Source organism: Pituophis catenifer, unplaced genomic scaffold (genome assembly GCF_029215685.1).
Source record: "Pituophis catenifer annectens isolate HBS135680 unplaced genomic scaffold, rPitCat1.0.hap2 SCAF_19, whole genome shotgun sequence".
NCBI classification, from domain to species: domain Eukaryota; kingdom Metazoa; phylum Chordata; class Lepidosauria; order Squamata; family Colubridae; genus Pituophis; species Pituophis catenifer.
The window spans coordinates 1,223,690-1,800,405 of record NW_027256899.1 but is presented as its reverse complement, the minus strand read 5'-3'; the positions used below and the strand labels follow the sequence as shown (position 1 = coordinate 1,800,405).

At 44.7% G+C, this 576,716-nt stretch overlaps 2 protein-coding genes across 2 annotated transcripts; one reads left to right on the top strand and one right to left on the bottom strand.

The window, feature by feature from the left end:
* Positions 1–422,871: 422,871 nt before the first annotated feature.
* On the top strand, positions 422,872–438,744 carry LOC139326233 (vomeronasal type-2 receptor 26-like; the record flags this gene model as incomplete). Its single annotated transcript, XM_070956390.1, has 4 exons — positions 422,872–423,162; positions 435,452–435,664; positions 437,460–437,586; positions 437,891–438,744. Coding segments are annotated over exons 1-4 (1,485 nt in total), but the record flags the coding sequence as incomplete, so codon positions are not given.
* Positions 438,745–451,325: 12,581 nt separating this feature from the next.
* Positions 451,326–454,584, bottom strand: LOC139326232 (vomeronasal type-2 receptor 26-like; the record flags this gene model as incomplete). The annotated part of the gene is made up of 3 exons (XM_070956389.1): positions 454,417–454,584; positions 452,495–452,609; positions 451,326–452,179 (listed from the first exon to the last, which is right to left on the bottom strand). Coding segments are annotated over exons 1-3 (1,137 nt in total), but the record flags the coding sequence as incomplete, so codon positions are not given.
* Between the last annotated feature and the right edge of the window lie 122,132 nt (positions 454,585–576,716).

The window sequence follows — 576,716 nt, the reverse complement described above, 5'->3', positions numbered from 1 at the left end:
GCCAGGAAGGAGGAGGGGATCTGGGGCAGCTCCCCACCCTCCACCCCCCATTCCTGGTGTTGGAAGGGAAAATCCATCTGGTTCAGTTCCAATCCAGAGAAAGACGCTGGAAATAAAATGGAGGCTCCTTGGGAAGAAGGTCCATTGATTGATGAAGCAGAACCACCAGGGCTCTGGACCAGCTGAACAACTAGCTGGACGAATGCCAGGATTTTATGCAGGTCCTGAAATGCTGCTGGGGGGGAGGGGGGAGGGATTGGGCAATGCCTGAAATGCCCTTAGGAAATTGTGCCATGTAGTGAGCTCTGTGTCTTCTGCTAAGTGGTGGTGGGTTAATTCTAAAGACCGAGTCTGCTTTCTGTCTTTAAAAGCCTCTTTCTCCATTTCTCCTTTGGGGAAATATAATATTCTGCCTTTTTCATATTTCCCAGAATATTTCATTCTTCTAGGAGTGGGGAGGCTTCCCACACTGGGAAGAAACGAACCTGGTTTATGGGTCCCAGGGTTGAATGTTGGGGGGACGCAGCCCCCAGGGTTTCTCTAGCTTCCCTTGGGCTCCGTGTCTTTCCAGGAGAGGCTCCTGTGGGGGAGAAGCCATGCAGGGCTGGGTCTCCCAAGGGGGATCTGGGGTTGCCCGGGAGAGAGAGAGAGAAAAAAAATTGTGTCTGGCTTATTGAGCAATGTGTGAGTTAGCCAATTCTTGGGGCAGGGCTTTAACTCCTTATAGAAGGGAGGAATGTAGAGCTGCATTTTTCAAACTTGGCATTCTAAGATGAATGGACTTTAATTCCCAGAATTTTCTGGCCAGCATGATGAAATCCCTGCATTGTTGGATGGGGAATTCTGGGGGTTGAAGTCCATTCATCTTAAAGTTTTAAAAACATGGATTCAGGCCAACAACTCTCCACATGTTGCCTCCATTTTGGAAAACAACAAGGACGCCTGAAGAGACCACCAGTGATTGGCCGGCTTTCATAATGCAGAAACCGTGATTTGTTATGGCCATCAGAAGTGCCACAATTAATTGGACTGACTTATAACTCTAAGACCCTGATCCTGGTTTGGAAGCCATCCTGGTTGGTTCTTAGAACTCTCTAAGCCAACCTTGAGCAAAGCCTGGGATGCCCTGGGATGCAAATTCAGCCCCTTCCTGGCCCTTCAGACTCAGGCAGAGTCACAAAACCTTCCCAGATATTCCAAGTGAGGCTCTCAGGCCCAAAACCTCCCTGGAGCAGGAATGGCTGGCAGGAGCTTCCAGGAGAGCCTCCTTGGCTCTTTCTCTCCGGCTGTAACCACTGAGCCCACCGGCTCCTCCTTGGGGGACAGAACAGCCTCCTCTGAACCTCCATCTTTGGCATCTGCTAACGGCATAGCTGTGTCTGAGGATGATGGGTGTTGAAGTCCATGGATTTGGAAGGGGCGGATGGGAATTCACTCTTTTCAGGCAGGACAGAGATCCATAAAGAGGACATGGAAAAAGGCTCTTGAAAGCAGCAGCCTCCATTCTTCCTCCCAACGCCTGGCAGGGGAGAGAGAGAGAGAGAAGGGAACCCAGGGAGGGTCACAGCCACATTCTCCCTTTTTCAGTTTTATGGGATTCATGCCCAGCCTTTCTGCTCTGGGGAGCAGCCCCAGTATCCTGAGCCATGGCCTCACTGGGAATTCTGGAAACCAGCATCCAAAGCCATCTCTGGGGCTCCAAGTGGGAGGAGGAGAATCAAAGTGACCGGTGGATCCTCTGAAGAGACACGGAGAGATCTCTGGAAGTCTCCATGAAGGTTTCCAGTTTCAAGGTTCCCATTGATTTTCAGGGTGATAATCAGGGCTTATTTTTTTCTTTAAAGGCCGGAGGTCCCTGGAATAAAGAATGGAGTGAGGAGGGTTCAGTCTGGGAGAAGAAGGAATGGATGGAGAGAAAGTCCGTCTTTTTCCTTCCCAAACAGCCAGAAAAAAGGACGAGGCCTTTAACTCTCCTGACTCTGTTCTCCTCCTACGTGTCTATTTGGGTGTGTTTGTCCTGAAGCCTCACACAGAGTCATTTTTCTTTCCCTTCTTCATTTACGCTGCTTTGGTTTAATCAGGGTTGGAAGATCAAGCAGGAGGATTATTCCGGCTTCTCGTTTTAAGTGGAAAGTGCAGAAAAGATGAACAGCAGTCCTGTAATTCTTCCATTAGCCACCTGCTCTGGTCTCCCCCTCCCCCCCTCCGCCCCTTTGGGGAACCTTCTCGACTCCGAAAATCTCCCCTCAGCTTTTTCCTCCCCTCAAAATGGAGGGAGAATCGCCTCAGGAAAAAAGAGGCCACAAAATGGAGGAGGATGCGGGGTCTTTGCCCACTTTAGCTGTCCTGCTCGCTGCCTGTGGGGCCAAGTGGGGCTTAAAGGCCGGACTGTAGGCTGGCCCCTACAGGCAGCGTGAGGGACAGCTAAAGTGTGGAAAGAGGATGGAGGACCCCTAGTGCTGGACAGGGGATTCTGGGAGTTGAAGTCCAGAGGCCTTTGCTGAGGTTGAGCCACGTGCCCTGGGAGGCCCTGCACTGGACACTCGGACAGATGACCTCCACTGAAGGGCCCCCAAGGGGGGGAGGCCCAAATCCCCCGTCCCCTTTTCCCTGATTTCACGGGGGCAGGAGGGGGATATGAGACACTGGGGGGCAACCAGGGAATGAAGGATTTTTCCCTCTTTTTTAACACACACACACACACAAACACACACACATATATATATATTATATATATATATATATATATGTTTTCTCAGGTTTTCGCGGGTGTTTGTATGTAGGTCTTTGGTTATTCGGGTCTTCTCCCACGTAAAATTGGAAGTGTCTTGGCGACGTTTCGACGAAGTCTCATTCGTCATCTTCAGGCTGGTGTTCTCGGCTTCGTGCTTCCAGGAGCAATATATGTATATGTATATATATATGCATATTCTTTCTAGCCAGGTTTTACCTATGTAAACTTAGTTGTTCTTCAGCCCTAGGTTCTGTGAAATCTCATTCACAAATTCTTGGGCCCTTTTTCTGCTGACAAACTGCAACTCTATGTTGCTTCCTGGGAGACCCAGATAGCTATTTCTACCTCTTAAGGCGTCATCAGTGGGCCACACCCACTTCCCAATTATCCTCCCTGTAAAAGGGCTGAAGAACAACTAAGTTTACATAGGTAAAACCTGGCTAGAAAGAATATGCACATAAAAGCCTATGAAAAAAGAAAAAAGATACATTATGCCTTTTACAGGGAGGATAATTGGGAAGTGGGTGTGGCCCACTGAAGACGCCTTAAGAGGTAGAAATAGCTATCTGGGTCTCCCAGGAAGCAACACAGAGTTGCAGTTTGTCAGCAGAAAAAGGGCCCAAGAACTTGTGAATGAGATTTCACAGAACCTAGGGCTGAAGAACAACTAAGTTTACATAGGTAAAACCTGGCTAGAAAGAATATGCACATAAAATCCTATGAAAAAAGAAAAAAGATACATTATGCCTTTTACAGGGAGGATAATTGGGAAGTGGGTGTGGCCCACTGATGACGCCTTAAGAGGTAGAAATAGCTATCTGGGTCTCCCAGGAAGCAACACAGAGTTGCAGTTTGTCAGCAGAAAAAGGGCCCAAGAACTTGTGAATGAGATTTCACAGAACCTAGGGCTGAAGAACAACTAAGTTTACATAGGTAAAACCTGGCTAGAAAGAATATGCACATAAAAGCCTATGAAAAAAGAAAAAAGATACATTATGCCTTTTACAGGGAGGATAATTGGGAAGTGGGTGTGGCCCACTGATGACGCCTTAAGAGGTAGAAATAGCTATCTGGGTCTCCCAGGAAGCAACACAGAGTTGCAGTTTGTCAGCAGAAAAAGGGCCCAAGAACTTGTGAATGAGATTTCACAGAACCTAGGGCTGAAGAACAACTAAGTTTACATAGGTAAAACCTGGCTAGAAAGAATATGCACATAAAATCCTATGAAAAAAGAAAAAAGATACATTATGCCTTTTACAGGGAGGATAATTGGGAAGTGGGTGTGGCCCACTGATGACGCCTTAAGAGGTAGAAATAGCTATCTGGGTCTCCCAGGAAGCAACACAGAGTTGCAGTTTGTCAGCAGAAAAAGGGCCCAAGAACTTGTGAATGAGATTTCACAGAACCTAGGGCTGAAGAACAACTAAGTTTACATAGGTAAAACCTGGCTAGAAAGAATATGCACATAAAAGCCTATGAAAAAAGAAAAAAGATACATTATGCCTTTTACAGGGAGGATAATTGGGAAGTGGGTGTGGCCCACTGATGACGCCTTAAGAGGTAGAAATAGCTATCTGGGTCTCCCAGGAAGCAACACAGAGTTGCAGTTTGTCAGCAGAAAAAGGGCCCAAGAACTTGTGAATGAGATTTCAGAGAACCTAGGGCTGAAGAACAACTAAGTTTACATAGGTAAAACCTGGCTAGAAAGAATATGCACATAAAATCCTATGAAAAAAGAAAAAAGATACATATATATATATATGTATGTATGTATATTTTCCTCCTCCATCAGCAGAGGATCTAAAGCCTCCACCTTCTTCCTTCTGGTTCCGTTGCTGGGCAGAGGCCGAGGCAGAGCCGGGGGAGCCGAGGGGAGAGGAAGGGCCAGGCCTCCCTTCCCCCCTCAGAGCCTCCATCCTGGCTTCTCTCCTCAGGGGGGACCTGCTGGCCGATCGGCCCAGGAAGCTCTTTGGGGGCCCCGAAGCCTCTGGATCCAGGGGGGGAGGAAGGTGGGAGCCTGGATGGGGACCATGGGAGAGAAGCCGGAGAGGCTCTTCCTCCTGCGAGGCTCCTCTTCAGCCCAGACTCTCCTCCGCCCAGTGTGGGGAAAGGTCCCCCCGGCCTCCCTGAGAGGAAAGCGGCCCCAGCCGCCCCTGCCCCCCTCCCCTGGGCCTCTCCTGGGCCCCCGTCTCTCTCTGGCTCCCTCCCCTCTGGGCCCCTCCAGGCTCCAGGGAGACCCGGCAGAGACCCTCCGGGAAGAGAGGAGCCCCTTCCCAGGCCTCTGCCTAGTCTTCCACCCAGAGCCCCCCAGGACCTCCTAGCCAGGCCCTGAGAGGAGAACCTGGGATGGGGACCCTCTCTTCCTTCAGATCAGCCCCCTCCCCAGTTCTCCCTCCTGGGCAAAGGGGGACGTCTCCGTCTTCCTCATCCAGAGAAGAGACACAATCCATGAACAATGGATCCCAATGAACCAGGGACTCAGGTGCCCCAAGAGCAGCTTCAAAGCACTCGGAGGCTTTTTAGGGAAGGGGGCTTCACCCCACAGCCTCAGAGATGGGAACGTCAGAGGGGTCCCACTTTTTAAAATCAGCTCCAATTTATGAAGTTCTGATATAAAAGAAAAGCCCAAACAGGCCCCACTCTTCACCTTAGGCAGAATCCAAGGGAACTGATTGCTTCCTCGGCCTTAGAAGAAAGGCAGCACAAGAGTTAAGGGTCACCAACCTAGAGTGGAACCAAACTCCATACTTCTGGGTGACCTTCTCCAGCAGACTCTGGAGACAAGAGACCCGGTTGAAGGACAGCAGAGGTGAATTCCCTTATTATTGGACTATCTTCCTCCAGCATCACTTTCCTGACATGTCCTGACAGGAAGGACCACAACCACGACAGGAATTGACCCCAGGAGTGTAGTTGTGGCTTTTCACAAACAAGCTTTTCTCCATCCTCTCCTCTGCACATGGAGCCCAGAAGAAGCTCAGGATCCCAAGAGGAGAAGTTGCTTCTCCCTGTAATTAATAATAATTATCTGGGCCTTGGAAATCTCCATACCTGTGATAGAGAGAGCAGATTGAAGCCATGTGCAAAGGATCTTGCATCAGAAAAGGATAAATTTGTTAGATCAAAGTCTGTGGGAACAAGTTTTGGGACAGGCAGGATCTGTGCTCTTGATTGTACCTTTCTCTCCTTTCCAGGTGAAGCTGAGTGTTTCTCTGTTTATATCAGGAAAGTCGCTGGCATTTCCATCTTCTGAGATTGCTTTGAATTCTCCCAACTGTTCCTGCTGTGGGTGTTAGAAACAGGAAGAGGATTAATAAAGCTCCATGAATTATGGACCTCCTGCTTCTGCTTCTGATGCTGCTTTTGTCCCATCCAGTCTCTGGGAAGCTAAGAATGAAATGCCCTCTGAGTTTGGAGCACCAGGATGGAGAACAACCATGGAGCTTTTACAGGCCAGGAGACTATCTCATTGGTATAGTCTCAACTGACACACTAATATCACCTATAATTTTGCCTTTCCACAGTGCTCCTTCTATACCTTCTCATGCGTAAGTCATTCAGGGTGATGGAGTTGCATCCCCTCCATTTGCAGTCCTAATACTCTCATTCTTTTTTGTCTTATTTCACTTACTTTTATATTATAGGATTTGTCTAATTTCCTGAATGATTTTGATTTCTATAACTTGCCTCCTTTTTTATTTTGTAGAATAGACTCAAATCCAAAGATGGGGTTAAAAAACCTGAAGGCAATGCAGATTATTTTCCGTTCTCCCCGTTCACTCCTGAATTCATCACTTGAATTCATTTTGTGTAAAGGAGGGACTGAAACAGTTATAGTTGCCTCTTCCCAGCCCATTCCCAGATTTCTATAACCGATTATTGGTTTTGGATCAATATTGGCTTAAGACTCAGTAGGTTTGTGGAGGCAAAAAAGAATAAATTCTTTTAAAAAGTTTGTTGTTACTGTTGATAATAACTTGGACATTTTTCTACAGTATGCTTTCTTACCATTTTATATTCACCCTACCATTAATTTTCAACATTCAAGTGGTCAACAAGAACTCCCAGCTCCTGCACAACCTCACACTGGGCTACAACATCCATGACAACCGTTTGAACACTTTATGCACTTCAGATGCCTTGCTGGACATGCTCTCCACTGGAGAAGCCAATGTCCCCAACTACGGCTGTGGAAGGAAGGAGAACCTTCTGGCTCTTCTTGATGCAGCTGACAGGGAGATCTCCATCCAGGCGTCAACATTAGCAGCACGTTACAAAGTCCCACAGGTTTGTGTGTGTTTTTTCTCTCTCTGGTAAAGTGAGTGGTGGGTGAGCAATAGATGCAATCATGTCTTATCCATGAAATTCAAGAGTTGTTTTTCTCCATATTAGCAAACATGTCAGTTATGTTTTTTTCTCTTACGTTCTTGTACAAATTTCTCATACAAGGCCTGAAAAGCAATAAGGTCATTGAAGAGGATTTTCTCCCAGCTATCCAGCTATTCAAAAAATATCCTATTTGTGGATAAACTATTGGCATATTGATTTTCACATAGATATACAGTCAGGTCCAGAAATATTGGGACATCGACACAATTCTAACATCTTTGGCTCTATACACCACCACAATAGAGTTGGAATGAAACAAACACAATGTGCGTTAACTGCAGACTGTCAGCTTTAATTTGAGGGTATGTACATCCAACTCATGTGAACGGTGTAGGACTTACAGCAGTTTGCATATATGCCTCCCACTTGTTAAGGGACCAAAAGTAATGGGACAGAATAATAATCATAAATCAAACTTTCCCTTCTTAATACTTGGTTGCAAATCCTTTGCAGTCAATCACAGCCTGAAGTCTGGAACACATAGACATCACCAGACGCTGGGTTTCATCCCTGGTGATGCTCTGCCAGGCCTCTACTGCAACTGTCTTCAGTTCCTGCTTGTTCTTGGGGCATTTTCCCTTCAGTTTTGTCTTCAGCAAGTGAAATGCATGCTCAATGGGATTCAGGTCAGGTGATTGACTTGGCCATTGCATAACATTCCACTTCTGTCCCTTCAAAAACTCTTTGGTTGCTTTTGCAGTATGCTTTGGGTCATTGTCCATCTGCACTGTGAAGTGCCGTCCAATGAGTTCTGCAGCATTTGGCTGAATGTGAGCAGATAATATTGCCCAGAATTCATCCTGCTGCTTTTGTTAGCAGTCACATCATCAATAAATACAAGAGAACCAGTTCCATTGGCAGCCATACATGCCCACGCCATGACACTACCACCACCATGCTTCACTGATGAGGTGGTATGCTTAGGATCATGAGCAATTCCTTTCCTTCTCCATACTCTTCTCTTCCCATCATTCTGGTACAAGTTGATCTTGGTCTCATCTGTCCATAGGATCTTGTTCCAGAACTGTGAAGGCTTTGTTAGATGTTGTTTGGCAAACTCTAATCTGGCCTTCCTGTTTTTGAGGCTCACCAATGGTTTACATCTTGTGGTGAACCCTCTGTATTCACTCTGGTGAAGTCTTCTCTTGATTGTTGACTTTGACACACATACACCTACCTCCTGGAGAGTATTCTTGATCTGGCCAACTGTTGTGAAGGGTGTTTTCTTCACCAGGAAAAGAATTCTTCGGTCATCCACCACACTTGTTTTCCGTGGTCTCCTGGGTCTTTTGGTGTTGCTGAGCTCACCGGTGCATTCCTTCTTTTTGAGAATGTTTCAAACAGTTGTTTTGGCCATGCCTAATGTTCTTGCTATCTCTCTGATGGGTTTGTTTTGTTTCTTCAGCCTAATGATGGCTTGCTTCACTGATAGTGACAGCTCTTTGGATCTCATCTTGAGAGTTGACAGCAACAGATTCCAAATGCAAATAGCACACTTGAAATGAACTCTGGGCCTTTTATCTGCACATTGTAATTGGGGTAATGAGGGAATATCACACACCTGGGCATGGAACAGCCAAGAAGCCAATTGTCCCATTACTTTTGGTCCCTTAACAAGTGGGAGGCACATATACAAACTGCTGTAAGTCCTACACCGTTCACCCGAGTTGGATGTACATACCCTCAAATTAAAGCTGACAGTCTGCAGTTAACGCACATTGTGTTTGTTTCATTCCAACTCCATTGTGGTGGTGTATAGAGCCAAAGATGTTAGAATTGTGTCGATGTCCCAATATTTCTGGACCTGACTGTATAACACCTGCCATATGCAGTTGTATTCAAGCTGGCAATAGTAGCATCTATATGTATATTTAAAAATGGAATAAAAAGGAATTTAGCAATTACAAGCCAGTTAGACTAATAGATATTGTGGCTGAAATATATTGCTTGTTCCTCTTAAGTAAATTTGAGATTGGGTGGAACAAAAGTGAATTCCTTGCAGAAGAACAAAAAGGTTTAAGTAGAGTAAAGAGTTTCATAAAGTTGTATAGTAATAAATCAATTAATAATCTAATATTGTCAACACATTAGTTTTGAAGTATCTAATTATACGATAAGCGCATCTTACCTGCCTTGCAGCTCTGTCGTGTGTCTCACTCTTGTCTGCAGGCAAACACGTTGTAGGGTAAAACCAAACTTCTCATGAGTTCGAGAAGTTTGATTGAACTCGCAAGAGTTTTTTTTTACCCTACAAAATGTTTGCCTGCAGACAAGAGCGAGACGCGTGACAGAGCTGCAAGGCAGGTAAGATACGCATCTTGTGTCTCCCCAGTTCCTGGTGAGGGGGGGAGAAGAGACAGAAAGAGGAGCAAGCCCCGTCTCACCCCACATGTCTTGCTTCTCCCCCGCCCCACATGCCACCCCCCTCAATAAAGAGCCGGGTGCTGTGGAAAAGGGAGCCGGGTGGGTGCAGACTTTGGGCATCTGGGGTTGCCAGGAGTCACCCGGCAGAGAGGCGGGAGCGGGGCAGGAGTTTGCAGGCGAGGGATGGATGGATGGATAGGAGGTGGGCGAGTGCCAAGAACACTGGGGAGATTCCCACCTTTGGTTGCTCCAGCGAACAGCTGATGAGCGTTGCCACAGCAGCACAACACAGCAGCAGCCATGAGGTGGCCACGCTCGCCGCCTCTTGCAACCCCAAAATAATACCCTCCCCCCATTAATAATAATAATAATAATAATAATAATAATAATAATAATAATAATAATAATAATAATAATAATAATAATAATAATTTTATTTCTATACCGCCCTTCTCCCGAAGGACTCAGGGCGGTGTACAGCCAATTTAAAAACACAAGACACAACAATAATTAAAAATTAAAATAATTAAATAGATTTGGCCGATTTAAAACCCCCAAAATTAAAATACCCCAATTTAAAATTATTATATTGACAGCCCTGCCTGGCGGAACAACAGGGTCTTCAGTGCGCAGCGGAACACCCGGAGGTCGGAGATCTTACGTATTTCCGGGGGCAGTTCATTCCACAGGGTTGGGGCTCCCACAGAGAAGGCCCTCCCCCTGGGTGTCGCCAGCCGACATAACTTGGCTGATGGCACCCTGAGGAGACCCTCTCTGTGGGAACGGACTGGTCGGTGGGAGGCTATTGGTGGCAGAAGACGGTCTCAAAGGTACCCGGGTCCTGTGCCATGGAGCGCTTTAAAGGTGGTAACCAACACCTTGAATCGCACCCGGAAGACCACTGGGAGCCAGTGCAGCTCGCGCAGGAGGGGTGTCACGCGGGCACAACGAGGTGCGCCCATAACCACCCGCGCGGCCGCATTCTGGACCAGCTGGAGCCTCCGAGTGCTCTTCAAGGGGAGCCTTGAAGTCCTTATTTCAGAGTTCAAAAAAAATATAAGACAGGGTCTTATTTTCGGGGAAACATGGTAGGTGGGCAGAAGCTGAGGCAATGATGGGAGCTCACCCCACCATGCAGTGGTAGAACTCGAACTGCCGGAACAGATTCAGTGTCTTTAAGCCACTGAGGCTCCTACTTGCTAAATACATGTTTGTTTAAACTGATAGTAAAGGACAATTATCCTGTGGGTTAGATTGCGTAGACCAGGGGTCGGCAACCCACGGCTCCAGAGCCACAAGCGGCTCTTTAGGCCCTCTGCCACGGCTCCCTGTCCCATCACTGGTTGGCCCCATCCCTCATTTCTTCTTTGGACTCCATCCCGAAGCAGCTGGAAGCGAAGGCTGCCTAATAGCAAATGTGGCTGGAAGGCAGGTACAGAGCAGCTTCGCTCCTGTACTCTCCTCCCCTCCTCTTCCTCTTGTGGCCCCCTGGCTGGCTGTGGCTGAGCTGGGAGCGTGTGCAGGCACAGGGAGACCCTCCTCTCAAGCAAGTGCCAAAGCTCAGGAAAGGTGGGCGCGGGGCGGGCAGTGGCTCGCTATGAGAGGAGGAGGGGGAGGAGGGTCCCTGGAGAGTGCAGGAGCGAAGCTGCCCTGGACCTGCCTTCGCACCACATTTGCACCTAAGGCAGCCTTCGCTTCCTGACGCTTCAGGATGGAGTCCAAAAAATGAAATAAGAGGGGCGGGGCCAACCAGTGATGGGAGAGGAATGGAAACGCCTCACTTTGAAATGGCAACACAAATCCCCAAGGTAATTTCTATCTATGTTGGACAAGAGAGAGAGTAACACATTGCTTTGGCAATTCCCATGACTTCCTAATATGCAACTATGACACATCCACAAGAACTTTTCAATGGCCTCAACAGAGTTCAAGTTCCTCCCTCAGGAAAGACGCTCCCTCCTCGCACGGCCGAAGAGCTGCCAGGGGTGGGCGATGACATGGCCAGGCGATGACTGGAGCATTAGTGCAGGAGAGAAGCCATGTCCTGTTAAGACCCTCCTTAAGCGAGCGGCCGCCCACCCCCCATGCGCCTTTGCTGCGCTTTGCTCCCGGCCAGGGAGTCATGAGAGGAGAGGGGGAGGAGGAGGACGGTCACCTGAAAGGAGGGGGAGACACAGAGAGAGAAAGAGAGATACAGAGAGAGAGAGAGAGAATGGTTGTGTGGCTGGATGGGACTGGGGGACTGGGTGGGAGTGACTGGGTGGGAGTGAGTGACTGAGTTGGCCATGCCCACCCAGGTTTTGTGGCTCCCGGTGTGGTTTTTTTTTCTGTAGGAAACAGGTCCAAGTGGCTCTTGGAGTGTTTAAGGTTGCCGACCCCTGGCGTAGACTCTGGAGAAAAGGTGGCTCCTACTGAGAGAATAATTCTGATTATTGATCAATCAAAGTCAAAAGTTTTGGTCTTTGGAAAACAAATGTGGCCAATGCAGCAAGTAACACTTTTCTTTACTCAGTGTCACTTTTCTCTGAGACGGAATCTTGGATCTGCCGTCATCAAAGGAGCTCACCTAAAGCAATGGCAGGATTGAATTTAAAGTTTAAATGATGGACCTGAAAAAGAAAATCATAGCTATTCAGCTTTCTCCCCAATTATTAGACGAGTATATAATGCCAAAGTTACCCCCAGGCCCTTCAATTGAACTGAAGTTTGGGGCTTAATACCCACCTCTACTGGAACAAGCCCAATCACAGCACCTGAGGAGTATTTTGGGGGTGGATAAAAGGACTTCAGGTGCTGATTCAGAGCTGAGTTGGGAATTTCCACAATTTCGTCTTTCTCTAAAATCAGAGGAAATACAGTCATGTGAAAAGGAAAGTCCACCCGCTGAGTTCTTACGATTTTATGTATCAGGACATCTGATAAAAAACTACTTGCTCTTTAGCACTTCTTAAAAGGAGGTAAATACAACCTCAGATGAACAACAAAATAGGACATATTACACCATGTGATCATTTCTTTCACAAAAAGAAAGCCAAAACGGAGAAGCCATGTTTGAAAAACTAAATGCACCTTATGATACAATAGCTTGTAGAATCACCTTTAGCAACAACAACTTGAAGTAATCCTTTTCTGTATGACTTTATCAATCTCTCACAATGTTGAGGGAGGAATTTTGGCCCCCTCTTCTTTACAACAGTTCATTGAGGTTTGTGGGGGTTTGTTTCTGCACAGCTTTCTGGAGGCCCCACCACCTCATTTCAATTGGGTTGGGGTCTGGCATTGACTGGGCCATTGCAACGCCTGGATCCTTTCCTTTTTCAGCCACTTGCTGGTCTGCTTGGGGTCATCAGCCTTTTGCATGACCCAAAGTCCACCAAGCTTCAGCTGTCAGTCAGATGGTCTCACATTGGACTCTGGGAAGTTTTGGTAGACAGAGGAGTCCATGGCCGAGTCAATGATCGCAGGGTGCCCAGGTCCTGTGGCTGCAAAAGAAGCCCAAATCCTCTCCCCTCCATCTCCGTGCTTGGCGGTTGGTGTGTCATGGTGCTGATAGGCTGTGTGTGGTTTTCACCAAACGTGGCTCTGTGCGTTATGGCCAAACTTCTCCACTCTGGTCTCGTCTGTCCAAAGGAGAATGTTCCAGAAATCTTGTGATCTCTTCAGGTGTAACTTGGGAAACCTCAGCCGTGCTGCCATGTTCTTTTTAGAGAGAAGTTTCCTCCTGGCAACCCTTCCAAACAAACCAAACTTCTTCAGTCTTTTTCTGATTCTGCTGTCATGAAATGGAACATTTACCAGGCTCACTGAGGGCTTTAGAGTCTCAGGTGGAACTCTTGGATTTTCTGCAATGTCTCTGAGCATTGCACGGTCTGACCTTGGGTGAATTTGCTGGGATGGTCCCTCCTGGGAAGATTGGCAGCTGCCTTGAATGTTTTCCCCTTCTGAACAATCTTCTTTGCTATAGAATGATGGACGTTAAATTGTTTGGAAATGACCTTGTAACCCTTCCCAGATTGATAGGCAGCAACAATGGCTTCTCTCAGATCATTGCTGGGTTCTTTGCCCTTTGGCATTGTGTTAACACAGACCTCAATGCTGGAGACCAGCAAACTCCTGAAACTTTGGCTTTTATAGAGGCCGTCACACTTGTGATGATCGATTAATCCAGGTCCCTTGATCAGCAGCACCAGGCTGCCTCTCAGCCTCTTCACACCTATGGAAGCAGTCAGGGTGTCCTTAGCCTTTCACACCTGGCTCCTCCATTTCGGCTCTCTTTCTGTAAAATAAAGGAGGACAGGGTGTTATATCTCCTGTGTTGTTGTTGTTCACCTGAGGTTGCATTGACCTCCTTTTAAGAACTGCTGAAGACCAGATGCTTTTTACTGTGTCCAGATACATGAAACCACAGAACTCACAGAGGGTCTCCTTCCTTTTCCACATGGCTGAATTTCTTAGTGTACAATTAAACCTCTGGAACCTGACAGAGTCCCCAAGTTCTCTGGGTTAGAAGATGCAGAATTTCAAATAAAGCTCTCTAGGATTATGCATCTGACAAATTATATTAGGAGCTGTGGTCTCCCTATCTCTTGTGAAACTAGAGAACAAGCCCAGAAATAATCAAAGTGGTAGATAAATAAATAAACAAATATTGCTTCACCAAGAATCTGGAATATTGAATGTCAACTGCATAAGAAAGAGAGAGATGAGAGTCTTAGGCTGCACATTAGACAAACAACCAATTGGGAAACTTGTGTTAAAGCAACACATTTGCTGTCCAGTCAGAATTAAAGATATAATACGGCCCTTTATTGGAACAAAACTCTCACTTGACACCTGCACATCTGGATCTGATTGTCCCAAAGGTGCTTTTTTCAAGAGGCAACTGGACTTTCTGGTTTTTCTTTGAAGACCTTTTGCTTCTCATCCAGAGCTGAAGAACCTGGACGACTGAGAATCTCCATAGACATGTGGGTCTGATGGCAATAAGTTGTGATACAGAAATATGTTTTTTTATTCTTATTCTTTTTTATTTAATTTGTTTCTTGTGCTCCATTTTTATATACAGTGTTGTTAACACTCTGTGCTTAATATTCTGTTTCTTGATATGGCATAATTGCTAATCAACAATAATCTATTTAATTTGTTCATCAATACCAAGTTGAATTTATTAAAAAAATAAAGTTTTGGACTTTATCTGACCCCCAGTATAACACAAATTTCTTCATTGCTTTTTCAGATCAGTCATACAATTGCTTCAGAGGCTCTGAGTGATAAAAGGAAATTCCCCCTTTTCCACCAGATGTTCCCCAAAGAAGGATTCCAGTACCCAGGAATTGTCCACCTGCTCCTCCATTTCAGATGGACCCTGATTGGCCTCTTTGCTTCAGACACAGAAAATGGAGAGAATTTCATGAGGACTTTTCCTCCTGTGCTTGTCAGGAGTGGAATTTGTGTGGTTATATCACAACTGTTCTCAACAACTGGATATACAGCATACCTCAGGGATTCCCTCTCTAAGTGGAGACAAGTCAACATCTTTGTTCACTTCATAGAACTTGATTCCATTTGGGACAGAATTCTTCCTTTCCACGAAACATTTATGCGTCTGCCAGGACCCATTGAAGGGAAAGTCTGGATCTATACAGCTTTGGGAACATTAAAATTGGAAAAGGACAGACTTTACAAATACATCCATAGTATTTGGAACTTTGATTATCTTGAAAAAGAAAGTCCAATGGATGATGCCTTTGAATACAATTTCTTTGTGGAAGAAAAGTTTCAAGATCTTTATTTTTTCTGTTCTCTTTCAAAGAACGTTTTTTCTGTCAAAGGCCGCAGAAGATGCACCCAGAAAGCCCCTCTGGAGACCCAGTGGAAATGGGACAGAAGATTGATCCGAAATCATTACCTTGTCTACAGTCTCATTCAGACTCTGGCCCAGGCCTTGAACGCTGCCTATTCCTCCAGATGGAGGAGGGGAAGGAAGGAGGGCGAAGGGAGGTTGGGGGCTCCAAGGCTGCAGCCGTGGCAGGTATGGGGGTCCTGATATTGTCAGATATGAAGAATTGCTTCTAAAATAATGTTTCATTACAGCTTTTGCTTCTGCGTAATAAATAAAGAAAATAAGGAACTAGAAAGTCAAGGAACTTTTTGAAAAACTAGTGAAAACAGTCTTGTTCTTACAGTGAACAAAGTGGTTCAGAAAAGTCTAGAAAGAAAAGGGGGGACGGCTTTCTGAGCAAGAGCTTAACTGGCACATTTCAAAATATAACCGATTTATTTATTTATTTATTTATTTAATCAAATTTCTATACTGCCCTACTCCCGAAGGACTCAGGGCGGTGAACAGCCAAGATAAAATACAGATAATACAAATATTAAAAATCCCTTAAAATTATTAAATATTTTGGCCGAAAAACAGAATAAAACACCCAATTTATAAAATCACGAATTAAAAAATTTAAAAAATAGTTTAAAAGAGGGGAGTTAGGCCAGGCCAGCTTGCTGAAATAGAAAAGTTTTGAGAGCATGGCGAAACGTGCGCAGGTCCGGGATCTTCCGTATCTCTGGGGGGAGCTCGTTCCAGATGGTAGGTGCCCCCACAGAGAAGGCTCTCCCCCTGGGGGCCGCCAGTCGACACTGTTTGGCCGACGGCACCCTGAGGAGCCCCTCTCTATGGAAGCGTACTGGTCGGTGAGAGGCTATTGGTAGCAGAAGGCGGTCTTGTAGATACCACGGTCCGATGCCATGGAGCGCTCTAAAGGTGGTAACCAAAACCTTGAAGCGCATCCGGAAGACCACCGGGAGCCAGTGCAGCTCGCGCAGGAGGGGGGTCACATGGGAGCGCCACGTCGCTCCCATAACCACCCGCGCGGCCGCATTCTGGACCAGCTGGAGCCTCCGGGTGCTCCTCAAGGGGAGCCCCATGTAGAGAGCATTGCAGTAGTCCAAGCGGGAAGTAACGAGAGCATGAGTGACCGTATTTAACGAGTCCCGATCCAGAAAGGGACGCAACTGGCGAATCAGGCGGACCTGATAAAAAGTCCCCCTGGCCACGGCCGTATGTGCTCTTCTAAAGACAGCCGTGAGTCCAGGAGGACACCCAAGTTGCGAACCCTCTCCGTGGGGGCCAATGACTCGCCCCCAATAGTCAGTGATGGCACCAACTGACTGTATCGGGATGTCGGAAACCACAGCCACTCAGTCTTGGATGGGTTGAGCCTGAGTCTGTTTCTCCCCATCCAGATCCACACGGCCTCCAGGCACCAGGACATCACTTCAAGGGCATCATTGGGGTGGTCCAGGGTGGAGATGTACAGCTGAGTATCATCAGCGTACTGATGGTACTTCACCCCGAAACCACGGATGATCTCACCCAGCGGCTTCACATAAATGTTGAACAGAAGGGGCGAGAGGACCGACCCTTGTGGCACCCCACATACAAGGGGCCTCGGGGTCGACCTCTGCCCCCCTGTCAACACAGACTGCGACCGGTCAGAGAGAAAGGAGGAGAACGACCGTAGGACGGTGCCCCCCACCCCTAACTCCTCTAGCCGGTGCAGCATGATACCATGGTTGATGGTATCAAAAGCTGCTGAGAGGTCTAATAGGACCAGGACAGAGGAACAACCCCTGTCCCGAGCCCTCCAGAGATCATCAACCAACGCGACCAATGCCGTTTCCGTGCTGTACCCAGGCCTGAAGCCCGACTGGAACGGATCCAGATACGACGATTCATCCAGGTACTGGGGGAGCTGTCGCACTACCACACTCTCAACAACCTTCGCAATGAAGCGAAGGTTGGAGACAGGACGATAATTTGGCAACACTGCTGGGTCCAGGGAAGGCTTCTTGAGGAGAGGCCTCACCACCGCCTCTTTCAAGGTGGCAGGGAAGACACCCTCACTCAAGGAAGCATTTATAATCCCCTGGAGCCAGCCTCGTGTAACCTCCCGAGAGGCCAGCACCAACCAGGAGGGACACGGGTCCAGTAAACATGTGGCTGAGCTCAGTCTGCCCAGTATCCTGTCCACGTCTTCGGGCGTCACAGAATCAAACTCTTCCCAGATAATACTCACAAGACCTGCCTCTGTCCTCCCTGCTGAATCTACCCAGTCAGAGTCCAGGTCTTCCCGAATCTGAGCAATTTTGTCATACAGATACTGTACAAAATCCTCGGCTCTACCCTCCAAGGGGTCCTCCCTCGCTTCCTGGTGGAGCAGGGAGCAGGTCATCCTAAACAGGGCGGCCGGGCAATTATCTGATGACGCAATAAGAGTGGCAAAATAGTTATAGTTCGCCACTTTTATCGCCACCAGGTAGGTCTTAATATGAGACCTTACCAGTGTTCGGTCAGATTCAGAATGGCTGGCCCTCCAACCACTCTCCAGGCGTCTTTTCTGGCGCTTCATCTTCCTCAGCTCCTCGGTGAACCAAGGAGCCAGGCGAGATCGACGCCGGGTCAGAGGCCGCAAAGGCACGACCCGATCCAAAGCTCCAGCGGCCGCCCTATCCCAGGCGGCCACCAGCTCCTCAGTCGAACCGTGTGCCAGAGCCTCAGGAAATGGCCCAAGCTCCGTCTGGAACCTATCAGGATCCATCAGGCGCCTGGGGCGGTACCACCTCAATGGTTCCGCCTCCCTGTGGCGGGGTGCGGCGGTTCGAAGGTCAAAGCGAAGGAGGGAGTGATCTGACCATGACAAGGGCTCGATCACTATATCCCCTATCTCAAGATCACTCAACCACTGACCAGAGACAAAAACCAGGTCTAGCGTGTTTCCCCCCGTGTGAGTAGGGCCATGAACTAACTGGGTCAGGTCCATGGCCGTCATGGAAGCCATGAACTCCCGAGCCACCTCAGACGCCTCACCGACGGATGGCAGGTTAAAATCCCCCATGACCATAAGCCTGGGGGTGTCAACCGCCACCGCGGCTATAACGTTGAGCAGCTTGGACAGGATTGCCGTCACGTGGCAGGGAGCCAGGTACATAACCAGCACACCCATCTGCACCCCATGACCCCACTTCACAAGGAGGGACTCACAACCAGCCGTCTGAGGAACAGTGACCTCCCTCGGACCAAGACCTTCTCTAATGACAACCGCCACCCCCCCCGCCCCTCCCCTGTGTCCTCGGTTGATGGAATGCGTGGAAACCGGGTGGGCACATCTCAACGAGGGGGATCCCCCACTCCTGGCCCAACCAGGTCTCCGTAATACCCGCCAGGTCCGCTCCCCCCTCCTGAACAAGATCACAAATGAGGGGGGCTTTATTTACCACGGACCGGGCGTTGCATAGCATCAGCCGAAGGCCCAGGGCCTGAGGGTCTGTGCAACCTGGGGAACGAGGGGAGCATTGGAGGCCAGAGCGCGCCACCACTTGGAGCCAGCGGGCGTGTGCTCCCACAACCTGATGTGGCCCCCTGCTCCCGCCATATCTGCCCCTCCCACCCACAGTACTGATGTAATGTCCATCCACAACACAAGCTCTAACCCCCTCCTTGACCCCGGTTCCCGCATCTCTAGTGCCGTGCTCTTCAGCCGGCTCTGGCCTCCTCCCCGACAGGTTCTCCCCCAAACCCACCGAACCCACCCCCCTCCCAGAAACCTTTAAAACCTTATCTAAAAATTTCCCCAAAAACCCCCACAACCCCCTCCTCGCCGCATGCCACCTCTCAGGATTCCAAAATCCGTCATCAAGGTAGGCCCTCGATAGTGAGGAGGGCCAAACCTGCGAGAGGGGGGAGTCTCGCAGCGCAAGCAGGTCAGCAGCCGTAAACATTGCACAAAACAGAGATGGAGAGTCAACTGGTCAGGGCTTCACCAGATCGTCCAATAATACTGGGTCAAAGTAGATCTTCATATCAGGAGCTGGTTCACTGCCCTCTCACGACAGTGAAAGGAGCCAGTGACATCCCCCCACGTCTGGAGGATAATTATCCCAGTCACCCTCTCACAGTGACTGGGGCAGATGACATCGACAATAAAGTCACAATAGTCCATCCTTTCGTCTGGCGGATGACAAACAGCCCCCTCAGCACCTGCACACCATTTTGCCCAGTTCTCCTCCAGTTTGGGGTCGCACAAGAAGCCAGCAATTTGTAAAGTTATTAAAGACAATGATGATAATCCCACAGGCACAAGTTCTTCCCTGGGGCAAGAGTAGGGATAGCAGACAAAAAACCCAGTCCAAGTCCAAGGGTGGGTGGCCATCAAAGGCCAACACCCACCCATACCTGGGGGAAGAAGGGGGGGGAGGAGAAGCCACCCGAGGCGACCAATAGAGCCCTGGTCAGCCTCCCGCCTCTCCCATCCCAAACTCCCCAAATCCCCAGTCTCAGCTCTGATGACAAACAAACCCCGGATAACAGGGGTCAAGGCTCAAAAAAAGAGCAGATGGTAATCCTGAGGGCAAGGCTGTCCGTATTCCCCCATCCACCTGCTGCAAGCTCTTTCCTCAGCCGGATGATCTGTGGCTGCCATTGCCTTCCGCTGCCGCCGCCGCCACCACCGCCGTCGCCGGCTCGCAACCGGCACCCTGGGCTCCCCATGGCGCCTCCAGGACCCCCGAAAAACATCCGGAGAGCGTCCCAGAGATCCCTGAGGGGCGAGGGGATGAAGGGCACCTCCAAGCCGCCACCGCCGCATAGCAACGCAGACCGCTGCCGAACGCTCTGGCTTCCACTCCTCCCGGCGCTGACAAGCCAGAAACAGCTGTTTTTAGCAGGCCGCCGCCCCATCTCCCACGGCGGCTTCAAACAGCGCGTCCCGCCCTGCCCTGATATTCCGGAGGGCGAAAAAGCCCTCAGCAGGCAGGGCGGGCATTCCCCTCATTGGGACTGGAGCCGGAGATAGTTAAAGCGGCTCCCGAAAACCCCTGACACCAGCGACCTCTCCATCTCCTCAACGGAGCTCAGCCGACCGCCGCCATCTTGGGACACGCCGGAAGTGGCATCTATGCAAAAGAACAATGGAAAGTTACTGATGCAGAATCACACCAGGCCATGGAGACAGGGGGTTGCTGGGGAAAATAAGGTCAGGAGTTGAAAAGGAGCTCCGGATAGGTCGAGAGCTTGCTAGTCCTTCAGCCAATGGGAAAGCAGGACAGTGTTGAGTGATGGGAGGAAGGGCATAAAACCTCTTGCATGCTTTGATCCGGGTCCATCTGGTGGATTTGAATATAATAGAATTTGTATTGGCCAAGTGTGATTGGACACACAAGGAATTTGTCTCTGGTGCATAGACTCTCAGTGTACATAAAAGGAAAAGATACATTCATCAAGAATCATAAGGTCGAACACTTAATGACTATAATTATAACCCTATGGCTATCATTAAGTGTTGTGATATGGTAGAACCTAGAATTTTGAAGGTCTCTACTGTTGATTCTGTGTTGTCTAGTATTGTGAGAGGTGGAAGTATGGGAGGGTTTCTCCTAAAGTCTACCTCCATTTCTACGGTTTTGAGTGTGTTCAGTTCCAGATTGTTCCTGTTGCACCATGAGGCTAGTTGTTCAACCTCCCGTCTGTATGCGGATTCATCATTGTCTCGAATGAGGCCGATCACTGTTGTGTCTCCTGCGAACTTCAGTAGTTTAACAGATGGATCCTTAGAGATGCAGTCATTGGTATACAGAGAGAAGTGGGGAGAACACACAGCCTTGGGGGGTTGGGGGGCTGTGCTAATTGCAGATGCTTTGAAAAACCTTTGCTCCTTTTGGGTACCAGATTGCCTTCCTTGCTTTATTGCTGCTTTCCTATTTCTAACAATATGGATCCATCAATCTTAGATCCTTCAGAGAAGGAGCCCAAAGGAGAAGGAAGGGAACTTTCTCAACCACATTGGGCTTCAGAAGATCAACGGTTGGGCCAATCTGATTGCTGGAGACATCATCTTCTAAGCACCAGGCCCCACGACAGATAAATTTTGGTTTTAAACGCAGTTAATTTTGTATTTGATTTTTTATTTGATTTATATGCCGCCCTTCTCCGGAGACTCAGGACGGTTTACAATGCGTTAAGCAATAGCCTCCATACTTTTCTATATTTATACAAAGTCAGCTTATTGCCCCCACAACTGGATCCTCATTTTCCCTACCTTAGAAAGGATGGAAGGCTGAGTCAACCTTGAGCCTGGTGAGATTCGAACTTACAGTAATTGCAGACAGCTGGTGTTAATCACAATGCTTTTAGTCTGCTGAGCCACCAGGCCTCTGAATTTTAAAAGGATGTATGCATTTTTAAATACACTCATGTCTTTATGGGTTTGTGATTAGCATAGTTGAATTTTACCTTTATAACTTTGAAGGACACTTTGAGACCATCTAGCCCAACCCCTCCTCTCTGCAGGAGTCCCAGTCAAAGCTTCTCTGACTGACGGCTGCTCAGTCTTTGCCTCCTCAGTGAAGGGGAGGCTGAACTTCTCTGCTTTGAGGGCTCAGCTCTGAAATGGCTCCTCTTTTCAGGGTCTTTTTCCTCTCCTTCAGCCAGAATCTCCTCCCTTCTGACGGAGCTCATTGTCCCATTTCCCCCACCTCCCTCTGGAGCAACATGGAGGAGATCTGAAATGACTTTGAAATGGTCACTAAATGAACCATTTTTCATAATCAACCTGATGTTTTCCAGGCGTTTATAAATAATTTTTTTCCTATGATTCATTTCATTTATCATCTTCTCTAGAATATCCCCTATAATTTACCAATTGCATCAATTATATTTTCTTAATATATATTTTGCCAATATAGGGTTGAGCAATTTGCTGAACATTTGTTTTATTTATGAAGGGAGTAACGCCTATTTTTCTAAATGTATATTTTGATGTTAGGCAGCTGTAGAAAAAAGATTCAAATGTGTAAACGCTAAATGGGATTTTTTTAAAAAAAGCTTTCAGATGTTAAACTTCCTGGATGTTCCCCTTCTAGTTCCATCCTTTCCTGCAGAAGAATGAGTATTGCAATATTTCCATTATAAAACTCTACTTGGATCAAAATGGAGATGTAGCAGCAGATCTGGCAATCCTGAGCCATTTGATTCTCCCCAAGGAGGATCCCATCGAACTTCAAATGGGGACTTTGGAAAGACAGAGACTTACTATCAACCAGAATGCTCTTTCACAGCTAAAGTTCCTCAACCAGGTGGGAGAAATTTTGGTGTGATTCCTGTTTTTCCCAAAGATTTATGACCCATTTCATGTGGACTAAGCCCAGTTTCCAGAGTCCGTGACCTTCACTGGGAATTGAACATGGGCAGTAGAAACCTTATAGTTTCCTTTCTATAGACCACTTGGGAGCCTTCAGTACTTTAGACCAAGCTGTTCTTCAGCTGCTGTAATACTGAAGACTCTTTGTAGCTGGTTCAGCCATGTCCAACCTGGGATGAGAAACCCTCAAGTGCTGGAGGTTGTGTTGTTAAGAGCCTCAGATTCGCTTGTTCCTTGTCCTGAAAGAGCAAAGCTGAAGGGGATTCTGTTGAAGAGACCCTGAATTGAGGTTTGGACTGAATGAGATGAAATTGGATCATGGCTGGATGGGGCTCCTGGGGGTCCCATTGGAGAGAAGCTTCCTCTTGTCCTGCTTAGGGAAAGGCCATTGGGAAATGGTTCCCTGAAAGGGCAGGTCCATGGTCTGTGATGTTTTTAAGTAGTCCAGACCTGATCAAAGGTAGCCATATCTGTCTTTGGGGGGAGCAATTGATCTTCTGACCCTAGGAAGGAGGTCCAAGGCTTCCAGTTCACATAAAATGACAGTGACCAGTGAGACAATCCCTTGACCCAGAAACCTGAAATACTGAAATACAACTTTGATTCAAGGAAAAGGTCTTCCTGATATCAGAAGTAAGGAGACATATTTTGACAGGAAATGCTACTTAGATTTGGCCTTTGATAATTAAGAGGGCTCTTCATCTGAAAATGAATGGCCTTATTTATCTTGAGTATTAGCCACCTTCAGTCCCTCTGCTTGAAAAGGAGTCTCCAAATTCAACTACTATTAAATGTGGGTCAGTCTTTCCATGCCAGTTGGAGTCTCCTAATTGAAGTTCTTCAACACAAAGGACTTTTTCTTGGATAACTGGATGGGCCTCAGAAATATCCCCTCCTGACCCAGGACTCACACTCATGTCCCCTCTGTTGCAGCCAAAGGTTTGCGACTTAATCTTTTTCAGGGAACCTTCTCATCATCTCCCCTCAATCTCACTACAGTTCTAGAAACTATGCAGAAACCTTCAGTCTTAATAAAGGAGAATATTGGTAGCTCAGGGTTGACATGAGGGCTCCTTGATATTCTCTGAGCTTGCTTGTTTTCTTCCAGGCTTTTCATTACCCAACTGGGTAACATCATCAGCTATAATTTATGAGGAATTTTTGCTTTGTCTCTTAACGGGGAGACTGTTTTGAACTAGTGTCAAAGGGGAGCAGCTTTGCAAGGCTTTCTGTAGTGCAGATCCTATGGGTCAGAAGTTCCCTTTTTAATAACATCTTATTCTACTTAAATAAATCTCATAAAATAACAATTTATTAAATCTTTGACAACAAATGTATTCACAAATTTAATATGAGTAGATAATCATAACCATGGATAGATGAAGAGTGCAGGCATGCATTTTAATATAACAATGAGGAGAAACCGATTTTTTCCCCCTTAATCCTTCAATCTTTTCTCAATTCCATCCCTCCGGAGTTTATTAAGGAGAAAAGTTCTTTATTGCAATGTTAAATGCCAGAATCAAAAGGGAGGAACTAAAGAAAGAACCTGCCAGGGTCACATCTCGTACACCTGTACGAGATGTGACTCGTATCAAAGTATCAAAGACTTCATATTTACCTCCATGAAGCCCAGATTCTACTTGTCTAATGTTCATTTCTCCCCCCATTTTCAATGGATGGTGAATTCTAACATATTTCCATTGGCATTTCTTTTCTTCTGCTCAGTCTCTGCCTCAGTCCAAATGTGTGGAAAGTTGTCATCTGGATTTGTCAAGAGGGCTCGAGAAGGAGAGCCAGTTTGCTGCTATGACTGTGTTCCTTGTCCGGAGGGGACCTTCTCCACTCAGGAAGGTGGGTGACACCAGAGGAAAGGAAGGCCTGGTGGAAATGGATTTATCTAGAGCATTTTGATGAAAGTGTAAATTAAAACATGCATTGAAACTCAACTTTTTTTTTTTGTTTATTCAAAATGCACTAGAAATCCTCCAATTTCATATACCTTGGGTATATAAGTATTAGAAAATTATATTATCATTTTTATAAACAACATATCTTGGAAAATGTTCCAGGAATCAGGCGTTCTTCAAAAAATGTATTTCTTGAAATGCAAAAAAATTCCAGAATATTAAAGATACTGATTTTTGACTTTCTCAGATACAGAAAAATGCACCAAGTGTGCAGATGATAAGTATCCAAATGTGGACAGAGTTCAATGTATCCCCAAAGTCATAACCTTCCTGTCTTATGAGGAACTTCTGGGTATCATCCTGGTCTCTTTTGCCCTACTCTTCTTCCTAACCACAGGCCTTGTTTTAATCATCTTCATTAAATACGGAGAAACTCCCCTTGTCAAAGCCAACAACCGGGACCTCTCCTACATCCTCCTGATCTCCCTCCTGCTTTGCTTCTTGTCTCCTTTTCTCTTCATTGGTCAACCAAGGAAAGCCACCTGCCTTCTCCGACAAACGGTCTTCAGCCTCATCTTCTCAGTTGCCGTTTCTTCTCTCTTGGCCAAAACCATCACGGTGGTGCTGGCTTTCCTGGCCACAAAACCAGGAAATCAAGTCAAGAGATGGTTGGGGAAGAGCTTGGCCAACTCCATCATCTTCTCTTCTTCTGGAGTCCAAATTATCATCTGCTGCATCTGGCTGGGAGTTTCTGCCCCCTTCCCTGACTCTGACCTCCACTCCCAGCCTGGAGAGATCATCCTGCAATGCAACGAAGGGGCCGTTGTCATGTTCTACGTCACCCTCAGCTACATGGGCTTCCTGGCTGCCATCTGCTTCACGGTGGCTTTCCTGGCCAGGAACCTGCCTGGGGCCTTCAACGAAGCCAAGCTGATCACCTTCAGCATGCTGGTCTTCTGCAGTGTCTGGGTGACTTTTGTGCCCACCTACCTGAGCACCAAAGGGAAATCCATGGTGGCTGTGCAGGTCTTCTCCATCCTGGCCTCCAGTGCTGGTCTGCTGGGCTGCATCTTCATCCCCAAGTGCTACATTATCCTTCTGAGGCCAGACCTCAACACAAAGGAGCATCTTACGGGCAGAATAAATGTAAAAACATGAGATATAACACCATTGTGATATTGGAAGAATTATTAGATTTTCTTTTATTTGAAAGAAATTATTAATTCTTTCTACTTAGATAGTATGCAGGAATCCAAGAAGAATATATGTCTATGTTTCTTTAATCCCCTTCCCTTTCAGCTCAATAAAGAGAACTCTGGGAAGGTCATTCAGAGGAATTTGATGTTCAGGAACAGCCAATGAACCTGATGCCTTATAAAAATAATTTGAGCAGGTTTTCCTACTGAGGGAGCTGAAAAGTGTTTCTGTGTGAGAGAAAAGCCTGAGGAGGAAAAATGGCAAGATGGAAGCTGTGGGAAAGAAGCTCCAGTCATGTGACAATCTCTGAGAGAAGCCATGAAATACCCAAATGATGTGAAGGTTTCACCTGCTCTCCGCTGGGGAGGCAGATCTGCGCAACTCTTAAATGGCTCCTTTTTGATGTCCTGATGAGACCTACTCTAGAGAAAGAGTGGATCACAACAGCCGTCTGGGATTTCACTGGGGCTCACTTTGTCTGGCTCCCTATTTTTTCTTTCCTTATTCAAGAAATAAAAGAGAAATATCTAGCAGTGTTCAGGTCCTTTAATGGTCCACTCTACAATTTCTACCTAAAGCCTTTTCTCTGCTCCTCTTCCAAGCTTGTCTTGTCTGTGAAGGGCTGGAGAAGATGCCCAGAGAAAGGGGACCTGGAGACTCTCCCCAGGGGGAGGTCGAAGGGATCCTGTCTAAAGGCATCACAGACTGTGGCATGAGGGTTCAATGCTGCATCTTCATCCAGATCCAGGAAGGGGGTGAGCAAGGATGGGAAGAGCTGGGTTTCTAGGAAGCTGCTCTGCTCTCCAACCACAGAGTTTGCTGATTAATTAGAGACCAATTTTTATCTTTCAGAATGGCTCCTAATTGCGAATCGAATCCCTTTGCAAATTCCATTTTCAGGGGATAAGAAAAGCTCTGATAGGTCAGAAGGTCAGTCCAAGATTCACGATGAGCACAGAGAGGCCTCTGGTTCTCCCACAAGCAGAAGGCAGAGACTTTGCCCAACACACAACGGGTGTTTCCTCACAACTGAACTTTCCTCCATCACACCAGACAGTGCTGGACACTCGGCCATCTCCCCATCTAGGACTCCCCAGTTCTGGGATCAGAATATCTGGGGTATCAGAACTGGGGAGTCCCAGATGGAGGGAAGTCTCAGTGCCCAAGACTGTCTGGGGTGATGGAGGAAGGTTCAGTTGTGGGGAAACACCCATTGAGTGTTGGGCAAAGCATATTATGACTTAATATGAGAACATTAATATGAGAAAATATTTCCAAGTTTTCACTCCCCCAATCAAAAAGTACTAAGGCGGGACTGGAACGCAGGAGCCTCCTGGTGATTGGCCCAAAGTCCTCCAGGGAGTTTCCATGCCTAAGGGAGGATTAGAACTCAGAGCCAGCTGGCTTTCATGCCTAAAATAGGAGCGGGACTCAAAGTCCCCCCATGATTGGCTCCAAGTCCCCCATTTGGCTTTTGTTGGAAGGTGGGATTAAAGCTCCGGTGATTGGCACAAAGTCCCTCAGCGGCCTTTGTCTCCCCCTATGGTCTCCAGGCACAACTGACGGCTTCCCACAGACGAAGCTGCTTTCTGCTGCCGCCCCCCTGGCTCCCCTCCGCCTGGCGTCCCTCGCCTGCCCTGCTCCCTCGCCCCCCCCCCCCGCTCGGCCAGCGCCCCCTCCGACAGCCCCACTCCCGCCTCCCTGGCCTCCCTCCCCCGGGGCTGAGCTAGCGAAGCTGGCTGAAGTCCGGAGGGCGCTGGACCCGGAGCGTCGGGGGGCTGAATCATTGGGCTAATGGGGAGGAAAGCGCCCCCTGTGGGAAGGAGGCAGAGAGGAGCTGGCAGAGTTTGGGGACCGCCGGGCAGAGGGAAGGGAAAGGGGGGCGGGGCTTTTGAGAAGGGCGGGGGAAAGAGGGAGGAGAATCTGGCTTTTCCGCAGCGCTCGCCCTGGACGCCCATCCAGGTGAGACCCTCAACATCCCTGCTTAGCACCGGAGACGCTCCAGGCGCGCTGCTGGCCGAGCCGTTGAAGCCGCTCGGGGAGAATCTCCGCGGTTCTTTGGCTTCTTTCACGCGCTCCTCTCGCAGCTCCTCCGCCGCCTTTCTCGGCCGCTTTGCTCGCTCCTCACCCACTGCTCCCCCTTTCCCTCTCCTTCCCTCCCTGGCTTTAAGCCCCCCCTCCTCCTCAACCACTCCCCTTCCCCCACCCACAACACGCACCCACAAAAACACCCCCCACCCCCGACCTCCCATCCACAGCCAACCAACCAACCAGCCACTCTCCCGCCAAGATCACCCCCCAAAGACTCTGCCCTTCGCAAAGCAATGCCAGCCCCCTCCCCACGCACACCTCGCCCCCTCCCCAAACGCTCCTTTTCTGTAGTTGCACCTCCCGGCTCCCCCCTCGCCTCGCCCAAACAAGGCTCCACCTCCATCCCCCCCAAAAGGCCCATTTCGGCCCACTTTGATCTCGGAGGGATCCACTTTTATGTCTCCCCCCCCTCAAGGGAGACCAACTCTCACCTTCTCCAGATGCTCTTTTCTATAGTTGGGGGAGCGAAGAAGCGTGGAGTTTTCTTCCTCCTCCCCCTGGGACTTTCAACTAAGCAGAAGATCCGGCTTGGGGGTCTCCGGGAGCCCCTCGGCCCCCACCCAGCTGCCCTTGACAAAGGCAGAGGCAGGAGGGTTTTTATTTCTGGTCTTGGAGAAGGTGAGGCCCCTCTCTTGCCCCTCCACTGGCTTCTTAGGAAGCCCCTGCCAGGTAGAAGGACCGCCATCCTCGGGTGCTGCTTGGGACAAATTGGGGGGGGAGACTAACAGAGGGCAATGAAATCCGGGGCCTCCTTTCAGATCATTGGGAGGAAGAACGGAGAGAGCTCAACTCTGCAACTGCATTAAAAGCTCCGCAGTGATGCCGGCGCTCTTGGAACCTCACCTGGACGCAGGTAAAAAAGGGGGGCTGGGACCTTGATCCGCTTCCCTCCTGCCCTCCTCCCCCCTTCCTGGCGCCGCAGCTGCTCTGGACCTTCCCCAACCACCGGCCTCCGTTTGGCCCCAGCCGGATGCAGCGCAGCCTCGAAGGGAAAGGAGTAGGCGAATAGGAGCTGGAGCCTTGCTTTGGATTACAATCCTCAGAATCCACGATGTTGCTTGCATTGGCTGGGGTTGATGGGATTTGTAGTACAAAATACAAGGGGGTGCAATCTGCTTTACCTGCACTGCGCAAATCCTACCCCCTTCCCTGCATTGCTTGAGTGGAGAAATACTTCAGAGCCACCCCTAGGACTACAAAACCAATTCCTGAAGAGGAAAGAGAAGCCCGTAGGATTGTAGAGGAAACATCCTGATTGGTAGAAGCTGTTGATCCCTCGATCCCCAGGAGAGGCATTGCAGTCGGAGATGAAAGGAAGACAGCCAGAAATCCACAAATGATGTAGATCCTAGACGGAAGGCTGGACTCGGAATCTCTGGGTGGCTTTCAAGGACCCAGTCTTATCCGTCCTCGGATGCTCAGAGGAAGTTTAAAGGGCTTCACTGACCGGGATTTGAGTAACGGTCGACTCTTCCTCCTCTGCCTGGGATGGGGGCTCTCCTTCTCTGGCAGAATGGAGCCTGGAGCGCAGGAGGCAGGAGCTCTTTCCCAGAGAGCCCAGAGACGGGGGAGCTGGGAGAGTCTGGAGGGGAGGAAGAGACTCTGCTTAGCAACTCACAGTGTCTCTTTACAGTTAGGGCAGAGAATTGCTTTAGTCTGGGGAGAGGTTTGTTGGTAAGTGAATAAGAATAAAGGAACTACTCGGGAGTAACTTCCAGGGCTGGGATTCAGCTGGTTCTGAGAACCGGCTGAATTGCCTCGGCCTGGCCCCTCCTCCTGGCCTCCCTTGCCTGGGCCTGCCCCGCCCCTCCTGAGGGTCCCCCCCCCCAAGAAAATGACCTGTCTTGGGATCCCATGGACCCCTTTGGCTCAGGCTGTTGAATATTAATGAGGGAGAAATCGTGATGTACGACTTCCCCCTCATTGGTCCAGGCTCCAAAGCGGGAGAATGGGCCGACATGAGTGGCTGAAGTGCTGGACAGCTCTGGGGGTTTTAAAGGAGCTGCCGGCGTGTCTGCTGTAGTATAATTTTTATACTGCAGGAATAAACCATTTTACTGCCCCATGCCGCATCCTGCCTCCTCTCTCTGACCCCACATCCAACACTGGTGATGAAGGTGGGTTTTCTAGAGAAGAACAAAGAACAATCACTGCGTGGCGAGGACGGCCATTTCCCCCCCTCCAACCGGATTGCCTTCTCTCCCAACACTGGCCGGCAGAATGACTCCCTACGCTCCCCCCGAACCTTTCAACCCGAACCAACACGACTGCCTCGCATATATGGGACAATGCAGGATGTTCCTGGAAGCTAATGGCCTGCGAGGAACTGGGGACGAAGGAAAGAGAGCCTTGTTCCTCAGCTATTGTGGCAACCGCCTGTACAAAACAGCTGAAAGCCTATCTGCCCCAAAGAACATCAAACCATGGAATGGAAGGAATGACAAGAAATGCTGGAGGAACAGCCCCCACAGCATCGCCATTCGCCCACCGACTCGAGTTTTACTGTAGAGAGCAACAACCAGGTGAGACCATTAATGACTAAGTTACCAAGTTGAGGGATATAGCAGCTATCTAACAGCTGCGGGAAAGAGGTGCTGACGGGATCTCTCAGCGAGAGAGCCTTCTGAGATGCCCCCACCCCCACCTGGCTTGGTGAACAAGGGTTCTCATGAAGATGATCGTATAACTCTTGGAGGATGGGTCCTACAGCTTCCATTTTACCTCTTTTCCTACTTTCTCTTTCTACACATCTATATTTTCAGCCACTGACAGTAGGAATATTTGCTCAAATTATAAACACTGGTTCTTGGAAACTGCAAAATATTAAAAAATTACTATGAATGACTTTCAGAGATTTCTCTTTAGCTAGATTTATTGGGATGAATAATGCAATAATTCCAGTCATTCAACCATTTCCCATTTCAAAACATACTATTTAAGTGGGAATAATTACTGCCTTCTTTCAAATAAAAGGAACTTTTACCGTTCTTTAAATATTCTAATAGATTACGTCTCATGTTTTCATATTGATTCTGGATGTAAGATGCTCCTTTGTGTTGAGGTCTGGCCTCAGAAGGATAATGTAGCACTTGGGGATGAAGATGCAGCCCAGCAGACCAGCACTGGAGGCCAGGATGGAGAAGACCTGCACAGCCACCATGTATTTCCCTTTGGTGCTCAGGTAGGTGGGCACAAAAGTCACCCAGACACTGCAGAAGACCAGCATGCTGAAGGTGATCAGCTTGGCTTCGTTGAAGGCCCCAGGCAGGTTCCTGGCCAGGAAAGCCACCGTGAAGCAGATGGCAGCCAGGAAGCCCATGTAGCTGAGGGTGACGTAGAACATGACAACGGCCCCTTCGTTGCATTGCAGGATGATCTCCCCAGGCTGCGAGTGGAGGTCAGAGTCAGGGAAGGGGGGAGAAACTCCCAGCCAGATGGAGCAGATGATAATTTGGACTGCAGAACAAGAGAAGATGATGGAGTTGGCCAAGCTCTTCCCCAACCATCTCTTCACTCGGTTTCCTGGTTTTGTGGCCAGGAAAGCCAGCACCACCGTGATGGTTTTGGCCAAGAGAGAAGAAACAGCAACTGAGAAGATGATGCTGAAAACCGTTTGTCGGAGAAGGCAAGTGGTTTTTCTTGGTTGACCAATGAACAGAGAAGGAGACAAGAAGCAAAGCAGGAGAGAGACCAGGAGGATGTAGGAGAGGTCCCGGTTGTTGGCTTTGACAAGGGGAGTTTCTAGATACTTAATGAAGATGATTAAAACAAGGCCTGTAGTTAGGAAGAAGAGTAGGGCAAAAGATACCAGGATGATGCCCAGAAGTTCTTCATAAGACAGGAAGGTTACAACTTTGGGGATACATTGGACTCTGGCCTCATTTGGGTATTTATCATCTGGACACTTGGTGCATTTTTGTGTATCTGAGAAAAGGAAAAAGCAATATTTCCTCAATATTCTGTCCTTTACATTTCAAGAAGTCTTTTTTTTTTTTGGACTGATTCCAGCAATATTTTCCAAGATGTGTTCTTTAACCATTCCACAGAAAATAATGATAATATAATTTTCTAATACATTTACTGTATAGCTAACTATATGAAATTGGAGGATTAGTGCATTTTGCATAAACACAAAAAAGAGTTGAACTTCAAGGCATGTTTTAATTTGCACTTTCATCAAAGTGCTGTGGATAAATCCATTTCCACCAGGCCTTCCTTTCCTCTGGTGTGACCCACCTTCCTGAGTGGAGAAGGTCCTCTCCGGACAAGGAACGCAGTCATAGCAGCAAACTGGCTCTCCTTCTCGCACCCTCTTGACAAATCCAGGATGACAACTTTCCACACATTTGGATTGAGGCAGAGACTAAGCAGAAAAAAAAGGAATGCCAAAGAAAATGTGAGGACTCTCCATCCATGGAAAATGGGGAGAGAAATGGACATTAGACAAGTAGCCTCTATGCTTCACTGAGGTAAATATGAAATCTCTGACTCCTTCCAAACAGGTGTAGGAGAGGTGACCCTGGCAGGTTCTTCCTTTAGTTCCTCCCTTTTGCTTCTGGCACAACACGTTGGAATAATAAAGGACTTTTCTACTTAATAAAGTCTGGAAGGGAGGGGACATGAGTGTGAGTCCTGGGTCAGGAGGAGATATTTCTGAGGCCCATCCAGTTATCCAAGAAAAAGTCCTTTGTGTTGAAGAACTCCAATTAGGAGACTCCAACTGGCATGGAAAGACTGACCCACATTTAATAGTAGTTGAATTTGGAGACTCCTTTTCAAGCAGAGGGACTGAAGGTGGCTAACACTCAAGATAAACAAGGCCATTCATTTTCAGACGAAGAGCCCTCTTAATTATCAAAGGCCAAATCTAAGTAGCATTTCCTGTCACAATCTGTCTCCTTACTTCTGATATCAGGAAGACCTTTTCTTTGAACTAAAGTTGTGTTTCAGGTTTCTGGTCAAGGGATTCTCTCACTGGTCACTGTCATTTTACATGAACTGAAAGCCTTGGACCTCCTTCCTAGGGGCAGAAGGCCAATTGCTCCCCCCCAGTTGGGTGAAAGACAGATATGGCTAACTTTGACCAGGTCTGGACTACTTAAAAACATCACAGACCATGGACCTGCCCTTTCAGGGAACCATTTCCCAATGGCCTTTCCCTAAGCAGGACAAGAGGAAGCTTCTCTCCCAATGGAACCCCCAGGAGCTCCATCCAGCCATGATCCAATTTCATCTCATTCAGTCCAAACCTCAATTCAGGGTCTCTTCAACAGAATCCCCTTCAGCTTTGCTCTTTCAGGACAAGGAACAAGCAGACCTGAGGCTCTTAACAACACAACCTCCAGCACTTGAGGGTTTCTCATCCCAGGTTGGACATGGCTGAACCAGCTACAAAGACTCTTCAGTATTACAGCAGCTGAAGAACAGCTTGGTCTAAAGTACTGAAGGCTCCCAAGTGATCTATAGAAAGGAAACTATAAGGTTTCTACTCCCCATGTTCAATTCCCAGTGAAGGTCATGGACCCTGGAAACTAGGCTTAGTCCACATGAAATGGGTCCCAAATCTTTGGAAAAAAGAGGAAAGACCCCAAAATTTCTCCCACCTTGTTGAGCAACTTTAGCTGTGAAAGAGCTCTTCGGTGAATAATAAGTCTCTGTCTTTCCAAAATCCCCATTCGAACTTCGATGGGATCCCCCTTGGGGAGAATCAACCAGCTCACAATTGCCAGATCTGCTGCTACATCTCCATTTTGATCTAAGTAGAGTTCTCTCTCAGAAATATTGCAATACTCATTCTTCTGCAGGAAAGGATGGAACTAGAAGGGGAACATCCAGGAAGTTTAAAATCTGAAAGCTTTTTTAAAAAATCCCATTTAGCCTTTACACATTTGAATCTTTTTTCTACAGCTGTCTAACATCAAAATATTCTTATTTAGAAAAATAGGTGTTACTACCTTCATAAATAAAACAAAAGTTCAGCAAATTGCTCAACCCTATATTGGCAAAATATATATTAAGAAAATATAATTGATGCAATTGGTGGGGGGACATTCTAGAGCAGATGATAAATAAAATGAGTCATAGGAAAAAAAAGATTATTCATAAACGCCTGGAAAACATCAGGTTGATTATGAAAAATGGTTCATTTAGTGACCATTTCAAAGTTACAACAGCACTGAAAAAAGTGCCATGGTAGTTTTTCCCAGGATCCTGGCAGCATCCCCAGGTGATCAGGATCTGAATTCTTGGAATTCACTTATGATGGTTGCAGAGTTTTAGGGTCGCCTGATCTCCTTTCGCGACTTCTGACAAGCAAAATCAACAGGGAAGCCAGATTCACTTAACGACCATGTTACTGATTTAACAACTTCAGTGATTCATTTAACAAGAAAAGGCAAGAAAGCTCATAAAATAGGGCAAAACTTACTTAATGACCGTCTTGCTTAGCAACAGAAATATTGAGCTCAGTTGTGGTCGTAAATCCCATCCTGCCTCTTCCAATAACTGGAAGAAGTTGCCCAGAAACTCCAGATCTCCTCCATGTTGTTCCAGAGGGAGGAGGGGAAATGGGGAAATGAGCTCAGTCAGAAGGGAGGAGATTCTGGCTGAAGGAGAGGAAAAAGACCCTGAAAAGAGGAGCCATTTCAGAGCTGAGCCCTCAAAGCAGAGAAGTTCAGCCTCCCCTTCACTGAGGAGGCAAAGACTGAGCAGCCGTCAGTCAGAGAAGCTGGGACTGGGACTTCTGCATAGAGGAGGGGTTGGGCTTGATGGTCTCAGGATGTCCTTCAAAGTTATAAAGGTAAAATTCAACTATGCTAATCACAAACCCATAAAGACAATAATTTATTTAAAAATGCATGCATCCTTTTAAAATTAACTGTTAAACTGTTAAAATTAACTTTAAAATTAACCAAAATCTATCTGTCGTGGGGCCTGGTGCTTAGAAGATGATGTCTCCAGCAATCAGATTGGCCCAACTGTTGACCTTCTGAAGCCCAATGTGGTTGAGAAGGTTCCCCTCCTTCTCCTTTGGGTTCCTTCTCTGAAGGATCTAAGATTGATGGATCCATATTGTTAGAAATAGGAAACCAGCAATAAAGCAAGGAAGGCAATCTGGTACCCTAAAGGAGCAAAAGTTTATCAAAGCATCTGCAATTAGCCCAGCCCCCCAAGTCCCCCAAGGCTGTGTGTTCTCCCCACTTCTCTCCGTATACCAATGACTGCATCTCTAAGGATCCATCTGTTAAACTACTGAAGGTCGCAGGTGACACAACAGTGATCGGCCTCATTCGAGACAATGATGAATCCGCATACAGACAGGAGGTTGAACAACTAGCCTCGTGGTGCGACCGGAACAATCTGGAACTGAAGACACTCAAAACCGTAGAAATGGTGGTGGACTTTAGGAGAAACCCTCCCATACTTCCACCTCTCACAATACTAGACAACACAGAATCCACAGTAGAGACCTTCAAATTTCTAGGTTCTACCATATCGCAAGATCTAAAAGCTCAACAAAGAATGTTCTTTCTGCATCAACTCAGAAAGCTCAAACTGCCCAAGGATCTGCTGATCCAGTTCTACAGAGGAGTGATTGAGTCTGTCATCTACACCTCCATAACTGTCTGCTTTGGCTCTGCAACCCAACAAGACAGACACCGACTTCAGAGGATCATTAGAACTACAGCTTCAATTACAAAACAGTGTGTCAGTTGGTTATAAGTCTTTTGTGCATCTTAACCAAATTCATAGCTTAAAATTTACAGTTTACCTAAATTCTCATATCATTAACCTAATGTGTGTGTGTGTGTGTGTTTCCTCTAGCCAGGTTTTTCCTACGTTACCAAGGTTTTTCTGCAGCCCCAGCTCAGTAGAATCACATCCACTCAATTCTGGGTAATAAATACTTGCAGCCTGAACGAACACACTCTGAGGCGACATCCAACAGCAACCTTTTATCTTTATTAACGAACTGTAACAAGCATAGCAACAACAACTCCCGCACTTGCCAGCTCCTTTTATACTGAGCTGTCAACGTCTTAACCAATCAGAACAGTTGGAGCAACCAGCCCTTCCACTAGGGGACGCACCTTCACTTTCTTAATATGTAACACTCCTTCCCCCTATAATTGCGCATGTGTTGCCGTCAATCACAAACATAGTCCCTTAAATACTCCGGTCGACGCCGGACCTGCCCTGAACGTCTAGGCTCCACCCCTTCAGCTAAGGCGGGAGGTGGGTTCGAGTACTCAGCACAACTTGGCTCCTCCCCTTGGGGTCTGGAATTTAAGGCTTCCCCTTCCTCCTGCCTAATCCGGTCATTGACAGGTAATCCGATCTTTCCTGGCCTGGGGTGGGTGTGTCAGCTGGAGTCAGGTCATCAGGGTCCTCGGCTGTTGGAGCGGAAGAGCCTACCCCTCGTTCCTCACTGCTAGATTGACCTGACACAATTCGCCTCGACCTCAATTGGTCCTTATGGCGTTTCCAAATCCTCCCCTGATCCACCTCTATGCGGTAGGAACAGGGTCCCAATATGCTTATGATCTTACCCGGCAGCCATAACGGCTGTCCACCATAGTTTCTGGCGTAAACCAGGTCCCCCAATTGGAATGGTCGGTACCTACTGTGAGAATCTAACGGTTTGCTCGGGCAATAAAGAGGGTGCAACTGGTCTAACTGTGTGCGCAGTTTGCGGCCCATTAAAAGCTCAGCCAGACTTTTATTTGCCAGTTGGCATGGCGTGGTATGTTGTGCCAATAAGTATTCCTCCACCCTTTCTAACCAACTCCCCGGTCCTATTTTTGTTAAAGCCTCTTTTGCTGAACGCACGGCGCGTTCAGCAAAACCATTGCCGGGTGGAAAGGAGATATTAGACAGTGTCGGATCCCCTGGCTCGCCAGGAACTCCTGAAACGCTGTGGACGTAAATTGGGCCCCATTGTCTGACACGAACACTTCGGGCAGCCCATGGGTGACAAACAATTGGCGTAGAGATCTAATTATGGCATCCGAAGTGGTGGAACGCATGTGTACAACCTCTACCCACTTTGAAAATGTGTCCGCAACCACCAAGAATGACTGACCCTGCATAGGTCCAGCCAGATCTATATGCAACCAAGACCAGGGGGCCCTCGGTTCCTCCCACACCCGTGGCTGGTCCTTGACTGGCATTGCCATTTGGCTTTGGCACTGCAAGCATGTAGAGACCCATTCTGTGATGTCCCTATCTAGGTGTGGCCACCACATGTAACACCTGCCTAAAGCCTTCATGCGCACCACCCCCGGGTGGCCCAGGTGTAACTTTTTCAATAATGAGTGCCTGAGGGGGGGAGGAATCACCACACGATGTCCCCACAACAAACAGCCATTCTGGGTGGACAACTCAAATTGTCTCAAAGCATAGGGCTGCAAGTCCATGGAGAAGGGACCAGGCGGCCAACCCCGGGCCATCCAATCGAGGACTGTGGATAGGGTTCGGTCTTTCGCCGATAGACTGGCGACCTCTGCGGCGGTGACAGGCAGCATGGAGTCTTCTATCAGGAACACCGAAGAGGCAGGTACCGGGTCTGCGAGGAGAGCAGGAAGGGGACAGCGGCTCAGTGCGTCGGTGTGCGCGATGTCTTTGCCCGGCCGATGAATCAACTTGTATGAGTAGGCGGCCAAGAACACGGAATAACGAGTCATTTGAGGTGACAATATCTGCGGGGCTAAGCGGTCGCCGGCCAGGATGCCCAGAAGGGGCTTATGGTCAGTGTATAAATCAAACAAGCGACCGTACAGATAATGGTGGAACCGTTTGACACCGGCCACTAATGCGAGGGCTTCTTTATCGATTTGAGAGTAGTTCCATTCCACCGGGGCCAAGGTTTTGGAAAAATATGCTATAGGCAATTCCCGGCCATCGGGGAATTTATGGCTTAGAACTGCGCCCACCCCATACGGGGACACATCACAGGCGAGAGTCAGCGGAAGATGATGACAGAATTGTGTGAGGACTGCGTTAAGGCGAGCAGGCGTTTAACGGAGTGGAAAGCAGTTCGTTCCCTGGCACCCCACTTCCAGGCCGTCCCACAGTCCAATAAACGGTGCAACGGTTCCGCTACCGAGGCTTTATGTGGGAGGAAGACCACGTAAAAATTCAAAAGTCCAAGAAAGGCCTGAAGGTCGGCTTTGCAATGTGGAGGCGGGGCATCCATGATGGCAGATGTCTTGGCAGCTGTTGGGTGAATGCCGGTGCTATCCACCAGAAACCCTAAGAACTCCACCTGGGGTACTGCAATGTGACATTTAGCTTTGTTCACTTTGAGACCGGCGTTGCTAAATTGGCGAAGGACCTGGCGAAGTCTGTCCATCAACTCTGGTGTGCTGGTTGCGGAAACCAGAACATCATCAAAGTAGGGTACAACCCTGGGGATTCTATGTAGCAGTCGTTCCATCATGCTCTGGAAAATCCCCGGGGCGACACTGACCCCAAATTGTAGGCGGCGACAACGGAACGCCCCCCGGTGCGTCACAATGGTTTGCGCCTCTGCCGTTTTCCTGACTCAATGCGCCACTAATCCTACTTCTGGGTAACTTGATTGATGATTGGGTGTACTGAGTGCCTATCAAAGTTTCTGCAGCCTTGGTATCGCCCCTTGTGTCGTTAACCCTTCAGTCTTTTTCACTCAGTGAAAGGGAGTACATCTCAGTGCCTATTCTCCACAGAGAACTTTTCCTTTTTTGTAATTTGTTTGGCTTTAAAATTCAATTTTCTGTACTTTCTGGATTTTTTCTATTTTGGACGCTATTTGGAGGCTTCAGGAGTCACGGTATTCGGCATTTGTGGCTAAATTGCCGATCCACCATTTTATCTCTTCATCTTGTGAGTCTGAGGCACGAGCGGCGGTTTCGGCAGGAATTAAACTGCCGATCCAGACCGCCTTCCCTAATCGCCGCAAGACAGCTGAGAGGCGCTTTTTGAAGCAGCCCCGCTGTAGGACGTCTGCGGATACCGTGCGAAGTGTCGGAGAGCCGGCCTGGTGGTTTGTGAGTACGGCCGGTAGCATACCGTTCATGGCGGCGTTTGCCTGCAACCTTATAAGTTCCTGGGGGTGCGGTTGGTGATAGCGCTGATTTTGTGAGGCAACAGATCAGCTTCCACACATGTATTTTTGGGCATTATTGGCTTTGGTTCTCAGGGTCCCTGCGGAATACTTGCATACCCTGCTGCTTTCCCAATGGCGTGGTAACGGTTGTGCTTCCCGCCATTTTATTTTTCAAATGATTGCCCGCTATTAATGCTTTGCTTGTCTGTTTGTGATTGTGGGAAACCGGGGGTTTGCTCCCACCAATTGTTTTATTGCATTAAGAATTTTGGAAGTCTAATTTTGCCTTTTCTCTCTTTTTATGAGGTTTGGCATAGCGGTTTTTCTTTCCAGAATTGCCCTGCAGTCGCCATTTTGCTGAGGTCTCCACAGACAGCTTCCTGACAAAGTGCTGCGTGGCCTGCTAGCAAGATTTTGCAGCCACCTTCTTTTTCGCCCTTCTGACTATCTGGCGATTCATTGGCAGAAGGGAAGTGATTAATTCTAGTTCCTTATTATTAATCCATCTGTATATATATATATATATATTTCCAAAAAAAAAACAACCCAATAATAATAATAATCAAATCAAATCAATCCTTCTGATAATTGATTTCTTAATTTGTTGACCATTCACTTTAAAGTCATTTGATATATATTTTTACAAAAAAAATAAATAAATCTCAAATTAATTGCTGATTTTTTGGGCACATTTCTAAGTCTTCTTTGTGTATCAAGTCCTTTTATACTCTTTATTGAAAGTTATGGGTGATTCCCCTATGTCATCAGATGTTGAAAGGGAAGCTTCCCTTCGCAGGGCTCCTTCTCCCAAGCCTCCTGGTACAAGAAAGGCCAAAACCAGGGGTGTAGTTAAAGCTGTCACAAAGCCTGTTCCAGCCGAAGCTGTTGTAGACAAGCAAGCTGCCAGGTTGCATAATGCTCTTGAAAAGCAGTTCAACAAGGCTCAGGCTGCTTTACAATCTGGAGAATCTGCTACATCTCATGATGAGGACACTCTAGCTCAGCCATCTGGGCATCCTATGTCTGATTCTTCTGAGGCCAACTTGCCTGCTTGGCCACAGGGTGACATTCTTCTCGTACCTCAAGGACACGATCTGCTCTGTACACAGGGTGATCTTGTTATCCATCCATCTCCGGTGCAGTTGCCATCTGGGGCTCCAGATCCTGTCGCCGGTCCTTCCACGTCACAGCCTAATCTGATGACTACTTCTGTTCCGGGTCAAGTATTTGATTTTCAAGCTATGCTTTCCCAAGCATTTACAAATTTTTTATAGACTACTTTTCAACATTCTTCAATGCAGCCTTCAGCTGTGGCTTCAACCGGGCCAGTGCATTCTGCCTCTGCGCCTCAACCTTCTACATCCAAGTCCGCGTCTAATGCCCATGGTTTAGAAAGTTTGGATTATGAGGAGGATTATTTTGATGACTTTGAGATGTCTGAGGATGATGAGCCTTCGTCCGACAGACCTCCTTTTCCGGGGCTCTTCAAACCGGCCCTTTTTTCTTCTTTGTTGCGTAAGGCCAAGGCGGCCACTAATATGGGCAAAGTCATTGACCCTCCTTCTGCCTCACAGGACCAACCGTCTGTGTCTGATTCATTGTTCAAAATGCCTCAACCTGAGCATGAGTATATCCCTTTTCCGGATTTGTTTGGCCAGGTAATCCAACGTCCTTGGGAACGTCCCCGATCCTTGGCTGGTCCGTCGGGCCATGACAAGCGTATGTATTGTGCCGCTCCAGACCTGGACTCCTTGCTGCAATTACCGTCCATAGAGGAACCGGTGGCTAGTCTCGTATCCTCTTCGGTCCTAGCTGGTGATGTCGGGGATGGACTGCGAATGGAGGACAAGCGTGCTGAACTATCTGCAGAAAAACGCATCAAGAGGCGGCATGGGCAATTCGAGCGGCCACTGCAGCCTCATTTTTTAATAGGGCATCTCTTATTTGGCTTCGCCAATTACGGGACAGGGTGCTTCCACAGGAGACCAGGATTCAACAAGATATCACCAAATTACTGGCTGCGGCTGAATTTGCAGCTGACGCTTCCTTGGATGCAGCGAAGTTCGCTTCAAGGGCCCTTACGTCATCTGTTGTTTCTCATCGTCTATTGTGGCTCAGGCATTGGCGTGCTGACAATAATTCCAAGTGGAAACTTACTACTGCTCCATTCAAGGGCTCCTCCCTATTTGGGTCAGCTTTGGACTCCATCCTTGTAGAGGGCCGCGACAAAAGGAAGGTGCTGCCCGCGTCCTTCAGAAGACTGGATCGAAGAGCTTCTCCTTATGGCCGGCAGTCCTTTCGGGCCGATTCCAACTCCAGCGGATCCTATTACAACCGATCCTACAATCAGGGATACGTCTCCTCGGCAAGTAGATCTTCCTTTCGTGACCGAGGAAGACGCCAGACCACTTTCCGTAGACCATTCCGTGGTTCTGGGTCAAAAGCCTTCTGTCAAGGAAAATGACTTCCTGCCTCTCGTGCCGGTGGGGGGCCATCTTCAGGCATTTTTCCATCAATGGGAGTCCACTTCCACAGATGCCTGGATTCTTCACACTGTCACACATGGCCTCAAGTTGAAGTTCCTCTCCTCCCCACCGGATCACTTCCTTCCATGTCCAACATCAGACAATCCCCTGAAACGTCAACTCATGCTACTCGAGATTCAACACTTGTTAGAAATACAGGCCATAGAACCAGTCCCCATTGACCAACTTGGGACCGGCTACTATTCAATTTTGTTCCTAGTTCCCAAAAGTTCGGGGGGCTGGAGAGGTATACTGAACCTCAAGGACCTGAATCCCTTCATTTTATATCGACGTTTCAAAATGCATTCGCTTCAAACAATTCTTGCATGCATAAGATGGGAAGACCTGATGCAATCTGTAGACATCAAGGAGGCGTATCTTCACATACCTATTCACCCGGACCACAGGCGATACCTCCGTTTCGCCTTCGAAGGACGCCATTTTCAGTACAGGGCCAAGCCGTTTGGACTTTCGTCAGCGCCCCGAACATTCACGAAAATACTAGCGGCTCTCTTGGCATCTGTCCGGGAGCGTTCCATCCGCATGGTCTGTTATCTGGACGATGTGTTGATCCTGTCATCCTCCAAGATCCAAGCAGACAAGGACAGGCAGGTGGTCCTTCAGACTCTTCGGTGCCATGGATTTGTACTCAATCTTCCAAAGAGCCAGTTAATTCCAAGGTCTCGTATTCTCCATCTGGGATCTGTTATAGATTCCCTTCAAGGAATGGTCTTCCTGTCTCCGGACTGGCAAGCGAATATCAGGGACCTGGTGTGACAGGTGATTCTTCAACCAAAGGTGACTGTTTTGCTCCTATCCCAGTTGTTGGGAAAGTTCATCTCATGCATTCAAATAGTGCCGTGGGCTTGTTGCCATTTTCGCCTCCTTCAATGGTTCCTCCTGTCATTCCAAAGGACGGGACAGGCAGACTCTCTACTCAAAGTCACAGTTCCGGACACCGTCAAGACATCACTACAGTGGTGGGAATCCACAGCTCTGCAATGCGGGACTGTTTTTCTGGAACCTCCTTGTGTCACTGTAATGACAGATGCCAGTGTTCATGGTTGGGGGGCCCACCTGGACTCACACATTGCACAGGGCACCTGGGCTCCGTCCGAACTACGACACAGTATCAACTTCTTGGAACTCCGGGCGGTTCGACTTGCACTTCTGTCTTTCCAGCTTCATGTCTACAACAAACACATCTTAATTCTGACAGACAATGTCACCATGAAGGCGCATGTCAACAGACAGGGGGGCACGCGATCCAAGATCCTGATGGTGGAGACAGAACGGCTGATGGCTTGGGCAGAGGCCAATGTTTTTTCAATAAAGGCAGAACACATTTCCGGCACCAGCAACCTGCAGGCCGATTACCTCAGCAGGGAACATCTGGATCCCTCAGAGTGGCAACTACATCCTCGCCTCTTTCACGACCTCACTCTCAGGTTCGGCAATCCAATTGTGGACCTCTTTGCGACTCCTCGGAACGCTCAGCTCCCCAGATATTCCACCAGATTCCTGTCTCCCACCGCAGAAGGCCATGACACTCTCCGCTGCCCATGGCCAAAAGGTCTAATGTATGCCTTTCCCCCGATTCCAGTCCTGCCACGGCTCATCCGGAAGATTCTATCAGAAAAGGCTGAGATTCTGCTGGTAGCGCCTTACTGGCTGAGGAGGCCGTGGTTCGCCAATCTGAAGGGCCTGTCAGTCAGACCGCCTTGGCGAATCCCCAGGGACCAGTTGATACTTCTACAAGGCATGATTCAGCATCCAGACCCAGACGTGTTAAAGTTGACCGTCTGGCACTTGAAAGCATCATCCTAAGGAAGGACAATATACCATCAAATATCATTTCAACTATTCAGGCAGCCAGGCGTCCTTCAACTATTCAAATTTATAACGCATCTTGGTCCTCCTTTGCCAGATGGTGTTCTACCAAGCTTGTAGACCCTACTTCACCAACAATTTCGGAAATTTTACAGTTTCTTCAATCGGGTCTGGACAAAGGTTTGGCCCCTTCTACTCTTCGACGGCAAGTGGCGGCCTTGGCCACTGTTTTACCTGGTGAAGGTCGTCAATCTCTCTCTCAAAATTCCAAGATTAAGGCCTTTTTAAGAGGAGCTGCCAATTTATCACCTCCGGTGATCCACCGTTTCCCGACTTGGAATTTGACATTAGTTTTGCAGGCCCTCACATCCGATCCATTCGAGCCCTTGGCCTCAGCCTCATTACGTTATTTGACCCTAAAAATGGCTTTTCTTCTGGCAATAACCTCTGCTAGGAGGGTTTCAGAGATTGCTGCTCTGTCAATTCGTCCCGATCTCTGTGTGTTTTTCCCAGATAGGGTCGTTCTTAGACTGGATCCAGCCTTCATACCCAAAGTGAACTCCAAATTTCATAGAAGTCAGGAAATTACGCTCCCTAATTTCTGCCCTGACCCCCGCCATCCTTTAGAGAGACAGTGGCATACTTTAGACGTCCGTAGGGCCTTACGGCATTATATTAAGCGCACTGCTTCTTTTAGAAGAACAGAGGCCTTGCTGGTGTCTTTTTTACCAGCTTCCATGGGACAGAAAGTCTCTTCTCATACTGTAGGTCGGTGGCTAAAAGCCTGTATTTCAACTGCTTACCATTTGCAGGGCAGGGCTGTGCCTGGTGGCATTGTCCCCCATTCCACTCGAAGTGCCGCTACCTCGGCGGCTTGGGCCTCACAAGCGTCTGTGGATGACATTTGTAAGGCGGCGACGTGGTCGTCTTTGTCTTCCTTTGTTCGCCATTATCGTTTAGACTCCTTTGCTTCTGCTGATGCTGCCTTTGGCAGACGAGTTTTACAATCTGTAATATCCACCCAGGGACAGCCAGTGGCTCGACCCCTCCCAGACAATGAGTAAACTTGGGTATGTCCCAGAAGTAGGATTGGCGGCGCATCGAGTCAGGAAAATGGACGTTGTCCTACCTGAACGTCCCTTTTATGCTCGATGCACCGCCAATCCGGCCCACCCGTTTGTCGACCATGGCTGCTGTGGGTGGTGTGTGTTTTTCTTTTGTTTCCTTTTCTGCAGCGTTGCTTCTCTGATCCTGCTTTTGGATTATTCTGACCATGGGTCAGTGTCGTCCTCGTTATCTGCTTTGTGAAAAAGACTGAAGGGTTAACGTCACAAGGGGCGGTACCAAGGCTGCAGAAACTTTGATAGGCACTCAGTACACCCAATCATCAATCAAGTTACCCAGAAGTAGGATTGGCGGCGCATCGAGCATAAAAGGGACGTTCAGGTAGGACAACGTCCATTTCATCGTCCACCCTTAACTGCTGGTATGCCTGGGCCAGGTCTACCTTGGCGAACACAGATCCCTGGCCCAGGGAATGTAGCAGTGTGGCTTTTCGCCCCAAACTGGTGGGCTACTCACGGAGTCCAAATCTTGAGTAATCAGGAGACTGACACCAGATCGCTCTCGGGGCGAGTCAGCCAGGAGTTGCTCCTAGCGTCCTCTTTTATTGTACTTGTTTGCGTAAGCAGAAGATGGGTTACATATCGGAAGATAGGTTACATATGTGCATAAAAACATAAAGTACATTTCCTGCTAAGCTCTAACCACACATTTCTATAGACGCGACCACATGTGAATACTTCGCCTAGCTTACTTATGCTACATCCTGTTAGCTTGCTATGCCAGCTGCAGTTTGCTCATGCTAGTTTGCACGCCCTGGATTCTCAGTTCACCTGTGCTGACACAGGCTATAAGAATACGGACTGAATCTGTCCCAACATCTCCTCTGTTTTTATTTTTAAGGCATGGATGACTCTTCCTCTTCTTCGTCCGAAGGAAAGGCCATACAGATGTGTTTTTCCGTGCTTACAGAGGCAGCAAGAGAGACAGCGTCGCCCTCGTCCGGGGGTTCGGCACTGTCACACCCCAGTAGGGATGTTCTTTGCTCCTTGTGTTCCAGTAGCAACGCATTGTTTTTTGAGATAGTGCTATCCACTATACTCTGTATCAGGGACCTGAATCCTGAGTATGGTCGAATCCAGTTGATGGACCCTAAGTATTGCTGGAGCTGAATGAGTGTGACGGGATTTGGGAGAAAGATCTTTGGCGACGCAGGGGCAGCATGCGAAGCCAGCATCTTGTGTCCCAAGTACATGAATGGCGGGGTGCTCTGTACCTTTTCTGGGGCTATATACAACCCTCCAGTGGCCAGGATGCGTTGAAGGCATGGGAGAGATGCCAATACCGTCCCTTTAGGGGCGGGGGCGGCCACCAATATGTCATCCATATAGTGATAAATAAAGAAAGTAGGATATTTTTTACGGTAGGGGAGCAACACCTGTGAAACATAGTGTTGACACATAGTAGGGCTATTTAGCATACCTTGGGGCAGCACTTTCCATTGATAACGACAAGAGGGTTGGGAGTTATTAAGCTCAGGTACTGTAAAGGCAAAAAGCTCCCTATCGTCTGGATGTAGGGGTATAGAAAAGAAGCAGTCTTTTAGATCAATGATCATCAGATCAAAATCAGAGGGGATCAAGTTTGGGTTTGGGGTGCCACATTGTAGTGCCCCCATAGGTTTTAAAATAGTGTTGATGACCCGTAGGTCATGAAGAAGGCGGGGCTTACCGCTCCATTTTTTAATGATAAAGACTGGGGTGTTATATGGGCTGGTCGATGAGAGACTTTAAAAGAGTTAGTTTTTCTTTTGTCAAAGGCCACTGATCCACCCAAACGGGGGTGTTTGAGGTCAGGGACAGTTTTAGTATGAATTCCTTAGCCATTTGCTTATTCCAATATTAATTTAGCCTGTAACTGGGACATAAGGTCCCTTCCCCACAGGTTTATATGCAAAGGTAATATAATTGGCTTTATATAAGCGATAATTGTTGATGAAGGAGATGTGATTTCAATCCATTCAGAGCTGGCTCTAGCGACTTGCGCCCCTCCCACTCCTCGTACAGAAGGGGCAGATTGAGTAGGCCACTCTTTTGGCCATTCCTCTTGTTTTATAACAGATACATCAGCCCCTGTGTCTAAAAGGCCAGAAAACTGTCGGTTATTAAGGAAAAATGAAGCAGTAGGACGAGCGCGAGCCAAAGGCAGATCCAAAGCACAAATGTCCTGTGGAAAGGCGTCCGTTAGTAAGATCAAGGTAGCAACTACCTCTCCCTCTTTAATGGAAGTAGGACTATTTACAGTGATAGTTAAAGAGAGATCGTGCAGAGTTTCAGAGGAGCGAAGAAAAGGAGAGGCCATAATTCCTTGCTCTGCGAGGTCTGCATTAGGGAAAAGTAGGACAGGAAGGTTTGGAGGCAGGTGCAGCTGGAGGCGCGGGCCTATGGGCATTATATATACATGGGAGGGGAGAACATAAGTAGTTGTTTCTAAAGCCACCATTTCGAAAGAATGTGAATATATTTTTTTTGGTGTTTTCGTCCTCCGTTACTTCAGCCTTTTTTGCAGGGCTAGCTGAATGCCCCACTACTCGTTTCCCAATTTGGAGGAGCAACAATCTTTTGCCCAATGAAATCCCTTTTTGCACTTTGGACAAACCGTTTTTGGTTGGTTTGTTTGTCCCCTTGCTTGGTGGCCTCCCCCCCCCCCCCGGGGCACGGCACTCTGCCTTGAAATGGCCAGGTTTGCCACAGTTAAAACAACTTCCTGTTTTGGGTCTTGTCCCTTGTTGTTGGAGGGCTGCTGCTAATGCCTCCATTTGATATGTGGTGGTGCCTGCTTTTCTGCAGGCTTCTAAAAATTCTGGCAGATTTGCCTCAGGGTTTATTACAACATTTTTCAGGATAGATCTGCAATCAGCGTTGGCATTTTCTACTGCCAACTTCTTTGTTAATTCTGTTCTAGCTGCTTCATTATCTATTTGTCTAACAATAGCTTGAGTAAGTCTATTGATGAAATCTGAATAAGGCTCCTGAGGCCCTTGTTTAACACTTGCAAAAGAGCTGATCACATTTTTTGTATCTTCTAGTTTAGAGAATGCTGTTAGAATAATGTCATTTAAAAACGGGTACATGGCGACCGGGGAGGGAATTTGGAGAGCCACCGTCGCTACTGGTCCCTCTCCCAAAAGATGGTCGGCGGTGACGCCGGCGGGTAAGGGGCCCCGGGCCACGGCAGCTCTCACCCCTCTGCGCCAGTGAGATTCAAATGCCAAATACTGAGCATTTGTTAACAACATGTTGCCCAGATTTTTCCAATTTTCTGGGATAATTTGAAAACTTTGTGCAAATGATTTTAAGAGTGCCTGTACGTAATGACTCAATATTCCGTACAGGGTAATTGCCTCTTTCATATTTTTGACAGTTTTATAATCTATCATTTGATGTCCTCTTATTTTTTGGCCTGCATTTTGCGGGTCATCGATCATGACAATAGGATATGCCTGAAGACCAGAAAGGCCCTCAAGGTCTTCTATTTCCAATTGTCCTGTCTGTCTTGCTTGTTGAAGACCCGCTGAAAGGGCGGATTGAACAGGTACCTCAACTGCCGCCACTGTTTGGTGTGGCAAGGCAGTGGGAGAGACCAACGCTGGGGGTAGAGGATTATTCTCCTTTTCCCTAGGTTGGTCATCTGATTCTTTCATACATTTTTCGTATGCGGGAGGGTCTATCATGTGGGCTGTTTTGGGGCCATAAAATAAGGTGACCATAGCCATAAGGGCTTTCCAGGTTCCTAGTATGTGGGCGGGCGCTCTAGGGGACTCATGTAGCCAATTGCCCATTCGGCGCCACGTATTAAATTCTAATCGTCCTTCCTCTGCATACGCGGGGCATTTCTCACCAAGGAAATGGAGAAAAAGTCGGATATCCTTTTTCTTTAGTGGATATGCAGTAGTTCCATTTGCCTTTTGTATCACATTTGCTTTCCTGACTAAAATATCTAATTCTTCCAGATGCGCTGCCTGGGTTTTAGATAATTTCTGTCCCATACTCACCTAATTGTGCACGAGGGGTCTATTCCAGACGAGGGGTCTATTCCAGACGAGGGGTCTATTCCAGACGAGTGAGTAGTAGGCCGTCAGGCGACGTGTCCTGAATGAACCGAATCACGTCGGGGTCACCAGTTGTGGCTTTTCGCCCCAAACTGGTGGGCTACTCACGGAGTCCAAATCTTGAGTAATCAGGAGACTGACACCAGATCGCTCTCGGGGCGAGTCAGCCAGGAGTTGCTCCTAGCGTCCTCTTTTATTGTACTTGTTTGCGTAAGCAGAAGATGGGTTACATATCGGAAGATAGGTTATATATGTGCATAAAAACATAAAGTACATTTCCTGCTAAGCTCTAACCACACATTTCTATAGACGCGACCACATGTGAATACTTCGCCTAGCTTACTTATGCTACATCCTGTTAGCTTGCTATGCCAGCTGCAGTTTGCTCATGCTAGCTTGCACGCCCTGGATTCTCAGTTCACCTGTGCTGACACAGGCTATAAGAATCCGGACTGAATCTGTCCCAACATAGCAGGTGCTGCACTACTGGAACTGGGTAGGCGTGGCCGAGGAGCACCTTATTTAACGTCGCCCGGTAGTCAGCACAAATTCAGATCCAGCCATCTGCTTTTATAGGTGTAACAATCGGCGTCTCCCAATGGGCAAATTCTACCAGCTCGAGCACCCCTTGCGATATTAGTTTATCCAGTTCTGCATCTACCCTCGATTTCAGTGCAAAAGGCACACGGCGTGGTTTGAGCCACCGCGGGGGAACCTGTGGGTCCAGGCTAAATGATACAGGGGTGCCCTTATAACAACCCAGTTTGCCATCGAAGACTGATGGAAACTCGTGGATTAGAGTGTCTAGGTCAGTTGACCGGATGGCATTCACCCCATGAATGGTGAGCCCCAATGCCTCGAACCAATTCAATCCAAGCAAGCTCGGTAACGGGGATTCTACCACCACCAACGGAAGGCGGCCAGTGAACCCCTTAAATTTAACTCTGAAATGTCCAGAACCGATTATTGGAATAGTCTACCCTGGTAGTCTCGTAAGTACAGGTGACAAGGTGCGAGGCGGCTTTTAGCTATACGAGGAACGAGCCGCTTCAAAGTACTACATGAGACGATGGACGTCGCCAAGCCCGTGTCCACCTCCATCAGGCAGGGCCGTCCTTCAATTGAGACTGTTAAGCATATTTTCTGACGGACAGGCAGCTTAGCACCAGGATATACCATATTCACTCCCCCCATCTCTCGGCCCCACGAAAAATGGCCTCCTTGGGCACCCGCTCTTCTCAATGGTGCCCGGCAATCACCTCTGAGGGGGGGCGGGGGGCGGCGCTGCTGGTTGTGGCGATCTGCAAACCCTGGCGATATGGCCCCTGCGACCACAACGGCGACAAATTGCCTCATTAAAACGGCAAACGGAGCGTGGGTGTTTTCCCCCACAGCTCTTGCAGTCCCCTTGCGTCAACTTTGCTTGCCTGCTCGGCTGCTGTGTTTCTTTAATCCGGTCGACGTCCCGCTCTAGATTCTCTTCTCCGTCATCGCTCCACTCATCAGCGTTATAATGAATAGCCTCACATTTTTGTTTATTTGACTGTTGGCCCCGGGGAAGGTCGGCGAGGGAGAGAGTGGCTAGCTCAGCGGCACATGCTTCATCAAGGGCCTCTTGGAATGTCAGCTCGGGTTTAGCAATCAGGCCCCGTTTAAGATTCTTGTCCCTCACGCCGCTGACCAGTCTATCTAATAAATAGTCATCTAAGTCCACAAATTGGCAATGTCTCGCTGCTTTCCTTAGGGCCGCCACATACTGACTAATTGACTCCCCCTCAGCCTGATCCCGATGATAAAAATACTGCCTTCTCGCAATCCGCGACGGTGCCGGGACATAATGTTTTTTTAATTTAAGCATGAAGTCCTCCCAGGTACCAGCGTGAATGGACTGAGGGGCCATTAAAGTCATTAAAGTGAACATTTCAGGCCCACAGAAGCTTAAAAAATACGCACGCTTCCGTTCACTAGACAAGTCCCGATAATCATTGGCTATCAGGAAGCATTCAAACCGGGCTACATATGCCTCCCATGACTCCGTCTTAGGGTTGAACGGGGCAAAATTCTGTGAAGCAGCCATTCTCTCCTCAGATCTCTGCGTTAACGTCATGAGAGGACTTTCTCTGTTAATGCAGACTCTCAGACTGCCCGGACACACTTCTTTTTACTCACGGAGGGCCGCCAATACACATCCCATCGTCGTCGCCACTAATAAATACTTGCAGCCTGAACGAACACACTCTGAGGAGACATCCAACAGCAACCTTTTATCTTTATTAACGAACTGTAACAAGCATAGCAACAACAACTCCCGCGCTTGCCAGCTCCTTTTATACTGAGCTGTCAACGTCTTAACCAATCAGAACAGTTGGAGCAACCAGCCCTTCCACTAGGGGACGCACCTTCACTTTCTTAATATGTAACACTGGGCTTTTTTCTTTTCTGGCAGCCAGTATTCCTGCTTGTTGCGGGGCCATTTTGGGTCTAGCACAGCTGCTTTTACATTGTGGGTGAGCCAGTTGTGTTGTGTTGTGTTTTGTAGGTTAAAAAAGGGCAAAGAAGTGACATTGACTTGGCCACGCCCACCCAGTCACTTTACCACCAAGCCCTGCCCACTAATTAAGCCACGCCCACAGAACCGATAGCAAAAAAAATTAGATTTCACCCCTGACTGAGAGCGTATGCACCAAGACAAATTCCTTGTGTGTCCAATCACACTTGGCCAACAAAAATTCTATTCTATTCAAATCTACCAGGTGGACCCGGATGAAAGCATGCAAGAGGTTTTATGCTCTTCCTCCCGTCACTCGACACTGTCCTGTTTCCCCATTGGCTGGGGACTAGCAAGCTCTCGACCTATCCAGAGCTCCTGTTCAACTCCTGGCCTTATTTTCCCCAGCAACCCCCTGTCTCCATGGCCTGGTGTGATTCTGCATCACTAACTTTCCATTGTTCTTTTGCATAAATTGTTTATTTTTGAAATGTTACTGTTAAGCTATTGGTCAGAAAGCCCCCCCTCCTTTTCTTTCTAGACTTTTCTGAACCACTTTGTTCACTGTTAAGAACAATACCATTTTAACTAGTTTTTCAAAAAGTTCCTTGACTTTCTAGTTCTTTATTTTCTTTATTTATTATGCAGAAGCTGTAATGAAACATTATTTTAGAAGCAATTCTTCATATCCCACAATATCGGAACCCCCATACCTGCCACGGCTGCAGCCTTGGAGCCCCCAACCTCCCTTCGCCCTCCTTCCTTCCCCTCCTCCATCTGGAGGAATAGGCAGCATTCAAGGCCTGGACCAGAGTCTGAATGAGACTGTACACAAGGGGATAATTTGTGATCTTTCTTCTGTTCCATTTCCATTGGGTCTCCATTGGGGCTTTCTGGGTGCATCTTCTGCGGCTTTTGACAGAAAAGATGTTCTTTGAAAGAGAACAGCGGAAATAAAGATCTTGAAACTTTTCTTCCACAAAGAAATGGGGTTCAAAGGCAGAATCCATTGGCCTTTCTTTTGCCAGATAACCAAAGTTCCAAATACTATGGATGTATTTGTAAAGTCTGTGCTTTGTCAAAATTAATCTTCCCAAAGCTGTACAGATCCAGACTTTCCCTTCAATGGATCCTGGCAAATGCATAAGTGTTAAATGGAAAGGAAGGATTCTGTCCTTAATGGGAACATTTTCTATGAAGTGAACAAAGACGTTGACTTGTCTCCACTTAGAGAGAGAATCCCTGAGGGAAGCTGTATATCCAGTTGTTGACAATCGTTGTGATATAACAACACAAATTCCACTCCTGACAAGCATAGGAATAAAAATCCTCATGAAATTCTCTCCCTTCTCTGTGTCTGAAGCAAAGAGGCCAATCAGGGTCCATCTGAAATGGAGGAGCACTTGGACAATTCTTGGGTACTGGAATCCTTCTTTGGGGAGCATCTGGTGGAAAAAGGGGAATTTCCTTTTATCACTCAGAGCCTCTGAAACAAGGTTATTACTGATCTGAAAAAGCAATGAAGAAAGTTGTGTTATATTGGGGGTCAGATAAAGTCCAAAACTTTATTTTTTAATAAATTCAACTTGGTATTGATGAACAAATTAAATAGATTATTGTTGATTAGCAATTATGCCATATCAAGAAACAGAATATTAAGCACAGAGTGTTAACGACACTGTATATAAAAATGGAGCACAAGAAACAAATTAAATAAAAAAGAATAAGAATAAAAAAACATATTTCTGTATCACAACTTATTGCAATCAGACCCACATGTCTATGGAGATTTTCAGTTGTCAGGTTCTTCAGCTCTGGATGAGAAGCAAAAGGTCTTCAAAGAAAAACCAGAAAGTCCAGTTGCCTCTTGAAAAAAGCACCTTTGGGACTATCAGATCCAGATGTGCAGGTGTCAAGTGAGTGTTTAGTTCCAATAAAGGGCCGTATTATATCTTTAATTCTGACTGAACAGCAAAAGTGTTGCTTTAACACAAGTTTCCCAATAGGTTGTTTGTCTAATGTGCAGTCCAAGACTCTCATCTCTCTCTTTCTTATGCAGTTGACATTCAATATTCCAGATTCTTGGTGAAGCAATATTTGTTTATTTATTTATCTACCACCTTGATTATTTCTGGGGCTGTTCTCTAGTTACACAAGAGAGAGGGAGACCACAGCTCCTAATATAATTTGTCAGATGCATAATCCAAGAGGGCTTTATTTGAAATTCTGCATCTTCTAACCCAGAGAACTTGGGGACTCTGTCAGGTTCCCGAGATTTAATTGTACACTAAGAAATTCATTATTGAATGTATTACTGAAATAAATGAACTGTCGAGCCCGCCCTCACGCTCGACACGACTCACCGCCGATCCCTCACCCTGCAGCTTCGGCGGTAGACGGCCAGCGGGTGCAAATGGTGGCACACGGGGGTGGGGCTCGGGGCGCTGGATTAGGCGGCCGGGTGAGGTGGCGGGGTGCGTCGGATGTAGGACTTCTCGTGGCAGCAGTTTCCCGCATGCAACGTCGTCCCAGCTGGAGGATTCCGCCGATGATTTGCTGGTTTGGGGGGGCGGATGGGCATGGCGCGGGCTATGCTCCACAGCAGCTGGGCGGAGAGGCATAAAAATGCTACGAGCTACACGCCCGTAGCGCCGTTTTTAAATCACTTACGACTGCAGTATCCTTCGTTGCTACGAAAGTAAACCATCATCCCAAAGCAAAACGTTGTCTACTGGTGATTTGTTGCATTTCTTCCGTTTCGTGGTCCAAGGATCCTGAGATGAACTTTTGCATGATATTCTAATTTTTCGAGTTTCACCTGTATATAGGTGCTACTATTGCCAGCTTGAATACAACTGCATATGGCAGGCGTTATATCTATGTGAAAATCAACATGCCAATAGTTTATCCACAAATATTTTTTGTGTTACAATATTACAGATATTTTTTGAATAGCTGAATAGTTGGGAGAAAATCCTCTTCAATGACCTTATTGCTTTTCAGGCCTTGTATGAGAAATTTGAACAAGAACGTAAGAAAAAAAAACCACAACTGACATGTTTGCTAATATGGAGAAAAGCAACTCTTGAATTCCATGGAGAAAACATGATTGCATCTATTGCTCACCCACCACTCACTTTACCAGAGAGAGAAAAAACACACACAAACCTGTGGGACTTTATAAGGTGCTGCTAATGTTGACATCTGGATGGAAATTTCCCTGTCAGCTGCCTCAAGAAGAGCCAGGAGGTTCTCCTTCCTTCCACAGCCGTAGTTGGGGACATTGGCTTCTCCAGTGGAGAGCATGTCCAGCAAGGCATCTGAAGTGTGTAAAGTATTCAAATAGTTGTCATGGATGTTGTAGCCCAGTGTGAGGTTGTGCAGGAGCTGGGAGTTCTTGTTGACCCCTTGAATGTTGAAAATGAATAGTAGGGTGTATATAAAACTAGAAGAAAACGTACTATAGAAAAATGTTCAAGTTATTATCAACAGTAACAACAAACTTTTTAAAAGAATTTATTCCTTTTTGCCTCCACAAACCTACTGAGTCTTAAGCCAATATTGATCCAAAACCAATAATCGGTTATAGAAACATGGGAATGGGCTGGGCAGAGGCAACTACAACTGTTTCAGTCCCTCCTTTAAACAAAATGAATTCAACTGATGAATTCAGGAGTGAATGGGGAGACGAAAATAATCTGCATTGCCTTCAGGTTTTTTAACCCCATCTTTGGATTTGAGTCTCTTCTACAAAATAAAAAAGGAGGCAAATTATAGAAATCAAAATCATTCAGGAAATTAGACAAGTCCTATAATATAAAAGTAAGTGAAATAAGACAAAAAAGAAGGAAGGTGTTAGGACTGCAAATGGAGGGGATGCAACTCCATCACCGTGAATGACTTACGCATGAGAAGGTATAGAAGGAGCACTGTGGAAAGGCAACATTATAGGTGATACTTGTGTTTCAGTTAAAACTATACCAACGAGATGGTCTCCTGGTCTGTAAAAGCTCAATGGTGTATTTTCATCCTGGTGGTCCAAACTCAGCAGGCATTTTCTTCCAAGCTTCCCAGAAACTGACTGGGACACCAGCAGCATCAGAAGCAGAAGCAGGAGGTCCATAATTCGTGGAGCTTTATTAATCTTCTTCCTGTTTCTAACACCCACAGCAGGAACAGTTGGAACAATTCAAAACACTCTCAGAAGATTGAAATGCCAGCGACTTTCCTGACACAAACAGAGAAACGCTCAGCTTCACCTGGAAAGGAGAGAAACGTACAATCAAGAGCACAGATCCTGCCTGTCCCAAAACTTGTTCCCACAGAGCTTGACTGAACAAATTTATGCTTTTCTGATACAAGATTCTTTGCTTATGGCTTCAATCTGATGTCTCTATCACAGGTATCGAGATCTCCAAGGCCCAGATAATCATTATTAATTACAAGGAGAAGCCACTTCTCCTCTTGGGATCCTGAACTTCTTCTGGGCTCCATATGCAGAGGAGAGGATGGAGAAAAGCTTGTTTGTGAAAAGCCACAACTACACTCCTGAGGTCAATTCCTGTAGTGGTTGTGGTCCTTCCAGTCAGGATGTGTCAGGAAAGTGATGCTGGAGAAAGATAGTCCAATAACAAGGGAATTGACCTCTGCTGTCCTTCAACTGGGTCCCTTGTCTCCAGGGACTTGCAGGAGAAGGTCACCCAGAAGTATGGAGTTTGGTGCCACTCTAGATTGGTGACCCTTAACTCTTGTGCTGCCTTTCTTCTTAATGCCAAGGAAGCAATCAGTCCCCTTGGATTCTGCCTAAGGTGAAGAGTGGGGCCTGTTTGGGATTTTCTTTTATATCAGAACTTCATAAATTGGAGCTGACATTCCCATCTCTGAGGCTGTGGGGTGAAGCCCCCTTCCCTAAAAAGCCTCCAAGTGCTTTGAAGCTGCTCTTGGGGCACCTGAGTCCCTGGTTCATTGGGATCCATTGTTGATGGATTGTGTCTCTTCTCTGGATGAGGAAGATGGAGACGTCCCCCTTTGCCCAGAAGGGAGAACTGGGGAGGGGGCTGATCTGAAGGGAGAGGAAGGTCCCCATCCCAGGTTCTCCTCTCAGGGCCTGGCTAGGAGGTCCTGGAGGGCTCTGGGTGGAAGGCCAGGCAGAGGCCTGGGAAGGGGCTCCTCGCCTCCCAGAGGGTCTCTGCCGTGTCTCCCTGGAGCCTGGAGGGGCCCAGAGGGGAGGGGGCCAGAGACGGGGCCCCAGGAGAGGCCCAGGGGAGGGGGGCAGGGGCGGCTGGGGCCGCTTTCCTCTCAGGGAGGCCGGGGGGACCTTTCCCCACACTGGACGGAGGAGAGTCTGGGCTGAAGAGGAGCCTCGCAGGAGGAAGAGCCTCTCCGGCTTCTCTCCCATGGTCTCCATCCAGGCTCCCACCTTCCCCCCCCCCGGATCCAGAGGCTTCGGGGGCCCCAAAGAGCTTCCTGGGCCGATCGGCCAGCAGGTCCCCCCTGAGGAGAGAAGCCAGGATGGAGGCTCTGAGGGGGGAAGGGAGGCCTGGCGAGGCTTTTTATTCTCTGCTGATGGAGGAGAAAAATAAATATTATATATACATATATTAAAAAAGAGGGGAAAATCCTTCATTCCCTGGTTGCCCCCCAGTGTCCCATATCCCCCTCCTGCCCCTGTGAAATCAGGGAAAAGGGGATGGGGGGGTTGGGCCTCCCCCGCTTGGGGGCCCTTCAGTGGAGGTCATCTGTCCGAGTGTCCAGTGCAGGGCCTCCCAGGGCAGGTGGCTCAACCTCAGCAAAGGCCTCTGGACTTCAACTCCCGGAATCCCCTGTCCAGCACTCGGGGTCCTCTTTCCACGCTTTAGCTGTCCCTCACGCTGCCTATAGGGGGCAGCCTACAGTCCGGCCTTTCAGCCCCAGCTGGCCCCCACAGGCAGCGAGCAGGACAGCTAAAGCGGGCAAAGACCCCGCAGCCTCCTCCATTTTGTGGCCTCTTTTTTCCTGAGGCGATTCTCCCTCCCTCCATTTTGAGGGGAGAAAAAGGCTGTGGGGAGATTTTTGGAGTCGGGAAGGTTCCCCAAAGGGGGGGAGGGGGGAGGGGGAGACCAGGGCAGGTGGCTAATGGAAGAATTACAGGACTGCTGTTCATCTTTTCTGCGCTTTCCACTTAAAATGAGAAGCCGGAATAATCCTCCTGCTTGGTCTTCCATGTTAATGCTGGATGGATCTAACCCAATAACTCACAGGAGACAATGGTATCTCTTCATTGATTCTTTATTCTAGGTCTGGAGTCCTCCTAGGCCCAATTCAGGGTAAAGGTCACTGACCCCTGTCTTGCCTTTGCAGGCACACATCTGGAACTGCTGGGAGCCCACGTGTAGGACCCTTTTATACACCAGGGGAGGAGTCTGAGGTAAGGGGGTATGATGGGACACGGGGAGGTGCCAGCCCCTGCCTGGGAGAATTAGACTTTTACCCTGACATTCCTCTTCCTTTCTCCTTCTCCTCCTCTCTTCCTCCCTCCCTTACCCTCCCTCCTACTCTAATTTCCCTTCCCTTCCTTCCTCCCTTCTCTTCCTTCCCTCTCTCTCCTTCCTTCATCCTCTCTATTGCTGTATCCTTTTATGCATATGGACTACTCAGAGGGCTGAAAAAGTTATTTTTGACTGGTCTGGTCCTCGCACTTTTGACCAGTCCTCGAACTTATGACTGTCCTCACATTTTACATTTTTGCCCTATCTTGTCATCATGGTGAAGAGAAGCAGTTGTGAAATGAGTGACATGGTTGTTAAGAATGCTGCACGGGCATAAATGTGAGGATGGTCATAAGTGTGAGGACCAGTCAAAAGTGCGAGGACCTGTCAGAAATGACTTTTTTCAGCCCTCTGGTTAGTCCTTTTGTGCATATGGACTACTCAGAGGGCTGAAAAAGTTATTTTTGACTGGTCCTCACACTTTTGACCAGTCCTCGAACTTACGACTGTCCTCACATTTTACATTTTTGCCCTATCTTGTCACCATGTTGAAGAGAAGCAGTTGTGAAATGAGTGACATGGTTGTTAAGAATGCTGCACAGGCATAAATGTGAGGATGGTCATAAGTGTGAGGACCAGTCAAAAGTGCAAGGACCTGTCAGAAATGACTTTTTTCTATACACATAGCCATGCCCACCCAGTCACATGACCTCCAAGCCACACCCACAAAATGGTGGGTGTCCCACTTTACCAATGTTAAAATGTGGTCACCTTAGTTTAAAACAAACTAGTTTAATAAAAGCAAAGAAAACAAAATCTACAAAGAACATCAGCAGCCATCTCCCTCTCAGCAATGTCCATTCAGCTCTTTTTGCAGTTGCTCCATGTGGTTGGAGCCCAGGATCTTCCTTCCTGAGAAGGAGGCTAAGTGACTGCAGCTCTTGTGTGTGACCCGGGAGAGTAGTAAGAAAGCAATGTGCATTGTGTGTCACGAGTGTTTCCAGGATTGCTGTGGCTACTTGCCTACTCACAAACAGTATGGTTTCAATCAAGCCATCTCCTGTTTGTAATTACCTGCAAGCCTTCCCCGCCCTAGTTAATTGCAGGTTAACTCCCCATATAAGCAAGGATCTTTTCGCTTGCTACTTGGGCCTAGACTCTGGTTTAGGCCTAAATGCACAGCTCCTGCAGGAAGCTCAGTGCAAATGCCGTAGATGGGAGAAGAATGCAGATAAGGACTCCAGACGCCGTTGCAGAGAAACTCCCACGGATGCTTGCCTTTTGCTGTTTTGTAGCACGCAAGCTATCATCGGGACTGTTGTTGCTGGACCTTCTTCCTCCCACAAGCTTCAAGCAATGTTTGCTGTTTGAACTGTTTTTACTTCAGGTGACTTTTAGCTGTGAAGTTTGTGCTGCCCCCCTTCTATTACCTCGATGATGTATCGATGCCGAAGCTGCTTATCTTCATGTTAGCTTTATTCTCTTGTGAACTGTTTCAGTATTGTGGAGAGGAATCTAGGGAGATAGCCTTACTTCACATAACCAAGATAAGACTTTTTTACTAATGTGCTTTTTTAAAGACATAGTGCTTTTTAAATGTTTTAAAGTAAATTATATTTTTACACAAGATGCCTCTGTCAGATTTATTTCAGTCTCAGTGTGTTTGCTCATGAGCTGGTTCACAGTCCGGGGTATCCCTCAACCCCATTCCCTAACATTGTGCAATGTGCGTGTGCTCTCAGCAGCCAGAGCAGCTCCTTATATACCGAGTGAGTGTCAGTTACAAAGCCTGGGAAACTCAGAGTCAACAGCTGCGCTCTGATTGGCTCATTCAAACATTCAAACCAGAAACCAATCAAAGCCAATCAATAGGCACAGTAAACCATGAGAGAAGTTTTCTCTCACAATTTCAATTTGTTTTTCGACTTGAATTTTACATCTTATATGTTATGTTAAAGGAGGAAGTACTCTGAAGTGATTTATCTTGGTCTCATTTTTTCTTTTACATTTCCAAAACCTGGCCTTTTAATAGGGGTGTGTAGACTTTCTTTGCTAAATACTGAAGTAAAAACTTAAGTAATCCAACTCTTATAAACAACTCTTATCAACACATTAAACCTTAATATTTAAGTCACTAATAAAATCCCTTAAGACTACCCTGGAGGTGCATCTAAAGTCCCTCAAACTGTACCCATTGGCCATTTTTACGGAGCCTTTCTAAAAGACCCAATAAATGGTGAAAGGATTGTTGGTAGAAATAGCAACACTGAATTTATACACCGACACAAACATAAAGGTATTTTTAATATTTTTCAATGGAAGAAAATGTTTGATGAGTCAAGTAAAAAACTGAAGGGTCTAATTTCTCTCTGGTTTTCCTATTTACAGCAACAGAAAGCAGAAGTCGTTCTCCCTGAATGAGGAGCTCCTGCGTAAAAACGCCCAGCTTTCAGAGAAGAACGCAGAACTCTGCAGGGAGATGGAGGAGAAACTGCGGAGGTGAGAAACCCTGACTTTCTCTTCCAGGATTTCCTATTCAATTCTCCTTAGCTCCCTACCCTGGACACACATTACACAACGTTCTGCGTTGAATTACGTTGCCTGGATGGGTGGGAGACATCATGAATCTCTTGACAGGGACTTTTCCTGGCCAAATCCTCTGAATTTAGGAGGTCCCTGCTTTGATCTCCTCCTCTGCTGCTCACTGACCTCAGTTCTCGGCTCCCCCTCGGCTCTCACCAGTTCAGTCTTCTCTAAGGTGACCAGATTTTTAACATTGGTAAAGAGGGACACCATTGTGGGTGTGGCTTATTTTGTGGGCGTGGCTTGGAGGTCATGTGACCGGGTGGCCATGGCTTTGTGTATAGGGACTACTCAGAGGGCTGAAAAAAGTCATTTCTGACAGGTCCTCGCTCTTTTGACTGGTCCTCACACTTATGACCATCCTCACATTTATGCCCGTGCAGCTTTCTTAACAACCATGTCACTCATTTCACAACTGCTTCTCTTCACCATGGTGATAAGATAGGGCAAAAAACGTAAAATGTGAGGACAGTCGTAAGTTTGAGGACTGGTCAAAAATGCGAGGACCAGTCAAAAATAACTTTTTCAGCCTTCTGAGTAGTCCATATGCACAAAAGGACTACCCAGAGGGCTGAAAAAAGTGATTTCTGACAGGTCCTCGCATTTTGACTGATCCTCACACTTATGACCATCCTCACATTTATGCCCGTGCAGCATTCTTAACAACCATGTCACTCATTTCACAACTGCTTCTCTTCACCATGGTGATAAGATAGGGCAAAAAACGTAAAATGTGAGGGCAGTCGTAAGTTTGAGGACTGGTTAAAAGTGTGAGGACCAGTCAAAAATAACTTTTTCAGCCCTCTGAGTAGTCCATATGCATAAAAGGATACAGCAATAGAGAGGATGAAGGAAGGGAAGGGAAATTAGAGTAGGAGTGAGGGTAAGAGAGGGAGGAAGAGAGGAGGAGAAGGAGAAAGGAAGAGGAAGTAGGGAGGAGAAGAAGAGGGGGGAAGAGAAAGTAAGAAGGAAAGAAAAGAGAGAGGTGGTAGGTTTGAGGAGAAAGATTGCTGTACAATAAAAAAGATGAAAGGGAAGAAAGCCAACCGCAAACAAATATAAAGATATTAAGATAAAGAATGAATTGTTAAACTTTAAAGAATAAAAGAGAACAAATATGAATAAATAACAATAATTAGAAACACACATACAAACATACAATGTATTTTCTTTGGACAGAATATTTGGCTGGTTCACAAATTTAAACAGTGTTTAGTCATTTCAATTAAATTTACAATTTCTATATTTCCTTTTTGCCATATTTATTCCTCATCTATTTTTTTTTAAAAAACAATATTACCCTTCATCCTCATCTCTAACCTTAATCAAATTCAGTTTTTCCCTTCTATTCTATATTATACCCCTTCCCATTGTCATCTATTTTTAGATCCATTCTCACATTGGTTAATTATGTAATTATGTAATACAGTTGTTTAATACAAATTCAACATTTTAATATAATTAAATTAGTTATATAACTATCTTTTTTGTATATTAATCAATACGAACATGAATATTCCAATTATTTCCATGCAATCCAATTTCTTACAAATCAATTAATTACATTTACCAATAATAATAAACCAAATAATTTCCCCCATATATTCCTCCAAACCACAACTTAACCATTTCTGCTTTCAACACAATATACAATTAATAGTATCTCAATTATTACAATTCCCTAGTTAAATAGAGCTTTTTTTCTTTTGTGTTTTAAAATCTTGAACTCTCCTCCTAAATTTCCCATTGTTTGCAGTTTTGCACCTACCTTTTTTGGTGAGGGAAAAGAAAAAGAAATCTCTCTCTGCCTCATTTTGTCACGTTGCACCAAAGACCCTGCTTTCGCTTTCGCTTTCGCTTCTTCAGCATAGCTAGGGGAAAAAAAATCTGCTCCAGGAACTCTTTACACTGATCAGCTGTAGGGCGGTCCTTTGAAGCCCCGCGGCAAGAGTTTAAACAGTTTTTTTCCCTCTAGCCATCAGCTGGGACTCAGGAGGCAGCCGGGACTCAGGAGGCAGAATGAAAAATCGGGACTTTTTTAAAACACCGCGGGACGCGGGACAAATTGCTAAAAATCGGGACTGTCCCGCCAAAAGCGGGACGTCTGGTCACCTTAGTCTTCTCCCTCTTCTGTCCCCATTAGAAAGTTTGGAAATTGTTTTGAATTGGTTGGTGCCTTTTCTGGTATGAAAGCCAAAAAAGGGGGAAAAAAGGTTTTAAGATCTGAAGATTCCTTTGTGGTACTTATAGATTATGTAATGATAAATACTGAAACTAAAAATTCATTCATTTGCACTTAAATAATGTTGTGAAGACTGAAGAAGCGAATCAAATCCCTTCAGAATATGGTGGAGTTGTAGACAGGATCTACCGATTTGTCAGTTTTCCTGAGCATTTCTGAAGTGCCTAATAAATCATTGAAATCCTTCCTGCTTTGGTTCCTGTGAGAAGAACTTGGCTCTGAAGCTGTGGTAACAGAAATGGCAAAACTCAAGTAATTAAAAAGTAAGGCTGGGTAAAACAAAGGAAGTGCCAGGCATTTTAGTTAGTTTTAATTTTAAAAGGGTTTGATGATTCGGGTGAAGACCTGAGGGGGCTCATTTCCCTCTTGTCTTCCTATTTTACAGAATCCAGATGTTGGAACTCCAAAACCTCCATCTCCTCTGTAGGGTTCTGAAGGAAGCTGGGAAGAGCCAGGAGCTCCTCAGGGAGAACCAAGAGTTGCGGGAACAACTGGAGAGGTAAGAAATACCGTGTTTCCCCGAAAATACGACCTTCCCCGCAAGCAGTTGTTGTTGTGGCTAAGCTAGTAAGTAAGAATCTTTGGCTGCTTCTCCACATTGACCTCTCCACGTCTCCTTCTTCCAGAGAGAAACAACGGAGGGAGCGTTTCCTGGGAGAGAGAGAACGGCGGGAATCCCAGTAAGACCCGGGAGGAGATCTCGCAGGATCAAAAGAGATCTGAGGCAGCCTCCAAGGAGCTCTAAGACCTTCAAGTAGCTCCTCCTCCTATTCCTCCTCCTCCCCTCTCCCTCTTTCTTCACCTCCTCTCCCTCCTCCCCTGCCCTCTCCCTCCCTTCCTCCCCCTCCTCCCCCTCCTCCTTCCCTCCCCTTCTCCCCTCCCCCTCCCCTCCTTCTTCCCCTCCTCCCTCTCCTCCTTCCCTCCACCTCTTCCTCCCCTTCTCCCCTCCACCTCCCCTCCCCTCCTTCTTCCCCTCCTCCCTCTCCTCCTTCCCTCCACCTCTTCCTCCCCTTCTCCCCTCCCTCTCTTCCTTCCCTACTTCTTCCCCTCCTCCCTCTTCCTCCCTCTTCTCTTGCCTCACTTCCTCCTCCTCCCCCTCTTCCTCTCCTTCTGTCTTTCTTCCCCCTCCCCCTCTCCTTTCTCCACTCAGTCTTCTTCCCCTCCCCCTCTCCTTCTACTCCCAATCCTCCACTTCCCCTACCTCTATCCTTTTTCTTTTTCTTTTTTTTATTGAAAAAGTTTTACAAGTACAAATTTTCCCATTTCCCCCCCTTTCCCTCCCTAACCCTCCCTAGCCCTCCCCTCCTCCCATGACTTCCCCACAGTGAAATCCAAATCCACATCATATTATATCATACTTTACCGCCCTTCTAATCTCCCCCCTGTGTACTATACATTTCTACATAACATTGAACTATTCTACCCCCTATATACTATACATTTCTACACAACATTCAACTAAAAGCTATCTGATACTTCCTAGTTTAATATTTATTCTGCACATAATCTATCCATTTCTTCCACTCCCATGCATAAGTCTCTTGAGTCTGGTCTTTTAAGTTTGCTGATATCTTCACCATTTCTGCAAAACTGGCCACCTTCAAAGTCCATTCTTCAATAGTAGGCAAAACATCCCTTTTCCAATATTGACAAATCAGTAACCTAGCTGCTGTCACCATGTACAATATCAATTTTGTTTCACCCATTGAAAAACCCTTAACTATACCCAATAAAAACAATTCAGGAGAAAATTGGAGTTTTTTCTTCAGAACATTTTGCATAATCCACCAAATTTTTATCCAAAAAGCCTTCACTTTCTTGCAAGTCCACCATATATGATAATATGTAGCATCTAAACAATCACATCTCCAACATTTTGGTTGAACATTAGGATACATGCATGACAATTTCTTAGGATCTAAATGCCACCTATAAAACATTTTATAAAAATTTTCCCTCAAGTTCTGTGACTGCGTAAATTTAACATTCTGAACCCATATTTTTTCCCACGTTTCCATCATAACTGGTTCTGCAAAATTTTGCGCCCATTTTATCATACAATCTTTAACCAGTTCATTTTCTGAGTCTCTTTCTAACAAAACATTATAAACCCTCTTGATATGCATTGGGCCTTTCTCTTTTATCTGTCTGACAAATTCTTCTTCATGCAACATTAAACCAGTTTTTTGATCTTCTCTCCATCTCAGTTGAAGTTGCTTATACTGTAACCAAGTTAAATTAATCCCTTCTTCCAACAGTGTGTTCAATGTCTTTAGTTGCCATCTGCCCCCATCATTAAAAAGTACTTCTTTGTATAACCCCCCCCCCAAGTGACTTTATATTTATATTCCGTATGATATGACCAAGATCCAACCACAATGGTATTTTATAATCCCATTTGAACCGGTGCTTCTTCCTTACTCTCATCAAGGAGTTTCTAAGCATATGGCTGTTGAATACTTTATCCACTTTATTTTCATAAAATAAATATGCATGCCAACCAAATTCAAGATCATAACTCTCTATATTCAATATTCCAGTCTTTGTCCTTCCAAACCAGTCACTTGCTTGTGTCAACGCTGCTGCTTCATAGTACAGCCGCAGGTTTGGAAGTTTAAGACCACCCCTTTCACGAACATCTTGCATAATTTTCAATTTCACTCTTGGCTTTTTCTCATTCCAAACAAACTTATTCACTCCTTTTTGCCATTCCATCAACTGTTTATCACTTTTAAGCACCGGAATCATTTGAAACAAAAATAAAAATCTAGGTAGAACATTCATTTTAACTGCTGCTATTCTTCCAAGTAGAGACAGTTGCAGTTTTTTCCAGGTTTCCATGTCCTTTTGTACCTTTCGCCACAACACCTCATAATTGTTTTGGAACAGTTTTATATTTGAATCTGCAACTTGAACTCCTAGATATCTCACCTTTGGTACTATTTCAAAGCCTGCCTTCCTTTCAAGTTCCTTCTTTTGATCTTCTGTCATATTTTTAACTATCATCTTGGTTTTTTTCTGATTCAGTCTGAATCCTGATACCATACCATATTCTTCTATAATGTCTTTCATCTGAATTATTGATTCCATCGGCCGTGTTAGGGTAACAACCAGATCATCTGCAAATGCCCTTGTTCTGTAATCCTCTTGCCTTATAACTATTCCATTCAAAGTGCTCGAGTCCCGTATTGTGTTCAACAAGACTTCTAGAGTTAGAATAAACAACAACGGGGATAACGGACAACCTTGTCTTGTGCCTTTTTCTATACTGAAGTTTGTGGTTAAGCTTCCATTAATGATAATTTGTGCCGTTTGCTCTTGATAAATTGCTGAAACCGCCCACACAAACTGCTCCCCAAAGTCCATCTTTCTTAAAGTCTTTAATAGAAAGTTCCAGTTCACTAGATCAAAGGCCTTTTCTGCATCCAAAAACACCAGCACTGCAGAGGTCTGTTTATTCTTCTCAAGATATTCCAATAAATCTATAATTTGCCTCACATTGTCCTTCATGTATCTGCCTTCTATAAATCCTGCTTGATCATGATGAATCACCTCTTGAATAACTGGCATTAATCTGTTGGCTAATACTTTTGCAAAAATTTTATAATCCGTATTCAGGAGAGATATTGGTCTAAAATTTTCCAGTTTTGTAGAACCTGCTTCTTCTTTCGGTATCAAAGAAACAAAAGCTGCTTTCCATGAAGGGGGTATTTTACCCCCTTGTTGTATGCTACAAAATAAATCTTTAAGATGTTCAATCATTTCTCCTTGTAAAGTTTTATAATACACTGCAGTTAAACCATCCGTTCCATGAGCTTTAACTGTTTTCAGTTGTTTAATAGCAGCAATAATCTCCTCAGCTGTTATTGGTAAACTCATTCTTTCCTTTTGATCACCAGAAATTTTCATAACTCTCCTTTCTTCTAGATATTTATTTATAAGTTCATTCTGTATATCATCTTTGGCATATAATTTGGTATAATAATCTAAGAAGGCTTCTTTAATTAGTCTTTGTTGAAAAACTTCCTTCCCTCCATACTCAATACTGCCAATAGTCCGAGTACTCTGTTGTTTCCTCAGTGTGTAAGCTAACCACCTGCCCGGCTTATTAGCGTTGCAAAATGTATTATGTTTCGCAAATTGTAAATTAGTTGCTGCTTGTTCCGCTGTAAGCATTTGAAATTGGTCTTTCAAAAGTTTTATAATTCCTTGTAATTTTTCATCTGTTGGATTTTTTATAAGCATCTGTTCTTTTTTCTTTATCTCTCCTTCCAATTCTAATCTTTTTCTTTGTTTATTTGATTTATGTTTAGAATTCATATGGATCAGTACCCCCCGCATATACGCCTTACTCGCATCCCAAACAATTTCAATAGGGGTACCCTTATTCAAGTTCATTTCAAAAAATTCCTTCATTTGTTTTTTAAGTTCATTTACATTCTTTTCATATCTAAACATATCTACCTCTATCCTTTTTCATCTCCCCTCCCCTTTCTCTCCCTTTTCACCCCTACCACCTCCTCCTCTTCTGTCCCTCCTCCCTTCCCTCTTTTCTCTCCTGCCCCTTTTCTTCCTTCTCCTCCTCCTCCCCTCTTCTTCCTCCTTCCCCCTCCCCTGTCCCTCCTGCCCATCCCCATCCCCCCTTCTCTCCATTTCCTATCCCCTATCCCTCTTTCCTTTCCTCCCTCTCCCCTCCCCCTCCCCCTCCCTCATCCTCTCCTTCCCCTCCCTTTCCTCTCTCTCTTCCCTTCCCCTCCCCTTCTCCTCCCCCCTCCTCCTCCCCCTCCCTTCCTCCTCCCCTGCACCATCTCCTCCCCCTCCTCCCCCTTCCTTTCCTCCCCTTCCCTCCATTCCTCCTCCCCCTCCCTGTCCCTCTCCTTCCCCTCTGTCCTTCTCCTCCTCCCGGTTCCTTCTCCTCCTTTTCCTCCGTCTCCCCTCCTCCTCAGCAAAGGGGACCCATTCTCTGTCTCCACCACATCCTGGCAACAGTGAAAAGCCTCTGAGAACCAGGCAAAAACTCCACCCTATTTTTTCCATGACTTTTGGAGGTTCTGTACAGGATCATGGACCCAACTTCCAGAGGGTCTGTAGGCCCTAGGAGACCCTCCCTCATTCTTCTGCTGCTGGATAACTTGTAAGAAGGTTCAAAGAAGAAAGAACTGAAGGACTGAAGAGGAAATGCTTTTGTAAAGTCGATTTGATCCTTTGAAATTTATTTTGTAATGTAAATAGAGATCTGGATTTGGAATACCCTTCAAGATCTTTTTTTAATTCCTTCAATTCTGCTATTGGTTCCTGCTTTTTAATGTGCCTCAGTGTTGATTTTAATTCTAAGAGATTTGTGGTTTTTTTAGTTGTTAATTATTGGGGTGCAAACTGTCAGTATTTTAATTTTTCTTGTTCTCTTTAATGCTTTTGGCCTGTGACCATAATAAATGTTGAGTTGAATTGAATTGAATTGAATTGAATTGAATTGAATTGAATTGAATTGAATTGAATTGAATTGAATTGAATTGAATGGTTCTTTAGACCTGATTCCTTCAGGATCCTTCATTAGTCCTGGAAAGTCTTGAATGACCAGACTGTCCAACAGTGGTTCCTGTCTGCACTCTCGTCTGACCTCTTGACAAGTCTGTAGCAGAAGAAAGACCCCAAAGCAATGGGATTGTTGTCATGGAAGGACAGGCCTGTTTTGACCCTTCCCCCTCCCCACTCTGGACCCCCCTCCCCAGCCAGGACATCTACACCAGTGAAAAGCAGCTCTTGGATTCCATGGAGAAGATACGGTTGGATCTATCACTCCCCACTCCGTCTGCCAAAGAAAGAAACACACACAGGGACCTGTGGGGCTTTGTAGGGTCCCACTAATGTGGACATCTGGATGGAGATGTCCATCCTGTCAGCTGCATCCAGAGGAGCCAAAGGGAGTGGTCCTTCCTCCCACAACCGTCACTGGGAACAGGGGCTCCTCCAGTAGAGAGCACGTCCAGCAAGGCCTCTGAAGGGCCAGGTGGATTCTGATAGTTGTCAGGGAGGTTGTGGCCAAGTGTGAGATTGTGCAGGAGCTGGGGATCCTTACTGACCATTTGTACAGCAAATATACACCATAGTATATTAAAGTCACTGATAGAGAAATTCTTTTACACAAAATGCTCATGTTATTCTTATATCATCATAAATAGAAGCAAGAAAATCCTTTTTCTTCAATTTAATCCTCTTTGTCTCCACCAGCTGACTGAGTCTCAAGCCAACCCAGATCCAAAACCAGAGGCAAATGGTAGTTACTCATCACCTTGACATTGAATGAGTGTTGAGAAGGTGGGATGGAGATAGTTCTCCACCAGAGTTCAGAGTCACAAACACACTATTATTTGGAGAAGGACTAATTTCTATCTGGCTGCTAAAGGGAATTCAAAATAATTCAATCCTTAAAATAGAACTATCATAAAAGGAAGAAGATTTTTTTTAATGTGAGAAAAATTTACCAATTCTAAAAAAAACCTCATTTGTTTCTATAAGGATCAGGAATTGTGTATTAATGAGTGGTTATGAAAAATATGGGACTGGGCTGGGCAGGGGCCACTACAACCATTTCAATCACTACTTTAAACAAAAGTTAGCATTCAAGTGATGAACTCAAGTTTGGATGGAGAGAGGAAAATAATCTGGAGTTGTTACGGTTTTTATTCCTTCCCATCTTTGGATTCCAGCGACTTCCACAAAATAAGACAAAAAGAGAGAAGCTTTGGAAATCCAGACCATTCAGGAAATTAGACAGGTCCATCAATACAGGAGTAAGTGAAATAAAGAGAAAAGAAGGAAAGCGTTAGGAATGCAAAGAGAGGAAAGGAAACTCCAGCACAGGGAATGATTTAGGAATGAAACTGACAAGGAGGAGCCTGGTTGGAAGTCCTTGTTCTATGCGATCTTCTTGTTCACCTGAGGATTCTCCCCATGAGATGGTCTCCTGGCCTGGAAGAGCTTCCCCTTCAGCCTCTCCCATCTCGGATGGCCCAGGAGAAGCTCCGGGTATTTGGGAGGCCGTTGCCTGGAGGGGATGAGATCTCCCTGGACCAAAGTCTCTCCCTCCGACAGTCGAGGCTCTTTTACATATAAACCACCAAAGACCAAATTGACCCAGACTCCATACTCACAAACTAGAAACTTGAATTTGATTTGGGTTTTTTTGTCTCTCCCTTCAATGGCTGGGGTGAGATTTTTATTTCACAAATAGGAAAGCTTACACATTTTTAAAATTAAAATAAACAGAAATTCTAAATTGTAAATCCTTTCAACCTGTGCAGAAAGTAATGTTAACACTATAACTATTTTAGCTATTTTCCATAAGCTGTTTGATGACATTATTTTCTGTAACATCCAATTTCACTTCATCTTCCAATCTCTCTGCTCTGCGTCTCCAATAGATTTGCTTAAGGCTGACTTTTATCATTCTTTCCTTTATTTGCTGTATATCTCATGGATCTCACTCTACAGAGCTAAAGAACTTTTTCTACAGAGTTTGATAATTTCTCTTTTTTGGTGTTCGCTTTTTATTTTTCTTCTGTCAAAGTCTAAGTTTTCCTTTTTTTAAAAAAAATATTTTTAAATATTCCTTCATTTTCTCTGACCCTTCCCTCCTTCTGATTTTGGACTGCATCAGAACAGAAGAAATCAGATTTCGCATTCAAATCCTCCAGTTCTTTTTTTTAAAAAAAAAACATTTTATTAGATTATAGAATAAAATATAAAAATTAAAAAACAAACAAAGAGGAAGAAATGGGAGGAGGAGAAAGAGAAGGGGGGGGAGGGAGAAAAGAAAAAAAGCGCTGACTTCAGACTTCCTCTGTTGCAGTAAAATAACACCATAAAATCGAATCTCAACTTTTTTTTTGAAAAAAGTTTTTTATTTTTAAACAAAACTTAAAACATAAAACAATTATCATCCATTACAATTACAGAAAGTGTATTGATCGGTTACAAATCTTTTGTGCTTAATCCTCTATCCAACATTTTCTTATTTAACAGTTTATTACACTATTATTCTCATTTACCAATTATTTGACAAAAGCTTATCCTCCATAAGGGAAATGAACCCCTCTTTATACGTTTTATTATTTTATCCATTTCATGTTTCATATTTCATTTCCATGCTTTCTTGTCTAACCATTGATAAAATAAATCCCATATCAAATAATATTGTTTGTCTTCCTGTTCCCTAATTTCAAATGTCAATTTACTCATTTCAGCACCTCCAAAATTTTCTTAATAACATCGTCATCCATGGGTATCTTCGCTCCTTTCCAGTTTTTAGCAAATACAATTCTAGCTGCCGTTAAAACATTCACAATTAAATATCTCAATTCTCTGTTGTATGTTTCTGGTAAGATCCCTAATAAAAATATCTCTGGTTTAAAGTCAATGTATTTCTTTATCATTTTTTCCAGCCAGGTGTGGATTTTAGTCCAATATCTTTTGGCTTCTGCACATGTCTACCACATATGTGGTAGACATGTTACCCGGAATGAACCCGGAATCTGTTGACACTTCTAACATTTCTCCGATTTATTCTTGTACATTCTGGCTATTCTTGCTGGGGGTAAATGCCACCTGTAAAACATCTTACACAAGTTCTCCTTATATGCTGTTGTCATTGTCATTTTATAATTCTGCGACCACAGTTTTTCCCATTTCTCTAAATCAATCCCATGACCAACATTTTTCCCCAATGCAATCATTGTTTCCTTAACTTGTTCTTCTGCCAATTTTACTTCTAATAAGTAACCGTACAGTTTTTTAATTACATAGTCATCAGAACCTGTTAAAATTTTATCTAAATTCGTCAAATTGCTATAAAAACCCTCAATGTTAGAATCTTCATCATATCTAGACTGTATTTGCATATATGAAAACCAATCCATTTCAATCTCTTGTTCTTCTAATTTTTGCTTTGATTTAAGTTCACCCTTTTCATTTAATAATTCACCATATCTGACAATTTGTTCCTTTCTAAATGTTATTGAGTGTGAAACTGCTTCAATAGGAGATAACCAGACTGGAATTGTTAAATAATGACATTTTTTGATCTTCTCCCAATTTAATAACAAAGATTCTCGTATCATATGCCTTCTAAAATAACCCTGTATTTTTGTTCTTTTATACCATATAAAAGCGTGCCAGCCCAACAACAAATCATGTCCTTCTAAACTCAACAATCTAATATTCAGTCTTTAATCCACATCAAATCACAAGCTTGATAATATAATTCCCAATCCGGCAAACCAAAACCTCCTCTTAGTCTAACGTCTTGCAACAGTTTTAATTTTATCCTTGCCTTTTTACCCTGCCATATATATTTTAACACAATTTTATTTAAATCTTCAAAATATTCTTTTCCCAACTTAATTGGAATTGTCTGAAATAAATATAAGAGTCTGGGCAATATATTCATTTTAATAGTTGATATTCTCCCTATCAATGATAATTGCAAATTCTCCCATTTTGCCAGATCTGTCGCTATCTGTTGTTTAAGCTTATCATAGTTATTCTCCTTAAGAGTACCACATCTTGCTGTCAAATGTATCCCGAAATACTTGACCTTGTTCGTGACCTGCATCCTTGATACTTCCACCAACTCTTCTTTCTGTTTTTTTAGCATATTTTTTGTCAAAATCTTCGTTTTATCTTTATTTATTTTCAAGCCTGCCACCTTCCCAAAATCTCCTATTTTATCTATCAGTTTGTTTATAGATTGAAGTGGAATTCGAATCTCAACTTTTTACTTTTTCATAATAATATAAATGATTTTGTAAAAGAAAGCAGATATTGCATTCAAATCCTCCAGTTCTCAGGGAGGACAAAAGTCCCGCCTCTCTTTCTCTCTACTGGCTGCTTCTATTCCTGGCCCACCCCCTTCGTCATGACAACCCTGTAGCCAATCAAAGAGGGGGAAGAGACGGTTGCCTGGGAGCTTCCCTGCCCTCAGCCTGATGGAGAAGAGGCTGAAGAAGCCAAGCCAAAGGGGGGGGGGTCAGATAAAGAGCAAAATTCAGAACTTTGAGGGGGTTGAGAAGGAGGCAAAAGCTCCCAGAATTGCAGAGGGGGGGGGCTTAAGCCCCTTCCCCAGAAAAGGCTGCAATGAAGAGGGTCTCCTTAGCTGGGGGCTCTGGAAGGTCTGGAGGGGCTACAGGGGACCCCCATCTTCCTCAGAGTCATGGAAGGTCCCCTCCAGGGTGAGGCTGGCCCTCTTTTCCTCCCGGGCAACCCCGGATCCGCCTTGGAAGACCCAGCCCTGCATGGCTTCTCCCCCACAGGAGCCTCTCCTGGAAAGACACGGAGCCCAAGTGAGGCTGGAGAAACCCCGGGGGCTGCGTCCCCCCAACATTCAACCCTGGGATCCATAAACCAGGTTAGTCTCTTCCCAGGAATGCCCCAGATCCCCTCCTCCTTCCTGGCCAACCTGGGCTTTCTCCGTGGGTCTGGGCTTTGCTTTCGCCCTTGAGTGCCCCATGCATGGAAAGAGGTGGCTGAGCAACATGGGATATGGTCTCCCACCTTCCCAGGACTCAGAAGATGGAAGTTGGATTTTGCAGATCAGCTTTCCATCTGCAATATGAGGGTCCTGAGCTCCCCTTCCCTCCTTTCTTCCCTCCCTCCCATCCCCACATGGGGAGAGAGGCAGCCTTGATTTCTTCATCTCTTTTCACTTGGCTTTCTCTAACTTCTCTCTCTCTCTCTCTCTCTCTCTCTCTCTCTCTCTCTCTCTCTCTCTCTCTCTCTCTTGCTCTCTGTGATTTTTTTTTAATTCTGCAAAGTTCGAAAAACTAGTTTTTCACTAAGGTTGATTTTATTCTTAGAGACTGGCTGCACTATTGCATCAGCCCTTTTGTGCGGTGCCCTTGAGCATTAGCTTTCGAAATAAAGTAAATTTTGGCTCCAACTCAGCTGGCAGCTATTTCAGATCTGTGGCAGGCTCTGGCATTAACTGGCCCCCAGAGTTTTGTCTTTCATCACTATGCAAATATCAGATTTATTTGTTATTTCAGCCACAGGTGACATGTATTTCCTGCATGGAGCTCCCAAAACTCTCAATTCTAGATGATGGATTTAATTCCATCTCTGCTCCTGTTATTATGAATCACATGGGCATTATTTTCCTTTCATTTCCCTCCAGAGAATTTCCCAACAATCTCCAAGTCCAAGAACTACTTGAATTATCCAGGGATCCCTCCTGAGAGGGAGAACTGTGATAAAAGTTTCAGCTCTGCTGTTTGGCCAAATCCTCCAGGGGAGACTTTGGGCAGAGAAATATGGAGTTTTGGGACAGGCAGAGTCTGTGCTCTTGAATGTATCTCTCCCTCCTTTCCAGATGAAGCTGAGTGTTTCTCTGTGTTGAGAAAAAGCAACTGAATCTTCCACCTTGTGAGACTCGTTTGATTCTTCTAATTCTTCTTTAGAAACAGGAAAGGGATTGATTGATTCATCCCATGAATGATGGACCTCCTGCTTCTGCTTCTGATGCTGCTTTTGTCCCATCCAATCTCTGGGAAGCTGAGAATGAAATGCCCGCTGAGTTTGGAGAAGCAGGATGGGAAACCATGGAGCTACTACAGACCAGGAGACCATCTAATCAGTATAGTCACCAGTGGAACGGAAAGATTGCATACAAAGTTGCTTTTCAACATGGCTCCTTCTCTTCAGTTTATTTTCTATGATTGGTAAGTCATTCAGGGTGATGGAGTTGCACTCCCTCCATTCTAACACTCTCCTTTTTTTCAGTTTTTTATTTTTCATTTCTTCCTATATTGGGGAATATGTCTAATTTCCTGAATGATTTTGATTTCCATGGCTTCTCTCTTTGGTCTGATTTTGTGAAAGAGACTCAAAAATGGGTCTGAAAAAAAGCTGAAAGGGTTGCAGATTATTTTCCTCCTTCAGTTCAATCTTTAATTTATCACTTGAATAATGAGTTTTATTTATTTAAAGTAGTGGTAGAATCAGTTGTAGTTGCCGTACCTCAGCCCATTTCCATATTTGTGTAACTGATCTTTGCTTTTGGATCAATGTTGGTTTAAGGCTCAGTAGGCTTATGGAGGATTATATATATAATATATAACAAAAGTATTTGTTGTAGCTGTTGATTATAATAACTTTCTTTCAATAGGACTTCTTACAATTTATTGCTTAGTATTCATTTTCAACATTCAACTGGCCAACAAGAATTCCCATCTCTTGCACAATCTCACACTTGGCTACAACATCCATAACAACTATATTAGCACTTTCCACACTTCAGATGCCTTGCTGGACATGCTCTCCACTGGAGAAGCCAATGTCCCCAACTACAGCTGTGGAAGGAAGGAGAACCTCCTGGCTTTTCTTGATGGAGCCGAGAGGGACATCTCCATCCAAATGTCAACATTAGGAGGCACCTACAAAGTCCCACAGGTTTGTGTGTGTGTTTCTCCTTCTGGTAAAGTGAGGGGCGGATGGTGGTGGGTGAGCAATAGATGGAATTATGTCTTCTCCATGGAATCAAAGAGTTGCTTTTCTCCATATTAGCAAAAATGTCAATATTTTACCCCATTATCTTCATGTTGAGATTAATCATAAAAGGCCTGAAATGCAAGCAATACATTTCCTGGATAAGATATTCTAAAAACTATTTAACTATTTAACTGATCAAAAAATATCCCTGGTTGTTGGTGTCTCTATTGGCATCTTCTTTTTCACACATAAATGATTCCTGCCGTATCCAGTCAGATTGAAGTTGGCAATAGTAGCATTTTATCTATCTAAAATGTGGAATAAAAAGGACTCTAGCAATTATAGGCCAAATAGACTAGCAGATATTGTGGCTAAAATTTATGCCATGATCCTCTTAGTTAAACTTGAGAAAAAATCATTCCTTGCAGAGGTTTTAGGTAGAGTTAAATGCTATATAGATTTTGTAAGAAATAATGAATGAGTTAATAATCTAATATTAGCAAGAAGTTTGTCTTGAAATATCTAATTTATATCAGTGAGGTAAAACAAGTTTTGCTGGCTTTCTGGATGTTAGTGCAGCATTTGACTCAATAAACAGAAAATTATGATGGAGAAAATGGATGGCCCTCAAAATGGAGCTCAGCCTGTTGGCCCTGATCCCTGATGTTTGAGAGGGAGGTTTGGGCTGAATGGAGGCATGAGAAGAAGGATCTATGCTTACCAAGGTGGAAGGGAAAGATGCATATTTGAACCCCTGTTCTTCAGTATAGCTATGAATGGCTTACTAGGACTAATGCAAGGCCAAAAAACAGCTCATAAATAAAAGTTAGTTCATTTTTTAACAAAAATGACTAAATTAGGGGACCAGTGAAATGCAGTGCATGTAGTATACAGTACTTGGATTTCAGAAAGGCTTTGACAAAGTAAACCACAACCTATTTCTCAGGAAACTAAAAATATGTGGGATAGACAGCATCAGCCCCAGATGGAGTCAGCCTGTGGTCCTCAATGGAACTACGTCTGCATGGAGGGAAACAAGCAGTGGGGGACCCCAAGGTTCCATTTTAGGCCCAGTTCTCTTCAACATCTTCATGAATGATTTGGATGAGGGAAGAAATGGGGAAATCATCAAATTTGAAGACAACACTAAAGTGCAGAAATAACCAACACTTCAGAAGATACTGTAGGCTGAAGATCCAGATGGATCTAGGTAAACTTGAACCCTGGGCCTATCTAACAAAATGAAATTTAATGTAAAGAAAAGTAAGGTTTTATACTTAGGCTAGAAAAACCAAATGTCCACGTACAGATGAGGTGAAACCTGGCTCAATACAGTAACCGTGAGAGTCCGAGTGGACAATCATTTAAATATGAGCCAGCAATCTGTGGCAGCAGCCAAAAAACCCATTACAATTCTAGATTGCATTAACAGAGGGATAAAATCAAGATCACATGAATCATTGGTACTGCTTTATAATGCATTGGCTTTTTTGGCTGCCACTGCACACTCTTGACTCATATTTAATTGGTTGTCCACCAAGACTCCAGGATCCCTCTCACAGTTACTGCTATTATGCCTGGTTTACTGCTTGAACAGGGGGTTGGACTAGAAGACCTCCAAGGTCCCTTCCAACCCTTTTATTTTGTTATAAATTCTGTTATAGGTACACATGTTTGGCCTGCTAAATTCCTATTGGAATACACTGATTTATACAGATAATGTGATATTATCATACTTACACATTGGATTGTATAGACTTGGATTGTTTTGTCTTAATAATTATCTGATAATTTATAAAGCAAGTTCAAAAGTTATGGTCTTTGTGAAATGACATCATAGCCATAGATGGTCAGCCAATAGGGCAAGTAACACCTTTCCTTACCTGGGGTTGTTTTCTCTGAGCCTGAATCTTGGCTCCCTCATCATCCAAGGAGCTCAGTTAGAGAAAGGGCAGGAGTGAAAGTGGTGCTTAAATGAAAACCTCTTAGCTCTCCAGCTTCCTCAGCCCCAGTTATTAAAGTATCTGAGGCCCAGTTTTCCCCCATGTTCTTACATCAATCTGATGTTTGGGGCTCCAGAGAGAAACCACCAGCAGAACCAACCCAATCTCAGCCTCTGAGGAGGATCTTGGGGTGAGTAAAAGGACTCCAGCTGCTGCCCTCAGAGCTGATTTGGGAATTTACACAATTTCTGATTTGTCTAAATTCAGAAAATATGGGCATTGGCATAAAATTTAATCTGTGGAAACTGACAGACTCTAAAAATTGTGGCTGTTGGAAGAGACAAAAGGTCAATTAAAGACCAAACTTGGATTATGCAACTGAGAAATCTTATTAGGCTTTGAGGTCTGCCTGTTTCTTGTATAACTGGATAAAGAAGTAAAAAATTTCCTCCAGAAAGAATCTGGGATAGAAAAGCAAAAAAAGATGCAGCAATCCTCGAAAATTATAATAGGCTCTTTGTTGGAATAGAATACTCCAGTTGGCATTTGCATGTGTTAAATCTAGTTGTGATCAATTGTAGAAGTGATACAGTAATATGATTTACATTTTTATTTTTTTTAAATTTGCTTATTATTCTCCATTATTATGATACAATCTTGCTAAAATTCTGTTTTTAATATTTTAAACAATGTCTGATTAACAAACTATTCAAATACATTCATGAGAACCAAGTTGGATTTATTAAAATCTAATATTTTGGACTTGATCTGATCCCAAATGTAACACAGCATTCTTCATTGCTTTTTCAGATCAAAGTTGAAATTGCTTCAGAGGCTCTGAGTGATAAAAGTCATTTCCCATTTTTCCACCAAATGCTCCCCAAAGAAGGGTTTCAGTATCCAGCAATTGTCCACCTGTTCCTCCATTTCAGATGGACCCTTATTGGCCTCTTTGCTTCAGACACAGAAAATGGAGAGAATTTCATGAGGATTTTTCCTCCTATGCTTGTCAGGAAGGGAATTTGTACTGTTATATCACAACGATTGTCAACAACTGGATATACAGCATCCCTCAGGGATTCCCTCTCTAAGTGGAGAAAAGTCAACATCTTTGTTCACTTCATAGAATTTGATTCCATTTGGGAGAGAATTCTTCCTTTCCATTTAACATTTATGCGTCTGCCAGAACCCATTGAAGGGAAAGTCTGGATCCTCACAAATTTTTCAGGGTATACAATGAACAAGCAGAGACTTCTCAAATACATCCATAGTATTTGGAACTTTGGTTATCTGACAAAAGAAAGGCCAAAAGATTCTGCCTTTGAACCCAATTTCTTTGTGGAAGAAAAGTTTCAAGATCTTTATTTTCTCTGTTCTCTTTCAAAGAACGTCTTTTCTGTTAAAGGTCACAGAAGATGCACCCAGAAAGCCCCACTGGAGACCCAGGAGAAAAGGAACAGAGGAAGGTTCACAAATTACTACATTCATTACAGTCTCATGAAAACTCTGGCCCAGGCCTTGAATGCCGCTTATTCCTCCAGATCGAGGAGGAGAAGGAAGGAGGGAGAAAAGATCTTGGGGTCTCCAAGGCTGCAGCCGTGGCAGGTATGGGGGGTCCTGATATGGATCCATTAATCTTAGATCCTTTGAAGGAGGAATCCAGAGGAGAAAGAGGGGAACCAACTCAACAGATCTGGTAAATTCAATTACTCAGAGAATAATGATTCCAAAGAGTAGATACCATGGCATTTTAATATTAAACTCTGCTCATTTGAAAATGCTGTATTCCTTCTTAGATGAATTCCTGTATTTGTGGGTTTGTGATGAGCATGATGGAATTTCTTCCTTGTTCCGTCCCCACTGCAGGTGGGTCTGTGTGCAGCTCGACAGGCAGCTAAACCCCCCTCTTCTCCTCCAGTGAAAGGGAGCCTGGGGTGGATCTGGGTGTTTCATTGGGAGAAAAGGGCACAGAGAAACTGAGGAAGTACAAAGAGTGAAAATCAAATATAAATAGGAGACAGGCAGCATTAACTAACAGCCAACAAAGAAGCAGCTGGAACCTCTCCAGCGATGCTCCATGTGAGGGACGGAGGCCTCCAGATGACCATGTGTCTCGGTCAAACCGGCTGCTTCCGTCTCCTCCAAAGGCTGAGAGAAAAGGGAGTCTGGCTTCAGACCATACAGTTAGGCTTATCTGCCCCCCGGCCATTAGATGGGGCTACAGCAACAACAGCACAATAGTTATATGTTGTGGCATGACAGCCTTCATAAATTTGGAGGAGACCCTGAGACCTTCTAGCCCAACCCCTCCTCTCTGCAGGAATCCCAGTTAAAGCTTCTCTGACTGATGGCTGCTCAGCCTTTGCATTCAGACAATCCATGAAGAGGAGACTGAACTTCTCTGCTTTACTGGCTCAGCTCTAAAACAGCTCATCCTTTAATCTTATTTTTTTCTCTCCTTCAGCTAAAATCTCCTCTCTTGTAACTGAATTCATTTTTCCATGTCTGACACTCTGGAATAATAGTGAGCAGATCTTACGCTTGTGTGTAACGTGTGTCAGTGATTGGAAGAGGGCTGCATCCTCCCTTCTCCAACCGAGAGATTGTGTCAGTTGGAAAAGGGGCTCCCAGACTCCTCCTGATCTTCAGCTCTTCTCCTTGTTCTCTTTCCTCAAGGCTAAGAGCAGCTCCTTTGATCTCTTCCTTGGCTTCATTGTCCTTCCCTGAAGTCCATGTAGATTTTTTCCGAATTCTCCTCCAAGCGTGATGCCTGCAAGGGGACCTGGTCCTTGAGTTGGGGCCTCCCCAAACCACAACATTCACTTCCTGAGATTTCTATGGCTGCATTTGCCTTCTTTGCATGAACATCTCCCTGCTGAGTCATAGTCTGTTTCCAGTTAACTACGATTTTTAGATCATTTTCACGAACATAAATATCAAGTTTGGTATCCCTCATCCTTCTTCCAGTCCCTCATTCATGTCCTTATATGGGACTCTGTTGTTAGTCAAGTCCTAGTTGCTAAAAATCAGATATTTTTCTACTGCTTTTTAGATATGCAGCCTTCTGTGTATGCTGATGATAAATATTGTTTCTGGAAACTTGATATTCCTCTCATTAAATTTTATTTTATTCAAAAAGGTAAAATACAAACTTCAAAAAATGAAACTATTACAAAGTCAAAACAAAATTAGATGAAACATTTTTTAAAAAATATTGTGCATTAAAAACAGATAAAACCAAATACGCATATATTATTTCCCAGTTGAATACTGACAGATGTACATTTCTCTCCCTTGCAAAATAGGCCCACAATTATAAACTTCGACCGATATATTTGGAACCACTTGATTTGTCATCTGTCTGCTGTATATGAAAAATGTAGTTAACAGGCAATCAAAAAACAAAAAAATTTCAAAACTTCAAAACTGTCTGTTATCTGCTATTATATTTAACTCTCAGACAATTTGCAGGGGGTTATTATGTACCACAAACCACCACAATCATTATCTCTGATCCATCCTGAATCTGTTCATGATTCAATATCTTTGTTTGATTCTTAATAATAATTCATTTCCTTAAAATTTTAATTAGGATCTTTCCCAGCAACTGCTTTCCATTCCCCAAAGTCACAGGACCTCCTGTAAATTGAAACAACTCTTAAGACTTGTTTTCCAGTTAAATATGACAAGTCCATTCCCTCAATCTTCTTGAAAGAATCCATTTCTTCAGTCATCCGTTCTGTCCACTTTGAGTCTTCAGGGTCCATGGCCTCTCCAGCCATCTCCAAGCAGCCTCCCTTCAAACCAGACTCCTCCTTCAGGGATGCCAGCAGCAAATTCAGTTCCAGTCCATCCATCCAATCCATTCGATTCAACAATTGTTGCTTGCTTCTGATTATCGTCTTTAAGTTGATTTAAAACCATTGTTATTTTATCAAACTTTTTAAATGAAGCTTCAAATAAGGTTTTTAAGTAGAAAAACCTTATATTCTTTAAATTAAATGACATCAAATTAGCTTACTCTAGGATCTACATCTTAGATCAAATCTTGTGTGAAGGGGATTTATCAACTTGACTGTATTAATGATAACATAGAAAAATTGATGTCCAATAGCAAAGAGTTATCCCTAACCTTCAATCCCTGGCCCATTAATTAAAGTATATAAAGGTTCCCCCTATGCTCTTGTATGGAGCAGAAGTTTGGGATTTCTACTCAACCACAGTACTAGAACAAAGACAGTCCCAGCACCTGAGCTGTATTGTGGGTGTAGATCTAAGGACATCTGCTGCAGCAGTTAGAGCTGAATTGGGAATGTATACAATTCATCCACTATCCAAGATCAAAGCATATAACCACTGGCACAAAGTCAATGAAATGGAGACTGATAGACTCCCCAAGTTATGCTTACTAGAGCAGATAAACTCACAATCACAAACCTCTTGGATCACTAAACTGATTAATTTTGGAAGTAGCTGTGGCCTTCCTGTCTCTTGCGTAACAGGAGAACGATTCAAAAAAACAGCTGCCCAAAGAATTAAGGATGTAGAAGCTCAAAATGACATGGCTATTCTTAGTAAGGTGGGTAAGTTGAAATGGCTGAGCAAATACAAACCTACTTTTCAACTAGACAACTATTTAAAGTTCCAACTGCCAAAACATCTTAGGGAGAGATTTACATGAGTGAGATTCAAACAGCTGGACACAATGGTCAGATATGGGAGATTCCACTCTAGATCTTATAATGGAGGTCTCTGGATTTGCAGAGTGGCAGAGGCAGAAGACCTGGCTCACATCCTGTTTGATTGCTGCCCGCAGAAGAGGGTGAGAGGCAGGTACCTTGGTCCATATACCAAAGGAAGGACCCATTGGGAATCCCATATCAAAACGACTCACCTTATCTGCAGCCAGAATTTGAAAACAACATTTAATACTGCTCAGTACTTGAACAAAATGGCTCAGTTGAGATCGGCATATGTGGGACTGATTGGGGTAGACTGAAGGGGTGATATTGAAATATAATTTTATCATATTTTATTTATCCATATATTATTGTATTCTATTCCAATCTCATTTTGAATTTTATTCTATTCAAATTCCGTTTTAAATTGTTTTTATCGGATTTTAGTAATAATTTGTGTTTGGAACTCTGCACTTTGATTTGGCCCATGGACTAATCAATCAAGTAAACAAACATAACCTTCAGGTGTCGTTGGAAAAATTTAAAAAGATTAAAAATTATTTGAGTATCATTTTGAAGACAGTTTTTATCCACTTAGTTATCATACCATCCGCCCCTCAGTTTTCTAATCACATCACACAATTGTTTGTGAGTCCGTTACTGAAATCCAGTGATATCACCAGAGTTCCCATAATCTATTTAGGAAGTGCAATGATGGGTGAGAATGACTTTTGGGATGAGGAGAAGAGAGGCTGCCTAGGGAAGGATCAGAGAAGAGGGGAGAATCCAGGTGTGAAATTCACTTACCTTCCCTACCGGTTCGCAAAAGTGTGCGCACTACCACAGAGACCTCATCAGAGCCTCCCCCAGACTCCAGGACTGGCCCATGTCCCTCCCCAACCTCCTCACTGTCCGAATCTGCTGCCAGCTCCACTGGCCACTGGTGGGCCACAACAGCTACACGGATTCTTCCTTCGGCTTCTGTCAATCCTGTCTCCAGGCGCAGAAGTGCATTTGAGACACAACGTGGCACCTGGAGAATTGATCTGGTGAATTTGGATTGAACTACTTCTAATGATGTAAAACATGAAGCTGACGGTCCGAGCAACGTCCCATAAAGGAGCTGTGCTAGTGACTTGGGCACAAAAAGCTTAAGAGCAGCAGGGACATAGTAGCCTCCCTTTGTGCGGAAACAATGAAGAATGGTGCTGGCTGATCTTTGGCCCAGGGCAGCTGCATGTTTCTTGAACCCTTGGCCTGAATGGCCACCCCCAGGGATTTGAAGGTGGTACCTGCTCTATTTTGTGGCCATTTAGATAATATGAATCAAGTTTTGGCCTTTTTGATCTTTGCTTTTTCATCATTTATGCCCAGTTTATTGTAATTGCAGTGCTGGAGAAGGGCTCACAAGGCTCTTTTAAGGCCTTCTGGTGTCCTGGAGAAGATCACAGGGGCATCTGCATAGAGCAGGAGGGCGATGCTTCGGTCACCTATTTTTTTGGGGGGGATGGTGATTTGGTTTGTTTAGCCATTTTACCATGCCAGTTATGTAAAAGTTGAAAAGCAGGGGGGCCAAAATGCCCCCGTTTAACCCCCTTTTGAGTTTTAACTGACTTCGAGAGGGATCCCTGCATATCACACCTCACCTTGAGGGATGTTTTAGTATGTAGGGCAGGTAATAGATGAAGAAGCCTGTGGTCAATTGAGGCAGCTTCCAGCTTCTCCCATAGCTTAGTCCTGGGAACCGTATCAAAGGCTGCCTTGAGATCTATAAAGCAGGCGTAGAATGATGCAGGTCTATTTGATATGTATTTTTCCATCAGTTGATGAAGAACTAAGCACTGATCGGTAGTGCCTCTCCCCTCTCTAAACCCGGCTCCCTCTTCAGCGACCAAATTCTCAAGAGCCAGCCACTCTCCATCTGGAGGTGTTTTCCATCAGGATGACCAGGGAGAAGATTAGCCTGACAACTTTCTTCTTGATCAACCCATGCTTTCTGGGAATCAACCTCTTGTTTTCAAAGTGTTTATGAATCACCTTTTTCCCCCTCTGTTCATTTTATTTTCATCTGCTCTAGAATGTTCGCTATAATTGTCCAATTGTGTCCACTACATTTTTTCTATATTTTGTCAGTATATGATTGACACATTTTTCTCAAAGTTTTTCATTCACTTATAAAAATAATGATAATATTTGTATCCTAATTAAGCATATTTGCAGATCAGACAATTGTAGAAGAAAGATTCAATGTATGATAAGAAGCAAAGTTTTCTACTTTTCAAATTCCTGGATGTTCCCATTCTAGTTTCATCCCTTTCTGGAGAAGAATGAATTTTGGAATATTTCTGATAGAAAACTGTACTTGAACCAAAATGGAGAGATAACAGCAGATCTGGGCATTCACAGCTTCTTGGTTCTTCTCAAGGAGGATGTCAGGAGAGAGATGATGGCGTATTTTGAAAGGCAGAGACTTTCTATCAAACAAGATGCTCTTTCATGGCTAAAGTTACTCAATAAGGTGGGAGAAATTTTTGTGTCTTTTCTCTGTTTTCCAAAGCCTGAGGTCCCATTTCCGGTGGGCAAAGCCTGGAGTCTCCAGGGTGGTTGGCCTCCCATGCCAGGTGGTGTCATCTCATGGAAGCTCTTCAAGAGACGGGACCTAAGTGGAGTGGCTTTGCCATGTTTTATGGAAACCTTTCAAGATCTTACTGGTCTGAGCTTTCTTTTTTCATCATAGTTTTATTCTACATTAAAAAATCTAATGGAATAAAAGTTTCCTCAATCTTTTACCGTAAACTTTGTTCTCAGTTTTAATGAGAATATCTCATCATACTTTAAAAAAAATCAATTCCATATCTCTAGACTTTATTAAATAGAAAATTACTTTAATGTAATTTTAAATTTTGAAAGCAAAAGGGAGGAACTAAATGACGAATCTGCCAGTTGTATTACCTCTTTCATCTGTTTAGAAGGAGTCAGAGGTTTCATATTTACCTCAGTGAAGACCAGAGACTACTTGTCTCCATCCATTTCTTCCTCCATTTTCCATGGACGGAGAGTCCTAATCTCTTTCCTTTTGCATTCCTTTTTTTTTTGCTCAGTCCCTGCCTGAGTCCAAATGTGTGGAAAGTTGTCATCCTGGATTTGTCAAGAGGGCTCGAGAAGGAGAGCCAGTTTGCTGCTATGACTGCGTTCCTTGTCCGGAGGGGACCTTCTCCACTCAGGAAGGTGGGTCACACTGAGGAAAATGGGAGGCTTTGTGGAATTGGATCCAAATTAAAAGACAGATTGAAGCTCACCTGTTTTTTCATTTTTAACCTGCACAATTTCTTATCTAAATGGAAGTAAATCAAAAAGACTTGGAAGGAGGGGCTGGGAAAGAGATGGGAGGAGGGGGTGGCAGACTGGGCAAGCTTTACTAACAGCAGAGGAAATATCTCTTCTGCTTTTTAGTTTGGATATGTGCTGCTAAGTTTTCTTTTCTAGGAACTTCTGAGTCATGGATGAAATGCAATTTTTTTCCGTACCGGTTCTGTGGGCGTGGCTTGGTGGGCATGGCAGGGGAAGGATATTGCAAAATCTTCATTCCCAACCCACTCTGGGACCAGCCAAAGGTGGTATTTGCCAGTTTTTCGAACTACTCAAAACCTCCGCTACCGGTTCTCCAGGACCTGCTGGATTTCACCCCTGATCTTAGTTCTTTGAAACTTGATGAATTGTTTTAGGTCCACCTTCTGAAAGACCTTTCAATCCACCGTATATTGGATCCTCCCCTTGAGGATCACGGAGAAGGTGTCACTGGGCCATAATCTGGTGCTGTGGATAGTTATGGGGGGAACTCATTACACAATTATTCTGCCAGTCATGTAGATCAATCAATCAATCAATCAGAATACAATAGAGCTGGAAGGGACCTTGGAGGTCTTCTAGTCCAGCCCCCTGTTCAAGCAGGAGAACCTATACCATTTAAGACAAGTGACTATCCAGTCTCTTCTTAAAAACCTTCAGTGTTGAAGAACTGAAAACTCTGGAGGCCACCTCTTTCCACTGGTGAATTGTTCTCACTGTTAGGAAGTTTCTCCTTAATTCCATATTGCTACCAGATGTTACAAGATACTGTATGTATCCTCCAAGTCCAGGATTTTAAGTGCCATGGGGCAGGACTCAGGATGTTTGCCTAAAAAGATTATATGATTCATTATTAACGTCTAATAATGTATGTTCCTATGGAGATTCTACACATTACACTGGAAATAATTAACACCCTAGAATTTCGCTCAACTTCATATACCTAGCTACATTTTTAAAGAAAAAAAATATCCTTCTTATGCTCTTTTTAATGAAATAGTAAAGAAATTCTTCTTGGAAAATGTCTGTGGTATCAGCTGTTATCCAAAGAAGGTTTTGCTTGCAAGAGAAAAGGACAGAATATTGAGGAAATATTGCTTTTTCCTTTTCTCAGATACAAAAAAATGCGCCAAGTGTCCAGATCATAAATACCCAAATGAGGACAGAGTCCAATGTATCCCCAAAGTTATAATCTTCCTGTCTTATGAAGAACATCTGGGCATCATCCTGGTCTCTTTTGCCCTACTTTTCTTCCTAACAACAGGCCTTGTTTTAATCATCTTCATGAAATACCGAGAAACTCCCCTTGTCAAAGCCAACAACCGGGACCTCTCCTACATCCTCCTGGTCTCCCTTCTGCTTTGCTTCTTGTCTTCTTCTCTCTTCATTGGTCAACCAAGGAAAGCCACCTGCCTTCTCCGACAAACAGCCTTCAGCATCATTTTCTCAGTTGCCGTTTCTTCTCTCTTGGCCAAAACCATCATGGTGGTTCTGGCTTTCCTGGCCACAAAACCAGGAAACCGAGTGAAGAGATGGTTGGGAAAGAGCTTGGCCAACTCCATCATCCTTTCTTCTTCTGCTCTCCAAATTATCATCTCCTCCACCTGGCTGGGAGTTTCTCCCCCCTTCCCTGACTCTGACCTCCACTCCCAGCCTGGAGAGATCATCCTGCAATGCAACGAAGGAGCCGTTGTCATGTTCTACGTCACCCTCAGCTACATGGGCTTCCTGGCTGCCATCTGCTTCACGGTGGCTTTCCTGGCCAGGAACCTGCCTGGGGCCTTCAACGAAGCCAAGCTGATCACCTTCAGCATGCTGGTCTTCTGCAGTGTCTGGGTGACTTTTGTGCCCACCTACCTGAGCACCAAAGGGAAATCCATGGTGGCTGTGCAGGTCTTCTCCATCCTGGCCTCCAGTGCTGGTCTGCTGGGCTGCATCTTCATCCCCAAGTGCTACATTATCCTTCTGAGGCCGGACCTCAACACAAAGGAGCAGCTCACAGCCAGAATCAATGTGAAAACATGAGACGTAATCTATTAGAATATTTAAAGAATGGTAAAAGTTCCTTTTATTTGAAAGAAGGCAGTAATTATCCCCACTTAAATATTTTGTTTTGAAATGGGAAATGGTTGAATGACTGGAATTATTGCATTATTCATCCCAATAAATCTAGCTAAAGAGAAATCTGTGAAAGTCATTCATAGGAATTTTTTAATATTTTGCAACTCCCAAGAACCAGAATTTATAATTTGAGCAAATATTCCTACTGTCAGTGGCTGAAACTATAGATGTGTAGAAAAAGAAAGTAGGAAAAGAGGTAAGATGGAAGCTGTAGGACCCATCCTCCAAGAGTTTTAGGATCATCTTCATGAGAACCCTTGTTCACCAAGCCAGGGTGTGGGGTTGGGGCGTCCCTGAAGTCTCTCTCACTGAGAGACCCCATCAGCACCTCTTTCCCGCAGCTGCCCCTCCCCTGGGAAAGAGGGCTTTCTAAGGCATCCTGCATCCTCCCCCCTCCGTCCCTTTAGTGGGTGATAAGGACCCCTCCGACAGCCGGATCTAATCCCCTCCTCCCCAGCCTGCAGGGCTGCAACCTCAGCAAAGGGCACTGCGAAGCGAAGCCTCCGAGGTTTCCCTGAGCCCAGTGGTGAGGGATCCGCTGCCCCAGAGAATAACTTCTCCGTCGGCCTCCTCCTCCTCGCCTGCCCAGCTGTCCGCCTCTTGCAGGGAGGCCTCGGGTGAAACTGCTGCTAAGAAGCCCCGCTTCAGCTCCAGCGCCCCGGAGGCCTCCCCCCACAGTCCCCCGGGCAGCCCTCTTCGGCGGGGCTCCTGCAGCCTCTGAGCTCCGATGGGGCCAAGAGGGGAGAGGCGCAGAGCCGCCCGCTTAGCCCTCCTTCCCCGCAGCTGGGCTGGGAGGAAGGCGATGCAGACGATCGCCGCTCCGCTGCTTCCTTGTCCGCTGCGCTTCCCAGAGGGGCTCTCAGCCAGCCCCGAGGGGGGGGCTCCTGGGGGGCCAAGGAGGGAGGGGGCGGGGAGGGGACTCCAGCCGAGAGGAAAAGGGCCCAGAAAGCAAAAGCGATGAAAGAAAGAGAAGGAGGAAGGAGACAAAAAGGAGGAGGAGGGGAGGAGTAGCCCCCCCTTCTTAACTGGCTTCCAAAGATCTGCCGAGCAAGGCTGCGGGGGGGGGGGGCAATTGGGGTCTTTGCAAGGTGTGGGGTTCCCTCTGGAGCACAACCGGAGCCAAAGTGGCCCAGAAAAGCCGTGACGTCAGCCGAGCAGCTCCGCCTGGTCTTCCACTGAGGGGATGGGGCCCTTCTTGCTTTTCTTGCCCCCGGGCTGCGCTCCCTTGGCTGCCCTCCACAGCTCCCTCCGGAGCGAGAGTCAGTCTTCCATGTCCCCTGTGGCTCTCCTGGGCCCCCATCTTCACCCGCGGAGAGTCCAGGCCGTCTCTGCCACTCAAGGCGTTTCCATCCGATTCTTCTGCGCTGCGCTTGAAGGCGGTTGGGTCTGACTCGGCGATCGCTCCTGGGCGCTTCCCTACCTGGGCGGAGCCAGACCTCCCGGGAAACCATGGTGCCCTGCCTGGAGCTTGGGGGGGCTGCTCACTTTCCCTGCATGGAGGCTGCCTGAGGTGTCCCAGTGGTCCAAGCAGCAGCCTAGGAACAGAGAGAATCCGGGTTCGAATCCCACCAGCTGGGGGGCTCTGGGCCAATCTCTGATCCCAGAGGTTAACCGTCTGCCTTTGCCCCCCTGCGATCAAGACACAACCCTCCCCACTAATGGACTAGCAAGAGTAATGGGTGAATCCTGCCGTCTTCCCTTCTCTGGATCTGGATCTTCCCAATCCCGGACTGAAGGTTTCCCTCTTGGAGGGGAAGAAGAAGGGCGGGAGGCGCCACCCAGGTGGGCTTCCTTTGCCATAATGCAGGTGAGGAGCCACACCAGCAACACACACACACCCACCCACACACACACACACTTCGACCTTCACGCCCTTGCCCCGTGGTGCCCACCCCCTACCCCCCAGCTGCTCTTGGGAGAAGAACTGCAGTAGGCAGCCTCCACCTGCGTCGCCCCTTCGACCGCCCTCCCACGGAGGAGATGCCACGCTCTGCCGCCAATCAACTACACACAAACACCATTTTCTCAACTTCCATATTTGACCTCTAGGAAAACGTGCAATGCTGCTCAGTCCGGTGCTTCTGCGGTGCCTGGAGGCTGCGAAGGGCTGGATGGGGAGGAGGAACCCACCCAACCCTAACAAAGACACCTAACAAAGGCCCACCTGCATCTGGAGAGGCGGCGTCTTCTACCTCTTCCCCCGGGGAGACGAAACCTCCCCTTCCCCAGATGTTGCTGTCCACAGTTGGTCTGAAGCCTGGGTGACTCGGTCATCCCTTCCATCTTGGCAAAGGGCAGCCCTGCCTCGGCTGCCCCTGCCTCGCTATCTGCAAAAGAGGGAGCTGCACCCAAGGGGGGATGGGAAGGGGCAGCTCGAGGGTCCCAGAAGGAAACCTTCAAGCAGAGCTTGGGCCCAGGAGAAGCAGGAGGGAGGCCGAGGGACAGCCATGCTGAGAAGGTGGACAAGAGGTAGGAAGAGTCCCTGTGACAGGGGAGCTGAAAGGCCACCACGAAGGGCTGCTCGGCACCTTCCCAGCTTCTTTCTCGCCCTTCAGCTTGGCTGGCGGAGGCCCCGAACAGCGTGTTGGAGATCTCCAGGGCTGCGGGGTCTGCGGAGGGAGCCTCGGTGGGGCTGAAGGCTTTTGGCCAATGGGGAGGAAGAGCGCCCCCTGTGGGAAGGGCGAGGCAGCGATCTGGCTAGACTAGCGGTGGGTGGGTGGTGGAGCTGTCCTAATTGGGGGAGTTTGGGAACTGGGGGGCAGAGCGAAGGGGAAGGAGGAGCTGGGATTTTGAGGAGGGGACCTGCTTTTCTTGGGGGGAAACAGGCTTCCCTGCTGGCTGGCTGGCTTTTCCTCAGCGATGGCTGTGGTCGCCCATCCAGAGGAGACCCTGAGCATCCCTGCTTAGCACCAGAGACCATCCAGGCAGCTGCGCCTCCCTGCTCCCCTCTCGCCTTGCCCCATTGCCCGAGTGTTGGAGGCTGGACTCTAGAATCTCCTTAGCGTGGAGAAGAAATCACAATCTGTCTCTTAGAAGTTTAGAGCTCTTTCTGAGCTCACCTGCTTGTCTTTCGCTTCCACTTGAAGTTGGGCTGGGAGGGGGAGAAGAGAGAACCCTGAGAGCCTGGACAGAAGCATCAACTCCTCTCCATTGTCTCCCAGGCATTTGGGAGGGGGCCTCAACCAGGGTCCCCATGCAGCCAGGCTGGGCTGCCCCAATTGAGGTGCCCTGGAAACAGGCAGGAGGTCCTGAGTCCAGACTGGGATGGAAGCCCCGAAGTTGCCTTTGACCTGGGAGCCTCTGGATGGAGCTTGGCGCTGGGTCCTCTGGAAATTGGCCGCCCTCTTCGCGTCTCTCGGTTGTCGTCCTTAAGCAGATCCTGGCAGTTTAGGGGAGATTGGGGGTCATCTTGCATAGGATGGAGCCTCAATCTCCCCAATCTCTTGCTTTTTTAGGCTGGTTGTTTACGTTTTTGTTTAATTCACTTGAATTAATACTCCTTATTCAGAATGGAATACAACAGAACAGAACAGAAAAGAATAATGGAAAATGGAATGGAACGGAACGGAACGGAATGGAATGGAATGGAATAGAATAGAATAAAATAGAACAGAACAGAACAGAACAGAACAGAATAGAATAGAATAGAATAGAATAGAATAGAATAGAATAGAATAGAATAGACAGAGTTGAAAGGGACCTTGGAGGTCCTCAAGACCAACCCCCTGTTCAAGCCGGAGATGCCAAAGGATTCCAGAGAAAGGCTTGTCCAATCTCTTCTTGAAAACCTCCCTCAATGGAGCAGCCACAACTTCCGGGATGCAAACTCTTCCCCTGATTCTTAGTTCTCACTCCCAGGAAATCTCTCCTGACTTCTAGGTTTCATTTAGCTTCCATGGGCTTCTCTCCGTTTCTTCCTGTCCTGCCTTCAGGGGCTCTGGAGGATGAATGGAGCCCCTCTTCTCCGTGAGAGCCACCCACGTATTGGGCGATGCTGTCCCATCCCCTGCAGCCCTTCCCTTCCTTGGACCGGACATTCCCCGTCCCTTCATCCGTCATCCCCTGGTTCAGCCTCTGGACCCCCCACCCTCTTTCTTGCTCTGCTCTGCCCACGGAGGCCGAGGGGTTTTTGGGTTGAGGGAGGGAAGAGGCACAGACCTCCCTTCCCTGCCCCCCCCCCCGGATCCTGCAGCCGGCCTGGGAGGAAGCCCGTCCAACACCCCCCCCTTCTCTCGCCCACTGTGCTCTTTCTGCCCCGCAGCTGCTGGCTGAGAAGCGAATGGAGGGAGGGGCGAGGGGAGCTGTGCCCAAGGCCAGACCCCCCCTTTCCCTCTTTTCCCCTCTGCCTTTGTCAACGGGGGCTGGGCTGAGGCCTGGGGCTCCCGAACCTCCCCCCACCACCACCACAGACTGAGCTTTATTGGGAAGTTGGATGTGGGGGGAGGGGTGACTGGGACAACTGGGCTCTTCTTCTTACCACAACTGTAGACAGCAACATCTGGAGGCTTCCTCTGCCTTGGGGGAGGAGAGAAAAGAAGGCAGCTGCCCAGATTTTTTTGGGGGGGGGGAAATCTGCCTTTTGTTTGAGTTGAGGCGCACCCGGTTCCTCCCCGCCAGAGGAGATCTGGCAGATCTGGGGATTTGCAGAGGCCCCTTCACGGGGGCCCTTCAGTCCCAGGAGACCCTCCCTTCCTCCGCCAAACGTCTCAGACTGGCCGTCCAGCTGGGTCCCTTCTTCTCCAACTGGGGCAGGGACCTCCGTCTGGCCGGGGATGATTGACGGCTCCTGGGTAGTTTGGGTTGGTTGTTGAGGTAGCCTGGCTGGGTGGGGTTTGCTCTGCTGTGTAAGAGCTGCGGAAGGGAACATCACAAATACCCTGCGGACACCTGGTGGCAGGTGAGGAGGGAGGAAAAGACGGGAGGGAGGGGGGGAAGAGGGGGAAGGAGGGAGGGAAATCAACCAATGCCCAGAAGCCCAGACAGCTGCAGGCGGCCCCTTCTGAAGAGCCTCCGGATGACTTGGATCGCTGAAATTTTGAGCAGGTCAGGCTGATTCTTCTTCAGCTGTTTGTGGATACAAAATCATCCAAAGACAAGAAAAGATGTCGGGGTTTCTTCCCCTCCCCCCTCCCCTCCTTTCAATCCCTCTTCCCCTTCCCGTCAGTTCCCACAGACTTCATGCGAATCCCTCGTTCTCCAGGAAGGCCCGGATGAGCCCCTTGGACAGGAGATGAAAGAGAAATCCCACCTTCCCTCTATTGATTTATTTAATGGAGAGAGATGGACACTCAACCTAGTCTCAGACACGGAGGGATGGATGGACGGTAAGGCGCCTCCCTGCCCCCCCTCTCGCCTTGCCCAACCATACAGCCGCGGCGCCCGCCCCTTGCCTGCCCCCCTCCCTTGGCACCCGGGCGAAGTCGGAACAGGGCACAGCAGCCCCCCAGCCCCTCCGCTGCCTTTGAAGCCTTTGCGCCGCGCTCCCCGACCCCCTCCCCGCTCTCTGGAGAGGAGCCTTCGCCCCTCCAGCCTCCCACCCGCGGAGGTCGCATCACGCTGCGCCGCCAATCAACCGACCCCCCCCCATTTTCTCCCCCCCCCAGGCTTCCCTTGAATGGCCTCATCCCTCCCCCCACCTCCTCCGCTCAGCGCCTCCGTCTCTGAGTAACGGGGGAGGTTCTGCACCTGGAGGGCCCCGCCTCTCCTCTCTCCTCGCCTGGCCCAGATGTTGCCGCCTGGAGTTTGGGGGGCGGAGACGGGCTGAGCTTCCCCATCGCCCCCGCAGCTTCCCCACCAACAGAGGATGCGGGCCTTGGGGGGGTCTGGAGGGGCCTCAGCGCAGCCCTTGGCGGAGGCAGGAAGGGGCTTCTCAGTCCTGGGGGGGGGAAGGGCCCCTCGGCTGCCCCTCCAGGGCTTCTGGGCAGCAGCTGCCAGGCAGGAGGGGCGCCGCAGGAGGAGGGCCGGGTCGGAGGAAGAGCGGGGAAGCTAAAGGGGGGGGGGAGGGAGAAGGAAAGCCCCCTTAACTGGGTGCAGATCAAAAGGGGGCATTTACACCCAAACACACCCACACACAGAGTCGCTTCCCCCCCCCCCTTCCTTCCAAGAGCCTCCAACTTTGCAGCTGCTGCTCGGGGACTGGAGCCGGGCGCTGTTTCTCCCCCGCCCGACGGCTGCACACTTAGCAGGAGAGCAACCTAGCCCGGATTCCGGTGGTGGCCGATCCGTTCCCCCCATGACCGTCTTCCCCGTCGCCCCCTCCGCAGTGCTCGCCCTCCCGCCCGGCTCCCTGGCGAGGCTCCCGCGCAAGGCCCGAGGCGGCTTCTGCAGGGACGAGGCGGCGGGAGAGGAGGCGGCTCAGGCGGACGAGGGTGCCGCTGCAGGACAGGGGCTTGAGTGACAGCTGTCTGTTCGGGGGAGGGGGGAGGGGAGAAGGGAGGCGCAGGGGCAGGAGGAGCCTTTGGTGCTTGGGGGGGGGGGGAGAAGGGGGGCCAGCAGTGCCCGGGGAGGGTGCAGAGAACCAAAGCCAGCCGAGGGACTTTGCTCCCCTCACTAAACTTTTCAAACCAGCTTTAAAATAAAAGCCAAATGGGCGCCTTTGAGACAATCATCGGGAGATTGTGAGTTCTAGCTCTGCCTTAGGCATGAAAGCCAGTTGGGGGAGTTTGGACCAAGGTCCAGGAGGCTCTGAGTTCTAATCTTCCCACAGGCATGAAATCTTCCTGAGTGACTTTGGGCCAATCCCCAGGAGACTCTTGAGTTCCAGTCCCGTCTTAGTGCTTTTTGATTGGGGGTATGAAACTTGGAAATATTTTCTCAGATTAATGTGTCCAATATTGTGTGGGGTGATGGAGGAAAGTGAAATTGTGGGAAAAGACCAGTTCCATGTTGAGCAAAGCCATAAGTCTCTCTGCCTTCTGCTTGTGGGAGAACCAGAGATATTTGTGTGGTTACTGTGAATCTGTCAGAGTTTCTTACGAAAATCAAATCCAGAAGCACACAAAAACTGATTCAGCTGGATTCATTAACTTCTTTATATACACAATAATAATACATGAAGTAAGTTTACAATACCAGCAGCAGTTTCACAGTTTCATTTCAGCTCAGAACAGCAGACAAGTTCACACACTGGTTTCCGTTTCTTTTCTCTGCACAGACTCAGAAGCTGCAGACTAAGACATGCCCTGTCTCAGCTCTCAATTGGCTGACTTAGTTGCTATGCCTATTCATTGGCTGACTTTGTTATCGTGTCTTCTCAGTCATGAACATTCTGACAGAATCTTAGACTGATCTTCTTCTGATGCCATCAGAGCTTTTCTTATCTCCTTAAAATAAAATTTGCAAAGGGATTCTACTCACAATTGGGAGCCATTCTGAAACATAAAAATTGATTACCAATTGATCAGCAATCTCTATGGGTCGAGAGCAGAACAGCTTCCATGGGTGCCTCTTCCTAGAAAGCTAGAAGTCCTCACCCTTATTCACCCCCTTCTTGGACCTGGATGAATATTATGCAGCATTGAAGGTTTGTGACCTGGTTAATGATGCAGCTGCCTTTAGACAGGATCCCCTCAACCTCCTCCCGGGGAGAGTCTCCAGGTCCCCTTTCTCTGGACATCTGGCCCAGCCCTTCACAGACAAGACAAGCTTGGAAGAGGAGCAGAGAAAATGCTTTAGGTAGAAATTGTAGAGTGGAAAATTAAAGGTCTGAAAACTGCTATTTTATTTCTGTGGTTGAGGAAAGAAAAAAATATACAGTGGAAATTTCTTTACGCATTTTCTTTTTTTTTACTTTTTTATTATTATTTTGGTGTGAAGTACATACCAAAATAAAAACAATCCCAATCTGAAATCCCAGACAGCTGTTCTGCTGAATTCTTTCTGCAAAGGAGGCTTTTATGAGGAAATCAAGAAAGAATTATATAAGAGTGATGAAGATTTCCCTCTTCAGCTGATGGGATTTCACATCATTCTGGCATTCTCACAGAGATGATCAGGCAACCAAGCTGGTGCTTGGTTCCCACAGCTTCCTCTTGACCTCTTCTCCTGCTCACTCTCTCTCACACACACACACTAATCTGCTGTCAGTAGGAAGAAGTGCCTCAATTATTTCTATAAAATGTCACATTCAGTAGCTGTTGCTGAACAGCAAATTCCTCTAAATGACTTCTACAGAGTTCTCTTTAGCAAGATTTATTGAGCTGAAAGGAAAGGGAGCTATAAGAATTCCAGTCATTCAACAATTTCCAATTATGAAACATATAGATATGATTTTCTTTAAATCCTGCATACTATCTAAATGTAAATAATATCTCCTTTCAAATAAAATAAACTTTAATAATTCTTCCAATATCACAATGGTGTTAGATCTCATGTTTTTACATTTGTTCTGCCCGTAAGATGCTCCTTTGTGTTGAGGTCCGGCCTCAGAAGGATAATGTAGCACTTGGGGATGAAGATGCAGCCCAGCAGACCAGCACTGGAGGCCAGGATGGAGAAGACCTGCACAGCCACCATGGATTTCCCTTTGGTGCTCAGGTAGGTGGGCACAAAAGTTACCCAGACACTGCAGAAGACCAGCATGCTGAAGGTGATCAGCTTGGCTTCGTTGAAGGCCCCAGGCAGATTCCTGGCCAGGAAAGCCACCGTGAAGCAGATGGCAGCCAGGAAGCCCATGTAGCTGAGGGTGACGTAGAACATGACAACGGCCCCTTCGTTGCATTGCAGGATGATCTCTCCAGGCTGGGAGTGGAGGTCAGAGTCAGGGAAGGGGGCAGAAACTCCCAGCCAGATTGAGCAGATGATAATTTGAACTCCAGAACAAGAGAAGATGATGGAGTTGGCCAAGCTCTTCCCCAACCATCTCTTCACTCGATTTCCTGGTTTTGTGGCCAGAAAAGCCAGCACCACCGTGATGGTTTTGGCCAAGAGTGAAGAAATGGCAACTGAGAAGATGATGCTGAAAACTGTCTGTCGGAGAAGGCAGGTGGCTTTCCTTGGTTGACCAATGAAGAGAGAAGGAGACAAGAAGCAAAGCAGGAGGGAGACCAGGAGGATGTAGGAGAGGTCCCGGTTGTTGGCTTTGACAAGGGGAGTTTCTCGATATTTAATGAAGATGATTAAAATAAGGCCTGTGATTAAGAACAAGAATAAGGCAAACGAGACCAGGATGATGCCCAGATGTTCCTCATAAAACAGGAAGGTTATGACTTTGGGGATACATTGGACTCTGTCCACATTTGGATATTTATCATCTGGACACTTGGTGCATTTTTCCGTATCTGAGAAACCAAAAAGCAACTTTTTTTTAATATTCTGTCCTTTTATCTTACAGAAAACACCTTCTTTGGATAACAGCTGATACCACAGGCATTTACCAAGAAGCATTTCTTAACAATTTCATTAAACAGTCACTCCTTTGAAATGGTAAACGGTCTCCTGCTTGAGCATGGGGTAGGACTAAAAGATCTGCAAGGTTCCTTCCAGCTGTATTCTGATTGATTGATTGATCTACATGACTGGCAGAATAATTGTGTAATGAGTTCCCCCCATAACTATCCACAGCACCAGATTATGGCCCAGTGACACCTTCTCCGTGATCCTCAAGGGGAGGATCCAATATACAGTGGATTGAAAGGTCTTTCAGAAGGTGGACCTAAAACAATTCATCAAATTTCAAAGAACTCAGATGTTCCTAGAAAGATAAATTTAGCAGCATATATCCAAATTAAAATATTTCCTCTGCTGTTAATATAATTTGCCCAGTCTGCCACCCCCTCCGGCCATCTCTTCCACAAAGCCTCCCATTTTCCTCAGTGTGGCCCACCTTCCTGAGTGGAGAAGGTCCCCTCCGGACAAGGAACGCAGTCGTAGCAGCAAACTGGCTCTCCTTCTCGAGCCCTCTTGACAAATCCAGGATGGCAACTTTCCACACATTTGGACTCAGGCAGGGACTGAGCAGAAAAAATAGGAATGCCAAAGAAAATATGTTAGGACTTTTCATCCATGGAAAATGGAGGGAGAAATGGATGGAGACAAGTAGCCTCTGGTCTTCACTGAGGTAAATAGGAAACCTCTGACTATTTCTAAACAGATGCAGGAGGTAAAACAACTGGCAGATTCTTCATTTAGTTCCTCCCTTTTGCTTTTGGAATTTAATATTACAATAAAGTAACATTACTTTTATTTTTACTTTATTTATTTATTTATTTTACTTTTCTATTTAATAAAAATCTATTTCATAAAGTCTTTTTTTTTTTATTGAAAAAGTTTTCAAATACAAATTTTTCCCCTTTTTTTCCTTCCCCCCTCCTCCCTAACCCCCCCTCGCCACCCATCCCCCCCGTGACTTCTTCACACCAAAAACCTAATTCATAACAGATTACATAATATTTTACCATCGCCTTACTCTCTCCTCTATATACTGACCCTTACTTACTAAAAATATTATTAATATTGTTACTTTCCCCTTTTACCATACATTTCAAAAAAAAAAAAAAAGCAGTCTGCTATAACATTGTATGATAACTTCTAGTTTAGCATAATATTATTATAACCCCCAATTTAGCAATAATCTACCCTTTTTGTCCTCCCCAAAACTTATATCTATGTATTGTTACAACATTTCAAAACAACCTTCCACTTTAAGACTGTATAATAAATCCTACTTTAACATTTATTCTTTGTGTATATTAATATAACATTTCAAAGCAGCCTTCCACATAAGTCCTAATTTAACATTTATTCAACTCTGTCCATTTCCTCCACTACCCTAAATATATCACTTAAACATCCCTTTTCTTAAGCTAATCCATCAGTAGACTAACATATTTCCACCCACTTTCCTACAAAATTACCATACACAACAATTCAATTCTTAATATCTGCCCACTCTACTAATATATATATATATATACATATATTCCGTTATTTAAAAAAAAAAGACAATAACTTTAAATTTATAATCCATATAATATCTTCTTTGATGTCTTTCCACTAGATTGTTGAGTCCCCCATCCATAATTGGGTAACATAGCATCCTGGTGCAACAGTTTGTTCAAAGTCTTCAGTCTTCATCTGCCCCCATCAGTAATGAATATCCTCATATATATATAAAAATAAAAACAACCACCCGAGTGACATTATAATTGTATTCCATATAGTTGTAATTGTGGCTTTCATCAGGATTATTAATTCCCATCCTCGTAATGGGTAACAACCAGATCTTCTGCATGCCCCAACGTAACTCTCTTGCCTTGTAGCTCAGAATAATTATAATATATTTATCAGTACAAGAAAAGAAATCCAAAATAGATAATTCAAATCCAACAGATTAAGGCTCTTTTCACATCCCAAAATTACGGCATTGCAGAGGTCTGTCACTGTCCTCAGGATGATATTAACCAATACTTCGCCTCCACTATCTTTTCACATATTCATTCATTTTTTTTAAAATCACTGGCTTCACCGTTGCTTAGTTTAGAAATTTCTGTTTTTATGAGACCTATTTCTTTTTTTCTTTTCTTTTTGTGGGTTTGATTTCCATCCTGTTTTCCTTTCTACAAGTTGTATATCAACTGATCGGTTTTCATTCTGCTTTATAAACTGATCTTGTTGGATCATCACGTTGAAATCAGATGCCGCTTCTCTCATATTTGTAGATAATCCAGCTGGAGTATCAAGAGAATCCAAAGACAGTTTGTCTACCACAACCTCTGTAATTCGATGTTTTCCCTTTATTTCCAACTCCTTCTGCTTATCCTGTATTGTGCCTATAGATGTTAAGTTCATTTTCAAAATTTTTTGATAAAATTCTTCCGCTTTTTCAACAGTATCTAATTGGTATCTTTCTCCTTGATATCTCAATATTATGCCAACTGGGGCATTCCACCTAAATGGAATATTTCTGTATTTTAACTCAGTCACCAGAAAACCAAATTTCTTCCTTTCCATTAACATCTTGGGGGGAAGCTCTTTGTAGATCCATATCTTCCTTCCATACAATTGCAAAGTAGAATTGAAGGAATTTTGCACAATTTTATTCCTAATTTCCTTGTCTGTAAAATAAATCACCACATCTCTAGGCAATTGCCTTTGCTTTGCAATCCAGGAGTTTATTCTGTACACTCTATCAATCCTACAAAACACTTCCTCAGGTTGAACCTTTAAAATCCCAGCCAGAATTTCAGAAGATATTTTCCTTAAATCATCTCTGTTATTTTCCTGTAAACCTCTGAGTCTGATCGCATATTCTGTAAAATTATAATGCATCATTAAGACCTCTCTTTCAATCCGTTGTTGTAAATTTTCTACATTACAAGACTTTTGTTCAACCTCCATTTTAGATTTTTCTTCTGAGCTATTGTCTTGAGTATTTGTCAAATCATTTTCAATTTTTTGTATTTTATTATCCAAATTGTCCTATTTCATAAAGTCTTGAGGGATGGAATTGAAAAAAGATGAAAAAGATTTATGTATGATGATATATTTATATTAAAATTGAGAATAAAGTTTACTGTAAAAATTTTAGGAAACTTTTATTCCATTCGATTTTTTAACCACCCTGGAGACGATAGGTTTAGCCCACTTGAAATGGGACCTCAGGTTTTGGAAAAAAGAGAAAGGATACCAAAATTTTCTCCTACCTTATTGAGCAACTTTAGCCGTGAAAGAGCACCTTCTCTGATAGTAAATCTCTGTCTTTTAAAATACGCCAGAGGCTCCCTCCTGACATCCCCCTTGGGGAGAGCCAAGAAGCCCCAAATGCCCATATCTGCCGTTATCTCTCCATTTTGGTCCAAGTACAGTTTTCTTCGAGAAATATTGAGAAATTCATTCTTCTTCAGAAAGGGATGAAACTAGAATGGGAACGTCCAGGAATTTGAAAAACAGAAAACTTTGTTTCTTATCCCACACTGAATCTTTCTTTTACAATTGTCTAATCTCCAATTAGGGTTAAATAGGATACAAATACTGCCATCATCTTCATGTGAATGAAAAAGTTTGAGAAAAATTTGTCAATGATACACTGGCAAAATAGAGAGAAAATATAATTGACACAATTGGTCAATTATAGGGAACATTCTAGAGCAGTTGCTAGTTAGTTCCAGTACTCAAAGTCATTCCATTAGATATCCTCCAGGTTTTCAAGGTTGATCCTCTAGTAACCATAAAGTAGATAAGTATAGAACAGTAGATAATACAGAAGACCTCCAGGTGTTGTTCTTCTCTTATCAAAATTTTCCAAGGTTGTTTTATTATTCTAGGAGTATGATATAGTATATATATCCATTCACCAGTAGATGGCTTACTGGTGTCTTCAGCTTAAAAATCAACGTTAAAAATCCACTTTAAAACTATTCTGCCAGTTATACATTTCAGGTTGATTCAAACAGAATATTCAATAAACAGTCAGATGTTCAGCATTTTAAAAGGCCTGATCAAAGCCATGCCAGTAAGATTAAGACATTGAGTCTTTTCACATTTTATAGCTTTTGCTTATTTCCTGTTAGGGTGCAATTTCTCTCTGCCTCTCCTTAATCGCAGCTTAAAAACATTCCAGAGAGCCTCTTTTCCCAGATTGATTTTCTTTTCGAGTCAAATCCTAAGCAAAAAGTAAAATTCACCTTATCCAGCTCTAACTGTCCACTCTCACTGCTCCAGCAAAATCTTAGTTTCTTCAGCTGCCCCTGATTCACGGTGGCCATGATGGCTGCCTCGTCTTCATCAGAGAGGGAAGAAACTCTGGGTCTAGCAGTAGAGCTGCCGCTCTCTGTGACCTGCAGTGTGCCCCTTGGTGCCCCTACAGGGCGACATTAGCCCTTTGGGGGACTCTCCAACGAAGAGGATTCAGCGTGGGGGTGCTAAGATCCACTTCCCTGTGTCGATCTCGTATCAACTTCACTGGCAGAAGCCATGTTGAATGCTATTTCTCTCAGCCACAGTGCTTTCCGGATGGGACTTACAGGAAAGTGGCGGCTCACAGCTGCTAAATTGCACAAAACGTTCTCTCTCCTAGCAAGAGCAGCAGTGGAGAGAAGCAGCTGCCGACCCAGAAAGCACTTGGAACATCTCCGCAAGCGACCAAGGCTCAGCAAGAGACGGCTGCAAGATCTCTGCTGCAGCACTTTCCGGCTGGGACTTCTTACATGTAAGAAGAACCGTCCAGGTCCGGTGCTTTGGCCTGAAGGGCCGTAGATTGAGACCATAGGGGGGCAGCGGAATGTGAGTGGAGGCTTCGGGGCAAAGCCGGAACCAGGAAATGGCATGTCCCTGGGTCCCAACCTGAGGGGAAGGGTGAGTAGGCCGCATGCTTACCTTTGGTGACCAAGCGGATGAGGCCTGGAGGCGAGGCCTGGAGATTAGCTGGGCTGCATGGTGAAGGGAAGATAATATACAGGGTGGGGTGGGGCGGGGTGAGCGGGCCAGCCAGTGGTGGAATTTGCCGATTCTCCCAACTGCACAAAATCTAAAAAACCAGTTCGCCCAAACTGGTCCAGACCAGCTGAATCCCATCCCTGCCTTGCAATTGAAAGAGAACTTGCACAAAATCTACGTGTGAACTTCAGGGAAGGAGAAATAAGCCAAGGAAGAGATCAAAGGAGCTGCTCTTAGCCTTGAGGAAAGAGAACAAGGAGAAGAGCTGAAGATCAGGAGGAGTCTGGGAGCCCCTTTTCCAACTGACACAATCTCTCGGTTGGAGAAGGGAGGATGCAGCCCTCTTCCAATCACTGACACAGGTTACACACGAGTGTAAGATCTGCTCACTATTATTCCAGAGTGTCAGACACGGAAAAATGAATTCAGTTAGAAGAGAGGAGATTTTAGCTGAATGAAAGAAAAAAAAATATGATAAAAGGATGAGCTGTTTTAGAGCTGAGCCAGTAAAGCAGAGAAGTTCAGTCTCCTCTTCATGGATTGTCTGAATGCAAAGACTGAGCAACCATCAGTCAGAGAAGCTTTAACTGGGATTCCTGCAGAGAGGAGGGGTTGGGCTAGATGGTCTCAGGGTCTCCTCCAAATTTATACATGTTGTCATACCACAACATGTATCTATTGTGCAGTTGTTGCACAGACCCACCTGCAGTGAGAACGGAACAAAGGGGAATTTCCACCATCCTAATCACAAACCCACAAATACAGGAATTCATTTAAAAAAGAATGCAGCATTTTCAAATGAGCAGAGTTTAATATCAAAATGCCATGGTATCTACTCTTTGGAACCATTATTCCCTGAGTAATTAAGTTTGCCAGATCTGTTGAGATGGTTTCCCTCCTTCTCCTCTGGATTCCTTCTCAAAAGGATCTCAGATTAATAGATCCATATTGGGACCCCCATACCTGCCATGGCTGCAGCCTTGGAGACCCCAAAGTCTTTTCTCTCTCCTTCCTTCTCCTCCTGGATCTGGAGGAATAAGCGGCATGCAAGGCCTGGGCCAGAGTCTGAATGAGACTGTAATATTGATACTGATTTGGGATCCTTTTCCTGTTTCTTTTCTCCTGGGTCTCCAGTGGGGCTTTCTGGGTGCATCTTCTGAGGCCTTTGACAGAAAAGACGTTCTTTGAAAGAGAACAGAGAAAATAAAGATCTTGAAACTTTTCTTCCACAAAGTAATAGGGTTCAAAGGCATCATCTCTTGGCCTGTCGTTTGCCAGATAAGCAAAGTTCCAAATACTATGGATGTATTTGAGAAGTCTGCGCTTGTTTAGTGTGTACCCTAAAAAATGTGTGAGGATCCAGACTTTTGCTTCAACGGTTCCTGGCAGACGCATAAGTGTTTCATGGAAAGGAAGGATTCTCTCCCAAATGGACCCATATTCCATGAAGTGAACAAAGACGTTGACTTGTCTCCACTCAGAGAGGGCCTTCCTGAAGGCTGCTGCATGTTCAGTTGTTAAGAATCGTTGTGATATAACAACACAAATTCCATTCCTGACAAGCAAAGGAGTAAAAGTCCTCATGAAATTCTCTCCCTCCTCTGTGTCTGAAGCAAAGAGGCCAATCAGGGTCCATCTGAAGTGGAGGAGCAGCTGGACAATTGCTGGGTACTGGATCCCTTCTTTGGGCTCCATCCGGTAGAAAAAGGGGAATTTACTTTTGTCACTCAGAGCCTCTGAAGCAGTTTCAACTTTGATCTGAAAAAGCAATGAAAAAGCTGTGTTACATTTGGGGTCAAATCAAATCCAAAATATTAGATTTTAATAAATCCAACCTAGTTCTCAGAATGTATTAGAATAGTTTGTTAATCAGACATTATTTAAAATATTAAAGACAGAATATTACCAAGATTGTATAATAAAAGTGGAAAATAATAAGCAAATTAAAAAACCTCCCTCTCAAACAAGGGCTTGGATCAGGGGCAATAGGCTGACCTCCATTTTGAGGGCCATCAATTTTCTCCATCATATTTTTCTGTTTATTGAGTCAAATGCTGCACTTTTACCTCACTGATATAGATTAGACATTTCAAGACAAATTTGTTGCCAATATTAGATTATTAAATTATGCATTATTTCTTATAAAATCTATATAGTTTTCACTCTACCTTAAAACCTTCTGGTTCTTCTGCAAGGAATGAATTTTTCTCAAGTTTAACTAAGAGGATCATGGCATAAATTTTAGCCACAATATCTGCTATATCTGTTAGTCTATTTGGCCTATAATGGCTATAGTCCTTTTCATTCCACTTTTTAGATGGATAAAATGCTACTATTGCCAACTTCAATCCAACTTGATAGGGCAGGCAACATTTATGTGTGAAAATGAAGATGCCAACAGAGGCCTCAACAACCAGGGATATTTTTGATCAGTTAAATAGTTGGTAGAATGTCTTCTCCAGGGAATGTATTTCTTGCATTTCAGGCCTTTTATGTTTAATCTCAACATGAACATAACGGGGTAAAATATTGACATTTTTGCTAATATGGAGAGAAGCAGCTTTTGGATTCCATGGAGAAGACATGATTGCATCTATTGCTCACCCACCACAACCCACCCCTCACTTTACCAGAGAGAGAAAAACACACACAAACCTGTGGGACTTTGTAGGTGCCTCCTAATGTTGACATATGGATGGAGATGTCCCTTTTAGCTGCATCAAGAAGAGCCAGAAGGTTCTCCTTCCTTCCACAGCCGTAGTTGGGGACATTGGCTTCTCCAATGGAGAGCATGTCCAGCAAGGCATCTAAAGTGCAGAAAGTGCTCCGATAGTTGTCATGGATGTTGTAGCCAAGTGTGAGATTCTGCAGGAAGTGGGAATTCTTGTTGGCCATTTGAATGGCCAAAATGAATAGTAAGCCATTTCTAAAACTATTAAAATTCCTATTGTAAAAGAAAATATTATAATCAACAGCAACAGCAAATACTGTTTTTAATATATAATCCTTCAGAAGCCTACTTAGCCTTAAGCCAACATTGATCCAAAACCAATGATCAATTACACAAATAGGAGCCTTGGTGGCACAGCGGACTAAAGTGCTGTTAAGTAGCACTTAGCTGCAAGTTCAAATCTCACCAGGCTCAAGGTTGACTCAGCCTTCCATCCTTCTGAGGTAGGTAAAATGAGGACCCGGTTTGTGGGGGCAATAAGCTGACTTTGTATAAAAAAGAACACCGGTTGGGGGGGCTGGAAGCCCTACTAAGCAGATATATACAAAAGTATGAAAGTTATTCCTTAACACATTGTAAGGTGCCCTGAGTCTCCGGAGAAGGGCGGCATATAAATCAAACCAAGAAAAAGAAAGAAAGAAAGAAAGAAAGAAAGAAAGAAAGAAAGAAAGAAAGAAAGAAAGAAAGAAAGAAAGAAATTGGCTGACTACAGTTGGTTTAACAACTACTTTGAATACAATTCATTATTCAAATGATAAATTAAGGATTGAACTGAGAGAGGAAAATAATCTGCAGTCTGTTCAGTTTCAGACCCATTTTTGGATTTGAGTCTCTTTCACAAAATCAGAGAAAGAGAGAGAGAGAGAGAGAGAGAGAGGGAGGGAGGGAGGGAGGGAGAGAGAGAGAGAGAGAGAGAGAAGCCATGGAAATCAAAATCATTCAGGAAATTAGACATATTCCCCAATATAGGAATAAATGAAAAAAAAAGCAGAAAAGAAGGAGAGGGTTAGAATGGAGGGAGTGCAACTCCATCACCCTGAATTGACTTACATATCACGGAAAACAAACTGAACAGAAGGAGTAACATTGAAAAGCAACTTTATACGCAATCTTTCATCTCCACTGAAGACTATACCAATGAGATGGTCTCCTGGGCTATAATAGCTCCATGGATTTTTTCCATCCTGGTTCTTCAAACTCAGCGGGCATTTCATTCTCAGCTTCCCAGAGACTGAATGGGACAAAAGCAGCATCAGAAGCAGAAGCAGGAGGTCCATCATTCATGGCGTGAATCAATCAATCTCCTTCCTGTTTCTAAAGAAGATTTAGAAGAATTCAAAACACTCTCACAAGTTGGAATATGATCCAGTTGCTTTCCTGATTCAAACACAGAGAAACACTCAGCTTCATCTGGAAAGGAGAGAGATGTACATTCAAGAGCACAGACTCTGCCTGTCCCCAAACTCCATATTTCTCTGCCCAAAGTCTCCCCTGGAGGATTCAGCCAAACAGCAGAGCTGAAACTTTTATCATAATTCTCCCTATCAGGAGGGATCCCTGGATAATTCAATTAATTCTTGGATTCAAAGATTGCTGGGAAATTCTCTGGAGGGAAATGAAAGGGAAAAAATCCCCATGTGATTCTTAATAACAGGGGCAGAGATTGAATTAAACTCATCATCTAGAATTGAGAGGTTTGGGATCTCTATGCTTGAAACTGACCTCAGAGGGAATACATGGCACTTGTGGCTGAAAATAAAAAGAAATGTGACATTTGTTGGCATTGTGGTTTAAGAGAAAAATCCCAGGGGCCAGTTAATGCCAGAGAATGTCACAGATCTGAAATAGCTCCCTGTTGAGTCAAAGCCAAAATTTACTTTATTTTGAAAGTTAATGTTCAAGAGCATCACACAAAAGGGCTGATGCAATAGTGCAGCCAGTTTCTAAGAACAAAATCAACTTTAGTGAAAAACTAGTTACCAGAACTTTGTAGAATTAAAAAAAAATCACACCCACCATACAAACACAGAAAGAGAGACATTAGAAAAAAACCAAGTGAAAAGAGATGGAGAAATCAAGGCTGCCTCTCACCCCATGTGGGGAGGGGAGGGAGGAAAGGAGAGCTCAGGATGTTGCAGATGGAAAGCTGATCTACAAAATCCAACTTCCATCTTCAGAGACCTGGGAATGCAGAAGCCCATGTCCCATGTTCCCTTGCCACCCTTTCCCATGCAGAGGCCAAGGGGCTCTTGCAGGGATGCCAGACAGGCCTCTGCCCAGCTGAGTGGGGAGCCCCTCTTGGGAGAAGGAAGCTGGGGAGCCTCATGTTGGGGAAGGGAAGCAGATCTGCAAAATCTCCCTCCAGGTTCCATCTACTGAATCCTGGGAAGGGGGGGGAGACCATATCCCATGTTGCTCAGCCACCTCTTTACATGCATGGGGCACCCAGGGGAAAGCAAAGCCCAGACCCACGGAGAAGGCCTAGGATGGCCAGGGAGGATGAAGGGATCTGGGGCATTCCTGGGAAGAGACTAACATGGTTTATGGGTCCCAGGGTTGAATGTTGGGGGAACGCAGCCCCCGGGGTTTCTCCAGCCTTGCTTGGGCTCCGTGTCTTTTCAGGGGAGGCTCCTGTGAGGGAGAAGCCATGCAGGGCTGGGTCTTCCAAGGGGGATCCGGGGTTGCCCGGGAGGAAAAGGCAGCCTGTCTCACCCTGGAGGGGAACCTCCGTGACTCTGACGAAGACGGGGTCCCCTGTGGCCCCTCCAGAGCACCCAGCTGAGGAGACCCTCTTCATTGAGCCTTTTCTGGGGAAGGGGCTTAAGCTCCCCTCCCTCTACAATTCTAGGAGCTTTTGCCTCTTTGTCATCTCCCCCAAAGCTTTGAATTTTGCTCTTTATTTAACCTCCCCCCCCCTTTGGCTTGGCTTCTTTAGCCTCTTCTCCATCAGGCTGAGGGCAGGGAAGCTCCCAGGCAACCGTCTCTTCCCCCCGTTTGATTGGCTACAAGGTTGTCATGACGAAGGGGGAAGGAATAGAAGTAGCCAGTAGTGAGAAAGAGAGGCAGGACTTTTGCCTTCCCTGAGAACTGGAGGATTTGGATGCGAAATCTGCTTTCTTTTAGGAAATCCTGCTCAGATAAAGCCCAGAATCAGAAGGAGAGAAGAGACGGAGAAAATGAGGGAACGTTTAAAAGATATATTAAAGAATGAAAGAAAAATTAAAACTTTGGAGAACAAGAATAGAAAACAGAAACTAAACAAAGATTTTAAGAAAGATCAAAGTCTGTAGGAAATGTTACGGTCTGATGAGCAGCCACCCAGCAACGGAGGCTTCCTGATCGGCTGAGCTGATAGCTCGGCCGGCGGGAGGTGTGAATGTTTTAAAGTGTTTTATTGGCCGTGCGAGCCCAGCTGCAATATAAATAGCGGCTGCGCACGACTGATGTCAGGTTACATATTTTAACCCTTGTGTTGTTGCTGGAATAAACCGTGTTGCTTATCTTGGTCTCTTATCCGCCGTCCTCAATTCAGAACACTGGCGACGAGGATGGGATGACTCCCACTGAGTACGGCCACGAGAGAAGAATTGTTCTGTTGTTGGCATTTCGGAAGGTAACTACGTGAGGCAAACATTTTTTTTCTCTTCTCTCTCGTTTCTTGTGGGCCTGCAACTCTTTCTAATGAGTAATCTGGCTATCTTTACGCCTTTTGTGCCCAGCGCAGAAACTTGGGACGCTTATATTGAGCATTTCGAGTGTTTTTTGCAGGCAAATGACTATACTGACTTTTCCAATGACCGGAAACGAGCCCATTTTCTCAACGCGTGTGGGCCGCAGATTTTTGCAATGGCGCAGGCGTTTGTAGCGCCCCAACAGCTGTCCACCGTTTCTTGGCCTACTTTGCTGGCTAAATTGAAGGGCCATTATGCACCCGCACCTTCCCGCATTTTTCGCCGTTTCATGTTTCGACAACGGGTGAAAAAGGAAGGGGAGTCCATTAATGACTATCTCGCCGCCCTTCGGACTGAGGCGATAAATTGTGAGTTTGAAAACCTTGATGACTTGCACAATTGTTACTTCAGGGGCCAATCGGGGTTCTGGGGGGAGGAAGTTCCAAAGGGCCGCAGAGGATGTTGGGGTCTACTGGAGGGAATGGGGAACTCTGCAGGGGCCACAGAGTCCCCCCAAGGAATGGGGCCCCAACCCCTGGTCTTCTTTCTGTCAGGGCATTTATTAATCCCATGTTTGGCTCTGGGACTAATGACCCTGGTTTAATTAGAGGAGATGAATCGTGGCTCCTCCTTGTTTGCAATATTCCGAAAAGGAAACGCGAAGGAAAGTTTCTAATAAAACTCATTTATTTGTTATAAAGAAAATAAAACACCCCACTAACTAAGAAAAGTTAATTGCTACATTTTGGAAAGTAATTCTTGCCGGCTATCTCAGCCGGACCTTGGCAAGAGAACAAAGGAAAGAAGTGTGAAGGAATGGAATGTGGGTGGATGTGGAAACACGCAGCTTACTGATAAGAAGTTGGCAAGCTACGGAGAGTCTGACAGTCCAGAAATGATGAGTTCAGCTGGCAAATAAAATAACGCAGTGACATTCCCCTTCTTTGCCAGTTGAGCGAATATCTGTACATCATCAAATAAGGCACATCTTCTTACGCAGATACTCATGTTGAGCTGCTGGAAGTGGTTTGTTGAGCATATCAGCAATTTGATCATGTGTAGAAACATATTGCATTTTGACAAAACCTTTTTTCACTAAATGTTTTATGTTTTGATAACAGATGTCAATGTGTCTGGACCTAGAACCTGTAAAATGAGATTCAGAAATATAAACCACCAATTCATTGTCTTCCATCACGGTGATCGGTCGGATCGGGTGTGTCCAGATATCTGTGATTAAAGCATCAAACCAAGTTAGGGAATTACATGCATCTGAAACACAAGCATATTCAGCTTCAGTAGATGAACAAGAAACAAAATTCTGTTTACGTACTTGCCAATAAACAGGACATCCATTTAAGAACATCATACAACCTGAAGTACTTTTACGTGATTTCTTATCACTTGCCCAATCAGAATCTGCATAACAACTTAATTCTGCATAATCAGTATGTCTTGGTTCTAACAATAATTTCAAATGTTTGGTGTATTTTAGGTATCTCAATAATTTCTTAATACATGTCCAATGAAACTGTTTTGCCTTACCTACGTGTCGAGATAAAAGATTAACACTAAGTGCAATGTCGGGTCTGGTCCAACTACTAATGTATAACAGTGACCCAATGACTGAACGATAAAGTGTTTGATCCTCGAACTCAGGACTTTCTTCTTGTGTCAAGTTGTGAAAATCTGTTTGCATGGGTGTCTTTGTTGTGTTAGCATCTTTCATGTTGCAATGATGCAAAACTTGTTCAATTTTATCTTCTTGTGAAAGACTAAACCCCTTCTGTGTTTTTTCAATCTGAACACCTAAATAAGTGCTAATGTGACCTAATGATTTCAATGTGAAGTATCTCTGCAAAGCTTTGGTAAAAATTTCACTCATTTGCTTATTTGGACCAATATAAACAATATCATCAACATAAACAAGAACTATCTCATATGCATTGTTAGATCTTTTTGTGAACACGCACCCATCAGTTTCGGACTTAATAAAGCCCATTGAATTTAGTTTGTCAGTAAGACACAAATACCACATTAAACCAGATTGTTTCAGACCATAGAGACTTTTGTTTAGGAACCAGGTATCCCCTTCTTGCTGTCGGAATCCTGGAGGACTTCTCACGTAGATCTCTTCGTCTAGGTCTGCATGTAGATAAGCCGTGTCAACATCAAATTGGAAAACTTCTAAACCAAGGATAGTTGCAGTTGCTAAAGCAATTTTTACACTCTCAGTTCTGACTGTCGGTGAGTAAGTATTTGTGTAGTCCTCAGGATAACGTTGAGCGAAACCCTGAGCTACAAGTCTGGCCTTGTACAATGACTCATCATTTGGTTTCTTTTTGATTCTGTAGACCCATCGAGTGCCAATGACCTTTTTGTTTGCTGGAGGTTTTGCAGGTGTAAATACTTTAAGTTTCTTTAGACTGTTCATTTCAACCTGCATTGCTTCATACCATTTGTCTTGCTCTGAATCAGGGAGCTGCTTGATTTGCGTGAAATTATCAGGTGGAAGTGTGACATTGCAAATCAAAGGCAAGGGTGCTTTTGTCAGTTGCCAAGAATATCGTTGTGGAGGGATCCCTTTTGTGGCCCTCTTGGAACGTCTCGGAACAACTGTCCAGTCTTCTTCTGCTTCGTCCTCGTCCTCACTTTCGTCGCTAGCGTCAGCATCCGCGGCTTGCGAAGATGGAACATCGGGTTGAGAAGAATCAGTGGAATCTTGATCATCAATCTGTGTAGCATCAGCAGTATCATCTCTAGGAAAATAAAGTCCAGGATCATTGGAATGAATCCTGGACCAGTCAATATCTTCCTCAAAATTAGCAGATTGGGAAATCACAATTGCATGTTTAGAGTCAATAAATCTGCTCCATTTTGAGTTATCATCAATACCCATAAATCTCAGTCTTTTTGCTGCTGGACCTACTTTTCTTCTTTGAGCTAAGGGAATGTTCACCATAGCATATGAACCAAAAATATGGATGTTTTTAAGATCAGGCTTGTAGCCATACAACATGAAGAAAGGAGTCTGATTTGTTACACTGCTCCAAGTACGGTTGACAATGTAATTTGCGTACTTGATAGCTTCACCCCAGTATATCTTACCAAGGTTGGCGTCTTCTAGGAGACAACGCATCATGGTTTGCAGTACTCCTTGTCTTCGTTCTACGACTCCATTATGAGCCGGTGTGTAAGGGGCCGAAGTCTGATGAATAATTCCATTCTTACGCATCCAGTCCTGGAAACGCTGAGACATGAATTCGGCACCACGATCACTCTGGATTCTGGCGATGCGAACTTGGTGTTGGGTAGAAACAAGGGTTGCAAAGTCTTTAAAGATCTGAAAGGTCTTTGATTTTTCTTTCATAGGATATACATATCCATATCTAGAGTAATTATCAACAATTGTTAGAAAATATTTTCTACCACCAAATGATGGCGGGAATGGACCAACTATGTCAGTGTGAACCAAATAAAAAATGCATGTTGACAGGCATGTAGCGTGTTTGGGAATGGCTGCTGCTTTGGATTTGACCTTCTTGCATACAGCACAATCCAAAAACACCTTACACCCCTTTAGATCCAAACCTTTTGCGAACTCTGGCATCTTCCTAAGAACACGGAAACTGGCATGCCCCAATCTTCTATGCCATTTGTGGATACACCTGGAATGCAAAGGTTTACCTGTTAATGAATTCTCAACATTAACATTTTTATGCGGAACCTCAGGCTTGCTCTGAGCAACCTGTTTACCAATTCTATTTTTGTTGGCTTTAGGACCCTTAGGAATAGCAACAGGATCTCTCTCTGGAGCATCTCTCTCTGGGCCTGTGCTCTCCCTTTTTGGAGTTTGTATACTTGCCTGTGTTTGTGTTTTATGCTTTGGCTTTAAGTAATAAACACCACCAATTAATATGGTTCCAGCAACAATATCTCCATCTTTAACTATGTAACTTGCATTTTCAAGGTGGTGAACTTGGAACTTTAACATTCTAGACAAGTGACACTGACTAAGCAAATTACTGGTTGCTGTTGGTATGTAATAAACATCAGGAATGAATGCATCGAGCTCTTCAACATAAACAGTTCCTTTTCCTTTGACCTGACAAGGATGATTGGAAAAAGAATAAAGTTCACGTAGTTCTGGTTCTGGCTCGTGCATTTCTGTGAAAAGTTCCTTTCTGTAGGTAACATGCAATGCTGCACCACTGTCCAAAGTCCACAGGAGTCGTCTGTCGTACTCTGGTTGAGGGTGTGGATCATTGGTTAAAGCCAATGTGGCGAGTGGAGTTTGTGGATCACGCCGGGGACCACGACGACCTTGTCTTCCGCCTCTGCCTCTGCCTCTGGAATCTGTTCCTCTGGGCTGGTACGTGACAGGAGCGGGAACTCGTTGGGGACAATCCCGGGTGGCATGTCCCACACGATTGCAGGTGTAGCATCTTGGCATCCTTGGAGCGTAGGTCCTTCCTCGGAAGGGGCGCCTAGCTGGAGCTCTTGATGCGGGTGGTCCTCTCAAATGTGGCGTGGCCAACATGAATGCCTCTTCTTCAATTAAAAGTCTACAAACATTGTCCACTGTGCGTTGAGCAATTGGGACTTGGTTAATTTTTGTAACAGCATCTTTCCATTCATAATTCAAAGAGTTAATAATGATGCTGATCATTTGAATATCTTCAATGTTATGGCCTCTTTCTCTCAATTCTGTTCTCAGACCTTTCAGTTTGGTCAAATGTCCTCCAATTTGTTCACCAGGTTTCAATCTCGAACCGTAGAGTTCAGACATGAGTAAACATGAAGATTCAATTGAGATAGGCCTGTAGCAATTTTCCAATTGAGCCCAAATTTGTTGGGCTGTTGTATTTGGTGGAAAAATGACCTGCAGTTCAGTATCCATGGACATCAATAATGTTGTACGAGCTCTTATCTCTAGATCTCGTATTGCAAAGTCCCATGGTTGTGCAGGAGGGTTAAAAACCATAAAATGAGTGCCTTCTCTAAGAAGCAATAGTGTAATCTCACTGACCCAGGCTTTGTAATTGTGTCCTGACATTTTTAGTTTTGACTCACCAGTTAGTGGAGAGACAGAAAATGCCTGGTAAGGAGCCTGCATTTGGTACGCTGGCTGTGCTGGCAGAAATGCCTGTGGTATTTGCTGTGCCTGTTGTGGACCTAAAAATGGTCTTGGTTGTGCCATTGGAGGTGGACCAGGAGGTGGCCCTCTTTGCACTTGTGGCTGGGGCACATATGCAGGCATTTGTGGCTGCTGTGGCTGATGCACTGGAATCTGCTGTATTCTAGTTGCCATTTGTGCTTGATCTGCAATATTGGCATGACCTGCTGGAGATGCAGTCATTTGCCTTTGCTTCATTAAGTTTAATTGTGTTCCATCTAAAAGGACACCAACACTGCCAGGGGGTGTTTGAGTTCGGGCCTGTGGAAACACTTGTGGCATTTCAGCTTCCTGTAGTAAATTACTTTCGCCAGCAGATGGTGCTGCACCTTTAGCTTCGGGCAGCTTTGCATACGTGGCATTGTATGCTTTAGAGTAGGAGTGGTTATGTAAGACATGTGTAACTTGATCAGGGAGACTTTCATGTGACGTATGCAGTGCTCTTTGCCTTAATTGGCCTGACACAGAATCCACCAGGGGGAGTGTCTTTGGCTCTGAGGAAGAAGACAAGATGGCGCTTTTTGAAAAATTTAAGTTATCTCCCTTATCTTGCTCAAGCATGGATATAGCCATTTTTGCCTGGGATAGCTCCTGTTCATAGAATTTTATACGGTCACGAAAGGCTTTCATAGCCAGCTCATCCAGGGTGAGCTTAGAGCTTCGAGGAGAATAATGAATTGTTTCTCTCTCTGCGTGGGAGGAATTTTGCTCGGTAGTTTGCTTTAGCCTTGCACCGAGCATTACAAATTCAGAAGGTTCTGGGAAGACAGGTTGAGAGCTGGCATAATTAGAAGGGGGAGTTACTGACCTCAGTCTTAGTGCTTCTCCTTCAAAAACAGCTTCTGTCTTATCTCCCTCCATTTCTGTTCCCACGGCGTCTTGTTCCAGGCGTGTGGCTGAAGTAAGGGGCTGGAAATCTGAAAATCTCCTTTCTGCCACCTCTTCGTTGGAAAGATCAATCAAATCATTTACGAAGAGTGGTCTTGGTTTCACTTTGCCTTTTTTCTTCTGTTTCGGCATCTTAGCAAAATAATTAGCGTACCTCAGTAGCTAAAAACTAATTGCCTATGCGCTCTTATCAGAAATAACAAAACAAGGAAAAACCATAAATCAACCGTCCGGGTGCTACCAGATGTCAGGGCATTTATTAATCCCATGTTTGGCTCTGGGACTAATGACCCTGGTTTAATTAGAGGAGATGAATCCTCCTTGTTTGCAATATTCCGAAAAAGAAACGCGAAGGAAAGTTTCTAATAAAACTCATTTATTTGTTATAAAGAAAATAAAACACCTCACTAACTAAGAAAAGTTAATTGCTACATTTTGGAAAGTAATTCTTGCCGGCTATCTCAGCCGGACCTTGGCAAGAGAACAAAGGAAAGAAGTGTGAAGGAATGGAATGTGGGAGAATGTGGAAACACGTAGCTTACTGATAAGAAGTTGGCAAGCTACGGAAAGTCTGACAGTCCAGAAATGATGAGTTCAGCTGGCAAATAAAATAACGCAGTGACACTTTCCACCTTCCTTCCTTCCTTCTCCCCATCAGTTGGGCACTTTGGGGGAAAGAGATTTTTTTTTTTTTTTTAAATTTGATTTATATGCCGCCCTTCTCTGGAGACTCAGGGCGGCTTACAATGCGTTAAGCAATTTCTGCCTTTGGAATCCGATTTTTTCACACATCATGTACCGGACAGCCTCTCTCCTTCCCAGCTGCCCCGTCTGCCTCCCATGTCCCACTTCCCAAGAGAAATCTCCCAGGAAATGAAGGGAAGCCAGTCAGTGTTATGAAAGGAGTGGGCCAGAGGATCCAGGACAGAAAGCAGCAGGAGGGGAGATGATGGACTGAGGGGGAGCTGAGTGATCCACTTGATCCCATTAACCTTGGACAGAGAGTGATTCAAAGGTGCCTGCAAGAAACTCCTGCAGTCTTCACAGTTGAAGGATAGGAAGCCAGTTAAGCATCCCTTCCCTTCGTTTTCTCTTCCATCCCTCCTCTCCCTCCTCTCCCTCCCTCCTCCTCCTTCTCTCTCCCTCCCCCTCCCTTTCTCTTCCCTTCCCCCTCCTTAAGACAGTTAGCAGATTAAAGACCTTCTGAGTGCTGAGCTCTCCTGGGAACCTTGGAGGTCCTTCCCTCCATTTTCCACCCCCATTTCCCCCCCTTCTTTTGCGCCAGAGACTTTGCCTGAGGCCTCTCAGAATCCCCCTTTTAGCTTCTCTTCAAAGGTCCCCAGTTGCTGAGGGGTCTCTGAGGGGGCACCCCCAGCATCTCCCCACCGCTGGATCAATGATTAGGACATATCACAAAATGCCAGGAAACCTTTCCTGGGCTGACTTTCTCTGGTGCTGCTTCAAGGGGGCTCCCTCTGGGGGTCTGCCCAGCCCTTCAAGGGAAGGAAGGCCTCGCATTGGGAGCCCCCTCCTTGTTGGAGGGGCTGAGGAGGGTCCCCATAAGGAAACAGATCTGAAGGGTCACAAGTCATCTACACACTTATTTATTTATTTATTGTTTATTTATTGGTTCAATTTATATGCCACCCTTCTCCGGAGACTCAGGGAGACTTACAATGCGTTAAGCAATAGCCTTCATACTTTTGTATATACCTGCTTAGTAGGGCTTTCAGCCCCCCCAAGCGGTGTTCTTCTTTATACAAAGTCAGCTTATTGCCCCCACAATCCGGGTCCTCATTTTATCTACCTCGAAAGGATGGAAGGCTGAGTCAACCTTGAGCCTGGTGAGATTCGAACTTGCAGTAATTGCAGGGAGCTGGTGCTAATTAACAGCACTTTAGTCTGCTGCACTACCAAGTTACATACACCTAACTTTTAAAATGAAGTTTAACATCAGCAGAGATCCCAGTCCATCCTTCCTTGCCCAGAATGTCTTCTCCTCCACCTTTGGCCCTTTGCCTTTTCTATGGAGAGAGGGAAGAGGACAGAGGGCAGCAGAAAGCCTCGAGAAAGCCCTGAGATGCCCTCACCCACCACAGATTTTCTAAAAAAGCTTCCGTAGGCCATAGAAACCTTCATGGAAATCCCCTTTCATGAAGACTGGCACTCTGCTTTGTAGCACCCAAACTCTTGACTGCATCTTTGCTTTCGGTATTTAGTTTTTACATCCAAATCGGCTGGCAGAGACCTTGATGGATGCATGTCAATCTCTGGTCCCCAATCCCCTTCTTAAAGGCAGATCAATGGTAGGAAGGAGGTAGAAGACTAAGGAGACCTCAGCTCTACATGGACGTCTCTTCTGATCAAAGTTTCAGGAAAAAGGCTGGGACTAGCAATAGGCTTTATTGGTTGAATTTTAATTGACCCATCACAGTTTTCACTATTGTGACTGTCGCTCTAGCTCCTTTAGGACAGGAATATGATTTATTTGCTTACCATAATTTGCCCCGGCTGTTCAACAATTATCCCAAAGGATCATTAATCTTCATCTCTCCTATATAATTCTTTGTTGATTTCCTCATAAAAACCTCAGTTGCAGAAAGAATTCAGCAGAACAGCTGTCTGGGATTTCAGTTTAGGATTGTTTCTTTTTTGGTGTATACTTCACACCAAAATAAATAAATAAACAAAGTAAAGTAAAAAATGAAAAGTGTAAAGAATTTTCCACTGTGTTTTTTTCTTTCCTCAACCAGAGAATTAAAATAGCAGTTTACAGGCCCTTTAATTTTCCTCTCTACGATTTCTGCCTAAAGCATTTTCTCTGCTCCTCTTCCATGTCTGGTTTATCTGTGAAGGGCTGGAGAAGATGCCCAGAGAAAGGGGACCTGGAGACTCTCCCCAGGAGGAGGTTGAGGGGATCCCGTCTAAAGGCAGCCGCATCACTGACCAGGTCACAAACCTTCAATGCTGCATAATATTCATCCAGGTCCAAGAAGGGGGTGAATACAGGGGGGGGGGCACTTTCAGGTTTCTAGGAAGAGGCACCCATGGAAGCTGTTCTGCTCTCCAACCACACAGTTTGTTGATCAATCGGGAATCAATGTTTATGTCTTATAATGGCTCCTAATTGCAAACAGGATCCCTTTGCAAATTCCATTCTAAGGAGATAAGAAAAGCTCTGATGGATCCAACCAAGATCAGTCTAAGATTCACAGTGACCACACAAATTCCTCTGGTTCTCCCACAAGCAGAAGGCAGAAAGACTTGTGGCTTTGCCCAACATGGAACTTGTCTTTTCCCACAATTTCACTTTCCTCCATCAAACCACACAATATTGGACCATCTCACACTCTAGGAATCCCCAATTCTGATATCCCACATCAATCTCAGAACATTTTTCCAAGTTTCACTCCCCCAATCAAAAAGTACTAAGGCAGGACTGGAACAGAGGTGGGTTTCAGCAGGTTTTGACCAGTTCTGGAGAACCGATAGCGGAAATTTTGAGAAGTTTGGGGAACTGGTAAATTGCACCTCTGACTGGCACCACCCCCAACTATTCTCTCCCTCCAGAATCCCAGCTGATCGGGAGGAAATGGGGATTTTGCAGTAACCTTCCTCTGCCACGCCCACCAAGCCAAACAACCTCTAGTTCTTGCATCTTGTAGCATTTTTATGTTAATTTTTGCTCTCTTTCCTTGCCACACATATTTCCACGTTATTTTCTTCAGCTCTTCAAAGTATTTTGTCTCCAGTTTTATTGGTATAGTTTGAAATAAAAATAATATTTTTGGTAATACATTCATTTTTATTAATGCTATTCTATGTCAGTGTCTCACCGCTGGCATAGAGAGGAGAGAGATAAACCCTGAACTTTTGCCTGCTAAATCCCTTTGAAGCTGGGTCGTCGTGGAAATGAGGGGAGGGGGGACATTCCTGTGAAATGACGAGACAAGAAGTCAGAGAGTAACTTGGAAGATAGCCAATGAGAAGCAGATAATTGGGGATCGGAAAGGGAGGGATTGGGGGGCAAAAGGTCAGTCTTGTCCGCATCGAGTCATGATCCGGTTGCTGTGCTCAATTAAAGAGAAGATTTCCTTAAAGATTGGCAGTTTGGAAATTCATTTATTTTGAGATAGCATCGAAGTCTGACATTCTACCCATTAGTGATATTTGCAAGATTCTCCATTTCTCCAGTCTGTTTCGATTTGTTTTTTCAGTTTATAATGATTGTCTTCCTTGAGCATTGCACATCTTGATGTCAGATGGATGCCCAAATAATTCACTTTCTTCACAATTTGGATGTTCAGTTTCTCCGTCATCTCCTTCTTTTGATTTTCTCTCATATTTTTAACTAATATTTTTGTCTTATCTTTGTTGATTTTCAGTCCTGCTACTTTCCCATATTCTTCTATTTGCTCTAATAGGTTTGGCACTGTCTCTATTGGAGCTTCCATGATAAACACCAAATCATCTGCAAATGCTTGTAGTTTATATTCTTCTTTTTTGATTCTCATTCCTTTTATTTCCTTTTCCTGTCTCACTTTTCTATTTAAAACCTCTAATGTCAATATAAATAATAACAGAGATAAAGGGGATCCTTGTCTTGTTCCTTTTCTGATTTCTATTTTCTTTGTCATTTCACCTTTGCTGCTTGGTCTCTCTATATAGTTTGGATCATATTTTTGAATCTGTCTCCAAAATCCATCATTTTCAACTGTTTTATCATAAATTGCCATAATTCACGTTATCAAACGCCTTTTGTGCATCTGAAAACAGCAGCACTATTTGCTTCTCTGAGGGTAATTCATAATATTCTAATTCTGGGGAGCCAGGAGGGGATCGAGGGGAGAAGCTCTGGCCTTGGGACTCAGGAGCTCAGCCGGCCTGAGGGGGAGACAGGGAGGCCCTGAGGAAACTCCGGGGCTTAAACCAAGGTGGACTTTATTCAAGGAGCCAAAAAAAGAGATTAAGTTCCACACACAGAACAGAGTCTGAAAAGGGATGAAAAAAGCCACGAAGAGAATTCTAGCTACATCCAGTTTCCTCCTTTCCCTCTTTCTACCAGAGGTTCCCGCCACAAAATGGAGGAGGCTTTGCTTTAGCTGTCCCTCTCACTGCCTGTAGGGGGCAGCCTATACTCTGGTCTTTAAGTGTTCTATCCCCGTCCCCACACACACACACAAACAGCCAGCCGGGGATTAAAGAATTACTTGGCACATACAAAGTTCGTTATCAGGAACTTGGCAGCAATACGATAACGGTCTGCCAAGTGCTTTACTTCAAAAAGAGGGAGTTTTCCTCCACCAGATAAACACCAACAAATACACACAGTTTTCAAAACAGTCCAGCTCAAACAGAAACCTTCAGCAGATTCAGGTGTTGTACAAAGTGACTAGCCAGAAGTTAGCTTTGTCCGTCACAGAGTCTAAATGGCCACCACACTCTCTTATATAGCCTGTGGGGTGTGGTCCAGTGACTCAGCTTAATCCCTGGCACGCCTCCTCATCTGCTGCAAACGTTTATCTCGCCTTCATTGGCGTGGATCCTTAGAAATAGAATAGAACTAGAATAGAATAGAATAGAGTAGAAACAGGAATGAAATGGAATGGAATGGAATGGAATGGAATGGAATGGAATGGAATAGAATAGAATAGAATAGAATAGAATAGAATAGAATAGAATAGAATAGAATAGAATAGAATAGAATAGAATAAGAAATATTCTAGAAAGAAAAATTTTCTTTTTTTATTCCACAGACTTTGCCTGAGACCTCCCAGGATCTCTATCTGGGCTTGCAACCCCTTCCTCCTGTGAGGCCCAGAGCTGCCCAAGAGGCACCCCTGGCCTCTCTCCACAGCTGGGCCAAAGGTTGTGACATCGTAGCCCGTGTCATAGAAGGTCTCCTGGGCTGCTCTGGGTCACCCAAGGGGTTGAGTGCTGAAGGAAAGAGCATTTCCTCTGTGACAATGGCAGGCAATTTCCTACAACGGATGAGAATGAAGAGGAAGTTCTCAAATAGAGGTAGGATGAAATTAAAGAGAGGCTTATTATAACCCTCAACTTTAGCAGTTAGAATAGTAATTACCCAACCCTGTAATGAAAAGGAAGGGAAAGTCTACAAATAGAGGTAGAATACAATTAAAAAACAACACTCTCTCCTTAACTTGAGCAGGAAGGGTGAAGAGTTTAGATGCCAGAAGTATCAGCTGGCTCCTAATATTGGGGAATAAAGAACCCAGTTCAAACTGTGGCTGAAAAAATGAATGTCTTTAATCGCGGCCAATAAGTTTGTGTTTTTAAAGAAGTCTATTTTTTTCCCCAGTGGTACCAGAAGAGACACTGGATTTGGGCTTATGGAGGCACACGGAGGTATGTAATATATAGTTCCAACCCATCTATAGGACTAGTGTAGGATGGAGCAGCAGGCTGATTTGGAAAAGCTTAAGCAGGGTTGGGAGACCACCAGGAAATGCCAGGGGTAGGTTGAGAAGAAGGCAGTGTCCAGCCTATCTTGCTATGAAGAAAAGGTGGGGCTTTAATGACTTTGAGCCAATCAGTAAGTGACTCTGAGTTCTAGTCCCGCCTTAGGCATCAAAGGCAGCTGGGAGCTTTGAGCCAATCACCTGGAGGCCCCAATTTCAATTCCCAGGGCCCAGCTAGGACTTCAGGGCCAGACTCTATGCTGCCCCCTACAGGCAGTGAGTCTTAGCTGAACCTTGGGAAGAGAGAGGGGCTGTGATGGGGGGAGGGGCTCTCTGTGTCCAGGAGTTTCTCTCCTTTGCTCTCGGATGGGGCTGCTCTACCCCAGAAAGACCCGGAGGGTGGGGGGAACTTGGGGTCCTGGTGGACTCAGGGCTCATGCTGGAAGACGAGGCGGCAGTGGTGACCAGCAGGGCCTTTGCCCAAAATCCGCCCTTCCTTAACATTTTTTAAAAATTAAATATACAATTTAAAAACATTAGACTTATCTGGTACATACTTTTCTAACACTTTTTCTTTCGTGTATATTACAATATAATATCATGCATATTCCATATATATATTTGTACATTCAATCACACTTCAGTTACATACATATTCCCTTCGTATCTATTCAAGTCCAATTTATTCCTATCTAATATTTCTTAATTTAATTTTATTTATTTTTCTCCCCTTTTCTTCACTCTGTTTCTAATTCTCTATCCCTACATTCCTCCTTTTCTCTAGCCATTTATAAAATGTATTCCAGGTTACATAGAATTCCAATTCATCTTTATCTTTGAGCTCCATTGTTAACCTGTCCATTTCTCCACAAGTCAATATTTTGTTAATTATTTCTACCTCCTGTGGGTTCTCTCTGCATTTCCAATTTTGTGCAAATATCAGCCTCGCTGCCATTAATATGTGTACCATAAGATATATTCTTTTTTGTAATTATCCCTTACTATACCCAGAAGGAAGACTTCTGGCGTCATATCTATCGTCTTGTTTAAATCTCTTCTAGCCACTGTTCTTTTTGGCACCAAAAGTCCTTGGCTTTCGGGCACCCCCACCACATATGATAATCAAAAGACCAGCAGGGCCTTTGCCCAAAATCCTCCCTGCCTTAACATTGACAATGGTTAAGGCATCAGGCTAGGAAGCAGGAGATCCTGAGTTCAAGTCCTGCCTTAGCCCTGAAAGCCTGTTTGCTGACCTCGGGACAGACACTCTGTTTCAGACAAGCCCACCTCACAGGGTGATTGTTGTGGGGAAAAGAGGAGGAAGAAGAAGAGTTGGACTTGTTCACCTCCTTTAGTTATTTGAAAAAATAATAAAACAATGAAAATAAAATCTAACAAAAATAAAAACTGGCTTTCCTGCTTCTGTTTGCATGGAATCTCTCCTAGCCTTGTGCAGATACAGGAATTTCTCTTCTCACAAGGAGGAAGAGGTATTTTTTTTAATCATCCCTTCCAATTTCACTCACTCCCTTTTTTGTAGCCTTTGGGGGCACCAGTGGGGGCATCGGACCCCCTCCCAGCCCTGGGACACAGCAGGTTTCTCTGTTTCTTTGGGAAAGATTCCTCCCCCACTCAGAGTCTGCTTGAGCCCCATCATCCACTTCCCTCCCTGCCTGGGATCATATGAATTCCTCCATTCAGACAATAGGAAAAAGGGAGTTTGCACAGAACCTCTGGGTCAGTCTCCATTCTTCCACATGGAAAGGTCACTCTAATCCCCCCCCAAGCCAAATTCCCCCTCGGTTTCTGGACACCTCCGGCCATCACTCGGCTGAGCTCACAGCACGGCCAGGGTGGCTGAGAATTGGGATGGAAGAGATCACAAACCTTTCCAGCCACAAGAGACACTTGGACACAGACTGTGGCCTCCCACACACTCCTAAACGGTGCCTTTATGTGGCAGTGGGAAGAGTTATGGGCTCAATCTCCCAACACTCATCCTGTAGGGCTGCCCCATCTGTTGTCCCCGGTGGCAGATGGAAGATTGTGAATCCCACTCCTGACACCAGTTTCTGTGGAATCAAACACAAGAGCCAAAAAACCCAATAATCCAGGCTCACTGCAGTTATTATTTATTCAGTGTCCACTGGAGGAATTTCCCTCCAGAAAATAGTGAGAGGAAATCTTACAGACAGAAGGATGCACTCATATTTATACATTCCAGGAAAGGAGGAGAAAAGGACAATCATACATATGCATATTTCATTTAATAAATGATGTAAGCATGAATAGTCAGAATTAGCGAGACTCAAGTTACCTCCACAGCCTTGTATTGTTGCTACCCTCAAGAAAGAGTTATTGTGTAAACAAAAAGAAATGTCTCAGTTGCGTTGGGTGAAATGTATTGAGAAATGAGGGCATCAACGTTGCTCCATACATTCCTTCTATATTTCTGTCTTGCTAACATGCTTTTATATTTATTCTGGCTGTGAGCTGCTCCTTTGTGTTGAGCTCTGGCCTCAGAAGGATAATGTAGCATTTGGGGATGAAGATGCAGCCCAGTAGACCAGCACTGGAGGCCAGGATGGAGAAGACCTGCACAGCCACCATGGATTTCCCTTTGGTGCTCAGGTAGGTGGGCACAAAAGTCACCTAGACACTGCAGAAGACCAGCATGCTGAAGGTGATCAGCTTGGCTTCGTTGAAGGCCCCAGGCAGGTTCCTGGCCAGGAAAGCCACCGTGAAGCAGATGGCAGCCAGGAAGCCCATGTAGCTGAGGGTGACGTAGAACATGACAACGGCCCCTTCGTTGCATTGCAAGATGATCTCTCCAGGCTGGGAGTGGAGGTCAGAGTCAGGGAAGGGGGCAGAAACTCCCAGCCAGGTGGAGGAGATAATAATTTGGAGAGCAGAAGAAGAAAGGATGATGGAGTTGGCCAAGCTCTTCCCCAACCATCTCTTCACTCGGTTTCCTGGTTTTGTGGCCAGGAAGGCCAGCACCACCGTGATGGTTTTGGCCAAGAGAGAAGAAACGGCAACTGAGAAGATGAGGCTGAAAACCGTTTGTCGGAGAAGGCAGGTGGCTTTCCTTGGTTGACCAATGAAGAGAAGAAGAGACAAGAAGCAAAGCAGGAGGGAGACCAGGAGGATGTAGGAGAGGTCCCGGTTGTTGGCTTTGACAAGGGGAGTTTCTCGGTATTTAATGAAGATGATTAAAACAAGGCCTGTGGTTAGGAACAAGAGTAGGGCAAAAGAGACCAGGATGATGCCCAGAAGTTCTTCATAAAACAGGAAGGTTATAACTTTGGGGATACAGTGAGTTCTTTCCTCATTTGGGTATTTATCATCTGGACACTTGGTGCATTTTTTTGTATCTGAGAAAACCAAAAAATAATATTTCTTTAATATTCTATCCTTCTATCTTTCAACAAAGAATCTTACAAGAAATGCCTTCTTTGGATAACAGCTGATACCAGCGGCATTTTCCAAGAAGTATTTATTAAAGATTTCATTAAAAGAGTATAATAAGGATTTTTTTTTTAAAAAATGTAGCCAGATATATTAAATTGAGCGAAATTCTACAGTGTTAATTATTTCCAGTGTAATGTATAGAATCTTCATAGGAACCTACACTATTAGAGGTTAATAATGAATCATATAATCGTTTTAGGCAAACATCCTGAGTCCTGCCACATGGCAGTTAATATCCTGGACTTCACTCCAGATGTTGGAGGATACTGTAGGTATCCTCCAACATCTGGAAGCAACCTGGAATTAAGGAGAAACTTCCTATCAGGGAGAACAATTAACCAGTGGAACAGCTGGCCTCCAGAAGTTGTGGGTGCTTCAACATTGGAGGTTTTTAAGAAGAGACTGGACAGTCACTTGTCTGAAATGGTATAGGGTCTCATACTTGAGCAGGGGGTGGACTAGAAGACCTCCAAGGTCCCTTCCAGCTCTCTTCTGATTGATTGATTGATTGATTGATTGATTGATTGATCTACATGACTGGCAGAATATTTGTGTAATGAGTTCCCCCCATAACTATCCACAGCACCATATTATGGACCTGTGACACCTTCTCAGTGATCCTCAAGGGGAGGATCCAATATATAGTGGATTGAAAGTTCTTTAAGAAGGTGGATCTGAAACAATTCATCAAATTTCAAAGAACTCAGATGTTCCTAGAAAGGTAAACTTAGCAGCACATATCCAAACTAAAAAGCAAGAGAGATGTTTCCTCTGCTGTTAGTAAAGCTTGCCCAGTCTGCCACCCTCTCCTCCCATCTCTTCCCAGCTCCTCCTTCCAAGTCTTTTTGATTTACTTCCATTTAGATAAGAAATTGTGCAGGTTAAAAATAAAAAACCCAGGGAGGACTTCCGGTCTGGTGCCACAGTCAGGAAAATAGCGAGCTCTAACGAGCCTGCGAAAATCCCGACTGACAAACCACTGTCCGATCGGTCTGTGGACCGACCCCGTCTTGCAAGGATGGGGGGTGAAGAGGAGCACCTTGGTGGGCCAAGAGGAACAGGCAAGTTCCTCGGAGGCCAGTGGGAAGCCTCGAAATCAGAAGTGGGGGTAGGCAGCCATGGCGGCTGCCACAAAGCTGCGGCAGACCGGGACAAAGATCGTGCAGGAGGAAAGAAGAAAGAGCAAGTTTCTTGAAGCCGGGTGAGTGACACCAACCCAGGCAAAAAAACAACACAATTATAAGGATTTTAACAAATAAGACCCCAAATTTTAAATAGCGGCTACAGAGCTGTGGGGCTTGAAGATTAAGGGGAAAAAATAAAAATGGAAATAAAGACCCGTGACAGACTTTGCTTTAGTAAATTGGATTTGGAAGAACTGGCTTTTAATAACCTAGAAAATTGGATTTTTTTTTTTTACTTGGAATGGATTGGAGAAATGTCTCTTTGGGAGTTTTCACCTTTAATGAAGCTAATGAAAGACAGACGGATGGTTACATAATTGCCATGGAGTCTGCGGTGACTAAGCAGGAGAGTGGATTAAAGAGATTTCCCTTTCATCTGGAAAAGAAACATTTTAAATGGCTTTTTACTTTGGATTACTTTGAAATTAACATTGGATTTATGGATTCTGGAGATTCCTATTCTGTCCTATTCTTTCCTATTCCTATTCTGATTGTATGAAGAAAGAAGGAATATTTTGGACTTTTTACAATGGAAATTAACAAGCCTAGCCAAAAAAAAAAGGTGTGGCGTAGGAATAAAAGACAGGAAGCTGATGCATCACACATAGAACAGACATTATAAAAGCATTAAAGTGACATACAGAATTTTAAATTTCAACAGATGGACTTTGACGTGGAATATTTATGGGCAGATAGGAAAAGGAAGAAACAAAGCAGATAAAATTAAATGTAACTAAACTGAAATGCAATGTTTAAAGGCCTAAAGGTATAAATGATTTTGGATAAAAACAGGAGGGTTCTTGGAGCAATAAAGATAGAAAATAAGTGATAGTAATTAAAATAGAGGATTGATATATAGGTGGTCAAATAATAAAGAAGAGTATATACTAATGTGAGACAACTTTAAAAAATTTATTTTTTGATGCAATATGTTCTAATTCCAATTTGTCAACAAATGTTAGATTGGTGAATATGTTTGATTAAGGTTTTATTGAATGAAACTATAAGATACACAGACTTTAGCAATACATTGTGATTTAATATATATGCTGGAAATGATGGACATCATGAAATATATTGAGAACTAATTTGAAAAAGTATGCTGAGAAATTGATAAGAAAGAAATAATTATATTGCAAGGGGAAATTAAAATAAGAGATGATGGGCACCAACTAGATAAGAGTTTGAGACTTGGAGGAAATATGTTGGAAATTAGTTAAAATGCTGGAAATCAGCCAAACAATTGCAGGGGAGTTGGAGGAGATTATGCTGGTAATTAGCCTAAATAAAGTATGTTTTTGTGACAAATCTGTGTAACATGAAATGTGTAATAAATGATAAGCGGGATAAAATTAAAGATAAATTGATAAGTTTAAGAGATCAAGATTTGATGAAAAGGGTCAAGAGACTACGAAATATAGATAGAATCTTGTCTTACAAATTGTAAGAAAAATGGAGTTGTATTGAGTTTGAAATTAAGATTTGAGGTGATAAAATTGTAAGGTAAATAATTAGAATAAGAGATTAGAATATTGTTAAAAATTATTTTGACATTGATGGTAAAAGATATAATGAAGACAATGTGGAGAAGAACTAGATATAATCAGGATTGATATATAGCTATAAAAATGAGCTAAATTTAATTTGAAATCAAAATTGTATTGATCTAATAGATTTATTTAGATGAAGATGCTAGAATTTATGTTAAAATTTGTTCTTTTTATGTTTTGAATCTTTACCTTTAAAAGATGTAATGTGAAATTGTGAATGGAGCTTGTTAAAGGAATGTAAGCGTGGTAACCATCTATTACCGGATCGAGACTGTTCTTGAAAGTTATATTTTATGTTTATGTTTGGAAAAAATAAAAAAAAAATATTTACAAAAATAAATAAATAAATAAATAAATAAATAAATAAATAAATAAATAAATAAAAAACCCAGGTGAGCTTCAATCTGTCTTTTAACTTGAAGTTTCATGAAAAGGTTCTGGAGGGATCCAGTTCCACAAAGCCTCCCATTTTCCTCAGTGTGACCCACCTTCCTGAGTGGAGAAGGTCCCCTCCGGACAAGGAAGGCAGTCGTAGCAGCAAACTGGCTCTCTTTCTCGAGCCCTATTGACAAATCCAGGATGGCAACTTTCCACACATTTGGACTGAGGCAGGGACTGAGCAGAAGAAAAGAAATGCCAAAGAAAATACATTAGAACTCTCTGTCCATGGAAAATGGAGGTATAAATGGAGGGAGACAAGTAGCCTCTGGTCTTCATTGGGGTAAATAGGAAACCTCTGACTACTTCTAAACAGATGCAGGAGGTATAATAACTGAGAGATTCTTCATTTAGTTCCTCCCTTTTGCTTTCAGAATTTAACATTACAATAAGGTAATTTTCCATTTAATAAAGTCTAGAGAGATGGAATTGATTTTTTTTTAAAGTATGATGATATATTCTTATTAAAACAGAAAACAAAGTTTACTGTAAAACTTTTAGGAAGCTTTTATTCCACTAGATTTTTTAATGTAGAGTAAAACTGTGATGAAGAAAGAAACCTCTGACCAGTAAGATCTTGAAAGGTTTCCATAAAACATGGTCCCGTCTCTTGAAGAGCTTCCATGAGATGACACCACCTGGCATGGGAGGCCAACCACCCTGGAGACTCCAGGCTTTGCCCCAGTGGTGAAATGTAAAATTTGTTCTTACCGGATATGTGGGCGTGGCTTGGTGGGCGTGGCTTGGTGGGGTCATGTGACTGGGTGGGCTTGGCCAACTTTTTTTATTTTACTTTTTTAAAGCATTTTTTTTACTACCAGTTTGGGCGAATAGGTAGTAAAAAAAATGCTTTAAAAAGTAAAAAACAAAAGGTTCCGATGATCACAGCTATGCTGCATGATTGTTGGAACCATTTTTTACCTTTTAAAAGGATTTTTTACTACCGGTTTACCCAAACTCCTGCCAGGTATTGGGGCTTTGACGCAAACCGGTAGCATTTCACCCCTTGAAATGGACCTCAGGCTTTGGAAAACAGAGAAAAGACACCAAAATTTCTCCCACCTTATTGAGCAACTTTATCTGTGAAAGAGCATCTTGGATGATAGAAAGTCTCTGCCTTTCAAAATACACCAGAATCTCTCTCCTGACATCCTCCTTGGGGAGAACCAAGAAGATTTTGATGACCAAATCTGCCGTTATTTCTCCATTTTGGTCCAAGTACAGTTTTCTATCACAAATATTCCAAAATTCATTCTTCTCCAGAAAGGGATGAAACTAGAATGGGAACATCCAGGAATTTGAAAAGTTGAAAACTTTGTTTCTTGTCTAATCTCCAAATATGGTTAAATAGAATACAAATATGGCCATTATCTTCATAAGTGAATGAAAAGGTTTCAGAAAGATTTGTCCATCATATACTGACATAATAGAGAGAAAATATCATTGACACAATTGGTCAATTATAGGGAACCTTCTAGAGCGGATGACAAATAAAATGAACAGAGGGAAAAAAGGATGATTCATAAACTTTGAAAACAAGAGGTTGATTCCCAGAAAGCATGGGTTGATCAAGAAGAAAGTTGTCAGGCTAATCTTCTCCCTGGTCATCCTGATGGAAAACACCTCCAGATGGAGAGTGGCTGGCTCTGGAGAATTTGATCGCTGAAGAGGGAGCCGGGTTTAGAGACGGGAGAGGCACTACCGATCAGTGCTTAGTTCTTCATCAACTGATGGAAAAATACATATCAAATAGACCTGCATCATTCTACGTTTGCTTTATAGATCTCAAGGCAGCCTTTGATACGGTTCCCAGGACTAAGCTATGGGAGAAGCTGGAAGCTGCCTCAATTGACCACAGGCTTCTTCATCTGTTACCTGCCCTACATACTAAAACATCCCTCAAGGTGAGGTGTGATATGCAGGGGTCCCTCTCGAAGTCAGTTAAAACTCAAAAGGGGGTTAAACGGGGGCATTTTGGCCCCCCTGCTTTTCAACTTTTACATAACCGGCATGGTAAAATGGCTAAACAAACCAAATCACCATCCCCCCCCCCAAAAAAAATAGGTGACCGAAGCATCGCCCTCCTGCTCTATGCAGATGCCCCTGTGATCCTCTCCAGGACACCAGTAGGCCTTAAAAGAGCCTTGTGAGCCCTTCTCCAGCACTGTAATTACAATCAACTGGGCATAAATGATGAAAAAGCAAAGATCAAAAAGGCCAAAACTTGATTCATGGTATCTAAATGGCCACAAAATAGAGCAGGGAAGCCCCTTCAAATCCCTGGGGGTGGCCATTCAGGCCAAGGGTTCAAGAAACATGCAGCTGCCCTGGGCCAAAGATCAGCCAGCACCATTCTTCATTGTTTCCGCACAAAGGGAGGCTACTATGTCCCTGCTGCTCTTAAGCTTTTTGTGCCCAAGTCGCTAGCACAGCTCCTTTATGGGACGTTGCTCGGACCGTCAGCTTCATGTTTTACATCATTAGAAGTACTTCAATCCAAATTCACCAGATCAATTCTCCAGATGCCACGTTGTGTCTCAAATGCACTTCTGCGCCTGGAGACAGGATTGACAGAAGCCGAAGGAAGAATCCGTGTAGCTGTTGTGGCCCACCAGTGGCCAGTGGAGCTGGCAGCAGATTCGGACAGTGAGGAGGTTGGGGAGGGACATGGGCCAGTCCTGGAGTCTGGGGGAGGCTCTGATGAGGGCTCTGTGGTAGTGCGCACACATTTGCGAACCGGTAGGGAAGGTAAGTGAATTTCACCCCTGGATTCTCCCCTCTTCTCTGATCCTTCCCTAGGCAGCCTCTCTTCTCCTCATCCCAAAAGTCATTCTCACACATCACTGCGCTTCCTATATGGGAAGACTGGTGATATCACTGGATTTCAGTAACAGACTCACAAACAATTGTGTGATGTGATTAGAAAACTGAGGGGTGGATGGTATGATAACTAAGTGGATAAAAACTGTCTTCAAAGTGATACTCAAATAATTTTTAATCTTTTTAAATTTTTCCTACAACACCTGAAGGTTATGTTTGTTTACTTGATTGATTAGTCCATGGGCCAAATCAAAGTGCAGAATTCAAACACAAATTATTACTAAAATCCGATAAAAACAATGTAAAATGAGATTGGAATAGAATACAATAATATATGGATAAATAAAATATGATAAAATTATATTTCAATATCACCCCTTCAATCATCACCAATCAGCCCCACATATGCCGATCTCAACTGAGCCATTTTGTTCAAGTACTGAGTTGTATTAAATGTTTTTTTTCAAATTCTAGCTGCAGATAAGGTGAGTCATTTTAATATGGGATTCCCAATGGGTCCTTCCTTTGGTATATGCGCACAATCACTCATGCGCTCGTCACCTCCCGGATCGACTACTGCAATGCTCTCTACATGGGGCTGCCCTTGAAGACCACCCGGAGGCTTCAGCTGGTGCAGAATGCAGCCGCGCGGGTAGTGATGGGAGTGTCCCAACACTCTCATGTTACACCCCTCCTGCGCGACCTGCATTGGCTCTCGGTTGCCCTCTGGATGAGATTCAAGGTGCTGGTAATTACCTGTAAAGCCCTACATGGCTTAGGCCCGGGGTACCTGGCAGACCATCTGTGGCCAACGACAGCTCCCCATCGCCCGGTGCGCTCTCACAGGGAGGGCCTTCTTGGGGTCCCGTCGGCCAGACAGTGTCGGCTGGTGACTCCCAGAGAGCGGGCCTTCTCTGTGGGCGCGCCTACTCCGGATGGCCCCTGGCCTTTGCTCTTTCTGCCGTGATTCAAAACATGGCTATTTGGCCTGGCCGGATTGGACTGAAGGGCTTTTTAAAGGGGATTGTATTGGTTTTTATATTTGAATACTGAATTTTTATGTGTTTTTTATCGTTGTGAGCCGCCCTGAGTCCTTTGGGAGAGAGGACGGCATACAAATTTAATAAAATAAATAAATAAATAAATAAATAAATAAATAAATAAATAAATAAATAAATAAGTAAGTAAGTAAGTAAGTAAGTAAGTAAGTAAGTAAGTACCAAGGTACCTGCCTCTCCCCCTCTTATGCAGGCAGCAATCAAATAGGATGTGAGCCAGGTCTTCTGCCTCTGCCACTCTGCAAATGCAGAGACGTCCATTATAAGGTCTAGAGTGGAATCTCCCATATCTGACCATTGTGTCCAGCTGTTTGAATCTCACTCGCGTAAATCTCTCCCTAAGATGTTTTGGCAGTTGTAACTTTAAATAGTTGTCTAGTTGAAAAGTAGGTTTGTATTTGCTCAGCCATTTCAACTTACCCACCTTACTAAGAATAGCCATGTCATTTTGTGCTTCTACATCCTTAATTCTTTGGGCAGCTGTTTTTTTGAATTGTTCTCCTGTTACGCAAGAGACAGGAAGGCCACAGCTACTTCCACAATTAATCAGTTTAGTGATCCAAGAGGTTTGTGATTGTGAGTTTATCTGCTCTAGTAAGCATAACTTGGGGAGTCTATCAGTCTCCATTTCATTGACTTTGTGCCAGTGGTTATATGCTTTGATCTTGGATAGTGGATGAATTGTATACATTCCTAATTCAGCTCTAACTGCTGCAGCAGATGTCCTTAGATCTACACCCACAATACAGCTCAGGTGCTGGGACTGTGTTTGTTCTAGTACTGTGGTTGAGTATAAATTATGGTGACCAGACGTCCCGCTTTTGGCGGGACAGTCCAGATTTTTAGCAATTTGTCCCGCGTCCCACGGCGTTTTAAAAAAGTCCCAATTTTTGGAAAGAATGCAGGACAAGCTAGGGAACGGCAGGAGAATGGGAAGGGAATATACGGTTTTCACTCACCCTCACCCTCTGCCTCTGTTGGATAGCTGGTCCTCGTTCGCTTACCCTGCCCACTCCCAATCTATTGCTGAGTCCCAACTGATGGCTAGAGGGAAAAAAACTGTTTAAATTCTTGTGCGGGGCTTCAAAGGGCCGCCCTACAGCTGATCAGTGTTAAAAGAAAACAAATGAATAGACCGGTGCTGCAAAAATAGAAAAACAGCCCCTTTCAGCTTCAGCATAGGTTAATTACCATAAGTTGATTTGATCAGCCTCCCCACACACTGATTTGCTCTCAGCTGTTTTGCGGAGGGCTCTGTTGCTAGCTAGCAGCTAGCTGCAAAGAGGTAAATTGCTGGAGCAGATTCTTTTCCCTCTAGCTATGCTGAAAAAGCGAAACTGAAAGTAAAGCAGGGTCTTTGCTGCAACGTGACAAAATGAGGCAGAGAGAGATTTCTTTTTCTTTTTCCTCACCAAAAAAGGTAGGTGCAAAACTGCAAACAATGGGAAATTTAGGGCAAAAGAGGAGGTTCAAGATTTTAAAACACAAAAGAAAAAAAGCTCTATTTAACTAGGGAATTGTAATAATTGAGATACTATTAATTGTATATTGTGTTGAAAGCAGAAATGGTTAAGTTGTGGTTTGGAGGAATATATGGGGGAAATTATTAGGTTTATTATCATTAGTAAATATAATTAATTGATTTGTAAGAAATTGGATTGCATGGAAATAATTGGAATATTCATGTTCATATTGATTAATATACAAAAAAGATAGTTATATAACTAATTGATTTATATTAAAATGTTGAATTTGTATTAAACAACTGTATTACATAATTACATAATTAACCAATGTGAGGATGGATATAAAAATAGATGCCAATGGGAAAGGGTATAATATAGAATAGAAGGGAAAAATTGAATTTGATTAAGATTAGAGATGAGGATGAAGGGTAATATTGGTTTTTTAAAAAAAATAGATGAGGAATAAATATGGCAAAAAGGAAATATAGAAATTGTAAATTTAATTGAAATGACTAAACACTGTTTAAATTTGTGAACCGGCCAAATACTCTGTTCAAAGAAAATACGTTGTATGTTTGTATGTGTGTTTCTAATTATTGCTATTTATTCATATTTGTTCTCTTTTATTCTTTAAAGTTTAACAATTCATTCTTTATCTTAATATCTTTATATTTGTTTGGGGTTGGCTTTCTTCCCTTTCATCTTTTTTATTGTACATCAATCTTTCTCCTCAAACCTACCACCTCTCTCTTTTCTTTCCTTCTTCCTTTCTCTCCCCCCCTCTTCTTCTCCTCCCTACTTCCTCTTCCTTTCTCCTTCTCCTCCTCTCTTCCTCCCTCTTTTACCCTCACTCCTACTCTAATTTCCCAAAAAGTTATTTTTGACTGGTCCTCGCACTTTTGACCAGTCCTTGAATTTACGACTGTCCTCACATTTTATGTTTTTTGCCCTATCTTATCACCATGGTGAAGAGAAGCAGTTGTGAAATGAGTGACATGGTTGTTAAGAATGCTGCACGGGCAAGCTAAATGTTGGAGATGTGAATGTGATGATGCAACCTATTATCATATATGGTGGACCTGTAAGAAAATCAAGGCATTTTGGATAAAAATTTGGTGGGTGATGCAGAACATTCTGAAAAAAAGGCTGAAATTTACTCCTCAGTTGTTTTTACTGGGTATAATGATGGATTGTACAGTATTAGAGATTAAACTGAACTTAATTTGGACTTAATAGCAGCAGCTAGGTTGTTGGTAGCGCAATACTGGAAGAAGGACTTTTTGCTTACTATTGAAGAGCGGATACTGAAAGTAACGAACTTAGCTGAAATGGTGAAAATCTCAGCGTACTTGAAGGACTATACACAAGAAAGATATGTATCGGAATGGAGAAGATGGATTGATTATATTCAAAATAAGTATCAGACAAGAAAATATCAAATAGCTTATGAATGAACGTTAAGTATTAGAAGTATTATGTTATCTATAGTGGAGTTAAGGTTTCAGGGGGGGATTTAGTAGTTTGAGGATAGATAGGTTAATTTGGCTTATGATTGTTAATTGAAATACCCTGTATTTTGCTCTGGGAAGTTGGGGGGGGGGAGGGGAGGGAAAGGGTGGGGGGAATATGGGGGGAAAAAATTCTTTTTTTTGTAAAACTTTTCAATAAAAAAAAAGAATGCTGCACGGGCATAAATGTGAGGATGGTCATAAGTGTGAGGACCAGTCAAAAGTGCGAGGACCTGTCAGAAATGCCTTTTTTCAGCCCTCTGAGTAGTCCCTATAGTATACACATAGCCATGGCCACCTGGTCACATGACCAGCTAGCCACGCCCACCCAGTCACATGACCTCCAGGCCACACCCACAGAACCGGTAGTAAAAAATTTTAGAACATTCCCCCCCCCCCGGGTCAATGGTGTCCCTCTTTACCAATGTTAAAATCTGGTCACCTTAGTATAAATCCCAAACTTCTGCTCCATACAAGAGCATAAGGGTAACCTTTACATTAGGGGTGAAATGCTCCCGATTTGGACTGGATCACCCGATCCGGTAGTGATGGAGGCAAGTGGTTTGGAGAACCGGTAGCAAAAATCCCTGCCCCCCCCCCCATGCCTAACTGAGCCGCACAATCATCAGAGGATTTTTTTTTTTACTTTTAAAAGCATTTTTTCTACGACCTCTTCGGCCAAAAAATGCTTTTAAAAGTAAAAAAGCAAAGCCTCTGATGATTGTGTGGCTCAGCTGGGATCTTCAAAGGCTTTTAAAAGAAAAAAACCTTTTTTTCTTTTAAATGCCTCTGACGATCCAAGATGAGTTGCCTGATCGGCAGAGTTTTTTTTTAAAAGCCTCTGCCGATCAAGCAACTCAGCTGGGATCGTCAGAGCCTTTTGAAAGCATTTTTTTTACGCCAAAGAGGTTGTAGAAAAAATAAAAGTAAAACAAAACAAATCGGCCACGCCCACCCAGTCACATTACCCGCTCCCCTCCAAGCCACACCCACAGACAGAACCTGTAGTAACAAATTTTAGATTTCACCACTGCTTTATATACTTCAATTAATGAGCCAGGGATTGAAGATTAGGGATAACTTTTTGCTATTGGACATCAATTTTTCTATGTTATTATTAATACAGTCAAGTTGATAAATCCCCTTCACGCAAGATTTGATCTAAGATGTAGATCCGAGAGTAAGCTAATTTGATGTGATTTAATGTGAGAGATAAGTCCTCTCAGGATTAGCTGTGACCATTGATTGGTTATCAGCTTGTAAGCTTGAACTGACCAATCATGCCACAGTAACTGATTTTGAGTTTTCCCGGGCTTTTCCAACGGACATTCTTGAAGTAGATAAGGGAGGGCTTTCCTAGCCCGCAACACACACGGAGAGACTGAGACACGCTCACGCAGACAGAGAGAGAGAAAAAGCTGAAGTCACTTCAAAGGAGCAAAAGAGCTGAGTCACTGCCTTGTTTCCGAGGAAGCAGACAAAGGACCGAGAACTCCCTATGCTGATAGAAGACTCCATGAAGAGCTGATGGACTTCGCTTCATTTAAAAAGTTTGATAAAATAACAATGGTGATAATCAGGAGAGGAGGAGAGGCCATGGACCCTGAAGACTCAAAGTGGACAGAACTAAAGGAAATAAATAAAGGTCATTCTTTTATCAATTGTAAAGTGTGAAACTATCTGCCTGCTGTTTTCTGACTATGTAAAGTGACCACAAATGGTAATCAGTGGAGACAATGCATTATGACTTGCTAAGAGCTCCCCAGGAAACAGGAACTGAAGCCTTGAGCAAAAAGCTATCAGGAGACAGGATCATCGGGGATGGAGGGAAATTGTCAAGAAGACCCTTTAAAGTGTAAAACAACTTAAAGGATGACTTAAGAGAATACGATTTGGGAGTTGGGAGGGCTCCTTAGGCGTGGCATGCATTGTTAAGGCAGAACGTAAAATGAAATTGGATATAAAAGTGAAATAATACGGGGTCAGCCTAGAGGTCTCTGAAGGGCCCCTTTAACTAGTAAATATAAAAGACAAATGCTGGGTTCAAAAAGTTAAACCGCAGAATGAACACACTTCCTACAGTTGGAGAGTTCAAGAAGTCAAACGGGAGAGGTACTATGTCAAAATGCAGAACTAACCCACATGGAGCTTCCTGCCTAAAGCAAGAGGGGAGGGGGGGGGGCTAGCTAAAGAGGCAGATCTAAGACACTTCCTGTTTTTGTTCTATAAAGATACGCGTCTAAAACAAGATCCTTGTTCAGATGTTAGAATTTATATTAAGCTATCCGAACCTTTTGGCCAAAATAAAATAAAGCTTCTTCTGATCTCGAAATTCAATTCATTCATTATTTTTCTACAACATTGTGAAGGTGTATAAAATGTATAGCTTGAACACTGCTTATTGTGCTCTTTGAACTCAATCCATTTGGGAAGAGTCTAAGAGTCTAAAAGCGCTTGCAACCGCTTTTCTTCTTTTTATTTTCATGTTTTTCTCCAATAAATCTTTGATTTTGTTAACCAGACCTGTCTTGGAGTCGTGGGTATAAAATTTGGGAATTTTAAATCTCACAGAACAGATGGCTGAAGAAATGGATTCTTTCAAGAAGATTGAGGGAGATTGAGGGAATGGACTTGTCATATTTAACTGGGAAACAAATCTTAAGAGTTGTTGTGTTTCAATTTACAGGAGGTCCTGTGACTGTGGGGAATGGAAAGCAGTTGCTGGGAAAGATCCTAATTAAAGTTTTAAGGAAATGAATTATTATTAAGCATCAAACAAAGATATTGAATCATGAACAGATTCAGGATGGATCAGAGATAATGATTGTGATGGTCTGTGGTAGATAATAAGCCCCTGCAAATTGCCTGAGAGTTAAATATAATAGCAGATAACAAGACAGTTTTGAAGTTTTGAAATTTAATTTTTTTTTATTGCCTGTTAACTACATTTTTTATATACAGCAGACAGATGACAAGTCAAGTGGTTGCAGATATATCGGTAGAAGTTTATAATTGTGGGCCTATTTTGCAAGGGGGAGAAATGTACATCTGTCAGTATTCAACTGGGGAACAATATATGCGTATGTGGTTTCATCTGTTTTTAGTGTACAATTTTTTTAAAAAATGTTTCATTTATTTATTTATTTTAATTTAATTTATATGCCGCCCTTCTCCGGAGACTCAGGGCGCCTTACAATGCGTTAAGCAATAGCCTTCATACTTTTGTATATACCTGCTTATTAGGGCTTTCACCCCCCCCCCCAAGCGGTGTTCTTTTTTATACAAAGTGAGCTTATTGGCCCCACAATCCGGGTCCTCATTTTACCTACCTTGAAAGGATGGAAGGCTGAGTCAACCTTGAGCCTGGTGAGATTCGAACTTGCAGTAATTGCAGGCAGCTGGTGTCACTTTAACACCACTTTAAGCTGCTGCGCCACCAAGGCTCTTACTGACTTTGTAATAGTTTCATTTTTTTAAGTTTGTATTTTACCTTTTTGAATAAAAAAAAATTTAATGGGAGGAATATCAAGTTTCAGGAAACAATATTTATCATCAGCACAAACAGAAGGGTGCATATGTAAAAAGCAGTAGAAAAATCTCTGATTTTTAGCAACTAGGACTTGACTAACAGTCTCATATAAGAACATGAATGATGGACTTGAAGAAAGATGAGGGACACCAAACTTCAAATGTATGTTTGTGAAAATGATCTCAAAATTATAGTTACCGTATTTTTTGGAATATAAGATGCACCAGAGTATGAAATGCACCTACCTTTTTTGGTGAGGAAAAGAAGACAAAGAAATCTCCCTCTGCCTCTGAGCAATTTTGCCTCGTTGCAGCAAACAGCAAACAGTCTGCTTTACTTTCATTTTTGTTTTCAGCATAGCTTGATTAGCACAAGGGGAAAAAAGCTGCTCCAGCAATTTACCTCTTTGCAGCAAGCAGCAGAGCCCTGTTGCTGAGAGCAACTGAGAGCAAAACAGCTGAGAGTCAGGAGGCCAATCCAATCAACTTGTGCTAAATAGGCTGTGCTGAAGCTGAAAGGAGCTGTTTTTTCTTGCTATTTGCTTGCAAGGAGGCAGAGGTCAAATGGTGGGGGGCAGTGGGTGGGCAGGGCTATATTCCGTGTATAAGACGCACTTAAATTTTCACCCCCTTTTGGGGGGGGAAGGTGCATCTTATACACTGAAAAATATGGTAACTGGAAACAGAGTCAGCAGGGAGATGTTCATGGAAAGAAGGCAAATGCAGCAATAAGAATCTCAGGAAGTGAACATTCTGGTTTGGGGAGATCCCAACTCAAGGACCAGATCCCCTTGTAGGCACGAGAATTTGCTATTTTAGAGCTGAGCCAGTAAAGCAGAGAAGTTCAGTCTCCTCTTCATGGATTGTCTGAATGCAAAGGCTGAGCAGCCATCAGTCAGAGAAGCTTTAACTGGGATTCCTGCAGAGAGGAGGGGTTGGGCTAGAAGGTCTCAGGGTCTCCTCCAAATTTATGAAGGCTGTCATGCCACAACATATAACTATTGTGCTGTTGTTGCTGTAGCCCCATCTAATGGCCGGGGGGCAGATAAGCCTAACTGTATGGTCTGAAGCCAGACTCCCTTTTCTCTCCTCCTTTGGAGGAGATGGAAGCAGCCGGTTTGACCGAGACACATGGTCATCCGGAGGCCTCCGTCCCTCACACGGAGCATCCCTGGAGAGGTTCCAGCTGCTTCTTTGTTGGCTGTTAGTTAATGCTGCCTGTCTCCTATTTATATTTGATTCTCACTCTTTGCACTTCCTCAGTTTCTCCTTTTCTCCCAATGAAACACCCAGATCCACCCCAGGCTCCCTTTCACTGGAGGAGAAGAGGGGGGTTTAGCTGCCTGTTGAGCTGCACACAGACCCACCTGCAGTGGGGACGGAACAAAGGGGAAATTCCACCATGCTCATCACAAACCCACAAATACAGGAATTTTATTTAAAAAAGAATACAGCATTTTCAAATGAGCAGAGTTTAATATTAAAATGCCATGGTATCTACTCTTTGGAACCATTAATCCCTGAGTAATTGAATTGGCCAGATCTGTTGAGTTGGTTCCCCTCTTTCTCCTCTGGATTCCTCCTCTAAAGGATCTCAGATTAATGGATCCATATCGGGACCCCATACCTGCCACGGCTGCAGCCTTGGAGACCCCAAAGTCTTTTCTCCCTCCTTCCTTCTCCTCCTTGATCTGGAGGAATAAGCGGCATTCAAGGCCTGGGCCAGAGTCTTCATAAAACAGTAATCATGGTAGTGATTTGCGATCCTTTTTCTGTTCCATTTCCATTGGGTCTCCAGTGGGGCTTTCTGGGTGCATCTTCTGCGGCCTTTGACAGAAAAGACGTTCTTTGAAAGAGAACAGCGGAAATAATGACCTTGAAACTTTTCTTCCACAAAGAAATAGGGTTCAAAGGCAGAATCAATTGGCCTTTTTTTTACCTGATAACTAAAGTTCAAAATACTATGGATTTATTTGAGAAGTCTGCGCGTTCTATGCTTGTTTATTTTATACCCTATAAAATTTGTGAGGATCCAGACTTTCCCTTCAATGGGTCCTGGCAGATGCATAAATGTTAAATGGAAAGGAAGAATTTTCTCCCAAATGGAATCAAATTCTATGAAGTGAACAAAGACGTTGACTTGTCTCCACTTAGAGAGGGAATCCCTGAGGGCTGTTGTGTATCCAGTTGTTGAGAACAGTTGTGATATAACCACACAAATTCCACTCCTGACAAGCATAGGAGGAAAAATCCTCATGAAATTCTCTCCCTTCTCTGTGTCTGAAGCAAAGAGGCCAATCAGGGTCCATCTGAAATGGAGGAGCAGCTGGACAATTGCTGGGTAGTGGAATCCTTCTTTGGGATTCATCCGGTAGAAAAAGGGGAATTGACTTTTATCACCCAGAGCCTCTGAAGCAATTGTATAACTGATCTGAAAAAGCAATGAAGAATGCTGCATTATATTTGGGATCAGATCAAGTCCAAAATATTAGATTTTAATAAATCCAACCTGGTTCTCATGAATGTATTAGAATAGTTTGTTAATTAGACATTGTTTAAAATATTAAAGACAGACTATTAGCAAGGTTGTATGATAAAAGTGGAAAATAATAAACAAATTAAAAAACAATAAAAATGTAAATCATATTACTGTATCATCCCTACAATTTATCACAATTAGATTAACATATGAAAATGCCAACTGGAGTATTCTATTTCAACTAAGAGCCTATTATAATTTTCGAGGATTGCTGCTTCTTTTTTTGCTTCTCTATCCCAGATTCTTTCTGGACAAAATTTTTTAACTTCTTTCTCCAGTTATACAAGAAACAGGCAGACCTCAAAGATTTGTCAGTTGCATAATCCAAGTTTGGTCTTTAATTGAACTTTTCTCTGTTCCAACAGCCACAATTTTCAGAGTCTGTCAGTTTCCATAGATTAAATTTTATGCCAATGCCCATATTTTCTGAATTTAGACAAAGCAGAAATTGTGTAAATTCCCAAATCAGCTCTGAGGGCAGCAGCTGGAGTCCTTTTACCCACCCCAAGATACTCTTCAGAGGCTGAGATTGGGTTGGTTCTGCTGGTGGTTTCTCTCTGGAGCCCCAAACATCAGATTGATGTAAGAACATGGGGGAAAACTGGGCCTCCGATACTTTAATCATTGGGGCTGAGGAAGCTGGAGAGCTGTGAGGTTTTCATTTAAGCACCACTTTCACTCCTGCCCTTTCTCTAACTGAGCTCCTTGGATGATGAGGGAGCCAAGATTCAGGCTCAGAGAAAACAACCCCAGGTAAGGAAAGGTGTTACTTGCTTTACTGGATTACCCTCAAATAGGCATCTATGGCAGGGGTGAAATGCTCCCGGTTCAGACCGGCTCGGGCGAGTAGGGAGCGATGATGGCCGGTGGTTTGGAGAACCGGTAGAAATGGTACCTTTTGGGTGCTTGCCTTCCCTGACAGCCAGCCGTGGGAGAAAGGTGAGCAGTAGGAGTCGGGGAATGGTGCAAACCCCGACTCCGGGGAATGGGGCGAGTGGGTGGAGCCGCGAGAGAAAGGTAAGGACACGCTGGCAGAATAGAAATTTAAAAAGTTTTCCTACCAGGTTCTGCCCCGCCCACTCTGTCACAGGACACCCCCTCCACCAAGCCACGCCCACAGAACTGGTAGGGAAAAAATTTAGATTTCAGTCTTGATCTATGGCTATGATGTTGTTTTCCAAAGACCATCACTTTTGAACTTGATTTATAAATTATCAGATAATTATTATGACAAAAGAATCCAAGTCTTCTTCACAGGATATACAGTCTAATATTTAAATGTGATAATATCATATTTGTGGGAGGAGAAACCTCTCAGCATATTGCTGCAACTAATTGATTGATTAGTTTGAATAGTTTGGATGGACCAATCAGAGCACAGCTTCCTGGCTCTGAGTTTCCTGCACTTTCCAATGGTCAGTTGATGAGCATATAAGCAGCAGCAGCAGCAGCTCACTTACAAGCGAGAAAGCAGAAGAAGGAGGACAGAAGAAGAGAACCCACAACTATGGGAACTCTGAACAGCTGAGAACCTCCAGAGCTGAAGTCACTACAATGAGCTGAGTCTCTGCCTTGCTCCTGAGAACACTGACAAACAACCCAGAGAGCCTCCCACGTTTGGGAAGAAGATTAGAGCTAATTGGACTTTGCTGAGAGGAGAATCTTTTTAGGCTGTTGATGCCTTCTTGTAGGTTATGTTTTTATGTGCTTTTATTATTAAACCAGTTACTTTTTTAAGACTCCTCTCTCAACTTGCATGCTTTAGTGTGTTTGTGTGCATATCGGGCCACGGTCCATTTGAACCCAGAACCTCCTTCACAACATTATCAGTGTAAATCAGTGTGTTCCAATAGGAATTTAGCATGCTAAAAATGAGTATGTATAACAGAACTTAAAACAGAATAAATGGGTTGGCAGGGACCTTGGAGGTCTTCTAGTCCAACCCCCTCAAGCAGGAGACCCTATACACATATAGACTGGGTGAAACCAGGCATAATAGCAGTAACTGTGAGAGGATCCTGGAGTCTTAGTGGACAACCAGTTAAATATGAGTCAAGAGTGTGCAGCAACAGCCAAAAAAGCCAATGCAATCCTAAATCGCATTAACAGAGGGATACAATCAAGATCAAGAGAGGTACTAATACCACCCTATAAAGCCTTAGTAAAACCACACCTAGAATCCTGCATCCAGTTTTGGTCACCACACTATAAAGAAGAAGTTGAGACTGTAGAAAAAGTGCAGAGAAGAGCAACCAGGATGATTAGGGGACTGGAGGCTAAAACATACAATGAACAGTTGCAGGAATTGGGCATGGCTGGTCTAGTGAAGAGAAGGACCAGGGGAGACATGATAGCAGTCTTCCAATATTTGAGGGGCTGCCACAGAGAGGAGGGGGTCAAGCTGTTTTCCAAAGCACCCAAAGGCCGGACAAAGGCCGGAGAAGGAAGAATGGATGGAAACTCAACATGGAGAGATTCAACCTGGAAATAAAGAGATAAAGTTGCCTTCAGAAGTTGTGGGAGCTTCATCACTGGAAGCTTTCAAGAAGAGGCTGGACCGTCATCTGTCAGAAATGGTGAGGGGTCTGATTGGACTAGATGACCTACAAGGTCCCTTCCAACTCTGTTAATCTGTATCTATCTATACTATTCCAGACAAGTGACTGTCCAGTCTCTTCTTAAAAGCCTCCAGTGATGGACCACCCACAATTTCTGAAGGGTAGACGTTCCATTCCTCACCATTAGGAAATTTCTCCTTAGTTCTAGGTTGTTTCTCTCCTTGATTAGTTTCCCTCCATTGTTTCTTGTCTTGCTTTCTAAAACTTTGGAAAATAGGTGGACCTCCTCTTCTCTGTGGCAGCCCCCCCCAAATATTGGTACATTGCTATGAGGTCACCCCTCGTCCTTTTCACTACACTAGATATAACCAATTCCTGCAACTGTTCCTCATATGTTTTAGTCTCCAGGCCCTTAATCATCTTTTCTGCACTCTTTCCAGAGTCTCTACATCATTTTATAATATGGTGGCCAAAACTGGATGCACTATTTCAAGTGTTGTCTTACCAAGACATTATAAAGCAATACCAATACTTCATATGATCTTGATTTTATCCGTCTGTTAATGCAGCCTAGGACTGAATTAGCTTTTTTGGCTGCTGCCACACATTGATGGCTCATATTTAGGTGATTGTCCACTGGGACTCCAAGATCCCTTTCACAGTTACTGCTGTTGAGCCAGGTTTCACCTCATCTGGACATTTTTTTCTAGCCTAAGTGTAAAACATTACTTTTCTCTACAATGAATTTCATTTAGTTAAATAGGCCCAGGATTCAAGTGTATCTAGATCTATCTGGATCTTTACCCTACTTTGATGTTAGCTATTCCTGCCACTTTAGTGTAATGTGCAAATTTGTTGATTTCCCCATTTCTCCCCTCATCCAAATCATTCATGGAGATGTTGAAGAGAACTAGGCCTAAAATGGAACCTTGGGGTCCCTCACTGCTTGTTTCCCTCCATGCAGACGTAGTTCCATTGAGGACCACAGGCTGAGCCCATCTGGGGGTGATGCTGTCTATCCCACATATTTTCAGCTTCCCGAGAAATAGGTTATGGTTTACTTTGTCAAATCCTTTCTGAAATCCAAGTACTGTATATTACATACACTGCATTTCATTGGTCCACTTATTTAGTCATTTTTGTCAAAAAATAAAATAAGATTTATTAATGATCTGTTTTTTTTACCCTTCATTACTCCTAATAAGTCATTCATATTTACACTGAATAAGAAGGGTTTAAATATGCACTCCTTCCCTTCCTCCTTGGTAAGCATGGATCCTTCTTCTCTTGGCTCCATTGAGCCCAAACCTCCCTCTCAAACAAGGGCTTGGATCAGGGCCAACAGGCTGAGCTCCATTTTGAGGGCAAAACATTTTCTCCATCATATTTTTCTCTTTATTGAGTCAAATGTTGCACTAACATCTAGAAAGCAGCAAACCTTGTTTTACCTCACTGATATAGATTACATATTTCTGGACAAATTTGTTGCCAATATTAGATTTTTAACTTGTGCATTATTCCTTATAAAATCTATATAGCTTTTCACTCTAGCTAAAACCTTCTGGTTCTTCTGCAAAGAATGAATTTTTTTCAAGTTTAACTAAGAGGATCATGGCATAAATTTTAGCCACAATATCTGCTTGTCTATTTGGCCTATAATTGCTAGAGTAATTTTTATTGCACTTTTTAGATGGATAAAATGCTACTATTGCCAGCTTCAATCCGACTGGATATGGCAGACATTATTTATCTGTGAAAATGAAGATGCTAATAGAGGCCTCAACAACCAGGGATATTTTTTGATCAGTTAAATAGTTAGTAGAAAGTTTTCTCCAGGAAATATATTGCTTGCATTTCAGGCCTTTTATGATTAATCTCAACATGAACATAATGGGGTAAAATACTGACATTTTTGCTAATATGGAGAAAAGCAGTTCTTGAATTCCATTGAGAAGACATGATTGCATCTATTGCTCACCCACCACCACCCACCCCTCACTTTACCAGAGGGAGAAAAACACACACAAACCTGTGGGACTTTGTAGGTGCCTCCTAAAGTTGACATCTGGATAGAGATGACCCTGTCAGCTCCATCAAGAAGAGCCAGAAGGTCGTCCTTCCTTCCACAGCTGTAGTTGGGGACATTGGCTTCTCCAGTGGAGAGCATGTCCAGCAAGGCATCTGAAGTGTGGAAAGTGCTCAAATAGTTGTTATGGATCTTGTAGCCAAGTGTGAGATTGTTCAGGAGATGGGAATTCTTGTTGACCATTTGAATGTTGAAAATGAACCGTAAGCCATATGAAAACCAATAAAGATTCCTATTGTTAAAACATGTTATTATAATCAAAAGCAACAATAAATACTGATTTTAATATATAATCCTCCACAAGCCTACAGAGCCTTAAACCAACATTGATCCAAAAGCAATGATCAGTTACACAAATATGGAAATGGGCTGAGGTACGGCAACTACAACTGATTCCATCACTACTTTAAATTCATTATTCAAGTGATAAATTAAGGATTGAACTGAGAGAGAAAAATAATCTGCAGCCCTTTCAGCTTTTTTTCAGACCCCTTTTTGAGTCTCTTTCACAAAATCAGACCAAAGAGAGAAGCCATGGAAATCAAAATCATTCAGGAAATTAGACATATTCCCCAATATAGGAATAAATGGGGAAAAAACAGAAAAGGAGGAGAGAGTTAGAATGGAGGGAGTGCAACTCCATCACCCTGAATGACTTACGAATCATAGAAAAGAAACTGAAGAGAAGGAGCCACATTGAAAAGCAACTTTCTATGTAATCTTTCCTCTCCAGTGAGGACTATACCAATGAGATGGTCTCCTGGGCTGTGATAGCTCTTTGGTTGTTTTCCATCCTGGTTCTCCAAACTCAGCGGGCATTTCATTCTCAGCTTCCCAGAGACTGGATGGGACAAAAGCAGCATCAGAAGTAGAAGCAGGAGGTCCATAATTCATGGCGTGAATCAATGAATCCCTTTCCTGTTTCTAAAGAAGAATTAGAAGAATTCAAAGGACTCTCACAAGGTGGAATCTCCAGTTGCTTTTTCTCAATACAGAGAAACACTCGGCTTCATCTGGAAAGGAGAGAGATGTAGATTCAAGAGCACAGACTCTGCCTGTCCCAAACCTCCATATTTCTCTCCCCAAAGTCTCCCCTGGAGGATTTGGCCCAACAGCAGAGCTGAAACTTTTACCATAATTCTCCCTCTCAGGAGGGATCCCTGGATAATTCAGCTAGTCCTTGCAGTCAGAGATTGTTGGGAAATTCTCTGGAGGGAAATGAAAGGGAAATAATCCCCATGTGATTCATAATAACAGGGGCAGAGATGGAATTAAATCGGTCATCTAGAATTGAGAGGTTTGGGAGCTCCATGCTTGAAAGTGGCCCCGGAGGGAATACACGGCACCTGTGGCTGAAGAAACAAATAAATGTGATATTTGTTTGCATAGTGATGAAAGACAAAACTCCGGGGGCCAGTTAATGCCAGAGTATGTCACAGATCTGAAATAGCTGCCAGCTGAGTTGGAACCAAAATTTACTTTATTTTGAAAGCTAATGCTCAAGGGCATCGCACAAAAGGGCTGATGCAATAGTGCAGCCAGTCTCTAAGAACAATATCAACTTTAGTGAAAAACTAGTTTTTTGAACTTTGCAGAATTAAAAAAAAATGAGAGAGAGAGAGGGAGGGAGGGAGAGAGAGAGAGAGAGGAAGAGAGAGAGTGTGTGTTTGTTACATACGAACGTAATTCAAAAAAGCTATAGCCGCTGCGGATTGGCCGAAAGCTGCGGCAGGAAATTAGAAGAACTGTCAGTGGTTAGAAGGTGAACAATAGGAAGGTTTAAAAGGCGAGTTGCAGTGACCGCGTGTTGAGTCTGGTTTGGATATGTATTGAATAAACACGTGATCCAGATGTTCCGAGTCCGAGTCGTGCATCCATGGGCGAATCTAACACTGGCGACGGAGGTCGGATCGCACTGAGAAACTCGGACATCCGAACACACAGGGAAGCAAGACCATCAACATCACCCGATACGATGGCTACGAACCCCTCGCAAGCACCAGCGGTGTTCGACCCCAAGGCTGAAGAATGGCACACATACATGTGCCGTTTTCGAATGTATTTGGAGGCGAACAACTACCAGGGTCTCCCCGACAATCGGAAGCGAACGCTCTTCCTAACATACTGCGGACCGAAAGTCTTCAAGATGGCCCAGACCCTCGTGGCACCGGCAGACATAGAATCCATAGCGTGGACAACCTTGCAGAGCACACTCAGCGACCACTACGCACCCGCCATGACACCCATGGTCAGTTCTATTGCAGGTGCCAGAGGGAGGGAGAAACGATTAATGAATTCGTGGCAAACCTGAGGGAGATCGCGGCGAAGTGCGAGTTCATCAATCCCAAGGAGATGATGAAGGACCGCATAATACTGGGGATGAGCAATCTAAATCTGCAGAAAAAGCTGCTGGTGAAGAGGGGTGCAATGTTCAAAGATGCACTGGAGGCAGCCCGAGCTGCGGAATCATCAGAAAGCTCCGCCGCAGACATTCGCAGAAGCAGCGGAGTCCACTTCACACAATGAGAGGGAGGAGATACATCGGAAGAGACCGAGAGCGAAGACGATGGGGAGAGGGGGAATTCCGTACACCGCATTCATCAAGACCGAAGGGTAAGTCCCAGGGAGTGGGAGCGAGAGAGCCCTCGATGCGCGGGATGTATGGGTTCCCACAACCGGGCGGATTGCAGATTTAAAGAGACCATATGCAGGTGTTGCCAGAGAAAGGGGCACATCGCAGAGGCCTGCAGGGCCACGCAACCCATGCCCGCCCTCCTCAGACAACGAGGAGAAGCCCACAGACAAGGAAAACCCAGGGACCGCCGCAGGAACGACCGATTTCCGGACCGGTGAAACATCAACCAGACGACCATTGGCCACTCAGACGCATGCGAAGGGAGAAAGTTCCACACCTCAGTCAACATCGAGGGAGAAGACTGCACCATGCACCGGGTCGTTCTTCACCATCATGTTGTGGGCAACGCTTCAGCGCCTCAACCCAAGATACCCCATGAAAAGGCTGCAACCACAACCCATCAGGCTGAACGACTTCCAGGGGAACGCAATTAAAGTCATGGGCAGAGCCGAGGTCAGAGTCCAGTTCAAGAAATTCAATGGCCGCCTCAAGCTCACAGTAGTGGAGAAGGACAGACCAACCTTATTAGGGGTGGAATGGTTCCAACCCCTCGAATTGGACATTGTGGGTCTCCACCAGATCATCAGCAGAGAGCACATGGACATATTCCAGGAGTTCCCTGAGGTGTTCGGCAGCAGCCTAGGTAACTATAAGGGGAAGCCCATATCATTCAACTTGGACCCCAGGGTGGTTCCCATTAGGCTTAAGTATCGCCGAGTCCCATTCGCGCTAAGGCCCAAAGTCGATGAACAATTAGATAAGCTAATTGCCCAGGGAATCCTTGAGCCAGTAGATCATGCCACGTGGGAGACCCCCATCGTCACCCCAATGAAACCGGATGGGTCTATTAGGATATGTGCCAACTATAAATGCACATTAAATAGGGCCCTGCAGCAAAGCGCATATCCGGTTCCAGTGGTGCAACACCTCCTGCACTCACTGGGAAACAGCAGAGTCTTTGCCAAATTAGACCTGGCCCAGGCATATCAGCAGTTGCCTGTGGACGCGGCCACGGCAGAAGCCCAGACCATCGTCACCCACAGAGGCGCGTTCAAGTGCAACCGATTGCAATTTGGGGTGAGCGTAGCCCTGGGCCTTTTCCAAAGCATCATGGAACGCCTATTACAGGGCATCCCGGGAGTTGTTCCATACTTTGACGATGTACTGATATCAGGGGAGAATATGGAGCAACTCATGGAAAGAGTAAGGGAAACCTTACGAAGATTCCAGGAGAAAGGGCTTAAGCTAAAAAGGGGGAAATGATAAATCGGGGTGACCCAGGTCGAGTTCTTGGGATATCGCATAGATGCCAAGGGCATCCACCCCACAGACAGCAAGGTCAAGGCAATCAGGGAGGCCCCCCAGCCTAAGAATAAAGCGGAATTGCAAGCGTTATTAGGATTACTGAACTTCTATGGTATTTTCTTGAAGCAAAAGGCAACCATCGCGGAACCATTGCATAGGCTGCTGGGGAAGACGATGACCTGGACATGGGGGTGACGAGAGGATGAAGTGTTCTGGGCAGTAAAACAACTCTTATCATCAGACAGCGTCCTCGTTCAATACATGGAAACCTTACCGGTGCTGCTAATGTGCGATGCATCACCGTATGGTGTAGGAGCAGTTCTCAGCCATCAACTTCCCAATGGACAAGAAGCCCCTATAGCTTTCTATTCAAAAACATTATCCACAGCGGAAAGGAACTATAGTCAATTAGATAAGGAAGCGCTCGCCGTGGTAGCAGGAGTGAAGCGCTTCCACAAATACCTCTACGGCCGGAGGTTTGAAATTATAACGGACCACAAACCGCTGTTGGGACTATTGGCGGGAGACAAGCAAACCCCCAACTTCATAGCACCCAGAATGACTCGATGGGCGATATTCTTGACCGGATATGACTACAAGCTGACCCATCGTCCCGGACTCAGCATCGGCAATGCAGATGGCCTCAGCAGATGTCCCACGCCAGATCCAGTAGAAGACCCCGCGCCTGAAACCACAGTACTCCTGATCGACATAGACCCCGACAGCCTTACAACATCGCACACAGTGGCCGAGCAGACCAAAAAGGACACGGTACTAACTAAAGTAATGGCTTGGGTGTTAAGGGGATAGCCACAGGGACTGTTGGAAGAGGAATTTCGGGCGTTCGAAAATAAGAAAATGGAACTTTCGGAGTTAAAGGGGTGTTTACTGTGGGGAGAAAGGGTCATTATTCCGGAGAAATTAAGGCGGAGAGTCATGGAGACATTACATGAGGGTCATCCGGGGATTGTCCGGATGAAGGTGTTAACAAGGAGCTATATTTGGTGGCCGCAAATCGACAAGGACATAGCAGAGTGGGTGTCCATGTGCGTACCCTGCCAGGAAAACAGACCAGCGCCCCCTCGGACGACACCCATGGAGTGGGAAGCCCCAAGAGGACCATGGTTGCGAATCCACATAGACTTTGCGGAACCAATGGGGGGTCAGATGTTCTTGATTGTAATTGATGCATATTCGAAGTGGTTAGTGGTTATCGAAGTGCCATCGATAACCACAGGGGGCACTATCAGGTCTTTGAGGAGGTTATTCACGACACATGGTCTGCCGGATGTCCTGGTATCGGACAACGGCCCACAGTTAACGGCACGGGAAATGGAGATGTTCTTAGTGGGGCAGGGGATACGACACGTACTGGTGGCACCATATTGTCCGGTGGGGAATGGAATGGCGGAACGCATGGTGAGAGTAACCAAGGAGACACTCACCAGGATGGGGCCAGGGAACTGGCAAGAGAAAATAGATCAATTCCTCCTGGTGCAAAACATAACTCCCAGTTCAGTGACACTTAGAAGCCCCGCCGAGCTGTTGATGGGCAGGAAACTGTGGTCGCGGCTCGACCGCTTACACCCAGAATATCTAATCGAGGCACCCCGCTGGCCACCCAAAACAGAGAGAGAGTTTAAGGTGGGGGACCTAGTTTTTGCACATAACTATACAGGTCATCCCACTTGGGTTAAGGCACGAGTCACCGCCGTCATGGGACCCAAATCCTACAGGGTAGAATTAGCGGATGGGACAATATGGAGAAGGCACATTGACCAGCTGAGGGCACGAAAGAAAGAGTCACAGTTAAGGAGCCAGGAGGGGAGGGGAGCCGACGAGACCACAAACTCTCCGGACCAGGAAATAAGAATCCAGCCCCGAGACACACTCACAGCAGAACTGAACGAAATGAGCAGAAACACGAACCAAGAGCTACCCATACACGGCAACTGGGGGGGAATAGAGAGAGAAGGAGAACGAGTACCTGAATCAGGGGGAGGCTGATGGAGAGCCCAAGGGGGCAAGAGCAAAGTAGAAACACCATCAGGGCATCAGCAAGGAGTTCGGGAGATCCCGTCCCAATCGGGGGGAGGAACGTCAGGGCCGACCACACAGGCTGAAATTCCAGGTACGAATGAACTGCGCAGGTCCGCAAGGACCCCCAAACGCCCCGCGTACTTAGAGGACTACGTAATGTACACAAGCAAGCCGAGCATGGAAATCTCAGCTAGGAGGGGAGGGGTGTTACATATGAACGTAATTCAAAAAAGCTATAGCTGCCGCAGATTGGCCAAAAGCCACGGTGGGAAATTAGAAGAACTGTCAGTGGTTAGAAGGCGAACAATAGAAAGGTTTAAAAGGTGAGTTGCAGCGACCGCGTGTTGAGTCTGGTTTGGATATGTATTGAATAAACACGTGATCCAAATGTTCCGAGTCTGAGTCGTGCATCCACGGGCAAATCTAACAGAGAGAGAGGGAGGGAGAGAGAGAGAGAGAGAGGAAGAGAGAGAAAGAGAGAGAGGGACGTTAGAAAAAAACCAAGTGAAAAGAGATGGAGAAATTCTCCATCCCATGTGGGGAGGGGAGGAAGGGAAGAAAGGAGGGAAGGGGAGCTCAGGACCTTCGTGTTGCAGATGGAAAGCTGATCTTCAAAATCAAACTTCCATCTTCTGAGTCCTGGCTAAGTGGAGAGACCATTTCCCATGTTGCTCAGCCACCTCTTTCCATGCATGGGGCACTCAAGGGGGAAAGCAAAGCCCAGACCCACGGAGAAAGCCCAGGATGGCCAGGAAGGAGACGGGGATCTGGGGCATTCCTGAGAAGAGACCAACCTGGTTTATGGGTCCCAGGGTTGAATGTTGGGGGGACGCAGCCCCCGGGGTTTCTCCAGCTTCCCTTGGGCTCCATGTCTTTCCAGGAGAGGCTCCTGTGGGGGAGAAGCCATGCAGGGCTGGGTCTTCCAAGGGGGATCCAGGGTTGCCCTGGGGGAAAAGGAGGTCGGCCTCACCCTGGAGGGGACCCTCTGAGGAAGATGGGGGTCCCCTGTGGCCCCTCCAGAGCCCCCAGCTGAGGAGACCCTCTTCATTGCAGCCTTTTCTGGGGAAGGGGCTTAAGCCCCCCTCCCTCTGCAATTCTGGGAGCTTTTGCCTCTTTCTCATCCCCCCCAAAGCTTTGAATTTTGCTCTTTATCTGACGACACCCCCCCTTTGGCTTGGCTTCTTCAGCCTCTTTTCCATCAGGCTGGGGGCAGGGAAGCTCCCAGGCAACCGTCTCTTCCCCCTCTTTGATTGGCTACAGGGTTGTAATGATAAAGGGGGAGGGAATAGAAGCAGCCAGTAGAGCAAAAGAGAGGCGGGACTTTTGCCTTCCCTGAGAACTGGAGGATTTGGATGCGAAATCTGCTATCTTTTGCGAAATCCTGCTCAGATGAAGCCCAGAATCAGAAGGAGAGAAAAGATGGAGAAAATGAAGGAACATTTAAAAGATATATTTAAAAAATGAAAGAAAAATTAAAACTTTAAGAGAGCAAAAATAGAAAACAGAAACTAAAAAAAGATTTTCCTACAGACTTTGATGTCTGTAGGAAAAAGAATTTAGCTTTATAGAAAGTGACTCTTGAGAAACATATTGTGATTAAAACCAAAGAATTATAAATGTTGGCCTCAAGCAACTATTTTGGAAGTGTGAGGTGTATTTGCAGCTTGTTCCTGGTTTGTTGCTGAGGCTGCTAATCAACCCAGAGATATAAAACAACAGTTTAAAAGGAGGAAGCCTAACCAGGGATTAGCCAAACAAACTATGATTCATCGCAAAATTGTCTCTGGCTTACTCAGCAACGTGTGAATTAGCCAAGTTTTAATTCCTGACAGAAGGGAAGAATGTCAACCAGCATTTTTCAAAGTTGGAACTTGAAGATGATCAGAGTTGAATTCCCAGAACCTCCTGGCCAGCATGGTCGCCAGTGAATCCTGGAGATGAAGTCCATTCATCTTAAAGTTTGAAAAAGACTGATGCAGACCAACAACTCTCCACATGTTACGTCTATTTTGGAAAACAACAAACAGGCCTGAAGGGACCATCATCCCTTGGCTGGATTCATAATGCAGAAACCATGAATTGTTTTGGCCATTAGAAGTGAAACATGGCACAGGTAATTGGACTGACTAATAACTCTTAAGACCCTGATCCTGGTTTGGAAGCCATCCTGGTTGGTTCTTAGAACTCTCTAAGCCAACACTGAGCAAAGCCTGTAATGCCCTGTGAATTCAGCCCCTTCCTGGCCCTTCAGACTCAGACAGAGTCACAAAACCTTCCCAGATACTCCAAGTGAGGTTCTCAGGCCCAAAACCTCCATGGAGCAGGAATGGCTGACAGGAGCTTCCAGGAGAGCCTCCTTGGCTCTTTCTCTCCGGCTGTAACCACTGAGCCCACCGGCTCCTCCTTGGGGGACAGAAGAGCCTCCTCCGAACCTCCGTCTTTGGCATCTGCTAACGGCATAGCCATGGCTGAGGATGATGGGCGTTGAAGTCCATGCATTTGGAAGGGGCGGATGGGAATTCACTCCATTCAGGCAGGACAGAGATCCATAAAGAGGACTTGGAAAAAGGCTCTTGAAAGCAGCAGCCTCCATTCTTCCTCCCAACGCCTGGCAGGGGAGAGAGAGAGAAGGGAACCCAGGGAGGGTCACAGCCACATTCTCCCTTCTTCAGTTTTATGGGATTCACGTCCAGCCTTTCTGCTCTGGGGAGCAACCCAGTATCCTGAGCCATGGCCTCACTGGGAATACTGGAAACCAGCATCCAAAGCCATCTCTGGGGCTCCAAGTGGGAGGAGGAGAATCAAAGTGACCGGTGGATCCTCTGAAGAGACACGGTGAGATCTCTGGAAGTCTCCATGAAGGTTTCCAGTTTCAAGGTTCCCATTGATTTTCAGGGTGATAATCAGGGCTTATTTTTTTCTTTAAAGGCCGGAAGTCCCTGGAATAAAGGATGGATTGAGGGGGGTTCAGTCTGGGATAAGAAGGAATGGATGGATAGAAAGTCCGTCTCTTTCCTCCCCAAACAGCCGGAAAAAAGGACGAGGCCTTTAACTCCCCTGACTCTGTTCTCCTCCTACTTGTCTATTTGGGTGTGTTTGTCCTGAAGCCTCACACAGAGTCATTTTTCTTTCCCTTCTTCATTGACGCTGCTTTGGTTTAATCAGGGTTGGAAGATCAAGCAGAAAGATTAGTCCGGCTTCTCGTTTTAAGTGGAAAGTGCAGAAAAGATGAACAGCAGTCCTGTAATTCTTCCATTAGCCACCTACCCTGGTCTCCCCCTCCCCCCTCCCCCCCCTTTGGGGAACTTCCCGACTCCAAAAATCTCCCCACAGCCTTTTTCTCCCCTCAAAATGGAGGGAGGGAGAATCGTCTCAGGAAAAAAGAGGCCACAAAATGGAGGAGGCTGCGGGGTCTTTGCCCGCTTTAGCTGTCCTGCTCGCTGCCTGTGGGGGCTAGGTGGGGCTGAAAGCCGGACTCTAGGCTGCCCCCTACAGGCAGCGTGAGGGACAGCTAAAGCGTGGAAAGAGGACCCCGAGTGCTGGACAGGGGATTCTGGGAGTTGAAGTCCAGAGGCCTTTGCTGAGGTTGAGCCACCTGCCCTGGGAGGCCCTGCACTGGACACTCGGACAGATGACCTCTACTGAAGGGCCCCCAAGGGAGGGAGGCCCAACCCCCCCGTCCCCTTTTCCCTGATTTCACAGGGGCAGGAGGGGGATATGGGACACTGGGGGGCAACCAGGGAATGAAGGATTTCCCCTCTTTTTTAATATATGTATATATAATATTTATTTTTCTCCTCCATCAGCAGAGAATAAAAAGCCTCGCCAGGCCTCCCTTCCCCCCTCAGAGCCTCCATCCTGGCTTCTCTCCTCAGGGGGGACCTGCTGGCCGATCGGCCCAGGAAGCTCTTTGGGGGCCCCGAAGCCTCTGGATCCGGGGGGGAGGAAGGTGGGAGCCTGGATGGAGACCATGGGAGAGAAGCCGGAGAGGCTCTTCCTCCTGCGAGGCTCCTCTTCAGCCCAGACTCTCCTCTGCCCAGTGTGGGGAAAGGTTCCCCCGGCCTCCCTGAGAGGAAAGCGGCCCCAGCCGCCCCTGCCCCCCTCCCCTGGGCCTCTCCTGGGGCCCCGTCTCTGGCCCCCTCCCCTCTGGGCCCCTCCAGGCTCCAGGGAGACACGGCAGAGACCCTCCGGGAGGAGAGGAGCCCCTTCCCAGGCCTCCGCCTGGCCTTCCACCCAGAAAGGCCCTGAGAGGAGAACCTGGGATGGGGACCCTCCTCTCCTTTCAGATCAGCCCCCTCCCCAATTCTCCCTTCTGGGCAAAGGGGGATGTCTCCGTCTTCCTCATCCAGAGAAGAAACACAATCCGTGAACAATGGATCCCAATGAACCAGGGACTCAGGGGCCCCAAGAGCAGCTTCAAAGCACTCGGAGGCATTTTAGGGAAGGGGGCTTCACCCCACAGCCTCAGAGATGGGAAAGTCAGAGGGGTCCCACTTTTTAAAATCAGCTCCAATTTATGAAGTTTTGATAAAAAAGAAAATCCCAAAGAGGCCCCACTCTTCACCTGAGGCAGAATCCAAGGGGACTGATTGCTTCCTTGGCATTAAGAAGAGAGGCAGCACAAGAGTTAAGGGTCACCAATCTAGAGTGGCACCAAACTCCATACTTCTGGGTGACCTTCTCCTGCAAGTCCCTGGAGACAAGAGACCCGGTTGAAGGACAGCAGAGGTCAATTCCCTTGTTATTGGACTATCTTCCTCCAGCATCACTTTCCTGACACATCCTGACAGGAAGGACCACAACCACGACAGGAATTGACCCCAGGAGTGTAGTTGTGGCTTTTCACAAACAACTTTTTCTCCAGCCTCTCCTCTGCACATGGAGCCCAGAAGAAGCTCAGGATCCCAAGAGGAGAAGTTGCTTCTCCCTGTAATTAATAATGATTATCTGGGCCTTGGAGATCTCCATACCTGTGATAGAGAGAGCAGATTGAAGCCATATGAAAAGGATCTTGTATCAGAAAAGGATAAATTTGTCAAGCTCTGTGGGAACAAGTTTTGGGACAGGCAGGATCTGTGCTCTTGATTGTACGTTTCTCTCCTTTCCAGGTGAAGCTGAGTGTTTCTCTGTTTATGTCAGGAAAGTCGCTGGCATTTCCATCTTCTGAGAGTGCTTTGAATTCTCCCAACTGTTCCTGCTGTGGGTGTTAGAAACAGGAAGAGGATTAATAAAGCTCCATGAATTATGGACCTCCTGCTTCTGCTTCTGATGCTGTTTGTATCCCATCCAGTCTCTGGGAAGCTAAGAAGGAAATGCCCTCTGAGTTTGGAGCACCAGGATGGAAAACAACCATGGAGCTATTACAGGCCAGGAGACCATCTCATTGGTATAGTCACAACTGAAACACATGTATCACCTATAATGTTGCCTTTCCACAGGGCTCCTTCTTTACCTTCTCATGCGTAAGTCATTCACGGTGATGGAGCTGCATCCCCTCCATTTGCAGTCCTAACACTCTCCTTCTTTTTTGTCTTAGTTCACTTACTTTTATATTATAGGACTTGTCTAATTTCCTGAATGATTTTGATTTCTATAATTTGCCTCCTTTTTTAATTTGTAGAAAAGACTCAAATCCAAAGATGGGGTTAAAAAACCTGAAGGCAATCCAGATTATTTTCCTCTCCCTGTTCACTCCTGAATTCATCACTTGAATTCATTTTGTTTAAAGGAGGGATTGAAACAGTTGTAGTTGCCTCTGCCCAGCCCATTCCCAGATTTCTATAACCGATTATTGGTTTTGATCAATATCGGCTTAAGAGTAGGCTTGTGGAGGCAAAAAGAAATAAATTCTTTTAAAAAGTTGGTTCTTACTGTTGATAATAACTTGAACATTTTTCTACAGTGTGGCTTCTTACCGTTTTATATATACCCTACCGTTCATTTTCAACATTCAAGGGGTCAACAAGAACTCCCAGCTCCTGCACAATCTCACACTGGGCTACAACCTCCGCGACAACTATTTGAACACTTTATGCACTTCAGATGCCTTGCTGGACATGCTCTCCACTGGAGAAGCCAATGTCCCCAACTACGGCTGTGGAAGGAAGGAGAACCTCCTGGCTCTTCTTGATGCAGCTGGCAGGGACATCTCCATCCAGGCGTCAACATTAGCAGCACCTTACAAAGTCCCACAGGTTTGTGTGTCTTTTTTCTCTCTCTGGTAAAGTGAGTGGAGGGGGAGCAATAGATGCAATCATGTCTTCTCCATGGAAGTCAAGAGTTGCTTTTCTCCATATTAGCAAACAGGTCAGTTATGTTTTTTTCTCTTACGTTCTTGTTCAAATTTCTCATACAAGGCCTGAAAAGCAATAAGGTCATTGAAGAGGATTTTTTCCCGGCTATTCAGCTATTCAAAATATATCCTATTTGTGGATAAACTATTGGCATGTTGATTTTCACATAGATATAACACCTGCCATATGCAGTTGTATTCAAGCTGGCAATAGTAGCATCTCTCTCTATATATTTAAAAATGGAATAAAAAGGAATCTAGCAATTACAAGCCAGTTAGACTAATAGATATTGTGGCTGAAATATATTGCTTGTTCCTCTTGAGTAAATTTGAGATTGGGTGGAACAAAAGTAAATTCCTTGCAGAAGAACAAAAAGGTTTAAGTAGAGTAAAGAGTTTCATAAAGTTGTATAATAATCAATCAATTAATAATCTAATATTGTCAACACATTAGTTTTGAAGTATCTAATTACACAATATGTCAGTCGGGTAAACCACAGTTTTCAAGCTTTTATAGATGTTAGTGCAACATTTGACACAAAGAGCATATCAATATTATGGAGGAAATTGATTGCCCGCAAAATGTAACTAGCCTGTTGGCCCTGATCCAAGCCCTTGTTTGAGAGGGAGGTTGGGGCTCAATGGAGCCATGAGAAAAAGGATCGATACTTACCAAGGGGTAACACAGAAGAATGAATATTTGAACCCTTGTTTTTCAGTCTGGATAATAATGACTTACCAGGACTAAGGACGGATTCTCATGTATATGGCTAAAGTGCTAAAATATTTACTTATTTAGCATATGGCAAAGGTATAATTAGCTAGGAGTCTACAATGTTAGTACATAGTATTTGTTTTGCTGCCAAAGAGTGCGAGTCCATTCAGTTTGTGCCCATGAGCTTCTCCAGGGTTCACCACAGGGGGTGAATCAGCTCCACACCAGAAAGCCGAGAGGTGTCCTGTGGCATCATCTGGGCCTTCTCTCGCCACCGATGGTGCCTCACAGTTGGGTGTCACATCCAAGCAAGTCCAGCATTGTTAGGGGCCTGACATCTGTACCAAACATGCCACATTTCCCACCAAAGCGGTACCTATTTACCTACTAGTGTTGTCACATGCTTTTCAACTGCTACCGTGTTTCCGTGAAAATAGGAAATGTCCTGAAAATAAGGCCAAGCCTGATTATTGGGGTGGGCGTAAATATACACCCTCCCCCCAAAATAAGCCCTAGTGACGGGGAGGGCATGGCCAGCACAGGAGACAGCCCTTCCCTTCCACCGGTCACCTCAGGGCTTCTCGGTGAGTTCGAGAAGTTTGATTGAACTTGCAAGTTTTTTTTTTACCCTACAAAATGTTTGCCTGCAGACAAGAGAGAGACACGCGACAGAGCTGCAAGGCAGGTAAGATGCGCATCTCGTGTCTCCCCAGACCCTGGTGAGGGGGGGAGAAGAGACAGAAAGAGGAGCAAGCCACGTCTCACTCCACGTGTCTTGCTTCTCCCCCGCCCCACATGCCACCCCCCTCGATAAAGAGCCAGGTGCTGTGGAAAAGGGAGTCGGGTGGGCGCAGACTTTGGGCATCTGGGGCTGCCGGGAGTCGCCCTGAAGAGAGGTAGGAGCATGGCGGGAGTTTGCAGGTGAGGGATGGATGGATGGATGGGAGGTGGGCGAGTGCCAAGAACACCGGGGAGATTCCCACCTTTGGTTGCCCCAGCGAACAGCTGATGAGCGTTGCCACAGCACCCCAACACAGCAGCAGCCATGAGGTGGCCACGCTCGCCGCCTCCTGCACCCCCAAAATAATAACCCCCCCCCCCATTAAGTCCTTATTTCGGGGTTCAAAAAAATATAAGACAGGGTCTTATTTTTGGGGAAACACAGTAGGTGGGCAGAAGCTGAGGCAATGATGGGAGCTCACCCCTCCATGCAGTGGTAGAACTCAAACTGCCGGAACAGATCCAGTGTCTTTAAGCCACTGAGGCTCCTACTTGCTAAATACACATTGGTTTAAACTGATAGTACAGGACAATTATCCTGCGGGTTAGCGAAGCGGCAGAAAGCAAAGGCAGCCTTATGTGCAAATGTGGCGTGAAGGCAGGTACAGAGCAGCTTTGCTCCTGCACTCTCCTCCCCTCCTTCTCCTCTTGTGATCCCCTGGCCAGCTGTGGCTGAGCTGGGAGCGTGCGCAGGCACAGGGAGACCCTCCTCTCCTCAAGCAAGTGCCAAAGCTCAGGAAAGGTGGGCACGGGGCGGGCAGTGGCTCAATTAAGGAGGGTCTCCCCATGCATGCGCATGCTCCCAGCTCTGCCACAGCTGGCCAGGGGGTTACGAGAGGAGGAGGAGGAGGAGGGTCGCCGGAGAGTGCAGGAGCGAAGCTGCCCTGGACCTGCCTTCGTCCCACATTTGCACCTAAGGCAGCCTTCGCTTCCTGCCACTTCGGGATGGAGTCCAAAAAATGAAATAAGAGGGGCGGGGCCAACCAGGGATGGGAGAGGAATGGAAACGCCTCACTTTGAAATGGCAGCACAAATCCCCAAGGTAATTCCTATCTATGTCGGACAAGAGAGAGAGTAACACATTGCTTTGGCAATTCCCATGACTTCCTAATATGCAACTATGACACATTCACCTGAACTTTTCAATGGCCTCAACAGAGTTCAAGTTCCTCCCTCAGGAAAGACTCTCCCTCCGCGCACGGCCAAAGAGCTGCCAGGGGTGGGCGATGACATGGCCAGGCGATGACTGGAGCATTAGTGCAGGAGAGAAGCCATGTCCTGTTAAGACCCTCCTTAAGTGAGCGGCCGCCCACCCCACACACCCCTTTGCTGTCCTTTGCTCCCGGCCAGGGAGTCATGAGAGGAGAGGGGAAGGAGGAGGACGGTCGCCCGAAGGGAGGGGACACACACACACACACACACACACACACACACACACACACACACACACAGAGTGATACATAGAGAGCAGGTGAGAGGGGAAGAAAGAGAGAGGGAGAGACACAGGGATACAGAAAGAGAGGGGAGAGGGGGAGAGAGACATAGAGAATGGTTGCGTGGCTGGATGGGACTGGGGGACTGGGTGGGAGTGACTGGGTGGGAGTGAGTGACATCGAGTTGGCCATGCCCACCCAGGTTTTTTGGCTCCCGGTGTGGTTTTTTTCTGTAGGAAACAGGTCCAAGTGGCTCTTGGAGTGTTTAAGGTTGCCGACCCCTGGCGTGGACTCTGGAGAAAAGGTGGCTCCTACTGAGATAATCATTCTGATTATCGATAAATCAAAGTCAAAAGTTTTGGTCTTTGGAAAACAAACGTGGCCAATGCAGCAGGTAACACCTTTCTTTACTCAGTGTTACTTTTCTCTGAGACGGAATCTTGGATCTGCCGTCATCAAAGGAGCTCACCTAAAGCAATGGCAGGATTGAATTTAAAGTTTAAATGATGAACCTGGAAAAGGAAATCATAGCTATCCAGCTTTCTCCCCAATTATTAGACGAGTATATAATGCCAAAGTTACCCCAAGCCCTTCTATTGAACTGAAGTTTGGGGCTTAATATCTACCTCTACTGAACAAACCCAATCACAGCGCCTGAGGAGTGTTTTGGGGGTGGATAAAAGGACTTCAGGTGCTGACTCAGAGCTGAGTTGGGAATTTACACAATTTCCCCTTTCTCTAAAATCAGAGGAAATACAGTCATGTATTCAAAAGGAAAGTCCACCCGCTGAGTTCTTACGATTTTATGTATCAGGACATCTGATAAAAAACTACTTGCTCTTTAGCAGTTCTTAAAAGTAGGTAAATACAATCTCAGATGAACAACAAAATAGGACATATTACACCATGTGATCATTTCTTTCACAAAAAGAAAGCCAAAACGGAGAAGCCATGTTTGAAAAACTAAATACACCTTATGATACAATAGCTTGTAGAATCACCTTTAGCAACAACAACTTGAAGTAATCATTTTCTGTGTGACTTTATCAGCCTCTCACAATGTTGAGGGAGGAATTTTGGCCCCCTCTTCTTTACAACAGTTCATTGAGGTTTGTGGGGGTTTGTTTCTGCACAGCTCTCTGGAGGCCCCACCACCTTATTTCAATTGGGTTGGGGTCTGGCATTGACTGGGCCATGCAACGCCTGGATCCTTTCCTTTTTCAGCCACTTGCTGGTCGGCTTGGGGTCATCAGCCTTTTGCGTGACCCAAATTCCACCAAGCTTCAGCTGTCAGACAGATGGTCTCACACTGGACTCTGGGATGTTTTGGTAAACAGAGGAGTCCATGGCCGAGTCAATGATCGCAGGGTGCCCAGGTCCTGTGGCTGCAAAAGAAGCCCAAATCCTCTCCCCTCCATCTCCGTGCTTGGTGGTTTGTGTGTCATGGTGCTGATAGGCTGTGTGTGGTTTCCACCAAACGTGGCTCTGTGCGTTATGGCCAAACTTCTCCACTCTGGTCTTGTCTGTCCAAAGGAGAATGTTCCAGAAGTCTTGTGGTTTGTTCAGATGCAACTTGGGAAACCTCAGCCGTGCTGCCATGTTCTTTTTAGAGAGAAGTTTCCTCTTGGCAACCCTTCCAAACAAACCAAACTTCTTCAGTCTTTCTCTGATTCTGCTGTCATGAAATGGAACATTTACCAGGCTCACTGAGGCCTGTAGAGTCTCAGGTGGAACTCTTGGTCTTTTTTTGCCATGTCTCTGAGCATTGCACGGTCTGACCTTGGGTGAACTTGCTGGGATGGTCCCTCCTGGGAAGATTGGCAGCTGCCTTGAATGTTTTCCCCTTCTGAATAATCTTCTTTGCTATAGAATGATGGACGTTAAATTGTTTGGAAATGGCCTTGTGACCCTTCCCAGATTGATAGGCAGCAACAATGGCTTCTCTCAGATCATTGCTGGGTTCTTTGCCCTTTGGCATTGTGTTAACACAGACCTCAATGCTGGAGACCAGCAAACTCCTGAAACTTTGGCTTTTATAGAGGCCGTCACACTTGTGATGATCGATTAATCCAGGTCCCTTGATCAGCAGCACCAGGCTGCCTCTCAGCCTCTTCACACCTATGGAAACAGTCAGGGTGTCCTTAGCCTTTCACACCTGGCTCCTCCATTTCGGCTCTTTCTGTAAAATAAAGGAGGACAGGGTGTTATATCTCCTGTGTTGCTGTTCACCTGAGGTTGCATTGACCTCCTTTTAAGAACTGCTGAAGACCAGATGCTTTTTACTGTGTCCTGATACATGAAACCACAGAACTCACAGAGGGTCTCCTTCCTTTTCCACAGGGCTGAATTTCTTAGTGTACAATTAAACCTCTGGAACCTGACAGAGTCCCCAAGTTCTCTGGGTTAGAAGATGCAGAATTTCAAATAAAGCTCTCTAGGATTATGCATCTGACAAATTATATTAGGAGCTGTGGTCTCCCTATCTCTTGTGAAACTAGAGAACAAGCCCAGAAATAATCAAAGTGGTAGATAAATAAATAAACAAATATTGCTTCACCAAGAATCTGGAATATTGAATGTCAACTGCATAAGAAAGAGAGAGATGAGAGTCTTAGGCTGCACATTAGACAAACAAGCTATTGTGAAACTTGTGTTAAAGCAACACATTTGCTGTCCAGTCAGAATTAAAGATATAATACGGCCCTTTATTGGAACAAAACTCTCACTTGACACCTGCACATCTGGATCTGATTGTCCCAAAGGTGCTTTTTTCAAGAGGCAACTGGACTTTCTGGTTTTTCTTTGAAGACCTTTTGCTTCTCATCCAGAGCTGAAGAACCTGGACAACTGAGAATCTCCATAGACATGTGGGTCTGATGGCAATAAGTTGTGATACAGAAATATGTTTTTTATTCTTATTCTTTTTTATTTAATTTGTTTCTTGGGCTCCATTTTTATATACAGTGTTGTTAACACTGTGCTTAATATTCTGTTTATTGATATGGCATAATTGCTAATCAACAATAATCTATTTAATTTGCTCATCAATACCAAGTTGAATTTATTAAAAAATAAAGTTTTGGACTTTATCTGACCCCCAATATAACACAAATTTCTTCATTGCTTTTTCAGATCCGTCATACAATTGTTTCAGAGGCTCTGAGTGATAAAAGGAAATTTCCCTTTTTCCACCAGATGCTCCCCAAAGAAGGATTCCAGTACCCAGCAATTGTCCAGCTGCTCCTCCATTTCAGATGGACCCTGATTGGCCTCTTTGCTTCAGACACAGAAAATGGAGAGAATTTCATGAGGATTTTTCTTCCTATGCTTGTCAGGAGTGGAATTTGTGTGGTTATATCACAACTGTTCTCAACAACTGGATACACAACAGCCCTCAGGGATTCCCTCTCTAAGTGGAGACAAGTCGACGTCTTTGTTCACTTCATAGAAAATGTTTCCATTTGGGAGAGAATCCTTCCTTTCCATTTAACACTTATGCGTCTGCCAGGACCCATTGAAGGGAAAGTCTGGATCTGTACAGTTGTGGGAAGATTAAGATTGGAAAAGCACAGACTTTTCAAATACGTCCATAGCATTTGGACCTTTTCTTTTGTGGTAAAAGAAAGGCCAAGAGATTCTGCCTTTGAACCCCTTTTCTTTTTGGAAAGAAAGTTTCAAGATCTTTATTTCCACTGTTCTCTTTCAAATAACGTCTTTTCTGTCAAAGTCCGCAGAAGATGCACCCAGAAAGCCCCACTGGAGACCCAGGAGAAAAAGAACAGAAAAAGGATCGCAAATCGTTACCTTTTCTATAGTCTCATTCAGACTCTGGCCCAGGCCTTGAACGCTGCCTATTCCTCCAGATGGAGGAGGGGAAGGAAGGAGGGCGAAGGGAGGTTGGGGGCTCCAAGGCTGCAGCCATGGCAGGTATGGGGGTCCCGATATTGTGGGATGTGAAGAATTGCTTCTAAAATAATGTTTCATTACAGCTTCCACTTCTGCATAATAAATAAAGAAAATAAGGAACTAGAAAGTTAAGGAACTTTTTGAAAAACTAGTTAAAATGGTATTGTTCTTACAGTGAACAAAGTGGTTCAGAAAAGTCTAGAAAAAAAAGGGGGGAGGGCGTAAAACCTCTTGCATGCTTTGATCCGGGTCCACCTGGTGGATTTGAATTGAAAAGAATTTTTTATTGGCCAAGTGTGATTGGACACACAAGGAATTTGTCTTGATGCATAGGCTCTCAGTGTACATAAAAGGAAAAGATACGTTCATCAAGAATCATAAGGTCGAACACTGAATTACTATAATTATAACCCTTTGACTATAATTAAATGTTGTGATATGGTAGAACCTAGAATTTTGAAGGTCTCTACTGTGGATTCTGTGTTGTCTAGTATTGTGAGAGGTGGAAGTATGGGAGGGTTTCTCCTAAAGTCTACCACCATTTCTACGGTTTTGAGTGTGTTCAGTTCCAGATTGTTCCAGTCGCACCACGAGGCTAGTTGTTCAACCTCCCGTCTGTATGCGGATTCATCATTGTCTCGAATGAGGCCGATCACTGTTGTGTCACCTGCGGACTTCAGTAGTTTAACAGATGGATCCTTAGAGATGCAGTCATTGGTATATGGAGAGAAGAGAAGTGGGGAGAACACACAGCCTTGGGGGACTTTGGGGGCTGGGCTAATTGCAGATGCTTTGATAAACTTTTGCTCCTTTAGGGTACCAGATTGCCTTCCTTGCTTTATTGCTGCTTTCCTATTTCTAACAATATGGATCCATCAATCTTAGATCCTTCAGAGAAGGAGCCCAAAGGAGAAGGAGGGGAACCTTCTCAACCACATTGGGCTTCAGAAGATCAACGGTTGAGCCAATCTGGCTGGAGACATCATCTTCTTTTGGTTCTAAAAACAGTTAATTTTAAAAGGATGCATGCATTTTTAAATACACTCATGTCTTTATGGGTTTGTGATTAGCATAGTTGAATTTTACCTTAATAACTTTGAAGGACACCCTGAGACCATCTAGCCCAACCCCTCCTCTCTGCAGGAGTCCCAGTCAAAGCTTCTCTGACTGACGGCTGCTCAGTCTTTGCCTCCTCAGTGAAGGGGAGGCTGAACTTCTCTGCTTTGAGGGCTCAGCTCTGAAATGGCTCCTCTTTTCAGGGTCTTTTTCCTCTCCTTCAGCCAGAATCTCCTCCCTTCTGACTGAGCTCATTTCCCCATTTCCCCCTCCTCCCTCTGGAGCAACATGGAGGAGATCTGGAGTTTCTGGGCAACTTCTTCCAGTTATTGGAAGAGGCAGAATGGGATTTACGACCACAGTTGAGCTCAGCATTTCTGTTGCTAAGCAAGACGGTCGTTAAGTAAGTTTTGCCCTATTTTATGAGCTTTCTTGCCATTTCTTGTTAAGTGAATCATCGCAGTTGTTAAGTGAATCTGGCTTCCCTATTGATTTTGCTTGTCAGAAGTCGCAAAAGGAGATCAGGCGACCCTAAAACGCTGCAACCATCATAAGTGGATGCCAAGAATTCAGATGTTGATCACCTGGAGACCCTGGGGATGCTGCCAGGATCCTGGGAAAATGATCAGTGCCATTGTAACTTTGAAATGGTCACTAAATGAACCATTTTTTATAATCAACCTGATGTTTTCCAGGCGTTTATGAATAGTCTTTTTTTGCTATGATTCATTTTATTTATCATCTGCTCTAGAATGTCCCCCCACCAATTGCATCAATTATATTTTGTTAATATATATTTTGCCAATATAGGGTTGAGCAATTTGCTGAACTTTTGTTTTATTTATGAAGGTAGTAACACCTATTTTTCTAAATGTATATTTTGATGTTAGACAGCTGTAGAAAAAAAATTCAAATGTATAAAGGATAAATGGAATTTTTTTAAAAAGCTTTCAGATGTTAAACTTCCTGGATGTTCCCCTTCTAGTTCCATCCTTTCCTGCAGAAGAATGAGTATTGCAATATTTCTGAGAGGGAACTCTACTTGGATCAAAATGGAGATGTAGCAGCAGATCTGGCTATTATGAGCTGTTTGATTCTCCCCAAGAGGGATCCCATCAAACTTCGAATGGGGACTTTGAAAAGACAGAGACCTAATATCCACCAAGGAGCTCTTTCACAGCTAAAGTTGCTCAACAAGGTGGGAGAAATTTTGGGGTCTTTCCTCTTTTTTCTAAAGATTTGGGACCCGTTTCATTTGGACTAAGCCCAGTTTCCAGGGTCCATGACCTTCACTGCGAATTGAACATGGGGCGTAGAAACCTTATAGTTTCCTTTCTATAGACCACTTGGGAGCCTTCAGTACTTTAGACCAAGCTGTTCTTCAGCTGCTGTAATACTGAAGACTCTTTGTAGCTGGTTCAGCCATGTCCAACCTGGGATGAGAAACCCTCAAGTGCTGGAGGTTGTGTTGTTAAGAGCTTCAGGTTTGCTTGTTCCTTGTCCTGAAAGAGCAAAGCTGAAGGGGATTCTGTTGAAGAGACCCTGAATTGAGGTTTGGACTGAATGAGATGAAATTGGATCATGGCTGGATGGAGCTTCTGGGGATCGAATTGGGAGAGAAGCTTCCTCTTGTCCTGCTTAGGGAAAGGCCATTGGGAAATGGTTCCCTGAAAGGGCAGCTCCATGGTCTGTGATGTGTTTACTGTAAGTAGTCCAGATCTGGTCAAAGGTAGCCATATCTGTCTTTGCGGGGAGCAATTGGCCTTTGGCCCCTAGGAGGGAGGTCCAAGGCTTTCAGTTCACATAAAATGAGAGTGACCAGTGAGAGAATCCCTTGTCCCAGAAACCTGAAACACAACTTTAGTTCAAAGAAAAGATCTTCCTGATATCAGAAGTAAGAAGACAGATTGTGACAGAAAATGCTACTTAGATTTGGCCTTTGATAATTAAGAGGCTCTTCATCTGAAAATGAATGGCCTTGTGGATATTGAGTGTTAGCTATTTTCAGTCCCTCTGCTTGAAAAGGAGTCTCCAAATTCAACTACTATTAAATATGGGTCAGTCTTTCCATGCCAGTTGGAGTCTCCTAATTGGAGTTCTTCAACACAAAGGACTTTTTTTTGGATAACTGGATGAGCCTCAGAAATATCCCCTTCTGACCCAGGACTCACACTCATGTCCCCTCTGTTGCAGCCAAAGATTTGCAACTTAACCTTTTTCAGGGACACCTTCTCATGATCTCCCCTCAATCTCACTACAGTTCTAGAAACTATGCAGAAACCTTCAGTCTTAATAAAGGAGAATATTGGTAGCTCAGGGTTGACATGAGGGCTCCTTGGTGCTCTCTGAGCTTGCTTATTTTCTTCCAGGCGTTTCATTACCCAACTAGGTAACATCATCCGCTATAATTTATGAGGAATTTTTGCTTTGTCTCTTAACGGGGAGACTGTTTTGAACTAGTGTCAAAGGGGAGCAGCTTTGCAAGGCTTTCTGTAGTCCAGAAGAAACCTTTCCAGACCCTACTGGTCAGAAGTTTCCTTTTTAATAACGTTTTACTCTACTTAAATAAATCTTTATTAAATAAAATAATTTAATAAATCTTTGACAATGACTGTATTTAAAAATTTAATATGATCATCATCAACATGGATAGATAGATGAAGAGTGGAGGAATGCCTTTTAATACAGTCATGAGGGGGAACCTTTAAGTTTCTCACAATGCTTAAATCTTTTCTCAATACCATCCTTCCAGACTTTATTAAGTAGAAAAGTCCTTTATTATTCCAACGTGTTGTGCCAGAAGCAAAAGGGAGGAACTAAAAGAAGAACCTTCCAAGGTCACATCTCCTACACCTGTTTGGAAGGAGTCAGAGATTTCATATTTACCTCAGTGAAGCCCAGAATCTACTTGTCTAATGTCCATTTCTCTCCCCATTTTCCATGGATGGAGAGTCCTCACATTTTCTTTGGCATTCCTTGTTTTTCTGCTTAGTCCCTGCCTCAGTCCAAATGTGTGGAAAGTTGTCATCCTGGATTTGTCAAGAGGGCTCGAGAAGGAGAGCCAGTTTGCTGCTATGATTGCATTCCTTGTCCGGAGGGGACCTTCTCCACTCAGGAAGGTGGGTCACACCAGAGGAAAGGAAGGCCTGGTGGAAATGGATTTATCCGCAGCATTTTGATGAAAGTGCAAATTAAAACATGCCTTGAAGTTCAACTCTTTTTTGTGTTTATTCAAAATGCATTAGAAATCCTCCAATTTCATATAGTTAGCTATACAGTAAATGTATTAGAAAATTATATTATCATTATTTTCTGTGGAATAAAGAACACATCTTGGAAAATATTGCTGGAATCAGTCCAAACAAAAAAAGACTTCTTGAAATGTAAAGGACAGAATATTGAGGAAATATTGCTTTTTCCTTTTCTCAGATACAGAAAAATGCACCAAGTGCCCAGATGATAAATATCCAAGTGAGGCCAGAGTCCAATGTATCCCCAAAGTTGTAACCTTCCTCTCTTATGAAGAACTTCTGGGCATCATCCTGGTCTCTTTTGCCCTACTCTTCTTCCTAACCACAGGTCTTGTTTTAATCATCTTCATTAAGTATCTAGAAACTCCCCTTGTCAAAGCCAACAACCGGGACCTCTCCTACATCCTCCTGGTCTCCCTCCTGCTTTGCTTCTTGTCTCCTTCTCTCTTCATTGGTCAACCAAGGAAAGCCACCTGCCTTCTCCGACAAACGGTTTTCAGCATCATCTTCTCTGTTGCCGTTTCTTCTCTCTTGGCCAAAACCATCATGGTGGTGCTGGCTTTCCTGGCCACAAAACCAGGAAACCGAGTGAAGAGATGGTTGGGGAAGAGCTTGGCCAACTCCATCATCTTCTCTTGTTCTGCAGTCCAAATTATCATCTGCTCCATCTGGCTAGGAGTTTCTGCCCCCTTCCCTGACTCTGACCTCCACTCCCAGCCTGGAGAGATCATCCTGCAATGCAACGAAGGGGCCGTTGTCATGTTCTACGTCACCCTCAGCTACATGGGCTTCCTGGCTGCCATCTGCTTCACGGTGGCTTTCCTGGCCAGGAACCTGCCTGGGGCCTTCAACGAAGCCAAGCTGATCACCTTCAGCATGCTGGTCTTCTGCAGTGTCTGGGTGACTTTTGTGCCCACCTACCTGAGCACCAAAGGGAAATCCATGGTGGCTGTGCAGGTCTTCTCCATCCTGGCCTCCAGTGCTGGTCTGCTAGGCTGCATCTTCATCCCCAAGTGCTACATTATCCTTCTGAGGCCAGACCTGAACACAAAGGAGCATCTTACATCCAGAATCAATGTGAAAACATGAGACGTAATCTATTAGAATATTTAAAGAATGGTAAAAGTTCCTTTTATTTGAAAGAAGGCAGTAATTATCCCCACTTAAATAGTATGTTTTGAAATGGGAAATGGTTGAATGACTGGAATTATTGCATTATTCATCCCAATAAATCTAGCTAAAGAGAAATCTGTGAAAGTCATTCATAGTAATTTTTTAATATTTTGCAGCTTCCAAGAACCAGAGTTTATAATTTGAGCAAATATTCCTACTGTCAGTGGCTGAAAATATAGATGTGTAGAAAGAGAAAGTAGGAAAAGAGGTAAGATGGAAGCTGTAGGACCCATCCTCCAAGAGTTATACGATCATCTTCATGAGAACCCTTGTTCACCAAGCCAGGTGGGGGTGGGGGCATCTCAGAAGGCTCTCTCGCTGAGAGATCCCGTCAGCACCTCTTTCCCGCAGCTGTTAGATAGCTGCTATATCCCTCAACTTGGTAACTTAGTCATTAATGGTCTCACCTGGTTGTTGCTCTCTACAGTAAAACTCGAGTCGGTGGGCGAATGGCGATGCTGTGGGGGCATAATGTTCCTCCAGCATTTCTTGTCATTCCTTCCATTCCATGGTTTGATGTTCTTTGGGGCAGATAGGCTTTCAGCTGTTTTGTACAGGCGGTTGCCACAATAGCTGGGGAACAAGGCTCTCTTTCCTTCGTCCCCAGTTCCTCGCAGGCCATTAGCTTCCAGGAACATCCTGCATTGTCCCATATATGCGAGGCAGTCGTGTTGGTTCGGGTTGAAAGGTTCGGGGGGAGCGTAGGGAGTCATTCTGCCGGCCAGTGTTGGGAGAGAAGGCAATCCGGTTGGAGGGGGGGAAATGGCCGTCCTTGCCTTGTCCCTTGTTCTCCTCTAGAAAACCCACCTTCATCACCAGTGTTGGATGTGGGGTCAGAGGGAGGAGGCATTGGGGCAGTAAAATGGTTTATTCCTGCAGTTTAAAAAAAGCTACAGCAGACGCGCCGGCAGCTCCTTTTAAATCCCAAGAGCTGCCCAGCCACTCATGTCGGCCCTTTCTCCCGCCTTGGAGCCTGGACGTCACGACTTCTCCCTCAGCCTGAGCCAAAGGGGTCCATGGGATCTCAAGACAGGTCATTTTCTGGGGGGGGGGTAACCCTCAGGAGGGGCGGGGCAGGCCCAGGCAAGGGAGGCCAGGAGGAGGGGCCAGGCCGAGGCAATTCAGCCGGTTCTCAGAACCAGCTGAATCCCAACCCTGGAAGTTACTCCTGAGTAGTTCCTTTATTCTTATTCACTTACCAACAAATCTCTCCCCAGACTAAAGGAATTCTCTGCCATAACTGTAAAGAGACTCTGTGAGTTGCTAAGCAGAGTCTCTTCCTGCCCTCCAGACTCTCCCAGCTCCCCCGTCTCTGGGCTCTCTGGGAAAGAGCTCCTGCCTCCTGCGCTCCAGGCTCCATTCCGCCAGAGAAGGAGAGCCCCCCATCCCAGGCAGAGGAGGAAGAGTCGACCGTTACTCAATCCCGGTCAGTGAAGCCCTTTAAACTTCCTCTGAGCATCCGAGGATGGATAAGACCATCCGGGTCCTTGAAAGCTACCCAAGGATTCTGAGTCCCGCCTTCCATCTAGGATCTACATCGTTTGTGGATTTCTGGTTCTTCCTTTCCTCTCCGACTGCAATGCCTCTCCTGGGGGTCGAGGGATCAACAGCTTCTGCCAATCAGGATGTTTCCTCTACAATCCTACGGGCTCCTCTTTCCTCTTCAGGAATTGGTTTTGTAGTCCTAGGGGTGGCTCTGAAGAATTTCTCCACTCAAGCAATGCAGGGAAGGGGGTAGGATTTGCGCAGTGCAGGTAAAGCAGATCGTGCCCCCTTGTATTTTGTACTACAAATCCCATCAACTCCAGCCAATGTGAGAAACATCATGGATTCTCAGGATTGTAATCCAAAGCAAGGCTCCAGCTCCTATTCGCCTACTCCTTTCCCTTCGAGGCTGCGCTGCATCCGGCTGGGGCCAAACGGAGGCCGGCTCCGCGCTAGGCTGCCGGCAGTTGGGGAAGGTCCGGAGCAGCTGCGGCGCCAGGAAGGGGGGAGGAGGGCAGGAGGGAAGCGGATCTTCTCTTGGCCCCGGAGAGGGTCCCAGCTCCCCTTTTTTACCTGTGTCCAGGTGAGATTCCAAGAGTGCTGGCATCACTGCGGAGCTTTTAATGCAAGTGCAGAGTTGAGCTCTCTCCATTCTTCCCCCCCCATGACCTGAAAGGAGGCCCCGGATTTCATTGCCCTCTGTTAGTCTCCCCCCCCCCAGTCTTTGTCCCAAGCAGCACCCGAGGATGGTGGTCCTTCTACCTGGCAGGGGCTTCCTAAGAAGCCAGTGGAGGGGCAGGAGAGGGGCCTCACCTTCTCCAAGACCAGAAATAAAAACCCTCCTGCCTCCACCTTTGTCAAGGGCAGCTGGGTGGGGGCCGAGGGGCTCCCAGAGACCCCCCAAGCCGGACCGTCTGTTTAGTTGAAAGTCCCAGGGGGAGGAGGGAGAAAGCTCCGCGCTTCTTCGCTCCCCCAACTATAGAGAAGAGCATCTGGAGAAGGTGAGAGTTGGCCTCCCTTGAGTGGGGGGGAGAGACATAAAAGCGGACCCCTCTGAGATCAAGGTGAGTCGAAACAGGCTTTTTGGGGGCTGGAGGTGGAGCCTTGTTTGGGCGAGGCGAGGGGGGAGCCGGGAGGTGCAACGACAGAAAAGGAGCATTTGGGGAGGGGTGCATGGAGAGAGGGCGAGGTGTTGGTTTGCGAAGGGCAGAGTCTTTTGGGGGGTGATCTTGGTGGGAGAGTGGCTGGTTGGTTGGTTGGCTGTGGATGGGAGGTCGGGGGTGGGGGGTGTTTTTGTGGGTGCGTGTTGTGGGTGGGGGAAGGGGGGCATTTGAGGAGGAGGAGGGAGGGGCTTAAAGCCAGGGAGGGAAGGAGAGGGAAAGGGGGAGCAGTGGGTGAGGAGCGAGCAAAGCGCCCGAGAAAGGCGGCGGAGGAGCTGTAAGAGCCTTGGTAGAAAAGAGCCTTGGTAGTACAGGGGCTTAAGGCACCCTGTTATTAAGCTGGTTATTAAGACCAGCTGCCTGCAATTACTGCAGGGTTCGAATCTCGCCAAGGCTCAAGGTTGACTCAGCCTTCCATCCTTTCTAAGGTAGGTAAAATGAGGACCCGGATAGTGGGGGCAATAAGCTGACTTTGTATAAATATACAAAAGGATGAAGGCTATTGCTGAGCACATTGTAAGCCACCCTGAGTCTTCGGAGAAGGGCGGCATATAAATCAAATTTAAAAAAATTTAAAAAAAAAAGGAGGAGCGAGTGAAAGAGGCCAAAGAACCGCGGAGATTCTCCCCGAGCGGCTTCAACGGCTCGGCCGGCAGCACGCCTGGAGAGTCTCCGGTGCTAAGCTGAGGGTCTCACCTGGATGGGCGACCAGGGCAAGCGCTGCGGAAAAGCCAGGTTCTCCTCCCTCTTTTCCCCGCCCTTCTCAAAAGCCCCGCCCCCCCCTTTCCCTTCCCTCTGCCCAACGGTCCCCAAACTCTGCCAGCTCCCAGGTCTGTTCGCCTCCTTCCCACAGGGGGCACTTTCCTCCCCATTAGCCCAATGATTCAGTCCCCCAACGCCCACTCGGCAGCCGCGGAGACACTCCAGGTCCAGCGCCCTCCGGACTTCAGCCAAGCAGCCGGGCGGAGCTGAAGAGCCAGAAGGGCCCCTGGGGGAAGGTGCAGGGGGCCCTTCGTGAGGGCCATTCAGACAGCTCCGCCGCCCTAGGAAGCGCCTCCTTCCTTCAGTCCAACTTCTCCAACTGGCCCCTCTGGGTCCCTTTCTCTGCAACTGGGACCTCCAGCTTCCCGGGGCTGAGTGAGGCTCCCGGGGATTTGGGGCTCGTTGTTCAGGCAAGGCTGGCTGGGTGGGCTTTGCTCCACTGTGTAAGGTCTGCGTAATAAGAGGGTGTCACAAATAGCTCCAGAGACATTGGGGCAGCTGATCAGGGAGAGAACCTCCGTGGAAGGAAAAGACGAGAGAAAGAGGGAGAGAGAGAAAGAAAGAGAGAGAGAAAGAGAAAGAGGGAGAGAGAGAAAGAGGGATGGGAGATCAAGGAATGGCCGGAGTCCAAGACTTGGGATCTCTTCTGAAGAGGGAAACGTTCTCACAGATGGGATCTCTGAGCAGGTCAGGCTGACATTCAGTTATTTGTGGTTACAAAAGAATTGCAACCGAAGGGCAGGTGAAGGGATTATTGGCATTCCTTTTTCCCCATTTCCCCTTTCCCTTCTTTTTCCCAGCCCCTCCGGCTCCCTCCTTCCCTTCCTGCCTCCGTTTCCCTTTGGCCGCTTCCCTTCCCCTCCAGACGCCGCAGAGGTCGTGCCAAGGCCCCGTTTGTTGGGCTCAGCCTGGAGGCGGTGAGGATCGCACAAAAACGGCGCCTCCTTCTCCTGCCCCTCCCGGCTTCCCTCTCTCCTCCCCCCACCCCCATATACGCAGCCCTCGCGCCCACCCCACTCCCTTGCGTGGGGGGGAGGGGGAAGCAGGAAGAAGCCGCACCAGCCACGTATCAGCCCCCCCCGGAGGTCCTTGCCCCACACTGCCGACCCCCCTCCCCACTCCTTGCAGGGGAGCCTCCTCTCCCAGCCGCCCCTCCAGCCCCCCCCCCGCGTTTCCTCCCCTCCCCCCCGCCCCTCACCCAGAGAAAGAGGCTTCCTTTTAGGGACCCCATCAAAGCACAAACGCCTCGGAACAGGGAGGGGGTCACTCAATAACGGTGGGGGCAGGGGGGGAGGCGGCTGAATCCCGCGGGGGAAAGGGCTTCAGGGTGGCGGCACTGCTGTGGGAAGCTTTTGTCTCACTGGAGATAAAATCGGAAAGGGAGGGGAGGTGGCGGAGGACCTGGAGGTGCCCAGTCTCCCTGGCTTGGGGAGAAGGACGGAGCTTAATGGGCCTCAGCGCAACAGCCGCTCTGAAAGGCAAAGAAAGAAAGAGAGAGGGAAGGGAAGGGAAGGGAAGGGAAGGGAAGGGAAGGAAGGAAGGAAGGAAGGAAGGAAGGAAGGAAGGAAGAAAGAAAGAAAGAAAGAAAGAAAGAAAGAAAGAAAGAAAGAAAGAAAGAAAGAAAGAAAGAAAGAAAGAAGGCTTTTCTGTCCTGGGGGGGGGAATGGGGGGAGTTCGGCTGACTCTCCAAAGGCTTCTCAGCAGGAGCTGCCAGGGGGAAGGACCGCCGTCCTAGGAGCGCTGGGTCGGACCAAGACCGGGGAAGGGATTAATATGGGGGAAGGAGGGGAGGCAGTGCGCCCTTTCAGGTGGGAGGGGGAGAATTGAGAGACCTCAAATCTGCAGCAGATGAAAAGCTCCAGGTGATGCTGGTCCTCTCGGAAGCTCACCTGGACGCAGGTAAAAAAAAAGGGGACATTGACATCTTTAACCACCCCCCTCAGAAAACCTTGGCTTCCCTCCCGAGGCCCTCCCCCCTTCCAAGGGCTTCCCACTCTGCGCCTGAAATGTAGTGGGTTCCAATGAGCCAGGCAACTCCAAGTGACTTCAACTCTCTTTTATTCCATGTTAAAAGCAAGTAGAAAAAGACTAGAACAAGCTTACTTAACCAGGAACAGACCAAGAATATATGTTGTTAAGGCTGCTGCTACAGGCTGGCCACTGGGTGGAGTAATTGACCAACAAAGCTGATTGGACCTAAAACCCCGGCCACCTATTGGTAGAATCAGAGAACCACCGGCTGGGGCCGTTGCAACCCAGAAGCACAGCCAAGCCGATCCCAAGACACAACACTCCTCCCCTCTAAGTGCGAATTGCCCCGCAGACATAGTCTTTGAGGTGTATGGGCAACCGCCGTTCTCGGCACGACCTGCATGGCAAGATCTTTTCTGGGGAGGCGGCCCCCTCCCCGGTGGTAGCTGGAGTTTTGGCCACTAGGGGTTCCACGATCACATCCGCCGGCCCCATCTCCGGCTGAGATCGACTAGACTCCAAATTAGCGGGGATCTCCAACCCTGCCGGTTCTCGCTCCAGCCCTTCCGGGTGGGTGGGTCAAGCTCCCGCTGTGGCTCTGGGAGGTACGGATACTCCAACACTTCCGTCTCCTCCTCTGGAGGGATTACCCTCCGCCTCAACTGATCAATATGACGTCCCCAGATGGCCCCCCGCTCTGTGGAAACCTCATATGAGGTGGGCCCCTTGATCCGTACCACGTGGCCAGGCATCCAAACCGGGCCAATGCCATGGTTCTGGACATATACTGGGTCCCCGGGGAAGAACCCCCTAGGTGCTCCCCTTTTCTCCGTATTGGGCCTTAGGAGGGGTGCCCTGTCGGGATGGAGCCTATCTAATAAGGTGGTGAGCCTACACCCCATAAGCAGCTCGGCAGGGCTATAACTCATCGCTGTGTAGGGGGTGGTATGCTGTGCAATTAAAAATTGGGCTAAACGATGTTGTAAGTCCCCATCCCCCAATCGCTTGAGCCCCTCCTTGGCCGTACGCACCATACGTTCGACCTGACCATTCGTGGCAGGATGGAACGGCGCCGACCGTATGTGTTGGATGCCGTAATTCCGAGTAAATTCTAAGAACTCCCTTGACGTGAAAGCTGTACCATTGTCTGACACATGCGTATCAGGCAGCCCAAAAGTGGCAAACAGCTTTCTCAAAGCTCTAACCGTAATGGCCGTGGATGTGGTGGAAACGGGGACAACTTCTAACCATTTCGAGTGGGAATCCACCACTATGAGGAACGTTTGTCCCCGTACTGGCCCAGCAAAATCTACATGGAGACGGGACCATGGTTTCCAGGTGTCCTCCCATGTCTGCCCTGGGGCCCGGGGAGGAGCTGGCCGTGATTCCTGACAGGGCCCACAACCCCGAACCCACGTCTCAATTTCTTTATCGATCTTAGGCCACCACACATAACTTCGGGCAAGGGCTTTCATACGCACCACCCCGGGATGTGCTTCATGCAGCGCTTCCATGACCCATTTGCGTAGCGGGGGTGGAACCACCACCCTGCATCCCCACAACAAACACCCCTTGTGCACTGATAGCTCCCCTTGCTTCTCAACATATGCCGTAAACTCTGGGCCCGGCTTGGCCTCCGGCCACCCCCTCCCCACCCAGTCCAGGACCCGGGAGATGACTCGGTCCCTAGATGAATATTTTGCAATGTCCTTGGCATGGAGGGGCGCGTCTGGGAGGTCCTCCAGGAGCATTATGGCATGAGCCGAGGCGGGGTCAGGCCCACTCTACGGTAATGGAAGGCGACTCAGCGCATCCGCATGCCCCATGGCTTTGCCCTTCCAATATACCAGAGAGTACTGATAACCAGCCAGAAATATTGACCACCTAAGAACTCAGGGTGAGAGTACCTGTGGCATCTGGCGATCAGGTGCAAAAAGTCCCAACAGTGGCTTGTGATCAGTCAATATGGTAAAGGGCCTGCCGTAAAGGAAATCATGGAACTTTTTTACCCCCTTTACAATAGCAAGGCCCTCCTTATCTATTTGGGCATAGTTCCATTCAGCTGCCGAGAGGGTCTGTGAAAAATAAGCCATCGGAACCTCCTTCCCGTTCAGCAACACATGGCCCAAAATGGCCCCTACCCCATAAGGAGACGCATCACACGCTAAAACCACAGGGAGCGACTCATCAAAATGGGCCAGCACGTCATTAGAAATCAATAAGTTCTTAGCCGCCCAGAACACTGCTTCCTGCCGCGGGCCCCAAGTCCACTTGGCCTGTTTGTCCAGGAGTCTATGAAGGGGTTCCGCGACCGCCACCTTGTGAGGTAGAAAAGCATGATAAAAGTTTAAAAGGCCGAGGAATGCTTGCAATTCTGCCTTACTCATGGGGGCAGGTGCGTCACAGATGGCCCGTACCTTCTCCAGTGCTGGGTGGATGCCACTGGCGTCTACAGTAAACCCCAGAAAGTCCACTCGCTCTACCCCCAAAAGGCATTTCTCCCGTTTAACTTTAAGCCCTGCCGTCTGAAACCTTTGCAACACAGCTCATAGTCGAACGACGAATTCTGACGACGTCGGGGCGGAGATTAGCACGTCGTCAAAAAAGGGCGTTACTCCCGGCAAACCTTTCAAAAATGAGTCCATTAAGTTCTGAAAGATCCCGGGTGCGAAGCTAACCCCGAATTGTAGTCTTTTCACCCTAAAAGCACCTCTGTGTGTAACGATTGTCTGTGCGTCGGCCATCGTCTCATCAACCTGCAGCTGTTGATATGCCTGGGCCAAGTCAAGCTTGCCAAAGACTTTAGCCCCTGCTAACGTGGCCAGGATGTGTTGTACGACCGGAACTGGATAGGTGTGGTCGGGCAATGCCTTGTTGAGGGTGCATTTATAATCCCCACAGATCCAGCCTCACTGGGGTCACGATTGGGGTTTCCCACGACCCGTGAGGAACCGCTTCCAAGACCCCTTGGGCGACTAACCGATCCAGCTCAGCGTCGATCTTAGGCTTCAAAGCGAAGGGGACCCGGCGTGCCTTAAGTTTGATGGGCCTAATGGCCGGGTCCAACTGAAGGGAGATTGGAGGGCCATTATATAACCCCAACGAGCCATCGAATACGGTCGAAAACTCCGCGCAGACCTTTACCAAGTCCGGGTCTGCGGTTCTAATCATGTTCACCCCGGTTACCTCGATGCCTAGAGGGCCCATCCAATTCCTGCCTAATAAGCTTGTATACGGCCCTTCCATTATAAACAATTCAAGGTTCTGTCGGACCCCCTTGAATCCAACCTCGAATGTTCCAACCCCCTTCAACGCTATGGGGTTTTTCTGAAAGTCTCTTAGCTTGAATGGGGGGGCTTCAAGTGAGGACAACTTTCCGGGGCAGATACTCCGGAGTGTTTTAGCCGAAATAATGGACATGGGGGATCCCGTGTCCAGGAACATGGGACACAATGTGCCCTCAATGTTAACTACTACTCTGATGGAACTCGGGGCTTCTGAGCTAAGGCTGTATACTTGCAAGAGATCATACTGAGGCCGGGCCGCATCCACCTCAATGTTAGCCGTCTGTCTCCCTCGTGGGCTCCTGCTCTCCTCTCGACCCCCCTTGGCTCGACATGCGTGGGCGATGTGTCCCAACTTCCCACATCGCCAACACTTAGTGTCCCGGAACCAGCTAAGATCTTTCTTTGAAAGATCTTAACCGGCTTAAGATCTTTCTTTGAACAAAATTTCCTCAACAACTTCTTGTCCGTCTGGCCACATATAAACTGGTTAAATAAAGCCTCATTCAAGTCATTAAATTCACACTAGCGAGCCAGTTTACGCAACTCTGCTAAAAACGTTGTGGCTGGCTCGGCAACCAAACGCCTACGATTAAAAAACTCTACCCGCCAAGACACCAACGTTGGTTTGGGTGCTAAATGGGCCGTAATAACACCCACCAGGTCAGAGTAAGAGAGCTGATCCACTTTCCTTGGGTGCACAGCCCACACAAGTCATTTCCGCAGCAATTCAGGAACCAGTCTCGTCGTGCAACCTCATCGGTAATGCCATAGCACCGGAAAAAGGACTCAAGCCACGCTTGGCATATTTCCCACGTGTCCTGGTGGCGTATGTCAAACTCCAGCAATGCCGCCGCACCAGCCAACCCCAACTGGGGGGACGGGATGGCAAGGGCACCTGCATGCAAGGTGGCAGACGTACCGGTGTTGCTGGAAGTGCTCGTAGTGCCCCTCGAGGAGCTCATGGCATTCAGCCTGGAGCAACCGCCGGCTCTAAGTTGCTGGATGCGTAGGGCGGTGCAGCGTGGTCTCGTGCCGAGCTACAATGCCGTGCAACGCTGAAGAAGCCACTTCCTTCAGCATCCCACCTTCGTCGCCAGTGAAATGTAGTGGGTTCCAATGAGCCAGGCAACTCCAAGTGACTTCAACTCTCTTTTATTCCATGTTAAAAGCAAGTAGAAAAAGACTAGAACAAGCTTACTTAACCAGGAACAGACCAAGAATATATGTTGTTAAGGCTGCTGCTACAGGCTGGCCACTGGGTGGAGTAATTGACCAACAAAGCCAGCCACCTATTGGTAGAATCAGAGAACCACCGGCTGGGGCCGTTGCAACCCAGAAGCACAGCCAAGCTGATCCCAAGACACAACAGCGCCGTTGCTGCCGCTGCCCTTCGCCTCGCCTTCCTCCGGGGTGAAGCCAGCTGCCGTTTCTCCCCACGCAGCAGCCCGACGGCTGCAACCTCGCAGGGAGAGGAATCCATCCCAGGAGCCCGGAGGTGGCCGATCCGCTCCCCCCAAGGTTGGTTCCCCGCCGCCTCGCTGGATGCCCTCTGCCCCCCCCCGCAGACCCTCAGAGGTCCCGCTCAGACCTACAGAGGCATCCCGCCTGCCCACCCGGGGTGCCCCTCCCGCTCTCGGATCTCGCGGCTCCTCTGCCACTCTCCCCGACGGAGCCCCGAGGTGGCCCGGGGGGAAGGAGCTCAGGAAGCCCCCCCCCTCCAGCCCTGCGGCAAAGCTCCTCCACTCCTGGCTCGTCGCTCAGCCCCGGGGAGGAAGGCCAGGGAGGCGGGAGCGGGGCTGTCGGAGGTGGCACTGGGCGAGCGGGGGGCGAGGGAGCGGGGTAGGCGAGGGGCACCAGGCGGGAGGGGAGCCAGGGGGCGGCAGCAGAAAGCAGCTTCGTCTGTGGGAAGCCATCAGTTGTGCCTGGAGGCCATAGGGGGAGTCAAAGGCCGCTGAGGAACTTTGTGCCAATCACTGGAGTTTTAATCCCACCTTCCAACAAAAGCCAAATGGGGGACTTGGAGTCAATCATGGGGGGACTTTGAGTCCCGCTCCTGTTTTAGGCATGAAAGCCAGCTGGCTCTGAATTCTAGTCCTCCCTTAGGCATGGAAACTCCTTGGGCGACTTTGGGCCAATCACCAGGAGGCTCCTGAGTTCCAGTCCCACCTTAGTACTTTTTGATTGGGGGAGTGAAACTTGGAAATATTTTCTCATATGAATATTCTCATATTAATGTTCTTATATTAATGACTTATTGCTTTGCCCAACACTCAATGGGTGTTTCCCCATCACCTCAGACAGTGTTGGGCACTGAGACATCCCTCCATCTGGGACTCCCCAATTCTGATACCCCAGATATTCTGATCCCAGAACTGGGGAGTCCTAGATGGGGAGATGGCCGAATGTCCAGCACTGTCTGGTGTGATGGAGGAAAGTTCAGTTGTGGGGAAACACCCGTTGCCTGTTGGGCAAACTCTCTGCCTTCTGCCTGTGGGAGAACCAGAGGCCTCTCTGTGCTCATCGTGAATCTTGGACTGACCTTCTGACCCATCAGAGCTTTTCTTATCCCCTGAAAATGGAATTTGCAAAGGATTCAATTGGCAATTAGGAGCCATTCTAAAAGATAAACTTTGATTCCCAATTGATCAGCAATCTGTGTGGTTGGAGAGCAGAACAGCTTCCTAGAAACCCAGCTCTTCCCATCCTTGCTCACCCCCTTCCGGGACCTGGATGAAGATGCAGCATTGAACCCTCATGCCACAGTCTGTGATGCCTTTAGATAGGATCCCCTCAACCTCCCCCTGGGGAGAGTCTCCAGGTCCCCTTTCTCTCCACCCCTTTCCAGGTCCCCATCTTCTTCAGCCCTTCACAGACAAGAGAAGCTTGGAAGAGGAGCAAAGAAAAGGCTTTAGGTACAAGTGATAGAGTGGACCATTAAAGGACCTGAACACTGTTAGATATTTCTCTTTTATTTCTTGAATAAGGAAAGAAAAAATAGGGAGCCAGACAAAGTGAGCCCCAGTGAAATCCCAGACGGCTCTTGTGATCCACTCTTTCTCTAGAGTAGGTCTCATCAGGACATCAAGAAGGAGCCATTTAAGAGTTGCGCAGATCTGCCTCCCCAGCAGAGAGCAGGTGAAACCTTCACATCATTTGGGTATTTCATGGCTTCTCTCAGAGATTGTCACACATGACTGGAGCTTCTTTCCCACAGCTTCCATCTTGCCATTTTTCCTCCTCAGGCTTTTCTCTCACACAGAAACACTTTTCGGATCTGTCAAACCTGCCCAAATTATTTTTATAAGGCATCAGGTTCATTGGCTGTTCCTGAATATCAAATTCCTCTGAATGTCCTTCCCAGAGTTCTCTTTATTGAGCTGAAAGGAAAGGGGATTAAAGAAACATAGACATATATTCTTGGATTCCTGCATACTATCTAAGTAGGAAGAATTAATATTTTCTTTCAAATAAAAGAAACTTTAATAAGTCTTCCAATATCACAATGGTGTTCTAACTCATGCTTTTATATTTATTCTGGCTGTGAGCTGCTCCTTTGTGTTGAGGTCTGGCCTCAGAAGGATAATGTAGCACTTGGGGATGAAGATGCAGACCAGCAGACCAGCACTGGAGGCCAGGATGGAGAAGACCTGCACAGCCACCATGGATTTCCCTTTGGTGCTCAGGTAGGTGGGCACAAAAGTCACCCAGACACTGCAGAAGACCAGCATGCTGAAGGTGATCAGCTTGGCTTCGTTGAAGGCCCCAGGCAGGTTCCTAGCCAGGAAAGCCACTGTGAAGCAGATGGCAGCCAGGAAGCCCATGTAGCTGAGGGTGACGTAGAACATGACAACGGCCCCTTCGTTGCATTGCAGGATGATCTCTCCAGGCTGGGAGTGGAGGTCAGAGTCAGGGAAGGGGGCAGAAACTCCCATCCAGATGGAGCAGATGATAATTTGGACAGCAGAACAACAAAGGATGATGGAGTTGGCCAAGCTCTTCCCCAACCATCTCTTCACTCGGTTTCCTGGTTTTGTGGCCAGGAAAGCCAGCACCACCGTGATGGTTTTGGCCAAGAGAGAAGAAACGGCAACTGAGAAGATGAGGCTGAAAACTGTTTGTCGGAGAAGGCAGGTGGCTTTCCTTGGTTGACCAATGAAGAGAGAAGGAGACAAGAAGCAAAGCAGGAGGGAGACCAGGAGAATGAAGGAGAGGTCCCGGTTGTTGGCTTTGACAAGGGGAGTTTCTCTGTGAAGGTGACTAAAACAAGGCCTGTCGTTAGGAAGAAGAGAAGGGCAAAAGAGACCAGGATGATGCCCAGAAGTTCTTCATAAGACAGGAAGGTTATGACTTTGGGGATACATTGGACTCTGTCCTCATTTGGATATTTATCATCTGGACACTTGGTGCATTTTTCCATATCTGAGAAAGTCAAAAAGCAATATCTTTAATATTCTGATTTTTTGGGGTTTTTTTTTTTTTTTTTTGCATTTCAAGAAATACCATTTTTGAAAAACGTCTGATTCCGGGAACACTTTCCAAGATGTGTTGTTTAATCACTCCACGGGAAAAAAATGATAATATAATTTTCTAATACTTATATACCCAAGATATATTTAAATGGAGGATTTCTGGTGCATTTTGAATAAAGAAAAATGTGTTGAGTTTCAATGGATACTTTAATTTGCACTTTCATCAAAATGCTCTGGATAAATCCATTTCCACCAAGCCTTCCTTTCCTCTGGTGTCACCCACCTTCCTGAGTGGAGAAGGTCCCCTCCGGACAAGGGACGCAGTCATAGCAGCAAACTGGCTCTCCTTCTCGAGCCCGCTTGACAAATCCAGGATGACAACTTTCCACACATTTGGACTGAGGCAGAGACTGAGCAGAAGAAAAGGAATGCCAAAGGAAATGTGTTAGGACTCTCCATCCATAGAAAATGGAGGGAGAAATGGACATTAGACAACTAGATTCTGGGCTTCAGTTAGGTGAATATGAAATCTCTGACTCCTTCCAAACAGGTCTAGGAGATGTAACTCTCGGCCGTCTACTCCACGTTCATGCTGGAATTTGCTGAATCACCAAACGAAGTCAGTCTGTAGGTGTCATTACAAACGGGTGTCAGAACAAACTGAGGATGAACCACGCAAAGTTGGCGCTGAGAGCTACTGCCTCTCAGCGCCGTTTAAACAGTCCGTGCCGGCCGCGCCCACGTCCCACCTGCCAATAGCGCGTCTCAGCTGGTTCTGGTTTTGGCGGGTTGCAGCACTTCCTGGTTCCTGCCGCATCACTCTACCGCTTTCTCCATCGCGTTTCCCCAGCCGTCTTATCTCATTTCATCTACATGCATTCTGACTCGATAACCACCACCACAATCGGTATTCCGCCACCACCTCTAATGCACTCAGTGCTTAACGACAGCGTAGACTTGAGGGACGTGTTGTCATGCCTGTCCCCCTTCGGTATGCGTGTCAAGCTGTGGCTGGGCACGACAGTAACCCTGGCAGGTTCTTTCTTTAGTTCCTTCCTTTTGCTTCTGACATTTAACATTGCAATAAAGGACTTTTCTCCTTAATAAAGTCTGGAGGGATGGAATTGAGAAAAGATTTAAGCATTAAGGGGGAAAAAATCGGTTTCTCCTCATCGCTATATTAAAATGCATCCCTGCACTCTTCATCTATCCATGGTTATGATGATCTACTCATATTAAATTTGTGAATACATTTGTTGTCAAAGATTTAATAAGTTGTTATTTTATTAGATTTATTTAAGTAGAATAAGATGTTATTAAAAAGGGACTTTCTGACCCATAGGATCTGCACTACAAAAAGCCTTGCAAAGCTGCTCCCCTTTGACACTAGTTCAAAACAGTCTCCCTGTTAAGAGACAAAGCAAAAATTCCTCATAAATTATAGCTGATGATGTTACCTAGTTGGGTAATGAAATGCCTGGAAGAAAACAAGCAAGCTCAGAGAGCACCAAGGAGCCCTCATGTCAACCCTGAGCTACAAATATTCTCCTTTATTAAGACTGAAGGTTTCTGCACAGTTCCTAGAACTGTAGTGAGATTGAGGGGAGATCATGAGAAGGTGTCCCTGAAAAAGGTTAAGTCGCAAATCTTTGGCTGCAACAGAGGGGACATGAGTGTGAGTCCTGGGTCAGGAGGAGATATTTCTGAGGCCCATCCAGTTATCCAGGAAAAAGTCCTTTGTGTTGGAAGAACTGGAATTAGGAGACTCCAACTGGCATGGAAAAACAGACCCACATTTAATATTAGTTAAATTTGGAGACTCCTTTTTGCCCAGAGGGACTGAAGGTGGCTAACACTCAAGATAAACAAGGGCATTCAAGGGATTTTCAAATGAAGAAAAGAGCTTAAGAGCCAAAGGCCAAATCTAAGTAGAATTTCCTGTCACAGTCTGTCTCCTTACTTCTGATATCGGGAAGACCTTTTCTTGAACTAAAGTTGTGTTTCAGGTTTCTGGGACAAGGGATTCTCTTACTGGTCACTGTCATTTTACGTGAACTGAAAGCCTTGGACCTCCTTCCTAGGGGCCAAAGGCCAATTGCTCCCCGCAAAGACAGATATGGCTACCTTTGACCAGGTCTGGACTACTTAAAAACATCACAGACCATGGACCTGCCCTTTCAGGGAACCATTTCCCAATGGCCTTTCCCTAAGCAGGACAAGAGGAGGCTTCTCTCCCAATGGGACCCCCAGGAGCTCCATCCAGCCATGATCCAATTTCATCCCATTCAGTCCAAACCTCAATTCAGGGTCTCTTCAACAGAATCCCCTTCTTCTTTGCTCTTTCAGGACAAGGAACAAGCAAACCTGAAGCTCTTAACAACACAACCTCCAGCACTTGAGGGTTTCTCATCCCAGGTTGGACATGGCTGAACCAGCTACAAAGAGTCTTCAGTATTACAGCAGCTGAAGAACAGCTTGGTCTAAAGTACTGAAGGCTCCCAAGTGGTCTATAGAAAGGAAACTATAAGGTTTCTACTCCCCATGTTCAATTCCCAGTGAAGGTCATGGACCCTGGAAACTAGGCTTAGTCCACATGAAATGGGTCCCAAATCTTTGGAAAAAAGAGGAAAGACACTAAATTTTCTCCCACCTTGTTGAGGAACTTTAGCTCTGAAAGAGCATCTTGGTAGATAGTAAGTCTCTGTCTTTCCAAAGTCCCCATTCGAAGTTCGATGGGATCCTCCATGGGAAGAATGAAATGGCTCAGGATTGCCAGATCTGCTGTTACATCTCCATTTTGATCCAAGTAGAGTTCCCTACTAGATATATTGCAAAACTCATTCTTCTTCAGGAAAGGATGGAACTAGAAGGGGAACATCCAGTAATTTTAAAATCTGAAATCTTTTTTTAAAACATCCCATTTAGCTTTTATACATTTGAATCTTTTTTCTACAGTTGTCTAACATCAAAATACTTATTTAGAAAAATAGGTGTTACTGCTATCTTCATAAATAAAAAACAAAGGTTCAGCAAAATTGTTCAACCATATATTGGCAAAATATATATTAACAAAATATAATTGATGCAATTGGTAAGTTATAGAAAACATTCTAGAGTAGGTGACAAAGAAAATGAATCATAAAAAAAAGGAGATTATTCATAAATGCCTAGAAAACATCAGGTTGATTATAAGAAACAGTTCATTTAATGACCCAACAAAGTTACAACGGCACTGAAAAAGGTGACTTAGGATGGTTTTTCCCAGGATCATGGCAGCATCTCCAGGGTCCCCAGGTAATCAGAATCTGAATTCTTGGCATCCACTCATGATCGTTATAGTGGTTTAGGGTCCCCTGATCTCCCTTTGCAACTTCTGACAAGCAAAATTCTACTATGCTAATCAGAAATTCATAAAGACAATAACATATTTAAAAATGCACAGATCCTTTTAAAATTAGCAGTGTTTAAAGCCAAAATTTATTTGTCATGGTGCCTGCTGTTTAGAAGATTATACCTCAAGCAAAGATTGGCCCAACTGTTGACCTTCTGAAGCCCAATGTGGTTGAGAAGGTTCCCCTCCTTCTCCCCTGGGTTCCTTCTGCAAAGGATCTAAGATTGATGGATCCATATTGATAAAAATAGAAAAGCAGCAATAAAGCAAGGAAGGCAATCTGGTACCCAAAAGGAGCAAAAGTTTATCAAAGCATCTGCAAATCCTCCAGGTGGACCCAGATCAAAGCAAGCAAGAGGTTTAATGCCCCTCCTCCCATCACTCAACACTGTCCTGCTTCCCCATTGGCTGGGGACTAGCAAGCTCTCGACCTATCTGGCACACCTGTTCAACAATATGGCCTTATTTTCCCCAGCAACCTTCATATTCCACAATATCGGAACCCCATACCTGCCATGGCTGCAGCCTTAGCGCTCCCAACCTCCCTTCGCCCTCCTTCCTTCCCAACCTCCCTTCGCCCTCCTTCCTTCCCCTCCTCCATCTGGAGGAATATGCAGAGTTCAAGGCCTGGGCCAGAGTCTGCATGATACTGTACAAAAGGTGATAATTTGGGATCCATCTTCTGTTCTCTTTCTCCTGGGTCTCCAGTGGGGCTTTCTGGGTGCATCTTCTGCGGGATTTGACAGAAAAGACGTTCTTTGAAAGAGAACAGCGGAAATAAAGATCTTGAAACTTTCTTTCCACAAAGAAATCGGGTTCAAAGACATCAACCATTGGCCTTTCTTTTGTAAGATAACCAAAGTTCCAAATACTATGGACGTATTTGAGACGTCTGTCCCCTTCCAATGCATATTTTCCCAAACCTGTATTGATCCAGACTTTCCTTTCAATGGGTCCTGGGAGATGCATAAATGTTTCATGGAAAGAACGGAGACTGTCCAAAAGGGAATCATTTTCTATGAAATGAACAAAGACGTTGACTTGTCTCCACTTAGAGAGGGAATCCCTGAGGGCTGTTGTGTATCCAGTTGTTGACAATCGTAGTGATATAACCACACAAATTCCACTCCTGACAAGCAAAGGAGTGAAAGTCCTCATGAAATTCTCTCCATTTTCTGTGTCTGAAGCAAAGAGGCCAATCAGAGTCCATCTGAAATGGAGGAGCAGATGGACAATTGCTAGGTAGTGGAATCCTTCTTTGGGGAGAAACTGGTGGAAAAAGGGGAATTGGCTTTTATCACTCAGAGCCTCTGAAACAGTGGTAATACTGATCTGAAAAAGTATGGAAGGCAGATGTGTTACACTGAGGGTCAGATAAAGTCCAAAACTTTATTTTTTAATAAATTCAACTATTACAAATTATTAAATAAATTATTGTTGATTAGCAATTATGCCATATTAATAAACAAAATATTAAGCACAGAGTGTTTACAACAGTGTATATAAAAATGGAATACAAGAAACAAATTAAATAAAAAAGAATAAATAAAAAACAAATTATATTTCTGTATCACTCCTACAATTTATTGCAAACTGACCCACATGTATATGGAGATTCTCAGTCCTCCAGGTCACGGTTGTCTCAGAGGTGCTTTGGACTTTCTGGTTTTTCTTTGAAGATGTTTCTCTTCTCATCCAGGAAGCTTCTTTAGCTCTGGATGAAAAGCAAAACGTCTTCAAAGAAAAACCACAAAGTCCACTTGTCTCTTGGAAAAAGCACCTTTGGGACAATCAGATCCACATATGCAGATGTCAAATGAATGTTTTGTTCCAGTAAAAGGCCATAATATATGTAAATGTTTAATTCTGATTGCACAGCAAATGTGTTGCTTTAACACAAGTTTCCCAATAGGTTGTTTGTCTAATGTGCAGTCCAAGACTCTCATCTCTCTCTTTCTTATGTAGTTGACATTCAATATTCCAGATGCTTGGTGAAGCAATATTTGTTTATTTATTTATTTCCCACCTTGATTATTTTTGGGCCTTTTCTCTAGTTATACAAGAAATTGGTAGATGATCTCTGGAGGACCTCTCCTTGCGTGGTTTCGGGTTGGGCAGGCCGTTCTGCCATCTTCTTGGTGAATGCTCTGGTATTCACCCTGTCTGTCGTGGTCCTTTGCATGTTGTGGAGTATTAGGATTGGGCTATCAAACCATCCTCTGCTACCATATTGTTAAATGTGTTCAAGGATCATGCCCAATAACTCCATAAGCAGGTATTCATTAAATCAGATATTTTTTATTAATTAAACATCTTATCATTGCAGGTACAAGTCTGGAACTGAAGCAGGACCGCATGGCTGACCCTTAAGTACCCCCTGGGCGTGGCTAAGGTAAGGAGGGGTTATTGGGTTAGGGTGGACCTTGGGGGCTGGCTTTCCCAGCCTCCATGCCTCTAGCCCTGGGTCAGAGGCAAGGCATTTATTCCTGACAAAAACTAAATACCGAAAGCAAAGATGCAGTCAAGAGTTTGGGTGCTGCAAAGCAGAGCGCCAGTCTTCATGAAAGGGGATTTCCATGAAGGCTTCTATGGCCTACAGAAGCTTTTTTTAGAAAAAAGGGCATCTCAGGGCTTTCTCGAGGCTTCCTGCTGCCCTCCGTCCTCTTCCCTCTCTCCATAGAAAAGGCAAAGGGCCAAAGGTGGAGGAGAAGACATTCTGTGCAAGGAAGGATGGACTGGGATCTCTCCTGATCTTAAATTTCATTTTAAATGTTAGGTGTAGGTAGATGACTTGTGACCCTTCAGACCTGTTTCCTTACGGGGATCCACCTCAGCTCCTCCAACAAGGAGGGGGCTCCCAATGCGAGGCCTTCCTTCCCTTGAAGGGCTGGGCAGACCCCCAGAGGGAGCCCCCTTGAAGCAGCACCAGACAAAGTCAGCCCAGGAAAGGTTTCCTGGCATTTTGTGATATGTCCTATTCATTGATCCAGCGGTGGGGAGATGCTGGGGGTGCCCCCTCAGAGACCCCTCAGCAACTGGGGACCTTTGAAGAGAAGCTAAAGGGAGATTCTGAGAGGCCTCAGGCAAAGTCTCTGGCGTAAAAGAAGGGGGGAAATGGGGGTGGAAAATGGAGGGAAGGACCTCCAAGGTTCCCAAGAAGCTCAGCACACAGAAGGTCTTTAACCTGCTAACTGTCTTAAGGAGGGGGAAGGGAAGAGAAAGGGAGGGGGAGGGAGAGAGAAGGAGGAGGAGGGAGGGAGAGGAGGGAGAGGAGGGATGGAAGAGAAAACGAAGGGAAGGGATGCTTAACTGGCTTCCTATCCTTCAACTGTGAAGACTGCAGGAGTTTCTTGCAGGCACTAGAGATGACCTTTGATTCTTTCTCTGTCCAATGGGATCAAGTGGATCAATCAGCTCCCCCTCAGTCCATCATCTCCCCTCCTGCTGCTTTCTGTCCTGGATCCTCTGGCCCACTCCTTTCATAAAACTGACTGGCTTCCCTTCATTTCCTGGGAGATTTCTCTTGGGAGGTGGGACATGGGTGGCAGGCGGAGCAGCTGGGAAGGAGAGTGGCTGTCCGGTACATGATGTGTGAAAAGATCGGATTCCAAAGGCAGAAAACCTCTTTCCCCCCAAAGTCTCCAACTGATGGGGAGAAGGAAGGAAGGAAGGTGGAAAGAAGGCCAGGGGTTGGGGCTTCATTCCTTGGGGGGGGGGCTCTGTTGTTGTAGACAAAATAACGGACTGGGCAAGCTCTTCAATGCAGGAAAGAGTTTATTGCGCAAGGTTCAAACAGTCCAAAGACAAGAAAAGGGTCTGAACGCCGATGGCTTCTTCTGGCCATGTATTTATACAGTTTAAAGGCAAAATTATTACAGAGAGTGATGCATTTCACACGTAGAAGCTGCCCTTTCATCTATCTCTAGGAAAGACATATCAGCCCTGTTCCCACAGGCTCAGGTTTTCAGCTCCGGAGCTCAAGACATAACAAAAGGAGATAAGAGGCTAGAAGACGCCTCAAGGGCAATAAGGAAGCAGCACCCCTTATCCAGGGATATGCATGACATTTGGGATGCAATAAACAGTAAACAACAGGATGTATCTGTTTAGGGTCAGTTTGCCCTTGTACAATTCTATACCTACGTCAAATACCGTTTGTCATCTCAGCACCTTGGCACGGAAGAGGCACTTCTGTCTTGACCAAAGATTTGGATTTCTAATATTTGAGTTCTATCCCAATATCGAATCTTAGCCTGGCTCACTGTGGCTCCTGCAGAGCTCCCCATTCCCTCCAATAGACCCCAACACCCTCTGTGGCCCTTTGGAGCTTCCTCCCCCCAGAACCCCGATTGGCCCCTGAAGTAACAATTGTGCAAGTCTCCGGGCAGAGTCTCCCCCCTCCCACTTTCTCCGCTTCTCTCTCTCTGCAGCCTCTGGAGACGGAGCCCCGATGTGGCCCAGGAGGAAGAGGCACAGGAAGCCCATCCCCTCCATCCCCACAGCCGAGCTGGGAGGAACCCATTGAATCACTCGTGAGTCTGGTGAGGCTCCTGGCCAGCGTGGAGGAGGCTTCTGCGGGGACGAGGCGACGGGAGGGGAGGGTTTTAGGCAGACTGCCTGCGGAGGGTGGCCCTGCCTGACCTGGGTGAGATGGAGTGGGGCAGGACGCTTGAGTGACAGCTGTCTGTTCGAGTGAGGGGGGAGGGGAGAAGGGAGGCGCAGCTGCAGGAGGAGCCTTTGGTGCTGGGGGGGGCAAGGACTGCCTGGGGAGGGTGCGGGAACCAAAGCCAGCCAAGGGACTTTGCTCCACTCACTAAACTTTTAAAACCAGCTTTAAAATAAAATCCAAATGGGCAATTTTGAGACAATCATTAGGAGATTGTGAGTTCTAGTTCTGCCTTAGGCATGAAAGCCAGCTGGGTGAGTTTGAGCCAAGATATAAGAGGCTCTGAGTTCTAATCCTCCCTTAGGCATGAAAACTTTCTGAGGGACTTTCAGCCAATCACCAGGAGACCTTTGAGTTCCAGTCCCGCCTTAGTCCTTTTTGATTGGGTGTGTGAATCTTGGAAATATTTTCTCAGATACTAGAATTGGGGATTCCTAGAGTGTGAGATGGCCGAGTGCCCAATATTGTGTGGTTTGATGGAGGAAAGTGAAATTGTGGGAAAAGACCACTTCCATGTTGGGAAAAGCCATAAGTCTCTCTGCCTTCTGCTTGTGGGAGAACCAGAGGGATTTGTGTGGTCACTGTGAATCTTAGACTGATCTTGGTCTGATCCATCAGAGCTTTTCTTATTATCTTTAAAATGAAATTCACAAAAGGATTCCATTCACAATTAAGAGCCATTCTGAGGCCTAAACAGATTCCCAATTGAAGAGCAATCTGTGTGGTTGGAGAGCAGAACAGCTTCCATGGGTGCCTCTTCCTAGAAACCAGGAAGTCCCCCCTCTATTCACCCCCTTCTTGGACCTGGATGAATATTATGCAGCATTGAAGGTTTGTGACCTGGTCAGTGATGCAGCTGCCTTTAGACAGGATCCCCTCAACCTCCTCCTGGGGAGAGTCTCAAGGTCCCCTTTCTCTGGGCATCTTCTCCAGCCCTTCACAGACAAGACAAGCAGAGAAAATGCTTTAGGTAGAAATTGTAGAGAGGAAAATTAAAGGCTCTGAAAACCGCTATTTTATTTCTCTGGTTGATGAAGGAAAAAAAAATACAGTGGAAATTTCTTTATACATTTTATTTTTTATTTACTTCATTTTTTTTATTATTATTTTGGTGTGAAGCACATACCAAAATAAAAACAATCCCAAACTGCAATCCCAGACAGCTCTTCTGCTGATCACTTTCTGCAAAGGAGTTTTATCAGGAAATCAAGAAAGAACTATATAAGAGGGATGAAGATTTGCCTCCCCAGCTGAGAGCCAGTCAAACATGGCATTTCACATCATTCCAGCATTTTCACGGAGGTGATCAGGCAACTAGGCTGGTGCTTGGTTCCCACAGCTTCTTCCTGGCCTGTTTCCCTCCTCACTCTCTCACACACACACTTTTAGCTGCTGTCAGTAGGAAGAAGTGCCCAAATTATTTTTTATAAAGTGTCACATTCAATAGCTGTTGCTGAACAGCAAATTCCTCTGAATGACTTTCACAGAGTTCTCTTTAGTAAAAGTTATTGAGCTGAAAAGAAAGGGAGCTACAAGAATTCCAATCATTCAACAGTTTCCCATTTTGAAACAGATATTTTTTTCTTTTCCTGCATACGATCTAAATGGAAAGAATTAATATCTCCTTTTAAATAAAAGAAACTTTAATAATTCTTCCAATATCACAATGGTGTTATATCTCATGTTTTTACATTTGTTCTGCCTGTGAGCTGCTCCTTTGTGTTGAGGTCTGGCCTCAGAAGGATAATGTAGCACTTGGGGATGAAGATGCAGCCCAGCAGACCAGCACTGGAGGCCAGGATGGAGAAGACCTGCACAGCCACCATGGATTTCCCTTTGGTGCTCAGGTAGGTGGGCACAAAAGTCACCCAGACACTGCAGAAGACCAGCATGCTGAAGGTGATCAGCTTGGCTTCGTTGAAGGCCCCAGGCAGGTTCCTGGCCAGGAAAGCCACCGTGAAGCAGATGGCAGCCAGGAAGCCCATGTAGCTGAGGGTGACGTAGAACATGACAACGGCCCCTTCGTTGCATTGCAGGATGATCTCTCCAGGCTGGGAGTGGAGGTCAGAGTCAGGGAAGGGGGCAGAAACTCCCAGCCAGATTGAGCAGATGATAATTTGAACTCCAGAACAAGAGAAGATGATGGAGTTGGCCAAGCTCTTTCCCAACCATCTCTTCACTTGGTTTCCTGGTTTTGTGGACAGGAAGGCCAGCACCACTGTGATAGTTTTGGCCAAGAGAGAAGAAACGGCAACTGAGAAGATGATGCTGAAAACCATTTGTCGGAGAAGGCAGGTGGCTTTCCTTGGTTGACCAATGAAGAGAAGGGGAGACAAGAAGCAAAGCAGGAGGGAGACCAGGAGGATGTAGGAGAGGTCCCGATTGTTGGCTTTGACAATGGGAGTTTCTCGGTATTTAATGAAGATGATTAAAACAAGGCCTGTGGTTAGGAAGAAGAGAAGGGCAAAAGAGACCAGGATGATGCCCAGAAGTTCTTCATAAGACAGGAAGGTTATAACTTTGGAGATACATTGGACTCTGGCCTCATTTGGATATTTATCATCTGGGCACTTGGTGCATTTTTTTGTATCTGAGAAAGCCAAAAAGCAACTTTCCTTAATATTTTGTCCTTTTATCTTACAAGAAATGCCTTCTTTGGATAACAACTGATAGCAATGGCATTTTCCAAGAAGTATTTATTAAAGATTTCTTTAAAAAGAGTATAAGAAGGATTTTTTTAAAAAATGTAGCCAGATATATTAAATTGAGCGAAATTCTACCGTGTTAATTATTTCCTGTGTAATGTGTAGAAACTTCATAGGAACCTATACTATTAGAGGTTAATAATGAATCATATAATCTTTTTAGGAAAACATCCTGAGTCCTGCCACATGGCAGTTAATGTTCTTGACTTGGAGGATACCTACAGTATCTTGTAATATCTGGAAGCAACCTGGAATTAAGGAGAATCTTCCTATCAGTGAGAGCAATTAACCAGTGGAACAGATGGCCTCCAGAAGTTGTGGGTGCTTCAACATTGGAGGTTTTTAAGAAGAGACTGGACAGTCACTTGTCCGAAATGTTATAGGGCAGTGATGGCTAACCTTTTCCGGACCGTGTGCCCAAAGTGTGTGCGTGCGCGAATGTGTGTGCGTGTGCCTGAACCCCCAAAATGCAATGCGCACATGGCCCCTGTGTGTGCACGCCATGCATGGCGTGTGCCCCAGCGCATAGCGTGTGTCCCCCATCCCTGCGCACGCCCCACTCCCCGTGCATGCGCAGCAGAGACCGGAAGACCAGCTGGCTAGCGGGAGGCTAGCTGAATTAGGGTGACATAGGTTCTCCATCGTGGGTTTAGGGTATATGGGATGGACTAAGAGACCTCTAAGGTCCCTTCCAGCTCTATTCTATTGTATTCTGATTGATTGATTGATCGATGTACGTGACTGGCAGACTATATGTGTAATGAGTTCCCACCACAACTATCCACAGCATCAGATTATGGACCAATGACATCTTCTCAGTGATCCTCAAGGGGAGGATTCAATATACAGTGGATTGAAAAGTCTTTCAGAAGGTGGACCTGAAACAATTCATCAAGTTTCAAAGAACTCAGATGTTCCTAGAAAGGTGAACTTAGCAGCACATATCCAAACTAAAAAGCAGAAGAGATATTTCCTCTGCTGTTAGTAAAGCTTGCCCAGTCTGCCACCCCCTCCTCCCATCTCTTTCCCAGCCCCTCCTTCAAAGTCTTCTTGATTTACTTCCGTTTAGATAAGAAATTGTGCAGATTAAAAATAAAAAACCCAGGTGAGCTTCAATCTGTCTTTTAACTTGCACTTTCATGAAAATCCTCTGGATGGATCCAGTTCCACAAAGCCTCCCATTTTCCTCAGTGTGACCCACCTTCCTGAGTGGAGAAGGTCCCCTCCGGACAAGGAATGCAGTCGTAGCAGCAAACTGGCTCTCCTTCTCGAGCCCTCTTGACAAATCCAGGATGACAACTTTCCACACATTTGGACTGAGGCAGAGACTGAGAAGAAGAAAAGGAATGCCAAAGAAAAGGTGTTAGGACTCTCCGTCCATGGGAAATGGAGGGAGAAATGGATGGAGACAAGTAGCCTCTGTTCTTCATTGGGGTAAATATGAAACCTCTGACTACTTCTAAAGAGATGCAGGAGGTAAAACAACTGGCAGATTCTTCATTTAGTTCAATGGAATTGAAAAAAGTTTACTGTAAAATATTTAGGAAACTTTTATTCCATTAGATTTTTTAATATGAAGTTAAATTGTGATGAAGAAAGAAACCTCTAACCAGTAAGATCTTGAAAGGTTTCCATAAAACATGGCAAAGCCACTCCACTTACCGTATTTTTCAGAGTTTAAGACGCAGCTTTGTTTTTGGGAAGGAAAATAGGGGGGAAATCTGCCTACTAGGTATTCTTCTGGCTAGCGTCCTCAGTCTGGTCAGCTCAGCACATTAGCTTGCTGGTTTTTTATTCCCTGCTTGGGGATGAAAAACAGCTTCTAAGGCACAGTTGAAAGGAAGCAGCAATGAGAAAAGCAGGCAAAGCACGGGGGGAGAGCGCTTCACTCGGCTGGCGCCTCGTTAGGGCTGAAAAAAAATCTTCAAAAAAGCTACATTTGGAGTATAAGACGCACCCAAATTTTCAGCCTCTTTTAGAGTGGGTGGAGGTGCATCTTATACGGTAGGTCCTGTCTGTTGAAGAACTTCCATTAGATGACACCAACTGGCATGGAAGGCCAACCACCCTGGAGACTCTAGGCTTTGCCCACTTGAAATGAGACCTCAGGCTTTGGAAAACAGAAAAGACAGCAAAATTTCTTTCACCTTATTGAGCAACTTTAGCCGTGAAAGAGCATCTTGTTTGATAGAAAGTCTCTGTCTTTCAAAATACGCCAGAATCTCTCTCCTGACATCCTCCTTGGGGTGAATCAAGAAGATTTTAATGCTCAGATCTGCTTTTATTTCTCCATTTTGGTCCAAGTACAGTTTTCTTCGAGAAATATTGAAAAATTCATTCCTCTCCAGAAAGGGATGAAACTAGAACGGGAACATCCAGGAATTTGAAAAACAGAGAACTTTGTTTCTTATCCCACATTGAATCTTTCTTCTACAATTGTCTGATCTCCAAATATGCTTAATTAGGATACAAATACTGTCATTATCTTCATAAGTGAATGAGAAAGTTTGAGAAAAAATTGTCCATCATATACTGACAAAATATAGAGAAAATATAATCGACGCAATTGGTCAATTATAGGGAACATTCTAGAGCAGATGACAAATAAAATGAACAGAGAAAAAAAGATGATTCATAAACTCTTTGAAAACAAGAGGTTGATTCCCAGAAAGCATGGGTTGATCAAGAAGAAAGTTGTCAGGCTAATCTTCACCCTGGTCATCCTGATGGAAAACACCTCCAGATGTCTTAATTCTACTTTATTGTAATGCGACATTAACAAAATGTTGCAGATCAGAAAGAACAAATCTCCCACCAACTCTTTTCTCAGCCTGAAAAGTTAGCCAGGATCCTTTCTGAGTTTCTTTCTCTCCCATTATGCAGCTGCAGGATTCTCCCCTCTTCTCTGATCCTTCCCTAGGCAGCCTCTCTTCCCCTCATCCCAAAAGTCATTCTCACACATCATCACACTTCCTAAATAGATTATGGGAACTCTGGTGATATCACTGGATTTCAGTAAAGGACTCACAAACAATTTTGTGGTATGATTAGAAACCTGAGGGGTGGGTGGTATGATAGCTAAGTGGATAAAAACTCTCTTCAAAATGATACACAAATAATTTTTAACCCTTTTAAATCTTTCCTAGGAAACCTGAAGGTGATGGATAACAATTTGCCACTGCTCATCAATTTTACTACAAGCCTCATTTGAAACATCATTTAAAAAGTTTGATAAAATAACAATGGTTTTAAATCAACTTAAAAATGATAATCAGAAGCAAGCAACAATTGTTGAATCGGATGGATTGGATGGTTGGATGGACTGGAACTGAATTTGCTGCTGGCATCCCTGACGGAGGAGTCTGGTTTGAAGGGAGGCTGCTTGGAGATGGCTGGAGAGGCCATGGACCCTGAAGACTGAAAGTGGGCAGAACGGATGACTGATGAAATGGATTCTTTCAAGAAGATTGAGGAATTTTAAGGAAATGTATTATTATTAAGAATCAAACAAAGATGTTTAACCCTGGACAGATTCTGGATGAATCAGAGATAATGATTGTGGTGGTCTGTGGTAAATAAGAAGCTCCTATAAATTTTCTGTGAATTAAATAGAATAGCAGATTACAGACCATTTTGAAGTTTTTAATTTTCCTTTATTGTAGGATTGCCTGTTAATTATATTTTTTATATACAGCAGATAAATAACAGGGCAAGTAGTTGCAAATAGATGTGTAGTTTATAATTGTGGGCCTATTTTGTAAGGGGGAGAAACTATTATTGCTTTATTGTATTCAACTGGGGGGACAATATGCAAGTTTTTGTCTGTTTTTAATGCACATTTTAAAAAAAAAATTGTCTAATTTTGTTTTATTTTTGTAACAGTTTTATTTTCCAAAACTTGTATTTTACCTTTTTGAATAAAATAAAATTTAATAAGAGGAATATCAAGTTTCCAGAACCAATATTTATGATTAGGACACAGAGAAGGGTACATGAGTAAAAAGCAACAGAAAAAATCTGATTTTAGCAACTAGGACTTGACTAACAATAGAGTCTCCTATAAGAACACAAATGATGGACTGGAAGAAGGATGAGGGATATCAAACTTCATATGTATGTTTGTGGAAATGATCTCAAAATCGTAGTTAACTGGAAACTGAATCTGAGTCAGCAGGGAGATGTTCATGGAAAGAAGGCAAATGCAGCCATAAGAATCTCAGGAAGTGAAAGTTCTGGTTTGGGGAGACCCCAACTCAAGGACCACGTCCCCTTGCAGGCATCACAAGTGGAGGAGAATTTGCACAAAATCTACGTGAACTTCAGGGAAGGAGAAATAAGCCAAGGAAGAGATCAAAGGCTCTGCTCTTAGCCTTGAGGAAAGAGAACAAGGAGAAGAGGTGAAGATCAGGAGGAGTCTGGGAGCCCCTTTTCCAACTGACACAATCTCTCGGTTGGAGAAGGGAGGATGCAGCCCTCTTCCAATCACTGACACAGGTTACACACGAGTGTAAGATCTGCTCACTATTATTCCAGAGTGTCAGACACGGAAAAATGAATTCAGTTACAAGAGAGGAGAATTTAGCTGAAGGAGAGAAAAAAATATGATAAAAGGATGAGCTGTTTTAGAGCTGAGCCAGTAAAGCAGAGAAGTTCAGTCTCCTCTTCATGGATTGTCTGAATGCAAAGACGGAGCAGCCATCAGTCAGAGAAGCTTTAACTGGGATTAATGCAGAGAGGAGGGGTTGGGCTAGATGGTCTCAGGGTCTCCTCCAAATTTATAAAGGTTGTCATGCCACAACATGTATCTATTGTGCTGTTGTTGCTCTAGCCCCACCTAGTGGCCGGGGGCAGATAAGCCTAACTGTATGGTCTGAAGCCAGACTCCCTTTTCTCTCAGCCTTTGGAGGAGACGGAAGCAGCCGGTTTGACCGAGACACATGGTCATCCGGAGGCCTCCGTCCCTCACACGGAGCATCCCTGGAGAGGTTCCAGCTGCTTCTTTGTTGGCTGTTGGTTAATGCTGCCTATCTCACTGGAGGAGAAGAGGGGGGTTTAGCTGCCTGTTGAGCTGCACACAGACCCGCCTGCAGTGGGGACGGAACAAAGGGGAAATTCCACCATCCTAATCACAAATCCACAAATACAGGAATTCATTTCAAAAAAGAATACAGCATTTTCAAATTAGCAGAGTTTAATATAAAAATGCCATGGTATCTACTCTTTGGAACCATTATTCCCTGAACAATTAAATTGGCCAGATCTGTTGAGTTTGTTCCCCTCCTTCTCCTCTGGATTCCTCCTCCAAAGGATCTAAGATTAATGGATCCATATCAGAACCCCATACCTTCCACGGCTGCAGCCTTGGAGACCCCAAACTCTTTTCTCCCTCCTTCCTTCTCCTCCTCCTCAATCTGGAGGAATAAGCGGCATTCAAGGCCTGGGCCAGAGTCTGAATGATACTGTAATATTGATAGTTGTTTGCGATCCGTCTTCTTTTCTCTTTCTCCTGCGTCTCCAGTGGGGCTTTCTGGGTGCATCTTCTGCGGCCTTTGAGAGAAAAGACGTTCTTTGAAAGAGAACAGAGAAAATAAGGATCTTGAAACTTTTTTTCCACAAAGAAATGGGGTTCAAAGGCTTCATCCATTGGCCTTTCTTTTGGCAGATAACCAAAGTTCAAAATACTACGGATGTATTTGAAAAGTCTATGATTCTTCATTGTATACCCTACAAAACTTGTGAGGATCCAGACTTTCCCTTCAATGGGTCCTGGCAGATGCATAAATGTTAAATGGAAAGGAAGAATTCTCTCCCAAATGGAAACACGTTCTCTGAAGTGAACAAAGACGTTGACTTGTCTCCACTTAGAGAGGGAATCCCTGAGGGATGCTGTATATCCAGTTGTTGAGAACAGTTGTGATATAACCACACAAATTCCATTCCTGACAAGCACAGGAGGAAAAATCCTCATGAAATTCTCTCCCTTCCCTGTATCTGAAGCAAAGAGGCCAATGAAGGTCCATCTGAAATGGAGGAGCAGCTGGACAATTGCTGGGTACTGGATCCCTTCTTTGGGGAGAATTTGGTGGAAAAAAGGGAATTTCCTTTTATCACTCAGAGCCTCTGAAACAATTGTATGACTGACCTGAAAAAGCAATGAAGAATGCTGTTATATTTGGGGTCAGATCAAGTCCAAAATATTAGATTTTAATAAATCCAACCTGGTTCTCATGAATGTGTTAGAACAGTTTGTTAATCAGACATTGTTTAAAATATTAAAGGCAGAATTTTTTAACTTCTTTCTCCAGTTATACAAGAAACAGGCAGACCTCAGTTCCTAATAAGATTTGTCAGTTGAGTAATCCAAGATTGGTCTTCAAATGAAGTTTTGTCTGTTCCAACAGCCACAATTTTCTGAGTCTGTCAGTTTCCATAGATTAAATTTTATGCCAATGCCCATATTTTCTGAATTTAGACAAAGCAGAAATTGTGGAAATTCCCAAATCAGCTCTGAGGGCAGCAGCTGGAGTCCTTTTACCCACCCCAAGATCCTCCTCAGAGGCTGAGATTGGGTTGGTTCTGCTGGTGGTTTCTCTCTGGAGCCCCAAACATCAGATTGATGTAAGAACATGGGGGAAAACTGGGCCTCAGATACTTTAATAATTGGGGCTGAGGAAGCTGGAGAGCTATGAGGTTTTCATTTAAGCACCACTTTCACTCCTGCCCTTTCTCTAACTGAGCTCCTTGGATGATGAGGGAGCCAAGATTCAGGCTCAGAGAAAACAACCCCAGGTAAGGAAAGGTGATACTTGCTCTAATGGCTGACCATCTATGGCTATTATGTCATTTCCCAAAGACCATAACTTTTGAACTTGCTTTATAAATTATCAGATAATTATTCAGACAAAACAATCCAAGTCTATACAATCCAATGTCTAAGAATGAGAATATCACATTATCAGTGTCAATCGGTGTATTCCAATAGGAATTTAGCAGGCTAAACATGTGTACTTATAACAGAACCTATAACAAAGTAAAAGGGTTGGAAGGGACCTTGGAGATCCTCTATTCCAACCCCCTGTTCAAGCAGGAAACCAGGCATAATAGCAGTAACTGTGAGAGGGATCCTGGAGTCTTAGTGGACAACCAATTAAATATGAGTCAAGAGTGTGCAGCGGCAGCCAAAAAAGCCAATGCAATCCTAAATTGCATTAACAGAGGGATACAATCAAGATCAAGAGAGGTACAAATACCACCCTATAAAGCCTTAGTAAGACCTAGAATCCTGCATCCAGTCTTGGTCACCACACTATAAAAAAGATGTTGAGACTCTAGAAAAAGTGCAGAGAAGAGCAACCAGGATGATGAGGGGATTGGAGGGGATTGGAGGCTAAAAAGAGCCTTGGTAGTACAGGGGTTTAAGGCACCCTGTTATTAAGCTGGTTATTAAGACCAGCTGCCTGCAATTACTGCAGGGTTCGAATCTCGCCAAGGCTCAAGGTTGACTCAGCCTTCCATCCTTTCTAAGGTAGGTAAATTGAGGACCCAGTTGTGGGGGCAATAAGCTGACTTTGTATAAATATACAAAAGGATGAAGGCTATTGCTGAGCACATTGTAAGCTGCCCTGAGTCTTCGGAGAAGGGCGGCATATAAATCAAATTAAAAAAATAAAAAAAAAAACATACGATGAACGGTTGCAGGAACTGAGCATGGCTGGTCTAGTGAAGAGAAGAAACAGGGGAGATATGATAGCACTCTTCCAATATTTGAGGGGCTGCCACAGAGTGGAGGGGGTCAAGCTGTTTTCCAAGGCACTTGAAGGCCAGACAAGAAATAATGGATGGAAACTGAATAAGGAGAGATTCAACCTGGAAATAAGGAGAAATTTTCTGACAGTGAGAGCAATCAACCCAGGGAACAGAAGTTGCCTTCAGAAGTTGTGGGAGCTTCATCATTGGAAGCTTTCAAGAAGAGACTGGACTGTCATCTGTCAGAAATGGTGTAGGGTCTGCTTGGACTAGATGACCTACAAGGTCCCTTCCAACTCTGTTAATCTGTATCTATCTATACTATTCCAGACAAGTGGCTGTCCAATCTCTTCTTCAAAGCCTCCAGTGATGGACCACCCACAATTTCTGAAGGGGAGACGGTCCATTCCTCACCATTAGGAAATTTCTCCTTAGTTCTAGGTTGTTTCTCTCCTTGATTAGTTTCCCTCCGTTGTTTCTTGTCTTGCCTTCTAGTACTTTGGAAAATAGGTGAGCTCCTCTTCTCTGTGGCAGCCCCTCAAATATTGATACATTGCTATGATGTCACCCTTAGTCCTTTTCACTAGACTAGATATACCCAATTCCTGCAACTGTTCCTCATAAGTTTTAGTCTCCAGGCCTTTAATCATCTTTTCTGCACTCTTTCCAAAGTCTCTACATCTTTTTTATAATATGGTGACCAAAAGTGGATGCACTATTCCAAGTATGGTCTTGCAAAGACATTATAAAGCGGTACCAATACTTCATATGATCTTGATTTTATCCCTCTGTTAATGCAACCTAGGACTGAATTAGCTTTTTTGGCTGCTGCCACACATTGCTGATTGTCCACTGGGACTCCAAGATCCCTTTCACAGTTACTGCTATTGAGCCAGGTTTCACCTCATCTGTAAGTGAACATTTGGTTTTTCTAAGTATAAAACATTACTTTTCTCTACAATGAATTTCATTTAGTTAAATAGGCCCAGGATTCAAGTGTATCTAGATCCATCTGGATCTTGAGCATATTTTGATGTTGGCTATTCCTGCCACTTTAGTGTCCATTTTGAGGGCAAAACATTTTCTCCATCATATTTCTCTGTTTATTGAGTCAAATGCTGCACTAACATCTAGAAAGCAGCAAACCTTGTTTTACCTTAATGATATAGATTAGACATTTCAAGACAAATTTGTTGCCAATATTAGATTGTTAACTTGTGCGTTATTCCTTATAAAATCTATATAGCTTTTAACTCTACCTTCTGGTTCTTCTGCAAGGAATGATTTTTTCTCAAGTTTAACTAAGAGGATCATGGCATAAATTTTAGCCACAATATCTGCTAGTCTATTTGGCCTATAATTGCTAGAGTAATTTTTATTCCACTTTTTAGATAGGTAAAATGCTACTATTGCCAACTTCAATCCGACTGGATAGGGCAGGCATTATTTATCTGTGAAAATGAAGATGCCAATAGAGGCCCCAACAATCAGGGATATTTTTTGATCAGTTAAATAGTTGTTAGAATATCTTCTCCACGGAATGTATTGCTTGCATTTCAGGCCTTTTATGATGAATCTCAACATGAACATAATGGGGTAAAATATTGACATTTTTGCTAATATGGAGAAAAGCAGCTCTTGAATTCCATGGAGAAGACATGATTGCATCTATTGCTCACCCACCACCACCCACCCCTCACTTTACCAGATGGAGAAAAACACACACAAACCTGTGGGATTTTGTAGGTGCCTCCTAATGTTGACGCCTGGATGGAGATGTCCCTGTCAGCTCCATCAAGAAGAGCCAGGAGGTTCTCCTTCCTTCCACAGCCGTAGTTGGGGACATTGGCTTCTCCAGTGGAGAGCATGTCCAGCAAGGCATCTGAAGTTTGGAAAGTGCTAAAATAGTTGTCGTGGATGTTGTAGCCCAGTGTGAGATTGTGCAGGCGTTCAGAATTCTTGTTGAACGTTTGAATGTTGAAAATGAATCGTAAGCCATGTGAAAAACCATAAACATTCCTATTGGAAAAACATGTTATTATAATCAAAAGCAACAATAAATAATGTTTTAATATATAATCCTCTACAAGCCTACAGAGCCTTAAGCCAACATTGATCCAAAAGCAATGATCAGTTACACAAATATGGAAATTGGCTGAGTTACAGCAACTACAACTGATTCCACCACTACTATAAATTCATTATTCAAATGATAAATTAAGGATTGAAGTGAGAGAGGAAAATAATCTGCACCCCTTTCAGCTTTTTTTCAGACCCATTTTTGGATTTGAGTCTCTTTCACAAAATCAGACAAAAGAGAGAAGCCATGGAAATCAAAATCATTCAGGAAATTCCCCAATATGTCTGGATAGCTCAACAGACAGAGCTCTGTAATTTAACACCAGCTGTCTGCAATTAAAGTAAGATCGAATCTCGCCAGGCTCAAGGTTGACTCAGCCTTCCATCCTTTCTAAGGTGGGTAAATTGAGGACCCAGTTTGTGGGGGCAATAAGCTGACTTTGTATAAATATACAAAAGTATGAAGGCTATTGCTTAGCGCATTGTAAGCCACCCTGAATCTCCAGAGAAGGGCGGCATATAAATCAAATAAAAAAAAAAAAGGAATGAATGAAAAATAAAAAACAGAAAAGAAGAAGAGTGTTAGAATGGAGGGACTGCAACTCCATCACCCTGAATGACTTACGGATCATGGAAAACAAACTGAAGAGAAGGAGCCACGTTAAAAAGCAACATTGTATGCAATATTTCATTTCCAGTGGTGATTATACTAATGAGATGGTCTCCTGGGCTGTAATAGGTCTTTGGTTGTTTTCCATCCTCCTGTTTGAAATTCAGCGGGCATTTCATTCTCAGCTTCCCAGAGACTGGATGGGACAAAAGCAGCATCAGAAGCAGAAGCAGGAGGTCCATCATTCATGGGGTGAATCAATCAATCTGTTTCCTGTTTCTAAAGAAGAATTAGAAGAATTTAAAGGACTCTCACAAGGTGGAACATCCAGATGCTTTTCTGATTGAAACACAGAGAAACACTCAGCTTCACCTGGAAAGGAGAGAGACGTACATTCAAGAGCACAGACCCTGCCTGTCCCTAAACTCCATATTTCTCTGCCCAAAGTCTCCCCTGGAGGATTCGGCCAAAGAGCAGAGCTGAAACTTTTACCATAGTTCTCCCTCTCAGGAGGGATCCCTGGATAATTCAACTAGTTCTTGCAGTCAGAGATTGTTGGGAAATTCTTGGGAGGGAAATGAAAGGGAAATAATCCCCATGTGATTCATAATAACAGGAGCAGAGATGGAATTAAATCGGTCATCTAGAATTGAGAGGTTTGGGAGCTCCATGCTTGAAAGTGGCCCCGGAGGGAATACACGGCACCTGTGGCTGAAGAAACAAATAAATCTGATATTTTTGCCTAGTGATGAAAGACAAAACTCCGGGGGTAGTTTATGCCAGAGCATGTCACAGATCTGAAATAGCTGCCAGCTGAGTTGGAACCAAAATTTACTTTATTTTGAAAACTAATGCTCAAGAGCATTGCACAAAAGGGCTGATGCAATAGTGTGGCCAGACTCCTAGAACAAAATCAACCTTAGTGAAAAACTAGTTTCTAGAACTTTGCAGAGTAAAAAAAAAAATCAGAGAGAGAGACAGAGAGAGAGAGAGAGAGAGAGAGAGAGAGAGAGAGAGAGAGAGAGACAGAGAGACAGACATTAGAAAAAAACAAGTGAAAAGAGACAGAGAAATCAAGGCTGCCTCTCACCCCATGTGGGGAGGGGAGGGAGGGAGGGAGGGAAGGGGAGGTCAGAACCCTCGTGTTGCAGATGGAAAGCTGATCTTCAAAATCCAACTTCCATCTTCAGATACCTGTGTAAGGTCCCAAAATACACTTGAGTCACCAGAATGCCAAAGAGAGAGAGACTCAAGACGAGGCTTGCAAAAAAAAGCAGATTTTATTTATGGCCAAAAACAAAATACTGGGTGGAACTATATCCAGAACATACAGATAATATGCATGCGAGGAGATAGCCACACCTTGGGGAAGGTATGGCGTCCTTTTATACCCTCAGAGACGTCAGCTTAGTACCCAATTCTGGCCTCCTAATTTAGGTTTGTGTATTCCTTGTTGCCCTGCAAGGGGGAATAGAAGCTTCCCAATTAGTCATCCTTGAGCATTTCTTTGTTTACTCAATTTCATGTTTTTCGCGCCAGAAATTTTGAATCGAGTTTTCTGATTGGCTCTGCTTCGCTCATCCTGGAGGTCTGTTGAAACCAAGATGGCTGCCATTCAAAATTTTGCGCGGGGTCACCGTTTTTCTTCTTCATAGTATTTTTTTCTGCAGTCATATCACTCACTATTTTTGGGTCTTTTGGTTTTTCAGTAGTGATGTGCTTCTCTCTCGCTGCTCCGCTGTTTTTCAGCATATCTTGGAGGTTCGCGATGAGGCTTTCATCATTTTTCTGGCTCTTTAATAGTTTTAATATCTCTGACCTGAGTTCGTTGTTTTCTATTTTGATTTCCTCCCGATCATCATTTTCATCTATTATTTCTTCGTCTTCAGTGGTGTATTCTTCGGATTCTCTCGAAATCGCGTTTGTGGATTCGTCGATTATTTCTTGATCCGTTTCCATTTCTTTGCTGTATGCCCTGGTGTTGGGCCTATCTCTCTTAGACATTTTTTTTTTAATTTTTTATTGAGTCAATTAACCATCCTCTGCTACCAGCTTGTTGCAATATTTTCAGGATCAGACTCAATAAATCTAGTAAGAGTTAAGAGTTCAAATATATCTCTCTTTATTTACACAAGGCATTCTATATTCACTGAATATTCACAGATAGAAGCGAGGAAATGGGTGCATACAGCTCCTTATATATACAATGGGTGGAGCTAGGTGTGGGAGTGGTGAATTATGAATACATTAAGAAGTGAAGAATAAATTAACCCCTGATACCCCGTTCATATACTATTTACACATTAGAGAATAAGGCATTTACATGTGACAATTTATATAAAGGTTAAAAAGAGTAGGGCCCAGCAGGCAGCCCTGCCTCACTCCTCTAGTTGTCGATATGCTGTTTGTTGAGGCCCCATTTGCTGCATATCTGACTCTAATTGCCGTATTAGTATAGAGAATCCTGATCAACAAAATAAGTCTGGGGTCCATCCCCATAACTTGTAGTTTCCTCCACAAGTGGTTCCTATCTATAGAATCAAAAGCAGCAGTAAGGTCAATAAAGGCGGTATACAGCTTTTTCCCCTGGGTCTTGTATTTATTAATTAAGTGGGAAAGGACAAAATAATTGTCTATGGTAGACCTACCTGATCTAAAACCTGCCTGCTCATTTGCCAGAATTTCCTTATCCAAGCACCAGTCCTCTATTTTATTTAGGAGATGTTTCGTATACATTTTTGAAATTATATTAAGAAGACTGATGGGTCGGTAGTTGGATGGGGCAGCTCTGTCACCTTTCTTAAAAATTGGAAAAACTATAGCTAACCTCCACCCTTCAGGGATTATCCCTACTTTATCGATATAAGTAAACAGTGCTACCAGCACCGGTACCCAAAAATCAATGTTCAACAAAATAAGTCTGGGGTCCATCCCCATAACTTGTAGTTTCCTCCACAAGTGGCAGTTATCCAACATGATTGCCATTCCAGACGTAGATTTTCTGGCAAAACTGGCATCAGCATATGCCTTTAATATCATATTGGCATTTGGTTCTAAATACATAGCAAAATGCAATGTTCTTTTAAGATACCTAAGAACACGTTTAGCAGCCTGCCAATGCCTATCAGTAGGCTCTGAACTATATTGTGCTAGTTGGTTAACACTAAAAGCTATATCAGGCCGTGTCCAGTTGCTCAAATACGACAAACTACCTATTAATGATTGATACAGTTCTTTACTGAACTGTGGACTCTGCAAACTATCCTGTTGGAATTCCTGTGCCATAGGAGTCTTGGCAGGTTTACATAGTTCCATCCCATATTTTTTCAACAATTTGCAGATCTTATTAGACTGTGAAATTTTAAATCCTCTAGATGTTTTCAGGATATCCAGCCCTAGATAATGCCGTATATGTCCTAGATTTCTAAGTTTAAATTTTGTTTGCAACTGACCGATAATCTCTCTGGCCTCAGCGTCAGTTCTGGTAATTATGGCAATGTCGTCTGTAAAGAGTAACAAGAATGAAACACATCCATCCTGTTCTTTTTTAAACAGACATTTATCTGCTACGCCCTCATAGAACCCAATGTTATGCAATTCCTGCACTATACATTGGTTCCACTCGTAACCTGATTGCCTTAAACCATATAGGCTTTTTTGTAGCCTCCAACACTCAGTTCTATCCTGTGTATCATAACCAGGAGGTTTCTTCATATATATTGTATGCCTCAACGGAGCGTTCAAGTAAGCTGTCTCGACATCTATATGAGTAATAGAGCATTTATTTCTAGCTGCCCAAACAAGCATCGTTCTCAAAGTGCTCGCTCGTAGACTTGGAGCAAAAACCTCATCATAGTCTCTATCTGTCTGTGAGAACCCTTGTGCAACAAGCCGAGCTTTATGGGTTACTACCCCATCTACACTTTTCTTTACCTTATAGACCCACCTACAGCCTATAAGTTTCTCATTTGGTGGTATTCTTACAACTTCATAGTCACCAAGCCTCTTCAAAGAATCAATTTCTCTATCCATTGCCTCTTGCCAGGCTTTTTGCTCCTTTTCTGGATATAATTTTATATCATGATAACTGGATGGTTCGATATCTACTTGGCAAACCACTGTGGCTTTATAGCGATCTGGTGGATGCCGGTCCCTGGAAGATCGTCTAGGCATAACAGGATTAACATCAGGTATATTGGGTTCATCCTCCCCTAACCCTAATTCCTGTTCCTGTTCTTCCACCTTAATAGATGGTTTATCATCCATCTCAAATGAACTATCATCAGGAATATGGTCTACCCTAACATCTACATCTGTAAAACCATAGTCTGCTTTTTCTAACCTGTCCCAGCCTTCATGTTCTAGGAATTTAGCATTAGCGCTACACAAAACTTTTGTTGTTCCTTTTTCCCAGAACCTATAGGACCTATGGTTAGCCTCATAGCCAACAAAAATCATTTTCTTTGCTCTCTGTTGGTCCTTCCTTCTCTGACTAACTGGTATATGCACCCAGGCTGGTGCACCAAAAGTATGTATATAACTTAAATCAGGCTTCCTCCCGTGCCATAAAGTAAAAGGAATTTTTCCTGTAGAGGAGTGCACCACATTATTTAAAATATGATTGGCACATAGTATTGCTTCTCCCCACAATTTATCAGGTAAACAAGCATCAGCCAGCATAGTCCTAGTCATAGCTTGTAGGGTCTGGCCTCTTCGTTCAATATATGCATTATGTTCCAGCCGAAAAGGGGCAGAACGTTTATGCTGTATCCCAGCATCCTTCAAAAACTTAGCCAACTGATGGTTAGTAAACTCAGTTCCATTGTCAGTAACAATGCATTTCACCTTAAACCTCTGCTTCCTTTCAACAAAACGAAGCCAATTTGTGATACATTGGAACGTATCACTTTTGGACTTCATAAGGTAGCAAAAACCATATCTAGTAAAGTGATCAACTATACTTAAAATATAGCATGCTCCCCCTAAACTGGGTTTCTTTGGCCCTATTAAGTCTAAAAAGACTACCTCCAAAGGTTTAGTTGTTTTAAACCCATTGCAGCTGTTTGCAGGTGTAACTTTACTTTTATGCTGGTTACAAGTATTACAGTTCAGGTATTTGCTGCAAGCCCTTAATTTGATGCCTTTAGACTGCTTAACAGTCAAATTCAACAACCTGAAATTCAGATGACCAAGCCTTCTATGTAATAAATGTACGCATTCATCATGAGGCTTTACATTTCTAAATTTAGCTTTTGACTGAACTAACAGTAATGACTTATCCCTAATGACAAATAAGTCGTCTTCTAATTCTGCAGTAACTACAGTGCCTTCACATTCCAGCAAACATTTGTTGTTTTTAAAAGTTATTGTAAACCCAGAATGTAGTAATGACTTTACAGATAAAAGGTTATATTTCAAACTAGGGATATAAAGCATGGGTAAAGGGTGCTTACTAATAGAACATTAAACAAGTCCCTCCCCAGCTACAGTCACATTCCAGCCATTAGCTAATTTGACCTTTTTAGTACTTTTCTTCATATTTAGAAACAGTTTTCTGTTTTTTGTTATGGATTGAGAGGCACCACTATCAATCACCCACCAATCATCTTTTATATTATTAGATGAACTGGTTGCTAAATTACACCCTTTCCTGGGTTTAGCAGAGTTTCTAGCAGACACTTTCTTATTATTACAATATTTTGCAATGTGCCCCTTAGCCCCACAAGCATAACAGCGTTTAACAATATTGACATTCTCATATACAGCTTCCACTTTTGGTTGCTGTTGCATCCTTAACTGGTCTCGTTCTTGCCTACGTTTGGCCTCATCCAGTAACCTACCAGTTATACTGGCCAATGTTAGTTCATCTCTAGACAATACTTCTAATGATGAAACAAAAGAGTCATAACTGTCATCCAACGATGAAAGAATAATATAAACTTGCTGCAGTTCAGTAAACACAAGGTCTTTCTCATGTAGCTCCTGGAAAAGCCCTGTCATGGAGTCCAGGTGAGCCATCATGTCTCCTCCTTTCTGAAGATGTAAGCGAAATAATTTCCGTGTCAGGTAGATATGGACACCCACAGAGTCACGAACGTAGAGCTTCTTTAGCTTTGACCAACACCTCGCAGCAGACTCTTCGCCCCGGAAATGGACAAGTTGCTGGTCTCCCAGTGTCAGGCCAATGATGCATAAAGCACGCTCGTTGTCCCTGTGAAACTTCGCTATCTTTTTGGCATCTTCTTCGTCAGCAGCATTCAATGCAGTTATGTCCGGTGGATTATTAACCATGTCCCACAGTCCTTCTTTTCGCAAAAGTAGACAGCATTTTGTGGACCAGGTAACATAGTTTGTTCCATCCAACCGGGTTATAGTAGAATAACTTGTACCTTGCTCAAAAGCCATCATCTTGACTACTACACCCACTGCCTGCACTTCTCACTTCCACAAAAACAAATTAAAGAGCCCTGGAACGTTCTGGGCCCATAACCAATGTTAGGGTGTGTGTAAAAAGTATTTGTTGCTTGTGCAACGAGCAGAGCAGAAACACACAGGGAAGGAGATAAACGTCCAGCTCTTGTGAGAAAAATACTTTATAGATAACAAGCAGTCTCGGTGTGAGTAAAACAGTCCAAGGTCATAAACAGTAATATCAGTCCAGTAAGTATCTTCCCTTACCAAAGCAAACAGACTTTAGTAACTCTTGGTATACAGTACCATACGCAGTAAGCAACAGGATACAATCAGGTATCAATCCGGAAGAAGCAGGAAGAACCAGGAAGAAGGAACGCTTCTCTGTGCTGCTTATTTATGCACTGTAGCCTAATTACAGGGTTCAGCTAACCCTGATTACGTGGCTCAGTTGTTTCTTAAAGAAACAGATATTGCCTGACCAACAAGTTAGGAGTAAGCTGCAAGCTGAACCTAACAATCTCTGACCTGAGTTCGTTGTTTTCTATTTTGATTTCCTCCCGATCATCATTTTCATCTATTATTTCTTCGTCTTCAGTGGTGTATTCTTCGGATTCTCTCGAAATCGCGTTTGTGGATTCGTCGATTATTTCTTGATCCGTTTCCATTTCTTTGCTGTATGCCCTGGTGTTGGGCCTATCTCTCTTAGACATTTTTTTTTTAATTTTTTATTGAGTCAATTAACCATCCTCTGCTACCAGCTTGTTGCAATATTTTCAGGATCAGACTCAATAAATCTAGTAAGAGTTAAGAGTTCAAATATATCTCTCTTTATTTACACAAGGCATTCTATATTCACTGAATATTCACAGATAGAAGCGAGGAAATGGGTGCATACAGCTCCTTATATATACAATGGGTGGAGCTAGGTGTGGGAGTGGTGAATTATGAATACATTAAGAAGTGAAGAATAAATTAACCCCTGATACCCCGTTCATATACTATTTACACATTAGAGAATAAGGCATTTACATGTGACAATTTATATAAAGGTTAAAAAGAGTAGGGCCCAGCAGGCAGCCCTGCCTCACTCCTCTAGTTGTCGGTATGCTGTTTGTTGAGGCCCCATTTGCTGCATATCTGACTCTAATTGCCGTATTAGTATAGAGAACCCTGATCAACAAAATAAGTCTGGGGTCCATCCCCATAACTTGTAGTTTCCTCCACAAGTGGTTCCTATCTATAGAATCAAAAGCAGCAGTAAGGTCAATAAAGGCGGTATACAGCTTTTTCCCCTGGGTCTTGTATTTATTAATTAAGTGGGAAAGGACAAAACAATTGTCTATGGTAGACCTACCTGATCTAAAACCTGCCTGCTCATTTGCCAGAATTTCCTTATCCAAGCACCAGTCCTCTATTTTATTTAGGAGATGTTTCGTATACATTTTTGAAATTATATTAAGAAGACTGATGGGTCGGTAGTTGGATGGGGCAGCTCTGTCACCTTTCTTAAAAATTGGAAAAACTATAGCTAACCTCCACCCTTCAGGGATTATCCCTACTTTATCGATATAAGTAAACAGTGCTACCAGCACCGGTACCCAAAAGTCAATGTTGGACCTAAAGAGTTCAGGAGGCAACAAGTCCTCTCCAGGGGCCTTCCCAGCCTTTAAGGATTGAATTATATGCTTAACTTCGGTAGGGTAACTGGTGTCCATTCCGGACATTTCCTTAATTCTTGCTGGAGGATATCCAATTGCAAGACATTTGTTGTATTGTTACCATCAAATAAAGCAAGATAGTGCTTCTCCCATTTTACTGCTGATATATCAGTGTCCATCAATGGGGAACGTTGTTTTAATATACCGGCTATCTTATGCCAAAAGATCGTAGGGAATTGGGATTTTGCTGCCATTTCTACCTCTTTCCACATCCTGGTGTTATAGCTACTTTTCTTGTTTTTCAGTAGGGATTTGTATGCTCTCCTGAGTTGAACCATATTTGAATAATCACCATCCTGTCTGGATCGGTTAACTTTCTTAACTGCGGCTCTTAGATTTGACCTCAAGTTATGGCAATCATCATCAAACCACTTTCTAGAGATCCCATCTACTTTTCTATCGTTCTGGATCATTAAGTTCCTAAGAGTAGAAGTTAGCTCTGTATAAGCTGGCATTGGGGTGTTGTCTCCGGGCTTAGATTGGGAGATTTCCCTTGCTAGGTGTCTGGCTTTGTCTGAGCCCAAATAAGTGGTGACAGATTTGACATCAAGTCTGTGCCAATATAGCCTTTTATAGTTATAAACCCGGGCGTTTGCTAAGGTGTCAATTTCCTCTCTTGAATGAGGCCTAACTTCTGAAGAGAGTGAAACCAGAGCCGTGATGGGAAAGTGGTCACTTTCCTCTCTAAATATAGCTCTTACTTCTGAAAAATGGTGTATTAAACTAGAGAAGTGCAGATATAATCGATAGAGGTTGAGGTTTTGTTGGACGAGAAAGTATAGGGATATATATAGCCATCACTCGAGCCACTAAGTACTTGCATATCATTCATAAACAGCAGGGAAATTAACCTCTGGGCATATTTATTGGTCCTCTTGTCCATTGAGGACCAAGTGAACTCATTATATAAGTAACCAGTTGGTACCAGGCCTCGGTGAGACAGGTGAGGGCAGTTGCACTGTTGGGGGAGGGTGAACTTCTGCCGCTACGTTCATGGTCTTTGTTTCTTTGAAAAGACTTTTGCCTTCCCTTCTATCCCGCTGGACGGACTTGACGACTTTAGGCCTTGTCTGCACATGCTTTCCCCGTTCTTCCGACTTGGATAGCCTTCTCGTTGAACTACACGCTTGTGCTAGCGAAGATCTTAATAAATCAAATTCAATTAACATCGACCTTTGCTCCTTTGGAGACAAGGAGACAAATTCGCTGATTATAGCATCCTCTGGTTTGTCGGTGCTTGCCTTCATATGTGGGATCTCCCTGATCTGACCTGCCTCCATAGTTTCTCCGGATTCTGGAGGAAAGACCCTGGAGGTAGCAGAGTGGTTCCTGGGTACCATTTTTGATGTTTGGTTAAGTCCTTGTAGAAGCGGTTTAATAGGCCCAGTCGAGAAGACTCTTGTAGGAATGACTTCAAATCTGAGCAGGGATCCTTTTCTTTTCATTACAGCGTTCGGTATAGTATTGCTGTCAAAATGCAGTATTAGTCGGACACAATTGCTATGCTGGGGAAGTTTTTCATATCTGAGTAGATCTATTAATAAAGGATGAGATTTCAATAGCTGTGCAAGTGAGAGGGTTATCCTTTCCTTTGAAGTCCATCGTCCTCTATTGCATGGGATTTTCCTTATCCTTAAAGCAATTTGTTTCTTTAACAACCTTCTTCCTTGATGAGGGTTAGCATCAGTACTTGCAATGCTTTGTTGTTTGGGTTGAGGTCTTACACCCTCCCACTCTCTCCGCGCGTCAGGACGGTGTGCAATCTCACCCTCCTTAGCTGCAGAGTGAGGGCCATTTAGGAATTGGAAGATCCTCTCGATGTCTCTTTTGATCGATGTCAGTAAGTCATATATTGAATCTACTGTGTGCGCAGTTAACATACTCTGAGTACAGACCATCTCTCTGAGGTCTGAATATGTCGGAACTTCTTTTAAGCAGCTAGAAGTAGGAGAGGGGATAGAGCTTGAAAAATCACCCATTCTAGCAGGCAAGTTTGAATCTGAAATCCGGGAAGAAAACTCCCCTTCTGTATCTCCCTCTCCCAGTGATACAGTCGACAGAGACAAAGTTCGAAGTTCAGATTGGGGTTCTGGATTACACCTCTCCATAAAGTCATCCAATTTAAGCTGTTTAAGAGGCTTGGAGTAATTAAGTTCTGTCATAGATTTTGGGGAGAGAGAGCAAGCTCTCTGCCTCTTACTTTTCTTTCCCATTCTGGTAGATAGTTGATCCAGTATCTCCCAGCGAAATTAAATATCGCAACAATTTATCCTCCCTCAGCAATCTTAGTTAAGGTAGGCCTTAATGATGGTCTCAGCCGAGGCACCACAGAGGTAAAAACCAATCTCCTTTCCAAACAACGGCTTGTCTTTTACTCCCACTTCTTTGCTATCATCTATTTTCAGAATTGTTTAAATTGTTTAAATTATTTCACAAGTGAAATATGTGGGAGAAAGAGACTAAAAAGCTGATAGAGTTTAATTAAAAGCAGGCCTACCGGGAGTGTCTGAAGCCAGCCAGTTCCTTACTGTACTCGTTCCAAAAACAAACAGCTCAAAATCTCCTCCGAGGTTAGGGGCCTCCACTGAGGTTTGTCAACAAGTCCGGTAATCCGAATTTCAGGCCTTGCAAGGAAAAGTCACAGGAGTAGCCTAAGCCAGGAATGCAGGTTGTAGTGTTGTTAAAATATGTCTAAAACAAACAGTAGCCACACTATATGTGCTTTGTAAAAGTCCAGTATAAATTAAAAATAGATTAAAAATGAATTAAAAATATAAAAATACTTTAAAAACGTTAAAAAAGAAAAACCTAATTTGGTTTTGGGAGAGCTCCTTACAGCCGTTGCTCACCTCCCACTCATTACACAAATAGTCTGCCAGTCATGTAGGTCAATCAATCAATCAATAATCAGAACAGAGCTGGAAAGGAGCTTGGAGGTCATTTAGTCCTACTCCCTGCTCAAGCAGGAGACCTTATGCCATTTCAAAGGAGTGACTGTTTAATGAAATTGTTAAGAAATACTTCTTGAAAAATGCCTGGGGTATCAGTTGTTATCCAAAGAAGGTATTTTCTGTAAGATAAAAGGACAGAATATTAAAGAAATATTGCTTTTTTTGCTTTCTCAGATACCGAAAAATGCACCAAGTGTCCAGGTGATAAATACCCAAATAAGGACCGAGTTCAGTGTATCCCCAAAGTCATAACCTTCCTGTCTTATGAAGAACATCTGGGCATCATCCTGGTCTCTTTTGCTCTACTCTTCTTCCTAACCACAGGCCTTGTTTTAATCATCTTTATTAGATATCGGGAAACTCCCATTGTCAAAGCCAACAACCGGGACCTCTCCTACATCCTCCTGGTCTCCCTCCTGCTTTGCTTCTTGTCTCCTTCTCTCTTTATTGGTCAACCAAGGAAAGCCACCTGACTTCTCCGACAAACGGTCTTCAGCATCATCTTCTCAGTGGCCATTTCTTCTCTCTTGGCCAAAACCATCATGGTGGTACTGGCCTTCCTGGCCACAAAACCAGGAAACCGAGTGAAGAGATGGTTGGGGAAGAGCTTGGCCAACTCCATCATCCTTTCTTCTTCTGCTGTCCAAATTATCATCTGCTCCATCTGGCTGGGAGTTTCTGCCCCCTTCCCTGACTCTGACCTCCACTCCCAGCCTGGAGAGATCATCCTGCAATGCAACGAAGGGGCCGTTGTCATGTTCTACGTCACCCTCAGCTACATGGGCTTCCTGGCTGCCATCTGCTTCACGGTGGCTTTCCTGGCCAGGAATCTGCCTGGGGCCTTCAACGAAGCCAAGCTGATCACCTTCAGCATGCTGGTCTTCTGCAGTGTCTGGGTGACTTTTGTGCCCACCTACCTGAGCACCAAAGGGAAATCCATGGTGGCTGTGCAGGTCTTCTCCATCCTGTCCTCCAGTGCTGGTCTGCTGGGCTGCATCTTCATCCCCAAGTGCTACATTATCCTTCTGAGGCCAGACCTCAACACAAAGAAGCAGCTCACAGCCAGAATAAATATAAAAGCATGAGATATAACACCATTATGATAGTGGAATAATTATTAAAGTTTCTTTTATTTGAAAGGAAATATGAATTCTTTCCATTTTGATAGTATGCAGGAAAAGAAAATCATTTCTATATGTTTCAAATGAATGACTGGAATTCTTCTAGCTCTCTTCCCTTTCAGCTCAATAAAGAGAACTCTGTAAGAGTCATTCAGAGAAATTTTCTGTTCAGCAACAACTATTGAATGTGACACCTTATAAAAAATAATTTGGGCACTTGTTCCTACAGCTAAAAGTGTGTGTGTGAGAGACTGAGGAGGAAAAGAGGCCAGGAGGAAGCTGTGGGAACAGCCTGGTTGCCTGATCCTCTCTGTGAGAATGCCGGAATGATGTGAAATGCCATGTTTGACTGGCTCTCAGCTGGGGAGGGAAATCTTCATCCCTCTTATATAATTCTTTGTTGATTTCCTGATAAAACCTCCTTTGCAGAAAGTGTTCAGCAGAAGAGCTTCTGGGATTTCAGTTTGGGATTGGTTTGGGGTTTTTTTTTTTTTGTATGTGCTTCACACCAAAATAATAAATAAATATTAAAGTATATTAAGAAATTGCCACTGTATTTTTTTTTTCTTTCATCAGCCGTAGAATTAAAATAGTAGATTTCAGGTCCTTTAATTTTCCACTGTATAATTTCTACCTAAAGCAATTTCTCTGCTCCTTTTCCAAGCTTGTCTTGTCTGTGAAGGGATGGAGAAGATGCCCAGAGAAAGGGGACCTGGAGACTCTCCCCAGGAGGAGGTTGAGGGGATCCTGTCTAAAGGCAGCCGCATCACTGACCAGGTCACAAATCTTCAATGCTGCATAATTTCATCCAGGTCCAAGAAGGGGGTGAATAGAGGGGAGGGGGGACTTCCTGGTTTCTAGGGAGAGGCACCCATGGAAGCTGTTCTGCTCTCCAACCACACAGATTGATGATGAATTGGGAATCAATGTTTAGCTTTCAGAATGGCTCCTAATTGTGAATTATTTGCAAATTCTATTTTAAGGAGATAAGACCAAGGTCAGTCTAAGATTCACAGTGACCACACAAATCCCTCTGGTTCTCCCACAAGCAGAAGGCAGAGAGACTTATGGCTTTGCCCAACATGGAAGTGGTGTTTTCCCCACAATTTCACTTTCCTCCATCAAACCACACAATATTGGACACTCGGCCATCTCACACTCTTGTAATCCCCAATTCTGGTCTCCCACATTAACCTGAGAAAATATTTCCAACTTTCACACCCGCAATCAAAAAGCACTAAGGCAGGACTGGAACTCAAGAGTCCAGGATTGGCCCAAAGTCCCCCAGGAAATTTTCATGCCTGTGGGAAGATTAGAACTCAGGGCCTCCTGAACCTTGGCCCAAACTCCCCCAACTGGCTTTCATGCCTGAGGCAGAGCTAGAACTCACAATCTCCCGATGATTGTCTCAAAGTCTCCCATTTGGCTTTTATTCTAAAGCTGGTTTGAAAACTGTACTGAGTGGGCTTCCGGTCTGGCTTCCGTCGCTGCCAGACGGTCCTTTGAGACCGCCAGCCCCGTCGCCCGTAAAGAGCCGCCTTTACACCTGAAAGGCGGCTCGAAAAACTCCATTTCCATAAGGAAACGTGAGACAGAGCCGGCGAGGGCATCCATCAGGGCTCCCTCTGAGGGTCTGCCCAGCGTTTGAGGGGAAGCAGCACAGCAGGAGCCCCCCCCCCCCCAACCTCATTGAAGGAGCTGAGGAAGATCCTGGGAAGGAAGCAGATCTGAAAAGGGGATCCAGCAGGTCTCTGGTCACCTACTAGACATTTAAAATTAAATTCAACAACCACAGAGATCCCAGTTCATCTTTCCTTGCCCACAATGACTTCTCCTCCACCTTTGGCCCTTTGCCTTTTTCAGCAGGAAGCCTCACTTCTGGAGAAAGCCCTGAGATGCCCTCACCCAGCCTGTGTTTTCTAAAAATGCTCCGGTAGCCCCAGAAGCCTTCCTGGAAAGAAGCTTTGGCAGAGACTGGCACTCTGCTTTTAAGCACCCCAAGTCTGGGTTACGTTTTGACTTTCCCTCTTTGCAACCACATCAGGTGGCAGAGACCTTGGGGGACGCCTGTCAAACTCTGGTTGCCCATCCCCATCTGAAAGGCAGAGGAATTGGAGGATGGAAGCAGGTAACACTAAGGAGACCTCAGCTGTTCCTTGACCTCTCTTCTGACCAAACTTTGGGGGAAAAGCTGGGAATAGCTACACATTTTATTCTTTGGATTTTAATTGACCGACTGCATTTTCCATTATTGTCACTATTCCTCGATTCCTTTAAATTATAATTTGCCCTCCCTGTTCAACAATTGTCCTAAAGGATCATTGAGATTATAAGAACTGGAAGACAAACACATGTACAATATTATGTCCTGTTCTGGAATATACGGTAGGTTCTCTCGAAACCTATATTCTGATTTTCCAAATAAATTATTAATGCATTTACTTTGTCTTCTGGCTGACAACTGTCTCTATTTGGTGAAGGCCTGCAATTTCCTAATTGCTAAGCAGGGATGCTGAAGGTCTCGCCTGGATGGGCGCGCAGGGCAGGTGCTGCGGAGGAGCCAAAGAGCCGGGAAGGCCTCCCCTCCCTCTTCCTTCCCCTGAAGAAGCAGCAGGAGAGGCTCCCCCGCCCACAAGCGCTGCTCCTCCTTTGCCTTCGCTCTGCCCGACGGTCCCCAAAGCCCCCCCGGCTCTTCTGGCCCTTCCCCTCCCCTCCCCTCCGCCCCCCCAGGCTCCTCCGCAGCCCCGGAGAGTCCCAGGAGCCTCTGCCTTCCTCCGAGTGGCTCTCCCGCGGGCTCCCTCTCTCTGCCACTGGGGCTGGGATCTCCGGCTTCCCGGGGCTGAGTGAGGCTCCCGGGGATTTGGGGATGGCTGGGTTTGGCTCCGCTGTGGAAGGGCTGCGTAATACGAGACGCCACGAATAGCTCCAGAGACTTTGGGGCAGCTGATGGGGAGGAAAACTCCATGGAAGGAAAGGAGGGGGGAGACTGTGGGGGGGGGAGAGAAAGGAATAAATGCCCAGAAGCTTCTCCTTGGTTTGAGCTCTGAAGGTTTCAGTCGGTCAGGCGGAGACTTCGCCAGTTCAACCAGTTCAACCAGTTCAACCCAGCCAGCCAGTCCAACTCAACCACCAAGGCAGAATCCCTGGGAGCGCCCATCATCCCTGGCCAGAGCGGGAGGGACGGCCAGACTGAGAAGGCGGACAGGAGGCAGGAAGAGCCCCTGGGATGGGGGCACTGAAGGGCTGCTCGGTGCCTTCCCAGCTTCCTTCGCGCCCTTCAGCTTGGCTGGCAGAGGCCCTGATGGCGGGGCTCCCCTCTCGCCTTGCCCCATTGCCCGAGTGTGGGAGGCTGGATTCTAGAATCTTCTTAGCGTGGAGAAGAAATCACAATCTGTCTCTTAGAAGTTTAGAGCTCTTTCTGAGCTCACCTGCTTGTCTTTCCCTTCTACTTGAAGTTGGGCTGGGAGGGGGAGAAGAGAGAACCCTGAGAGCCTGGACAGAAGCATCAGCTCCTCTCCATTCTCTCTGAGGCATTTGGGAGGGGGCCTCAACCAGGGTCCCCATGCAGCCAGGCTGGGCTGCCCCAATTGAGGTGCCCTGGAAACAGGCAGGAGGTCCTGAGTCCAGACTGGGATGGAAGCCCCGAAGTTGCCGTTGACCTGGGAGCCTCTGGATGGAGCTTGGCGCTGGGTCCCCTGGAAATTGGCCGCCCTCTTCGGGTCTCTCGGTTGTCCTCAGTAAGAAACTTTTGGGGGAGGCTGGGTATCATCCTCCTTCGGGTGTATGTTTCTTAGGCTTCGCATTTGCATTTTGGTTTAATTTGCTTGAATTAATAATAAAGCTTAAAATCTCTTTATTCACTGGAGAATATGATAGGGGAAGAGGAGGAGGAAGAAAGGAGAATGGAAAGGAAAGGAAAGGAAAGGAATGAGATGGGATGGGATGGGATGAAGAGAACAGAACAGAACAGAACAGAACAGAACAGAACAGAATAGGAGTTGATAGGGACCTTGGAGGTCCTCAAGACCAACCCCCTGTTCAAGCCGGAGATGCCAAAGGATTCCAGAGAAAGGCTTGTCCAATCTCTTCTTGAAAACCTCCCTCAATGGAGCAGCCACAACTTCCGGGATGCAAACTCTTCCCCTGATTCTTAGTTCTCACTCCCAGGAAATCTCTCCTGGCTTCTAGGTTGCATTTCTCTTCGCTGGGCTTCCACCCGTTGCTTCTCTTCCTGCCTTCAGGGGCTCCGGAGGATGAATGGAGCCCCTCTTCTCCGTGAGAGCCACCCAAGTATTGGGCGATGCTGTCCCATCCCCTGCAGCCCTTCCCTTCCTTAGACCGGACATTCCCCGTCCCTTCATCCGTCATCCACTGCTTCAGCCTCCAGACCCCCCACCCTCTTTCTCGCTCTGCTCTGCCCACGGAGGCCGAGGGGTTTTTGGGTTGAGGGAGGGAAGAGGCACAGACCTCCCTTCCCTGCCCCCCCCCCCGGATCCTGCAGCCGGCCTGGGAGGAAGCCCGTCCAACACCCCCCCTTCTCTCGCCCACTGTGCTCTTTCTGCCCCGCAGCTGCTGGCTGAGAAGCGAATGGAGGGAGGGGCGAGGGGAGCTGTGCCCAAGGCCAGACCCCCCCCCTTTCCCCCCTTCCCCCTCTGCTTTTGTCAATGGCAGCTGGGCTGAGGCCTGGGGGCTCCTGAACCTTCCCACCCCAGCCCAATCTCGGGGTCGGGTTTATTGGGAAGTTGCAGGTGGGGGGAGGGGTGATTGGGACAACTGGGCCCTTCTTCAGTCCCACAACTGTAGACAGCAACATCTGGAGAAGGAGGGGCTTCCTCTGCCTTGGGGGAGGAGAGAAAAGATGCAGCTGCCCAGATTCAGGGGGTCAAACGTGCCTTCTGCTCAAGTTGATGCGGACCCGGGTCCTCCCCGCCAGACCTTCCGGCTCTGGGGATCTGCAGAGGCCCCTTCAGTCCCAGGAGACCCTCCCTTCCTCGGTCAAACTTCTCAGACTGGCCGTCCTGCTGGATCCCTTCCTCTCCAACTGCGGCAGGGAGGTCGATCAGGCCGGGGATGATTGACAGCTCCTGGGTATTTTGGGCTGGTTTTGAGGTAGCCTGGCTGGGTGGGGTTTGCTCTGCTGCATAAGGGAAGGTCACAAATATGCTGCGGACACCTGGTGGCAGGTGAGGAGGGAGGAAAAGTCCATGGACCGAAAAGACAGGAGGGAGAGGGAGAGGGTGGGGGAGGGAGGGAGGGGGAGAGGGTGGGGGGAGGGAGGGAGGGAGGGAGGGAGGGAGAGAAATCTACAAATGCCCAGAAGCCCAGACAGCTGCACGGGGTCCCTTCTGAAGAGGGCGGCCTTGGGATTGCTTTGATCTCGGAAGTTTTGAGCAGGTCAGGCTGATTCTTCTTAAGACTTACAAAACCACCCAAAGACAAGGAAAGATGACGGGGGTTTCTTCCCTTCCCTTCGCCTTCCCCTCCCCCTCCTCTTACAACCCCTCTTTCCCTCCCCATTTCCGCCAACTCAGGCAGACTTCATGCAAATCCCTCCTTCTCCAGGGGGGCCTTGATGAGGCCGTTGACAGGAGATTAGAGAGAAATGCCACCTTCTCTTTATTAATTTAATGGAGAGAGATGGACACTCAACCTAGTCTCAGGCACGGATGGATGGATGGAGGATGGATGGAGGATGGATGGATGGATGGATGGAGGATGGACGGATGGATGGAGGATGGATGGAGGATGGACGGATGGAGGATGGGTGGATGGATGGAGGATGGATGGATGGAGGATGGATGGATGGATGGATGGATGGAGAATGGATGGATGATTGGATGGATGGATGGATGGATGGACAGATGGATAGTAAGGCTCCTCCCCACCCTCCTCTCTCCTTGCCCAAACTTACAGCCCGCCCCTTCCCTGTCCCACTCCCTTTGCATCCAGGGAACGTGGGAACAAGGCACACCAGCCACACAACACACCAGCCACACACCTCCCCTGACTTTGAAGTCCTTGCCCAGCGCTGCCAAAATCCCGCGCAGCTTTTCGGAAAGGAACCTGAGCGCTCAGCCTTCGCCTGAGGTCGCCCCTTCAAACTCCCGCCCGCGGAGGGTTATGGTTTGGGTCAGGGCAGCCAATCCATTGCCCCCCCCCATTTCCCCCCCTTCAGGTCTAGAAAACCAGCCTTCCTTTTAAGCGCCTCCTCAAGAAAAACCAGAAAGTCCAGTTGCCTCTTGAAAAAAGCACCTTTGGGACAATCAGATCCAGATGTGCAGGTGTCAAGTGAGAGTTTCGTTCCAATAAAGGGCCCTATTATGTCTTTAATTCTGATTGAACAGCAAATGTGTTGCTTTAACACAAGTTTCCCAATTGGTTGTTTGTCTAATGTGCAGCCTAAGACTCTCATCTCTCTCTTTCTTATGCAGTTGACATTCAATATTCCAGATTTTTGGTGAAGCAATATTTGTTTGTTTGTTTATCTACCACTTTGATTATTTCTGGGCTTGTTCTCTAGTTACACAAGAGATAGGGAGACCACAGCTCCTAATATAATTTGTCAGATGCATCATCCTAGAGAGCTTTATTTGAAATTCTGCATCTTCTAACCCAGAGAACTTGGGGACTCTGTCAGGTTCCAGAGGTTTAATTGTACACTAAGAAATTCAGCCATGTGGAAAAGGAAGGAGACCCTCTGTGAGTTCTCTGGTTTCATGTATCAGGACACAGTAAAAAGCATCTGGTCTTCAGCAGTTCTTAAAAGGAGGTCAATGCAACCTCAGGTGAACAGCAACACAGGAGATATAACACCCTGTCCTCCTTTATTTTACAGAAAGAGAGCCGAAATGGAGGAGCCAGGTGTGAAAGGCTAAGGACACCCTGACTGCTTCCATAGGTGTGAAGAGGCTGAGAGGCAGCCTGGTGCTGCTGATCAAGGGACCTGGATTAATCGATCATCACAAGTGTGACGGCCTCTATAAAAGCCAAAGTTTCAGGAGTTTGCTGGTCTCCAGCATTGAGGTCTGGGTTAACACAATGCCAAAGGGCAAAGAACCCAGCAATGATCTGAGAGAAGCCATTGTTGCTGCCTATCAATCTGGGAAGGGTTACAAGGTCATTTCCAAACAATTTAACGTCCATCATTCTATAGCAAAGAAGATTGTTCAGAAGGGGAAAACATTCAAGGCAGCTGCCAATCTTCCCAGGAGGGACCATCCCAGCAAGTTCACCCAAGGTCAGACCGTGCAATGCTCAGAGACATGGCAAAAAAAGACCAAGAGTTCCACCTGAGACTCTACAGGCCTCAGTGAGCCTGTTAAATGTTCCAGTTCCTGACAGCAGAATCAGAAAAAGACTGAAGAAGTTTGGTTTGTTTGGAAGGGTTGCCAGGAGGAAACTTCTCTCTGAAAAGAACATGGCAGCATGGCTGAGGTTTCCCAAGTTGCACCTGAAGAGACCACAAGACTTCTGGAACATTCTCCTTTGGACAGACGAGACTTTAAAGGATAATGGTGTGAATGCATGGTTGCTCGGGTTCTCAGGGAAACTAGTAAAGAAAACATCTTCACCCTTGTGTTTGAACTATCATGTTTCAAGAGTCTTTACTTTCTTTAGTTGGAAGGAGAGGGAATCCTTACACCTGCTCTCTATGTATCACTCTGTATGTGTGTCTCTCTATGTCTTTCTATGTGTGTGTGTGTGTCTCCATCCCCTCCCTTCAGGCGACCGTCCTCCTCTCCTCTCATAACTCCCTGGCTGGGATCAAAGCGCAGCAAAGGCACATGCGGGGGTGGGGTGGGTGGCCGCTCGCTTAAGGAGGGTCTTAACAGGACACGGCTTCTCTCCTGCACTAATGCTCCAGTCATCGCCTGGCCATGTCATCGCCCACCCCTGGCAGCTCTTTGGCCGTGCGCGGAGGGAGCGTCTTTCCTGAGGGAGGAACTTGAACTCTGTTGAGGCCATTGAAAAGTTCAGGTGGAGGTGTCATAGTTGCGTATTAGGAACTAGTTAGTTGCATATGTGTCATAGTTGCATATTAGGAACTAGTTAGTTGCATATGTGTCATAGTTGCATATTAGGAACTAGTTAGTTGCATATGTGTCATAGTTGCATATTAGGAACTAGTTAGTTGCATATGTGTCATAGTTGCGTATTAGGAACTAGTTAGTTGCATATGTGTCATAGTTGCGTATTAGGAACTAGTTAGTTGCATATGTGTCATAGTTGCGTATTAGGAAGTCATGGGAATTGCCAAAGCAATCTGTTCCTCTCTCTCCTATCCGGCATAGACAGGAATTACCTTGGGGATTTGTGCTGCCATTTCAAAGTGAGGCGTTTCCATTCCTCTCCCATCACTGGTTGGCCCCGCCCCTCTTATTTCATTTTTTGGACTCCATCCCAAAGCAGCAGGAAGCGAAGGCTGCCTTAGGTGCAAATGTGGGACGAAGGCAGGTCCAGGGCAGCTTCGCTCCTCCACTCTCCTCCCTTCCTTCTCCTCTTGTGACCCCCCTGGCCAGCTGTGGCTGAGCTGGGAGCATGCACACGCATGGGGAGACCCTCCTTAAGCGAGCCGCTGCCCGCCCCGTGCCCACCTTTCCTGAGCTTTGGCACTCACTTGAGAGGAGGGTCTCCCTGTACCTGCACACGCTCCCAGCTCAGCCACAGCCAGCCAGGGGGCCACAAGAGGAGAAGGAGGGGAGGAGAGTGCAGGAGCGAACCTGCCACATTTGCGCATAAGGCAGCCTTCGCTTCTTTCCGCTTCGGGCTGGAGTCCAAAAAAGAAATGAGGGATGGGGCCAACCAGTGATGGGACAGGGAGCTGGGGCAGAGGGCCCAAAGAGCCGCTTGTGGCTCCGGAGCCGCGGGTTGCTGACCCCTGGTCTACGCAATCTAACCCACAGGATAATTGTCCTGTACTATCAGTTTAAACCAACGTGTATTTAGCAAGTAGGAGCCTCAGTCGCTTAAAGACACTGGATCTGTTCCTGCAGTTTGAGTTCTACCACTGCATGGCGGGGTGAGCTCCCATCACTTGTCTCAGCTTCTGCCCACCTACTTAGTACGGTCGGGATGAAATAAGGGTTAAAAAATTGTGGATAGCTGCTGCTACAGTACCTTTTGGAAGGCCGGCGCGAGGCACATGGGGCACATCGCTTGGCCTCCTGCTGCAGAAGTGGTCCCAATCCATGGCAAAAACAGCCGTGCTTGCTGGAGCTGCCGGCCGGAGCGGCACCCATGAGGCAGCTGTTCCATGAACAGAACTGCCTGCTGTAACTGTCACTATTAGGTAAGGAGGGTGTGAGGCGTAAAGGGTGCATCGCTTGGCCTCCGGCTTCTTTTCCAGCTGCAATTGGCTGCAAAAGGGGCCGCGCTTGCTGGAGGCAGCGGCCTGAGCAGCACCCGAGAATCAGCTGTGAATGGCAGCCTGAGCTGCTCAGCTGATCCGATTAAGGGGCCGAGAAGCCCTGAGGTGACCGGGGAAGGGAAGGGCTGTCTCCTGTGCTGGCCATGCCCTCCCCGTCACTAGGGCTTATTTTGGGGGGAGGGCGTATATTTACGCCCACCCCAAAAATCAGGCTTAGCTTTATTTTCAGGACATGTCCTATTTTCACGGAAACACGGTAGCAGTTGAAAAGCATGTGACAACACTAGTAGGTAAATAGGTACCGCTTTGGTGGGAAATGTGGCATGTTTGGTACAGATGTCAGGCCCCTAACAATGCTGGACTTGCTTGGATGTGACACCCAACTGTGAGGCACCATCGGTGGCGAGAGAAGGCCCAGATGATGCCACAGGACACCTCTCGGCTTTCTGGTGTGGAGCTGGTTCACCCCCTGTGGTGAACCCTGGAGAAGCTCATGGGCACAAACTGAATGGACTCGCACTCTTTGGCAGCCAAACAAATACTATGTACTAACATTGTAGACTCCTGGCTAATTATACCTTTGCCATATGCTAAATAAGTAAATATTTTAGCACTTTAGCCATATACATGAGAATCCGTCCTTAGTCCTGGTAAGTCATTAATATCCAGACTGAAAAACAAGGGTTCAAATATTCATTCTTCTGCGTTACCCCTTGGTAAGTATCGATCCTTTTTCTCGTGGCTCCATTGAGCCCCAACCTCCCTCTCAAACAAGGGCTTGGATCAGGGCCAACAGGCTAGTTACATTTTGCGGGCAATCAATTTCCTCCATCATATTGATCTGCTCTTTGTGTCAAATGCTGCACTAACATCTATAAAAGCTAGAAAACTGTGGTTTACCCGACTGACATATTGTGTAATTAGATACTTCAAAACTAATGTGTTGACAATATTAGATTATTAATTGATTGATTATTATACAACTTTATGAAACTCTTTACTCTACTTAAACCTTTTTGTTCTTCTGCAAGGAATTTACTTTTGTTCCACCCAATCTCAAATTTACTCAAGAGGAACAAGCAATATATTTCAGCCACAATATCTATTAGTCTAACTGGCTTGTAATTGCTAGATTCCTTTTTATTCCATTTTTAAATATATAGAGAGAGATGCTACTATTGCCAGCTTGAATACAACTGCATATGGCAGGTGTTATATCTATGTGAAAATCAACATGCCAATAGTTTATCCACAAATAGGATATATTTTGAATAGCTGAATAGCCGGGAAAAAATCCTCTTCAATGACCTTATTGCTTTTCAGGCCTTGTATGAGAAATTTGAACAAGAACGTAAGAGAAAAAAACATAACTGACCTGTTTGCTAATATGGAGAAAAGCAACTCTTGACTTCCATGGAGAAGACATGATTGCATCTATTGCTCCCCCTCCACTCACTTTACCAGAGAGAGAAAAAAGACACACAAACCTGTGGGACTTTGTAAGGTGCTGCTAATGTTGACGCCTGGATGGAGATGTCCCTGCCAGCTGCATCAAGAAGAGCCAGGAGGTTCTCCTTCCTTCCACAGCCGTAGTTGGGGACATTGGCTTCTCCAGTGGAGAGCATGTCCAGCAAGGCATCTGAAGTGCGTAAAGTGTTCAAATAGTTGTTGCGGAGGTTGTAGCCCAGTGTGAGATTGTGCAGGAGCTGGGAGTTCTTGTTGACCCCTTGAATGTTGAAAATGAACGGTAGGGTATATATAAAACGGTAAGAAGCCACACTGTAGAAAAATGTTCAAGTTATTATCAACAGTAAGAACCAACTTTTTAAAAGAATTTATTTCTTTTTGCCTCCACAAGCCTACTCTTAAGCCGATATTGATCAAAACCAATAATCGGTTATAGAAATCTGGGAATGGGCTGGGCAGAGGCAACTACAACTGTTTCAATCCCTCCTTTAAACAAAATGAATTCAAGTGATGAATTCAGGAGTGAACAGAGAGAGGAAAATAATCTGGATTGCCTTCAGGTTTTTTAACCCCATCTTTGGATTTGAGTCTTTTCTACAAATTAAAAAAGGAGGCAAATTATAGAAATCAAAATCATTCAGGAAATTAGACAAGTCCTATAATATAAAAGTAAGTGAACTAAGACAAAAAAGAAGGAGAGTGTTAGGACTGCAAATGGAGGGGATGCAGCTCCATCACCGTGAATGACTTACGCATGAGAAGGTAAAGAAGGAGCCCTGTGGAAAGGCAACATTATAGGTGATACATGTGTTTCAGTTGTGACTATACCAATGAGATGGTCTCCTGGCCTGTAATAGCTCCATGGTTGTTTTCCATCCTGGTGCTCCAAACTCAGAGGGCATTTCCTTCTTAGCTTCCCAGAGACTGGATGGGATACAAACAGCATCAGAAGCAGAAGCAGGAGGTCCATAATTCATGGAGCTTTATTAATCCTCTTCCTGTTTCTAACACCCACAGCAGGAACAGTTGGGAGAATTCAAAGCACTCTCAGAAGATGGAAATGCCAGCGACTTTCCTGACATAAACAGAGAAACACTCAGCTTCACCTGGAAAGGAGAGAAACGTACAATCAAGAGCAGAGATCCTGCCTGTCCCAAAACTTGTTCCCACAGAGCTTGACAAATTTATCCTTTTCTGATACAAGATCCTTTGCATATGGCTTCAATCTGCTCTCTCTATCACAGGTATGGAGATCTCCAAGGCCCAGATAATCATTATTAATTACAGGGAGAAGCAACTTCTCCTCTTGGGATCCTGAGCTTCTTCTGGGCTCCATGTGCAGAGGAGAGGCTGGAGAAAAAGTTGTTTGTGAAAAGCCACAACTACACTCCTGGGGTCAATTCCTGTCGTGGTTGTGGTCCTTCCTATCAGGACGTGTCAGGAAAGTGATGCTGGAGAAAGGTAGTTCAATAACAAGGGAATTGACCTCTGCTGTCCTTCAACCGGGTCTCTTGTCTCCAGGGACTTGCAGGAGAAGGTCACCCAGAAGTATGGAGTTTGGTGCCACTCTAGATTGGTGACCCTTAACTCTTGTGCTGCCTCTCTTCTTAATGCCAAGGAAGCAATCAGTCCCCTTGGATTCTGCCTCAGGTGAAGAGTGGGGCCTCTTTGGGATTTTCTTTCATATCAGAACTTCATAAATTGGAGCTGATTTTAAAAAGTGGGACCCCTCTGACGTTCCCATCTCTGAGGCTGTGGGGTGAAGCCCCCTTCCCTAAAAAGCCTCCGAGTGCTTTGAAGCTGCTCTTGGGGCCCCTGAGTCCCTGGTTCATTGGGATCCATTGTTCACGGATTGTGTCTCTTCTCTGGATGAGGAAGGTGGAGACGTCCCCCTTTGCCCAGGAGGGAGAACTGGGGAGGGGGCTGATCTGAAGGGAGAGGAGGGTCCCCATCCCAGGTTCTCCTCTCAGGGCCTGGCTAGGAGGTCCTGGGGGGCTCTGGGTGGAAGGCCAGGCGGAGGCCTGGGAAGGGGCTCCTCTCCTCCCGGAGGGTCTCTGCCGGGTCTCCCTGGAGCCTGGAGGGGCCCAGAGGGGAGGGGGCCAGAGAGAGACGGGGGCCCAGGAGAGGTCCAGGGGAGGGGGGCAGGGGCGGCTGGGGCCGCTTTCCTCTCAGGGAGGCCGGGGGGACCTTTCCCCACACTGGGCGGAGGAGAGTCTGGGCTGAAGAGGAGCCTCGCAGGAGGAAGAGCCTCTCCGGCTTCTCTCCCATGGTCTCCATCCAGGCTCCCACCTTCCCCCCCCCCCGGATCCAGAGGCTTCGGGGGCCCCAAAGAGCTTCCTGGGCCGATCGGCCAGCAGGTCCCCCCTGAGGAGAGGAGCCAGGATGGAGGCTCTGAGGGGAGAAGGGAGGCCTGGCCCTTCCTCTCCCCTCGGCTCCCCCGGCTCTGCCTCGGCCTCTGCCCAGCAACGGAACCAGAAGGAAGAAGGTGGAGGCTTTAGATCCTCTGCTGATGGAGGAGAAAAATAAATATATATATGTATATATGTTAAAAAAGAGGGAAAAATCCTTCATTCCCTGGTTGCCCCCCAGTGTCCCATATCCCCCTCCTGCCCCCGTGAAGTCAGGGAAAAGGGGACGGGGGGGTTGGGCCTCCCCCGCTTGGGGGCCCTTCAGTGGAGGTCATCTGTCCGAGTGTCCAGTGCAGGGCCTCCCAGGGCAGGTGGCTCAACCTTAGCAAAGGCCTCTGGACTTCAACTCCCAGAATCCCCTGCCCAGCACTCGGGGTCCTCTTTCCATGCTTTAGCTGTCCCTCACGCTGCCTGTAGGGGGCAGCCTACAGTCCAGCCTTTCAGCCCCAGCTGGCCCCCACAGGCAGCGAGCGGGACAGCTAAAGCGGGCAAAGACCCCGCAGCGTCCTCCATTTTGTGGCCTCTTTTTTCCTGAGGCGATTCTCCCTCCCTCCATTTTGAGGGGAGAAAAAAGGTGAGGGGAGATTTTCTCTCCTCTCCAGCCAGGAGTCGGGGGGAGAGAGGTTGGGGATCCACTTCTGGATCCGGGGCTCTGGGCACCATCTGCAGGGCTTGGAGGGAGCCGTGGCTGAGCCCATTTTCCCCCCAAGTTTCCTCCCTTGAAGGCTCTGCTTCCAAGTGGGGCCTGCGAAACCTCGGCCAGGCCTGTCCTTGGAGGCTGCCTGGAGCCCTGGCTGTCTTTGGGAGGCCGAGGCCTTAGAGAGGCTCCAGAGGCCTTTCACGAGGAGAGTCTCTGCTCCCCATGGAAGCCCTCAGAGCCCTCAGAGGAGAGAAAGTTTAGGCCTGGATGGCCTTGAACTAGGCCGCCTCCCTCCCTCCCTCCCTCAGTTTAGTTAGTGCAGAAGATCCTCTCCTCCCATAAGGCCCTGCCTGTTCCTGCCCCCTTTGCCTCCAAGCGCCATCTTATCCCCAGGGGTCTCCCCCCCTTCCAACCACAGGCCGTCCCTCCCCTCCCCTCCCCTCTCGACTTCAGCCCTAAGAATATGAAACGTCTGGAAGTCTCTCCCCTTCGACCCTCCACTGCCTGCCCTGGACCCCCCCCACCCTCTTCTCCAGAGGTCCCTAAGGTCCCCCAGCCCCCTCCCCTTCACCTCCGCCTGTCCCCAATTTTCTTTTATGTACCCTGAGAGCTTCTGCACCAAAGACAAATTCCTTCTGTCTCCAATCACACTTGGCCAATGAAGAATTCTTTTCCTTTTCCTATTCCTATTCCTATTCCTATTCCTATTCCTATTCCTATTCCTATTCCTATTCCTATTCCTATTCCTATTCCTATGGGCTTCTTTCTCGGGTTTTGAACGGAGGCAGGCCTGACACTTTGATTCCCCTCCTCCCACTTGGACCCCAGAGATGGCTTTGGGATGCTGGTTTCCAGTATTCCCAGTGAGGCCATGGCTCAGGATACTGGGGCTGCTCCCCAGAGCAGAAAGGCTGGGCGTGAATCCCATAAAACTGAAGAAGGGAGAATGTGGCTGTGACCCTCCCTGGGTTCCCTTCTCTCTCTCTCTCTCTCTCTCTCCTGCCAGGCGTTGGGAGGAAGAATGGAGGCTGCTGCTTTCATGAGGCTTTTTCCAAGTCCTTTGCTCAATGTTGGCTTAGAGAGTTCTAAGAACCAACCAGGATGGCTTCCAAACCAGGATCAGGGTCTTTGAGTTATAAGTCAGTCCAATTAATTGTGGCACTTCTGATGGCCATAACAAATCATGGTTTCTGCATTATGCAATCACTGGTGTGCTTGTTGTTTTCCAAAATGGAGGTAACATGTGGAGAGTTGTTGGCCTGAATCCGTGTTTTTCAAACTTTAAGATGAATGGACTTCAACCCCCAGAATTCCCCACCCAAAAATGATGGACTTCATCATGCTGGCCAGGAGATTCTGGGAATTAAAGTCCATTCATCTTAAAATTCCAAGTTTGAAAAATGCTGGTCTACATTCCTCCCTGCTATAAGGAGTTAAAGCCCTGCACCAAGAATTGGTTAACTCACACGTTGCTCAATAAACCAGACACAATTTTTTCTCTCTGTCTCCTGAGCAACCCCGAATCCCCCTTGGGAGACCCAGCCCTGCATGGCTTCTCCCCCACAGGAGCCTCTCCTGGAAAGACACGGAGCCCAAGGGACGCTGGGGAAACCCCAGGGGCTGCGTTCCCCCCCCCAACATTCAACCCTGGGACCCATAAACCAGGTTAGTCTCTTCCCAGGAATGCCCCAGATCCTCTCCTCCTCACTGGCCATCCTGGGCTTTCTCCGTGGGTCTGGGCTTTGCTTTCCCCTGAGTGCCCAATGCATGGAAAGAGGTGGCTGAGCAACATGGGATATGGTCTCCCCCATTTCCAGGACTCAGAAGATGGAACCTGGAGGGGGATTTTGCAGATCTGCTTCCCTTCCCCGAGGCTCCCCAGCTCCCTTCTTCCAAGAGGGGCTCCCCACTCAGCTGGGCAGAGTCCTGTCTGGCATCCTTGCAAGAGCCCCCTTGCCTGGCCTGTGCATGGGAAAGGGTGGCAGGGGAACATGGGATATGTTCCTCCCTCCCTTCCTTCCTTCCAGCGAGAGGCAGCCTTGATTTCTCCATCTCTTATAACTTCTCTCTCTCTCTCTCTCTCTCTCTCTCTCTCTCTCTCTCTCTCTCTGTGTGTGTGTGTGTGTTTGTATGTGGATGTAATTTTTTTAATTCTATTTTTTCACGAAAGCTGATTTTGTTCTTAGAAACTGGCCACACTATTGCATCGGCCCTTTTATGCGGTGCCCTTGAGCATTAGCTTTCAAAATAAAGTAGATTTTGGTTCCAACTCAGCTGGCAGCTATTTCAGATCTGTGACATACTCTGGCATTAACTGGCCTCTGAGATTTTCTCTTTAAAAATTTCTTTCTCTTTGCAAACAAATATCAGGTTTATTTTTTCTTCAGCCACAGGTGCCATATATTCACTCTGGGGCCAGTTTGAAGCATGGAGACTCCAAACCTCTCAATTCTAGATGACCGATTTAATTCAATCTCTGCCCCTGTTATTATGAATCACATGGAAATTATTTCCCTTTCATTTCCCTCCAGAGAATTTCCCAACAATCTTTGACTGCAAGAACTAGCTGAATTATCCAGGGATCCCTCTTGACAAGTACAATTATGATAAAAGTTTCAGCTCTGCTCTTTGGCCAGGGGAGACTTTGGGCAGAGAAATATGGAGTTTTGGGACAGGCAGAGTCTGTGCTCTTGAATGTACGTCTCTCTCCTTTCCAGGTGAAGCTGAGTGTTTCTCTGTGTTGAGAAAAAGCATCTGGATATTCCACCTTGTGAGAGTCCTTTAAATTCTTCTAATTCTTCTTTAGAAACAGGAAAGGGATTCATTGATTCAGCCATGAATGATGGACCTCCTGCTTCTGCCTCTGATGCTGCTTTTGTCCCATCCAGTCTCTGGGAAGCTGAGAATGAAATGCCCGCTGAGTTTGGAGAACCAGGATGGAAAACAACCACAGAGCTTTTACAGCCCAGGAGACCATCTCATTGGTTTAGTCGTCACTGGAAATGAAATATTGCATATAAAGTTGCTTTTCAATGTGGCTCCTTCTCTTCAGTTTGTTTTCCATGATCCGTAAGTCATTCAGGGTGATGGAGTTGCACTCCCTCCATTCTAACACTCTCCTTCTTTTCTGTTTTTTATTTTTCATTCATTACTATATTGGGGAATATGTCTAATTTCCTGAATGATTTTGATTTCCATGGCTTCTCTCATTTCTCTGATTTTGTGAAAGAGACTCAAATCCAAAAATGGGTCTGAAAAAAAGCTGAAAGGGCTGCCGATTATTTTCCTCTCTCTGTTCAATCCTTAATTTATCACTTGGATAATGAGTTTTATTTAAAGTAGTGGTGGAATCAGTTGGAGTTGCTGTACCTCAGCCCATTCCCACATTTGTGTAACTGATCACTACTTTTGGATCAATGTTGGCTTAAGGCTCAGTAGGCTTGTGGAGGATTATATATTAAAAACAGTATTTATTGTTGCTTTTGATTATAATAACATTTTTTTACCATAGGAATTATTATGATTTTTCATATGGTTTACGATTCATTTTCAACATTCAAACGTTCAACAAGAATTCCCAGCTCCTGCACAACCTCACACTTGGCTACAACATCCACGACAACTATTTGAGCACTTTCCACACTTCAGATGCCTTCCTGGACATTCTCTCCACTGGAGAAGCCAATGTCCCCAACTACGGCTGTGGAAGGAAGGAGAACCTCCTGGCTCTTCTTGATGGAGCTGAAAGGGCCATCTCCATCCAGATGTCAACATTAGGAGGCACCTACAAAGTCCCACAGGTTTGTGTGTGTTTTTCTCCCTCTGGTAAAGTGAGGGGTGGGTGGTGGTGGGTGAGCAATAGATGCAATCATATCTTCTCCATGGAATTCAAGAGCTGCTTTTCTCCATATTAGCAAAAATGTAAATATTTTACCCCATTATGTTCATGTTGAGATTAATCATAAAAGACCTGAAATGCAAACAATACATTCCCTGGAGAACATATTCTTACTTCAAAATTTAAATCAGTTTTGATTTAACTGATCAAAAAATATCCCTGGTTGTTGGGGCCTCTATTGGCATCTTCATTTTCACATATAAATAATGCCTGCCCTATCAAGTCAGATTGAAGTTGCCAATAGTAGCATTTTATCCATCTAAAATGTAGAATAAAAATTACTCTAGCAATTATAGGCCAAATAAACTAACAGATATTGTGACTAAAATTTATGCCATGATCCTCTTAGTTACACTTGAGAAAAATGCATTCCTTGCAGAAGAAACAGAAGGTTTTAGGTAGAATTAAATACTATATAGATTTTATAAGGAATATTGCACAAGTTAACAGTCTAATATTGGCAATAAATTTGTCTTGAAATATCTAATCTATATCAGCGATATTTGACTCAATTTGACTCTATTTGACTCAATAAACAGAGAAATATGATGGAGAAAATGGATGGCCCTCAAAATGGAGCTCAGACTGTTGGCCCTGATCCAAGCCCTTGTTTGAGAGGGAGGTTTGGGCTCAATGGAGCCATGAGAAGAAGGATCTATGCTTACCAAGGGGGAAGGGAAAGATGCATATTTGAACCCTTGTTATTCAGTCTAGATATGAATGACTTACTAGGAGTAATGAAGGATAAAAAAACCAGATCATAAATAAATGTTATTTTATTCGTTGACAAAAATGACTAAATTAGGGGACCAGCGAAATGCAGTGCATGTAATATACAGTACTTGGATTTCAGAAAGGCTTTGACAGAGTAAACCACAACCTATCTCTTGGTAACCTGAAAATATGTGGGATAGACAGCATCACCCCCAGATGGAGTCAACCTGTGGTCCTCAATGGAACTACGTCTGCATGGAGGGAAACAAGCAGTGGGGGACCCCAAGGTTCCATTTTAGGCCCAGTTCTCTTCAACATCTTCATGAATGATTTGGATGAGGGGAGAAATGGGGAAATCATCAAATTTGAAGACAACACTAAAGTGGCAGGAATAGCCAACACCCCAGAAGATAGGCTGAAGATCCAGATGGATCTAGATAGACTTGAACCCTGGGCCTATTTAATTAAGTGAATTTCATTGTAGAGAAAAGTAATGTTTTACACTTAGGCTAGAAAAACCAAATATACATTACAGATGAGGTGAAACCTGGCTCCATAGCAGTAACTGTGAAAGGGATCTTGGAGTCCTAGTGGACAATCACTTAAATATGAACCAGCAATATGTGGCTATAGAAAATCAGAGGCCAAGCATTTGCTCTGATTAAAGATGTTTCTCCTGCTCTCGCAGAGAGCTTTATTTTTTTATACAGTTTTACACAGACAGATAAAAGGCAGGACAGCAACAGCGTTCTAATTGGAAAATCCTCCTTCCTGTTCCCCCACTTAGAAGGAAGGTCAGATAACAAAGACCAGAGCCAGAGCCTTGAGATCATCCAGGAAGAAGATACATGACACCAGAAACGGAAGCAGTTTTGCTGCATTCTGTCCGAATTAATTCTTCCATCCCTACATCTCACTCTTTTTTATCTTGTTTGTGAAGCCATCCTCTCACGAGGGGCCAGAAAAAGGGTTTATTATCAGGAGAGGAATATCCTTGAAATTATACATATGTTACAAAAGCAAGAAATACACTGAACAAAACAGCATCCTCCAATTAAAATAGCACAAATGATAGGCCAAATTATACAAAATTTTAAGTTGATGCTGAATGTTTCTTGACTCATCTAAAATGTTAAAGCAACAAAGTTACATTTTCAAGAACTGAAACAAATCAATTGCGTTAGGGGGTGAATAATACACAGCTTCCCCCCAACGAGCTATATTCTTATAGTCAAAGTTCCCTTCGAACAAATACTCACTCAAATTACTAAAGTTTTGAATTACTACATACTGGGATTAAACATGTAGAAAGCAAATTTTCCATATCATAAACTTCAGACAAACAAAAGGCATCCATTTTGGGTTTTTTATTTTTTATTTATTTTTAAACAAAACATAAAACATCCATCATCAATCATCAGTGTGTCAGTTGGTAACAAGTCTTTTGTGCATCTTCACCATATTCATAGCTTATTTATTATCTAATTTCTCATATTATCAATCTAATATTTATCTGTATTATTATCCTCATTAATCATTTATTTAACAATGGCTATTTCTTCCCACGTTTCGTAGAAATATTTTCAAATTTAAGTTAATTTATATTATAATAGTCATTTCCTCCTCCTAGATCAGTCCAATAATCATACATCATTATATTGTATATTATATATTTCTACAATTCTTATATTATAAAGGTCTCAATCATATTTCATTTCCATGTTTTTTTATCTAGCCATTGATAAAACAGATCCCATATCTTGTAATATTGTTTATCTTCTTGTTCTCTAATTTCAAATGTCAATTTGCTCATTTCAGCACTTTCCATGATTTTCTTAATAACTTCCTCTTGCGTTGGTATTTTCTCATTTTTCCAATTTTTAGCAAACACAATTCTAGCTCCTGTTAATACATTCACAATCAAATATTTCAATTCTCTATTGTATATTTCAGGTACAATCCCCAATAAAAAGATCTCTGGTTTAAAGTCTATGGGTTTTTTTTGTCATTTTTTCCAACCATGTGTGGATTTTAGTCCAGTATTTTTTAGCTTCAGCACAAGTCCACCACATATGGTAATATGAGCCTGGTATCTGATGACATTTCCAACATTTTTCAGATTTGCCCTTGAACATCCTGGCTATCCTCGTCGGGGGTAGATGCCACCTGTAAAACATCTTATACAAATTTCCTTTTATGCTGTTGACATTGTCATTTGATAATTTTGCAACCACAGTTTTTGCCATTTCTCTAAGTCAATTCCATGTCCAAAATTTTCCCCCATGCTATCATTGTTTCTTTGACTTGTTCTTCCTCCAATTTAACCTCTAATAAATATTCATACAATTTTTTAATTGCATTGTAATCTGCACCTGTTAAAATTTTATCCAAATTAGTCAAATTATTATAAAAGCCTTCTGTCTTAGAATCTTTATCATATCTAGAACGTATTTGCATATAAGAAAACCAGTTCATCTTTATAACTTGTTCTTCTAATTCTTGCATAAATTTAAGTTCACCCTTTTCATTCAGTAATTCACTATATCTAACAATTTGTTTCTTTCTAAATGTTATTGAATATGAGAATGCTTCAATAGTTGATAACCAGACTGGAATTTTTAAATAATGTTGTTTTTTTAATCTTCTCCCAGTTTAATAACAGAGCCTCTCGTATATAGTGTCTTCTAAAGTACCCCTGTGTTTTTGTTCCCTTATACCATAAAAAAGCATGCCATCCCAACAACAAGTCATGTCCTTCTAAAGTCAATAATTTAATATTTCTTAACATTATCCATTCTTTAATCCACGTCAGATTTGTCGCTTGATAATAGAGTTCCCAATTGGGCAAACCAAAACCTCCTCTTATTCTAGCGTCTTGCAACAATTTTAATTTTATCCTCACCTTTTTACCCTGCCAAATGTATTTTAACACTATTTTGTTCAAATCTTCAAAATAATCTTTTCCCAACCTAATTGGAATTGTCTGGAACAAGTATAGAATTCTAGGCAGTATATTCATCTTAATGGTTGATATTCTCCCTATCAATGATAATTGTAAATTTTCCCATTTTGCCAAATCTGTCACTAACTGTTATTTGCGTTTATCGTAATTGTTCTCTTTGAGTGCACTGCATCTTGTTGTCAAATGTATCCCCAAATACTTAAACTTATTTGTAACCTGCCTCTTCGATAATTCCGCCAATTCTTTTTGTTTTATTAACATATTTTTTGTCAAAATCTTTGTTTTGTCTTTATTTATTTTCAAACTTGCTACTTTTCCAAATTCTCCAATTTTATCTATCAATATAATTATTGATTCTAATGGATCTTCAAGAATAAAAACCAGGTCATCTACAAATGCTTGCAATTTGTATTCTTCCTGTTGAATTTTCATTCCTTTTATATCTTTTCCTTCTCTAATATTCCTGTTTAGCACTTCTAATGTTAGCACAAACAACAGAGATGACAGTGGACAATCTTGTCTCATTCCTTTTTTTATTTTAATAGACTCTGTCAATTCTCCATTTATCATTACTCTTGCTGTTTGTTTATGGTACATGGCTTCTATAGCTTGAATAAATTTTCTACCAAAGCCCATCTGTTCCAGTTGTAATGACATAAATCACCAATTCACATTATCAAAGGCTTTCTGTGCATCTAAAAATATCAAAGCCAAATTTGCTTTTCAGGATGTGCCTCATAATATTCCAAATATTCAGAATTATCCTCATATTGTCTCTAATCTGTCTTTTTGGCAGGAATCCATTTTGATCAGAGTGTATAAAATTATTTAAATATCTTTTCAGTCTTTCTGCCAATATTGAAGAGAAGATATTATAGGCTGAATTTAGCAGGGATATAGGCCTATAATTCTTGATTTGTTATGGGTCAGTATCCTCCTTTGGAACAAGTGTAATATATGCTTCTGACCATGACTTGGGAATTTTCATCTTTGACATAACTTCATTCATGACTTCTAGCAATGGGAGATTCAATGATTCCTGTAATGTCTTATAATAGTCCGCTGGCAGTCCATTCTTTTGTTTTTTAAGTGCTTCAGTTAATTCCATCATTGTTATATTTCTTTCTAGCATCATTTCAGTATCCTTGGAAATCTGGGGTAGATTCGCCTTCTGTAAATATCTTTTAACATTTTCCTCATCTATATCCTCTTGTTCATACAGTTTTCTATAATAATCTTGTATAATTTTTTTCTTCTCTTTATTCCCAAATCTAATTTGTCCTTGGTCATCCACTAGCTGTATTATTTTTCTTGATTCTCTCTCTTTTTTCAGTTTATATGCTAGCCATCTACCTGGTTCGTTAGCATCTTCAAAATAATTCTGTTTAGGACTTCTAATTTTTTGTGCTAAATCTTCTTTTTCTATCAATTCCATTTTATATTTAATTGTATCCATTTTTATTTTAATATCCTTTTTTTGTGGAGATTTCTGTAATTCTTTTTCCAGTTTCTTGTAATTATCCTAGAATGTTTTATAAGCTTGTCTTTTCTTAATATTCCTTTTCCTTGTATAGTCTATTATCAAACCTCTAGCATAAGCTTTCATTGTATCCCAAAGATTTTGCATTGATATATCCTCTTTTCTATTCTCTTTAAAAAAGAAAGTCAATTCTTTCTCCATTTTTTGTACAAAGTATTTTTCTTTTAGTACTGTGTTATTTAGAGTCCATCTAGACCTTCTCCTTTGTCCTTTCCATTTCACTGTCATTGGATTGTGATCTGCTCAGGTATTTGCTTCTGTATCAATTTCTTCTATGTTGAAGTCAATTCCATTGTCGTCCAAATCATATATATTCTAGACCATGATGAATGTCTATTGCAATAAAAAGTATATTGTCTACTTTTTGTGTTTCTTTCTCTCCATGCATCTTTTAAATTGATTTCCTCTGTCATTTTGAAAAAAGATTTCGGAAGAGTCTTTCTACTTTGCTTTATTGCCTTCTGTGTATTATAATCTAATTTCTCATCTACTATACCACTGAAGTCTCCCATCATGCAAATATTATCATAGTCCAATTCAATTATTTTCATATGTAATTTTCTATAAAAATCTTTATCATTATCATTTGGAGCATGTATTGCTATTAAAAGTATTTTCATATTATTATCTATTATTTCCACCATAAAAATAATCATCTGTATATATTTGCTCTGCTGAAATTGTATCTCTAATATATAAATCAACTCCTCTTTTCTTACATTGTGGCAATGAAGTAAATAATTTGCCTAATTTTGGCAGTACCAACAATTTAAAAGGCTTTATAGGGTGGTATTAGTACCTCTCTTGATCTTGATTGTATTCCTCTGTTAATGCAATATAGGATTGCATTGGCTTTTTTGGCTGCCGCTGCACACTCTTGACTCATATTTAACTGGTTGTCCACTAAGACTCCAGGATCCTCTCACAGTTACTGCTATTATGCCTGGTTTCACCCAGTCTATATGTGTATAGGGTCTCCTGCTTGAGGGGGTTGGACTAGAAGACCTCCAAGGTCCCTTCCAACCCTTTTATTTTGTTATAAATTCTGTTATAGGTACACATATTTAGCCTGCTAAATTCCTATTGGAACACACTGATTTACACTGATAATGTGATATTCTCATACTTACACATTGGATTGTATGCCCTGTGAAGAAGACTTGGATTTTTTTGTCATAATAATTATCTGATAATTAAAAAATCAAGTTCAAAAGTGATGGTCTTTGGAAAACAACATCATAGCCATAAATGCCTATTTGAGGGTAATCCAATAGAGCAAGTAACACCTTTCCTTACCTGGGGTTGTTTTCTCTGAGCCTGAATCTTGGCTCCCTCATCATCCAAGGAGCTCAGTTAGAGAAAGGGCAGGAGTGAAAGTGGTGCTTAAATGAAAACCTCACAGCTCTCCAGCTTCCTCAGCCCCAGTTATTAAAGTATCTGAGGCCCAGTTTTCCCCCATGTTCTTCCATCAATCTGATGTTTGGAGCTCCAGAGAGAAACCACCAGCAGAACCAACCCAATCTCAGCCTCTGAGGAGGATCTTGGGGTGGGTAAAAGGACTCCGGCTGCTGCCCTCAGAGCTGATTTGGGAATTTACACCATTTCTGCTTTGTCTAAATTCAGAAAATATGGGCATTGGCATAAAATTTAATCTATGTAAACTGACAGACTCTGAAAATTGTGGCTGTTGGAACAGACAAAACTTCAATGAAAGACCAAACTTGGATTATGCAACTGACAAATCTTATTAGGCTTTGAGGTCTGCCTGTTTCTTGTATAACTGGAGAAAGAAGTTAAAAAATTTCCTCCAGAAAGAATCTGGGATATAGAAGCAAAAAAAGATGCAGCAATCCTCGAAAATTATAATAGGTCCTTTATTGGAATAGAATACTCCAGTTGGCATTTGCACATGTTAATCTAATTGTGATAAATTGTAGGGGTGATACAGTAATATGATTGACATTTTTATTGTTATTTAATTTGCTTATTATTCTCCATTATTATGATACAATCTTGCTAATATTCTGTCTTTAATATTTTAAACAATGTCTGATTAACAAACTATTCTAATACATTCATGAGAACCAGGTTGGATTTATTAAAATCTAATATTTTGGACTTGATCTGATCCCAAATGTAACAGCATTCTTCATTGCTTTTTTAGATGAATCTTGAAATTGCTTCAGAGGCTCTGAGTGATAAAAGTCAATTCCCCTTTTTCCACCAGATGAATCCCAAAGAAGGATTCCAGTACCCAGCAATTGTCCACCTACTCCTCCATTTCAGATGGACCCTGATTGGCCTCTTTGCTTCAGACACAGAGAAGGGAGAGAATTTCATGAGGATTTTTCCTCCTGTGCTTGTCAGGAATGGAATTTGTGTGGTTATATCACATCTGTTCTCAACAACTGGATACACAAGAGCATCCCTCAGGGATTCCCTCTCTAAGTGGAGACAAGTCAACATCTTTGTTCACTTCATAGAATATGTGTCCATTTGGGACAGAATTCTTCCTTTCCATTTAACATTTATGCGTCTTCCAGGACCCATTGAAGGGAAAGTCTGGATCCTCACAACTTTTCTATGGTATTCAATGAAGAAACGTAGACTTCTCAAATACATCCATAGTATTTGGAACTTTGCTTATCTGCCAAAAGAAAGGCCAATGGATGATGCCTTTGAACCCCATTTCTTTGTGGAATATCAGTTTCAAGATCATTATTTTCTCTGTTCTCTTTCAAAGAACGTCTTTTCTGTCAAAAGCCGCAGAAGATGCACCCAGAAAGCCCCACTGGAGTCCCAATGGAAAAGGAACAGGATCCAGGCCCCAAATGAGTATCAATATTATAGTGTGATGAAGACTCTAGCCCAGGCCTTGAATGCCGCTTATTCCTCCAGATCGAGGAGGAGAAGGAAGGAGGGAGAAAAGAGTTTGTGGTCTCCAAGGCTGCAGCCGTGGCAGGTATGGGGTCCCAATATGGATCCATTGATCTTAGATCCTTTGGAGGAGGAATCCAGAGGAGAAAGAGGGGAACCAACTCAAGAGATCTGGCCAATTCAATTACTCAGGGATTAATGGTTCCAAAGAGTAGATACCATGGCATTTTGATGTTAAACTCTGCTCATTTGAAAATGCTGTATTCTTTTTTAAATGAATTCCTGTATTTGTGGGTTTGTGATGAGCATGGTGGAATTTCTCCCTTGTTCCGTCCCCACTGCAGGTGGGTCTGTGTGCAGCTCAACAGGCAGCTAAACCCCCCTCTTCTCCTCCAGTGAAAGGGAGCCTGGGGTGGATCTGGGTGTTTCATTGGGAGAGAAGGGCACGGAGAAACTGAGGAAATGTAGAGAGTGAGAATCAAATAGAAATAGGAGATAGGCAGCATTAACTAAGAGCCAACAAAGAAGCAGCTGGAACCTCTCCAGGGATGCTCCGTGTGAGGGACGGAGGCCTCCGGATGACCATGTGTCTCGGTCAAACCGGCTGCTTCCGTCTCCTCCAAAGGCTGAGAGAAAAGGGAGTCTGGCTTCAGACCATACAGTTAGGCTTATTTACCCCCGGCCATTAGATGGGGCTACAGCAACAACAGCACAATAGTTATATGTTGTGGCATGACAGCCTTCATAAATTTGGAGGAGACCCTGAGACCATCTAGCCCAACCCCTCCTTTCTGCAGGAATCCCAGTTAAAACTTCTCTGACTGATGGCTGCTCCGTCTTTGCATTCAGATAATCCATCAAGAGGAGGATTGAGCCATCACTGGCTCAGCTCTAAAACAGCTCATTCTTTTATCATATTTTTTTCTCTCCTTCAGCTAAAATCTCCTCTCTTGTAACTGAATTCATTTTTCTGTGTCTGATACTCTGGAATAATAGTGAGCAGATCTTACACTTGTGTGTAACGTGTGTCAGTGATTGGAAGAGGGCTGCATCCTCCCTTCTCTAACCGAGAGATTGTCTCAGTTGGAAAAGGGGCTCCTCCTGATCTTCAGCTCTTCTCCTTGTTCTCTTTCCTCAAGGCTAAGAGCAGCTCCTTTGATCTCTTCCTTGGCTTATTTCTCCTTCCCTGAAGTTCACACGTAGATCTTTTGCAAATTCTCCTCCAAGTGTGGTGCCTGCAAGGGGACCTGGTCCTTCAGTTGGGGTCTCCCCAAACCAAAACATTCACTTCCTGAGATTCTTATGGCTGCAATTGCCTTCTTTCCATGAACATCTCCCTGCTGACTCAGATTCTGTTTCCAGTTAACTATGATTTTGAGATCATTTTCACAAACATGCATATCAAGTTTGGTATCCCTCATCTTTCTTCCAGTCCATCATTCGTGTTCTTATATGAGACTCTGTTGTTAGTCAAGTCCTAGTTGTTAAAACTCAGATTTTTTCTATTGCTTTTTACTCATGTACCCTTCTCTGTGTCCTAATCATAAATATTGTTTCTGGAAACTTGATATTCCTCTTATTAAATTTTATTTTATTTGTTAAATTGGTGCAAATGCAGCAGGCGAGAGTCGCTAGTGATTCAGCACCCTTTTTATTTCCAGCAAATGTGACTGCGCTCTGCCGGCTGAGCTTCCGGAGGTTGTCTTTTAAGAAGCTCCAGACAGACCAGCCAGCTAATGACAGCAGGTTAAATCTCCCACGGTCAGGACAACCAATCAGCGGAGAGCATGAAACTTTATGTAGATTCTATCCAATCCGTGGCAAGCATGAAACCTTATGTAGATTCTAGCCAATCCGTTCATAACACCCCTCCCCTCCTAGAATGAACAGTGTCCAATCCCCTGCCTATGTATGTGACATAGTCCTCTAGGTAGGCGGGTTGCCAGCTTCCTACTGGACCTGCACAGTTCACTTGTCCCCGGGATCTTGGCTGCAGAGGTTGAGTCTGGTGTTCCTCCGGCTGCCTGAGAAGGAGTTTCTGAGCTGTGGATCAGCTCATAGTTGTATGCCATGAGGAAAATGGCCCATCTGGTCATCCTCGGGGACATGTATGGTGGGGTCTGTTAGTTACCGGCGAGGAGTCCTAATAGGAGCTTATGGTCAGGTACAAGCTCGAAATGTCTACCGTATACATACTCATGGAAACGCTTGATCCCTGCCACCACGGCCAAGGCCTCCTCGTCAATTTGGCTGTAATTGTGCTTGGCCAGTGACAGGGTCTTGGAGTAGTATGCTATTGGTGCTTCCATTCTGTCTGGTAGGCGGTGGCTGAGGACCGTCCCAACTCTGAAAGGGGAGGCATCACAGGTGATCCGAACCAGCAACGTGTGGTTATATTGGATCAGGACGCTGTCGGATGAGAGGAGGTCTTTACTGCTGCAAAAGCTTGGTCTTCCTTCTGTCCCCAGGTCCACGGTGTCATCTTCCCCAGGAGGTTGTGAAGCGGTTCAGCAATGGTGGCCTTCTGTTGTAAAAATGTGCTGTCAAAGTTTAACAGTCCCAAGAAGGCTTGCAGTTGTGCCTTATTTCTTGGGGTGGGGGCATTCTTAATAGTTTTCATCTTGCTGTCAGTTGGGTGGATGCCCGACCCATCTATTAGGTAGTCCAGGAACTCTACCTGCCTTACACCAATTTTGCATTTATTAGGGTTCACTTTGAGTCCTTTTTCCTGGAACCTCCCCAAGGTCTCGCGCATGTGTTCCATCAACTGGCCTATTGACTCTCCCAATATAAAAATGTCATTGAAGTATGGCACCACCCCTGGGATCCCGTGCAGTAGCCACTCCATTAGGCACTGGAAAAGTCCTGGGGCTACACTGACCCCAAACTGCAACCTGGTACATTTAAATGCCCCTCTGTGAGTCACTATGGTTTGTGCTTCGATGGTGGCTTCATCTACTGGCAGTTGCTGATAGGACTGGGCATGGTCCAGCTTGGCAAATATCTTCCTGCTTCCTAGGGAATGCAACAGATGTTGCACCATGGGCACTGGGTATGCACTCTGCTGGAGGGCCTTGTTCAGTGTACACTTGTAATCCGTGCAGATGCGGATGGACCCATCTGGCTTCATGGGGGTGACTATGGGGGTCTCCCACACCGCGTGGTCAGTTAGCATGAGGATTCCCTGGGCAATGAGCTTGTCTAATTGTTCCTCAACCTTGGGCCGCAAAGCAAATGGTACCCTACGGGGTTTGAGCCTGATGGGGGTCACCTGGGGGGTCTAGGTTAAATGAAATGGGTTTCCCCATATATTTACCTAGGCCCTCGTTGAAGACGTCTGCGAACTCTGCCAACAGCTGGTCCAGTTTGTGGGTGGTTACGCTGTGCAGTCCGGTGATGTCCAGGCCCAGGAGATTGAACCATTCTACTCCCAGCAGTGATGGCGGGTGGCTGCCAACGACCGTGAGCGGCAGCTGGACATGGAACTCGTGGAATGTTACTTCGACCACCATTCTGACTAGTACCTCTATCCGGTTCCCTTGATAGTCATTCAGGCGGACATTTGGCGGCTTCAGGAACTTTCTGCGTGCAGCTGGGTTCAACTTCTTGATTGTTTGCCAGGATACGATTGTAAAATATGACCCTGTGTCCAGCTCCATTTTGCCTAGTTCCCCTTCAATGGTCACGATTGCATGGTATTTCTCCTGCTCATATGCATCTGTGTGTCCCACGGTTGTGTGATGGATTTCTCTGGGAGCTTGGCATTGGTCCTCTCTTCGTCTGCTCCGTTGATGGCTGGCTCTAGGGTTCCCTGGTCTTCCTGATGGGGCTATAAGCTTTGGCTGAAAATGAATGGGTTGGGGCACTTTGCAGGCTTCAGCAATGTGGCCCTTTTTCTGGGATCGGCAACATGTTGCATCCTGGAAACGGCAAGCCACCCTTGTGTGGAAACCCATGCAGCCCGGGCAACGTGGCTGCCTGCTCTCCACGTCCCTGGGGTTCTGCCATTTTTCTGGGTATACATGGTGGATGGTGTCGTCTGCATCGTCCCAGTTGTCATTGTACTCAGGGACTTCGGTTGACCAGTCAGGCTCCTGGTATGTGTGGTGCACCCCGCTGGTCTTCCTCACGTTTGCCGCCAAGTTGTCTGATGATTCCACAGCCCTGGCCTCCTCAACAATGTCCTTGAATGAGACCCCTCTCCTTATCAACAGTTTCTTTTGCAACGAGAGGTCTCTCATCCCCAGGATGATCCCGTCCTTCATCATTTCTTCGGGATTTATGAACTCGCACCTGGTAGCGATCTCCCAGAGTCTGGCCACAAAATCATTGACGGTTTCTCCCTCTTGTTGGCACCGGTGGTAAAACTCATTTCTGCTGACCATGGGGGCAGCGGATGGTGTGTAGTGGTCTTCTAGGGCACGTTGCACGGTGGCCCAGGCGACGGTCTCCACATCTGCTGGGGTGATCAGCGTCTGTGCCATGTTGTAGATCTTGGTGCTGCAGTAGGTCAGGAATAACGGTCGCTTCCTGTTGTCAGGCCTGTCCTGGTAATCGTTGGCCTCCAGGAACATTCTGAAATGGCCCATGTATGTGTGCCAGTCTTCTGTCTGTGGGTCGAAGATCACTGGAGCCAGCGATGCTTCCGATGTCATTTGTGCAGGTGGTCGGGGGTCCTTGTTGCAAGATAGCTGTGTGGTTCACGAGGAGGTTCTCAGGTCCCTTTTTGTCCTTCATCACAAGTGTTAAATTGGTGCAAATGCAGCAGGCGAGAGTCGCTAGTGATTCAGCACCCTTTTTATTTCCAGCAAATGTGACTGCGCTCTGCCAGCTGGGCTGCTGGAGCTCGTCTTTGAAGGAGCTCCAGGCAGACTAGCCAACCAATAACAGCAGGTTAAATCTCCCACGGGAGATTTGTTCTTTCAGATCTGCAACATTTTGTTAATTTCGCATTAAAATTAAATAAAATTAGCACATCTGGAGGTGTTTTCCGTCAGGATTACCAGGAAGAAGATTAGCCTGACAACTATCTTCTTGATCAACCCATGCTTTCTGGGGATCAACCTCTTTGATGATTCAAAGAATCATCTTTTTTTTTGCTCTGTTCATTTTATTTGTCATCTGCTCTAGAAGATTCCCTATAATTGACCAATTGTGTCAATTATATTTTTCTCTATATTTTGTCAGTATATGATGGACAATTTTTTCTCCAACTTTTTCATTCACTTTTGAAGATGATGGCAGTATTTGTATCCTAATTAAGCATATTTGGAGATGAGACAATTGTGGAAGAAAGATTCAATGTGGGATAAGAAACAAAGTTTTCTGTTTTTCAAATTCCTGGATGTTCCCATTCTAGTTTCATCCCTTTCTGGAGAAGAATGAATTTTGGAATATTTCTGAGAGGAAACTGTACTTGGACCAAAATGGAGAGATAACAGCAGATCTGGCCATTCATGGCTTCCTGGTTCTCCCCACGGGGGATGTCAGGAGTGAGATTCTGGCGTATTTTGAAAGACAGAGACTTTCTGTCGACCAAGATGCTCTTTCACGCCTAAAGTTGCTCAATAAGGTGGGAGAAATGTTGGTGTCTTTTCTCTGTTTTCCAAAGCCTGAGGTCCCATTTCCAGTGGGCAAAGCCTAGAGTCTCCAGGGTGGTTGGCCTCCCATGCCAGGTGGTGTCATCTAATGGAAGTTTTTCAACAGACGGGACCTAAGTGGAGTGGCTTTGCCATGTTTTATGGAAACCTTTCATGATCTTACTGGTCAGAGGGATCTTTCTTCATTATAGTTTTACTCTACATTAAAAAAATATAATGGAGACTTCTGGTTTGTCTGCCTCCGATGAAAGACGGTCCCTTTTTAGGACCGCCAGCCCCGCTGCCTGTAGAGCCGCTTTGATCCCAAGAAGCGGCTTGAAAACTCCCAAATCTGAAGGATTGGAGGAGGAGAGTGAGCAAGGAGCTGGTTGAGCCCCTGTGAGCCCCCAGAAAATCGCTACTGGGGAGGAAACAGGTGCGGCTCCCTTTCAACTTGCTGAGACTCCAGACGGCGTGGGACGACTCTGCTTTCCGCAGAGCAAGTCGGCTGCAGCAACCATCCAAATTAAATGAAACCAACTTCAATAATTAGCGGAAATAACAACTTGAACCTTCAAATCTAAAAATTGCAAGTATTATTGTTTTTGTGACTTTCTGACTTAAGTAAAAGTACGAGCGAGTGAAAGCGGCTTGAAAAAATGGCGCCCGGCTTCAGCGTTAACAAGCTGAGAGTGAGAGTGGATTTGTAAAGTTATTTTAACTAGCTACAAAGTCGCGCTGCTTGTAACAAGGAGGAACAGGAGAAGAGGAAAAATTCTTTTTAAAATAAGCCTGAGCTTGCTTCAGTCTAATTCTATCCCCAATTTGATTAAACCTGGGGGACTTTTTTAGAGGACTTTGTGGGGGTGGAAAAGGAAAAAGGATCTCCTTTTTCAGAAAAGCTAATCTACGTGGCAGAATGGCTTCTAAGAAACAGGAAGGAAAGGCTGCAGGGGGGGGATCCCCCACATATAAACCTAAGCAGCAGCTTCCTCCTGCTCAGCAGAGTCAGAAAAAAGATTTTGATGTTGAAAGTTTAAAAGATTTTATTACTCAGGCTCTGGATGATAAATTTCAAAAATCTCAACAGGAAATTAAGCAGGAAATTAATGAAATTAAAAAGGTGGTGCAAGAGAATTATGGCAAGGTGACTAATAAATTATCGAATGTGGTGTCTGGCCTGTCAGAAATTATTATTAAAGTGGATTCCAAACTGGAAGAATTTAAATCAGAAGTCAATGTTAAAATAAAGGATACTGACTATAAAATTTCTGATGTTGATAATAAAATGCAGAGAGTTGAAAACGAAATCACGATGATGCAATTCCGGTCCATGGAATTTGCCATTAGGATTAGAGGTATTAAGGAGAATGATCGACAAGACCTGAGACAGATTTGTGCTGATGCTTTGGCTGTGTTATTAAAAATTAACTCTGAAGAGATTTTTTACAAAATAGACAAAATTTACAGAGTGAATTTGTGGGTGGCCAGACAAAGACAATTGCCTAGAGATGTGGTGATATATTTTACAGATAGAAGAATGAGAAATGATATTTTGCAAAAATCCTTCCTCTCTTCCGTGCAAGTGGAGGGAGCTCAAATTGGAATTTATAAAGAACTACCACCTAAAATGTTAAAAGATAGAAAAGATTTTGGTTTTTTAGTGAATGAATTGAAAAAACAACAGATACCATTTCGGTGGGATGCCCCAACTGGCATAATTCTGAAGTACAATGGAGAAAGATATCGATTGAATACTGTTGAGAAGGCGGAACACTTCTATTCTACTGTTTTTAAAGAGAGATCACCATCTCCACGTACATCTACTGTGTTGGAGATAAAGGAGAATGACAAGGAGAAGCAACCTCAGCAAGAGATGGAAGAGCAGCTTAAGCAGGTGGAGCCAGTGGAAGTGCAGGGTGCTACAGGAGGTTTTCTGGAGGAGCCCGTTAGAACCTTCCCCAATTTTGTCCACAAGAGATGTGGCTTTGGACCTAGCTTGGATGGCTGAAGCCAAAGACCAGCGTATAACTCATGCAATTTCTAAGCAACTGAAAGAAAAGCAACAACAGGAAAGACAATACAAAAAGGAAGCTAAGAGTAGTATACAAGAAAGTGAAGCCCTGGGGGGAGCAAAGCCGAAGCTCTTGGAAGATATTTGGCAATTCTGCTCGTCGCTTCAAAAAGGTGTAGATGACAATTAAGTTTTTATCTTGGAATGTGAATGGACTGAATTCACCACAGAAAAGGAAGAAGTTATTTACATACTTGAGACAATTTAATAATGATATAATTTGCTTACAAGAAACTCATGTCAGAACACAAGATCAAAAATACTTGATAAACTCAAAATTAGGAACACATTTTATAGCTTCAACTTCGGAAAAAAAGAATGGTGTGGTCATTTATATAAATAAAAGACTGTCAGCTAAAATTATAGAAGCAGAAGAAGGTGGCAGGTTTATAGCAATTGAACTGCATACGGCAAATGGCCAAAATCTTGTGATTGGAATTTATGCTCCTAACCAACAACAGGATCATTTTTATAAAACTTTACACACTAAAATACTGCAATGGGATTATAGATCTATTTTAATTATGGGAGATTGGAATGGTGTAATTGATTCCAAATTAGATAAAAAGAGTTTGGCGAAGTCAAGGATTAGATTACCACAGACTTTTTTCGACATGAAAGAAGATTTGGAATTAAAAGATATTTGGAGAATACATAATCCAAAAGAATTGGAGTATACCTTCTTCTCTGATAGACATAGATCTTTTTCCAGGATTGATTTTATTGTGTTATCAGATGATTTACTTGTTAAAACAAAAAGAACAAAGATTTTCCCAAGAACTTTAACAGACCATAGCCCAGTATGGATAGAAATTGAGATGGGAAAGACTGAGAGAAGATCATGGAGATTAAATGAAAACTTGTTTAGATATGAAAAAAATATAATAGAACTTAAAAAGCAGATGAAAGGATTTTTTGAAATAAACTTGAATAAGGGCACCCCAATTGAAATTGTGTAGGATGCGAGTAAAGCGTATATGAGAGGGGTACTCATTTATATGAATTCTAAACATAAACTGAATCGACAAAAGAAAAGATCTGAATTGGAAGTAGAAATAAAGAATAAAGAACAGTTACTTATTAAAAATCCAACAGATGAAAGAATACATGGTGCTATAAAACTTTTGAAAGATCAATTTCAAATGCTTATGGTGGAACAAGCTGCAACAAATTTACAATATGCGAAGCACAATACATTTTGTAATGCCAATAAACCGGGCAGATGGTTGGCCTATACATTAAGGAAGAAGCAGAGTATGCGGACTATTGATAGTATCGATATTGGAGGGAAAGAAATTTTTCAACGAAAATTAATTAAAGAAGTCTTTGTAGACTATTATACCAAATTATATGCTAAAGATGATATGCAGAATGGACTTATAGAAAAATATTTAGAACATAAAAGAGTTACAAAAATTACCAACCAACAAAAGGAAAGAATAAATCATCCTATAACAGTTGAGGAGATAATTGCAGCAATTAAGTAATTGAAAACAGCTAAAGCTCCTGGAACGGATGGCTTGACTGCAGTGTATTATAAAACTTTGCAAGCAGAAATGGTGGAACAACTCAGAGACTTATTTTGTAATATACAACAAGGGGGTAAAATACCCCCATCATGGAAAACAGCTTACATTTCTTTGATACCAAAAGAGCATGTAGGTCCTAAAAAAATGGAGAACTATAGACCAATATCTCTTCTGAATAATGACTATAAAATTTATGCAAAAGTACTAGCCAACAGGTTGATGCCAGTAATTCAAGAGGTGATTCACGATGATCAAGCGGGATTTATAGAGGGCAGATATATGAAAGACAATGTAAGGCAAGTTATAGATATATTGGAATATCTTGAGAAGAATAAACAGATCCCTGCAGTGCTGTTTTTTTTTGGATGTGGAGAAAGCCTTTGATAGAGTGGATTGGAACTTTCTACTAAAGACTTTAAGAAAGATGGACTTTGGGGATCAATTTATATAGGCGGTTTCAGCAATTTACCAAGAGCAAAAGGCACAGATTATTATTAATGGAAGTTTGACAACAGACTTTAATATTGAAAAAGGAACAAGACAAGGTTGTCCGTTATCCCCATTGTTATTTATTTTAACATTAGAAGTCTTGTTGAATATAATACGGGACTCGAATATCTTGAAAGGTATAGTGATAAGGCAAGAGGACTACAGAATAAGGGCATTTGCAGATGATCTGGTTGTTACCCTAACACAGCCAATGGAATCAATAATCCAGATGAAAGACATTATAAAAGACTATGGAACGGTATCAGGATTTAGACTGAACCAGAAAAAAACTAAGATGATAGTTAAAAATATGACACAAGATCGAAAACACGAACTTGAAAGGAGGGCAGGTTTTGAGATTGTCCCAAAGGTTAAATATCTAGGAGTTCAGGTTGCAGAATCAAATATGAAACTGTTTCAAAATAATTATGAGGCGTTGTGGCGAGATGTACAGAAAGATATGGAGACTTGGAAAAAACTGCAGCTGTCTTTACTTGGAAGAATAGCAGCAGTTAAAATGAACATTTTGCCAAGATTTCTTTTTTTGTTTCAAATGATTCCGGTGCTTAAAAGTGATAAACAACTGAAAGAATGGCAAAGTGGAGTGAATAAGTTTGTCTGGAACGAGAGAAAACCGAAAGTGAAATTGAAAATTATGCAAGATGTTCCAAAAAGGGGAGGTCTTAAACTTCCAAACCGACAGTTATATTATGAAGCAGCAGCTCTGACTCAAGCAAGCGATTGGTTTGGAAGGAAAAAGACTGGAATATTGAATATAGAAAGTTTTGATCTTGAATTTGGATGGCATGCTTACTTATTTTATGAAAACAAAGTGGATAAAGTATTTAAAAGCCATATACTTAGAGAATCTTTGATGAGAGTTTGGAAGACGCACCGACTCAAATGGAATTACAAAATACCGCTATGGCTGGATCTTGGTCATATTATGTGGAATACAAATATAATGTCACTCGGGGGGGGGGTTTATACAAACAGGTTCTTTTCACAGATGCGGGCAGATGGCAACTGAAGACATTAGAGACACTGTTGGACGAAAGGATTAATTTAACTTGGTTACAGTATAATCAACTTCAATTGAGATGGAAAGAGGACCAAAAAATTGGTATTATGTTGCATGAGGAAGAATTGGTTAGACATATAAAAGAGAAAGGTCCAATGCATATTAAAAGGCTTTACAATGTTTTGTTAGAAAGGGATTCAGAAACTGAATTGGTTAAAGATTGTATGATTAAGTGGGCACAAAATTTTGCAGAACCAGTGATGTTGGAAACATGGGAAAAAATTTGGGTCCAGAATGTTAAATTCACACAGTCGCAGAATTTGAGGGAAAATTTTTATAAAATGTTTTATAGATGGCATTTAGATCCTAAGAAATTATCGTGTATGTACCCTAATGTTCAGCCAAAATGTTGGAGATGTGACTGTTTAGATGCTACATATTATCATGTTTGGTGGACTTGTAAGAAAGTTAAGGCTTTTTGAATAAAAATTTGGTGGGTCATGCAGAATGTTTTGAAGAAAAAAATTTAATTTTCTCCACAATTGTTTTTATTGGGTATAGTTAAGGGTTTTACATTGGATGAAACAAAGTTGATATTGTATATGATAACAGCAGCGAGATTATTGATAGGTAAATATTGGAAAAATGAAATTTTGCCCACTATCGAGGAATGGACTTTGAAGATGGCCAGCTTTGCAGAGATGGCGAAGATTTCAGCATATCTAAAAGACCGCTCACAAGAGACTTATGAATGGGAATGGAAAAAGTGGATAGATTATGTGCAGAACAAATATCAAATTAGGAAGTATCAAATAGCTTTTCAATGACAGTATTATATTAAGATAGAAATATTTGAATTTTGTGAAGATGAAAAATTATATGGGGGATGGAGGGGTTCAAGTTTTATATAAAGGGGATTTTGATGGGAGTATATTCTATGGAAGTCCGGGGGGGGGAGGGGAGGGTTAGGGGGGGTTTGGGAGGGTTAGGTTGAGGAGCTTGGGGTGGGGCCGGGGGGGGGGAATGGGGTGAAAATGTAATTGTAAAACTTTTGCAATAAAAAAAAATCTAATGGAATTAGATTCAATCTTTTACAGTAAACTTTGTTCTCAGTTTTAAGATGAATATATCTTCATATCATCCCTCAAGACTTTATTAAATAGGAAAGTACTTTATTGTAATGTTAAATTCTGAAAGCAAAAGGGAGGAACTAAAGGAAGAATCTGTCAGTTGTTTTACCTCCTGCATTTGTTTAGAAGTAGTCAGAGGTTTCATATTGACCTCAGTGAAGACCAGAGGCTACTTGTCTCCATCCATTTCTACCTCCATTTTCCATGGAAGGAGAGTCCTAATCTCTTTTCTTTGGCATTCCTTTTCTTCTGCTCAGTCCCTGCCTCAGTCCAAATGTGTGGAAAGTTGCCATCCTGGATTTGTCAAGAGGGCTCGAGAAGGAGAGCCATTTTGCTGCTATGACTGCGTTCCTTGTCCGGAGGGGACCTTCTCCACTCAGGAAGGTGGGTCACACTGAGGAAAATGGAAGGCTTTGTGGAACTGGATCCATCCAGAGGATTTTGAGGAAAGTGCAAGCTAAAAGACAGATTGAAGCTCACCTGGGTTTTTTATTTTTAACCTGCACAATTTCTTAGGTAAATGGAAGTAAATCAAAAAGACTTGGAAGGAGGGGGGCTGGGAAGGGATGGGAGGAGGGGGTGACAGACTGGACAAGCTTTACTAACAGCAGAGGAAACATCTCTTCTGCTTTTTAGTTTGGATATGTGCTGCTAATTTTACCTTTCTAGGAACATCTGAGATCTTTGAAACTTGTGAAAGACCTTGCAATTCATTGTTTATTGGCCTCCCTTGAGGACCATAATCTGGTGCTGTGGATAGTTATGGGGGGAACTCATTACACAAATATTCTGCCAGTCATGTAGATCAATCAATCAATCAATCAATCGGAATAGAATAGAGCTGGAAGGGACCTTGGAGGTCTTCTAGTCCTACCCCCTGCTCAAGCAGGAGAACCTAGACCATTTAAGACAAGTGACTGTCCAGTCTCTTCTTAAAAACCTTCAGTGTTGAAGCACCCAAAAGTCTGGAGGCCAGCTCTTTCCACTGCTGAATTGCTCTCACTGTTAGGAAGTTTCTCCTTAATTCCATATGGCTTCCAGATGTTACATGATACTGTAGGTATCATCCAAGTCTAGGATAATAACTGCCATGTGGCAGGACTCAAGATGTTTGTCTAAAAAGATTATATGATTCATTATTAACCTCTAATAATATAGGTTCCTATGAAGATTCTACACATTACACAGGAAATAATTAACATCCTAGAACCTCCCTCAACTTCATATACCCAGCTACATTTTTAAAGAAAAAAAATATCCTTCTTATGCTCTTTTTAATGAAATAGTTAAGAAATACTTCTTGGAAAATGCCTGTGGTATCAGCTGTTATCCAGAGAAGGTTTTTTCTTGCAAGAGAAAAGGACAGATATTAAGGATATATTCCTTTTTTGCTTTCTCAGATACAGAAAAATGCACCAAGTGTCCAGATGATAAATACCCAAATGAGGACAGAGTCCAATGCACCCCCAAAGTTATAACCTTCCTGTCTTATGAAGAACTTCTGGGAATCATCCTGATCTCTTTTGCCCTATTCTTCTTCCTAACCACAGATCTTGTTTTAATCATCTTCACTAAATACAGAGAAACTCCCCTTGTCAAAGCCAACAACCGGGACCTCTCCTACATCCTCCTGGTCTCCCTCCTGCTTTGCTTCTTGTCTCCTTTTCTCTTCATTGGTCAACCAAGGAAAGCCACCTGCCTTCTCCGACAAACGGTTTTCAGCATCATCTTCTCAGTTGCCGTTTCTTCTCTCTTGGCCAAAACCATCACGGTGGTGCTGGCCTTCCTGGCCACAAAACCAGGAAACCGAGTGAAGAGATGGTTGGGGAAGAGCTTGGCCAACTCCATCATCCTTTCTTCTTCTGCTGTCCAAATTATCATCTGCTCCATCTGGCTGGGAGTTTCTCCCCCCTTCCCTGACTCTGACCTCCACTCCCAGCCTGGAGAGATCATCCTGCAATGCAACGAAGGGGCCGTTGTCATGTTCTACGTCACCCTCAGCTACATGGGCTTCCTGGCTGCCATCTGCTTCACGGTGGCTTTCCTGGCCAGGAACCTTCCTGGGGCCTTCAACGAAGCCAAGCTGATCACCTTCAGCATGCTGGTCTTCTGCAGTGTCTGGGTGACTTTTGTGCCCACCTATCTGAGCACCAAAGGGAAATCCATGGTGGCTGTGCAGGTCTTCTCCATCCTGGCCTCCAGTGCTGGTCTGCTGGGCTGCATCTTCATCCCCAAGTGCTACATTATCCTTCTGAGGCCAGAGCTCAACACAAAGGAGCAGCTCACAGCCAGAACAACATGAGATGTAATCTATTAGAATATTTAAAGAATGGTAAAAGTTCCTTTTATTTGAAAGAAGGCAGTAATTATCCCCACTTAAATAGTATGTTTTGAAATGGGAAATGGTTGAATGCCTGGAATTATTGCATTATTCATCCCAATAAATCTAGCTAAAGAGAAATCTGTGAAAGTCATTCATAGTAATTTTTAAATATTTTGCAGCTCCCAAGTTTATAATTTGAGCAAATATTCCTAATGTCAGTGACTGAAAATATAGATGTGTAGAAAAAGAAAGTAGGAAAAGAGGTAAGATGGAAGCTGTAGGACCCATCCTCCAAGAGTTATACCATCATCTTCATGATAACCCTTGTTTACCAAGCCAGGGGTTGGGGGTGGGCGTCCCTGAAGGCTCTCTCCCTGAGTGACCCCATCAGCACCTCTTTCCCGCAGCTGCCCCTCCCCTGGAAAGGAGGGCTTCTAAGGGATCCTGCATCCTCCCCCCTCGGTCCCTTTAGTGGGTGATAAGGACCCCTCCGACAGCCGGATCTAATCCCCTCCTCCCCAGCCTGTGGAGTTGCAACCTCAGCGTAGGTCACTGTGAAGCAAAACCTGTGAGGTTTCCCAGAGCCCGGTGGTGAGGGATCTGCTGGCCCGGAGAATAACTTCTCTGTTGCCCTCCTCCTCCTCGCCTGCCCAGCTGTCCACCTCTTGCGGGGAGGCATCGGGTGAAGCTGCAACTCAGAAGCCACACTTTGGCTCCAGAGGCCTCCCCGCCCTGTTCCCGCAGCCTCTGAACTCCAACGGGGCCGGGAGGGGAGAGGCGCAGAGCCACCTGATTAGCCTTCCGTCCCCGCAGCTGGGCTGGGAGGAAGGCGATGCAGGCGGCCGCCGCTCCACTGCTTCCTCGCCTGCTGCACTTCCCTGAGGGGCTCTCGGCCACCCACGAGGGGGGGCTCTTGAGGGGCCAAGGCGGGGAGGGGGCTCTGGCCGAGAGGATGAGGGCACAGAAAGCAAAAGCGATGAAAGAAAGAGAAGTAGGAAGGAGAGAAAAAGGAGGGGGAGGGGAGGAGCAGCCTTGCCTTCTTAACTGGCTTCCAGAGGTCCGCCGAGCAAGGCTGTGTGGGGGGGGCAATTGGGGTCTTTGCAAGGTGTGGGGTTCCCTCTTGGGCACAACTGGAGCCAAAGTGGCCCAGAAAAGCTGTGACATCAGCCAAGCAGCTCCGCCTGCTCTTTCCAAAAGGGGATGAGGCCAGGGGTGAAATCTAAAAATTTTTGCTACCGGTTCTGTCTTCTGCTGCTGCCCCTTCCTCTCCCCCGGACCCAAAATGCTTCTTCGGCAGCGCCGCCTCCCTGCTCCCCGCTCGCCTGGCCCAAACTCCCCTCCTCCTTCCCCTGGCCTGCTTGCTCCCTTGCACCCAGCCCCCCCTCCCCCAACCTTCAAGCCCTTGTCCCGCACTGCCCAAGCCCAAACCCTCTGCGGAGAGGACCTGGAGCATGCAGCCCGCCCCTGCGGTCAGCCCTCTAACCTCTCACCTGCAGAGGACACGCCGTCCACCGCCGCCAATCCATTGACCCCCCCCCCCAATTTTCTCAACAATCCCTGCCTTTAAAAAAAAATCTTTTACAATGTGATTAAACAATGAAGACCTCCATAAACAGGGCATAGAAGTATAAATAAGGGGCAAGGGGTTGAGTAAGAGAAGTATTCGAATCCCCTTTTCTTTTCTTTTCTTTTTTCCTTTCTCTTCTCTTCTCTTCTCTTCTCTTCTCTTCTCTTCTCTTCTCTTCTCTTCTCTTCTCTTCTCTTTTCTTTTCTTCTCTGGATCCTCCTCATATTCCAGACAAAGAATAATGGATGGAAACTGAACAAGGAGAGATTCAACCTGACTTAAACATACAATGAACGGTTGCAGGAACTGGGCACGGCTGGTCTAGTGAAGAGAAGAGCCAGGGGAGACATGATAGCAGTGCTCCAATATTTGAGGGGCTGACACAGAGAGGAAGAAGGGGGTCAAGCTATTTTCCTTTTTTTTTTAATTTTAAAAAACAAACTTTATTAAGATTAAAAAATAAAAACTATACAAAGTATTCACAACCGTAAAATTACATAGAACAATACATATCACAACATACAAACTAAATATGTATAAATCTTTATATACATGTATCTAGACAGTGACTTGTTACTTCTGTTATCTTAATGACGGTGCCTATTTCTTACTTTCAATTTCTTACTGAATTTTACCTTTACCCTTTTTTTCTTTTGGTCTATCCAGTCATACCATCTATTCCATACCTTAAAAATTTTTGAATCTTCCTTTTAGTTTCAGTGTTAATTTAACCGTTTCTGCACATGTGTAAATTTTTTGAATGACTTGCTGTTCTGTTGGCACTTGATCTGTTTTCCAGAATTGTGCTAATGCCAATCTGGCTGCCGTAATTATATGTAATATTAGATATTTTGTTTCTTTTCTAATATTGTCTTTAATCATACCTAATAAAAAATTTCTGGTTCTAATTCTATTTCTTCTGCTGTTATTTCTGATATCCAAATTTTTATTTTCTTCCAGTATTTCTTGATTTTTGGGCAAAGCCACCAGACATGAAAGAATGTACCCTGGGCTTGTTTACATTTCCAGCACGTTGGATTTAAGTTTGGGTACATCTTTGCCAACCTCGATGGAGCCAAATACCACCTGTACCACATTTTATATTGATTTTCGTTATACGCTACTGATTTCGTCATGCTATAGTTGGTTTCCCATACCCTTTCCCATTCTTCTAGCTGTATATTACGTCCGATGTTTCTTGCCCATGCTATCATTTGTCCTTTGACCAATTCTTCTGCTAGATCGAATTCTAATAAATATTTGTATATTTTTGAAATTAATTTCTCTTCCTTGGTTTCCAATAATTTATCTAATCGATTCGGTTTTGGTTCTATTCCTCCTTCCTCTTGATCTTTTCTATATCTTGTTTTTATTTGTATATTGGGCCACCAATCTATTGATATTCCTTGTTTTTCAAGTTCTTCCTGTGTTTTCAATAATCCCTGTGAATCCAATATATCCCTATATCTTATTGTCTTTTGCTTTGTTAATGTGTTGGGGTGCATTATCGCCTCTATTGTCGATAACCATCCAGGGACTTTCATATAATGTTTATTCTTAATTTCTTACCATGTGCCAATTAATGAATTTCTAATAATGTGGTTATTAAAATGTTTATATGTTTTACTCCTTGTGCTCCATAAATAGGCATGCCACCCCTTCATTAAGTCGTGTCCTTCAAATTTTAATATTCTTTGATTTTCCAGGCTTACCCATTCTCTGACCCATGTAAGACTTGTTGCTTTATAGTATTTTTCCCATGCCGGCAATCCAAATCCACCTCTAATTCTATTTTCCTGTAAAATACTTAATTTGATCCTTGGTTTTTTTCCCTCCCGCACGAATTTTGTTGTTATTTTGTCCAGGTTTTTGAAAAATTTCTTATCCAATTTTATTGGGATTGTTTGGAATAAATAAAGGAGTCTCGGGAGTATATTTGATTTTATCACTGCAATCCTCCCTAGTAAAGATAATTTTAATTTCCCCCATTTTTCTAGGTCTTCTTTTATTTGTTGGACTAACATTCCATAGTTATTATCCTTTATAGTTGCACTTCTTGCTGTCAGGTTTATCTCTAGGTACTTCACCTTTTTTACTGCTTGTAGTCCTGATTCGTTCTCTAATTTCTCTACTTGTTTCACTGTTATATTTTTCGTTATCATCTTCGTCTTCTGTTTATTAATTTTTAAGCCCGCTACTTTTCCAAATTCCTCTATCACTTTTATTAATTTTGATGTTGTTGTTAGTGGTTCTTCTATGAAGAATACAAGGTCGTCCGCAAATGCTTGGACCTTGTACTCTTCTCCTTTTACTTTTAGTCCTTTTATTTCTTTATTTGACCTAATTCTTATAAGTAAGTTTTCCAGTGTCAGGATAAAAAAGTAGAGGTGAAAGCGGGCATCCTTGCCGTACTCCTTTATTTATTTCAAAAAATTTAGTAGTGTCTTCATTTACTAATATGCTTGCCTTTTGTTTGGTGTATATAGCAGCTATCATTTTTTCAAATCTCTCCCCAAATTTCATATTTTTTATTTGATGAATCATAAATTTCCAATTAACCTGATTGAATGCTTTTGGTGCATCCAGAAATATCAGAGCCACCTGTCTTTCTGGATGCATCTCATAGTATTCTAGTACATTGATCACCGTTCTTATATTCTTTTTTATTTGTCTTGTAGGTAGGAAATCATTCTGATCTGGATGTATTCTATGATTCAATATTTTTTTCATTCTGTTTGCTATTATGTTCATGAAAATTTTGTAGTCCGTATTTACTAAGGAGATCGGTCTGTAATTCTTTATTTGTGTTGTATCTACTTCTTCCTTTGGTATCAGTGAAATATATGCTTCCCTCCATGAGTCTGGTAGCTTTGCCTCTATCAATGCTTCATTATATGTTTCTAATAATATCCAATTCAGTGTTTCTCCTAAACCTTTGTAGAATTCGGTTGGTAAGCCATCAGTCCCTGGAGATTTATTGTTTTTTTGGTTCTTCACTGCTTCCCCTATAGTGATGTCTCTATTTAGTATCTCTCTTTCTTCCTCTGTTAATATTGACATTCCTTCCCCACTTAGATATTGTTCTATCTCTTCGTCTGTCATTTTATCTTTTTCATAAAGTTCTTGATAGAATTGGGTTGCTATCTCTTTCTTTTTGTCTAAGTTCTGTTGCATTTTGCCTTTTTTATCCTGTAGTTGTTGGATTATTCTCTTTTCGTTTTCTTTCCTCAATCTATAGGCCAACCACCTCCCTGGCTTATTTGCATGCTGTTTTGTATTTTCCCTGTTCTAATATGTTCAGATTATGTTTGGCTGTTATCCATTTGGCTCTAATTTGCTCGTCCCCCGGGTTGTCTTGTAGTTTCCCTTCCCATTTTTTAATCTCATCTTGTACCTTATTATATTCATTTTCCCTTTCTTTTTTACGTTTTGTGTTGTAAGCTATAGTTAATCCTCTTACATAAGCCTTAGTTGTATCCCTTAAGTTCTGGAGGGAGGTATGGTATTTTGTGTTATTTTTAAAAAATAATTCTAATTCCTTTTCCATGTATTCAATATATTCTTTTTCTTTCAATATCTGTGTGTTCATCATCCATCTACTCTTTTTTTTCTGCTGTCTCTTCCATATCATCACTACTGGATTATGGTCGGCCCAATTATTTGGCATTATTTCTATTTTTTTCTATTTCTTGTATCGGTGTTTTAGTTACCCATGCCATATCTAATCTGGACCAGGATTTATGGGGGTTAGAATAATATGTAAATTTTTTTACTTCCGGGTTATAAAATCTCCAGCTATCAACTAAATTTGGTTCTTCTACCAGATCTATGAAGGTTCTGGGCAATACATTTTTCTTCCTTTTATTTTTCTGATCACTTTTATAATCCTTTCTTACATCCATAATTGCGTTAAAATCGCCAATCATACACACATTCTCCATTTTTTGTTATATTATTTTTCCATGTACTTTTTTTATAGAATTCTGTCTGTCTGCTATTTGGTGCATATATAACCACTAATAAAATAGTTTTATAATTAAATTTTATCTCTAACATTAATATTCTTCCTTCTAAGTCTACATACTTTAAATTACTTTGTATTCCCTCTTTGACATATACCACAATTCCTCTTTTTTTTTCTTCTGCTAGTGCTGCAAATGTTTTACCTAATTTCTTGTATTGTATGTATTTTTCATCTTGTTTTTTTATGTGTACCTCTTGGAGGCACAAAGAAAAAAAAAACCAAAATATGAAAAGGACACTGAGAGAGATAGAATCGCTATACAATTCCGAATAGGCACAAAATTCCTAAGGTGGCTGACCAACCGGACCCAGTGAGTGGTCCTTCATGGAGCTACATCTACATGGGGGGAAGCATTCGGTGGGGTTCCTCAAGGTTCTGCCTTGGGCCCAGGACTCTTCCACCTCTTCCTCAATGTTGCAATATTTTCAGGATCAGACTCAATAAAGATAATAAGAATTAGAGATTTAAATATATTTCTCTTTAATAATAATAGGCATTCTATATTCGCTGAATATTCAAGATAGAAGCAAAGAAAATGGTGAGGGTGGCTCCTTATATATACAAGGGGTGGAGCCAGGAATGGGAGTGGTAAATTATGAATACATTAAAATCCAAAGAATAAGTTAACCCCTGATGTCCCATATATACATTATTTACACAATAGAGAATAAGGCATTTACATCTGACAAATCCCCCTCTAAATGCCGGTTCGCTATACAACACCAATTACATTCAGATTCAGGACAATATAATACATACAATTTAGAAGTTAAATATTTGTGCTGTTTAGAAGGTAAAGGCTTCGTTAATATGTCAGCTAATTGTTCAGAAGTATCACAATGTATTGCTTTGATGAACCCATCTTGAGATAATTGTCTCACATGCTTAAATTTTATATCAATATGCCTGGACCTTTGTCCAATGGCATCGGATCTGGATATTTCAATGGCTGCTTTATTATCTTCATGCACAACAAAAGGTAATGCAGGTTTTTTCCAAACATCTGAGATCAAGTCATTGAACCATACAAGGTTATTTGCAGCTTTGGATAAACAAACATATTCCGCTTCTGTGGTTGAAGTGGCTACCAGTTCTTGTTTACCAGTGTACCAGTAAACTGGACAATCATTCAATAGAAAAATATAACCAGAAGTACTCTTTCTGCATGATGTATCACCAGCCCAATCTGCATCCGCATAACAGGTAATTTTTGGTTCTTTGTCATTATTAGGTTCTAATACTAAACAAAAATCTAATGTACTTTTCAAATATCTTAGAATCCTTTTGACAGCTTCCCAATGATACATGGTTGGTTTGCTAACATATCTTGACAATAAATTGAGAGGTAATGCAATATCTGGTCTGGTCCAATTAGATATATAAAGGAGTGAGCCTATAACTGATCTGTAAAATGTATTATCTTTAAATTCAGGGGAAGACTCATCAGTGTTTCTAAGGAAATCAGTTTGCATAGGAGTGTCACAGGTTTTGGCATTGTTTAAATTACATTTGTTTAGAAGTTCAATGATCTTATCTTTCTGAGTAAGTTTGAATCCCCTTCTAGTTTTGTTAATTTGTACACCAAGGTATTTATTCACTTTACCTAGAGATTTCAACGAGAAATGTTCGTTTAACTTATTTACAAAGATTTCTCTGCTCTCTTTGTGTTTTCCTATATATAAAATATCATCCACATAAATTAATACAAATTCAATGTGATCATCACTCTTTTTTACAAAGAAACAGTTATCAGCAGTGGTAGCGTTGAAATCCATGGTCTTTAGTACTTTTACCAAGCAATCGTACCATCTCTTGCCAGATTGCTTTAATCCGTATAGACTCTTGTTTAATAACCAAATTTCATTCTTATTAGTGTATTGACTATGTGGTGCTCTTACATATATTTCCTTATCTAGTTTTGCGTGTAAATACGCAGTCTGTATGTCATATTGAAATACGTCCAGATTGAGTGCAGATGCTACTACTAGAGCTGTTTTAACACTCTCTGTCCTCACCGTGGGGGAGTATGTGTCAGTATAGTCTTCTGGATATTTTTGTGCATAACCTTGTGCAACTAGTCTAGCCTTGTATAAAGTATTGCCTCCTTCTAGGTTCTTAATTTTATAAATCCACCTGGTACCTATAATTGTTTTATCCTTAGGTGCGATCGCAGGAGTGAATACATTTAATCCTTGCAAACTCTCCATCTCTTTTTTCATAGCTAGTTCCCATTTTTCTCTTTCTTCACGAGGGAGTTTTAATACTTCCTCATATGTATTAGGTGTTATTTGTTCTCCATTCATATGCATTATGTAATCTTTGTATTTACTTGGTATTTGATTTCTATTGTTTCTAATAGCTCTTTCAGGTTTGCTATGGTTGTCGTGCAAATATCTAGCTTCCTTTTTTGTTAATGTGTCTGTCTTTATTTTATGCTGACTATTTGTCCAAGTTTTGGTTTTGTTCTTATTTTTGTTAATGTTTTGATTTTCTATTGTCCCTTCCTCGCAAGATATCGCATCTTTGCATTTATTTGGAAATATTTCATTAAGGTGCAGTTTAGACCAATTGGCCTGCTCATGGAACACAGCTGTTCTGGAGACTATAAATTTGTTATTATTATCAATGAATCTGTACCCTTTGGTTCCAGTTTCATATCCCATAAATCTTAATCTTCTGGATACGTTTTCTCCCTTTCTCCTCAACTGCTTAGGTATGTGCACATCTGCAGTGACTCCAAATATGTGCATGTGTGCTAATTTAGGTTTTCTATTGTACATCACCTCATATGGTGTCTTATTCACAATACTGGACCAGGTTCTATTTTGAGTGTAATTTGAATAATGTAGGGCTTCTGACCAGAATTGTTTGCCTAAACCAGCATCCTCTAATGTGCATCTAATCATGGTTTGTAGTGTGGAATTCTTTCTCTCTACAATCCCGTTTTGAAACGCAGAAAATGGATTGGACGTGAAATGTAGCATTCCCCTATCCTTTAACCATTGGGAGAATTCTTTAGACATGAATTCACATCCCCTATCTGTCATAATTTGTTTTATTTTGATATTATGTTGTGTTTCTATGCGTTTGTAGAATTCCTTAAATTTCTGAAAGGTTTCATCCTTGTGCTTTAATGTGTAAACAAAACCATAGCGACTATAATCATCCACTATTGTTAGAAAGTAACGTTTTCTATAGGTAATTGATGGAGTTAATGGACCAACTAAATCCATATGTACTAAGTCAAAAATATTGTTAGTTGATCTGTTAGATTTTTTTGGTCTGGGACTGGTTTTTAGTTTGGTGGATTTACATACAGAGCATTCCAAATAATTATCACAATTTTTTATTTTGACACCTTCTGCGTGTTCAGTCATTTTTTGAACTACAGGAAAGCTTGCATGTCCTAACTTCCTATGTAAGATGTGAGCACACTCATCATGAATTGGTTTACCTATTTTTGGTTTCTTCTCATTGTGTGTATTTTTGTGATCATGAGGTATTTTACATTCATCATTGTCACTGTTACTAACATTTTCATCATCTGCTTCAATACAATCTTCCATATTTGAATCAATGTTATGTAAGCATCTTTCTTTTGTTATCAGATAGGGTAGACCTCCTTTTATCATCACAGTGCCTATATTTGTTTTGTCCTTCTCTAAAGTTGCTTTCCCCTTTGAGAAAACTATATTGATGTCAGAATCTCTGCTTAGTTTTATAGCACTTAGTATGTTATGAGGTATTTCTGGGATTAATAATACCCCCTCTATTTTACCTAAACCAGGCAAGGTCACATTTCCTCTGCCTAATACTTGAACCTTTTCTTGATTAGCTACCTTTATCACAAACTTATCTTCTGTAAATGAAGATAATATACTTTTGTTGTTAGTGGTGTGATTGGTTGCACCAGAATCAATAAGCCAATTATTGTTCTCATTTTGTTGTGTTTTGGTGCTTTCTTGTTTGTTTAGTCCATTTAGTGACCCAGATTTTCTCTCTTTTGAATTTTCTCTACCCCCTCTACTTTCTCTGTAATTTGGTGGGCTTCTATATTTGTGTCTATCTGTGGAAGACTGTCTATAATTGTATTTGCTCCTATATTCTGGCCTATGTCTCTCCCTTGAGACTTTGGGACAGTCTCTTCTACTGTGTTCCCTGGACCCACAATTGTGGCATCTAAAGGCTTCATTATATTTTTCTTGGAAAGCTACTTTCCTAAAAGACTTGTGTTCTGTTTGATTACTGGAACGATTTTTTCTTGAATTGTCTTCTGCTATCAATTTGTTAGATAGACTTTCTATGGTTAAATATCCTAAATTAATAGTATCTAAGTGTGACATAAAGCTATCCCATGATGAATCAAGTGAATTGATAATAACACTTTTCATTGTTTGATCTGAAATCACTTCCCCCCTCAATTGCAGCTCAGCTCTTATTTTGTTTAGAGATATCAAATGCTCACTTATAGAAACCCCTGGTTTCACTCTAGAAGAAAAGAAATCCTTAGACATTCTTGTAGTTGTAGCTACGCTATCGCTGTGAAATAGATTAAACATGCATTGAATTATTTCTGACACAGTTAGGTTTGATTTGATGCTATGATACATTGCAGGAGACACGCTAGATATTATTATGAAAAATGCTCTATGATGTAAACAATCTATTTTTAAAGTCCAAGGTCTTCTTGGAGGACTAGTTATAAAGAATAGTAAATTTTCTTTCATAAAGACAACCTGAAGTTGTTGATACCACTCTTGTAAATTAATGCCATCAATTCTAAGTTTTGGGAAGTCACTGGGTAAGTTCCCCACATTATTTTGTCCATTACTTACAACCTGAGGCAGTCCGTGGTCTCGCAAGTGCAGGAAATTACAGAACGGCATGGGGATGCTCGCAACGAGTCTGCGCGGTTCTCTGGCCAGTTCAAGTCTTTCGGGGCCGTCTACGTAGCTTTGCACATGCGCGTTGCTCATTTCTTCCTTGGCGTCGTCGTGGAAGGTTCTCTCCATTTCAGCTCTCTCGTTCCGCTCCTCTTCAGATGATTCGGTCTCTGGTTCGGTTTTAGGGGTTCTGGTGGTGGCGACAGCTCTTCTCTTTCTTTCGTGTGCGTTGGCACTTGATCCGGTCTGCGGTGTAGGACGGAATCGGCATGGCTCTCTGGGCTCAGGTGTCGTCGCCTTCGAAGTCAGGATGTGAGCGTGCAGGTCTCGAGTTGTCGGTTTGATCTCTTGCTTCTTCGTTGGTGCCTTGGAAATTTTCAATCTTGGCCCAAAAGCAGCAAAAAGCGTTTTCATTGCTGACTTTACTTGAGACTTTGTTAAATCGTCTTCACTTTCTGATTCTGGTTCTTCTGAAGAGTTTGAGTCTTCTTTTTCACTTTCGTCGTCTGATAGCGTTTTTCGCGCCAGAAATTTTGAACTGAGCGTTTTGATTGGCTCTGCTTCACTCTCTTTTGAAGTTCGTTGAAACCAAGATGGCTGCCATTCAAAATTTCGCGCGGGATCACATCTTTTCTTTTTCACAACGACTTTCTCAGTATTCATTTCACTCACAGTTTTTTGATCTTTGGGTTTTTCTTTAACGACGTTTTTCTCTCTCGCTGCTCCGTTGTTCTTCAGCATTTCTTGGAGGTTCGCGATGAGGCTTTCATCGTTCTTCTGGCTTTTTAGTATCTTCAATATCTCTGACCTGAGTTCGTTATTTTCTATTTCGATTTCTTCCTGGTCATTATTTTCATTTATCAGTTCTTCTTCTTCAGTGGTGTATTCTTCGGATTCTCTCGAAATCGCGTTAGTGGATTCGTTGATCATCTCTTGTTCAGTTTCTATTTCCTTGCTGTAGGCCCTGGTGTTGGGCCTATCTTTCTTAGACATTTTTAATTATTTATTGAGTCAATTAACCATCCTCTGCTACCAGCTTGTTGCAATATTTTCAGGATCAGACTCAATAAAGATAATAAGAATTAGAGATTTAAATATATTTCTCTTTAATAATAATAGGCATTCTATATTCGCTGAATATTCAAGATAGAAGCAAAGAAAATGGTGAGGGTGGCTCCTTATATATACAAGGGGTGGAGCCAGGAATGGGAGTGGTAAATTATGAATACATTAAAATCCAAAGAATAAGTTAACCCCTGATGTCCCATATATACATTATTTACACAATAGAGAATAAGGCATTTACATCTGACACTCAATGATCTACGTGAGGGGGCAGAAAGGGAAGTCATCAGGTTTGCAGATGGCACCGAGCTTGTGGGAATTATTAGAACATCAGCTCAATTATCCAGAAGGATCTTGACAGACTTGAACATTGGACCCCACCTAGCAAGATGCATTCACTGGTGAGAAAAGCCAGGATCTGCAGGATCCTTAGCAGGAAACCCCAATGCCTAGCTACAGAACGGGCGGCACCTGGCTCAGCAGTGGTACCTGTGGAAGGATCTCGTGGCAAAGCACTTAAGGATCTGCCAGAACTCTGCTCCAGCTGACAAAGGAGGCCAAGGCAGCCTTAGGCAGCAATAAAAAGAGGGGGAGACTCAAGATGGAGAGAAGTTCTGGTATCGCTTTATGTCTCACTGGTCAGACCACCCTCGGAATACTTTGTCCAATTCTGGTCACCCCAAAAATGAAAAAGTTGTGGAGATTCTGGACAGTGTGAAGAGAAGAGGAACAAAAATGATTTAAGATCTAGAGTCTAAATCACTTGATGAACGGTTGAGGGAGTTTGCGATGTCTAACTGAGACAAGGTTGGAAAGATTGGGCAGCCATGATAGAATCTTCCGGCACTTTCAGGGGCTCTGTCAGAGAAGAGGGGAGGGGCTTCATCTCCAGAGCACTGGAGGGAAGGACAAGAGGAAATGGGGGGGGGGTTTGTTAAAGAGAGACCCAATCTAGAAGTCAGGAGAAATGGGGGACTTTTGCCCATTGACAATGGTTAAGGCATCAGGCTAGGAAGCAAGAGATCCTGAGTTCAAGTCCTGCCTTAGGCCTGAAAGCCTGTTTGCTGACCTCGGGAGAGACACTCTCTTTCAGACAAGCCCACCTCACAGGGCGATTGTTGTGGGGAAAAGAGGAGGAAGAAGAAGAGTTGGGCATGTTCACCTCCTTTAGTTATTTGAAAAAATAATAAAACAATGAAAATAAAATCTAACAAAAATAAAAACTGGCTTTCCTGCTTCTGTTTGCATGGATTCTGTCACAGCCTTGTGCAGATACAGGAATTTCTCTTCTCACAAGGAGGAAAAGTTTTTTTTTTTTTTAAATCATCCCTTCCAATTTCACTCACTCCATTTTTTCCAGCTTTTGGGGGCACCAGTGGGGGCATTGGACCCCCTCCCAGCCCCGAGACACAGCAGGTTTCCCTGTTTCTTTGGGAAAGATTCCTTCCCCAATCAGAGTCTGCTTGAGCCCCATCATCCACTTCCCTCCCTGCCTGGGATCAGCTGAATTTCTCCATTCAGACAACAGGAAAAAGGGAGTTTGCACAGAACCTCTGGGTCAGTCTCCATTCTTCAACACAGAGGGTCCCACTCACTCTGCAAAGCCAAATTCTCCCTGCCTTCCTGGATGCCTCCGGCCATCGCTTGGCTGAGCTCACAGCAGGGCCAGAGCGGCTGAGAAATTGGGACGGAAGGAACCACAAACCTTTCCAGCCACAAGAGACACTTGGACACAGACTGTGGTCTGACAGAAGCTCCTATGATGCCTTTATGTGGCAGTGGGAAGGGTAATGGGATCAATCTCACAACACTCACCCTATAGGGCTGCCCCATCTGTTGTCCCTGGTGGCAGATGGAAGATTGTGAATCCCACTCCTGACACCAGTTTCTGTGGAATCAAACACAGGAGCCAAAAAACCCAATAATCCAGGCTCACTGCAGTTGTTATTTATTTAGCATCCATTGGAGGAATTTCCCTCCAGAAAATAGTGAGAGGAAATATTTAGAGACAAAAGGATGCACTCATATTTATACATTCCAGGAAAGGAGGAGAAAATGACAATCTTACGTATGCATATTTCATTTAATAGATGATGTAAGCATGAATATTCAAAATTAGCAAGACTCAAGTTACTTCCCCAGCCTTGAATTGTTGCTACCCTCAAGAAAGAGTTATTGTATAAACAAAAAGAAATGTCTCAGTTGCGTTGCCACAGCAGTTTGGGTGAAATGTACTGAGAAATGAGGGCATCAACGTTGCTCAATACATTCCTTCTATATTTCTGTCTTGCTAACATGCTCCCATTTCTCCAAGAAATTTGTCTCCTCACAATCTTCCACACACCCTTTACTTATTTCAAGAAAAATAGTTGGCCCACTCATGCATGCAGAAGAGCTTGGACCATTTTCTATGTTTGGACTGTGGAAAATGTTAAAAGTTGAAATTCCTCAGTCTCACATTTACACATTTCTTCTGGCTGTAAGCTGCTCTTTTATGAAGGATTCAATAATTTCCAAATTTGAAACATATACATACGATTTTCTTTGACTCCTGCATACTATCTAAATGGAAAGAATATCTCCTTTCAAATTCTTCCACTATCATATTTGTGTTATATCTCATGTTTTTACATTTATTCTGCCCGTGAGCTGCTCCTTTGTGTTGAGGTCCGGCCTCAGAAGGATAATGTAGCACTTGGGGATGAAGATGCAGCCCAGCAGACCAGCACTGGAGGCCAGGATGGAGAAGACCTGCACAGCCACCATGGATTTCCCTTTGGTGCTCAGGTAGGTGGGCACAAAAGTCACCCAGACACTGCAGAAGACCAGCATGCTGAAGGTGATCAGCTTGGCTTCGTTGAAGGCCCCAGGCAGATTCCTGGCCAGGAAAGCCACCGTGAAGCAGATGGCAGCCAGGAAGCCCATGTAGCTGAGGGTGACATAGAACATGACAACGGCCCCTTCGTTGCATTGCAGGATGATCTCTCCAGGCTGGGAGTGGAGGTCAGAGTCAGGGAAGGGGGCAGAAACTCCCAGCCAGATGGAGCAGATGATAATTTGGACAGCAGAACAAGAAAGGATGATGGAGTTGGCCAAGCTCTTCCCCAACCATCTCTTCACTCGGTTTCCTGGTTTTGTGGCCAGGAAAGCCAGCACCACCGTGATAGTTTTGGCCAAGAGAGAAGAAACAGCAACTGAGAAGATGATGCTGAAAATCGTTTGTCGGAGAAGGCAGGTGGCTTTCCTTGGTTGACCAATGAAGAGAGAAGGAGACAAGAAACAAAGCAGGAGGGAGACCAGGAGGATGTAGGAGAGGTCCCGGTTGTTGGCTTTGACCAGAGGAGTTTCTCGGTATTTCATGAAAATGTTTAAAACAAGCCCTGTGGTTAGAAACAAGAATAGGGCAAAAGAGACCAGGATGATGCCCAGAAGTTCTTCATAAGACAGGAAAGTTATAACTTTGGGGATACATTGGACTCTGGCCTCATTTGGATATTTATCATCTGGACATTCAGTGCATTTTTTGGTATCTGAGAAAGCCAAAAAGCAATATTTTTTTAATATTCTGTCCTTTCATATTTCAAGAAATACATTTTTTTGGACAATGCCTGATTCCAAGAACATTTCCAAGATTTGTTGCTTAACCATTCCACAGAAAAAAATGATAATATATTTTTCTAACAGCTATATAGCTAAGGTATATGAAATTCGAGGATTTCTAGTGCATTTTTAAAAAAGGAAGAAAAGAGTTGAACTTCAAGGCATGTTTTAATTTGCACTTTCATCAAAATGCTGCGGATAAATCCATTTCCACCAGGCCTTCCTTTCCTCTGGTGTGACCCACCTTCCTGAGTGGAGAAGGTCCCCTCCGGACAAGGAATGCAGTCATAGCAGCAAACTGGCTCTCCTTCTCGAGCCCTCTTGGCAAATCCAGGATGACAACTTTCCACACATTTGGACTGAGGCAGGGACTGAGCAGAAGAAAAGGAATGCCAAAGAAAAGATGTTAGGACTTTCCGTCCATGGAAAATGGGAGGAGAAATGGACATTAGCCAAGTAGCCTCTACGCTTCACTGAGGTAAATATGAAATCTCTGACTTCTCCGAAACAGGTGTAGGAGATGTGACCCTGGAAGGTTCTTCCGTTAGTTCCTCCCTTTTGCTTCTGGCACAACACGTTGGAATAATAAAGGACTTTTCTACTTAATAAAGTCTGGAAGGATGGAATTGAGAAAAGATTTAAGCATTGTGACAAACGTAAAGGTTCCCCCTCATGACTGTATTAAAAGGCATTCCTCCACTCTTCATCTATCTATCCATGGTGATGATGATCATATTAAAATTTTAAATACAGTCATTGTCAAAGATTTATTAAATTATTTTATTTAATAAAGATTTATTTAAGTAGAGTAAAATGTTATTAAAAAGGAAACTTCTGACCAGTAGGGTCTGGAAAGGTTTCTTCTGGACTACAGAAAGCCTTGCAAAGCTGGTCCCCTTTGACACTAGTTCAAAACAGTCTCCCCATTAAGAGACAAAGCAAAAATTCCTCTTAAATTATAGCTGATGATGTTACCTAGTTGGGTAATGAAATGCCTGGAAGAAAACAAGCAAGCTCAGAGAGCACCAAGGAGCCCTCATGTCAGTCCTGAGCTACCAATATTCTCCTTTATTAAGACTGAAGGTTTCTGCATAGTTTCTAGAACTGTAGTGAGATTGAGGGGAGATCATGAGAAGGTTCCCTGAAAAAGATTAAGTCGCCAATCTTTGGCTGCAACAGAGGGGACATGAGTGTGAATCCTGGGTCAGAAGGGGATATTTCTAAGGCCCATCTAGTTAGCCAAGAAAAAGTCCTTTGTGTTGACGAACTCCAATTAGGAGACTCAACTGGCATGGGAAGACTGACCCACATTTAATAGTAGTTGAATTTGGAGACTCCTTTTCAAGCAGAGGGACTGAAGGTGGCTAACACTCAAGATAAACAAGGCCATTCATTTTCAGATGAAGAGCCCTCTTAATTATCAAAGGCCAAATCTAAGTAGCATTTCCTGTCACAATCTGTCTCCTTACTTCTGATATCGGGAAGACCTTTTCTTTGAACTAAAGTTGTGTTTCAGGTTTCTGGGACAAGGGATTCTCTCACTGGTCACTCTCATTTTATGTGACCTGAAAGTCTTAGACCTCCTTCCTAGGGGCAGAAAATCAATTGCTCCCCCCAGTTGGGTGAAAGACAGATATGGCTAACTTTGACCAGGTCTGGACTACTTAAAAACATCACAGACCATGGACCTGCCCTTTCAGGGAACCATTTCCCAATGGCCTTTCCCTAAGCAGGACAAGAGGAAGCTTCTCTCCCAATGGAACCCCCAGGAGCTCCATCCAGCCATGATCCAATTTCATCTCATTCAGTCCAAACCTCAATTCAGGGTCTCTTCAACAGAATCCCCTTCAGCTTTGCTCTTTCAGGACAAGGAACAAACGAACCTGAGGCTCTTAACAACACAACCTCCAGCACTTGAGGGTTTCTCATCCCAGGTTGGACATGGCTGAACCAGCTACAAAGAGTCTTCAGTATTACAGCAGCTGAAGAACAGCTTGGTCAATAGTACTGAAGGCTCCCAAGTGGTCTACAGAAAGGAAACTATAAGGTTTCTACTCCCCATGTTCAATTCCCAGTGAAGGTCATGGACCCTGGAAACTAGGCTTAGTCCATATGAAATGGGTCCCAAATCTTTGGAAAAAAGAGGAATCACACCAAAATTTCTCCCACCTGGTTGAGGAACTTTAGCTGTGAAAGAGCATTCTGGTTGATAGTAAGTCTCTGTCTTTCCAAAGTCCCCATTCAAAGTTTGATGGGATTCTCCATGGGGCGAATCAAATGGCTCAGGATTGCCAGATCTGCTGCTACATCTCCATTTTGATCCAAGTAGAGTTTTATAATGGAAATATTGCAATAGTCATTCTTCTGCAGGAAAGGATGGAACTAGAAGGGGAACATCCAGGAAGTTTAACATCTGAAAGCTTTTTTAAAAAAAATCCCCTTTAGCGTTTACACATTTGAATCTTTTTTCTACAGCTGCCTAACATCAAAATATACATTTAGAAAAATAGGCGTTACTCCCTTCATAAATAAAACAAATGTTCAGCAAATTGCTCAACCCTATATTGGCAAAATATATATTAACAAAAAATAATTGATGCAATTGGTAAATTATAGGGGACATTCTAGAGCAGATGATAAATGAATCATAGGGAAAAAATTATTTATAAACGCCTGGAAAACATCAGGTTGATTATGAAAAATGGTTCATTTAGTGACCATTTCAAAGTTACAACGGCACTGATCATTTTCCCAGGATCATGGCAGCATCCCCAGGGTCTCCAGGTGATCAACACCTGAATTCTTGGCATCCACTTATGATGGTTACAGCGTTTTAGGGTCGCCTGATCTCCTTTTGCGACTTCTGACAAGCAAAATCAACAGGGAAGCCAGATTCACTTAACAATCATGTCAACAACTGCGATGATTCACTTAAGAAGAAAAGGCAAGAAAGTCATAAAATAGGGCAAAACTTACTTAACGACCGTCTTGCTTAGCAACAGAAATGCTGAGCTCAACTGTGGTCGTAAATCCCATTCTGCCTCTTCCAATAACTGGAAGAAGTTGCCCAGAAACTCCAGATCTCCTCCATGTTGCTCCAGAGGGAGGAGGGGAAATGGGGCAATGAGCTCAGTCAGAAGGGAGGAGATTCTGGCTGAAGGAGAGGAAAAAGACCCTGAAAAGAGGAGCCATTTCAGAGCTGAGCCCTCAAAGCAGAGAAGTTCAGCCTCCCCTTCACTGAGGAGGCAAAGACTGAGCAGCCGTCAGTCAGAGAAGCTTTGACTGGGACTCTGCAGAGAGGAGGGGTTGGGCTAGATGGTCTCAAAGTGTCCTTCAAAGTTATAAAGGTAAAATTCAACTATGCTAATCACAAACCCATAAAGACATGAGTGTATTTAAAAATGCATACATTCTTTTAAAATTCAGGGGCCTGGTGGCTCAGCAAACTGATAACATTGTGATTAACACCAGCTGTCTGCAATTAGTGTGAGTTCGAATCTCACCAGGCTCAAAGTTGACTCAGCCTTCCATCCTTTCTAAGGTAAGTAAAATGAGGACCCAGTTGTGGGGGAAATAAGCTGACTTTGTATAAATATACAAAAGTATGAAGGCTATTGCTTAACGCATTGTAAGCCGCCCTGAGTCTCCGGAAAAGGGCGGCATATAAATCAAATAATAATAAAAAAAATTAATTGCGTTTAAAACCAAAATCTATCTGTCGTGGGGCCTGGTGCTTAGAAGATGATGTCTCCAGCAATCAGATTGGCCCAACTGTTGACCTTCTGAAGCCCAATGTGGTTGAGAAGGTTCCCCTCCTTCTCCTTTGGGTTCCTTCTCTGAAGGATCTAAGATTGATGGATCCATATTGTTAGAAATAGGAAAGCAGCAATAAAGCAAGGAAGGCAATCTGGTACCCTAAAGGAGCAAAAGTTTATCAAAGCATCTGCAATTAGCACAGTCCCCCAACCCCCCCCCCAAGGCTGTGTGCTCTCCCCACTTCTCTTCTCTCCGTATACCAATGACTGCATCTCTAAGAATCCATCTGTTAAACTACTGAAGTTCGCAGGTGACACAACAGTGATCGGCCTCATTCGAGACAATGATGAATCTGCATACAGACGGGAGGTTGAACAACTAGCCTCGTGGTGCGACCGGAACAATCTGGAACTGAAGACACTCAAAACGTAGAAATGGTGGTGGACTTTAGGAGAAACCCTCCCATACTTCCACCTCTCACAATACTAGACAACACAGAATCCACAGTAGAGACCTTCAGAATTCTAGGTTCTACCATATCACAACACTTAATTATAGTCATAGGGTTATAATTATAGTCATTAAGTGTTGTACCTTATGATTCTTGATGAACGTATTGAAGGGAAACAATAATAAGGATATAATAAATAATACTAGGATATGATATACTGGTATACTAGATTCTGTAACCATTAGGTTCTTGTAATACACATATGCCTTTGTATTTGTATCACATATATTATGCCTTTATATTTGTATCTCCTGTAACAAACATATTCTGTTATTAGGCCTGTAATGTATCTGGTATTTGTCAAACGTATGTCCCTGCCATTTGACCTGAACCCATATTAATCTTCTCCCTGTTTTTTTCTTGTGCCATCTAAGAGCATGGTACTATCTCAGTCTTAATTTATGTTGATCTGGATAGACTCCTACTTTCCAGGGCCAGGGGGCCTAAGTGGCCAATTGAGTAAACAAAGAAATGCTCAAGATGACTAATTGGGAAGTTTCTATTCCCCCTTGCAGGGCAACAAGGAATGCACGGGCCTGGATTGGGAGGCCAGAGTTGGGTACTAAGCTGACGTCTCTGAGGGTATAAAAGGACGCCATACCTTCCCCAAGGTGTGGCTATCTCCTCGCATGCATTGTATCTGTATGTTCTGGATATAGTTCCACCCAGTATTTTGTTTTTGGCCATAAATAAAATCTGTTTTTTTGCAAGCCTCGTCTTGAGTCTCTCTCTTTGGCATTCTGGTGACTCAAGTGTATTTTGGGACCTTACATTTCTGGCGCCCAAACAGGGACTTGAAGGCAAAGTTTCTTCAAAGTGGCTGCATTCAGCTTTCCACAAACTGAGCCGCTTTGAGGCTTGGTGGCCTTCATTAAAGGCAGACGGAAGAAACCAGCTTGGACCAGTACCGAAGTCAAGAGGGCTCCTGGAAAAATTTATCCAGTGACTTTGATCTGGTCATTTGCTGGCAGGCTCCGATCCTGCCTGTCCTGAACGCCTAACAAAGAGGCTTGCACTGTGGGGGGGGTATGGAACTGAGCTCTTCTGGGTGAGTAGATTTTTTTTTCTCTTGGGAAGGGGAGTGTTGCTTTGTGAGTGTGTGAATGAGACGAGGGAAATTCCTCAGAGGTTTGCCCTCGAAGCGATGTGCGGAGATCCAATCTGCGTTTCTGATTATCCGAGAGGAGATCAGCCAGAGACGATCGCTTTGAAAGGAGTGTGACTGTTGGAATAAGAATCTGTAGTGCAGGAGAGGGCTCTGATCAAACTTCGGACCCGCAGGGGAGGTCTGGGAAATCTCTTAGGGAAAAAGAGAGGGTTTTGTTAGGCTTCGCACCGACGGAAAGGTGTGGGAAATCTCCTCAGGAAGAAAGAGAGTTTAGTCAGGCTTCGAGCTGACAGAAAGGAATCCCCTGGGAAAAATGGGCAACCATGCTGGTAGCCTGTTTGGAACAAATAACTAGTAACAAGAATTGGGCCGTGTTCTCCATTTGGCTATGTTATCCCACTGGAACACGTTACAAACAAGTTGTGAAAAAAAAACAAAAAGAGTATAAAAAAAAAGAATGAAAAATGTTGTGGCAGTGAAAGTTGTCTGTAAAAAGAAAAGTGGAGTTCAAACTTGCTCATGAGAGCCATGGCTAAATGCAAACGATGTGTATACCTCTTATACATCTTGATCTTTAAAATGGGCCAGCGATTGCTGAGAGGTCCAAGTTAGAATGAGAACACACCCCCAGGGCAGAGGCACATAGTAACAATCTAGTGTCTAAAGAGAGATCTATGGGTGGCAAAGAAATATTGCAATGTTATAAAGATCTTGATAATTTACCATTCTCAAAAGAGCCAGAGAAGTCTGAAAGTACTAAGAATAAAGAAGAAATTGTTTATTGTTCTTCCCACCTGGGTTTTAGCAGGTAATAAAAATGTAAAACCTGCCTAAAGGGGAGACTCATATAATTTGACTTGATCAATCTGGTGTGATTTCTGTTACAAAATTCTTGGATATGCATCTATAATAATAGTATGTAGAATTGATTGTGATATCTGGCCAGCCTGCAAATTAAGTAAACATCTCGGCTTGGAGCTGTGGGAAACGGAAAGTAGTTAGGGCCCACAATCATATTTATGATTTAAACTGCTCTCTGAGTTTTCCCACTGCTTTAAGAATAAGCTATAGGTTTGAATGATTGTTTATATTGTATACTTGTTTGATCAGAAAATAAAAACTTTTTATTTAAAAAAAAAAAGAATAAGCTATAGGTTGCCCAAGGAAATAAAATTAAAACAAAAAACAAAAAACAACCTCCACAGGTCTGGAAATGTTTGATGGTATGTGTGTGTATGTGTATGTATGTAATCATTTCCAAACCTGCAGGAGACCCTCTAACAACAGTACACAAAAAGCTATTTAGAAAATGGAGCTCATTGGCTTGTGAAAAAGCTCCCTGAAATAATTATGATTGGTTTGCATGGAGGAAGCATTAAATGAATTTTTTGTATGTGAAATTGGTTTATACAAAAAGTCTGATTGCAGTACAAATGTGAATGTGTGTGTGTGAGATGTCCCGAAGCTCATGAAGTAAAGTGATCCTGAGACCTGTGAATGCCTGTGTGTTGAGGTTACAGAGAAATGCAGAGGGTTGTTTTGTTGAAAGGATGCTGAGAGATGAAAGGAGGAGAGAAGCAGGAAAAAGGGGGGCTGCGGGCTGGTTCTCTGCTGAACCAGCCTGAAAAAGGCAGGATAAAGGGTGATATCTGATACCTGCCTTTGCAGTTTCACTGTTTTTGGCTCGGAATGCAATTTTGACAAGGTGCTCTATCCTATCCGTTTGTTTGTTTGTTTGCTTGCTTGCTTGTTTGTTGCTGCCTTTTTAGGAATTGTTACAGAGACGAGTTAGAAATTACAATATGTAGTAAGAGAGAGTCAGTGGCATTTTTGTCTAAAATGTTAGATCCTGCCTGTTAAGGATTTCCAGTTTGTGTTCAAGCAGTGGCAGCTATGGCAGTGTTAATGAAGGAAAGCAGAAAGTTGACTTTTGGAGGAGCCCAGTGCCCCTCCTCAAGTGAGGATAATCTTGATTGAGAGTATGCTTGTTTTTGTTTGAATCCAGCTCAGTTTACAAGGAGATTTAGAAGGACGATCAGATATTGGTGCTGAGAAGGGATTAATTTGTTTATAGATGGGAAGAGAAAGTGGTAGCAGGTAAGGGAAGACATTTAGGTAAGTTGGTTTGCACAGGCTTGTGAAATCAAGCTTTGAATTTCTTTGAAGCTTGAGGTGCTACTTGGAAGCCAGGATGGCAGCAGCAGAAAGAACTGAATGTTTAAGTGTTAGGTGAGAAGTACTAGTTAAAGAAAATGTGAGCAGTAGAAAGAGAAGGTAGGGCTACTTTAGTGTGAGACCATTTCAATGCATTTGAGTTGATTTCATTAGACTAACTTAAGTGGGGAGATTTAGATATTTATTGGTGATAGTGGGTCACTTGACTGGATGGGTTGAGGCTTATCCAGCCATGAGAGCCACTCAGCAGTAGTCACCAAAATTAACAGATAATACCTATATTATACCTATACCTATATATACCTATATAGTAGAAGTAGAAGCTATAGACAGCAACCAAGAGACTCATTTTATTGCAAAAGTGCTTCAATTAATAATGGAGGCAGTGGGAATGTCATGTTCCATGGAATGCAAAATCATCTCTGCTGTGATCCAAATCTTTACGCTTGCCTTGCCAAATGATGTTTGGATTACCACGTTTGGACAGAATGGGGGAAATTCCACAATATGAAACTAAAGACATGTTTGTAAAGAACTGTATACTTGGCCTCTATTCTTCTTTATCTTACCTCAGAATCAAAGGACTCCTAGCTCAAACCCTACCTCTCGATTTTGCTGTTCATAAGTTCCAGCCTGGTGATTGGGTCCTGATAAAACCTGATGTGAAGACAAACTTAGCCAAGCCTGGGACAGGTCCTACCAAGTCCTGCTGACTACTGAAACAGCAGTCCAACCTAAAGACAAAGGGTGGACCGTGTAAAAGGACCAGTGGGAGAACTTAAAGAGTGGCAAGTGATTCCTGAAGAAGACCTGCTGAGAATAAACTTTTCCAAAAACTGGTGTGGTCATTGTGGTATGAATGGGTTTTGTTTGTGATTTTTCTTGTTGCAGGAGTAGCAACTTTTTGGACTTTCCAGCCTGAGTGGTGGCCTCTCTTATTCCGTCTGAAGATCCCAACAGCAGCTGTGCAACTTCACACTCTCCAGATTGTGTTGGTCCCGTGATTGTAACTGTATCACTGAATGTTATTGTTACTTTTGTTATAATTGTGAACTTATACGCACCTGTGGGGAATAATGGGACACTGTGCTTGTGTAAATGTGCAAGGGATTGCTCCCCATAGAAACTCTATTCCTATGTATATATCGATCCTACACTGGAGAATTGAGACATTGAATCAGGTCAATCTGACTTGAACACAGTAGTCCTAGGAGATAGTGATATCATGATCCCTGAAGATATAGAATGGTTCAATTCTATATTTGATTTAATGCAATGGTTCAATATTTGGGACTAATTTTCTTCTGCATAGGACTAAAATGAGGAGAATATAATGCAATGATCAGTGTGAAAAATCATTTTACATGTAAGGGTGTTTTCTTTGCTTATTGTTACTTTTCAGTCTGGAATTAACCTGACACAACCTGGTAACCCATTTGAAAATATACCTAGACTGAGTGGGTTATGGACGGATGTGGTAACTCTTAATTGGCATGCTCCAGATGGCTTATATTGGATAAATGGAAAATTTGCCTATGTGCAATTGCCTAGACGATGGTATGAAGCATGTGTATTAGGAACTGTGAAATCTATTTTTCTTCCTTTTTCTACTGCCCATACAATAAGGTGAAAAACTGGGTATACCTATTTATGTGGATGTAGGCCACAGAAAGATGAGTGGCCTCCAGAAATAATAGTTCAGGTATACGGACCAGCCACCCGGGCAGAAGATGGTACAGAACTCCCTTTATATGCTGAATAGAATTGTAAGGTTACAGCCAATGATTGCAATGATACCTAATACAACTGCTAGTGCTCTAAATTTCTTAGTTAAACAGCACTCTCTGTTGAAAACAGCAATATCCCAGAATAGACTTGCTGTACACTATTTCTTAGCAAAAGTTGGTGTGTATGGAAAAATTATTTCCACAAATTTTGTTTGCAAAATTGATGATTGTTAACCCTTGGAGGTCTCCTTCTTCTCCCTTGTCTCATTCCTTTAATCCAAAGAATAGTCACATGATTCCCGCGATGGAAAGCATTCCATCATTTAAATAAAAAGTGTGGAATGAAGGGAAACAATAATAAGGATATAATAAATAATACTAGGATATGATATACTGGTATACTAGATTCTGTAACCATTAGGTTCTTGTAATACACATATGCCTTTGTATTTGTATCACATATATTATGCCTTTATATTTGTATCTCCTGTAACAAACATATTCTGTTATTAGGCCTGTAATGTATCTGGTATTTGTCAAACATATGTCCCTGCCATTTGACCTGAACCCATATCAATCTTCTCCCTGTTTTTTATTCTTGTGCCATCTAAGAGCATGGTACTATCTCAGTCTTAATTTATGTTGATCTGGATAGACTCCTACTTTCCAGGGCCAGGGGGCCTAAGTGGCCAATTGAGTAAACAAAGAAATGCTCAAGATGACTAATTGGGAAGTTTCTATTCCCCCTTGCAGGGCAACAAGGAATGCACGGGCCTGGATTGGGAGGCCAGAGTTGGGTACTAAGCTGACGTCTCTGAGGGTATAAAAGGACGCCATACCTTCCCCAAGGTGTGGCTATCTCCTCGCATGCATTGTATCTGTATGTTCTGGATATAGTTCCACCCAGTATTTTGTTCTTGGCCATAAATAAAATCTGGTTTTTTTGCAAGCCTCGTCTTGAGTCTCTCTCTCTTTGGCATTCTGGTGACTCAAGTGTATTTTGGGACCTTACAATTTTTTTTAAAATTAAATATACAATTTAAAAACATTGGTGCGACTTGTCTGGTACATACTTTTCTAACACTTTTTCTTTTGTGTATATTACAATATAATATCATGCATATTCCATATATATTTTTTGTACATTCAATCACACTTCAGTTACATACATATTCCCTTTGTATCTATTCAAGTCCAATTTATTCCTATCTAATATTTCTTAATTTAATTTTGTTTATTTTTCTCCCCTTTTCTTCACTCTGTTTCTAATTCTCTATCCCTACATTCCTCCTTTTCTCTAGCCATTTATAAAATGTATTCCAGGTTACATAGAATTCCGATTCATCTTTATCTTTGAGCTCCATTGTTAACCTGTCCATTTCTCCATAGGTCAATATTTTGTTAATTATTTCTACCTCCTGTGGGTTCTCTCTGCATTTCCAATTTGCGAATATCAGCCTCGTTGTCGTTAATATGTGTACCATAAGATATATTTCTTCTTTTTTGTAATTATCCTTTACTATATCCAGAAGGAAGAGTTCGGGCGTCATATCTATCATCTTGTTTAAATCTCTTCTAGCCACTTTTTTATTTGGCACCAAAAGTCCTTGACTTTCGGGCATCCCCACCACATATGATAATAAGTGCCTAATATTGCTTTACATTTCCAACATTTTGGTGAGCAATTTTTGCACATCTTGGCCAGTCTTGTGGGTGGGTAATGCCACCTGTAAAACATCTTGTATTGATTTTCTTTATATGCAGTGGCTAGGGTAAGCTTTCTATTCCTCTCCCATAGTTTTTGCCAGCTCTCTAGATCTATGCCATACCCAAAATTCTTACTCCAGGTGAGCATGGTCTCTTTCACTTGCTCTTTTATCATGTTGTAATCCAGTAAATATTTATATAATTTCCTAATCAACTTCACATCTGCCTCTTGTAGGATTTCATCCAATTCTATATGTTCGATTCTTATGCCCCATTCATTTTTATCTCTCACGTATCGGGATTGAATCTGAAGATATGCCCACCATTCTAGCTTTATCCCTTTTCATTCAATATGTCTTTATACATGATCACTCTTCCTAATTTCATGAAATTTGGATGTACAAACATCCCCAGAGTCGACAGCCAATTGGGAATTTCGTTATAATATTATTGCTTAATTTTAATCCAAGCGTCCAATAGAGCTCTAATTCCTGTGGGATCTGCAGAGTGAGCAGCTGATGTCGGAAATACTCACTTAATGACAATGATTATTGCAAGGACCCACCTCCAGAACCTGAGGGGTTGGTGGGGAGGGGTCTCTGTGTCCAGGAGTTTATCTCCTTTGCTCTCGGATGGGGCTGCTCTACCCCAGAAAGACCCGGGGGGTGGGAGGGGTTAGAGGGTCCTACTGGACTAAGGGCTCCTGCTGGAAGACGAGGCGGCAGTGGTGACCAGCAGGGCCTTTGCCCAAAATCCGCCTTGCCTTAACATTGACAATGGTTAAGGCAGCAGGCTAGGAATGTAAGGGATCCTGAGTTCAAGTCCTGCCTTAGCCCTGAAAGCCTGTTTGCTGACCTCGGGAGAGACACTCTCTTTCAGACAAGCCCACCTCACAGGGTGATTGTTGTGGGGAAAAGAGGAAGAGGAAGGACATGTTCACCTCCTTTAGTTATTTGAAAAAATAATAAAACACTGGGGAAAAATCTAACAAAAATAAAAGCTGACTTTCCTGCTTCTGTTTGCATGGAATCTGTCACAGCCTTGTGCAGATACAGGAATTTCTCTTCTCACAAAGAGGAAGAGGGTTTTTTTTTTTTTAATCATCCGTTCTAATTTCACTCTCTCTTTTCTTTTGCAGCCTTTGGGGGCACCAGTGGGGGCATCGGACCCCCTCCCAGCCCTGGGACACAGCAGGTTTCTCTGTTTCTTTGGGAAAGATTCCTTCCCCAATCAGAGTCCACCTGAGCCCCATCATCCACTTCCCTCCCTGCCTAGGATTAGCTGAATTCCTCCATTCAGACAACAGGAAAAAGGGAGGTTGAACCAACCGGGTCAGTCTCCATTCTTCCACATAGAGGGTCCCACTCACTCCTCAAAGCCAAATTCCCCCTCAGTTCCTGGATACTCAGTTCCTCGGCTGAGCTCACAGCAGGGCCAGGGCGACTGAGAATTGGGACGGAAGGGACCACAAACACCCCACAAACCTCCCCAGCCATGATTTAGACACAGACTGTGGTCTCCCACACACTCCTAAACGGTGCCTTTATGTGGCAGTGGGAAGGTTATAGTATCAATCCATAAGAGCCTGGTGGAGCAGTGGACTAAAATGTTGTTAAATAGCATTTAGCTGCCAGCTGCCTGCAATTACTGCAAGTTCGAATCTCACCAGGCTCAAGGTTGACTCAGCCTTCCATCCTTCCGAGGTAGGTAAAATGAGGACCTGGATTGTGGGGGCAATAAGCTGACTTTGTATAAAATAGAACACCGCTTAGGGGGGGCCAAAAGCCCTACTAAGCAGGTATATACAAAAGTATGAAGGCTATTGCTTAACACGTTGTAAGCGGCCCTGAGTCTCCAGAGAAGGGCGGCATATAAATCAAACCAATAAAATCGAACCAATAAATCTCACAACAATCACCCTATAGGGCTGCCCCATCTGTTGTCCCTGGTGGCAGATGGAAGATTGTGAATCCCACTCCTGACACCAGTTTCTGTGGACTCAAACACAGGAGCTAAAAAACCAATAATCCAGGCTCACAGCAGTTGTTATTTATTGAGTGTCCACTGGAGGAATTTCCCTCCAGAAAATAGTGAGAGGAAAGAATGCACTCATATTTATACATTCCAGGAAAGGAGGAGAAAATGGCAATCGTACATACGCATATTTCATTTAATAGATGATGTGAGCATGAATATTCAGAATTAGCAAGATTCAGGTTACCACCCCAGCCTTGAATTGTTGCTACCCTCAAGAAAGAATTATTGTGTAAACAAAAAGAAACGTCTCAGTTACGTTGCCACAGCAGTTTGGGTGAAATGTACTGAGAAATGAAGGCATCAACGTTGCTCCATACATTCCTTCTATATTTCTGTCTTGCTAACATGCTCCCATTTAAAGAAAAATAGTTGGCCCACTCATGCTTGGAGAAGAGCTTGGACCATTTTCTATGTTTGGACTGTGGAAAATGTTAAAAGTTGAAATTCCTCAGTCTCACATTTACACATTTCTTCTGGCTGTAAGCTGGTCTTTTGTGAAGAATTCAATAATTTCCCATTTTGAAACATAGAGATATGATTGTCTTTGATTACTGCATGGAATCAAAATGGAAAGAATATCTCCTTTCAAATAAAAGAACCGTTAACAATTCTTCCACAATCATAATGGTGTTAGATCTCATGTTTTTACATTTGTTCTGGCTGTGAGCTGCTCCTTTGTGTTGAGGTCTGGCCTCAGAAGGATAATGTAGCACTTGGGGATGAAGATGCAGCCCAGCAGACCAGCACTGGAGGCCAGGATGGAGAAGACCTGCACAGCCACCATGGATTTCCCTTTGGTGCTCAGGTAGGTGGGCACAAAAGTCACCCAGACACTGCAGAAGACCAGCATGCTGAAGGTGATCAGCTTGGCTTCGTTGAAGGCCCCAGGCAGGTTCCTGGCCAGGAAAGCCACCGTGAAGCAGATGGCAGCCAGGAAGCCCATGTAGCTGAGGGTGACGTAGAACATGACAACGGCCCCTTCGTTGCATTGCAGGATGATCTCTCCAGGCTGGGAGTGGAGGTCAGATTCAGGAAAGGGGGGAGAATCTCCCAGCCAGATGGAGCAGATGATAATTTGGACAGCAGAACAAGAGAGGATGATGGAGTTGGCCAAGCTCTTCCCCAACCATCTCTTCACTCGGTTTCCTGGTTTTGTGGCCAGGAAAGCCAGCACCACCGTGATAGTTTTGGCCAGTTTGCACAAAGAGGAAAAAAAAACTGAGCAATTTAGCAAGAGCAGAGCCCTGTGCAAATCAGCTGAGAGGGGGAAGCCGAGCTAATTAACGTAGGGCGGCCCTTTGAAGCCCCGCGGCAAGAGTTTAAACAGGTTTTTTCCCTCTAGCCATCAGCGGGGATTCAGGAGGCAGCCGGGAACCAGGAGGCAGAATGAAAAATCGGGACTTTTTTAAAACGCCGCGGGACGCGGGACAAATTGCTCAAAAGCGGGACTGTCCCGCCAAAAGCGGGACGTCTGGTCACCTTAGTATACTACATGCACTGCATTTCACTGGTCCACTAATTTAGTTGGTTTTCTCAAAAAACAAAATGACGTTTATTTATGATCTGTTTTTGATTCTGCATTAGTCCTAGTAGGTCATTTCATATCTATCCTGAAGAACAAGGGTTCAAATATGCATCTTTCCCTTCCCCCTTGGTAAGCATAGATCCTTCTTCTCATGGCTCCATTGAGCCCAAACCTCCCTCTCAAACAAGGGCTTGGATCAGGGCCAACAGGCTGAGCTCCATTTTGAAGGCAAAACATTTTCTCCATCATATTTCTCTGTTTATTGAGTCAAATGGTGCACTAACATCTAGAAAGCAGCAAACCTTGTTTTACCTCACTGATATAGATTAGATATTTGAAGACAAACTTGTTGCCAATATTAGATTATTAACTCATTCATTATTTTTTACAAAATCTATATAGCATTTAACTCTACCTAAAACCTTCTGCAAGGAATGAATTTTTCTCAAGCTTAACTAAGAGGATCATGGCATAAATGTTAGCCACAATATCTGCTAGTTTGTTTGACTTATAATTGCTAGAGTCCTTTTTATTCCACTTTTTAGATAGATAAAATGCTACTATTGCCAACTTCAATCCGACTGGATAGGGCATGCATCATTTATGTGTGAAAATGAAGATGCCAATAGAGGCCCCAACAACCAGGGATATTTTTTGATCAGTTAAATAGTTGGAAGAATATCTTCTCCAGGGAATGTATTGCTTGCATTGCAGGCCTTTTATGATTAATCACAACATGAACATAATGGGGTAAAATATTGACATTTTTGCTAATATGGAGAAAAGCAGCTATTGAATTCCATGGAGAAGACACGATTGCATCTATTGCTCACCCACCACCACCCACCCCTCACTTTACCAGATGGAGAAACACACACACAAACCTGCGGGACTTTGTAGGTGCCTCCTAATGTTGACATCTGGATGGAGATCTCCCTCTTGGCTCCATCAAGAAAAACCAGAAAGTTCTCCTTCCTTCCACAGCCGTAGTTGGGGACATTGGATTCTCCAGTGGAGAGAATGTCCAGCAAGGCATCTGATGTATGGAAAGTGCTTAAATAGTTATTATGGATGTTGTAGCCAAGTGTGAGGTTGTGCAGGAACTGGGAATTCTTGTTGGCCAATTGAATGTTGAAAATGAATAGTAAGCAATGATAAAAATCGTAAGAAGTCCTATTGAAAAAAAAAGTTATTATAATCAAAAGCCACAACAAATAATTTTGTTATATATAATATATATAATCCTCCACAAGCCTACTGAGCCTTAAACCAACATTGATCCAAAAGCAAAGATCAGTTACACAAATATGGAAATGGGCTGAGATACAGCAACTACAACTGATTTCACCACTACTTTAAATAAAATTCATTATTCAAGTGATAAATTAAGGATTGAACTGAGAGAAGAAAATAGTCTGCACCCCTTTCAGCTTTTTTTCAGACCCATTTTGGGATTTGAGTCTCTTTCACAAAATCAGACGAAAGAGAGAAGCCATGGAAATCAAAATCATTCAGGAAATTAGTCGTATTCCCCAATATAGGAATACATGAAAAGTAAAAAACAGAACAGAAGGAGAGTCTTAGAATGGAGGGACTGCAACTCCATCACCCTGAATGACTTACGGATCATGGAAAACAAACTGAAGAGAAGGAGCCACATTGAAAAGCAACTTTCTATGTAATCTTTCCTCTCCAGTGGTGACTATACTGATTAGATGGTCACCTGATCTGTAGTAGCTCCATGGTTTCCCATCCTGGTTCTCCAAACTCAGTGGGCATTTCATTCTCAGCTTCCCAGAGACTGGATGGGACAAAAGCAGCATCAGAAGCAGAAGCTGGAGGTCCATAATTCATGGCGTGAATCAATGAATCCCTTTCCTGTTTCTAAAGAAGAATTAGAAGAATTCAAAGGACTCTCACAGGGTGGAACATACAGTTGCTTTTTCTCAACACAGAGAAACACTCGGCTTCATCTGGAAAGGAGAGAGACGTACATTCAAGAGCACAGACTCTGACTGTCCCAAACCTCCGTATTTCTCTGCCCAAAGTCTCCCCTGGAGGATTCGGCCAAACAGCAGAGCCGAAACTTTTATCATAATTCTCCCTCTCAGGAGGGATCCCTGAACAATTCAGCTAGTTTTTGCAGTCAAAGATTGTTGGGAAATTCTCTGGAGGGAAATGAAAGGGAAATAATCTCCATGTGATTCATAATAAAAGGGGCAGAGATGGAATTAAATCAGTCATCTAGAATTGAGAGGTTTGGGAGCTCCACGCTTGAAAGTGGCCCCAGAGGGAATACATGGCATCTGTGGCTGAAGAAACAAATAAATCTGATATTTGTTTGCATAGTGATCAAAGACAAAACTCTGGGGGCCAGTTAATGCCAGAGCCTGCCACAGATCTGAAATAGCTGCCAGCTGACTTGGAGCCAAATTTTACTTTATTTTGAAAGCTAATGCTCAAGGGCATCGCACAAAGGGGTTGATGCAATACTGTGGCCAGACTCCTAGAACAAAATCAACTTTAGTGAAAAACTAGTTTTTAGAACTTTGCGGAGTTAAAAAACAATCACAGAGATGATTCCACAGAGGGAAGAAAGGAGGGAAGGGGAGCTCAAGACCCTCATGTTGCAGATGGAAAGCTGATCTGCAAAATCCAACTTCTATCTTCTGAGCCCTGGGAAGGGGGGAGACCATATCCCATGTTGCTCAGACACCTCTTTCCATGCATGGGGCACCCAGGGGAAAGCAAAGCCCAGACCCACAGAGAAAGCCCAGGATGGCCAGGAAAGAGGAGGGGATCTGGGGCATTCCTGGGAAGAGGCTAACCTGGTTTATGGGTCCCAGGGTTGAATGTTGGGGGTGGGATGCAGCCCCTGGGGATTCTCCAGCCTCGCTTGGGCTCCGTGTCTTTCCAGGAGAGGCTCCTGTGGGGAGAAGCCATGCAGGGCTGGGTCTATCCGGGGTTGCCCTGGAGGAAAAGACAGCCAGCCTCACCCTGGAGGGGACCCTCCATGACTCTGAGGAGGATGGGGGTCCCCTGTGGCCCCTCCAGAGCCCCCAGCTGAGGAGAGCCTCTTCATTGCAGCCTTATCTGGGGAAGGGGCTTAAGCCCCCCTTCCTCTGCAATTCTGGGAGCTTTTGCTTCTTTCTCATCCCCCCCCCAAAGCTTTGAATTTTGCTCTTTATTTGACCCCCCCCCACCCTTTGGCTTGGCTTCTTCAGCCTCTTCTCCATCAGGCTGAGGGCAGGGAAGCTCCCAGGCAACCGGCTCTTCCCCCTCTTTGATTGGCTACCGGGTTGTCATGATGAAGGGGGCGGGCCAGGAATAGAAGCAGCCAGTAGAGGGAAAGAGAGGTGGGACTTTTGTCGTCCCTGAGAACTGGAGGATTTGAATGCAATATCTGATTTCTTTTACAAAACCATTTATATTATTATGGAAAATTAAAAAGTTGAGATTCGATTTTAATGCTTTATTTTACTGCAACAGAGGAAGTCTGAAGTCAGCACTTTTTTTCTTTTTTCCCTCCCCCCTCATTTCCCTTTCCCCTTCTCCCTCCTTCTGTTTCTTCCTATTTGATTTTGTATTTTTGTATTTTATTCTATAAATAATAAAACGTTTAAAGAGAAAAAGAAAGAACTGGAGGAATTGAATGTGAAATCTGCTTTCTTTTAGGAAATCCTGTTCAGATGCAGCCCAACATCAGAAGGAATGAAGAGTCACAGAAAACGAAGCAATATTTAAATATATATTTAAAAAAAAAACAAAGGAAAACTTAGACTTTGACAGAAGAAAAATCAAAAGCGAACACCAAAAAAAGAGAAATTATCAAACTCTGTAGAAAAAGTTGTTTAGCTCTCTAGAGTGAGATCCATGAGATATATAGCAATTAAAGGAAAGAATGATAAAAGTCAGCCTTAAGCAAATCTATTGGAGACGCAAAGCAGAGAGATCGGAAGATGAAGTGAAATTGGACGTTAAACAAAATAGTGTCATCAAAGAGTTTATAGAGAACTGGTAGTAAAAAAATGCTTTAATTTTTTTTTTTAAAAAAAGGCTCCCAAGCTTGCGCGCCAGAGCTGATTCCCCCCCCCCCCAGGGTTCTCCTTGCCTTCCCAAGCCTCCTTTTGGAGCTCAGCCAGGGAACCAGTAGCGAACTGGTCCAGGTTTCCCCACTGCTCTGAGGAGGATCTTGGGGTGGGCAAAAGGACTCCAGCTGCTGCCCTCAGAGCTGATTTGGGAATTTCCACTATTTCTGCTTTCTCTAAATTCAGAAAAAATGGGTGTTATTGGCATAAAATTTAAAGCTAAAAAGAATCCTCCCCAAAGAATCTGGGATATAGTAGCAAAAAGAGATGCAGCAATCCCCAAAAAATATAACGGGCCCTTTGTTGGAATAGAATTCTTCCGTTGGCATTTCCACGCGTTAATCTAATTGGGTGATATAATAATATGATTTACATTTTTTATAGTTTTTTAATTTGTTTGCTATTTTCCGTTATTATGATACAATCTTGCTAATATTCTGCCTTTGATAGTTTAAACAATGTTCTGATTAGCAAACTATTCTAATCCATTCAAGAGAACCAGGTTGGATTTATTAAAAGCGAACATTTTGCCTTTGACCTCAAATATAGCACCGCTTTCTTCATTGCTTGTTCAGATCAGTTATGAACCTTCTTCAGAGGCTCTGAGTGAGAAAAGCAAATTCCCCTTTTCCACCGGATGCTCCCCAAACAAGGGTTGCAGGCGGGGTCTCCTGCTGGAGTAAGGGGTTGGACTAGAAGACCTCTAGGGTCCCTTGCAGCTCTCTTCTGATTCAAAATAGACTCAAAAAATCTTCCTCTGATAGCTTTGTACATATCACCCCAAACTATGGCATATCAAGGACATTTTAGATTCCTTGAAACCCATTAAATGGATTAGATGGAATTACATTCCTGGAAAAAAAAATCCAGAGGCTTCAGGTTTTCTATTCCACTTTTACTATTAGGTTTCCCATTGTGCTCAGGTCCAGTCTTAGTAAAATCCTGCAACATTTGGGGAGGAAGGTGCAGCCCAGCAGCCCTGCCCTGGAGGCCCAGAGGGAGAAGACCTTCCCCAGATGACCTGCACTGGGCAACCGAAGGGCCCAAAAGCCCCTGGCCCCCTTATTGCCTGCTTCAAAATTCAGGCCAACCCCCCCCTCCATTCCATTCACAGGCAGTCCTTGACTTACGACCACTGGAATTTCTGCCCTCAGTCGTGGCAGTCATGGAGTCGAAGCAGAGCCAATTTATGAGAGTTTTTATTCTATAATGGGCTTCAGCAGGCAAGAAACAGACCAGCATTTATAATAGAAGAGCATCTATGGACTTAAAACTGGAACTGAGGAACTGCAGGCAAATCCCTGTAATTGATACTCTGGGCCCACACAGGGCCTCAACCAATCACAAGCCTTGAAAAAGCCCCCCACCCCCCCAAAAAATACGAATGTTCAAAGTTTCCCCCCAAAAGACTTGGAGATAAGAGGGAGGCTCCTCTAGATTCCCTTTGGCAGCCCTTAAGACAGCTACAGGGACCCCATCCATAACAGACCGTCTACCTGGGAAGATCCAGGCCTCTTGGGTAAAAAGGCGAAATGGGATCTTTGGGCTCTCTGGATACAACTGGATCCCCCCCCCACTGGATCCCGTCTGAAAGAGGGACCTGTGATTTGGGGCTCAGCTCCATTGGGCTATTAGAAATGGTGTCTGCATTTAAAAACCCAGGCAGAGAATTTCTCCCCTTTCTCTGCCCTTAAAAACCATCAAACGAGACTTTGGCCCCCAGAAAAAGAGGTCTGGACCTGAGCAGCAAAAACACAGGGAGCTGACAGAGGGATGTTGCCACAACAACAGACACACACACACACACACACAGCACCTCAACACAAAGGGAATCGAACTGGAGGCTGAGCAAGAGCTGCATCCGTGAGTCTTGCTCAGTCCTCTAGCTGAGTTGAGCTTCCATAGGAAGAGGCAGTCTACCACAAAAGAGCCAGGCCTTCTGGGCCAAAAGGGGAGAAATTAGGGGCCTTGGGGGTCTTGGGCTGGGTAGAAAAGGTGGAGGAGGGGAGCTTTGATAGGATCCCAAGGGAGGCCTCTCATCTCCTTGGGGTTCTACTGGCTGGATGATGTCATCCCTCCAGCTCAACTGTCAGTCAACTGTCAATCATCTGAGAGAAGATGGCTTTCATAGTCTTCTGGGCTCTTCCCAATTTTGTAGCCAACTTCTCAGAGGGCTGGGAAATTTCAGGGGTGGGAACAGCCGTTTCTTGTCTTCTTAGGAAAGGGAAACTGTCCACAACGGTTGTTTCGGGAGTGTCAGCCTCCGCTTTTTCATTGCTTGCTTGCTCGGCTGCCATTGTAACGGGGGGAGGGGGGAGCTGTTTGAATGCCTGGGGGGGGGAAGTGAGCTGGTGGAGAAGAGAAGAGGAAGTTTTCTTCAGCGTTTTCTTTGAAGCTGATAACTACTCAAGGTCGACCGTCGTGGCATAGCAGGAGGATGGCACCATCGGGCGCTGCACCCCACATGACCCCTGGGGGGGAATGTGGATTGGATAATCCTGGCTGGACAGTTGGGGGAAGGGTTTTAGGGATGTTTTCTATATGTATTTTTCACGCCTTTTGCCTCAGACCTTGCTTTCCTTTGGTTGCATTCAGTTCATACTCAGTAAAAGTCTCCTTTCTCTGTGAAAACGGAGTCGGGGTTTTTCTTTCTTTCTTTCTTTTTTTTTTTAATTGAAAAAGTTTTTCAAATACAAATTTTCCCCCTTTTCCCCCCTCCCTCCTCCCTAACCCCCCCCTCCCCCTCCCCTCCCCCTGTGGCTTCTTCAAGGTAAAACCCAAATTCATAACAGATTATATAATACTTTACCATCCCATTGCTCCCTCCCCCATATGCTGACCCTTTCTTTCTAATAATATTATTATATCCCCCTTATGCTATACATTTCGAAATAACATTCTACTATAACATTATATAATAACTCCTAATTTAACATAGTGATATTATTATATCCCCCAATTTAACAATTTCTACTCATGATCTACTCTTTTAATCCTCCCCCATACATATATCTCTTAAATCAAATCTTTTTTGTATATTAATATGACATTTCAAAGCAATCTTCCACTATAAAACTATATAATAAATCCTAATTTAACATTTATTCAACTCAACGTCAGCCCATTTCCTCCACCCCCATAGATATATCTCTTAACTCAAACTTTTTACATATATTCATATCTAAACATAATATCCCTTTTCTTCAACTAAACAATCAATAAGCTAACCTATCTCCACCCACTTTCCTACAGGACTACCATACATAATAGTTCTTAATATCTTTATTCTTCTGCCCACACCACTAAAAAGTATTCCCTTTCTTGAGTATTGAAAGGAGGCACACCTGACAAGGACAGTTTTATCTTTAATCCTTTATTGGCACTAAGAGCCTCGTTTGATTACTTTCCATATGATTAGGATCACACAGCATCTTTAAGCACTGGTGGGATTCAAATTTTTTAACAACCGGTTCTGTGGGCGTGGCTTATTTGTGGGCGTGGCTTGGTGGTGATGTGACCGGGTGGGTGTAGCTAGCTGGTCATGTGACTGGGTGGGCATGGCTATGTGCATAGGGGCTACTCAGAGGGCTGAAAAAAGTGATTTCTGACTGGTCCTTGCACTACTGACCTGTCCTCGTACTTACGACTGTCCACACATTTATGCCCGTTGCAGCATTCTTAACAACTGTGCCACTCATTTCACAATTGTGGTACTTCCCTTCACCACGGTGACAAGATAGGGCGCAAAATCTAAAATGTGAGGACAGTTGTAAGTGTCAATTTCTCAGCCTCCCTGGCCCTGCTGTGAGCTCAGCCGAGTGATGTCTGGAGGTCTCCAGGAACTGAAGGGGAATTTGGCTTTGCGGAGCGAGTGGGACCCTCTGTGTGGAAGAATGGAGGCTGACCCAGAGGCTCTGTGCAAACTCCCTTTTTCCTGTTGTCTGAATGGAGGAATTCAGCTGATCCCAGGCAGGGAGGGAGGTGGATGATGGGGCTCAGGTGGACTCTGAGTGGGGAAGGAATCTTTCCCAAAGAAACAGAGAAACCTGCTGTGTCCCAGGGCTGGGAGGGGGTCCGATGCCCCCACTGGTGCCCCCAAAGGCTGCAAAAAAGGGAGTGAGTGAAATTGGAAGGGATGATTAAAAAAAAAAAAACCTCTTCCTCCTTGTGAGAGGAGAAATTCCTGTATCTGCACAAGGCTGTGACAGAATCCATGCAAACAGAAGCAGGAAAGCCAGTTTTTATTTTTGTTAGATTTTATTTTCATTGTTTTATTATTTTTACAAATAACTAAAACAGGTGAACATGTCCAACTCTTCTTCTTCCTCCCCTTTTCCCCACAACAATCACCCTGTGAGGTGGGCTTGTCTGAAAGAGAGTGTCTCTCCCGAGGTCAGCAAACAGGCTTTCAGGGCTAAGGCAGGACTTGAACTCAGGATCTCTTGCTTCCTAGCCTGATGCCTTAACCATTGTCAATGTTAAGGCAGGGCGGATTTTGGGCAAAGGCCCTGCTGGTCACCACTGCCGCCTCGTCTTCCAGCAGGAACCCTGAGTCCACCAGAACCCCAAGTTCCCCCCCCGGGTCTTTCTGGGGTAGAGCAGCCCCATCCGAGAGCAAAAGAGAGAAACTCCTGGACACAGAGAGCCCCCTCCCCCCATCACAGCCCCTCCCTCTTCCCAAGGTTCAGCTAAGACTCACTGCCTGTAGGGGGCAGCATAGAGTCTGGCCCTGAAGTCCTAGCTGGGCCCCGGTTATTGAAATCAGAGCCTCCAGGTGATTGGCTCAAAGCCCCCAGCTGCCTTTGATGCCTAAGGTAGGATTAGAACTCAGAGTCACTTACTGATTGGTTCAAAGTCATTAAAGGACCCCCACCTACTTTTCTTCATAGCAAGATAGGTTGGCCACTGCCTTCTCCTCAACCTACCCCTGGCATTTCCTGGTGGTCTCCCAACCCTGCTTAAATCCAGTCTTCCTTAAGCTTTTCCAAATCAGCCTGCTCCTGCGTCCTACAGGTAGTCCTCGACATACGACCAGAATTGGGACCAGAAATACCATTGCTAATCTAGGTGGTCGCTAAGTAAAGTTTTTCTGAATTTTACAATGTTTATTACCACCGTTGTTAAGCGAATCACTGGGGTTGTTGAGTGAATCCTGCAGTCATGAAACAAACCCCGTTTCACCCACTTTACTGCAGGGGTGAAATGCTCCCAGTTCGGACCGGCTCGGGCGAGTAGGTAGCGATGGCGGTGGGCAGTTTGGAGAACCGGTAGCAAAAATCCCTGCCCCCGCCCCCCATGCCCAGCTGAGCCACGCAATCCTCAGAGCCTTTTTTTTCTTTTAAATGGCTCTGATGAGCCAAACTCTGACAATCCAAGCTCTGACGGTCCCAGCTGAGTTGCCTGCCGATCAGACAACTCAGCTGAGATCGTCAGAGCCTTTTGAAAGCATTTTTTTTACATGGTTTTACATGTAAAAAATGGTTTTAAAAGTAAAAAAAAAAAATTGGCCACGCCCACCCAGTCACATTAACCCCCACCCCCACCCCCACCAAGCCACGCTCACAGAACCGGTAGTAACAAATTTTAGATTTCACCCCTGCTTTAACACGCGTGTGGGTCCCTCATTGGAACCTTTTATTGAAAATGGTACAATTCCAGATGGATATTTACATAACCAACAATCATGGGTCTCCCAAGATAAGAAAAAGAACAAAGATGGGGGGAAATTTCTAACAATGGTATACAACTGTAACCTTCAAATTGTAGGCCAGTATTCGGAGCTCAGAAGGTACCCCATAACCTTTTTTGGCCCTAAGGCATGTCGCTCTATTGATTATTTTTGTGTTTCTCACAGCTTAGTATCAGGGGCAACTTCGGTCTTGACACTACCAAGGCCAGAAAGTGGTCATCTTCCGATTGAGACGTCCCTGGCAATCGCTTCCGACTTAAGGAAAAGGAATCAAACAATCCAACAAATAGGCCTCAACTTAGAAATAGCCCATGAGAGACGACTGACACGGAAGAGGGTTGATAGCAAAGCAGTGACTGAATTCATGAATTCACCACCTATGGAAGCCTTAGCACATATATGCTCAAACAGTACGGGCGAACAAGAATTTACAGTATATTTTGTGGACATATGACATAAATTGAAGCAATTTTCCATGACTACCAAGCCAATGGGCCAGTCTGATTCTAGTTACTCAACATGGTTTGATAACGATTGTAAGGAAAAGAAAAAACAGCTTAGGAAATCACTTAGGAGATACTTAACCAGCCCAAACATGGAATTACAGAAGGAGTATATCACCATAAGGCAGAAATATAAGCAGCTATTGAAGAGGAAAAAGGCCTCCTATATTGACAATTTATGGGCTGGCCTAGAACAGGCAGCAAAGCTGGCCTCACCCACACTATTCTGGTTGGAGGTCTCAAAAATTATTAGAGATAGAAAACCAATAAGTGACCCAAACATTAGTGCAGAAAGTTGGGAGAAGCATTTGGCCACTCCAGCAGCAGCGGAAAGCTCTGATGAGCTTATATCCTCTCCGAGCTTGATACCGGAATATGAAGCCTTACCCCAGTGGGAAGAAGTGTCAGTCACGGAGGTGAGGCGTTTAATCTCCTCCCTGAAGACAAACAAAGCCCCAGGACAGGATGCGCTCCCGGCATCCTTATTTAAAGACAACACAGCCTGGTGGGCGCCTGTCCTGGAGGGTCTCTTTACTTTTATCAATAGAACAGGGCAAATTCCTGCCAGTTGGCATTCATCAATAATTATCCCCTTACATTAAAAAGGCTCTAGAGATAACCCAGATAATTTCCGATTAATTAGTCTAATCGATATTTCAGCAAAAATTTATGCTAAGCATTTGCTTCATAAATTAGAGGCCTGGATAATGAGAAATAACATTCTAGCTGAAGAACAGTCTGGTTTCAGGAGCGGAAGATCTACTATGGATAATTGTTTTGTGCTGGACCATCTAATAACAAAGTTTAAGTCTTGGAAAAAACCTCTGTACGTGGTATTCATAGACTTGAAGGCAGCCTTCGACACAATTGATAGACAAATTTTATGGGATCAATTAGAGGCCATGGGAATTGAAAAAGAAATTGTTATATCTAATTAGATTGTTATACACGGAAACCCAGGTAAGAGTTCGAGTGAATAGGACAGGATCGGTAACAAATGCAATCCCAATAAAGAAGGGCGTCAGAGAAGGTTGCATCTTAGCCCAACACTTTTCAACTTATATTTAAATGACCTTCCAAAATGTCTGGAAGATGTATCACTCCATGGGCCTAGTATAGGAACAAGACAGGTCAATTACTTGTTATATGCCGATGATATAATTTTGCTTTGGGCCTCACAGGTGGGGCTACGAAGGTCACTCGGGAGGTTGGCAGCATATTGTATAAAAAAATCGCTTGACAATTAACGTAGAGAAATCAAAGGTAATGATATTTAGCAGGCAACAAAATATGAGGAGTTGGGTTTTAAATGAGAGAAGAATAGAACAAGTTCAGTCATTTACCTATTTAGGGCTAGTAGTTCAGACAAATGGCAAATGGAATAAGCAGGTAAAAGCCGGAGCTCGGAAGGCCATGGCTCGGATGGCTCAATTAAACAAACTTATTTTAGAGAAAACTCCATCTTCATTAATCCCAGTGCTAAAGGTCTTCCAGGCGAAAATCGAACCAGTACTTACCTATGGGGCGGAAATATGGGGGTCGGTTAAGTTGCCTGGGCTGGAAACTCCTCAAAATAAGTTCCTGAGGAGAATTCTGGCAGTGTCCCCTGGAACCCCAGCATGTGTAGTAAGGGCAGAAACGGGAGTCCATGCGACTGGCACTAGGGCCTTGTTGAAGACTGCTTATTATTGGTTGAGAATAATCGAGATGGAGGAAGGGAGGTTACCAAAATTAGCTCTAATTATCTCAAGTAATAAAAATAACTGGTTATCAAGAGTTCTGAAGCAGGTATCTAGCTCTGGTATTCCTTTAAATTGGCAGCAGTACGATCACAGGCAGATCTGAAATTGGATTGCACAGAGATTTAAGGACATAAGTGCCCAATCGGATATTGCACAGGTGACAGCAGTAAAAGTTTGCCCCTGGTTATCAGCCGATAAACAAATTTTTAAAATAGAAAAATATTTAACTGTGCCTTTGTTTCCCGACATAAGGAGGTTTTTTACCAAATTGAGATTAGACCAACTTCAAACAAACATGCTGTGGGGTAGGTATAAGGGTATCCCTGTAAGAGTCGGTTTATGTGGGACGGGGGAAGTTGAAACAATGTCCCATGTAATTTTTGACTGCCCCCTATACTCAGATTGGAGGGAACATCAGCTGGGCAGGATCTTTTATACCAGCACCCCTAAGTCTAAAGAGCACTTCTTGCAACATTGTCTGTTAGGTTCTAACTTGCAGCTGGTGAAATGGATTGCCAAATTTGCGGTAAAGTTGATGGAAAAAAGGACAAAGTTGGTGCAGCAGAATGTGGTAGATTGTAGGAAAGATCATTTGATCTAATAATGTAATTTTAATAGTAGTTTTAAGACTGATTGGGTAGATGCAGGGGTGACATTATAATATAATTTTAATCATATTTAATTTGTATCTCAAATGATTGTATTTTATTCCGATTTCATTTTAGATCGTATTTTATTCTAATTTCATTTTAAATCGTGTGTTATTCCAATTTCATTTAAACTGTTTTACCAAACTTTTGTAATGACTTGTTTCTGGAACTCTGCACTTTGATATGGCCCAAGGGCTAATCAATCAATCAATCAATAAAAATATTGCAACCCTTGTTATTCAGTCTGGATATTAATGCCTTACCAGGACTAAGAAAGGATTCTAATGCACATGTCTAAAGTGCTAAATTATTTATTTATTTAGCAGATGGGAAAGGTATAATTAGCCAGGAGACTACAGTGTTAGTACATACTATTTGTTTCACCACCGAGGAGTGCTAGTCCGTTTAGTTTGTGCTCATGAGCTTCTCCAGGGTGCACCACAATGGATGAACTAGCTCTGCACCAGAAAGACGAGAGGCGTCCTGTGGCATCATCCAGACTATCAGCCCCGGATCCATTTTGAATCTTCAGGGCTGCCACAGCGGAGAGGCCTGCGATGGGAATCAGGGGAGGGAGAAAGGGGGTGAAGCCAGAGAATAGTCACCACAACGTTCCTTTCCCGTGGGACCAAGGACACTTGCTAACACCTGGGCAAGCGTTCCTGAACTCTGGGTGACCTGGGGATCAGGACCCTGATTGGTACAGGTGAGGGCTTGACAGTGGACAGGGGCAGGGATTGAGTTTAGTGTAGGGGTTGGGCAAACGCAGGAATTCAGATTCGGGTTTTCCCAGATGTGCCAATATGACTTCTCTAATAAAGGAACTTGTTAAGTATTGACTAGACGAGCGCAGGAACCCATCAGGAGTGAGTAGCTGGAGCAGGAAAATTAAAAGCACGTCAGTGGCTGAAGCCGCGGACAGCTCCGTTTAAAAGGGGCTGCCGCGGCTGACATTGCCATTGCTGTACTGGAGCCGAATAAAGCTATTTAAACTGCCGAACGTGTCCTGCCTCCTCTGTCTGCAACCATTACTCAACACTGGCGACGAAGGTGGGATCTCAGAAGGACAATAGGACACTAGGCTGCTGAAACCTCCACGTGGCAATCAACGGCCATCGAAAATACAACGGCCAGCGCAAGATGTCTTCAATAATTCCACCCACACTGTTCAACCCGGCGGGAGAAGACTGGGAATCGTACATGGAGCGATTCCACATGTTCCTTTAAGCAAACGACTTGCTGAGCCTGTCGGAACAGAGGAAAAGGGCGCTATTCCTCTCGCACTGTGGAGCAGCTGTTTTTAAAATGGTGGAAGCTTTAGCCTGTCCGGCAGAACTGAGAACTATGACCTGGACGACACTCCAGGGCATCCTGAAAGCACACTACGCACCCCAAGCCTCATCCCTTGTGAGACGGCACGAGTTCTACAGGAGAGACCAAAGGGAGGGAGAATCAATAAGCGAAGTTGTGGCAACTTTACGCGAAATAGCCACCGCTTGTGAATTCTCCAACCTGGACGAGGCAATGAGAGATCGGTTGGTATTGGGACTGAGGGATCTCACCCTGCAAAGCCAACTACTTGCTAAACCCAGGATAACTTTCCAAGAGGCTGTGGAAGAAGCGACTGCAACCGAAGCATCCCGAAAGTCTGCAGCCGCAATGAAAAAAATGAATAAAGGGCCGCAAGGGAAGGAAGAATCCTCAATCCACTATGAGGATGTAGAAAGTGATGCTGGGGAAGATAGTTCAATAGAGGAGACAATTGACTTCTGCTGTCCTTCAACGTGGCCTCTTGTCTCCAGAGATTGCTGGGAAGGTCACCCAGAGTTATGGAGTTTGGAGCCACTTGAAGTCAATGCCGTTGAACTCTCCTGTTGCCTGTCTTCTAATGCCAAGGAGGCCATCAGTGCCCTTGAACTCTGCCCAAGGTTAAGAGTAGGGCCTGTTTGGAATTCTGTTTTATATCAGAATCCCATATATCGATCCTCATTGCAGCTGACTTTAAAATTGCTCATTTCCCATCTTTTTCTAGCAATATTAAATTTTGGATAACAGCTCATTAAGAAGCAGGAAAGTGACAACGTGGAGTATATTGTTGAGTAAATAGGCAGAAAATTATAAAGTGGATGGAAGTTTTTAATTTTTTTTCTTGTCATTTTCAGGTTCATATAATGCACTAAGATTCTTTATATTTGACCTTTCTTAGTTTATTAAATAAAGAATGGACTGTAAGGTCTGCAGCTGAGATCTATCACCTCTCTCTCTCTCTCTCTCTCTCTCTCTCTATCTATCTATCTATCTATCTATCTATCTATCTATCTATCTAATTATTCAATTTATTGGCCACCCATCTTATCATCTACAAAGATGGTGGTGAGGCCCACAGTGTGGTGGTTGGTGCAACCTGATTTCTAGTGACATGATTTTTGGAGATCTGGTGGGGCTTCCTCTGTTGTGGGGATGTACTTGGGGGGGGGGGAGGGACCCCTTTGACCTTCCCATCTCTGAGGCTGAGACTTTCTATACCTCCGAGGGATTTGAAGGGGCTGTTGGAACTCCTTCCTTCCTGCTTTCTTTGGATCGATTGTTCAGGGATTGTGTGTCTTCACTGGGGGTGAGAGGACATTAATGTGGACTTCCTGGCCTAAAAGGGGGAACTGGGTGGCTGAGTGAGTGGTGGGGACTGAGGAGACAGGCAGGTCCATCCTGACAGGGAAGAACAGAGGAGGCCCTATATCCCACATCCACCACTTGGAAGTTCTCCCACTCAACTCAGATTCCTCTCTCAGGGCCTGGAGGCCAGATCCTGGGTGGCTCCGGGTTCAAGCTGTGGCTTTTCAATGCCAGGTTGATGTGCCATTAGACTCTGTTCTCCTCCAGGATGTTCCCAGCCATGTCTTACCGAAGCCGGGTTCTGCCCAGAGGGGAGGAAGCCCCTTCTCGGTCAGGAATGAGCCCACCCCAATGCCTGACTTTGTCCCAGGGGAAGCCCCAGAGGAGGGGAGGAGGGGGGGCTGTTGTCGTCCAGAGTTTCTTATGGGCTTTGAGGAGGCTCCACGTGGACCTCTGGTTTGTCTCAGGGGGGCTGCGAGGACCCCGGCCTGGTCTCAAGTGTGTAGTGTGAATGTGGTTCTTGCGAGAAGAAAAGTGTCCCTGATACAGGTAGTCCTCTATTTACGACCACAATTGAGCCCAAAATTTCTACTGTTAAGTGAGACAATTGTTAGTTTTCCCCCATTTTATGACCTTTCTTGCCACAGTCGTTAAGTGGATCACTGCAGTTCTTAAATTAGTAGCCCGGTTGTTAAGTGAATCTGGTTTCCCCATTGACTTTGCTCGTGAGACGGTCGCAAAAGGGGTCACGTGACCCTGGGACACAGCCATAACGGTCATAAACATGAATCAGTGGCCAAACATCTGGATTCTGATCACGTGACCCTGGGGATGCTGCAAAGGTTGTAACTGTGGAAAACGGTCATAACTCACATTTTTCAGGGCTGTTGTAACTTTGGTCGCTAAATGAATTGTCATAAGTCGAGGACTCCCTGTGTATCCTCTTGTTCAGCTTCTCTCCAATGAATTAAGATCCTTTGGAGTTCCCATAATCCACCGACTCCTCGGCCAACAGGTTCAGCCTCAGGAAACAAACCATGGTTAAAAGTTGCAAATGTGAATGCGGCCATTGGGGAAGGGACTGGGTTAAGTGGGCTGCCTGGATCTCACCAGAGTCAGTTGGGTGTGGTGGTTGTTAAATCCCAGGGGACCCTGAGTTCTAGTCCTGCCTCGGGCACCAAGCCAGCTAGGAGACTCTGGGCCAGCCACTCTCTCAGAGCCCTGGGAAAAAGGCAATGGCAACCACTTCTGAGCAACCTTGCCGAGATCTGGGAGGCTTTCTGACCACCCCCACACCCAGCTGGCTGAGGCTGAGGGGCCTCCCTGCGCCTGGCTTCCTCCTTGCCAGTCGAGCGGCCTCCAACGGGGTGAATGTGGACGGAGTTTTGCAGGTGGCTGTGCTGTGAGGAGGGGGCACACAGGCGTCCTGCAGGGCCAAGGGGTCTTTAGGAGGTCCTCCCCCCTCCTTAGTGAGGGAGGGGTGCTGGGGGAGAGGGAGGCAGGGGGAGCCCCCCACCCCATCTGATCCGGGCAGCTCAGGTGCTGTCAGAAAGCTCTCCTCTGAGGGAGGGGCCCTCCTTGGGGCTGTCTGGGAAGGAGAGGGGCTCTGACATCACAGGTGGGGACAGGTGGCCCTCCCAGGTGAGCCCTGGGCACCTGCAGGCCAGGTGGGGCTGGTGGAGTCTAGTAGGGAAATGCAGTCAGCTGCCAATTTCCCCCTGGGGCAGCCAGGTGCTTCTTCCTCCTGCTCTGGGAAGTGGGGCACCCCATAGGGAGGGGGTCCCTCTGGCCTTGCAGGGAAGGGCTGAGGTGGGGGAAGTGAGGTGGGGGGGTCGAAGTCTGGTTTGCTAGCTTTGGATCTGGCAGGTGGGTGTTGTTCCCCCAGGGGTCAGAGGTTGTGTGAAGAGGAACCAGCTTGGTCCTGGCCAGAATATTTATTTATTTATTTATTTATTTATTTATTTATTTATTTATTTATTTATTTATTTATTTATTTATTTATTTATTTAATTTCTATACCGCCCTTCTCCAGAATATTTATTTATTTATTTATTTATTTATTTATTTATTTATTTATTTATTTTATTTCTATACCGCCCTTCTCCCAAAGGACTCAGGGCAGTGTACAACCTGATTAAAAGCACAAAGACAGACAAAATTTAAAAATAATTAAAATTATTAAATAATTGGCTCAATTATAAAACCCCCAAATTTAAAATCCAGCTGAGGCAGGAGCAGAGCTTCTTGGGAGATTAAACTGGGCTTTCGAGGCCTCTTGGGGGATCAGGATTGGATCTGGCCCTCCTCAGCCAAGCCCAGCACTGCCCTGACCCCTTCCGTCCCCTTTGCAGGACCCCACAGCGGAGCCCTTTCAGGAGTGACCTCTGAATGTCTCACCAGATGGTTGATTAACTGAGCTGAGTGACCAAATTCCTTTAACCATCATGGAAGGGTGGATTGGGAAGGAACCCTCTTTCCTGGGCTGACTTGAGTGGGCCACAGCTGATGTTAAGGGCATCCAGATGTTTCCAGGCTTTCCAGGACAGCTGGGTGCATCTGAGCTGGGCATTGCCCACAGTCAGTCCTGAATCTTGTCTGGGGGCGCAAAGGAGTTGGGTTCTAGAGGGACCCAATCTCAAAGCGGCCTCCTTCTCCCTTCCATCCCCAAAGGAGCCTCTGAGGACCAGGGGTCTCGTCCTTGGTCGCCCATGAAGCCCCTGAAAATACGGACTGATATTTTGAAATAGGTTGACTCCGTTTCACACATTTGGGTGCCTGGGAACCTTCCCCCATCCTGTGTCCATGTGTGAAGCAGGTCATCACGCTAACCTGGCATCTGATTGATGCATTTTGCTATGGCCCCTTATGCCAATGTAGCAGTTCTCCTTCATGAACCTGGATTAAGGATGTTGTATGAACTCCCCTAGATTCACCAGCAACAAGCTATGGGATGATGGCCAACGCAGTCTGTTTGCACACAGGATGGAAAACGTTTTATAGGATCTGCTTTTGGCTTTGGGGTTTTCCGCAACCCACTGCAATACATTGTTTAGCCCATTGTGTGAACCAATTCCAGGTTTGGCATTCAGGCAATAGAGTTGGGCTAATGGGAGAGAGAAAGAAATGAATCCTTGTGGCTGGAGGGGGTCCGTGATTTGCCACAATGTCTGGACAAAGCTTGGCAGAGGCTTGCAGAGATCTCTCCATGGGTGTTCAGAGCACGGGTGAAATCTACTTACCTTCCCTACCAGTTCGGAAGCGAGCGCTCTGAGCACTCATGCATCACGTGTCTGCTTGGTCCCTCTGCACATGCGCAAAGCCTTCTGTGCATGCACAGAGGGTCAAAAACAGGTTACTTCCTGGTTAAAACCAGGAAGTAACGACATTCAGGTGGGTGGGCAAAGCCTCGTGCTGCCACCATTACCGTATCTCCGAACCACACGCCGCCACCGCTACCATTTCAGCCGAACCGGTCCGAACCAGTAGCATTTCACCCCTGGTTCAGAAGATTAACTGGTGACTTTGATGCTCTTTCTCCTGCTTGGAACCTCACAGATGCTTTTGGATGCTGGTTTCCAGTATTCCCAGTTAGGCCAGGCCTAAGAATACTGGAGTTGCTGGGTGTTTATGAAGCCAAATTTAAAAGGGGAATGTGGTTATTGCCCTCACTGGGTTGGCTTCAGCTCTCTCTCCTGCCAAGCGTTGGGAGAAATAATGGGCGCTGCTTGCTTTAAAGAATCTTTTTCCAAGTCCAAGTTCCAGGTTTCCCATAATCCTCAGCCACAGCTATGCCGTTAGCAGAGACAGTTAGATTTTTTTAACTCTGCAAAGTTCGAAAAACTAGTTTTTCATTAAAGTTGATTTTGTTCTTGGAGTCTGGCCACACTATTGCATCAGCCTTTTTGGGCGATGCCCTTGAGCATTAGCTTTCAAAATAAAGTAAATTTTGGTTCCAACTCAGCTGGCAGCTATTTCAGATCTATGATATACTCCGGCATTAACTGGCCCCTGGAGTTTTGTCTTTCATCACTATTCAAACAAATATCAGATTTATTTATTTCTTCAGCCACAGGTGCCAGGTATTCCCTCTGGGGCCACTTTCAAGCATGGAAACCTCAAACCTCTCAATTCTAGATGACAGGGTTAATTCCATTTCTGCCCCTGTTATTATGAATCACATGGGGATTATTTCCCTTTCATTTCCCTCCAGAGAATTTCCCAACAATCTCTGACAGCAAGAACTAGCTGATTTGTCCAGGGATCCCTCCTGAGAGGGAGAATTATGGTAAAAGTTTCAGCTCTGCTGTTTGGCCGAGTCCTCCAGGGGAGACTTTGGGCAGAGAAATATGGAGGTTTGGGACAGGCAGAGTCTGTGCTCTTGAATGTACGTCTCTCTCTTTTCCAGATGAAGCCGAGTGTTTCTCTGTGTTTGAAGAAGGAAAGCATCTGGATATTCCACTTTGTGAGAGCCCTTTGATTCTTCCAATTCTTCTTTAGAAACAGGAAAGGGATTCATTGATTCACCCCATGAATTATGGACCTCCTGCTTCTGCTTCTGATGCTGCTTTTGTCCCATCCAGTCTCTGGGAAGCTGAGAATGAAGTGCCTGCTGAGTTTGGAGAATCACGATGGAAAACAACCACAGAGCTTTTATAGGCCAGGAGACTATCTCATTGGTATAGTCACCACTGAAGAGGAAATATTGCTTAAAAAGTTGCTTTTCAATGTGGCTCCTTCTCTTCAGTTTGTTTTCCATGATCCGTAAGTCATTCAGGCTGATGGAGTTGCAGTCCCTCTATTCTAACACTCTCCTTCTTTTCTGTTTTTTATTTTTCATTTATTCCTATATTGGGGGATGTGTCTAATTTCCTGAATGATTTTGATTTCCATGGCTTCTCTCTTTTGTCTGATTTTGTCTCAAAAAGGGGTCTGAAAAAAAGCTGAAAGAGCTGCAGATTATTTTCCTCTCTCTGTTCGATCCTTAATTTATCACTTGAATAATGAATTTCATTCAAAGTCGTGGTGGAACCAGTTTTAGTTGCTGTATCTCAGCCCGTTTCCATATTTGTGTAACTGATCATTGGTTTTGGATCAATGTTGGCCTAAGGCTCAAGTAGGCTTGTGAATGATTCTATATTAAAAGAAGTATTTGTTGTTGCTTTTGATTATAATATTTTTTTACAATAGGAATTCTTATGATTTTTTATATGGCTTACAATACATTTTCACTATTCAATTGGTCAACAAGAATTCCCAGCTCCTGCACAACCTCACACTTGGCTACAACATCCACGACAACCATTTGAGCTCTTTCCGCACTTCAGATGCCTTGCTGGACATGATCTCCACTGGAGAAGCCAATGTCCCCAACTACAGCTGTGGGAGGAAAGACAACCTTTTGACCCTTATTGATGGAGCTAGAAGGGGCATCTCCATCCAGATGTCAACATTAGGAGGCACCTACAAAGTCCCACAGGTTTGTGTGTGTGTTTCTCCTTCTGGTAAAGTGAGGGGTGGGTGGTGGTGGGTGATCAATAGATGCAATCATGTCTTCTCCATGGAATGCAAGAGTTGCTTTTCTCCATATTAGCAAAAACGTCAATATTTTACCCCATTATGTTCATGTTGAGATTAATCATAAAAGGCCTGAAATGCAAGCAATACATTCCCTGGAGAAGACATTCTACCAACTATTTAACTGATCAAAAAATATCCCTGGTTGTTGGGGCCTCTATTGGCATCTTCATTTTCATAGATAAATAATGCCTGCTGTATCCACTGCGATTGAAGCATTTTATTCATCTAAAAAGTGGAATAAAAAGGACTCTAGCAATTATAGGCCAAATAGACTAGCAGATATTGTGGCTAACATTTATGCCATGATCCTCTTAGTTAAACTTGAGAAAAATGCACTCTTTGCAGAAGAAGCAGAAGGTTTTAGGTAGAGTGAAAAGCAATATAGATTTTATAAGAAATAATGGATAAATTAATAATCTTATATTGGCAACAAAATTGTCCTGAAATATCTAATCTATATCAGTGAGGTAAAACAAGGTTTGCTGCTTTCTAGATGTTAGTGCAGCATTTGACTCAATAAACAGAGAAATATGATGGAGAAAATGTTTTGCCCTCAAAATGGAGCTCAGCCTGTTGGCCCTGATCCAAGCCCTTGTTTGAGAGGGAGGTTTGGGCTCAATGGAGCCATGAGAAGAAGGATCTATGCTTACCAAGGGGGAAGGGAAAGATGCATATTTAAACCCTTGTTCTTCAGTCTAGATATGAATGACTTACTAGGACTAATGCAGGGTCAAAAAACAGATCATAAATAAAAGTTAGTTCATTTTTTAACAAAAATGACTAAATTAGTGGACCAATGAAATGCAGTGCACGTAGTATACAGTACTTGGATTTCAGAAAGGCTTTGACAAAGTAAACCACAACCTCTTTCCCGGGAAGCTGAAAATATGTGGGAGAGACAGCATCACCCCCAGATGGAGTCAGCCTGTGGTCCTCAATGGAACTACGTCTGCATGGAGGGAAACAAGCAGTGGGGGACCCCAAGGTTCCATTTTAGGCCCAGTTCTCTTCAACATCTTCATGAATGATTTGGATGAGGGGAGAAATGGGGAAATCATCAAATTTAAAGACAACACTAAAGTGGCAGGAATAGCCAACACCCCAGAAGATAGGCTGAAGATCCAGATGGATCTAGGTAGACTTGAACCCTGGGCCTATCTAACAAACTGTAATTCATTGTAGAGAAAAGTAAGGTTTTATACCTAGGCTAGAAAAACCAAATGTCCACTTACAGATGAGGTGAAACCTGGCTCCATAGCAGTTACTGTGAGAGGATCTTGGAGTCCTAGTGGACAATCACATAAATATGAGCCAGCAATCTGTGGCAGCAGCCAAAAAAGCCATTGCAATTCTAGGTTGCATTAACAGAGGGATAAAATCAAGATCACATGAATTATTTGTATGGCTTTATAATGCCTTGGCAAGACCACACTTGGAATCGTGCATCCACTTTTAGTCTCCATATTATAAAGAAGATGTAGAGACTCTGGAAAGAGTGCAGAAAAGATGATTAAGGGCCTGGAGACTAAAACATATGAGGAACAGTTGGAGGAATTCAGGATGTCTAGTCTAGTGAAAAGGACTAAGGGTGACATAATAGCAATGTACCAATATTTGGGGGGCTGCCACAGAGAAGAGGAGGTCCACCTATTTTCCAAAGTACTAGAAGAAAGACAAGAAACAACGGATGGAAACTAATCAAGGAGAGAAACAACCTAGAACTAAGGAGAAATTTCCTAATGGTGAGGAATGGAGCGTCTACCCTTCAGAAATTGTGGGTGGTCCATCACTGGAGGCTTTTAAGAAGAGACTGGACAGCCTCTTGTCTGGAATAGTATAGACAGATACAGATTAACAGAGTTGGAAGGGACCTTGTAGGTCATCTAGTCCAAGCAGACCCTACAGCATTTCTGACAGATGACGATCCAGTCTCTTCTTGAAAGCTTCCAAGGATGAAGCTCCCACAACTTCTGAAGGCAACTTTATCTCTTTATTTCCAGGTTGAATCTCTCCTTGTTCAGTTTCCATCCATTATTCCTTGTCCGGCCTTTGTCCGGCCTTTGGGTGCTTTGGAAAATAGCTTGACCCCGTCCTCTCTGTGGCAGCCCCTCAAATATTGGAAGACTGCTATTGTGTCTCCCCTGGTCCTTCTCTTCACTAGACCAGCCATGCCCAGTTCCTGCAACCGTTCATTGTATGTTTTAGCCTCCAGTCCCCTAATCCTCTTAGTTGCTCTTCTCTGCACTTTTTCTAGAGTCTCAACATCTTTTTTATAGTGTGGTGACCAAAACTGGATGCAGAATTCTAGGTGTGGTCTTACTAAGGCTTCATAGGGTGGTATTAGTACCTCTCTTGATCTTGATTGTATCCCTCCGTTAATGCAGTTTAGGATTGCATTGGCTTTTTTGGCTGCCGCTGCACACTCTTGACTCATATTTAATTGGTTGTCCACTAAGACTCCAGGAACCTCTCACAGTTACTGCTATTATGCCTGGTTTACTGCTTGAACAGGGGGTTGGACTAGAAGACCTCCAAGGTCCCTTCCAACCCTTTTATTTTGTTATAAGTTCTGTTATAGGTACACATGTTTAGCCTGCTAAATTCCTATTGGAATACACTGATTTACACAGATAATGTGATATTATCATACTTAGACATTGGATTGTATAGACTTGGATTGTTTTGTCTTAATAATTATCTGATAATTTATAAAGCAAGTTCAAAATTTATGGTCTTTGTGAAATGACATAGTAGCCATAGATGGTCAGCCATTAGAACAAGTAACACCTTTCCTTACCTGGGGTTGTTTTCTCTGAGCCTGAATCTTGGCTCCCTCATCATCCAAGGAGCTCAGTTAGAGAAAGGGCAGGAGTGAAAGTGGTGCTTAAATGAAAACCTCATAGCTCTCCAGCTTCCTCAGCCCCAATTATTAAAGTATCGGAGGCCCAGTTTCCCCCCATGTTCTTACATCAATCTGATGTTTGGGGCTTCAGAGAGAAACCACCAGCAGAACCAACCCAATCTCAGCCTCTGAGGAGGATCTTGGGGTGGGTAAAAGGACTCCAGCTGCTGCCCTCAGAGCTGATTTGGGAATTTCCACAACTTCTGCTTTGTCTAAATTCAGAAAATATGGGCATTGACATAAAATTTAATCTATGGAAACTGACAGACTCTGAAAATTGTGGCTGTTGGAACAGAGAAAACTTCAATGAAAGACCAATCTTGGATTATGCAACTGACAAATCTTATTAGGCTTTGAGGTCTGCCTGTTTCTTGTATAACTGGAGAAAGAAGTTAAAAAATTTCCTCCAGAAAGAATCTGGGATAGAGAAGCAAAAAAAGATGCAGCAATCCTCGAAAATTATAATAGGCCCTTTACTGGAATAGAATACTCCAATTGGCATTTGCACGTGTTAATCTAATTGTGATCAATTGTAGGGGTGATACAGTAATATGATTGACATTTTTATTGTTATTTAATTTGCTTATTATTTTCCATTATTATGATACAATCTTGCTAATATTCTGTCTTTAATATTTTAAACAATGTCTGATTAACAAACTATTCTAAAATATTCATGAGAATCAGGTTGGATTTATTAAAATCTAATATTTTGGACTTGATCTGATCCCAAATATAACACAGCATTCTTCATTTGTTTTTCAGATCAGTCGTACAATTGTTTCAAAGGCTCTGAGTGATAAAAGGAAATTCCCCTTTTTCCACCAAATTCTCCCCAAAGAAGGGATCCAGTACCCAGCAATTGTCCACCTGCTCCTCCATTTCAGATGGACCCTGATTGGCCTCTTTGCTTCAGACACAGAAAATGGAGAGAATTTCATGAGGATTTTTCCTCCTTTGCTTGTCAGGAGTGGAATTTGTGTTGTTATATCACAACTGTTCTCAACAACTGGATATACAGCATACCTCAGGGATTCCCTCTCTAAGTGGAGACAAGTCAACGTCTTTGTTCACTTCATAGAAAATGTTTCCATTTGGGGCAGAAATCTTCCTTTCCATTTAACGTTTATGCGTCTGCCAGGACCCATTGAAGGGAAAGTCTGGATCCTCACAAATTTTGCAGGGTATAGAATGAAGAAACGTAGACTTCTCAAATACATCCATAGTATTTGGAACTTTGCTTATCTTTTAAAAAAAAAGCCAAAAGATTCTGCCTTTGAACCCAATTTCTTTGTGGAAGAAAAGTTTCAAGATCCTTATTTCCGCTGTTCTCTTTCAAAGAACGTCTTTTCTGTCAAAGGCCGCAGAAGATGCACCCAGGAAGCCCCACTGGAGACCCAGAAAAAAGAGAACAGAAGATGGCTCACAAACAATTATCAATGTTACAGTATCATGAAGACTCTGGCCCAGGCCTTGAATGCCGCTTATTCCTCCAGATGGAGGAGGAGAAGGAAGGAGGGAGAAAAGACTTTGGGGTCTCCAACGCTGCAGCCGTGGCAGGTATGGGGTCCCAATATGGATCCATTAATCTTAGATCCTTTGGAGGAGGAATCCAGAGGAGAAGGAGGGGAACCATCTCAACAGATCTGTCCAATTCAATTACTCAGGGAATAATGGTTCCAAAGAGTAGATACCATGGCATTTTTATATTAAACTCTGCTAATTTGAAAATGCTGTATTCTTTATTAAAATGAATTGCTGTATTTCTGGGTATGTGATGAGCATGGTGGAATTTCCCCTTTGTTCCGTCCCCACTGCAGGTGGGTCTATGTGCAGCTCAACAGGCAGCTAACCCCCCCTCTTCTCCTCCAGTGAAAGGGAGCCTGGGGTGGATCTGGGTGTTTCATTGGGAGAAAAGGGCACGGAGAAACTGAGGAGATGCAAAGAGTGAGAATCAAATATAAATAGGAGATAGGCAGCATTAACTAACAGCCAACAAAGAAGCAGCTGGAACCTCTCCAGCAATGCTCCGTGTGAGGGACGGAGGCCTCCGGATGACCATGTGTCTCGGTCAAACCGGCTGCTTCCGTCTCCTCCAAAGGCTGAGAGAAAAGGGAGTCTGGCTTCAGACCATACAGTTAGGCTTATCTGCCCCCGGCCACCAGGTGGGGCTACAGCAACAATAGCACAATAGACAGATGTTGTCGCATGACAACCTTTATAAATTTGGAGGAGACCCTGAGACCATCTAGCCCAACCCCTCCTCTCTGCAGGAATCCCAGTTAAAGCTTCTCTGACTGATGGCTGCTCAGCCTTTGCACTCAGATAATCCATGAGGAGGAGACTGAACTTCTCTGCTTCACTGGCTAAGCTTTAAAACAGCTCATCCTTTTATCATATTTTTTTCTCTCCTTCAGCTAAAATCTCCTCTCTTGTAACTGAATTCATTTTTCCGTGTCTGACACTCTGGAATAATAGTGAGCAGATCTTACACTCGTGTGTAAGGTGTGTCAGTGATTGGAAGAGGGCTGCATCCTCCCTTCTCCAACGGAGAGATTGTGTCAGTTGGAAAAGGGGCTCCCAGACTCCTCCTGATCTTCAGCTCTTCTCCTTGTTCTCTTTCCTCAAGGCTAAGAGCAGCTCCTTTGATCTCTTCCTTGGCTTATTTATCCTTCCCTGAAGTTCACACGTAGATTTTGTGCAAATTCTTCTCCAAGCTTGGTGCCTGCAAGGGGACCTGGTCCTTGAGTTGGGGTCTCCCCAAACCAGAACTTTCACTTCCTGAGATTCTTATGGCTGCATTTGCCTTCTTTCCATGAACATCTCTGTTGCAATATTTTCAGGATCAGACTCAATAAGATTAGTGAGAGTTAGAGGTTTGAATATATTTTCTTTTATTTACAACAGGCATTCTATATTCACTGAATATTCACAGATAGAAGCAAGGAAAAGGATGCAGACAGCTCCTTATATATACAATGGGAGGAGCTAGATGTGGGAGTGGTGAATTATTCATACATTAAGGAGTGAAGAATAAATTAACCCCTGATACCCCGTTCATATACTATTTACACATTAGAGAATAAGGCATTTACATCTGACAAATCCCCCTCTAAATGCCGATTCGTTATGCAACACCAATTACATTCAGATTCAGGACAATACAAAACATACAATTTAGAAGTTAAATATTTGTGCTGCTTAGAAGGTAAAGGCTTTGTCAATATGTCAGCTAATTGTTCTGAAGTATCAAAATGCACTGCTTTAATAAATCCATCCTGAGATAATTGTCTCACATGTTTAAATTTTATATCTATGTGTCTGGACCTTTGTCCAATGGCGTCAGATCTAGATATTTCAATGGCTGCTTTATTGTCTTCATGCATAACAAAAGGCAAAGCAGGTTTTTTCCAAACATCTGAAATTAAATCTTTAAACCATACAAGGTTATTTGCAGCTTTGGATAAACAAACATATTCTGCTTCTGTCGTTGAAGTGGCCACTAGTTCTTGTTTACCAGTGTACCAGTAAACTGGACAGTCATTTAAGAGGAATATATAACCAGATGTACTTTTTCTACATGAGGTGTCTCCAGCCCAGTCCGCATCTGCGTAACATGTAAGCTTTGGTTCTTCATTATCGTTAGGTTCTAACATTAAACAAAAGTCTAGTGTACTTTTCAGATATCTTAAAATTCTTTTAACAGCTTCCCAGTGATACATTGTTGGCTTGCTGACATGTCTGGATAATAAATTGAGTGGTAAAGCGATATCTGGTCTTGTCCAATTAGATATATAAAGAAGTGAACCTATGATTGATCTATAAAATGTGTTATCTTTGAATTCGGGAGAAGATTCATCAGTATTTCTTAGAAAGTCAGTTTGCATAGGAGTATCACAAGGTTTGGCATTATTTAGATTGCATTTATTTAAAAGTTCTATGATCTTATCTCTCTGAGTAAGTTTGAATCCCCTTCTAGTTTTATTAATTTGAACACCAAGATATTTGTTTACTTTGCCTAGAGATTTCAACGAGAAATGTTCATTTAGCTTAGTTACAAAAGTTTCTCTTCTCTCTTTATGTTTTCCTATGTATAAAATGTCATCCACATAAATCAATACAAATTCTATGTAATCATCACCCTTTTTGACAAAGAAACAGTTATCAGCAGTGGTAGCATTGAAGTCCATGGTTTTAAGTACTTTTACTAAACAATCATACCATTGTTTACCAGATTGTTTTAACCCGTATAAACTCTTGTTTAACAACCAAATCTCATTTTTGTTTGTGTATTGACTGTGAGGTGCTCTTACATATATTTCCTTATCTAGTTTTGCGTGTAGATACGCAGTCTGTATGTCATATTGGAATACATCAAGATTGAGTGCTGATGCTACCACTAGAGCTGTTTTGACACTCTCTGTTCTTACTGTGGGGGAATACGTGTCAGTATAGTCCTCCGGATATTTCTGTGCATAACCTTGTGCAACTAGTCTAGCTTTGTATAGGGTATTGCCTCCCTCTAAGTTCTTAATTTTATATATCCACCTGGTACCAATAATTGTTTTATCTTTAGGTGCAATTGCAGGTGTAAATACATTTAGTCCTTGTAAACTTTCCATCTCTTTTTTCATCGCTAATTCCCATTTTTCTTTTTCTTTACTAGGGAGTTTTAACACTTCCTCATATGTATTAGGTGTTGTTGGCTCACCATCCATATGCATTATATAATCCTTGTATTTATTTGGCATTTGATTTCTGGTGTTTCTAATAGTTTTTTTAGGTTTACTATCGTTATCATGCAAATATCTTGCTTCCTTTTTTGTTAGTGTATCTGTTTTTATTTTGTGTTGGCTATTTGTCCATGTTTTGGTTTTGTTTTTATATTTGTTGATATCTTGCTTTTCTATAGTCTCTTCCTCATGAGATTTTGTATCTTTGTTGTTATTTGGAAATATTTCATTAAGATGTATTTTAGACCAGTTGGCCTGTTCATGGAACACAGCTGTTCTGGAGACTATAAATTTGTTATTATTATCAATGAATCTGTACCCTTTAGTGCCTGTCTCGTAACCCATAAATCTGAGTCTTCTGGATACGTTTTCTCCCTTTCTTCTTAATTGCTTAGGTATGTGTACGTCTGCAGTGACTCCAAATATGTGCATGTGTGCTAATTTTGGTTTCCTATTATACATCACTTCATATGGTGTCTTATTTACAATGCTGGACCAGGTTCTATTCTGTGTGTAATTTGAATAATGTAAGGCTTCTGACCAGAATTGTTTGCTTAAGCCAGCATCTTCCAATGTGCATCTAATCATGGTTTGTAATGTTGAGTTCTTCCTCTCTGCAATCCCGTTCTGGAACGCAGAAAATGGGCTAGATGTGTAATGTAACATTCCTTTGTCTTTTAACCATTGGGAGAATTCTTTAGACATGAATTCACATCCCCTATCTGTCATGATTTGTTTTATTTTGATATTGTGTTGTGTTTCTATGCGTTTGTAAAATTCTTTAAATTTTTGAAAGGTTTCATCTTTGTGTTTTAATGTATAAACAAATCCATAGCGGCTATAATCGTCTACTATTGTCAAGAAGTAACGTTTTCTATAAGTGATTGATGGAGTTAATGGACCAACTAAGTCCATGTGTACTAAATCAAAAATTTTGTTGGTTGATCTAGTAGATTTTCTTGGTCTGGGACTAGTTTTTAGTTTTGTAGATTTACATACTGAGCATTCCAAATAGTTTTCACAATTTTTTATTTTAACACCTTCTGCGTGTTCAGTCATTTTTTGTACTACAGGAAAACTGGCATGTCCTAACTTCCTATGTAAGATGTGAGCACACTCATCATGAATTGGCTTACCTATTTTTGGTTTTTTTTCATTGTGTGTATCTATGTGATCATGAGATATTTTACATTCATCATTGTCACTGTTGCTAATATTTTCATCATCTACTTCAATACAATCTTCCATATTTGAATCAATGTTATGCAACCATTTTTCCTTTGTTATCAGATAAGGTAGGCCTCCTTTAATCATCACAGTGCCTATATTTATTTTATTCTTCTCCAAAGTCGCTTTTCCTTTAGAAAAAACAATGTTAATGTCAGAATCTCTACTTAGTTTTATGGCACTTAGTATGTTATGAGGTATTTCAGGTATTAGCAATACCCCCTCTATTTTTCCTAGACCAGGCAAGGTTACATTCCCTCTACCTAATACTTGAACCTTTTCTTGGTTAGCTACCTTTATTACAAATTTATCTTCTACAAATGAAGACAATATATTTTTGTTATTAGTGGTGTGATTAGTTGCTCCAGAATCAATAAGCCAATTATTGTTCTCATTTTGCTGTATGTTAGTGTTGTCTTGTTTATTTAATCCATTTAGTGAACCAGATTTTCTATCCTTTGAATTATCTCTGCCCCCTCTATTCTCTTTGTAATTTGGTGGGCTTCTATATCTATGTCTATCTATGGAAGACTGTCTATAATTGTATTTGTTTCTATATTCTGACCTATGTCTTTCTTTTGAAATTTTGGGGCAATCTCTCCTATTGTGTTCCCTGGATCCACAGTTATGACATTTAAATGTTTCATTATATTTTTCTTGGAAAGCTACTTTCCTATATGGTTTGTGTTCTATGTGATTGTTAGAACGATTCCTTCTTGAATTGTCTTCTGCTATTAATTTATTGGATAGACTTTCTATGGATAAGTATCCTAGATTGATTGTGTCTAAATGTGTTATATAATTGTCCCATGATGGATCAAGTGAGTTGATAATAACACTTTTCATTGTTTGGTCTGAAATCACCTCCCCCCTCAAATGCAGCTCAGCTCTTATTTTGTTTAAAGATATTAAGTGCTCACTTATGGAAACCCCTGGTTTTATCCTAGATGAAAAGAAATCTTTAGACATCCTTGTGGTGGTAGCTACACTGTCACTGTGAAACAAATTAAACATGCATTGAATAATTTCTGAAACAGTCAGATTTGGCTTAATGCTGTGATACATTGCAGGAGACACACTAGATATTAATAAGAAAAATGCTCTATGGTGTAAACAATCTATTTTTAGAGTCCAAGGTCTTTTTGGGGGACTAGTGATAAAAAACAGTAAGTTTTCCTTCATAAAGACAACCTGGAGCTGTTGATACCATTCTTGCAAATTAATGCCATCTACCCTTAGCTTTGGGAAGTCACTGGGTAAATTTCCGACATTATTAGGTCCATTACTTACAACCTGAGGTAGTCCGTGGTCTCGTAAATGCAGAAAGTTACAAAACGGCATGGGGATGCTCGCAACGAGCCTGCACGGTCTCCTCGCCAGTTCATGTCTTCCCGGACCGTCTGCGTAGTCTTGCACATGCGCGTTGTCCATTTCTTCCTTGGAGTCGTCGTGAAAGGTTCTCCTCATTGCGGCTCGCTCGTTCTGCTCCTCCTCAGACGAATCGGTCTCTGGTTCGATTTTGGGAGTCCTGACGACGGCGGCTGTTCTTCCTCTTCTTTTGAGGGCGTTGGTGCTTGCTTCGGTCTGTGGCGTGGGGCGGTATCGGCAGGGCTCTCTGGGTTCGGGCGTCGGCGCTCTCGTAGTCAGGATGGGAGCGGGCAGGTCTTGAGGCATTGGCTTGCTCGCTCGCTTCTTCGTTAGCTTTTTAGTAATTTTTAGTTTTGGCCCAAATGCAGCAAAAAGCGTTTTCATTGCTGATTTTATTTGGTAGTTTGTTGAATCACCTTCACTTTCTGATTCTGATTCTTCTGAGGAGTTTGAATCTTCTTTTTCATTTTCGTTGTCTGATAACGTTTTTCGCGCCAGAAATTTTGAATTGAGCTTTTTGATTGGCTCTGCTTCGCTCACCCTGGAGGCCTGTTGAAACCAAGATGGCTGCCATTCAAAATTTTGCGCTGGATCACCGTTTTTCTTCTTCACAATATTTTTTTCTGCAGTCATATCACTCACTATTTTTGGGTCTTTAGACTTTTCATTAGTGATGTTTTTCTCTCTCGCTGCTCCGCTGTTCTTCAGCATATCTTGGAGGTTCGCGATGAGGCTTTCATCGTTCTTCTGGCTCTTTAATAGTTTTAATATTTCTGACCTGAGTTCGTTATTCTCTATTTCGATTTCCTCCTGGTCATCATTTTCATCTATTATTTCTTCGTCTTCAGTGGTGTATTCTTCGGATTCTCTCGAAATTGCGTTTGTGGATTCGTTGATTATTTCTTGTTTTGTTTCCATTTCTTTGCTGTATGCCCTGGTGTTGGGCCTATCTTTCTTGGACATTTTTAAGTTTTTATTGAGTCAATTAACCATCCTCTGCTACCAGCTTGTTGCAATATTTTCAGGATCAGACTCAATAAGATTAGTGAGAGTTAGAGGTTTGAATATATTTTCTTTTATTTACAACAGGCATTCTATATTCACTGAATATTCACAGATAGAAGCAAGGAAAAGGATGCAGACAGCTCCTTATATATACAATGGGAGGAGCTAGATGTGGGAGTGGTGAATTATGGATACATTAAGGAGTGAAGAATAAATTAACCCCTGATACCCCGTTCATATACTATTTACACATTAGAGAATAAGGCATTTACATCTGACAATCTCCCTGCTGACTCAGATTCTGTTTACCTTATTTTTCGGAGTATAAGACACACCTTTTTCCCCCCTAAAAGGGGGTGAAAATTTAGGTGTGTCTTATACCAGCGGTCACCAACTGGTGGTCCATGGACCACTGGTGGTCCGCGAAAAAAATTTGGTGGTCCACAGAAAAATTATTTGCATTTTTTAATATTGCACTAAATCAGGGGTCCTCAAAGTACGGCCCCTGGGACAGATACGTTCAATAAACGTTTGTGTTGTTGCCGAGAGTCTTCCCTTTCAGGGTCTTTTTGTGTGGGTCGGAGGGGGGCAGAAATTCCGACTTGGGGTCTGCTTCAGCCTCCTGGTTCAGGGCTTTGGGCAAAGGCTGGAGGGAAGTGCTGCTGGTGGAACTGCATCATGGCCTGGAACTGGCTGACCATCTCAGCCCGCTGAGCCTCCAGGTGCTGGTACCTGGCCTTGCACTCCCGCTTGGAAAGCCTGTGCTCGTAGTCCTCAGTGAGGTGCTTCTGCTGAGCCTCTTTCGCGGTCAGATCCAATTTCAACGGATCTCTTTTGCCAACTCTTTCTCGTGGTGGCTGCTTAACTCCAACAATTACTTCCTGTTGGGGCCCTAAGGAGCCTGGGCGGGCAGGAGAGGAGTGGCTGGCAAGGGAGGGGTGAGTAGAGGCCAGCGAGGTGCCCCTTGATGTGAGTGACACCGAGTTGGCCAAGCCCACCCAGTCACATGACCACCTAGCCACACCCACCCAGCCGCTCTTTAGGCAGATCATATCAGTGGTCCGTGGGATTTAAAATTGTGAATTTAGTGGTCCCTGAGGTCCGAAAGGTTGGGGACCCCTGTCTTATACACCAAATGTAACCCTGCCCACCCACTGGCCCCCACCCTTTGGCCTCTGCCTCCTTGCAAGCAAACAGCAAGAAGAAACAGCTCCTTTCAGCTTCAGCACAGCCTCATTAGCACAAGTTGATTGGAGCGGCCTCCCGACTCTCCGCTGATTTACTCTCAGCTGTTTTGTACAGGGCTCTGCTGCTTGCTGCAAAGAGGTAAATTGGTGGAGCAGATTTTTTTTTCTTATATGAGACTCTATTTAGTTAGTCAAGTCCTAGTTGCTAAAAATCAGATATTTTTCTACTGCTTTTTACATATGCACCCTTCTGTGTGTGCTGATGATAAATATTGTTTCTGGAAACTTGATATTCCTCTCATTAAATTTTATTTTATTCAAAAAGGTAAAATAGAAACTTGAAAAAATAAAACTATTACAAAGACAAAACAATATTAGATGAAAGATTTTTTTAAAAAATTGTGCACTAAAAACCACATATGCATATATTGTTCCCCAGTTGAATACTGACAGATGTACATTCCTCCCCCTTGCAAAATAGGTCCACAATTATAAACTTCTACTGATATATTTGCAACCACTTGACTTGTCATCTGTCTGCTGTATATAAAAAATGTAGTTAACAGGCAATTTAAAAAAAATTAAATTTCAAAACTTCAAAACTGTCTGTTATTTGCTATTATATTTAACTCTCAGGCAATTTGCAGGGGCTTATTATGTACCACAGACCACCACAATCATTATCTCTGATCCATCCTGAATCTGTTCACGATTCAGTATCTTTGTTTGATTCTTAATAATAATTCATTTCCTTAAAACTTTAATTAGGATCTTTCCCAGCAACTGCTTTCCATTCCCCAAAGTCATAGGATCTCCTGTAAATTGAAACATGACAACTCTTAAGACTTGTTTTCCAGTTAAGTATGACAAGGCCATTCCCCAATCTCCCTCAATCTTCTTGAAAGATTCCATTTCTTCAGTCATCCGTTCTGCCCACTTTGAGTCTTCAGGGTCCACGGCCTCTCCAGCCATCTCCAAGCAGCCTCCCTTCAAACCAGACTCCTCCTTCAGGGATGCCAGCAGCAAATTCAGTTCCTGTCCATCCATCCAATCCATCCGATTCAACAATTGTTGCTTGCTTCTGATTATCGCCTTTAAGTTGATTTAAAACCATTGTTATTTTATCAAACTTTTAAAATGATGCTTCAAATAAGGTTTCTAAGTAGAAAAACTTTATGTTCTTTAAATTAAATCTCATCAAATTAGCTTACTCTAGAATCTACATGTTAGATCATCTCTTGCGTGAAGGGGATTTATCAACTTGACCATATTAATGTTAACATAGAAAAATTGATGTCCAATAGCAAAAAGTTATCCCTAACCTTCAATCCCTGGCCCATTAATTGAAGTATATAAAGGTTACCCCTATGCTCTTGTATGGAGCAGAAGTTTGGGATTTCTACTCAACCACAGTACTAGAACAAACACAGTCCCAGCACCTGACCTGTATTGTGGGTGTAGATCTAAGGACATCTGCTGCAGCAGTTAGAGCTGAATTGGGAATGTATACAATTCATCCACTATCCAAAATCAAAGCATATAACAACTGGCACAAAGTCAATGAAATGGAGACTGATAGACTCCCCAAGTTATGCTTACTAGAGCAGATAAACTCACAATCACAAACCTCTTGGATCACTAAACTGATTAATTGTGGAAGTAGCTGTGGCCTTCCTGTCTCTTGCGTAACAGGAGAACAATTCAAAAAAACAGCTGCCCAAAGAATTAAGGATGTAGAAGCACAAAATGACATGGCTATTCTTAGTAAGGTGAGTAAGTTGAAATGGCTGAGCAAATACAAACCTACTTTTCAACTAGACAACTATTTAAAGTTACAACTGCCAAAACATCTTAGGGAGAGATTTACGCGAGCGAGATTCAAACACCTGGACACAATGGTTAGATATGGGAGATTCCACTCTAGATCTTATAATGGAGGTCTCTGGATTTGCAGAGTGGCAGAGGCAGAAGACGTGGCTCACATCCTATTTGATAGCTGCCTGCATAAGAGGGTGAGAGGCAGGTACCTTGGTCCATATACCAAATGAAGGACCCATTGGGAATCCCATATCAAAACGGCTCACCTTATCTGCAGCCAGAATTTGAAAACAACATTTAATACAGCTCAGTACTTGAGCAAAATGGCTCGGTTGAGATCGGCATTTGTGGGACTGATTGGGGTAGACTGAAGAGGTGATATTGAAATATGATTTTATCCTATTTTATTTATCCATATATTATTGTATTCTATTCCAATCTCATTTTAAATTGTTTTTATCGGATTTTAGTAATAATTTGTGTTTGGAACTCTGCACTTTGATTTGGCCCATGGACTAATCAATCAAGTAAACAAACATAACCTTCAGGTGTCGTTGGAAAAATTTAAAAAGATTAAAAATTATTTGAGTATCACTTTGAAGACAGTTTTTATCCACTTAGTTATCATACCATCCGCCCCTCAGTTTTCTAATCACATCACACAATTGTTTCTGAGTCTGTTACTGAAATCCAGTGATATCACCAGTCTTCCCATCATCTATTTAGGAAGTGCAATGAAGTGTGAGAATGACTTTTGGGATGAGGAGAAGAGAGGCTGCCTAGGGAAGGATCAGAGAAGAGGGGAGAATCCAGGGGTGAAATTCACTTACCTTCCCTACCGGTTTGCAAATGTGTCCGCACTACCACAGAGCCCTCATCAGAGCCTCCCCCAGACTCCAGGACTGGCCCATGTCCCTCCCCAACCTCCTCACTGTCCGAATCTGCTGCCAGCTCCACTGGCCTCTGGTGGGCCACAACAGCTATACGGATTCTTGCTTCGGCTTCTGTCAATCCTGTCTCCAGGCGCAGAAGTGCATTTGAGACACAACGTGGCACCTGGAGAATTGATCTGGTGAATTTGGATTGAAGTACTTCTAATGATGTAAAACATGAAGCTGACGGTCCGAGCAACGTCCCATAAAGGAGCTGTGCTAGCGACTTGGGCACAAAAAGCTTAAGAGCAGCAGGGACATAGTAGCCTCCCTTTGCGCGGAAACAATGAAGAATGGTGCTGGCTGATCTTTGGCCCAGGGCAGCTGCATGTTTCTTGAACCCTTGGCCTGAATGGCCACCCCCAGGGATTTGAAGGGGCTTCCCTGCTCTATTTTGTGGCCATTTAGATACCATGAATCAAGTTTTGGCCTTTTTGATCTTTGTTTTCTCATCATTTATGCCCAGTTGATTGTAATTACAGTGCTGGAGAAGGGCTCGCAAGGCTCTTTTCAGGCCTACTGGTGTCCTGGAGAGGATCACAGGGGCATCTGCATAGAGCAGGGGGGGGCGATGCTTCGGTCACCTATTTTTTTTTGGGGGGGGGTGATTTGGTTTGTTTAGCCATTTTTCCATGCCAGTTATGTAAAAGTTGAAAAGCAGGGGGGCCAAAATGCCCCCGTTTAACCCCCTTTTGAGTTTTAACTGACTTTGAGAGGGACCCCTGCATATCACACCTCACCTTGAGGGATGGTTTAGTATGTAGGGCAGGTAAGAGATGAAGAAGCCTGTGGTCAATTGAGGCAGCTTCCAGCTTCTCCCATAGCTTAGTCCTGGGAACCGTATCAAAGGCTGCCTTGAGATCTATGAAGCAGGCGTAGAATGATGCAGGTCTATTTGATATGTATTTTTCCATCAGTTGATGAAGAACTAAGCACTGATCGGTAGTGCCTCTCCCCTCTCTAAACCCAGCTGGCTCTTCAGCGATCAAATTCTCCAGAGCCAGCCACTCTCCATCTGGAGGTGTTTTCCATCAGGATGACCAGGGAGAAGATTAGCCTGACAACTTTCTTCTTGATCAACCCATGCTTTCTGGGAATCAACCTCCTGTTTTCAAAGAGTTTATGAATCATCTTTTTTTCCCTCTCTTCATTTTATTTGTCATCTGCTCTAGAAGGTTTCCTATAATTGACCAATTGATCAATTATGTTTTCTCTATGCTTTGTCAGTATATGATGGACAAATCTTTCTCAAACCTTTTCATTCACTTATGAACATAATGGCAGTATTTGTATCCTATTTAACCTTATTTGGAGATTAGACAATTGTGGAAGAAAGATTCAATGTGGCATAAGAAACAAAATTTTCAACTTTTCAAATTCCTGGATGCTCCCATTCTAGTTTCATCCCTTTCTGGAGAAGAATGAATTTTGGAATATTTCTGAGAGAAAACTGTATTTGGACCAAAATGGAGAAATAACGGCAGATCTAGGCATCAAAATCTTCTTGGTTCTCCCCAAGGAGGATGTCAGGAGAAAGTTTCTGGCATATTTTGAAAGGCAAAGACTTACTATCGACCAAGATGCTCTTTCACTGCTAAAGTTGCTCAATAAGGTGGGAGAAATTTTGGTGTCTTTTCTCTGTTTTCCAAAGCCTGAGGTCCCATTTCAAGTGGGCAAAGACTAGAGTCTCCAGGGTGGTTGGCCTCCCATGCCAGGTGGTGTCATCTCATGGAAGCTCTTCAACAGACGGGACCTAAGTGGAGTGGCTTTGCCATGTTTTATGGAAACCTTTCAAGATCTTACTGGTCAGAGGTTTCTTTCTTCATCACTGTTTAATTTCATATTATAAAATCTATTGGAAAGAAGTTTCCTAAATCTTTTACGGTAAACTTTCTTCTCAGTTTTAAAATGAATATATCATCAAAGTTAAATCTTTTTTCAATTCCATCCCTCTAGATTTTATTAAATGGAAAAGTGCTTTATTGTAATGTTGAATTCTGAAAGCAAAAGGAAGGAACTAAAGGAAGAATCTGCCAGTTATTATACCTCCTGCATCTGTTTAGAAGTAGTCAGAGGTTTCCTATTTACCTCAGTGAAGACCAGAGGCTACTTGTCTCCATCCATTTCTGCCTCCATTTTCCATGGACGGAGAGTCCTAACGTATTTCCTTTGGCATTCCTTGTTTTTCTGCTCAGTCTCTGCCTCAGTCCAAATGTGTGGAAAGTTGTCATCCTGGGTTTGTCAAGAGGGCTCGAGAAGGAGAGCCAGTTTGCTGCTATGACTGCGTTCCTTGTCCGGAGGGGACCTTCTCCACTCAGGAAGGTGGGTCACACTGAGGAAAATGGGAGGCTTTGTGGACCTGGATCCATCCAGAACCTTTTCATGAAAGTGGAAGTTAAAAGACAGATGGAAGCTCACCTGGTTTTTTTATTTTTAACCTGCACAATTTCTTACCTAAAAGGAAGTAAATCAAAAAGACTTTGAAGGAGGGGTTGGGAAGAGATGGGAGCTGAGAGATAGTGGCTGGCCCAAACCTATCTATTCAGATTTCATGTTTAAAGTGAAAATTTCTCTTTAGTGTGGATGTTTCCTGCCACATTTACCTCTCTGGGACCATCCGAGTTCTTTGAAACTTGAGGAACTGTCTTAGGTCCATCACCTGGAAGGATTACTATGATACCTTCTACATGGGCCTCCCCTTGAGGATCTCCGAGTTGCTGGTCCACAGGGAGGTAGTGTCGACAGTTATGGGGGAACCTCATTACACGAATATTCTGACAGCCAATTAGATATCCCAGGATAGGAACCCTCTGAGTCAATATATTAAGAAGTGCCATGGGTCAGGTGTCGGGATGTTTGCTTAGAAAGATTAGCTGATTCATTATTAACCTCTGATAACATAGGTTCCTATGAAGATTCTGCACATTAACCTGGAGATAATTAACATCCTAGGACTTCCTCCAGTTTCATAGACTTCGCTCTACATTTGTTTGCAAATACATATTCTTTTGGTGAAATTGTTAAGGAACACATCTTGGAAATTGATCCTGCTATCAGTTTAAGATCTTTGTTGAAAGATAGAAGGATAGAATATTAAAGAAATATTATTTTTTGGCTTTCTCAGATACACAAAAATGCACCAAGTGTCCAGTTGATAAACATCCAAATGTGGACAGAGTCCAATGTATCCCCAAAGTCATAACCTTCCTGTCTTATGAAGAACATCTGGGCATCATCCTGGTCTCTTTTGCCCTACTCTTCTTCCTAACAACAGGCCTTGTTTTAATAGTATTCATTAAATACCGAGAAACTCCCCTTGTCAAAGCCAACAACCGGGACCTCTCCTACATCCTCCTGGTCTCCCTCCTGCTCTGCTTCTTGTCTTCTCCTCTCTTTATTGGTCAACCAAGGAAAGCCACCTGCCTTCTCCGACAGACGGTCTTCAGCATCATCTTCTCAGTTGCCGTTTCTTCTCTCTTGGCCAAAACCATCACGGTGGTGCTGGCCTTCCTGGCCACAAAACCAGGAAACCGAGTGAAGAGATGGTTGGGGAAGAGCTTGGCCAACTCCATCATCCTTTCTTCTTCTGCTGTCCAAATTATCATCTGCTCCACCTGGCTGGGAGTTTCTCCCCCCTTCCCTGACTCTGACCTCCACTCCCAACCTGGAGAGATCATCCTGCAATGCAACGAAGGGGCTGTTGTCATGTTCTACGTCACCCTCAGCTACATGGGCTTCCTGGCTGCCATCTGCTTCACGGTGGCTTTCCTGGCCAGGAACCTGCCTGGGGCCTTCAACGAAGCCAAGCTGATCACCTTCAGCATGCTGGTCTTCTGCAGTGTCTGGGTGACTTTTGTGCCCACCTACCTGAGCACCAAAGGGAAATCCATGGTGGCTGTGCAGGTCTTCTCCATCCTGGCCTCCAGTGCTGGTCTGCTGGGCTGCATCTTCATCCCCAAGTGCTACATTATCCTTCTGAGGCCAGACCTGAACACAAAGGAGCAGCTCACAGCCAGAACAAATGTAAAAACATGAGACATAACACCATTGTGATATTGGAAGAATTATTACATTTTCTTTTATTTGAAAGAGATATTAAGTCCTTATATAGTATGCAGAAGTCAAAGAAAATCATATCTATATGTTGCACAATGGAAATTTTTGAATGACTGGAATTCTTGTTGTTCCCTCCCCTTTCAATAAATCTTGCTAAAGAGAACTCTGAGAGTTATTCAGAGGAATTTGCCAGCTACTTTATGTGACACTTATAGAAAATAATGTGGGCACTTGTTCCTACTGACAGCAGCTAAAAGTGTGTTTGTGAGAGGAAATGAGTAGGAGAAGAGGTCAGAGGGAGCTGTGGGAACCAAGCACCAGCCTGGTTGCCTGATCCTCTCCGTGAGAATGCCGGAATGATGTGAAATATGACATGTTTGACTGTCTCTCAGCTGGGGAGGGAAATCTTATATAATTCTTTCTTGATTTCCTGATAAAACTTCCTTTGCAGAAAGTGTTCAGCAGGACAGCTATCTGGGATTTCAGTTTGGGATTGTTTAAATTTTGGTATGTACTTTATACTAAAATAATAATACAAAGTAAATAAAAGAATAAAGTGTGTAAAGAAATTTCAACTGTATATTTTTTTTCTTTCCTCAACCAGAGAAAGAAAATAGCAGTTTTCAGGCCCTTTAATTTTCAATTCCACAATTTCTACCTAAAGCATTTTCTCTGCTCCTCTTCCCAGCTTGTCTTGTCTGTGAAGGGCTGGAGAAGATGCCCAGAGAAAGGGGAACTTGAGACTCTCCCCAGGAGGAGGTCGAAGGCAGGGGTGAAATTCAAAAATTTTCCCTAACGGTTCTGTGGGCGTGGCTTGGTGGGTGTGGCTTGGTGGTCATGTGACTGGGTAGCCGCGGCTTGGTGGTCATGTGACCAGGAAAACCCACTATCAGACTTTATACAAAAATAACACAAAAGCTATGCAACTGACTCTGACACAATGCAAAAGCAGCTGGACTTCACACAAAATGTTTGTCACAGAGAGCTCAAAAACAAACTATCACACTTTGCACAAAAATTGTGTTTTGTGATGAGCTTTCCCCCCCAGGAATGTGCATTTCCAGCTGTGGAACAAGAAGCGCTCCGAAAACAAAATGTTCCTTTTTATTTTTTATTTTTTATTAAGATGATCATGGCATAAAATAGAAAATAAAGGTAGGAAAGAAATGGAAAAGGGGAAGAAGAAGGGTGGAATAAAGGGGAAAAGAAAATAAAGGTAGGAAAGAAATGGAAAAGGGAAAGGGAAAAGGAAGGAAAGGAGAAGGAGAAGAAGAGATATCTTCGAGACCGCCTGCTGCTACCGACGACCTCCCAGCGACCCGTGCGCTCCCACCGAGAGGGCCTCCTCAGGGTGCCATCGGCCAAGCAATGTAGACTGGTGGCCCCCAGGGGGAGGGCCTTCTCTGTGGGGGGACCTGCCCTCTGGAATCAGCTGCCCCCAGAGATACGAAGAGTCCAAGACCTCGGTGCCTTCCGCCGTGCCCTGAAGACCCTTCTTTTTCAGCAAGCCGGGCTGGCTTAACACCTTTTTGAAATGTTTTTAATATGTTTGTTATTGTTGTTTTTTTTAACTATGGGGCCAAACGCATATATATCTTTTTAACTGTATTTTAATGTTTGTATTTATGTTTTTACTTTGGCTGTGCACCGCCCTGAGTCCTTCGGGAGAAGGGCGGTATATAAATCTGATAATAAATGAATAAATAAATAAGAGTGGAATAAAGGGGAAAAGAAAAGAAAGGGGAAGAAAAGGAAAGGAGTGGAGTAGAATAGCTGAAAAGTCCAAAGTCCAAGAAAAAGGCTTCTTCCCCCCAATTCAGAACCTCTGGGGTTGGAAGCATCTGGCCAGGACACCCCCCTCCTCCCTTTCTCCCCCCCTCCCAATTCATTGAAGGCGAAGATTCTGCTGTAGGAAGAGTTGCTGCCTGGATGAGGAGGGGGGAGAGGCAGAGGGGGGAGAGACTTGAGGGTCACAGACAGACACCCTCCAATCTGAAGGGAAGACAGGAAAGCCCTCAGCTAAACAAGGAGCAGGCGGAGAGGATCTGCAGGGATCCCTCCTAATCCAGAAGGATCCTCCTTCCCTCCAGCCCCCCTCCCAATAACCCCCCTTCGCCATCTGACAGCTGCTGTTTTCTTCTTTTGCCTCGCCTAGCCAGCCTTTTTGTCTCTGCTTCTCCTCCCCCCCCATGGAATTATAGTGGGAGGCAGAAGCAGCCCCTTCCTTCAGCGAAGCCCCCTCCAGGTTTCCAAGGCCCAGGAGCCGCTGCGATGTCCCTGGACTTCTCCGCGCAACCCACCTTCCCACAGAAGCAATTCAGAGATCCAGTAGATTCCGCTCCCACCCCTCACGCCGCCCGCCCGGCCATTGGCTGGCCATTCCTGCAGGATTCGCACCTTCTGCCCTCGGAGGTTGGGAATCCGCCTCCCTTCTAACCTGGCTGCCTTCGAGTTCGATCCCGGACTGAGCCCCGCTCGCAGGCTTTCTCCCCCCCACCCCCGCCCCTTACTTTCGAAAACAAAGAAAGAAAAGACGGGAATGAGAAGTTTGAAGAGGGATTTCTCTGTCACCACCAAAAAGACAATCGCAAAGCAGGAGGGGGGAGCTGGCACAGAATGCAAGGAAAGCCCCCCCCCCTTAATACAGGACCCTCAGGAAGAGAGAAGCGAAAGGAAAGGGGGAAGAGAGAGAGAGAGAAGAGAAAGGGGAGGAGAGAGAGAGAGAGAGAGAGAGAGAGAGAGAGAGAGAGAGAGAGAGAGAGAATGCCAGTGCAGCCCCCCACCCCCCAGGCCAAGCGTCCCGCTGCTGCCCCGCCTGCCCCCGCCCAGCACCTCCAGGGCTCGGCAGAGAGAGAGCCCTCCTCGGAGCCCCTCCAGCGGAGCCTGAGCGCCGGGGGCTGTGCGGGGGCTGGAGGGCCGGGGCCAAGGCTAGGCAAGCCCCCCGCCCAACTTCTCCGGAGGGGCGGCGGAGTTCCCGGCCAGGATCCTCCGGGGCAGGGAAAGGACTCGGGGCCGCACCTGGCGCTCTGCACATGCTCGGGTGCCCCGAGTCGCTCTCGCAATCAGCCCGCTCAGGACCCAGCGGGGCAGAAAGCCCCCCCACAATGGAGAAGACCCAGGGGGAGGGGAGGGGAAGCCGCCGCCCCCTCGCCTCGCTCAGCCGGACGGACGAGGCAGCCCCCACCAGCCGCGCCTGGCCTGCCCCCCCTCCTGCCACAGCCCCTCCTCCGCCTCCGCCGCTGTCCCTGTGCCAGCCCCTCGCAACTGGAAGGCCGGCCGGTGCCCAAGAGGCTGAAGTGGAACAAGGGTTTCCGCTGCCCAAAGAGCCCCCCTCCCGCCCTCTCTTGCCCGGGCTTTCCAGGGGTCGCAGAGGAAGGCGGATTTCCCCTCCTGGGCAGGTTGCTTAGAGGGGGGGAGACCCAGCCCAGGACGCGGCCGCCCCTCCCCTCTCGGCTTCCTCCGCCCCAGGTGGCAGGTCCTCCTAGGTGCCCCCCCCACAGGGAGGCCCCCAGCCCCCAGGAGCAAGAGGGGCGCCCGCGGCAGCCCCCTCGCCCTCCAGCCCCCTGGGCTTCCCCACCCGCAAGCGAAACCCCCCGAGGAAGCCTCCGGATCCGCCCAGCCACGGTCGGTCTCCACTGCAGAGACTGGCGTTGAGTTGCAGCGTGGAAGAAGAAGAGCCGGAGGGGCTGATGGGCTCTCGAGTCTCTCCAGCAATGGGGTCACTCAGTGGGCAACGGCTGGTTCAGAATGTCGCGTTCTTCGCCTTTGGGCTAAAGCAATTTGACTGGTTTCCTACGTCTTTCCCCCCAGATTCCATTGTATGGAGCTTTATTTGGCTTCCGTGACTCAACAAGGGAACTTTTCCTGGAAACTCCCCATGCGGAAGGCTGCAGCTGCCCAGCAGAGGAGGAAATCCGGGTCAGTGAAGCCCTTTAAGCTTCCTCTGAGCATCAAAGGACGGATAAGACCATCCGGGTCCTTCAAAGCCTCCCAGGGATTCCGAGTCCCTCCTTCCCTCCAGGATCTACTCCGTTTGTGTATTTCTGGTTCTTCCTTTCATCTCCGACTGCAATGCCTCTCCTGGGGATCCAGGGATCAACAGCTTCTGCCAATCAGGATGTTTCCTATACAATCATCCCAGACCCTCCCCCCCCCAATACAATTTCCTAATTCTCCAGGCTGGTCTTGATGAGGCCCTTGGACAGGAGATTAAACACAAGTGCAAGGCAGTGGGACAGGCAAAGGGCAGAAGCCACGGCTATAAGTTTGGGCAAGGCGAGAGGGGGTCATGGGGAGAGCCTTACTACGCATCTGTTCATCCATCCATCCATTCACCCATCCATCCATTCACTTATCCATCCATCCATCCATCCATCCATCCATCCATCCATCCATCCATCCATCCATTCACTTATCCATCCATCCATTCACTTATCCATCCATCCATCCATCCATCCATTCACCCATCCATCCATTCACTTATCCATCCATCCATCCATTCACTTATCCATCCATCCATTCACTTATCCATCCATCCATCCATCCATCCATCCATCCATCCATCCATCCATCCATCCATCCATCCATTCACCCATCCATCTATTCACTTATCCATCCATCCATCCATCCATCCATCCATCCATCCATCCATCCATCCGGGTGTGTCTGAGACTAGGTTGAGTGTCCACCTCTCTCTCCCCTAAATCAATAAAGAGCAGGTGGCATTTCTCTCGAATCTCCTGTCCAACAGCCTCATCCAGGCCATCCTGGAGAACGAGGGATTTGCATGAAGTCTGTGTGAGTTGACAGGAAACGGGGAGGGAAAGAGGGATGGTAAGAGGAGGGGGAGGGGAAGGAGAAGGGAAGGGGAAGAAACCCCCATCATCTTTCCTTGTCTTTGGGTGGTTTTGTAAGTTACAAATAACTGAAGAAGAATCAGCCTGACCTGCTCAAAACTCCCGAGATCAAAGCAATCCGAAGGCTGCCTTCTTCAGAAGGGACCCCCTGCGGCTGTCTGGGCTTCTGGGCATTTGTTGATTCCCCTCCCTCCTTCCCCCTCTTCCCCCCTCCCTCCCTCCCGTCTTTCCGGTCCGTGGACTTTTCCTCCCTCCTCACCTGCCACCAGGTGCCCACGACGTATTTGTGACGTTTTCTTATGATGCAGCTCTTACACAGCAGAGCAAAGCCCACCCAGCCAGGCTACCTCAAAACGAACCCAAAATACCCAGGGCTGTCAATCATCCTAGGCCACATCGAGGTCCCTGCCGCAGTTGAAGAGGAAGGGATCCAGCGGGACGGCCAGCCTGAGAGGTTTGACCGAGGAAGGGAGGGTCTCCTGGGACTGAAGGGGCCTCTGCAGATCCCCAGAGGCGGAAGGTCCAGCGGGGATGAACCGGGTCGCATCAACTCAAACAAAAGGCGGATTTTGCCGCCCCTCCTCCTCCCCCAAGGCAGAGGAAGCCCCTCCTTCTCCAGATGTTGCTGCCTACAGCTGTGGGACTGAAGAAGAGCCGAGTTGTCCCAATCACCCCTCCCCCACCTGCAACTTCCCAATAAATCCGACCCAAAGTCGGGCTGGGGGGGGGGAGGTTCGGGAGCCCCCGGGACTCAGCCAGCCTCCGTTGACAAAGGCAGAGGGGGAAAGGGAGAAAGCGGGTTTTCTGGCCTTGGGCACAGCTCCCCTCGCCCCTCCCTCCATTCGCTTCTCAGCCAGCAGCTGCGGGGCAGAAGGAGCGCAGAGGGCGAGAGAAGAGCTGAAGAGGGAAAGCGGGGGGGGGGGGAGGAGGGGCTGGACTGCCTTCCTCCCAGGCCGGCTGCAGGATCGGGATGGGTACCGCGGGCGGTCCGCGCTTCTTCCCTCCAAGGCCAGGTCTGCTGTGGCCGGGGGGGGGAGGGGCCGGGCACCCACTGCGGGCGGGCGAGCGAGCAGGCTGCCTAAGGGGGGCTTGAGCCCACGCGGGACCTTTACGCGGAGGGGGAGCCTCACTTGCGCCTCAGGGCTAGATGGTGGATCGGCCATCCCAGGCTCCAGACCTGGCCTTTCTGAGAGCCCCTCGGATTTCTCACCCTTCCAGGTTGCGCTGCGCCGGGATGGGGCAGAAGGGCGCTGGGTCTGCCTGGGGCTGCAGGCAGTTCGGAGAGGCGACACTGGCCGAGTGTTGGGTGCGAGAGTCCCGGAGCTGCCCGTCCCTCGGAAGGAACCTTCGTCCCTTCCAGAAGCCCTTCTGGCAAGCCTTCCTTTGCCCCCGAAAGAACACAGAGGGATCCTGAAAACAGGCTTTAAAGTCAGAGCAGCTTTGGGGGGTCCTCTGTCAGCTCCCCCAACCCCAAAACCCCTCAGCCTCCACCGCTCAGGGCGACTCCCTCAGTGGGCAGAGCAGAGCGAGAAAGAGGGTGGGGGGTCTGGAGGCTGAAGCAGTGGATGACGGATGAAGGGACGGGGAATGTCCGGTCTAAGGAAGGGAAGGGCTGCAGGGGATGGGACAGCATCGCCCAATACTTGGGTGGCTCTCACGGAGAAGAGGGGCTCCAGTCATCCTCCGGAGCCCCTGAAGGCAGGAAGAGAAGCAACGGGTGGAAGCCCAGCGAAGAGAAATGCAACCTAGAAGTCAGGAGAGATTTCCTGACAGTTTTAAGCTTTAAGCTTTATTATTAATTCAAGCAAATTAAACAAAAATGCAAATGCGAAGCCTAAGAAACATACACCCGAAGGAGGATGATACCCAGCCTCCCCCAAAAGTTTCTTACTGAGGACAACCGAGAGACCCGAAGAGAGCAGCCAATTTCCAGGGGACCCAGCGCCAAGCTCCATCCAGAGGCTCCCAGGTCAAAGGCAACTTCGGGGCTTCCATCCCAGTCTGGACTCAGGACCTCCTGCCTGTTTCCAGGGCACCTCAATTGGGGGAGCCCAGCCTGGCTGCATGGAGACCCTGGTTGAGGCCCCCTCCCAAATGCCTGGGAGACAATGGAGAGGAGTTGATGCTTCTGTCCAGGCTCTCAGGGTTCTCTCTTCTCCCCCTCCCAGCCCAACTTCAAGTGGAAGGGAAAGAGAAGCAGGTGAGCTCAGAAAGAGCTCTAAACTTCTAAGAGACAGATTGTGATTTCTTCTCCACGCAAAGGAGATTCTAGAGTCCAGCCTCCCACACTCGGGCAATGGGGCAAGGCGAGAGGGGAGCAGGGAGGCGCAGCTGCCTGGATGGTCTCTGGTGCTAAGCAGGGATGCTGAGGGTCTCCTCTGGATGGGCGACCACAGCCATCGCTGTGGAAAAGCCAGCCAGCCAGCAGGGAAGCCTGTTTCCCCCCAAGAAAAGCAGGCCCCCTCCTCAAAATCCCAGCTCCTCCTTCCCCTTCGCTCTGCCCCCCCAGTTCCCGGGTGAGCCCCTATTAGGACAGCTCCGCCACACCTTCCCACAGGGGGCGCTCTTCCTCCCCATTGGCCAAAAGCCTTCAGCCCCACCGAGGCTCCCTCCGCAGCCCCGGAGAGCTCCAGCCCCCCCCGCTCTTTGGACTCCCAGGCGCCGTCCGGGGCCTCCGCCAGCCGAGCTGAAGGGCGCGAAGGAAGCTGGGAAGGCGCCGAGCAGCCCTTCGTGGCGGCCCTTCAGCTCCGCCGTCCCAGGGGCTCTTCCTGCCTCCTGTCCGCCTTCTCAGCCTGGCCGTCCCTCGGCCTCCCTCCCGCTTCTCCTGGGCCACGGAGCTGCTCTGGCCGGGGATGATGGGCGCTCCCGGGGATTCTGCCTTGGTGGTTGAGTTGGACTGGCTGGCTGGGCTGAACTGGTTGAACTGGGAAAGTCTCCGCCTGACCGACTGAAACCTTCAGAGCTCAACCCAAGGAGAAGCTTCTGGGCATTTATTCATTTCTCTCCCCCCCCCCACAGCCCCCCCCCTTTCCTTCCATGGCGTTTTCCTCCCCATCAGCTGCCCCAAAGTCTCCGGAGCTCTTCGTGGCGCCTCTCATCACGCAGCCCTTCCACAGCGGAGCCCAACCCAGCCAGCCCCAAATCCCCGGAGCCTCGCTCAGCCCCGGGAAGCCGGAGGTCCCAGCCCCAGTGGCAGAGAGAGGGAGCCCGCGGGAGAGCCGCTCGGAGGAAGGCAGAGGCTCTGGGACTCTCCGGGGTGGCGGAGGAGCCTGGGGGGGCGGGGGAGCCTGGGGGGGGCGGGGGAGCCTGGGGGGGCGGAGGGGAGGGGAGGGGCCAGGAGAGCCGGGGGGGGCTTTGGGGACCGTCGGGCAGAGCGAAGGCAAAGGAGGAGCAGCGCTTGTGGGCAGGGGAGCCTCTCCTGCTGCTGCTTCGGGGGAGGGAAGAGGGAGGGGGGCCTTCCCAGCTCTTGGGCTCCTCCGCAGCGCCCATCCAGGCGAGACCTTCCGCATCCCTGCTTAGCCCCGGAGACGCTCCAGCCGCTGCGGGAGAATCTCCGCGGTTCTTCGGCCCCTTCAACTCTGCACCGTCCGCTTCCTCCGGCCGCGGCCCCTTCCTCTCCCCCGGACCCCAAAGGCTCCTTCGGCAGCGCCGCCTCCCGGCTCCCCCCTCGCCTGCCCCAAAGGCCCCTCCGCCTTCCCCTGGCCTGCCTCGCCCCCTTGCGCCCCCCTCCCTCCCCCTCCCTTCAAGCCCTGGTCCCCCACTGCCCAACCCCCCCCTCTGCCCCCTGCGGTCGCCCCTCCAGCCCCTCACCCGCGGAGGACACGCCGCCCACCGCCTCCAATCCATTGCCCCCCTCCCCGCATTTTCTCCACGATTCCTGCCTTTAAAAAAAAGCTTTAAGGATGTGATTAAACCACGAAGACCTCGGTAAACAGGCACAGAAGTAGAAACAAGTATTCGACTCCCCCTTTTCTTTTCTCTTTTCTTTTCTTCTCTGCATCCTTCTCATATTCCAGACAAGGAATAAGGGATGGAAACTGAACAAGGAGAGATTCAACCTGACTTAAACATACAATGAACGGTTGCAGGAACTGGGCATGGCTGGTCTAGTGAACAGAAGGACCAGGGGAGGCAGGAGAGCATCTTCCAATATTTGAGGGGCTGCCACAGAGAGGAGGGGGTCAAGCTATTCTCCAAAGCACCCGAAGGCCGGACAAGGAATAATGGTTGGAGACTGAACAAGGAGAGATTCAACCTGGAAATAAGGAGGAATTTTCTGACAATGAGAGCAATCAACCCATGGAACAGAAGTTGCCTTCGGAAGTTGTGGGAGCTTCATCCCTGGAGGCTTTCAAGGAGAGACTGGACTGCCCTCTGTCAGGAATGGTGCAGGGTCCCCTGCTTGGGCCGGGGGTTGGACTAGATGACCTCCCAAGCGATGACCTCCCAAGCGTGGCGTCTTCTCCTTGGGTGGGAGGTCGAAGGGGCGACGCAGGTGGAGGCTGCCTACTTTGGCTCCCCTCCCAAGGGCAGCTGGGCGGGGGGGGGGGGGTTGGGCAGCATGGGGCAAGGGCGTGAAGGTCGGTGTGTGTGTGTGTGTGTGTGTGTGTGTGTGGCTGGTGTGGCTCCTCATCTGCATTGTGGCAAAGGAAGCCCCACCTGGGTGGCACCTTCTGCCCTTCTTTTTCCCCTCCCAGAGGGAAACCTTCAGTCTGGGATTGGGAAGATCCAGGTCCAGAGAAGGGAAGACGGTGGGATTCACCCATTACTCTGATTAGTCCATTAGTCTGGAGGGTTGGGTCTTGATCACAGGAGGGCAAATGCTGACGGTTAACCTCTGGGATCAGCAATTGGCCCAGAGCCCCCCAGCCGGTGGGATTCGAACCCGGAATCTCTCCGTTCCTAGGCTGCTGCTTGGACCACTGGGCCGCCTCAGACCGCCTCCGTGCAGGAAGAGTGAGCAGCCTCCCCTGCCACCCTCAAGCTCCAGGCAGGGCGCCATGGCTTCCGGGGAGGTCTGGCTCTGCCCGGGTAAGGAAGCGCCCAGGAGCAAAGGCCAAGTCGGACCTGACCGCCTTCAGTGCAGCGCAGAAGAATCGGAGTCTTGAGTGGCTGAGAAGGCCTGGACTCCCCGTGGGGGAAGAAGGGGGCCCAGGAGAGCCGCAGGGGACACGGAAGACTGACTCTTGCTCCAGAGGGAGCCATGGAGGGCAGCCAAGGGAGCGCAGCCCCGGGGGCAAGAAAAGCAAGAAGGGCCCCATCCCCTCAGGGGAAGACCAGGCGGAGCTGCTCGGCTGACATCACTGCTTTTCTGGGCCACTTTGGCTCCGGTTGCACCCAAGAGGGAATCCCACACCTTGCAAAGACCCCAATGCCCCCCCCACAGCCTTGCTCGGCAGATCTTTGGAAGCCAGTTAAGAAGGGGGGGCTGGTCCTCCCCTCCCCCTCCTTTTTCTCTCCTTCCTTCTCTTTCTTTCGTCACTTTCTCTTTCTGCGCCTTCGTCTTCTCGGCCGGAGCCCCCTCCCCACCCCCCTCCCGCCTTGGCCCCCCAGGAACCCCCCCTCAGGGCTGGCCAAGAGCCCCTCTGGGAAGCGCAGTGGGCAAGGAAGCAGCGAAGCAGCGGCCGCCTGCATTGCCTTCCTCCCAGCCGGGATGGAGGGCAAAGCAGTTGGCTCTGCGCCTCTCCCTTCCTGGCCCCGTTGGAGCTCAGAGGCTGCAGGAGCCCCACCGAAGAGAGCTGCCTGGGGGATTGGGACGGGGAGGCCTCCGGGACGCTGGAGCCTAAACGGGGCTTCTGAGCCGCAGCTTCACCCAACGCCTCCTCGCAAGAGGCGGACAGCTGGGCGGGCGAGGAGGAGGAGGGCGACTGAGAAGTTATTCTCCGGGGCAGCGGATCCCTCACCGCCGGGCTCCAGGAAACCTCGGAGGCTTCGATTCACAGTGCCCTTCGCTGAGGTTGCAGCCCTGTGGGCTGGGGAGGAGGGGATTAGCTCCGGCTGTCGGAGGGGTCCTTATCACCCACTAAAGGGACGGAGGGGGGAGGATGCGGGATCCCTTAGAAAGCCCTCCTTCCCAGGGGAGGGGCAGCTGCGGGAAAGAGCTGCTGACGGGGTCTCTCAGTGAGCCAGACTTCAGGAACGCCCCCCCCCCGGCTTGGTGAACAAGGGTTCTCATGAAGATGAGATGATGGTATAATACTTGGAGGATGGGTCCTACAGCTTCCATCTTACCGCTTTTCCTGCTTTCTTTTTCTACACATCTATATTTTCAGCCACTGACAATATGTGCTCAAATTATAAGCTGTCTGGTTCTTGGGAGCTGCAAAATATTAGAAAATTCCTATCAATGACTTTCACAGATTTCTCTTTAGCTATATTTATTGGGATGAATAATGCCATAATTCCAGGCATTCAACCATTTCCCATTTCAAAACATACTATTTAAGTGGGAATAATTACTGCCTCTTTTCAAATAAAAGGAAATTTTACCATTCTTCAAATATTCTAATAGATTATGTCTCATGTTTTCACATTGATTCTGGCTGTGAGATGCTCCTTTGTGTTCAGGTCTGGCCTCAGAAGGATAATGTAGCACTTGGGGATGAAGATGCAGCCCAGCAGACCAGCACTGGAGGCCAGGATGGAGAAGACCTGCACAGCCACCATGGATTTCCCTTTGGTGCTCAGGTAGGTGGGCACAAAAGTCACCCAGACACTGCAGAAGACCAGCATGCTGAAGGTGATCAGCTTGGCTTCGTTGAAGGCCCCAGGCAGGTTCCTGGCCAGGAAAGCCACCGTGAAGCAGATGGCAGCCAGGAAGCCCATGTAGCTGAGGGTGACGTAGAACATGACAACGGCCCCTTCGCTGCATTGCAGGATGATCTCTCCAGGCTGGGAGTGGAGGTCAGAGTCAGGGAAGGGGGCAGAAACTCCCAGCCAGATGGAGGAGATGATAATTTGGACAGCAGAAGAAGAAAGGATGATGGAGTTGACCAAGCTCTTCCCCAACCATCTCTTCACTCGGTTTCCTGGTTTTGTGGCCAGGAAGGCCAGCACCACCGTGATGGTTTTGGCCAAGAGAGAAGAAACGGCCACTGAGAAGATGATGCTGAAAACCGTTTGTCGGAGAAGGCAGGTGGCTTTCCTTGGTTGACCAATGAAGAGAAGAGGAGACAAGAAACAAAGCAGGAGGGAGACCAGGAGGATGTAGGAGAGGTCCCGGTTGTTGGCTTTGACAAGGGGAGTTTCTCGGTATTTAATGAAGATGATTAAAACAAGGCCTGTGGTTAGGAAGAAGAGAAGGGCAAAAGAGACCAGGATGATGCCCAGAAGTTCTTCATAAGACAGGAAGGTTATAACTTTGGGGATACATTGGAGTTTGTCCTCATTTGGGTATTTATCATCTGGACACTTGGTACATTTTTTTGTATCTGAGAAAGCCAAAAAATAATATTTATTTAATATTCTATCCTTCTATCTTTCAACAAAGAATCTTACAAGAAATGCCTTCTTTGGATAACAGCTGATACCAGCAGCATTTTCCAAGAAGTATTTATTAAAGATTTCATTAAAAAGAGTATAAGAAGGATTTTTTTTAAAAAAATGTAGCCAGATATATTAAATTGAGCGAAATTCTACAGTGTTAATTATTTCCAGTGTAATGTATAGAATCTTCATAGGAACCTACACTATTAGAGGTTAATAATGAATCATATAATCTTTTTAGGCAAACATCCTGAATCCTGCCACATGGCAGTTAATATCCTGGACTTGGAGGATACCTACAGTATCCTTTAACATCTGGAAGCAATATGGAATTAAGGAGAAACTTCTAACAGTGAGAGCAATTAACCAATGGAACAGCTGGCCTGCAGAAGTTGTGGGTGCTTCAACATTGGAGGTTTTTAAGAAGAGACTGGACAGTCACTTGTCTGAAATGGTATAGGGTGGAGTAGAAGACCTCCAAGGTCCCTTCCAGCTCTCTTCTGATTGATTGATTGATTGATTGATTGATTGATTGATCTACATGACTGGCAGAATATTTGTGTAATGAGTTCCCCCCATAACTATCCACAGCACCAGATTATGGACCTTTGACACCTTCTCAGTGATCCTCAAGGGGAGGAGCCAATATACAGTGGATTGAAAGTTCTTTCAGAAGGTGGATCTGAAACAATTCATCAAGTTTCAAAGAACTCAGATGTTCCTAGAAAGGTAAACTTAGCAGCACATATCCAAACTAAAAAGCAGGAGAGATGTTTCCTCTGCTGTTAGTAAAGCTTTCCCAACCCCTCCTTCCAAGTCCTTTTGATTTACTTCTGTTTAGATAAGAAATTGTGCAGGTTAAAAATAAAAAAACCCAGGGAGGACTTCCGGTCTGGTGCCGTGGCTCCACAGTCAGAAAAATAGCGGGCTCTAACGAGCCTACGAAAATCCCGACTGACAAACCACTGTCCGATAGGTCTGTGGACCGACCCCGTCTTGCAGGGATGGGGGGTGAAGAGGAGAACCTTGGTGGGCCAAGAGGAACAGGCAAGTTCCTCGGAGGCCAGTGGGAAGCCTCGAAATCAGAAGTGCGGGTAGGCAGCCATGGCAGCTGCCACAAAGCCGCGGCAGACTGGGACAAAGATCGTGCAGGAGGAAAGAAGAAAGAGCAAGTTTCTCGAAGCCGGGTGAGTGACACCAACCCAGACAAAAAAACAACACAATTATAAGGATTTTAACAAATAAGATCCCAAATTTTAAATAGCGGCTACAGAGCTGTGGGGCTTGAAGATTAAGGGGAAAAAATAAAAATGGAAATAAAGACCCATGACAGACTTTGCTTTAGTAAATTGGATTTGGAAGAACTGGCTTTTAATAACCTAGAAAATTGGATTTTTTTTTTTAACTTGGAATGGATTGGAGAAATGTCTCTTTGGGAGTTTACACCTTTGAAAAGTTAATGAAGCTAATGAAAGACAGACGGATGGTTACATAATTGCCATGGAGTCTGCGGTGACTAAGCAGGAGAGTGGATTAAAGAGATTTCCCTTTCATCTGGAAAAGAAACATTTTAAATGGCTTTTTACTTTGGATTACTTTGAAATTAACATTAGATCTATGGATTCTGGAGATTCCTATTCTGTCCTATTCCTATTCTGATTGTATGAAGAAAGAAGGAATATTTTGGACTTTTTACAATGGAAATTAACAAGCCTAGCAAAAAAAAAAAGGTGTGGTGTAGGAATAAAAGACAGGAAGCTGATGCACCACACATGGAACAGACATTATAAAAGCATTAAAGTGACATACAGAATTTTCAATTTCAACAGATGGACTTTGAAGTGGAATATTTATGGGCAGATAGGAAAAGGAAGAAACAAAGCAGATAAAATTAAATGTAACTAAACTGAAATGCAATGTTTAAAGGCCTAAAGGTATAAATTTTATACCGACCAGTTCGTTCTCACAGGGTGGGACTACTCAGGGTACCCTTAGTCAAATTATGTCGACTGGCGACTCCCAGGGGGAGGGCCTTCTCTGTGGGGGCTCCAACCCTTTGGAATGAACTGCCCCCGGAGATACGGAATATCCCTGATCTCCGTGCTTTCCGCCGTGCCCTCAAGACCCTGATGTTCCAACAGGCGGGGCTAAACATACGAACATGTGAATGATTTTTTAAATGTTATCTAATTCTGGGTTTTATTTAATTGACCAAACTAAGTAATAATTTTAATTAGCAATTTTATGATGTTTGTGTGTCTATATTTTTCTTGACTGTACACTGCCTTGAGCCCTACGGGAGAAAGGCGGTATAGAAATATAATAAATAAATAATAAATAAATAAATAAAATGATTTTTGGATAAAAACAGGAGGGTTCTTGGAGTAATAAAGATAGAAAATAAGCGATGGTAATTAAAATAGAGGATTGATATATAGGTGATCAAATAATAAAGAAGAGTATATACTAATGTGAGACAACTTTAAAAAATTTATTTTTTGATGCAATATGTTCTAATTCCAATTTGTCAACAAATGTTAGATTGGTGAATATGTTTGATTAAGGTTTTATTGAATGAAACTATAAGATACACAGACTTTAGCAATACATTGTGATTTAATATATATGCTGGAAATGATGGACATTATGAAATATATTGAGAACTAATTTGAAAAAGTATGCTGGGAAATTGATAAGAAAGAAATAATTATATTGCAAGGGGAAATTAAAATAAGAGGCGATGGACATCAACTAGATAAGAGTTTGAGACTTGGAGGAAATATGTTGGAAATTAGTTAAAATGCTGGAAATCAGCCAAACAATAGGAGAGTTGGAGGAGAATATGCTGGAAATCAGCCAAATAATAGAAGGAGGAATGGAGGAGATTATGCTGGTAATTAGCCTAAATAAAGTATGTTTTTGTGACAAATCTGTGTAACATGAAATGTGTAATAAATGATAAGCGGGATAAAATTAAAGATAAATTGATAAGTTTAAGAGATCAAGATTTGATGAAAAGGGTCAAGAGACTATGAAATATAGATAGAATCTTGTCTTATAAATTGTAAGAAAAATGGAGTTGTATTGAGTTTGAAATTAAGATTTGAGGTGATATAATTGTAAGGTAAATAATTAGAATAAGAGATTAGAATATTGTTAAAAATTATTTTGACATTGATGGTAAAAGATATAATAAAGACAATGTGGAGAAGAACTAGATATAATCAGGATTGATATATAGATATAAAAATGAGCTAAATTTAATTTGAAATCAAAATTGTATTGTTTATGTTTATTTTATGTTTATGTTTGGAAAAAATAAAAAAAAATATTTACAAAAATAAATAAATAAATAAAAAACCCAGGTGAGCTTCAATCTGTCTTTTAACTTGCACTTCGTGAAAATCCTCTGGATGGATCCAGTTCCACAAAGCCTCCCATTTTCCTCAGTGTGACCCACCTTCCTGTGTGGAGAAGGTCCCCTCCGGACAAGGAACGCAGTCGTAGCAGCAAACTGGCTCTCCTTCTCGAGCCCTCTTGACAAATCCAGGATGACAACTTTCCACACATTTGGACTGAGGCAGGGACTGAGCAGAAGAAAAGGAATGCCAAAGAAAATACGTTAGGACTCTCCGTCCATGGAAAATGGAGGGAGAAATGGATGGAGACAAGTAGCCTCTGGTCTTCTCTGAGGTAAATATGAAACCTCTGACTACTCCTAAACAGATGCAGGAGGTAAAACAACTGGCAGATTCTTCCTTTAGTTCTTCTCTTTTGCTTTCAGAATTTAACATTACAATTAAGTACTTTTCTACTTAATGTAATCTAGAGGGATGGAATTGATTTTTTTAAAGTATGATGATATATTCTTATTAAAACAGAGAACAAAGTTTACAGTAAAAATTTTAGGAAGCTTTTATTCTATTAGATTTTTTAATGTAGAGTAAAAACTGTGATGAAGAAAGAAACCTCTGACCAGTAAGATCTTGAAAGGTTTCCATAAAACATGGCAAAGCCACTCCACTTAGGTCCCGTCTCTTGAAGAGCTTCCATGAGATGACACCACCTGGCATGGGAGGCCAACCACCCTGGAGACTCCAGGCTTTGCCCCAGTGGTGAAATGTAAAAATTGTTGTGACTGGTTCTGTGGGCGTGGCTTGGAGGGTCATGTGACTGGGTGGGCTTGGCCAACTTTTTTTTTTTTTTACTTTTTTAAAGCATTTTTTTTACTACCAGTTTGGGCGAATAGGTAGTAAAAAAATGCTTTAAAAAGTAAAAAACAAAAAGTTCCGATGATCACAGCTGTGCTGCATGATTGTTGGAACCTTTTTTTACCTTTTAAAAGTATTTTTTACTACCGGTTTGCCCAATCCAGAGCAAACCAGTAGCATTTCATCCCTTCTTTGCCCACTTGAAATGGACCTCAGGCTTTAGAAAACAGAGAAAAGACACCAAAATTTCTCCCACCTTATTGAGCAACTTTATCTGTGAAAGAGCATCTTGGTCAATAGAAAGTCTCTGTCTTTTAATATACGCCAAAATCTCTCTCCTGACATCCTCCTTGGGGAGAACCAAGAAGATTTTGATGACCAAATCTGCCGTTATTTCTCCATTTTGGTCCAAGTACAGTTTTCTCTCACAAATATTCCAAAATTCATTCTTCTCCAGAAAGGGATGAAACTAGAATGGGAACATCCAGGAATTTGAAAGGTAGAAAACTTTGTTTTTTATCCCACATTGAATCTTTCTTCTACAATTGTCTAATCTCCAAATATGGTTAATTAGGATACAAATACTGCCATTATCTTCATAAGTGAATGAGAAAGTTTGAGAAAAATTTGTCCCTCATATACTGACAAAATAAAGAGAAAATATAATTGACACAATTGGTCAATTATAGGGAACCTTCTAGAGCGGATGACAAATAAAATGAACAGAGAAAGAAAAAAGACGATTCATAAACTGTTTGAAAACAGGAGGTTGATTCCCAGAAAGCATGGGTTGATCAAGAAGAAAGTTGTCAGGCTAATCTTCTCCCTGGTCATCCTGATGGAAAACACCTCCAGATGGAGAGTGGCTGGCTCTTGAGAATTTGACCGCTGAAGAGGGAGCCGGGTTTAGAGACGGGAGAGGCACTACCAATCAATGCTTAGCTCTTCATCAACTGATTGAAAAATACATATCAAATAGACCTGCATCATTCTACGCCTGCTTTATAGATCTCAAGGCAGCCTTTGATACGGCTACCAGGACTAAGCTATGGGAGAAGCTGGAAGCTGCCTCAATTGACCACAGGCTTCTTCATCTCTTACCTGCCCTACATACTAAAACATCCCTCAAGGTGAGGTGTGATATGCAGGGGTCCCTCTCGAAGTCAGTTAAAACTCAAAAGGGGGTTTAACGGGGACATTTTGGCCCCCCTGCTTTTCAACTTTTACATAACTGGCATGGTAAAATGGCTAAACAAACCAAATCAACCCCCCCCCCAAAAAAATAGGTGACCGAAGCATCGCCCTCCTGCTCTATGCAGATGCCCCTGTGATCCTCTCCAGGACACCAGAAGGCCTTAAAAGAGCCTTGCGAGCCCTTCTCCAGCGCTGTAATTACAATCAACTGGGCATAAATGATGAGAAAACAAAGATCAAAAAGGCCAAAACTTGATTCATATTATCTAAATGGCCACAAAATAGAGCAGGTACCACCTTCAAATCCCTGGGGGTGGCCATTCAGGCCAAGGGTTCAAGAAACATGCAGCTGCCCTGGGCCAAAGATCAGCCAGCACCATTCTTCATTGTTTCCGCACAAAGGGAGGCTACTATGTCCCTGCTGCTATTCAGCTTTTTGCGCCCAAGTCGCTAGCACAGCTCCTTTATGGGACGTTGCTGGGACCGTCAGCTTCATGGTTTACATCATTAGAAGTACTTCAATCCAAATTCACCAGATCAATTCTCCAGGTGCCACGTTGTGTCTCAAATGCACTTCTGCGCCTGGAGACAGGATTGACAGAAGCCGAAGCAAGAATCCGTGTAGCTGTTGTGGCCCACCAGTGGCCAGTGGAGCTGGCAGCAGATTCGGACAGTGAGGAGGTTGGGGAGGGACATGGGCCAGTCCTGGAGTCTGGGGGAGGCTCTGATGAGGGCTCTGTGGTAGTGCGCACACATTTGCAAACCGGTAGGGAAGGTAAGTGAATTTCACCCCTGGATTCTCCCCTCTTCTCTGATCCTTCCCTAGGCAGCCTCTCTTCTCCTCATCCCAAAAGTCATTCTCACACATCACTGCACTTCCTAAATAGATTATGGGAAGACTGGTGATATCACTGGATTTCAGTAATGGACTCACAAACAATTTTGTGATGTGATTAGAAAACTGAGGGGCGGATGGTATGATAACTAATTAATTATCATACCATCCTTAATTCCTTAATTCTCTGGGAAGCTGTTTTTTTAAAAATTGTTCTCCTGTTACGCAAGAGACAGGAAGGCCACAACTACTTCCAAAGTTAATCAGTTTAGTGATCCAAGAGGTTTGTGATTGTGAGTTTATCCGCTCTAGTAAGCATAACTTGGGGAGTCTATCAGTCTCCATTTCATTGACTTTGTGCCAGTGGTTACATGCTTTGATTTTGGATAGTGGATGAATTGTATATATTTCCAATTCAGCTCTAACTGCTGCAGCAGATGTCCTTAGATCTACACCCACAATACAGCTCAGGTGCTGGGACTGTGTTTGTTCTAGTACTGTGGTTGAGTATAAATTATGGTGACCAGACGTCCTGCTTTTGGCGGGACAGTCCAGATTTTTAGCAATTTGTCCCGCATCCCACGGCATTTTAAAAAAGTCCCAATTTTTGGAAAGAATGCAGGACAAGCTGGTCCCCGTTCGCTTACCCCGCCCACTCCCAATCTATTGCTGAGTCCCAACTGATGGCTAGAGGGAAAAAAACTGTTTAAATTCTTGTGCGGGGCTTCAAAGGGCCACCCTACAGCTGATCAGTGTTAAAAGAAAACAAATGAATAGACCGGTGCCTGCAAAAATAGAAAAAACAGCCCGTTTCAGCTTCAGCATAGGTTAATTACCATAAGTTGATTTGATCAGCCTCCCCACACACTAATTTGCTCTCAGCTGTTTTGCGGAGGGCTCTGTTGCTAGCTAGCAGCTAGCTGCAAAGAGATAAATTGCTGGAGCAGATTCTTTTCCCTCTAGCTATGCTGAAAAAGCAAAACTGAAAGTAAAGCAGAGTCTTTGCTGCAACGTGACAAAATGAGGCAGAGAGAGATTTCTTTTTCTTTTTCCTCACCAAAAAAGGTAGGTGCAAAACTGCAAACAATGGGAAATTTAGGGCAAAAGAGGAGGTTCAAGATTTTAAAACACAAAAGAAAAAAAGCTCTATTTAACTAGGGAATTGTAATAATTGAGATACTATTAATTGTATATTGTGTTGAAAGCAGAAATGGTTAAGTTGAGGTTTGGAGGAATATAGGGGGGAAATTATTTGGTTTATTATCATTAGTAAATATAATTAATTGATTTGTAAGAAATTGGATTGCATGGAAATAATTGGAATATTCTTGTTCATATTGATTAATATACAAAAAGGATAGTTATATAACTAATTGATTTATATTAAAATGTTGAATTTGTATTAAACAACTGTATTACATAATTACATAATTAACCAATGTGAGGATGGATATAAAACTAGATGCCAATGGGAAGGGGTATAATATAGAATAGAAGGGAAAAATTGAATTTGATTAAGATTAGAGATGAGGATGAAGGGTAATATTGGTTTTTTTAAAAAAATAGATGAGGAATAAATATGGCAAAAAGGAAATATAGAAATTGTAAATTTAATTGAAATGACTAAACACTGTTTAAATTTGTGAACCGCCCAAATACTCTGTTCAAAGAAAATACATTTTATGTTTGTATGTGTGTTTCTAATTATTGCTATTTATTCATATTTGTTCTCTTTTATTCTTTAAAGTTTAACAATTCATTCTTTATCTTAATATCTTTATATTTGTTTGGGGTTGGCTTTCTTCCCTTTCATCTTTTTTATTGTACATCAATCTTTCTCCTCAAACCTACCACCTCTCTCTTTTCTTTCCTTCTTACTTTCTCTCCCCCCCTCTTCTTCTCCTCCCTACTTCCTCTTCCTTTCTCCTTCTCCTCCTCTCTTCCTCCCTCTCTTACCCTCACTCCTACTCTAATTTCCCAAAAAGTTATTTTTGACTGGTCCTCTCACTTTTGACCAGTCCTCAAATTTACGACTGCCCTCACATTTTACGTTTTTTTGCCGTATCTTATCACCATGGTGAAGAGAAGCAGTTGTGAAATGAGTGACATGGTTGTTAAGAATGCTGCACGGGCAAGCTAAATGTTGGAGATGTGAATGTGATGATGCAACTTATTATCATATATGGTGGACCTGTAAGAAAATCAAGGCATTTTGGATAAAAATTTGGTGGATGATGCAGAACATTCTGAAAAAAAGGCTGAAATTTACTCCTCAGTTGTTTTTACTGGGTATAATGATGGATTGTACAGTATTAGAGATTAAATTGAACTTAATTTGGACTTAATATCAGCAGCTAGGCTGTTGGTAGCGCAATACTGGAAGAAGGACTTTTTGCTTACTATTGAAGAGCGGATACTGAAAGTAATGAACTTAGCTGAAATGGTGAAAATCTCAGCGTACTTGAAGGACTATACACAAGAAAAATATGTATCGGAATGGAGAAGATGGATTGATTATATTCAAAATAAGTATCAGACAAGAAAATATCAAATAGCTTATGAATGAACGTTAAGTATTAGAAGTATTATGTTATCTATAGTGGAGTTAAGGTTTCAGGGGGGGATTTAGTAGTTTGAGGATAGATAGGTTAATTTGGCTTATGATTGTTAATTGAAATACCCTGTATTTTGCTCTGGGAAGTCGGGGTGGGGGGGGAGGGGAGGGAAAGGGTGGGGGGAATATTGGGGGGAAAAAATTCTTTTTTTTGTAAAACTTTTCAATAAAAAAAAAAAATGCTGCACGGGCATAAAGGTGAGGATGGTCATAAGTGTGAGGACCAGTCAAAAGTGCGAGGACCTGTCAGAAATGCCTTTTTTCAGCCCTCTGAGTAGTCCCTATAGTATACACATAGCCATGGCCACCTGGTCACATGACCAGCTAGCCACACCCACCCAGTCACATGACCTCCAGGCCACACCCACAGAACCGGTAGTAAAAAATTTTAGAACATCCCCCCACCCCCCAGGTCAATGGTGTCCCTCTTTACCAATGTTAAAATCTGGTCACCTTAGTATAAATCCCAAACTTCTGCTCCATACAAGAGCATAAGGGTAACCTTTACATTAGGGGTGAAATGCTCCCGATTTGGACTGGATCACCCGATCCGGTAGTGATGGAGGCAAGTGGTTTGGAGAACCGGTAGCAAAAATCCCTGCCCCCCCCCCCATGCCTAACTGAGCCGCACAATCATCAGAGGATTTTTTTTTACTTTTAAAAGCATTTTTTCTACGACCTCTTCGGCCAAAAAATGCTTTTAAAAGTAAAAAAGCAAAGCCTCTGATGATTGTGTGGCTCAGCTGGGATCTTCAAAGGCTTTTAAAAGAAAAAAACCTTTTTTTCTTTTAAATGCCTCTGACGATCCAAGATGAGTTGCCTGATCGGCAGAGTTTTTTTTTTAAAAGCCTCTGCCGATCAAGCAACTCAGCTGGGATCGTCAGAGCCTTTTGAAAGCATTTTTTTTACGCCAAAGAGGTTGTAGAAAAAATAAAAGTAAAACAAAACAAATCGGCCACGCCCACCCAGTCACATTACCCCCTCCCCACCAAGCCACACCCACAGACAGAACCGGTAGTAACAAATTTTAGATTTCACCACTGCTTTATATACTTTAATTAATGGGTCAGGGATTGAAGATTAGGGATAGCTTTTTGCTATTGGACATCAATTTTTCTATGTTATTATTAATACAGTCAAGTTGATAAATCCCCTTCACGCAAGATTTGATCTAAGATGTAGATCCGAGAGTAAGCTAATTTGATGTGATTTAATGTGAGAGATAAGTCCTCTCAGGATTAGCTGTGACCATTGATTGGTTATCAGCTTGTAAGCTTGAACTGACCAATCATGCCACAGTAACTGATTTTGAGTTTTCCCGGGCTTTTCCAACGGACATTCTTGAAGTAGATAAGGGAGGGCTTTCCTAGCCCGCAACACACACGGAGAGACTGAAACACGCTCACGCAGACAGAGAGAGAGAAAAAGCTGAAGTCACTTCAAAGGAGCAAAAGAGCTGAGTCACTGCCTTGTTTCCGAGGAAGCAGACAAAGGACCGAGAACTCCCTATGCTGATAGAAGACTCCATGAAGAGCTGATGGACTTCGCTTCATTTAAAAAGTTTGATAAAATAACAATGGTGATAATCAGGAGAGGAGGAGAGGCCATGGACCCTGAAGACTCAAAGTGGACAGAACTAAAGGAAATAAATAAAGGTCATTCTTTTATCAATTGTAAAGTGTGAAACTATCTGCCTGCTGTTTTCTGACTATGTAAAGTGACCACAAATGGTAATCAGTGGAGACAATGCATTATGACTTGCTAAGAGCTCCCCAGGAAACAGGAACTGAAGCCTTGAGCAAAAAGCTATCAGGAGACAGGATCATCGGGGATGGAGGGAAATTGTCAAGAAGACCCTTTAAAGTGTAAAACAACTTAAAGGATGACTTAAGAGAATACGATTTGGGAGTTGGGAGGGCTCCTTAGGCGTGGCATGCATTGTTAAGGCAGAACGTAAAATGAAATTGGATATAAAAGTGAAATAATACGGGGTCAGCCTAGAGGTCTCTGAAGGGCCCCTTTAACTAGTAAATATAAAAGACAAATGCTGGGTTCAAAAAGTTAAACCGCAGAATGAACACACTTCCTACAGTTGGAGAGTTCAAGAAGTCAAACGGGAGAGGTACTATGTCAAAATGCAGAACTAACCCACATGGAGCTTCCTGCCTAAAGCAAGAGGGGAGGGGGGGGGGCTAGCTAAAGAGGCAGATCTAAGACACTTCCTGTTTTTGTTCTATAAAGATACGCGTCTAAAACAAGATCCTTGTTCAGATGTTAGAATTTATATTAAGCTATCTGAACCTTTTGGCCAAAATAAAATAAAGCTTCTTCTGATCTCGAAATTCAATTCATTCATTATTTTTCTACAACATTGTGAAGGTGTATAAAATGTATAGCTTGAACACTGCTTATTGTGCTCTTTGAACTCAATCCATTTGGGAAGAGTCTAAGAGTCTAAAAGCGCTTGCAACCGCTTTTCTTCTTTTTATTTTCATGTTTTTCTCCAATAAATCTTTGATTTTGTTAACCAGACCTGTCTTGGAGTCGTGGGTATAAAATTTGGGAATTTTAAATCTCACAGAACGGATGGCTGAAGAAATGGATTCTTTCAAGAAGATTGAGGGAGATTGAGGGAATGGACTTGTCATATTTAACTGGGAAACAAATCTTAAGAGTTGTTGTGTTTCAATTTACAGGAGGTCCTGTGACTGTGGGGAATGGAAAGCAGTTGCTGGGAAAGATCCTAATTAAAGTTTTAAGGAAATGAATTATTATTAAGCATCAAACAAAGATATTGAATCATGAACAGATTCAGGATGGATCAGAGATAATGATTGTGATGGTCTGTGGTAGATAATAAGCCCCTGCAAATTGCCTGAGAGTTAAATATAATAGCAGATAACAAGACAGTTTTGAAGTTTTGAAATTTAATTTTTTTTTATTGCCTGTTAACTACATTTTTTATATACAGCAGACAGATGACAAGTCAAGTGGTTGCAGATATATTGGTAGAAGTTTATAATTGTGGGCCTATTTTGCAAGGGGGAGAAATGTACATCTGTCAGTATTCAACTGGCGTATGTGGTTTCATCTGTTTTTAATGTACAATTTTTTTAAAAAATGTTTCATTTATTTATTTATTTTAATTTAATTTATATGCCGCCCTTCTCCGGAGACTCAGGGCGCCTTACAATGCGTTAAGCAATAGCCTTCATACTTTTGTATATACCTGCTTAGTAGGGCTTTTGCCCCCCCCCAGCGGTGTTCTTTTTTATACAAAGTGAGCTTATTGGCCCCCCAATCCGGGTCCTCATTTTACCTACCTTGAAAGGATGGAAGGCTGAGTCAACCTTGAGCCTGGTGAGATTCGAACTTACAGTAATTGCAGGCAGCTGGTGTCACTTTAACACCACTTTAAGCTGCTGCGCCACCAAGGCTCTTACTGACTTTGTAATAGTTTCATTTTTTTAAGTTTGTATTTTACCTTTTTGAATAAAAAAAAAATTAATGGGAGGAATATCAAGTTTCAGGAAACAATATTTATCATCAGCACAAACAGAAGGGTGCATATATAAAAAGCAGTAGAAAAATCTCTGATTTTTAGCAACTAGGACTTGACTAACAGTCTCATATAAGAACATGAATGATGGACTGGAAGAAAGATGAGGGACACCAAACTTCAAATGTATGTTTGTGAAAATGATCTCAAAATTATAGTTACCGTATTTTTTGTAATATAAGTTGCACCAGAGTATAAGACGCACCTACCTTTTTTGGTGAGGAAAAGAAGACAAAGAAATCTCCCTCTGCCTCTGAGCAATTTTGCCTCATTGCAGCAAACAGCAAACAGCCTGCTTTACTTTCATTTTCGTTTTCAGCATAGCTTGATTAGCACAAGGGGAAAAAATCTGCTCCAGCAATTTACCACTTTGCAGCAAGCAGCAGAGCCCTGTTGCTGAGAGCAACTGAGAGCAAAACAGCTGAGAGTCAGGAGGCCAATCCAATCAACTTGTGCTAAATAGGCTGTGCTGAAGCTGAAAGGAGCTGTTTTTTCTTGCTATTAGCTTGCAAGGAGGCAGAGGTCAAATGGTGGGGTCAGTGGGTGGGCAGGGCTATATTCCCTCTATAAGACGCACTTAAATTTTCACCCCCTTTTGGGGGGGGGGAAGGTGCATCTTATACACTGAAAAATATGGTAACTGGAAACAGAGTCAGCAGGGAGATGTTCATGGAAAGAAGGCAAATGCAGCAATAAGAATCTCAGGAAGTGAACATTCTGGTTTGGGGAGATCCCAACTCAAGGACCAGATCCCCTTGCAGGCACGAGAATTTGCTATTTTAGAGCTGAGCCAGTGAAGCAGAGAAGTTCACTCTCCTCTTCATGGATTGTCTGAATGCAAAGACTGAGTAGCCATCAGTCAGAGAAGCTTTAACTGGGATTCCTGCAGAGAGGAGGGGTTGGGCTAGATGGTCTCAGGGTCTCCTCCAAATTGATAAAGGTTGTCATGCCACAATATGTATCTATTGTGCTGTTGTTTCTCTAGCCCCACCTAGTGGCCGGGGGCAGATAAGCCTAACTGTATGGTCTGAGGCCAGACTCCCTTTTCTCTCAGCCTTTGGAGGAGACGGAAGCAGCCGGTTTGACCGAGACACATGGTCATCCACAGGCCTCCGTCCCTCACACGGAGCATCCCTGGAGAGGTTCCAGCTGCTTCTTTGTTGGCTGTTAGTTAATGCTGCCTTTCTACTATTTATATTTGATTCTCACTCTTTGCATTTCCTCAGTTTCTCCGTGCCCTTTTCTCCCAATGAAACACCCAGATCCACCCCAGGCTCCCTTTCACTGGAGGAGAAGAGGAGGGTTTAGCTGCCTGTTGAGCTGCACACAGACCCACCTGCAGTGAGGACGGAACAAAGGGGAAATTCCACCATGCTCATCACAAACCCACAAATACAGGAATTCATTTAAAAAAGAATACAGCATTTTCAAATTAGCAGTGTGTAATATTAAAATGCCATGGTATCTACTCTTTGGAACCATTATTCCCTGAGTAATTGAATTGGAAGATCTCTTGAGTTGGTTCCCCTCCTTCTCCTCTGGATTCCTCCTCCAAAGGATCTAAGATTGATGGATCCATATCGGGACCCCCATACCTGCCATGGCTGCAGCCTTGGAGACCCCAAAGTCTTTTCTCCCTCCTTCCTTCTCCTCCTCGATCTGGAGGAATAAGCGGCATTCAAGGCCTTGGCCAGAGTCTTCATGATACTGTAACATTTATCGTGATTTGGGATCTGGATCCTGTTCCTTTTCTCCTGGGTCTCCAGTGGAGCATTCTGGGTGCATCTTCTGCGGCCTTTGACAGAAAAGACGTTCTTTAAAAGAGAACAGTGGAAATAATGACCTTGAAACTTTTCTTCCACAAAGAAATAGGGTCCAAAGGCAGAATCCTTTGGCCTTTCTTTGGCCAGATGACTAAAGTTCAAAATACTATGGATGTATTTGAGAAGTCTGCGCTTGTTTATTTTATACCCTATAAAATTTGTGAGGATCCAGACTTTCCCTTCAATGGGTCCTGGGAGACGCATAAATGTTAAATGGAAAGGAAGAATTCTTTCCCAAATGGAATCAAATTCTATGAAGTGAACAAAGACGTTGACTTGTCTCCACTTAGAGAGGGAATCCCTGAGGTATGCTGTATATCCAGTTGTTGAGAACAGTTGTGATATAACCACACAAATTCCACTCCTGACAAGCACAGAAGGAAAAATCCTCATGAAATTCTCTCCCTTCTCTGTGTTTGAAGCAAAGAGGCCAATCAGGGTCCATCTGAAATGGAGGAGCAGTGGGACAATTGCTGGGTACTGGAATCCTTCTTTGGGATTCATCCGGTGGAAAAAAGGGAATTGACTTTTATCACTCAGAGCCTCTGAAACAATTGTATGACTGATCTGAAAAAGCAATGAAGAATGCTGTTATATCTGGGATCAGATCAAGTCCAAAATATTAGATTTTAATAAATCCAACCTGGTTCTCATGAATGTATTAGAATAGTTTGTTAATTAGACATTATTTAAAATATTAAAGACAGAATATTAGCAAGGTTGTATGATAAAAATGGAAAATAATAAACAAATTGAAAAACAATAAAAATGTAAATCATATTACTGTATCACCCCTACAATTTATCACATTTAGATTAACATATGAAAATGCCAACTGGAGTATTCTATTTCAACTAAGAGCCTATTATAATTTTCGAGGATTGCTGCATCTTTTTTTGCTTCTCTATCCCAGATTCTTTCCGGAGGAAATTTTTTAACTTCTTTCTCTAGTTATACAAGAAACAGGCAGACATCAAAGCCTAATAAGATTTGTCAGTTGAGTAATCCAAGTATGGTCTTTAACTGAAGTTTTGTCTGTTCCAACAGCCACAATTTTCAGAGTCTGTCAGTTTCCATAGATTACATTTTATGCCAATAATAGCCATATTTTCTGAATTTAGACAAAGCAGAAATTGTGTAAATTCCCAAATCAGCTCCGAGGACAGCAGCCGGAGTCCTTTTACCCACCCCAAGATACTCCTCAGAGGCTGAGATTGGGTTGGTTCTGCTGGTGGTTTCTCTCTGGAGCCCCAAACATCAGATTGATGTAAGAACATGGGGGAAAACTGGGCCTCCGATACTTTAATCATTGGGGCTGAGGAAGCTGGAGAGCTAAGAGGTTTTCATTTAAGCACCACTTTCACTCCTGCCCTTTCTCTAACGGAGCTCCTTGGATGATGAGGGAGCCAAGATTCAGGCTCAGAGCAAACAACCCCAGGTAAGGAAAGGTGTTACTTGCTTTACTGGATTACCCTCAAATAGGCATCTATGGCAGGGGTGAAATGCTCCCGGTTCAGACCGGCTCGGGCGAGTAGGGAGCGATGATGGCCGGTGGTTTGGAGAACCGGTAGAAATGGTACCTTTTGGGTGCTTGCCTTCCCTGACAGCCAGCCGTGGGAGAAAGGTGAGCAGTAGGAGTCGGGGAATGGTGCAAACCCCGACTCCGGGCAATGGGGCAAGTGGGTGGAGCCGCGAGAGAAAGGTAAGGACACGCTGGCAGAATAGAAATTTAAAAAGTTTTCCTACCGGGTTCTGCCCCGCCCACTCTGTCACAGGACACCCCCTCCACCAAGCCACGCCCACAGAACTGGTAGGGAAAAAATTCAGATTTCACTCTTGATCTATGGCTATGATGTTGTTTTCCAAAGACCATCACTTTTGAACTTGATTTATAAATTATCAGATAATTATTATGACAAAAGAATCCAAGTCTTCTTCACAGGATATACAGTCTAATATTTAAATGTGATAATATCACATTTGTGAGAGGAGAAACCTCTCAGCATATTGCTGCAACTAATTGATTGATTAGTTTGAATAGTTTGGATGGACCAATCAGAGCACAGCTTCCTGGCTCTGAGTTTCCTGCACTTTCCAATGGTCAGTTGATGAGCATATAAGCAGCAGCAGCAGCAGCTCACTTACAAGCGAGAAAGCAGAAGAAGGAGGACAGAAGAAGAGAACCCACAACTATGGGAACTCTGAACAGCTGAGAACCTCCAGAGCTGAAGTCACTACAATGAGCTGAGTCTCTGCCTTGCTCCTGAGAACACTGACAAACAACCCAGAGAGCCTCCCACGTTTGGGAAGAAGATTAGAGCTAATTGGACTTTGCTGAGAGGAGAATCTTTTTAGGCTGTTGATGCCTTCTTGTAGGTTATGTTTTTATGTGCTTTTATTATTAAACCAGTTACTTTTTTAAGACTCCTCTCTCAACTTGCATGCTTTAGTGTGTTTGTGTGCATATCGGGCCACGGTCCATTTGAACCCAGAACCTCCTTCACAACATTATCAGTGTAAATCAGTGTGTTCCAATAGGAATTTAGCATGCTAAAAATGAGTATGTATAACAGAACTTAAAACAGAATAAATGGGTTGGAAGGGACCTTGGAGGTCTTCTAGTCCAACCCCCTCAAGCAGGAGACCCTATACACATATAGACTGGGTGAAACCAGGCATAATAGCAGTAACTGTGAGAGGATCCTGGAGTCTTAGTGGACAACCAGTTAAATATGAGTCAAGAGTGTGCAGCAACAGCCAAAAAAGCCAATGCAATCCTAAACTGCATTAACAGAGGGATACAATCAAGATCAAGAGAGGTACTAATACCACCCTATAAAGCCTTAGTAAAACCACACCTAGAATCCTGCATCCAGTTTTGGTCACCACACTATAAAAAAGATGTTGAGACTCTAGAAAAAGTGCAGAGAAGAGCAACCAAGAGGATTAGGGGACAGGAGGCTAAAACATACAATGAACGGTTGCAGGAACTGGGCATGGCTGGTCTAGTGAAGAGAAGGACCAGGGAAGACATGATAGCAGTCTTCCAATATTTGAGGGGCTGCCACAGAGAGGAGGGGGTCAAGCTGTTTTCCAAAGCACCCAAAGGCCGGACAAAGGCCGGACAAGGAATAATGGATGGAAACTGAACAAGGAGAGATTCAACCTGGAAATAAAGAGATAAAGTTGCCTTCAGAAGTTGTGGGAGCTTCATCACTGGAAGCTTTCAAGAAGAGACTGGACCATCATCTGTCAGAAATGGTGTAGGGTCTGCTTGGACTAGATGACCTACAAGGTCCCTTCCAACTCTGTTAATCTGTATCTATCTATGCTATTCCAGACAAGTGGCTGTCCAGTCTCTTCTTAAAAGCCTCCAGTGATGGACCATCCATAATTTCTGGAGGGGAGACGTTCCATTCCTCACCATTAGGAAATTTCTCCTTAGTTCTAGGTTGTTTCTCTCCTTGATTAGTTTCCATCCATTGTTTCTTGTCTTGCCTTCTAGTACTTTGGAAAATAGGTGGACCTCCTCTTCTCTGTGGCAGCCCCCCCAATATTGGTACATTGCTATGATGTCACCCCAGTCCTTTTCACTACACTAGATATAACCAATTCCTGCAACTGTTCCTCATATGTTTTAGTCTCCAGGCCCTTAATCATCTTTTCTGCACACTTTCCAGAGTCTCTACATCATTTTATAATATGGTGGCCAAAACTGGATGCACTATTTCAAGTGTTGTCTTACCAAGACATTATAAAGCAATACCAATACTTCATATGATCTTGATTTTATCCCTCTGTTAATGCAGCCTAGGACTGAATTAGCTTTTTTGGCTGCTGCCACACATTGATGGCTCATATTTAGGTGATTGTCCACTGGGACTCCAAGATCCCTTTCACAGTTACTGCTATTGAGCCAGGTTTCATCTAATCTGGACATTTGGTTTTTCTAGCCTAAGTGTAAAACATTACTTTTCTCTACAATGAATTTCATTTAGTTAAATAGGCCCAGGATTCAAGTGTATCTAGATCTATCTGGATCTTGACCCTACTTTGATGTTGGCTATTCCTGCCACTTTAGTGTAATGTGCAAATTTGTTGACTTCCCCATTTCTCCCCTCATCCAAATCATTCATGAAGATGTTGAAGAGAACTGGGCCTAAAATGGAACCTTGGGGTCCCCCACTGCTTGTTTCCCTCCATGCAGACATTGTTCCATTGAGGACCACAGGCTGAGCCCATCTATGGGTGATGCTGTCTATCCCACATATTTTCAACTTTCCGAGAAATAGGTTGTGGTTTACTTTGTCAAATGCTTTCTGAAATCCAAGTACTGTATATTACATACACTGCATTTCATTGGTCCACTTATTTAGTTATTTTTGTCAAAAAATAAAATAAGATTTATTAATGATCTGTTTTTTTTATCCTTCATTACTCCTAATAAGTCATTCATATTTACACTGAATAAGAAGGGTTTAAATATGCACTCCTTCCCTTCCCCCTTGATAAGCATGGATCCTTCTTCTCATGGCTCCATTGAGCCCAAACCTCCCTCTCAAACAAGGGCTTGGATCAGGGCCAACAGGCTGAGCTCCATTTTGAGGGCAAAACATTTTCTCCATCATAATTTTCTCTTTATTGAGTCAAATGCTGCACTAACATCTGGAAAGCCTGCAAAGTGCCAATATTAGATTTTTAACTTGTGCATTATTCCTTATAAAATCTATATAGCTTTTCACTCTAGCTAAAACCTTCTGGTTCTTCTGCAAAGAATGCATTTTTCTCAAGTTTAACTAAGAGGATCATGGCATAAATTTTAGCCACAATATCTGCTTGTCTATTTGGCCTATAATTGCTAGAGTAATTTTTATTCCACTTTTTAGATGGATAAAATGCTACTATTGCCAGCTTCAATCCGACTGGATATGGCAGACATTATTTATCTGTGAAAATGAAGATGCTAATAGAGGCCTCAACAACCAGGGATATTTTTTGATCAGTTAAATAGTTGGAAGAATATCTTCTCCAGGGAATGTATTGCTTGCATTTCAGGCCTTTTATGATTAATCTCAAGATGAACATAATGGGGTAAAATACTGACATTTTTGCTAATATGGAGAAAAGCAGTTCTTGAATTCCATGGAGAAGACATGATTGCATCTATTGCTCATCCACCACCACCCACCCCTCACTTTACCAGAGGGAGAAACACACACACAAACCTGTGGGACTTTGTAGGTGCCTCCTAAAGTTGACATCTGGATGGAGATGACCCTGTCAGCTCCATCAAGAAGAGCCAGAAGGTCGTCCTTCCTTCCACAGCCGTAGTTGGGGACATTGGCTTCTCCAGTGGAGAGCATGTCCAGCAAGGCATCTGAAGTGTGGAAAGTGCTCAAATAGTTGTTATGGATCTTGTACCCAAGTGTGAGATTGTGCAAGAGATGGGAATTCTTGTTGACCATTTGAATGTTGAAAATGAACCGTAAGCCATATGAAAACCAATAAAGATTCCTATTGTTAAAACATGTTATTATAATCAAAAGCAATAAATACTGATTTTAATATATAATCCTCCACAAGCCTACAGAGCCTTAAACCAACATTGATCCAAAAGCAGTGATCAGTTACACAAATATGGAAATGGGCTGAGGTACGGCAACTACAACTGATTCCACCACTACTTTAAATTCATTATTCAAGTGATAAATTAAGGATTGAACTGAGAGAGAAAAATAATCTGCACCCTTTTTAGCTTTTTTTCAGACCTCTTTTTGGATTTGAGTCTCTTTCACAAAATCAGACAAAAGAGAGAAGCCATGGAAATCAAAATCATTCAGGAAATTAGACATATTCCCAATATAGGAATAAATGAAAAATAAAAAACAGAAAAGAAGGAGAGTGTTTGAATGGAGGGAGTGCAACTCCATCACCCAGAATGACTTACGGATCATGGAAAACAAACTGAAGAGAAGGAGCCACGTTGAAAAGCAACTTTGTATGCAATATTTCATTTCCAGTGAGGACTATACCAATGAGATGGTCTCCTGGGCTGTGATAGCTCTTTGGTTGTTTTCCATCCTGGTTCTCCAAACTCAGCAGGCATTTCATTCTCAGCTTCCCAGAGACTGAATGGGACAAAAGCAGCATCAGAAGCAGAAGCAGGAGGTCCATCATTCATGGCGTGAATCAATGAATCTCCTTCCTGTTTCTAAAGAAGAAGTAGAAGAATTCAAAGGACTCTCACAAGGTGGAATCTCCAGTTGCTTTTTCTCAATACAGAGAAACTCTCAGCTTCACCTGGAAAGGAAGGAGACGTACATTCAAGAGCACAGACTCTGCCTGTCCCAAACCTCCATATTTCTCTCCCCAAAGTCTCCTCTGGAGGATTTGGCCCAACAGCAGACCTGAAACTTTTACCATAATTCTCCCTCTCAGGAGGGATCCCTGGATAATTCAGCTAGTTCTTGCAGTCAGAGATTGTTGGGAAATTCTCTGGAGGGAAATGAAAGGGAAATAATCCTCATATGAGTCATAATAACAGGGGCAGAGATGGAATTAAATCGGTCATCTAGAATTGAGAGGTTTGGGAGCTCCATGCAGGGAATACATGGCACCTGTGGCTGAAGAAAAAATAAATGTGATATTTGTTTGTATAGTGAAGAAAGAAAAAACTCGGGGGGGGGTGGGCAGTTAATGCCAGAGCATGTCACAGATCTGAAATAGCTGCCTGCTGAGTTTGAGCCAAAATTTACTTTATTTTGAAAGCTAATGCTCAAGGGCATCACACAAAAGGACTGATGCAATAGTGTGGCCAGACCAACTTTAGTAAAAAAAAAAAAAAAACTAACTAGAAAAAAAAAACAAGTGAAAAGAGATGAAGAGATTAAACTTTAATGAAAAAGTAGTTATCGGAACTTTGCATAGTTGAAAAAACACACAGAGAGACAGAAACACAGAGAGGTTAGAAAAAAGCCAAGTGGAAAGAGATGGAGAAATCAAGGCTGCCTCACCGGAAGGAAGAAAGGAAGGAAGGGAGGGAGGGAAGGAGAGAGAGAGAGAAAATTACGAGGCCCACCCTGAGAAGCAGGCGGCGTTCCTCTTTTTGGACGCCCAGAAAGCCTTCGATAGGGTCAATTGGAATTATCTTATATCACAATTGAAATATATGGAGGCTGGCGATCATTTCATGAATGCAATCCAGGCAATTTATAGTCAACAGAAGGCCAAGATTTTGGTCAATGGAGAAGAGTCGGAGGAGGTGACGATAGCGAAGGGAACGAGACAAGGCTGCCCACTCTCCCCATTGCTGTTTATATTCACACTAGAACCGTTGCTTAGGTCAATAAGACAAGAGGTGAGCATAAGAGGACTGAAGATCAGAGAACAAGAATACAAAGTCCAGGTGTTTGCGGACGACCTGGTCTTTGTTCTGGAAGAGCCATTAACCTATGGAGGGCGACTTATTGACATAATACAGAAATTTGGTGAGGTGGCTGGATTACAAATAAATAGGAAAAAAAAACCCAAATATTATAGTTAAAAACATGACGGAAATACAAAAATTAGAATTACAAAACACTTTGGGCCTCCAGGTAGTTCGTAAAGTCAAATATTTAGGGATTTGGCTGTCTGATAGATGCTCCTCAATAAAGGTGGATAACTATCTAAAATTAACTGAGCAACTAGACAAAGATTTGGAGAAATGGGGGAAGATACAATTGTCATTAATGGGACGGATAGCCTTAATCAAGGCCCACGTAGTGCCCAGAATGGTATTTCTCCTTCAAAAGGCCCCAGTTAGACTAGATAAGACCTTTTTTAGGAACCTGGACAGGGCTACAAATAGATTTATTTGGCAGGGCAAGAAGCCTCGAATTAAGTTGAAAACAGTGCAGAAACTGAAAGAACAAGGCGGATTGGGGGTCCCAAATTGGAAGTACTACTATAATTCGGCGGTTTTGGTTTGGATCCGTGAGTGGATTACACTACAAGGGAGACGTCTGTTAGCAATCGAAGGTCATGATCTCCAACAGGGGTGGCATGCCCACCTATGGTGGGAGAGAGGCAAACCCCCAGCATATTTTATGAAACATCACCTGCAAGGAGTCCTGATTGAGTGTTGGATGGAAATTAGGAAAACATATTATAATAAGGTACCACTCTGGGTTTCACCTGTGGAAGCTGTGATCTATCCGAGTCTGTATAATCCAGAGAAAAAATTGACTTACAAAGAAATATTAGATATGAATGGAAAGTTAAAAACTAAATTGTTACTTCAGGAACAAGGAGTGAACCTAGATTGGTGGATGTACATGCAAATTAGCAGTAAGTATATGACAGATAGATAGAGACTTGGGATTAGCCGAGAGATGCAGATTTTGGATAGAATATTATTGGGGGTGGATGAAAAAGTGTTATCTAAATGTTATAAATTCTTTAGGGCTATGGAGGTAGGTGAGGAAGGTGCGAAGACTTCGGTTCATGCCTGGGAGAAGTTTTAGGTTATTCAATAGAGCCTGAAAGGTGGAACGAAATCTGGACTAAGAATATGAAACTAACCCGGTCAATAGGATAAAGAAAATATATATAAAATGGCATATCGATGGCATTTACCGCTGGCCAGACTCGCCAAAATGTTCCCTGGAACACCCTCAGTCTGTTGGAAATGTGGCATTAAAGAAGGCACATATTTCCACCTATGGTGGACCTGTCGAGAGGCAATGAAATTTTGGAAGAATATTCTGAAGTGGCTTAATGAGATGTTGGGGCAGCGTATACAATTGCGTCCTGAGGTATTTTATTAGGGATAAGACCCGAAAATTAGGCTGGCCTAATTTTTTAAGTGTTTTTAAGTGTTTTGTTTATTGTTTTTAATTAATGGGGCCAAATTTATATATGTATATTTTAACTGTATTTTAATATTTGTACTTGATGTTTTTACTTGGCTGTTCACCGCCCTGAGTCCTCAGGGAGAAGGGCGGTATACAAATTCAAAAAAAAAAAAAAAAAAAAAAATAGAACGGCAAGGTACCTGCTGCTGCATATAACAACAGCTGCAAGATTGGCATGGGGCCAATACTGGAAGATGGAGGTCAGCCCACCCGAATAAGTAGTAATTCAGAAAATAATGAATTGTGCGGAATCACATCGGCTTACTATGTTACTGAAAGGACGGGGGGACACAGATTATTATATATCTTGGAATCAATGGTATAATTGGATGTCAAATCGAGCTACAAATAGAAGTATTGGATAAGCATGTCAATTGGTATATATAATAGACTTTTGTAGGTTACCCTATATATGTAATGGGACAAGTTTATTTCCTTCTCGCGTTGAGATGTAGACCGCTATAGATTTAATGTTTTTTGGATGTATAAGATTAAAAAAAAAAAAGAATGCTGCAACGGGCATAAATGTGTGAACAGTCATAAGTACGAGGACCGGTGGATAGTGAGATGACCAGTAAGAAGTCACTTTTTTCAGCCCTCTGAGTAGTCCCTATGCACATAGCCATGCCCACCCAGTCACATGACCAACTAGCTACACCCACCCGGTCACATCACCACCAAGCCACGCCCCCAAATAAGCCACGCCCACAGAACCGGTTGTTAAAAAATTTGAATCCCACCACTGCTTACAGATGCTGTGTGATCCTCATCATATGGAAAGTAATCAAACGAGGCTCTTAGTGCCAATAAAGGATTAAAGATAAAACTGTCCTGAAAAAAAACGTTGTGGACAGTTTCCCTTTCCTAAGAAGACAAGAAACGGCTGTTCCCACCCCTGAAATTTCCCAGCCCTCTCAGAAGTTGGCTACACAATTGGGAAGAGCCCCGAAGACTATGAAAGCCATCTTCTCTCAGATGATTGACAGTTGACTGACAGTTGAGCTGGAGGGATGGCATGCAGCAAAGAAGAGTTTGAGGGGTTTTTTAAGTGGGTTTTTTAGTAGGTTTTTAACAAACATTTTAAGGGGTTCGGGGGGATTAGGGTGGGTTCTGGGGGAAATCCACCGGGTTCAAGACCAGCCTTAGCGAAGGGCTGAGACATTAGGGACGTAGAACTGGAGGTCGGGGAGGGGGTTGGAGTTCGATTTGAAGAGGGCTGTTCCATCAGCATAGTGAGTGGGAGGGGCAGATATGGCGGTAGCTGGGGACCACATCATGTTCGGGGAATGCGCACTCGCTATTTTAGAGCGATTGCGCACTCCGGTCCCCAATGCTTTTCTCATTCCCCAGGCTGTCCAGATTCTCAGGGCCAGAGCCTTCGGCTGATGTTATGCAATGCCAGGTCCGTTGTTAATAAAGCCCCCCTCATTCACGATCTTATTCAGGAGGGGGAGGCGGACCTGGCGGGCATTACGGAGACCTGGTTGGGCCAGGAGGGGGGAGTTCCCAGGCTTCCGTGCATCAGCCGAGGGCTCAGGGCAGGGGCGGGGGGGGTGGCGGTTATTATAAAGGAAGGTCTGGATCCAAGGGAGACCACTGTTCCACAGATAGCCGGATGTGAGTCCCTCTTTGTAAAGTGGGGTCGTGGAGTACAGATGGGCTTGTTGGTCATGTACCTGGCTCCCTGCCACGTGGCAACGGCCCTGCCCGAGCTGCTTAACGTTATAGCCAAGGTGGCGGTGGACACCCCCAGACTTGTTATTATGGGGGATTTCAACCTGCCATCTATCGGTGAAACGTCTGAGGTGGCTCGAGAGTTCATGGCTTCCATGACGGCCATGGACCTTACTCAGTTAATTCATGACCCCACTCACACAGGGGGACACACTCTGGACTTAGTTTTTGTCTCTGGTCAGTGGTTGAGTGGCCTTGATATAGGGGATATAGCCATCGAACCCTTGTCATGGTCTGACCACTCGCTCCTTCGACTGGACTTTCTAACCGCTGCACCCCGCCGCAGGGAGGCGGAACCGACCAGGTGGTTCCGCCCCAGGCGCCTGATGGACCCTGATAGGTTCCCGATGGAGCTTGGGCCATTTCCTGAGACTCTGGCTCATGACTCGGCTGAAGACCTGGTGGCCGCCTGGGATAGTGCAGCTGCCGGGGCCTTGGACCGTGTCGTGCCTTTGCAGCCTCTGACCCGGCACCGAACTCACCTAGCTCCTTGGTTCTCCGAGGAGCTTAGGGAGATGAAGCGCTGGAAAAGACGCCTGGAGAGTAGTTGGAGGACCAGCCGCTCCGAATCCGACCGAACACTGGTGAGGTCTCATATTAAGACCTACCTAGTGGCGATAAAAGCGGCGAAATCTAGCTATTTTGCCGCTCTTATCGCGTCATCAGATAATCGCCCGGCCGCCCTGTTTAGGGTGACCCGCTCCCTCCTCCATCTGGAAGTGCGGGATGACCCCTTGCAGGGCCGAGCTGAGGACTTTGTGCAGTATCTGTATGACAAAATCGCTCAGATTCGGGAAGGGCTGGCCTCTGACTGGGTATGTCCGGATGGGATGACTGAGACAGGTCTTGAGAGTGTTATCTGGGGGGAGTTCGATCCTGTGGCTCCCGAGGACATGGACAGGGTCCTGGGACGGCTGAACGCAACCACATGTTTATTGGACCCGTGCCCCTCCTGGTTGGTACTGGCTTCCCGGGAGGTGACACGAGGCTGGCTCCAGAAGATTGTTAACGCTTCTTTGAGTGAGGGGGTCCTGCCGGCCGCTTTGAAAGAAGCGGTTGTGAGGCCCCTCCTCAAGAAGCCCTCTCTGGATCCGGCTGTTTTGGCTAACTATCGTCCAGTCTCCAACCTTCGCTTTGTTGCGAAGGTTGTTGAGAGTATGGTGGCGCAACAGCTTCCCCGGTACCTGGATGAAGCTGTCTATCTAGACCCGCTCCAGTCCGGCTTCCGGCCTGGGCACAGCACGGAAACGGCATTGGTCGCGTTGGTGGATGATCTCTGGAGGGCTCGGGATAGGGGTTGCTCCTCTATCCTGGTCCTGTTAGACCTCTCAGCGGCTTTTGATACCATCGACCATGGTATCATGTTGCACCGGTTGGCGGGGTTGGGGGTGGGGGGCACCGTTCTGCGGTGGTTCTCCTCCTACATCTCTGACCGGTCGCAATCTGTGTTGACAGGGAGGCAGCGGTCGACCCTGAGGCACCTTGCTTGTGGGGTGCCACAAGGGTCGGTCCTCTCGCCCCTTCTGTTCAACATTTATGTAAAGCCGCTGCGTGAGATCATCCGTGGCTTCGGGGTGGAGTTCCATCAGTACGCTGATGACACCCAGCTGTACATCTCCACCCCAGGCCACCCCAACGATGCCCTTGAAGTGATGTCCCAGTGCCTGGAGGCCGTGCGGGCCTGGATGGGGAGAAACAGGCTCCGACTCAACCCCTCCAAGACCGAGTGGCTGTGGCTTCCGGCGTCCCGATATAGCCAGCTGACGCCATCGCTGGCTATTGGGGGCGAATCACTCGCCCCCACGGAGAGGGCTTGTAACTTGGGCGAACTCCTGGATGCACGGCTGTCGTTAGAAGATCATTTGACGGCCATGGCCAGGGGAGCTTTTTGTCAGGTCCACCTGATACGCCAGTTGCGCCCCTTTCTAGATCGGGACTCCCTACGCACAGTCACTCAGGCACTCATCACTTCCCGCCTGGACTACTGCAACGCTCTCTACATGGGGCTCCCCTGGGGTGCACCCGGAGGCTCCAGCTGGTCCAGAACGCGGCCGCGCGGGGGATTATGGGGGCGACGAGGCGCTCCCACGTAACACCTCTCCTGCACGAGCTGCACTGGCTCCCGGTGGTCTTCCGGGTGCGCTTCAAGGTGTTGGTGACTACCTTTGAAGCGCTCCATGGCTTAGGGCCGGGGTACTTACGAGACCGCCTTCTGCCACCAATAGCCTCCCACCGGCCAGTACGCTCGCACAGAGTGGGCCTCCTCAGGGTGCCGTCCGCCAGACAATGTTGGCTGACGACCCCCAGGGGGAGAGCCTTCTCTGTGGCGGCGCCCACCCTCTGGAACAACCTCCCCCCAGAGATACGTACAATAACAGACCTCCGGATTTTTCGTCGGGCCCTGAAAACCCATTTATTTCAACTAGCGGGGCTGGCTTGAGTTAATTTTAAATTGATTTTAAATTGGGTTATTTTAATTTACGGCCAATAATATTTAATTATTTTAAATTGTTTTTAAATTTTGTATGTATTGTTTTTTATTCTGGCTGTTCACCGCCCTGAGTCCTATTCTGGAGAAGGGCGGTATAGAAATTTAAATAATAAATAAATAAATAAATAAATCATCCAGCCAGTAGAACCCCAAGGAGATGAGAGGCCTCCCTTGGGATCCTATCAAAGCTCCCCTCCTCCACCTTTTCTACCCAGCCCAAGGCCAGCCCAAGACCCCCAAGACTCCTAATTTCTCCCCTTTTGGCCCAGAAGGCCTGGCTCTTTTGTGGTAGACTGCCTCTTCCTATGGAAGCTCAACTCAGCTAGAGGACTGAGCAAGACTCACTGATGCAGCTCTTGCTCAGCCTCCAGTTCGATTCCCTTTGTGTTGAGGTGCTGGGGGGGAGGGGGTTGTGTCTCTGTGTGTTGCTGTTGTTGTGGCGACATCCCTCTGTCAGCTCCCTGTGTTTTTGCTGCTCAGGTCCAGACCTCTTTTTCTGGGGGCCAAAGTCTCGTTTGATGGTTTTTAAGGGCAGAGAAAGGGGAGAAATTCTCTGCCTGGGTTTTTTAATGCAGACACCATTTCTAATAGCCCAATGGAGCTGAGCCCCAAATCACAGGACCCTCTTTTAGACGGGATCCAGTGGGGAGGGGATCCAGTTGTATCCAGAGAGCCCAAAGATCCCATTTTGCCTTTTTACCCAAGAGGCCTGGATCTTCCCAGGTAGACGGTCTGTTATGGATGGGGTCCCTATAGCTGTCTTAAGGGCTGCTGAAGGGAATCTACCCTCTAGAGGAGCCTCCCTCTTAACTCCAAGTCTTTTGGGGGGAAACTTTGAACATTCGTATTGGGGGGGGGGGTCTTTTTCAAGGCTTGTGATTGGTTGAGGCCCTGTGTGGGCCCAGAGTATCAATTACAGGGATTTGCCTGCAGTTCCTCAGTTCCAGTTTTAAGTCCATAGATGCTCTTCTATTATAAATGCTGGTCTGTTTCTTGCCTGCTGAAGCCCATTATAGAATAAAAACTCTCATACATTGGCTCTGCTTCGACTCCATGACTGCCACGACTGAGGGCAGAAATTCCAGTGGTCATAAGTCAAGGACTGCCTGTGAATGGAATGGAGGGGGGGGGGAATTGGGCTGAATTTTGAAGCAGGCAATAAGGGGGCCAGGGGCTTTTGGGCCCTTCGGTTGCCCAGTGCAGGTCATCTGGGGAAGGTCTTCTCCCTCTGGGCCTCCAGGGCAGGGCTGCTGGGCTGCACCTTCCTCCCCAAATGTTGCAGGGTTTTACTAAGACTGGACCTGAGCACAATGGGAAACCTCAGAGTAAAAGTGGAATAGAAAACCTGAAGCCTCTGGATTTTTTCCCCCAGGAATGTAATTCCATCTAATCCATCTAATGGGTTTCAAGGAATCTAAAATGTCCTTGATATGCCATAGTTTGGGGTGAGATATTCAAAGCTCTCTGCAGAGGGAAGGTTTTTTTTGAGTCTATTTTGAATCAGAAGAGAGCTGGAAGGGACCCTGGAGGTCTTCTAGTCCAACCCCTTACTCCAGCAGGAGACCCTCGTCTGCAACCCTTGTTTGGGGAGCATCCGGTGGAAAAGGGGAATTTGCTTTTCTCACTCAGAGCCTCTGAAGAAGGTTCATAACTGATCTGAACAAGCAATGAAGAAAGCAAAATATGAGCTTTTAATAAATCCAACCTGGTTCTCATGAATGGATTAGAATAGTCTGTTAATTAGATATTGTTTAAACTATCAAAGGCAGAATATTAGCAAGATTGTATCATAATAACGGAAAATAGCAAACAAATTAAAAAACTATAAAAATATAAATCATATTACTATATCACCCTACAATTTACCCCAGTTAGATTAACACGTGGAAATGCCAACGGAAGAATTCTATTCCAACAAAGGGCCCATTATATTTTTTGAGGATTGCTGCATCTCTTTTTGCTACTATATCCCAGGTTCTTTGGGGAGGATTCTTTTTAGCTTTAAATTTTATGCCAATAACACCCATTTTTTCTGAATTTAGAGAAAGCAGAAATTTATGGAAATTCCCAAATCAGCTCTGAGGGCAGCAGCTGGAGTCCTTTTGCCCACCCCAAGATCCTCCTCAGAGCAGTGGGGAAACCTGGACCAGTTCGCTACTGGTTCCCTGGCTGAGCTCCAAAAGGAGATTTGGGAAGGCAAGGAGAACCCTGGGGGGGGGGGGAATCAGCTCTGGCGCGCAAGCTTGGGAGCCTTTTTTTTAAAAAAAAATTTAAAGCATTTTTTTACTACCAGTTCTCTATAAACTCTTTGATGACACTATTTTGTTTAACATCCAATTTCACTTCATCTTCCGATCTCTCTGCTCTGGGTCTCCAATAGATTTGCTGAAGGCTGACTTTTACCATTCTTTCCTTTAATTGCTATATAGTAAAATAAAGCATTAAAATCGAACCTCTTTACTTTTCCATAAGAAAATAAAGGGTTCCCTAAAAGAAAGCAGATTTCGCATTCAAATCCTCCAGTTCTCAGGGAAGACAAAAAATCCTGCCTCCCCTCTCTCCTTAGTGGCTGCCTCTATTCCTGCCCCCTTTGTCATGACAACCCTGTAGCCAATCAAAGAGGGGGAAGACACGGTTGCCTGGGAGCTTCCCTGCCCTCAGCCTGATGGAGAGGAGGCTGAAGAAGCCAAGCCAAAGGGGGGGGGAGGTCAAATAAAGAGCAAAATTCAAAGCTTTGGGGGAGGGGAGAGAAAGGGGCAAAAGCTCCCAGAATGGCAGAGGGAGGGGGGCTTAAGACCCTTCCCCAGAAAAGGCTGCAATGAAGAGGGTCTCCTCAGCTGGGGGCTCTGGAGGGGCCACAGGGGACCCCCATCTTTCTCAGAGTCACAGAGGGTCCCCTCCAGGGTGAGGCTGTCTGTCTTTTCCTCCCAGATAATGTGGGATCCCCCTTGGAAGACCCAGCCTTGCATGGCTTCTCCCCCACAGGAGCCTCTACTGGAAAGACACGGAGCCCAAGCAAAGCTGGAGAATCCCCAGGGGCTGCATCCCCCCAACATTCAACCCTGGGACCCATAAACTAGGTTAGTCTTGTTAAGTTGGGTGAATGAGGACGCAGCAAGCCAGAGTAGTTAGTGACAACAGCTCTTTATTATATGGTGAGAATCCAGCAACTGACCAGGGGAGCCAGCTCCCTTTATATACCTTGCAGCTGTGGTGGTCAGCCAATCAGCTGAGGGTCAGTTAATTCAAACTTCCCGCCAAACAAACCTATTTACATAACACTCCTCCCCTCCCAGAAGTCACTTGGGGTGTTATTTGCATACAAAGTCTCTCAGGTGACTAGGGCGTGTACGAGCCCTAGTTGACCTGCGCAGTTCAGTCGGAGGGGCGGCGTCGAGCAGGTCGGAGGGACTTTCTGTTTCTCCCTGCTCCGCCAATGAGGCCTCCGGGACCTCCTCGTGGGTGGCGACTTCTTCGGCTGCTGGGACTACCTCGATGGGGCGGCGCTGGATACCAGAATCCTCAGCTAAGTCCTCCGCTCTATTCGGGCTAGTGGTTTGTGCCTCTGGTTGGTAGTCGTGGTCGGAGATGGGGTCGTCTAATGCCTCGTCTGTGTTTGTGGTTACCCGTTTTCTTAATTGGTCAATGTGTCTGCGCCAAACTCTCCCGTCCCCCATGTCTACCCGGTATGACTTGGGGCCTGTGATTTCTGTGATTGTTCCTGCCTCCCAGAGTGGGCCCTGTCCATAGTTTCTGGCGTGTACCGGTGTTCCTATGGTGAACTCTCTAAGTTTCCTCTCCCCCCCCTTGAATACCTCTGGGGAGTAATTGGGGTTGAGTCTATCTAGTATTCCCCGGAGTTTCCGCCCCATTAATAGTTCGGCCGGGCTTCGGCCTGTGGCTGTACAGGGTGTGGAGTGCTGGGCTAGTAGGAACTTGTCTACCCTTTCCTGCCAGTCCCCGGGGCTTAAGCGTGAAAGGGCCTCCTTTGCTGATCTAACAAATCTCTCAGCCTGTCCGTTACTAGCCGGGTGAAACGGGGCAGAAAGGACGTGTCTGATCCCAAGTCCCGCTAAGTAGCCCTCGAACTGTGTTGCGGTGAACTGTGGCCCGTTATCTGACACTAGGATGTCCGGTAACCCATGTGTGGCGAATAATTGTCTTAGCTCTCTAATGGTTGCGTCGGTGGTAGTGGCCTTCATTAGCTTGATCTCCAACCATTTGGAGAATGCGTCTACGACGACCATGAAGGTCTGTCCATGGAAGGGGCCTGCAAAGTCAATATGTATTCTGGACCAGGGTCCCTGGGGTCTTTCCCACTCTCTCACGGGTGCCGTTGGCGGGTCTGATCTGGACTCTTGGCAGGGCTGGCATTTCCCCACCCACTCGGTAATGTCTGTATCCATGCTGGGCCACCAGACGTAGCTCCTGGCTAGCCCCTTCATTCTTACAATCCCGGGGTGCCCCTCATGCAACAACGTTAGAACCTTTTCCCTTAAGCGTGAAGGAATAACAACCCGATCGCCCCATAGTAAACAACCCCCTTGCATTGTTAACTCGTCCCGTTTTCCCGCGAATGGTTTGAATTCCCCGCTCCCAATCCTTTCCGGCCACCCCCTCATAACCCAACTTGCGACTGTCCGGGTCACGTGGTCTTTGGTTGAGGCTTTCGCAACCTCGGCTGATGTGATGGGCCCAGAGTCCAAAACGTCTATCAGCAGGATGGGGATGCCGGGTGTGGGGTCTTCTAAACTGTCGGGTAGTGGGCATCGGCTGAGTGCGTCCGCATTGCCCATGTCCGCCCCTGGTCGGTGTACCAGGCGATAAGAGTATGCAGCGAGGAAAATGGCCCAGCGTGTCATCCTGGGCGAAAGAGCTGCCGGAGTTGGTCGATCTCCCGCGAGGAGACCCAGGAGTGGGCGATGGTCTGTGATTAACTCAAAGTCTCTCCCGAACAAGTACTCGTGGAATTTCTTCACTCCCGAAACGGCGGCTAGGGCCTCTTTGTCGAGCTGGCTATAATTTCGCTCGGCACTTGATAGAGTTCGGGAGTAGTATGCGATGGGCGCCTCTAGTCCATTCGGGAGTCTGTGGCTCAGGACGGCTCCCACCCCGAACGGGGACGCGTCACATGCTAGAACAAGGGGAAGCGTTGCGTTGTACTGGATCAGAAAACTCTCGGCTGACAGCAGTTTTTTAATGCCGGCGAATGCCCTATCTTCAGCATTCCCCCATTTCCAAGTGGCTTTTTTGGTTAACAGTCTATGTAGGGGTTCTGCCACTGTTGCCTTGTCTTTTAGAAAAATGGCGTAAAAGTTTAATAGTCCCAGGAAGGCCTGTAGCTCTGCCTTGTCTTTGGGGGTGGGTGCTTCTTGGATTGCCCTGATCTTGCTTTCTGTGGGGTGGATGCCGGTGCCATCTACCCTGTACCCTAGGAATTCGACTGAGGGGACTGCGATCATGCATTTGTTGCGTTTCACTCTGAGTCCTGCGTCCCTGAATTTCCTTAATACCTCCCTCAGTCTTTCTCTTAACTGATGCTCATTGTCGGCTGTAATGAGCACGTCATCAAAATAGGGCACCACCCCGGGGATCCCCTGTAGCAGCCGCTCCATGGTGCTTTGGAACAGTCCGGGGGCCACGCTTACTCCGAATTGCAGGCGGGTGCACTTGAAGGCCCCTCTGTGGGTTACGATAGTCTGTGCTTCCGCGGTAGCGCCATCTACTGGCAGCTGCTGGTACGCCTGCGCAAGATCGAGTTTTGCGAAGATCTTGCCGGGGCCCAGGGAATGCAATAAGTGGTGAACGACGGGCACTGGATAGGCGCTCTGCTGCAGGGCCTTATTAATTGTGCATTTATAATCGGCGCATATGCGCACTGACCCGTCCGGCTTGACCGGTGTAACAATTGGGGTTTCCCATTTGGCGTGGTCGACTGGAACGAGCACCCCTTGTTTGATTAATTTGTCCAGTTCAATGTCTATTTTGGGCTTCAGGGCAAATGGTACCCGCCTCGGCTTTAAACGGATGGGTGCAATATTGGGGTCTAGATTAAACGAAATCGGGGTCCCCACATACTTGCCAAGCCTTTCGTCGAACACGTCCTGGAATTCCTGCATCAGGTCTTCCTTCAGGGTGCTTCGAACGTTCCTTACTCCGGTGAATCCCATGCCTAGGGCCCTGAACCAGTCCATGCCCAGGAGGCTGGGGAGGTTGTCGCTGACGATGGTGAGGGGCAGTTTCTCGGTAAACTCCCCGTACTGGACTTGGAACTCGCCTCTGCCTTCGACGGGTATGCGGTTCCCTTGGTAGTCCTTCAGTCTGCGTTGCTGCGGCTGGAGCTGTCGCTTGTGTACGCTGGGGATGACTTTCTTCAGGTTCTCCCAAGACATGATGGATATTGGTGATCCCGTGTCTATCTCCATCTGGCACTCCCGTCCCTCGATCTCGACCGTGGTGTAGGTCTTTTCTCCGGGCGAGGTGCAGGTCTGTGCGATGCGTATGGTGTAGGCCTCAGCGTCTTCGAATTTCGCGCCCTTCCGGTTTCCGCCATCCCTGTTGGGCCTTCGGTGTGGCGCCGTCTCGGATTGGGCAGGTTGGCCACGTGGTCTGTAGTTCTGGTGTGCCTTCGATCTGCAGACCCTCGCGATGTGGCCCCTCTTTTCGCAGGCACGGCAAACGGCGTCCCTGAACTTACAGTTTTGTCGTGAGTGGGACCCTCCGCAGCTGGCGCATCCGTCTCTGGGCTCCCTCCGGGCTGTGCGGGACTGCTCGGTGCGGTAGACCTCTTCCTCAGACTCCCCCTCGCTCGCGGTGCTCACGGCCTCCCGATGCACTGGCGCCGTTTTCTGCGTTGTCTTGGTTAGGTGGGAGCTCTTTAATCTCTCGGCGGCCTTTACTGACGACTCTTGCGCTCTGGCTTCGTCTAGCGCGATGAGTAGGGTCAGGTTTGACCTCGCAAGCAGCCTTCTCTGGAGCCGGCCATCTCTCACTCCGCAAATTAGTTGCTCTAGGAGCATCTCATCGAGGTCTCGGTACTCACATTGGGTTGCGGCCTTACGCAGGGCAGCGACGTACTCGCTGATCGATTCGCCCTCCTGCTGTAGCCGTTGCCAGAATTCATAGCGTTGGACGTACTTCGATGGCGTTGGTGCATAGTGGTCTTTCAGCAGGGTCTGTAGCGTCGACCAGGAAATGTTGTGGACCGAATTCGGCTCCGACAATGCTTCGGCTGTGTCGAAGACCCTTGGCCCACAGTGGCTCAGGAACAGGGCTTTCTTCCGAACGTCCGGTAGCCCTTGCATGTCGTTTGCCACCATGAAGCACTCGAACCGAGACATGTAGGATCCCCACTTCTCTTCCTTGGGGTCGAAAGGCGCTGGCGGGGTGTAGGCAGACATCGTTTCGGGGATTCTCCTGTGCTCCGCTCGCTCGCCTGGCTGGATTCGGTTGCGGTCTCTGGTCCCTTCTCTGAACGTGGCTTCAGCTCTTTCTCTCGAGTGTGGCTTCAGCTCTCCTCTGCTTCTGGCCTCAAAATCCCACCTTCGTCGCCAATGTTAAGTTGGGTGAATGAGGACGCAGCAAGCCAGAGTAGTTAGTGACAACAGCTCTTTATTATATGGTGAGAATCCAGCAACTGATCAGGGGAGCCAGCTCCCTTTATATACCTTGCAGCTGTGGTGGTCAGCCAATCAGCTGAGGGTCAGTTAATTCAAACTTCCCGCCAAACAAACCTATTTACATAACAAGTCTCTTCCCAGGAAGGTCCCAGATCCCCTCCTCCTTCCTGGCCATCCTGGGCTTTCTCCGTGGGTCTTGGCTTTTCTTTCCCCTGGGTGACCCATGCATGGAAAGAGGTGGCTGAGCAACATGGGATATGGTCTCATCTGTTTCCAGGACTCAGAAGATGGAACCTGGAGGGAGATTTTGCAGATCTGCTTCCCTTCCCCACCACGAGACTCCCCAGCTTCCTCCTCCCAAGAGGGGCTCCCCACTCAGCCAGGCAGAGTCCTGTCCGTCTGGCATCCCTGCAAGAGCCCCCTTGCCTGGCCTGCACATGGGAAAGGGAAACAGGGGAACATGGGACATGGGCTTCTGCATTCCAAGGTCTCTGAAGATAGAAGTTGGATTTTGCAGATCAGCTTTTTCATCTGCAACACGAGGGTCCTGAGCTCCCCTCCCCCTCCCCCCTCCTCTCCTGAGCTCCCCTCCCCACATGGGGTGAGAGGCAGCCTTGATTTCTCCATCTCTTTTCACTTGGTTTTTTTCCTAACCTCTCTGTGTTCCTGTCTCTCTGTGTGTTTTTTCAACTATGCAAAGTTCTGATAACTACTTTTTCATTAAAGTTTAATCTCTTCATCTCTTTTCCTTTGTTCTTTTTCTAGGTTTTTTTTTTTTTTTTTACTAAAGTTGGTTTTGTTCTTGTAGTCTGGCCACACTATTGCATCAGCCCTTTTGGGCAATGCCCTTGAGCATTAGCTTTCAAAATAAAGTAAATTTTGGTTTCAATTCAGCTGGCAGCTATTTCAGATCTGTGCAGTCTCTGGCATTAACTGGCCCCTGGAGTTTTGTCTTTTATCACTATGCAAACAAATATCAGATTTATTTATTTCTTCAGCCACAGGTGCCAGGTATTCCCTCCGGAGCCACTTTCAAGCATGGAGCTCCCAAAACTCTCAATTCTAGATGACCGATTTAATTCCATCTCTGACCCTGTTATTATGAATCACATGGGGATTATTTCCCTTTCATTTCCCTCCAGAGAAATGCCCAACAACTTTGACTGCAAGAACTAGCTGAATTATCCAGGGATCCCTCCTGAGAGGGAGAATTATGATAAAAGTTTCAGCTCTGCTCTTTGGCCGAATCCTCCAGGGGAGACTTTGGGCAGAGAAATATGGAGGTTTGGGACAGGCAGAGTCTGTGCTCTTGAATGTACATCTCTCTCCTTTCCAGGTGAAGCTGAGTGTTTCTCTGTGTTGAGAAAAAGCAACTGGATGTTCCACCTTGTGAGAGTCCTTTGATTCTTCCAGTTCTTCTTTAGGAACAGGAAAGGGATTCATTGATTCATGCCATGAATTATGGACCTCCTGCTTCTGTTTCTGATGCTGCTTTTGTCCCATCCAGTCTCTGGGAAGCTGAGAATGAAATGCCCACTGAGTTTGGAGAACCAGAATAGAAAACAACCACAGAGCTTTTACAGCCCAGGAGACCATCTCATTGGTATAGTCACCAGTGGAAGTGAAAGATTGCATACAAAGTTGCTTTTCAACGTGGCTCCTTCTCTTCAGTTTGTTTTCCATGATCCGTAAGTTCATTCAGTCTTTCATCCATTCTAACCCTCTCCTTCTTTTCAGTTTTTTATTTTTCATTTATTCCTATATTGGGGAATATGTCTAATTTCCTGAGTGATTTTGATTTCCATGGCTTCTCTCTTTGGTCTGATTTTGTGAAAGAGACTCAAAAAGGGGTCTGAAAAAAAGCTGAAAGGTCTGGAGATTATTTTCCTCCCTCAGTTCAATCCGTAATTTATCACTTGGATAATGAGTTTTATTTAAAGTAGTGGTGGAATCAGTTGTAGTTGCCGTACCTCAGCTCATTTCCATATTTGTGTAACTGATCTTTGCTTTTGGATCAATGTTGATTTAATGCTCAGTAGGCTTGTGGAGGATTATATATATTATATATAACAAAAGTATTTGTTGTAGCTGTTGATTATAATAACTTTTTTTTTCAATAGGACTTCTTACGATTGTTCTTATTGCTTACGATACATTTTCGCCATTCAAATGGTCAACAAGAATTCCCATCTCTTCCACAATCTCACACTTGGCTACAACATCCATAACAACTACGTGAGCCCTTTCCACACTTCAGATGCCTTGCTGGACATGCTCTCCACTGGAGAAGCCAATGTCCCCAACTACAGCTGTGGAAGGAAGGAGAACCTTCTGGTTCTTCTTGATGGAGCCGAGAGAGAGATCTCCATCCAGATGTCAACATTAGGAAGCACCTACAAAGTCCCACAGGTTTGTGTGTGTTTTTCTCCTTCTGGTAAAGTGAGGGGTGGGTGGTGGTGGGTGAGCAATAGATGCAATCATGTCTTCTCTGTGGAATTCAAGAGCTGCTTTTCTCCATATTAGCAAAAATCTCAATATTTTACCCCATTATGTTCATGTTGAGATTAATCATAAAAGGCCTGAAATGCAAGCAATACATTCCCTGGAGAAGATATTCTAACAACTATTTAACTGATCAAAAAAGGTTCCATTTTAGGTCCAGTACTCTTCAACATCTTCATCAATGATTTGGATGATGGGAAAAATGGGGAAATCATCAAATTTGAAGACAACACTAAAGTGGCAGGAATAGCCAACACCCCAGAAGATAGGCTGAAGATCCAGATGGATCTAGATAGACTTGAACCCTGGGCCTATCTAACAAAATGAAATTTAATGTAGAGAAAAGTAAGGTTTTATACTTAGGCTAGAAAAACCAAATGTATACTTACAGATGAGATGAAACCTGACTCAATAAGTGTAACTGTGAGAGGCATCTTGGAGTCCTAGTGGACAATCACTTAAACATGAGCCAGCATCAAATAAAAAAGTTAATTAAGTCCTAGGTTGCATTAACAGAGGGATAAAATCAAGATCACATGAAGTATTGGTACCGCTTTATAATGCCTTGGCAAGACCACACTTGGAATAGTGCATCCAGTTTTAGTCTCCATATTATAAAAAAGATGTAGAGACTCTGGAAAGAGTGCAGAAAAGATGATTAAGGGCCTGGAGACTAAAACATATGAGGAACAGTTGCAGGAATTCAGTATGCCTAGTCTAGTGAAAAGGACTAAGGGTGACATCATAGCAATGTACCAATATTTGGGGGGCTGCCACAGAGAAGAGAAGGTCCACCTATTTTCCAAAGTACTAGAAGGCAAGACAAGAAACAAATTTAACATTCTGAACCCAAATTTTTTCCCATGTTTCCAACATCACTGGTTCTTCAAAATTCTGTGCCCACTTAATCATACAGTCTTTAACTAGTTCAGTTTCTGAATCCCTTTCTAGCAAAACATTATAAAGCCTTTTAATATGCATTGGACCTTTCTCTCTTATATGTCTAACCAATTCTTCCTCATGCAACATAATACCAGTTTTTTGGTCCTCTTTCCATCTCAATTGCAATTGATTATATTGTAGCCAAGTTAAATTAATCCCTTCAGCCAACAGTGTCTGTAGTGTCTTCAGCTGCCATCTGCCCGCATCTGTAAAAAGAACCTCTTTATATAAAAACCCCCCGAGTGACGTTATATTTGTATTCCACAAAGTATGACCAAGATCCAGCCATAGCGGTATTTTATAATCCCATTTAAATCGGTGCTTCTTCCAAACTCTCATCAAAGAGTCTCTAAGTATATGGCTTTTAAATACTTTGTCAACTTTGTTATCATAAAATAAGTAGGCATGCCATCCAAATTCAAGATCAAAACTTTCCACATTCAATATTCCAGTCTTTTTCCTTCCAAACCAATCACTTGTTAGAGTCAAAGCTGCTGCATCATAATATAGCTGTAGGTTTGGTAGTTTAAGACCTCCCCTTTCTGGAACATCTTGCATAATTTTCAATTTCACTCTCGGCTTTTTCTCGTTCCAGACAAACTTATTCACTCCAGCTTGCCACACTTTCAATTGTTTATCACTTTTAAGCACCGGAATCATTTGAAACAAAAAGAGAAATCTTGGCAAAATATTCATCTTAATTGCTGTTATTCTTCCAAGTAGAGACAGTTGCAGTTTTTTCCAAGTCTCCATATCTTTCTGCACCTCTCGCCACAACACCTCATAATTATTTTGAAACAATTTCATATTTGATTCTGCAACCTGGACTCCTAGATATTTTACCCTTGGTACAACCTCAAAACCTGCCCTCCTTTCAAGCTCGTGTTTACGATCTTGTGTCATATTTTTAACTATCATCTTAGTCTTTTTGTGATTCAGTCTAAAACCTGAAACTTTACCATAGTCTTGTATAATGTCCTTCATCAGGATTATTGATTCCATTGGCTGTGTTAGGGTAACAACTAGATCGTCTGCAAATGCCTTTATTCTGTAATCCTCTTGCCTTATCGTTATACCTTTCAAGATATTAGAGTCCCGTATTGTATTTAACAAGACTTCTAGTGTTAAAATAAATAAAAGTGGGGACAGCGGACATCCCTGTCTTGTTCCTTTTTCAATTTTAAACTCTGTTGTCAAGCTTCCGTTAATAATAATCTGTGCCTTTTGCTCTTGATAAATTGCTGAAATCGCCTGTACAAATTGATCCCCAAAGTTCATCTTTTTTAAAGTCTTTAGTAGAAAATTCCAATCCACTCTATCAAAGGCCTTCTCTGCATCCAAGAAAACCAGCACTGCAGGGATCTGTTTGTTCTTCTCAAGATATTCCAATAGATCTATTACTTGCCTTACATTGTCCTTCATGTATCTACCCTCGATAAATCCCGCTTGGTCGTCATGAATCACCTTTTGAATTACTGGCATCAACCTGTTGGCTAATACTTTCGCATAAATTTTATAGTCGGAGTTCAAAAGAGATATTGGTCTATAATTCTCTGGTTTTTTAGGACCGGCTTGCTCTTTTGGTATCAAAGATATGTAAGCTGTTGTCCATGATGGGGGTATTTTACCCCCTTGTTGAATATTGCAAAATAAATCTCTAAGTTGTTCCACCATTTCGACTTGCAGAGTTTTATAATAGACTGCAGTCAAGCCATCCGTACCAGGAGCTTTAGCTGTTTTTAATTGTTTAATTGCTACTATTATCTCTTCCACTGTTATAGGATAATTCATTCTTTCCTTTTGTTGGTCAGTAATTTTTATAACTCTTTTGTCATCTAGATATTTTTCTATAAGTCCATTCTGCACATCCTCTTTAGCATATAAATTAGTATAATAATCCACAAAAGCTTCTTTAATTAATTTTTGTTGAAAAATTTCTTTCCCTCCAATATCAATACTATCAATAGTCCGTATACTCTGTTTTTTCCTCAATGTATAGGCCAACCATCTGCCCGGTTTATTAGCGTTACAAAATGTATTATGCTTCGCATATTGTAAGTTTGTTGCAACTTGTTCCACCATAAGCATTTGAAATTGGTCTTTCAGAAGTTTTATAGCACCACATATTCTTTCATCTGTTGGATTTTTAATAAGTAACTGTTCTTTATTCTTTATTTCTGCTTCCAATTCAGATCTTTTCTTTTGTCGAATCAGTCTATGTTTAGAGTTCATATAGATAAGCACCCCTCTTATGTAAGCTTTACTTGCATCCCAGACAATTTCTATTGGGGTGCCTTTATTCAAATTTATTTCAAAAAATTCTTTCAAGTGCTTTTTAAGTTCTATTATATTTTTTTCATATCTGAACAAGTTCTCATTTAATCTCCAAGAGCGTCTCTCAGTCTTGCCTATCTCAATTTCTATCCATACTGGGCTATGGTCAGTCAAAGTTCTTGGAAAAATCTTTGTTCTTTTTGTCTTAACAAGTAGATCATCTGACAACAAAATGAAATCAATCCTAGAGAAGGATCTATGTCTGTCTGAAAAGAAAGTATAGTCCAATTCTTTTGGATTATGTATTCTCCAAATATCTTTTAATTCCAAATCTTCTTTCATATCAAAAAAGGTCTGTGGTAACCTGATCCTAGACTTCGCCAAACTCTTTTTATCTAATTTGGAGTCAATTACTCCATTCCAGTCTCCCATGATTAAAATAGATCTATAGTCCCATTGCAATATTTTAGTATGTAACATTTTATAGAAGTGGTCCTGTTGTTGATTGGGAGCATAAATTCCAATCAGAAGAATTTGGCCATTTGTTGTAAATAATTCAATTGCTACAAACCTACCATCTTCATCTGCTTCTATAACTTTAGCCAAAAAAAATTTATTTACATAAATAACCACACCATTCTTTTTTTGCAAAGTTGAAGATATAAAATGCGTTCCTAATTTGGAGTTTATCAAATATTTTTGATCTTGAACTGTAATATGCGTTTCTTGTAGACAAATTATATCATTATTAAATTGTTTCAAATATGCAAATAATTTCCTCCTTTTCTGTGCTGAATTCAACCCATTCACATTCCAAGATAAACACTTAATCGTCATCTTTATCTTTCTGGAGCAAAGAGCAGAATAACCGGATGTCTTCCAGAATCTTCGGTCCTGCTCCCCCCATGGCTCCAGTCTCTTGTGTAGTACTCTTAGCTCCCTTTTTATCTTGTCTTTCCTGTTGTTGCTTTTCTTTAAGTTGCTTAGACTTAGCTCGAGTTATACGCTGATCCTTAAATTCAGCCATCTGAACCGGGTCCAAAATTGGAGAAGATTCCAGCAAAGGCTCATCCAGAAAACCTCCTTCAGCGCCCTGCGTTTCCTCTGGTTGCTGCTTAGACTGTTCTTGAAGTTCTTGTTGAAGTTGCTTCTTATCACTCTCCTTAATCTCCAGAACTGTGGATGTACGTGGAGATGGTGTTCTTTCTTTAAAAATAGTAGTGTAAAAATGCTCCGCCTTCTCCACAGTGTTCAAGCGATATCTTTCTCCCTTGTATCTCAAAATTATACCAGTTGGGGCATCCCACCGAAATGGTATCTGTTGGTTTTGCAGTTCTTTAACAAGAAAGCCAAAGTCCTTTCTGGTTTTCAACATTTTAGGTGGTAACTCTTTATAGACTCCAATTTGTGAGCCCCCCACTTGTATAGAAGTATGAAAGGATTTTTGCAGGATGTCATTCCTTATTGCTCTATCTGTAAAATATATGACCACATCTCTAGGCAATTGTCTTTGTCTGGCCACCCAAGAATTCACTCTGTAAATTTTATCTATTTTGTAAAAAACCACATCAGGCTTAATTTTTAAAATCACAGCCAAGGCCTCAGAGCAGACCTGTCTCAAATCCTGTCTGTCATCTTCTCGAATTCCTCGAAGCCGTATAGCGAATTCCATTGCCCTGAATTGCATCATAACAATTTCGTTCTCGACTTTCTGCATTTTATCATCCACATCAGAAATCTTATAGTCATTATCTTTCATCTTGACATTAACTTCTGATTTAAATTCTTCCACTTTAGAATCAACTTTGATAATAAATTCTGCCAGGCCAGACGCAACTTCTGATATTTTTTTGGTCACCTTATTTTGATTCTGTTTCACCATATCTTTAACTTCATTAATTTCCTGCATAATTTCCTGATGAGACTTTTGAATTTTGTCATCTATTTCCTGTTGGGATTTTTGAAATTTATCATCCAAAATTTTAGAAATGAATTCTTTTAAATCTCCCACATCCAACTCTTTTTTCTGAGTCTGTAGCTGTTGAGCAGGGGGAGGCTGCGTTTCATGTTTATGTGTGGGGGATCCCCCCCCGTTGCCTTCCCTTCCTGCTTCTTTGAAGCCATCCTGCCACGTAGGCTAGTTTTTCTGAAGAGGGAAGTTCCTTTTCCTTTCCCTCCTCCACAGAAACTTCTAAAAAAGTCCCCCAGATTTAATCAAATGAAACTGAAATAAAGCAAAGTCAGATTTTAGAAAAAGGAATTTTTTTCTTTAAATAGAGCAACTTTGTAGCAGCTTTGTAACTTTATAGCAAAGCAGGATGACTTCACAAATCCACTTTCACTAGCTCGTTAACTCAAATGCTGGGCGCCATATTTTTTCAAATCACTTTCACTCACTCGCTTTCTCTTTTGAATTATAAAGTCAACAAAGCACTAATACTTGCAATTTTCAAGTTTCTGGATTCAAGTTAGTATTTCTGCTGCTTGTTAAGGTTGGTTCCTTTCACTTTAAAAGTTTGCTGCTGCCGGCTTGTTCTGCTGAAGGCAGAATCGTCCCACGCCGCCCGGAGTCTCCGCAGGTTGGGAGTGAGCCGCGCCTGTTTTCTCCCCAGAAACAATTCCCTGGGGGGTTACAGGGGCTCAACCTGTGCCCTGCTGTCTCTTCTCCTACAATCTTCAAGATTTCGGAGTTTTCGAGCCGCTCCTCGTTCGCGGGGCGGCTCTACAGGCGGCGGGGCTGGCGGTCTTTAAAAAACACCGCCGTCGCCGAAGCTTGCAAACCGGAAGTCTAACTACTTTTGATTTGATTTGATTTGATTTGACCTAAAATATATCACAATTTTCTTCATTGCTTTTTCAGATCAGTCATAAAATAGTTTCAGAGGCTCTGAGTGATAAAAGTAAATTCCCCTTTTTCCACCTGATGCTCCCCAAAGAAGGATTTATGTACCCAGCAATTGTCCACCTGCTCCTCCATTTCAGATGGACCCTGATTGGCCTCTTTGCTTCAGACACAGAATATGGAGAGAATTTCATGAGGATTTTTCCTCCTATGCTTGTCAGGAGTGGAATTTGTGTGGTTATATCACAACGATTGTCAACAACTGAACATACAGCATCCCTCAGGGAGGCCCTCTCTGAGTGGAGACAAGTCAACGTCTTTGTTCACTTCATAGACAATGTTCCCATTTGGGGCAGAAATCTTCCTTTCCATTTAACATTTATGCGTCTGCCAGGACCCGTTGAAGGGAAAGTCTGGATCATCACAAATTTTGCAGGGTACACACTAAACAAGCGCAGACTTCTCAAATATATCCATAGTATTTGGAACTTTGCTTATCCATTAAAAAAAAGGCCAAAAGATTCTGCCTTTGAACCCTATTACTTTCTGGAAGAAAAGTTTCAAGATCCTTATTTTCACTGTTCTCTTTCAAAGAATGACTTTTCTGTCAAAGGCCGCAGAAGATGCACCCAGAAAGCCCCACTGGAGACCCAGGAGAAAAGGAACAGAAGAAGGTTCCCAAATTACTACCATGATTACAGTATAATGAAGACTCTGGCCCAGGTCTTGAATGCCGCTTATTCCTCCAGAATGAGGAGAAGAAGGAAGGAGGGAGAAAAGACTTTGGGGTCTCCAAGGATGCAGCCGTGGCAGGTATGGGGGTCCCTATATGGATCCATTAATCTTAGATCCTTTGGAGGAGAAATCCAGAGGAGAAGGCGGGGAACCACTTCAACAGATCTGTCCAATTCAATTACTCAGGGAATAATGGTTCCAAAGAGTAGATACCGTGGCATTTTAATATTACACACTGCTCATTTGAAAATGATGTGTTCTTTCTTAAATGAATTCCTGTATTTGTGGGTTTGTGATGAGCATGGTGGAATTTCCCCCTTGTTCCATCCTCACTGCAGGTGGGTCTGTGTGCAGCTCAACAGGCAGCTAAACCCTCCAATTCTCCTCCAGTGAAAGGGAGCCTGGGGTGGATCTGGGTGTTTCATTGGGAGAAAAGCGCACGGAGAAACTGAGGAAATGCAAAGAGTGGAAATCAAATATAAATAGGAGATAGGCAGCTGTTGTGACTCCAACCCCCGAGGCCGACTTAGTGGAGGGAGAAGGCTCCGAACATGAAGGAGAGGAGTTGGCCAGGCCTCCCTCTCCAGGACCCTCCTCTCTGGCAATGCCTCAGGTGTCTCCCGAAGGAGAAGAGATTGGCCAGGAGCCAGGTATCTCCTCGCAGTTGGACAGTGATGGAGATAAGTCTTGGCTGGAGCCACACCAGCGTCGGAGAGACAAGCGCACGCAGCAGAAAAGGAGGCATGCCAGAGATTAAGCTGAATCACTGGACCTCACCCCACAGGGGATAAACGGGGGTGAGGTGGCCATTCAGACTCTGTGACGGACAAAACTAAACTACTAGCGAGTCACATTGTATCTTTGAAACAACGTTATCTGCCTTGGATTTAATACGGACTGGACTTGATAATTCTTTGACTGTGTGTATATTGTTTTGGTTTATCTGGTGGAGGAACAACCCCTCCCTCTATGAGTAAAGTTTTTGGCAAGCAGCTACTGGGTTGCTGCCAATCCTCTTATCAAAAGAATTTGTTGTCTGCAAGTTTTATTTAACCCCTGGCTGACTGTTTGTGTGTGTGTGTGAGACGGGGACAGAACAGCAGCATTAACTAACAACCAACAAAGAAGCAGCTGGAACCTCTCCAGCGATGCTCCATGTGAGGGACTGAGGCCATCTCCGGATGACGGTGTGTCTCGGTCAAACCGGCTGCTTCCGTCTCCTCCAAAGGCTGAGAGAAAAGGGAGTCTGGCTTCAGCCCATACAGTTAGGCTTATCTGCCCCCAGCCGCCAGGTGGGGCTAGAGCAACAACAGCACAAGAGATACATGTTGTGGCATGACAGCCTTTATAAATTTGGAGGAGACCCTGAGACCATCTAGCCCAACCTCTCCTCTCTGCAGGAATCCCAGTTAAAGCTTCTCTGACTGACGGCTGCTCAGTCTTTGCACTCAGATAATCCATGAAGAGGAGACTGAACTTCTCTGCTTCACTGGCTCAGCTCTAAAACAGCTCATCCTTTTATCATATTTTTTTCTCTCCTTCAGCTAAAATCTCCTCTCTTGTAACTGAATTCATTTTTCCACGTCTGACACTCTGGAATAATAGTGAGCAGATCTTACACTCGTGTGTAACCTGTGTCAGTGATTGGAAGAGGGCTGCATCCTCCCTTCTCCAACCGAGAGATTGTGTCAGTTGGAAAAGGGGCTCCCAGACTCCTCCTGATCTTCAGCTCTTCTCCTTGTTCTCTTTCCTCAAGGCTAAGAGCAGCTCCTTTGATCTCTTCCATGGCTTCATTGTCCTTCCCTGAAGTTCACATGTAGATTTTGTGCAAATTCTCCTCCAAGTGAGATGCCTGCAAGGGGATCTGGTCCTTAAGGTGGGGTGTCCCCAAACCAGAACGTTCACTTCCTGAGATTCCTATGGCTGCATTTGCCTTCTTTCCATGAACATCTCCCTGCTGACTCAGATTCTGTTCCCAGTTAACTACAATTTTGAGATCATTTCCACAAACATGCATATCAAGTTTGGTATCCCTCATCCTTCTTCCAGTTCACCATTCATGTTCTTATATGACTCTATTGTTAGTCAAGTCCTACTGTGTTTTCCCGAAAATAAGACCCTGTCTTATAGTTTTTTGAACCCCGAAATAAGGGCTTGGCCTTATTATCAGGGGATCTTATTATTTTGGGGGTGCAGGAGACAGTGAGCGGGGGTGCAGGAGACACCTCATGGGTTCTGATGTGTTGCGCTGCTGCCGCTCGTCGGCTGTTCGCTGGGCACTTGCCCACTTCCCATCCATCCATCCATCCCTCTCGCCTGCAAACTCCCGTCCTGCTCCCACCTCTCTGCCAAGCAACCCCCAGCAGCCCCAGACGCCCAAAGCCTGTGCCCGCCTGGCTCCCTTTTCCACAGCACCTGGCTCTTTATTGAGGGGGGTGACATGTGGGGTGGGGGAGAAGCAAGACGCACATCTTACTTTCCTTGCAGCTCTGTCACTGTTGTCTGCAGGCAAACACATTGTAGGGTAAAACCAAATTTCTCACGAGTTCAAGAAGTTTGATTGAACTCGTGAGGTTTCTTTTACCCTACAACATGTTTGCCTGCAGACAACGGCAAGACACGCAACGGAGCTACAAGGCAGGTAAGACACATTTCACGTCTCCCCAGCCGCACCCCTCCCCACTTGCCGTCCCCAAATTGCATCCAATTGGGGCAGGGACAGGAAGCCCTGCCATGCCTGGCGAAAGGGGGAGAAGAGACAGCAAGAAGACCTTCCGGTCTCTTGCATAACAGGAGAACAATTCAAAAAAACAGCTTCCCAAAGAATTAAGGATGTAGAAGCGCAAAATGACATGGCTATTCTTAGTAAGGTGGGTAAGTTGAAATGGCTGAGCAAATACAAACCTACTTTTCAACTAGACAACTATTTAAAGTTACAACTGCCAAAACATCTTAAGGAGATATTTACACGAGCGAGATTCGAACAGCTGGACACAATGGTCAGATATGGGAGATTCCACTCTAGACCTTATAATGGACGTCTCTGCATTTGCAGAGTGGCAGAAGACCTGGCTCACACTGGAAGTTGGCGAACAGGGCATTTCCCGCCTCTGGCGGGCCTCCGGGTGGGGGCTGGGAAAGGCCGTTTTTGCCCTCCCCACCTCCTAGGAAGCCTCTGGAGCCTGGGGAGAGTGAAAAATGGGCCTTCTGGTCCCACCAGAAGTTGGAAAGCGGGCTGTTTCCGGCCTCCGAAGGGCCTCCAGGGGGATGGGGGTGGGGAAAGCTGTTTTTGCCCTCCCCAGGCTCCTAGAAAGCCTCTGCAGCCTGGGGAGAGCGAAAAACGGGCATTCCCCACACCCCCGGAGGCCCTCCAGAGGCCAGAAAAAGCCTGTTTCCTGACTTCCGGTGGGCCCGGAAGGCCTGAAAGTCATCTGGACGCTGCAGCTGAGCCAGGGCAACCGATATGGCTCTGCGTGTTGCCTGTGGCACACATGCCGTAGGTTCACCATCATGGGGGTAGACGGTAGGGATGGTATTGAAATATAATTTTATCATATTTATCCATATGTTATTGTATTTTATTCCAATCTCATTTTAAATTGTATTTTATTCCAATTCCATTTTAAACTGTTTTTATCAGATTTTAGTAATCATTTGTGTTTGGAACTCTCCACTTTGATTTGGCCCATGGACTAATCAATCAAGTAAACAAACATAACCTTCAGGTTTCATAGGAAAGATTAAAAAAGATTCAAAATTATTTGAGTATCACTTTGAAGACAGTTTTTATCCACTTAGTTATCATACCATCCGCCCCTCAGTTTTCTAATCACATCACACAATTGTTTGTGAGTCCTTTACTGAAATCCAGTTCTATCACCAGAGTTCCCATAATCTATTTAGGAAGTGCAATGATGTGTGAGAATGACTTTTGGGATGAGGGGAAGAGAGGCTGCCTAGGGAAGGATCAGAGAAGAGGGGAGAATCCTGCAGCTGCATAATGGGAGAGAAAGAAACTCAGAAAGGATCCTGGCTAACTTTTCAGGCTGAGAAAAGAGTTGGTGGGAGATTTGTTCTTTGAAATCTGCAAAATGTTGTTAATGTCGCATTACAATCAAGTAGAATTAGCACATCTGGAGATGTTTTCCATCAGGATGACCAGGGAGAAGATTAGCCTGACAACTTTCTTCTTGATCAACCCATGCTTTCTGGGAATCAACCTGTTGTTTTCAAAGAGTTTATGAATCACCTTTTTTCCCCTCTGTTCATTTTATTTGTCGTCTGCTCTAGAATGTTCCCTATAATTGACCAATTTTGTCCATTATATTTTCTCTATATTTTGTCAGTATATGATTGACAAATTTTTGTCAGACTTTTTCGCTCACTTATGAAGATAATGGCAGTATTTGTATCCTAATTAAGCATATTTCAGACAATTGTAGAAGAAAGATTCAATGTGGGATAAGAAACAAAGTTTTCTGTTTTTCATGTTCCTGGATGTTCCCATTCTAGTTTCATCCCTTTCTGGAGAAGAATGAATTCTGGAATATTTCCAACATTGAACTGTACTTGGACCAAAATGGAGAGTTAACAGCAGATCTGTATATTGGCAGCTACTTAGTTCTTCCCAAGGAGGATCCCATAGAACAGATTCTGGTGCATTTTCAAAGACAGAGACTTTTTATCAACCCAGATGCTCTTTCACAGCAAAAGTTGCTCAATAAGGTGGGAGAAATTTTGGTGTCTTGTCTGTTTTCCAAAGCCTGAGGCCCTGTTTCAAGTGGGGAAAGTCTGGAGTCTCCAGGGTGGTTGGCCTCCCATGCCAGTTGGTATTGTAGTTCTTCAAGAGAGAAGTGGAGTGGCTTTGCCATGTTTTATGGAAATCTTTCAAGGTCTTACTCGTTAAAGGTTTCTTTCTCCATCACAGTTTTAATCTACATTAAAAATGTAATGGAATAAAAGTTTTCTACAATTAACAGTAAACTTTATTCTCAGTTTTAATATTAATATATAATCATACTTAAATCTTTTCTCAATTCCGTCCCTCAAGACTTTTTTAACTAGAAAAGTACTTTATTGTAATGTTAAATTCCAAAATCAAAAGGGGGGAACTAAATGAAGAACCTGCCAGTTGTTATACCTCCTGCATCTGTTTAGAAGTAGTCAGAGGTTTCCTATTTACCTCAGTGAAGACCAGGATCTACCAGAATGGGACGTTTAGTCTCTGACTTTTCATTCTCCTCGGGTGATTCTCCCCCGACTTATCTCCTCAGCTGGCCTCCAGTCGCCTCCAGTCATCTGCCCTGGGGAATGGGCCACGGGCTCTTCGTCCCAGACCCTTTGACACGGCCCATTCGCAGAAAGAGGGTTCGTCCTGGGGGTTCTGCCCAATTGGCTAGAGGGGGCGTAATAGACATCCATCCAAAGGAGAGAGGTGTAAAAGAATTTGCCAAAATGCCTTCCTTCCTTCCTTCCTCTCTCACCCCCCCCCCCACTTTTACTGAGTGGGCTAAAGCAATAGCTCCACTAGATGGGGGGGGGGTGCGCTTTCATTCCTCCCCACCCAGCGTGTGAAAGGCTGTGCAGCCCCTCCCTTTTGTCTCCAGAGAGGTGGGTGGGGGAGGGAGGGAGGGAGATGGAGGGAGAAGAGGGGGTGGAATATGTTGTAGCACAGGAATAACGACAGGCACAAGCAAGCTAGTGACAACAGCTCTTTAATTCAAGGTGAGACTTCAGCAAAGAAACACAGGCAACAGTCCTCCTTATATACTTTTCAGAAGCAACCATGAACCAATCAGAATTCACTGAACATTTGAATTTCCCGCACAAAATAGATACATACATAACAGAATATATATTTTTTGGGAACCCGGGTTAAGCAAAGTGGAGAGAATGTGTCTTTCAGAGGGGGCCATTGAGATCGCTAGGATATTACTTCCGGGCAGGGTGGGTGATGGAAGAGAGGAGACGCCTTCCCTGAGTGGATTACAACACTAGCATATTGCTCCCACTCCAACAATCCTCACTTTATGTAGAATTCAGTTCCCCAAAACAACCTCCATCTTCCTTTGTTTTATTTTATCCCCCTTCCCCCACCCAATAGCCTGGTCTCCAGTTCAGAAGAGGAATCAACTGCTCTCTGGAGTGTGATCGAGTAAAATGGCCTTTTATCTCTGCACCTGCCTTACTTTCCTTTTTCACACACACACATGTAATGTGAATGATGTAGGAATAATACAGGGTCAGCTATATGAACACTGAAGGACCCTCTTTATTCACATTATTATAAGAAAGAAATGTGCTTGTTTAGAAATTACATTAAGTCAGCTAAATTCCATTCTTGGTAACATATATCTTCTGAGGGGCCTAGTTGTCAAGAATGCAAGGATCTGAAACAAAAGTTACTTTTTAACCAAAGCAGCCATGAATCTACGCATCAGCAATTACAGAACTGAGAAGGTTGTTTAGCTAAGATAATCTTATGAACTAGAAAATAATGTAGGAATTTAGTAATTTAGAAAGTATCAATTATCATGTAACAAATGTATGTTAACCATATATGGAAAACTGCTGTGCACACAAAATCCTTTGTCTTGGAAATGTATAAAAGCAGTTGTATCAGAGCTCTTCTTGGTTCAGAATTGCAGATACAAATCTGATTCTGAAACTGCGCAATAAACTGCATCTAGCTGACCCAGGAATGTTGTTCAGTCTCATCATTCCATAACACACACACACACACACACACACTTCACTAAGCTCCACCCCTCTAGAGGAGCCTCAAACATGGCTAGTTGCCATATTATGCTATTATGGTGGGTAGGTGGGTGGGTGGATGGAAGAAGGAAGGAAGGAAGGAAGGAAGGAAGGAAGGAAGGAAGGAAGGAAGGAAGGAAGGAAGGAAGGAAGGAAGGAAGGAAGGAAGGAAAAATTCTCTTCTATTGGACTCTTCCAGACTTGGTTAACTAACTGGTTGCAGAAAAGGAGGGAGGGAGGAAGGAATGCTTTTAGCCCGCTCAGTGTCCCTTTATTGGGGGGGGGGAAGAGAGAGAGAGGGAGGAAGGAAGGAAGGCATTTTGGCAAATTCTTTTACACCTCTCTCCTTTGGCTGGATTTTTATTAATTGTCCTCTAAAGAATTCTCATTTCCAATTAAACCAATTCTTCCATTTGAAATACTAGGTGAATATTTCACGCTGCAATTCTAGCATTGAATTTAGTGAGACTTACTTCCAAGTAAACCAACTGTTCCTCCTGTATTGGTGGGGAGGGGGAGAGAGGAAGGAAGGAAGTCAGGCATTTTGGCAAATTCTTTTACACCTCTTTCCTTTGGCTGGATGCAGGGGTGAAATGCTCCCGGTTCAGAACGGATCGCCCGATCCGGTAGCAATGGCAGCGGGTGGTTCGGAGAACCGGTAGCAAAAATCCCTGCGCCCCCCCCCATGCCCAGCTGAGCCACAGGATCATCAGAGGCTTCTTCTTTTTTTTTTTAACTTTTAAAAGCATTTTTTCTACTTCTTCTTCCATGGAAAAAATGCTTTTAAAAGTAAAAAAAAGCCTCTGATGATCGCGTGGCTCAGCTGGGATCGTCAGAGGCTTTTCAAAGCATTTTTTTAACCACCTCTTCCGCTGAAAAGGTTATAGAAAAAAATGCTTTAAAAGTGTCTCTGACAATCCCAGCTGAGTTGCCTGACCTTCAGAGAGACTTTTCAAAGCACTTTTTAAAACGATCAGGCAACTCAGCTGGGATCATCAGAGAGACTTTTAAAGCATTTTTTTCTGCAACCTCTTCAGTGGAAGAGGTGGTTAAAAAAATGCTTTGAAAAGGCTCTGACGATGCCAGCTGTGTTCCTGATCGGCAGAGGCTTTTCGAAGTAATATTTTTTCATTTGCAGAAAAAATGCTTTGAAAAGTTAAAAAAAAAAGTTGGCCACGCCCACCCAGTCACATTACCCCCCCACCAAGCCACGCCCACAGAACCGGTAGTAACAAATTTTACATTTCACCCCTGGCTGGATGTCTATTATGCTCCCTCTCGCCAATGGGGCGGAACCCCCAGGACGAACCCTCCTTCTGCGAATGGGCCGTGTCGAAGGGTCTGGGACGAAGAGCCCGTGGCCCATTCCCCAGGGCAGATGACTGGAGGCGGGCCAGCTGAGGAGATAAGTCGGGGGAGAATCACCCGAGGAGAATGAGAAGTCAGAGGCTAAAAGTCCTAGACCTGGATCTAGTTGTCTAATGTCCATTTCTACCTCCACTTTCCATGGACGGAGAGTCCTAATCTCTTTTCTTTGGCATTCCTTGTTTTCCTGCTCAGTCCTTGCCTCAGTCCAAATGTGTGGAAAGTTGTCATCCTGGATTTGTCAAGAGGGCTCGAGAAGGACAGCCAGTTTGCTGCTACGACTGCGTTCCTTGTCCGGAGGGGACCTTCTCCACTCAGGAAGGTGGGTCACACTGAGGAAAAGGGGAGGCTTTGTGGAACTGGATCCATCCAGAGTGTTTCCATGAAAGTGCAACTTGAAGGACAGATTGAAGCTATTTTCAACCTGCACAATTTCTTTTCTAAAGGGAGGAAGAGCAAAAAGACTTGGAAGGAGGGGCTGGGAAGAGATGGGAGGAGGGGGTGGCAGATTGGACAAGCTTTACTAATAGTAGAGAAAATATTTCTTCTCCTTTTGTATATATACGAGTCCTCCTAGGCTTATCTTTCTAGGAACATCTGAGTTCTCTGAAGCTTGATGAATTGTCTTAAGTTCACCTCCAGAAAGGCTCATTGCAAGGGGTTCTACCTGGGCTCCCCTTGAGGATCTCTGAGAAGCTGCTGCTGGTCCAGAAAGAGACGGTGGGGATTGTTATGGGTGGAACACATTGCATCTGTGTTACCTTTCCTTTTCAGTACCCTTTCTGGATTATTTGCAGGACGCACTTTTTCTGCCAGCCAACTAGATTTCAAAATATAGTATCCTCCAAATTCGGCATATGAAGAGATACCCTGTGGCACAACTCAGGATGTTTGCTTAGAAAGATAATCTGATTCATTATTTACCTCTAATAACGATGTAAAAAGGATGTGGAGACTCTAGAAAGAGTGCAGAGAAGAGCAACAAAGATGATTAGAAGCTAAAACATATGAAGAGCAGTTGCAGGAACTGGGCATGGCTAGTCTAGTGAAGGACTAGGGGAGACATAATAGCAGTGTTCCAATATCTCAGGGGCTGCCACAAAGAATAGGGAGTCAAGCTATTCTCCAAAGCACCTGAGAGCAGGTGTCAGATCCCTAAGAGTGATACTGCCAATCAATTGGGAGAAGGGGGAGGCTTGGATTCTATTTAATAGCATTGCCTGTGTCAACAGATATTTTACAACCTATATCCTGGCACCAAAGAGCCCTGAGATCCTCTTAACATGGAGGAATGTTTATGATAGCCATGTGGGTTGTTTCACTTTAAAGGATAACAGCATGAATGCATGTTTGTTGGGGTTCTCAGAGAAAACATCTTCACACTTGTGTATTGGCTAAAATCTGCATTCTGACTTAAAGGGAGGGGTCTCTACTGCTTTAATCTTACTTGTCTTGCCTAAGGGTATTCAGATCTTGCTTTAATTTGGTTGTTTTCACTTCTGTTCAATAAAAGGATCCTTTTGAACGATCATGTTTCAAGAGTCTTTACTTTCCTAAATTGGAAGGAGAGGCAATCCTTAGAGCAGGACAAGAAGCAAAGGGTGGAAACTAATCAAGGAGAGAAGCCATTTAGAACTAAGGAGAAATTTCCTGACAGTTAGAATCATTAATCAGTGGAACAACTTGCCTCCAGAAGTTGTGAATGCTCCAAAACTGGAAGTTTTTAAGAAGATGTTGGATAGCTATTTGTCTGAAGTGGTGTAGGGTTTCCTGCCTAGGCAGGGGATTGGACTAGAAGACCTCCAAGGTCCCTTCCAACTCTGTTATTATATTATATTACAATATAGTTTCCTATGAATATTCTGTACATTAGATAGGAAATAATTATCATCATAGGACTTCCTCCAACTTCATAGACTTAGCTATATATTTTTATATATTTAAAGGGCAGAATGTTAAAGAAATATTGCTTTTTCCTTTTCTCAGATACAGAAAAATGCACCAAGTGCCCAGATGATAAATATCCAAATGAAGACAGAGTCCAATGTATCCCCAAAGTTGTAACTTTCCTGTCTTATGAAGAACTTCTGGGCATCATCCTGGTCTCTTTTGCCCTACTCTTCTTCCTAACCACAGGTCTTGTTTTAATCATCTTCATTAAATACCGAGAAACTCCCCTTGTCAAAGCCAACAACCGGGACCTCTCCTATATCCTCCTGGTCTCCCTCCTGCTTTGCTTCTTGTCTTCTTCTCTCTTCATTGGTCAACCAAGGAAAGCCACCTGCCTTCTCCGACAAACGGTTTTCAGCATCATCTTCTCAGTTGCCGTTTCTTCTCTCTTGGCCAAAACCATCACGGTGGTGCTGGCCTTCCTGGCCACAAAACCAGGAAACCGAGTGAAGAGATGGTTAGGGAAGAGCTTGGCCAACTCCATCATCCTTTCTTCTTCTGCTGTCCAAATTATCATCTGCTTCATCTGGCTAGGAGTTTCTCCCCCCTTCCCTGACTCTGACCTCCACTTCCAGCCTGGAGAGATCATCCTGCAATGCAACGAAGGGGCCGTTGTCATGTTCTACGTCACCCTCAGTTACATGGGCTTCCTGGCTGCCATCTGCTTCACGGTGGCTTTCCTGGCCAGGAACCTGCCTGGGGCCTTCAACGAAGCCAAGCTGATCACCTTCAGCATGCTGGTCTTCTGCAGTGTCTGGGTGACTTTTGTGCCCACCTACCTGAGCACCAAAGGGAAATCCATGGTGGCTGTGCAGGTCTTCTCCATCCTGGCCTCCAGTGCTGGTCTGCTGGTCTGCATCTTCATCCCCAAGTGCTACATTATCCTTGTGAGGCCAGACCTCAACACAAAGGAGTATCTCACAGCCAGAGTAACTGTAAAAACATGAGATATAACACCATTATGATATTGGAAGAATTATTAAAGTTTCTTTATTTGAAAGGAGATATTCTTTACATTTAGATAGTATGGGGGAATCAAGAAAATCATATCTATATGTTACATAATTGGAAATTGTTGAATGACTGGCATTCTTGTAGCTCCCTTTCCTTTCAGCTCAATATATTTTGCCAAAGAGAACTCTGTAGAAGTCATTTAGAGGAATTTGCTGTTCAGCAACAGCTACTGAACGTGACACCTTATAAAAAATAATGTGGGCACTTCTTCCTACTGACAGCAACTATAAGTGTGTGTGTGAGGGAGAGAGAGAGCAGGAAAAGAGGCCAGGAGGAAGCTGTGGGAACCAAGCACCAGCCTGGTTGCCTGATCTTCTCTGTGAAAACGCTGGAATGATGTGAAATGCCATGTTTGACTGGCTCTCAGCTGAGGAAGGAAATCTTCATCCCTCTTATATAATTCTTTCTTGATTTCCTCATAAAAACTTCCTTTGCAGAAAGAGTTCAGCAGAACAGCTGTCTGGGATTTCAGTTTGGGATTGTTTTTATTTTGGTGTGTACTTCACACCAAAATAAAAATAAAAAGGTAAATAAAAAAACTAAAGTGTGTAAAGAAATTTCAACTTATATTTATTCTTTCATCAACCAGAAACGGCCTTTCATCGTTTTCAGGCCGTTTAATTTTTCACTTTACAATTTGTACGTAATGCATTTCTTCTTTGTGAAGGGCTGGACAAGATGTCCAGAGCAGGGGTGGGTTCTAACATTTTTTACTACTGGTTCTGTGGGCATGGCTTATTTGGTGGGCATGGCTTGGTGGTCATGTGACTGTGTGGGTGTGGCTTGGTGGTCACGTGACTGGGCGTGGCTTGGTGATCACATGTCTAGGCATGGCTTGGCGGTCATGTGACTGGGTGGGCGTAGCTGGGTGGTCATGTGACTGGGTGGGCGTGGCTAACTTGACATCACTCACATCAAGGGTTAGGGTTAGGGTGCCTGGCCTCTCCTCGCCTCAAAGGCCTCAACGAGATACAATTTCCCTGTCTATTTATTTACTACTACTGAACATCCAAAATATAATATGCCATATGTGTACATACATATTACATAGTATAGTGTATAGGCACACAAAAAGATATATTATCTACTATACATACTGTATGTGTGTGTAGTATAGTTTATTGAATAGCCCGAAGGCCTTTTCAAACAAAACAGAAGAGAAAAAGGGAAAAAGATAAAACAGTTACAAAAATAGCAATCTAAAAATATATGATAGATGACATTAAAATTTTACCATATCAAATTTCAATAGGTAAGTTGCCAAGACTAGAAGACTAGATAACCCAAATAGGATAGCTCCTCTCTAACTGAGCTCATCTTTCTTACAATCGATAAAATTTTCCTTGATATAACTGGCTTGTATTGCTGCAAACCTTTTAAGGTATCGAGTGATCGCTCTTACCAGGGGAGGAGAGTCAGCCCTCAACAGAAATGCTAATTTTTGGCTTATATTCCAGTGGGGAAATTTATTTATAATTGGGGACAGATATTGATTTCTAACTTCCTGATAGAGACTACATTCGAATATTATATGCGCCGTGTCCTCCACGACGTTTACCCCACATATGCATATTCTTTTGTCATACGGGATTTTCCGATAACGGCCAAATCTAACGTTGGTATCTAGAAGTTCGAATCTAAACTTAACAAATAACTGTCTCTCCACTGATGGCATTTCTAAATATAAATACTTTTCCAGGGTGAAAGTTGTTTTAACTGCTGTCAGCAGTTTAAGGGAATGATTAGTTGAAAGGGTTGCCATATCCATTTGCCCATGTATATCTTTAATCCGTTGTTTAACTTGGTTCAGTGTGTCACACAACGGGAACCCTACGCCCTATCGGTTCAATATTTCTGACAGCCGGGTTAGCCAGGAATACCTTTGAGGATTTGAAATCTGCTGTTCCTCTAGACATATTTTAGGGAGTCTGCTGGCATCCATCTGGGTATATGTGTGTGTACACATACACACACACACACCTCTTCTAAAACTATACACATTCAACCTCACTACATTTGGAAAAACACACCCAGAGTCCACTTTCTGCCACATATTTAACTATAACTTCTGTACATTTAGAACATTACACACACCTTCAGATTTACTTCCCTAGCCTGCACGTGACTGTTAGAGCCAGGAGAGATCATGGAAGGAGTAAAATGTAGCGAAACTCACTTAACAACGCTCTTGCTCAGCAACCAAAATTTGGGGCTCAATTCTGGTCATAAGCCAAGGACTATCTCTGCCTTTCTCTGCATGGCAGCCTTGTCCTAGTAAACTCCTTCTCCTTTCTGGCAATTTTCCTCTCTGTTAGAGGCACCAAAATAATCCAGATGATATAAGGTTTCCTGCTGGAGCAGGGGGTTGGACTAGATGGCCTCTAAGGTCCCTTCCAGCCCTAGATTGCTGTCCTGTTTCAAAGCGTCTTCTGAAGCCACGTCTAGTGCCAGGGTTTGTGTTCCTTCCTTCCTCTTCTTTCTTTCTTTCTTTCTTTCTTTCTTTCTTTCTTTCTTTCTTTCTTTCTTTCTTTCTTTCTTTCTTTCTTTCTCTCTCTCTCTCTCTCCCTCCCTTCCTCTTCCTTCCTTCATTCTCTCTTTCTTGTCTCTCCCTTCCTTCCTTCCTTTCTTTCTCTTTCTTTCTCTTTCTTTGTTTTTTTCTTTCTCTCTTTTTCTTCATTCTTTCTTTTTTCTCTCTCCCTCTTTCCTTTTCTTTTTCTTCTTTCTTTCTTTGTCTCTCCCTTCCTTCCTTTCTTTCTCTATTTGTTTTTATGTCTCTTGCTTTCATTCTTTCTTTTTTCCTTCTCTCCCTTTCTCTTTCCTTCTTTCTCTCTCTCTCTCTCTTTCTTTGTCTCTCTCTTTCTTTTAGTTTTAGTTTAGTTTAGTTTTATTTGATTTGTATACCGCCCTTCTCCTGAAGGACTCAGGGCGGTGAACAGCCAACAATAAAATACATACATACAAAATTTAAAAGCAGGAATAAAATCGAATTAAATAGTTTGGCCCAGACAGATTAAAACCCCAATCAATTTAAAACAGATTAAAAATATTAAAATATTAAAATTATTTAAAAAGAGGGAGAAAAGTTAGGCCAGGCCCGCCTGGTGAAATAAAAAGGTCTTTAGAGCGCGGCAGAAGGTGCGCAGGTCCAGGATCCTCCGTATCTCCGGGGGGAGCTCGTTCCAGATAGTAGGTGCCCCCACAGAGAAGGCTCTCCCCCGGGGGCCGCCAGTCGACATTGTTTGGCTGACGGCACCCGGAGGAGCCCCTCTCTATGAGAGCGTACCGGCCGGTGGGAGGCTATTGGTGGTAGTAGGCGGTCTCGCAAGTAACCGGGTCCTATGCCATGGAGCGCTTTAAAGGTGGTAACCAAAACCTTGAAGCGCACCCAGAAGACCACTGGGAGCCAATGCAGCTCGTGCAGGAGGGGTGTTACATGGGAGCGCCATGTCGCTCCCATTACCACTCGTGCGGCCGCACTCTGCGCCAGTTGGAGCCTCCGGGTGCTCCTCAAGGGGAGCCCCATGTAGAGCCCCTTTCTTTCTTCCTTCCTTCCTCTTTCTTTGTCACAAAAGTCTTTCCCTTTAAAGATTGCTGAAAGGCAGAGCTTTCCCTTCCTGAATTCAAAACTCCTGGAATCAGTTTATTGTTCCTAGTAAGGCAAGCAAGAAACAAACACATCTTTTATTCTTCCTTTGTTGTGGAAAATAAGGTGGCGTCTCAGTTTCTTAATGGCCCATTGGTAAAGGTAAAGGTGGGGGCTGAACTCTGCCTGAGTTTCTGCTTATTTTCTTTAGGGAAATTTCCCTGCTCTTTTAATATTGAGCTTCTCAAATCTTCCAACACTCCCTTCACTGATTAAGTGTATTCAAATGCTTTGTTCACTTAATCTGATCTCTGTCAACGAAAAACACCACTTCTCTTCTACTTCTTTGGATCGGGCAATCTTTAACGCTGTCTTCCCTGCCCATATCACCACTTCTTCCCATTATCACTTGGTTCCACTCTCACATTTCTTTCTTCCTTCCCCGTCCAAAGGTTATACAACATCCATAACCTTCCAAAAACAAATCACATACCTTCTCCCTTCCATCAATTCTACTTTCTCTAACTCCTTTTTCTTATAAAACATTCAATTCCTCCTACCACTGCCATCCTGATTTCTAAGCCAGCACAAGTCTGTGCAGACCAATTTAAAGGCAACTTTCTGACTTCCCTTAAAACTTCCTCTCACCCTTCAACTACCGTATATCCCTCTATAAACAAATTAGCTCCTCAGCACCAATATCTAATTTCCTTGTAAACTGAAGTGGACAAAAACAAGCATACTCTCGAGGCAGAATCTAACATTTTAGACAAAAATGCCACTGAATCTCTCTTACTACATATTGTAATTTTTAACTCATCACTGTAACAATTCCTTTTTTTTTTTAATTAAATTTTTTTTATTCATTTTATATTTTAAATTACTAACATTACAAACAACATATACAATATTTCACCCTGTGCTATACATAAGAAAGGAAGATTTGGTTCTTCGGATATATCCTCATGATCACCAAAATCCACGTTCTCGGGGTACAGGTACTGAAGCATCCAATTTTCCCAGCGCATAGTCCACAAATGGTTTCCAAATTTTCCAGAAAATATCTTCTTTATAGTCACCATTTCTAATTTTAATATCACATGTCATTTTATCATTTAAAGCTAATTTCCACATTTCACAATACCATTCTTCTATTCTAAAATTCACATCTAATTTCCAATATCTGGCTATTATAATTCTACCCATTATAATCATAATTCTAATCAATTCTTTCTCATATTTTGTTGGTTCTATTTCCTTAATTATCAACAGTAATATAGTTTCTGGTCTCAATATTATTGCTTTCCCCATCATTTCAAATATTATTTCCTCCAATTGCTGCCAAAACTTTTTAACTTTATCACATTTGTACCACATATGTTCATAAGTCCCTAATTCCATGTCACATCTCCAACATTGTTTACTAATTTTTTTATCCATCAATGACAATCTTAATGGAGTCAAATACCATTTCCAAACAACCTTATAATTATGCTCTTTAATCCTTACAGATAAAATCTTCATAATTCTACTCTTCCAATTCACGTTCCAATCTAAATCTGATATTTTAATATTAAGTTCTTTTTCCCAATTCATCTTCATCACCCTTTGTGGTTTTCCATCAAAATTTATAATCTTATATATCTTACTAACGAGTCCCTTTAGCCCAATTTCATCTTTCATAATTTGGAATACTAAATATTCAAATTCAGTTTTATTTCTACTTATCGAACAATTGTCCCTTACCTTCTTAGTCCATTTTTCTATCTGTATTTTTTCAAACCAGCCTAAACCCAATTTTTCAATTATTTCTTTTTTCCTCCTTTCATTTTCTGAAGTTTTTAACCAATCTATTATAGTTTGTATATTTTCATCTTCCAGTACCCTATCACGACTTATATTAGTTTTAATCGGCCAATTTTCAATTGTCTTCCCTAAGAAAATTATATCTGGAATTAAAATTTTAACAAATTTGTTCCAAATTTTACTCAGTCCCTTTAACCAATAACTATTAATTACACATTTTGATTTTGCTTTATCTAAAAACCATGTTGAGCCAAATCTCTTGATGTCCTTTAATTCTAAATCTCTCCAATGACTATCTTCACCTTTAAATATTTTTACCACAGTCCGAATAGCATAAGCCCAATAATAATTGAGTAGTTTGGGGATTCCTAATCCACCTTCCTTTTGATTTTGATACCACATTTTCTTCACTAATCTAGGTCTTTTCCCACCATTGCAAAATTTATCCAATTTCTTCTGATATCCTTCAATATCTTTCTCTGTCAAGTTTAACGGTAACATCTCAAATAAAAAATTAAACTTTGGCAACAACATCATCTTACACATTGCAATTCTACCAAACCAAGACAACTTTATCATTTTATATTTATCTATCTTTTTCTCAATTTCATTCATCACCACATCATAATTTAATTTTTTCATTTCTTTAACTTTGAGTGAAAGTGTTATGCCCAAATATTTCAATGTTTTTTTAATCCTTATCCCAAGTTGTTCTTGCATATTCTCCCACTCCTTACCATTATTATTCATTAATAATTCAGATTTTGACCAATTTATTTTCAAACCTGTCATTTCCTCAAATTCTTCCAAATGCTTATGTATCTTTTTCAAATCTTTCTCTATATCTTTCAAAATAATCAAAGTATCATCCGCATACAGATTTATCTTATATCCCTTATACCCTTCCAATTCTTCATCTTTTTCTATCATTTTAGTCAAAATTTCCATAACCAATAAAAATAATGTTGGAGACAGGGGACATCCTTGTCTTGTACCCGCTTCCAATCTTATCTCTTCTGTCAGCCTTCCATTCACCTTCACTCTTGCACTACTTTTTTGATACAGTTTTGAAATAACATGTATAAACTTATTACCAAAACCTAGTACCTCAACAATTGTTTTAATAGTTTCCCATTGTACAGAGTCAAAAGCTTTAAAAATATCTAATGATATTATACCTATTTTATCAGCATTATATTCAGCAACATCTATAATATTTAATACTCTTCTGACAATATCACTCATGTATCTACCCTTCACAAAACCTACTTGGTTATAACTTATATATCTATCTATAAATCTACTTAATCTATTACTTATAATGGCAGTAAATATCTTTGCATCTTGATTAATCAAAGAGATGGGCCTATATGACTCAATCCTTTCTAAGTCTTTATCTGGTTTAGGGATTATAGATATAACCGTTCTGTTCCATGACAACGGAACTTCTCCACCATGTAAAATTCCGTTAAATAGTTTTTGCAATTTTGGTATTATTATTTCCTTAAATTCTTTATAAAACTCAGCAGGTAATCCATCTTCACCTGGAGCTTTCCCTAATTTTATTTTTTGTATTACTCCATTAATCTCATCTTGTGTTATATCTTCTTCCATTAAATCTTTATATGTTTGGTCAATTTTCACAACATGTTTTTCTAAATAGCTTCTCAGTTTTCCCCGATCAATTAATTTTTTCGAATATAAATTTTGAAAAAAGTTCCTGACCACTTCACATTTTTCTAATTTTTTATAGCGTCTTATACCCTTATCATCTATCAAGGCTCCAATTTCTCTCTTCTCTCTTTTATTTTTCGCCATCCTTGCCAATAACTTAGAGTTTTTATTGCTAAATTCAAAAAAATTCCTATTTAAATATCTCATATTCTTTTTTACCAATTCTATATCTTCTTCTATCAATTTATTTTTTAGCAAATTTAATTCCTCCAAAAAAAATTTTTCTTTAGTAAGCAAAAATTGATTTTCCAATTCCTTAATCTGGCTTTTATCTTTTTCAATTTTATTTTTATAATTTTTATATTTTCTGCTTGATAACTTGATACTTTCCCCTCTAAACACTGCTTTCATCGCATCCCAAACAATTTCAAATTTAACCTCTCCATTATCATTCAATCTCCAACATTCTTCCCATTTTTTAAATATCCATTTTTTATCTTGCTCATTTTTATACAGTTTTTCATCATATCTCCAACAACTTCCTTTTTTCTCAAAATTAAAATCTATTTCCATCGTAACTTCTGCATGATCAGAATCCTTAAAAATTCCCACATCTATCTTATCCACATTATTCAACAAATCTTTAGAAACTAAGATATAGTCAATTCTTGAATATGTATTATGTATCTTAGAGTAAAAAGTGTACACTCTTTCAGTTCCTTTCACTTCTCTCCAGACATCCACCACACCGTTTTGAAACATCCATTTATTTAAGGTCCCCATTTTATTTGCTCCTCCACAACGAGTGGGGTTAGTACTGTCTATTTTATCTCTAATTAAATTAAAATCCCCAGCCACAATTACTTTCCCTACACTTTCGATTTCCAAAATTTTAGTTATTTTTTCTAGAAATTCTTTTTGCTTCTCATTTGGTAAATATAAATTAACCAGTGTCACTTTTTCCTCGTTAATATTTCCCACAATTATTACATATCTTCCTTCTTCATCCACAATTACTTGTTCTTTTTCAAAATATACCCTATCTGATATCAATGTAGCAACTCCTCTAGCTTTTGAAGTTCCAAAAGATTTTTCATAAATTTGCATACCCTTTATATACATTTTATTTGAGTCTTCAGATTTCTGATGGGTTTCTTGCAAAAATAATATATCTGGTAGGTGTCTTTTAATTTTAAGTTCCAATCGTCTTCTCTTGATCTGATTCCCTGTACCCTTCACATTCCATGTCATTATTTTTATTAAACCCATTTAAACTGTAACTTTTTTAATCCTTTCCCCTCCTCTTCCTTTCTGTGCCCAGATCCCAACACCAATCTCCCACATTCCAAACAACATTCAACATAGAAGAAAAAAAACAAAAACAAAAAAACAAAAAAAAAGGACAAAAAACACATCAAACATTGAATAACAAACAATCTTCGTCCCCCACATCCTCAATTGGTTTCCGCCTCTATAAAGAGAGTGGGGGAGAGGGGACGTGCCAATGGTCGGGTCACTTCTTTCGGGTAGTCTACTTAAATTCATCTCTCAGAGAAAAAGGTGGTAACTTCTCCCCGCACTCAGCTTCCTGCAATTCTTTTTCAAGATCCTTGAATTTCTTATCCGCTCCATCTCCCATTATATCATCACGACTTTTCCTTTGTTCAACCATCACAGATGAGATTTCCTTCCGCTTTAGTCCTTTAGGATCTTGTCCTCCAGCAGCCCCTTTTTCTTCTGGTGTTGATGTTTTTGTATATGTTCCACCCATCTTGAGCATTTGATCTTTTATCTCTGTTACGTCCTCATACTTTACAATCAATCCAAGTTCATGTAAGTATAACACTGCATCTGTTTCCAAAGTAATTATTTGCATTCTTCCTTTATAAAAAAATTTTAGTTGCTGTGGCGGTCTCCAGTTATATTTAATTCCATTGTCTCTCAGAACCTTTGTGATTGGTTTCAAAAAAAATCTCCACGCCCTTTCTTCTCTTGATATATCCGGAAAGACTTGAATAATTTTCTCCTCAAATTTCAAAGCTTCACCCATCTCTCTCACTTTCACCATCACTTCCAATTTGTCACTAAGATTTGCAAATCTGACAAGTACATTTCTATTTAAGCCATTTTGTCTTTTAAACCCAATTCTAAAAACACTTGCCAGATTTGTTGCTGTAAATGTGATTTGTGTATCCAAGTCATTGAGCCATTTTAAAACTCGTTGTTTCAAATTGTCCACTTTTTCTTCTTGAATTCCACGAATAACCAGATTATATTTCCTTGCTTCTTCTTCCAAAAGACAAATTTTTTTATCTTGTTGTTCATTTTTAAAAAAGATTTCTCCAATTTGCCGATCTATCTTTGCATCATGTGTATGAATCTGCTCAATTTCATCTTTAATTATTGTCATTTCTACTGTTTGCTTTGCAAAATTTTCATTCATTTCTTGCTTCATTCTTTTAATTTCCAATGTCATATTATCCATACTATCTGACAGTCCTGATATCTTTTCACTAATTTTGGTTAAGGCCACAGCAACTTGTTGCATTTCTAAAGATTGTTGGGTCGCCATTTTTTAATAAGTTTTAATTATCCACTTTTGCCAAGAGGGTCTGTAATGAAGATTAAGGGACAGCAATCCAATATTGAAGCTGAGACAGCTTATTATTGCGCTCAAAAGGACCAGCAATAAAAGTTTATAGTTCTCAATTCAGCTTACGTAATTTCCCTTAAAAAAAAAAAGCTAGCATCCGTTGGAAGGCACTGCCCAGAAATGCGTTTTGCTGCTTCACTCAGGCACTTTCACAAACAAAAGATCAACTTAAAGTTCACATATTCTTCCAAAAAAAAAAAAACAAACAAAAAACAAAAAACCCTTCCACCAGTCTTTTGATGTTCCGTGCCTTTATCCCACAGCAAAAACAAACACAGATCGCGGTAATAATGAGAACAAAGGCAGCTATTTACTCCAAATATGCAATCGCGACTGCCTATCTGGTCACCCCTCACTCCTTCCACTTTCCCACGCTATGAAAAGCTTCAAAATTTGAGTCGTTCAGGGTGACCTTCCGATTCCAAAGTCAGTCTGCTGGGCCAGTATCTCTTCCGATACAATTTATAAAATTTTGGTCCTTATCGGTGCATTTCAAACACTTTAATCCACATTTATCTTCCGTAAAATGCCCTGCGAAGTGGAGAAAACGTCCTCACACCACCACGGCCATAACCACGCCCCCCACTGTAACAATTCCTAAAAGGGCAGTAATTTTAACTGCAAAATGTAATTCTCTGCCTCCTGGAAAATGCAAGTCAGATTCAAAAAATCTTTCAAAATCATTTCTTTGAGATAGAATAAAAATAAGAATAAAAATAATTTTATTTCTATACCACCCTTCTCCTGAAGGACTCAAGGCGGTGTACAGCCTATTTTGTTTAAAAAAAACAAGACAAACACCAATTTAAAATAATTAAAAATATTAAATGGATTCGGCTCAATTTAAAACCCCAGAAATTTAAAACATCCAATTTAAAATTATGTTGCTAACCCAGCCTGGCGGAACAACAGGATTTTGAGTACAGGTTTAATGAAGCGTTTTTAAACCTCCAAAAATTTCCAGAAAAGAAAAAAATAAAAATAAAATCAAAATGTATTCAGAGCAGAAAGGAGAATGTATCTGCATAGCTTTCATATGTTAATGAAAGAGGCTTCGCAGAAAGAGGAGAAGGGGTGGGGGTGAGAGAAAGGAGAAAAAGAGTTTTAAAGGAACAAAAAGCATCTCTTTTCCTGTTTTTCCCCTCCAAAGGAAGGGGGGAGAGAAAAAAATGTTTTACAGCACGCAACCAAGCCGCACTTCCCTCCTCCATTCAGCATTCTTACAACAAAGCAACACATTCAGTATTTCTCTAATTTCTCACCTTATCAACACACAGGCTTTCACATTCGTACTGCAATCAGACTTCTTGTTTAAACCAATTTCACATACAAAAAATCCCACCATTACAATCATCTCAAACATCTCCCACAGCCTCAAGCACAAATCTACTCACTCACACATATCACAATCAATTCAATCCCATTCAATTTTACACACTATCATTATATATATACATATATATATTTAACAGAAACCACACCAAATTGATCAAGTCAAATTATCTGTTTTCCCATTTAGACAGGCTTTATCTTTTTACTGCCTGCTAAACCCTGGGTGGGAAGAACAGTAAACAATGTCTTCTTTATTCTTAGTTCTTTCAGAGTTCTCTGGCTCTTTAAGAATGTCAGTTTATCAGAAATTTTATAACACTGCAATTAGTTCTTCTCTTACCACACATAAGATTACACACAATACTTAGTTCCTTAATTCCAATACTTAAATACTTAATTCCAGAGACTTCAGGATGCCACCTGGTCCCTCAGGGGGTTGATCAAGCCCCACTCTTCTACCCCTTAAAGGGTAGGCACCTCTAAACAGAGAGACTTTAACTCTCTGATTTATACTTACCTGTTTTCTTTTCCTCTTTCTTTCTTTCTTTCTTTCTTTCTTTCTTTCTTTCTTTCTTTCTTTCTTTCTTTCTCTCTCTCTTTCTTTCTTTCTTTCTTTCTTTTTTATGTATTTATGTTGAGTCTCTGTGTCTGATAAACCTTCAAGGATTCTTGACTGGCCTGTTTTCATCAGCGGGTTTACGGCACCTCCTCACTGAATCTCCGTGGACTTCAAAGGAGTCCTAATGGTCGGCCAGTGGATTTTCCTTGGAGAGGCGTCGATTCCCGCTGAGGCAGGCTGTCTGGTAGAACAAAAGTTCCTCCTTAGTCCCATCTGGAGGGTGCCATAAATATTGTGGATTTAATAAGACAAACACAACTTTTGGATTAATCAGAGACAATTTGTATATTGCGCAATAGGTTCAAAGCTCTGTACATGAAGCGTTGGACAAAGACAGAAATTAGGAACAATGGTTTTATACCCTTCTAGACAAAGGATTCTGTTAACTCAGCAATTCATATGGTCATATACATTTGTCATTTTTAATTGACATTTCCTAATTACTGAGTTTCTTTGCAAAACAGTTATAATTCTTTTTGTAGATTACTGAAGCATAGACTCAAATCATCTTCTGACGATAGACAACTTTTAACTCATGTGGATCCCCTTGACCTAACCAACCTTTAAGCTGTATGTCATTAGAATGTTCCTTTCTTCTGACAACTTAGAGGCCTCCTAGAGGAACCAAAAGGATTTTGGCTGAGTTTGTACTTTTTCCAACCGGATGCATTGCTTTTTAGAATAGAGTGAATAGAAAGTTATCCAATGGTCATCTATCAGAGCCCGCTTCATTTACATTAACATGGCTATCATAAACATTCCTCCACGTTAAGAGGATCTCAGGGCTCTTTGGCACCAGGATATAGGTTGTAAAATACCTGTTGACACAGGCAATGCTAGTAAATCGAATCCAAGTTTCCCTCTTCTCCCAGTTGATTGGCAGTATCACTCTTAGGGATCTGACAGGCGGTTTAAATAGATTGGTTCACACTACAGGTGGGAAATTCAAGAGATCGCAGTGGCTGAGCTGTCAGACAGCCCTTTAAAAGAGGGAGCTGCTGGACACTCACTCACTCACTTCTTCTACCAGTCTACCAAATAAACGAGCTGTTGTCTTAGCTGAGAGTCCTGTCTCTTCACTCTTCACTCGACCCACACTTAACACTTTCCACACTCCATGCATGGATCTGGTCTCCTCCTGAGGGGATCATTTGATGGGAAGGGAGGGATCTCCTCTTCCTGAGACTCTTTCCACCCTTCAAGGATTGAAATGGTTTCTCCTCTTGGCTCTCTGGCTGCTTTTCCTCTGGCCTTTTGAGGTCCCCATTGAGATGGAGGGGACTCTCTTCCTGGGTTAGTCCAGTTCTTGCAAGATTTGGCTCATCCACTCCTAGACACAAATAAAGAAACTCCCATTAAAATACAAGAACAAGAGATCTGTCTACCTACTTTGTGTGTCTTCTTTTATCACCCCCAATATATTTTTTCCCTCTGCTTATAATTGGAGGACCCTGAGTTGTTTTCCTTCTGACTCCGTCCCAGACAATTTAAGGCCTCCTTGCTGGGCCTTTCCTGTCGGTCACAAGAGAAGCTGATTTGTCTCTATTCCTAAGTGTGTCCCACTTCCGTTAGACTCAGAGAATGAGGGAGTGGCAGGAAAGACCGGACTAAAGAGGAAAAAGTCACCTCTAAGAAACCATAAACCTTTTTTTACATCTCCTGCAGAGGGGAGTGAAATGCGGCCTGAAGTAGCTTTTCCTCCAAGAGCCTCTCCTGCTTCTATAAAGCCCCCTCCTCCTCCTTGTTTCTGCCCCTCCACAAGGGGAGACTTTGCTTCTTGGAGCAACCACAGCTTTCCTTTCCTCTCTTTGGGAAGACAAAGGGGTCCCGGGAAGAGAGACCAGGGTCCTTCTCCAGGTGCCTGAAGGTCCCAGCGCTTTGGATGGGGGACAAAACCTTCAGCTGAACCTGGCAGGAATGAAGGGAGTTTCTGAGTTGTTTTTTCCTTTTGGTTCTGGGATTTATCACCTCTGAGGATGGATGGATGGGGGGGGCACCAGCCCAGACCCCCCCCAGGGCCTGATCTGGGGGCCCTTCTGGAGCCACAACTCCTGCCTGAGGATCAGGAGGCAGCCGTAGTTAGGAGGGGCCATGGCAGAGTTTGGGGTTATGCCCCAGTTGCTCCCTTTCCTGGGCCACCTGGCTTCCTTCATGGCCACTCACGCCCTGCTTGCCCCCAGGATAGACTACCGCAGAGCTCTCTCAGTGGGGCTGCCCTTGGAGAGCATCCGGGGACTCCGACTGAGGCAGAAGGCAGCTGCGAGGACAGTTATGTTTCTGCTGAAACAGCGATGGACAAAGAAGAAAGGGACCTCGACTTACAACGGTTGATTTAGTGACGGTTCAAAGTTACGAGGACACTAAAAAAGGACCTATGACCCTTTTTCACACTTACAATTATTGCAGTATCCCCATGGTCACGGGATCAAAACTCAGATGCTTGGTAACTGTCTCAAATTTATGATGGTCGTAGTGTCTCGGACTCAGGTGATGGCCTTTGGGGACCTTCTGGCAAGCAAAGTCAATGGGAAGCCAGATTCGCTTAACGACCGTGTTGCTAATTTAACAACTGTGTGATTCACAACAACTGTGAAAAGAAAGGTTGTAAAATGGGGCAAAACTCACTTAATGACTGCCTTATTTAGCAACATAAAATTCTGGGCTCCATTGTGGTCATAAGTCGAGGACCGTCTATAAACTTATTTGGAAGCCTCCTTCCCAAATGGTGAAGTGACATTTGACACAAAGACACACAATCGCGCACAAAGGGCCAGAGTGCGACTGTGACTGAAGGGGATGAATGGAGGCAGGTGGGAAGTCCTGGGGTTTGGCTGCCTTCAGACGGAGCCCTTCCTCCCCTGGGATGAGCCCCGAGTTAGTGTAGCTGTTGAGAGGAGGGGGGCTGTGCAGGTTCCCTCTTGCATGGGAGTGGTCCCCTCCCTGACAGCCTCTTCACCTGGAAGCCAAGAAAAGGGGGAGTCAAAGGCAGCAGCCAAGAAGGGCTGAATTCGAACTCTCTGCTCCCATTTTGCCAGCTCTGAGCCAGCCGGGAGAAGGGAAACGATCCGGGCAAAGCAAAGGGGAAGAGAGATTTTTTCTTTCCGGCCTCTGTCCCAGGAAAGACCCCCAGGGAGGCATGGAAGATGCAGGAAAACGGATCAGTTCTTCTCCCCTGTTGGGAATCCTCCCCCTGCGGCTCCTCCTCCTCTTCCGGGCTGAGGAAGAAGCCTTCTGCTGGGGAAAGGTTTCCCCTCCCCCGTCCCAAATCCAGTTCTGGTCTCCAGGGATAGGATGGCTGGAGCTGCTCCGGGACCCCCAGGTGTCCCATCTGAGCTTCTGGGGTCTTCCTGCTTCAGCCACACAGGATGGTGGAGGCAGCCACTGTTTTCCCAGGGCCCCTCCAGGTAACACAACTCTTGAAGTGGGGGTGTTGTAGACCAAAACTTGTGTGGTTCCTTCCTGTGGATTGTTTGTCCTGAGGCTTGGCCAGAGCTTCCCAACAGGCCCATTTCCCAGAATGATGAGGGGGGGCTTTTCCCCACCTCTGCTGCCCTGCAAACCCCCCTTTTCCATGGGGCTGACATGGAACCTCCTGGACCTGCCAAGAGGAAAGTGGTTTCTGGAGACCAGGAATTCCCTCGGCCTGTTCCAGGAGCTCTTTACCTCTCCAGACAGGGAGAAGCTTTCCTTGTCACACGAGATCCTTTCCTCTCTCCAACCGATCCCACTGATCACCTCCAGATTAAAGAGTATTTTGGGGGGTGCAATCCGATGGGATGCAGCTGCCCATCTTTCCCCCAAATAACCAGCATTCCCCCCAACACAGTCCTGGCTAGGCTGTTTTCTCCTTTGGCTTTGCAAAGGGGGATTTTTCTCATTTCTCTTGATCTGAAAGGGTTCAGGGCAGCCAGCAGCACATTCTGGGGTCTCTGCCCACTTCCTCCAGGCACAGAATCCGCCTCGGTCTCTTTGGGCCAGCACCAGCGGTTCTTCCAGGGTCTCTGGTTGAGAAGGGCATCCAAAGTGCCTGGGATCTCTGGTCCCTCGAGGCTGGCTCTTCAGGACCAAGCAAGCATCCCTCTCTGGGGTCCCAAGTGGGTCCCCTAAGTGGATGGAGGGAGTCTGCCCAGGGCTCCCTTCCTTGGAGTTGGGCAGAAACTCCCTCCCTTTTGGCCTCCCACTCACAGAGGGGAGGGGGATCCAGCCAGGCTGAGTCATGGACGGGATTAGCCCTCCAACCTCACAGTCCATCTGAGGGGCCATAAGGGGCCAGGCAGGCAGACTGATTGACAGATGTAACAGTAGGGGGGCTTCGATCTCACTCCCTCCCATGAGGGTCCCCCAACCTCCACCCACCCGAGTCTTGGATTGACCCTCCCAACTTTCTGTTGGAGCTCCATAAGGGCCCCAGACAGACACACAGACACACACAGACAGAGGGAGGGGAAGGTCTGTCTCTCTCTCCCTCCCAGGAGGGGTCCCAAAATGCCCCCCTCCCAACCCCCTGAATGGAACCCCCAGCAATGCTGCCAGTAGCTCCTTTCCTGCAGGGAAATCCTGGATTGTCTGGGGGGGGAGTGGGGGGGACAGTGGCTGCCCACCTTTTACTTGGCAATGCTGGGGAGACCCCCGAAGGGCAGGAGGGATTACTTCCTGGGGCTCCCAAAGAGCATCCAAACTTTCCTGGCATGGAGAGGAAAAGAAGCCTAAAAGGAGAAAAATCCCTGCATTGGCTGCGATTGTGGCTGGGAGGAGATAGGAAACCCCCCTCCTTGCAAGACCCCCCCCCACTGCAGCCTTCCATCTGGTGGGACCCCCATCCTGGGGATGCTCCTCCCAGCCCCTCCCTCCCTGCCAGGCCCCCTTGCAGCCTCTTGCCCCTGGAGGGGGGGGGCTGGATGGGTGTCTGGTTGAAAAGGGCAGGGGGGAGGGGACCCCCGTGTTTTTCCATCAGGTGAGGGAGCGAGAGAAGCAGAGATGGGCAAAGGGCAGAGGCACATGCTCAGTTCCCTTCTGAGGCTCGCAGGCTGCCAGGACTTCGCCGCTGGTGATCCCCGCCAGCCATGGTCTTCCTTTGCAAGGGACGTGCCTTTGCCTCCTTCGCGCCGCCATCAAAGCAGGGTTGAGATCTGACGGGTGGGGGGAGTCGATGACGGGACACAGAGGAGAAAAGGCCCAACGCCAACTGACGGCCTGTAGTCTGCATACATAGGCCACAGCATCTACGCCAGTCTGACTGAGGCACAGCGCAAGGGTTAAGGCCAGAGAGGTTTTGAGTCCTAGAGCAGAAAGGAGTTCCGGCTTCCTTGCAAAAGATCCTCCCACGTGGAATTCTCCCCCCTCCATCCGGGAGTGACTGCGGGCAACGCTCTCTTGCGCATGCTCCGTTTGTCCTTTGAAGCTGCCAAGGCCGCTTCTCCCAGGCGTTCTTTGCATGAGGCTTGGAGGCTTCCCTCAAACTGGGGAGTGGGGGGGAAGGAGAGGTAATCCAGCTCAACTCTGCCCCCCCCCCGCAAGGAACTTGGCCCCTCCCTTTTCCCTGCCTTGAACTGTTCGGATGGGCGCCGCCGGGGGTTTGAGGGGCCTGTGGGGAGGCTACAAGGGGCCTTTCTGGGTCCCCCCTTTGGCAGAGTGGGGGGGAGGAGGGAGTCTTGGCGGGCGCTGCTAAAAGGGCCTGGGTGCCCCTCCCCATGGGAAAGGAGCAGTGAATTATCCCATGGGGGAGGGGGTAGAAATCTGGTATTAAGAGGGAATTATGGGTTTTGAGGTCCAGGATATCTGTTGGAGGGTGGAGTTCTGGGGTTGTTCTAGCATTTCTTTCTTTCCCCCCCCTCACACAGACACAAACTATCACAAATGGCAGAGTAGAATATTGATAACTACCCAGCCCAGCAAAGTAATGTCTCCCTTTCACATCTGGAGGAGCCTCAAAGGTCCCATTCCCCAGTGGAAGAGGGAGAAAGTTCTTACCCCACCACATCTGGAGGGCCCAGGACCCCCAACCCTTCTACACCACAAAGAGGGGCTTGCGGGGGGGGGGCGTTGAAGGGGGACAATACAAGGGACTCAAGAAGAAACTTGCACCCGTTGAAAAAAAGCAGAGCTCTCATTTGGGAAGATGGAAAAGGGGGGTCTTTTGGGGGGTGATCCTGGGGGGCAGAAAGAGGGCTCCCTTTGCCCTCAGCTCTTCTTTTCCCCAGGGAAGCCCCCTTTGATGGGAAGGGATCCAGGCAGCCCTGATCTTCAGTGGGGAGGGAAGTCCAGAGTCTGAAATTGTTCAGTGAAACTTTTTGCCTGAAGCCAAGTTCTCCGGCAGGAAAGTTTTTCATTCAGGGCCTTCGGGGAGAAGAGAGAAGCTGCCCCCAACTCACTGGGTCTCTGCCCAAAGTCTCCCCTAGAAAATTCAGCCAAAGAGCAGAGAGGAAACTCGGAGGATAATAATTCTCCCTCTCAAGAGGGATCCCTGGATAATTCTACGAGTTCTTGGACTCCAAGATTGTTGGGCGTTTTTCTGGAGGGAAGTGAGAGGGAAATAATCCCCATGTGGTTCATAATGGTGGAGTAGAGATGGAATTAAATCTGTCATCTAGAATTGAGAGCTTTGGGATCTACAGCCTTGAAATTGGCCCCAGAGGGAATACACGGCACCTGTGGCTGAAGATAAAAAGAAATGTAACATTTGTTGGCATAGCAATTAGAGAGAAAACCTTGGGGGACAGTTAATGCCTGAGCATGTCATGGATCTCAATGGCTGCTTGTTGAATTGGAGCCAAACTTAACTTTACTTTGAAAGCTGATGCTCAATGACAAAAGGGCTGATGTAATAGTGTGGCCTGACTCCAAGAACTAAATGAAAAAATAGTGAAAAACTACAAAGAAGAACTTTGCATAGTTGGAAAAAAAACCCCACATGCACAGACAAACAGAGAGAAGGAGAAGTGAGAGAAAACCAAGTGAAAAGAAATGAAGAAAAAAAGGAAGCAACTCACCCCTGGAAAGGAGGGAGGGAGGGATATGGAAAACTATTATGGAAAATCCCCTTCAAACTTCCATTCTCTGAGACCAGGGAATGAGGAAGCCCATGTCCCATGTTCCCCTGCCTCCCTTTCCCATGCCCAGGCCTGGCAAGGGGGCTCTTGCAGGGATGCCAGACAGTAGTGGGGAGCCCATCTTGGGAGAAGGAAGATGGATCTCCCTCCAGGATCCATCTTCTCAGTCCTGGAAATGGGGGAGACCATATCCCATGTTCCACTGCCACTTCTTTCCATGTATGGGGCACTAGGGGGAAAGCAAAGCCCAGACCCCTAGAGAAGGCCCAGGATGGCCAGGAAGGAGGAGGGAATCTGGGGCAGCTCCCCACCCTCCACCCCCCATTCCTGGTGTTGGAAGGGAAAATCCATCTGGTTCAGTTCCAATCCAGAGAAAGACGCTGGAAATAAAATGGAGGCTCCTTGGGAAGAAGGTCCATTGATTGATGAAGCAGAACCACCAGGACTCTGGACCAGCTGAACAACTAGCTGGACGAATGCCAGGATTTTATGCAGGTCCTGAAATGCTGCTGGGGGGGGAGGGGTTGTTCAATGCCTGAAATGCCCTTAGGAAATTGTGCCATGTAGTGAGCTCTGCGTCTTCTGCTAAATGGTGGTGGGTTAATTCTAAAGACCGAGTCTGCTTTCTGTCTTTAAAAGCCTCTTTCTCCATTTCTCCTTTGGGGAAATATAATATTCTGCCTTTTTCATATTTCCCAAAATATTTCATTCTTTGGGGGAGGGGGAGCTTCCCACACTGGGAAGAGACGAACCTGGTTTATGGGTCCCAGGGTTGAATGTTGGGGGGACGCAGCCCCCGGGGTTTCTCCAGCTTCCCTTGGGCTCCGTGTCTTTCCAGGAGAGGCTCCTGTGGGGGAGAAGCCATGCAGGGCTGGGTCTCCCAAGGGGGATTCGGGGTTGCTCAGGAGACAGAGAGAAAAAATTGTGTCTGGTTTATTGAGCAACGTGTGAGTTAGCCAATTCTTGGTGCAGGGCTTTAACTCCTTATAGAAGGGAAGAATGTAGACCAGCATTTTTCAAACTTGGAATTTTAAGATGATCGGACTTTAATTCCCAGAATCTCCTGGTCAGCATGATGAAGTCCATCATTTTTGGGTGGGGAATTCTGGGGGTTGAAGTCCATTCATCTTAAAGTTTGAAAAACACAGATGCAGGCCAAGAACTCTCCACATGTTACCTCCATTTTGGAAAACAACAGACACCTGAAGAGACCACCAGTGATTGCATAATACAGAAACTGTGATTTGTTATGGCCATCAGAAGTGCCACAATTAATTGGACTGACTTATAACTCTAAGACCCTGATCCTGGTTTGGAAGCCATCCTGGTTGGTTCTTAGAACTCTCGAAGCCAACATTGAGCAAAGGACTTGGAAAAAGCCTCGTGAAAGCAGCAGCCTCCATTCTTCCTCCCAACGCCTGGCAGGAGAGAGAGAGAGAGAGATTATTGTTTGTTTGTTTGTTTGTTTGTTTGTTTAATTTGTCAGCAAGTACAAGGAAACTTGTATTAGTTTAAACATAGACATGGACACATAAAAAAATGGCACAAATAAATGGATATAAATTAGCAAAACATAGCCATAAACACATGAAATGAGTACATATAGGATAGGATAGGATAGGATAGGATAGGATAGGATAGGATAGGATAGGATAGGATAGGATTAGAATAAGAATAAGAATAAGAATATTTTTTTTTAATTGGCCAAGTGTGATTGGAGACAAAGGAATTTGTCTTTGGTGCAGAAGCTCTCAGGGTACATAAAAGAAAATTGGGGACAGGCGGAGGTGAAGGGGAGGGGGCTGGGGGACCTTAGGGACCTCTGGAGAAGAGGGTGGGGGGGGTCCAGGGCAGGCAGTGGAGGGTCGAAGGGGAGAGACTTCCAGACGTTTCATATTCTTAGGGCTGAAGTCGAGAGGGGAGGGGAGGGGAGGGACGGCCTGTGGTTGGAAGGGGGGGAGAGCCCTGGGGATAATATGGGGCTTGGAGGCAAAGGGGGCAGGAACAGGCAGGGCCTTATGGGAGGAGAGGATCTTCTGCACTAACTAAACTGAGGGAGGGAGGGAGGGAGGCGGCCTAGTTCAAGCCCATCCACGCCTAAACTTTCTCTCCTCTGAAGGCTCTGAGGGCTTCCATGGGGAGCAGAGACTCTCCTCGTCAAAGGCCTCTGGAGCTTCTCTAAGGCCTCAGCCTCCCAAAGACAGCCAGGGCCCACAGGCAGCCTCCAAGGACAGGCCTGGCCAAGGTTTCGGAGGCCCCACTTGGAAGCAGAGCCTTCAAGGGAGGAAACTTGGGGGAAAAATGGGCTCAGCCATGGCTCCCTCCAAGCCCTGCAGGTGCTGCCCAGAGCCCAGGATCCAGAAGCCCTCCGTCCCGCCTGCAAAGGCCCATCATCCCCTGCCTGATCCGAGGGGGGCCAGGGAGGCCACAGGAGGCCCTGAGTCCAGGTGGAGGGGAGGGGAGGGCTGTGGGGGCCACAGGAGTCCTCAAAGGGGCCAAAGGCAGCAACCGGACGGGGGCTCAGCCTCAGCCACACAGGGAGGGAGGGAGGGAGGATGAAGGGAGGGAGGGAGGGAGGGAGGGAGGGAGGGGAAGGTTCCCCCCCACCAGAACGAGGAAAACGGAGGGAGCCTATTTCAGAATCTCAGTCCCTGTTTTCAGGGCCTCCATGGCCAACCCAGGATGAGGCCCCTGGTCCTCCGCTCTGCAGGCCTCCTCCACACCCACCCACACAGGCCGCCCTCAAAGGGCCCACAGGCAGCTCGGAGGCCCCGGAGGGAAACCTCCAGGAGGGCGGAGGGGCTCCTGCTTGGGCCGGGGGTCCGGCTGGATGACATCTGGGGCCCCTCCGGCCCTGGGATCCTCTGGGGCTCCCCCAAAAGAACCGGGAGGGGCTGTCCATCTCCCCTCCCCCCAACCTCCCTCCCCCCCTTTGGGGAACCTTCCCGACTCCTGGCTGGAGAGGAGAGAAAATGTCCCCTCAGCTTTTTTCTCCCCTCAAAATGGAGGGAGAATCGCCTCAGGAAAAAAGAGGCCACAAAATGGAGGAGGCTGCGGGGTCTTTGGCCTCTTTAGCTGCCCTGCTCGCTGCCTGTGGGGGCCAGCTGGGGCTGAAAGGCCGGACTGTAGGTTGCCCCCTACAGGCAGCGTGAGGGACAGCTAAAGCATGGAAAGAGGACCCCGAGTGCTGGACAGGGGATTCTGGGAGTTGAAGTCCAGAGGCCTTTGCTGAGGTTGAGCCACCTGCCCTGGGAGGCCCTGCACTGGACACTCGGACAGTTGACCTCTACTGAAGGGGCCCCCAAGGGGGGGAGGCCCAACCCCCCGTCCCCTTTTCCCTGACTTCACGGGGGCAGGAGGGGGATATGGGACACTGGGGGGCAACCAGGGAATGAAGGATTTTCCCCTCTTTTTTAACATATATATAAATATTTATTTTCCTCCTCCATCAGCAGAGGATATAAGCCCTCCACCTTCTTCCTTCTGGTTCCGTGGCTGGGCAGAGGCCGAGGCAGAGCAGGGGGAGCTGAGGGGAGAGGAAGGGCCAGGCCTCCCTTCCCCCCTCAGAGCCTCCATCCGGGCTTCTCTCCTCGGGGGGGACCTGCTGGCCGATTGGCCCAGGAAGCTCTTTGGGGCCCCTGAAGCCTCTGGATCCAGGGGGGGAGGAAGGTGGGAGCCTGGATGGAGACCATGGGAGAGAAGCCGGAGAGGCTCTTCCTCCTGCGAGGCTCCTCTTCAGCCCAGACTCTCCTCCGCCCAGTGTGGGGAAAGGTCCCCCCAGTGTGGGGAAAGGTCCTGAGAGGAAAGCAGCCCCAGCCGCCCCTGTCCCCCTCCCCTGGGCCTCTCCTGGGCCTCCATCTCTGGCTCCCTCCCCTCTGGGCCCCTCCAGGCTCCAGGGGGACATGGCAGAGACCCTCCGGGAGGAGAGGAGCCCCTTCCCAGGCCTCCGCCTGGTCTTCCACCCAGAGCCCCCCAGGACCTCCTAGCCAGGCCCTGAGAGGAGAACCTGGGATGGGGACCCTCCTCTCCCTTCAGATCAGCCCCCTCCCCAGTTCTCCCTCCTGGGCAAAGGGGGACGTCTCCTTCTTCCTCATCCAGAGAAGAGACACAATCCGTGAACAATGGATCCCAAGTGTTAGATCAGGCGCAGGAAATGAAGACGTGACCAGCTCGATACATTTAGTAACTTTATTAGCTACAAAAGTAACAAGACAAGACTGCTGGCGCGCTGCCGGAGCTCTCCTTATATTCGCTCCCGGCAGACGCACCGCCCCTTGACAGGGATTCAAATCTCCCGCCCGATGGCTAGCAGCCAATCAGGGCAGATGTCCTTATAAGGACATAACACTCCTCCCCCCTTAGTCCGAACTGTCAAATCTCGTCCACAAAAGTCACGTAATCGCGCAGGTACGTAGGACGCCTCGGCACCCTAGCTGACCTGCGCAGTCTCACTTCTTCTCCGTCTCCAGCCTGGATGGACGGGGTTCTTTCGTCTCCTGGTTCCCTCTCCGGAACTGGGCTTGGTTCGGCTGTCGAGTGAGCGGGGTCACCCCCAGCGCCTCCGGCCGGACTGCAGACCTTGGATGGCTGGTTCTGGTGGTCTTCCTCCTGGCCTGTGGATCTATCGCCTCATCTCGGTTGCTCGGTTCCGACCCGGGAAGAGCGTCTGAGTCACGGTAAGTCTGTCGCTTGCTCCTCCCTGGTCTCCCGGGCGCTGCGGTTCGGTTGCGGTCCGGCCTGCTGCCGGTTGGGTGGTGGTTCCGCTCAGTGCCCTCGGGTCCGGTCCGCCGGCTGCGGGTGGTGCTGGCTTGCGTTGTGCTGTCCGACCTCGCAGGGTTGGCGTTGGTCCCCTCGGTTGGGCTGGTGTTGGTCTACCCCGTCTGATTGGTGGTGGTCGACCTGGTCGGGATGTTGTTGCGGGACTACCTCTGCGGGGCGGCGGAAGTCTCCCCTGCCGGGGTGGTGTAGGTCTCCCTGGCCGGGTTGTTGTCAGCTTTCCCTTCCCCCTAGTCCCTGGTCTACCGTCGGGTGGTGCCTGGGGTCATCCGGGTCGGGTTGTTGTTCCCTGGCTGTCTTCTGAGATGGGCGGGGGTCCCTCTCGCCGGGGAGCCCATGGGTAGTGGGGTGCCCGTCTTGGCTGGGTCCCGGTCAACTTGCCTGGAACTGCGGTCTCCCTGGCTGGGCTGGCGTAGGCTGCAGTCACTGGTGGGGTGCGCTGCTCCTCCTCTGGGCAGGTCCCGGTCTACTTGCGGGCTGGGTTGGTGGTCCCTGGCCCTGTTGTGCTGGGTGCCCACCTGGCTGGGTTGGTGTTGCCATCCCCCGTGCGGTTGGCCCCGGTCTACCTCGCTGGACTGCCGACGTGACAGTACCTGGTAGTGTGCCGGGCCGACCTCGTCGGAATGGCGTTGCTCTGCCTCGCAGGGGTGTGGTAGGCCTACCTCGTCGGGGTGTCGTAGGCCTCCCTCGCCGGGGTGTTGTAGGCCTACCTCATCTGGGTGTGGTAGGTCTACCTCGCCGGGGTGTTGTAGGCCTACCTCGTCTGGGTGTTGTAGGCCTCCCTCGTCAGGCTGGTTTTCGTGTGCTCACCCCCACCTTTTCCGGAGTTGGTCGATGTGATGTCTACAGACCTGTCCATCTTCCAACTCGACGGTGTAGGATTTGGGGCCGGTTGTGCTGGCAATCTTCCCCTTCAGCCACTTAGGAGAGCCGTTGAAATTCAGCGCGAAAACTGAATCTCCCTTGCTGAAGGCACGACGCGGGCGACTGGCGGTTGCGGTCACTTCCGGGCTGTATTGGGGGTGCAGCCGGTCCAAGGGTGACCTCAACCTTCTGCCCATCAGCAGTTCGGCCGGGCTCTTGTGGGTGGTGGCATGCGGCGTGATGTGCTGGGTGAGGAGGAAGTTATCTATGCGTTCTTGCCAGTCTCCCGGGCCCATTTCGGTGAGGGCTTCTTTGGTGAGTCTGACCATGCGTTTAGCTTGCCCGTTTCCGGCCGGCCTGTACGGGGCGGACAGGGCATGGCGGATGCCCAGTCCTGCCAAGAAGGACTCCATGGCCAGGGATGTGAGGTGGGGGCCGTTGTCGGAGACCAGCACGTCCGGTAGTCCATGTGTGGCGAACAGACGGCGCAGGGCTCGGATCGTCGCTTCTGTTGTGGTAGATGCCATGGGTACCACCTCGAGCCACTTGGAGAAGGCATCTACCACGATGAGGAGGTGTCGCCCCTGCATCGGACCCGCGAAGTCGATGTGGATCCTCGACCAGGGATTGCTGGGGGTCTCCCACTTCGCGACTTCGGATTGCGGTGGCGCTGGGCGAACTTCTTGGCACGGGTCACATCTGGAGACCCATTGCTCAATGTCTCTGTCCAAGGAGGGCCACCAGACGTAACTCCGTGCCAAGGCCTTCATGCGGACGATGCCCGGATGTCCTTTGTGCAGAGTCTCTAACGTTCGCCGTTGCAGAGTGCTTGGAATCAGCACCCTGTCTCCCCATAGCAGACAGCCCTTTATGGTGGACAGCTCCTTCTGTTTCCTGGCGAACGGGCTGAACCTCTCCTCTGTCTTTTCCGATGGCCACCCTCTGAGGATCCAGGACTTCACTTGGCGGAGTGTGGGGTCCTTTTGGGTGTGAACGGCCACATCTGCGGATGACACTGGACAGCTGGCATCATCATCTATGTGGAATAGGTGGAGCGTGGGGGCTGGGTCTTCGACTGGATTCTTCGACGGGCATCTGCTGAGCGCGTCGGCGTTTCCTATGGCTGTGCCTGGCTGGTGCACGAGCCTATAGGAGTAGCCGGCTAGGAAGATGGCCCATCTCGTCATCCGTGGGGACATGAAGGTCGGGGTGGGTTGGTCGCCTGCGAGGAGTCCCAGGAGTGGCTTGTGGTCGGTGACTATGGTGAAGCGTCTTGCGTAGAGGTATTGGTGGAAGCGCTTCACTCCAGCCACGATGGCCAGGGCTTTTTTGTCCAGCTGACTGTAGCTCCGTTCCGCGCCGGACATCGTCTTTGAGAAGTAGGCGATCAGGGCTTCCGTGCCATTGGGCAGTTCGTGGCTGAGGACTGCCCCCACCCCGTATGGCGACGCATCACAAGTCAGCTTGATGGGAAGCGTCTCGCTGTATTGGATGAGGACGCTTTTGGACGTCAATAGTCCTTTGATGGCCCGGAATGCTGCTTCCTCTTCCTGGCCCCACTTCCAGGAAGCCGATTTCCCCAGCAGGCGGTGGAGTGGCTCAGCAACTGTGGCTTTCTGTTTTAAGAAAATGGCGTAGAAGTTGAGCAACCCAAGGAAAGCCTGAAGCTCCGTTTTGTTTTTTGGGCTTGGAGCTTCATGGATTGCTTCCACTTTTGATTTGGTGGGGTGGATGCCAGTGCTATCAATGAGATAGCCCAGGAACTTGACTTCCTGTACTCCTATGATGCACTTGTCCCGCCTGACCCTCAAGCCCTTGGCCTTGAACCGCTGCAGGACAAGCCTGAGCCTTTCAAGGAGTTGAGCTCTTGAGTCACCGGAGATGAACACATCGTCGAAGTACGGCACCACCCCTGGAACGCCTTGGAGGAGGCGTTCCATCATCGATTGGAAAATGCCAGGGGCAGCGCTGACTCCAAATTGGAGGCGGTTACATTTGAATGCCCCCCTGTGCGTGACAATTGTTTGTGCCTCCGCCGTTTTTTCATCCACTGGCAGTTGCTGGTAAGCCTGGGCCAGGTCCAGTTTCGCGAAAATTGAGCCAGATCCCAGGGAATGCAGCAGGTGTTGCACTACTGGGACTGGGTATGCGCTCTGTGCCAACGCCTTGTTGATGGTACAACGGTAGTCGGCGCAGATGCGCACAGACCCATCATGCTTCAGTGGGGTCACAATGGGGGTCTCCCATGAGGCATGATCGATCAGTTCCAGGACGCCCTGGGCGATCAGCTTATCCAGCTGTTCGTCTACTTTAGGCCGCAGGGCAAACGGAACTCGGTGGGGCTTAAGCCTAATTGGGGTGATTCCCTTATCCAGATTAAAAGAGATTGGCCTCACCACAAATTTCCCCAGTTTACCATCGAAGACTTCCTTGAACTCTTTGATGATGGTGTCGAGTTCATCCCTGTGGATTTCGTGGATGCCCTCGATGGAAAGCCCCAGCGGCTTAAACCACTCCACTCCTAACAGGTTCGGTCGGCTGTGCTCCACGATGGTGATGGGCAGCTCTCCGTTGAAGTCGTTGTATTTTATGTGGATGGTGGCTCTGCCCAGGATTCCAATGGGGTTTCCGTTGAAGTCCACAAGCCTCGACTTCGGGGTTTTCAGCTGGGTCTTTTTGTAGGATGGCTTCAGCTGCTGTAGGTGCTGCCAGTCCATGATGGAGTAGGCGGATCCAGAGTCTACCTCCATCTTGCACGGTGACCCCTCTGCTAGCAGCGTCACGTGGAACTTGGTGGTCCCCTCGTCGCTTGTGTGAGCGATGGTGGTCTGGTGCACCGTTCTATTGGGGATATTCCTCCTCCCCGCGCCGGGACTGGTTTGAGGACCGTTTGGATGTCCTCTGATTCTTTGCGATTCTCCCAGAATCGTGGTCTGGGCGGTTCCGGGGCTGGATCTGTGGCTCTGCAGGCCTCGGCGATGTGCCCTCTCTTCAGGCATCGGCGGCAGGTCGCGTCCCTCCATCTGCAGGTTGCCCTGGGGTGGTAGCCTCTGCAGCTGCCACATCGTTCTCCCCGGTCGCCATGCTGTGGGTTTTCCCGCCTGGGGGGGCGGGAAACCTTGTGGACGGCCATTTCCTCATCTGACTCGGATTGCGTGGTTGCCTCGTCTGATGAGGTCAGGCCCGACTTGTGGATCTTATGGATCCCTCTTGCCTTTACCATCGCGGCGGCTGCTTGCTCAGATGTTTCAGCCGCTGTTGCTTCGTCGAGGACGTCTTTGAGCGGGATCCTATTTCGGCTGAGGAATTTCTTCTGCAGACCCACATCTCGCATTCCAAAAACAACGCGGTCTCGGATGGCATTATCCACGTTGTCGAACTCGCAGTTGGCAGCGATTTGGCGAAGCAGTTGGCCACGAATTCCTTGATGGATTCACCTTCCCGCTGGTTTCTTTGCTGGAAGGTGAACCTGTTTGCAATAGGGGTGCCTGTGGGTGCGTAGTGCTCCTGTAGGACTTCCTGCAGGTCGTTCCAGGACATCTCCTCAATGTCCCTGGGTGCCACGAGGTCAATCGCCATCTCCAGGACGTCCGATCTGCAATGAGCCAGGAAGAGGGCTCTTTTCCGCTCATCGTCGAGGTTCTGGTAGCCATTACCTCGCAGGAACTGCCAGAAGCAGACCATGTACGACCTCCACTTCTCCCGGGATGGGTCGAATGGGTTCAGTGCGGTCATCGGGGCTTGCGGGTTGCCATTCTGGAAGTCGCTGTGGTGTAGTGACTTCAGCTCGGTGGGCGATCGTGCCACGAGTCTTGCTCAGGTTCTCTTCTCTAGTCCTTCGTCACCAGTGTTAGATCAGGCGCAGGAAATGAAGACGTGACCAGCTCGATACATTTAGTAACTTTATTAGCTACAAAAGTAACAAGACAAGACTGCTGGCGCGCTGCCGGAGCTCTCCTTATATTCGCTCCCGGCAGACGCACCGCCCCTTGACAGGGATTCAAATCTCCCGCCCGATGGCTAGCAGCCAATCAGGGCGGATGTCCTTATAAGGACATAACACCAAGGAACCAGGGACTCAGGTGCCCCAAGAGCAGCTTCAAAGCACTCGGAGGCTTTTCAGGGAAGGGGGTTTCATCCTACAGCCTCAGAGATGGGAACGTCAGAGGGGTCCCACTTTTTAAAATCAGCTCCAATTTATGAAGTTCTGATATAAAAGAAAAGCCCAAAGAGGCCCCACTCTTCACCTTAGGCAGAATCCAAGGGGACTGAATCCTTCCTTGGCATTAGAAGAAAGGCAGCACAAGAGTTAAGGGTCACCAACCTGGAGTGGCACCAAACTCCATACTTCTGGGTGACTTTCCCCTGCAAGTCCCTGGAGACAAGAGACCCGGTTGAAGGACAGCAGAGGTCAATTCCCTTGTTATTGGACTATCTTTCTCCAGCATCACTTTCCTGACACGTCCTGACAGGAAGGACCACAACCACTACAGGAATTGACCTCAGGAGTGTAGTTGTGGCTTTTCACAAACAAGCTTTTCTCCATCCTCTCCTCTGCACATGGAGCCCAGAAGAAGCTCAGGATCCCAAGAGGAGAAGTTGCTTCTCCCTGTAATTAATAATGATTATCTGGGCCTTGGAGATCTCCATACCTGTGATAGAGAGAGCAGATTGAAGCCATATGCAAAGGATCTTGTATCAGAAAAGGATAAATTTGTCAAGCTCTGTGGGAACAAGTTTTGGGACAGGCAGGATCTGTGCTCTTGATTGTACCTTTCTCTCCTTTCCAGGTGAAGCTGAGTGTTTCTCTGTTTATATCAGGAAAGTCGCTGGTATTTCCATCTTCTGAGAGTGCTTTGAATTCTCCCAACTGTTCCTGCTGTGGGTGTTAGAAACAGGAAGAGGATTAATAAAGCTCCATGAATTATGGACCTCCTGCTTCTGCTTCTGATGCTGTTTGTGTCCCATTCAGTCTCTGGGAAGCTGAGAATGAAATGCCCTCTGAGTTTGGACCACCAGGATGGAAAACAACCATGGAACTTTTACAGGCCAGGAGACCATCTCATTGGTATAGTCTCAATTGAAACACATGTATCACCTATAATGTTGCCTTTCCACAGTGCTCCTTCTATACCTTCTCATGCGTAAGTCATTCAGGGTGATGGAGTTGCATCCCCTCCATTTGCAGTCCTAATACTCTCATTCTTTTTTGTCTTATTTCACTTACTTTTATATTATAGGATTTGTCTAATTTCCTGAATGATTTTGATTTCTATAACTTGCCTCCTTTTTTATTTTGTAGAATAGACTCAAATCCAAAGATGGGGTTAAAAAACCTGAAGGCAATCCAGATTATTTTCCTCTCCCTGTTCACTCCTGAATTCATCACTTGAATGCATTTTGTGTAAAGGAGGGACTGAAACAGTTGTAGTTGCCTCTGCCCAGCCCATTCCCAGATTTCTATAACCGATTATTGGTTTTGGATCAATATTGGCTTAAGACTCAGTAGGCTTGTGGAGGCGAAAAGGAATAAATTCTTTTAAAAAGTTTGTTGTTACTGTTGATAATAACTTGGACATTTTTCTACAGTATGCTTTCTTACCATTTTATATTCACCCTACCATTAATTTTCAACATTCAAGTGGTCAACAAGAACTCCCAGCTCCTGCACAACCTCACACTGGGCTACAACATCCATGACAACCGTTTGAACACTTTATGCACTTCAGATGCCTTGCTGGACATGCTCTCCACTGGAGAAGCCAATGTCCCCAACTACGGCTGTGGAAGGAAGGACAACCTTCTGGCTCTTCTTGATGCAGCTGACAGGGAGATCTCCATCCAGGCGTCAACATTAGCAGCACGTTACAAAGTCCCACAGGTTTGTGTGTGTTTTTTCTCTCTCTGGTAAAGTGAGTTGTGGGTGAGCAATAGATGCAATCATGTCTTATCCATGGAATTTAAGAGTTGTTTTTCTCCATATTAGCAAACATGTCAGTTATGTTTTTTTCTCTTACGTTCTTGTTCAAATTTCTCATACAAGGCCTGAAAAGCAATAAGGTCATTGAAGAGGATTTTCTCCCAGCTATCCAGCTATTCAAAAAATATCCTATTTGTGGATAAACTATTGGCATATTGATTTTCACATAGATATACAGTCAGGTCCAGAAATATTGGGACATCGACACAATTCTAACATCTTTGGCTCTATACACCACCACAATAGAGTTGGAATGAAACAAACACAATGTGCATTAACTGCAGACTGTCAGCTTTAATTTGAGGGTATGTACATCCAACTCATGTGAACGGTGTAGGACTTACAGCAGTTTGTATATATGCCTCCCACTTGTTAAGGGACCAAAAGTAATGGGACAGAATAATAATCATAAATCAAACTTTCCCTTCTTAATACTTGGTTGCAAATCCTTTGCAGTCAATCACAGCCTGAAGTCTGGAACACATAGACATCACCAGACGCTGGGTTTCATCCCTGGTGATGCTCTGCCAGGCCTCTACTGCAACTGTCTTCAGTTCCTGCTTGTTCTTGGGGCATTTTCCCTTCAGTTTTGTCTTCAGCAAGTGAAATGCATGCTCAATGGGATTCAGGTCAGGTGATTGACTTGGCCATTGCATAACATTCCACTTCTGTCCCTTCAAAAACTCTTCGGTTGCTTTTGCAGTATGCTTTGGGTCATTGTCCATCTGCACTGTGAAGTGCCGTCCAATGAGTTCTGCAGCATTTGGCTGAATGTGAGCAGATAATATTGCCCAGAATTCATCCTGCTGCTTTTGTTAGCAGTCACATCATCAATAAATACAAGAGAACCAGTTCCATTGGCAGCCATACATGCCCACGCCATGACACTACCACCACCATGCTTCACTGATGAGGTGGTATGCTTAGGATCATGAGCAATTCCTTTCCTTCTCCATACTCTTCTCTTCCCATCATTCTGGTACAAGTTGATCTTGGTCTCATCTGTCCATAGGATCTTGTTCCAGAACTGTGAAGGCTTTGTTAGATGTTGTTTGGCAAACTCTAATCTGGCCTTCCTGTTTTTGAAGCTCACCAATGGTTTACATCTTGTGGTGAACCCTCTGTATTCACTCTGGTGAAGTCTTCTCTTGATTGTTGACTTTGACACACATACACCTACCTCCTGGAGAGTATTCTTGATCTGGCCAACTGTTGTGAAGGGTGTTTTCTTCACCAGGAAAAGAATTCTTCGGTCATCCACCACACTTGTTTTCCGTGGTCTCCCAGGTCTTTTGGTGTTGCTGAGCTCACCGGTGCATTCCTTCTTTTTGAGAATGTTTCAAACAGTTGTTTTGGCCATGCCTAATGTTCTTGCTATCTCTCTGATGGGTTTGTTTTGTTTCTTCAGCCTAATGATGGCTTGCTTCACTGATAGTGACAGCTCTTTGGATCTCATCTTGAGAGTTGACAGCAACAGATTCCAAATGCAAATAGCACACTTGAAATGAACTCTGGGCCTTTTATCTGCACATTGTAATTGGGGTAATGAGGGAATATCACACACCTGGCCATGGAAGAGCTGAGAAGCCAATTGTCCCATTACTTTTGGTCCCTTAACAAGTGGGAGGCACATATACAAACTGCTGTAAGTCCTACACCGTTCACCTGAGTTGGATGTACATACCCTCAAATTAAAGCTGACAATCTGCAGTTAACGCACATTGTGTTTGTTTCATTCCAACTCCATTGTGGTGGTGTATAGAGCCAAAGATGTTAGAATTGTGTCGATGTCCCAATATTTCTGGACCTGACTGTATAACACCTGCCATATGCAGTTGTATTCAAGCTGGCAATAGTAGCATCTATAGGTATATTTAAAAATGGAATAAAAAGGAATTTAGCAATTACAAGCCAGTTAGACTAATAGATATTGTGGCTGAAATATATTGCTTGTTCCTCTTAAGTAAATTTGAGATTGGGTGGAACAAAAGTGAATTCTTTGCAGAAGAACAAAAAGGTTTAAGTAGAGTAAAGAGTTTCATAAAGTTGTATAGTAATAAATCAATTAATAATCTAATATTGTCAACACATTAGTTTTGAAGTATCTAATTATACGATAAGCGCATCTTACCTGCCTTGCAGCTCTGTCGTGTGTCTCACTCTTGTCTGCAGGCAAACACGTTGTAGGGTAAAACCAAACTTCTCATGAGTTCGAGAAGTTTGATTGAACTCGCAAGAGTTTTTTTTTACCCTACAAAATGTTTGCCTGCAGACAAGAGCGAGACGCGCGACAGAGCTGCAAGGCAGGTAAGATACGCATCTTGTGTCTCCCCAGTTCCTGGTGAGGGGGGGAGAAGAGACAGAAAGAGGAGCAAGCCCCGTCTCACCCCACGTGTCTTGCTTCTCCCCCGCCCCACATGCCACCCCCCTCGATAAAGAGCCGGGTGCTGTGGAAAAGGGAGCCGGGTGGGTGCAGACTTTGGGCGTCTGGGGTTGCCAGGAGTCACCCAACAGAGAGGCAGGAGCGGGGCGGGAGTTTGCAGGCGAGGGATGGATGGATGGATGGGAGGTGGGCGAGTGCCAAGAACACCGGGGAGATTCCCACCTTTGGTTGCTCCAGCGAACAGCTGATGAGCGTTGCCACAGCAGCACAACACAGGAGCAGCCATGAGGTGGCCACGCTCGCTGCCTCTTGCAACCCCAAAATAATACCCTCCCCACATTAAGTCCTTATTTCAGAGTTCAAAAAAATATAAGACAGGGTTTTATTTTGGGGAAAACATGGTAGGTGGGCAGAAGCTGAGGCAATGATGGGAACTCACCCCGCCATGCAGTGGTAGAACTCGAATTGCCGGAATAGATCCAGTGTCTTTAAGCCACTGAGGCTCCTACTTGCTAAATACATGTTGGTTTAAACTGATAGTACAGGACAATTATCCTGTGGGTTAGATTGCGTAGACCAGGGGTCGGCAACCCACGGCTCCAGAGCCACAAGCGGCTCTTTAGGCCCTCTGCCATGGCTCCCTGTTCCATCACTGGTTGGCCCCATCCCTCATTTCTTCCTTGGACTCCATCCCGAAGCAGCTGGAAGCGAAGGCTGCCTAATAGCAAATGTGGCTGGAAGGCAGGTACAGAGCAGCTTCGCTCCTGTACTCTCCTCCCCTCCTCTTCCTCTTGTGGCCCCCTGGCTGGCTGTGGTTGAGCTGGGAGTGTGTGCAGGCACAGGGAGACCCTCCTCTCAAGCAAGTGCCAAAGCTCAGGAAAGGTGGGCGCGGGCGGGCAGTGGCTCGCTATGAGAGGAGGAGGAGGAGGAGGAGGGACGCCAGAGAGTGCAGGAGCGAAGCTGCCCTGGACCTGCCTTCGCGCCACATTTGCACCTAAGGCAGCCTTCGCTTCCTGCCGCTTCGGAATGGAGTCCAAAAAACGAAATAAGAGGGGCAGGGCCAACCAGTGATGGGAGAGGAATGGAAACGCCTCACTTTGAAATGGCAACACAAATCCCCAAGGTAATTCCTATCTATGTTGGACAAGAGAGAGAGTAACACATTGCTTTGGCAATTCCATGACTTCCTAATATGCAACTATGACACATCCACCTGAACTTTTCAATGGCCTCAACAGAGTTCAAGTTCCTCCCTCAGGAAAGACGCTCCCTCCGCGCACGGCCAAAGAGCTGCCAGGGGTGGGCGATGACATGGCCAGGCGATGACTGGAGCATTAGTGCAGGAGAGAAGCCGTGTCCTGTTAAGACCCTCCTTAGGCGAGCGGCCGCCCACCCCACACCCCCCTTTGCTGTCCTTTGCTCCCGGCCAGGGAGTCATGAGAGGAGAGGGGGAGGGGGAGGACGGTCACCTGAAAGGAGGGGGAGACACAGAGAGAGAAAGAGAGATACAGAGAGAGAGAGAGAGAGAATGGTTGTGTGGCTGGATGGGACTGGGGGACTGGGTGGGAGTGAGTGACATCGAGTTGGCCATGCCCACCCAGGCTTTGTGGCTCCCGGTGTGGTTTTTTTCTGTAGGAAACAGGTCCAAGTGGCTCCTTGAGTGTTTAAGGTTGCCGACCCCTGGCGTAGACTCTGGAGAAAAGGTGGCTCCTACTGAGAGAATAATTCTGATTATTGATCAATCAAAGTCAAAAGTTTTGGTCTTTGGAAAACAAATGTGGCCAATGTAGCAAGTAACACCTTTCTTTACTCAGTGTCACTTTTCTCTGAGACGGAATCTTGGATCTGCCATCATCAAAGGAGCTCACCTAAAGCAATGGCAGGATTGAATTTAAAGTTTAAATGATGAACCTGGAAAAGGAAATCATAGCTATCCAGCTTTCTCCCCAATTATTAGACGAGTATATAATGCCAAAGTTACCCCCAAGCCCTTCAATTGAACTGAAGTTTGGGGCTTAATATCTACCTCTACTGGAACAAGGCCAATCACAGCACCTGAGGAGTATTTTGGGGGTGGATAAAAGGACTTCAGGTGCTGATTCAGAGCTGAGTTGGGAATTTCCACAATTTCTCCTTTCTCTAAAATCAGAGGAAATACAGTCATGTGAAAGGGAAAGTTCACCCTCTTTGAGTTCTTACGATTTTATGTGTCAGGACATCTGATAAAAACCACCTGCTCTTTAGCATTTCTTAAAAGGAGGTAAATACAACCTCAGATGAACAACAAAATAGGACATATTACACCATGTGATCATTTCTTTCACAAAAAGAAAGCCAAAACGGAGAAGCCATGTTTGAAAAACTAAATGCACCTTATGATACAATAGCTTGTAGAATCACCTTTAGCAACAACAACTTGAAGTAATCATTTTCTGTATGACTTTATCAGTCTCTCACAATGTTGAGGGAGGAATTTTGGCCCCCTCTTCTTTACAACAGTTCATTGGGGTTTGTGGGGGGGGTTTTCTGCACAGCTCTCTGGAGGCCCCACCACCACATTTCAATTGGGTTGGGGTCTGGCATTGACTGGGCCATTGCAACGCCTGGATCCTTTCCTTTTTCAGCCACTTGCTGGTCTGCTTGGGGTCATCAGCCTTTTGCATGACCCAAAGTCCACCAAGCTTCACCTGTCAGACAGATGGTCTCACATTGGACTCTGGAATGTTTTGGTAGACAGAGGAGTCCATGGCCGAGTCAATGATCGCAGGGTGCCCAGGTCCTGTGGCTGCAAAAGAAGCCCAAATCCTCACCCCTCCATCTCCGTGCTTGGCGGTTGGTGTGTCATGATGTTGATATGCTGTGTGTGGTTTCCACCAAACGTGGCTCTGTGCATTATGGCCAAACTTCTCCACTCTGGTCTCGTCTGTCCAAAGGAGAATGTTCCAGAAGTCTTGTGGTCTCTTCAGGTGCAACTTGGGAAACCTCAGCCATGCTGCCATGTTTTTTTTAGAGAGAAGTTTCCTCCTGGCAACCCTTCCAAACAAACCAAACTTCTTCAGTCTTTTTCTGATTCTGCTGTCAGGAACTGGAACATTTACCAGGCTCACTGAGGCCTGTAGAGTCTCAGGTGGAACTCTTGGATTTTCTGCAATGTCTCTGAGCATTGTACGGTCTGACCTTGGGTGAACTTGCTGGGATGGTCCCTCCTGGGAAGATTGGCAGCTGCCTTGAATGTTTTCCCCTTCTGAACAATCTTCTTTGCTATAGAATGATGGACTTTAAATTGTTTGGAAATGGCCTTGTAACCTTTCCCAGATTGATAGGCAGCAACAATGGCTTCTCTCAGATCATTGCTGGGTTCTTTGCCCTTTGGCATTGTGTTAACACAGACCTCAATGCTGGAGACCAGCAAACTCCTGAAACTTTGGCTTTTATAGAGGCCGTCACACTTGTGATGATCGATTAATCCAGGTCCCTTGATCAGCAGCACCAGGCTTCCTCTCAGCCTCTTCACACCTATGGAAGCAGTCAGGGTGTCCTTAGCCTTTCACACCTGGCTCCTCCATTTCGGCTCTCTTTCTGTAAAATAAAGGAGGACAGGGTGTCATATCTCCTGTGTTGCTGTTCATCTGAGGTTGCATTTACCTCCTTTTAAGAACTGCTGAAGACCAGATGCTTTTTACTGTGTCCTGATACATGAAACCACAGAACTCACAGAGGGTCTCCTTCCTTTTCCACAGGGCTGAATTTCTTAGTGTACAATTAAACCTCTGGAACCTGACAGACTCCCCAAATTCTCTGGGTTAGAAGATGCAGAATTTCAAATAAAGCCCTCTTGGATTATGCAACTGACAAATTATATTAGGAGCTGTGGTCTCCCTATCTCTTGTGTAACTAGAGAAGAAGCCCAGAAATGATCAAGGTGGTATATAAATAAATAAACAAATATTGCTTCACCAAGAATCTGGAATATTGAATGTCAACTGCATAAGAAAGAGAGAGATGAGAGTCTTGGGCTGCACATTAGACAAACAAGCTATTGTGAAACTTGTGTTAAAGCAACACATTCGCTGTTCAATCAGAATTAAAGATATAATACGGCCCTTTATTGGAACGAAATGCTCACTTGACACCTGCACATCTGGATCTGATTGTCCCAAAGGTGCTTTTTTCAAGAGGCAACTGGACTTTCTGGTTTTTCTTTGAAGACCTTTTGCTTCTCATCCAGAGCTGAAGAACCTGGACGACTGAGAATCTCCATAGACATGTGGGTCTGATGGCAATAAGTTGTGATACAGAAATATGTTTTTTATTCTTATTCTTTTTTATTTAATTTGTTTCTTGGGCTCCGTTTTTATATACAGTGTTGTTAACACTGTGCTTAATATTCTGTTTCTTGATATGGCATAATTGCTAATCAACAATAATCTATTTAATTTGTTCATCAATACCAAGTTGAATTTATTAAAAAAATAAAGTTTTGGACTTTATCTGACCCCCAGTATAACACAAATTTCTTCATTGCTTTTTCAGATCAGTCATAACCTTGTTTCAGAGGCTCTGAGTGATAAAAGGAAATTCCCCTTTTTCCACCAGATGCTCCCCAAAGAAGGATTCCACTACCCAGCAATTGTCCAGCTGCTCCTCCATTTCAGATGGACCCTGATTGGCCTCTTTGCTTCAGACACAGAGAAGGGAGAGAATTTCATGAGGACTTTTACTCCTGTGCTTGTCAGGAGTGGAATTTGTGTGGTTATATCACAACTGTTCTCAACAACTGGATATACAGCATCCCTCAGGGATTCCCTCTCTAAGTGGAGACAAGTCAACGTCTTTGTTCACTTCATAGAACATGTTCCCATTACAGAGAGAATTCTTCCTTTCCATTTAATACTTAGGCGTCTCCCAGGACCCATTGAAGGGAAAGTCTGGATCTATACAGCTTTGGGAACATTAAAATTGGAAAAGGACAGACTTTACAAATACATCCATAGTATTTGGAACTTTGATTATCTTGAAAAAGAAAGTCCAATGGATGATGCCTTTGAATACAATTTCTTTGTGGAAGAAAAGTTTCAAGATCTTTATTTTTTCTGTTCTCTTTCAAAGAACATCTTTTCTGTCAAAGGCCGCAGAAGATGCACCCAGAAAGCCCCTCTGGAGACCCAGTGGAAATGGGACAGAAGATTGATCCGAAATCATTACCTTGTCTACAGTCTCATGCAGACTCTTGCCCAGGCCTTGAACGCTGCCTATTCCTCCAGATGGAGGAGGGGAAGGAAGGAGGGCGAAGGGAGGTTGGGGGCTCCAAGGCTGCAGCCGTGGCAGGTATGGGGGTCCTGATATTGTCAGATATGAAGAATTGCTTCTAAAATAATGTTTCATTACAGCTTTTGCTTCTGCGTAATAAATAAAGAAAATAAGGAACTAGAAAGTCAAGGAACTTTTTGAAAAACTAGTGAAAACAGTCTTGTTCTTACAGTGAACAAAGTGGTTCAGAAAAGTCTAGAAAGAAAAGGGGGGATGGCTTTCTGAGCAATAGCTTAACTGGCACATTTCAAAATATAACCGATTTATTTATTTATTTATTTAATCAAATTTCTATACCGCCCTACTCCCGAAGGACTCAGGGCGGTGAACAGCCAAGATAAAATACAGATAATACAAATATTAAAAATCCCTTAAAATTATTAAATATTTTGGCCGAAACACAGATTAAAACACCCAATTTATAAAATCACAAATTAAAAAATTTAAAAAATAGTTTAAAAGAGGGGAGTTAGGCCAGGCCAGCTTGCTGAAATAGAAAAGTTTTGAGAGCACGGCGAAACGTGCGCAGGTCCGGGATCTTCCGTATCTCTGGGGGGAGCTCGTTCCAGATGGTAGGTGCCCCCACAGAGAAGGCTCTCCCCCTGGGGGCCGCCAGTCGACACTGTTTGGCCGACAGCACCCTGAGGAGCCCCTCTCTATGGGAGCGTACTGGTCGGTGAGAGGCTATTGGTAGCAGAAGGCGGTCTCGTAGATACCACGGTCCATGCCATGGAGCGCTCTAAAGGTGGTAACCAAAACCTTGAAGCGCACCCGGAAGACCACCGGGAGCCAGTGCAGCTCGCGCAGGAGGGGGGTCACATGGGAGCGCCACGTCGCTCCCATAACCACCCGCGCGGCCGCATTCTGGACCAGCTGGAGCCTCCGGGTGCTCCTCAAGGGGAGCCCCATGTAGAGAGCATTGCAGTAGTCCAAGCGGGAAGTAACGAGAGCATGAGTGACGGTATATAACGAGTCCCGATCCAGAAAGGGACGCAACTGGCGAATCAGGCGGACCTGATAAAAAGTCCCCCTGGCCACGGCCGTCATGTGCTCTTCTAAAGACAGCCGTGAGTCCAGGAGGACACCCAAGTTGCGAACCCTCTCCGTGGGGGCCAATGACTCACCCCCAATAGTCAGTGATGGCACCAACTGACTATATCGGGATGTCGGAAACCACAGCCACTCGGTCTTGGATGGGTTGAGCCTGAGTCTGTTTCTCCCCATCCAGATCCGCACGGCCTCCAGGCACCGGGACATCACTTCAAGGGCATCATTGGGGTGGTCCGGGGTGGAGATGTACAGCTGAGTATCATCAGCGTACTGATGGTACTTCACCCCGAAACCACGGATGATCTCACCCAGCGGCTTCACATAAATGTTGAACAGAAGGGGCGAGAGGACCGACCCTTGTGGCACCCCACATACAAGGGGCCTCGGGGTCGACCTCTGCCCCCCTGTCAACACAGACTGCGACCGGTCAGAGAGAAAGGAGGAGAACAACCGTTGGACGGTGCCCCCCACCCCTAACTCCTCTAGCCGGTGCAGCATGATACCATGGTCGATGGTATCAAAAGCTGCTGAGAGGTCTAATAGGACCAGGACAGAGGAACAACCCCTGTCCCGAGCCCTCCAGAGATCATCAACCAACGCGGCCAATGCCGTTTCCGTGCTGTGCCCAGGCCTGAAGCCCGACTGGAACGGATCCAGATACGACGATTCATCCAGGTACTGGGGGAGCTGTCGCACTACCACACTCTCAACAACCTTCGCAATGAAGCGAAGGTTGGAGACAGGACGATAATTTGCCAACACTGCCGGGTCCAGGGAAGGCTTCTTGAGGAGAGGCCTCACCACCGCCTCTTTCAAGGCGGCAGGGAAGACACCCTCACTCAAGGAAGCATTTATAATCCCCTGGAGCCAGCCTCGTGTAACCTCCCGAGAGGCCAGCACCAACCAGGAGGGACACGGGTCCAGTAAACATGTGGCTGCGCTCAGTCTGCCCAGTATCCTGTCCACGTCTTCGGGCGTCACAGAATCAAACTCTTCCCAATGTGGCTGCCATTGCCTTCCGCTGCCGCCGCCGCCACCACCGCCATCGCCGGCTCGCAACCGGCACCCTGGGCTCCCCATGGCGCCTCCAGGACCCCCGAAAAACGTCCGGAGAGTGTCCCAGAGATCCCTGAGGGGCGAGGGGATGAAGGGCACCTCCAAGCCGCCACCGCTGCATAGCAACGCAGACCGCTGCCGAACGCTCTGGCTTCCACTCCTCCCGGCGCTGACAAGCCGGAAACAGCTGTTTTTAGCAGGCCGCCGCCCCATCTCCCACGGCGGCTTCAAACAGCGCGTCCCGCCCTGCCCTGATATTCCGGAGGGCGAAAAAGCCCTCAGCAGGCAGGGCGGGCATTCCCCTCATTGGGACTGGAGCCGGAGATAGTTAAAGCGGCTCCCGAAGACCCCTGACACCAGCGACCTCTCCATCTCCTCAGCGGAGCTCAGCCGACCGCCGCCATCTTGGGACATGCCGGAAGTGGCATCTATGCAAAAGAACAATGGAAAGTTACTGATGCAGAATCACACCAGGCCATGGAGACAGGGGGTTGCTGGGGAAAATAAGGCCAGGAGTTGAAAAGGAGCTCCGGATAGGTCGAGAGCTTGCTAGTCCTTCAGCCAATGGGAAAGTAGGACAGTGTTGAGTGACGGGAGGAAGGGCATAAAACCTCTTGCATGCTTTGATCCGGGTCCATCTGGTGGATTTGAATAGAATAGAATTTTTTATTGGCCAAGTGTGATTGGACACACAAGGAATTTGTCTCTGGTGCATAGGCTCTCAGTGTACATAAAAGGAAAAGATACATTCATCAAGAATCATAAGGTCGAACACTTAATGACTATAATTATAACCCTATGACTATCATTAAGTGTTGTGATATGGTAGAACCTAGAATTTTGAAGGTCTCTACTGTTGATTCTGTGTTGTCTAGTATTGTGAGAGGTGGAAGTATGGGAGGGTTTCTCCTAAAGTCCACCACCATTTCTATGTTTTGAGTGTCTTCAGTTCCAGATTGTTCCTGTCGCACCATGAGGCTAGTTGTTCAACCTCCCGTCTGTATGCGGATTCATCATTGTCTCGAATGAGGCCGATCACTGTTGTGTCTCCTGCGAACTTCAGTAGTTTAACAGATGGATCCTTAGAGATGCAGTCATTGGTATACGGAGAGAAGTGGGGAGAACACACAGCCTTGGGGGGGTTGGGGGGCTGTGCTAATTGCAGATGCATTGATAAACTTTTGCTCCTTTAGGGTACCAGATTGCCTTCCTTGCTTTATTGCTGCTTTCCTATTTCTAACAATATGGATCCATCAATCTTAGATCCTTCAGAGAAGGAGCCCAAAGGAGAAGGAAGGGAACTTTCTCAACCACATTGGGCTTCAGAAGATCAACGGTTGGGCCAATCTGATTGCTGGAGACATCATCTTCTAAGCACCAGGCCCCACGACAGATAAATTTTGGTTTTAAACGCAGTTAATTTTGTATTTGATTTTTTATTTGATTTATATGCTGCCCTTCTCTGGAGACTCAGGGCGGCTTACAATGCGTTAAGCAATAGCCTCCATACTTTTGTATATTTATACAAAGTCAGCTTATTGCCCCCACAACTGGGTCCTCATTTCACCTACCTTAGAAAGGATGGAAGGCTGAGTCAACCTTGAGCCTGGTGAGATTCGAACTTACAGTAATTGCAGACAGCTGGTGTTAATCACAACGCTTTTAGTCTGCTCAGCCACCAGGCCCCTGAATTTTAAAAGGATGTATGCATTTTTAAATACACTCATGTCTTTATGGGTTTGTGATTAGCATAGTTGAATTTTACCTTTATAACTTTGAAGGACACTTTGAGACCATCTAGCCCAACCCCTCCTCTCTGCAGGAGTCCCAGTCAAAGCTTCTCTGACTGACGGCTGCTCAGTCTTCGCCTCCTCAGTGAAGGGGAGGCTGAACTTCTCTGCTTTGAGGGCTCAGCTCTGAAATGGCTCCTCTTTTCAGGGTCTTTTTCCTCTCCTTCAGCCAGAATCTCCTCCCTTCTGACTGAGCTCATTGCCCCATTTCCCCCACCTCCCTCTGGAGCAACATGGAGATCTGAAATGACTTTGAAATGGTCACTAAATTAACCATTTTTCATAATCAACCTGATGTTTTCCAGGCGTTTATAAATAATTTTTTTCCTATGATTCATTTCATTTATCATCTTCTCTAGAATATCCCCTATAATTTACCAATTGCATCAATTATATTTTCTTAATATATATTTTGCCAATATAGGGTTGAGCAATTTGCTGAACATTTGTTTTATTTATGAAGGGAGTAACACCTATTTTTCTAAATGTATATTTTGATGTTAGGCAGCTGTAGAAAAAAGATTCAAATGTGTAAACGTTAAATGGGATTTTTTTAAAAAAAGCTTTCAGATGTTAAACTTCCTGGATGTTCCCCTTCTAGTTCCATCCTTTCCTGCAGAAGAATGAGTATTGCAATATTTCCATTATAAAACTCTACTTGGATCAAAATGGAGATGTAGCAGCAGATCTGGCTATTGTGAGCGGGTTGATTCTCCCCAAGGAGAATCCCATTGAATTTCGAATGGGGACTTTGGAAAGACAGAGACTTACTATCTACCAAGATGCTGTTTCAGAGCTAAAGTTCCTCAACAAGGTGGGAGAAATTTTGGTGTGATTCCTGTTTTTCCCAAAGATTTATGACACATTTCATGTGGACTAAGCCTAGTTTCCAGGGTCCATGACCTTCACTGGGAATTGAACATGGGGAGTAGAAACCTTATAGTTTCCTTTCTATAGACCACTTGGGAGCCTTCAGTACTTTAGACCAAGCTGTTCTTCAGCTGCTGTAATACTGAAGACTCTTTGTAGCTGGTTCAGCCGTGTCCAACCTGGGATGAGAAACCCTCAAGTGCTGGAGGTTGTGTTGTTAAGAGCCTCAGGTTCGCTTGTTCCTTGTCCTGAAAGAGCAAAGCAGAAGGGGATTCTGTTGAAGAGACCCTGAATTGAGGTTTGGACTGAATGAGATGAAATTGGATCATGGCTGGATGGAGCTCCTGGGGGTTCCATTGGGAGAGAAGCTTCCTCTTGTCCTGCTTAGGGAAAGGCCATTGGGAAATGGTTCCCTGAAAGGGCAGGTCCATGGTCTGTGATGTTTTTAAGTAGTCCAGACCTGGTCAAAGTTAGCCATATCTGTCTTTGGGGGGAGCAATTGATCTTCTGACCCTAGGAAGGAGGTCCAAGGCTTCCAGTTCACATAAAATGACAGTGACCAGTGAGACAATCCCTTGACCCAGAAACCTGAAATACTGAAATACAACTTTGATTCAAGGAAAAGGTCTTCCTGATATCAGAAGCAATGAGGCAGATTGTGACAGGAAATGCTACTTAGATTTGGCCTTTGCTAATTAAGAGGGCTCTTCATCTGAAAATGAATGGCCTTGTTTATCTTGAGTGTTAGCCACCTTCAGTCCCTTTGTTTGAAAAGGAGTCTCCAAATTCAACTACTATTAAATGTGGGTCAGTCTTTCCATGCCAGTTGGAGTCTCCTAATTGGAGTTCTTCAACACAAAGGACTTTTTCTTGGATAACTGGATGGGCTTCAGAAATATCTTCTTCTGATCCAGGACTCACACTCATGTCCCCTCTGTTGCAGCCAAAGATTTGCGACTTAATCTTTTTCAGGGACACCTTCTCATGATCTCCCCTCAATCTCACTACAGTTCTAGAAACTATGCAGAAACCTTCAGTCTTAAGAAAGGAGAATATTGGTAGCTCAGGACTGACATGAGGGCTCCTTGGTGCTCTCTGAGCTTGCTTATTTTCTTCCAGGCGTTTCATTACCCAACTGGGTAACATCATCAGCTATAATTTATGAGGAATTTTTGCTTTGTCTCTTAACGGGGAGACTGTTTTGAACTAGTGTCAAAGGGGAGCAGCTTTGCAAGGCTTTCTGTAGTGCAGATCCTATGGGTCAGAAGTTCCCTTTTTAATAACATCTTATTCTACTTAAATAAATCTCATAAAATAACAATTTATTAAATCTTTGACAACAAATGTATTCACAAATTTAATATGAGTAGATAATCATAACCATGGATAGATGAAGAGTGCAGGCATGCATTTTAATATAACAATGAGGAGAAACCGATTTTTTCCCCCTTAATCCTTCAATCTTTTCTCAATTCCATCCCTCCGGAGTTTATTAAGGAGAAAAGTTCTTTATTGCAATGTTAAATGCCAGAAGCAAAAGGGAGGAACTAAAGAAAGAACCTGCCAGGGTCACATCTCGTACACCTGTATGAGATGTGACTCGTATCAAAGTATCAAAGACTTCATATTTACCTCCATGAAGCCCAGATTCTACTTGTCTAATGTTCATTTCTCCCCCCATTTTCAATGGATGGTGAATTCTAACATATTTCCATTGGCATTTCTTTTCTTCTGCTCAGTCTCTGCCTCAGTCCAAATGTGTGGAAAGTTGTCATCCTGGATTTGTCAAGAGGGCTCGAGAAGGAGAGCCAGTTTGCTGCTACGACTGCGTTCCTTGTCCAGAGGGGACCTTCTCCACTCAGGAAGGTGGGTCACACCAGAGGAAAGGAAGGCCTGGTGGAAATGGATTTATCTAGAGCATTTTGATGAAAGTGTAAATTAAAACATGCATTGAAACTCAACTTTTTTTTTTTTGTTTATTCAAAATGCACTAGAAATCCTCCAATTTCATATACCTTGGGTATATAAGTATTAGAAAATTATATTATCATTTTTATAAACAACATATCTTGGAAAATGTTCCAGGAATCAGGCGTTCTTCAAAAATTGTATTTCTTGAAATGCAAAAAAATTCCAGAATATTAAAGATACTGATTTTTGACTTTCTCAGATACAGAAAAATGCACCAAGTGTGCAGATGATAAGTATCCAAATGTGGACAGAGTCCAATGTATCCCCAAAGTCATAACCTTCCTGTCTTATGAGGAACTTCTGGGTATCATCCTGGTCTCTTTTGCCCTATTCTTCTTCCTAACCACAGGCCTTGTTTTAATCATCTTCATTAAATACGGAGAAACTCCCCTTGTCAAAGCCAACAACCGGGATCTCTCCTACATCCTCCTGATCTCCCTCCTGCTTTGCTTCTTGTCTCCTTTTCTCTTCATTGGTCAACCAAGGAAAGCCACCTGCCTTCTCCGACAAACGGTCTTCAGCATCATCTTCTCAGTTGCTGTTTCTTCTCTCTTGGCCAAAACCATCACGGTGGTGCTGGCCTTCCTGGCCACAAAACCAGGAAATCAAGTCAAGAGATGGTTGGGGAAGAGCTTGGCCAACTCCATCATCTTCTCTTGTTCTGGAGTTCAAATTATCATCTGCTGCATCTGGCTGGGAGTTTCTGCCCCCTTCCCTGACTCTGACCTCCACTCCCAGCCTGGAGAGATCATCCTGCAATGCAACGAAGGGGCTGTTGTCATGTTCTACGTCACCCTCAGCTACATGGGCTTCCTGGCTGCCATCTGCTTCACGGTGGCTTTCCTGGCCAGGAATCTGCCTGGGGCCTTCAACGAAGCCAAGCTGATCACCTTCAGCATGCTGGTCTTCTGCAGTGTCTGGGTGACTTTTGTGCCCACCTACCTGAGCACCAAAGGGAAATCCATGGTGGCTGTGCAGGTCTTCTCCATCCTGGCCTCCAGTGCTGGTCTGCTGGTCTGCATCTTCATCCCCAAGTGCTACATTATCCTTCTGAGGCCAGACCTCAACACAAAGGACCAGCTCACAGGCAGAACAAATGTAAAAACATGAGATATAACACCATTGTGATATTGGTAGAATTATTAGATTTTCTTTTATTTGAAAGAAATTATTAATTCTTTCTACTTAGATAGTATGCAGGAATCCAAGAAGAATATATGTCTATGTTTCTTTAATCCCTTTCCCTTTCAGCTCAATAAAGAGAACTCTGGGAAGGTCATTCAGAGGAATTTGATGTTCAGGAACAGCCAATGAACCTGACATCTTATAAAAATAATTTGAGCAGGTTTTCCTACTGAGGGAGCTGAAAAGTGTTTCTGTGTGAGAGAAAAGCCTGAGGAGGAAAAATGGCAAGATGGAAGCTGTGGGAAAGAATCTCCAGTCATGTGTGACAATCTCTGAGAGAAGCCATGAAATACCCAAATGATGTGAAGGTTTCACCTGCTCTCCGCTGGGGAGGCAGATCTGCGCAACTCTTAAATGGCTCCTTCTTGATGTCCTGATGAGACCTACTCTAGAGGAAGAGTGGATCACAACAGCCGTCTGGGATTTCACTGGGGCTCACTTTGTCTGGCTCCCTATTTTTTTCTTTCCTTATTCAAGAAATAAAAGAGAAATATCTAACAGTGTTCAGGTCCTTTAATGGTCCACTCTACAATTTCTACCTAAAGCCTTTTCTCTGGTCCTCTTCCAAGCTTCTCTTGTCTCTGAAGGGCTGGAGAAGATGCTCAGAGAAAGGGGACCTGGAGACTCTCCCCAGGGGGAGGTTGAGGGGGTCCTGTCTAAAGGCATCACAGACTGTGGCATGAGGGTTCAACGCTGCATCTTCATTCAGGTCCAGGAAGGGGGTGAGCAAGGATGGGAAGAGCTGGGTTTCTAGGAAGCTGCTCTGCTCTCCAACCACCGAGTTTGCTGATTGATTAGAGACCAATTTTTATCTTTCAGAATGGCTCCTAATTGCCAATTGAATCCTTTGCAAATTCCATTTTCAGGGGATAAGAAAAGCTCTGATGGGTCAGAAGGTCAGTCCAAGATTCACGATGAGCACAGAGAGGCCTCTGGTTCTCCCACAAGCAGAAGGCAGAGACTTTGCCCAACACGCAACAGGTGTTTCCCCACAACTGAACTTTCCTCCATCACCCCAGACAGTGCTGGACACTCGGCCATCTCCCCATCTAGGACTCCCCAGTTCTGGTATCAGAATATCTGGGGTATCAGAACTGGGGAGTCCCAGATGGAGGGAAGTCTCAGTGCCCAATACTGTCTGGGGTGATGGAGGAAGGTTCAGTTGTGGGGAAACACCCATTGAGTGTTGGGCAAAGCATATTATGACTTAATATGAGAACATTAATATGAGAAGATTCATATGAGAAAATATTTCCAAGTTTCACTCCCCCAATCAAAAAGTACTAAGGCGGGACTGGAACGCAGGAGCCTCCTGGTGATTGGCCCAAAGTCCTCCAGGGAGTTTCCATGCCTAAGGGAGGATTAGAACTCAGAGCCAGCTGGCTTTCATGCCTAAAATAGGAGCAGGACTCCAAGTCCCCCATTTGGCTTTTGTGGGAAGGTGGGATTAAAACTCCGGTGATTGGCACAAAGTCCCTCAGCGGCCTTTGACTCCCCCTATGGTCTCCGGGCACAACTGATGGCTTCCCACAGACGAAGCTGCGTTCTGCTGCCGCCCCCTGGCTCCCCTCCGCCTGGCGCCCCTTGCCTGCCCCGCTCCCTCGCCCCCCCTGCTCGCCCAGCGCCCCCTCCGACAGTCCCGCTCCCGCCTCCCTGGCCTCCCTCCCCCGGGGCTGGCCGAGCGAGCCCTCGCGGGACCTCCGGGGGTCTCGGGGGGGGCATCTGGCGAGGCGGCGGGGAAGCAGCCTTGGGGGAGTGGATCCCCCCCCCCCACCCGAGCTCCGGGGATGGATTCTCTCCCTGGGAGGTTGCAGCCGTCGGGCTGCTGCGTGGGGAGAAACGGCAGCTCCCTTCACCCCGGAGGAAGGCGAGGCGAAGGGCGGCGGCAGCAACACAGAGTGGGAAGCCCTTGGAAGGGGGGGGGCTCAGGGAGAGGAGGGGTAAAGGTCTCAACGTCCCCCCCTTTTTTGTTACCTGCGTCCAGGTGAGCTTCCAAGAGGACCAGCATCACCTGGAGCTTCTCATCCGCTGCAGATTTGAGGCCTCTCAATTCTCCCCCTCCCACCTGAAAGGGCGCACCGCCTCCCCTCCCCCCACCCCCCCCCTTAATCCCTTCCCCGGTCTTGGTCCAACCCAGCGCTCCTAGGACGGCGGTCCTTCCCCCCGGCAGCTCCTGCCCAGAAGCCTTTGGAGGGTCAGCCGACCTCCCCGCTTCCCCCCCCCCACAGGACAGAAAATCCTTCCTTCTTTCTTTCTTCCTTCCTTCCTTCCTTCCTTCCTTCCTTCCTTCCTTCCTTCCTTCCTTCTTTTCCTTTCTTTTCCTTCCTTTTTCTCCTTCCCAGGAATGCCAATCATCCCTTCACCTGCCCTTCGGTTGCAATTCTTTTGTAACCACAAATAACTGAATGTCAGCCTGACCTGCTCAGAGATCCCGTCAGTGAGAACATTTCCCTCTTCAGAAGAGATCCCGAGTCTTCCATTCCGGCCATTCCTTCATCTCCCCTCCCTCTTTCTTTCTCTCCCTCCCTCTCTCCCTCTCTCTCTCTCTCTTTCTCTCTCGCCCTCTTTCTCTCTTTCCCTCTCTCCCTCTCTCTCTCTCTCTCTCTTTCTCTCCCTCTCTCTCTCTCCCTCTCTCTTTCTCTCCTTCTTTCTCTTTCTCTCCCTCTCTCTTTCTCTCCCTTCCTCTCTCCCGTCTTTTCCTTCCACGGAGTTTCCCTCCCTCATCAGCTGCCCCAAAGTCTCTGGAGCGTATTTGTGACGCCCTCTTATTACGCAGCCCTTTCACAGCGGAGCAAAGCCCACCCAGCCCAAACTCCCCGGGAGCCTCGCTCAGCCCCGGGAGGCTGGAGGTCCCAGTGGCCGAGAAAGGGACCCAGAGGGGCCGCTTGGAGACATTGGACCGGAGGAAGGAGGCGCTTCCTAGGGCGGCGGAGCTGTCTGAATGGCCCTCACGAAGGGCCCCCTGCACCTCCAGCTCCGCCCGGCTGCTCGGCTGAAGTCCGGAGGGCGCTGGACCCGGAGCGTCTCCGGGGCTTCAGCAGGGGCAGCGGAGAGGCCGTCGATTAACCTTCAGCTAATGGGGAGGAAAGCGCCCCCTGTGGGAAGGAGGCAGAGAGGAGCCGGCAGAGTTTGGGGACCGTCGGGCAGAGGGAAGGGAAAGGGGGGCGGGGCTTCTGAGAAGGACGGAAAGAGGGAGGAGAATCTGGCTTTTCCGCAGCGCTCGCCCTGGTCGCCCATCCAGGTGAGACCCTCAGCATCCCTGCTTAGCAGCGGAGACGCTCCAGGCGCGCGGCCGGCCGAGCCGTTGAAGCCGCTCGGGGAGAATCTCTGCGGTTCTTTGGCCTCTTTCACTCGCTCCTCTCGCAGCTCTTCCTCCGCCTTTCTCGGGCACTTTGCTCGCTCCTCACCCGCTGCTCCCTCTTTCCCTCTCCTTCCCTCCCTGGCTTTAAGCCCCCCCTCCTCCTCAACCGCTCCCGTGCGTGTTGTGGGGGAACCCACAACACACACCCACAAAAACACCCCCCACCCCCGACCTCCCATCCACAGCCAACCAACCAAGCAGCCACTCTCCCACCAAGATCACCCCCAAAGACTCTGCCCTTCACAAACCAACGCCTCACCCCCCTCCCCACGCACACCCCCGCCCCCTCCCCAAATGCAAAACGCTCCTTTTCTGTAGTTGCAGCTCCCGGCTCTCGCCTCGCCTCGCCCAAACAATGTTCCACCTCCACCCCCAAAAAAGGCCCATTTGGGCCCACCTTGATCTCAGAGGGATCCACTTTTATGTCTCCCCCCCCCAAGGGAGACCAACTCTCACCTTCTCCAGATGCTCTTTTCTATAGTTGGGGGAGCGAAGAAGCGCGGAGCTTTCTTCCTCCTCCCCCTGGGACTTTCAACTAAGCAGAAGATCCGGCTTGGGGGTCTCTGGGAGCCCCTCGGCCCCCACCCAGCTGCCCTTGACAAAGGCGGAGGCAGGAGGGTTTTTACTTCTGGTCTTGGAGAAGGTGAGGCCCCTCTCCTGCCCCTCCACTGGCTTCTTAGGAAGCCCCTGCCAGGTAGAAGGACCGCCATCCTCGGGTGCTGCTTGGGACAAAGACGGGGGGGTGGAGACTAACAGAGGGCAATGAAATCCGGGGCCTCCTTTCAGATCATTGGGGGGAAGAATGGAGAGAGCTCAACTCTGCAGCTGCATTAAAAGCTCCGCAGTGATGCCGGCGCTCTTGGAACCTCACCTGGACGCAGGTAAAAAAGGGGGGCTGGGACCTTGATCCGCTTCCCTCCTGCCCTCCTCCCCCCTTCCTGGCGCCGCAGCTGCTCCGGACCTTCCTCAACCGCCAACAGCCGAGCGCGGAGCCGGCCTCCGTTTGGCCCCAGCCGGATGCAGTGCAGCCTCGAAGGGAAAGGAGTAGGCGAATAGGAGCTGGAGCCTTGCTTTGGATTACAATCCTCAGAATCCATGACGTTTCTCACATTGGCTGGAGTTGATGGGATTTGTAGTACAAAATACAAGGGGGTGCAATCTGCTTTACCTGCACTGCGCAAATCCTACCCCCTTCCCTGCATTGCTTGAGTGGAGAAATACTTCAGAGCCACTTCTTGGACTACAAAGCCAATTCCTGAAGAGGAAAGAGGAGCCCGTAGGATTGTAGAGGAAACATCCTGATTGGTAGAAGCTGTTGATCCCTCGACCGCCAGGAGAGGCATTGCAGTCGGAGATGAAAGGAAGACAGCCAGAAATCCACAAATGATGTAGATCCTAGACGGAAGGCTGGACTCGGAATCTCTGGGTGGCTTTCAAGGACCCAGTCTTATCCCTCCTCGGATGCTCAGAGGAAGTTTAAAGGGCTTCACTGACCGGGATTTGAGTAACGGTCGACTCTTCCTCCTCTGCCTGGGATGGGGGCTCTCCTTCTCTGGCAGAATGGAGCCTGGAGGGCAGGAGGCAGGAGCTCTTTCCCAGAGAGCCCAGAGACGGGGGAGCTGGGAGAGTCTGGAGGGCAGGAAGAGACTCTGCTTAGCAACTCACAGAGTCTCTTTACAGTTATGGCAGAGAATTCCTTTAGTCTGGGGAGAGGTTTGTTGGTAAGTGAATAAGAATAAAGGAACTACTCAGGAGTAACTTCCAGGGCTGGGATTCAGCTGGTTCTGAGAACCGGCTGAATTGCCTCGGCCTGGCCCCTCCTCCTGGCCTCCCTTGCCTGGGCCTGCCCCGCCCCTCCTGAGGGTCCCCCCCCCAAGAAAATGACCTGTCTTGAGATCCCATGGACCCCTTTGGCTCAGGCTGTTGAATATTAATGAGGGAGAAGTTGTGATGTACGACTTCCCCCTCATTGGTCCAGGCTCCAAAGCAGGAGAATGGGCCGACATGAGTGGCTGAAGTGCTGGACAGCTCTGGGGGTTTTAAAGGAGCTGCCGGCGCGTCTGCTGTAGCTTTTTTTTATTATTGTAAAAGTTTTACAATTACATTTTCACCCCATTTTCGCCCCCCTAACCCACCCCGAACTCCCCAACCCACTCTCCCTAACCCCCCCTAACCCTCCCCTCCCCCCCGGACTTCCATAGAATATACCCCATCATTATCCCCTTTATATAAAAAAAACCTTGAGCTTTAAACCCCCCCAACCCCCATATCATTTTTCATCTTCACATAGTTCAAATATTTCTATCTTAATATAATATAATACTATCAATAATACTTCCGGGTTTGTCTGCCACCGGCGAAGACAGTCGTTTTTGAAGGACCGCCAGCCCCGCCGCCTGTAGAGCCGCTCCGAGTGAGGGGAGCGGCTTGAAAACTCCTAAATCCTGAGGATTTGAGGAGAAGAGGGAAGCAAGAGGCAGGTCGAGCCCCTGTGAACCCCCAGAAGTCTGCTACTGGGGAGGAAACGGGCGCGGCTCCCTTTCAACTTGCGGAGACTCCGGACGGCGTGGGACGACTCTGCCTGTCAGAGCAAACCGGCTGCAGCAAACATTTAAATTGATGGAAAAATAACTTTGCTATAAAACAACCTCAACCCCTAAACCAAGAAACTGCAAGTATTTCTTTGTTTTTGAACTTCTGATTTGGGAAAAGGCTAGAGTGAGCGGAAACGGCTTGAAAAAAAATGGCGCCGTTCCAGCGTTAACGAGCTGAAAGGGAGAGTGATCTTGCAAAGCTATCTTAATAAGCTACATTGTAGCACTGCTTGTAGCAAGCGAACAGAGAAGAGTGGAAGAAAAAATTCCTTTTAAAATAAACCTGAGCTTGCTTCAGCTTATTCAATTTCTAATTTGATTAAATCTGGGGGACTTTTTCAAAGGACTTTGTGGAGGTGCAAAGGAAAAAAAAAAAGACTTCCTTTTTTCAGAAAAGTTAATTTACGTGGCAGAATGGCTTCAAAGAAAAACGAAGGAAAGGCTGCAGGGGAGGGATCTCCCACTCATAAACCGGAACAGCAGCCCCCTCCCAGCCAGCAGAGTGAGGGAAAGGACTTTGATGTTCAAAGTTTGAAGGACTTTATTACCCAGGCTCTGGATGATAAATTTCAAAAATCACAACAGGAAATGAAGAAAGAAATTAATGAATTTAAAGAGGCAATGAAAGAGAATTATGACAAGGTGTCTGACAAATTGTCAAATGTGGTTTCTGATTTGGCAGAAACCATTACCAAAGTGGATTCCAAACTGGAAGAATTTAAATCAGAAGTTAATGTTAAAATGAAGGATACTGATTTTAAAATTGTTGATGTGGATAATAAAGTGCAGAGAGTTGAAAATGAAATTACAATGATACAGTTTCGATCCATGGAATTCGCTATTAGGCTTCGAGGAATAAAAGAGAATGATAGGCAAGATTTGAGACAGATTTGTTCTGATGCCCTGGCTGTATTGTTAAAAATTGATCCAGCAGATGTGGTCTATAAAATAGACAAAATTTATAGAGTAAATTCATGGGTCGCTAGACAAAGAAAATTGCCCAGAGATGTGGTGATATATTTTACTGACAGAAGAATAAGAAATGATATTTTGCAAAGATCCTTTCTTTCCTCTGTGCAAGTGGAGGGAGCTCAAATTGGAGTCTACAAGGAATTACCACCTAAGATGTTAAAAGATAGAAAAGAATATAGGTTTCTAGTGAATGAATTGCAAAAGCAAGAAATACCATTCCGGTGGGATGCCCCAACTGGTATAATTCTGAAATATAATGGAGAGAGACACCGATTGAATACTTTTCAGAAGGCGGAATATTTTTACTATAATATTCTTAAAGAAAGATCATCATCCCCACGTACATCTACAATGTTGGAGATAAAAAGTGATAAGGAAAAGCAATTTCAGCATGAGAGGGAACAACAGTCCAAGCAGATGGAATTAGCGGAAATGCAGGGAGCTGTAGGAGGAGGAGGCCTTATGGAGGAATCCCTGCTAGAATCTTCGCCAATTTTGTCAACAAGAGATGCTGCTTTGGATCTAGCTCGGGTGCCTGAAGTTAAGGACCAGCGTATAACTCGTGCAGTCTCCAAGCAAATAAAAGAAAAACAACAACAAGAAAGTCAACATAAGCTAAAAGCTAAAAGCTAAAAGCACCACACAAAGTGAAGCCATGGGGGGAGCAAGGCTGAAGACCTCAGAAGAAGCGAGGCAAGGCAGCTCATCGCTTCAGAAAGGTCAAGATGACAATTAGGCTTTTATCTTGGAATGTTAACGGATTAAATTCACCACAAAAAAGGAAGAAGTTATTTACATATTTGAGACAATTTAATAATGACATAATTTGTCTACAAGAAACTCATATTCGAACTCAAGATCACAAATACCTGATAAACTCTAAATTAGGAACACATTTTATAGCTTCAACTTCGGAAAAAAAGAATGGTGTGGTTATTTATGTAAATAAAAGATTGTCTGCTAAAATTATAGAAGCAGATGAAGGTGGTAGGTTTATCGCAATTGAATTGCATACAGCAAACGGCCAAATTCTTTTGATTGGAATTTATGCTCCGAACCAACAACAGGATCATTTTTATAAGACTTTACATAATAAAATATTGCAATGGGATTACAGATCTATTTTAATAATGGGAGATTGGAATGGAGTAATTGATTCTAAACTAGATAAAAAGAGTTTGGCGAAAGTAAGGATCAGACTACCACAGACTTTTTTTGATATGAAAGAAGATTTGGAATTAAAAGATATTTGGAGAATTTATAACCCAAAAGAATTGGACTATACTTTTTTCTCTGATAGACATAGATCTTTTTCCAGGATTGACTTTATCTTGTTATCAGATGATTTACTTGTTAAAACAAAAAGAACAAAGATATTTCCAAGAACTTTAACTGATCATAGTTCTGTATGGATAGAAATTGAGATGGGAAAAACTGAGAGAAGGTCATGGAGATTAAATGAAAATTTGTTTAGATATGAAAAAAATATAACAGAACTTAAAAAACAGATGAAAGAATTTTTTGAGATGAACTTGAATAAGGGCACCCCAATTGAAATTGTATGGGATGCGAGTAAAGCGTATATGAGAGGGGTACTCATTTATATGAACTCTAAACACAAACAGAATCGACAAAAGAAAAGACTCGAATTGGAAGTAGAAATAAAGAATAAGGAACAGTTACTCATTAAAAACCCAACAGATGAAAGAATATCTGGTGCTATAAAACTTTTGAAAGATCAATTTCAAATGCTCTTGGCGGAGCAAGCTGCAACAAACTTACAATATGCGAAGCATAATACGTTTTGTAATGCTAATAAACCGGGAAGATGGTTGGCCTACACCTTAAGGAAGAAGCAGAGTATACGGACTATTGAGAGTATTGATATTGGAGGGAAAGAAATTTCTCAACAAAAACTGATTAAAGAAGTCTTTGTAGACTACTACACTAAATTATATGCTAAAGATGATATACAGAATGGACTTATAGAAAAATATCTAGAAGAGAAAAGAGTCTCAAAAATTACTAGCCAACAAAAAGAAAGAATGAACTATCCTATAACAGTCGAGGAAATAATCGCAGCAATTAAACAATTGAAAACAGCTAAAGCTCCTGGAACAGATGGATTGACTACAGTGTATTATAAAACTTTACAAGCAGAAATGGTGGAACAACTTAGAGACTTATTTTGCAATATACAACAAGGGGGTAAAATACCCCCATCATGGAAATCAGCATATATTACTTTGATACCAAAAGAACAAGTAGGTCCTAAAAAACCGGAAAATTATAGACCAATATCTCTTTTAAATAATGACTATAAAATTTATGCAAAAGTATTAGCCAACAGATTGATGCCAGTAATCCAAAAGGTGATTCATGATGACCAAGCGGGATTTATAGAGGGTAGATACATGAAGGACAATGTAAGGCAAGTTATAGATTTATTGGAATATCTTGAGAAGAATAAACAGATCTCTGCAGTGCTGGTTTTCTTGGATGCGGAGAAGGCCTTTGATAGAGTGGATTGGAATTTTCTACTAAAGACTTTAAGAAAAATGGGATTTGGAGACCAATTTATACAGGCGGTCTCAGCAATTTATCAAGAACAAAAGGCACAGATTATTATTAATGGAAGTTTGACATCAGAGTTCAATATTGAAAAAGGGACCAGACAAGGTTGTCCGTTATCCCCATTGTTATTTATTTTAACACTAGAAGTCTTGTTGAACACAATACGGGATTCGAATAACTTGAAAGGTATAGTGATAAGGCAAGAGGATTACAGAATAAGGGCATTTGCAGATGATCTGGTTGTTACCCTAACACAGCCGATGGAATCAATAATCCAGATGAAAGACATTATACAAGATTATGGTACAGTATCAGGTTTTAGATTGAATCAGAAAAAAACTAAGATGATAGTTAAAAATATGACACAAGATCGACGACATGAATTTGAAAACAAGGCAGGTTTTGAGATTGTACCAAAGGTTAAATATCTAGGAGTTCAGGTTGCAGAATCAAATATTAAATTGTTTCAAAATAATTATGAAGTACTGTGGCGAGCTGTACAGAAAGATATGGAGATGTGGAAAAAACTGCAGCTGTCTTTACTTGGGAGAATAGCAGCAGTTAAGATGAACATTTTGCCAAGATTTCTTTTTTTGTTTCAAATGATTCCGGTGCTTAAAAGTGATAAACAACTGAAAGTCTGGCAAAGTGGAGTGAATAAGTTTGTCTGGAACGAGAAAAAACCGAGAGTGAAATTGAAAATCATGCAAGATGTTCCAGAAAGGGAAGGTCTTAAACTTCCAAACCTACAGTTATATTATGAAGCAGCAGCTTTGACTTTAGCAAGTGATTGGTTTGGAAGGAAAAAGACTGGAATACTGAATATAGAAAGTTTTGATCTTGAATTTGGATGGCATGCTTATTTATTCTATGATAACAAAGTGGATAAAGTATTCAAAAGCCATATACTTAGAGATTCTTTGATGAGAGTTTGGAAGAAGCACCGATTCAAATGGGATTATAAAATACCGCTATGGCTGGATCTTGGTCATATTATGTGGAATACAAATATAATGTCACTCGGGGGGTTTTTATACAAAGAGGTTCTTTTTACAGATGCGGGCAGATGGCAGTTGAAGACATTACAGACACTGTTGGACGAAGGGATTAATTTAACTTGGTTTCAATATAATCAACTACAATTGAGATGGAAAGAGGACCAAAAAATTGGTATTATGTTGCATGAGGAAGAACTGGTTAGACATATAAAAGAGAAAGGTCCAATGCATATTAAAAGATTATATAATGTTTTGTTAGAAAGGGACTCAGAAACTGAATTAGTTAAAGACTGTATGATTAAGTGGGAACAAAATTTTGAAGAACCAGTGATGTTGGAAACATGGGAAAAAATTTGGGTTCAGAATGTTAAATTTACACAGTCGCAGAATTTGAGGGAAAATTTTTACAAAATGTTTTATAGATGGCATCTAGACCCTAAGAAATTATCGTGTATGTACCCTAATGTTCAGCCAAAATGTTGGAGGTGTGATTGTACAGACGCTACATATTATCATATTTGGTGGACCTGTAAGAAAGTTAAGGCTTTTTGGATAAAAATTTGGTGGGTCATGCAGAATGTTTTGAAGAAAAAAATTCAATTTTCTCCACAATTGTTTCTATTGGGTATAGCTAAGGGTTTTACAGTGGATGAAACAAAGTTGATTTTGTATATGATTACAGCAGCGAGATTGTTGATAGGTAAATATTGGAAAAATGAAGCCTTGCCTACCGTTCAAGAATGGATTTTGAAGATGGCCAGTTTCGCTGAGATGGCGAAGATTTCAGCATATTTAAAAGACCGCTCACAAGAGACTTATGAATGTGAATGGAAAAAGTGGATAGATTATGTGCAGAACAAATATCAAACTAGGAAGTATCAAATAGCTTTTTATTGCTGTAGCTTTTTTTAAACTACAGGAATAAACCATTTTACTGCCCCATGCCGCGTCCTGCCTCCTCTTCTGACCCCACATCCAACACTGGTGACGAAGGTGGGTTTTCTAGAGGAGAACAAGGGACAATCACTGCGTGGCGAGGACGGCCATTTCCCCCCCTCCAACCGGATTGCCTTCTCTCCCAACACCGGCCGGCAGAATGACTCCCTACGCTCCCCCCGAACCTTTCAACCCGAACCAACACGACTGCCTCGCATATATGGGACAATGCAGGATGTTCCTGGAAGCTAATGGCCTGCAAGGAACTGGGGACGAAAGGAAGAGAGCCCTGTTCCTCAGCTATTGTGGCAACCGCCTGTACAAAACAGCTGAAAGCCTATCTGCCCCAAAGAACATCAAACCATGGAAGGGAAGGAACGACAAGAAATGCTGGAGGAACATTATGCCCCCACAGCATCGCCATTCGCCCACCGACTCGAGTTTTACTGTAGAGAGCAACAACCAGGTGAGACCATTAATGACTAAGTTACCAAGTTGAGGGATATAGCAGCTATCTAACAGCTGCGGGAAAGAGGTGCTGACGGGATCTCTCAGCGAGAGAGCCTTCTGAGACGCCCCCACCCCCACCTGGCTTGGTGAACAAGGGTTCTCATGAAGATGATTGTATAACTCTTGGAGGATGGGTCCTACAGCTTCCATCTTACCTCTTTTCCTACTTTCTCTTTCTACACATCTATATTTTCAGCCACTGACAGTAGGAATATTTACTCAAATTATAAACTCTGGTTCTTGGAAGCTGCAAAATATTAAAAAATTACTATGAATGACTTTCACAGATTTCTCTTTAGCTAGATTTATTGGGATGAATAATGCAATAATTCCAGTCATTCAACCATTTCCCATTTCAAAACATACTATTTAAGTGGGAATAATTACTGCGTTCTTTCAAATAAAAGGAACTTTTACCGTTCTTTAAATATTCTAATAGATTACGTCTCATGTTTTCACATTGATTCTGGATGTAAGATGCTCCTTTGTGTTGAGGTCTGGCCTCAGAAGGATAATGTAGCACTTGGGGATGAAGATGCAGCCTAGCAGACCAGCACTGGAGGCCAGGATGGAAAAGACCTGCACAGCCACCATGGATTTCCCTTTGGTGCTCAGGTAGGTGGGCACAAAAGTCACCCAGACACTGCAGAAGACCAGCATGCTGAAGGTGATCAGCTTGGCTTCGTTGAAGGCCCCAGGCAGGTTCCTGGCCAGGAAAGCCACCGTGAAGCAGATGGCAGCCAGGAAGCCCATGTAGCTGAGGGTGACGTAGAACATGACAACGGCCCCTTCATTGCATTGCAGGATGATCTCTCCAGGCTGGGAGTGGAGGTCAGAGTCAGGGAAGGGGGGAGAAACTCCCAGCCAGGTGGAGCAGATGACAAGTTGGACTGCAGAACAAGAGAAGATGATGGAGTTGGCCAAGCTCTTCCCCAACCATCTCTTCACTCGGTTTCCTGGTTTTGTGGCCAGGAAGGCCAGCACCACCGTGATGGTTTTGGCCAAGAGAGAAGAAACAGCAACTGAGAAGATGAGGCTGAAAACCGTTTGTCGGAGAACGCAGGTGGCTTTCCTTGGTTGACCAATGAAGAGAGGAGAAGACAAGAAGCAAAGCAGGAGGGAGACCAGGAGGATGTAGGAGAGGTCCCGGTTGTTGGCTTTGACAAGGGGAGTTTCTCGGTATTTAATAAAGATGATTAGAACAAGGCCTGCAGTTAGGAAGAAGAGTAGGGCAAAAGAGACCAGGATGATGCCCAGAAGTTCTTCATAAGACAGGAAGGTTACAACTTTGGGGAGACATTGGACTCTGTCTTCATTTGGATATTTATCATCTGGGCACTTGGTGCATTTTTCTGTATCTGAGAAAAGGAAAAAGCAATATTTCCTCAATATTCTGTCCTTTACATTTCAAGAAGTCTTTTTTTTTTTTGAGCTGATTCCAGCAATATTTTCCAAGATGTGTTCTTTAACCATTCCACAGAAAATAATGATAATATAATTTTCTAATACATTTACTGTATAGCTAACTATATGAAATTGGAGGATTTCTAATGCATTTTGAATAAACACAAAAAAGTGTTGAACTTCAAGGCATGTTTTAATTTGCACTTTCATCAAAATGCTGCGGATAAATCCATTTCCACCAGGCCTTCCTTTCCTCTGGTGTCACCCACCTTCCTGAGTGGAGAAGGTCCCCTCCGGACAAGGAACGCAGTCATAGCAGCAAACTGGCTCTCCTTCTCGAGCTCTCTTGACAAATCCAGGATGGCAACTTTCCACACATTTGGACTGAGGCAGGGACTGAGCAGAAGAAAATAGGAATGCCAAAGAAAATGTGAGGACTCTCCATCCATGGAAAATGGGGAGAGAAATGGACATTAGACAAGTAGATTCTGGGCTTCACTGAGGTAAATATGAAATCTCTGACTCCTTCTAAACAGGTGTAGGAGATGTGACCCTGGAAGGTTCTTCCTTTAGTTCCTCCCTTTTGCTTCTGGCATAACACGTTGGAATAATAAAGGACTTTTCTATTTAATAAAGTCTGGAAGGATGGAATTGAGAAAAGATTTAAGCATTGTGACAAACTTCAAGGTTCCCCCTCATGACTGTATTAAAAGGCATTCCTCCACTCTTCATCTATCTATCCATGGTGATGATGATCATATTAAATTTTTAAATACAGTCATTGTCAAAGATTTATTAAATTATTTTATTTAATACAGATTTATTTAAGTAGAGTAAAACGTTATTAAAAAGGAAACTTCTGACCAGTAGGGTCTGGAAAGGTTTCTTCTGGACTACAGAAAGCCTTGCAAAGCTGCTTCCCTTTGACACTAGTTCAAAACAGTCTCCCCGTTAAGAGACAAAGGAAAAATTCCTCATAAATTATAGCTGATGATGTTACCTAGTTGGGTAATGAAACGCCTGGAAGAAAACAAGCAAGCTCAGAGAGCACCAAGGAGCCCTCATGTCAACCCTGAGCTACCAATATTCTCCTTTATTAAGACTGAAGGTTTCTGCACAGTTTCTAGAACTGTAGTGAGATTGAGGGGAGATCATGAGAAGGTGTCCCTGAAAAAGATTAAGTCGCAAATCTTTGGCTGCAACAGAGGGGACATGAGTGTGAGTCCTGGGTCAGGAGGAGATATTTCTGAGGCCCATCCAGTTATCCAAGAAAAAGTCCTTTGTGTTGAAGAACTCCAATTAGGAGACTCCAACTGGCATGGAAAGACAGACCCACATTTAATAGTAGTTGAATTTGGAGACTCCTTTTCAAGCAGAGGGACTGAAGGTGGCTAACACTCAAGATAAACAAGGCCATTCATTTTCAGATGAAGAGCCCTCTTAATTATCAAAGGCCAAATCTAACTAGCATTTCCTGTCACAATCTGTCTCATTACTTCTGAATCAGGAAGATCTTTTCTTTGAACTAAAGTTGTGTTTCAGGTTTCTGGGTCAAGGGATTCTCTCACTGGTCACTGTCATTTTACGTGAACTGAAAGCCTTGGACCTCCTTCCTAGGGGCAGAAGATCAATTGCTCCCCCCAAAGACAGATATGGCTAACTTTGACCAGATCTGGACTACTTACAGTAAACACATCACAGACCATGGAGCTGCCCTTTCAGGGAACCATTTCCCAATGGCCTTTCCCTAAGCAGGACAAGAGGAAGCTTCTCTCCCAATTCGATCCCCAGAAGCTCCATCCAGCCATGATCCAATTTCATCTCATTCAGTCCAAACCTCAATTCAGGGTCTCTTCAACAGAATCCCCTTCTGCTTTGCTCTTTCAGGACAAGGAACAAGCAAACCTGAAGCTCTTAACAACACAACCTCCAGCACTTGAGGGTTTCTCATCCCAGGTTGGACATGGCTGAACCAGCTACAAAGAGTCTTCAGTATTACAGCAGCTGAAGAACAGCTTGGTCTAAAGTACTGAAGGCTCCCAAGTGGCCTATAGAAAGAAAACTATAAGGTTTCTACTCCCCATGTTCAATTCTCAGTGAAGGTCATGGACCCTGGAAACTAGGCTTAGTCCACATGAAATGGGTTTGAAATCTTTGGAAAAAAGAGGAAAGTCTCCAAAATTTCTCCCACCTGGTTGAGCAACTTTAGCTCTGAAAGAGCATCTTGGTAGATAGTAAGTCTCTGTCTTTCCAAAGTCCCCATTTGAAGTTTGATGAGATCCTCCTTGGGGAGAATCAAATGGCTCAGGATTGCCAGATCTGCTGCTACATCTCCATTTTGATCCAAGTAGAGTTTCATAATGGAAATATTGCAAAACTCATTCTTCTGCAGGAAAGGATGGAACTAGAAGGGGAACATCCAGGAAGTTTAACATCTGAAAGCTTTTTTTAAAAAAATCCCCTTTAGCGTTTACACATTTGAATCTTTTTTCTACAGCTGCCTAACATCAAAATATACATTTAGAAAAATAGGAGTTACTACCTTCATAAATAAAACAAATATTCAGCAAATTGCTCAACCCTATATTGGCAAAACATATATTAAGAAAATATAATTGATGCAATTGGTAAATTATACGGGACATTCTAGAGCAGATGATAAATAAAATGAATCATAGGAAAAAAAATTATTTATAAACGCCTGGAAAACATCAGGTTGATTATGAAAAATGGTTCATTTAGTGACCATTTCAAAGTTACAACGGCACTGATCATTTCCCCAGGATCCTGGTAGCATCCCCAGGGTCTCCAGGTGATCAACATCTGAATTTTTGGCATCCACTTATGATGGTTGCAGCATTTTAGGGTCGCCTGATCTCCTTTTCCGACTTCTGACAAGCAAAATCAACAGGGAAGCCAGATTCACTTAACAACCATGTTAACAACTGCGATGATTCACTTAAGAAGAAAAGGCAAGAAAGTCATAAAATAGGGCAAAACTTACTTAACGACCGTCTTGCTTAGCAACAGAAATGTTGAGCTCAACTGTGGTCGTAAATCCCATTCTGCCTCTTCCAATAACTGGAAGAAGTTGCCCAGAAACTCCAGATCTCCTCCATGTTGCTCCAGAGGGAGGAGGGGAAATGGGGCAATGAGCTCAGTCAGAAGGGAGGAGATTCTGGCTGAAGGAGAGGAAAAAGACCCTGAAAAGAGGAGCCATTTCAGAGCTGAGCCCTCAAAGCAGAGAAGTTCAGCCTCCCCTTCACTGAGGAGGCGAAGACTGAGCAGCCGTCAGTCAGAGAAGCTTCGACTGGGACTCCTGCAGAGAGGAGGGGTTGGGCTAGATGGTCTCAAAGTGTCCTTCAAAGTTATAAAGGTAAAATTCAACTATGCTAATCACAAACCCATAAAGACATGAGTGTATTTAAAAATGCATACATCCTTTTAAAATTCAGGGGCCTGGTGGCTCAGCAGACTAAAAGCATTGTGATTAACACCAGCTGTCTGCAATTACTGTAAGTTTGAATCTCGCCAGGCTCAAGGTTGACTCGGCCTTCCATCCTTTCTAAGGTAGGTAAAATGAGGACCCAGTTGTGGGGGCAATAAGCTGACTTTGTATAAATATACAAAAGTATGAAGGCTATTGCTTAACGCATTGTAAGCCGCCCTGAGTCTCCGGAGAAGGGCGGCATATAAATCAAATAAAAAAAAAAATTAACTGCATTTAAAACCAAAATCTATCTGTCGTGGGGCCTGGTGCTTAGAAGATGATGTCTCCAGCAATCAGATTGGCCCAACCGTTGATCTTCTGAAGCCCAATGTGGTTGAGAAGGTTCCCCTCCTTCTCCTCTGGGTTCCTTCTCTGAAGGACCTAAGATTGATGGATCCATATTGTTAGAAATAGGAAACCAGCAATAAAGCAAGGAAGGCAATCTGGTACCCTAAAGGAGCAAAAGTTTATCAAAGCATCTGCAATTATCACAGCCCCCCCACCCCCCAAGGCTGTGTGTTCTCCCCACTTCTCTCCGTATACCAATGACTGCATCTCTAAGGATCCATCTGTTAAACTACTGAAGTTTGCAGATGACACAACAGTGATCGGCCTCATTCGAGACAATGATGAATCCGCATACAGACAGGAGGTTGAACAACTAGCCTCGTGGTGCGACCGGAACAATCTGGAACTGAAGACACTCAAAAGGTAGAAATGGTGGTAGAAACCCTCCCATACTTCCACCTCTCACAATACTAGACAACACAGAATCCACAGTAGAGACCTTCACATTTCTAGATTCTACCATATCACAATACTTAATGATAGTCATAGGGTTATAATTATAGTCATTAAGTGTTCGACCTTATGATTCTTGATGAACGTATCTTTTCCTTTTATGTACACTGAGAGCCTATGCACCAAAGACAAATTCCTTGTGTGTCCAATCACACTTGGCCAATAAAAAATTCTTTTCTATTCAAATCCACCAGGTGGACCTGGATCAAAGCATGCAAGAGGTTTTATGCCCTTCCTCCTGTCACTCAACCCTGTCCTGCTTCTCTATTGGTTGAAGGACTAGCAAGCTCTCGACCTATCCGGAGCTCCTTTTCAACTCCTGGCCTTATTTTCCCCAGCAACCCCCTGTCTCCATGGCCTGGTGTGATTCTGCATCAGTAACTTTCCATTGCTCTTTTGCGTAAATTGTTTATATTTTGAAATGTGTCCATTAAGCTCTTGCTCAGAAATCCTTCCCCCCTTTTCTTTCTAGACTTTTCTGAACCACTTTGTTCACTCTAAGAACAATACCGTTTTCACTTAGTTTTTCAAAAAAATCCTTAATATTCTAGTTCCTTATTTTCTTTATTTATTACGCAGAAGCAAAAGCTGTAATGAAACATTATTTTAGAAGCATTTTTCTTCATATCTGACAATATAGGGACCCCCATACCTGCCATGGCTGCAGCCTTGGAGCCCCCAACCTCCCTTCACCCTCCTTCCTTCCCCTCCTCCATCTGGAGGAATAGGCGGCATTCAAGGCCTGGGCCAGAGTCTTCATGATACTGTAGAAAAGGTAACGATTTGGGACATTTCTTCTGTTCTCTTTCTCCTGGGTCTCCAGTGGGGCTTTCTGGGTGCATCTTCTGCGGCCTTTGACAGAAAAAACGTTCTTTGAAAGAGAACAGCGGAAATAAGGATCTTGAAACTTTCCTTCCACAAAGAAATGGGGTTCAAAGGCAGAATCTATTGGCCTTTCTTTTAACAGATAATTAAAGATCCAAATACTATGGATGTATTTGAGAAGTCTGTGCTTTTCGAATGTTAATGTTCCCAAAACTGTATAGATCCAGACTTTCCCTTCAATGGATCCTGGGAGACGCATAAATGTTAAATGGAAAGGAAGAATTCTCTTCCAAATGAACTCATATTCCATGAAGTGAAGAAAGACGTTGACTTGTCTCCACTTAGAGAGGGAATCCCTGGGAGCTGTTGTGTATCCAGTTGTTGAGAACAGTTGTGATATAACCACACAAATTCCTCTCCTGACAAGCACAGGAGGAAAAATCCTCATGAAATTCTCTCCATTTTCCGTGTCTGAAGCAAAGAGGCCAATCAGGGTCCATCTGAAATGGAGGAGCAGCTGGACAATTGCTGGGTAGTAGAATCCTTTTTTGGGATTCATTTGGTGGAAAAAGGGGAATTTCCTTTTATCACCCAAAGCCTCTGAAGCAATTGTACGACTGATCTGAAAAAGCAATGAAGAAAGCTGTGTTATATTGGGGGTCAGATAAAGTCCAAAACTTTATTTTTTAATAAATTCAACTTGGTATTGATGAACAAATTAAATAGATTATTGTTGATTAGCAATTATGCCATATCAATAAACAGAATATTAAGCACAGTGTTAACAACACTGTATATAAAAACGGAGCCCAAGAAACAAATTAAATAAATAAGAATAAGAATAAAAAAACCATATTTCTGTATCACAATTTATTGCAATCAGACCCACATGTCTATGGAGATTCTCAGTCGTCCAGGTTCTTCAGCTCTGGATGAGAAGCAAAAGGTCTTCAAAGAAAAACCAGAAAGTCCAGTTGCCTCTTGAAAAAAGCACCTTTGGGACAATCAGATCCAGATGTGCAGGTGTCAAGTGAGCATTTCGTTCCAATAAAGGGCCGTATTATAACTTTAATTCTGACTGAACAGCAAATGTGTTGCTTTAACACAAGTTTCCCAATAGGTTGTTTGTCTAATGTGCAGCCTAAGACTCTCATCTCTCTCTTTCTTCTGCAGTTGACATTCAATATTCCAGATTCTTGGTGAAGCAATATTTGTTTATTTATTTATCTACCACCTTGATTATTTTTGGGCCTGTTCTCTAGTTACACAAGAGATAGGGAGACCAGAGCTCCTAATATAATTTGTCAGTTGCATAATCTTAGAGGGCTTTATTTGAAATTCTGCATCTTCTAACCCAGAGAATTTGGGGACTCTGTCAGGTTCCAGAGGTTTAATTGTACACTAAGAAATTCAGCCCTGTGGAAAAGGAAGGAGACCCTCTGTGAGTTCTCTGGTTTCATGTATCAGGACACAGTAAAAAGCATCTGGTCTTCAGCAGGTCTTAAAAGGAGGTCAATGCAACCTCAGGTGAACAGCAACACAGGAGATATAACACCCTGTCCTCCTTTATTTTACAAAAAGAGCCGAAATAGAGGAGCCAGGTGTGAAAGGCTAAGGACACTCTGACTGCTTCCATAGGTGTGAAGAGGCTGAGAGGCAGCCTGGTGCTGCTGATCAAGGGACCTGGATTAATCGATCATCACAAGTGTGACGGCCTCTATAAAAGCCAAAGTTTCAGGAGTTTTCTGGTCTCCAGCATTGAGGTCTGTGTTAACACAATGCCAAAGGGCAAAGAACCCAGCAGTGATCTGAGAGAAGCCATTGTTGCTGCCTATCAATCTGGGAAGGGTTACAAGTCCATTTCCAAACAATTTAACGTCCATCATTCTATAGCAAAGAAGATTATTCAGAAGGGGAAAACATTCAAGGCAGCTGCCAATCTTCCCAGGAGGGACCATCCCAGCAAATTCACCCAAGGTCAGACCGTGCAATGCTCAGAGACATTGCAGAAAATCCAAGAGTTCCACCTGAGACTCTACAGGCCTCAGTGAGCCTGTTAAATGTTCCATTTCATGACAGCAGAATCAAAAAAAGACTGAAGAAGTTTGGTTTGTTTGGAAGGGTTGCCAGGAGGAAACTTCTCTCTAAAAAGAACATGGCAGCACAGCTGAGGTTTCTCAAGTTGCATCTGAAGAGACCACAAGACTTCTGGAACATTCTCTTTTGGACAGACGAGACCAGAGTGGAGAAGTTTGGCCATAACGCACAGAGCCACATTTGGTGGAAACCACACACAGCCTATCAGCATCATGACACACCAACCGCCAAGCACGGAGATGTAGGGGTGAGGATTTGGGCTTCTTTTGCAGCCACAGGACCTGGGCACCCTGAGATCATTGACTCGGCCATGAACTCCTCTGTCTACCAAAACATTCCAGAATCCAATGTGAGACCATCTGATTGACATATGAAGGCTGGTGGACTTTGGGTCATGCAAAAGGCTGATGACCCCAAGCCGACCAGCAAGTGGCTGAAAAAGGAAAGGATCCAGGCGTTGCAATGGCCCAGTCAATGCCAGACCCCAACCCAATTGAAATGAGGTGATGGGGCCTCCAGAGAGCTGTGCAGAAACAAACCCCCACAAACCTCAATGAACTGTTGTAAAGAGGAGGGGGCCAAAATTCCTCCCTCAACATTGTGAGAGACTGATAAAGTCATACAGAAAAGGATTACTTCAAGTTGTTGTTGCTAAAGGTGATTCTACAAGCTATTGTATCATAAGGTGCATTTAGTTTTTCAAACATGGCTTCTCCGTTTTGGCTTTCTTTTTGTGAAAGAAATGATCACATGGTGTAATATGTCCTATTTTGTTGTTCATCTGAGGTTGTATTTACCTACTTTTAAGAAGTGTTGAAGAGCAAGTAGTTTTTTATCCGATGTCCTGATACATAAAATCGTAAGAACTCAGCGGGTGATCTTTCCTTTTCACATGACTGTATTTCCTCTGATTTTAGAGAAAGACGAAATTGTGGAAATTCCCAACTCAGCTCTGAATCAGCACCTGAAGTCCTTTTATCCACCCCCAAAATACTCCTCAGGTGCTCTGATTGGGTTTGTTCAGTAGAGGTAGATATTAAGCCCCAAACTTCAGTCCAATAGAAGGGCTTGGGGGTAACTTTGGCATTATATTCTCGTCTAATAATTGGGGAGAAAGCTGGATAGCTATGATTTTCTTTTTCAGGTTCATCATTTAAAGTTTAAGTTCAATCCTGCCATTGCTTTAGGTGAGCTCCTTTGATGACGGCAGATCCAAGATTCCGTCTCAGAGAAAAGTGACACTGAGTAAAGAAAAGTGTTACTTGCTGCATTGGCCACGTTTGTTTTCCAAAGACCAAAACTTTTGACTTTGATTGATCAATAATCAGAATTATTCTCTCAGTAGGAGCCACCTTTTCTCCAGAGTCCATGCCAGGGGTCGGCAACCTTAAACACTCCAAGAGCCACTTGGACCTGTTTCCTACAGAAAAAAACCACACTGGGAGCCACAAAACCTGGGTGGGCGTGGCCAACTCGATGTCACTCACTCCCACCCAGTCACTCCCACCCAGTCCCCCAGTCCCATCCAGCCATGCAACCATTCTCTATGTCTCTCTCCCCCTCTCCCCTCTCTTTCTGTATCCCTGTGTCTGTCCCTCTCCCTCTCTTCCCCTCTCACCTGCTGTCAGATCCCTAAAAGTAATACTGCCAATCAATTGGGAGAAAGGGGAGACTTGGATTCGCTTTACTAGCATTGCTTGTGTCAACAGATATTTTACAACCTATATCCTGGCGCCAAAGAGCCCTGAGATCAGTAGTGGGATTCAAGTAATTTAACAACCGGTTCTCTGCCCTAATTTATTTATTTATTTATTTATTTTTCATATTTGTATGCCGCCCTACTCCCGAAGGACTCAGGGCGGTGAACAGCCATAATAAATACAAATACATATAGAAGTTAAAAACTATTAAGAAACAGATTAAGTAATTTAGGCTCAAAGATTAAAAAACATCCAAATTTATCTAAAGAGGTTTAAAACCCAATTTAAAAGACAGTTTAAAAGCCAATTAAAAAGGGAGAGTTAGGCCAGACCAGCTTGTTGGAATAGAAATGTTTTCAGGGCTCGGCGGAAAATGCGTAAGTCTTGGATGTTTCGTAACTCCGGGGGAAGCCCGTTCCAGATGGTAGGTGCCCCCACAGAAAAGGCTCTCCCCCTGGGGGCCGTCAGTCGACATTGTTTGGCCGACGGCACCCTGAGGAGTCCCTCTCTATGGGAGCGAACTGGTCGGTGAGAGGCTATTGGTGGCAGGAGGCGGTCTCGTAAGTACCCTGGTCCTGAGCCATGGAGCGCTCTAAAGATAGTAACCAAAACCTTGAAGCGCACCCGGAAGACCACTGGGAGCCAGTGCAGCTCACGCAGGAGGGGAGTTACATGAAAGCGCCACATTGCTCCCATTACCACCCGCGCGGCCGCATTCTGGACCAGTTGGAGCCTTCGGGTGCTTCTCAAGGGGAGCCCCATGTAGAGAGCATTACAATAATCCAGGCGTGAGGTGACAAGGGCGTGAGTGACCGTGCGTAACGAGTCCCGATCCAGAAAGGGATGCAACTGGCGAATCAGGCGAACCTGATAAAAAGTCCTCCTGGCTACGGCCGTCATATGCTCTTCAAAAGACAGCCGTGAGTCCAGGAGGATGCCCAAGTTGCGAACCCCATCTGTGGGGGCCAACGACTCGCCCCCAATAGTCAGAGATGGCGCCAACTGACTATATCGGGACGACGGAAACCACAGCCACTCGATCTTGGATGGGTTGAGTCTGAGTTTGTTCCTCCCCATCCAGATTTAATGATGATGATTTAATAATGATTTCTTCCAACAACCAGTTTGCCAAACTGCTCATAAAGTTCTCCCGAAGTGGTGCGAACCGGTTGAATCCCACCACTGCCTGAGATCCTCTTAACGTGGAGGAATGTTTATGATACCCATGTGGGTTGTTTCACTTTAAAGGATAACGGTGTGAATGCATGTTTGTTCGGGTTCTCAGGGAAACTAGTAAAGAAAACATCTTCACACTTGTGTTTGAACTATCATGTTTCAAGAGTCTTTACTTAAGTTGGAAGGAGAAGCATCCTTACACCTGCTCTCTATGGATCACTGTGTGTGTCTCTCTATGTCTTTCTATGTGTGTGTGTGTGTCTCCACCCCCTCCCTTCGGGCGACCATCCTCTCTCCTTCCCCTTTCCTCTCATGACTCCCTGGCCGGGAGCAAAGCGCAGCAAAGGCGCATGCGGGGGTGGGGGCGGCCGCTCGCTTAAGGAGGGTCTTAACAGGACATGGCTTCTCTCCTGCACTAATGCTCCAGTCATCGCCTGGCCATGTCATCGCCCACCCATGGCAGCTCTTCGGCCGTGCGCGGAGGGAGCGTCTTTCCTGAGGGAGGAACTTGAACTCTGTTGAGGCCATTGAAAAGTTCAGGTGGAGGTGTAATAGTTGCATATTAGGAAGTCATGGAAATTGCCAAAGCAATGTGTTCCTCTCTCTCTTGTCCAACATAGATAGGAATTACCTTGAGGATTTGTGTTGCTATTTCAAAGTGAGGCGTTTCCGTTCCTCTCCCATCACTGGTTGGCCCCGCCCCTCTTATTTCATTTTTTTGGACTCCATCCTGAAGCGGCAGGAAGCGAAGGCTGCCTTAGGTGCAAATGTGGGACGAAGGCAGGTCCAGGGCAGTTTCGCTCCTGCACTCTCTGGCGACCCTCCTCCTCTCGTAACCCTCTGGCCAGCTGTGGCTGAGCTGGGAGCATGCGCACGCATGGGGAGACCCTCCTTAAGTGAGCCGCTGCCCTCCCCGCACCCACCTTTCCTGAGCTTTGGCACTCGCTTGAGAGGAGGGTCTCCCTGTGCCTGCGCACGCTCCCAGCTCAGCCACAGCCGGCCAGGGGGCCACAAGAGGAGAAGGAGGGGAGGAGAGTGCAGGAGCGAAGCTGTCCTGTACCTGCCTTCAAGCCACATTTGCGCATAAGTCTGCCTTCGCTTCTTTCCACTTCGGGCTGGAGTGCAAAGAAGAAATGAGGGACGGGGCCAACCAGGGATGGGACAGAGAGCCAGGGCAGAGGGCCCAAAGAGCCACTTATGGCTCCGGAGCCGCGGGTTGCTGACCCCTGGTCTACGCAATCTAACCCACAGGATAATTGTCCTCTACTATCAGTTTAAACCAACATGTATTTAGCAAGTAGGAGCTTCAGTGGCTTAAAGACACTGGATCTGTTCTGGCAGTTCGAGTTCTACCACTGCATGGTGGGGTGAGCTCCCATCATTGCCTCAGCTTCTGCCCACCTACTGTGTTTCCCCCCAAATAAGACCCTGTCTTATATTTTTTTTTTGAACCCCGAAATAAGGGCTTGGCCTTATTATTGGGGAGGTTTTATTATTTTGGGGTTGCAAGAGGCGGCGAGCGTGGCCACCTCATGGCTGCTCCTGTGTTGTGCTGCTGTGGCAACGCTCATCAGCTGTTCGCTGGGGCAACCAAAGGTGGGAATCTCCCCGGTGTTCTTGGCACTCGCCCACCTCCCATCCATCCATCCATCCCTCACCTGCAAATTCCTGCCCTGCTCCCACCTCTCTGCCGGGTGACTCCTGGAAGCCCCAGACGCCCAAAGTCTGCACCCACCCGGCTCCCTTTTCCACAGCACCCGACTCTTTATCGAGGGGGGTGGCATGTGGGGCGGGGGAGAAGCAAGACACGTGGGGTGAGACGAGGCTTGCTCCTCTTTCTGTCTCTTCTCCCCCCGTCACCAGGGACTGGGGAGACACAAGATGTGCATCTTACCTGCCTTGCAGCTCTGTCGCGTGTCTCGCTCTTGTCTGCAGGCAAACATTTTGTAGGGTAAAAAAAACCTCTTGCGAGTTCAATCAAACTTCTCGAACTTGCGAGAAGTTTGGTTTTACCTTACAACGTGTTTGCCTGCAGACAAGAGTGAGACACACGACAGAGCTGCAAGGCAGGTAAGATGCGCTTATCGTATAATTAGATACTTCAAAACTAATGTGTTGACAATATTAGATTATTAATTCATTTATTACTATACAACTTTATGAAATTTTTTACTCTACTTAAACGTTTTTGTTCTTCTGCAAGGAATTTACTTTTGTTCCATCCAATCTCAAATTTACTCAAGAGGAACAAGCAATATATTTCAGCCACAATATCTATTAGTCTAACTGGCTTGTAATTGCTAGAGTCCTTTTTATTCCATTTTTAAATATACCTATAGATGCTACTATTGCCAGCTTGAATACAACTGCATATGGCAGGTGTTATATCTATGTGAAAATCAACATGCCAATAGTTTATCCACAAATAGGATATTTTTTGAATAGCTGGGAGAAAATCCTCTTCAATGACCTTATTGCTTTTCAGGCTTTGTATGAGAAATTTGAACAAGAACGTAAGAGAAAAAAACATAACTGACATGTTTGCTAATATGGAGAAAAGCAGCTCTTGAATTCCATGGAGAAGACATGATTGCATCTATTGCTCACCCACCACTCACTTTACGAGAGAGAAAAAAATACACACAAACCTGTGGGACTTTGTAACGTGCTGCTAATGTTGATGCCTGGATGGAGATCTCCCTGCCAGCTGCATCAAGAAGAGCCAGAAGGTTCTCCTTCCTTCCACAGCTGTAATTGGGGACATTGGCTTCTCCAGTGGAGAGCATGTCCAGCAAGGCATCTGAAGTGCGTAAAGTGTTCAAATAGTTGTCATGGATGTTGTAGCCCAGTGTGAGGTTGTGCAGGAGCTGGGAGTTCTTGTTGACCACTTGAATGTTGAAAATGAATGGTAGGGTGAATGTAAAATGGTAAGAAAGCATACTGTAGAAAAATGTTCAAGTTATTATCAACAGTAACAACAAACTTTTTACAAGAATTTATTCTTTTTTGCCTCCACAAACCTACTGAGTCTTAAGCCAATATTGGTCCAAAACCAATAATCGGTTATAGAAACATGGGAATGGGCTGGGCAGAGGCAACTACAACTGTTTCAGTCCCTCCTTTACACAAAATGTATTCAAGTGATGAACTCAGGAGTGAACGGGGAGAGGAAAATAATCTGCATTGCCTTCAGGTTTTTTAACCCCATCTTTGGATTTGAGTCTCTTCTACAAAATAAAAAAGGAGGCAAATTATAGAAATCAAAATCATTCAGGAAATTAGACAAGTCCTATAATATAAAAGTAAGTGAAATAAGACAAAAAAGAAGGAAAGTGTTAGGACTGCAAATGGAGGGGATGCAACTCCATCACCCTGAATGACTTACGCATGAGAAGGTAAAGAAGGAGCCCTGTGGAAAGGCAACATTATAGGTGATACTTGTGTTGCAGTTGAGACTATACCAATGAGATGGTCTCCTGGTCTGTAATAGCTCCATGGTTGTTTTCCATCCTGGTGGTCCAAACTCAGAGGGCATTTCCTTCTCAGCTTCCCAGAGACTGGATGGGACACAAACAGCATCAGAAGCAGAAGCAGGAGGTCCATAATTCATGGAGCTTTATTAATCCTCTTCCTGTTTCTAACACCCACAGCAGGAACAGTTGGGAGAATTCAAAGCACTCTCAGAAGATGGAAATGCCAGCAACTTTCCTGACATAAACAGAGAAACACTCAGCTTCACCTGGAAAGGAGAGAAAGGTACAATCAAGAGCACAGATCCTGCCTGTCCCAAAACTTGTTCCCACAGAGCTTGACAAATTTATCCTTTTCTGATACAAGATCCTTTGCATATGGCTTCAATCTGCTCTCTCTATCACAGGTATGGAGATCTCCAAGGCCCAGATAATCATTATTAATTACAGGGAGAAGCAACTTCTCCTCTTGGGATCCTGAGCTTCTTCTGGGCTCCATGTGCAGAGGGGAGGCTGGAGAAAAGCTTGTTTCTGAAAAGCCACAACTACACTCCTGGGGTCAATTCCTGTCGTGGTTGTGGTCCTTCCTGTCAGGATGTTTTAGGAAAGTGATGCTGGAGAAAGATAGTCCAATAACAAGGGAATTGGCCTCTGCTGTCCTTCAACCGGGTCTCTTGTCTCCAGAGTCTGCTGGAGAAGGTCAGCCAGAAGTATGGAGTTTGGTGCCACTCTAGGTTGATGACCCTTAACTCTTGTGCTGCCTTTCTTCTTAATGCCAAGGAAGGATTCAGTCCCCTTGGATTCTGCCTAATATGAAGAGTGGGGCCTGTTTGGGCTTTTCTTTTATATCAGAACTTCATAAATTGGAGCTGATTTTGAAAAGTGGGACCCCTATGACGTTCCCATCTCTGAGGCTGTGGGGTGAAGCCCCCTTCCCTAAAAAGCCTCTGAGTGCTTTGAAGCTGCTCTTGGGGCACCTGAGTCCCTGGTTCATTGGGATCCATTGTTCACGGATTGTGTCTCTTCTCTAGATGAGGAAGACGGAGACGTCCCCCTTTTCCCAGAAGGGAGAATTGGGGAGGGGGCTGATCTGAAGGGAGAGGAGGGTCCCCATCCCAGGTTCTCCTCTCAGGCTCTGGGTAGAAGGCCAGGCGGAGGCCTGGGAAGGGGCTCCTCTCCTCCTGGAGGGTCTCTGCCATGTCTCCCTGGAGTCTGGTGGGGCCCAGAGGGGAGGGGGCCAGAGAGAGACGGGGGCCCAGGAGAGGCCCAGGGGAGGGGGGCAGGGGCGGCTGGGGCTGCTTTCCTCTCAGGGAGGCCGGGGGGGACCTTTCCCCACACTGGGCGGAGGTGAGTCTCGGCTGAAGAGGAGCCTCGCAGGAGGAAGAGCCTCTCCGGCTTCTCTCCCATGGTCTCCATCCAGGCTCCCACCTTCCTCCCCCCCTGGATCCAGAGGCTTCGGGGCCCCCAAAGAGCTTCCTGGGCCGATCTGTTGTGGATTTAATAAGACAAACACAACTTTTGGGTTGATCAGAGACAGATTTTATATATATATTGCGCAATAGGTTCAAGGCTCTGTACATGAAGCGTTGAACAAAGACAGGAATTAGGTACACTGGTTTTATACCCTTCTAGACAAAGGATTCTTTTGAAGTCAGCAGTTCATATGGTCCTATACATTTATCAATTTTAATTGACATTACAGAGTTTCTTTGCAAAACAGTCATAATTCTTTTTGTAGATTACTGAAGCATCTCTTTTATCTTTTAACGATGGACAACTTTTAACTCATGTGGATCCCCTTGACCTAACCAACCTTTAAGATGTATGTCATTAATGGAATTTTCTACTAAAGACTTTAAAAAAGATGGGCTTTGGGGACCAATTTATACAGGCGATCTCAGCAATTTATCAAGAGCAAAAAGCACAGATTATTATTAATGGAAGTTTGACGACAGAGTTTAAAATTGAAAAAGGAACAAGACAGGGATGTCCGTTGTCCCCACTTTTATTTATTTTAACATTGGAAGTCTTGCTAAATACAATACGGGACTCAAAAATTCTGAAAGGCATAGTGATAAGGCAAGAGGATTATAGAATAAAGGCATTTGCAGATGATCTGGTTGTTACCCTATCACAACCAATGGAATCAACAATCCTGATGAACGACATTATACAAGACTATGGTAGAGTTTCAGGTTTTAGACTGAATTCAAAAAAGACTAAAATGATAGTTAAGAATATGACACAAGATCGTAAACATGAACTTGAAAGGAGGGCAGGTTTTGAAATTGTACCTAAGGTAAAATATCTTGGAGTTCAGGTTGCAGAATCAAATATGAAATTGTTTCAAAATAATTATGAGGTGTTGTGGCGAGAGGTTCAGAAAGACATGGAGACTTGGAAAAAGCTGCAACTGTCTTTACTTGGAAGAATAGCAGCAGTTAAGATGAATATTTTGCCAAGATTTCTGTTTTTGTTTCAAATGATTCCGGTGCTTAAAAGTGATAAACAATTGAAAGTCTGGCAGTCTGGCGTGAATAAGTTTGTCTGGAACGAGAAAAAGCCGAGAGTGAAATTGAAAATTATGCAAGATGTTCCAGAAAGAGGAGGTCTTAAACTCCCAAACCTACAGTTATATTATGATGCAGCAGCTTTAACTTTAACAAGCGATTGGTTTGGAAATAAGAAGGCTGGAATATTGAATGCAGAAAGTTTTGATCTTGAATTTGGATGGCATGCTTACTTATTTTATGATGATAAAGTTGATAAAGTATTTAAAAGTCATATACTTAGAGATTCTTTGATGAGAGTTTGGAAGAAGCACCGACTCAAATGGGATTATAAAATACCGCTATGGCTGGATCTTGGTCATACCTTGTGGAATACAAATATAATGTCACTCGGGGGGTTTTTATACAAAGAGGTTCTTTTTACAGATGCGGGCAGATGGCAGCTGAAGACATTGCAGACACTGTTGGACGAAGGGATTAATTTAACCTGGTTACAATATAATCAATTACAATTGAGATGGAAAGAGGACCAAAAAACTGGTATTATATTGCATGAGGAAGAATTAGTTAGACATATAAGAGAGAAAGGTCCAATGCATATTAAAAGGCTTTATAATGTTTTGTTAGAAAGGGACTCAGAAACTGAATTAGTTAAAGATTGTATGATTAAGTGGGCACAAAATTTTGAAGAACCAGTGATGTTGGAAACATGGGAAAAAATTTGGGTTCAGAATGTTAAGTTCACACAGTCGCAGAATTTGAGGGAAAATTTTTATAAAATGTTTTATAGATGGCATTTGGATCCTAAAAAGTTGTCATGTATGTACCCTAATGTTCAGCCAAAATGTTGGAGATGCGAATGTTTGGATGCTACGTATTATCATGTATGGTGGACCTGTAGGAAAGTTAAGGCTTTTTGGATAAAAATTTGGTGGGTCATGCAGAATGTTTTGAAGAAAAAAATTCAATTTTCTCCACAATTGTTTTTATTGGGTATAGTTAAGGGTTTTACACGGGGTGAAATAAAACTAATATTGTATATGATAACAGCAGCAAGATTGTTGATAGGTAAATATTGGAAGAATGAAGCTTTGCCTACTATCGAGGAATGGACTTTGAAGATGGCTAGTTTTGCAGAGATGGCGAAGATTTCAGCGTATTTAAAAGATTGTTCACAAGAGACTTATGAATGGGAATGGAAAAGGTGGATAGAATATGTTCAGAACAAATACCAAACTAGAAAGTATCAAATAGCTTTTATTTGAAAATAATGTATTAGAAATATTTTAATGTAAAGAGACAAAGAGGAAAAATTATATAGGGGGAGGGATGGGTTCAGGTTTATATATTAGTGTTATTAGTTATGAGTATGTAATAGGGAAGTCTGGGGGGGGAGGGTTAGGGAGGGTTAGGGAGGATGGGAAGTTTGGGGAGGGAGGTGGGGGGGTGAAAAAAGGGGTGAAAATGTAATTGTAAAACTTTTGCAATAAAAAAAAAAAAAAAGATGTATGTCATTAGAATGTTCCTTTCTTCTGACAACTTAGAGGCCTCCTAGAGGAACCAAAAGGACCTTGGCTGAGTTTGTACTCTTTCCAGCCGGATGCATTGCTTTTTAGAATAGAGTGAATAGAAAGTTATCCAGTGGTCATCCATCAGAGCCCGCTTCATTACATTATTCCCCCCTCTGAAAGTTTTTCAATGCAGAAACTTTCACTATTCTCATATAAGTTTAACTTCTGAGTATACAAGATTCCAATAAACAAATCTACCATATATAGGGTCTAACAAAAGATAATTAATAAAAGTAAAGGATAGGTAGTTCTTGATTGTTTTTCTACTCTCTTGATTCTTGGGGAGATTCTCTACCTTTTTCTACAGGTTCCATTTCCTCATATGGGTCTGCCTCAGAATCTTTATGTTCTTCCACAGGATATGGACCAAGTTGATTAAGAAAATGTTCTATCAAAGCTAGTTCCTTTTCAACTTGAATCTCCTTTACTGTTCTTATTTATAGGTGTTTCAGCATAGGGATTGCACAAGGAATAAAAGCTAGGCCTGCCACAGCCATATTAATTCACCCGGATCCAGGCAACCAAGAAAACCACATGTCAGTTGTTTATAACCTCTGACCTATCTTGGAAGCCCTATCCTTCAATTCCTTGGCAATTTCTCTGACCACACCTGATTTGTTACATGTTCCTGTCCAGTTTGTTGGTAAACACAAATATGCATCCTTTCCACATAAGAAGATTTATGGAAAAGGCATGCACTCAGTAGTTCCTTGCATTAGTCCAGACCCCTAAGTCCCTGCCACAAACATTCCTGCCAGTGGTTGCAATGGGACTTCCAGTGAGGGGTCCTTCTGTTTATCTCTGAGAATTGGTCCTTCAAAAAACATATCGAGAGGTAGTATTTCCAGATGGAAAAAGGATACACAAATCTGATTTGGACTTTAAGTTGAACCAGAGCGGAAATTCTGAAGGTTGAAATGGTCTTGGACAGATTCCATCCACCCCACTTTCCCTTCTTAAAGTTTATTTCTGGTAGCCTTTGTTCTAACCCAGAGTTGTGGTTTGACAGGAACAGCATGATAAGATGCAGGGCTAGCAGATAAAACATAAGCAGCATTTCTGACCTAGGGTAGGGTCATACTGTTTAACAAGATCTTGACTTTATTCCAAAATCCGTGATATATAGTCTCCTCTATGCAATTGTTGTATAGGCCCATTTTCCTTATCTATTCCCCCCTCAGTTGGGAATGTCAATAGTGCAACCTTAGGTGGTTGAGTTGACTTAGGTCTAAAGTAAGAACCCCGTGCATAGACAATGCGTTTTTGGCGGTAGCGAACTTGACCTAAAGTGTCTCTACTTGGGGAATCAATGTTCATCTTATGTTCACTTGAGAGTCCTAGTGCGAATAATGTCCAAAGCCATAAACAAATCATAATCAACTATGGTGTGAAGCTCACTACGTCAGGGAAAGGGTTAGTGGTGCATGTGGTTTGGGAAACAGGAGTAGCAATAAAAATCCTAGGTCTACCACAAAACCGTTCCTTATATATATGTAAAACAAAATTACTAGCAAGATTAGAAAAACAAGTACCCACAAAACGTACTCCCAAACTTCTAATGACATTAGCATGTGTAAGAAAGTGTTATATTAAAGCTAATAATATGTATATGTACAATGTGAAGGCAGTTGTCCTCTTTACAAATCTTCCGCCGTGCGTTGAGAATCAGCTTCCGGAGTGATTCAGCAGGGCTGATGATCACCACCGTGCGTTGAGAGCCCGTTGCCGGTAGGACTCAGCAGGGCGTGTTCTTCTTAAACTTCCGCGTCAATGGCCTGTCAGTTTTTTGTTACCTGGTATCAGTCTCATCCAGTGGATCCAGGATCGTCCTCCTAAGATCTTAAAAACACAATTACAAAACCAATACATCTGGGGGAGTGCGCAAAGGAATCTGAGCAGTTGTAGTCCTTTTCAGTTGGGAAACAGCATGTCATGATAAATGCCTAACTACTATATCTCCCTGATCACCCGGACCTTCAAGGGTTAACTAACCACATATCCCATAATCCCTGTAACCACTCCTTACCTCTTAGCCCCTCCTCCTGGGTACAAAAGGTCCAACCACATGGTCCACAGATGATTCCAGATGTATACCTGAAAGAGAAAGGTACAAGGTCAGTAACCTCCAGTACCAACAGATCAATAATAAAGCTACAGAAAAGAATTGGAGTCTGTCTTTGAGTTATTGGGCTAGGTCCAGCTTTTAACAAAATGGTAGCAGAGGTCGGTTGCCCATAACTCCAGACAATGACTGAACCCAACACCTACCCTGAAGAAGCAAACAGAGCACAGACCAGAGCTCTTACCAAGAAGATGGCTGAGAAGCTTGCAACCAAAGCCACAGCCATGGAGGAGACAGAAGCTGGAAGCGAGCAGGACTCCAGCCTGGACTCACAATCAGATGAAGAGGGGCCATCCAAGGAAATCACCGCCCCCGAAGAAGAAACAGCACAGAAAATGAATAAATTCAAACTCTCCATCCTGAAACTGATGGAGGGAAGCAGCGACAAAGAAAACCTCATCGCGGACCTTCAAAGCCTCTTTGAGCAACAAGAAGCAGCGATTGAGGCCCCAAGACCACCGAAAAAGAAAAGCTAGCAAAAAAGGGTAAGCCACCCCAACCCGATGATCCTGAGCCGGCAGAATCCATTTCCGCGCCCCCTTCCCGGCGGCCATCTTGGGACGAGCACCAGCCAATGGGAAGCCAGGATTTGAATCCCTTGGCGCGAAAATGCCCGAACCCCGAAACAGACAAGGGGGACTCAGAAAGCGACTACGAAGAGCCCGACTCTGAAAGCGACCATGAAGAGATCACAATAACAAAAAGAAAAACGCCTACCGATCTCGAATTGCAAAAGGCAATCGAGACCATCACCGCTGCCCTAGGCTCTGCTTTCGAGCCTCCTGCGGCATTCAATAAATCAAAGAAAAATCCTGGAAAGCACAAGAAGGCCAGGACAACCAACAAAGACCAGGCAACCGAGTCACAGCCAACTAAAAACACCGCACACACCAACAACCGGCACAAAAGACCGCCCACCTGCAGGAAGAATCAACCGCAGAACTCGAACTCACCACCCGCTACACCGACAACACGAGGCCCGAGGGAGAAGAGAAGAACCGGCTACTCACCAACGCCACGACATCCATCAGGCCAGTCCACGCGACCAGGGACCAGCGACCACGAGGGAGGATCTGCCGCTGCCGCCGCCATTACCGCCGAGCCGCCGGGTGCAGGGAATCCTCAACCTACGACCTCCGCTGCTGCCGCGCCGCCGACCCGCGAAAGTCCTCGACTTGCGACCGCGTCGCCTCCTCACCTTCTGCCCTTCTTCGTCGGGGATCCGGCCATCCAGCAGTGGTGTCCACCTTCAGGAGGAATCTTCGGACCCACTGGGGGCGGGTCCAGCCTCCCACCGACAGGCCTAGGCCTAGGCCTGGGAGCTCCAGCAACAGGAACCTCACCCGATGGACTCCAGCGCGGAATGAGCTTCGCGCATGCCCAGTACCTGCCTGTAACAAGAGAAGCAAGTTACATAGATCCAAGCAAGTACAGAATGGCCACAGACATCCGAAAGCCTTATTGTGAGTTTAATCACATTTTGGACCATGGACAGCTCCCCCCAGTAAGTAACCTTACTAATATTTCTGGGGCAAATTATACCAATTTGCCAAAATTGCAGTTAGATGGGGGTAATATTATAGAATGGAGCCAACAATTAAGAGTTGCTCTCATGAGAGAGAATGCACTGTTCCTAGCTAACAGACCTCCCCAAAAGCCCTGGTCACTGGAAATTGACTGCATTCATCACAGGGCATTTTGCATCATGTTAACCTCCATTCCATCTGCTATGTATCCATCTATTGAGGACAATCTAACTGTTTATGATATTATGCAAAAACTATGTAACCTGTTTTATAGCCAAAGCAGAGCCACTACCACTAGACTATCTAGGGAGTTCCACTCCACCAAGCATAAGGCAGGGGTCCCATGAGTGAGCACATCTTAAAGATGAATGCTGCAAGGGCAGAACTCATGCAGAGGGGGGAAATCATCACTGAAGAGAGCATGATAAGCATAATCATAAACTCTCTTGATAGCAGCTGGGACAGCTTCATGACCCAACTAAATAGCCTCAGCTTGCAATACCTCACACTAGGTGCACTGACCAGTCAGCTCATTGCAGAGGACACTCTGAGGAGGGAACGCCAACTAGCCAAAGGGGACCCTAGACCCACAAAGAGGGTGGATTTCCAGGATAGGGCCAGGGATACCTCAGAATGTTATTCTTGTGGATCAAGGAACCACTTAAAGAAGGATTGCCCCAGGAACCATAGGGATAGGGGACAGCACGACAGTAGAGGGGGAAGGTCACCTGAACGCAGGTTCCCAAAGGAAAGAGGGCGAGGGTGGTCACCCAACCCCAGGAAACACCACGAGCGCAGAGACCACTCCAGGGACAGTAACAGGCTCCATGTACGGGATCAGGCACGATGACCCAAATGACAAACACAAGATAGAGAGAAACTCATGGCTTCTAGATTCAGGGGCCACAAGTCACACTACCTGTAACCCAGAGATGCTAGACTCACTCACAGAAATAGACTCAGAAATAAAGGTGGCAAACCAAAGCAAGGTCAAAGTAGTGGGGAAAGGAAACGTACACATCACACAGGTAGGGGACTTAAAAGGAGTACTGTACGTACCAGAGATTCCCCACAACGTGCTAGCCATCACAAAGCTGACACGAGACACAAATATAGAAATAAAATTTAAGGATGGAAAGGCACACTTGATCAAGCAAGGGAAAGAGATAGGAAAGGTAACCATACACGAGGGACTTCCCTACTTCACACCCAACGCAAGGGAGGAAGAAGGCATAGATACCAGCACAAACCACAAGGTAGATAAGTATCCAGAAACAGAGGGGGTGCAGCAGGAGGCAGGATGTAGCCATGAGAAGACAAACAAGCCTGTATCTATCGGCAAGCCATTGCATGATAACTGCGCCCACCTCCTCCACAGGAGACTGGGACACATAAGCTTCCCCATTGTAAAGAAAATGACGGAATGTACCGAGGGTCTCAAAGTAAAGAACTGCGAAAACTACTTGGAGTGTTCAGTTTGTAAGCGTTCTAAGATCAAGGTTAAGGCCATCCCCAGGGGATCGAAACGAACCACGGAATACCCCTTCCAATTGGTGCATATGGACTTGGTAGGGCCAATGAAACCCTCTGTAGGACATAGGAAGCGATTCTTCCTCACGATTGTGGATGACTACACCAGATACGGGTATGTCTACTCCCTCAGACACAAAAACGAAGTGTTCCAAAGGTTTAAGGAATTCCACAGAAGAGTAGATATGCAACACAACATGAGAATAAGGCAGATAATGACTGATAGGGGCTCAGAGTTCATGGCCAAAGAATTCACAAGGTGGCTGAGGGAGCAGGGCATAGCGCATTACACCTCTTCACCTTTCTCCCCCTTTCAAAATGGAGTCTCAGAGAGAAAAAACGGGGTGTTGCAAACCATGATGAGATGCGCCCTGGAGGATGCTGGGATGGGGCAGCATTTCTGGTCAGAGGCATTACACTACGCTAATTACACCCTGAATAGACTGTGGTCAAGCTCTATCAATAAGACACCATACGAGATGCTATACAACAGAAAGCCCAACATCGCACACTTACACATATTCGGCGCCCCAGCTGATGTCCACATTCCCAGACAGCTAAGAAGAAAAGGGGAGAAATTATCAAAAAGGTTGAGGTTCGTGGGTTACGAACCGGGCACAAAGGGCTACAGATTTGTCGACAACAATAACCGTTTTGTGGTTTCCAGATCAGCCAGTTTCCATGAAAACGCAAACTGGTCGAGGGTACACTCCAATGACATCCCAACCAATAGGGTCACGTTCGAGCATGACCAAGGGGAAAGGGAGGTCAGAGAGGTCACAGGGCACAAAGCCAACCATCGCAAGGCGAGCGTCAAAGGTTGGAAAGAAGGGCACCCTTCACTGAAGATAGATGACCTGACGGACAAAGAGGCAGACAACATGCAGGAAACCGAGCCAACCCCCAGCAGGCCAATCAGAGAAACCAGAAACAAGCTACCAAAGAAGTTAGAGGACTACGTTATGACCATCCACAACACCCATTTCACGCCCAGCTCATATGAAGACATCCTCGGGCTCCCCCAGGAAGAGAAAGAAAAATGGATGTCTGCCATGGAGAAGGAGATGGAAAGCCTAAGGAACCTCCAGGTATACTCACCTGCCCAAGTTCCAGAGGACAAAAAACCAATAGGAACCAAATGAGTGTTCAGGGTTAAGACATTAGAGGACAACAAGGTCCTATACAAGGCAAGACTAGTCGCGCAGGGTTTCGCCCAAAGATACCCCGAAGACTATACAGACACCTACTCGCCAACCATCAGGGCGGAGAGCGTCAAAAGCGCCCTGGTGGTGGCCACCATCCTGGGCTTGGAGGTCTTCCAATTCGACGTACAAACAGCGTACTTGCACACCGAGCTGGATAAAGAAATATACGTCAAAGCGCCGCCTGGGTACAACAAAGGCGAGAACCAAACCTGGCTGCTGAACAAAAGCCTGTACGGGCTCAAGCAGTCAGGCAAAAGGTGGTATGACTGCCTGGCCAAGGCCCTCAGATCCATGGGCTTCGAGGCCACCTCAGCCGACAAATGCTTCTTTACGAGGAGAGAAAACAACACATTCGAAGGTGTGCTCGTTTACGTGGACGACATCTTGTACATCAGCAAACACAAGGACAGATGTGACAAGTTCGCCACTGACCTGGGTAGCCACTTCTCCTTAAAGTCACTTGGAAAGATTGACAGATACCTAGGGGTCCAAGTGATAAAAACCAACAAGGGTTTCCGCCTCTCCCAGAGAGAAAAGATCATCGAGCTGCTGTCCAAATGCAACATGTCCGAAGCAAAACCCAGCGAGACCCCCATGCAACCTGAGTTCCTGAAGACCATGTATGAGGAATCTGAACCTTTCACAGACAACAAATTGTATAGATCAACGATAGGGTCACTGCTGTACATATCCAACTGGACCAGGCCCGACATCGCCTTAGCCGTCAATCTGCTGTCCAGGCATGTAAGCAAACCCACGGTAACACACTGGAACGCCATCAAAAGACTACTTAGATACTTAAAATTCAGTGCGGATGCCCTACTCTGCCTAGAACCAGAAACATCCGAGAAACCAAAGCTAACCTGCTATGCTGACGCTGACTGGGCTGGGGACATAGAATGCAGAAAAAGCACCTCAGGCTACGTGCTACTACTCAACAATTGCCCCATCCATTGGTACACTGGAAAGCAAAAACTGGTGGCCACATCAACTACGGAAGCAGAATTTGTTTGCCTATCAAAGGCCGCAAACAATTTAGTATGGTTCGATGACCTGCTCTGCGACATCTGGGCTGAACCCTCATATCCAATAGTTATCCACGAAGACAACAAGGCAGCGATAGAGATCTCTAGGGCCGATGCCATAGGTCAGCGTTCTAGGCACATTGACATTAAATACAAACACGTCAGGCAGTTTTCAGAGATAGGTTTCATTAGGGCAGTACACTGTGACACAGAGGAGCAAACAGCAGATATTCTCACTAAACCCCTACCACATAAACAACATGCTTACCTCATGTCAAAAATGCGCGTTTGCTTGTAATTCATGCCTGTACCTGTGTATTCTCTGTATGTATGCAAACACCGCCCCAAGTACCCAGTTAGGCATTTAGAGGGGGTTTTGTCATGATAAATGCCTAACTACTATATCTCCCTGATCACCCGGACCTTCAAGGGTTAACTAACCACATATCCCATAATCCCTGTAACCACTCCTTACCTCTTAGCCCCTCCTCCTGGGAACAAAAGGTCCGACCACATGGTCCACAGATGATTCCAGATGTATACCTGAAAGAGAAAGGTACAAGGTCAGTGACCTCCAGTACCAACAGATCAATAATAAAGCTACAGAAAAGAATTGGAGTCTGTCTTTGAGTTATTGGGCTAGGTCCAGCTTTTAACACAGCATAGGCAACCACTGAATCCTAAGAAAGAAAAAATACAAAAATAGTCCAGATGATGAAGAACGCTATTCCCACTGGTGGCTGGATCCTTTGGATCATCAACTTCACTGGACCTTCTTGATGAGATTGGGCCCGTTCACTTGGGGTCTAACTTCCGTCCAGTTTGGATTAACATCCAATCATCGTGGTGGAATTTGTGGACTGGAAACTTCAAAGGTGGTGTTTGGGCTAATAGTCCTTGTTTCCTAAAAACTTCAAAATATCTGGACAGGTTATACACATATTGTTTCAATACTTTGTCTCTGGTTTCCAAGGAAGTAATGCATATGCTTCCTGTAGTGAAAACTACTCCAAACAACAGTTCATATGATGATAATCTGTCTAGGTTGGGTAAAACTCTTGACACCACTGTTGCTGTAGCATTACTGCAGATAAAAGCTGCAACCCACCCTATGAGGTGGTTCACTATGACTAATAAATATTTTACACTCCCCACTTTTGGTAATTCTGTAAAATCCACATGAATGCATTGAAATGGTCTTAAAGCTGGTAAAAGCTCTTACCCATCTGTTGTTTACTGACAGCATGTTCATTCACCTTTTTACAAACCAAACATTTGTTTATAATTGATGTTACTAAAGGATATATCCCAATACAACCAAAGCTTAGTTTAAAAGTTCATCTACAATAGCTTGAAGTCCCCAATGACTCCACCCATATTTTGCCAAATAATGTCCAGAGACTAAGGGTTACAATGCATTAAGCAATAGCCGTCATAAAGTCAGCTTATTGCCCCCCACAAACTGGGTCCTCAATTCACCTACCTTAGAAAGGATGGAAGGCTGAGTCAACCTTGAGCCTGGTGAGATTCGAATTTACAGTAATTGCAGACAGCTGGTGTTAAATTACAATGCATTTATCCACTGAGCTATCCAGGCTCCCTGTCCATAGAGCTTAATTTAATGAATACAATTCAAAGGTTTGAGCAGACCAATTTCGAGGCAATTTGTCTCCAGGGGGTGTCCCTCCAAATCAGGTCTTGTTTTTGTATGTAAGCCAATTATTTCAACACCATAATGTTCTCATCCAAGGTGATCCATTGATCTGGTGTTGGTTAAGAACTGTGCTTGATTCAAATTGAGATCTGTAGTTTAAAATCAAATCTGTCTGCTGCATTAAAATTGTTTCATTTTTGTTTAGAATCTTGAATCAGATAACCACCACTGAAGGATAGTTCTGACTTGATGTGGGGTGCTTACAATGAGGGCTCCCCAAAGGTCAATTTTCTACTTTCTGAGCCAACACCCCTCGTGCAATTCAATTTGTGTGTGTGTGTGTGTGTGTGTGTGTGTGTGTGTGTGTGTGCCTACAAAGAGACCAAATGGCTTTTCCAAATTTGGCAAACCCAATACAGGAGCCCTGGTTAAAACCTGTTTCAAATTTTCAAGGCTTCCTCTTTCATGTCCCTCCCATTTCAAACTCCAAGGTCCAGATTCAATTAATTTTGCATAGAATTATCTTAATTCTTGCTTGTTTATAGATGGAGGCGGAGACGCCACCCTTCCTTTCTATCAGGAGTGATTTTATTTTATTTTATTTTATTTTCTGGGGGGGGTCTTTCCCTTTAAAGATTGCTGTAAGGCAAGCAAGAAACAAACACATTTTTTATTCTTCCTTTTGTTGTGGAAAATAAGGTGGCGTCTCAGTTTCTTAATGGCCCATTGGTAAAGGTGGGGGCTGAACTCTGCCTGAGTTTCTGCTTATTTTCTTTAGGGGAATTTTCTTGTGCTTTTAATATTGAGCTTCTCAAATCTTCCAACACTCCCTTCACTGATTAAGTGTATTCAAATGCTTTGTTCACTTAATCTGATCCCTGTCAACGAAAAACACCACTTCTCTTCTTTGGATCGGGCAATCTTTAACGCTGTCTTCCCTGCCCATATCACCACTTCTTCCCATTATCACTTGGTTCCACTCTCACATTCCTTTCTTCCTTCCCCGTCCAAAGGTTATACAACATCCATAACCTTCCAAAAACAAATCACATACCTTCTCCTTTCCATCAATTCTACTTTCTCTAACTTCTTCTTATACAATTCTCCTACTGCTGTCAGCACAAGTCTGTGTAGACAAACTTAAAGGCAACTTTCTGACTTCCCTTAAAACTTCCTCTCTTCCTTCAACTACCATATATCCTTCTATAAACAAATTAGCTCCTCAGCACCAATTATCTAATCTCCCCGCAAACTGAAGTGAACAAAAACAAGCATACTCTCGAGGCAGAATCCAACACCCTAGACAAAAATGCCACTGAATCTCTCCCACCACACATCGCAATTTCCAACTCATCTCTGTGACAATTCCCAAAAAGGCAGCAGCTTATGCTGCTGACAAACAAACAAATAAACAACAATGCTATATGATGGAGCACCTAAGCATTCAAAATGCACAGACATAAGGACATTAAAATAAAACAAACAATCTAAATGAGGTACTTTAGATCAATGCTCTGAAATATAAAATAATTAAAAATATTAAATGGATTCGGCTCAATTTAAAACCCCAGAAATTTAAAACATCCGATTTAAAATTATGTTGCTAACCCAGCCTGGCGAAACAACAGGATTCTGAGTACAGGTTTAATGAAGCGTTTTTAAACCTCCAAAAATTTCCAGAAAAGATAAAATCAAAATTGTATTCAGAGCAGAAAAGCTTTCATATGCAAATTAAAGAGACCAGCAGCAAACAGCATTAGCCGATCACCCACTTCCCCCTCCTTTCTCTAGCTGGTTCTCTGAGAGAAAAAAAATTGTTAAAAGAACAAAGACTCATAGCCCCCCCTCTTGTGCCTCTCACCTCCCAGGAAAAAAGGAGGGGGTGAGAGAAAGGAAAAAAGTTAAAAGGAACTGTTTTTCTCCTACAAAGGAAAAAAAGGGGGGGAAGAGGAAAAAAAATGTTTTACAGCACGCAACCAAGCCTCGCTTCTCTCTTCCATTCATCATTCTTACAACAAAGCAACACAGTATTATTACTATACTAACATTAGTATTTCTCTAATTTCTCACTTTATCAATACACAGGCTTTTCATATTTGTACTGCAATCAGACCTTGTTTAAACCAATTTCACATACAAAAAATCCCACCATTACAATCATCTCAAATATCTCCCACAGCCTCAAGCACAAATCAACTTTGCTGGCAGCCACAATCAATTCAATTCCATTCAAATTTACACACTATCATTATATATATACATATATATTTAACAGAAATCACACCAAATTGATCAAATCATATTATCTGTTTTCCCATTTAGACAGGCTTTAACCTTTTTACTGCCTGCTAAACCCCGGGAGGGAAGAACAGTAAACAACAGTTCTCTGGCTGTTTAAGAATGTCAGTTTATCAGAAAATTTATAACACTGCAATTAGTTCTTCTCTTACCACACATAAGATCACACACAATACTTAGTTCCTTAATTCCAATACTTAAATACTTAATTCCAGAGACTTCAGGACGCCACCTGGTCCCCCAGGGGGTTGATCAAACCCCACTCTTCCACCCCTTTAAAGAGTAGGCACCTCTAAACAGAGAGACTTTAACTCTCTGATTTATACTTACCTGTTTTCTTTCTTTCTTTCTTTCTTTCTTTCTTTCTTTCTTTCTTTCTTTCTTTCTTTCTTTCTTTCTTTCTTATGTATTTATGTTGAGTCTTTGTGTTTGATTAACCTTCAAGGATTCTTGACTGGCCTGTCTTCGTCAGCGGGTTTACGGCACCTCCTCACTGAATCTCCGTGGACTTCAAAGGAGTCCTAATGGCCGGCCAGTGGATTTTCCTTGGGGAGGCGTCGATTCCCGCTGAGGCAGGCTGTCTGGTAGAACAAAAGTTCTCTGCCTTGTAGTCCCATCTGCAGGGTGCCATAAATGTTGTGGATTTAATAAGACAAAGACAACCTTTGGGTTAATCAGAGACAAATTTATATATTGCGCAATAGGTTCAAGACTCTGTACATGAAGCGTTGAACAAAGACAGAAATTAGGTACAATGGTTTTATACCCTTCTAGACAAAGGATTCTGTTAACTCAGCAATTCATATGGTCATATACATTTATCATTTTTAATTGACATTTCCTAATTACAGAGTTTCTTTGCCAAACAGTTATAATTCTTTTTGTAGATTACTGAAGCATAGATTCAAATCATCTTTTGACGATAGACAACTTTTAATTCATGTGGATCCCCTTGACCTAACCAACCTTTAAGCTGTATGTCATTAGAACGTTCCTTTCTTCTGACAACTTAGAGGCCTCCTAGAGGAACCAAAAAGGATTTTGGCTGAGTTTGTACTTTTTCCAACCGGATGCATTGCTTTTTAGAATAGAGTGAATAGAAAGTTATCCAGTGGTCATCCATCAGAGCCCGCTTCATTACATTAGTTGTAATGGCCCCTGCCCAGCCCAGTCCCATATTTTTATAACTGCTGATTGATACACAATTCCTGATCCTTAGAAATAGAATAGAATTAGAATAGAATAGAATAGAATAGAATAGAATAGAATAGAATAGAATAGAATAGAATAGAATAGAATAGAATAGAATAAGAAATATTCTAGAAAGAAAAAAATTTCTTTTTTTATTCCACAGACTTTGCCTGAGACCTCCCAGGATCTCTATCTGGGCTTGCAACCCCTTCCTCCTGGAAGGCCCAGAGCTGCCCAAAGGGCACCCCTGGCCTCTCTCCACAGCTGGACCAAAGATTGTGACATCGTAGCCCGTGTCATAGAAGGTCTCCTGGGCTGCTCTGGGTCACCCAAGGGGTTGAGTGCTGAAGGAAAGAGCATTTCCTCTCTGACAATGGCAGGCAATTTCCTACAACGGATGAGAATGAAGAGGAAGTTCTCAAATAGAGGTAGGATGAAATTAAAGAGAGACTTATTATAACACTTGACTTTAGCAGTTAGAATAGTAATTACTCAACCCTGTAATGAAAAGGAAGGGAAAGTCTACAAATAGAGGTAGAATACAATTAAAAAACAGCATTCTCTACCTAACTTGAGCAGGAAGGGTGAAGAGTTTAGATGCCAGAAGTATCAGCTGGCACCTAATATTGGGGAATAAAGAACCCAGATCAAACTATGGCTGAAAAAATGAATGTCTTTAATCGCGGCCAATAAGTTTGTGTTTTTAAAGAAGTCTATTTTTTTCCCCAGTGGTACCAGAAGAGACACTGGATTTGGGTTTATGGAGGCACACGGAGGTATGTAATATATAGTTCCAACCCATCTATAGGACCGAGGGTGCCTGTGTTAACTGGGCTTGAGGGTCTCCCTCGTGTCCAGGCCCAACGTCCTCATGACCTCCATGGCTTTTCAGCAGAAGGCTTCAGGTGCCGGCCAGCTGCCCCCCAACCAACAAGGGCCTCCTCCTCAGCGGTCCATCACCCCCCCCCCGCCCCCCTCAGGTAAGCAGTGTAAATCTTCTGGGGAATGGTCTAAGTGTCCATTACTAAGGATGGCAAATTTTCATATGATCATTTTATTATGTGAACGAATCAAGCTGAGACAGTGGTGAAATCCAATTTTTTTTACTACAAGTTCTGTGGGTATGGCTTGGTGGGCGTGGCAGGGGTTGGATACTGCAAAATCCCCATTCCCTCCACACTCCAGGGGAAGGATACTGCAAAATCCCCATTCCCTCCTCACTCCTGGGGCCAGCCAGAGATGATATTTGCTGGTTCTCTGAACTGCTCAAAATTTCTGCTACCGGTTCTCCAGAACCTCTTAGATTTCACCCCTGGGCTGAGAGATCAATTCTCTCACATAGCAAATAACCTTGTGAAAACCCCATTTTTCTTTAACCAGGAGAGGTTATACCTGAAAAATTGTTCCTGTCATAATAAGATGTGAGGGTTGGGGATAGCGGAGGATGAGTGAGCTGATTTATAAGTATATTCCACACCTGTTATTTATTTTAACTTTTCCAGGCTCCTAGAACATCCGGGGGGGAACCGCTGAGGAGTGCGAGGGAGAAGAATGCCACGTAAGTCTACATTGCATCTCAAAAATATAAAATATAAAATTCTGGATCAGTGTGATCTGCTTCCACAGGTTGCAGAGTTATCTGTGCAGGGCTGAAAGGGAGGAGAACAGGGGCGAAATCTAAACATCTTCCCTACGGGTTCTGTGGGCGTGGCTTATTTTGTGGGTGTGTTTTCTGGGTCAGCGGCTGCTTCTTTCCCCTGCTGCTCTTGCTGGGGATGGGAAAGAGTCTTTCGCAGCACAGCGAAATTTAGCTTTGGGTCCGACTTCACTCCCAACAGGAGAGCTCTGCTGCCTGCAGCGTTTTCTGGACTGGGAGGACCCAAAGCGGCAACTCCTGGCTGTGCGCTTTCCTGGGGCCCTGAGGGCTGCCCTCCCGGAGCACCACTGACACCACTCTGGAGCTCTCCTTCCGCCACCGCTGCCGTGGCTGGAGCTCACCATCAGGATCGGTAAGTTCTTGCTTTGCTCCCTGGGAAGGGCTTCATCATGGAGGGTTGTGTGCCCAGACCAGGCGCTTTCTCTCGGGCCTCCCACCTCGCATGTCTCGGGTGGGTCTCTCTTTCCTAGCCTTTGAAGGAGGAAGGAGGGAGGGAAGGGAGGGGAGAGAGAGAGAGAGAGAGAGAAGAAAGAGAGAGAGAGAGAAGAAAGAGAGAGAGAGAGAAGAAAGAAAGAGAAAGAAAGAAAGAAAAAGAGAGAAAGAAAGAGAAAGAAAGAAAGAGAAAGAGAGAAAGAAAGAATGTGAAAGAAAGAAAAAAAGGAAAAAGAGAAAGAAAGAGGAAGGAAGGGAGAGATAGAGAGAGAGAAGAGGAAGGAAGGACCACAAACCGTGGCACTAGAAGTGGCTTCAGAAGATGCATTGAAACAGGACAGCAATCTAGGGCTGGAAGGGACCTTAGAGGCCATCTAGTCCAACCTCCTGCTGCAGCAGGAAACCTTATATCGTCTGGATTATTTGGGTGCCTCTAACAGAGAGGAAAAGTGCCAGAAAGGAGAAGGAGTTTACTAGGACAAGGCTGCCATGCAGAGGAAGGCAGAGATAGTCCTTGTCTTATGACCACAATTGAGCCCAAAAATTTGGTTGCTAAGCAAGAGTGTTGTTAAGTGAGTTTCACCCCATTTTACTCCCTCCATGACATCACCTGGCTCTAACAGTCAGGCTAGGGAAGAAGATCTGAAGGCGTCTGTCATGTTCTAATGTACAGAAGTTACAGTTAAATGGGTGGCAGAAAGTGGACTCTGGGTGTGTTTCCCCAAATGCAGTAAGTGAGGCTGAATGTGTATCGTTTTAGAAGAGCTGTGTGTGTGTGTGTGTGTACATATACATACAGTCTATATAGTAGATAATGTATCTTTTTGTGTGCCTATACACACTCTATACTATGTAATATGTGTGTACACATATGGCATAGGTACATAGGATTACGTAGTATATTTTGGATGTTCAGTAGTAGGAAATAAATAGACAGGGAAGAGAGGCCAGGCAGCCTAACCCTAACCCTTGACGTGAGTGACGTCAGGTTAGCCACGCCCACTCAGTCACGTGCCCAACCAGCCACACCCACCAATCAAGCCATGCCCACAGAATTTTGAATCCCACCACTGCACACAGGCATGGACAGATACACATTTCCCTCACTTTTCTGGGCTATAATGTTAACATTTAGAGGGACTCAGCTCAAAACTCAAACCTCCCTTTACTACCCTGTTCCAAAGGGCCAAGCTCCAGGAAAAATCCACCCAGAGACTCAATGAGTCCGTCCAGCAAGGGAGGATTACCCGGGGAAGGTCCGTTGGTCAGGTTAGCTTGGAATCCCGTCTTGGGGAGCCAAATTGTTGGAAGAAATATCCATCTGGCTCAGTTCCAAGCCGGGAGGAAGGCCCTGGAGACAAAATGGAGGCTGGAAGCTGATCGGAAAGTGGGTCCATTTATTGATGAAGGAGAACCATGTGGTGGTTTGTGATTCTGGGCAGCTGACCACGTAGAGTGGGGAGTCAGGGATATTGGTACCTTCTCTTGGGCTTTGAACTTGAGCTTCCTGTTCCTGTGCAGGAACATGTATTCTATTGGCTGTTGCCAGATTCCAATTGGGCCATGTGGGGTCATGTTTGTCTGAGATAAGTTTGGTTGAAGTTTGCTGGGTGATGCAATGTCCGTAGGAGATTTTCCAATGCAGGGAGGTCTGCTACTGGATGATCTTATTATGTCCTGGAGGGTCATGTCTTAATCCCCTCACCCTGGAGCTGAAGGTCTTTTGTCTTGTAGATAGGAGGGCCCAATCTTTCTTCATGGGCACCAAACATCTGCTGGGGAGAGGGAGCTAGTTTCTGTCTTTAGAAACATGTTTCTCCTTTAGAGAAATATAATATTCTGCCTTTTTAAATATTTCTCAAAAGATTTCATTCTTCTAGGAGGGTTGACTTCCCTCAAGCGGATACAGAATGTCTACACACCTCTGACAAAATGCCCAGATTTTGACAAGTAAAACAAATCACCCCAAGATAAATCTCTTCGTTTTCTCCCCACCTTTAATATAACACGTAAGCTATACAATTCAATTGAAAAATGGAAATCTTTTAGAAGGAAAAATGAGAATACAAAACTTACAGGAACGTGGCTGCACAAAGAGGCCTCCTTTAAAAGAATCCTTTGTTGAAACTCCTTTGGATTTTACGAGATCATCCAGTCTTTCGGCCTTAGAGCCGATCTGCATGGCACATCTTGCCTTGGAAATCTTTGCCCACTCTTCCTTGCAAAAGGGCTCCAAAATTGTCAGATTCTCCTGTGCCCAGCCCTCTTCCGGTCCCCTCTCTAGGTTTCCACTTGGATTCGGGTCCAGGGCTCTGCCAGGGCCATTCCAAAACTTTGATCTCCTTGTAGGGAAGCCATTGTTGTGTTGACTTGGAGGCCTGGTTTGGGTCCCTGTGGCATCGAAAGGGGGAAATTCCTCTTCATCTTCAGCATTTTAGCAGAAGCCGGAAGGTTTTGTGCCGAAATTGACTGATACTTGGAACTGTTCATAATTCCCTCTCCTTGGCTGGAGCCCCAGTTCCAGCTGAAGAAAAGCAGCCCCAGAGCAGGATGCTGCCCCCCCCCAATGCTTCCCTGTGAGCCTGGTGACTTTGGTGGCTTAGAATATGTGGAGACCGAGGCTGTTGCTGTAAGAGGCAACTGAAGAAATGTCAGAAACCCCCTACTCAACAGCTGAACTCCACGGGGGCTTGAGCAGAGTCCCCTTAACGGATTTTTCACATATTTAATGACTACTATTTAACATCAGTTTTTTCCCTTCAAAGATTTCAGTTTGTTTTTCGACTTGAATTGTACATCTTATATGTTATGTTAAAGGAGGAAGTACTCTGAAGGGATTTATTTTGGTCTGATTTATTTCTTTTACATTTCCAAAACCTGGCCTTTTAATAGGGGTGTGTAGACTTTCTTTGCTAAATACTGAAGTAAAAACTTAAGTAATCCAACTCTTATAAACAACTCTTATCAACACATTAAACCTTAATATTTAAGTCACTAATCAAATCCCTTAAGACTACCCTGGAGGTGCATCTAAAGTCCCTCAAACTGTACCCATTGGCCATTTTTACGGAGCCTTTCTAAAAGACCCAATAAATGGTGAAAGGATTGTTGGTAGAAATAGCAAGACTGAATTTATACACCGACACAAACATAAAGGTATTTTTAATATTTTTCAATGGAAGAAAATGTTTGATGAGTCAAGTAAAAAACTTAAGGGTCTAATTTCTCTCTGGTTTTCCTATTTACAGCAACCGAAAACAGAAGTCGTTCTCCCTGACTGAGGAGCTCCTGCGTCAAAATGCCCAGCTTTCGGAGAAGAACGCAGAACTCTGCAGGGAGGTGGAGGAGAAACTGCGGAGGTGAGAAACCCTGACTTTCTCTTCCTGGATTTCCTATTCAATTCTCCTTAGCTCCCTACCCTGGACACACATTACACAACGTTCTGCATTGAATTACGCTGCCTGGATGGGTAGGAGACATCATGAATCTCTTGACAGGGACGTTTCCTGGCCAAATCCTCTGAATTTAGGAGGTCCCTGCTTTGATCTCCTCCTCTGCTGCTCACTGACCTCAGTTCTCGGCTCCCCCTTGGCTCTCACCAGTTCAGTCTTCTCCCCCTTCTGTTCCCATTAGAAAGTTTGGAAATTGTTTTGAATTTTCTGGTATGAAAGCCAAAAAAGGGGGGAAAAAGGTTTTAAGATCTGAAGATTCCTTTATGGCAAAACTCAAGTAATTAAAAAGTAAGGCTAGGTAAAACAAAGGAAGTGCCAGGCATTTTAGTTAGTTTTCATTTTAAAAGGGTTTGATGATTCAAGGGAAGACCTGAGGGGGATCATTTCCCTCTTGTCTTCCTATTTTACAGAATCCAGATGTTGGAACTCCAAAACCTCCATCTCCACTGCAGGGTTCTGAAGGAAGCTGGGGAGAACCAGGAGCTCCTCGGGGAGAACCAAGAGTTGCGGGAACAACTGGAGAGGTAAGAAATACCGTGTTTCCCAGAAAATACGACCTTCCCTGAAAATCCTAGCCTGATTTTTTGGGGTTGGCCTAGTGTAAGTGAGGGGTGGGCGTGGCCAGCACAGGATGCTCAGCGGAGAAAGGAGCTGGAAAGCAGGTTAGTGAAGGAATGTCGCTGCCGTGGGGGGATGGGGGGTGAGGGACCAGTGTGTGTGTGTGTGTGTGTGTGTGTGTGTGTTTGTGTGTGTGTGTGTGTGTGTGTGTGTGTGTGAGAGAGAGAGAGAGAGAGAGAGAGAGAGAGAGAGAGAGAACATCACCACCAGCTCTCCAAGGTTGGATCGGATCTCTCTCTCTCCCTCTCTCCTTCTCTCTCGCAGTGGCAGAGCTTCAGTGGCTGGCCGGTGGGGTGCTTCTCACTCACCCTGCCTACTGGCCCAGCTACTGCTGGGCATGTCTCGGCTGCGGCATGCCCCGTACTGGCCGCCAAGCAGCTGCCCCTGTTGCTGCTGGTGTCATGGGGCCTCTTCGCCCTCCTGGCAGCTCTGCTCTCAGCAGCCCTCCTGGGCTGCCAGTCTGCCAGGGCCCCTTTTGGAGCAGCCGCCAGTGGAGCTGTGCTGCCTTTGTTGCCTCACCCACTGCTGCCTTTGGGCTGCTGAATGCTGGCCTGCCTGCCTATTCAGTGCTGCAGGCATCGGGCTTACAGCCATGCTGAGCCTGGCTCACTTCGGGCCCTGACAGGTGCTGTAGCTCTCTTCTCATCTCTGCCCTGGTGACCCCCGGCTTCCCCCTCCTGTTGCTCCTCTCTTGCAGCCTCTGGAGCAGCAGGAGTCTCTGCCTGCCCCCGAGACCCTCAACCCAGCCCTGTCTTCCAGCTCTGCCACCAGCTCCATCAGCCTTGTGGCCTCTGGGGGTCTCTGCTGCCTCTGGGCATCTCCTGCAGACCCCTCAGCTCCCAGTTCAGCTTCTAGCTGTTCTCTCTCCTCTCCTATGGCTGCCCTGCTCCCATTTGCTCAGCTCATTCGGGTGCTCAATTCTGGCTCCCAGATCCAGCTCTGGCCAGACTCTCTGCTCTCCCCACAGCAGAGCCCTCACCCTCATCACTGCTGCTCCTCGGCCTCACTCCGAAGGTTGGATCTGAGCCTGGGGACTCACTGTTACCAACCTCACCTTACCACTGCCATGGCCATCACCTCTACCCTCTTTCTTGGCTCAGAGCCCTGGGATTCCTCCGTGCTCTCAGGCCCTGATGCTGGGTGGCTGGGAGGCTTTCAGCTCAGCTGGCAGTCCTGCATTGACTGGTAAGGTGGGGTTAAGGGAGGGGCTTCACCTGGTAAGGGTGGGGCTCCCATGACTCCCCTGGCACACTGGGTGGCAAGTCAAGGGAAGGGAGGGGAAGGGTCTCTTTTCTTTCTCAAATGAGTAAAAGGCCCCCATTCCTCCATTCCAGCTATGGAGAGAGAGTGTCAGCAAACTTCTGCCATGTGCTGATCACTCAGGAGTGCCAACATCATTTCTGGAGAAGCCCACTTGGCTGGTGACCTCTCTGTGGAGATCTTTGCTGTCTTTCTCCAAACGCCTGTTCTGCAGCTCTGATTCTTGGATGGCCATTCTGACCTGGTTCACTCCTTCTCTGTTGTCCTCCAGAGTTTTCTGCTGGTCTTCCATTGTGGCCTGGTAAACACAGGTCTGCTGCTGATGCCGATTGTTGAGGTGCTTCTTCTCATTTCCCCTCACATTCTGAAGAGGGGTGACTTTCTGCCTCAGTTGGATGGAGGGGCTTTTCTCCATAAAGTAACCTTGATGCATCTCAGCCAGTTCATGGTGAAGACTCTAGAGGTGATTCTTGAGTTCTTAAGAAGGTTCCAGACCTCTTTGAGGAGTTTCTCAGAGGTTCTAAGGCAGCCTTCTCAACTCTGAGGAAGGCCACTTGACTAGTAACCTCAGACATTTCTTTCTGGAGTTCTTCAGTGTGTTTCACCAAAAGTTTGTTCTCTACAGCTAACTGATGGATCATCGTGTTGGCATGGTCCAACCTTCCTTTGTTCTCCAGCAGAGATTTCTGCAAGTCTTCTGTTGTGGTCTGAATTTGATCCACAGTCTTCTTGAGACAACTGTGCTGCTCTTCCATCCGTTGTTTGTCTTTCTTGAATTCCTGGATCTGAAAGTCAAGGGAATCTCTCAGCTGGTTAATCTGGAGATGGAGGCCATCACTGCTTGCTGAGAGATACCCCAAGGATCTTCCCTAAAGGACCTTTTCTTCCCTGGTGATGACCTGTTTGAAAAATGGAGAGACATGGTCACTTCCTCTCTCAGTTCAGGGGACATTTTGCTAACCAGCCTTAAGTCCACAGATGCCTTCAAGGGGCCCAGTTTGAGAAACACTGACATCATCCATCACAACTGGTCTCCCTTCAAACTGTCCCGACTTCCCATTTGATTCTGGCTCCAATTCGAGGTATCTCATCTATCAAAACTCTCCAAAGGAGTCAGAATCAGCGATCGATCAATTCGGCCATCTCTGGCACTGCTAGGGGGCTTCTGATCACAGGGAAAGGAGGAGGTGACCATTCGGATTAGGAAAGAGCCCCCCCTCCAAGGACTTACCAGTCCCATCCAAGGCACGAAAGCCTGGAGGGTCACCTTGGGCCAGTCCCTCCCTCTCAGCCGTAGCCTACCTCACAAGGTTGTTTTTGTGAGGTCGATGGAGTCTTCAGTATGTTCATGCCTTGAGCTATTTAGAGAAACAATAAAGGTGGATAAAAATCTAAGCAATAAAAAATGAAAATATATAAATAAGTCAATCACCAGGCCAAGTCTGTTTGGGGAATAACTACAGCTGGGCAACGGAATCCCTTTTTAGGTTAATTTCCCCAGGTCAGTTTCCAGCTTTGGGGTCTCAATGCCTCTCCAACTGGGACATCCCGAAGCCAATTTTTTCCCTAGTTCCTATTGCTGCCCCCCAGCCGCCCGGCCCCAGCCCCTTTCCCGAGACAAGGACCTTCAACATGGTGGATGAGGAGTTTGGTGACAGGTATGGAGGCTGCAGACACGGCAGGTATCAGCACGTCTCTCGTGTTTGGTTGAACCCCATTTCACTCATCTCTCCCCCCCCCATAATTCTGCCTTAAAGGGGAGGGTCTCTCCCTCCTGAGGAGCCCAGCGAGGGAGGCCCTGCGATGCCCCCAGTGCTGCCATCCAATCCAGCCACTTTCCAGGGATGTTGAGCAGAGCCTCCATGATGTGGTCCAGACTCCCCAAGGATGCTGGTGGTTGCCATGGTGAGCTCCAGCCAATGAGCTCAGGAGGAGCCTCTGATGTCACAAGCCAAGGCTCTGAATAGCCACCAGCCAGCTGCCTTCCCCTGGGGGCGTGGCTTATTCATGGATGAGCCAATCCTGAAGGGGCTTCGAGCCCCCAATTCGCTTCAGCCAGAGCGGCTCCTTCTGAAGGGGGAACCGTCGGTCGCCTGGGGAGGTCGGGGAGCCCCGGATTCTGCCCCTTCTGTGGGGGTGGAGTCCAGATTGGGAATGTTGCCCCTTGGATCTGGAATCTGGTATTAGGGATCCAGGGGATCCAGGTTTTCCTCTTCATGCCCAGATGATGAAGGGGAGGTGAAAGGGAAATAGGCCTAAAAGATCAGATGTGATTCATTTGAAAAGGCCTTGTGAGAAGGTGCCTAAAGAAACAGTGGATCCAATTTTGTACAGTCCCAAACAGTCCCTACAGGAAGTCCTCGATTTATAGCCATTCATTTTGCAACAGTTCCAAGTTCCACGGCCATTAAAAAAAAGCCATCTATGATGGGTCCTCGCACTTACGACTGGTGCAGCATCCCCTTGGACACAGAGTCACGATTTGAGTGGCTAGCAATCAACATGGATTTATGACAAGTAAAGTCAGGGGGCGACTTTATTTCGTTTGTTTGTTTGTTTCATGACTGCATTTTTCACTCAACAACCCCAGTGATTCCCTTAACAACTGTGGCAATAAATATTCACTTAGCGACTGTCTAGCATTTCTGGTCCCAATTCTGGTCGTAAATCAAGGACTACCTGTAGGATGCAGCAGCAGGCTGATTAGGAAAAGCTTAAGCAGGGCTGGATTCAAGCAGGGTTGGGAGACCACCAGGAGATGCCAGGGGTAGATTGAGGAGAAGGCAGTGGCCAACCTATCTTGCTATCAAGAAAATTAGGTGGGGGCCTTTTAATGACATTGAGCCAATCAGTAAGTGACTCTGAGTTCTAGTTCCGCCTTAGGCGTCAAAGGTGGCTGGGGGCTTTGAGCCAATCACCAGGAGGCCCCGATTTCAATTCCCAGGGCCCAGCTAGGACTTCAGGGCCAGACTCTATGCTGCCCCCAACAGGCAGTGAGTCTTAGGTGAACCCTGGCAAGAGGGAGGGGCTGTGATGGGGGGAGGGGCTCTCTGTGTCCTGGAGTTTCTCCCCTTTGCTCTCTGATGGGGCTGCTCTACCCCAGAAAGACCCGGGAGGGGGAGGGGGGACTTGGTGTTCTGCTGGAAAATGACACAACAGTTGTGCCCAAAATCCGCCCTGCCTTAACAATGACAATGGTTAAGGCATCAGGCTAGGAAGCAAGAGATCCTGAGTTCAAGTCCTGCCTTAGCCCTGAAAGCCTGTTTGCTGATCTCGGGACAGACACTCTCTTTCAGACAAGCCCACCTCACAGGGTGATTGTTGTGGGGAAAAGAGGAGGAAGAAGAAGAGTTGGACATGTTCACCTCCTTTAGTTATTTGAAAAAATAATAAAACATTGGGGAAAAATCTACCAAATATTAAACCGGCTTTCCTGCTTCTGTTTGCATGGAATCTCTCCTAGCCTTGTGCAGATACAGGAATTTCTCTTCTCACAAGGAGGAAAAGTTTTTTTTTAATCATCCCTTCCAATTTCACTCACTCCCTTCTTTTGCAGCCTTTGGGGGCACCACTGGGGGCATCGGACCCCCTCCCAGCCCTGGGACACAGCAGGTTTCCCTGTTTCTTTGGGAAAGATTCCTCCCCCAATCAGAGTCTGTTGGAGCCCCATCATCCACTTCCCTCCCTGCCTAGGATCATCTGAATTCCTCCATTCAGACAACAGGAAAAAGGGAGTTTGAACCAAGCCTCAGGATCAGTCTCCATTCTTCCACACAGAGGGCCCCACTCACTCCTCAAAGCCAAATTCCCCCTCAGTTCCTAGATACCTCCAGACATCACTCGGCTGAGCTCACAGCAGGGCCAGGGCGGCTGAGAAATTGGGACGGAAGGGACCACAAACCTTTCCAGCCACAAGAGACACTTGGACACAGACTGTGGTCTGACAGAAGCTCCTATGGTGCCTTTATGTGGCAGTGGGAAGGGTTATGGGATCAATCTCACAACACTCATCCTGTAGGGCTGCCCCATCTGTTGTCCCTGGTGGCAGATGGAAGATTGTGAATCCCACTCCTGACACCAGTTTCTGTGGAATCAAACACAGGAGCCAAAAAATCCAATAATCCAGGCTCACTGCAGTTGTTATTTATTCAGTGTCCACTGGAGGAATTTCTCCCCAGAAAATAGTGGGAGGAAATCTTACAGACAAAAGGATTCACTCATATTTATACATTTATACATGGCCTAATCTCCTCCCTCTTTTAATATATAAATTTTAAATCTGTTCTTAAATTATTGGGGTGTTTTAATTTGTCTGGGCCAAAATGATTTAATTTGATTTTAACTGGTTTTTAAATTTTTGTATTTATGTATTTTATTGCTTGGCTGTTCACCACCCTGAGTCCTTCGGGAGTAGGGCGGTATACAAATCAAATAAAAAAAAATAAAAAAAATAAAAAAAAATAATTCCAGGAAAGGAGGAGAAAATGGTAATCATACATATGCATATTTCATTTAAAAGACGATGTGAGCATGAATATTCAGAATTAGCAAGACTCAAGTTACCTCCCCAGCCTTGTATTGTTGCTACCCTTATTGTGTAAACAAAAAGAAACGTCTCAGTTGCGTTGCCACAGCAGTTTGTGTGAAATGTACTAAGAAATGAGGGCATCAACATTGCTCCATACATTCCTTCTATATTTCTGTCTTGCTAACATGCTCCCATTTCTCCAAAAAATTTGTCTCCTCACAGTCTTCCGCACACCCTTTATTTATTTCAAGAAAAATAGTTGGCCCACTCATGCATGGAGAAGAGCTTGGACCATTTTCTATGTTTGGACTGTGGAAAATGTTAAAAGTTGAAATTCACATTTACACATTTCTTCTCGCTGTAAGCTGCTCCTTTGTGAACAATTCAAAAATTTCCAAATTTGAAACATATACATATGATTTTCTTTGACACATGCATACTATCTAAATGGAAAGAATATCTCCTTTCAAATAAAATAAACCTTTAACAATTCTTCCAGTATCATAAAGGTGTTATATCTCATGCTTTTACATTTGTTCTGCCCGTAAAATGCTCCTTTGTGTTGAGGTCTGGCCTCAGAAGGATAATGTAGCACTTGGGGATGAAGATGCAGCCCAGCAGCCCAGCACTGGAGGCCAGGATGGAGAAGACCTGCACAGCCACCATGGATTTCCCTTTGGTGCTCAGGTAGGTGGGCACAAAAGTCACCCAGACACTGCAGAAGACCAGCATGCTGAAGGTGATCAGCTTGGCTTCGTTGAAGGCCCCAGGCAGATTCCTGGCCAGGAAAGCCACCGTGAAGCAGATGGCAGCCAGGAAGCCCATGTAGCTGAGGGTGACGTAGAACATGACAACGGCCCCTTCGTTGCATTGCAGGATGATCTCTCCAGGCTGGGAGTGGAGGTCAGAGTCAGGGAAGGGGGGAGAAACTCCCAGCCAGGTGGAGGAGATGATAATTTGGACAGCAGAAGAAGAAAGGATGATGGAGTTGGCCAAGCTCTTCCCCAACCATCTCTTCACTCAGTTTCCTGGTTTTGTGGCCAGGAAGGCCAGCACCACCGTGATGGTTTTGGCCAAGAGAGAAGAAACGGCAACTGAGAAGGTGATGCTAAAAACTGTTTGTCGGAGAAGGCAGGTAGCTTTCCTTGGTTGACCAATGAAAAGAGAAGGAGACAAGAAGCAAAGCAGGAGGGAGACCAGGAGAATGTAGGAGAGGTCCCGGTTGTTGGCTTTGACAAGCGGAGTTTCCCGGTATTTAATGAAGATGATTAGAACAAGGCCTGTGATTAAGAACAAGAGTAGGGCAAAAGAGACCAGGATGATACCCAGAAGTTCTTTATAAGACAGGAAAGTTATAACCTTGGGGATACATTGGACTCTGTTCTTATTTGGATATTTATCATCTGGACACTTGGTGCATTTTTCTGTATCTGAGAAAGCCAAAAAGCAATATTTCTTTAATATTCTGTTTTTTTACATTTCAAAAAATAACTTTTTTGGACAAAGCCCGATTCCAGGAATATTTTCCAAGATGTTTAACCATTCCACGTAAAAAAAATGATAATATAATTTTCTAATACTTTTATAGCTAAGGAATATGAAATCAGAGGATTTCTAGTGCATTTTGAATAAACAAAAAAAGAGTTGAGCTTCAATGCATGTTTTAATTTGCACTTTCATCAAAGTGCTCTGGATAAATCCATTTCCACCAGGCCTTTTCTGCATCTGAGAAACCAAAAAGCAATTTTGTTTAATAGTCTGTCCTTTTATCTTACAAGAAATACCTTCTTTGGATCGGTATATGACGTTGAAGGAAGTCCCTGGATGTTAATTATTTCTGGTGTAATGAGTTGAATCTTCATAGGAACCTACCTTATTGCAGGTTAATAATGAATCATATAATCTTTTAGGCAAACATCCTGAGTCCTCGCAGTGAGAACGATTAACCAGTGGAACAGCTGGCCTCCAGAACTTGTGGGTGCTTCAACATTGGAGGTTGTTAAGAAGAGACTGGACAGTCACTTGTCTGAAATGGTCTAGGGTCTCCCGCTTGAGCAGGGAGCTGGACTAGAAGACCTCCAAAGTCCCTTCCAGCTCTTTTCTGATTGATTGATTGATTGATTGATCTACATGACTTGCAAAATATTTGTGTAATGAGTTCCCCCCATAACTATCCACAGCACCAGATTATGGACCAGTGACACCTTCTCAGTGATTCTCAAGGGGAGGATCCAATATACAGTGATTTGCAAGATTTTTCAGAAGGTGGACCCGAAACAATCCATCTCGTTTCAAAGATCTCAGATGTTCCTAGAAAGGTAAACTTAGCAGCACATATCCAAACTAAAAAGCAGAAGAGATATTTCCTCTGATGTTGGTAAAGCTTGCCCAGTCTGCCACCCCCTCCTCCCATCTCCCAGCCCCTCCTTCCAAGTCTTTTTGATTTACTTCCTTTTAGATGAGAAATTGTGCAGGTTAAAAATAAAAAACCCATGTGAGCTTCAATCTGTTTTTTAATTTGGATCCAGTTCCACAAAGCCTCCCATTTTCCTCAGTGTGACCCACCTTCCTGAGTGGAGAAGGTCCCCTCTGGACAAAGAACACAATCATAGCAGCAAACTGGCTCTCCTTCTCGAGCCCTCTTGACAAATCCAGGATGACAACTTTCCACACATTCGGACTGAGGCAGGGACTGAGCAGAAGAAAAGGAATGCCAAAGAAAATCAGTTAGGACTCTCTGTCCATGGAAAATGGAGGGAGAAATGGAGGGAGACAAGTAGCCTCTGGTCTTCACTGAGGTAAACATGAAACCTCTGACTACTTCTAAACAGATGCAGGAGGTAAAACAACTGGCAGATTCTTCATTTAATTCCTCCCTTTCGCTTCTGGCATTTAACACTTCAATAAAGGACTTTTCTATTTAATGTAGTCTAGAGAGATGGAGTTGAAAAAAGTTTTAAATATTATGATATATTCTTATTAAAACTGATAATAAAGTTTACTGTAAAAGATTTAGAAAACTTTTATTCCATTAGGTTTTTTAATATGAAATTAAAATGTGATGAAGAAAGAAACCTCTGATTATTTTATTATTATTCATATTTCTATGCCGCCCACTCTCCAAGGACTCTGGGCGGCTTACAACAATTGACAGTATACTAAATAGCATATTGCCCCCAACAATCTGGGTCCTCATTTTACCCACCTCGGAAGGATGGAAGGCTGAGTCAACCTTGAGCCGGTGAGATTTGATCCGCTGATCTGCTGAACTAGCAGTCAGCTGAAGTAGCTGCAGTACTGCACTCTAACCACTGTGCCACCTCGGCTCTTTCTAGATCTTGAAAGGTTTCCATAAAACATGGCAAAGCCACTCCACTTAGGTCCCGTCTGTTGAAGAACTTCCATGAGATAACACCACCTGGCACGGGAGGCCAACCACCCTGGAGACTCTAGGCTTTGCCCACTTGAAATGGGACCTCAGGCTTTGGAAAACAGAGGAAAGGCAGCAAAATTTCTCTCACCTTATTGAGCAACTTTATCTGTGAAAGAGCATCTTGTTCGATAGCAAGTCTCTGTCTTTGAAAATAAGCCAGAATCTCTCTCCTGGCATCCTCCTTGGGGAGAACCAAGAAGCCTTGAATGCCCAGATCTGCTGTTATCTCCCCATTTCGGTCCAAGTATAGTTTCCTCTCAGAAATATTCCAAAATTCATTCTTCTCTAGAAAGGGATGAAACTAGAATAGGAAAATCCAGGAATTTGAAAATCAGAAAACTTTGTTTCTTATCCCATATTGAATCTTTCTTCTACAATTGTCTGGTCTCAGAATAGAATAGAATAGAATAGAATAGAATAGAATAGAATAGAATAGAATAGAATAGAATAGAATAGAATAGAATTCTTTATTGGCCAAGTGTGATTGGACACGCAAGGAATTTGTCTTGGTGCATACGCTCTCGGAGTACATAAAAGAAAAGATACGTTCATCAAGAATCATAAGGTGCAACACTTAATGATAGTCATAGGGAAACAGTCAATATAAATCTTAAGGATACCAGCAACAAGGTTACAGCCATACAGTCATAAGTGGGAGGAGATGGGTGATAGGAACGATGAGTTATGGTTAAACATGGTTAAATAAGATACAAATACTGTCATCATCTTCATAAGTGAACGAAAAAGTTTGTGAAAAATGTGTTAATCATATACTGACAAAATATAGAGAAAATATAATTGACACAATTAGTCAATTATAGGGTACATTCTAGAGCAGATGACAAATAAAATGATTAGAGAGAGAAAAAAGATGATTCATAAACTCTTTGAAAACAACAGGTTGATTCCCAGAAAACATGGGTTGATCAAGAAGTTGTCAGGCTAATCTTCTCCCTGGTCATCCTGATGGAAAACACATCCAGATGTGCTAATTCTACTTCATTGAAATAAGACATTAACAAAATTTTGCATATCTGGAAGTACAAATCTCCCATCAACTCTTTTTTTTCAGCCTCAAAAGTTAGTGAGGATCCTTTCTGAGTTTCTTTCTCTCCCATTATGCAGCTGCAGGATTCTTCTCTCTTCTCTGATCCTTCCCTAGGCAGCAACTCCAGATGACAACTCAAGAAACTACAAAAACAGAAGCAGTGGGAGGAGCAAGGCCAAAAAGCAAAATGCATGGAGATTTCCAGCAGATGCTCCGCAACCTTCAGGATGCCAAGAATGGCAACTAGATTTCTGACTTGGAATGTTAACGGCCTAAATTCACCACAAAAGAGGAGAAAAATATTTCATTATCTGAAACAGTTTAAAAATGAAGTAATCTGTCTACAAAAGACTCATATTAGAAGGAAAGATCAAAAATATTTAATAAATGCAAGGTTAGGTACACATTTTGTTGCATCTGCTCCTGAGAGAAGATTGGTATAGTTATATACCTAAAAAAAGACTTAATTGCTAAACTAATTGAAGCAGATGATCAAGGAAGATTCATAGCAATTTAACTTTTAATAAAAGGGGAAAAAATACTTTTAATTGGAGTATATGCACCGAACCAACAACAGGAAAATTTTTACAAGCGTTTACATTCCAAGTTACTACAATGGGATTATAAATCATGCATTTTATTGGGTGATTGGAATGGAGTTTTGGACACTAAAAAAGATAAGAAGGGGCTCTTGCAAAATATCTCAATGCGTGCAGATTGCCAAAATCGTTTTTTGAAATCATGGATGATATGGAGTTGAGAGATATCTGGCGAGAGAGGAACTCTGAAGAAAAAGATTTTACTTTCTTTTCTGATAGACATCAATCTTTCTCTAGGATTGATTTCATATTAATTACTAATGATCTCTTTTCTAGGGTGAAGAAGACGAAGATCTGTCCAAGAGTTTTAACAGATCATAGTCCAGTTTGGATGGAATTAGAGTATGGAAAGGGATTTAAGAGGTCTTGGAGGTTAAATGAAAATCTGTTTAGATATGAGGAAAATGTAAAAGAATGTAAAAAATTTATGAAAGAATTTTTCATTATGAATATGTATAAGGGTACATCTATGGAAATGGTTTGGGACGCAAGTAAAGCATATATGAGAGGTATTTTGATATATTTGAATAACAAATATAGACATAAACAGGAAAAAAAAGGAGGGACTTAGAGAGGGGGGATGAGGGATGGGGGGCGGGTGGAGGAGGGATGGGGTAGGTGGAGGAGGGATGGGGGGAGGAGGGATGGGAAAAATTGTTGTAATACTTGATAAAACTTTTTAATTAAAAAAAAAAGATTATGGGAACTCTGGTGATAGAACTGGATTTCAGTAAAGGACCTGGAAACAATTTTTGTGATACGATTAGAAACCTGAGGGGTGGTATGATAACTAAGTAGATAAAAATACTTTGTCTAATTTTTTTTTGTCTTTGTAATTGTTTTATTTTCCAAAACTTGTATTTTACCTTTTTGAATAAAATAAAATTGAATAAGAGAAATATCAGGTTTTCAGATACAATAATTATGATTTCCACAAAGAGAAGGGTGCATGAATAAAAAGCAATAGAAAAATATCTGATTTTTAGCAACTAGGACTTGACTAACAATAGAGTCTCATATAAGAACATTAATGGTGGACTGGAAGAAAGATGAGGGATACCAAACTTGATATGTATGTTTGAGAAAATGATCTCAAAATCGTAGTTAACTGGAAAAAGACTATGACTCAGCAGGGAGATGTTCATGGAAAGAAGGCAAATGCAGCCATAAGGATCTCAGGAAGGGAACATTCTGATTTAGGGAGACCTCAACTCAAGGACCAGGTCCCCTTGCAGGCACCAAGCCTGGAGGAGAATTTGCTGTTTTAGAACAGCGCTTGTAAAACAGAATTTCAGTCTCCTCTTCATGGATTGTCTGAATGCAAAGACTGAGCAGCCATCAGTCAGAGAAGCTTTAACTGGGATTCCTGCAGAGAGGAGGGGTTGGGCTAGATGGTTTCAGGGCCTCCTTCAAATTTATAAAGGTAGTCATGCCACAACATGTAACTATTGTGCTCTTGTTGCTGTAGACCCACTTAGTGACCGGGGGCAAATAAGCCTAACTGTATGGTCTGAAGCCAGACTCCCTTTTCTCTCAGTCTTTGGAGGAGACGGAAGCAGACGGTTTGACCGAGACACATGGTCATCCGGAGGCCTCCGTCCCTCACACGGAGCATCCCTGGAGAGGTTCCAGCTGCTTCTTTGTTGGCTCTTAGTTAATGCTGCCTATCTCCTATTTATATTTGATTCTCACTCTTTGCATTTCCTCAGTTTCTCCGTGCCCTTTTCTCCCAATGAAACACCCAGATCCACCCCAGGCTCCCTTTCACTGGAGGAGAAGAGGGGGGTTTAGCTGCCTGTTGAGCTGCACACAGACCCACCTGCAGTGGGGACGGAACAAAGGGGAAATTCCACCATGCTCATCACAAACCCACAAATACAAGAATTTTATTTAAAAAAGAATACAGCATTTTCAAATGAGCAGTGTTTAATATTAAAATGCCATGGTATCTACTCTTTGGAGCCATTATTCCCTGAGTAATTGAATTGGCCAGATATTTTGAGATGGTTCACCTCCTTCTCCTCTGGATTCCTCCTCCAAAGGATCTAAGATTAGATGGATCCATATTGGGACCCCATACCTGCCACGGCTGCAGCCTTGGAGACCCCAAAGTCTTTTCTCCCTCCTTCCTTCTCCTCCTCGATCTGGAGGAATAGGCGGCATTCAAGGCCTGGGCCAGAGTCTGAATGAAACTGTAACGTTGGTAGTCATTTGGAATCCAGATCCTGTTCCTTTTCCATTGGGATTCCAGTGGGGCTTTCTGGGTGCATCTTCTGCGGCCTTTGACAGAAAAGACATTCTTTGAAAGAGAACAGCGGAAATAAGAATCTTGAAACTTTCCTTCCACAAAGAAATGGGGTTCAAAGGCAGAATCCCTTGGCCTTTCTTTTTTCAGATAACCAAAGTTCCAAATACTATGGATGTATTTGAAAAGTCTGTGCTTGTTTATTTCATACCCTCCAAAATTTGTGATGATCCAGACTTTTCCTTCAATGGGTCCTGGCAGACGCATAAATGTTAAATGGAAAGGAAGAATTCTCTCCCAAATGGACTCATTTTCCATGAAGTGAACAAAGACATTGACTTGTTGCCACTTAGAGAGGGAATCCCTGAGGGATGCTGTATATCCAGTTGTTGAGAACAGTTGTGATATAACCACACAAATTCCACTCCTGACAAGCATAGGAGGAAAAATCCTCATGAAATTCTCTCCCTTCTCTGTGTTTGAAGCAAAGAGGCCAATCAGGGTCCATCTGAAATGGAGGAGCAGTGGGACAATTGCTGGGTACTGGATTCCTTCTTTGGGATTCATCTGATGGAAAAAGGGGAATTTCCTTTTATTACTCAGAACCTCTGAAGCAGCTTTAAGACTGATCTGAAAAAGCAATGAAGAATGCTGTGTTATATTTGGGATCAGATCAAGTCCAAAATATTAGATTTTAATAAATCCAACCTGGTTCTCATGAATGTATTAGAATAGTTTGTTAATCAGACATTGTTTAAAATATTAAAGACAGAATATTAGCAAGATTGTATCATAATAGTGGAAAATAATAAGCAAATTAAAAAACAATAAAAATGTAAATCATATTACTGTATCACCCCTACAATTTACCACAATTATATTAACACATGCAAATGCCAACTGGAGTATTCTATTCCAATAAAGGGCCTATTATAATTTTCGAGGATTGCTGCATCTTTTTTTGCTTCTATATCCCAGATTCTTTCTGGAGGAAATTTTTTAACTTCTTTCTCCAGTTATACAAGAAACAGGCAGACCTCAAAGCCTAATAAGATTTGTCAGTTGCATAATCCAAGTTTGGTCTTGAATTGAAGTTTTGTCTGTTCCAACAGCCACAATTTTTAGAGTCTGTCAGTTTCCATAGATTAAATTTTATGCCAATGCCCATATTTTCTGAATTTAGACAAAGCAAAAGTTGTGTAAATTCCCAAATCAGCTCTGAGGGCAGCAGCTGGAGTCCTTTTACCCACCCCAAGATCCTCCTCAGAGGCTGAGATTGGGTTGGTTCTGCTGGTGGTTTCTCTCTGAAGCCCCAAACATCAGATTGATGTAAGAACATGGGGGGAAACTGGGCCTCCGATACTTTAATAATTGGGGCTGAGGAAGCTGGAGAGCTATGAGGTTTTCATTTAAGCACCACTTTCACTCCTGCCCTTTCTCTAACTGAGCTCCTTGGATGATGAGGGAGCCAAGATTCAGTCTCAGAGAAAACAACCCCAGGTAAGGAAAGGTGTTACTTGCTCTAATGGCTGACCATCTATGGCTATGATGTCATTTCATAAAGACCATAACTTTTGAACTTGTTTTATAAATTATCAGATAATTATTAAGACAAAACAATCCAAATCTATACAATCCAATGTGTAAGTATGATAATATCACATTATCTGTGTAAATCAATGACCAAAAGTGGATGCACTATTCCAAGTGTGGTCTTGCCAAGGCATTATAAAGCGGTACCAATACTTCATGTGATCTTGATTTTATCCCTCTGTTAATGCAGCCTAGGACTGAATTAGCTTTTTTGGCTGCTGGCTCATATTTAACTGATTGTCCACTAGGACTCCAAGATCCCTTTCACAATTACTGCTATAGAGCCAGGTTTCACCTAATCTGTAAGTGTACATTTGGTTTTTCTAGCCTAAGTGTAAAACACTACTTTTCTCTTCAATGAATTTCATTTAGTTAAATAGGCCAAGGATTCAAGTCTACCTAGATCCATCTGGATCTCCAGCCTCTCTTCTGGGGTGTTGGCTATTCCTGCCACTTTAGTGTTGTCTTCAAATGTGATGATTTCCCCATTTCTCCCCTCATCCAAATCATTCATGAAGATGTTGAGGAGAACTGGGCCTAAAATGGAACCTTGGGGTCCCCCACTGCTTGTTTCCCTCCATGCAGACGTAGTTCCATTGAGGACCACAGGCTGACTCCATCTGGGGGTGATGCTGTCTCTCCCACATATTTTTAGCTTACTAAGAAGTAGATGATAGTTTACATTGTCAAAGCCTTTCTGAAATCCAAGTATACTGCATTTCGTTGGTCCACTAATTTAGAAATTTTGGTCAAAGAATGAAATAACATTTATCTATGATCTGTTTATGGATCCTTCATTAGTTGAAGTAAGTCATTCATATTTACACTGAATAAGAAGGGTTTAAATATGCATCTTTCCCTTCCCCCTTGGTAAGCACATAGATCCTTCTTCTCATGGCTCCATTGAGCCCAAACCTCCCTCTCAAACAAGGGCTTGGATCAGGGCCAACAGGCTGAGCTCCATTTTGAGGGCAAAACATTTTCTCCATCAGATTTCTCTGTTTATTGAGTCAAATGCTGCACTAACATCTAGAAAGCAGCAAACCTTGTTTTACCTCACTGATATAGATTAGATATTTCAGGACAAATTTGTTACCAATATTAGTTTGTTAACTTGTGCATTATTCCTTATAAAATCTATATAGCATTTACTCTACCTAAAACCTTCTGGTTCTTCTGCAAAGAATGCATTTTTCTCAAGTTTAACTAAGAGGATCATGGCATAAATTTTAGCCACAATATCTGCTAGTCTATTTGGCCTATAATTGCTACAGTAATTTTTATTCCACTTTTTAGATAGATAAAATGCTACTATTTCCAACTTCAATCCGACTGGATACGGCAGGCATTATTTATCTATGAAAATGAAGATGCCAATAGAGGCCCCAACAACCAGGGATATTTTTTGATCAGTTAAATAGTTGTTAGAATATCTTCTCCAAGGAAACTATTGCTTGCATTTCAGGCCTTTTATGATTAATCTCAACATGAACATAATGGGGTAAAATATTGAGAATATGGAGAAAAGCAGCTCTTGAATTCCATGGAGAAGACATGATTGCATCTATTGCTCACCCACCACCACCCACCCCTCACTTTACCAGATGGAGAAAAACACACACAAACCTGCGGGATTTTGTAGGTGCCTCCTAATGTTGACATCTGGATGGAGATGTCCCTGTCAACTCCATCAAGAAGAGTCAGAAGATTCTCCTTCCTTCCACAGCCGTAGTTGGGGACATTGGCTTCTCCAGTGGAGAGCATGTCCAGCAAGGCATCTGAAGTGTGGAAAGTGTTCAAATAGTTGTCGTGGATGTTGTAGCCCAGTGTGAAGTTGTGCAGGAGCTGGGAATTCTTGTTGAACGTTTGAATGTTGAAAATGAATTGTAAGCCATATAAAAAACCAAAAACATTCCTATTGGGAAAACATGTTATTATAATCAAAAGCTACAATAAATACTGTTTTTAATATACCATGTAATCCTCTACAAGCCTACTGAGCCTTAAGCCAACATTGATCCAAAAGCAATGATCAGTTACACAAATACGGAAATTGGCTGAGGTATGGCAAGTATAACTGATTCCACCACTACTTTAAATTCATTATTCAAGTGATAAATTAAGGATTGAAGTGAGAAAGGGAAATAATCTGCACCCTTTTCATCTTTTTTTCATACTCATTTTTGGATTTGAGTCTCTTTCACAAAATAAGACCAAAGAGAGAAGCCATGGAAATCAAAATCATTCAGGAAATTGGACATATTCCCCAATATAGGAATAAATGAAAAATAAAAAACAGAAAAGGAGAGTGTTAGAATGGAGGGACTGCAATTCCATCACCCTGAATGACTTACGAATCCTGGAAATCAAACTGAACAGAAGGAGCCACATTAAAAAGCAACTTTGTATGTAATCTTTCCTTTCCACTGGTGACTATACTGATTAGATAGTCTCCTGGTCTGTAAAAGGTCTGTGGTTGTTTTCCATCCTGGTTCTCCAAACTCAGCGGGCATTTCATTCTCAGCTTCCCAGAGACTGGATGGGACAAAAGCAGCATCAGAAGCAGAAGCAGGAGGTCCATCATTCATGGGGTGAATCAATGAATCCCTTTCCTGTTTCTAAAGAAGAATTAGAAGAATCAAAGGACTCTCACAAGGTGCAATATGATCCAGATGCTTTTTTCTCAACACAGAGAAACACTCGGCTTCATCTGGAAAGGAGAGAGACCTACATTCAAGAGCACAGACTCTGCCTGTCCCAAACCTCCATATTTCTCTGCCCAAAGTCTCCCCTGGAGGATTTGGCCAAAGAGCAGAGATGAAACCTTTACCATAATTCTCCCTCTCAGGAGGGATCCCTGGATAATTCAAGTAGTTCTTGGACTTGGAGATTGTTGGGAAATTCTCTGGAGGGAAATGAAAGGGAAATAATCCTCATGTGATTCATAATAACAGGGGCAGAGATGGAATTAAATTGGTCATCTAGAAGTAAGAAGTTTGGTAGTTCCATGCTTGAAAGTGGCCCGGAGGGAATACATGGCACCTGTGGCAGAAGAAATAAATAAATATGATATGTGTTTACATAGTGATGAAAGACAAAACTCCAGGGGCCAGTTAATGCAGGAACCTTCCACAGATCTGAAATAGCTGCCAGCTGAGTCGGAACCAAAATTTACTTTATTTTGAAAGCTAATGCTCAAGGGCATCGCACAAAAGGGCTGATGCAATAGTGCAGCCAGTCTCTAAGAACAAAATCAACTTTAGTGAAAAACTAGTTTTTAGAACTTTGCAGAATTAAAAAAAAAATCAGAGAGAGAGAAGTTAGAAAAAACCAAGTGAAAAGAGATGGAGAAATCAAGGCTGCCAATGTGCGGAGGGGAGGGAGGGAAGGGGAGCTCAGGACCCTCGTGTTGCAGATGGAAAGCTGATCTTCAAAATCCAACTTCCATCTTCAGAGACCTGGGAATGCAGAAGCCCATGTCAAATGTGCCCCTGCCACCATTTCCCATGCACAGGCCAGGCAAGGGGGCTCTTGCAGGGATGCCAGACAGGACTCTGCATGGCTGAGTGGGGAGCCCCTCTTGGGAGAAGGAAGCTGGGGAGCCTCGTGCTGGGGAAGGGAAGCAGATCTGCAAAATCTCCCTCCAGGTTCCATCTTCTGAGTCCTGGAAACAGGGGAGACCATATCCCATGTTGCTCAGCCACCTCTTTCCATGAATCGGGCACTCAGGGGAAAGCAAAGCCCAGACCCACGGTGAAAGCCCAGGATAGCCAGGAAGAAGGAGGGGATCTGGGGCATTCCTGGGAAGAGGCTAACCTGGTTTATGGGTCCCAGGGTTGTATGTTGGGGGGTGGACTCAGCCCCTTGGGATTCTCCAACTTTGCTTGGGCTCCGTGTCTTTCCAGGAGAGGCTCCTGTGGGGAGAAGCCATGGAGGGCTGGGTCTTCTGAGGGGGATCCGGGGTTGCCTTGGGGAAAAAGACAGCCAGCCACACCCTGGAGGGGACCCTCCGTGACTCTGAGGAAGATGGGGGTCCCTTGTGGCCCCTCCAGAGCCCCCAGCTGAGGAGACCCTCTTCATTGCAGGATTTTCTGGGGAACGGGCTTAAACCCCCCTCCCTCTAATATTCTCTGAATTTTGCAATTTATTAGACACCCCCCCCCTTTGGCTTGGCTTCTTCAGCCTCTTCTCCATCTGTAATGATTGACTCTCCTTCCAACTTAAGAAAGTAAAGACTCTTGAAACTTGATAGTTTAAAAGGATCCTTTTATTAAGCAGAAGTGATAGCAACCCAGTTAAAGCAAGACAAATAGGATTAAATTAGTAGAGACCCCTCCCTTTAAGTTAGAATGCAGATTTTAGCCAATACACAAGTGTAAAGATGTTTTCTTTACTAGTTTCCCTGAGAACCGGAACAAACATGCATTCCCACCATTATCCTTTAAAGTGAAATAACCCACATGGCTATCAAAAACATTCCTCCACGTTAAGAGGATCTCAGGGCTCTTTGGCACCAGGATATAGGTTGTAAAATATCTGTTGACACAGGCAATGCTAGTAAATCGAATCCAAGTCTCCCCCTTCTCCCAATTGATTGGCAGTATCACTTTTAGGGATCTGACAGGTGGTTTAAATCGATTGGTTCACACTACAGGTGGGAAATTCAAGAGATATCAGTGGCTGAGCTGTCAGACAGCTCCCTTCAAAAGAGAGAGCTGCCGGACACTCACTCACTCACTTCTTCTTCTACCAGTCTACCAAATAAACGAGCTGTTGACTTAGCCGAGAGTCCTGCCTCTTCACTCGACCCACACTTAACACTTTCCACACTCCATGCATGGATCTGGTTTCCTCCTGAGGGGATCATTTGATGGGAAGGGAGGGATCTCCTCTTCCTGAGACTCTTTCCACCCTTCAAGGGTTGAAATGGTTTCTCTTCTTGGCTCTATGGCTGCTTTTCCTCTGGCCTTTTGAGGTCCTCACTGAGATGGATGGGATTCTCCTCCTGGGTTACATCCAGTTCCTTGCAAGATTTGGCTCATCCACTCCTAGACACAAATAAAGAAACTCCCATTAAAATACAAGAACAAGAGATCCGTCTACCTACTTTGTGTGTCTTCTTTTACCACCACCAATATATTTTTCCTCTCTGCTTATAATTGGAGGACCCTGAGGTTGTTTTCCTTCTGACTCCGTCCCAGACAATTTAAGGCCTCCTTGTTGGGCCTTTCCTGTGGGTCACAAAAGAAACTGATTTGTCTCTATTCCTAAGTGGGTCCCACTTCTGTTAGACTCAGAGAATGAGGGAGTGGCAGGAAAGACCGGACTAAAGAGGAAAAAGTCACCTCTAAGAAACCATAAACCTTTTTTTACATCTCCTGCAGAGGGGAGTGAAATGCGTCCTGAAGTAGCTTTTCCTCCAAGAGCCTCTCCTGCTTCTATAAAGCCCCCTCCTCATCCTTGTTTCTGCCCCTCCCCAAGGGGAGACTTTGCTTCTTGGAGCAACCACAACTTTCCTTTCCTCTCTTTGGGAAGACAAAGGGGTCCCAGGAAGAGAGACCAGGGTCCTTCTCCAGGTGCCTGAAGGTCCCAGCGCTTTGGATGGGGGACAAAACCTTCAGCTGAATCTGGCAGGAATGAAGGGAGTTTCTGAGTTGTTTTTTCCTTTTGGTTCTGGGATTTATCACCTCTGAGGATGGATGGATGGGGGGGGCACCAGCCCAGACCCCCCCCCCAGGGCCTGATCTGGGGGTCCTTCTGGAGCCACAACTCCTGCCTGAGGATCAGGGGGCAGCCGTAGTTAGGAGGGGCCATGGCAGAGTTTGGGGTTATGCCCCAGTTGCTCCCTTTCCTGGGCCACCTGTCTTCCTTCACGGCCACTCATGCCCTGCTCGCCCCCAGGATAGACTACCGCAGAGCTCTCTCAGTGGGGCTGCCCTTGGAGAGCATCCGGGGACTCTGACTGAGGCAGAAGGCAGCTGCGAGGACAGTTATGTTTCTGCTGAAACAGCGATGGACAAAGAACAAAGGGACCTCGACTTACAACGGTTGATTTAGTGATGGTTCAAAGTTACGAGGACTATAAAAAAGGACCTATGACCCTTTTTCACGCTTACAATTATTGCAGTATCACCATGGTCACGGGATCAAAACTCAGATGCTTGGTAACTGTCTCAAATTTATGATGGTCGTAGTGTCTCGGACTCAGGTGATGGCCTTTGGGGACCTTCTGGCAAGCAAAGTCAATGGGAAGCCAGATTCGCTTAACGACCGTGTTGCTAACTTAACAACTGCGGTGATTCACTTAACAACTGTGACAAGAAAGGTTGTAAAATGGGGCAAAACTCACTTAATGACTGCCTTATTTAGCAACATAAAATTCTGGGCTCCATTGTGGTCATAAGTCGAGGACCGTCTATAGACTTATTTGGAAGCCTCCTTCCCAAATGGTGAAGTGACATTTGACACAAAGACACACAATCGCGCACAAAGGGCCAGAGTGTGACTGTGACAGAAGGGGATGAATAGAGACAGGTGGGAAGTCCTGGGACTTTGCTGCCTTCAGACGGAGCCCTTCCTCCCCTGGGATGAGCCCCGAGTTAGATCACACACACACACACACACACACACACACACACACACACACACAGAGTGTGGCTCTTGGGGGGGGCTGTGGAGGTTCCCTCTTGCCTGGGAGGGGTCAGCTCTTCTCCCCTGTTGGGAATCCTCCCCCTGTGGCTCCTCCTCCTCTTCCGGGCTGAGGAAGAAGCCTTCTGCTGGTGAAAGGTCTCCCCTCCCCCGTCCCAAATCCAGCTCTGGTCTCCAGGGACAGGATGGCCGGAGCTGCTCCGGGACCCCCAGGTGCCCCATCTGAGCTTCTGGGGTCTTCCTGCTTCAGCCACAAAGGATGGTGGAGGCAGCCGCTGTTTTCCCAGGGCCCCCCGGGTAACACAACTCTTGAAGTGGGGATGTTGTAGACCAAAACTTGTGTGGTTCCTTCCTGTGGATTGTTTGTCCTGAGGCTTGGCCAGAGCTTCCCAAGGGGCCCATTTCCGAGAAGAATGGGGGGGCAGGGGCTTTTCCCCACCTCTGCTGCCCTGCAAATCCCCTTTTCCATGGGGCTGACATGGAACCTCCTGGACCTGCCAAGAGGAAAGTGGTTTCTGGAGACCAGGAATTCCCTCGGCCTGTTCCAGGAGCTCTTTACCCCCTCCAGACAGGGAGAAGCTTCTCTTGTCACACGAGATCCTTTCCTCTCTCCAACCGATCCCACTGATCACCTCCAGAGTAAAGAGTATTTTGGGGGTGCAATCCGATGGGATGCAGCTGCCCCTCTTCCCCCCAAATAACCAGCATTCCCCCAACACAGTCCTGGCTAGGCTGTTTTCTCCTTTGGCTTTGCAAAGGGGGATTTTTCTCATTTCTCTTGATCTGAAAGGGTTCGGGGCAGCCAGCAGCACATTCTGGGGCCTCTGCCCACCTGCTCCAGGCACAGAATCCGCCTCCATCCCTTTGGGCCAGCACCAGCGGTTCTTCCAGGGTCTCTGGTTGAGAAGGGCATCCAAAGTGCCTGGGATCTCTGGTCCCTCCAGGCTGGCTCTTCAGGACCAGGCAAGCATCCCTCTCTGGGGTCCCAAGTGGGTCCCCTAAGTGGATGGAGGGAGTCTGCCCAGGGCTCCCTTCCTTGGAGTTGGACAGAAACGGCCCTTCCCAACCTTCTCCCTCCCTTTTGGCCTCCCACCTGCGGAGGGGAGGGGGATCCAGCCAGGTTGAGTCTTGGACGGGATTAGCCCTCCAACCTCACAGTCCATCTGAGGGGCCATAAGGGGTCCGGCAAGCCAACTGATTGACAGATGTAATAGTAGGGGGGCTTACATCCCACTCCCTCCCACAAGGGTCCCCCAACCTTCCCTGCACCCGAGTCTTGGAGAGGATTGACCCACCCAACTTTCTGTTAGAGATCCATAAGGGGCCCAGATAGACACAGAAACACACAGACAGAGGGGGGGAAGCCTTGTCTCTCTCTCCCTCCCAGGAGGGGTCCCAAAACGCCCCCCTCCCAGCCTCCTGCAGAGAACCCCCAGCAACGCTGCCAGCAGCTCCTTTCCTGCAGGGAAATCCTGGATTGGCCGGGGGGGGGAGAATGGGGGGGACAGTGGCCAGCCACCCTTTGCTTGGCAATGCTGGGGAGATCCCTGAAGTGTGAAATTCCTACCTGGTGCTCATCCAAACTTTCCTGGCATGGAGAGGAAAAGAAGCCTAAAGGGTGAGAAATTCCTGCGTTGGCTGCGATTGTGGCTGGAAGGAGATAGGAAACCCCCCTCCTTGCAAGACCTCCCCCCCACTACAGCCTTCCATCTGGTGGGACCTCCTTCCTGAGGATGCTCCTCTCGGCCCCTCCCTCCCTGCCAGGCCCCATTGCAGACTCTTGGCCCTGTAGGAGGGGCTGGGGGGTGTCTGGGTGCAAAGGGTGGGGGGAGGAAACCCCCGTGTCTTTCCATCAGGTGGGGGAGCGAGAGAAGCAGAGATGGGCAAAGGGCAGATGTGCATGCTTAGTTCCCTTCTGAGGCTCACCGGCTGCCAAGACTTCACCGCCTGTGGAGAGAGCCCCCTGGTGGTCCCCGCCGGCCATGGCAGCTCCACTTGCGAGAGACGTGCCTTTGCCTCCTTCGCACTGCCATCCAAGCGGAGTTGAAATCTGATGGGTGTGGGGGGGTGGATGAGGGGACACAGATGAGAGAAAGGCCCAATGCCAATTGACAGCCTGTAGTCCACGTACATAGCGTCCCGATATATCCAGCTGGTGCCATCGCTGGTTATTGGGGGCAAATCATTGGCCCCCACGGAGAGGGCTCGCAACTTGGGCGTCCTCCTGGATACACGGCTGTCTTTAGAAGAGCATATGACGGCCGTGGCCAGGGGGGCTTTTTATCAGGTCCGCCTGATACGCCAGTTGAGTCCCTTTCTAGATCGGGACTCCCTATGCACGGTCACTCAGGCACTCGTCACTTCCTGCCTGGACTACTGCAATGCTCTCTACATGGGGCTCCCCTTGGGGTGCACCCAGAGGCTCCAGTTGGTCCAGAATGCGGCCACGCGGGTTCTGTGGGAGCAATGGGGCGCTCCCATGTGACACCTCTCCTGCACCAGCTGCACTGGCTTCCTGTGGTCTTCCGGGTGCGCTTCAAGGTGTTGGTGACCACCTTTAAAGCGCTCCATGGCTTAGGGCCGGGGTATTTACGAGACCACATTCTGCCGCCAATAGCCTCCCACTGGCCAGTTCGCTCACACAGAGAGGGCCTTCGCAGGATGCCATCGGCCAGACAATGTCGGCAGGCAACCCCTAGGGGGAGAGCCTTCTCTGTGGCAGCACCTGCCCTCTGGAACAACCTACCCCCAGAGATACGCACGATACCAGACCTCTGGACTTTTTGTCGGGCCCTGAAAACACATCTATTCCATCTAGCCGGGCTGGCTTGACCCTATCCTTACGGTTTTAAATTTATAATTGGTTTTAATTGGGTTATTTTAAATTGACGGCCAAAAGTATTTAATGTTTTTAAATTGTTTTTAAATTTTATATGTTGTTTTTACCATGGCTGTTCACTGACCTGAATCCTGTTGGAGAAGGGCGGTATACAAATTAAATAAATAAAATAAATAATAGGCCACCTCATGTACGCCGGTCTGATTGAGGCACAGTGCAAGGGTTAAGGCCAGAGAGGTGTTGAGTCCTAGAGCGGAAAGGAGTTCCAGCTTCCTTGCAAAAGATCATCCCATGTGGAATTCTTCCCCCTCCATCTGGGAGTGACTGCGGGCAACGTTCTCTCGCACATGCTCCGTTTGTCCTCTGAAGCCACCGAGGCTGCTTCTCCCAGGCGTTCTGTGAGTGAGGCTCAGAGACTTCCCTCAAACTGGGGGGGGGGCTCTGAGGGGGGATTCACGAGGCAATCTGGCTCGACTCTGCGCCCTTCTTTTCCCTGCCTTGAACTGTTCGGATGGGCACCACCGGGGTCGGGGTTTGGGGAGGTTGTGGAGGGATCTACAAGGGGCCTTTCTGGGTCCCCCCATTTGGCACGGGGAAGGAACTTTTGGCGGGTGCTGCTAAAAGGGCCTGGGCGCCCCTCCCCGTGGGAAAGGAGCGGTGGATTCTCCCAGGGGGTGGGGGGAGAAGTCTGGTATTAAGAAAGAATTATGGGTTTTGTGGTCCAGGATATCTGTTGGAGGGTGGAGTTCTGGGGTTGTTCTAGTGTTTCTTTCTCTTTGGCCTCCCCCCCCTTTCACGCAGACACAAACTATCCCAAATCTCAGAGTAGAATATTGATAACTACCCAGCCCAGCAAAGTGATGTCTCTCTTCCACATCTGGAGGAGCCCCAAAGGTCCCATTCCCAGCCAACTCCCCAGTGGAAGAGGGAAAAAGTTCTTACCCCACATCTGGAGGGCCCAGGATCCCCAACCCTTCTACATGATAAAGAGGGGCTTGCAGGCGGGGCGTTGAAGGGGGACAATACAAGGGACTCAAGAAGAAACTTGCACCCTTTGGAAGAAAGCAGAGTGCTCTTTTGGGAAGATGGAAAAGGGGGATCTTTTGGGGGGTGATCCTGGCAGGCAGAAAGAGGACTCCCTTTCCCCTCAGCTCTTCTTTTCCCCAGGGAAACAAACTTTGATGGGAAGGGATCCAGGCAGCCCTGATCTTCAGTGGGAAGGGAAGTCCAGAGTCTGAAATTGTTCAGTGAAACTTTTTGCCTGAAGCCAAGTTCTCTGGCAGGAAAGTTTTCCATTCGGGGCCTTTGGGGCCAGGGGGGAGAAGAGAGAAGCTGCCCACAACTCCCTGTGTCTCTGCCCAAAGTCTCCCAGGAGGATTCGGCCAAAGAGCAGAGCAGAAACTTTTACCATAATTCTCCCTCTCAGGAGGGATCCCTGGATAATTCAACGAGTTCTTGAACTCCGAGATTGTTGGGCGTTTCTCTGGAGGGAAGTGAGAGGGAAATAATCCCCATGTGGTTCATAATGATAGAGTAGAGATGGAATTAAATCTGTCATCTAGAATTGAGAGCTTTGGGATCTACAGCCTTGAAATTGGCCCCAGAGGGAATACACGGCACCTGTGGCTGAAGATAAAAAGAAATGTGACATTTGTTGGCATAGCAATTAGAGAGAAAACCTCGAGGGATAGTTAATGCCCGAGCATGTCACGGATCTGCTTGGTGTGTTGGAGCCAAACTTTACTTTACTTTGAAAGCTGATGCTCAATGACAAAAGGGCTGATGTTATAGTGTGGCCTGACTCCAAGAACTAAATGAAAAAATAGTGAAAAACTAATCAGAACTTTGCATAGTTGGAAAAAAACCCCACATGCACAGACAGAGAGAAGGAGAAGTGAGAGAAAACCAAGTGAAAAGAGATGGAGAAATAAAGGAAGCAACTCAACCCTGGAAGGGAGGGAGGGAGGGAGATTTATGGAAAGCTGTTATGCAAAATCCCCTTCAAACTTCCATTCTCTGAGACCAGGGAATGAGGAAGCCCATATCCCATGTTCCCCTGACTCCCTTTCCCATGCCCAGGCCAGACAAGGGGGCTCTTGCAGGGATGCCAGGCAGGACTCTGCCTGGATGAGTGGGGAGCCCCTCTTGGGAGAAGGAAGCTGGGGAGCCTCGTGTTGGGGAAGGAAAGCAGAGCAAAATCTCCCTCCAGGTTCCATCTTCTGAGTCCTAGAAACGGGAGAGACCATATCCCATGTTCCACTGCCACTTCTTTCCATATATGAGGCACTCGGGGGAAAGCAAAGCCCAGACCCCTAGAGAAGGCCCAGGATGGCCAGGAAGGAGGAGGGGATCTGGGGCAGCTCCCCCCACTCCATCCTCCCCCCCCCACCCATTCCTGGTGTTGGAAGGGAAAATCCATCTGGTTCAGTTCCAATCCGGAGAAAGACGCTGGAAATAAAATGGAGGCTCCTTGAGAAGAAGGTCCATTTGTTGATGAAGCAGAACCACCAGAGCTCTGGACCAACTGAACAACTAGCTGGATGAATGCCAGGATTTTATGCAGGTCCTGAAATGCTGCTGGGGGGGTGGGGGGTGGGAGGGGTTGTGCAATGCCTGAAATGCCCTTAGGAAATTGTGCCATGTAGTGAACTCTGTGTCTTCTGCTAAATGGTGGTGGGTTAATTCTAAAGACCGAGTCTGCTTTCTGACTTTAAAAGCCTCTTTCTCCATTTCTCCTTTGGGGAAATATAATATTCTCCCTTTTTCATATTTCCCAAAATATTTCATTCTTCTAGGAGTGTGGGGGGCAGGGGCTTCCCACACTGGGAAGAAACGAACCTGGTTTATGGGTCCCAGGGTTGAATGTTGGGGGGACGCCTGGAGAGAGAGGGAGAGAAAAAAATGTGTCTGGCTTATTGAGCAACGTGTGAGTTGGCCAATTCTTGGTACAGGGCTTTAATTCCTTATAGAAGGGAGGAATGTAAACCAGCATTTTTCAAACTTGGAATTTTAAGATGAATGGACTTTTAATTCCCAGAATTTCCTGGCCAGCATGATGAAGTCCATGCATTGTTGGGTGGGGAATTCTGGGGGTTGAAGTCCATTCATCTTAAAGTTTGAACAACACGGATGCAGGCCAACAACTCTCCACATGTTGCCTCCATTTTGGAAAACAACAAGGACGTCTGAAGAGACCACCAGTGATTGCCCGGCTTGCATAATGCAGAAACCATGATTTGTTATGGCCATCAGAAGTGCCACAATTAATTGGACTGACTTATAACTCTAAGACCCTGATCCTGGTTTGGAAGCCATCCTGGTTGGTTCTTAGAACTCTCTAAGCCAACCTTGAGCAAAGCCTGAGATGCCCTGCGAATTCGGCCCCTTCCTGGCCCTTCAGACTCAGGCAGAGTCACAAAACCTTCCCAGATATTCCAAGTGAGGCTCTCAGGCCCAAAACCTCCCTGGAGCAGGAATGGCTGGCAGGAGCTTCCAGGAGAGCCTCCTTGGCTCTTTCTCTCTGTGGCTGTAACCACTGAGCCCACCGGCTCCTCCTTGGGGGACAGAACAGCCTCCTCCGAACCTCCATCTTTGGCATCTGCTAACGACATAGCCGTGGCTGAGGATGATGGGTGTTGAAGTCCATGGATTTGGAAGGGGCGGATGGGAATTCACTCTTTTCAGGCAGGACAGAGATCCATAAAGAGGACTTGGAAAAAGCCTCGTGAAAGCAGCAGCCTCCATTCTTCCTCCCAACGCCTGGCAGGGGAGAGAGAGAGAAGGGAACCCAGGGAGGGTCACAGCCACATTCTCCCTTCTTCAGTTTTATGGGATTCACGCCCAGCCTTTCTGCTCTGGGGAGCAGCCCCAGTATCCTGAGCCATGGCCTCACTGGGAATACTGGAAACCAGCATCCAAAGCCATCTCTGGGGCTCCAAGTGGGAGGAGGAGAATCAAAGTGACCGGTGATCCTCTGTGGGGTTGCCAGGTCTGCTTCCAAAAAATAGCGGACAAGCGGGGTGGGTGGGGGGTTAAGTAGTAAAAAAATTAAAAAAAATTACAATTAAATTATATATTTTCTTACAAACATTTTAGCACGTATTAAAATAATCACTTCAAAACTTTACTTAAAATGCAAAACATCAAATATATTATAATAATATGTAAAATATTAAATTACATTTTACTTTGCTCTCGTGTGTATTTTTTATTTGACTGCACAGCTTTGATCAATTCTTTGTGTTTAAGGAATAATTCTTTAATTTCAGTACAATGTTGAGAAATATTATAAAATATACAAAGTTGACTTCGAACTGATGGTACAAGCAGTCGGTTACATTCGTCAGTCCACAAATTTCCCATGACGCTGAAAATTCGTTCAACGTTTGCATTTGATACCGGAATTGATGCACAATACTGGAACAGTTTCAGTAAACTTGGAGCTGGCTCTTTCTTGAAAAAGTACGTCCACTTATCAAGGGATGAATCGCCCTGCAGATGAACATAAACTTCTTCTAAGGCAGAAATTTCATCGAAGAGAGTGTTGGGTGGAAGTTCTTCTCGCCATGGTGATAATAACCAGATGTTCATCATTTCTTCTAAAGTTGGAGGATTATTGTGATCAATTAGATTGAAACAATTTAGCATCTCATATACTGAATCGGTGAAATTATACCACTTTTCTAGGTACGCAATGGCTCTTTGATACATGTTGATGGCTTCTTTCTTGAACTTTTGCACGGCATTCTCAGGCAAATGTTTTTTACGTAAGACAAATAAAACTTTCATTCCAAAAAACTGCTCATTGTATTTTTTTTGCAAAGAATCATGCAGTTTACACATGATAATGTGAAGATCACATCCAAGAATTTTCTTGTTTTCCAGCTTCAGTAGGGTGTCTTGCATTATTGACATGAAGAAGTGCGGGAAATATAAATACAATTCTGAAATTGTTGGTTCATCGTCCTTTGCGAGTTCATTTTCCTGATCCGAAATAAGGTTCCAGATAACCTTATGGCACTCATCAGATCCAAGAGAAGTAAAATACGATTTTAGAGGTATCCAGTTTAGAAGAAGTCTTTCGACCGCTTTAAACAAACTTAACCAACATGTTGGAACATGGGGCAAAACTTCATGGGATTCTGACTCGCAAAACTGAAAAAATGATTTCAACTCTTCTCGTTTCTTCACAGAATTCGAAAATTTGGCAAAAACCTTCAGCACTACATTTTCGATATCAAAAGATAACTGCTTTGATGCATTTTTTGCGCTCTTGTGTAAAATGTGATTATTGCAATGAGCAGTTATAATATTGTTATTTTCCAGCAATAATTTTTGGTAAACAGATTTGTTCACTCCATAATTGACCGATGCATTATCTGCTGAGTAAGCCGAAACATTATTTATTTCCAATTCGTTATCACTAAGAACTCGACACAGCTGATTTTTTATTGATGTAGAATCTTCGAAAGAATCCTCATAGAAGTCTAAAATTTTCACACACAGTCCTTCTTCACAAGTAAAATATTGTGCAACAACAGGATACATTTTGCGATTTCCCTTGTTTGATGCATCAGTGGAGAGAGAAAATGGAATTCCAGTTTTAAGATTATTGAGAACCAACTCAATAGAAATAGAATACAAAACCTCATTGACAATAGCTGATGATTTGGTTCCTCCACAAGACATCTTTTTTACAATTTCTGAATCATCAAAAATTTGCTTCATTAACTTAATACCGCAATCTTGAGCCAGGAAAGAAATATGATGTTTGATCCCATGGTAAGTTTCAGCCATTTCAGCTACAGTCACTTTCTCACTGAAAGAGGAATCTTTAACAATGAAAAACGAATTGATTCACTTGTTGCTGGAAGTTATTTTCTCCTTATCTAAATGATTTTTTGTGCTTGCATGCTGTATGACAGTTTTTATATCATTATATTCAATTGTGAACAATTTCTGACACAATTTACAGTAGGCCGTCACATTTGTTCTGTCAGTTTCGTTGTTGGTAATCCATGCCAAAGTAGCTTCCCAGTCTTTGGTGTATTTGCACACTCCTCTCTTTCGTTTTAAAAAATTCGAAATCTCGCTGCTGTCACTCTCATCACTCGATGCCATTTTAGGTCAGTCAACACAAGCTACAATACATTTTAAAAATGTGAACTGTACATAATTTTATAACATATTTTTATTTTAATCTCATCATTAATTTTTTCGGAGAATCGAGTTCAATGGATATTTGATCTTTGTCTCATTTTAACATGAAAAAAAAGACAAAACGCGATTCTCCTATCCTTATTCTCTTAGACTGTACATCTTTAGATTACGTACCATTTCATCATAAAGCTTTTGAATAAAAAAAAATGTCCACTATTTTGTGAAAAAAAATAGTGAACATAATGTGAAAAAAGCAGACTGTCCACTCAAATAGTGGATACCTGGCAAGGGTAATCCTCTGAAGAGACACGGAGAGATCTCTGGAGTTTCCATGAAGGTTTCCAGTTTCAAGGTTTCCATTGATTTTCAGGGTGATAATCAGGGCTTATTTTTTTCTTTAAAGGCCAGAAGTCCCTCGAATAAAGGATGGATTGAGGGGGGTTCAGTCTGGGATAAGAAAGAATGGATGGATAGAAAGTCCGTCTTTTTCCTCCCCAAACAGCCGGAAAAAAGGACGAGGCCTTTAACTCTCCTGACTCTGTTCTCCTCCTATGTGTCTATTTGGGTGTGTTTGTCCTGAAGCCTCACACAGAGTCATTTTTCTTTCCCTTCTTCATTTACGCTGCTTTGGTTTAATCAGGGCTGGAAGATCAAGCAGGAGGATTATTCCGGCTTCTCATTTTAAGTGGAAAGTGCAGAAAAGATGAACAGCAGTCCTATAATTCTTCCATTAGCCACCTGCCCTGGTCTCCCCTCCCCCCAACCCCCTCCCCCCCTTTGGGGAACCTTCCTGACTCCTGGCTGGAGAGGAGAGAAAATCTCCCCTCAGCTTTTTTCTCCCCTCAAAATGGAGGGAGGGAGAATCACCTCAGGAAAAAAGAGGCCACAAAATGGAGGACACAGCGGGGTCTTTGCCTGCTTTAGCTGTCCTGCTCGCTGCCTGTGGGGGCCAGCTGGGGCCGAAAGGCTGGACTGTAGGCTGCCCCCTACAGGCAGCATGAGGGACAGCTAAAGCGTGGAAAGAGGACCCCGAGTGCTGGACAGGGGATTCTGGGAGTTGAAGTCCAGAGGCCTTTGCTGAGGTTGAGCCACCTGCCCTGGGAGGCCCTGCACTGGACACTCAGACAGATGACCTCCACTGAAGGGCCCCCAAGCGGGGGAGGCCCAACCCCCCCTGTCCCCTTTTCCCTGATTTCACGGGGGCAGGAGGGGGATATGGGACACTGGGGGGCAACCAGGGAATGAAGGATTTTCCCCTCTTTTTAAACATATATATAAATGTTTATTTTCCTCATCCATCAGCAGAGGATCTAAAGCCTCCACCTTCTTCCTTCTGGTTCCGTTGCTGGGCAGAGGCCGAGGCAGAGCCGGGGGAGCTGAGGGGAGAGGAAGGGCCAGGCCTCCCTTCCCCCCTCAGAGCCTCCATCCTGGCTTCTCTCCTCAGGGGGGACCTGCTGGCCGATCGGCCCAGGAAGCTCTTTGGGGGCCCCGAAGCCTCTGGATCCAGGGGGGGAGGAAGGTGGGAGCCTGGATGGAGACCATGGGAGAGAAGCCGGAGAGGATCTTCCTCCTGCGAGGCTCCTCTTCAGCCGAGACTCTCCTCCGCCCAGTGTGGGGAAAGGTCCCCCCGGCCTCCCTGAGAGGAAAGCGGCCCCAGCCACCCCTGCCCCCCTCCCCTGGGCCCCTGTCTTTGGCCCCCTCCCCTCTGGGCCCCTCCAGGCTCCAGGGAGACACGGCAGAGGCCCTCCGGGAGGAGAGGAGCCCCTTCCCAGGCCTCCGCCTGGCCTTCCACCCAGAGCCCCCCAGGACCTCCTAGCCAGGCCCTGAGAGGAGAACCTGGGATGGGGACCCTCCTCTCCCTTCGGATCAGCCCCCTCCCCAATTCTCCCTTCTGGGCAAAGGGGGATGTCTCCATCTTCCTCATCCAGAGAAGAGACATAATCAGGGAACAATGGATCCCAATGAACCAGGGACTCAGGTGCCCCAAGAGCAGCTTCAAAGCACTCGGAGGCTTTTTAGGGGAGGGGGCTTCACCCCACAGCCTCAGAGATGGGAACGTCACAGGGGTCCCCCTTTTTAAAATCAGCTCCAATTTATGAAGTTCTGACATAAAAGAAAAGCCCAAGCAGGCCCCACTCTTCACCTTAGGCAGAATCCAAGGGGACTGATTGCTTCTTTAGCATTAGAAGAAAGGCAGCACAAGAGTTAAGGGTCACCAACCTAGAGTGGCACCAAACTCCATACTTCTGGGTGATCTTCTCCAGCAGACTCTGGAGACAAGAGACCCGGTTGAAGGACAGCAGAGGTCAATTCCCTTGTTATTGAACGATCTTCCTCCAACATCCCTTTCCTGACATGTCCTGACAGGAAGGACCACAACTACTACAGGAATTGACCCCAGGAGTGTAGTTGTGGCTTTTCACAAACAAGCTTTTCTCCATCCTTTCCTCTGCACATGGAGCCCAGAAGAAGCTCAGGATCCCAAGAGGAGAAGTTGCTTCTCCCTGTAATTAATAATGATTATCTGGGCCTTGGAGATCTCCATACCTGTGATAGAGAGAGCAGATTGAAGCCATATGCAAAGGATCTTGTATCAGAAAATGATAAATTTGTCAAGCTCTGTGGGAACAAGTTTTGGGACAGGCAGGATCTGTGCTCTTGATTGTACCTTTTTCTCCTTTCCAGGTGAAGCTGAGTGTTTCTCTGTTTATATCAGGAAAGTCGCTGGCATTTCCATCTTCTGAGAGTGCTTTGAATTCTCCCAACTGTTCCTGCTGTGGGTGTTAGAAACAGGAAGAGGATTAATAAAGCTCCATGAATTATGGACCTCCTTCTTCTGCTTCTGATGCTGTTTGTGTCCCATCCAGTCTCTGGGAAGCTTAGAATGAAATGCCCTCTGAGTTTGGAGCACCAGGATGGAAAACAACCATGGAGCTTTTACAGGCCAGGAGACCATCTCATTGGTATAGTCACAACTGAAACACTAATATCGCCTATAATGTTACCTTTCCACAGTGCTCCTATACCTTCTCATTCGTAAGTCATTCAGGGTGATGGAGCTGCATCCCCTCCATTTGCACTCCTAACACTCTCCTTCTTTTCTTCTTATTTCACTTACTTTTATATTGCAGGACTTGTCTAATTTCCTGAATGATTTTGATTTCTATAACTTGCCTCCTTTTTTATTTTGTAGGAAAGACTCAAATCCAAAGATGGGGTTATAAAAACCTGAAGGCAATGCAGATTATTTTCCTCTCCCCGGTCACTCCTGAATTCTTCACTTGAATTCATTTTGTGTAAAGGAGGGACTGAAACAGTTGTAGTTGCCTCTGCCCAGCCCATTCCCAGATTTCTATAACCAATTATTGGTTTTGGATCAATATTGGCTTAAGACTCAGTAGGCTTGTGGAGGCATAAAGGAATAAATTCTTTTAATATGTTTGTTGTTACTGTTGATAATAACTTGAACATTTTTCTACAGTGTGTTTTCTTACCATTTTATATACACCCTACCATTCATTTACAACATTCAAGTGGTCAACAAGAACTCCCATCTCTTGCACAACCTCACACTGGGCTACAACCTCCATGACAACCATTTGAGCTCTTTACGCACTTCAGATGCCTTGCTGGACATGCTCTCCACTGGAGAAGCCAATGTCCCCAACTACGGCTGTGGAAGGAAGGAGAACCTTCTGGCTCTTTTTGATGCAGCTGACAGGGACATCTCCATCCAGGCATCAACATTAGCAGCACGTTACAAAGTCCCACAGGTTTGTGTGTATTTTTTTCTCTCTGGTAAAGTGAGTGGTGGGTGAGCAATAGATGCAATCATGTGTTCTCCATGGAATTCAAGAGCTGCTTTTCTCCATATTAGCAACCATGTCAGATATGTTTTTTTCTCTTACGTTCTTGTTCAAATTTCTCATACAAGGCCTGAAAAGCAATAAGGTAATTGAAGAGGATTTTCTCCCAGCTATTCAAAAAATATCCTATTTGTGGATAAACTATTGGCATGTTGATTTTCACATAGATATAACACCTGCCATATGCAGTTGTATTCAAGCTGGCAATAGTAGCATATATATAAACATATATATATATATATATATATATATATATATATATATATATATATATATATATATATATATATATATATATATATTCTTACTTCTTCGTAGGGTTTATGTTGATACTGTGCCTTTACAGGGAGGATATGAGTGTGGCCTACTGATGACAGCTAACGAGCTAGAAATGGATCTATTTAGGTCTCCCACTTAGCAGTGAGAGCTTGCTAGGTGTTAGAAAAGAAAAAAGCCCAGAACCGAGTAGATGAGATTCTACTGAGCTGGAGCTACAAAAAAAACCTTGGCTACGTAGGGAAAACCTGGCTAGAAGAAAAACATATATATAGATATAGATATAATATGCATATTCTTTCTAGCCAGGTTTTACCTACGTAACCTATGATGTTATGCAGCCCTAGTTCATCATAGCTTACGTAGGTAAAACCTGGCTAGAAAGAATATGCACATAAAAGTCTACGAAAGAGAAAGAAAAAGAAATATATACATATATAAATGGAATAAAAAGGAATCTAGCAATTACAAGCCAGTTAGACTAATAGATATTATGGCTGAAATATATTGCTTGTTCCTCTTAAGTAAATTTGAGATTGGGTGGAACAAAAGTGAATTCCTTACAGAAGAACAAAAAGGTTTAAGTAAAGTAAAAAGTTTCATAAAGTTGTATAGTTATCAATCCAATAATAATCTAATATTGTCAACAGATTAATTTTGAAGTATCTAATTACACAATATGTCAGTCGGGTAAACCACAGTTTTGTAGCTTTTATAGATGTTAGTGAAGCATTTGACACAAAGAGCAGATCAATATTATGGAGGAAATTGATTGCCCGCAAAGTGTAAGTAGCCTGTTGGCCCTGATCCAGGCCCTTATTTGAGAGGGAGGTTGGGGCTCAATGGAGCCACGAGAAAAAGGATCGATACTTACCAAGAGGTAACACAGAAGAATGAATATTTGAACCCTTGTTTTTCAATCTGGATATTAATGACTTACCAGGACTAAGGAAGGATTCCCATGTATATGGCTAAAGTGCTAAAATATTTACTTATTTAGCATATGGCAAAGGTATAATTAGCTAGGAGTCTACAATGTTAGTACATAGTATTTGTTTCGCTGCCAAAGAGTGCGAGTCCATTCAGTTTGTGCCCATGAGCTTCTCCAGGGTTCACCACAGGGGGTGAACCAGCTCCACACCAGAAAGATGAGAGGTGTCCTGTGGCATCATCTGGGCCTCCTCTCGCCACCGATGGTGCCTCACAGTTGGGTGTCACATCCAAGCAAGTCCAGCATTGTTAGGGGCCTGACATCTGTACCAAACATGCCACATTTCCCACCAAAGCGGTACCTATTTACCTACTAGTGTTGTCACATGCTTTTCAACTGCTACCGTGTCTCTGTGAAAATAGGAAATGTCCTGAAAATAAAGCTAAGCCTGATTTTTGGGGTGGCGTAAATATACGCCCTCCCCCCAAAATAAGCCCTAGTGACGGGGAGGGCATGGCCAGCACAGGAGACAGCCCTTCCCTTCCCCGGTCACTTCAGGGCTTCTTGGCCCCTTAATCGGATCAGCTGAGCAGCTCAAGCCGCCATTTACAGCTGATTCTCGGGTGCTGCTCAGGCCGCTGCCTCCAGCAAGCGCGGCCCCTTTTGCAGCCAATTGCAGCTGGAAAAGAAGCCGGAGGCTAAGCGATGCACCCTTTACGCCTCACACCCTCCTTACCTAATAGTGAGAGTTACAGCAGGCAGTTCTGTTCATGGAACAGCTGCCTCATGGGTGCCACTCCGGCCAGCAGCTCCAAAAAGCACGGTTGTTTTTGCCATGGATTGGGACCACTTCTGCAGCAGGAGGCCAAGCGATGCGCCCCATGTGCCTCGCGCCGGCCTTCCAAAGGGTACTGTAGCAGCAGCTATCCACAATTTTTTAACCCTTATTTCGTCCCGACAGTACTGGGTAGGTGGGCAGAAGCTGAGACAAGTGATGGGAGCTCACCCCGCCATGCAGTGGTAGAACTCAAACTGCTGGAACAGATCCAGTGTCTTCAAGCCACTGAGGCTCCTACTTGCTAAAGACCCGTTGGTTTAAACTGATAGTACAGGACAATTATCCTGTGGGTTAGATTGCGTAGACCAGGGGTCGGTAACCCACAGCTCCGGAGGTACAAGTGGCTCTTTGGGCCCTCTGCCCTGGCTCCCTGTCCCATCCCTGGTTGGCCCCATCCCTCATTTCTTCTTTGGACTCCAGCCCGAAGCGGAAAGAAGCAAAGGCAGCCTTATGCGCAAATGTGGCAGGTTCGCTCCTGCACTCTCCTCCCCTCCTCCTCCTCTTGTGGCCCCCTTGCCAGCTGTGGCTGAGCTGGGAGCGTGCGCAGGCACAGGGAGACCCTCCTCTCCTCAAGCGAGCGCCAAAGCTCAGGAAAGGTGGGTGCGGGTCGGGCAGCGGCTCGCTTAAGGAGGGTCTCCCCATGCGTGCGCATGCTCCCAGCTCAGCCACAGCTGGCCAGGGGGTTACGAGAGGAGGAGGGGGATGAGGGTCGCCAGAGAGTGCAGGAGCGAAGCTGCCCTGGACCTGCCTTCGTCCCACATTTGCACCTAAGGCAGCCTTCGCTTCCTGCCGCTTCAGGATGGAGTCCAAAAAATGAAATAAGAGGGGCGGGGCCAACCAGTGATGGGAGAGGAATGGAAACTCCTCACTTTGAAATGTTAACACAAATCCCCAAGGTAATTCCTGTCTATGTTGGACAAGAGAGAGAGGAACACATTGCTTTGGCAATTCCCATGACTTCCTAATACGCAACTATGACACCTCCACCTGAACTTTTCAATGGCCTCAACAGAGTTCAAGTTCCTCCCTCAGGAAAGACGCTCCCTCCGCGCACGGCCAAAGAGCTGCCAGGGGTGGGCGATGACATGGCCAGGCGATGACTGGAGCATTAGTGCAGGAGAGAAGCCGTGTCCTGTTTAGACCCTCCTTAAGCGAGGGCCGCCCACCCCACACACCCCTTTGCTGTGCTTTGCTCCCGGCCAGGGAGTTATGAGAGGAGAGGGGGAGGAGGAGGACGGTCGCCCGAAGGGAGGGGGAGACACACACACACACACACACACACACATACAGAGACATAGAAAGACATAGAGAGACACACATACAGAATGATACATAGAGAGCAGGTGTAAGGATTGCCTCTCCTTCCAACTTAAGAAAGTAAAGACTCTTGAAACATGATAGTTCAAACACAAGTGTGAAGATGTTTTCTTTACTAGTTTCCCTGAGAAGCCGAGCAACCATGCATTCACACCATTATCCTTTAAAGTCTCTTCTGTCCAAAGGAGAATGTTCCAGAAGTCTTGTGGTCTCTTCAGGTGCAACTTGGGAAACCTCAGCCGTGCTGCCATGTTCTTTTTAGAGAGGAGTTTCCTCCTGGCAACCCTTCCAAACAAACCAAACTTCTTCAGTCTTTTTCTGATTCTGCTGTCAGGAACTGGAACATTTAACAGGCTCACTGAGGCCTGTAGAGTCTCAGGTGGAACTCTTGGTCTTTTTTTGCCATGTCTCTGAGCATTGCACGGTCTGACCTTGGGTGAACTTGCTGGGATGGTCCCTCCTGGGAAGATTGGCAGCTGCCTCGAATGTTTTCCCCTTCTGAACAATCTTCTTTGCTATAGAATGATGGACTTTAAATTGTTTGGAAATGGCCTTGTAACCCTTCCCAGATTGATAGGCAGCAACAATCGCTTCTCTCAGATCACTGCTGGAGTCTTTGCCCTTTGGCATTCTGTTAACACAGACCTCAATGCTGGAGACCAGAAAACTCCTGAAACTTTGGCTTTTATAGAGGCCGTCACACTTGTGATGATCGATTAACCCAGGTCCCTTGATCAGCAGCACCAGGCTGCCTCTCAGCCTCTTCACACCTATGGAAGCAGTCAGGGTGTCCTTAGCCCTTCACACCTGGCTCCTCCATTTCGGCTCTCTTTCTGTAAAATAAAGGAGGACAGGGTGTTATATCTCCTGTGTTGCTGTTCACCTGAGGTTGCATTTACCTCCTTTTAAGAACTGCTGAAGACCAGATGCTTTTTACTGTGTCCTGATACATGAAACCAGAGAACTCACAGAGGGTCTCCTTCCTTTTCCACATGGCTGAATTTCTTAGTGTACAATTAAACCTCTGGAACCTGACAGAGTCCCCAAGTTCTCTGGGTTAGAAGATGCAGAATTTCAAATAAAGCTCTCTAGGATGATGCATCTGACAAATTATATTAGGAGCTGTGGTCTCCCTATCTCTTGTGTAACTAGAGAACAAGCCCAGAAATAATCAAAGTGGTAGATAAACAAACAAACAAATATTGCTTCACCAAAAATCTGGAATATTGAATGTCAACTGCATAAGAAAGAGAGAGATGAGAGTCTTGGGCTGCACATTAGACAAACAACCTATTGGGAAACTTGTGTTAAAGCAACACATTCGCTGTTCAGTCAGAATTAAAGACATAATACGGCCCTTTATTGGAACGAAACTCTCACTTGACACCTGCACATCTGGATCTGATAGTCCCAAAGGTGTTTTTTTCAAGAGGCAACTGGACTTTCTGGTTTTTCTTTGAAGACCTTTTGCTTCTCATCCAGAGCTGAAGAACCTGGAAGACTGAGAATCTCCATAGACATGTGGGTCTGATGGCAATAAGTTATGATACAGAAATGTGTTTTTTTATTCTTATTCTTTTTTATTTAATTTGTTTCTTGGGCTCCATTTTTATATACAGTGTTGTTAACACTGTGCTTAATAGTCTGTTTCTTGATATGACATAATTGCTAATCAACAATAACATATTTAATTTGTTCATCAATACCAAGTTGAATTTATTAAAAAAATAAAGTTTTGAACTTTATCTGACCCTCAATGTAACACAGCTTTCTTCATTTCTTTTTCAGATCAGTCATAACATTGTTTCAGAGGCTCTGAGTGACAAAAGTCAATTCCCCTTTTTCCACTGGATGCTCCCCAAAGAAGGATTCCACTACCCAGCAATTGTCCACCTGCTCCTCCACTTCAGATGGACCCTGATTGGCCTCTTTGCTTCAGACACAGAGAAGGGAGAGAATTTCATGAGGATTTTTCCTCCTGTGCTTGTCAGGAGTGGAATTTGTGTAGTTATATCACAACGATTGTCAACAACTGGATATACAGCATCCCTCAGGGATTCTCTCTCTAAGTGGAGACATGTCAACGTCTTTGTTCACTTCATAGAATATGAGTCCATTTTGGACAGAATTCTTCCTTTCCATTTAACATTTATGCGTCTGCCAGAACCCATTGAAGGGAAAGTCTGGATCTGTACAGCTTTGGGAACATTAACATTGGAAAAGCACAGACTTCACAAATACATCCATAGTATTTGGAACTTTGGTTATCTGTTAAAAGAAAGGCCAATGGATGATACCTTTGAACCCCATTTCTTTGTGGAAGAAAAGTTTCAAGATTATTATTTTCTCTGTTCTCTTTCAAAGAATGTCTTTTCTCTCAAAGGCCGCAGAAGATGCACCCAGAAAGCCCCACTGGAGACAAAGAAGACAGAGAACAGAAGAGAGATCCCAAATTATCCCCTTGTGTACAGTCTCATTCAGACTCTGGCCCAGGCCTTGAACGCTGCCTATTCCTCCAGAGGGAGGAGGGGAAGGAAGGAGGGCGAAGGGAGGTTGGGGGCTCCAAGGCTGCAGCCGTGGCAGGTATGGGGGTTCCGATATTGTGGGATATGAAGAATTGCTTCTAAAATAATGTTTCATTACAGCTTCCACTTCTGCGTAATAAATAAAGAAAATAAGGAACTAGAATATTAAGGATTTTTTTGAAAAACTAGTGAAAATGGTATTGTTGTTAGAGTGAACAAAGTGGTTCAGAAAAGTCTAGAAAGAAAATGGGGGGGGCTTTCTGAGCAAGAGCTTAATGGACACATTTCAAAATATAACCAATTTATGCAAAAGAACAATGGAAAGTTACTGATGCAGAATCACACCAGGCCATGGAGACAGGGGGTTGCTGGGGAAAATAAGGCCATATTGTTGAACAGGAGCTCTGGATTAGCCGAGAGCTTGCTAGTCCCCAGCCAATGGGGAAGCAGGACAGTGTTGAGTGACGGGAGGAAGGGCATAAAACCTCTTGCATGCTTTGATCCAGTATTGGCCAAGTGTGATTGGACACACAAGGAATTTGTCTTGGTGCATATGCTCTCAGTGTACATAAAAGGAAAAGATACGTTCATCAAGAATCATAAGGTTGAACACTTAATGTCTATAATTATAACCCTATGACAATAATTAAGTGTTGTGATATGGTAGAACCTAGAATTTTGAAGGTCTCTACTGTTGATTTTGTGTTGTCTAGTATTGTGAGAGGTGGAAGTATGGAGGGTTTCTCCTAAAGTCCACCACCATTTCTATGGTTTTGAGTGTGTTCAGTTCCAGATTGTTCCGGTTGCACCACGAGGCTAGTTGTTCAACCTCCCGTCTGTATGCGGATTCATCATTGTCTCGAATGAGTCCTATCAATCACTCTTGTGTCATCTGCAAACTTCAGTAGTTTAACAGATGGATTGGTAGAGATGCAGTCATTGGTATACGGAGAGAAGTGGGGAGAACACACAGCCTTGGGGGGGGCTGTGCTAATTGCAGATGCTTTGAAAAACTTTTGCTCCTTTAGGGTACCAGATTGCCTTCCTTCTTTATTGATGCTTGTCAGGGCATTGATTAATCCCATGTTTGGCTCTGGGACAATCACCCTGATTTAATTAGAGGATGGGTCGTGGCTTCTCCAAGTTGCAATATTCTGAAAAGAAAAACCCGAAGAAAAGTTTTCTAATAAAACTCATTTATTTGTTATAAAGAAAATAAAACACCTCACTAACTAAGAAAGATAATTGCTACATTTTGAAATAGTTCGTGCCGGCTATTTCTCAGCCGGACCTTTCTGGCAAGAGAACAAAGGAAAGAATGTGTGAAGGGATGTGGGTGGATACGGAAACACGTAGCTTACTGATAAGAAGTTGGCAAGCTACGGAAAGTCAGACAGTTCAGAAATGATGAGCTCAGCTGGTAAATAAAAAAACGCAGTGACATTCCCCTTCTTTGCCAGTTGAGCGAACATCAGGTACATCATCAAATAAGGCACATCTTCTTACGCAGATACTCGTGTTGAGCTGCTGGGAGTGGTTTGTTGAGCATATCAGCAATTTGATCATGTGTAGATACATATTGCATTTTGACAAAACCTTTTTTCACTAAATGCTTTATGTTTTGATAACGAATGTCAATGTGTCTGGACCTAGAATCTGTGAAATGAGATTCAGAAATATAAACCACCAATTCATTGTCTTCCATCACGGTGATCGGTCGGATCGGGTGTGTCCAGATATCTGTGACTAAAGCATCAAACCAAGTTAGAGAATTACATGCATCTGAAACACAAGCATATTCAGCTTCAGCAGATGAACAAGAAACAAAATTCTGTTTACGTACTTGCCAATAAACAGGACATCCATTTAAGAACATCATATAACCTGAAGTATTTTTACGTGATTTCTTATCACTTGCCCAATCAGAATCTGCATAACAACTTAATTCTGCATAATCAGTATGTGTTGGTTCTAACAATAACTTCATGTGTTTAGTGTATTTTAGGTATCTCAATAATTTTTTTTTTATTGAAAAAGTTTTCAAATACAAATTTTTCCCCCTTTTTTCTCCCCCCTCCTCCCTAACCCCCCCTCACCACCCATCCCCCCTGTGACTTCTTCAAAATAAAAACCTAATTCATAACAGATTATATAATATTTTACCATCCCCTTACTCCCTCCTCCAAATACTGACCCTTACTTTCTAATAATATTATTAATATTATTACTTCCCCCCTTTACCATACATTTCAAAATAACATTCTACTATAACATTGTATAATAACTTCTGATTTAGCACAGTAATATTTTTATGGCTCCCAATTTAGTAATAATCTGCCCTTTTTCCTCCCTCATACATATATCTACATATTAATATAACATTTCAAAACAACCTTCCACTTTAAAACTATATAATAAATCCTAATTTAACATTTACTCTTTTGTAGCATTTACTCTTTTGTATATATTAATATAACATTCCAAAGCTGCCTTCCCCTATAAAACTATATAATAAATCCTAATTTAACATTTATTCAACTCTGTCCATTTCCTCCACTTCCATAAATATATCTCTTAAACATCCCTGTTCTTAAACTAAACAATCATTAAACTAGCCTGTATCAACCCACATTCCTACAAAATTACCATGAGTAACAATTCTTAATATCTTTATTCTTCTGCCCACCCTACTAAAAAAAAAAATATTCCCTTATATAAATAATATCAATGACTTTAAATTTATAATCCATATAATATCTTCTTTGATGTCTTTCCAGTGGATTGTTGACTCCATCACCCATATAACATAACATCCTGATTGCAACAGAATGTTCAAAATCCTCAGTTATCATCTGCCCCCATCAATAATAAATATCTTCATGTATATTAAAAAAAAGAAAACAACCACCCGAGTGACATTATAATTGTATTCAATATAATATCTGAAATAGTGGATTTCTTCAGGATTATTGATTCCCACCATCATAATGGGGTAACAACCAGATCTTCTGCATGCCCCAGCATAGCTCTCTTGCCATATAGCTCAGCATAAACATAATATATTTATCAAAAAAAAAAAAGTCCAAAATAGATAATTCCAATCCAACAATTTAAGGCCCTTTTCACATCCCAAGATTACCGCATTGCAGAGATCTGTCACTCTCCTCAGGATAATATTAACCAATACTTCGCCTCTCCTATCTTTTCATGTATTCAGTCATTTTTTAAATAACTGGCTTCGCTGTTGCCTATTTTAGGAATTTTTGTTTTTGCGAGATCTATTTCTTTTTTTCTTGACTTTTTGTGGGTTTGATCTCCATCCTAATCTCCTTTCTACAAATTGTATGTCATCTGATTGGTTTTCATTCTGATTTATAACTTGATCTTGTTGGTTTTGCTTTTGTGACTCATATTTCTTTTCTATAAATTGTGTATCAACTAATTGATTTCCATGCTTGTCTGTGACTTGATGAATCATCACATTAGAATCCGATGCCACTTCTCTCTTATTTATAGATAATCCAGCTGAGATGTCTAAAGAATCCAAAGGCAATTCATCTACAGAGGCCTCTGTAACTCGATATTTTTCCTTTATTTCCAATTCCTTCTGCTTATCTTGTGTTGTGCATAAAGATGTTGAGTTCATTTTCAAAAAATTTTGATAAAATTCTTCCGCTTTTTCAACAGTAGTTAATTGGTATCTTTCTCCTTGATATCTCAATATTATACCAACTGGAGCATCCCACCTGAATAAAATATTTCGTTTTTTAAGCTCAGTCACCAGAAAACCAAATTTCTTTCTTTCCAATAACATCTTAGGCGGTAGCTCTTTGTATATCCAAATCTTTCTTCCAAACAATTGCAAAGTAGAATTAAAAGATTTTTGCACAATATTATTTCTTATTTCTTTATCTGTAAAATAAATCACCACATCTCTAGGCAGTTGCCTTTGCTTTGCAATCCAGGAATTTATTCTGTAAACTCTGTCAATCCTACAAAATACTTCCTCAGGGTGAACCTTTAAGATCCCAGCCAGAATTTCAGAAGATATTTTCCTTAAGTCATCTCTGTTATTTTCCTGTAATCCTCTCAGTCTAATCGCATATTCAGTGAGATTATATTGCATCATTAAAACTTCTTTTTCAATCCGTTGTTTTATGTTTTCTACATTACAAGTCTTTTGATCAGCTTCCATTTTAGGTTTTTCTTCTAAGCTATTGTCTTGAGTGTTTATCAAATCATTTTCAATTTTTTGTATTTTATTGTCCAAATTATCCTCAATTTCCTCCATTTTAGACTCTAATAAATTAATATTTGTATCCAACTTGATCATAATTTCTGAAAAACCATTAGTCACTTTTGCAATCTTTCGTTGCAAAGTATCAAACTTTGATTGCACCAATTCTTTAATTTCCTGCTTAAATTTTTCAAAGTTCTGATTCACAATCTCATCTCTATTAAAGAAAACTAACAGATCAATTAAAGAGGATGAGAGCTGGACCTGTGACCCTGAATCGCAAGTATTTTCGTTTATTTTATAAAAGTTACTGAAGAAGGAAAAAAAGAATTTTTAAAATGGCGACTGCCGAGGCTTCAGAAGGGGCTGAAAGGGAAAGTCCTTCCGTCTCCTATTAAGTTACAAAGTAGCGGAATAAATACTCCTGGCTACAATTGAAGATAAAACTCCACTTTTGTGTTTTCTCTTTCCTGGAGATTTGATATTGATCTTGTTTGGAAAGAAGCTTTATTTCCTTTCTTTGCTTTTCTTTTCTTTCTTAAAAGAGTTTGTCTGTGTGGAAACATGGCATTTAGACTTACAAAGCGGGACAAACAAGCAGTGGGGGGGGATTCCCCCATTTACAAATTATATGAACAAGTTCTAAACCTATAGTCTCAGAAAACTGATTTTAATATAATTGAATTTCTCTTGGAGGAGATTGTAATAATTTCTTAATACATGTCCAATGAAACTGTTTTGCCTTACCTACATGTCGTGATAAGAGATTAACACTAAGTGCAATGTCGGGTCTGGTCCAACTACTAATATACAATAGTGACCCAATGACTGAACGATAAAGTGTTTGATCCTCGAACTCAGGACTTGCTTCTTGTGTCAAGTTGTGAAAATCTGTTTGCATGGGTGTCTTTGTTGTGTTAGCATCCTTCATGTTGCAATGATGCAAAATTTGTTCAATTTTATCTTCTTGTGAAAGACTAAACCCCTTCTGTGTTTTTTCAATCTGAACACCTAAATAAGTGCTAATGTGACCCAATGATTTCAATGTGAAGTATCTCTGCAAAGCTTTGGCAAAAATCTCACTCATTTGCTTATTTGGACCAATATAAACAATATCATCAACATAAACAAGAACTATCTCATATGCATTGTTAGATCTTTTTGTGAACACGCACTCATCAGTTTCGGACTTAATAAAGCCCATTGAATTTAGTTTGTCAGTAAGACATAAATACCACATTAAACCAGATTGTTTCAGACCATAAAGACTTTTGTTTAGGAACCAGTTATCCCCTTCTTGCTGTCGGAATCCTGGAGGACTTCTCATGAAGATCTCTTCGTCTAGGTCTGCATGTAGATAAGCCGTGTCAACATCAAACTGGAAAACTTCTAGACCAAGGATAGTTGCAGTTGCTAAAGCAATTTTTACACTCTCAGTTCTGACTGTCGGTGAGTAAGTATTTGTGTAGTCCTCAGGATAACGTTGAGCAAAACCCTGAGCTACAAGTCTAGCCTTGTACAATGACTCACCATTTGGTTTCTTTTTGATTCTGTAGACCCATTGAGTGCCAATGATCTTTTTGTTTGCTGGAGGCTTTGCAGGTGTAAACACTTTAAGTTTCTTTAGACTGTCCATTTCAACCTGCATTGCTTCATACCATTTATCTTGCTCTGAATCAGGGAGCTGCTTGATTTGTGTGAAATTATCAGGTGGAACATTGCAAATCAAAGGCAAAGGTGCTTTTGTCAGTTGCCAAGAATATCGTTGTGGAGGGATTCCTTTTGTGGCCCTCTTGGAACGTCTCGGGACAGCTGTCCAATCTTCTTCTGGTTCGTCCTCGTCCTCACTTTCGTCGCTAGCGTCAGCATCCGTGGCTTGCGAAGACGGAACATCAGGTTGAGAAGAACTAGTGGAATCTTGATCATCAATCTGCGTGGCATCAGCAGTATCATCTCTGGGAAAATAAACTCCAGGATCATTGGAATGAATCCTGGACCAGTCAATATCTTCCTCAAAATTAGCAGATTGGGAAATCACAATTACATGTTTAGAGTCAATAAATTTGCTCCATTTTGAATTATCACCAATACCCATAAATCTCAGTCTCTTTGCTGCTGGACTTCCTTTTCTTCTTTGAGCTAAGGGAATGTTCACCATAGCATATGAACCAAAAATATAGATGTTTTTAAGATCAGACTTGTAGCCATACAACATGAAGAAAGGAGTCTGATTTATTACACTGCTCCAAATACGGTTGACAATGTAATTTGCATACTTGATAGCTTCACCCCAGTATATCATATCAAGGTTGGCGTCTTCTAGGAGACAACGCATCATGGTTTGCAGTACCTCTCCGTTGTGAGCCGGTGTGTAAGGGGCCAAAGTCTGATGAATAATTCCATTCTTACTCATCCAGTCCTGGAAACGCTGAGACATGAATTCGGCATCACGATCACTCTGGATTCTTGCGATGCAAACTTGGTGTTGGGTAGAAACAAGGGCTGCAAAGTCTTTAAAGATCTGAAAGGTCTCTGATTTTTCTTTCATAGGATATACATATCCATATCTAGAGTAATTATCAACAATTGTTAGAAAATATTTTCTATCACCAAATGATGGCGGGAATGGACCAACTATGTCAGTGTGAACCAAATAAAAAATGTGTGTTGACAGGCGTGTAGCGTGTTTGGGAATGGCTGCTGCTTTGGATTTGGCCTTTTTGCAGACAGCACAATCCAAAAACACCTTACACCCCTTTAGATCCAAACCTTTTGTGAACTCCGGCATCTTCCTAAGAACACGGAAACTGGCATGCCCCAATCTTCTATGCCATTTATGGATACACCTGGAATGCAAAGGTTTACCAGTTAGTGAATTCTCAACATTAACATTTTTATGCGGAACCTCAGGCTTGCTCTGAGCAACCTGTTTACCAATTCTCTTTTTGTTGGCTTTAGGAGCCTTAGGAATAGCAACAGGATCTCTCTCTGGAGCATCTCTCTCTGGGCCTGTGCTCTCCCTTTTTGGAGTTTGTATACTTGCCTGTGTTTGTGTTTTAGGCTTTGGCTTTAAGTAATAAACACCACCAATTAATATGGTTCCAGCAACAATATCTCCATCTTTAACTATGTAACTTGCATTTTCAAGGTGGTGAACCTGGAATTTTAATGCTCTAGACAAGTGACTCTGGCTAAGCAAATTACTGGTTGTTGTTGGTATGTAATAAACATCAGGAATGAATGCATCGAGCTCTTCAACATAAACAGTTCCTTTTCCTTTGACCTGACAAGGATGATTGGAAAAAGAATAAAGTTCACGTAGTTCTGGTTCAGGCTCATACATCACTGTGAAAAGTTCCTTTCTGTAGGTAACATGCAGTGCTGCACCACTGTCCAAAGTCCACAGGAGTCGTCTGTCGTACTCTGGTTGAGGTTGTGGATCATTGGTTAAAGCCAATGTGGCACGTGGAGCTTGTGGATCACGCCGGGGACCACGATGACCTTGTTTTCTGCCTCTGCCTCCGGAATCTGTTCCTCTGGGGTGGTACGTGACGGGAGCTGGAACTTGTTGGGGACAATCCCGGGTGGCATGTCCCACACGATCGCAGGTGTTGCATCTTGGCATCCTTGGAGCATAGGTCCTTCCTCGGAAGGGGCGCCTAGCTGGAGCTCTTGATGCGGGTGGTCCTCTCAAGTGTGGCGTGGCCAACATGAATGCCTCTTCTTCAATTAAAAGTCTACAGACATTGTCCACTGTGCGTTGAGCAATTGGGACTTGATTAATTTTTGTAACAGCATCTTTCCATTCATAATTCAAAGAGTTAATAATGATGTTGATCATTTGAATATCTTCAATGTTATGGCCTCTTTCTCTCAATTCTGTTCTCAGTCAAATGTTTGGTCAAATGCCCTCCAATTTGTTCACCGGGTTTCAATCTCGAACCGTGGAGTTCAGACATGAGTAAACATGAAGATTCAATTGAGATAGGCCTGTAGCAATTTTCCAATTGAGCCCAAATTTGTCGGGCTGTTGTATTTGGTGGAAATGTGACCTGTAGTTCGGTATCCATGGACATCAATAATGTTGTGCAAGCCCTTATCTCTAAATCTCTTATTGCAAAAGTCCAAGGTTGTCCAGGAGGGTTGAAAACCTATTGCTAAGAAGCAATAGTGTAATCTCACTGACCCAGGCTTTGTAATTGTGTCCTGACATTTTTAGTTTTGACTCACCAGTTAGTGGAGAGACAGAAAATGCCTGGTAAGGAGCCTGCATTTGATATGCTGGCTGTGCTGGCAGAAATGCCTGTGGTATTTGCTGTGCCTGTTGTGGACCTAAAAATGGTCTTGGTTGTGCCATTGGAGGTGGGCCAGGAGCTGGCCCTATTTGCACTTGTGGCTGGGGCACATATGCAGGCATTTGTGCTTGAGCTGCAATATTAGCATGACCTGCTGGAGATGCAGTCATTTGCCTTTGCTGCATTAAGCGTGGTTGTGTTCCATCTAAAAGGACACCATCACCACCAGGGGGTGTTGGAGTTTGGGCCTGTGGAAACACTTGTGGCATTTCAGCTTCCTGTAGTAAATTACTTTCGCCAGCAGATGGTGCTGCACCTTTAGCTTCGGGCAGCTTTGCATACATGGCATTGTATGCTTTAGAGTAGGAGTGATTATGTAAGACATGTGAAACTTGATCAGGGAGACTTTCATGTGACGTATGCAGTGCTCTTTGCCTTAATTGGCCTGACATAGAATCCACCAGGGGGAGTGTCTTTGGCTCTGAGGAAGAAGACAAGATGGTGATTTTTGAAAATCTTAAATCACGGGGGTCTGCCTTTTCTTGTTCCAGCATAAACAAATCTCTCTTAAATCGAAACATTTCATTTTCATAATATTTTACATGCTCACGATAGGCTTTCATAGCCAGCTCATCCAGGGTGAGCTCAAGGCTTCGAGGAGAATAATGAATTGTTTCTCTCTCTGCGTGGGAGGAATTTTGCTCGGCAGTTTGCTTTGGCCTTGCACCGAGCGTTACAAATTCAGAAGGTTCTGGGAGGACTTTTTCAGAGCTTGGAAAATCAGAAGAAATGCTACTGACCTCAGTCGTAAATCATCATCTTCAAAAACAGCTTCTGTCTTATCTCCCTCCATTTCTGCTCCCAGGCGTGTGGCTGTAGCAAGGGGCTGGAATCTTGAGGGCGTTACTATCTCCTGTTCTTCTTCCAAAGAGGATAAAGCTCTGGGCTTCATTTTTTCCTTTTTCTTGTGTTTCGGCATTTTAGCAAAAATAATTAGCATACCACAGTAGCTAAAAACTAATTGCCTATGCGCTCTTATCAGAAATAACAAACAAGGAAAAAAAAGCCATAAATCAACCGTCCGAGCTACCAGATGTCACGGCATTGATTAATCCCATATTTGGCTCTGGGACAATCACCCTGATTTAATTAGAGGATGGGTCGTGGCTTCTCCAAGTTGCAATATTCTGAAAAGAAAAACCCGAAGAAAAGTTTTCTAATAAAACTCATTTATTTGTTATAAAGAAAATAAAACACCTCACTAACTAAGAAAGATAATTGCTACATTTTGAAATAGTTCGTGCCGGCTATTTCTCAGCCGGACCTTTCTGGCAAGAGAACAAAGGAAAGAATGTGTGAAGGGATGTGGGTGGATACGGAAACACGTAGCTTACTGATAAGAAGTTGGCAAGCTACGGAAAGTCAGACAGTTCAGAAATGATGAGCTCAGCTGGTAAATAAAATAATGCAGTGACACTGCTTTCCTATTTCTAACAATATGGATCCATCAATCTTAGATCCTTCAGAGAAGGAGCCCAAAGGAGAAGGAGGGGAACCTTCTGAATCACATTGGGCTTCAGAAGGTCAACGGTTGGGCCAATCTGATTGCTGGAGACATCATCTTCTAAGCACCAAGCCCCATGACAGATAGATTTTGGTTTTAAACGCAGTTAATTTTTTATTTATTTTTTTAATTTGATTTATATGCCGCCCTTCTCCGGAGACTCAGGGCGGCTTACAATGTGTTAAGCAATAGCCTTCATACTTTTGTATATTTATACAAAGTCAGCTTATTGCCCCCACAAACTGGGTCCTCATTTTACCTACCTTTGAAAGAATGGAAGGCTGAGTCAACCTTGAGTCTGGTGAGATTCGAACTTACAGTAATTGCAGACAGCTGGTGTTAATCACAATGCTTTTAGTCTGCTGAGCCACCAGGCCCCTGAATTTTAAAAGGATGTATGCATTTTTAAATACACTCATGTCTTTATGGGTTTGTGATTAGCATAGTTGAATTTTACCTTTATAACTTTGAAGGACACCCTGAGACCATCTAGCCCAACCCCTCCTCTCTGCAGGAGTCCCAGTCAAAGCTTCTCTGACTGACGGCTGCTCAGTCTTTGCCTCCTCAGTGAAGGGGAGGCTGAACTTCTCTGCTTTGAGGGCTCAGCTCTGAAATGGCTCCTCTTTTCAGGGTCTTTTTCCTCTCCTTCAGCCAGAATCTCCTCCCTTCTGACTGAGCTCATTTCCCCATTTCCCCTCCTCCCTCTGGAGCAACATGGAGGAGATCTGGAGTTTCTGGGCAACTTCTTCCAGTTATTGGAAGAGGCAGAATGGGATTTACGACCACAGTTGAGCTCAGCATTTCTGTTGTTAAGCAAGACGGTCGTTAAGTAAGTTTTGCCCTATTTTATGACTTTCTTGCCTTTTCTTCTTAAATGAATCATCGCAGTTGTTAACATGGTTGTTAAGTAAATCTGGTTTCCCTATTGAGTTTGCTTGTCAGAAGTTGCAAAAGGAGATCAGGCGACCCTAAAACGCTGTAACCATCATAAGTGGATGCCAAGAATTCAGATGTTGATCACCTGGAGACCCTGGGGATGCTGCCATGATCATCGGAAAAACTATCATGTCACTTTTTTCAGTGCCATTGTAACTTTGAAATGGTCACCAAATGAACCATTTTTCATAATCAACCTGATGTTTTCCAGGCGTTTATAAATAATTTTTTCCCTATGATTCATTTATCATCTGCTCTAGAATGTCCCCTATAATTTACCAATTGCATCAATTATTTTTTGTTAATATATATTTTGCCAATATATGGTTGAGCAATTTGCTGAACATTTGTTTTATTTATGAAGGTAGTAACGCCTATTTTTCTAAATGTATATTTTGATGTTAGGCAGCTGTAGAAAAAAGATTCAAATGTGTAAAGGCTAAATGGGATTTTTTAAAAAAGCTTTCAGATTTTAAACTTCCTGGATGTTCCCCTTCTAGTTCCATCCTTTCCTGCAGAAGAATGAGTATTGCAATATTTCTGAGAGAGAACTCTACTTGGATCAAAATGGAGATGTAGCAGCAGATCTGTCAATTGTGAACTGGTTGATTCTCCCCAAGGGGGATCCCATCGAAGTTCGAATGGGGACTTTGGAAAGACAGAGACTTACTATCTACCAAGATGCTCTTTCAGAGCTAAAGTTGCTCAACCAGGTGGGAGAAATTTTGGTGTGATTCCTGTTTTTCCCAAAGATTTATGACACATTTCATGTGGACTAAGCCTAGTTTCCAGGGTCCATGACCTTCACTGAGAATTGGACATGGGGAGTAGAAACCTTATAGTTTCCTTTCTGTAGACCACTTGGGAGCCTTCAGTACTATTGACCAAGCTGTTCTTCAGCTGCTGTAATACTGAAGACTCTTTGTAGCTGGTTCAGCCATGTCCAACCTGGGATGAGAAATCCTCAAGTGCTGGAGGTTGTGTTGTTAAGAGCCTCAGGTCTGCTTGTTCCTTGTCCTGAAAGAGCAAAGCTGAAGGGGATTCTGTTGAAGAGTCCCTGAATTGAGGTTTGGACTGAATGAGATGAAATTGGATCATGGCTGGATGGAGCTCCTAGAGGTCCCATTGGGAGAGAAGCTTCCTCTTGTCCTGCTTAGGGAAAGGCCATTGGGAAATGGTTCCCTGAAAGGGCAGGTCCATGGTCTGTGATGTGTTTAAGTAGTCCAGACCTGGTCAAAGTTAGCCATATCTGTCTCTCACCGAACTAGGGGGAGCAATTGATCTTCTGCCCCTAGGAAGGAGGTCCAAGGCTTTCAGTTCATGTAAAATGACAGTGACCAGTGAGAGAATCCCTTGACCAGAAACCTGAAACACAACTTTAGTTCAAAGAAAAGGTCTTCCCGATATCAGAAGTAAGGAGACAGATTGTGACAGGAAATGCTACTTAGATTTGGCCTTTGCTAATTAAGAGGGTTCTTCATCTGAAAATGAATGGCCTTGTTTATCTTGAGTGTTAGCTATCTTCAGTCCCTCTGCTTGAAAAGGAGTCTCCAAATTCAACTACTATTAAATGTGGGTCAGTCTTTCCATGCCAGTTGGAGTTCTTCAACACAAAGGACTTTTTCTTGGCTAACTAGATGGGCCTTAGAAATATCTCCTTCTGACGCAGGACTCACACTCATGTCCCCTCTGTTGCAGCCAAAGGTTTGCGACTTAATCTTTTTCAGGGACACCTTCTCATAATCTCCCCTCAATCTCACTACAGTTCTAGAAACTATGCAGAAACCTTCAGTCTTAATAAAGGAGAATATTTGTAGCTCAGGGCTGACATGAGGACTCCTTGATATTCTCTGAGCTTGCTTGTTTTCTTCCAGGCATTTCATTACCCAACTAGGTAACATCATCAGCTATAATTTATGAGGAATTTTTGCTTTGTCTCTTAACGGGGAGACTGTTTTGAACTGGTGTCAAAGGGGAGCAGCTTTGCAAGGCTTTCGCTACTGGTCAGAAGTTTCCTTTTTAATAATGTTTTACTCTACTTAAATAAATCTTTATTAAATAAAATAATTTAATGAATCTTTGACAATGACTGTATTTAAAAATTTAATATGATCATCATCACCATAGATAGATAGATGAAGAGTGGAGGAATGCCTTTTAATACAGTCATGAGGGGGAACCTTTAAGTTTCTCACAATGCTTAAATCTTTTCTCAATTTCATCCTTCCAGACTTTATTAAGTAGAAAAGTCCTTTATTATTCCAACATGTTGTGCCAGAAGCAAAAGGGAGGAACTAAAGGAAGAACCTTCCAGGGTCACATCTCCTACATCTGTTTGGAAGGAGTCAGAGATTTCATATTTACCTCAGTGAAGCCCAGAATCTACTTGTCTAATGTCCATTTCTCTCCCCATTTTCCATGGATGGAGAGTCCTCACATTTTCTTTGCCATTCCTATTTTTTCTGCTCAGTCCCTGCCTGAGTCCAAATGTGTGGAAAGTTGTCATCCTGGATTTGTCAAGAGGGCTCGAGAAGGAGAGCCAGTTTGCTGCTATGACTGCGTTCCTTGTCCGGAGGGAACCTTCTCCACTCAGGAAGGTGGGTGACACCAGAGGAAAGGAAGGCCTGGTGGAAATGGATTTATCCAGTGCATTTTGATGAAAGTGCAAATTAAAACATGCCTTGAAGTTCAACTCTTTTTTGTGTTTATTCAAAATGCATTAGGTATCCTCCAATTTCATATAGTTAGCTATACAGTAAATGTATTAGAAAATTATATTATCATTATTTTCTGTGGAATGGTTAAAGAACACATCTTGGAAAATATTGCTGGAATCAGTCCCCCCCCCCCAAAAAAAAGGACTTCTTGAAATGTAAAGGACAGAATAATGAGGAAATATTGCTTTTTCCTTTTCTCAGATACAGAAAAATGCACCAAGTGCCCAGATGATAAATATCCAAATGATGACAGAGTCCAATGTATCCCCAAAGTTGTAACCTTCCTGTCTTATGAAGAACTTCTGGGCATCATCCTGGTCTCTTTTGCCCTTCTCTTCTTCCTAACCACAGGTCTTGTTTTAATCATCTTCATTAAGTATCTAGAAACTCCCCTTGTCAAAGCCAACAACCGGGACCTCTCCTACATCCTCCTGGTCTCCCTCCTGCTTTGCTTCTTGTCTCCTTCTCTCTTCATTGGTCAACCAAGGAAACCCACCTGCCTTCTCCGACAAACGGTTTTCAGCATCACCTTCTCAGTTGCCGTTTCTTCTCTCTTGGCCAAAACCATCATGGTGGTGCTGGCTTTCCTGGCCACAAAACCAGGAAACCAAGTGAAGAGATGGTTGGGAAAGAGCTTGGCCAACTCCATCATCTTCTCTTGTTCTGCTGTCCAACTTGTCATCTGCTCCATCTGGCTGGGAGTTTCTCCCCCCTTCCCTGACTCTGACCTCCACTCCCAACCTGGAGAGATCATCCTGCAATGCAACGAAGGGGCCGTTGTCATGTTCTACGTCACCCTCAGCTACATGGGCTTCCTGGCTGCCATCTGCTTCACGGTGGCTTTCCTGGCCAGGAACCTGCCTGGGGCCTTCAACGAAGCCAAGCTGATCACCTTCAGCATGCTGGTCTTCTGCAGTGTCTGGGTGACTTTTGTGCCCACCTACCTGAGCACCAAAGGGAAATCCATGGTGGCTGTGCAGGTCTTCTCCATCCTGGCCTCCAGTGCTGGTCTGCTAGGCTGCATCTTCATCCCCAAGTGCTACATTATCCTTCTGAGGCCAGATCTCAACACAAAGGAGCATCTTACATCCAGAATCAATGTGAAAACATGAGACGTAATCTATTAGAATATTTAAAGAACAGTAAAAGTTCCTTTTATTTGAAAGAAGGCAGTAATTATTTCCACTTAAATAGTATGTTTTGAAATGGGAAATGGTTGAATGACTGGAATTATTGAATTATTCATCCCAATAAATCTAGCTAAAGAGAAATCTGTGAAAGTCATTCATAGTAATTTTTTAGTATTTTGCAGCTTTCAAGAACCAGAGTTTATAATTTGAGCAAATATTCCTACTGTCAGTGGCTGAAAATATAGATGTGTAGAAAGAGAAAGTAGGAAAAGAGGTAAGATGGAAGCTGTAGGACCCATCCTCCAAGAGTTATACGATCATCTTCATGAAAACCCTTGTTCACCAATCCAGGTGGGGGGTGGGGGCGTCCCTGAAGGCTCTCTCGCTGAGAGATCCTGTCAGCACCTCTTTCCCGCAGCTGTTAGATAGCTGCTATATCCCTCAAGTTGGTAACTTAGTCATTAATGGTCTCACCTGGTTGTTGCTCTCTACGGTAAAACTCGAGTCGGTGGGCAAATGGCGATGCCGTGGGGGCATAATGTTCCTCCAGCATTTCTTGTCGTTCCTTCCCTTCCATGGTTTGATGTTCTTTGGGGCAGATAGGCTTTCAGCCGTCTTGTCCAGGCGGTTGCCACAATAGCTGGGGAACAGGGTTCTCTTTCCTTCGTCCCCAGTTCCTCGCAGGCCATTAGCTTCCAGGAACATCCTGCATTGTCCCATATATGCGAGGCAGTCGTGTTGGTTCGGGTTGAAAGGTTCGGGGGGAGCGTAGGGAGTCATTCTGCTGGCCGGTGTTGGGAGAGAAGGCAATCCGGTTGAAGGGGGGGAAATGGCCGTCCTTGCCTTGTCCCTTGTTCTCCTCTAGAAAACCCACCTTCGTCACCAGTGTTGGATGTGGGGTCAGAGAGAGGAGGCAGGACGCGGCATGGGGCAGTAAAATGGTTTATTCCTGCAGTTTAAAAAAAGCTACAGCAGACGCGCCGGCAGCTCCTTTTAAACCCCCAGAGCTGCCCAGCACTTCAGCTACTCATGTCGGCCCATTCTCCCGCCTTGGAGCCTGGACCAATGAGGGGGAAGTCGTACATCACGACTTCTCCCTCATTAATATTCAGCAGCCTGAGCCAAAGGGGTCCATGGGATCTCAAGACAGGTCATTTTCTGGGGGGGGGACCCTCAGGAGGGGCGGGGCAGGCCCAGGCAAGGGAGGCCAGGAGGAGGGGCCAGGCCGAGGCAATTCAGCCGGTTCTCAGAACCAGCTGAATCCTAGCCCTGGAAGTTACTCCTGAGTAGTTCCTTTATTCTTATTCACTTACCAATGATTCAGCCCCCCGACGCCCACTCGGCAGCCGCGGAGACGCTCCGGGTCCAGCGCCCTCCGGGGCTCCGCCGCCCTAGGAAGCGCCTCCTTCCTCCGGTCCAACGTCTCCAAGCGGCCCCTCTGGGTCCCTTTCTCTGCCACTGGGACCTCCAGCCTCCCGGGGATTTGGGGCTGGTTGTTCAGGCAAGGCTGGCTGGCTGGGCTTTGCTCTGCTGTGTAAGGGCTGCGTAATAAGAGGGCGTCACAAATACGCTCCAGAGACTTTGGGGCAGCTGATGAGGGAGGGAAACTCCGTGGAAGGAAAAGACGGGAGAGAGGGAGAGAAAGAGAGAGAAAGAGGGAGAGAGAGAAAGAGAGAAAGAGAAAGAGGGAGAGAAAGAAAGAGAGAGAGAGAGAGGGAGGGAGGGAGAGAAAGAAAGAGGGAGGGGAGATGAAGGAATGGCCGGAATGGAAGACTCGGGATCTCTTCTGAAGAGGGAAACCTTCTCACTGACGGGATCTCTGAGCAGGTCAGGCTGACATTCAGTTATTTGTGGTTACAAAAGAATTGCAACCGAAGGGCAGGTGAAGGGATGATTGGCATTCCTTTTTTCCCCTTTTCCTTTCTTTTTCCCAGCCCCTCCGGCTCCCTCCTTCCCTTCCTGCCTCCGTTTCCCTTTGGCCGCTTCCCTTCCCCTCCAGACGCCGCAGAGGTCGTGCCAAGGCCCCCTTCGTTGGGCTCAGCCTGGAGGCGGGGAGGATCGCGCAAAAACGGCGCCTCCTTCTCCTGCCCCTCCCCGCTTCCCTCCCGCCTCCCCCCCCGTAGACGCAGCCCTCGCCCCCTCCCCGCCCCCTTGCGCCGGGGGGGGGGCAGGAGGAAGAAGCCGCACCAGCCCCCTCGGAGGTCCTTGCCCCGCACTCCCCATCCCCCTCGCCTCCTCTCCCAGGCGCCCCTCCAGCCCCCCCCGCGTTTCCTCCCCTCCCCCCGCCCCTCGCCCAGAGAAAGAGGCTTCCTTTTGGGAACCCCATCAAAGCACAAACGCCTCCGAGCAGGGCGGGGGCCGCTCAATAACGGGGGGGGGAGGGCAGGGGGGCGGCTGAATCCCGCGGTGGGAAGCTGGGTCTCCAGCTCAGTCTCACCGGAGACAATATTGGAAGGGAGGGGAGGGGAAGTGCTGAGCCCCCCTGGCTTGGGGAGAAGGACGGAGCTTAACGGGCCTCAGCGCAACAGCCGCCCTGAAAGGCAGAGACAGGAAGGAAGGAAGGAAAAGGAAGTTAGGAAAGAAAGGAAGGAAGGAGGGAAGGAAGGAAGAAAAAGAAAAAGGAAGGAAGGAAGGAAAGAAGGAAGGAAGAAAACGAAGGAAGGAAGGAAGGAAGGAAGGAAGGAAGGAAGGAAGGAAGGAAAAGGAAGTTAGGAAAGAAAGGAAGGAGGGAAGTAAGTAAGATGGAAGACAGAAAGAAAGAAAAAGGAAGGAAGAAAGGGAAGAAGGAAGGAAAAGGAAGTTAGGAAAGGAAGGAAGGAGGGAAGGAAGGAAGAAAAAGAAAAAGGAAGGAAGGAAGGAAAGAAGGAAGGAAGGAAGGAAGAAAATGAAGGAAGGAAGGAAGGAAGGAAAGAAAGGAAGGAGGGAAGGAAGGAAGATGGAAGGAAGAAAGAAAGAAAAAGGAAGGAAGGAAGAAGGAAGGAAAAGGAAGTTAGGAAAGAAAGGAAGGAAGGAGGGAAGGAAGGAAGAAAAAGAAAAAGGAAGGAAGGAAGGAAAGAAGGAAGGAAGGAAGGAAGAAAAGGAAGGAAGGAAGGAAGGAAGGAAGGAAAAGGAAGTTAGGAAAGAAAGGAGGGAAGGAAGGAAGATGGAAGGAAGAAAGAAAGAAAAAGGAAGGAAGGAAGGGAAGAAGGAAGGAAGAAAGAAAGAAAAAGGAAGGAAGGGAAGAAGGAAGAAAGAAAGAAAGAAAACGAAGGAAGGAAGGAAGGAAGGAGTAAAGAAAGAAAAAGGAAGGAAAGAAGGAGGAGAGAAAGAAAGAAAAAGGAAGGAAGGAAAGAAAAGGAAGGAAGGAAGAAAGAAAAAGGAAGGAAGGAAGGAAGGAAGGAAGGAAGGAAGGAGGAGAGAAAGAAAGAAAAGGGAAGGAAGGAAAGAAAAGGAAGGAAGGAAAGAAAGAAAAAGAAAGAAAGAAAGAAGGAAGGATTTTCTGTCCTGGGGGGGAGGGGGGAGGGGGGAGGTCGGCTGACCCTCCTAAGGCTTCTGGGCAGGAGCTGCCGGGGGGGGAAGGACCGCCGTCCTAGGAGCGCTGGGTCGGACCAAGACCGGGGAAGGGATTAAGGGGGTGGGGTGGGGGTGGGGGAGGGGAGGCGGTGCGCCCTTTCAGGTGGGAGGGGGAGAATTGAGAGACCTCAAATCTGCAGCGGATGAGAAGCTCCAGGTGATGCTGGTCCTCTCGGGAGCTCACCTGGACGCAGGTAACAAAAAAGGGGGGGACGTTGAGACCTTTACCCCCCCTCCCCGAGCCCCCCCCTTCCAAGGGCTTCCCGCTCTGCGCCGTTGCTGCCGCTGCCCTTCGCCTCGCCTTCCTCCGGGGTGAAGAGCTGCCGTTTCTGTGGAAATTGGGATCGTAGAAAACACCCAGGAGCATAGAAGAGTCCAAAGGCAGATGCATGAATAAATGTGATAAATGTATTTATTCATATAACAAAACATATTAACTATATACAAAGGCTGTCTTAATATCCATTAGGATAGGGGGCACACAGCGTGTGTGACTACCCCTATCAAAGATCATGTCTCCTGGAGAACAAACGTAAAAGAGAGCATGGTGGAAAGGTTAGAGGGGGTTTTATACTCAGTGTAAGCCCCTCCTCTCCACATAGGGGTGGGGGCACTTTCTGCCTCCACTAGTGTTCTGTATGATATATGTGCCAATGGCTTGCAAATACTTGACAGTTCCCCTCCTTGCGAGCCAATGGCATGCAAACATACAAATGCAATGCACAACAGATTTTACCCTGTGAGACATAACTTTTTACACAGATCTTTGTGCCTATCTGCTGGTAGAGGTTTTGTGAAAATATCAGCTGTTTGATATTTGGTCTGACAATGTGATAAAGATATAAACCCCATCTCTACTAGTTGCCTAACATTTTGATAGCGGATATCGATATGTCTGGACCTTTTTCCCACCGCATAGGCTTTGGCAATGCCTATGGCCCCGGTGTTGTCTTCTATAATTTGGATGGGCAAAGTCGGTGGTGTCCAGATGCTAGAAATTAAGGCATCAAACCATATCAGATCGTTCCCTGCCTCTGATAAGCATGCATATTCGGCCTCAGCGGTGGAGCACGAAACAAATTTCTGTTGCCCCACATGCCAATGGATGGGTGCCTCATTTAATAGTACCAAGAAGCCCGAAGTACTCCTACGTGTCTTGGTATCTCCGGCCCAGTCCGCATCTGCGAAGCATTTTAATTGGGCCTTGTCTCTATTCTCAGGTTCCAAGCGAAGCACGTAATCTGCTGTGGTCTTGAGATACCTTAATAGCTTTTTAATGGCTAACCAGTGGAACTGGGTAGGATGTTCCACTTGTCTAGATAGCAGGTTTACGGCCAGGGCAATATCTGGACGGCTCCAGTTACTTATATATAGTAATGAGCCAATCACTGACCTAAATAGAGTATTATTTTGGAACTCTGGGCTATCCTTGTGTGCCAATCCATAATAGTCGGTCTGCATTGGGATAGCCGTTGGCTTGCTATCTTCCATTTTACATTTCACCAAGAGTTCCTCTATCTTTTCCTTTTGTGAGAGAGCAAAACCTTTTGGTGTAGTGATGATTTGTATGCCTAGGTACTTGTCTACATATCCTAAAGACTTTAGAGTGAACTTTTTTTGTAGGGTCCTGGCAAATATAATACTTCCCCCCTTGTCAGGCCCTATATATAAAAGATCATCGACATACACTAGGACTTTCTCCAGCCCCCCTTTGGTATCCCTTGTGAAGGTACATTTATCAGCTGGAGATGGATGGAAACCCAGTGATTTGAGAGTTTTAGTCAGGCATTTGTACCACAGTCTGCCTGATTGTTTGAGGCCGTACAAACTTTTCTTCAGAAGCCAGGTGTGGCCTTCCTGCCGTTGAAATCCGGGGGCACCTCTGACGTAAATTTCTTGTTTTAGATGTGCGTGTAAATAAGCAGTTTGCACATCAAATTGAAAAATGTGTTCCCCATGTGCTGCTGCGGTGACCAAAGCAGCCCTCACGGTGGGGGAGTATGTTTCATCAAAGTCCTGCAAGTAGCGCTGTGCGTAGCCTTGTGCTACCAGCCGGGCCTTATAGAGGAGTTTGTTGTTGGGCATTGGCTTGACCTTGTAGACCCAACGGGTGCCAATTGCTTTCCTCTTTTTGGGGACTTCCATGGGGATGAAGACTTTCAATTTTTTGAGACTGTCCATTTCCCGCTCCATTGCCACCCTCCACCTGCGCTGTTCTTCCTCGGGAAGCTGAAGGACATCTGAGTACGTTTTAGGGGCCATGGTAACGCTGTTGACCGAGGCAACACAGCCAATGTCCAACCTTTTGGGTGGCACCCCTTTATTGGAGCGTTTTGACCGTCTGGGAAATTGCCACTCACCATCATCATTGTCATCCGGAGCATCGGTGTCAGAATTGGAGCTGCTGGAAGTATCTTTCCAATCAAAATGGGGCGGGCCTCTGTCCCAGGCGCTGCGAAGATATGGTCGTTTAGGTGAGGCAGGAGGTGTGAAGTCACCCAGGGATTCCTTGTCTGAATCGTCAGAGTCAGGTAGGGATTCATCACCATCCGGATCTTCGCTGGCCAGTTGTTTGGAGTTTGTTGGTTCATCCTCTTCAGGTGGTGCTGGTTGTTCAGTGTCGCTTCTAATAGGGGAATAACCGGGTTCATTGGAATGAATTTTTGACCAATTTGACCCCTCCTCAAAGGAAGCTGATCTAGAGACAATGACAAGGTTATTTTTGTCTACAAACCTAGAGGCCTTGCTGCCGGTTGCATAACCTATAAATCTGAGCCTCCTTGATGCCTTGCCCCCCTTTCTTCTGAGGTGCTTGGGAATATGGACCCAGGCATAGGAACCAAAAATTCTCAAGTGTGAGAGACTAGGTTTCCTTCCATGGACCAGGAAGTATGGGGTTTGGTTAATGGCACTACTCCACGTCCTGTTGACTAGATAATTAGCCATTTTGACCGCTTCTGCCCAAAAAACTTGGCTCATGTCAGCATCTACAAGTAGGCAGTTCATGACATTCTGCAGCACTCCATTTCTCCTTTCTGAAATACCATTCTCGGACGGAGTTCGAGGGGATGATTTAAAATGGAGGATACCTCTCTCCTTCATCCACTTTTCAAAAATCTTGGCTGTAAACTCAGTCCCCCTATCACTCTGCACCTGAGCGATGCACACCTTGTGTTGCGTTTGGATCTGGTTGTAAAGATATTTGAAGTTGGTAAAGACTTCAGTTTTGTCCTTTAAAATAAATACATGGCCATAACGAGAGTAATCATCTACTACCGTTAAAAAATAACGCCCCCTACCAAGGGAGGGTCTAAAAGGACCAACCAAATCCATGTGTACCAGCTGATAAGGGTACCTTGCACGACGGGAAGAGACCTTAGGTATAGCAGCAGTTTTAGATTTTGCTGCCTTACAGATGGCACATTCCAAATAGGTATTACAATTCTTTATCTTAAGCCCATCAGAAAAATCTTGCATTTTCTTAATAACCGGGAAGCTGGCATGGCCGAGCCTGCGGTGTAATATATGAGCACAATCCAAATGTAAAGGTTTACCCATGCATACTTTGTCAACCTTATGTATCTTACCATTACAAGCTTTGGTCTGTTCAGTAATGAGAGTAGGCACTGGATTAATGGTCACCTTAGAGTTCCTCAGGATTGGCTGAGGAGTTGTGACCTTAATGGGCTCAGCCTTAATGGCTTTGGATGTCCTAGGAGCTGGTTTAAAAGCTTCATTGGTTTTAGGTCCAGGGTCCTTGAGTTTGGACAACCTGGGGGCTGGCACAGAAGCTTTCTGCTCTATCTGGGCGTTAGCTCCCTGAGCCCTCTTGTTAGGTTTCTTGTGCCTTTTGACCTGTGCTTTTGGGGAAAAATAAGGCAAATTGTTGATTTTTACAATATCGCCAACAACGCTCCCATTTTCGGAAACATAACCTCCACCCTTCTCAAAAACCAGTTTTACATTTTTATCCTCAGTCAATTTTAAGATGCTTAAAAGGTTGTTCTTGATTGAGGGAACATACAGTGCCCCTGTGACATCTCCTATACCAGGCACATTGATCACGCCTTCCCCAGTTACCTCTGCCTTGTCCCCAGTGGCAACTTTTACTGAGGACTTGAGTGGGTGTAAAACCTTAAATCGTTGCTTCGTGTTGGCTATATGCGTTGATGCACCTGAATCAAGAAGCCACAGCCCCTCAGCATCCTTTACCTGGGAGGTGTGATTGTCACTAGTGACACTACAGTATTGGTATCCTTTATGACCACCTCCCCCTCTTCCACGGCCTCTTTTATTTTTATTGTACTTAAGTCCAGCCGTGTTGGCCCTAGAGCGAGGGCACTCCCTTTTAAAGTGACCTTGTATACCACAGTCAAAGCAGGTGGGAAGGGTATTAATCCTTTCACTTGTGTCCTGGCGCCTCCTCTGAGGCTTAGGCCTGTGATATGCCTCCTTCATTTCTTGTTGTTCCTCATCTCTGCGCCTTAAATCTTCCTCAATAAAGCGGCCAGAAAAGTATTCTATATTTCTTTGTTCCCTAGACACCCCTTCTAGAGAAATAATAAAGGGACTCCAGGATTTGTCTAGGGAGTTCAACATCACACTAATTAAAGTGGATTCAGAAACAGGCTCCCCCCTCTGTATAAGCTCATCCCTCATGGCTTTAAGCGTTGCCAAATGTTCCCCCATTTTGACACCAGGTCTGAGTTTATAGTTGTGGAACATTCTTGACAATCTGCTGGTTGCAGCCATATTGTCACTATGGAACAAATTATATAGGGCAGTCCAAACTTCCTGAGCTGTGAGGCCATCTGAAAGACTGGCATACAGAGCTGTGTCTATAGAACTTAACAGAGTTGTGTAAGCTCTTTTATGCAGGAACTCAATTTCAGGGCTCCAAGGTAAAGGGGGTGGTCTTTTGATCATGTCCAGAGTATTTTCTCTTAAGAGAATTATCTGAATCTCTTTACACCATTTTTTAAAATTCTGACCACTTAAATGTAATTTTTCAAAATTATTTGGCAAAGTTACAAAATTATTGCCATTAAACTGCATGGGGAGTTGTTCAAATGGCTGAAAAGATCCTGATGTGAATGGCATTGGGATCCCTAAGCCTGGGATCGATTGCTTAGGTCTGGCTCCTTTTTGTAGTCCTTCTGTAGTTTGAAGCAACTGGGCACGTGCAGGAAATGGAGCATGCTCCAAAGCCTTTTCTTGTTGGAGCTCCGATCTCCCTCTCTGAGCTCTGAAGTCAGGTCTGGCTGGAGCCTCAGAATAGGCCCGGACATCATCTGGGTGGCGGGGAAGCCTTGGAGGAGTGGGAAGAAGGCCTGGAGATCTTTCTGGAGACTGGAGGCCCATCAGATGAGGTCCATGGGCTGGGTAGGCCTGGAAATGTCTCTGGATCTCCTCTTCTCCATCAGAGGAGCAGGATTGCAGCTCCGGATCATCCCAGCAGGGCCGGAAAGGTGCGGAGGCCTCAGCCTGGGCCTCCCTGGAGCATTCAGTGAATGGTGAGCGCCTCTGCAGTGGGGGGTGGGAGGCTGCAGGTCCATCTGGGTTCCTCCGGGGGTGGGAGGTTGGATTTGGGGCCCTCCTTGAGTGGGCAGCTGGGTCTGGGGCCTCGGGGGGGCCAGTGGGTGGTTGCTCCATTAGTTGCAGGGCAGCGACCAGGGCCTCTATGGCCTCTTTGATGTTTGCCTTGGCAGGCGGGGCCTGGCAAGGGGCTTGTGGGTTCGGAGTGGTCCTCTGGGCCGCTGGAATGCTGAACTGACTGGCTGGCGTTGTAGGCCTGGGCTGTGGAGCTGGGGAGGGCCTGGCTCGTGGTTCTGGCAAAGTGCCCAGGGGAGCAGCCATCTTGGAGGAAGTTGCCTCTGGAAGTGGCCTGGCGGCCATTTTGTTTGGCGGGAAACTGGGTGGGGGGGCAGTCTCTCTGGCGGCAGGCGCCATCTTGGAGAGTTCAGGCAGGGGAGTCCTTACCGGGATGGCAGGCATCTCTGGTGCTGCCTCCTCAGGCCTCTTTCTGGCTGCTGCCCTTGTCTTCAGGAGGCAGGCGAGCGCTGCTCTGCACTCCTCTTCTGACATCTCAGCCACTTGCCTGTCCAGGCTTTCAGCTGGTCCTTCTGCCCCCTCTTCGTCAGTGCTGAAGAAGCCTTCTCCAACATTGCCTGGCTCAGCCCCTGGGATCTCTTGCTGCATCTGGGTGGCCTCTGGCTGCCAGGGTGTAGCAGGATGGAAACCCCCTTCAATGTTTTCCATCGTTGATTCAGTCTGGGGCTGCTGTGAAGTTCTCCTCCGTTGAAGGCCTCTGGTCACAACAGGGGAGCTTCTCTCACAGGTTATTTTGGAGGGCATCTTGCCTTTTCAACAGCTCCTGGAGTGGAGTTCTGCTACCATTCCCTTTGCTACCATTCTGTGGAAATTGGGATCGTAGAAAACACCCAGGAGCATAGAAGAGTCCAAAGGCAGATGCATGAATAAATGTGATAAATGTATTTATTCATATAACAAAACATATTAACTATATACAAAGGCTGTCTTAATATCCATTAGGATAGGGGGCACACAGCGTGTGTGACTACCCCTATCAAAGATCATGTCTCCTGGAGAACAAACGTAAAAGAGAGCATGGTGGAAAGGTTAGAGGGGGTTTTATACTCAGTGTAAGCCCCTCCTCTCCACATAGGGGTGGGGGCACTTTCTGCCTCCACTAGTGTTCTGTATGATATATGTGCCAATGGCTTGCAAATACTTGACAGTTTCTCCCCACCCAGCAGCCCGACGGCTGCAACCTCGCAGGGAGAGGAATCCACCCCCGGAGCCCGGAGGTGGCCGATCCGCTCCCCCCAAGGCTGCTTCCCCGCCGCCTCGCCGGATGCCCCCCCCCCCGCAGACCCCCGGAGGTCCCGCGAGGGCTCGCTCGGCCAGCCCCGGGGGAGGGAGGCCAGGGAGGCGGGAGCGGGGCTGTCGGAGGGGGCGCTGGGCGAGCAGGGGGGGCGAGGGAGCGGGGCAGGCAAGGGGCGCCAGGCAGGAGGGGAGTCAGGGGGCGGCAGCAGAAAGCAGCTTCGTCTGTGGGAAGCCATCAGTTGTGCCCGGAGACCATAGGGGGAAATCAAAGGCCGCTGAGGGACTTTGTGCCAATCACCGGAGTTTTAATCCCACCTTCCAACAAAAGCCAAATGGGGGACTTGGAGCCAATCATGGGGGACTTGGAGTCCTGCTCCAATTTTAGGCATGAAAGCCAGCTGGCTCTGAGTTCTAATCCTCCCTTAGGCATGGAAACTCCCTGGGGGGCTTTGGGCCAATCACCAGGAGGCTCCTGAGTTCCAGTCCCGCCTTAGTACTTTTTGATTGGGGGAGTGAAACTTGGAAATATTTTCTCATATGAATCTTCTCATATTAATGTTCTCATATTAAGTCATAATATGCTTTGCCCAACACTCAATGGGTGTTTCCCCACAACTGAACCTTCCTCCATCACCCCAGACAGTGTTGGGCACTGAGACTTCCCTCCGTCTGGGACTCCCCAGTTCTGATACCCCAGATATTCTGATCCCAGAACTGGGGAGTCCTAGATGGGGAGATGGCCGAGTGTCCAGCACTGTCTGGTGTGATGGAGGAAAGTTCAGTTGTGGGGAAACACCCGTTGTGTGTTGGGCAAAGTCTCTGCCTTCTGCTTGTGGGAGAACCAGAGGCCTCTCTGTGCTCATCGTGAATCTTGGACTGACCTTCTGACCCATCAGAGCTTTTCTTATCCCCTGAAAATGGAATTTTCAGTGGGATTTTATTTGCAATTAGGAGCCATTCTGAAAGATAAAAATTGGTTTCTAATTAATCAGCAGACTCTGTGGTTGGAGAGCAGAGCAGCTTCCTAGAAACCCAGCTCTTCCCATCCTTGCTCACCCCCTTCCGGAACCTGGATATAGATGCAGCATTGAACCCTCATGCCACAGTCTGTGATGCCTTTAGACAGGATCCCTTCGACCTCCCCCTGGGGAGAGTCTCCAGGTCCCCTTTCTCTGGGCATCTTCTCCAGCCCTTCACAGACAAGAGAAGCTTGGAAGAGGAGCAGAGAAAAGGCTTTAGGTAGAAATTGTAGAGTGGACCATTAAAGGGCCTGAACACTGTTAGATATTTCTCTTTTATTTCTTGAATAAGGAAAGAAAAAATAGGGAGCCAGACAAAGTGAGCCCCAGTGAAATCCCAGACGGCTGTTGTGATCCACTCTTTCTCTAGAGTAGGTCTCATCAGGACATCAAGAAGGAGCCATTTAAGAGTTGCGCAGATCTGTCTCCCCAGCGGAGAGCAGGTGAAACCTTCACATCATTTGGGTATTTCATGGCTTCTCTCAGAGATTGTCACACATGACTGGAGCTTCTTTCCCACAGCTTCCATCTTGCCATTCTTCCTCCTCAGGCTTTTCTCCCACACAGAAACATTTTTCAGCTCCCTCAGTAGGAAAACCTGCTCAAATTATTTTTATAAGGCGTCAGGTTCATTGGCTGTTCCTGAACATCAAATTCCTCTGAATGACCTTCCCAGAGTTCTCTTTATTGCGCTGAAAAAGAAGGGGATTAAAGAAACATAGACATATATTCTTCTTGGATTCCTGCATACTATCTAAATGGAAAGAATATCTCCTTTCAAATAAAATAAACTTTAATAACTCTTCCAATATCATAATGGTGTTATATCTCATGTTTTCACATTTGTTCTGCCTGTGAGCTGGTCCTTTGTGTTGAGGTCTGGCCTCAGAAGGATAATGTAGCACTTGGGGATGAAGATGCAGCCCAGCAGACCAGCACTGGAGGCCAGGATGGAGAAGACCTGCACAGCCACCATGGATTTCCCTTTGGTGCTCAGGTAGGTGGGCACAAAAGTCACCCAGACACTGCAGAAGACCAGCATGCTGAAGGTGATCAGCTTGGCTTCGTTGAAGGCCCCAGGCAGGTTCCTGGCCAGGAAAGCCACAGTGAAGCAGATGGCAGCCAGGAAGCCCATGTAGCTGAGGGTGACGTAGAACATGACAACGGCCCCTTCGTTGCATTGCAGGATGATCTCTCCAGGCTGGGAGTGGAGGTCAGAGTCAGGGAAGGGGGGAGAAACTCCCAGCCAGATGGAGCAGATGATAATTTGGACAGCGGAACAAGAAAGGATGATGGAGTTGGCCAAGCTCTTCCCCAACCATCTCTTCACTCGGTTTCCTGGTTTTGTGGCCAGGAAGGCCAGCACCACCGTGGTGGTTTTGGCCAAGAGAGAAGAAATGGCAACTGAGAAGATGATGCTGAAAACCGTTTGTCGGAGAAGGCAGGTGGGTTTCCTTGGTTGACCAATGAAGAGAGAAGAAGACAAGAAGGAAAGCAGGAGGGAGACCAGGAGGATGTAGGAGAGGTCCCGGTTGTTGGCTTTGACAAGGGGAGTTTCTCGGTATTTAATAAAGATGATTAGAACAAGGCCTGTGGTTAGGAAGAAGAATAGGGCAAAAGAGACCAGGATGATTCCCAAATATTCTTCATAAGACAGGAAGTTTATAATTTTGGGGATACATTGGACTCTGTCCTCATTTGGATATTTGTCATCTGGACACTTGGTGCATTTTTGTGTATCTGAGAAAGCCAGAAAGCAATATTTCTTTAATATACTGGGTTTTTTACATGTCAAGAAATACCATCTTTGGGTGACACCTGTTATCACGGGCATTTTCTAAGAAGTATTTCTTAGCTATTTCATTAAAAAGAGCATAAGAAGGATTTTTTTAAAAAAATGTAGCTAGGTATATGAAGGTGAGGGAAGACATAGGATGTTAATTATTTCCTGTGTAATGCATAGAATCTTCATAGGAACCTATATTATTAGAGATTAATAATGAATCATATAATCTTTTTAGGCAAACATCCAGAGTTCTGCCACATGGCAGTTAATATCCTGGACTTGGAGGATACCTACAGCATCTTGTAACATCTGGAAGCAACCTGGAATTAAGAAGAAACTTCCTATCAGTGAGAACAATTAAACAGTGGAACAGCTGGCCTCCAGAGGTTGTGGGTTCTTCAACATTGGAGGTTTTTGAGAAGAGACTGGACAGTCACTTGTCTGAAATGCTTGAGTAGGAGGTAGGATTAAAAGACCTCCAAGGTCCTTTCCTGTTCTGATTATTGATTGATTGATTGATTGATCTACATGACTGACAGAATATTTGTGTAATGAGTTCTCCCCATAACTATCCACAGCACCAGATTATGGACCAGTGACACCTTCTCAGTGATCCTCAAGGGAGGCCAATAAACAATGAATTGAAAGGTCTTTCAGAAGGTGGACCTAAAACAATTCATCAAGTTTCAAAGAACTTAGATATTCCTAGAAAGGTAAAGTTAGCAGCACATATCCAAACTAAAAAGCAGGAGAGATATTTCCTAAGCCATCAATAAAGTTTGCCAAGTCTGCCACCCCCTCCTCCCATCTCTTTCCCAGCCCCTCCTTCCAAGTCTTTTTGATTTAATTCTGTTTAGATAAGTAATTGTGCAGGTTAAAAATAAAAAAAAAATACAGGTGAGCTTAAATGTGTCTTTTAACTTGCACTTTCATGAAAATGTTCTGGATGGATCCACTTCCTGCAAGGCCTCCCATTTTCCTCTGTGTGACCCACCTTCCTGAGTGGAGAAGGTCCCCTCCGGACAAGGAACGCAGTCGTAGCAGCAAACTGGCTCTCCTTCTCGAGCCCTCCTGACAAATCCAGGATGACAACTTTCCACACATTTGGACTGAGGCAGAGACTAAGCAGAAAAACAAGGAATGCCAAAGGAAATATGTTAGGACTCTCCATCCATGGAAAATGGGAGGAGAAATGGATGGAGACAAGTAGCCTCTGGTCTTCATTGGGGTAAATATGAAACCTCTGACTACTTCTAAACAGATGCAGGAGGTAACAGAACTGGCAGATTCTTCATTTAGTTCTTACCTTTTCCTTTTGGAATTTAACATTGCAATAAAGTACTTTTCTATTTAATAAAGTCTTGAGGGATGAAATTGGAGAAAAAATTAAGTATGATGATATATTCATCTTAAAACTGAGAACAAAGTTTCAGTTTCAAAGTTCAAAGTTGCCCAGTAAGATCTTGAAAGGTTTCCATAAAACAAGGCAAAGCTACTCCACTTAGGTCCCGTCTGTTGAAGAACTTCCATGAGATGACACCACCTGGCACGGGAGGCCAACCACCCTGGAGACTCTAGGCTTTGCCCACTGGAAATGGGACCTTAGGCTTTGGAAAACAGAGAAAAGACACCAAAATTTCTCCCACCTTATTGAGCGACTTTAGCCATGAAAGAGCACCTCCTCTGATAGTAAATCTCTGTCTTTTAAAATATGCTAGAGCCTCTGTCCTGGGATATTCCTTGGGGAGAACCAAGGAGGCCTTAATGCCCAGATCTGCTTTTATCTCTCCATTTTGGTCCAAGTACAGTTTCCTCTCAGAAATATTCCAAAATTCATTCTTCTCCAGAAAGGGATGAAACTAGAATGGGAACATCAAAGAAATTGAAAAACAGAGAACTTTGTTTCTTATCCCACATTGAATCTTTCTTCTACAATTGTCTAATCTCCAAATATGGTTAAATAGGATACAAATACTGTCATCATCTTCATAAGTGAACGAGAAAGTTTGAGAAAAATTTGTCAATCATTTACTGACAAAATATAAAAAAAGTATATAATTGATACAATTGGTCAAATATAGGGAACATTCTAGAGCAGATGACAAATAAAATGAACAGAGAAAGAAAAAAGATGATTCATAAACTCTTTGAAAACAACAGGTTGATTCCCAGAAAGCATGGGTTGATCAAGAAGAAAGTTGTCAGGCTAATCTTCTCCCTGGTCATCCTGATGGAAAACATCTCCAGATGTGCTAATTCTATTTGATTGTAATGCGACATTAACAAAATGTTGCAGATCTGAAAGAACACATCTCCCACCAACTCTTTTCTCAGCCTGAAAAGTTAGCCAGGATCCTTTCTGAGTTTCTTTCTCTCCCATTATGCAGCTGCAGGATTCTCCCCTCTTCTCTGATCCTTCCCTAGGCAGCCTCTCTTCCCCTCATCCCTAAAGTCATTCTCACACATCATTACACTTCCTAAATAGATTATGGGAACTCTGGTGACATAACTGGATTTCAGTAAAGGACTCAGAAACAATTTTTGTGATATGATTAGAAACCTGAGGGTTTTGCATGATAACAAGTAGATAAAAACTGTCTTCAAAATGATACTCAAATAATTTTTAACTTAAGTCTTTCAACTTACAAGCCTTATTTGAAACTTCATTTAAAATTTTGATAAAATAACAATGGTTTTAAATCAACTTAAAAGCGATAATCATCTTAATCGTTGATATTCTCCCTATCAATGATAGTTGTAAATTTTCCCATTTTGCCAAATCTGCCACTATCTGTTGTTTGAGTTTATTATAATTGTTCTCTTTGAGTGTGCTACATCTTGCTGTCAAGTATATCCCCAAGTATTTAACCTTATTTGTGACCTGCATCTTCAATACTTCCGCCAGTTCTTCTTTTTGTTTTATTAACATGTTTTTTTATCAAAATCTTCATTTTTTCTTTGTTTATTTTCAAACCTGCTACTTTTCCATATTCTCCTATCTTATCTATCAATTTAGTTGTTGATTCTAATGGCTCTTCAAGAATAAAAACCAGGTCATCTGCAAATGCTTGCAATTTGTATTCTTCCTTTTGGATTTTCATTCCTTTTATATCTTTATCTTCTCTAATATTTCTGTTTAGCAATTCTAATGTTAACACAAACAACAGAGGTGACAGTGGACAACCTTGTCTCGTTCCTTTTTTTATTTCAATGGATTCAATTCTCCATTTATCATTACTTTTGCTGTTTGTTTGTAGTATATGGCTTCTATGGCTTGAATAAATTTTCTACCAAAACCCATCTGTTCCAGCTGTAATAGCATAAATCTCCAATTCACATTATCGAAGGCTTTCTGTGCATCTACAAATATCAAAGTCATTTGCTTTTCAGGATGTGCCTCATAATATTCCAAAGTGTTCAAAATTATCCTCATATTGTCTCTAATCTGTCTTTTTGGCAGAAACCCATTTTGATCGGAGTGTATACAATTATTTAGATATCGTTTAAGTCTTTCTGCCAATATTGAAGTGAATATTTTATAATCTGAATTTAGCAGGGATATAGGCCTATAATTCTTGATTTGTTGTGGGTCAGTATCCTCCTTTGGAACAAGTGTAATATATGCTTCTGACCATGACTTGGGTAATTTCATCTTTAACATGACTTCATTCATGACTTCTAACAATGGGAGGCTCAACGATTCCTGTAATGTCTTGTAATATTCCGCTGGCAGTCCATCCGGGCCTGGTGCCTTCCCATTCTTTTGTTTTTTAAGAGCTTCAGTTAATTCTACCATCGTTATATTTCCTTCTAACATCATTTCGGTGTCTTTTGCAATCTGGGGTAAATTCACCTTCTCCAGGTATCGTTTAACACTTTCCTCTTCTATATTCTCTTGCTCATACAGTTTCCTATAATAATCTTGTATAATTTTTTTCTTCTTTTTATTCCCATATCTAATTTGTCTTTGATCATCCACTAGTTGTGTTATTCTTGATTTTCTCTCTTTTTTCAGTTTGTATCCTAATCAGCTATCTGGCTTGTTTGGGTCTTCAAGTAGTTCTGTTTAGCACTTCTAATCTTTTGTGCTAAATCCTCTTTTTCTGTTAACCCCATTTTATGTTTAGTTGTGTCCATTTTTATTTTAATGTCCTTTTTTTGTGTGGAAATTTCTGTAGTTCTTTTTCAAGTTCCTTATAGTCATCCTCTAGTGTTTTATAAGCTTGTCTTTTCTTAATATTGCTTTTCCTTGTATAGTCTATTATCAGACCTCTAGCATAAGCTTTCATTGTATCCCAAAGGTTTTGTATTGATGTGTCCTCTTTTCTATTTTCTTTTTTTAAAAAGCCAATTCTTTCTCCATTTTCTGTACAAAATCCTTTTCTTTTAATACTGTATTATTTAGAGTCCATCTAGATCTTCTCCTTTGTCCTTTCCATTTCATTGTCATTGGGTTGTGATCTGCCCAGGTATTAGCTTCTAAGTCAATTCCATTGTCATCCATATTATATCTATTCTAGACCATGATGAATGTCTATCAGAATAAAAAGTATATTGTCTATTTTTTGCGTTTCTTTCTCTCCATGCATCTTTTAAATTTGTTTCCTCTATCATTTTAAAGAAAGATTTCGGAAGAGTCTTTCTACTTTGCTTTGTTGTCTTCTGTGTGTTGTAATTTAATTTCTCATCTACTATCCCATTGAAATCTCCCATCATACAAATGTTATCATAGTCCAATTCAATTATTTTCATATGTAGTTTTCTATAAAAATCTTCTTGGTTGTCATTTGGAGCATATATTGCTATTAAAAGTATTTTCATATTGTTATCTGTTATTTCAACCATCAAAATTCTTCCATCATCATTTGTATAAATTTGCTCCACTGGAATTGTATCTCTAATATATATAAAAAACTCCTCTTTTCTTACATTGTGCCTATGAAGTAAATATTTTCCCTAATTTTGGCTGTACCGATATTTGTTCATGTTGCTTTTTGATATGCACTTCTTGTAGACAAATTATAATCAAACTTTAGTTTCTCTAATTTGTGAAATATCTTTCTTCTTTTGATAGCTAAATTAAGTCCATTTATATTTATTGTAATCAATTTTTTTTCTTCCATACTTATATTTTATAAGAAGGGTTTATTGCTCTAGTGGATCTCAGTTCACGTTGTTTTCTATATTCCACGTTACCACCTACTGTGCCTTCTTCTTTTTCAGTCATTACTAAGCATTCTTCTTGTAGTTCAATCAGTGAATCTTCTCTTCTTGTCTCTACTTCTTTCTCTCTGAGGTATTCTGCACAAAATGCTTTTGCTTTATCAATTGAGTCTATTCTATATTTTTGTTGTTGCCATGTCAACACCAGGCCTTCTGGTATCGGCCATCTATAATTCACGCCTTTCTGAAGTAATATTTTGGTCAAAAAATGATACTCTCTTCTCATCTCCCTCACTCTTCTCAGTATTTGCTTCAGAATCACAATTTCCTTATCCTTATATTTCAATGTTTTCTCTCTTGTAATTCCAATTAAGCCAGGGAAAGATTATTTTGAAGATTTGAATAAAACAGTGTTGAAATACATTTGGCAGGGTAAAAAGGTAAGGATATAGGTGCTGGTTATCACCTATAAAGCCCTTTATGGCCTAGGCCCGGGATATCTGTCGGACCCCCTGCAGCCAGCGACAATCCCCAATCGCCCGGTGTGTTCCCATAGACAGGGCCTCCTCAGGGTGCCGTCGGCCAGACAGTGTCGGCTGGCGATCCCCAGGGGGAGAGCTTTCTCTGTGGGCGCACCCACCCTCTGGAACCAACTTCTGTTGGAGCTCCGGATGGCCCCTGACCTTCGCTCGTTCTGCCGCGAGTTGAAGACCTGGTTGTTCCGTAGCCTGGACTGATGGGGGGGGGGGTAATGAATTTTAAACTGTTTTAAATTGGGTTTTAACTCTATATCGTTTTAATAGGAACTATGCATTTTACTGTTGTGAGCCGCCCTGAGTCCTCAGAGATAGGGCGGCATATAAATTGCATAAAATAAATAAATAAATAAATAAAATTAAAATTAAAATTGTTGCAAGATGCCAGAATACAAGGAGGTTTTGGTTTGTCCAATTGGGAATTATATTACCAAGCGATAAATTTGATGTGGATAATGTTATGGATTTGAATGGATAATGTTAAGAAATACTAGATTATTGACTTTAGAAGGACATGATTTGTTGTTGGGATGGCACACTTTTTTATGGTACAAGGGAACAAAAACACAGGGGTATTTTAGACGACATTTTATACGAGAGGCCTTGCTATTGAATTGGGAGAAGATTAAAAGACAGCATTATTTAAAAATTCCAGTCTGGTTATCAACTATTGAAGCATTATCATATTCAATAAATTTAGAAAGGAACAAATGGTTAGATATAGTGAATTATTGAATGAAAAGGGTGAACTTAAATCTTTTCAAGAATTAGAAGAACAAAGTATAAATATGAATTGGTTTTCCTATTTGCAAATACATTCTAGATACGATAAAGATTGTAAGTCAGAAGGTTTTTATAATAATTCGACTAATTTAGATAAAATCTTAACAGGTACCGATGATAATGCAATTAAAAAATTGTATGGATATTTATTAGAAGTTAAACTGGAAGAAGAACAAGTTAAAGAAACAATGATTGCTTGGGGGAAAAATTTTGGTCATGGAATTGATTTAGAGAAGTGGCAAAAATTGTGGTCGCAAAATTATAAAATGACAATGCCAACTGCATATAAAGAAAATTTGTATAAGATGTTTTACAGGTGGCATCTACCCCTGACGAGGATAGCCAGGATGTTCAAGAACAAATCAGAGAAATGTTGGAAGTGTCAGCAGATACCGGGTTCATATTATCATATGTGGTGAACATGTGCAGAAGCTAAAAGATACTGAAATAAAATCCACACATGATTGGAAAAACATGGTTCCGGCAGGCCTGGGGCCGTTGATCTCGCTGCGGCGATCTGCGAGACCCGGCCATGAAATGGAGTGTATGGGTTTTTAATGTTTTTTTTTTAAAAAAAATTATGGGACACTGTTCGCATTGTTTTTCTTTGCTGTAAGCCGCCCAGAGTTCCTAGGGAATTGGGCGGCATAGAAATGTGACAAATAAATAATAAATAAATAATAAATAAATAAATAAATAAATAAATAAATGAATAAGTAAATAAGTAAGTAAGTAAGTAAGTAAGTAAGACAAAAAAACACATAGATTTTAAACCAGAGATCTTTTTATTGGGGATTGTACCTGAAATATATAACAGAGAATTGAGATACTTGATCGTGAATGTATTAACAGCAGCTAGAATTTTTAGCATTGCTAAAAATTGGAAAAATGAGGAAATACCTACACAAGATGAAGTTATTAAGAAAATAATGGAATGTGCTGAAATGAGCAAATTGACATTTGAAATTAGAGAACAAGAAGATAAACAATATTACAAGATATGGGATTTATTTTATCAATAGTTAGATAAAAAAATATGGAAATGAAGTATGGTAGAGATTTTTACAATACAAGAACTGTAGAATTATACAAAATATAATATAAAGATGTATTATTACTGGATTGATTTAAGATGATGAAATGAATGTCACAATACAATACAAATTAACTTAATTTTTAGAATAAATTGTACGAAATGAGGGAAGAAAGAGCCACAGTTAAATAATTTTTAACGAGGATAATAATACATGGATATATAATAGATTGACAATATGAGATCTTAGATAAATTGTAAGCTATGAATGTGGTGAAGATGCACAAAAGACTTGTAACCAACCGACACACTGTTTGCAAAGACTGAGCAGCCATCAGTCAGAGAAGCTTTAACTGGGATTTCTGCAGAGAGGAGGGGTTGGGCTAGATGGTCTCCGGGTCTCCTCCAAATTTATAAAGGTTGTCATGCTACAACATGTAACTATTGTGCTGTTGTTGCTCTAGCCCCACCTAGTGGCCGGGGGCAGATAAGCCTAACTGTATGGTCTGAAGCCAGACTCCCTTTTCTCTCAGCCTTTGGAGGAGACGGAAGCAGCCGGTTTGACCGAGACACATGGTCATCCAGAGACGGCCTCCGTCCCTCACACGGAGCATCCCTGGAGAGGTTCCAGCTGCTTCTTTGTTGGCTGTTAGTTAATGCTGCCTATCTCCTATTTATATTTGATTGTCACTCTTTGCATTTCCTCAGTTTCTCCGTGCCCTTTTCTCCCAATGAAACACCCAGATCCACCCCAGGCTCCCTTTCACTGGAGGAGAAGAGGGGGGTTGAGCTGCCTGTTGAGCTGCACACAGACCCACCTGCAGTGGGGACGCAACCAGAGTTAGTATTCAGCAGGTTCACAGTGGTTTGCACAAACCGTTGGCGGAAAGTTGGCCAAGGTTGCCGAACCGGTAGCAATGGCTACCTGGCCATGCCCATAAACCGGTCCCCCGATTGCTGCTCACTCGCCCTGGCCGCCATGTTCTTCGCGCACACATATCCCATTGCCTTGTAAGTCTAATAGGATGCGCATCAGGGAAGAACATGGCGGCGGAAGTGGCAGCTTTTTCCGCTGGTTCTTTTCGGCAGCCCACGGCCAGGCGCCACAAAGCGGCTCTCAAAGCGTCTTCTTTGCCAGCCACTTTCCAGCAGTGGTGGCTGCCTGGGGGCCACCGAAAACTTCGGTCAGCTTGCCTTCTGGACTCTGGACCAGCCGCCACGGAAGATAAGCAGCCCGAGCAAAGAGGCGGTGGTGGGGGAGGAAGGTGGCTAGGGCCAGGGCCACTAAAGGAGGGGAAACGGGGGTGACTGGCAAAGGAAGGGCGGGGTTAGATAGATGGAAATTCCAAAAAATTTCTTACCTTTTCCTGTGGGCGTGGCTAGTGGGGGGGTCATGTGACTGAGTGGGCGTGAGTGACATAAAGTTGGCCATGCCCACTCAGTCACATGACCCCCTCCCCCACCTAGCCATGTCCACCGAACCGGTAGTGAAAATTTTTGAAACCCACCCCTGGACGGAACAAAGGTGAAATTCCACAATGCTAATAACAAACTCATCCATACAGGAATTTATTTAAAAAAGAATATACACCATTTTCAAATTAGCAGTGCAAAATATTAAAATGCCATGCTATCTACTCTTTGGAACCATTATTCCCTGAGCAATTGAACTGGCCAGATCTGTTGAGAAGGTTCGCCTCCTTCTCCTCTGGATTCCTCCTCCAAAGGATCTAAGATTAATGGATCCCATATTGGGATCCCATACCTGCCACGGATGCAGCCTTGGAGACTCCAACATCTTTTCTCCCTCCTTCCTTCTCCTCAATCTGAAGGAATAAGCGGCATGCAAGGCCTGGGCCAGAGTCTGAATGAGACTGTAATATTGATAGTCATTTGGGAACCTTCTTCTGTTCCATTTCTCCTGGGTCTCCAGTGGGGCTTTCTCGGTGCATCTTCTGCGGCCTTTGACAGAAAAGACGTTCTTTGAAAGGGAACAGTGGAAATAATGATCTTGAAACTTTTCTTCCTCAAAGAAATGGGGTTCAAATGCAGAATCTTTTGGCCTTATTTTTCCCAGATAACCAAACTGCGCTTGTTCATTGCATACCCTTCCAAACTTGTGAGGATCCAGACTTTCCCTTCAACGGGTCCTGGCAAACGCATAAGTGCTAAATGGAAAGGAAGAATTCTCTCCCAAATGGAAACATGTTCTATGAAGTGAACAAAGACGTTGACTTGTCTCCATGTAGAGAGGGCCTCCCTGAGGGATGCTGTATATCCAGTTGTTGACAATCGTCGTGATATAACAGCACAAATTCCATTCTTGACAACCATAGGACGGAAAGTCCTCATGAAATTCTCTCCCTCCTCTGTGTCTGAAGCAAAGAGGCCAATCAGGGTCCATCTGAAATGGAGGAGCAGCTGGACAATTGCTGGGTACAGGATCTCTTGTTTGGGATTCATCCGGTAGAAAAAAGGGAATTGACTTTTATCACTCAGAGCGTTTGAAGCAGTTTCCAGATTGATCTAAAAAAGCAATGAAGAATGCTGTGTTATATTTTTATAATAAGCCTGACTAGGTGGCTCAGTGGCTAAGACCCCGAGCTTATCTATCAGAAATGGTTGGCAGTTTGAATCCCTAGTTTAGGTCTCCTGTGTGAGCAAGGGTTTGGACTAGATGACCTCCAAGGTCCAAGGTGTTGGATGAAGGGATTAATTTAACTTGGTTACAGTATAATCAACTTCAACTGAGATGGAAAGAGGACCAAAAAACTGGTATTATGTTGCATGAGGAAGAATTGGTTAGACATATAAAAGAGAAAGGTCCAATGCATATCAAAAGGCTTTATAATGTTTTGTTAGAAAGGGATTCAGAAACTGAATTGGTTAAAGATTGTATGATTAAGTGGGCACAAAACTTTGCAGAACCAGTGATGTTGGAAACATGGGAAAAAATTTGGGTTCAGAACGTTAAATTTACACAGTCGCAGAATTTGAGGGAAAATTTTTATAAAATGTTTTACAGATGGCATTTAGATCCTAAGAAATTGTCGTGTATGTATCCTAATGTTCAGCCAAAATGTTGGAGATGTGATTGCTTAGATGCTACATATTATCATGTTTGGTGGACTTGCAAGAAAGTTAAGGCTTTTTGGATAAAAATTTGGTGTGTCATGCAGAATGTTTTGAAGAAAAAAATTCAATTTTCTCCACAATTGTTTTTACTGGATATAGTTAAGGGTTTTACATCGGATGAAACAACGTGGATATTGTATATGATAACAGCAGCGAGATTATTGATAGGTAAATATTGGAAAAATGAAGGTTTGCCCACTATTGAAGAATGGACTTTGAAGATGGCCAGTTTCGCAGAGATGGCGAAGATATCAGCATATTTAAAAGATCGCTCACAAGAGACTTATGAATGGGAATGGAAAAAGTGGATAGATTATGTGCAGAACAAATATCAAACTAGGAAGTATCAAATAGCTTTTCACTGATAGTATTATATAAAGATAGAAATATTTGAATTTTGTGAAGATAAAAAATTATATGGGGGATGGAGGGGTTCAAGTTTTATATAAAAGGGATTTTGTTGGGAGTATATTCTGTGGAAGTCCGGGGGGGAGGGGAGGGTTAGGGGGGGTTAGGGAGGGTTAGGTTGGGGACATTGGGGTGGGTTGGGGGGGGAAATGGGGTGAAAATGTAATTGTAAAACTTTTGCAATAATAAAAAAAAAGAAATGGTGTAGGGTCTGCTTGGACTAGATGACCTACAAGGTCCCTTCCAACTCTGTTAATCTGTATCTATCTATACTATTCCAATTTCTGAAGGGGAGACGTTCCATTCCTCACTCATTAGGAAATTTCTCTTTAGTTCTAGGTTGTTTCTCTCCTTCATTAGTTTCCATCCATTGTTTCTTGTCTTGCCTTCTAGTACTTTGGAAAATAGGTGGAGCTCCTGTTCTCTGTGGCAGCCCCCCAAATATTGGTACATTGCTATGATGTCACCCCTCATCCTTTTCACTAGACTAGACATCCTGAATTCCTGCAACTGTTCCTCATATGTTTTAGTCTCCAGGCCCTCAATCAACTTAGTTCCTTTTTTCTGCACTCTTTCCAGAGTCTCCACATCTTTTTTACCTCATTGATATAGATTAGATATTGCAAGACAAATTTGTTGCCGATATTAAATTATTAACTTATGCATTATTTCTTATAAAATCTATATAGCTTTTCACTCTACCTAAAACCTTCTGGTTCTTCTGCAAGGAATGCATTTTTCTCAAGTTTAACTAAGAGGATCATGGCATGAATTTTAGCTACAATATCTGCTAGTCTAATTGGCCTATAATGGCTAAAGTCCTTTTTATTCCACTTTTTAGCTAGATAAACTGCTACTATTGCCAACTTCAATCCGACTGGATAGGGCAGGCATTATTTATCTGTGAAAATGAAGATGTCAACAGAGGCCTCAACAACCAGGGATATTTTTTGATCAGTTAAATAATTGGTAGAATGTTTTCTCCAGGGAATGGATTGCTTGCATTTCAGGCCTTTTATGATTAATCTCAACATGAACATAATGGGGTAAAATATTTACATTTTTGCTAATATGGAGAAAAGCAGCTCTTGAATTCCATGGAGAAGACATGATTGCATCTATTGCTCACCCACCACCAACCACCCCTCACTTTACCAGGCCGAGAAAAACACACAAACCTGTGGGACTTTGTAGGTGCCTCCTAATGTTGACATCTGGATGGAGATCTCCCTCTCGGCTCCATCAAGAAGAGCCAGGAGGTTCTCCTTCCTTCCACAGCCGTAGTTGGGGACATTGGATTCTCCAGTGGAGAGCATGTCCAGCAAGGCATCTGAAGTGTGGAAAGCGCTCAAATAGTTGTCATGGATGTTGTAGCCAAGTGTGAGATAGTGCAAGAAATGGGAATTCTTGTTGACCATTTGAATGGCCAAAATGAATAGTAAGCCATTTTTAAAACTATAAAAATTCCTATTGTAAAAAAAATAATATAATCAACAGCAGCAGCAAATACTGTTTTTAATATATAATCCTTCAGAAGCTGACTGAACCTTAAACCAACTTTGATCCAAAACCAATGATCAATTACACAAATATGGAAATTGGCTGAGGTATGGCAACTACAACTAGTTTAACAACTACTTTGAATACAATTCATTATTCAAATGATAAATTAAGGATTGAACTGAGAGAGGAAAATAATCTACAGTCTGTTCATTTTCAGACCCATTTTTGGATTTGAGTCTCTTTCACAAAATCAGAGAAAAGAGAGAAGCCATGGAAATCAAAATCATTCAGGAAATTAGACATATTCCCAAATATAGGAATAAATGAAAAAAAAAAGCAGAAAAAAGGAGAGGGTTAGAATGGAGGGAGTGCAACTCCCTCAACCTGAATGACTTACATATAATGGAAAACAAACTGAAGAGACGGAGCAACGTTGAAAAGCAACTTTATACGCAATCTTTTATCTCCACTGAAGACTATACCAATGAGATGGTCTCCTGGGCTGTAGTAGCTCCATGGTTTCCCATCCTGGTTCTCCAAACTCAGCGGGCATTTCATTCTCAGCTTCCCAGAGACTGGATGGGACAAAAGCAGCATCAGAAGCAGAAGCAGGAGGTCCATCATTCATGGGGTGAATCAATCAATCCCTTTCCTGTTTCTAAAGAAGATTTAGAAAAATTCAAAGGACTCTCACAAGATGGAATCTCCAGTTGCTTTCCTAATTCAAACAAAGAGAAACACTCAGCTTCATCTGGAAAGGAGGGAGACATAGATTCAAGAGCACAGACCCTGCCTGTCCCAAAACTCCTTATTTCTCTGCCCAAAGTCTCCCCTGGAGGATTCGGCCAAACAGCAGAGCTGAAACTTTTATCACAGTTCTCCGCCTCAGGAAGAATCCCTGGATAATTCAATTAATTCTTGGACTCAAAGATTGTTGGGAAATTCTCTGGTGAGAATTGAAAGGGGAAAAATCCCCATGTGATTCATAGTAACAGGGGCAAAGATTAAATTAAACTCATCATCTAGAATTGAGAGGTTTGGGATCTCTATCCTTGAAACTGACCCCAGAGGGAATACATGGCACTTGTGGCTGAAAATTAAAAAAAATGTGACATTTATTTATTTATTTATTTATTTATTTATTAAATTTTTATACCGCCCCCTCTCCCGAAGGACTCGGGGCGGTGAACAGCCAAAATTAAAAACACACAATACAAATATTAAAATGCATTAAAACAGAATTAAATTATCTTAGGCTTCACCAATTTAAAACCCCGTTACCCATAAAATTCACCAATTAAAAATTTTTTAACCCAGCCCGGCTTGCTGAAATAAAAACGTCTTCAGGGCCCGGCGGAAGGTCCGGAGATCCGGGATTAGTCGTATCCCTGGGGGCAGCTCATTCCAGAGGGCGGGTGCCCCCACAGAGAAGGCTCTTCCCCGGGGGGTCGCCAGCCGACATTGCCTGACAGACGGCACCCCGAGGAGACCCTCTCTGTGGGAGCGTGTTGGCCGGTGGGAGGTTATCGGAGGCAGAAGGTGGTCTCGTAAATAACTGGGTCCTAAGCCATGGAGCGCTTTGAAGATGAGAACCAACACCTTGAAGCGCACTCGGAAGACCACTGGAAGCCAATGCAGCTCGCGCAGGAGAGGTGTCACGTGGGAGCGCCACGCCGCCCCCATAAGTACCCGCGCGGCCGCATTCTGCACCAGTTGGAGCCTCCGAGTGCTCCTCAAGGGGAGCCCCATGTAGAGAGCATTACAGTAGTCGAGGCGGGAAGTAACGAGGGCATGAGTGACCGTGCATAGGGAGTCCCGATCCAGAAAGGGGCGCAACTGGCGTATCAGGCGGACCTGATAGAAAGCCCCCCTGGCCACGGCCGTCAAATGCTCTTCTAAGGACAGCCGTGCGTCCAGGAGGACACCCAAGTTACGCACCCTCTCCGTGGGGGCCAATGTCTCGCCCCCAATAGTCAGCGATGGCACCAGCTGACTATATCGGGACGCCGGCAGCCACAGCCACTCAGTCTTGGAGGGATTGAGTCGGAGCCTGTTCCGCCCCATCCAGACCCGCACCGCCTCCAGGCACCGGGACATCACTTCAAGGGCATCGTTGGGGTGGTCTGGGGTGGAGATGTACAGCTGGGTGTCATCAGCGTACAGATGGCACTGCACCCCAAAACCACGGATGATCTCGCCCAGCGGCTTCACATAAATGTTGAACAGGAGAGGCGAGAGGACCGACCCTTGTGGCACCCCACAAACCAGGTGCCTTGAGGTCGACCTCTGCCCTCCAGCCAACACAGACTGCGACCTGTCGGAGAGATAGGAGGAGAACCACCGTAAAACAGTGCCTCCCACTCCCAACCCCTCCAACCGGCGCAGCATGATACCATGGTCGATGGTATCAAAAGCCGCTGAGAGGTCTAATAGGACCAGAACAGAGGAACAACCTCTGTCCCGAGCCCTCCAGAGATCATCAACCAACGCGACCAATGCCGTTTCCGTGCTGTACCCGGGCCTGAAGCCGGACTGGAACGGATCTAGATAGACGGTTTCCTCCAGGTACTGGGGGAGCTGTCGCGCAACCACACTCTCAACAACCTTCGCCAGAAAGCGAAGGTTGGAAACTGGACGATAGTTTGCTAAAACAGCTGGGTCCAGAGAGGGCTTCTTGAGGAGGGGCCTCACCACCGCCTCTTTCAAGGCGGGAGGCAAGAACCCCTCACTCAAGGAAGCGTTTATAATCCTCCGGAGCCAGCCTCGTGTAACCTCCCGGGTAGCCAGCACCAACCAGGAGGGACACGGGTCCAATAAACATGTGGTTGCGTTCAACCTCCCCAGCATCCTGTCCACGTCCTCGGGAGTCACAGGGTCAAACTCATCCCAGATAACCGTCTCAAGACAGACCTCGGACAACCCGCCTGTACCTACCCAGTCGGAGTCCAAGCCTTCCCGAATCTGAGCGACTTTATCGTGCAGATAATGCGCAAAATCCTCAGCACGACCTTGTTGGCATCGTGATTAAAGAGAAAAATCCCAGGGGCCAGTTAATGTCAGAGCATGTCACAGATTTGAAATAGCTCCCTGTTGAGTCAAAGCCAAAATTTACTTTATTTTGAAAGCTAATGCTTAAGGGCACCACCACAAAAGGGCTGATGCAATAGTGCAGCCAGTTTCTAAGAACAAAATCAACTTTAGTGAAAAACTAGTTACCACAACTTTGTAGAATTAAAAAAAAAATCACATCCACATACAAACACAGAAAGAGAGACATTAGAAAAAACCCAAGTGAAAAGAGATGGAGAAATTAAGGCTGCCTCTCACCCATGTAGGGAGGGGAGGGAGGGAAGGGGAGCTCAGGACCCTCGTGTTGCAGATGGAAAACTGATCTTCAAAATCCAACTTCCATCTTCAGAGACCTGGGAATGCAGAAGCCCATGTCCCATGTTCCCCTGCCACTCTTTCCCATGCGCAGGCCAGGCAAGGGGGCTCTTGAAGGGATGCCAGACAGGCCTCTGTCCAGCTGAGTGGGGAGCCCCTCTTGGGAGAAGGAAGCTGGAGAGCCTGGTGGTGGGGAAGGGAAGCAGATCTGCAAAATCCCCCTCCAGGTTCCATCTTGAGTCCTGGAAACGGGGGAGACCATATCCCATGTTGCTCAGCCACCTCTTTCCATGCATGGGGCACTCAGGGGAAAGCAAAGCCCAGGCCCATGGTGAAAGCCCAGGATAGCCAGGAAGGAGGAGGGGATCTGGGGCATTCCTGGGAAGAGACTAACCTGGTTTATAGGTCCCAGGGTAGAATGTTGGGGGAGGGATGCAGCCCCCGGGGTTTCTCCAGCCTCTCTTGGGCTCCGTGTCTTTCTAGGAGAGGCTCCTGTGGGGGAGAAGCCATGCAGGGCTGGGTCTTCCAAGGGGGATCCCACATTGCCCGGGAGGAAAAGGTGACCAGACTCACCCTGGAGGGGACCCTCCATGACTCTGAGTAAGATGGGGGTCCCTTGTGGCCCCTCCAGAGCCCCCAGCTGAGGAGACCCTCTTCGTTGCAGCCTTTTCTGGGGAAGGGACTTAAGCCCCCCTCCCTCTGCAATTCTGGGAGGTTTTGCCCAGTGGTGAAATCTAAAATTTGTTACTACCGGTTCTGTGGGTGTGGCTTGGTGGTGGTGGGTAATGTGACTGGGTGGGCATGGCCATTTTTTTTTTACTTTTAAAAACATTTTTTGTAAAAAAAAATGCTTTCAAAAGGCTCTGACGATCGCAGCTGAGTTGCCTGATCGGCAGAGGCTTTTTCTTTTAAATGCCTCTGATGATCCAAGCTGAGTTGCTTGATCAGCAGAGGCTTTTAAAAGAAAAAAAGCCTCTGATGATCGTGTGGCTCAGCTGGGCATAGGGGGGGAAGGGATTTTTGCGACCGGTTATCCGAACCACCTGCCTCCATCACTACTGGATCATCCAAACCGGGAGCATTTCACCCCTGGTTTTGCCTCTTTCTCATCCCCCCCAAAGCTTTGAATTTTGTTCTTTATTTGATCCCCCCCCCTCGGCTTGGCTTCTTCAGCCTCTTATCCATCAGACTGAGGGCAGGGAAGCTCCCAGGAAACCGTCTCTTCCCATCTTTGATTGGCTACAGGGTTGTCATGACAAAGGGGGCGGGAATAGTAGTAGTTGCTAGAGAGAAAGAGAGGCAGGATTTTTGTCTTCCCTGAGAACTGGAGGATTTGGGTGCGAAATCTGCTTTCTTTTAGGAAGTCCTGCTCAGATGAAGCCCAGAATCAGAAGGAGAGAAGAGACGGAGAAAATGAAGGAACACTTAAAAGATATATTAAAAATGAAAGAAAAATTAAAACTTTGAGAGAACAAGAATAGAAAACAGAAACTAAAAAAGATTTTAAAAAAGATCAAAGTCTTGAGAGACATATTGTGATCAAAACCAAAGAATTATAAATGTCAGCCTCAAGCAAGTATTTTGGAAATGTGAGGTGTATCTGCAGTTTCTCCGCTTGTTCCTGGCTTGTTGCTGAGGCTGTTAATCAGTGGTGGGTTCCTCCCGGTTCGGTCCGGTTCGGCCGAGCCGGTAGCGGTGATGATATGATGTCACCGAACTGGTTCTGCCCCCCCGCCCTCCCCGCCTCCCCACCCCCACCCGCATTATTCTTACCTTTTATTTCGCCCAACCCCCAATCTATTGCTGCCTCCTGAGTCCCAGCTGATGGCTAGAGGGAAAAAACTGTTTAAACTCTTGCCGCGGGGCTTCAAAGGGCCACCCTACAGCTGACCAGTGTTAAAAGAAAACAAATGAGTAGACCGGTGTCTGCAAAAATAAATGGGTAGACCCAGTGGTGGGATTCTACTTCGGTAGAACTGTAGTTAAGTAGTTAAGCCAGTGGTTCCCACAGTGGGTGGTACCATGCCTTAGGGGGGCGGTAAGAGGCAAGGGGGGTGGCAGGGGGGGTGCTAGAGGCAAAAGGGGTGACAGGGGGGTGCTAAGTGGCAAGGAGGGGGTGAAATCTAATTTTTTTTGCCACCGGTTCTGTGGGCGTGGCTTGGGGGCATGGCCTGGTGGTGGTCATGTGACTGGATGGGCGTGGCCAATTTTTAAAAACTTTTTAAAGCATTTTTAACTAGTAAAAAATGCTTTAAAAAGTTTTTTAAGTTTCCAATGATCAGCACCTGACCAGCCTGACCCCCCTCGCCGAGCCAGATCCAACGCCTCCTAGCCCCAAAGATTGCAAGCCTTTCTACCTCGGCCACCCAGTCAGGGAGATGACGGGGACGGGGAAACAAATTGCTCGGCTGCTCCCCCTTTTCACTCAGCCCGAGCTTCCTGTTGCGGATTTTCATGCCTTTCTTCACACGCCCAGGATTGTCACCCTCGTCTTCTTCTTCCTCCTCCTCTCCAAGTGGAAAAATGCCAGGAGCACAAAAAGAAGTGCTTGCTTGCTCCTGCTGTTTTTCCATTTGTAAGGAAGCTTTCGTACCTTGTGAAGGCAAGTCTGGCTTCCTGCGCTAAAAATCTCACCAGTACCGCTGTGCGCACAGCTTGTGTGTGTGTGTGTGTGTGTGTGTGTGTATGTCGGGCATGGGCTGCTGCAAAGACCAGAAGCAAACACACACACACACACACACACACACACACACACACAGAGAGGCTTTAAAAGACCTTTGAATGAAGGCGGGGGGTGGATTGGAGAGGTCATTTCCCTCCCCCTCCCGGCCTCCGCACCGACATTCAGTGCAGCACACATACGCACACACACACACAGAGGCTTTAAAAGACCTTTTGAATGACTTGAGGCTCCTTCAGGTTGGCCTCCAAAGAAAAGAGGAATGAAGGTGGGGGTGGATTGAAGGGGTGAATTCCCGAACTCTGGTTCAGCCGGCTGGGAATGGGACGGCAGGCACAGGCTGCTGCGAAAGACCAGGAGCAAAAAGACACACACACACACACAAGCAAGCTGCGTGCACAGCAGTACTGGTGAGGTTTCTAGCGAGCAGCACAGGAAGCCAGACTTGCCTTCACACAGGTACAAAAGCTTCCTTACAAATGGAAAAGCGCCAGGAGCAAGCAAGCGCTTCTTTTTGCACTTGCTCCTGGCGTTTTTCCACTTGGAGAGGAAGAGGAGGAGGAAGAAGACGAGGGCGACAATCCCAGGCGTGTGAAGTGAGGCGTGAAAATCCGCAGCAGGAAGCTCGGGGTGAGTGAAAAGGGGGAGCAGCAGCTGAGCGCTTTGTTTCTCTGGAACTGGTAGAAAAAAATGCTTAAAAAGTAAAAAAAAAAAAAAAAAGTTCCCACCATCACACATCGCTCAGCTGATTGTCGGAACTTTTTTTTTAACTTTTTAAGCATTTTTTTTACTACCGGTTCTCTGGAAGTAAAAGCAGGAAGTAACGATGACTGGGCGGGTGGGTGGAGCCTCGAGTTGTCATCACTACCGGTTCTCCGAACCACCGGCCGTCATCGCTACCTACTCGCCTGAGCCGGTCCGAACCGGGAGCATTTCACCCCTGCTTTATGCTACACGCTATACACGTTTCATACTGCTTTGGTAAGGCCACACTTGGAATCCTACATCCAGTTTCGGTCACCCTGACACAAAAAAGATGCTGAGAGTCTGGAAAGTGTGCAGGGAAGAGCAAGAAAGAGGATGAGGGATCCGGAGGCTGAATTCCATGATGGACTATTGCAGGAACTGGACCCATCTAGGCTAATGAAGAGAAGGACTCGGGGTGTCCTTCCATCAGTCGAGAGGTTGGGACAGAGAAGAGGGGGTCCACCTGGTCTCCGAAGCACCTGAAGGCAGGAGAAGAAGGGACAGATCGAAACTGATCCAGGGGAGAATCGACCTAGAATTCAGGAGACATTTCCTGACCGTGAGAAGGATGAATGCGTGGAA